Source organism: Eubalaena glacialis, chromosome 2 (assembly GCF_028564815.1).
Source record: "Eubalaena glacialis isolate mEubGla1 chromosome 2, mEubGla1.1.hap2.+ XY, whole genome shotgun sequence".
Lineage (NCBI taxonomy): Eukaryota > Metazoa > Chordata > Mammalia > Artiodactyla > Balaenidae > Eubalaena > Eubalaena glacialis.
The window spans coordinates 73,045,418-73,622,133 of record NC_083717.1 but is presented as its reverse complement, the minus strand read 5'-3'; the positions used below and the strand labels follow the sequence as shown (position 1 = coordinate 73,622,133).

The 576,716-nt window shown below is 43.7% G+C and overlaps 1 protein-coding gene across 1 annotated transcript; it reads left to right on the top strand.

The window, feature by feature from the left end:
• The first annotated feature begins 108,102 nt into the window (after positions 1-108,102).
• TLN2 (talin 2) lies at positions 108,103-549,313 on the top strand. The gene is made up of 59 exons (XM_061180246.1): positions 108,103-108,222; positions 191,667-191,756; positions 287,343-287,418; positions 349,022-349,193; positions 350,910-351,007; positions 352,337-352,466; positions 353,276-353,428; positions 355,214-355,356; positions 357,304-357,431; positions 374,065-374,128; positions 375,150-375,254; positions 390,586-390,741; positions 395,390-395,491; positions 396,233-396,309; positions 398,864-399,044; positions 399,940-400,053; positions 402,622-402,730; positions 403,497-403,705; positions 404,261-404,359; positions 408,558-408,725; positions 409,953-410,247; positions 412,906-413,072; positions 418,425-418,553; positions 419,713-419,826; positions 421,943-422,056; positions 426,620-426,754; positions 428,691-428,819; positions 430,987-431,089; positions 440,987-441,195; positions 442,073-442,192; positions 443,218-443,415; positions 444,460-444,599; positions 451,675-451,768; positions 453,694-453,783; positions 455,795-455,917; positions 457,229-457,372; positions 458,894-459,055; positions 464,921-465,061; positions 465,527-465,708; positions 466,829-466,961; positions 469,296-469,397; positions 473,563-473,733; positions 482,406-482,552; positions 486,572-486,673; positions 489,123-489,242; positions 496,539-496,685; positions 502,217-502,383; positions 503,335-503,518; positions 507,220-507,345; positions 507,547-507,663; positions 509,838-510,023; positions 514,521-514,628; positions 527,204-527,309; positions 528,188-528,312; positions 540,260-540,385; positions 543,514-543,576; positions 543,668-543,850; positions 546,686-546,811; positions 548,353-549,313. The coding sequence occupies exons 4-59, from the start codon at positions 349,058-349,060 to the stop codon at positions 548,479-548,481; spliced, it is 7,629 nt and encodes a 2,542-aa protein (XP_061036229.1). The 5' UTR covers positions 108,103-108,222; positions 191,667-191,756; positions 287,343-287,418; positions 349,022-349,057; the 3' UTR covers positions 548,482-549,313.
• The last annotated feature ends 27,403 nt before the right edge of the window (positions 549,314-576,716 follow it).

Sequence of the window (576,716 nt, the reverse complement as noted above, 5' to 3'; positions counted from 1 at the left end):
GAGGAGGATGCAGGTAATATTTGGGCTTGTTGAATCCCCAAATCAGCAGAAGTGAGCCAACGTTTCAGAAAATGATGTGGTGTGAGAATAGTTGCTAGGGAAGGATGCCAGAGGGAGGCTTTTTTCTGAATTCTGTTAAAAGGAAGTAAGTCTGGAAGTAAATCTTTGCCTTCAGAGAGCTAAGTCTATTGGGGAGACATATAAGAAAAAAGGCAGATGCAATACACTTGACTGTTGCTTTAACGTTAGAAGGACAGTGTGGAAGCCCATATTAGAGAGACAGCTGTGTAGTCAGGGAATGCTTGAAAAGTGAGTGGGAGTTAGCTGAATAGTGGGTTCAGGGTGGAAAGTCTCTCCAGCAGAGGGAATGGTACCTGCAAAGGGTAGAGCATATGCAGGGAAACAGTAAAGTTCCTTATGGCTGCAGCACCATGTTGGAGGGCAGGAGTGGCAAAGGCCTTTAAACCATGTTCAAAGAGAATAGGAGTATCTTTTTTTTTTTTTAACCTTAGTGAGCCCCTGCTTCCCTTCTGGGCTCCCCCAAAAGAAAAAAAATCAGCAATAAAAGCAGACACAGACACACCTTCAGCAAAATACATACAGAAAAAGTAAACTGAGGAAAAATATTCCAGAGGTAAACATGGATCAGAAGAAGGGGAACATGGCAGAGAAAAAGCAACAAAAAGGTAGAAATGGACAATGGATGGGGTGGGAGGAGCCACAGGCCAGGAGCATCAGAGTGGAGGAGACAGAGCCGTCAAAGAGCGGGAGGGGAGGGTGGAGGAGAGCAGGTCCCCAAGAACACGCAGCAGATTTAGACACTAGAACTCAGACCCTGCTGCCCAAACAGGGGCTCTCTGACCTTGTGGGGAGACTCTCTTACCAAACCAGACCTCTCCCTCAGTTCTTAGCTCCAAGGGAAGGGCAGAAAGATGTTTGCCAGTCATCAAGAGTAAAGACCAAGTTAGAAGGGGTGGACTGAATGGGCCAGGGATGGAAAAGTGAGGGAAAATTTTGTTCCAGGAGGACTGAGGGGTCCAAGGGTGGTTTTTAGCAGCTAAACTAATACAATGGAAGGAAATTGAAAGAAAGAAGAAATAGGTTGGAAATAAATCTTGTCAGAGAAATTCCCAGTCACCAAGGAAAGATGCAGGCAGGGACTTCCCTGGTGGTCCAGTGGCTAAGACTGCACTCCCAGTGCAAGGGGCCGGTTTGATCCCTGGTCAGGGAATTAGATCCCACATGCCACAACCAAGAGTCGGCGTGCTGCAGCTGAAAAAAAAAAAAAAGATCCTGCACGCAGAAACTAAGACCTGGCGCAGCCAAATAAATAAATATTTTTTAAAAAGAAAAAGAAAGAAAGAAAGTTGCAGGCATTAGAGCTCAGACTCTATAGCCAGACTGCCAGAGTTCAAGTCTTGCTATTATACCAACTGTGTGACATTGGGCAAGTTACTTAAAATCTCTGTTTCACAGTTTCCTCAACTGTAAAGTGAGGAAATAATAAATAGTATCAACTTCACCGTGATGTAGGGCAGGTAAAATGAGTTCAATATAAGTAGAATGCTTTGTATAGTTAGATGTTATACACCTATCGATATTGGTTGTTATTATTCTTCTATCCGGCGTTACTGCTGGTACCCTTTGTGATGTCATATACTTTCAAAGTCCCCATCAAGGCTTTTCTGGTCTTTTGGAGGGAAGAGTGAGGAGATAAACAAGGAGCAAAAAGTGGTATCATGGGTTTAGGAGGTACCTGTGCTGGATACTTAGAAGGGAGAGACGACCCATCACTCCCTTGGAAGCCTACCATGCTACTTGGGCTCTGGTCTTGCCTATCTCAGAGAGTGTGTGTTCCCTGGTTGTACACATCACCTCTAGTATTTGCTTGAATCTTATTTTCAGAGTTGGCCCAAGGGCCAGCTATTCAATAGCGAGTTCTATTTGCAGTTTTTTCATACCCCTACAAGCCCCCTCTTCCTCACAGGTGCCGAGTGCCACCTTTCTCTGCTTTCAAATGTCAAAACCTGCTCTCACTTATCTTTTCTGAAGGGGATCTGATTGCTCAAGGTAGGTGTGTAAAAAAGTCTGGTGGAAGCTAGAAGTCTTCTGGGGATTTTAATGGGGGTCAATCCCTTGAACAGAGCTGTGAAGCTGGCTGGAATCTCACCTGTTTGGAAGAAAGTTCTGGTTGAGGAAGACTCTTGAAGATGGGAAAGACTTAATCCCACTCCCAATGTGTTTCATTTGAGAATATATTCCTCTTTCGTTGTGGCTCGCGGAATCTATACCCAGGAACAAATTTGAAAATGTGGTGGAAAGTGTGGCTACTAGGCCAACAGAGAGTGGGGTACGGCTGGGGTTTGGGCTAAATGGCCTTTTCAGACTCTCACTCTTTGAAGAGCCTGACTATTGCCTCAGTGCACAGCCAAAGGAGTGCCAGAGAAGCCCAAGAATTGCAGTTGGTGGGGTACTAATAGATTTATTCACTCTCCTAGTGCCGCGCCATAGGAGGTGTTTGTGAAACTTTTTGAAAAAACTTGGAACAAAACTGCTACCAGAGACTCCATAAGTAGCTGCACCCCAACCATGGAGCTGAAAGATTATCCTTGAGCTGTTGAGCTTGGAAGGGAACCAAGGCTATACAGACCAGGGGCTCCATGGGAGATGAAGGCAGGAGCAGATGGTAGCAGCTCCCCCCAGCAGGAAAGCCTTAGGAGCAGCTCTGCCTGTGAGCTCTTGGAGATTGATACTAGGTGTCATAAGTTCGACTTAGTTCAGGGCCAAGGACGTGGTAGATATACTCTAAATGCCTGCTGAATGAATGAAAGGAGGTAGCTAAGAAAAGCATATACTAATGGAACTCTCTAGAAGCCTCCTTGACTAGTACTAATCAGCTACTCCCTGAGTCCTTGAAGACACTGCTATGAGCTGCTGCCTGCAACTTCTAAATAGCTCACAGAGTAAATCTATGGCCTCTGCCAGGGAGTCCTGTAATCCCTGAATGGAAGCTTTGGAAATTTTGACAACAAGTCTAAGAGCTCCTCCAAGGAATTCCTTGATATCTTTTTTTAAATTTATTTACTGTAGTTATTTATTTTTGGCTGCGTTGGGTCTTCGTTGCCGCGCTCGGGCTTTCTCTAGTTGCGGCGAGCGGGGGCTACTCTTCATTGCAGTGCACGGGCTTCTCATTGCGGTGGCTTCTCTTGTTGCAGAGCACGGGCTCTAGGCGCGTGGGCTTCAGTAGTTGTGGCACGCGGGCTCAGTAGTTGTGGCTCGAGGGCTCTAGAGCGCAGGCTCAGTAGTTGTGGCACACGGGCTTAGCTGCTCCGCGGCATGTGGGATCTTCCCGGACCAGGGCTCGAACCCGTGTCCCCTGAACTGGCAGGCGGATTCTTAACCACTGCGCCACCAGGGAAGCCCCTCCTTGATATCTTAACATAAAATCCTAAAGCCTCTAAAAGGAAGTCTCGAAGCCTCTATCCGAAATCCTTGGAAGCCCTACCAGGAAAACTTGGAGGCCTGTCAGGAAGTGCTGGAAATACTGCTAAGAGTGACGGACAGCCTGTTAATGTTGTGTTGTTATATTGTCTCTGCCTTTGTAGCAACAATTCCTGTTGGAGGAGGGCATGAGAAGGAAGGTTATTATTGTTTTGTTTTAATACTGGTGGCTGTGTCTTAGTCACTTGGACCCAGAGGGCCCGTCCAGAAAGAATAGGGCATGGAGTTTACAAGTCTTCAATCAAGATGGTGGGATTTTAGGAAGGCTGGTCCTCATCAGTGGTCAAGTGCAGGGTTTGAAACGATTTCTTGATGTTTTTGGTTGAAGGATGGAGATCTTGGCCTGTGTGTATTAGTGTGTTGGGTCAAGATGTAGATTCCCTGTAGGTATTCATTTCACTGTTGAAAATGGGAGAGCTTGCAGGCAGCCAGGTTGGAGCACAGATTGTGACAGGAGTAGGTACTATCTAAATAATCATTTCTGACCCACTGGGACCCAGCAGAGAAAAATAAGTCATTCTTTGTTCACAGAGAGATGATTCAAGTAGTTCTACTCATGTACTCCGATGGTTTCTTTCTCTAGGCTTCCCTGCAAAAAAAATTTTGAAATGTATTTAGTTGTCAGAGAGGAAGATACACAAACATTCAGGTATTGAGATTGTGAGATAAGAGACAGATTCATGGACATCCCCCAAAAGAATAAAATAGACAGATTCCAGCAGGATCAGCATTCTTGATCCATGAGGATTGGGCATGGAAAAGATGGACACTGTCACCTTACCTTGACTTAGATTAGTGGGCTCTACCCCTGTAATTGGTCAACTAGTGACCTCCTTTTTGAGTCCTTCTGCCCTCCCTCTGCCCTCACTTGCTAATTTGATTCAAATCTGTTTGTGACACTGAAATATAAGGCAATTATTTGAGACAAGAATAGCAAAACATAAAGCAGTGAAAGAGAGACAGAACAGTGACTGAAAGAGTGACAAATGTGAAGAAAGATGGAAACAGAAATAATATACACACATACAGCAGAAGACAAATAAGATAGGAGAAACAGATATGAGAGAACAGCAAAGAGTAATAAAAGGATATAGGGATTTATCCCAGCAATGCAAAAGTTTGTCAACATACAAAACTAAATCAATGTAAAATAACACATTAATAGAATGAAGGGGGAGAAAAACACAAATGATTATCTCAACTGATGCAAAAAAAAAAAAAGAAAAAAAAGCATTTGAGAAAATCTAATACTCTTTAGTGATAAAAACATTCAGAAAACTAGGAATAGTAGAAGGGAATTTCCTCAACATAATAATGTGAATAAACCCAGAGCTCACATCATACTCAATGATAAAAGACTGAAATCTTTTCCCTAAAGATCAAGAACAAGACAAGGATGCTCAATTTACCACTGCTATTCAATATTGTACTGGAAGTTCTAGCCAGAGCAACTATGCAAGAAAAAAATCATAGGCAACCAATTGAAAAAGAAGGAAAACTCTCTCTATTCACAGATGACCTGATCCTGTATATAGAATAGTCTTAAAAATCTACAAAAAAAATCTGTTAGAACTAATAAGTTAATTCAGCAACTTTGTATGAGATCAAAAATCAGTTGTATTTCTATACACTGGCAATAAACAGTCTAAACAGGAAATTAATTATAAAAATTCCTTTAAGAATAGAATACTTGGGAATAAATTTAACCAAGATGGTATAAGACTTGTACAAAGAAAACATTCCAAAAAGAAATTAAAGAAGTTATCAATAAATGAAAAGATAAGACATCCCATGTTCATGAATTGGAAGACTTAATATTGTTAAGATGGCAATAATACCCAAAGCAATCCACAGAATCAATGCAATCCTTATCAAAAAAAAACCAATGATCTTTTTTGTAAAAGTGGAAAAAATCATTCTAAAATTCATATGGAATTGCCAGGGGCCCCAAATAGCCAAAAAATCTTGAAATAGAAGAACAGAATTGGAGGACTAATACTTACTTCCTGGTTTCAAAAATTACTACAAAACTACAGTAATCAAAACGCCATGGTACTGGAATAAGATTGACATATAGGTCAATGAAATAGAATTGAGATTCCAGAAATATAACCATAAATCTAAAGTCAATTGATTTTTGACAAGGATGCTAAAACTATTCAATGAAAAAACAATAGTCTTGTGAACAAATGGTGCAGGAACAACTGGATAGCCAAATGCAAAAGAATGAGGTTGGACCCTTAACTCACACTATGTACAAAAATTAACTCAAAATGAACTAAATATAAGAGCTAAAACCATAAAACTCTTAAAAGAAAACATAGGGGGAAATCTTTGTGACAGTAGATTTGGCAATGGTTTCTTAGATATGACACCAAAAGCACAAGTAATAAAAGAAAAAAATAGATAAATTAGACCTCATCAAAATCAAAACTTTTGTGAAGATCAATGAAACTAAAAGCTGGTTCTTTGAAAAGATAAAATTGATAAACTTTTAGCTAGACTCATCAAGAAAAAAAGGGAGAGGGCCCAAATCAATAAAATCAGAAATGAAAAAGGAGAAGTTACAACACCACAGAAATACAAAGGACCATAAGAGACTATAACAAGCAACTATATGCCAATAAAATGGACAACCTAGAAGAAATGGACAAATTCTTAGAAAGGTACAATCTCTCAAGACTGAATTGGGAAGAAATGGAAAATAAGAGCAGACCAATTACAAGTACTGAAATTGAATCTGTGATTTAAAAACTCCCAACAAACAAAAGTCCAGGACTAGACGGCTTCACAAGTGAATTTTACCAAACATTTAGAGAAGAATTAACACCTATTCTCCTGAAACTATTCCAAAAAATTTCAAAGGAAGGGACACTTATGAGCCCATTCTATGAGGCCACCACCACCCTGGTACCAAAACCAAAGATACCACACACACAGAAAAGAAAATTACAACCCAATATCACTGATGAACATAGACACAAGAATCCTCAACAAAATACTAGCAAATCAAATCCAACAATACATTAAAAGGATCATACACCATGAGATTTATCCCAGGGATATAAGGATTTTTCAATATCTACAAAACAATCATTGTGATATATCACATTAACAAATTGAAGAATAAAGCAACAGATCCTACTGTATAACACAGGGAACCATATTCAATATCTTGTAACAAACCATAATGGCAAAGAATATACATATATATATATATATATATATAACTGAGTCACTTTGCTGAACAACAGAAATTAACACAACATTGTAAATTAACTATATGTCAATAAAATTTTTTAAAATTAAATAAAAATAAATGGAAGAATAAAAACCATATAATCATCTCAATAGATGCAGAAAAAGCTTTCAATAAAATTCAGCATCCATTTATGATAAAAACTCTCCAGAAAGTGGGCATAGAGGGAACCTACCTCAACATAATAAAGGCCATATATGACAAACCCACAGCTAACATCATACTCAATGGTGAAAAGCTGAAAGCATTTCCTCTAAGATCAGGAATAAGACAAGGATGCCCACACTGGCCACTTTTATTCGACATAGTTTTGGAAGTCCTGGCCACAGCAGTTAGAGAAGGAAAAGAAATAAAAGGAATCCAAATTGGAAAAGAAGAAGTAAAACTATCACTGTTTGCAGATGGCATGATACTATACATAGAAAATTCTAAAGATGTTACCAGAAAACCACTAGAGCTCATCAATGAATTCGGTAAAGTTGCAGGATACAAAATTAATACACAGAAATCTGTTGCATTTCTATATACTAACAACAAAAGCCCAGAAAGAGAAATTAAGGAAACAATCCCATTTACCATCACATCAAAAAGAATAAAATACCTACAAATAAAGCTACTTAAGGAGGCAAAAGACCTGTACTCCGAAAACTATTATAAGACAATGGTGAAAGAAATTGAAGATGACACAAACAGATGGAAAGATATACCCTTTTCTTGGATTGAAAGAATCATCCTTGTTACATTGACTATACTACCCAAGGTAATCTACAGATTCAATGCAATCCCTATGAAATTACAAATGGCATTTTTCATAGAACAAGAACAAAAATTTTTTTAATTTGTATGGAAACACAAAAGACCCCGAAGAGCAAAGCAATCTTAAGAAGAAAAACTGAGTTGGAGGAATCAGGCTCCCTGACTTCAGACTATACTATAAAGCTACAGTATGGTACTAGCACAAAAACAAACATATAGATCAATGGAACAGGATAGAAAGCCCAGAAATAAACCCACACACCTATGGTCAATTAGTCTACAACAAAGGATATACAAAGAATATACAAAGGAGAAATGTCTTTCTCTTCAATAAGTGGTGTTGGGGGAATTCCCTGGTGGTCCAGTGGTTAGGACTCCATGCTTTCACTGCTGTGGGCCTGGGTTTGACCCCTGGTCAGGGAACTAAGATTGCACAAGCCACGCCGCACAGCCAAAAAAAAAAAAAAAAAAAAATGGTGCTGGGAAAACTGGACAGCTGCATGTAAAAGAATAAAATTAGAACATTCTCTAACACCACACACAAAAATAAACTCAAAATGGATTAAAGACCTGAATGTAAGACCGGATACTGTAAAACTCTTAGAGGAAAACACAGGCAGAACACTCTTTGACATAAATTGCAGCAATATCTTTTTGGATCCGTCTCCTAGAGTAATGGAAATAAAAATGAAAATAAATAAATGGGACCTAATTAAACTTAAAAGCTTTTGCACAGCAAGGAAACCATAAACAAGATGAAAAGACAACCTACGAACTGGGAGAAAATATTTGCCAATGATGTGACCGAAAAGGGATTAATTAACAAAATATACAAACAGCTCATATAGCTCAATATCAAAAAAACAAGCAACTCAATCAAAAAATGGGCAGAAGCTCTAAATAGACATTTCTCCAAAGAAGACATACAAATGGCCAAGAGGCACATGAAACAATGCTCAACTTCACTAATTATTAGAGAAATGCAAATCAAAACTACAGTGAGGTATCACCTAACTCCAGTCAAAATGGCCATCGTCAAAAAGTTCACAAATAACAAGTGCTGGAGGGGGCGTGGAGAAAAAGGAACTCTCCTACACTGTTGGCAGGAATGTAAATTGGTGCAGCCACTACGGAGAACAGTATGGAGGTTCCTTAAAAAACTAAAAATAGAGTTACCATATGATCAAGCAATCCCACTCCTGGGCATATATCTGGAAAAGATTAAAACTCTATTTTGAAAAGATATATGCACCCCAATGTTCATAGCAGCACTATTCACAATAGCCAAGACATGGAAGCAACCTAAATGTCCATCAACAGATGAACGGATAAAGAAGATGTGATATATACATATACAATGGAATATTACTCGGGCATGAAAAAGAATGAAATAATGTCATTTGCAGCAACATGGATGGACCTAGAGATGATATCACTTATATATGGAATCTAAAAAATGATACAAATGAACTTATTTACAAAACAGAAAGAGACTCGTGGACATAGAAAAAAAACTTATGGTTACCAAAGGGGAAGGGAGGGAGGGATCGATTAGGAGGTTGGGATTAACATATAAACACTACTACATATAAAATAGATAACAAACAAGGGCCTACTGCAGCACAGGGAACTATACTCAATATTTTGTCATAACCTATAAGGGAAAAGAATCTGAAAAAGAGTAAGTGTGTGTGTGTGTGTGTGTGTGTGTGTGTGTAACTGAATCACTGTGCTGTATACCTGAAACTAATGTAACATTGTAAATCAACTATGTTTCAAAAAAAAAAAAGTTAAAACTTTTGTGCCTAAAAGTACACTATCAAGAAAGTAAAAAGACAACCTACAGGAGAAAATATTTTAAACTCACATATATGATAAGGGTCTATTATCCAAAATATAAAGAATTCATAACTCAACAACAAAAAGACGAAAAAACCAATTAAAAACTGGGCAGAGGACTTGAATAGTCATTTCTACAAAGGAATAAACAAATTGCCAAAAAGTATGTGAAAAGAGGCTCAACATCATTTGTCATTAGGGAAATGTAAATAAAAACCACAATGGGGGGACATCCCTGGTGGCCCAGTGGGTAGGACTCCATGCTCCCAATGCAGGGGGCCCGGGTTCGATCCCTGCTCAGGGAACTAGATCCTGCATGCATGCCGCAGCTAAGAAGTTCACATGCTGCAACTAAGAAGTCCACATGCCGCAACAAAAGATCCCTCATGCCACAACGAAGATCCCACCTGCCACAACTAAAACCCAGCGCAGCCAAAAATAAATAAGTAAATAATAAATAAATACATAAAATTTTTTAAAAACGATGAAAACTGGAACTATTAAAAAAAAAAAAACCACAATGGGGCAAAGCTGCATTCCCTTTAAGGTGGCTATAATTAAAAAACAGAAAACAAGTGTTGGTGAGAATGTGGAAAAATTGGAACCCTCATATACTGTTGGTGGGATTGTAAAATGGTGCAACCACTGTGGAAAACAGTTTGAAAATGTCTTAATAAGTTAAAGATAGAATTGCCATATAATTCAGTAATCTCACTCCTAGATTTATACCTAGAAGAATTGAAAACAGGTGTTCAAACAAAAACTTATACATGAATGTTCATAGCAGCACTATTTATAATAGCCAAAAAAGTAAAAACAACCCAAAGGTCCATCAATTGATGAATGGATAAACAAACTGTGGTGTATCCATACAATAGAATACTATTCTGCCATTAAAAGGAATGAAGCACTGACAAATGCTACAACATGGATGGACCTTGAAAGCTTTACACTAAATGAAAGAAGCCAGACACAAAAGGTCATATTGCATGATTCAATTTTTAAGAAATATCTAAAATAAGAAAATCCATGGAGACAGAAAGCAAATTCATGGCTGCTGGATGGTAGTAGGAGGGGAAGCAGGGGGGTATGAGGAGTGACTGTTTATAAAGAGGACAGAGTTTCCTTTTGGGGTAGTGAAAATGGTCTGGAACTAAATGGCAGTGATAGTTGCACAGCATTCTGAATATACTAAATGTCACTAATGGTAACTTTTATGTTAAGTATACTTTACCACAATTTAAAAAAAGATACAGGAACACAGGGCAGGAAGAAGTCAGGCAAGATAGGAACTTGACAAGTTTGAAGAAGCAAGAAACACTGTAGACATCATGAACTGAAGAAGGAAGAGCTTCTGGAAGCTGCCACTGGCAGGAGAGTGCCCTGAGGACTGCTACCAGTGATGACCATTAGCTCCTTCACTTTGTCCTCTTAAATGCCCACTGCTAAGCTCAGTGAGAGGCATGTTGCAGGTACTCCCCTACATAACAATCTTCATGAATGAAAGAGTGAACTATTAGTGGGGTTGAGCCTGTCCTAGATGAATGAACCAGCATGACTAGCACTCCTGCCAAGAAGCCCTGAGATGCTAACTGGAAAACTTGACAATATCTCTAGGATATTTGATGGCCTCTGCCAGGAAACTTGTCAGGAAGCCAAGCAAACTCTGACCTCTGACCTTCTGCCAGAACTTAGGGAGTGGTATCTTCTAGAAATATCTGTCTCTTACTTTAGTTACATTTGGTTCAAACAGGATGGTAAAGATAATTGACTTTTAAAGAACCCCTACAGTCAAGGAGATTTCCCCCTAGAAAATAGCAAACTGGAAAATCAAAAACCTTGGTAGCTGAGGACTTGAACTGTAGATGGGCCCACCCTTTCCTACGTAGGGTGTGGCCTGAAAGAGATCTGACCTTAGAGTGAGAGGGGAGTGAGCTGCTAGAGTCTATGAAGCCTATTAATAGGGCCAGTGTGTGGTGGCCTTGAATTAAACCCTCAAACTTTATTGTGGAAAAAAGAATTATGTGAAAGATATTCAATTTGGAGAAAATGTACAATTGAATTTAATAGATGTTGAATATAAACCACAAGGAGGGCAGATGGTTTGTTTAATTCAATATTGAGGTAATTTTTTCTCCCTAGTAAGTAGCTCTCTTGATTACAGTTGTTGAGGAAAACCTACTTCTTGTTCCTTTAGGGATCTGTATGTCACAGATTTCTCCATTCCCAGATGCAGCTGGGGTCATCAAAAACGTGTATCTGTGCCCACCGTACACTCTGCCACAACTTTGGTATCTTCTGTCTGGGATTTGCCTGTGTTCCTTCTCCAAGTTCCAGTCTAATCCTACTCATTCTATGCTTTGCAGCATGCAGCACCACCATATGCTTTTCCCCCGTATTTCTTACCAAACCCAGATGAAACACTATAGAGAGTAAACATTGATTTTTTTCTTATGTATTTAGAGAAATCATTTTAGTCAATTGTGGAGAGTTTACCATGTGCTGGGTTCACTGGGAGGCATTATGAATGAAACAATGGATGAGTTTGGGCCTCTAAGAAGTCCCTGTCCAGTGGAGCAATTAACTTTGCTTTTTAATAGGGTAAGGAATCTCGACTTTAGGGTTCACCGGTATGAAAACAGCATAAAACTTGGAGGATTGTCTGTTTTTTTAAAACGACTTAAGGGTTTTTAAGAGCGTTTTCTCACTTTCTTTAATAAATAGATTAATAATAGCTTTACAAAACATCAGCCAAGTATGGCATACTTTTAAAATTTTTTCTAACTTAAATTTTATTTTTTATTGAAGTATAATTGACCTACAACACTATGTTAGTTCCAGGTGCACAACATTGTGATTCGATATTTTTATACATGCAAAATGATCGCCATGAGGATTGTCAATTTTTAGGGCTAACATCTGACACGGCCTTCATGGAATATTTCATACCATGCGACCGTTTTGCCCCAGAGCAGGGTGTAGGAGCCCGCAGACATTCTAGTCTGCTGACCTGGGACTGGGGAGAAGGCTCCTGGAACAAGAACTGGGGGAGATGACGTCGATCTAAGAGGAAGGAGAAAGGTGTGTGTGAAGAAACCAGCCTTTAAGTAGGCAAGTCTTGTGGTAGCCTTCTACAATGGAATTGAACATTTTTCTTTGGAGGGCAGAGATTAAGGTTACAGTTTCTGAAGACAGTAGCACTTCCATGATGGTGGGATTTGGAGGGGATATAAAACAACCTGATGTGAACCCTAAAGGAAAAGAGGCTGGAGCATCAATTGTAGCATCAATTTGGGTCAGAGGGTCAGTCCACAAATTAGAAAGAAATTATTGCCCTCCTCTTGCTGTCCTTTGTTTTTATAGGTGTGGGTCCTGGCACAATTTGAGAGACCAAGAGAAAGACAGAGAAAGAGCTAGGAAAACAGAAAAGGGAGTGAGTGTAAACAATGAAGAGAAGAGTAAAAGAGGGCAAGAAAAGGGGTGACACCAGAAAAGATTGAGAGAGACAGATAAGGTGAGAGGTATAAATAAAGAGAGAAGGACTCCTTCAGAAGGACTGAACTAAGTCCTGAAGTAGCTGACCAGGCCCTCTGTCCCCACTGGTCCCTTCCCAGGAGACAGCTCTTCACAGTGACAGCTTGAAGAGAGAGGAGTGGAGGAGAGACAAGGACCGTGGAAAGTCAGGGATGCTCTCACCCTCTTCGCATTCCTTCATTGTGGACCTGTTGTTCTTCCGTCCCGTCTTTCCCTCTCTAGCCTCAGAACCTGCTCTCATCTGCCTTTTTGACCCTTTTATTTGCTTTGCACTAAAAGGGAATAGTTGAATCTTGGGAAGTCAGAATAATGATGAAATTTCAGCTACTCAGTCATAGGCCATTGAATTTAAGAGCCTTATTTTGAGGACGGACAGGAATTTTGTTGGTCTCCCTAATAGTCTACCATTAAGGCACATTCATTCCATATTTTGTACCAGAACTGGACAGGCCCTAAATAACTAGGATCTAAGAAAAGGTTAGGAGAAGTTTTAGACTCAGCTGACTCGAGAGGAGCTACTGATTAGAAAACAACCCCAGTGTGGCTAGACACAGCATCCTCCCCATATTGGGGTTCAGAACCAAAGGGCAAAATGACTGAAGAATATAGGTGTTTCTTAAAGACAGAAGCAAATATGAACAGGACAGAAATGTAGATGCCACTGAAATTTCAAGAACAACTGACAAGAGCTAAATCACAAGGGTCAGAGAGTTGAAACGGATGAAATAGTTATGCAACTCCTACCCACATCTACGAGGTACTGTGGGGCCCACCAAACCCCAGGCCCTGCCGAAAGGGAAATTAAAATCGGTGGACTTGATGTCTAACCATCTAAATGACAATGCAAGAATTAAACCCACAAGCATTACTTCAAGAAATTCCTTCAAGAAATTCAAGTTTCTTCTTAAAGTTGAAAGAATTTGGACTGTATCGGAGACTATTAATTCTCATAAAGGGGTTGGTGTCTGAACAGCAGGAATCATTGGTTAAGGGTAATAGTATCAGACAGGTGGTGACTCTAGATGGCATATTTTGTGTCTGCTTAGATCCTCTTCCCAGACACAGACCCAGGGTTCTGAAAAGGGGAGAGATCCCTTTGTGTGCTCTTTTCCACGTCATTAGAACTCAGATGCACCAGCCTTCACAGGTACTCACTGATTGCAATCTGAAAACTTGCCATCTGAGTTTCCACATAAAGCCATGTTTTTTCCACCATTCAAGACTAGTAGCCCCAATCTCTGCCTTCCCCTACCTCATTCTGTACAGGAAGCAACTGTTTCTACCATTAATTTTTATGTGTATTATAATACTTAAGAAACTGAACTTTAAATTGTAATGCCTTTAAGGGAAATTATTTTATTCTTCAAACAGAGAGAACCTACTGTGGGGAGGCACTCCCTGGTGATGCTGGGATTGAAAGCCCCTGACTTGTGAAGGTTCTTTGCAATTAGTGGAGCTGACCTTAGGGTGAGGCTGGACTTGGGAGATGAAGCCAGGATTCACCTCTTAATTAGGGTGAATTAGCCTCTGTGCATGTCTTAAAAAGTTGCTTAGAAACCTCATTACCAAGGCTAGACATGGGCATGTGGAATTCTGAGATGCCGGCTTCTGGGAAAGCAGACTGTGGAAAAAAACAGGGATTTGTTTTGGCTTTCATAGATATAGATCTTCACTGTAGCATATAGGCTCAGAAATAGGGCCTGGCACAAAAACAGAAATATAGATCAGTGGAACAGGATAGAAAGCCCAGAGATAAACCCATGCACATATGGTCACCTTATCTTTGATAAAGGAGGCAAGAATATACAATGGAGAAAAGACAGCCTCTTCAATAAGTGGTGATGGGAAAACTGGACAACTACATGTAAAACAATGAAATTAGAACACCCCCTAACACCATACGCAAAAATAAACTCTAAATGGATTAAAGACCTAAATGTAAGGCCAGACATATAAAACTCTTAGAGGAAAACATAGGCAGAACACTCCATGACATAAATCACAGCAAGATCCTTTTTGACCCACCTCCTAGAGAAATGGAAATAAAAACAAAAATAAACAAATGAGACCTAATGAAACTTAAAAGCTTTTGCACAGCAAAGGAAACCATAAACAAGATGAAAATACAACCCTCAGAATGGGAGAAAATATTTGCAAACAAAGCAACTGACAAAGGATTAATCTCCAAAATATACAAGCAGCACATGCAGCTCAATATCAAAAAAACAAACAACCCAATCCACAAATGGGCAGAAGACCTAAATAGACATTTCTCCAAAGAAGATATACAGATTGCCAACAAACACATGAAAGGATGCTCAACATCACTAATCATTCGAGAAATGCAAATCAAAACTACAATGAGGTATCACCTCACACCGGTCAGAATGGCCATCATCAAAAAATCTACAAACAGTAAATGCTGGAGAGGGTGTGGAGAAAAGGAAACCCTCTTGCACTGTTGGTAGGAATGTAAATTGATAGAGCCACTATGGAGAACAGTATGGAGGTTCCTCAAGAAACTAAAAGTAGAACTACCATACAACCCAGCAATCCCACTACTGGGCATATACCCTAAGAAAACCATAATTCAAAAAGAGTCATGTAACACAATATTCGTTGCAGCACTATTTACAGTAGCCAGGACATGGAAGCAACCTAAGTGTCCATCGACAGATGAAAGGATAAAGAAGATGTGGCATATGTATACAATGGAACATTACTCAGCCATAAAAAGAAACAAAATTGAGTTATTTGTAGTGAGGTGGGTGGACCTAGAGACTGTCATACACAGTGAAGTAAGTCAGAAAGAGAAAAACAAATACCGTATGCTAACGCATATATATGGAATCTAAAAAAAGAAGAAAAAGGTTCTGAAGAACCTAGGGGCAGGACAGGAATAAAGATGCAGACATAGAGAATGGACTTGAGGACACAGGGAGGGGGAAGGGTAAGCTGGGATGAAGTGAGAGAGTGGCACGGACTTATATATACTACCAAATGTAAAACAGATAGCTAGTGGGAAGCAGCTGCATAGCACAGGGAGATCAGCTTGGTGCTTTGTGACCACCTAGAGGGGTGGGATAGGGAGAGTGGGAGGGAGGAGATATGGGGATATATGTATATGGACAGCTGATTCACTTTGTTATACAGCAGAAACTAACACACCATTGTAAAGCAGTTATACTCCAATAAAGATGTTAGAATAAAAAAGAAATAGGGCCTGGGACTGCCTCTTTGAGATAGTGCCGTAGAGGACAGAAAGCTAGGTTGTGCCTTAAAGGGTTAGCTCCCTTGTTGATGGTAACTGGTAGATCCAAAGGGCAATCAAATAGAGCCCAGAGGGTGATGGGGGTGGGACTTACCTTGAATGGTCATTTCCGATTCCTTGGAACAGGCAAGGGGAAGAAGAATGAAGGGGCCCCTCCCCTATGGGGAATTCTTAGAGGACGCCGTTCCTCTTAGCTACTCTTTCACCCCTTTATTCTCCTAAAGCTCTGACATTCCTATTAAAAAAAAAAAAAAAAAAAAGAAAGGTAATCAGAGAATAGAATAAGAGGTCAAACAGAAAAAAAAAAGAAACAGATGAGATGCACAAAAAATGAATAAGAGAAAAACAGAAGTGTCGAGAAAGCAAATAGGGGTAAAATAAGGCAAAAACAGGAAGAGATTAAGTGATACTAAAAGTAAAGAGAATTGGTCGCTGAAAGAAGGATACGGGCAAGAAGAAGGAGAGAAAAAAGGCATGGTGTTAGAAAGAGTTCTTCAAGAGGGGACAGAAGGAGTGCATAGCTGTATCCTTCCTCCTGTTGTTTAGACATAAGCATGTTTTCTCTGTCTGCCCTCCACCTCCCTCCTCTCCCTTCTTCCCTTTATTCCTTAATAAATAAGTAATTGAGGGGCTTCCCTGGTGCCGCAGTGGTTGAGAATCTGCCTGCCAATGCAGGGGACATGGGTTCGAGCCCTGGTCTGGGAAGATCCCACATGCCGTGGAGCAACTAGGCCCGTGAGCCACAACTACTGAGCCTGCGCGTCTGGAGCCTGTGCTCTGCAACAAGAGAGGCCGCAACAGTGAGAGGCCCACGCACCGCGATGAAGAGTGGCCCCCGCTCGCCACAACTAGAGAAAGCCCTCGCACAGAAATAAAGACCCAACACAGCCAAAAATAAATAAATAAATAAATAAATTAAAAATAAATAAATAAGTATTGAGAGCTGACTGTGCTGTGCACTAGGCTAGAAACAAGGGAGATAAGATGAATGAGACCAACTCCTTGCTCTTAAATTCCCTGCTAGCGAATTATGTGATACCCTGCAAAGGGCAGGGATAATGCCAATGTTCTTGCAGTTGGACTGTGGTTGGGTGCAAGACTGGGTAGGGGTCAGGCACTCTGCATGTATATTGGGGAGAGATTGATTTCAATCACCCTAAATTTGGGTCCACAAATGCCTTGTTGGTTGAGACTACCCTGGGGACGGGGAGCTAGTGATGTAGGCAGTGGCTAAAGATTCAGACCTTTAAAGATTCTGGCGCCGCTAAAAGTGTTAATTGGGTATTTTAGGACTGGTGGGCCCGTGGCTGCTGCATCCTCATTCACATGAATTGTGGGAGAAATTGAGACTTCCTCTACTTTTCCTGAATTAGTATCTATTAAAGGGATTAAACAACACATACACACACGAATGTGTACCATCATTGTAATTTGATCAAAGAAAATTCAACACCAAATTATGGGTCTGCATCCCACCTTGTTTGGAACTCACTTGCTTTGTGGATAGCACCTTAGGCCTATGTTTGGAGCTTTTCCTGCGATGTCCCCTGGAGTCTATGAAGTTTGGGTGCTGTATTCCAGCTCCTCCTCTGCCCTTTCAATGCTCTCAGCATTCTCCATAGCAAGCTCCTCTGCAGTATCCAGTTCCTTGATCTTCACATAATCCCTACTACCCACATAAGCTTTCAGCCATCCTTGGCAAGAGGCCACATAACTCACGGTGAGTGAAATAAAACCTTCCCCACTGCTGCCTCTCCAAGCTGCTGCAAGGAGGATACAGGGACAAAGGCAGAGGTCTGAGTCTACAAGGATGTGCCTTCCCTGCCTTGGGAGAGAGGTAGCTGATGTCACTTCTGAATCTCTGGCTTGTGGAAGGGTTCTCATTCTGCCTGGTTTTAGACGTACCACTCTCTCTTGCTGTTGGCATCTTTGGGCCATATATACAGAGGGGTCCTTTTCTCTTGAGCTTCTGTGAAGTGTGGTTATTTCCTAGATCTCCCATGTCCCTTTTCAAAGCTGAAGGATTTTTTCAAGGCTTCTTTTTAGTCAACAAGCACCTTCATGTTTTGTCTCGTCCTCCTTTATCAAAACCAAAAGTCTGGTATCCTTCAGCAAGGGGCCAGGTATATCACACCAAGGTGAAAAAGACCCATAGTTCCTCATCTTGACACTAACCCTACTGCCCAAGAGAGAGTGCAATAGCCAACATGAATGTTGCCTGGGCTTACAGGGGTCCACACATTTCCCCTCTTCCAGGGAGAGAGGGAACCAGAGGCATTTTTGAGATACAGACAGACTATGCATTTTTATCATGCCTGCTTTGGAATATGCCATACTGTAGCCCTAGAGTGCAGTTAGAATCTTTCACCAGGGCTTGCCCTACTAAGAAAGCAAGGTTGTTTTCTTGCTCTCTTTCACCTCTCTTCTGGTCTCTCTCTTCCGTCTTCTTGGCAGCCTTCTTCCTCAGGCCCAGTGTTTTGGTGTCCTCAGCACCAACGTGTCAAAACCTACTTTAAGCTCTATGGATAAGAGGCCAGATAATTAGCACGATGGTCAGAGATATCCATGGGTTTCCATTTTAGCTTGCAACATGTTTCCCAGGGGAGGGTTCTCTGGGGATTAGGAATGTTGCCTGAGGTTTATGGGGCTCTATCTACATAATTTCCCCTTTTTTAGAGAGGAGTATCTAGTGTCACTTTTGAAACCACTGACTTGTGGGTGCATTATGGGTTCTCATCCCTTCTGCTTTGGCACCTACCCTCTGTGGCAGGTGGCATCTCTAGTGACCTGAACTTGGTGTCTTTCCAAGGGCCTGCTGTAGATTTTATGAAGTCTGGGTGTTTGTCTTCTGGCTTCACTACCTCCCCTGAAGTGGATCTCTTTGAGATCTCCTCTTAGGTACCCAAAGCCTTCATGTCCTGTCCTTTTCTCCCTTATTCAAACCAACCCTCAGTTATCCTTTGGGAAACAGTCATATAATTTTCACAATGGCTAAAAAATACAGCTTCTTCTTCTTCTTCTTTTTTTTTTAACCAAGATTGTAGCTGGGTTCCCCCCCACCCCCGATCTCTGAAGAAGGGTAACTTATCATTTCTGAAATCTCCAGTTGATAGAAAACTTACACCTTTTATGTAAGGTGTCACATACCTCGTAAGAACATTTTAACAAAAATTCATAAAACCAAGCAGCTTCGTATTACCCGGTCAGTTTACAAAAAATATTTTGACACCAAAAAATAGAAAGGACTAAGTGTTAGACTGCATGAAAAGCCTTCAAAGGGAATAATTTGGCTTTAAACTTCAGTACACAGTTTGATTTTTCCTCCTTTTGCTTGCATCAGTAAAAACATTTTCCTGGATTTTCCCCACTCTTTGGATTGGGATTTGGCATCCACACCACTAATCCAGCTCAAACTCCTCAGAAAGCACCTCAGTTTCACATAGGCCTCTATGTCTCTCCGAGCCATGTGCAAGAAGGAGAGGCTCAAATTCACAGCAGGCTTACACAGATCTGTTTCCCCTGTGTAGGGGAAAGGTAGGTGATGCCCCTTCAGAAACCTCTGACTTACAGAAAGAATGTTCTGTGTCCTCATCCTGCCCAGCTTTGAGATATGCCACCCTCTACTACAGGAGGTATTTCAGGGGTGCCTGAAATCTTTCTGTCCCACAGCTTACTCTAGACTTTGTTATGAAATATAACAACTTATTTCTTGCTCTCCTAGCTACGGCCTGTGCACTTTTTTCTACTTTCTTAGCTGCCTCCTCCTAGGTACCCATTCTCTCTCTTCCCCCTGTGCAAAACCAACTCCAAGTTGTCATTTTTCTAAGAGGCCAGAGAATTCATTAAGGTGAAGATCACGGCCCTCTCCCCAACCACACATGATTTGTTGAGCTATTTCCCAAGGGAGAAACAAGGGAGGATCAGGAATGTAGCCTGAGGCTCTTGGGGGTCTGCACTTTTCTCCCATTCTTGAGAGAGGTTAATGGTGTCATTTCTGAAATAATCTGATTTATAAATATAAGATCTTGTCCTGCAAGCTTAAAGCTCTGCCATGTACTCTGTAGAGGGCATCTCTAGGATCTGTATGGAGTTTTCCTGCAGCCTGCCCTAGACCCACAGAGGACTTTTGACTATTTGTTTTCCAGCTCCCCCACCTCCCATTTTGATGCTGCATCAGTCTTCCCAGCCCTCCTTCAGGTACCCAGAGCCTTCACGTTCTGCCTCCCACTCCCCTACCAAAACCAACTCTCGGGACTTCCCTGGTGGCGCAGTGGTTAAGAATCCGCCTCCCAATGAAGGGGACGCAGGTTCGAGCCCTGGTCAGGGAACTTACATCCCACATGCCACGAGGCAACTAAAGCCCGCGCGCTGCAACTACTGAGCCCGTGCACCGCAATGAGGATCCCACGTGCAGCAGCTAAGACCCGACGCGGCCAAAAATAAATTTAAAAAAATAAATAAATAAACATAATTTAAAAAAAATAAAACAACTCTCATCCATCCTTAGAGAAGGGACCAGATAACGAAAGTGAAAAATACGTTCTAAGTCCCACACCCCTTTTCTTTCCCCTCTCTCCATGCTGTCGCTGAAGGGAGAGTGCAATCACCAAGAATCTAACCTGAAATATACAGGAATTTGTGCTTTGCCCCTGTCTTAGGATAGAAGTAATTGGTGTCACTTCTGAAACTCCTGACTATGAGTAGACCCTCTGGGTCCTCATCCTCTCTGCTTTGGGAACTGCCACCCTCTGAAGGGAGGGGAATCTCTAGATTTTCATAGAATCTTTATTCAGGGACTGCCTTTGGTCTCTTTATGAGATAAAGAAGGTTGCTTTTTTTGATCTTCCACCTCCTTATAAAGCGCCGCCTTCTATGTTTTTCACTCTCCTAACAAGTGCTCTTCGGTATCTTGGGATGCTCACTTCTTCCTGATAAAACTCTCAGCTGTCCTTTGGCATAAGGCCAGAATAACTCACGTGAAGGTGAAAAAGCCATGTAGCTCCCCATTTTGTCTATTCGAGTTGCTTTATAAGTGATGGGTCCAGTGATTATAAGTAGTGAGACCAACATTTATAAGGGACTTGAACTTTTCCCACTTGCTTGGGGTGGGTGAGAAGTATTATAGGAGAGGTCACTGGTACCACTTTTGAAATCTCTGACTTCATATACATGGACTCTATGTTGTCCCACTATCCTGTTTTAGAATTCTGTTCGCTTATGGAATAACTAAAATTTGTTTTCTTGCTCTTTTACCTCTCCTTCTCTAAGATTTTGGCAGATGTTCTGTCTTCTCCCCACTTTTAAACCCATCTCTCATTTGTTCTTTGGGAAAATAGGATAGAATAGGATAGAAAAGGCCTATATTTTTTTCTTTTGAAGCAGTGACAGTTCTTAGAACCAAAACAATAAAGTTCTAATGATTGCATGTTAGGCACCATTGCCTGGGATAACTCTTGGGAAAGTGAAACTGTAAGGAGGGCTGTAAGTCACTTCTCTTTGTGGAATCTGCTCTGGTGGTTATAAGAACCATCCTGAGTCACAACCAGTCTGTTCTGGGAACTTCCCCAGAGTCTTAGAAAAAGAAAGTCCAGAGGATAGCTACAGGTTTATATTCCTTTGGTTTCATAAGCGGTTTCATAAGCCTCTAACTGATACTGCTCTCCAAGCATGTTTTTATTAGACCCTAAAAAGATCCACAACTAAAAAAAGGCTGGCATTTAGTTGTTCAGGAAGGATCCTGAGACAAAACTGCAAGTAGTGTTGCTAAGAAAGTGCTAGAGAGAAGATCTGTTTTAGTTCTGACTCTGCCATTTTTCAGCAAAGAGGAAAGGTCCCCTGAACTTTTTGAGCCTCTATTTCCTCATGGACAAAATTGGTTTACTGCTACTAACCACCCAGTGTTGGGAGGTTAAAAGGATCTTTCTAGGGTGTGAAACATATAATGTTCCTTGTCATTGTAGTACTTATGACTTGAGTGCTGCCAGCTCACGTTTGCACACCATTGTCTACTATGGTGCTTCCATCTTCTCTGACCAATACTGAAATTTCTATTTGTAAATCAGTGTTCTGAACCTACACTTTGTAGACATTGGTGGGCTTTAAATGGTCTGTAGACCTCTTGAAATTGCATGCAGAAGTGTATTCGTATCCGTGAGTAGGTTTTCTGGTGAGAAGATTCATAGGTTTCATCAGACTCCCGAAGAGATTCCAACATCTAAAGAGTTTCGGATTTGGAATTTGAGAGGTCAGCTTTTGATTTAATCAACAGAAGAAACCCTCATGTAGTGAGCCTAAGGTTCTAGCAAATGTAACAGTGTTGTCTGATTGTGAGGGATGGACTATTTGAAATGGAAACTATGAGGGAAAATTGGTGATGTGCTCACTGGCATGAGATTACCTGATTGTCTGTAAGCTGAAGGGAAAGGCAGAGACTCTGCCTGTATTATGTTATTGTCAGCTGTCTGACCCTGAGCAAGACCCTTCCCCTCCCTGGCCTTCAATGACCTCATCTGTAAAATGAGGGGATGAATTCATGGTTTCCCCAAGTCCCTCAACAACTCTAGAATAATATAATTCTCTTAAGAAGCAGGATGAAAGCAGATCTAGGTTCCTACTGCAAATGAAAAAGAATTGGGAAAAAAGGTGCTTTGTGCCTGAGGTTTCTAGATTCCAGGACTTCAACCCTGTTAATGATCTGAGAGTGAGTCTGCTGCTCAGATAGTTTCAGGGTGAAGTAAACAGGAGGACTGCTCCAAGAAGCTCTATAAACCAGACATTGGACTGCCCCCCATTCCAAGGTCCAGGATGGAATTGTCAGGGTTACTTCTCTGCAGGGCATGGCCTTTCCTGCCCTGACTCATCTCACACACCTCCGGGAAATCAGTGCCTGAGCCAGAAGACATTCCTGCGTGTGTCTTCAGACTTGCACGGTCGATCGCTGGCTGGGGAGCCTCAACACCTCCCTGAAAACACCTCAGTGCTCATGTAAATCTAAGGGGACCACTGGACACAGCAGCGGGGGAGCCTGCGTGGGCGAAAGCAGAGCTCCTGCCCTCGTACTTCAGCTTCCGCCTGGACCTGCTAGCACCCAACTCCCAGGTGGGGGTAAAGGGAAGCAGAAGCTTCTGAGAAATGCTCAGCTGAGTCAGGTGTATCTTCTGAGAGTAATATTATGTTACCTAGCTTGTTTCATGATTTACCTTTTCAGAAAATATTCACGGATTATTACTATTTCTAAAGAGATTCAGGGTAGCCTTTACTATATATTACTACCCATTTCCACTTAACAAGAAATATGGTAGGGGAAGAGGATAATAGCAGATCGATTCTATTCAGAGAAAAGGTAAGGGGTGCATCTTAACATTGCCCACCACCCTCACTAAGGTAGGACATCCAGGTGGATGAATTCTGGGGGCCAAAGACAGTTGAAAAGGAGTAGTGTGTTTACCACAACTTTTCTGAAAGGGAGTGTGGGGAAAGAAATTGAAAGGCCTCTCGACACGTGGAAAAAAGAAAACATCTGCTCCACAGTATTGCCATACATTCTATACCTGGACTAGAGGTATATTTATTTATTTATTAAAAAGATAATAAATAGAATTGCAAATGAATCTTTTACTCAACTCTAGGCATGTATATTTGAAAATGTGGGTGAAACAGATAATTTTCCAGGAAATTGACACAGAGCAATCACTACCCTCCAAAAATGACCTGGGCCCAGATGGTTTCACAGAGTAATTTTAACAAACTGTAGGGAACAGTTTAATACATCCAGAACTTTAAGAAAGGAAAAAAGCTACCAAAAATTTTTTTGAAGGAAGCATAACGTTAATGGCAGAGAATCTAGGATGGCCATTGTTTAAATGAACAATAAAATGGAGAACTTATTCTGATTTCAAGATTTAGTATAAAGCTACAGTGATCAAAACAGTGTGGTATGGGCATAAAGATAAACATACAGCTCAGTGGAATATAAGAGACCCAGAAATAGTTCCACATATATATACGGCCATGGGCTTCCAACAAAATTTCCAGGGTAATTCAACAGGAAAAGGAGAATCTTTTCAACAAGTGGTGCTGTCACCGGCAAAGCCCACTGGGGGCGGTGGGGCGGAGGGGAGGTGGAGGGAATAAGATGGAATCTAGGTGATGAGGTCTAACCTCTCCTCTTGTGCTTAGTGTAGCTTCATGTGCCTGTAGGTGCGGTGTGCAGAGGCCTTGCACCTAACACGTCAGATTAGCAGTCCCAGCACGCAACCGCTGTGCCCAGCACTTCAGACCAGACAGAGTTCTTCGAGAAATGGCCATGCCGACACCTCAGCTCAGGGACCAGGTGCAGGAGCGCTGCGCACAACACCTCAATTCAAGATGGTGCCGGCGGCAGGCTGTGTGCAGAGATGCTGCCGCCAGCCCTGAGATCTGGAGAGTGAGGAGCCACGCCTGTGCCCACACTTTGCGAACTCTGCCCCCTCCCCCCGGGGAGATCCCTATAAAGCAGCCCGGCCCACAGCCTTTCAGGGAGAGCTTGGACTAGAGAGCGGGAGCTCTCACCTCTCAGTTCTTCCATCAAAGAAGAAAGCTTTCCTTTGCTTCTGAACCCAACTCGATCTCCACAGGACACTGGGCAGGAGGACCCTTGCTGGGGTCCGACTGGAAACTGTCGGTCACAGTGCTGGCACAGCTGGCTGGGTATCTGGGTGGGGAAGAAGGAACCTCCACTCTTATCTCACATTATAGGCAAAAATTAACTCAAAATGTATCATAAACCTATATGTAAGATCTAAAACTATAAAACTTGTAGATTCTACAAGAAAATAGAGGAGATAATCTTTGTGACCGTGGCTAGACAAAGATTTCTTAGATATGCTGTCACCAAGAACACTAAGAAAATTTTGATAAACTAGACTTCATCAAAATTTTAAACTTTAATTTTCCAAAAGACACTATTAAGAATGTAAACATAAGCCACTGACTAGGAGAAATTATTTGCAAAACATAAAATCCAAGAGAGGATTTATATATAGATTATATAGAGGACTTTTAGAACTCAATAAGACAAACAACCCAATTTTAAAAGTGGGAACAAACACTTCATCAAAGAAGAGAACATGAGTAAATCAACTATACGTCAATAAAAATAAAAATTAAAAAGTTTAAAATTTTTAAAAACAAGGTAACATGAATGTAGTAAATAAACATGGGGAAACAGCTGAGCCCTGGTGCCCTGGCAACCCCACAGGCAATGGCTTGAACCACATCCTATCTGAGTCTTGGCATAATGTCTCAGGATCCTCCCAGAACAGGAGAGGATGGCTTGTGAGAAGTTCAAGGCAATCTCCCCTGGGAGGCCCTACCTCATCAGAAAAGAGTTGCAGAACATAAAACCTCTCAGCTGAGTCTAGAATTGGCTCCTCAGCGATGGGGCTTCCCATATTTCATGGCACAGTCATCTGGCCCCTTTTGTCTCCATATCATTCTTTGTGCTGTGTGGGGCAAGGACCACGGGGAGCTGGCACCTTTGGCTTACTTTTCTACTCACTACCTACATAAGTAATTGTCTAAAAAGTGGCTCATTGTATCCTTACAAGTTGAATCATGCAGGCCTTGGCTTTGTCTTGTGTGTGTGTATGTGTGTGTCAGCCTGACAATAAGTACATGACAAAAGCTCAACACCTTTAGTTATCAAGGATATGCAAATCAAAACCATAGTGAGATACCACTACATACTTATTACAAAGGCTAGAATCAAAAACACCGACCATACCTAGTGTTAGAGAGGATGTAGAGCAACTAAAAACTCAGGCACTTCAGGAGGGGATATAATAGTAAAACTATTTTGGAAAAATATTTTGGCAATTTCTTAAAAAGTTAAATGTATACCAAGCCCATGACCCAGCTATTCCACTCTCAGCTTTTTACCCAAGAGAAATGAAAGCATATGTCCACACAGAGACTTCCACATACCAGCTTTATTTTTAATAGCTAAAAAACTGGAAATAATTGAAATGTTCAACTATAAGCAAATGAAAAAACAAATTGTGGTACATCCAAATAAAGGAATACTACTTGGCAATAAAAAGGAACAAACTACTGGTAACAGAATGAAATCATTAAACCACACCAAAGATAGTACATGTTACATAATTCCGTTTACATAAAATTCTAGGAAATGCAAACTAGTCTATAGTGACAGAAAGCAGATTGGTGGTTACTTGGGTGTGGGAGGTGAGGGAGGGAGGTTTGGATTGCAAAGGGTCATGAGGAAACTCGTAGAGTGATAGGTTCATTATCTTTATTGTAGCGATGGCTTCTTGGATGCATACATATGTCAAAACTCATCAAATGGTACACTTAAAACATGCAGTTTTATTGTATGTCAACTATAAATAAAGCCATACAAAAATGCAACCTCACCTAATTTTTTAACTCTGGCTGCTATGAGAAGGGACTGGGTGAGGGCTGGGAGGCAGGTAAGTGTAGAAGCTAGAGGTGGTTAGGAGGCTGGTGCAGTCATCTGGGTGACAGATGCTGGTGGCTGTGGTGATAGTGGAAATGGAAGGGAGTGGACAAATTTAAGACATATTTTGAGACAGACAAAAAGACTTGCTAGGAGTTTGATGTCACTTCTTAAGGGAATTCTCCCTTGGGTTCCTGGTCCAGGTCATACAAATGTGTGACACAATTTTTCATGACCCCCTGCTCTCATCTTCCATAGCACTATCAAAGTTTATAATTGTGTACTTATCTGTAATATCATTTATTAGGGTTTATCTCCACCACTAGACCAAGCACCATAAGGGCAGGATTTGTATGACTCACCACTGTATTCCAAGCGCCTTGTCCAGTGCTTGGCATGGAAGGGGTATGTGGTGGTTTTAAAACACGCCTGCATATTCTTTAATTTTTCTAGCATCAAGGAGTATCCTGTATCTTCCAAGGCTAGGTCTTAAGAGGTAATAGAACTTCTGCCCAGCTTTCTCTCTCTTGGGACACTCATCCTGAAACCTAGTCACCCTGCTAGGAGGAAACCTGGGCCACATAAAGGGGTTCCAGCTGACAACTCCAGCAGAGGTTCTAGCTGACAATATCAACTGCTAGACATGACACTAAGTCTTCAAGACGACTCCAGCCTCAGCCACTGCGTGACTGCAACCACACGAAAAATCCTAAGTGAAAACCATCTAGCTGAGCCCAGTCACCAACAGAACCATGAGAGTGAGAGAAAAAAAAAAGTTGCTCTTGTTTTCAGTCATTAAGTTTTGGGGTAGTTTGTTATATGGCAATAGATAATTGGAACTAGGTTAGTAAACGTTTTTTGAATGAACGAATGAATGAAGATAGAGGGGGTCTGCTTCAGCTCCATGTGACTCTTAGTTGGTAAGTCTATTTCCCTTCCCCGTCAGGTCCTGGCATTCCTGAAAGCCCTGGTTCACAAAGGAAAGTCTGTTCTCTTCAGAACTATTAGAAGGAGACATGGAAACTCTCTCCCCAGGCCAGAGAACACAGCAAGGCCATGTTAGCTCTGTCTGGGATAGCAGAGAGCAGCTTGTTTGTGAGTTCTTAATCTTGAGTCCATGAACAGCTTCAGGGAAACAAACATGCATACATTTTGTGTGCGTGCACGTACATTTTCCTGGAAAGAGAGTCCCCAGACCCTAACTTTCATCAAATTTTTAAGAGTCTGTCCCAAAAATGTTAGGACCTACTCTTCCAGTCTGACTATCTCAATTTCTAGGTTAAAAAACTGAGAACACTTCCCTCTCTGGTAGTAAGGTGGAGTAGGTACCCTGAACAAGCAAGCATCCTTCTGAAAAATCAAATTCTGACTAAAATTTTTAAAATTTCTTAAACACATTGATGAGCTGGGGGGAAAAGTAAGAAATACTGAGGTCAAAACCCCAAGAATCCAGAGAGGTAAGCTAAGCATTGAAATCAGCTTTTATCTTAAGGACTTCATAAGGTCAGCCAAACAGTGATAGACCTCCCAGTCTTGAGAATGAACGTGAACTTCAGTTTTCATAGCCTCATATGGTAAGAGGTAAGAGGATAAGAGAGAAACCCAGGGCACTCAAGGTGGAGGACCTAATAAACCTCTAGCCCCACAAGATTAGGACCCCAAAAGGACTGAGCCCTCAGTGAATGGATGCTACATAGAAGCACTACCACTTCCCAACACACTGCAAAGAAAAGTGCCCATCTTAACTTGCCTCTTCTCAGGGGACACTAAAATGCCCCCTGAGAATTCATAACCACAGGCATCCCTCATAAGGGTTGGAAGCCCCCGCACCACGCTCCTGTACCTCCCTCCCTCTCCTTCCCTCCCTGGGACCTGGGAGGGAAGCCTGGGACCCCGGCTGTGAGTCAACCCCAGAACAGGGTGTCCAGCCTCTTCTTCCCATGGCCGAAGTCACCCACGGGGGCTCTAGCTCTCTAACCCCCCGCCTGGTCGCTGCCCCTTTGAGAACCTGGGGTCCGGGGAGGCTGAGGGCTCCAGTCTCCGCTGGGGAAACTGGACTCTGGCTGAAGCCCCCAGGCAGGGGCTGCGCTGCCCCGGAGAGAAGCTGTTCTCCTGCCTGTGTCCAAGGCCGGCTCTGGAGGTGAAGGCGTCCCCAGGAGAAGCGCGCTGTTCTCCACTCCGCCACCCCCGCCCCAGGCGCCCGGCTCTCCAGCTGTTTTCCTCCTCTGGGCTGTGGAACCTTCTGCAGATCCCCTCTCCTCAGGATGAGGAAAGCAGATGGCACTCTCCCCCCCGAGGCCCCCGAGTGTCCTCCCACCTCTCCCAGCAGGCATCTGGCTCTCTGCTCGCTTCTTTCTCCCGTGGCCGCGGCCCTTCTCCGCAGTGACAGGTGACGGGAGCAGGGCGCCCTCCACCCCTAGCCTCACTCTCCGGGCTCGGGGCCTGTGTCTGGGGAGGGGAGGCTGGGTCCCCCTGGGGAGGACCCGGCCGCCCAGCAGAGGGGACACCGGGCAGGTTTGCCGGGCCCCCGGCCTGTGGCCGGGCCGGTGGCTCAGAGGCGTCTGTCTGTGGGCAGGGCCGGCTCGGAAAGTCACGGCGCACCTGCAGGACCCCTCACCTGCCTTTTCAGAGTGCTCTCCCTGCACCCCGACGGTGGTTCTCAGGCGTCCCTGGGGTCATATTTTCAGGAAAATGGGCGTGTGGCGCCCTCGCTCATCAAAGCAACAGCCGGCGCCTGGCAAGAGTCCCCTTAGGAGGAGCTTTCCCCTCAGAGCAGCGGTTCTCAGCTGCGAGTGAGAATCACCTGAGAGCTTTTAAAAACCCCCGATGTCCCGGCCACACCCACACCGGTTGAATCAGCACCGCCGAGGAGGGGCGACGCAGTGTGGGCCTTAAAGCTCCCGGATGGTCCAAACGGGCATTTGAGCCTCACAAGGACGCTAAAAGACAGGTACTGTCATCATCCCCACCGTACAGGCGGGGACATTGGGCTCCGAGAAGTGAAGCCACTTGCCCGGGGTCAGAGGGCAAGTGGGAGGGGTGGGACTGGAGTCCCAAACGGGAGGGGCGGGTGGCCCCCCTGCTGGCCGTGGATCTGGGCTTCCAGGGGGACTTCGAGTGGGACCACGAGGTCTCAGGCTGGCCCAGGAGCCTGGGCCTTGGGCTGGCTCAAGAGCTGGCCCCGTCTCCCCACAAATGCGGAGACATTTCTGCCACCTCCTTCTCCAAAGCGCTGGGCTGGGCCTCCTCCAAGCCCCAGAACGCGGTGGGTCACTTCCACTCACCCAGCCAGGTCCTCTCACTGGAACAGCGTGCCCTTTGGTGATGGGGAGGATGCATTTTTGAGGTGAAATATTGTATAACAGCCAGGAACGGAAAATATTAAAAGCCCACGGGTGCCAGCAAGGTTCACACCAGGGCCAGAAAGTTCAGAAAAAAGGAGGAAGGCTCCCTGAAGTGGAGGCCATGGGGTGGGGCGGGATCAGCTCGACCACCCACACCCTGGATCCCAGGCTGCCTCCGTCTTCAGGGTTAGCGGGAGCCTTGCCTGGGCCACAGGAAGGTCCCAGGGTGGTGACCCCAAGATAGGGTTACCAGATGACTGTATATGCAGAACATGTCCTATATAATTTTGCCCTGCATCCTATGTTGACCTTGTCAGAATGCCCTAAATGTCTTATATTTGGCTTTTTTCAATAAATTGCAAGAGTTTGGCAATTAGAGCTTTCCTTCTGCCACAGTTACTGGTGTTTCCATTGCTTAAGCGGCAGCACTGGCTAAAATTCAGTGCTCCCTCCCCAGTAAAGATCTGGACAATTCCTTATGGTCCCTCCTGCAGATGTAGCTGAGGGAAGACCAAAAGAGGGAACTGAGAAGTAAAAGCACTTATTTTCCATATTCAAGAAAGGGAGAAACAATTCTTTAACCAAAATCCCAAATCAAGAAAATAACCACTGCTTATTAGAAGTGACTTTGGATCAATACACAAGGGAAGTCTGAGAAACTATCACAGTCAGGAAGGGTCTGAGCAGATGTGATGACTAATTATAATGTGGGCTCCTGGATGGGATTCTGGAACAGAAAAAGGACTTGGGTAAAAATTAAGGGAATCTGAATAGACTATAGGCTTTAGATAATAATGAAGTATCAATATTGGTTTGCTAATTGTGATAAACATACCATATGAATGTAAGATGTCAATAATAGAGGAAAATGGGTATATGGGGACTCTACTATCTTCACAGGTTTTCTGTAAACCTAAAACTATTCTAAAATATTTATTTAAAAAAAAAAAAAAGAAGCAACCTCGGGCACTGAGACACTAATGGGCTTCCCTGGGCAGAAACATTGCCTACATGTTGCCAGGGGATTTTTGTTTTTTGGGGTCGTGCTGTGGAGCACACGGGATCCAAGTTCTCCAACCAGGGATGGAACCCGTGCCCCCTGCAGGGGAAGCTCGGAGTCTTAACCGCTGTGCCTTCTGTGTGACCCCGTGAGAGGAAGAGAGCGCAGGGAAGCCAGCAGTGATTCTTCCAGACCCCACAGGTGTCTTTTCCCCTTCTGACCTGGCTATGTATCCTTGCCACGTCTCTATAACAAGTCTTAGTCATGAACACGACTAAATGCTGAGTCCCATGAGTTCTTTTAGCACATTTCTGAGTATGGAGGTGGTCTGGCAGACTCCTGACACAGTTGTCATTCAGTATTCTTCAATTCTGTTATTCAAACCTTGTTGCCTCTCTTTAACAAATGCAGGTGTGAGAATATCAGTCTATTTGAAGTACTGAAATAATAGTTAAATGCTGAAGAAAAGACCCCAATAATCCATGGAGTGAAGCCTACTTATTTCTTGTTCATAATTTTCAATATCTCTTTAGCAATAGGGTTATGTATGCTGAAAGAACAAACAGCTTTGTTATAGAACTCCTTTACTTAAAGGAATTTGTTGAATGCATTCAAGAAAGTATTGGCCAAAAAAAAAAAAAATTAGCCTTTTAAGTGTCAAGGATGTCCTTAAAAGGAACATTATTTATGAATAGGTGAAGAAACTCCTACTTGAAGTGGATAATTATTATGGCACTTACCATGACTCTCTTCTGAAATGGTTTCATTCCTATGGAATTCTTTTACATGCAGTTACTAAATATTCTCCCAGCATGGGAGCAAGAGAAATTTTCGTATGTGGTGTTGAATAAGGGAACTATCATCAGAATAAATTTTGATGATAGTGCTCTTTTTAGGTCAGTGAACATTTTAAAAAGTCATTGGTCGGGACTTCCCTGGTGGCGCAGTGGTTAAGAATCCGCCTTCCAATGCAGGGGACATGGGTTCGATCCCTAGTCCAGGAAGATCCCACATGCCGCGGAGCAACTAAGCCCCTGTGCCACAACTACTGAGCCTGTGCTCTAGAGCCCGTGAGCCACAAGTACTGAAGCCCGCGCGCCTAGAGCCTGTGCTCCGCAACAAGAGAAGCCACCGCAATGAGAAGGCCGCACACCGCAACGAAGAGTAGCCCCCGCTCGCCGCAACTAGAGAAAGCCCGCGATAGCAATGAAGACCAAATGCAGCCAAAAATAAATAAATAAAAAGTAAATTAATTTTTAAAAATCACTTAAAAAAAAAAAAGTCATTTGTCAAGAGGTGCAATGCAGTCCAAAAAATGGAAAAGAAACTTAGGCCATGAAAGATGGTATTGTGTGTTTCAACAAATAAAATTTGAAGAACAATTCTCAGAGTTGCTTATATGCCAGTACATGCTCAATAAACTAGCTCATAACATTAATGTTAAATGTGTTTGCTCATTAATGAATGTTTAATACACAAAATAATGCAATGAATTAGATGTGATCACCGTAGAAGCTATGTTACAATGCAATGGAATTTAGACTGCTACCGTAAGGAATTTAATAAGCAAATTCTACAAAACAAAGATCCACCAAGGAGAGCCAAATCGTCAGAGAAATCTAATTAAACAGGTATGTAATTTAGATACTTTTGATATTTCAGATAAATAATAAATACATTTTAACTTAAATATGTTCCACACAATATTTTTCAGTATACATTACATAGGCAATTAGCATTAATTATTAAACATGCACGGAGTACCTGTTATGAGCCACACACTTTTAATCATATTCCCTTTGGCAGAAAACCCCTGATGGTGTCAGAGTTGAAACATCATTTACCTTTACTCTCCATCCCTTATCCACTCACCCCAAATCACACTTCAGGGAACAGGTGAAGGGCAGTCCTGGGAAACAGCTCCTGGGGGCGGGGGGGTTCTTGTTCACCTCTTCCTTTTCCCAGAGCTTCAGTCCTCAGAGACTGTAGTCTGGCTCCAGTAGCTGTTGAAAGCTGTCTTCTGGAAGGCCTACCCCACTGTCCATCATCAGCTCTTAGGTTTGTTGAAATTCTGGGTACTCTCAGATTAGAGTTGGTCCCTCTTACAACCTCAGCCCCTATGAACCCTCACGCCCTGGGCAAGTGCCTCACCTCCCCTACCAGAAGCACATTTACCCACAAAATAAAAACTCTAATCTCATACTTCTGTTATTCAGGGCTTTACTGTGCTCGGAGAATATTTACAAACATGGTTCAACAACTCTATTAGGCAGGCAGAGTGGATTTTATCCCCATTTAACAGATGAGGAACATAACCTCAAAAAGATTATAGGCAGCCATTATGCACTAGTGCAGTCATATCAGTTCATTTAATACTGAAACGATTCTAAACCAAGTAGTAAATAGCTATTGCCCCCAAGACTCCTAAGTGCTCCTCTTGCTCCAGATGTCCCAGACCCTCCCCAGGACCTCCTTGACCTCACCACAATCCACCAAGGAAGGATTAATGCCTAGCACAGCTGGAAGTTTGGGGACCATCCTCTGATGAGCCAGACTCTGCCTTACATCAGCTGGAACATTTTTAATATCATCCCTGGTTATATGGCTGACCAAGATCACATGACTAAATAACAGAAATGGTGAGGAAAGTTAGACTGAGGTAAAAGATACAAACAAAGCTCTCAATTTAAGGGGGTAGAGATACAGCATAAAACCTGCCTTTATCAGTGTTTATCTTCCCTTAGTCTCCGTTTCACAGCATTCTGACATTGTGTGTGTATAAAGCATCCGATGATAATCCACATTCTTTTTTTAAATCTTATAACTGAAATATTTATACAACTTCCTTTGTGATTAAAAGCATAGCTTAGGAGTTAGAGCTGGGTTGTTCCTTTTACCCTATCTGAGTTAAAGGCTTTTTAATTCCAATATTTATCTTATCAATTGATGCAAGGCGCTTGGCAAGATACCTACATGTTTAAGCAATTATCCTGGAAGTCAAGATATCAAGAGCTACCAAGTATACTCACAGGCATTTCTAATGCTCATAGGCAGGTATGTGTGATAAATCATATATATCCACAGGAAGAAAATATCATCAAATGACACCTGAAAGAACACATATGTCTGAATTGGGGATTAAGGTCACATCCCCACTTCCCTCTCAATAATGTCTCCTTGCTTATCATTGTGTCTGGATTATTATGATGATGGAAGGGGAACTTAACTAGGATGAGATTGTGAGAAGTATTCAATATGGCACATGGGCTTTCAGCTACATTAAGCCTGTGACAAAGAGTACTCATTTGAGCAAGGCTAGCAATATAGCTAACCATGCAGCCAATAAAGTTTCCTAGGCTGCTGTGAGCTGAACTGACCTCAGTACTCATTATGTGACCCCAATGATTCCAGAGGCCACAACTACTAATGTGGATGTGGGATGGGCTCTGGAAATTCCCAGAGGTGACCAGCAGAACCATAGCCAGACTCAGAATGAAAAGGGCATTCATCCGAAGGTTGAGTGGGTATGACAGCAGAGGAAAGAGGTTAGTAATGTTTTAGATGTTAGAAAGTGAATGGACAAGTGATAAGTGATTGAGCAGACCTGAGAAAGTTGGAAAATAAGATGAAAAAGACCTATAAGAGACAGGACAATTTTGGTCATAGACTCATCAAATTGGGAGGCACTGGGTATCTTTGAACACAGGGTGCAGGTACAGGTTGAAGTGAGCTAGATAGACTAAAAAAATTCTTTTTACTTTATCAAAGTATAATTTTAAGTTATACCAGTTTAACTTAAACCACTTTAAGTTAAATTCAATAACTTTTACCAAGTTGTATAACCATCACCGAAATCCACTTTTAGAACATTTTTATCCCCTTAGTTAGATCCCTGTGTCCTTTTGGAGTTAATCTCTACGCCTATCTCAGCCTCAGGTAACAACTAATCTACTTTCTGTCTCTACAGATTTGCTTATTCTGGACATTTCATATAAATGAAATAATATAATATGCGATCTTTTGTATTCAGTTTCTTTTACTCAGCATGTTTTTGAAGTTCACGCATGTTGTAGCATGTATCAGTAGTTCATTAATTTTTTGGTTTATTGTTAGTCTTAGGAACATCTTTTACTAATATGTCTTTAGAGAGTGTATAACGTGCAGAATGGACCAGTCATCACAGTGTTTCACAGAAATAATGCTACCCTGATTCATCTACACAGCTAGCACTCTGAGGAAGATCTTTTATAAATGCATCTTTAGAGAATGTATACAATGCAGCACAGAACTCTGAACACAGTGTTTTACAAAAATTAACACTATCCTGATTCATTTATATAATTAGCACTCTCAAAAACATTCTTTTTAAAATTGTGGTAATAAACACATATCATAAAATTTACCATCTTAACCATTTTTAAGTGTCCAGTTCAGTAGTGTTAAGTATATTCACACTGTTGTACAATAGATCTCCAGAACTTTTTCATCTTGCAAAATTGAAACTCTATATCCATTAAACAACAATTCCCCCATTTCCCCTTTCCCCAGGCTCTGGTAACCACCATTCTACTTTCTGTTTCTATGAATTTGACTACTTTAGATACCTCATGTAAGTGGAATCATGCAGTATTTTTCTTTTTGTGACTGGCTTATTTCACTTAGCATAATGTCCTCAACGTTCATCCATGTGACAAAATTCCCTTCCTTTATAAAGCTGGAGAACATTCCGATATATATATATATATATATATATATATATATATATATATATATATATATATATATATATGTACACACACACACACACACACCATATTTTATCTGTTCATCCACTGATAGACTCCTGGGTTGCTCCACCTTTTGTTTATCATGAATAATGCTGCTATAAACATGGGTGTCCAAATATCTCTTTGAGACTCTGCTTTCATTTCTTTTGGACATGTACCCAGAATAGGATTGCTGGATCATATGGCAGTTTTAGTTGTTTTAATTTTTTGAGGAACTTCAGGAGTTCATTAATTTTTTTTGTTGCTGAATAATATTCCATTGTCTGAATATATCAAATTGTGTTTATCTATTCATCAGTTGATGGACATTTGGATTACTTCTACATTTTGGCCATTATGAGTAATGCAGCTATGAACATTCATGTGCAAGTCTTGGCGTAGACATATGTTTTATGTTTTTATTTCTCTTGGGTAGATACTTAGGACTGGAATTTCTGGGTTATATGGTAAATTTGTGTTTAACATTTTAAGAAACGGCCAAACGGTTTTCCAAAGCGGCTGCACAATTCTGCATTCCCACCAGGAATGTATAAGGGTTCCCATTTCTCTATATTCTTGCCAACATTTGTTGTTATCTATCTTTCATTACTGGCTGAAAGTCTTTAAAGTGAAGGTAAAACCCCAGATTCTCTCTGCTAACCAGGCAGAAGACTGAAGGACTAAGATGTACTCTCTAGAAAATTTAAGCCAGAGAGACTGTGTACAAGGCCATCTTTTGACCTAATGTTGCAGTTTCTAGGAAATACAGGAGGATAGTAGAGCAAATTTTAAGACATCAAGAGAAAATCATCCGATGAATCCAGAATGTGGGACATTCCATAATCTGTAAAACAACTGTTACGGTCTCTTCAAAAAGTCAATGTTATTTTTTTTTAACGAGGCAGACTCTCCTTGATCAAAAGAGACTAAAGAGATATAACAACCAAATATAATGCATGAGATTTCATCAGATCCTAGTTTGAGGGGAAGCATCTTTAAAATACATTTTGGGGGAATTCCCTGGCGGTCCAGTGATTAGGACTCTGCGCTTCCACTGCAGGGGGCATGGGTTCGATCCCTGGTGGAGGAACTAAGATCCTGCAAGCCGCACAGCACAGCTAAAAGAAAAAAAATTGGGGGAGCACATACAGAGAGATAAAGCAAATACAGCAGAATGTTAGCCACTGTTGAATCTTGGTATTATGGAAATGCATGTTCATTGTACTATTCTTATATGTTCAAATTTTTTACTAATTAAAAAATTGGAATAAAAAATGCCATTTGGAAAAAGATAAAATATTTCTATATCAAATAACATATCCTGCTAGGCAGAAATATCAAGAAAATATCTTTGGCCAACCAATATAGCAGCCTACACGTCTGTCACTTACATTTCCAATTCCTCTTCTAGGTATTAATACCTTCATATTGGTAACACCCTTCTTGGACCCTGGAGATAAACAGTGTCACAACCACTGATCCTCCTTTCCTTTCTAATTATTTAAGAACTCGTAGACAATTTAAAATGACAAATGGTGAGTGAGCAAAGTTAACCCAGATAACCTCCTTTTAAAATCCTTTTCCAGATAACCCTCTGGGAAAGGATCTTAAAGAAATCTCTTCCCCATCAGAATGCAGGTTGAGAATTCTAGTTTAGAATCTAGAGGCTGAAAGTTCCATACTTCCCCTGTCCTGTTGAACCTTTGGCTCATAACTTGCTACTTTTTATATATTTGTCTATCTCACCCGTCCCCAACCTCCATGTCAAGGGAAGTCATCTTCAAATCCCCTACAGCACTTAGCATATGTGCTTTACAAAGAGTAGGTGCTAAATCTTTTGAATGAATGAGTGAATGAGTGAATGAATGAAAACCTGAAGTGAGAGAGGACTTAAAAAAGAAGAACAGAGTGGGTAACTGAGAACAAGCTGATATAAAGAGATTTTTCCTAAAGATACCTGAAGGTAACATCTATGGACACAGACGTTCTTAGAATTGGTGACCACAAGGATACTGACAGCCTGTGGAAATCATTAACACTTCTTCTCCACCCACAGCACAGCTTACCTTATAAGCTCTTTCAACTCAGTGAGAAATATCCCTTTCTTGGCCTTAAGGACAATAATTATTTTTCCCGTTCATTAAAAAGGCACACACCTGCAAAAAGCAATTCTTCGGAAACGACGCAATCAGGATAGAAGCACCATTGAATTGCTCCTGCTGCTGCTAATTAAAATGAATTCCTCAGCACTGAGGGTTAAGCTGGATGGAGGTTAGGATGCAGAAGAGCTCAGTGCCAACATCTTCCTGTTTCAACATGGCTTTGTTCTCAAAGACCTAAAAGCAAATGAAAATATGCTTAGTTGAAAACAGTGGCTTGGCAGGAAAAGTCTCTTCCCAGATTTCAGGTGCTCTGCTCGTCACTGACCTGGAAGAAAAGCGTCCCGTTCATGAACTCTATGGAAATGTACCCTCAAAACAGAAACTTGGAAGGGACAACCAGAAAACTCCAGTTTGTACAACATTCTTCTGAAAACTTCCCCCATCTGGATCAGGAGACAATAGTTCTAACTTAACCCGTGTACACAGGTAGCACCCCAGGTTTCCCTACTCCTGACTACCCCGTGTAGCACAGACTTAAACCCTTCTTGTGTTAAGGCCCTGCCCAGCAGAAGTTTTTGTAAGACAAGCAGAGCCACCTTGTGGTCGATTTAGAAAATTGTGTTTGAGGCTGAGGTCTTGAAGAAAAAACCTTAAATGAGGATGACCCTGGAGGCAGGAGAGAGGAAAAAGACTGGAAAGCAGGACTCATTATCAAGGAACCTTGGGAGAAGAGATATTTATTGTGTTTCCAAAAAAAGGGTAGGGTTCCATTGGCAACTAAATGCTGAGTTAAAGTTAAAACAAATATCTTCTCTGACCCTCTAGTGTGTCCTGACTGATTATGAATCTCTCAGAGTAGTAAATCAGGCAGCATTTAAAAATTGATTTGAGGGGTGCAGAGATAAATTAGGAGTTTGGGATTAACATATACACACTACCATATATAAAATAGGTAAACAACAAGGACCTACTGTCTAGCACAGGGAACTGTACCCAATATCTTGTAAAACCTATAATGGAAAAGAATCTGAAAAAGAATATATACATATATATATTGGGTTGGCCAAAAACTTCATTCAGGTTTTCCTGTAAGATCTTATGGAAAAAACCTGAACGAACTTTTTGACCAACTATATATATATATATATATATATATACACACACACATACATATACACATACATGTATATACACATATATATACACACACATATATGTGTGTGTGTATATATATATATCTGAATCACTTTGCTGCACACTTGAAACTAACACAACATTGTAAATTAACTCTACTTCAATTAAAAATGATTTGATCAGGGAGCCATTTTTTTATACGAAGTGTCTCAAGGATTGGTATCTTATGACCTAAATTTGATAAATAGTTTAGAGCCACATGGCGAATGAGACAGAAATCACGCCTATCTATATGTGGGAGTATTCCTCCAATCTTAGAGAAATCTAATTATTAGAGAACAGCAACGGTCTTTAATGATAACACTAACTCAAAGTATCAGGGTGTGGAATCTTTCAGTCGGACAGTTCCTTCAAGCACATGTGGAATACCTCAAAGCAGCGCATTCCCTTCAAACATGCCTGAAAGATGGTCCCAGCCTGTGTTTGACATGCCTTGGACCTCACCATCTTTGGAGCTCACCAAGTTGAGGTAACTCGTTCCCTTTCTGTTCAACTCTGTAAGAAAATTTTTTTTTTTAATTTTTAATTGAAATTTTATTTTATATTGGAGTATAGTTGATTTACAATGTTATGTTAGTTTCAGATGTACAGCAAAGTGATTCAGTTATACATATATCCATTCTTTTTCAGATTCTTTTCCCGTATAGGTTATTACAGAATATTGAGTACAGTTCCCTGTGCTATACAGTAGGTCCTTGTTGATTATCTATTTTATAAATATTAGTGTGTATATGTTAATCCCAAACTCCTAATTTATCCCTTCCCCCTACCTTTCCCCTTTGGTAACCATAAGTTTGCTTTCTAAGTCTAGGAGTTGGTTTCTGTTTTGTAAATAAGTTAATTTGTATCACTTTTTTAGATTCCATATATAAGCAATATCATATGATATTTGTCTTTCTCTGTCTGACTTACTTCACTTAGGATGATAATCTGTAGGTCCAACCACATTGCTGCAAATGTCATTACTTCATTCTTTTTTATGGCTGAGTAATATTCCACTGTATATATGTACCAGTTCTTTATTCCTCTGTTGATTGACATTTAGGTTGCGTCCATGTCTTGGCTATTATAAGTAGTGTTGCGATGAACACTGGGGTGCATGTATCTTTTTGAATTATGGTTTTCTCTGGACATATACCCAGGAGTGGGATTGCTGGATCATATGGTAGTTCTATTTTTAGAAAATATTTTCTTATACTGGGCTGAAGTTAGCTTCTGTACCTTCCATGAATTGGTCTTAGTTCTGCTATTTGAAGTTCCTCAGAGTGCCTGATCTTTTTTCTCCATGACAGTCTCTCACGTATTTGCAGAGTTGTTATTTCATCTGGAAATCTCTTCCCAGGGAAGCTTCCCTAGTACCTTCAACCATCTGGTAGCTCGAGGTGGTTTTCAGACCCCTTAGGCTCATAGTCACCATCCTAAAAATCCTTCCTTTGTATCAATGTCCTGCTTCAAGAGTGTGCAGCTTGGGGCTTCTCTGGTGGCACAGTGGTTAAGAATACGCCTGCCAAGGCAGGGGACACGGGTTCGAGCCCTGGTCCGGGAAGATCCCACATGCCGCGGAGCAACTAAGCCCGTGTGCCACAACTACTGAGCCTGCACTCTACAGCCCACGAGCCACAACTACTGAGCCTGCGTGCCACAACTACTGAAGCCCGCACGCCTTGAGCCCGTGCTCCGCAACAAGAGAAGCCACCACAATGAGAAGCCTGTGCACCACAGTGAAGAGCAACCCCCACTCGCCACAACGAAAACCCAATGCAGCCCAATAAATAAATAAATAAATACAGTAAAAAAAACAAAACAAAACCAAGTTCCCCACAATCTATACCTTTGTATATGTGTTGTTTTTTCTCTTATAATATGAACATCACACTTTATTCAGTCCCAGTAAGTTTAATTTAGCTGGTGTTAGCCCATCATTTTAGCCTATTGAGATACTCTTCCCTTCCACCCACCTCTTTGTTCATCCCTCCATTTGTTCAATAAAGATGTATTGAACAACTTTTATGTGTTGATCATTTGTTAGGTTCCAGGAATTCAGAGACATTGTCCCTGTTCCATGGGAGCTCACTGTCTAATGGGAGGACGTCGATTATTGTTTTCATAGTATCACAGGGCCTTACGATTGTCATTAGAAATCTTCCTCCAAAATTGAATTGACCCATACCCCAACCTTGTTTGGTTGGGATGGTCCTATCAGATGACAACTTTCCCTAAAGTTATCAGGAGAAATTTATCAGGTGCCCTGTTGAAAACAAGATAAGGCCTACATTATTAAACCAAGAAAATGCCTTCCACATTCAAAAATTAAATTAAAAAGGATGAATCAAACCCTAAAATTAAATCCAGACAGAAATCATTTAACTGTATATCAAGGACTTCCCTGGTGGTCCAGTGGTAAAGAATCCGCCTTACAATGCAGGGGACGCAGGTTCATTCCCTGGTCAGGGAACTAAGACCCCACATGCCATGGGGCAACTAAGCCTGTGTGCCACAACTACTGAGCCCGCGCACCTCAACTAGAGCCTGCATGTTGCAAACTACAGAGCCCATGTGCTCTGGAACCCACGCGCCACAACTAGAGAAGAGAAAACCCGCACACCACAACTAGAGAGAAGCCCACGCACCACAACCAAGAGCCCGCGTATGGCAATGAAAGATCCCGCGTGCCGCAACTAAGACCTGATGCAGCCAAAAGTAAATTAAAAAATTAATAATAACTGTATATCAAATTGCTAACATAACACCAGAGAAAAATAATTAATTCAAGTAATTATTGAAAACAATGTAATCTGGGTTGAAAACATCCCGAGAACAAAAAGAACTGCAAAAAATCTTGAATTTACTCAGTAGGTTTGTTTTAGTAAAGCAACCAGTTTTACAACTTCTGAAACTATTTTGTGTATATTTGTATGGGAGAACAAATAAGTAAATGTATTGATATTTTTGGAACCATGACTCTTGCTGTGGGAGAATTTGAAATGTGAGAAGTTGAGAAAAAATATTGTGGTAATGAATTTGAATTGGAGGCATCTATAAAAACTCAATATTGTTTTAAAAAATATATGTTCCAGGTCTGCCCACTAAATGGGCTTAGAAACCATGACACTCCAGTAACTGGATGCCCAGAATTTGTTTTTTAAATATCATTCCTCACTAAAAGGAATCAGGGCTCTTTAGAAAAACAGCTGATTCCAGGGAAGTAGAGATGAGCCTAGGAAAGCTTACTGCTCCAGAAAGCAAGGACATGCTCAAAGATTGATGGAGACATGTCAGAAGGACACAGGAACCAGCTTGGAGAGCTCCCGTGGTCAAACCCAGGACCATTTGAGCATCAAAATGAATAGTGACAGTAATGGATTATAATGGACTGTATAAAAAAGAATCCATTTGTGTAGATACTGAACCAGAGAGACAGAGAGGGTGAGGAAAAGGGGGGAGAAACTCTTTTGTACAAGAGAATATCCATTAATAAATGTAGAAAAACTATAAAATTTTCTTAAATCACTATTTTGCCACTGTATCACTGATGTAATAATTAATAACCATTAACCAATTCAGGAAAATTTCATCAATAAATGCCAAAACTGTTGAGTGAAAGAAAACATGTGCATGATCTCTAAGTTTCACCTACAAATTACCTATCAATGACAAAGGAAAAAAGGAGTCATTACAACGGAGAGATGTGATGGACACTGCCTTACCACGTAATTTAAGTTAGCATCACCCTACCAGGAGATTCTACTACACATCTACTAAAATAGCTAACATTAAAAAGACTGACAATACCCAGTGCTGCCCAGGATGTGATGCAACTAAAATTCTCATATATTACTGGTGGGAGTGCAAAATGATACAGTCGCCTGGGAAACAGTTGGGCAGATTCTTATAAAGCTAAGCATACACTTACCAGACAACCCAGCAGTCCCATACCGTGGTATTCCTTGGGTATTTACTTAAAAGAAATATAAACAAGTCCACACAAATGTTCACAGCAGCTTTATTCCTAATAGCTAAAAGTTAGAAATAACCCAAGTATCCATCAACTGGTTAAAGAATAAACAAAGTTTGCTACATCCATACAATGAAATGCTAATCAACATTACAAAGAAACAAACTATTGATACATGCAACAAACTATTGATAAGGCCAAATGAAAGAAGCCAAACACAAAAGCCTATATACTGTATGATTCCATTTATTTTATATTCATGAAAAGGTAAAACTATAGAGACAGAAATCAGATCTATGGTTGCCGGGATTTGGGGATGGTGGAAGAGAGGGAGTACAAAGGGGCATGAGGGAACTTTGGGGGATGATGGAAACACTATATCCAGATTGAAGTGATGGTTATGTAACTGTATACATTTATTCAAAACTCATGTATACATTTATACTAAAAAGGGTGAATTGTACCGTACGTATATTATACTTTAATAAACCTAACCAAAGAATTAGCATCACCAATAACTGTGGGAAAAAGATATCATGTGCTTCCTGATGTGCAGTATAGGAAATATCACCTCTGTAGTATTCTTGCTAAAAATAACCTACATCTTGGACTTCCCTGGTGGCGCAGTGGTTAAGAATCCGCCTGCCAATGCAGGGTACAAGGGTTCGATCCCTGGTCTGGGAAGATCCCACATGCCGCGGAGCAACTAAGCCCGTGCGCCACAACTACTGAGCCTGCGCTCTAGAGCCCGCGAGCCACAACTACTGAAGCCTGCACGCCTATAGCCCTGTGCTCTACAACAAGAGAAGCCACCATAATGAGAAGTCCGCGCACCGCAACAAAGAGTAGCCCCTGCTCTCCGCAACTAGAGAAAGCTGGCGCGCAGCAACGAAGACCCGACGCAGCCAAAAATAAATAAACTTATAAAAAGTAAATAAGAATAAAAATAACCTACATCTAACCATTGGGAAACAATCTGACAAATCCAGCTAATGGGACATTCTACAAGACAAGGGGCCTGGATTCTGAAAATGTCAATGTCTTGAAAGACCAAAAAAAGGATGGGAGGGCAGAGCTGTTCAAAAGGAAAGGTGTCTAAAGAAACATGACAACCAAATGCAATGGGAACTTTAATACTAATTTTTAAAATAAAAACTGACTAACCAAGGACATTTGGGGGTTTCATTTGAAAAAATTTGAATGACTATATCCTAGGTGATTCTGTTGAATCAATATTAAATTTTTCAATGTCATAATGGTGTTGTGGTTCTTTAGGAAAATATCTTTGTTCTTAGGAGACACATGCTAAAACATATACAGGTGAAGTGTTATGATGTCTGCAATTTACTTTCCAATGGTTCAACTAAAAAAATATATGTAGGGAGAGGGGGAGGCAGATTTGGCAAAGCATTAACATTGGTGAATTTGGAAGAAGGGTGTAAATGTTTTATGTGCTTTCATTATACTAGTCTTTCAAATTTATATAGGTTTGAAATTTTTCAAAATAAAAGGATAGGGAGAGAAATCAGTTAATTATTTTTACATTTTAGACATTTAATTGGCCTGAACTTCAGCTGTGTAGAGAACCCAGATATTCATATAGAACAACTCATTACAGACAAACTGTTTTCCTTACCTGTTCACTCATTACTTGCTTTAAAAAGAACTAGCTCAGCTGAGGTTTACCCATTTCTTTCCATTTAGAACAGCCTAGGAGAATTTGAAATGTTGAAGCAATAATTTTCTTGCCCTCAGCTACATTTTTTAGGCCTGACTAACCTCCTTTGCTGCCTAAATAAAGCGAAAATATATAGAGCAAAAACTGACTGCCCAAGAGAAATTGACAAACTTGCCATCATAGTAAGAGATATTAATATCCTTCTCTCAGTAATTGACAGGTTAGACACACAGAAAAGTAATCAGCAAGTATATAAAAGATTTGGAGAGGAATAATACGACCACTGTAACAACGAAACCAAAGAAAAGGCTTTTTAAATAAAAACTGACCACGTAGTAAGCCATAAAACAAGTCTAAATTTCAAAGAATCAGCGCCTAACAGAACATACCCTCTAATCACAATGTAACTAAGATAGAAATTAATTTTAAAAAGATAACTTTTTACCAGGGGGGGATGTGGGATGGGGAGAGGGATAAATTGGGAGATTGGGATTGACATATACATACTACTGTATAGAAAATAGATAACTAATAAGGACCTACTGTATAGCACAGGGAACTCTTCGCAGTACTCTGTAATGACCTGTATGGGAAAAGAATCTAAAAAAGAGTGGATATATGTATATGTATAACTGATTCACTTTTCTGTACAGCAGAAACTAACACAACATTGTAAATCAGCTATACTACAATAAAAAATAAAATAAAATAACTTAAAAATCTATACATTTGAAAATACAAAGACACATAAATAATTCATAGTCAATGACAAATTAGCAAAAATTGGGGAAATCTTAGAACTCCCCCATCCCCCCCCACAAAAGATGTGCACATTGAAATGTGTTGAAATACAACTAATGGGGGAACTCAGAAGAAAATGTACAGCTGTAAAAGTTTATAATAGGAGAAACATATCTTAACCTGGGTTTCCCAGGAAATACAGCCAAATAAAACAAAGCATCGTACTATATTGGAGAGTGTGATCCCAGGGGGCAAGAGGGGAAGAGGGAGTGAGGCAGGAAAGGAGGGAGAAAGATGTAAGGATGTATTTTTGTGTTGCTACTAGAGGTGCTCTGGGTCCTCATTTGAGAAGCTGGAGGAAATGCATCTCTGATTGTTGGCAGTAAAGAGAGAGGGGGAAGCACTTATCCACAGGCTTCATCCACTATCAGTCAGAGGATTGCCCCAGAAGGTTGCTAAGTCCTTCCACATTTCCAAATCGAGCACCCAGAGCAGGACGTATGAGGTAGTGCCACACACCTGAAGCAAAGCACTGTCAGGTGTCACCTGATTAGAACCCACAAAGTTAAAGACGCACATACCTAGGGCCCAGTATTCCCACCCGTCCCCCACCGCCGTATCCCCTAGAGAAGCTCAAAAATATGCGCTAGGAAAGCATTCATAAAAGCCCAAATTGTCATTTCACAACATCAGAAACAACTTAAATCCCACCAAGAGTAGATGGATTAAAAATGATGATATAGGGCTTCCCTGGTGGCGCAGTGGTTAAGAATCCGCCTGCCAACGCAGGGGACACGGGTTCGAGCCCTGGTCTGGGAAGATCCCATATGCCGCGGAGCAACTAAGCCCGTGCGCCACAACTACTGAGCCTGCGCTCTAGAGCCCGTGAGCCACAGCTGCTGAGCCCACGTGCCACAACTACTGAAGCCCGCCCGCCTAGAGCCCGTGATCCACAACAAGAGAAGCCACCGCAATGAGAAGCCCGCGCACCGCAATGAAGAGTAGCCCCCGCTCGCCGAAACTAGAGAAAGCCTGCACGCAGCAATGAAGACCCAACACAGCCAAAAATAAATAAATAAATAAATAAATAAATAAATAAAAATTAAAAAAAAAAAAAAAGGTGTTGGGGGTGTAATAAAGATCACCACAGTTAAAAAAAAAAAATGATGATATAATCACAATGGAATAACATAGTACAATGAAAATGAATGAACTGCAGCTAACACATCTCAAAAGCAATGTTGAAAGAAAGAAAAAGCTGGCAACATTAAAAACATAATGTGATTCCATTTATATAAAGGTCTACAACATACAAAGCTTAACAATATATTATTAAAGTCTCCATACATATGTGTAAAGCTAAAAGAAAAGCAAAAGAATGATGGATACAGATTTTAGGATACGTGTTATGCCTTAAAGGAGAGGAAAGGATGCCATGGGAGAGAGAGGAGGATTCAGAGGGTCTTCAAAAGTGTTAGTATAATCTGTTTCTAATGCTGAGTGCAACGTACACAGGGGTACATGCCATTTTTATTCTTCAGACTATACATACACATAATATATTCTCTGGTGTAATATACTTCACAAAAACAATTTTTAAAAATAGTTTTCTGGGACTTTCCTCGTGGTGCAGTGGTTAAGAGTCCGCCTGCCAATGCCAAGGATGCGAGTTCGAGCCCTGGTCTGGGAAGATCCCACATGCTATGGAGCAACTAAGCCCGTGCACCACAACTACTGAAGCCCACGCGCCTAGAGCCCGTGCTCTGCAACAAGAGAAACCACCGCAATGAGAAGCCCGCACACCGCAGCAAAGAGTAGCCCCCGCTCGCCGCAACTAGAGAAAGCCCATGCGCAGCAATGAAGACCCAACACAGCCAAAAGTAAATAAATAAAATAAATAAATTTATTAAAAAAATATATATATAACATTAAAAAAAATCATTTTCTGAAAGATCTCATATCCTATTAACACCCTTACCTTTTTTCCAACCTCACATTGAGCAGCAAAGTGTAAGTTATATCCACTTAGGACTTTAAAATTAACTTAGTCTAGATTTCCTCACATTTTAAAAGCAAAAGTCTATATTTTCAGCCCTAGGACGGACTTACGTTAAATTCACATCCCATTCTTTATGCTTTGGTCCCAGGCTACTGAACATCAACGTGAATTGATTCCATTTACTCCGACTTTACAATTTCTACCATTCTTTCTCACTTGTGCCTCAAGGTATAAATTGTTTATATTTCCTGTCCTGCTCAAGTCAAATGGTTTCCCTTTATATTCAGTAAATGGTGCCTGTTTATACATAACTTTTACACCTATATAATAGAGCAATATCATATAGTTAAAAACCAAATACCTGGGTGCCTAGAGGAAAAGACCATTTGCAAGGATTTTTTTTTGCATGACTGCTATAGACTATGCTTTTAAGACAGCATAAAACATTGCTAAAATCATTAAAATAGTACAGATGGTACAGCCTTCAACTTCTCCCAGTTTGCATTCTCATTATACAGAGAATCAGAGTCATGGTAAAAAGTAGCCAGAAATGCGGGCAGCCCTTTTTCTTTGAAATCATAGCTTAGAACCCTGACTGGCCAGCCCAGTGGTCCCCAGATAATTGACTGAGCCCTTCCCCTGTACCAGGGACACTGCCTGTGTTCAGTGCCCCTGGGCAGAGGCAAGCCTAGGCAAAGGTGTCCTTTTAGCCTCCAATCCACAAAGCCATCAGAGCCTCTGGCTGTTCCTGAGAGAATGTCCCACCCCAGCAAGACTAGAGAAGGGTAAACGAATGGCTTGGCTGAAACTCACCCATATGAAGCTCAGTTTTATCAAGGGAAGCTTTTTAATGGGACTGCGCTTATTAAATAATCAGAGCCAGCCCGTTCATGTCTTAAAGGCGCTACTCTTCTCAGGGACACCCAGATTTTAAAAACTGCCCGTTGGACTTCCCTGGTGGCGCAGTGGTTAAGAATCCGCCTGCCAATGCAGGGGACACGGGTTCGAGCCCTGGTCCGGGAAGATCCCACATGCCGTGAAGCAACTAAGCGCTCGTACCACAACTACTGAGCCTGTGCTCTAGAGCCTGCAAGCCACAACTGCTGAGCCCGCGTGCCACAACTACTGAAGCCCGCGCGCCTAGAGCACGTGCTCCGCAACAAGAGAAGCCACCACAATGAGAAGCCCGTGCACCGCAACGAAGAGTAGCCCCTGCTCGCCGCAACCAGAGAAAGCCCGCGCGCAGCAACAAAGACCCAACGCAGCCCAAGAAATAAATTAATTAATTAAAAAAATAAATCAATAAAGCATTGATAATAAAAATTGAGCACAAAAAAAAAACCCAAAAAACAACACCTGCCCATTTTAAGTCGGTTTCTTCAGAAGCAGACGCCAAAAGGAGAATTCAGATGCAAATCCTTTATGAACAAAGGGCTTCCAGAAGAAACTGGTAAAGAGATGGGGAAGCAGGAGAGGGAAAGGTATGGGTGGGGTTCAGGACACGCTACTCCCAAATATGGCATCTTAGCACACTGACTACCTTAAGGTAAAGGAATCTGAGAACCCGGCAGAAACAGGAAGGTCGCTCTGAACTCACCCTTCTTCGCTGAAAGCAGGAGATAAATCTCTCATGTGAAAGCATGTGCCGGGAGGGAGGGAGGCATCCTAATCACCAGAGACAGGGAATTTAGGGACAAGAAGTCTATCTAAACAAACCTTGTCACCTCTTCACCACATTACTATCCCTAGCCCGAAGTCCTTGTCAATTCTTCACAAATTTATCGTTTCTTTGTCTAAAAGGTATAAAAGCTTCCTGGTCTGTTCACTTCTTTGAGTCTCATATCTTTGTGGGGCTCCCATAGGTATATATGTCCATATGTACTTTAAACTGTTTTTCTCCCGCTAATCTGTATTTTATTACAGGGGAGTCTCAGCCAAGAAACTAGAAGGATAGAGGGAAAATTATATCTCCTGCCCTACAGGTGCGAGCTCAAACAAAATCCTACAGAAGGTGGCTTCAGTCCGGACAGAGTCTGTCCAGATCTGAGGCAAGGGAACTGGGTTCCAGTGTCATTGGCTAAGGGCCGCACAGGCGGAAACTTCCAGGCCTTTCAGGCTCTGTGTGCAGGTGGCCAGGTGTCTCCGGTAGCCCAGGGCAGTCCTCCAAAGAAGAGTCACATGTGAGTCACAGGTACCTGAAGTCATAGCTCCCCGAGGCTGGGGGAGGGGCTCGAAAAAGCATCACAGGGGAACACCAGAGGTGTGCCACCCTGCCCTGCAGGGCCTTACTTGAAAAGAAGTGGTAGGAGAATTCTAGGTGATTGGGCTGGGGACCCTGAAGAGCCCGAGTCCGCTCAGACTGCCCCTCAGTTGTGATGCCACCCCTGGCTGTGTGACTTCTCCCCCAAGGCCTTCGGCATGGCTGTCTGAAGCCGGGGCTTCCTGGGATGTTCTGCCCACCTGAGGGGAACACCAAGTGGCTTCACCTCCCAGCCTGGAGCCTGCGTGTGGTCTGTTTACCTCTGGTGGAGTCAGTAAAGGTCATCAAGTTTCAAACCCTGCTTGGGGTTGCAGGATCAGAGGATTTAAGAATACTAACTAGGTGGCCATATTTTTCAAAGAGAATTATTGTTCACTTTCACTTCTGCGTGAGGCCTCCTGATTTCACTGGTGCTAAGTGATTCCAGCAAATCCCTCAGAGGAGCGAAGCCCCTCACGCTAAAGCTGCTGAACAGGCTTCGCCCCACGTTCATTCCTCTCCCCTGCCTCTGTATCTCCCACTCTGTCACCGTGGCTCCCCCATCCTCCCACTCTCGTTTTTGTCTTTCCATCCCTCTGCCCTTCTCCCAGCCGGGTGACCAGCTGTTGGAGCTGGCACCATGGAGACACAGGTGGGGCCACCTGTCCCTGCCAGGCCCTTCTGCGCCTCCAGCAGCTGTTAGCTTGTGGGCATTTCAAAGGCTCAAGCAAAGGGAGGGCAACAGGAGGGGATAGGAGCAGGCCCTGCCAGGCCGGGCCTGAGTGTGGGCCAGCAGCCATCATCAGCCTGTCCCGGAAAATCAGACTGAGAATTTTCAGCCAAATCCAGATCATGGGTCCTGTTAGGAATCATCCAGATTCAAATTCCAAGTTGTGTTTACATTTCTGGAACTTCAGAATGTGCTAAAGCTTGTTCCTACATGAACGAATTTTAAAAATCCTCTTTCCAACAGCTGATTTAACTTCAACGTTAAAAAAAAAAAAAAAAAAGAGAGGAAAAAAGAAAGTAGCCTTTCCCCTGATGGGGCTGTGGTTCTATACCTTATCCTAGAAATGTTACAGGAGTCCTGAGATCAGAGTGGAAAGTGGCTTAGGTTTGCTGGATACTCAGGAGGCTGTTTGGCACACAGGATATTGTACTGCTTCAGTTATTACCCTGCAGCTCAAAGTGAAACAGGAGGGAAGGGGGCAGAGCACAACCTTTGAAAGAATAACATAGCCTGAGGACATGACGTAAACTGATTAAAACCAAATGGGTCCAAGATGGCAGACAAGTCGACTTCCACTAGACCTTGAGCCTCAGTATACACTCACTGTTAACACATCAGCAAACTAAATGACACACCCACAGGCTCCATGACAGTTCCAAGACCAACCATAAGGATCAAAAAGTGGGCGGTGGCCCAATTCCTGGAAATTCCCACCCCTTCCTGAAATAACTGGAATACTCCTCCCACTCATTAGCCTATGAAATTACCCACCCCTATAAAAACTGACAACCCCATACCCTGGTGCCTTTCTCACCTTCTGAGACGGCCCACACTCTGTCTGTGGAGTGTGTCTCTCTAAATAAATCCACTTCTTACCTATCACTTTGTCTCTCACTGAATTCTTTCTGCCATGAGACATCAAGAACCTGAGCTTCATTAAGTCCTGAAACAAGGTGTGTGATCTCAGTTGGAAGACTGTGGGTTTTGTTCCACAGTTCAAGTCCCAGTCTGGGTTTTGGCCGGGTTCAAGTCCCGGCCACATGGGTTCAAGTCCCAACCTGAGGTGCACGGTTTCAAAAGCACAAAGACATTATGCTGTGCTTCTCTTTTATTTCCTTAAGGACTCTGGTTATTTTTATTTATCACATTAGGATGAGCATTTAAATACAAACATGGAAAGCACCAAAGAATTCTTTACTCCTACCTCTTTCTGTGATTTAATCCCAAGACAGTTTGTGAAGAAAAGCAGTTTCTGGGGTAGATGCTGTTAATTGTGTTGTGTTGCCAGCATTGGCTAAGGGAAACCATATACTTGCTACTTATGTAATTTATTCTGCACAAGGAAATGTTTATAATTAAAATATCAAGAAGTCAAATACATTATAGAGTAAAATGTATAAGGAGATAAGCATAATATGTGATGAAATATTTATCTTTTCACCTAACATTTCTTTTGATCCAAAGAACCAGCACTGGCTATGTAGGGATAGTGATGAAATTGAGTGTGAGTAACTATGTACAGTCAACTAATATATGACCCGGGAGCCAAGAATACTCAATGGGGAAAGGACAGTCTCTTCAATAAATGGTGTTGGGAAAACTGGATAATCATCTGCAAAAGAACAAAATCGGACCTCTATTTTACACCACTCACAAAAATTAAGTCGAAGTGAATTAAAGGCTTAAATGTAAGACCTGAAACCGTAAAACTCCTAGAAAAAAACATAAGGGAAATCTCCTTGACGTGGGTCTTGGCAATGTTTTTTTTTTAATATGACACCAAAAACACAAGCAACAGAAACAAAAATAAACAAGTGGGACTACATCAAATTAAAAAGCTTCTGCACAGCAAAAGAAGCAATCAACAAAGTGAAAAGGCAACCTATGGAGTGGGAGAAAATATGTGCAAATATATATCTATCTGATATTCAAGGAACTCATACAACTCAATAACAGAAAACCAAATAATCCAATTTAAAAATGGGCAGAAGACTTGAATAGATATTTTTCCAAAGAAGACATCCAAATGGCTAACAGGTAAGTGAATAGACACTCAACATAACTAGTCATCAGGGAAATGCAAGTAAAAACCACAATGAGATATCACTCACACCTGTTAGAATGGCTGTTACCAAATAGACAAGAGATGACAAATGCTGGGAAGGATGTGGACAAAAGGAAACCTTTGTGCACTGTTGGTGGGAATGTAAATTGGTGCAGCCACTATGGAAAACAGTACTGAGGTTCCTCAAAAAATTAAAGATAGAACTACCATGTGGTCCAGCAATTTCACTTCTGGATATATATCCAAAGGAAATGAAACTACTATCTCAAAGAAGTATCTGTACTCCCATGTTCGCTGCAGCATTATTCACAATAGCCAAGACATGGAAACAAGTGTCCATCAGTGGATGAATAAAGAAAATGTGATATATGTACATACAATGGAATATTATTCAGTCATGAGATAGAAGGAAATCCTGCCATTCGCGACAGCACACAGAGACCTTGAGGGCATTATGTTAAGCAAAATAAGTCAGACAAAGATAAATACTGTATGATCTCCCTTATATGTGTGATCTAAAATAACCGAACTCATAGAAACGGAGAGTAGAATGGTGGTTTCCATGGACTGGCATGTGGAGAAATGGCAAGATGTTGATCAAAGGGTATAAACTTCCAGTTATAAGATGAATAAGTTCTGGGGAATCTAACGTACAGCATGGTGACCATAGTTAACAATACTGTATTACATATTTGAAAGTTGCTAAGAGAGTAGATCTTAAATGTTCTCACCACAAAAAGAAGAAAAAGGTAATTATATGAGGTGATGGAGGTTAGCTTACTGCTTACTGTGGTAATCATTTTGCAATATACATGTATCAAATCATCATGCTATACACCTCAAACGTATACAATGTTATATGTCAATTATATATCAATTTAAAAAAAAGAAATTGTGTGTGTGTGTGTGTTTGAAGCAGTGGATTGAAGAAAATAATTCTTGCAAAATGCCTGGGCCACAATAAGTTCTAAAATATGGTAGTTAACTGTGGATAAAATTTTTTTAAATCCCATGGTCAATTAAATTTTGCAAAGTTTTATTTAAACAAAATTAAGCAGGTATGTTTACTGCAGCGTGTCTCAGAGCCATTTATATGCTAATTCCTATCCGCTGAAAGTCTGTATTGTCCCCACATTCACTGATGAAATCATAACGCCCAATGAGATAGTGTTAGGAAGTGGAGCCATTGAGAGATGATTGGGTCATGAGGGTGCAGCCTTCATGAATGAGATTATTGTTTTTATGAAAAAGGCCACACACAGCTCCCTAGCCCCTTCTACCAAGTGAGGACACAGCCAGAAGTTGGCAGTCTGCAATCTGGAAGGGGGCTTAGCCAGAACCTGACCATGCTAGCACCTTGATATTGGTGTAGAGGTTCAGAACAAGCCTCCCCCAAATGTGTCACTTTTGCATGAGGATTATTTTGAGCTAAAAGCAATCAACACCCTGCGGTTCCAGGGAAATTACTGTCCCTCCCCTAACAACCTAGAAGAACTTAAATTGGGGATTTTTCCCAGAAAATTATTATTTCTAGAGATACATTTTTATCTAAATGGCCCCATCTATATGGCAGGGCAAACAGCTAATTACTGAACATCTGCTCTTCTTCTTATCACCCTGTGAATGACCCTGCTGTCCCTGGAAGCCCCAGGCCCCTATCCCATTCCTTAGCTCAGGGTGGCGTGTACACCTCATTTTACCTCTCAGTCTCTGAACCTCTCCTGTATATGGGGTTCCCGTATACATGAAATTAAATTTGATTTTCTCCCGTTAATCTGTCTCATGTCAATTTAATTCTTAGATCAGCCAGAAGAACCTGGAAGGGTAGAGGAAAGTTTTCTTCCTCCCCAACATTGGACTTGCAGCCTCCAGAACTGTGAGAAATAAATTTCTGTTGATTACAAGCTATTCAGGCTATGGTATTTTGTTATAGCAGCCCCAATAGCTAAGACACTGTGAGTCTTGTGAATCTTGGAGAGGAGTGGTATAATGCCCTCTAAATGCCAGACTCATATGAACATAGAATCCCTTTTTTCCTACGTAAAGACTGACTGTTCTCTGGAACACATTTTGGGAAACTCTTATTCAACTCATTCAGAAGTGAAATTTCATTCAGAAGTGAAATACATTTTAAAACCCAATGTCTATTACTATATGTTTTATGAAATGAAGATTTTTCACTCCCATTCACCTACCACCTTTAGCTACCTTTATTTTGTCTATTTCAGTAGTTTGTGACCAATTGCATCTTTGTACAAATTTTGGCAGAGGGGGGTCTTGTCAGTGGATTTTAAAATATATTCAAGGGTGGTCTTTAATGGGTATTAAAATATAATATATTATATACTATATGTAATGTATGTGTACATATATAATACATTATATTGTATAATTATTATATATACACATACACACTATATAGATATATTGTATATTAGTATATACTTATATGTATGTATGTATATGTACTTTACTTAAGTAAAGCCATTTCTTTTTCCTTTCATCATCAACACAGAAACTGGTTTCCTTTAACCTTGCAAATTTGAATTAAAAATGAAGACATTAAATTAGCATTGAACTAAGGTAATTTTGGGGAACTAAGGACATCTTAAAAAGAGAAAATCCTTTCAACTCAGATTTGAAGGAATGATAAAATGAAATAAAATTTTCATAACGTATTGCGGTCTTAAATTTCTTTAAAATGTGAGCACATGATTTGACTAAGCATGAAATTTTAACTACACTAAGTACTTCATCTCATGTCTCTCCTTTTTTTTAATGTTTTTACCTTTTGCAAATTTCACCCCTTGCTCAGGCTGTCAGAACTGTCTCTAATCCTTAATGTGCCCTATAAGCTCTTCACACAGCAAATACTGCTGCCTGGTCATCTGCGCAGTACACATATTTAGTAATTAAAACTATAACCCAGCTGTATACAGCAGAAAAAAAATTGTCTAAATTATGAACTTGAAGCACTCAAAATCCTGAAGTGCTTTTGAAATTATTAAAGATTAAGTTATGTATGGTTAAATTTCTGCAGAGCATTTCCCAAAATACAGTTTGCAGAACTCTAGTTCCTCAGGCTACTAATAGGGTGGCCTATAATAAGGTTTCTTTGGTCAAATAGGTCTGGAAAAATTGGTTTAAACCAAAGCTTCTCAAACTCTCTGTGATGAAAAACCACTTTTCTTTTATTTCCAATTTTTCTCAGGCCATTTTTTGTCAAATATAATAAAACAAATCACCAAATAAATGAAATTTAAAAGGCACACAGAGACTCGATTTCTTTTATTGTTACGGTCAACAAACATTATTCTGTCAAATTTCTCTAAAGTTTCTAAATGCTTACTCTGTTCATTTCAGTACTTACCAGAGCCCAGGAAGAAAACAATTCAAACATTCAGCTGACCAACTCCACAGATCATATTTTAAGTTTAAACAAAATGTAAATGTTTTATTACCTAAGTACTTCTCAGAGATTTTAATATAATAATGGGCCTTGTAAATCTATAAGAGATAGATTCCACATGTAACATTTAGGACATTTCCCCAATTAAATAAGAGCGCAGAACCTCTTCCTTTGATTGGTTTTACCAGCACACCCTATGGAATCCGTGTTCTATGGGAGATACTTCGAGAAAAGCTTTTAAGAGTGTTTTGTTAAATTCTAGTTTCCTAAAAACTGTAGCTCCACGCATGTCATGCAGGTTAACCTTTGCTTCCCAGCACATCTATATTTATAGACAATTCCAAATTACCTAAAGAAAGATGGATGAACAGATGGACAGATGGAAAAGAAGGTGGAAGGAAGGAAGGAAGGAAGGAGGGAAGGGGGGAAGGAAGGAGGGAGGAAGGAAAGCTTAGTATTTATTTCACAAGCAGCAGACAATTATATAATTGCCAAAGAGAAAAAAATAGTCTGAGGGTTAAAAATTATTTGAAAGTTGCTTCAGTCACAAGGCAATTCTCTTTCGCAAGCACTTTCTTTTTTAAATTCTGAAAAGTAGTTGCCAGATATCCTGACATGTGGTGCTAAACATAGAACCCACCAGAATACCATTGCTCATGTTCTGGGAATGTGCTAATTCATAACGAGTGGAAGCTCATTAGACTGATTTCTCGTGTGCTAAAGTTCACAAGGCTAAAATGTGCGGGCATGTGGTCAGCCAGCCCCATGCAGGCTTTCTACTCATCCAGGCAGCAGCATGGGTTCCTTTACTGTCTTCTCTTTCCCAGACTTTCCCACCTCTGAGACCTCAGACATGGCAGCCGCTGACACCAGCCTCAGCAGCCAAGCTTGAGATTATCTGGTACTGTGTCCCGAGCTTCACCACTAAACAGGTGGCCTTCCTGACACCCCTTGTAGTCTGTAGGCTCTTGAAAAGTACATAAAGAAGATGTAGGTGGGTATGTCAAAGACACCTCATAGGAAATATTTAAGGATGCAGAAGTGGAGAGCTTGAGGGCCTTGCACTGCCTACACCAATTGGTTCGGGCCACCTGGCCCATATTCCCAGAGCCTTCGGCTGAGGTCTGGCTTCTGGCACAGGCTGGATGCTGTGTCTCCTCAGACAAGTCAGTCACCTTCTCTGGACCACAGTTCTTTAAAGTGATGCTAGATGACCTCTGCAGTTCTTTCCAGAATCTAATTCTGTAATCCTAAATAAAGAAATAAGGCCTTGTACTCTGCAGGCCACTATTTTCATGCATGTTAGCACATTTCTGCTCCTAATAGTTGAGTAGTTTTCTTACCCAGAGACCTGTGTTTTTTCCAAACCAGTTAATTCCAATTGTACTTACTATGTGACATATTTATTTAAATATTGAATAAACTGTTAAACTTTGAGTATAAAAAAAAAAAGAAAGAAAGAAGGCCTAGGGCAAATACAAGAATTATCTAAACTATAACCCACCACATAGATGGATAAGCCTAGCTTGCACATTCTTTTTTTTTTTTTAACATCTTTATTGGAGTATAATTGCTTTACAATGGTGTGTTGGTTTCTGTTTTATAACAAAGTGAATCAGCTATACATATACACATATCCCCATATCTCCTGCCTCTTGAGTCTCCCTCCCACCCCCCCATCTCACCCCTCTAGGTGGTCACAAAGCACGGAGCTGATCTCCCTGTGCTATGAGGCTGCTTCCCACTAGCTATCTATTTTACATTTGGTAGTATATATATGTCCATGCCACTCTCTCACTTCGTCCCAGCTTACCCTTCCCCCTCCCCAACTGCTCAAGTCCATTCTCTAAGTCTGCATCTTTATTCCTGTCCTGCCCCTAGGTTCTTCTAATTCACAATTAAATTATGTATTTGAGGCAAATGTGAACGTGGAGGTTCCACTAAGAGCCATCTTTATGTAGAATTCAAGTTGACAACTGACTTAATGTGGTTTCGAAAGCCGGGAAGGTCTCCTTACATAAAATAAAAAGACACCGCACAATTGTTTGCTGAGGCTCCAAGCTCCTCTCAGAGGGCACACAGCTTCTCATTTCACAGAGCTCGGGATGGAGCTCATGATAGACAATCTTCCCTGCAAGAAGGTTTAATTGTGGGGCACAGCTCAGAAAGTACCTAGTTAGGAAAATTATTATCGCCTAAAGTCTCACTGCTCAACGGGTCATCCAAGGACCAGCAGCTTCAGCATCTACTAGGTGTTTGTTAGAAATGCAGACTCTCAGGCCCTACCCCAGACCCACTGAATCAGACTCTGCATGCTTACCAGATTCATGGGTGATTTGTTTGCACCTTAAAGTTCAAGAAGCTCAAATCTGTGTGCTTTGCACGTACAATTGTGAATAAACATTTATGACTCAGCCTTAAGGGATTCTGTTAAATCAAATTGAGGCTGGTTGGGTGCAAGCCAGTAAATTTAGAGAGGGGAAAAATGCAGAAAGGAAACCTAGGGGTGAATAGAGATAATTCATCTGCTACATTTGCATAAAATTGGATTAGCTCTTTATGATTTTTCTTCAATTTGATTTTTAAATGGAACCATTACGACTCAGGTCTAAGGCGCTCAGAGTCATCAACCAAAGTGGTACTGAGAATTAAGAAGGCACCCCCCTTTCCTCTCCTTTAACATTTTTCTTGTTTTGGGAGAAGAGGGAGGTGGATATAGAAAATTTCAAATTTCAGGGGTCCTCAAATGGTGGTCTGTGATCTGGATGTGGGGTAGGGGAGATGTCAGGTCTCTGGCATCCAACTAGCCTGGGTTCCAATCTAAACTCTGCAGCTGTGTGGTTTGGGGCAATTTAATCTCTGAGACTCCTCATTTCCTCTTCCATAAAATGAGAATACTGATATTTATAATGTCCTCAGGAGCAATTCAGAGATATAAAGACTTTAAAGCACCTCTTTTGGGGTGGGCAATAATGTCATTGCAGCAAATGTGAATAACTTCCTCAGACCTAGTGTTTCAGGGAGCCTCAGCCCAGTTAACTCCCCTCTCCCCATCCCAGCCTCACCCCCACTGGCTTTGTGAACAGTGACTTGACAAACATATACTGAGTGCCTTGGGTGAGCCTGGCAAGTGAATACATAAGAGCCTTCCCTGGAATGGTTTCAACCAATAAGAGGTTCCTATGGAATTCAATGATTTCACAGGTCATTACAACTTCAAAAATAATTTGGAGCACTGATATAGTGTTGCCAACTTTTGGCTATTGTTAAGAAAATCGGTTTTACACTTTCACTGTCTCTAAAAGAAAAACCTATTTTAACACCAAAAAGTAGGATGTTATGAAAGACAATCCTTTTATATTGAATAAATTTAACTCTTTGAAAAATGTTGCTTTGTCCTTTTGTTTTCACGATCTGAATAGTTGAAAGCCTTTTCATGGACCTGTGTCATTTGGTAGCCACTCCCTTTTAAATCCCCAGAAGGCTAAGAAGGGATAGGTTTTGTCCAGTCGTTGCTTAAAACTGCCAGAAAGTCCTGAGGTGTGCTAACCCTACCTGGAAGCCCCACCTCCATCTCCCGGACAATCACAGGACTGGAGTTGGGGAGCATGTATCAGGACAGGACAATTGAAAGGTTGGACTATGCGAGGCATCCCCAATCTAAATATTTTATTTGTGTGAAACAAAGTCTTCTCTGGGCCCTGGCTACAGTTGGGTTTTGGGAGGATGCTAAAGTGACTAACAGATGGGAGGACAAATGTAATTAGTTAATGCAATTGTGTTGTTTAATGCACTTAGCAAATGTGTGTGTTTTTAAAAGAACTGAAAGAAACTGCATCCAAATGCAGGCAGATGTTATTGCTAGTTGGCTCAGATGACAGTTTATTTTTACGTGCTTTGGACTTTTCAGTGTTTTCAAGAAGATGTATTGTTTATATAGTAAGAAAACAGAGTTTATCTTGAAAAAATAAGTACATAAAAATTTTAAACTATGGGAATAGGGTTCCCAGGAGTTGTGCAGTGAACTACGTGCATAGCCATAGGCAACGTGCCTGCATGAAATACATTTAGCTCCATTGTATGTCCCTTCGTACCTTTTCAATTTTGTGCCTCGTGCATGCACTATCCATTCAAAAAATAATTAATTTTTTAAATGTTCAGAAAGCTAAGAGTTCCTCCCACTCTGTACGGTTTACATCATTTTCTACCTCCCCCTGCACCCCACCCTTCGCAACCCCACCTCACCCTTACCCCGTCTTTGGGCCTTGGGGGGGTGACAGGACTCTTCCTGGGGCCAACCAACTGGTTAGCAGGTGCTACCCAATTAGGTATGGTAGACGATGTGATCATTCTCATCTGGCAGCGTGGTGCTGCCTGGCTTGATCGTTACAATTAGAATTGCAAACCTTAACTCAAAACAAAGACCACTTCAAAAATCCAGCGCTTACCAAAACATAATGCTGTAATGAGAAATTTAGATGAAAAAGAAAAAACTCAAGAAGAGCTTTGTGCAACCAGACTTGGGGTGGACTAACTCTGTGGATTTCTGGGGTCTGTCTCCGGTCTTTGAGGTAAGATGAACATTCTTACTCATTAGTAAATATTTGAGATGAAAGCTTTTTTGCTCACCTCCTAATTATCATTTTTTCCAAAGCATCTGCTTCTGGGAGAAGATTAATTAGTTGGTTATTCCTAAAGGGTGGATTTGAGGAGATCAAAGGCCCTCAAAATGTAATGGAGAAAGAACTAAACTGTGGAAATTTTTTCTTTGGAAGAATGAAGATTAAAATTCGTTTGGGGAGTGTCACAGTGGATGAGGTTTGCTCTGTTTTTCTTTCTTTTCTTTCAGAAAAATAAAAGCCCCTGCCAGAATACAAATATTTAACTTATATTGCATTTTATAAGCCCTCTCTTTGAAAGACTACCACTTAAAATTTCTCTCTCTTCCTCATTAGATAAACACATGAAAGACGTGTTTTATCTAAGACTATATGCAGAGCCCTATAAGATGCTTTGCAGTGAAACATGAAGGTAAAGACTCAAGGATGGTTTCCTTATGTGCACCTCAGACATTTCCTCTTCTGATTTCTTCCTTATGATTTAAACAAGTCAACCAACAAATAGATATTGATAAATTATGCAATTTTATCTTATGTCTGTGCAAAGACTTGGGAACTGGGCTTGCCAACACCCTTCTCCCCACCCCACATGAGACTCTGCTTCCCCATAGCTTTTCCTTTCCTTTCTATGAAGTCATTGCTATAGGCTGAATGTTTGTGTCCCACAAAATTCATATGCTGAAACTTAGTCCCCAAATGTGATGGTAGTAGTAGGAGGTGGGGCCTTTGGGAGGTGATTAGGTCATGAAGGCAGAGCCCTCATGAACTGGATTACTGCCCTTATAAAACAGACCCTAGAGAACTCCCTTACCCCTTCCGCCTTGTTGAGGACATGGTGAGAAGACAGCCGTCTATGGACCAGGAATTGGGCTCTCACCAGTCACTGAATCTGTAGGCACCTTGGTCTTGGACTTCCCAGCCTCCAGAACTATGAGAAATAAATGTTTGTTGTTTATAAGCTACCTGGTCTTTGGTACTTTTTTTATAGCACACAAACAGGCTAAGACAATCATACTTCTTAAATTTAATTTGATAACTAAATATGTTTGGTATAAATTTTAGAAAATGTAGATTAACAAAGAGGAAATTTTAAATTACTTATAAGTCTCACACTCAAAGATAACTATTGGCATTTCATTGTTTTTTTTTTTTTAGTTTCAAACAAATTGTTATTGAAGACAAAATGAGTTTGGGTCTGAATGATCTTATTTGCTATCCTCATTGATTTAAATCACTAGATAAGACTCAAAATCTCATTTGATATTTCTTTTCAATGTGTATTGGGAAATGATTCTTTTTTTTTTTTTTACTGGGATAAATTATTTATTGTGCAGAGTGGGATTTTATGAATATACATAGAAAAAGTTGCTTTATTTTTCTGATCATGAAAGAAACAAATGTTCATTATAGAAAACTTGAGTTGACAAGGAAAACTAAATTACTGAAAATCTCTTCATATGAAGAAAACTATTGACACAGAGGCTTTTTTATATACAGTTGTCCATCAGTTTGCTCAATTCTGGACATTTGTTTTTCAGCTTAACATTATAACCTAAGAAAGACCCATGTTAATTCAAATTATTAATGAATTTGTGAGTTCTATTGAGTGGGTGTTCCATAACTTACTTAGCCATTAACATATTGTTGAATATTTTAATTTTTTTTAACATCTTTATTGGAGTATAATTGCTTTACAATGGTGTGTTAGTTTCTGCTGTATAACAAAGTGAATCAGCTATATGTATACATATATCCCCATATCTCCTCCCTCTTGCATCTCCCTCCCACCCTCCTTATCCCACCCCTCTAGGTGGTCACAAAGCACGGAGCTGATCTCCCTGTGCTATGTGGCTGCTTCCCACTAGTTATCTATCTTACATTTGGTAATGTATATATGTCCATGCCACTCTCTTACTTCCTCCCGGCTTACCCTTCCCCTGCCCCGTGACCTCAAGTCCATTCTCTATGTCTGCGTCTATTCCTGTCCTGCCCCTAGGTTCTTCAGAACCTTTTTTTTTTTTTTTTTTAGATTCCATATATATGTGTTAGCATATGGTATTTGTTTTTCTCTTTCTGACTTACTTCACTGTGTATGACAGTCTCTAGGTCCATCCACCTCACTACAAATAACTCAATTTTGTTTCTTTTTAGGACTGAGTAATATCCCATTGTATACATGTGCTACATCTTCTTTATCCATTCATCTGTTGATGGACACTTAGGTTGCTTCCATGTCCTGGCTATTGTAAATAGTGCTGTAATGAACATTGTTGTACATGACTCTTTTTGAATTATGGTTTTCTCAGGGTATATGCCCAGTAGTGGGATTGCTGGGTTGTATGGTAGTTCTATTTTTAGTTTTTTGAGGAACCTCCATACTATTCTCTATAGTAGCTGTATCAATTTACATTCCCACCACCAGTGCAAGAGGGTTTCCTTTTCTCCACACCCTCTCCAGCATTTATTGTTTGTAGATTTTTTGATGATGGCCATTCTGACCGGTGTGAGGTGATACCTCATTGTGGTTTTGATTTGCATTTCTCTAATGATTAGTGACGTTGAGCATCCTTTCATGTGTTTGTTGGCAATCTGTATATCTTCTTTGGAGAAATGTCTATTTAGGTCTTCTGCCCATTTGTGGATTGGGTTGTTTGTTTTTTTGATATTGAGCTGCATGAGCTGCTTGTATATTTTTGAGATTAACCCTTTGTCAGTTGCTTCATTTGCAAATATTTTCTCCCATTCTGAGGGTTGTCTTTTTGTCTTGTTTATGGTTTCCTTTGCTGTGCAAAAGCTTTTAAGTTTCATTAGGTCCCATTCGTTTATTTTTGTTTTTATTTCCATTTCTCTAGGAGGTGGGTCAAAAAAGATCTTGCTGTGATTTATGTCACGGAGTGTTCTGCCTATGTTTTCCTCTAAGAGTTTTATAGTGTCTGGCTTGACATTTAGGTCTTTAATCCATTTTGAGTTTATTTTTGTGTATGGTGTTAGGGAGTGTTCTAATTTCATTCTTTTACATGTAGCTGTCCAGTTTTTCCATCACCACTTATTGAAGAGGCTGTCTTTTCTCCATTGTATATTCTTGCCTCCTTTATCAAAGATAAGGTGACCATATGTGCATGGGTTTATCTCTGGGCTTTCTATCATGTTCCATTGATCTATATTTCTGTTTTTGGGACTTCCCTGGTGGTGCAGTGGTTAAGAATCCACCTGCCAATGCAGAGGACATGGGTTCGATCCCTGGTCCGGGAAGATTCCACATGCCGTGATGCAACTAAGCCTGTGTGCCACAACTGCTGAGCCCGCAAGCCACAACTACTGAGCCCATGAGCCACAACTACTGAAGCCCATGCACCTAGAGCCCATGCTCTGCGACAAGAGAAGCCATCACAATGAGAAGCCTGCGCACCGCAACAAAGAGTAGCTCTCGCTCGCCACAGCTAGAGAAAGCCCGTGCCCAGCAATGAAGCCAAAAATAATAAATAAAATTTTTTTTTAAAAAGTTATATTTCTGTTTTTTGCACCAGTACCATCCTGTCTTGATTACTATAGCTTTGTAGTATAGTCTGAAGTCAGGGAGCCTGATTCCTCCAACTCCGTTTTTCTTTCTTAAGATTGCTTTGGCTATTCGGGGCCTTTTGTGTTTCCATACAAATTGTGAAATTTTTTGTTCTAGTTCTGTGAAAAATGCCATTGGTAGTTTGATAGAGATTGCATTGAATCTGTAGATTGCTTTGAGTAGTATAGTCATTTTCACAATGTTGATTCTTCCAATCCAAGAACATGGTATATCTCTCCATCTGTTTGTATCAGTATCTGTTTGTATCACTTTAATTTCTTTCATCAGTGTCTTATAGTTTTCTGCATGCAGGTCTTTTGTCTCCTTGGGTAGGTTTATTCATAGGTATTTTATACTTTTTGTTGCAATGGTAAATGGGTGTTTCTCTACTTTCTCTTTCAGATTTTTCATCATTAGTGTATAGGAATGCAAGAGATTTCTGTGCATTAATTTTGTATCCTGCTACTTTACCAAATTCATTGATTAGCTCTAGTAGTTTTCTGGCAGCATCTTTGGTATTTCGTTATTTATTCTATCCCTCCAGCTTTTTTCTAGTCATAAACTTACTTTTCTATGTAAATTGAATCTTATAGTACACACTGTTTTCTAATTTGTTTTTTCCCCCTCTTTGCTTTTCCACAACACTGATCTATAAGATAGAGAAGAAAAAAACTCTATTTTGACTGAGGTGGGTGTTGAAATGGTTCTGATAACACATGCCAATCACAAATTGTTCTACACTTAGCTAAGTGTTTTTGTATACATTGGCCTTCAAAATGACCAGTTGAGCCCACTCCACCAGTCATCAGGACCCCTGGTGAGCAACCCCACTGCAGCATTGCTCTCTTCTACACCCAACATAGTCACAAGAAAGAGGTGATCTGGACACTGTAGATGGGCCCCACCTGGGCCCCAGGGGCCATCTAATGGATCTGCAGCAGTCCTTGGCCCTAGATTTGGCCCTGGTGTCATTTATTTGATCAATTTGAGAAACAGTGCCTTTCATCCCTTCCCCACTAATGAATGAAGGCACAGCTGAGATGTTGGCCTCTTCAACTGAGAATCTAAGGGCTGGGGGTATCTCCTCCTTCTCTTCCTCAGCCCTACCTCCCTGGCTCCCCCAAACAGGCTCATTTTCCAGGACTGCACTGTTTATTATTTAAGTCACCCTGTAGCTAACCTTCAGCACTTGCTGTAGGGGAGAAATTGGGTCCCTGAGAAGCTAGAATCTGCTCTAACTCCTTCAACCTCAGGCTGTGGGCAAAGGCCACCACAGAAGAGGGTCCTTTGGTAAAGTGTGCACAGCCTGCAATTGTGAAACGTTGCAGGATTTTGAAGTCAAAGGGACCTTGGGCAAGCCCAGGAATGATCTGCTGCAAAAATGCAGGGTGCATTGGGAAGGCATATTCTAATTAAGCCTGGATGCAACACCAGGGCGAGTTAAGCCAAGATTGATGTTAATATCAAGAGGAATTTTTGAAAAGTTAATAATTTGCACTTTACTTGCAGAGTTTCCCAAGCTGGCTGATCATCAGAATCACCTGGGGTGCTTTTTTTAAATAAATTTATTTATTTATTTATATTTATTTTTGGCTGTGTTTGGTCTTCGTTTCTGTGCGAGGGCTTTCTCCAGTTGCGGCGAGCGGGGGCCACTCTTCATTGCGGTGCGCGGGCCTCTCACCGTTGCGGCCTCTCCCGTTGCGGAGCACAGGCACCAGACGCGCAGGCTCAGTAGTTGTGGCTCACGGGCTTAGTCGCTCCGCGGCATGTGGGATCTTCCCAGACCAGGGCTCGAACCCGTGTCCCCTGCGTTGGCAGGCAGATTCTTAACCACTGTGCCACCAGGGAAGCCCTGGGGCGCTTTTTAAAACTCCAGATTCCCAACTAGATCTCCAAGAGTCTAATTTAACAGATCTGGGAAAGGGCTTTTAGTGTTTACTTATTTCTTACTTTGAGCTGTTTTAGTAAAGTGTTCAATGCTTTTCTTTATTTTTTCCTTTCTTTTTCTTAAGTTAAAAAAAACTGATCCATCGTCAATTATTTCTTCATTAAGCTGGCCTTTTTAAAAAAATTGAATTGATGTGTTAATTCAGACAATACCAGTCCAAACTGATTTCTTTGTTTACACCAGGGGTTCTCAAACCCGGATGTACCTCAGAATCACCAGGGAAGCTTTTAGAAATCCTAATGCCCAGCACCCCCTATTAATTACATCAGAACCTCTAGGGATGGAGCTGGGCATCAGTTACTCAAAGCTCCAGGCAAGGGCTTCCCTGGTGGCACAGTGGTTAAGGATCCACCTGCTAATGCAGGGGACACGGGTTCAAGCCCTGGTCCAGGAAGATCCCACATGCTGCGGAGCAACTAAGCCTGTGTGCCACAACTACTGAGCCCACGTGCCACAGCTACTGAAGCCCGCATGACTAGAGCCTGTGCTCCGCAGCAAGAGAAGCCACCACGGGGCTTCCCTGGTGGCGCAGTGGTTGAGAATCTGCCTGCTAATGCAGGGGACACGGGTTCGAGCCCTGGTCTGGGAAGATCCCACATGCCGCGGAGCAACTAGGCCCATGAGCCACAACTACTGAGCCTGCGCGTCTGGAGCCTGTGCTCCACAACAAGAGAGGCCACGATAGTGAGAGGCCCGCGCACCGCGATGAAGAGTGGTCCCCACTTGCCACAACTAGAGAAAGCCCTCGCACAGAAACGAAGACCCAACACAGCCAAAAATAAATAAATAAATAAATAAATAATTAATTAAAAAAAAAAAAAAAGAGAAGCCACCGCAAAGAGAAGCCCGCGCACTGCAATGAAGAGTAGCCCCCGCTTGCTGCAACTAAAGAAAAACCCATGCCCAGCAAAGAAGACCCAACGCAGCCAAAAATAAAAAATAAATAAAAATTAAAAAAAAAAAAAAGAATTTCCTTCCTTAAAAAAAAAAAAAGGTCCAGGCAATTCCAAGTTCAGCCCAGGCTGAGAATCACTGGGTGAGACCCAGACTGAAGTACCGACCCAGGTGAGACCTCCCAAGGAGGGAACTAGTGCAGCTCTCACCTAACAAAGGTGTTGGTGTTGACACACTAGTCTGCCAGGTGTGCTCACAGCCAAGCTTGCGGGATATTCTAGAGAATCCATAAATGGATACCCCTAGTCAGCCTTCTCAAAGAATGCCCAGCTTCACCTCAGCTAACTGCCAGGTAACCAGTGCAGTGTAACCAAAATGTGCAAACAAGAATCACCATTCCCAGACTTAGGCACTTTCTCCCCTTCTCCCCTTCCTCTCCTTTCCCCTCCTGTTTCCTCCTCTCCCCTACCAACTGACTCCCTCACATGTGAATAAACAATCTGCATGTAAAATAAATGTCTCTTAGTTATTCTTTGACCCTGATTTCATTGGCATATGTCTTAACCTGAATGTGATTTATTATCAGTAAGCCACCAAAAATGGAGCACTGCTAATTGCCAGACACTGGGTTGAGCACTTCAGATCACGATCTCATTTAATGCTCATAATGTAGCCTCTGTACATCGGTACTGAACTGAATCTCAGAGACAGAGTTTTGGGTGAAATAGAAAAGAATAGCTTTATTGCTTTGCCAGACAAAGGGGGCCACAGCAGGCTAATGCCCTCAAAACGGTGTGTCCCAATCTGGAGGCCGTAGTGAGGAGTTTTATAGTAATGGTTCAAAGTGGAGGGAGTGATCAGCTCGTGGACATTCTTCTGATTGGTTGGTGGTGAGGTAATTGGGAGTCAGCGTCTTCAACCTTCTGGTTCCAGCTGGTCTGGGGTCTATGTGCTTGTGGGCAGCAGACAGTTAACTTCTCCCACCTAGTGGGGGTTTCAGTATTTGCAAAACAGTTCAAAGATATTGTCATGTATGTCCCTTGAGGGGAGAACCAGGAACCTACCCCAAGGCTGCACTACGGTTTCTTGACTTCTCCTTCCTTGTCTCAGCATCCCCTCCCTTCCCTGATTAGCAACTGTTTGAACCTGACCTTTGGAACTCAGGGAAGATCATGAAGGCTGAATGAAGCCTATTTCCTGCAAACAAGAAAGGGCGGACACAAAAAAAGCTTTGTGCCCAGGAGCCCCACAGGGCCCTGCTTGGTTTCAATAACAAGATTTGAGGTAAGTACTCTTATCATTTCTAATTCATTGTTGAAGAAGTTGAAGCTTAGGATGTGGGCTACTCAGCTACCCTCTACACTGCATTGTGACTGGGGGCTGGGATTCTGCAAACCTCTTTTCTGCTTTGCCTTGTCAGGCTCTGCCAACTGGGGGTGCAAGGAGAGAGGAAAAGGGACTTGCTCCTTCTCTTGGCTTCCTGTTCCTCTCAACATCCTCCCAGCAATGGCCCTTCCCTTCAAAGATTTGGGCTCCCACTCCACACGGTCACTCCTGGCAGCTTTTAGATTCTGAGAACCCCAGCTTCTCCTTTGTCCCCCCAGCCATAGAGGGGCAAAACTGCTGCTTCCTGCAGTTTTACTCTGTGTTCATGATGGGTTGCCTTTTTGCTTTTGTAGTCCTTCAGCACCAATTTAATCAATTCCCTATATTCAATTCTCTCTGGTAAAATAGCCAGTGGGTTTCTATTTTCCTGACTGATAAAGAAGTTAAATAAGTTACTCAAGGACACATAGTAAGAAATGGCCGAATTGGGATTCAAACCTAGTTCCCTCTGACTCCAGAGTGCCTGCTCTCCCCGACCCCATTAAGAGCTTCTCTGAAGCTGGCTTAGAGCCTCCAAGAGAAAAGAGACTCATCTGGCCCTAGCTTTCTTCAAGAGAGCCTGTTCCATCTAAAAAAAAGAATGGATATATGTATATGTATAACTGATTCACTTTGCTGTACACCTGAAACTAACACAACATTGTAAATCAACTATACTCCAATAAAAATTTTTAAAAAAAGAATGCCTGTTCCAAAAAATTTTTAAAAAAATCTTTATACCCATTAAAAACAAATAACTTTAAAGAAAAATGATTACTGGTGTGTGAAATGGAAAAATTTATGTTACATTCTGAAAGTGCTTGAGGATGATTACTTTTAATGCTGATTAAAATTCTGGATCCTTGAAATGAGTATTTCACATAGGCTAGTACAGTCATTAGAATGAACTTAAGTTTTAATATTTTAAGGGACAATTTACAACTTCATACTAATGTATGCTTTTGTAGTATATTCTAGGTTGTAATTAGTTGCTCAAAGAGCTGTATGAACTATGTAATGGATATCATACAGTTCATCTCGTCTACACCCAGTTTATGTACTTTAGAGTACAGGGAACCTGGAGAAAACTCATGATTCTGTTTCATCTGGATGCAGACTGGGAGCCCAGTTCCCAGCAAGTCCAGAGCCTGTTTCCTCATCTATAAATACCTATTTCCTAGTCCTAGTATTAAAGTGAGGTCTATGAATAAACAATGGGCAACACAGAGAAGGCACTTGATATATTTTAGAGTTATTCTGTTCTTACATGCACCCGCGCGGCACAAGCCAGGGTAACCAAATGTTACTGGAAACTATAAAAGTAACACTGGGGAGCTCCCTGGTGGTCCAGTGGCTAAGACTCTGCACTCTCAATGCAGGGGGACCAGGTTTGATCCCTGGTCAGGGAACTAGATTTCACATGCTGCAACTAAGAGCTCACATGCCGCAACTAAAGATCCTGCGTGCCACAAGGAAAATCCTGCATGCCAGAACTAAGACCTGGCGCAGCCAAATAAATAAATAAATACAAAAAAAAAATAAAACAAATAAAAGTAACACTGTATACCATGTACAGGATAAGAAGATAAATTATTCTAGAGATAAGTCTTTATCAAATTAATGTAGAGATTTAATGCAATCCAAATCAAAATTTCAAGGGGTTTCTATAGTTTCAATAATATCATTTTTGTGATTATAAAAATAGTATAAGAACTTTTAAAATCATTAACCAAGATGGAAATATACAAAGTAGAAAGAAAAAGGTCCTCTCTAATCCCATCTGCCAGAGGTCTCCACTGTGAAGAGACTGGCATATACCCTTTTAGACTTTTCTCTCTATATAGAGAGATTTGTGGCTGAGATTCAGGCCTGATGAATGCTCACCTCTACTCCAGCCCTTCTAACAGGTGTAAGCCTAGCTCTCAGTTGTCAGGGACACTTCCTCCTGAAACGTCTCCTCCACTTTCCCCTTCCCTGCACCCCCACTGCTCCATCTTACTTTATTTATTTCCTATGCTTCTCCTCCTTTCAAAGCATCCTGCCTCTCCTTGGGGTCAGCCTTCAAGTGAGTCATTGGTCATCTGTCTCTGTCCATCCACTGCTGAATGGGGCCCATGCTCTGGATCTGCAGATAGAGGGGGAAGGGGCAAGAAGCCCTCATCTTCGTTAGACTCAGGGTAGAGTATCTGTATCAGCTATCTAAGCTGTGTAACAAATTACCCCACAACTCAGAGGTTTACAACAACATTTATTATTGCATGGTTTCTATGTGTCAGGAATCTGGGTGTGGCTTCGCTGGGTCCTCTATAATCAAGATGTCAGCTGGGGCTGCAGACTTTTCAGGATTCAGCTGGGAGGGTATCTCCACATGAGGCTGTTAGAAAGATTCAGTTCCCTGTGGGCTGTTGGTCGGTGGCCACCTTCAGTTTCCTGTCACGTGGGCCTCACCATAGGGCAGCTCACAACGGCATTAGAACCAGCAAATGAGACGAGCCAAAGAGAGACGGCACTAGCAAGACAGAAATCACAGCCTATTGTAACCTGTTCTTGGAGTTGACATCCCACCACCTTTACAGCATGTTATTTGTTAGAAGCAAGTCCAACCTAGGGACTGAGAAACACTGAGAAAGGAAAGAACTTCTATTGGGGTAACACCAAACATACAGCCCAAACAAGGTCTGGATTTCTTAAAGTCTCATCAAATCCACTTTAAGATATTATCAAGGTAGAGTGTATTATCAAATCCACCTTAACTCCAATGTGTGGTCTTCAGCCTGAAAGCCAATTTTCTCATCACTCTATGCTACGAGGCCAGCTCTAAGCCATGCAGTGAAATGGCAGTGTCTTTGGGAATCTGGCCACCCCTTGGCCTCTTAGCAGCCCCTCTCTTTCACCCACTGTCTCTGTGTCCTCTCCATTCCTCCCTCCTCCTTCTGAACCTCTCCTCGGAATAGTCCTTGATATTACACTCGGGCTGATCCGACACCTGGCTGACCATCCAGTGCTCGCTCACTGGCCTGTGAACAGCAGAGGAAACTTCTTTCAGGTGGCTGTCCTCCTGGTCCAGTTTGCCTTCCACCTTGCCTTTCCTCACTTTTCTGCCCAGTTTGGGTCTACACCTGTGCCCTTTGTCCTGTCCACAGCATCCAGGTTTTGGACTGTTTAATCTGACATCTGTATTAGCAAGGTCTAGGTGGGAAATCAGTACCTGCTCTGCATATTCCAGGCAGAGAGCTGGTTGCAAAGATATTGAAGGGGTAGGGGGAACACAGGGAGGAGGGATGACCCAGACATCAGGATGCTGGAGCCCACCAGCCCTCACTGCTGTTGGCCTGCTTGACTCCTTGCCGCTCGCTGCCGCTGACGGGGCTGCTCACCACCCTGCTCGCCGCTGCTAATGCTGCTAGAGGCCCCACCAAAGGCAAGAGATGATGCAGGCCGGTTTCTTCTCCTGCTTTTGGCTCCTGCCGGTGCTTCTCAGAGGCAGACTACCACCAAGAGCAGCTGGCAGGACAGTCTGAGAGATGCAGTCTGGACACTGCCCCCGTTGCTGCTGCCGCCGGCGCCCATGCAAAGCCACGGAGTGCCGCTCTACACACAGGACCTGCTCTCTGGTCTTTGGCCCTTTGCCTTGGCAGCTCCAGAGAGCACCCTCCAGTTAGCCTCTCACCTGCAGAGGGTTCAAATGTTAACAGAAGCCGAAGGAAAGCATGGAATGAGAGGCCACACCCGCACATGTGGGGCAGGCTCTGGGCTCATCCACTGCTCTGAACTTGGGAAAGGCTGGCCTTTCTCTACCACTGGTCACCTGGGGAGGGGGGCGTGGTCTGCAGCCAGGAAAACTCCTGCTTTGTTTTTGTATCCTTACCAGCCTTTCAGTTCAGCTTCCTTACCTTTTTCAGTTTCGATTCATTCTATATTTCCTAGGAGATATGGTAGAAATCTTTGACTCTGGCATTACACAAAACAGGAAATTGCATTTTACGGAGTTTTATTATCTCTGGTACCCCTTTGGTCCTGGTGCACTTCTAAGTTGAATGTCTGTCTTTGAACAAGTGACGCATTTAGCAGGGATCCCGACATACTTGTTACTGACCTGACCCTGGATAAAGAAGTAAGAAAGAAAAGGAAAGGAAAGAAAGAAATGGCCCAGTCCTCACCTTTAAGTAGCTCATGGTTTTGTTACGGAAGGAGGCTTACGTGCATGCACCTTCGGAAAGCAAATAGGTGGAGTAAATTCTACAGTGTTAGGTATCCATTCTGAGGATTACAGTTCAGAAGAGCAATGCTTCTCCTTAAAGAAGGAATTATATTTGGAAGACAAAGGAGCGGGAGAGGTGAGTTCCTAGCACGGGAAAGGATAGCCCAGGGGAGAAATGAACAGACATATGTGGGTAGGCAGTGATGTGGCTTAGCTGGATAGGAAAACATGGGGAATATTTGGGAGGGTCTTGAACATCTTTTGAGGAAATTGAACTTGAATCTAGAGCAGCCAACATGTGGCCGTGAAAACAATGACAGTTATCAACCATCTTGTCATCATTCTGGTTCTAGAGAATAAAATATGCAGCCTAAAAAATGCAATCTTTTAATAAACATGACTCCAGAAATAAATTTAGTTCTATAAGCCTAATAATTATATTTTTATTAAATACTGACTCATTGGGTATCGAGTGGAAAATATTTTATCTTACTTCCCAATGTGTTTTTTTCTCCTAAAATATCAAGTGTAAATATCCCTCACCATTCTAATCCATTTCATTCCTGAGTTTGGAAAGTGCGTTGAGATAGAGAGGGATACTGTGATATCTAAATCTATTTGATTCCTGAGTTCGGAAAGTAAAGGAATTGAGTCCTAATTCAAAAAATGTATCCTAGTCTATTCAGTGCCTGGATTTGTAGAGAGTGTTAGGACAGCAAGGCAGGTCTGGGCCAGATTTTCCAGTGTTCCCTCTCCCACTTCCTCCTGGCCCCCAGGGCTTGATCCAATCTGCCTGAGTTAATACTCAAGGCCCCAATCCAGGTCAGCATCTTCTACCACCTGGTCTTGGGTGAGGAAGCTGCTAATGAAGCCCTGAAGCCCACCCTCTACCCAAACACACACACACACACACACACACATTCACACACACACACACTCTCATTTTCAACTCTGAGAAGTGTCCCTCTAGTGGCCAATCTGTACAATACCCTGTGGAACAAGATGCTGCTGGAAGGGTGACATTTTATTAAAGTACCTCACAGCGGCTGCACTTCCGGTTTTCTGAGAGGTAGGGGATGAAATGAAGAGGTTGGCTTCAGCCAGATGGTGAAGGGGTTTATGGCTGGACTAAAGATGTTGCTCTTTGCTTTACAGGCAATGTGAGACGTTGGGCAAAACAAGTTTTAAAGTAGGGGTGGAAGTGACCCATCATATAAGGCAAGGCTTGCCTTCAGTACTTGGGTAAATATCAGAGGATAAATGATGAAAATGCAAATAGCTGGCTTAAGAAATAAAAAATAAAAATAAATTAAAACCTCTTGGCATGTGCCCGGCTCGATGCTAATCTGAGGGAAGGAACTGCCATCATTTTCCCAGGCTGAGGGAGGTAAGCACAGAAATCAGCTAAGGTGAAGGGCCCTTAGCAAGCCTGCACTGGTCCCTGCCCTCCTGCCCCACCTCCTCAATCACCAGGGATAGCTGTCTCCCCCTCCAGAGCTCCCCACACTAGGACACAGGGAAAGCCTATTAAAATGAAGGTCAAAAATCACTGGCAGAAAAGAGGAAGTTAGCACCAAAAGACACCTTAAGGACTGTATCAGTTAAGATTAAGTTTGACTCATGATAAGAATTCCAAAATAAGAGTGACTTCAGCAAACAGAAGTTTTTTTCTTCCCCTTGTAAAAGTCTGGAGGTAAGCAATTCAGGCCTGGAGTGGGGACCTTGTTCCTCAAAGTCCCCGGGATCCCTCCTGCTTCCAGATCACTGTTCCACCATCCCTAGGATGTGGTCCTTATCTTCATAGTCCAACAGGGATGCTAGAACTCCAGCCATCTCCCAGGCAACAGGGTAAAAGAGAGAGCCAAGAGGGAGTGAAGAACATGTGCTAGCTATTTTTAAGGAAGTGTTCTGGAAACTGGTACAGCTCTTGTGCTTACAGGTCCTTGTCCAGGGGTTAATCACATGGCCCCAATAGATGCAAGGCAGGCTGAGAAGTTCTGGAAGCCGGGTGATGAAGTGTGTCTCCTGGGAGAGTATGGTCGGTGAGTCTCTCTGAATCCCAGCTAACAACCTGACCTTCTTTTTACCTTTTCTGCCCACACTTTCTTTGAGAGCTGCCTCACTGTCCAAGACGACATTGCAGCGACACCCCATAACCGCTCCTTCGAACGTGGTCGGCAATTACATGGGAGCCTTACTGCTTCTTCTTTACCGCCAGCGGCTCAAGTTCAGAGGGTTCCTCCTTACTTACAGCCCAGGCTAGGGCTATGCAGAAGCGTTGGAATAAGCCCTTTATTCCCTAGAACAGGGATTGGCCAACATTTTGTGTAAAGGATCAGAGGGTAAATATTTCTGGCTTTGCCAGCCATAAGGTCTCTACAACTACCCAGCTCTGCTGTTGTAGAGTGAAAGTAACCACAGATAATATACAAACGAATGAGCATGGTGTATTTCAATAAGACTTTATTTTTGGACACTGAAATTTGTGTTGCATATAATTTTCATGTGTCAGGAAATATTATTATTCTTTAAATTTTTTTCAACCATTTAAAAATGTAAAAACTGTCTCATCTTCACAGGCCATACAAAAATATGTGGTGGGCCAGATTTCACACACAAGCTGTGGTTTACCAACTGCTGCCCTAAAAGATGAAGGTGTAGGCTAATCTTTATAAATGAATATAGAGGTGTCATATATCAGTGACTAGTGCTGGCACCGAGCTAAGCCCTGTGCACAGTCTTCACAATAACCCCATGATTGGGTTGCCTTCTGAGTCTGATTTTATAGATGAGGAAACTGAACCCCAGAGAGGCTAACTAACTTGGCCGAGATCACACAGCCAGGAAGAGTTCAGCCTCATTCAGAGTCTATGTCAAGTATTGTGTCACAGTGACAAGAGTGCAGAGTCCACATGGGGAAACTGGAAAGAAAGAATGGAGAGTACAAGCAGGGGACATCCTGCAGCGTGGCTCACTGGCCAGATGCTTCAAGAGGATACAGGTGCCTGCCCAGAGGACCGTGGAGGTTAAGGGTAGACTCTGGGGTCAGAGACACAGCATGTAGGACCCTGGGAGCTCCTGCTCCTCCAGTTGGGAGCTTGAGAATAATTTTACTAAGCCCTTGTGTGAAGGCGCTGTTCTATAAACAATTTGCACACATTTCCTTTTTCATCCCTTTTAATAATCCCTCAGGGAGGTACTATCAGCCCCATTTCATAGACAAGACAACTGAGGCACAGATCAGTTAAGTAACTCCCCCAAAGTCACTCAGCAGAGCAGGATTATAGCCCAGGCCTCCCACCCAGAGCCCACCTTTTCGCCCCCTGTAAGTCATTGGTTTGACCTCGGTTACACAACAGAACCCCCTGGGCAGCTAGTTTAAAAATATACGAACCTGGGTCCCACCATGCAGAGATTGTGATTCAGCAGGTGTGGGGAGCAGCCCAGGAATACGTGTGTTTAACAAACACCCTGGGGCAATCCTGGAGCACTCCAGAGTCTGAGAAGCACCCCTCTAGGATACACTGTGGTGGTGACTCTAGAATCTTGGTGCAAACAGGAGTCAGCTGCAGGGGCTTAAATCGTGATGCGCCTTCAGGAGAATCACAAAAGGGGACGCTGACTTTGTTTTCGACCTTTGTTTAAAACAAACGCTCGACAAAACTGAGAGGAAGAGCGTCTATCACCAAAAGGAAACTTGATCTTAACAGGCTCTTGAACCAGAGGCGGGAGCAAAGAGGCCAACAGGACGGCTGTTGGGGAAGGGAGGCATACTCTTCATTCTCAGCTGTGGGCTCTCAGATGCTCTGAAGATGCCAACAGTCCTCACCTGCAGGGCAGAGGTGAGGCGCGGTGAGGACGGGGAGGGCATGGACCTGGAGGGCTCTGGAGGTCGGGGCATGGCCTGAGCGCAGGCCTCACCGGACGACCTGGTGGGGCTTCTCTAAACCAAGCTCATCTGGCGACAGACACGCCCACTGCAGCAGGACTGAAACTGTGAGTATCACCAAAGATTCTGAGGCACAGATTGTGGTTCACCGGGTTCCGTGTGATTCCTCGCCTTCCTCAGAGACAGCCTCTTGCACCGACAGAGTCTGTCCAGGTCCAGGCTGCGAGAACCTCATTTTACTCCAACCATCTGCCCCATTTCTTACTATCACTCCTGACTCACCTATTCCTTACCTCAGACGTGCTTAAAGGTGTTTTAAGAAAAAAACATTTTTTAAAAAAAAATTTTATTTATTTATTTATTTATGGCTGTGTTGGGTCTTCGTTTCTGTGCAAGGGCTTTCTCTAGTTGCGGCAAGCGGGGGCCCCTCTTCATCGCAGTGCGCGGGCCTCTCACTATCGCGGCCTCTCTTGTTGCGGAGCACAGGCTCCAGACGCGCAGGCTCAGTAGTTGTGGCTCACGGGCCCCGTTGCTCTGCGGCATGTGGGATCTTCCCAGACCAGGGCTCGAACCCGTGTCCCCTGCATTGGCAGGCAGATTCTCAACCACTGCGCCACCAGAAAAAAACATTTTAAAATGTTGGCACCCTAGGGAAAATCAACGTCCCTCTGAGGAAGAGTAAAGGTCGAACCCAGGCCGCCTGCATTGGGAGCAGAGAGCCTTAACCGCTGGACCACCAGGGAAGTCCCAAGGATGGAGTTTAAGAGGTAAGCAGATACCTTATAATGTATTTCGTGCACCCAGCAATAGCTCTTGAACTTGTACTCTCCCAGAAGCCTATATTCGGGGATTCCAAAGTATTTAATGTGATGTGCACATTAAATAACTATTTGTTAATTTACATCTATATGCAAATGTAGTACATTCCATTACTTTCCCCTTTGACCTGTGATCTATTTAGAAAGACAGTGAGGGATTGGATGAGGTGATGGAGAAAAGGGCAATTTCAGAATATGTGCCTTTCACCGAGGGGAGGCCGGTCTCAGCTTGACGATGAGGCTGGGGTTTCCTGGCTGGCTACTGCAGTGCACTGGATCGCCTAAAGGGCAGGGACAGTCTCCGAGATAAACCTGGCCAGCTCTACAGGGCGGTCTAAGGCTGCAGGAATGTGGAGACCACAGGGCCTGGCGTTTGGAGATCTGCATTCCAGTCTGACCTTTGCAACTTAATAGCACCATGAACCCTGAGTTCCCAGCCCTAATCCTCTCTTCTCTCAGTCATGCCTGCCCCAACCTGTTTGAGTAGGTTATGCTTTGAAAAATAGTCCCACTGCCATAAACAAAATAAACAAGCACATTTTATTATCATTATTCTTGGGAATGTGCCTCGGGGACTGGCGTCAGGTGGGTCCCTACGGGAGCTCTTCCTGGACGATCAGGTGAGGGGCTAGCCCTGCGGCCTTGGCTACATGTCTCTCCAAGCCTCACACAGAAGCACTTAAAATAACTCATTCATCTTTATTGAGATCAAAACCTTAAAGAGAACAAGTTCAGCTGATAACAGGCTTTCTTCAGGGAGTCTCAAATGAACAATTCAGGGCCTGCTGATGCTGGGATAACATGGACCAAGCTCGGGGCTCCTGCTTCCGGCCTAGGGAAGAGAGCTGCCATTGCAGGAGGCTCGGGCCCAGGGAAACAGGCACGTGGGACCGTTTTTTAACTGCTTATTCTTAGGCCTGTCCACACAGCCCAGATCCACCCAAGAGCAGCCTCCCAAGCTCAGCAAACAGTTGTGGGATGTGGCCTGCACCAGAGTGAAGCAGATGTCCGCTAGATGTGGACAAGGTGTGTGGGTACCATAAAGGAAACACGAAGGGCTGGCTCTGCCTGTGAGGAAGGCAGGGATGAGTTGGACACACAGCAAGGACAGTAGCATTTCATAAGTAGAGAGGCAGTGCGGGCAGAAGGAGCCTTCACCGGTTCAAGCACTTTTTCTGCCCCCTCCAACTCTCTCAGCCTCAGTTTCCTTACCTGTAAAAATAGGGCTGAGATTACCAGTGCTCTCTGACCCTCAGTTGTGAAGAGTTCTTGGTGCTACGGAGCCCTGTACAAACAGCACATCGTTATTAATGATATGCTGTTAGTAAGAATGATACATTATTAATGATTCAAGTGCTGGAGGGAGCACCTTGAGGGGATGGAATTTATATAGCAATTTGATCATAAGAAGGCTATTGATAAGTACTTCTGAAGGATTTTTGGCTGCAAACAACTGCTTGATTTTACGTCAACATCACAGGAATCACAGAACTCAGAACTGGGAAAAGATGACTTAATCACCTAATTCAAGCATCTTGTTTTATAGGCAAGCTAACAGAAGCAGAGACTCCATCTGATTTCTCTTTGCTTTATGCAAGATTCCTGGCACAGTCTAGGTGATCAGTAAGTACTTGGGAGACAGAACTGGGTTCATTCCCCTGCCTAAAGTCTAGTCAGGCTGGGACCCTACTGCACTGCATCGTGAGACAGAAGGAGAAAAAGAAAGGATCTGGGATTCCAGTGTGCAGGTGCTTTTTCAACAGTCCTCAAGCTTCTGGAATATTTAAAGTGCCTTCTAGATAACACAATTCAACTGCATTAGTCTGTAAGTAAAATAATACCTATATCTGTGTGTGTGTGTTTTATTTATTTTTTTGTCAAGGCAGTAGTGGTGAGGAAAGAGTGAAGCAATCATAATTCTTGCTGGTTCCATATCCTGTGAGTTTTCAGATATTTTAATTTAGAGGTAGTTTCTTCTCTTGCTCTTCAAGAAAAAAAAAAAAATTCCCTCAGCTGAAAATTAAATAATTTCTTATGGAAAAATGGCATAGCTATGAATGTATGTGTATACGTATGTCTATATCTATTCTGCATAATTTGCATTTTTATGGTAAAAGACTATCCTTACTAGCTGCAAAATTAACATCGAGTTTTATTGCAGTGCTTCAACGCCCTCTTGCCTAGCTACTTCCTCAGATGACCTAGATACATTTTGATCCCTGGGTAGGGATAGCATGCTGCCCTGGGGAAGATTCGGTAGTAGAAATTATTCAGGAGGTCTGGGCTGCTTGTCGACAGTCTGCTGTTGTTCACTTGCGGACCTTGGTTTTCTTGTTGAGGTTGGGAAGGCAGGGGACATGGGAACTAAAGTTGATTTATGAACATGTATGTAAGTCTTGTTATTTGACAGAGACTTTTCTAAGTGCTTATAAATATTAACTTATTTCATCCTCACAATCACCCTAAGAATTACTATTATTATCCCTATTTTATAGATGAGGCTAAATAATTTGTCCAGATTCCCTAAGAATTTAGGAAATCTTAGAAGAGTCCCCTGCCAAGATTAACATCGTTCTTAAACAAGAATGAAACTTACCCGATGGCCTCTCTCTAGTGGTGGACGCTCTTCACTTTTAGTGGTCATACATCCCTTTGAGAATCTGATGAAAGCTATAAACCTCTTCTTTGGAAAATCACTTATGTTGATAAATTAATCCTCATTCCAAAGCCATCCATGGAGCCCAGCCAGATTACAAACCCTTAATATTATAGAGGAATGCATCAGTCCTATCTGGCAACTTCTCTCCCATAGGCACCCCAAAACACAGAGATTTTCTGGCATCTACTATCTGATCTTTGTGCCATGTCCCTTCTTTTTCAGTTACTCTAGATTAGAAATCATCTAGGTAGGCTAATAATCATAGTGGTTATTTATGGAGGGTGGAATTCTTGGGTACTTTCACATTCTGCGTGACATATTTCTGCAATGTTTAAATATTTCCCTATAAGCATGTATTACTTTTGTCATTGGAAGAGAAATGAAAGATTTTTTAAGGAATAAAACAAAAATCTGCATTACGAATATAGTAAAAATGTGCAAAATTATGTACATACAAGAATATTGATTGCTACATTGCTTGCCATCTTCCCAAATGGGTTCAGTAAAGAAGAGATTAAATAACCTATGGTACTTCCTTTGATGGATTGCTGTAAAAATGGCTACTAAAAAAACTGCAAAGTAGCTCTAAAGGAGGCTCTCTCAAGCCTCAAGATCTATTTGGAGAATAAAGCAAGATGCTGAATGGTGTATAGAGAGTTGCAACTTTGTGGAGGCAAAAAAAGGGAATATTGGTTGATGCGTCTAATACCTCCAGAAGGATCAGAAAAACCTGTGACAGTTACTGCCTCTGGCAAGTCAAGAGCAGAAAGAGAGACTTATTTTCACTCCGTACCCTTTCCTACTTAAAAAAAAAAAATTATTTATTTATTTATTTATGGCTGCGTTGGGTCTTCGTTGCCGTGCGCGGGCTTTCTCTAGTTGCGGCGCGCGGGGGCTACTCTTTGTTGCAGCGTGCGTGCTTCTCATTGCGGTGGCTTCTGTTGTTGCAGAGCACGGGCTCTAGGCGCGTGGGCTTCTAGTTGTGGCACACGGGCTCAGTAGTTGTGGCTCACGGGCTCTAGAGTGCAGGCTCAATAGTTGTGGCGCACTGGCTTAGTTGCTCCGTGGCATGTTCCTGGACCAGGGCTCGAACCCATGCCCGCTTCATTGGCAAGCGGATTCTTAACCACTGCACCAGTAGGGAAGAACCACCTTTCCTACTTTTGAATTTTGTTTCAAAATTTCAAAACATATTACCCATTCAATAAATAAATAATTTTTTAAAAAATAAATTTATTTATTTATTTATTTATTTATGACTGTGCTGGGTCTTCGTTTCTGTGCGAGTGCTTTCTCCAGTTGCGGCGAGCGGGGGCCACTCTTCATCGGGGTGCGCAGGCCTCTCACTGTCGCGGCCTCTCGTTGCGGAGCACAGGCTCCAGACGCGCAGGCTCAGTAGTTGTGGCTCACGGGCCCAGTTGCTCCGCGGCATGTGGGATCCTCCCAGACCAGGGCTCAAACCCGTGTGCCCTGCATTAGCAGGCAGATTCTCAACCACTGCGCCACCAGGGAAGCCCAATAAATAATTTTTTTAAAAAGAAAAGGACCTTAAAGGTCATCAAGAAACTCTATCATCTGAGTGGTTTCTTCCCACCATAGGACCTTGCACCATCTGTTCTCCTTCCTGAAATGACCTTCTCTACCCCCACTCACCCTTTGGATCTCAGCTCAGTTGAGAGTTTCTTGTCAAAGTCTTCCCTGACCTTCCCAACAAGGCCAAGCACTCTTTTACCTGCTCTTGTAATGCCATGTGCCTTTCCATCCAAATACTTTTCTCAGTTACAGTTCTACATGTATTTTTGTGATTATTCAATTCATATTTGTCTCTTCCCACTAGGCACAAGTTCCTTGAGAAAATGATCTTTGGTTTTGTTCACCAGTATATCCATAAAATTTGGTACATAGTAGGGTACCTGGTGTACTGGTTCATAGTAGGGTAAATAGTGAATGAGTACCTTCACTACCCCTACATTCCTGCCAACAGGTCATCAGGCCTATTCTAAAACACGTAAGAACTTGGACCTCACAATTTCTTCAGGCTATTATCCCTTTAGATACCTCTCACTGTTAAAAATGTCAACCTGATATTGTCATACTGAGCTAAAATGAACGTTCACCCATTGTTTTTTGGGTTTTTTTTTTTCCAGCTGTACCGTGCGGCATGCAGGATCCAAGTTCCCCAACCAGGGATCGAACCCGTGCCCCTAGCAGTGGAAGCATCCTAACCACTGGACTGCCAGGGAAGTCCCGTCCACACAGTGGATTTAATTCTACCCTTAGTAACACAGAGAACAGGACTAATCCCTCTTCTAGATGATGATTTTTCAAGATTTGAGCACCTAGGGTCTTCCTTTTACCTAACTACCAATCTTCAGTTTTTTCAGCCATTAGTAGCTGTGATCTCCTTCAGGGCAGGGAGGGTGTCATTCATCTCTGTATCTCTATTCCCCAGCTCCGGACTTGTCTTAGCATATGTTATTTAAATAGAATCTAATTTTTATATGGCATCTCTTGTATTAGTCACTTCTGAACGTGCTCCACTTTGCCTATGTACCTCTTACAGTAGCAGCTAAAATTATGGACAAATATCATAGGTTTGGTCTTCCCGGTGTACCTCCTTCCTTCCATTGTTTATACCTCTAACTAATGACAACTAAGATCCCATGAACTCTGAGGGCAGCCACTGATGACACATAATGAGTCTTGTTTATGTTGGTTTCCTGTTTTTCGCTTTGCAGAGCTCCTGTCTCTACCCTAGAGCATTACTGTATGTATGTATGTATGCCCTCAGCTGCTAATGTTCATGTTGATTTGTCTCTCAGACTTTCCAAAGCCAGACCAGCAACTTCATGAAATACCACGAGTTCCTCACCAAGAAGGATAATGCCGTTTAAAAATAGGTCTACTTGCTGACCTAGAGAGGTGGGATAGGGAGGGTGGGAGGGAGGCTCAAGAGGGAGGGGATATGGGGATATACGTATACATAGCTGATTCACTTTGTTGTACAGCAGAAACTAACACAACATTATAAAGCAATTATACTCCAATAAAGATGTAAAAAAAATAATAAAATAAAATAAGGCCACTTAAAAAAAGATATGTCCACTTGGACCCCTCCTACACTGTTGATGGGAATGTAAATTGGTGCAGCCACTATGGAGAACAGTACAGAGGTTCCTTAGAAGACTAAAAATAGAGTTACCATATGATCCAGCAATCCCACTCCTGGGCACATATCCAGAAAGGGCAAAAGCTCTAATTCGAAAAGATAATATGCACCCCAATGTTCATAGTGGCACTATTTACAATAGACAAGACATGGAAGCCACCTAAGTGTCCATCAACAGATGAATGGGTAAAGAAGGTGTGAGAGATATATATATATGGAAATTCCTCGTATAAAAAAGAATGAAATAATACCATTTGTAGCAACATGGATGGACCTAGAGATTATCATACTAAGTGAAGTAAGTCAGACAAAGACAAATATTATATGATATCACTTATATGTGGAATCTAAAAGTACAATAGTACAAGTGAACTTAGTTACAAAACATGAACAGATTCACAGACATAGAAAACAAACTTATGGTTACTGAAGAGGAAGCGGGGGGTTATAAATAGGGAGCATGGGATTAACAGATGCACACTACCATATATAAAATAGATAAACGACAAGGATTTACTGTATAGCACAGGGAACTATATTCAGTATCTTGTAATAACCTATAATGGAAAAGAATCGAAAAAAAGAATATGGATATATACATATATATGTATAACTGAATCACTTTGCTGTACACCTGAAACTAATACAATATTGTAAATCAGCTATACTTCAATTAAAAAAAAATAGGTCCACTTGGTGTGGTAAATATTACCCGAGGCAGCCCTACGTTGTTCCTCTCTACACCACCTTTACTCAATGAGTAGCTTCAGAGAGGAAAGAGAAGGTGTTTGAGCTTCAAGTGAGAATTTTTTAAGGCCAACCTCTTTAATCATCAACTCTGATGCTCAGGACTGTCACTAGATCCATTCTTAAGGGCTCTCAAAATGCTGAATCTCAGCTCTTAGCACTAGAACTCCGGGGTAAATGCGAGCATGCGCACATCATTGCTAACGTGCGCAGTGCTTAGCGGAGTGCCATAAGGCCAATACGTCAAGGGTAGCTTCTCGGTCTTTTAGCCAAGATCAAGAGGAGAACCAGTCAATCTCCAACATTGTAATAATTCCTCTATGGGGAACATGTCCTGGCCGGGTAAAGGGATGGATGCAATGATTTAGTATCTTTTTCCCATATTCAGCTTTCTTGAGTTATATGACAAATGGATAAAGGATCAGAGCATGCTGATAACTAACGAACCAGAGGGAGAAATTCATTTAATGGCTTAAGTGTGCTTTATCTAATGTGAAATGTAGGTCAATTTGCTGTAAATTTATTCATGGGGATTATTTGTCCTTAGCCTGATTACATGGCATGTAGTATAAGACTTCAGCCCTGTGTAACGTAGAACAAATCCCTCTTGTCCCTCGCCATCCTTCTCCATCCCTCCCCAGCCCTACCCTACTGCCCTCCCCACCACCCCGCCCCACACACACTGGCAGGAATCTAGCAACATCCATCAATGCTTGTCTCAATTGAAAAAACTGCATTTCAGACTATTCAAAAAATTGATTTGAAGCTCTTTATTACATTTTTGGAGACGCTTGGAATAATCTAAAAGCTGAAAACCTACACAGAAATTCAGATCTATTGCTGAGTTAGCAGCCAGAACAAAGATCAGGCAAGAAGAAGGGTATTTCATCACTCTCTGGGTCCAGCCGGGTATGTGTCACCAGAGAGACAAATTTTTCACATGCAGCATCCCGGGAACAAATTTTATGATGTTTGGGTAGCAACTCCTTCTCAATTCTAATTTAAGAAAGCCAAGACAGCAATCTTATGGGACTTATTGTCATCATTATTATTATTCTGTAAAATGGAAATTAGTAACCGACAGGCCAGCTTGGATGAATGTTTCATTAGCTTCATTACCTCTTAGAATCAAAAAGAAAGTTCAGTCTTTGGTCCTAAAAGAGAAGCCAGTAAAGCAATTTAAAGATTTGAACAAAAACTTAAGAAAAAATGTTTACTTGTTCAAAACAGGTGCCCATAAGATCCGTATTTTCAGAGGAAGAAATTTGTAGGGGTCTAGTTCACATTAGTATAATTTATGATTTAGTGCAGGAATGTGAAAATCCTGTGGTTGTCAAAAGTCACCTTTCTGACTTGGAAAAGAGAAAAATGGAATTTAAACTTCTTTTCCTTTTCTAATTTAAGTTAGGGTTAATTGGAGAAGGAAGATGTAAGAAAATACTAAGAAACATTCATTTGGCATTGAGCACTTAGCAAGGTAAAGGCAAAAATTTCATACTTATCCCCAAACCAATTTCACCTCCAAGACAAAGAGCAATGTGGCCTTTGAATGATTCTGTAAATTCCAATGAATTTTATAGAAAAGAAAAGAACATCACTCTTAGATTTTTTTTTTTTTGTATTTATTTTTGGCTGCATTGGGTCTTCGTTGCTGCGCGCGGGCTTTCTCTAGTTGCGGTGAGTGGGGGCTACACTTTGTTGTGGTGCGCGGGCTTCTCTTGTTGCGGAGCACGGGCTCTAGGCGCGCAGGCTTCAGTAGTTGGGGCACGCTGGCACAGTAGTTGTGGCTCATGGGCTCTAGAGCACAGGCTCAGTAGCTGTGGCGCATGGGCCCAGTTGCTCTGCGGCATGTGGGATCTTCCCAGACCAGGGATCGAACCCGTGTCCCCTGTATTGGCAGGCGGATTCTTAACCACTGTGCCACCAGGGAAGCCCCTTTGGTTTTCTTTGTCTCAAAACTGTTAACTTAGGTTAAATGCCCTCTCCTTGTCTCCCCTGTAGAACATTTCTTTAAAACAATGAAGGACCCTAGAACAATCTCCAAAGTAATTTCTTAAGTCCCATAGAAAGGTGGTGTTAAGTTGCATTTTTCCTGGAAGACCTGGCCTTGGAATATAAGTAATAATAATGCCCTATATTTGTTTTAAACTTTACAGTTTATAATGAGCTTTCACTCACACTATTTTATTTGATCCTCATGTTGTCCTGTGATTCTCAGCAGAGCTTTATCTTGCATGGCAGTGGGGGCAGGGAGGGTGGTGATCTGTAGTCATCAGGAAAGGACAAATCACATCTGCTTAATATCTCCCGACCACAAAGTATGGAACACATGGTTTGGTGTCTATATAAATAAGTTAGCTTGCCTTTAGAGGCCTGGATGTACCAAAACCCGCTACAACTTTAAGCCCAATGGGGGCGGATAAGGACCGGAGCCTGACTGAAGGGCTCATGTCTCCCACTCACCCTCACTCGAGGGCACTGGCTCGTTGAGACGAATGGCTAGTGGAGTTGCCCAACCTGTTTAGATTCTTATTCTCTCCCTCTCTCTTTTGCCAAGTGTTTAGTTGCAATAGTCAGAATTTCACCAGGAAAAGAGAAACCACTCTAGGTATTCAAATAGAGGGGCTTAAATATAGGGAATTAGTTACATAGGTGATAGAAATGCTCAGAAGATGAGAGTTGAGAAACCAAACAAAAGACAGTGAAGCCTCCAAGAGGTTCCCAATTTCTGGAAGCCTCTACCACCCCTTGGATGGAGGAAAACAGAAAGAGGAGGTGTAACCAGGGCCCAGGGGCTGGGATCACTGGAGTTAAACTGGAACAAGGTGGGCCAGCTTAGCAGGAAGTGGAACCATAAAGGAGATGCCACCCAAGAAGAGAAGGAGAGGGAGAAATGCCCTGGTCTCTCCTTCTTCCTGCCCTCTAGTCGCCTACTAGCTCCTCTCATTGGTGGAACACAGCTGCCAGCCAGCGTATGAGGGAGTCAGCTGCAGCCCGTGGGGGTCAGTCCCCTTGCCAAAGACATAGAGCCGATAAAAAGTGAGGAATGAAGCTGAGGACAAATACAACCAGGGCCCGCACAATAAGTAAACTTCTCTTAGTGCCAATTGTAGCCTTGAATTCCTATACGTTAAATGTGCATAGGACAACAACAACAACAAAAAGGGGCTTCCCTGGTGGCACAGTGGTTAAGAATCCAGCTGCCAATGCAGGGGACACGGGTTCGATCCCTGGTCCGGGAAGATCCCACATGCCGCGGAGCAACTAAGCCCGTGCACCACGACTATGGAGCCTGCGCTCTAGAGCCCGCGAGCCACAACTACTGAAGCCCGCATGCCTAGAGCCCATGCTCCTCAACAAGAGAAGACACCGCAATGAGAAGCCCGCGCACCAAAACAAAGAGTAGCCCCCGCTCGCTGCAACTAGAGAAAGGCTGCGCAGCAACGAAGACCCAATGCAGCCAAAAATAAAAATTAATTAATTAATTTTTAAAATACTGAAAAAGAACAACAACAACAAAAAATGTGCATAGGATGTGACATCTATTACCAGTTGCAATTTACAGATGAGGAAACTAAAGAGTCAGGGTAAATATTTTGCCCAAGTTTACACAGTTAAAAAGTGTTGGAGCCAGGTCTATTCTTCTGATTCTTATGTCTACTGCTTTGGCTACTAGCCCTGATTCCTTCCATATGAATATTTTGGAGAAGAGCTTGAATAACCTGAGGTTTTAAAAACACTTTCATGGACGCTTAGAACAAAACTAGCCCGGGGCATTTCAAGCTGTGTATCCTAGAGTTCTAAGGTCCATAGAACACCCCCATACAGAGCCAAAAGGATCCCAAACTCCACCCCCCCACTGCAAACTTTGTGGCAACTTAGTCTTTTATGCATTGAGATTCCAAGATCTCATTTTAAGAAAATGATTCTGCTAAAAGAGTAAAATAAAATTGTTGTAGTCTATCTCCCTGAAATGAAGTCACTAAGGCTCAGAGAGGGTCAGGCTAACAGCAGACTGAAACCCAGACTTATACCCAGGTGTTCTGGCTTGTCCCTTAAGGCTCTTGCCAGTGAACCATGCTCCTGTGTCATGATCAGCTAAGGGAGAGCGACAGTGAGGCAAGGGAAAGAGGGAGAAGTGACAGAGAAAGGCAGGCAAAAGATAGAGACCATGCAGAGAAAGATGACTTAAGGAAAAACCAAGAATGAAATCCACATTCTCTTGAGGATGCTGCTTGAAAGCTCTGATGCCACTGTGACTCTGCACTTGGAGCAAAAACAAGGATAATTCTGCTGGAAATCTCACCCACTCATGGAGGGGCTATGTGAAATCAAGGATAATAGCCAAAAAAATGGAAACAATTCAAAGGTTCATCAGCTGGTGAATGGATCACACATGGAACATCCAAATAATGGAATATTCTTCAGCAGTAAAGGTGCAGATAGCAGCTACAACATGGATGCACTGAGAAAACATTATGCCAAGTGAAAGAAGCCAGACACGAATGTCCACATACTGTTTGATTCCATTTATATGAAATGTCCCCAATAGGCAAATCGGTCAAGATGGAAAATAGATTAACAGTTGCCTGGGGCTGGGCATGTGAACAGGGAATGACTGCAAAAGGGCATGATGTTTCTTTCAGGGGTGATGAAAAATGTTCTCAAGCTAGATTGTAGTGATGGTTGCACATTCTGGAAACTTACTAAAAATCATTGAATGGCACACTTAAAATGAGTGGATTTTAGAACTTCCCTGGTGGTCTAGTGATTAATAATCCACCTTCCAAAGCAGGGGACGTAGATTTGATCCCTGGTCGGGGAACTAAGATCTCACATGCAGCGAGGCAACTAAGCTCACATGCCACAACTAGAGAGCTCGCATGCTGCAACAAAAGATCCCGCATGCTGCAACTAAGACTCGACGCAGCCATAAATAAATAAATAAATAAATAAAAATATTTAAAAAAATAATAAATGAGTGGATTTTATGTTGTGTTAATTTTACTTTAGTAAACTGATGTTTTTTAAACAAAAAAGATAAACTGAGGGCTGACTCTAGTCCTATAGTCTTGAGGGCACAAAAACTAACCCCACAAACACTCATGAGGGAAAAAATCTTGCAGCATCTGCTCAGGTGGGTGAGGTGCGGCCCGTCTCCCATTCGTGGGTCTGATCACAGAGGACCCTAACCATTACTTCAAGCCCAGTAACAGATCTGTCACCTAGTGCAATCCTGCCCTGAGATTGCCTAGCACTTCCATTTCCTGGGTTTACAGATTATGAAAGCTACACAGCTGCAGGTTTGAGATGAACATGATATGAGCAAAAAAAAATTTCTCATGTGATTTCTCAGCACTCCGCACCCCTCCTTATAACTACCTGTTTCTAATCTATATTCCTCTGTAGGCTGTAAACTCCATACGAGCAAGAGTGGGAACCATCTTTTTCACTGTTTTCTTCCACCACACAGCACAGACCCGCTCATGGTCCATTCTGAAGGACTACTTGTTGAAAGAATTAAAAAAGTATTAGGAACCCTCTAAAAAAATAGAGACACTGATTCAATGGCCGTGGATTAATCGAACAATCATGTACCAGGAATGTTCTAGGTACATCCTCATATGTCATTGTATTTAATACGCACACCATCCCTGTAAGGTAGATTTTTGTTTGTTTGTTTGTTTTTTTATATAAATTTATTTATTTATTTTTGGCTGTGTTGGGTCTTCGTTTCTGTGTGAGGGCTTTCTCTAGTTGCGGCGAGCGGGGGCCACTCTTCATCGCGGTGCGCAGGCCTCTCACTATCGCGGCCTCTCTTGTTACAGAGCACAGGTTCCAGACACGCAGGCTCAGTAGTTGTGGCTCACGGGCCCAGTTGCTCTGCGGCATGTGGGATCTTCCCAGACCAGAGCTCGAACCCGTGTCCCCTGCATTGGCAGGCAGATTCTCAACCACTGCGCCACCAGGGAAGCCCCAGGTAGATGTTTTAATTCCATTTTTCAGTTGAGGAGCTGAAGCTCAGAAAGGTTAAGTGATTGGTTCAAGGTGGTAGAGAGGGTTTTCAAAGAGAGGTTTCCTGATGCTAAGTCCGGGCACTTTCATTACACCTGAGTTCCACAAGGGCAGAGTCGGGCTCCTGTTTTCCCATTATATTTTGCTTTAGATCTCTCTCACGATTTGTATCAGACATACACAAAAAGACTATGTATTAAAACTTCAGTACTTTTAATCAAAATTTGCCCCTAACTGCTCAGTGATTTTTTTAAATGCATAGATAAATAGAATCAAAAGGTGAAGTGTACCACAAAGGTCTCAGATGGGTAGCTAACAAATGAAGGATTGTTTTTGTATGTCAGAAATCTGTTCTAGGAATAGATTGAACTAAGAATGACCTCATGTGAAAACCTGAGCTTTACTTTAATACCTCTAAACTTTTATTAAATTCTGCTATGGAAAGAAACTAAACAACAATGGATATTTTACCGACCAACTGACCAACTTTTCATAAAATTATGTGATACACCTTACAGTGACCACAGACATGGGTGAAGAAATGCAGGCTTCCAAAGGGAGTTGTAATTGCTTTGTACATTATTCCTTTTGATTGTCCCCACCATGCTGATAAGAGGAAAGCGGCCTTCTTTGGCTCTTTCCATAGTCTCACCTCCCAGAGTTAGCTGCTTACTCACAGCCGGTGGCTGGAACATCTTTATAATCCTCTCTTATTTCCTTCCCACCACTTCTTTGTCCTCATCTACTGATTCCCTCCAGAGCCTTAAATCTTTGGGTAAGCCCATTCTTTAATCTTTGGGTAAGCTATTCAGGAATAATGGCACCCTTTGATATTATTACTCTTACTCACTATAGAAGAAGAAAACCATTATCAACCATGCATTCCTACAGGAGGAGTGAGGCCCAGGGTGTCATACATAGTGTCAGGGGCCACCTCAGATTAAAACTCCACTCTATAGAGCTCTGCTCCAGGGTTTCGTTTCCTCCCATGTTATTTCTCAGCTAAAGTAAATAGTTTATTAAAAGCCTAGATGCCCAGAGTTGAGGAAAACTTACAAATATAATTCTGATCCATTTCAAAATATATTTTCAATATGATAATCTCTGCCTCCTAGGCTTCCAATTCCAAAAAGACTCCAGGAAAATTGGTTTCACAACTACTCAATCTTGAACAATAAAATATTCAGGCAAGCCTAGATTATTTATTCAAACCCAGGTACTTGTATACTGGACATACTATTGCATTTTTACATGTGAAATGTATTTCTCTGGAGAAATAAAAAACTTTAATTTTCCCTTTTGCCAGCAGCCTTTTGCCACAGGGGTGAAAAAAAGAGGTAACTTTTCTTGACTTGACTTTCCTCTTTTTTTATTTTATTTTATTTTTTAAATTTGAGCTTTTTATTTTTTTAATTAATTAATTAATTTATTTAATTTACTTTTGGCTGCATTGGGTCTTCGTTGCTGCGCAGGCTTTCTCTAGTTGCGGCGAGCGGGGGCTACTCTTCGTTGCGGTGCACAGGCGTTTCATCGCAGTGGCTTCTCTTGTTGCGGAGCACGGACTCTAAGTGCGCTGCGGGCTTCAGTAGTTGTGGCTCGCGGGCTCTAGAGCTCAGACTCAGTAGTTGCGGCGAACGGGCTTAGTCGCTCCATGGCATGTGGGACCTTCCTGGACCAGGGCTCAAACCCGTGTCCCCTGCATTGGCAGGTGGATTCTTAACCACTGTGCCACCAGGGAAGTCCCTCCTCTTTTTTTAAATACCCCAATAGCATTCTAGTGTGACTGTTGGTAAAAGGTTAGAAAAAAACCACTGAACCACCTTGGACCAAAAAATTGAGAACCAGAAACTGAAAAAAACTTCCAAAGCGCCTCTATGTCCCTGATGTTCCCTTCACGCCTCTCTAAATAGTCCCTTCTTACTTGTTTCCTGGCCCAGCACTAACCTCGTGCAACAAAGGAGCCTTTCCCTTCCCATTCTTTTATTTCTAGTCTTCATACTCTTCCTGCACGGAATAGGGGAGTGCGGAAATGATGAAGTATGACTTCAGAAGTAAGGTTCTTTTTTTTTTTTTTTTTTAATTTTTTGGCCGTGCCACATGGCAGGTGGGATCTTAGTTCCCCTACCAGGGATCGAGCCCGCGCCCCCTGCGGTAGAAGCATGGAGTCTTAACCACTGGACTGCCGGGGAAGTTAGGTTCTAAAAGGCATTGTGGCTTCTGTCTTGCTCCCTGGAGTCACTCCCTCTGGGAGAAGCCAGCTGCCATAGGACACTCACGCAGTCCTATGGAGAGGTCCACATGGGAAGGAACTGAAGCCTCCTGCCAACAACCAGGACTAACTTGCCAAGCATGTGAATGAACCACTTTGGAAGCAGATCCTCAGCCACAGTCAAGCCTGGTGTCAGCCTGTGGCTCTGGCTGACATCTTGGCTGCCACCTCATGAGAGGCCTTGAGCCAGACACACAGGTCAGCTGCTCCTGGATGCCTGACCTACAGGAACTGTGAGGTAATCAATATTTATAGTTTAACCCACCAAACCTGGGATGACTTGTTACATAACTACAGGTAACTATTACAGAAAGTCACCTGAATATGTGACTAATAATGACACAGATTTGGTCAGAAAATTAACCGCTAGGTTCTAACCACCGAACTTATTCCCAGAGTAGGGAGTTGGGAGATTGGGGTGAGAGAGGGAAGACCAGGATATTTTACATTAAGTATTTGTTTTTTAAAAGAACAATTTTAAAATCTGTTCTTTGGCTTGAGGTCTTGTTGCTGTCTTTTCTCTCTTCTACTTTCTTTCCATAAATAGGATTCAAGCAGTCTGGTGTTGGTTGGGGGCACACCCCACTTGGAGTTAGAGCTGCTGGGATATACTGGAGAAGCACTTGAATGGGAATGAAGAGCAGAGTCATTTTCTTTCTTTTTGACATAAAAAAACTACATTCTAATTCCAGAGTCTACAACAGAATAAAGTCAGCTTTGTCTTCATAAGGACCTTAGTGTCTTTAAAATCAATTCCAAATAATAACAGTGGACAGAAATGAGATCCTGTCCTGGGATCTTCCTGGATAAAACTAGTTACAGCCACAAACACATTCAGAGAGGAAGTTAATCGCCAATCTTCCAGGAGGAAAGGTTAATTGTGAAGACCGTTTCAAGGATAAGTCTTGGGATTTATGATATATTGGACCAAAGGAAAATGGGATTATAAGCGAGAAGACAAAATACTTGAGAGTGGCTAATTTTAATTATAAAATAATAAAGTTCAGGGGTTCTCAAATTTTAGTGCACATAAGAGTCACTTGGAGGGAGGAGGCTAGTGTCAAATTCAGATCCCAAGGCCTCAGCCCCAGAGATTCTGACTTAGTAGATCTAGGATTGAGTCCAGGAATCTATGTTTTTAATGAGGATAATGAGTTGTTTTGACTGTCAAAGTTCTGCAGACTACACTTTAAGAAAAAATGAGTTAATATACATAATATGTGTAACCAAATATTGTACTGGTTAAAATTATGAATGGAAAGATGTCCAGAAATACTAGGCAAAGGTTGGACAGCAAAGGAGAGTGTGAAATATCACCCTGACAAGTGCCCATCAGACATTTCCAGCAGATATGTCAATTGCTCCAAACCCTCCTACATACTGTCCATCTCCTAAAATGCAACTACGTTTGATTTTTAACAGTTCAAAGTCTAATCATTGCACAGTGGCCATTGGAGAGTGTGTTTTAAAATAATTGTATTATAAAGGAAGATGATAAATGTTTCTGTGGGTTTTGATGAAATACTATGCTCTTACTGTGAAATAGCATTCGACTTGCAAATTCTAAAATAAGAAGGAGAAAATTGTTAATCTAGTTTTAGAAGAAAATTAACTTTGTAAGTAAACATTTTTAATAAGAAGAGTATGTGGGATATAAAATAAAAATCTCGACTGTTCAGTGTGTGATTGGCAGAATCAGTTTTACTGTTTATTAGTGACACACGCAATTTGGAGAAGAAAACCCTAAGGACATACGGGTACAGCCCAGCTTTGCTGCTCCCAGCATGGGCAATCACGTATTTCCAGTCATTTCCACAGGTGACACACTGACAATTGGATTTCTGGAGCAGTGACCCAATTCAGTCACTCAGAGAGTTAAAAAAACACAAACATGTCACAATATGGGGAAAAAAAAAATAGGAAAATGACAGTATGTGGAATACGATCATGAGAAAAGGAAGAACTTTAGGACTGAAGGGGACTAGAGGGGACCCCCAAGTCCAGCACCTTCATTTTATAGGTAGGAAATGGAGTCACAAACAGACGGAAGATTGTCTTTGGCCTCACGATGTCCTAGTGGAACTCAGACCTTCCATCTCCCAGCTCAGTGGACCAAGGCTTATTTGGCTCATAATGATGGAGTCGGTGCTAACCTGCCCCAAGGACAACAGCCTCTGGGCGTCATCACTGCCTCCAAGGGTGCATCTGGCCGCTCTGCTGACAGGGTGCTGCCTTGAGTAATTATTTTTTTAAAAAATCACATCTGTTATTTTGTACGTAACTTATGGGAATACCTTTGCTCTTTTTTGAATAGTTTTCTGAGATTATAAATCTAAAAATGAAACTTTGCACATTGTAATAATAATATTTTTTCTTGTAACCTGCTCTTATCATTTATTCTATCTGAGTTTTCCCAGTGCTTCAGGTCTAATGGCTCAGTGTTTTCCAGGATGGAACCCTGTCTATTTTGATCATCCTTATATCCCCAGCCTTTAGCACCGTGCCTGGCACACAGCATTAACTCAATAAATACGTGTTGAATGAATTCATTAGTAGACTATATTAATCAGTAGAATAAGTTATCGTTTATTGTGGCACATTGAGATTGATTCCAGTTTTTTCACAATTATAAGTAATGCTGCAAGGAATATTCTTTGATGAATCTTTGTACCCACTCCTTATTATTGCCTTATGATAAATTCCTAGAGGTGCAATTAGTAGATCAAAGGCTTTGGATACATATTGCAGAATTGCCCTTCAGAGAAATGGTTCCATTCCCCCCATCCTCCTGCCAACGTTCTTTTCTTTTCTTTTTTTTTAACAATGAAGATATTTTTCTCTTGAGAACTGAAGTTAGTGCTGGGAAAACATTTTAAAAGCACTCTGCCCATTTTGATCGCATAAAAACAGCTTTTGAATACTTTCCGTCTGTATTGTATTAAATCATACCAGTAATTTATCTAGAGGTGAAAGGTTACTGAGGCCACTGCTAAATCGTTTATATTCCTTGGACTTGTTCTGACTTATAAGTTTTATACAAGGGAGGGGTGTGTGTTTCTTGCTTGAGAGAGAGCAAGTGAGCCGAGACTTGCCGTCATAGAACCACGGTGGGACAAAGTGACAGGGAGGCAGGGTGACATAGCAGGAAAATCTGTGGCCCTGGAGGGCTCTGCAGCACACTGAGTTCTCACACGTAATGCATACACATAACACACACATGGAACGACATGGGAGGATCTCAAAGCACAGTGTCTAGCGGGGAGGAGGAATAGACATTTTTCAAGATTCATAAAAATGAAAACGATGCACATGAAACACATCAGAGGGGTTGCCTGTATGGGAAGGAGGAAGCAGTGCATGGGGATCAGATGTGAGGGGGACCACGCCCAGACCAAGGATGCTTCGAACGTGCCCCAAATGAGGAGTATAAGTAAGCCGAGCCCATGAAAAAGAAGCAAGAAAGAAGGAAAGAAGGAGGGAAGGAGGTAGAGGGAGGGAGCGAGAGAGGAAGGGATGGAGGGAGGGCTCTGAGACCCTCTGAGCCCTGACTCTGTCACTAACTCCGGGTGAAATGCCCTCAAGTCCCTCCCCTCTTCTAGGCCTCGGTCGTACGTGCTGGGGAAGGACTAGATGATTCCCAAAGTTCCAGCTGTGTCACGCTGTGATTCAGACACAAGCAGGACACGGATGCAGTGGCCTAGACTCTCACGTGTAAATACAGGTGTTGCGTTTCCCCAGTACGCCCTGACAAATCCCACAAACAGAAAGCATCGATCGATTTCTAAAACAAACCATGTGCTTTATGGAAGAAGTACTGCTAGCATAGACTTCCATAATATTATAAGCAGATGTGAGCCGTTTATTAAATTTACAAACAGCAAAGTCCCATAATGACGGACCTCCCCAGGACGGCCAGCTATTCCTTGGCAGAATTCCAGCAGGAAATTTTCTGGTGTCGACTGTTCTTCTTTCCTCTTGGAGCCGCAACGTCTCAGACAATCTTTGAATTATTTAAATATGCCCCAAATCTGCAGTTCATTGTCTTATCATTTCAAAGGATTGTGCTTCTATAAATCATATCAAATGTCTGAGATTCAAACCAAAAAAGCAAGGGTAAAAAATCAGGCACAGACACTCCTGGCTATCCAAGGAAAACGTACAGCAGAAAGGAAATGATATTGCATATTAAAAGCAAGTATTCGTTTGAAAGGTTTATGTGAACACAAGATGATATAATGCAGTCGGTTGGTTCCACAAGTTAAGATGTGTGCGTGTGTCTGTGTGCGTAGATTCTGAATTAACCTAGTTAAAAATGACACAATGTGCTCATATGAGCAACAAAGTAAATGTATTAGAATATGTGGGGAGCCAAGGGGTTGCCTAAAGCAATTTTCTCTTTTATTTTGGGAGGGAACAGCCAGCTTTGCTAAACACCTTGACACCATCTATACTGATAGATGCCAGACCATCCCTGTGTGATCAGTTTCCTCCTGGTTTTCATTTGGAAGAGGAAGCAGTTTGAAAACCAAGGTTTTTTCTCTGGCTTTAGAAGCACAAGGAGCCCGGCCAACTTTTAAATATTCGGTTGGTCTTAGTCAAGTTATGTAGGACCCAGTTACTCCACTCTAGCTGTTGCCAGGAATTAGACATACACGAGAAAATAGATGAGCAGAAACAAATCACTCCCGGTGCCTTACCCGCGGAGAACATTTCGTCTGTTCTTGGCTTTGCTTGTGGAGATTTGGACCCTGGGAGAAACATTGTCAGTTTCAGTATTTGTGGGGACAAAGAACAGGGCTTCTCCCAGCATGGGCTTCTCTCCCGCCCTGCTGTGGCCCCTGTGGACTCCAGTTCATTTTAACCCACCTTGCACAGGGGGTGTGGTGGGTACATGGGAGGAGACGGGAAGGTAGCCAAGAACATAGTTACAACACCCAGAAAGCAGACTCTGAGACTCAGATTTGTATGCAGGAGGTCGACTGGGAAATGCTTTTAGGAACCACACCTGTGAGGGAGTGAAGACAGCAGGATAGATGGAGGAAGAGGCTGGACTGCACTGCAGTCACAAAAAGACCTCAGGTATCTGCAGGGATGCTCTGCTGCTGGGGCAGCTCTTCAGAGCTGTCCCCGCCTTGGCCATTATTACTGGTCTCCCTACATCAACCATCCAGTTGTTGGATACTGGCTATCTTCTCTTCCCTATACACACACACACACACACATACACATACACACACACATACACCCACACCCACACACACACATACACACACGCACGCACACACACACACACACTTCCCTCATACTGGGAGGGGTGGAGAGGGACTAAGATGAGAGCTATCAGCCACCAACACTTCCAGCAACTGGGGAAAGAAGTGTCCCAGTGGATGCACCATGGCAACCCCCACAAAATAAATGGTGCATCTCAGCCATTAAGGAGCTTACGCTCTCATTGAGGGAACAAGACATGTGCATTAACCACAGTACAAGGCAATAGATTATAAGTGTCAAGTGAATGGCACTGATTATATGTTTTATAGATGTGCGGAGAAATGACAGAAACTAGAAGTGGAATTATGGATTATTGGACTCAACCAGCTCAATTTACAAAGAATACTCTAATGTGAAAAGTGGAGGGACATGTCCAAGCTTACATATCTACCGTGGAGCCACCTAGGTTTCCTGATTCCCATTTCAATTCTCATTCTCCTCCTCAGTGAACCTCCCCCACTTTGGAAGTGGTTACTTTTGACAGGACTGATCTTGTGTAACTGTGACTAGATCCAGGTAAGGCAGAAAACAGAACCCCTGAAATAGGTCATCACCTGCAGAAGAATTAAAGTCAGACAAACATCTTTGGCCTTAATCTAAACAACTGTCAGTCAAGAAATGGGACTAGAAATGATGGCCCTCAGCTTACAAGTAATTTCACATTTCATCACTTGCGGGTCTGTTTGTGGCCATGTGGGAGGCCACCATCTCTTCAGAAGGAATGGCCAGCCCCAGCTATGCTCATTTTGCAAAAATGAGAAATGGTTTTTGAGTCTGTTCTCAAAAAAACAACAAAGAACATATGGGTAGGAAAACAGAGTCAAACCAGACCACACTGGTGATATCCAGCCTCTGTCAGGGTTATTTGGTAAACCATAACTGTAGTCTGTAGTAGTGCTTGCTGTCTTCCAAATGACAGCATGGCCTGCTAAGGGTCTCCTTTTCTTCCAGAACCTTCCAGCTCATTTTCTTCCCCCTCCATGTAAGTTACTTCTACAAACATGTAGGGTGCATTGTAGGGGGTAACAGAAAGGGCAGCTTAGATGACACTGAACTGAGTCAATATTAAAGATCCGAGTCCTTTGGTAAGTTACTAGCTGTTCATTCCTCCAGTCACTCCTTCAACAGATGTTTGCTCAGCCCTTACTTTGTCCTAAGTACCCTTATAAGAACTGAGGGCTTGAAGATGAGTAAAACATTATCCCTCAGGAACCAAGCCATCGGGAAGCTTGATCTGGTGGATAAGACAGAGATGTGAATATGAGTCAAGTATAGTGCTATGCTGAAAACCACAGTGGCGACATCGGTGGTGGGATGGCGCTAGAGTTGTCTGTGCTTCAGAGAGTCTATTTATTTTGTTTGACGTAAAACATCATTTGGATTGAGTCCCACCCATGATTTGCTTATTCATTCAAAAAAGTTACTGGGAGATTTCCATGTGCCTGCCATAGCACTAGATACTACAAGTACATCTAATTGAGTGACGCAGCACTGTTTGCTAGGAAGTTCTTAATAATGAAGTGTTTTGATGAATTAAAACATCTCTCTCTCTGTTTTTTTGTCCTTTGTCTCTTGAAGCATACATATTTCGAGGGAACCCAGGCATCCCATCCATTCCATATCACGTCCTATTCGGATCACTCGAGTAGGCCAGAGCTTAGCTTCTTTCTGATCCCAGGCCTCTGCATCTCTTGCTTCAACCTCTCCTTTGCCCCTTGACTCTTCTGACCTGGGACACTCTCCCAGTTCTTTGCGACTGAGTCATTGCAGTGGTTCTTCTAGCTTTAGCTCGTTTCCTTAGAACCCGAGCTCCTCAATACACTCTAGAAACAAACAAAAGTATTCCATCCTGCACAGTTTTTCTCTCCAGCCCTCCTCCATGGCTTTGTTCAGTTACCCTATCCCATTCTAGGGGAAACCGCTCTTCCAAGCCCCTTCAGTGTCTCTACAGAGAGCATGAAAGTAGCAGGCATGGGCACACTCACATCTTTGAGACTTTTTTTTTTTTTTTTACAAAATATTTATCTGTTTATTTTGGCTGCGCCAGGTCTTAGTTGTGGCACACGTGATCTTTAGTTGAGGCAGGCATGCGGGATCTAGTTCCCCGACCAGGGATCGAACCCGGGTCCCCTGCATTGGGAGTTCAGAGTGTTACCCACTGGACCACCAGGAAGTCCCCATCTTTGACACTTTGGAGGTTTTCCTTCTTAAATGGTTCATTATCCAGCCCAAAGCTCAGTACAGAAGTAAGCTGTTTTGTGGGGAAATGGTGGAGGGGGTTTGGGTGAGGTTGTCTCACTAACTCAATGGTGAATGTGGTTATCGCAGAGTCCCCATGGAGATGGAAGTCCCCAACCTCATGCACTCTGCTCACTTCTCTTCCAACCTCCTCTGAAGCCTCAAGCCTCCCTTCCTAGTTTCTTGTTGGCCCATCCATGCTGTTGCTACATGCCTCAATACCTTTTTCCTTCCAGAAAATCTCTCTTCACCAATCTGTAATTGCCCACTGCTCTTTACCCTCTATTTCCTCGGCCACTTCCCAGGAGGGCCTTGAGCCCCTCGACAGCTTAAGTTCTCACTCCCACATTGGCTCTGCCTTTGCTCCTCCATGATGGGTCTTGCACTACCACTGACACATTTTATCATACATTGGGGGTCAAAACTTCTCCAGCACAAAAAGAATGGCAGAAAGGGGGGCACGTGGAGTAAAAGCAGTCATTGCAGCACACACTCAACTCAGGCAAGCAGAGTCCTGTTTGGCCGGTATCAGCCACTGCTGCAGGATGCACTGATGCGCATTGCTAAGAGGGCTCTCTTTAACTTGCACAAAGGGTATAGAGAAATGCATGCATCTTCACAGCGTAGTGTAATGAACTATAATTCTTAAGGAAACACTTCAGAGCCAAATAGTGTTACAGTGCATCAGGTCTACTAGGCAATGTTCAGTGGGCACAGGTGTGAGACTCAGAGCCCTCAGTACTTATTGTGGGGTTTTCCCCGAAGGTGGTCTCTGGACCCACTGCCTCATTTTCACCTGGGATGCTTTTAAAGGAAGAAACTTAGTAAATCTGGATCTCTTGGAGCAGGGCCTTTGCATTTGAATGACAAGCCTATTGAGTCTAGGTTTGGATGAGAGACAACCCTCGTTTTAGAGAAATGCCCAGTGCTTGGAAATCCTCCCTCTCTCTGGCCTCACGAAGCCACACAGTAGTTCTCTGCTTGGCCTTGTCTGCAGTTCTGGAAATATTCATCTCCCTGGAGATTTCCTCCCCAGAGAGGATTGTTTCCATCTTTCTAACATTCTATAAAGGGAATAATTCTATAATTAATTTCAGATTGGGTGAGAATATTCTTTCTATATGATGAGCTCTCTAACGCATATGGGAGACATTCCCAGTAGATTATATTTATAATGTTATATAACTGTGGAACACTCCCCCGCCCTCGGCCCAAGTGACAAGACCAGTTCCTCCTAAATGGACCTAGACTTTTTAAACCTTAAAAACTAACAAAGATTTTGAAGCTACAGGTTTTTAAGTTTCATTTGAATGGAATTTAGAGGGATTTGGAAACTTCTTAGTGCTAATTCTTACGATCATGTATTTCCATGAACTTCGTTGTAAATTTTCCAATTCACAATGAATTCTAACATCTTGTGAATCTTTTCTGGTAAAGAAGGTACTTTTCACCACACAAAACTGCTAGAACTAGAATACTCCCAGTTTGAAGCCCTTAATGAATCATCAATTCAGGCAACAGTCATCAATGGTGAAATCCTTGATAAAAGACTTGTGGGAACATTACAACATCGGGATCAGGATGGCACGTCCTGAATCCACTGGTCAATCTCAGCTTCACTGAAATGTGGACAGCTTGACATTATGTGCCCCCTTGTGTGACGCAGTATGAGACATGCAGTACCAGCTATGAAGTCTGCTTGCCCCAAATTTAAACCAGAACCTAATTAAGCTGATGGAAACAACTTCCAGTTTACAAGAAATAGGGGGATAGAGGACCAAGATAAACAACACCACAAAGGAGTAACAGGTAGATCCAGAGTGTGGAACATTCTCCAGGACAGTAAGAAGTTGTCTTCAAATCAACTTATCAGAAAAATAAGGATGGACAGATGTCAAGATGAGAAGAGGCTTAAGAAATACAGAAAACAAACCTAATGTTTGTCTTTTTTTTTTTTTGGCTGTGAGGCATGTGGGATCTTAGCTCCCAGACCAGGTATCGAACCCACGCCCCCTGCAATGGAAGCACAGAGTCTTAACCACTGGACCGCCAGGGAAGACCCTGTTTGTCATTTTAAAGACAGTTAAGGAAACCTGAGTATAGACTGGGCACTAGATGATACCAAGGAATTAATTTTACTACGTGGGATAATGACATTGTACTTACATAAGAAAATGTCCATATGATTTAGAGAGTAGTATGTATTTAGGGAGTAGCAATGAAATGACACGATGTCTGAGATTCCCTTTAAAACACACACATAAGAATAAAAGATAGACAAAGCAAGTGGTAATATCTTGAGATGGTTGAAATTGGGTGTTGAAGTACATGGGGTTCATTATGCAATGCTCTCTACTTTTGCTACATGTTTTAAGATTTTCATAATACTGTATTAAAATAAGAAAAAAAACTCTACCTACAAAGAATAACAAAGAAAGCAAGTAGCAGAATAGCATACTACCATTTGTGGAAAAAAAGTGAACATATGTTTATGCTTGTATATCCTGAAAGGATACCCAAGAAACTGGTAAAAATGATTGCCTCTGAAGAGAGGAACTAGGTGACTGGGAGACAGGGATGGAAGGAAGACTACTCAAATAATTTCTTGAAGAGAGGATGCAGACATTACAAAAGGAGATAAATTAGTTTTTACAGACTTGGCCCTCATGAGTTTAGTTGTATTCCTCCCAATGCCCTAGTCATTTATTGGTTGTAAACTGGGCATCTGTGGGCCACATTCAGCTGAAAGAGTTAATTTATCTAAATAACAGTAGAGAAATTTATTTAATAAACATATATTCAGGGGCTGCTGCTATGGGCGCTGGGTCTTCGGAGACAAAAAGATGAGTCAGACACTTGTCATCATCAAAATGATAGGGTTTAACAAAATTTCATTAATACTTTATTTTTAATTTTAAGCATAAAAGAAGGAACCTCAGAATAACCATTATCTAATTTTGACTGTCTTTATGGTTAATTAAGATTTCTATTTAGCTGTGCCAAGTGATACGGATAATGAAGAAAGAGATGCATCAGTATGTTTGAAGCCCAGTGAATGCAGAAAGTTTCTATGTTGGGTACTCTGTACTTAACTACTATAGCAATAAGGATCATTAATAAAAGTTAGAACGGCATGGAGTGGAATTAGAGAGGTAAATGACGTTAAAATACCATTTCATCCCATTGATTATTGTAAAGAGCCCTATATTTCCATAGTGGCCTTGTGGTTCTGAGCCATATATTAATACATATAAAAAAAGATTAAAACCACTTAATTTCATAGGAGACCAAAATGATGTTTTTGCACATAATTTTTCTGATATTAGGGAAGATGAAATGTTATCCCCTTATTTCTATTTCACCTTTGGGTAGAAAAAATTAAGCTAATTGAGTTGATGCTGGAGGTTTTTGTTTTAATATTATTCTTATTGCATTGGGGAAATATTTAAAGAGTAATGTTAAGAGCTGATGCATTACAAATCGTCTGAATGGATATTTCCTTCTTTTTCCTTCTCTTTCCACCTCCCTTCCAACTCACTAACCCTGCACATGACTCTGTATTATGCCAACTTTACAGTCTTTGCAAAGGTGGTTCTAATGCTGAAAATTCTAAGTTTATCAAAATAAAGATAGAATAATACGATAATGCTAAAAGCCAGTTAAATCTCAGTGGAATCACCTTTTGAGGCAAAGTGAGAACAATTAAAGCTTCTTAACCTGACAGAGCTTTAGGAGATGGATCTGGCAGGAAGTAAAAGTATATTAAACATGGTGAGGCAAATGATGTATGGATCAGTTCATCAGAACTCCTGCATTTTAGTTGATCTTAAAGGTTCAGATGAACACTAAATGAGGCCAGGTTGACATCCTAAGACATCTGCTTTGAGCTGCTCTGGGCAACAGAACATAGGGCTACAAGGACCACAGCTAATCCTTTGTGCCTAGGACTGGTCTTGTCAGGAAAAAACGTCTTTTTTGGGTGCATTCTAAACCTTAGGATCCTGTAACTCTGAGGGAAGTGACTGATTAAAAGAGACCTTTAAAGACCTCTTATCAACAGGATCAATTTGAATATCTGGTGTGTACTCTCTAATCTTTCCAACCTTCCTGAAGGGCAAGGGTTGTATTTTGTTCTGTTGGATTCTGCACAGCTGGGAGGGAGAGTGTTTTGTTCATACTGAGTCCTGGCACTAACCCAATAAATATTTGCTAAATTGGTTTAAAGAAATAGGCAAGTAACAATTGTGCTGGATATATTTATTTTGTCTTTGATGTAGACACAAAGCCATCACTTACCTCTCTGAAGTTACATTAAAAATATCTAAGTAATTTTTACCTACATTAACTATATTTCAGTTTATCACTTTCAATTATGTAATAAAAACAATTAATGACCTAGGCATGATTTAATCATCTTATTTGTTTAGAACAAATCTATTCCATTTGAGGTTGATTTAGAATGATATTTCTTACATGACAATAAACATATTATTTTAAAATTAAAGTTGGTCTGATGTCTAAACAAAATGTTTTAAAAGAATTTTGTGGCACATATAAGTAAATACATCTCCAGAGTCAAAGAAGCCATTCTTATTCAACATATTTTAGTGATAGAGGGGAAATTAAGTATGATCACAGATTGAAAAAAAAATTTTTTTTTTTAGTTTAAGTCTTTCTACAATACCTTGATATTAGAGAACATTTCATGAAAATATGTTCATATATATAATATATATATATATATATATATGGCATTAAAAAAATCCCAAATGACCAGGGAGACTTAAAAGTTAGATATTTAATAGTAAAAGAGTTTTGATAATCCACAATAAAAATATTTTAAAATGTTTTTAACCAAAGTATAATAACCCCAAACAAGTCTTCTCAACTCAGTTATCAAACAACCAAAAGAGAAAGATCCTGCCTCACGTACTGCTGATGTTAACCATGTGATTTGGATTAAAGATAAATCCAATTTAAAATCATAATTATTGGAATTCTTCTAGACGGCATGTTCTTCAGAGACATTTAAAGAACCTTCAGTGGTGTGTTTTTATATACCATAGGAAAAGAAAAATTAATCTCAAGCATGTCCTGTGTTGGGTACAATAATAACAATTGTTTCCTGAATCCATGTGAGTAATTTCCTCTTCTAAAAGAAGACGTTTAAATCTGCATCTACCACTTCATACTGAATGTCAGGAATAAGGTGAGGCCCCATGCTTAGAGGTAGCTACAAAACTAAAACATATTAATTCTGACAAAATGTCAACTATCTGCCCTTCAAATAAAATAAAAATAACTTATCAATTACATGCTGTACTGAAACTCAGATAATATTATCTCTATAATTATTACGTAGTATTCTCTCCTAGAACTTATAATTAGAAAGCAGATGGAGAGATTTCTGTAAACCTAAAAATGTCAAGTGAGAATAGAAGCCCGAGTATTTGGTTTTCGGTTCTGAGTAACAGGCAATTTTCAGAAAACGTGGTTCCCATGTGTACCTCGTTCCTGGGAGCGGGTAAGACAATTTTGAAAGGGGGGAAAATATCATGAACTGTTGATATATTGTATAAAGGAAGCCCCAGAAGATATAGCACAAAATATGATCTTATAAACAAAAGTAGAACAAAATATTTGGTGGAATTTCTTTTTGCTCTTCAATATGGACACAGTTGGGTTTGCTTAGGTATATACATGTGCAAACAGGAAGTTAGGAGGTTAAGGCTGATAGGGCAATGGGTGAGTAGAGCAATTTCTTAGTATTTGGTTCTCTAGCACCAAGCAAGTCTGGTTTGGTCTTTATAGCTCCAGCTTGTGGAAAAAATAAGTTTTAGTTCCAGATATATTTGTAAGTGACTTGGAAGCTACCTCTTTGATTCACTTCCCCCAATACTGCACTTTTTAGTCACACAAATTTATATTTTTTCAGTTCCTAATGATCTGCTTGGCAGGAACTGGGACAATACGAAGACTTGGTAAACTGCTTAACGAAGACTTGGTAAACTGCTTAACGGAATGAGTTTTATCACAGGCCCTAGACACTCCAAGATAAACTGCCACCATGTTTTCCGCTGCTGGGTGGAGACAAAGTCCAAAAATGCGAACTTGTTAGGTCAGGTATTTTGCTGGTCTACAATGAATTATGATCACTGTAACTAGTAAAGAGAGAGACTACTAATAGCTGACTCTAAATTTAGAAATAACTATCTTTTAAGGTCTAGAGAAGGAGTCTCAATTTCAGAGCAGTTACTGTAGGTTATTAGTAAAATCAATTTTACTTCTGTTGGGGTAGCTATTGAAAAATATACTGCTAGGCATTAGAATGGTTAAGGTTGGTTTTTCTAAAGAAATAGTAAATGGCTTTGAGGTCATAGGAGAGGTTAGAGAAACTGAGACACTATAAAAATAGGTGAAGTGTTCAAAGTCAGTTGGTTAGAAGCCCAGACTAAAGCAAAGAATTCTAGGACTGATGTTCTCATTGCGGGAAAGGGTTTGATTGATCTCTGAGAACCACAAAATAGTGCTAATTGGATACATAATGGATAGATATTCAGACACCTGCACCTCACTGCCCTGAATGTCTCAGACTTAGCTGCTATTTTGAAAAGAGTAAAATTACTGGACTAAACCAATGCTATGTATAACTCTACAAGATGTTAGTTTCCCAGGATTACACTGACAGTCTAGCAGGAGAGATGATTTTTCCAATATCTCAGGAACTAGCCAGGTAGTGAACAAATGTGCTATTTTCATGAAACAAGTATTTATTGTGCACCTACTAAGTGCCAGGCCCTCTTTTAGGCACAGAGATACAGGTAAGATCCTTGCTCTCCTGGAGTTTACCTTCTAATATTAAACGGCTTCTCGTTGGCAGGCAGTGGAAGAGCATGGGATACTTTGAGAATGGTGAATTAAGTGATGGAAAATCTTGAAATCCAAGTTGGGGAAAAACCCGATTTTGAGATGCTTGATGCGAAGCCATTGGGCCCCATGAACTGAGGACTAAGTGGAAAGGAAAAATGACTTTAGTTGCAATCAATTTTTCTCTTTGTCTTGAAGAGCTTCTTACATAAACCTGTCATGTGAACTATAAAAATATGGTCAGTAAACCAAGGGACAATTTAGGTGGCATTAATTTAATGAGCTTATTACCAATCTCTTACAGAAATCAATAAACATTTACTTTTTACCATCCCCTGAGGTGACTTCTTGCCACTACCAGGTATTGTTAGACTGGGGAATGTTTAAAAAGTTGTGGTGAACAGAACCATTTTTCCTGGGCAATTAGAAACAGTGACCTGCAACTTTTAGAACTTTCTCAAGTTGCCTGTTAATTGGTTCTCTAACCGTGCTTTTTGATTTATAGAATTTATTCTCTGCAATAAGTTACAAAGCTATCCTCTGTTATAAAGATCTCTGGGGTCATGATAAAATCAAGTCCATCAACTGGGACAAGAACATGCTATTGTTTTTATAGAGTGTCCAGGCTTATCCAATGTCCCAATGGACTTCTTCAAGATAGTTTCAATTTACATCATCTTCATTTCATAAGGATAGCAGTTGCATGCTCTGAGAAACACTAAAAAGTTGCAGTAGTTTCATTTATGAGTAACTAAAGAGATTTGCTACCTATTTCTTGGGAAAAGGGGTTAATTCTGGTCATTTTATATTGGGATGGAAAAAAAATGCAAGATCTTTTATTTAAAAAAATTTTTTTTTGAATTACAAAAGTAATGTGTTCCTTACAGAAAAGTCAGAAACTAGAACTAAGCAGAAAAAGAAAAATCACCCACAATTTCACCAGTCACTGAGACCTAGTTAACATCTTAGTGTTTATGTGTCCAGCCTTTTCTGCCTCTCTCCACACATCGTAGTTTTTAAAAATGGGATCATATAATACATAGTGTTTTGTGATTTGTCTCCTCACTTCCTAAATTTCAAATGGTTTCAGGTCATCCTACATTTCCTAAGGGCTGTGTAACTGTAAGGTATACAATTGACTTTATTTAAGGGCACAGTAGGCAGGAGAAAAATTTCTTCTTATGAACTTAATAGAATATGCCCCTCATCCCTAAAGCCGTTCTCTAAATCCCTAAATGACCTCTGACCAGCTGAGTTTCGGTGTCGGCGTGTGCGACATTTATAGAGAGGGACAATCCCGCTTCGGGTTCCCGCCGACAGAGTCGCAGTAGGACCCCAGAGCCCACCAGGGTCTTCCCGTCGGAACCGCACCTCGCTTCCTCCAGCGGCGGGCCAGCGGTCAGGGGAAGCGCTCTGCGGACCTAGGGGCCCCATTCCCCAAGACGGTGCATCCCCTCCCCCCCCCCCCCTTGCATAGCAGAGCCCGAGTTCTGCGACAGCTCGGCCGGCGCGTCGCCTTGCCTCGCGGACCCTCCCACCACCGGACAGCAGGCTAGAGACCCAAGAGGGGCCCGCCGGCGCCCGTGCCGGCCCACCCCGGCTGCCGCGCTGCACCGCGGCCGGACCGGAGCCGCGCGGGGCCGCGTCGTCCCCGAGTGATGACGCGCTTCCTGCCCTCCCGGCGCGCCGGGCCGTGCGCTCGCGCTCGCCCTCGGCTGTTGTTCCGCGCCTGGAGCCAGCCGCGGCGGCAGCGGCTGAGGCGGCTGCGAGAGCGGAGCGGTCGCCGGGCGCGCGGGGGGTCGCCGGCTGCACTCCGGTGCAGGCGCTCTGCAGTGAGACAGTAAATGCATCCGCCGGTAAGGCTCACGACTCACTCGGGTTTTCCTCTTCCTCCAGCTGCATGCACGTTGCATGAATTTCTCGTGTCTTTTCCCTCCCCTCTACAGAAGGAAAATGTGGGTGGTTTTTTCCTTCCTTTTGCATCTCGTGAGTGATGCAAAAAACCCCGCAAAGCTCCCAGATTTGATGTTCTAGGAGGGCTTTTTGCAGAAAATAAAAATAAAATTAAATTAATGCACCTGTCTATCGCACATGAATGTTTCACTGCACTGGACCCGGGCGCCGCGGTTTGCAAACAGCCTCGCAGCCGGCGCCCGAGAGCGGATTCCTAGCCGTGGGCAGCCGGTCCCCTCCGGGGCTCCCGCTGGGTTTCCGGTAACTGGGCTTTGAAAAGCGGCCCCGCCTGCATGGAGTGTCCCCTCAGCCCCGGCCGGGTCCCCGCGCCAGGAGAGTTGGCGCGGGCGGAGCGGCTTCATTCCAGCACTGGTCTCCCCGACTCCAGCGCCACTTTGCAAACAAGTCTCCGGCCGGGCTCCAGGCAAAGACAGCCGATGCGGAGCTCCTTTCCCAGTCCCGGACTCTCAGACCTGCCGATTCCACGATTCCCCTTTACTTGGCAATCTCGCCACTAGCAAACTGCTGGCCGCTGAGGGACCTAGAGCTAGGGGAGGATTGGGATTCAGTGCCGCTGGCCTCGCGCTGGACCAGGGGCGCCCTCTCCTTCCTCGGCCCCAGGAGCTGAAATTTCGCGCCCACCGGGAGCCAGGGGTCCTGGAGACAGGCATTTCGGGATTCCCTGAGGGGACCGAGGAACGACGTTCGAGGGCGCCATATTTTCAGTGGGTCTTGGCTACGGAGGGGAGGGGGCGAACAGTTGGTGGGCCCGGGGGAGAGCGCGGCGCCCCCGCTGGAGAGGCTGGAGCGGTTTTCGCTCGGAAAGTTTGCGCGCCCAGGCCGGCACGGAGGCGGCCCGCAGGGCGCGCACCGCCCCTGTCCCCGCAAGGGCGCGCGGGCTGCAGCGCGTCGCCAGGCCGGCCCGCCGGGGTTGAGGGCCGAGAGCCGCCGTCTGGGACTGCGCGCTCGGCTCGCCTCCTTCCCCGGTCCCGCCGAGACGCGGCGGTCGGGCCCCGAGGCGCAAGGAACACGCCCCTCTTCTGCCGCCGCGGCGGCCCGGACGCTCCGCGGGAGCCGTGCGCTTGGCCGCGTCCCCCGGCCGGGCACCGGTGCGGAGCGTTTTGCCGGCGCGGGGATCCGCCCGGGCGCTCCGCAGAACGCGGGATCTCACTCCCCGCGGAGAGGAGGCGCCCGGTTTTCGCGTCGGGGCCGACGGCCTGGCTTGCGGGGGCTCCGGGGCGGAACACCAGCCCGAGCCTCCTCTCGCCTCCCTGGCTGCGGCCGCGACAGCAGCAGCGCCCGCGGCTGCGTGCTCGTCTCTCGCCGCGGTGTCAGCTCGTGGGGGCGAGGTTAAGGGGGGGCGTTTCCAGAAGTTGGGGCTTCAGGTGACGCGTGGGGAAACTTGGATTTTTGCTGCCCGTGAAGAGCCCAGGTTACCTGGGGAAAGGAGATTGATTCACAGTCCCTGTCTCGTGGTGAAAACTAACCTCTGGCTATTTCCAGACGGTGAGAGAGGAATGAGCTGAAGAGTTGGCGTTGTGCAAGACACAATTAAAGACGGGAGAATAGGGATGCTGTTCCGGAGAACTGGACCCCCAAAATGTAATAAATTACAAGCAGCCTGGTGCTCTTAGTACCACTTACTTTGGCTTCTGATAGTACCCGGGGTGCTGAGTTGTGGCATTCGTCAGGTTGCGCGCTATCGTCCCTCCTCCAGAGCTTGGAGTTGGCGACTCCTCAGGAGTGGGCGGTGGGGAATCTTTATGAAATAGATTGTGATCTCTGCTTTGCGAAGGGGCAGGGGAAGGGCGTGTTGGCTGACCTACAGTTCGCTGGCAGGAACGTGCCAGCCTTTCTCCTTGGCGAGAGAAATGATGCCATACTATTGAGGTCATGTCAGCACTTTGGGGCTTTGTCATTGGAGAGGCTTCAGGGGATCACAGAAGGGATGTAGGGGATGGGGGGAGGCTTTCATCTCGGAGATGTGCCCTTTGTTGTCAGGGATTAGGCTGCTCTTGCGTCTGTCCACTTCAATAAATGCCTCTAGTGGGAATGTCAGCCATTGGGTTTCCAAGATTTTATCTTCCTTGTTGGCTGATTTGGGATATCCATGCAAAAACCCTGGAGGTGCGGTGGTGTGACAAGACAAATGGCCTTGAGAGAGGAGGGATACCTGCACGAATGCTAATTTTGTTTTCACTGAGCCCTAGAATTGTGGAGAACACCCTGAGCCCAAGATACATTTATCTAGAATTAGCATAATTAATTTAGGAGAGAATCAAATCAGTTGCTGAAAGCCTCCATCCCTTTTGTAAAGTTCCCAGTCTTAGAAGTGGTACCTTGAATCCCAGAAACACAGGGCTCCTCAGATCGGGGAAGTCACTGGTTTCTCTCTGCCTTTGTACCCACTCAGGTCATCAAGGAGATACTAAAGAGTTATTAGAGTTTCTGTTTTTGGCATTGATGTTGTGCTTCTACCTCCAAAGGGAAGGTGCACTTTTAAAATGATCCTGTTCAATTAGTTATTGGGGAAATTCTTTCTAGGCAAAGGTTTATTTATATGGGTCTTGAATTCACTTACTGTTAAATCTACTTGTTCAGGGTTTTTCAAACACTGTTCCCTAGAGTATTTGTAAGCAAAGTCAGGTTTTAGAAATAGGTGTGTGTGTGTGTTATTTATTTGCTTTAGTCCAGTTTCTTTTATAGCTCAAAATTATACTGATTCCCCCATTCCTCCACTCCTGGCTCCCAGCAGATCATTTGTTCCTAAGAACAGTTAAGGATGGTTACAGGTGATGAAGAATTTAAATCTTTACCAACTATGCTCAGGAAAAAAGAAAATCTAAAGATGTATTTATTCATCTTAGGATTGTGCTTTATAAATATATATATGTGTGTGTGTGTGTGTGTGTGTCACATATTTTTGTGCATGTGCTAAACATTACATAATAAAAATCTTAAAGGAGTTTTCTCAATAATGCTAAAATAAAAGATTTAAAAAAGAGAAGTTTTATTACAAATCCTTCAGTCTTCATTCCCAAGTGTACTACCTCAATATTTATTTATTTATTTTATGCCTCTCTTAGCAAAGTGTTATAAATTGTGCTTTGTTGCCTCTTGCCTGATTCTTATTATAACCTCATGGCTTGATCAAAGTTCCTGCAATTTTTTTCCTATTAAGAAGATTTTGTAACTTCAAGAGGTGAGAAAATGCCTATTCATTTTGGAGAGCTGCCTGTCAAGTTACCAGGCTGTGTGTGTGTGTGTGTGTTGTAGTGTGTGTGGCATGCCTGACTCTTGGGACAGTGTCTAAAACTTGTGTTCTGTGACATTACTACTCCAGAACTTTTGAGTCATAATGTTTTCTTGGAGATTTGGGGTGGTGTTTAGCCAATACAGGAAGTACTAAAAAAGAGTTAAATAATTCAAAGTTATTTTTATGGATACAAAAAAAAATTAAAGCCAAGAAGGAAAACTTAATAAGCAGGACCAGAATTACAGCTTACCATACCCAACTGGTGCCTTTTTAATTACAGTACTTTCCCCAGAACTTTTTAATCCTATTACTTTTATATTTAATAAGGAGACTAGTTAAGACATAAGCCAAACAGAACTATTGCAAATAATGGGGATAAATTCTGGGTATAACCAGATGTTTTGCCTAAAGTTAAAAGAGTTAAGGAATCTGAACTCTGTCAAACCCCCCTGCAGGCCCTGCTCGCTCCCCTTCCCCAATAAGCAGGAGATTTTGAAAGGCTAAAAAATCTTGGATGGCGTTGGAGACAAAAAAACAGAAAAAGAACAAAGTGTTTAAGGTAGGCTTCTCCTGTCCATTGACCAAATTAACAGCCTGTGGCTTAGTGGCAGGTGTCACTTGGTTTTGAGAGCCTTTGTTTATGTACCACCCAGAGCTATGAATTAAGACTGGGCTCTTTTGCCGCCCGTTTCACAGTGCATTGTCAGAGTCAGTGCCAAGACCATGGTTTTGTTTCTCCCTTAACCAACAATTTAATTTCAGCCAAAGTGATGCTGTTCTGAATATGCAGAACAAGTAGTGAATATTTGTGTTTTCTTTTTACTCTTTTAGCTGCACTCTTAACAAACAATTCTCTAAGCCTGCTATTCACTTATTCAGAAATTGTTTTTGAGGGCTTACCATGTACTTCAAGCTAAGAAGTCATCCCCTGGCCTCACCCCACACACTGAGTTCCTAGAGGGTGATATTCTTTTATACTTGACACATCTCATAGATTCCGGGGGCGAGAGGGGATTAGTGTGAGATTAAACAGTACTTGAAGGACAGCATGATCAAAGATATACAAAGGATGTGAACAGGCAATTCCTAAGATAAGAGGTACAAATGGTCATAAACATGTGAAAAGATTCTCAACGTACATAATGGTCAGGGAAATGCATATTAAAAAACAAAGAGATATTAGTTTTCTGTTCAATTAATTCATGTTGTAAAGATTGGTAACATCCTCCATTAGGTGGGTTGGGGGCAACCCTCAGACTCTTGGGGGGAGTATGAACTGGTGCAGGCTTTAGGGAAAGCAGACAGTTTTGGTGAAAATTTGGAACGTGTATGCCATATGAACCAGCAGTTGCATATTTGGAATCCTTTCTTACAGAAGTAAAAACAGCAGCATGTAGGGATCTGTGTGTGAGGATGTTTATTGCAGGATTACTACAGTAAATAAACTAGAAGCAACATGAATGTCCATCAGTAGGATGAATAAAATAGGGTGCAGCTACTCTGGATTGTTTTGTGAAGGATGTCTATGATACATTACATGTAAATAAAATCGAGCTGCTGAGTATCATACGTATCAATAGTATGATCCTATTTCCGATTTAAAAAAGAAGCCCTAGGTGTATGACCTTGGAGAAAGATATGGAAGGACACATAAAACTTAATATTGTTTAAAATTAGCATTGGGGCAGAGGGGTGATTAACTTGCTCCCTATACACCTTGAATGGTTTACTTGCTCAAACTTGCAGCCTTTTCTGTGTGAAAACTCTTTAAAGTATTATTTGGTTAATGTATAATTTGGAAATTTGTCTGGAACCATTTTAGAAACAAATTTGGGCAATATCATGTTTTCTCTGATGCCTTCTGCAGCAATCTCTTGTCTCTTTGGAAACTTTCAGTTAATTATCTTCTAAAATTCTGAGATTTCCCAAGTTTAAGTAAATTCCTTCAGGGTAAGCCATGGCTTCTGGAAGAGCTATTTACCTCTATCTCCCAGGAGAGTGACAATAAGAGGTCATGAAAGCTCTTAGCAAGCAGTCTCCTTTTCCTTGACTTTCTCTGATTCCATTCTGAAGGTGGAGGGGAGGTCTTCTGGCCAACTGAAGAGTCTTCCTAGAGAGGAGAAGCATCTCCTCAAACTTGGTTTTCCTGAGCCCCAGAGAGTTGCTGTTAGATGACTCTGCTGTCATTTGAACCCTGGTCTCCTTCCACACTATCTTTAGCTTAGCTGATTGCTCTCCCTGTGTACCATTTTCAATCCTGCCCCTTGATGTGATTTTTGAAACTTGATAGTATTTCAGTTCTTGGCAGTCACTACAAAAAAATGAAACTTTCAAAAGCAGTGGAATCTCTGTTCACATTTTAAAAAGTACATACCACGTGATTCTGTGAATGCTAGTGGGAGGCTCAGAGTCTCAACCCCCTGGAAGCCAGGGCTGTGCTGCAAATTTGAAAACCATGGTTTAGATTCAGTGGTTTCCAGGAGAGAATGCCTCAGAATCACCTGGAGGACTTGTTAAAACCCACTTTGTTAGGCCACAGTTTTATATTCTGTTAGTCTTGGGTGGGGACTGATAATTTGCATTTTTACCAGGTTCCCAGGTGATGCTGATCTTGCTGGTCCTGGACCACACTTTGCAAACCACTGGTGTAGAGGAACAGCTTCCTCTGTTTTGCAGCTCTTGTGTTCTTGTCTAGCCAGTGCTCTGCCCTTTCATGGATGAAAGTTAGGGTGCCAATCAAGGCAAGTTAACTCAGTTTTATCACTTTCACCAAGCTGGGAAAAAGAAATATTTGAGTTATTTTACTTAACTGTTTTCTGTATCTTTTGTAGGTGTTTGGGGATGTAGTGATGTTTCATACATGGTTGTATGTGGTTAATCAACAGTGAACGTCAGAGTTCAGGGATATTTTAAATATTCTGTAATGGATTCTCATGGGAAAGCAGAGAAGACTGTTAGTCTCTGGTTCCTGTCTTTTTGTTTTTCATCATACGTATATACATATTCAAGATTTGATGTCACTGAATGCTTTTAATAAAAAGTTGGCTACATGTGAAGGGTATTGTGAAGAAAATGGTGATCAGATAATAAATGGTGCTTAAATTGTTGTAATCTAGTCATTGGTGCATTTGGGGTGGGGTGGGGATGAAGTACAATAGTCATTAATTTCAACAAGTGTTTATTACAGTGTCTCCAGAGGGGACATATTTCTAACAATGCTTATCAGTGACACATAAGTGCTGGGCTGTGCTCTGGGACCCTCATTTGTCTGGATGCCCTCCAGAGGAGTGGCTGACCTGAAGCTCAAGAAGTTTCCCTGAAAGACTCCCCGCTAGCGGATCTCCTAATTCTAAAATTCTTCATCAGATAAACACTTGTTCTGTTTTTAGCTGCTTAATTTTAGTGGCTTTCTTCTTTTCTGATGATTTCACGTGTAAGTTATAAGCAAAGCAAGATTCGTTGTGATGAGTGGGGTGTATGAAAAGAAGTGAAATAGGAGGGAAATTTTCATGAAGGAGGTCATACTTCAGCTGGGCCTTGGAGGGTGGGCATCTTCTGTAGGGGTCTCCACCCTGGCTTCACATTGGGGTCACCTGGGGATTCTGATTTGGTTGGTCTGGGTGGGGCCTGGGCATTGGTGGGTGAGTTTTCCAGGTAATTCTAATGCGTAGTCGGGGTAGAGAACATTCATCTACAGCCCTCTGGGTCACTTTGCCTCATTCTTTTTTTTTTTAAATTAATTTATTTATTTTTGGCTGCGTTGGGTTTTCGTTGCTGCACGCGGCCTTTCTCTAGTTGCAGCGAGCGGGGGCTGCTCTTCATTGCTGTGTGCGGGCTTCTCATTGCGGTGGCTTCTCTTGTTGCGGAGCACGGGCTCTAGGTGCGTGGGCTTCAGTAGTTGTTTTGCCTCATTCTTTGAAGATCTTGTTCATCTGGCCCACAGTCCTTCCTCCCGTCAACATTTTTGGTAACTTGGACATCTATATAGATTGTCACCCCAATTCAGTCCTTTGACCAACTCTCTTTTAGTTATCTTTTCCTCTCACTACTTCAGCCGTCCCTCCCATGGTTATTTCTAGGCTGCTGGTTCTCAGCAGTTTTGCCACCCAGAGGCTATTTGGCAATGTCTAGGGGTGCTACGGGCGTCCAGTGAGGGGAGGCCTGGGATGCTGCTAAACACCCTACAATGCACCAGAGAGCCCTCACCACAGAGAATCACGTGGGCTAAAATATAAGCAGTGCCATGGTAGAGAAACCTTGCCCTGGTGTCCTGGGGGTTTCTTTTAACCCCAATCCATAGGAGAAATACATCTTATGTGAGACCCAATGCAAATACACATACAACTGAAACAAGTTTCACAAAACAGTGTTTACCCTTACTAGGTATAATGTAGTTGCATACTTTTTATTCTGTGTCATTAAAAAAACTGCTGGTCATGACCCACTAAGTTGATTTTATTACCCACTAAACTTGCAGCCACAGTTGTGGACCTTATCATTACCAGTAACTGTACCTCCACCAAAATCTTGACAAGCATTCCAGTCCGACCCTCACCTTTTCTCTTTTGTCTTATTCCTGTTATTACCCTGTTCCACCTATCCTGCACCCTACATGGGGCTCTGACCTGGTGACCCTTCCACTTCATCGTCCATCATACTTATTACCTCCTACCACTCTCCCCTCCACCCCTACCCCCAGGTGCTTCCATACACCCTCAACCTCTTTGACCATTTCTCCCTTCATCTTACTTTCCTGGGAAAACCCCACCCTCTGCCCACTGTGCTCCTGCCTCAGGCTGATGAACCTGGCTGGAGAAAACCAGCCATCTGCATCGTCTTGCTTTTGATTTATGAGCATAAACCTCAAGGCGGACTCTTGACACTGCCCAGCCCACTATGTTTCTGTCCCCACCCCACTCTCAGCTGATGACTTGGCTTATTTCACGGAGAAAAAAGAAGCAGTTAGGAACTAGTTTCATCATCTCCTCGTGCTAAATCTGCTAGCCTCCCTGCACCGTAACCACACAGCACTGGAACCACATGTGAACTGGAGCCCGTTCCCTGTTGGCATGCAAGGCTCTCACTCATGCACGAATCTCCTTTCCCTTCTGCATCATTAGTTTTCTCCCTCTGATGGATCATCTCCATGAGAAACATGCTCTAGTATCTCTCGTCTTAAGGGAGAAAGCAGCAACCACAAAACACTCTCAACCCAATATCCTAGTCGGCTGTTCTCCCAATTCCTCATTCTCCCTTGGAGTAAGTGTTTTCTAAAAGAACTCTCATACGTTTTGCCCCATTTCCCCTCTCATTCTGTCTTGAACCCACCCCAGTTTGGCTTCTGCCGCCCCCCCCCCCCCTTCACCAAAACCATGCTTCTTCAGGTACCAGTGATACCTAATGGCCAACTCTTAGTTGTCATCGCCTGCAGCCTCTCGGCAGCAGTTAGCCAGCTCTCTCTTTGGCTGTCTTCGCTTGGCTTCTGCACTGCAATCCTCACCTGGTTCTCCTCGTGCACTCTGGCCGCTCCAGCTCCTGCTCTGCTGCTGGATCCTCCCCCTCCTGGCTTCTGAAGGAGGGGGCTCTTCTCTCACACTTCACTTGACTTAGGAGTCTGCTCCAGTATCACCTCCTTAGAGGTCTCCCTGGCATCCCCCAGCCCCTGCTCTCAGCCTCTTCTTTGTTTTCATATCATTTATTATTCCCTGATACAGGCATACTTGGGAGATATTGTAGCTTCCGTTCCAGACCACGGCAATAAAGTGAATATCAAAATAGAGTCCTACGTATTTTTTGTTTTCCAGTGTATATTTACACTGTACTGTAGTCTACTAAAAGTGTGCAATAGCATTACGTCTAAAAAAAACAATGTACATACCTTAATTAAAAAATACTGAATTGCAAAAAAGTGCTAACCATCCTCTGAGTCTTCAGAGAGTCATGATCTTTTTGCTGGTGGAGGGTTTTGCCTCTATGTTGATGGCTGCTGACCAGTTTGGGAGGTGGCGGCTGAAGGTTGGGGTGCTTGTGGCCACATCTTAAAATAAGACAGCGATGAAGGTTGCCCCATTGATTGACTCTTCCTTTCACGAACAATTTCTCTGTCGCATGCCGTGCTGTTTGATAGCATTTTACCCACAGTAGAACTTGTTTCAAAATTGGAGTAGTTCTCTCAAACCCTGCAGCTGCTTTATCAGCTAAGTTTATGTGATATTCTAAATCCTTTGTTGTCATTTCAGTAATCGTCACAGCGTCTTCGCCGGGAATACATGCCATCTCAAGAAACCACCTTCTTTGCTCACGCGTGAGAAGCAATTCCTCATTCATTCAGGTTTTCTCATGAGATTGCAGCAATTCAGTCACATCTTCAGGCTCCACTTCTAATTCTAGTCCTCTTGATCTTTCCACCACATCTGCAGTTACTTCCTCCACTGAAATCTTGAACCCCTCAAAGTCATCCATGAGGGTTGGAATCAATGTCTTCCAAATTCCTGTTAATGTTGTTATTTTGACGTCTTACCGTGAATCACAAGTGTTGTTAATGGTGTCTAGACCGGTGAATCCTTTCTGGAAGGTTTTCAATTTGCTTTGCCCAGATCTATCAGAGGAGTCACTGTCTATGGCAACTACAGACTTACGAAATGTATTTCTTAAAGAATAAGACCTGAAAGTTGAAATGACTCCTTGATCCATGGGCTGCAGAATGGATGTTGTGTTAGCAGGCATGGAAAATATTCATCTCATTGTACGTCTCCATCAGAGCTCTTGGGTGACCAGGTGCATCGTCAATGAGCAGTACTATTTGGAAAGAAATCTTTTTTTCTGAGTAGTAGGTCTCAACAGTGGGCTTAAAATATTCAGTAAGCCATGTTGTAAACTGAATGTGCTGTCATCCAGGCTTTGTTGCTCCATTTACAGAGCACAGGCAGAGTAGATTGAGCATAATTCTTAAGGACCCTAGGATTTTCAGAATGATAAATGAGCACTGGCTTCAATTTAAAGTCACCAGCTGCATTAGCCCCTAACAAGAGAGTCAGCCTGTCCTTTGAAGCCAGGCATTGACTTCTCCTCTCCAGCTATGAAAGTCTTAGATGGCATCTTCTTGCAGTATAAGGCTGTTTTATCTACATTGAAAATCTGTTGTTTAGTGTAGCCTCCTTCGTTAATAATCTTAGCTAGATCTTCTGGATAACTTGCTGCAGGTTCTGTGGGTTGGCCAAAAAGGTCGTTTGGATTTTTCCGCAAGATGTTACAGAAAAACCCGAATGAACTTTTTGGCCAACCCAATACATCAGCATTTGTTGCTTTGCCTTGCACTTTTCTGTTATGGAGACGGCTTCTTTCCTTATACCTCACTAACCAACCACCGCTAGCTTCACACTTTTCTTCTGCAGCTTCCTCACCTCTTTCAGCCTTCCTAGAATTGAGGAGACTTAGGGCCTTGCTTTGGATTAGGCTTTAGCTGAAGGGAATGTTGTGGCTGGTTTGATCTTCTATCCAGACCGACAAAACTTTCTCCGCATCAGCAATAAAGCTGTTTCCCTTTCGTATCGTTTGTGTGTTCACTGAAGTAGTACTTTCAATTTTCTTTAAGAACTTTCCTTTTGCATTCATTCACAGCTTGGCTGTTTGGCACAAGAGACCTAGCTTTTGGCCTGTCTGGGCTTTTTTTTTTTTTTAAAATTAATTAATTAATTAATTAATTTTTGGCTGTGTTGGGTCTTCGTTTCTGTGCAAGGGCTTTCTCCAGTTGCGGTGAGTGGGGGCCACTCTTCATCGCGGTGCGCGGGCCTCTCACTGTCGCAGCCTCTCCCGTTGCGGAGCACAGGCTCCAGACGCGCAGGCTCAGTAGTTGTGGCTCACGGGCTTAGTTGCTCCGCGGCATGTGGGATCTTCCCAGACCAGGGCTCAAACCCGTGTCCCCTGCATTGGCAGGCAGATTCTTAACCACTGCACCACCAGGGAAGCCCCTGTCTGGGCTTTTGACATGCCTTCCTCACTAACCTTAATCATTTCTAGCTTCTGATTTAAAGTGAGAGATGTGTGACCCTTCCTTTCACTTGGGCACTTAGAGGCCTTTGTAGGGTTATTAATTGGCCTAATTTCAGTATTGTGTCTCAGGGAACAGGGAAGCTGGAGGAGAGGGAAAGAGACGGGGAGATGCAGGTTAGTGTAGCAGTCAGAACACAAGCATTTATTGATTAAGTTCATCATCTTATATGGGTGCAGTTTGTGGCGCCCCCAAAACAATTACATTTGTCACATCAAAGATCATTGATCACACATCACCATAACAAATATAATAATATTGAAAAAGTTTGAAATATTGTGAGAATTACCAAAATGTGACACAGAGACAGGAAATGAGCAAATGCTGATAGAAAAGTTGTCCTGATAGACTTGCTTGGCGCAGGGTTGCCACAGATGTTCAATTTGTAAAAACAGTGGTATCTGCAAAGCGCGATAAAGTGAGGTGCAGTAACATGAGGTCTGCCTGTGTTACATACGTGATTCATTTATTGTCTGTCTCATAGCACTAGAATGTAAGCTCATGAGAGAAAACATCCCTGGGACTTGTGTCCCCAAGTGTCTAAAACAACGTCTGGCACATGATAGATAATCAACAAAATTTTTGTTTAATTGAAGTATAGTTGCTTTACAATGTGTTAATTTCTGCTGTACAGCAAAGTGATTCATTTATACATATACATACATTCTTTTTCATATTCTTTTCTATTATGGTTTATCACAGCATATTGAATATAGTTCCCTGTGCTATATAGTAGGACCTTGTTTATCCATCCTATATATACTAGTTTGCATCTGCTAATCCCAAACTCCCAATCCATCCCTCCCCTACCCCTCTCCCCCTTGGCTACCACGAGTCTGTTCTCTGTCTGTGAGTCTGATTCTGTTTCATAGATAGGTTCATTCACCAAAAAAATTTTAATGTGAGTAATTGATGAAGAAAACTTGCTGGTTATAGAGTTAGCCTTCCATGAGGTAAAGTCATTGTTTTCCAGATTGGAGCTAAGGAAGAGAGTAATGTTGAGGTGGAAAAGTGTTGTCCCTTGGGGGCAGTGTTTCTTAGGTCATGTGCTGAGAGTTAGGGGTTCAAGCACTGAATGAACGAAGCCTGTCCTTGTTAAATACTTGTTGAGTGGTGGAAGGCACCTGCTGAGGACAGCTAGACAGAGACAAATGGCTGCCTCTCGCTTTTATCTCTGAAGAGGGGCTCTTAAACGTCTGCTTGGTCACTCGCCACTGGGTTGAAGACGTTAAGTTCACTTGTCTTAAGTGTTTATCACTGACCTCAATGTTCTGGTGAATTGTTGGTGCATCACTTGTCCCCAGAGTCCACTTGACCGCACAGAGAGATGTCTCCTTTTCCTCATACGATGTTTGAGGCCCTGGCTGAGTGAATTCCTGCAGATGGGTGAAGTGTGCCTTGCTGCCCTCTGCACTACTCTCGCAAGGACCCAGGCTCCAAACTTTGTGTGTTTAAATCAAGACCCCTCTCTTCTCTTTCTGTTTGCATGCTTCACGACTGCCCGTTGAATTACTTGGCATCCGTGTCTGGGACCTAGTTTGATGTAAGTGGAGATATTTCCCGAGTGTGGCCTGAGATCATGTGTGGCACATCTTCCAAGGGGAGTGTAGGGGAGTGTAGATTATTCCTGGGTTTGAGAGGTTGCATTGAGGGCACTTTAAAAGGCCTAATTTTCTCCTTAAAGGGCTCTCCATTGGGCTCAGCACCTGTCACTCCTGGGCCCTTCCCTCGGGGTTAAAGGAGCTCTCCCTCTGGGTAAGATGTCAGCCACGGGCAGCTTGACATGCAGCCACAAAGCCGTTGGGTCTAGTACATCCAGGAAGAAAGAGTAGATGTCTTTGTGGGACATATTTATTTTTATCATCAGTGTTTTATTTCTTTAAAAAGGGAGCCTGAGTGGTTCTAGGTCAGCCTCTCCCTTTGACAGGGAAGGAACTGAGTCCCAGAAGGATGAGACTGACTGGAGCCACTTGGCAAAGCTGGCACTGGAGTCCCACTCTCCTGACCACCACTGGGCACTCTCTTCTTTTCCTGGGATGTCTGGGGGGACCCCGACTTTAATTCATGACTATGGTTCTAGGCTCTGGGTGTGCATCAGAACCACCAGGGATGCTCCTTAAACCTGCTGATTGTGTTGGTTTCCAAACCACCCCCTGATTTGGAATCTCTGAGATCGGGACCTGGACACTGTTTTTTTTTAAATTCCCTAGGGAGGCTCCTAGGAGAAGTTGCCCAGGAAGGGTGTGTAGGGGGTAAAATCAGCCAGAGCACTGGGGACAGTTGCCCAGCAGGGGAGATACTTGCTGGCCTTGCACTCTGGACAGACACGGCTCCTTCCTGTTGCTGGACAATCATTTCAACCAGGCCAGTCTGCTCCTCTCTCTCCCACACTCCCTCTGGTTACTGAGTAAGACCCTGCAGGGTTACAGTTTTAATGCATCTTGGAAGGGCTTTATATTTTCTTTGGGGGCATGTCCCTAGTGTGTTTTGAACTACTTAGGCAAGAATGAAAGCTGAACTCAGTTTGAGAGAATCATCTCCTGAGGGTTTTTATGGGTGCTCTTGATTAGGGTCTCTTGGTACCTGCATGTTGAGGGTGACCTACCAGTTCTCAGACCAGCTGGAAGCGAGAAGCTGGCATTGGTGCTGCCCTGACAGAGGAAAAGGGAGAGTGATTGGCTGTGCAGGGCAGGTTTGCACAATTTTATAAGAATGAAAAACCACTTGCTGGCTCTTGCTGGTGAGCTTGCAGATATGTTAGAGCTCTGAGTTTGTGACAGTTGCTACAGGCTCCAGACTGCACGGCAGAACCAGTAGTGATGCCCTGTCCCCCCAGAGCTGGCTCTCTGTTGGACCTGACAAATAGGGTATGTGCAGTTTTATGAACATACCTGATGAAGATATGAGAACAAGCCCTGTGGAATCTGAGAAGCATCAGGTGGCCAAATGTCCCTCACAGAAGGAGTCATAGAGGGGCACTTTGCTCCTGAATTGGAACCTGACATATTGAGTTTGTTAGGGCTGCCGCATCACAGTACCACAGGCTGGTGGCTTAAACAGCAGAATTTTACTGCCTCAGTTCTGGAAGCTGGAAGTTCGAGATCAAGGTGTTGGCAAGAGTTGGTTCCTACTGAGAGCTGTGAGGAAGCATCTGTTCCAGGCCTCTCTCCTTGGATTGTCGATGGCCATCTTCTCCCTAGGCAGGTCTGTTTCTGTGTCCAAATTTCCCCTTTTTATAAGGACACCAGTCACAATAGATAAGTGAAGGCCCACCGTAATGTCTTCATTTTAACTTGATTACCTCTGTAAAAACCCTATTTCCAAATAAGGTCACATTCTGAGAGACTGGGAAGTTAGGACTCCAACATTTCTTTCTTTTTTTGGGGGGGCCACGCCACGCGGCATGTGGGATCTTAGTTCCCCAACCAGGGATCGAACCCGCGCCCCCTGCAGTGGAAGTGCAGAGTCTTAACCACTGGACTGCCAGGGAAGTCCCCAACATTTCTTTTTTGACGGGACGCAATTCAAGGCATAACATAGATTGTCAAACTGACTTGTTTCTGAGAATCAGCATCTGACATGGAATGCTTGTTACTGAAGTTACCTCTTTAGGCTAAGGGACCCTCGTCCATTATAGTGGTGGAATTCTTCACCTGCCAGTTTCACTGACCTACACCTGGGACTTTACATTTTCCTAAGGTCTTGTCTCTATTTTTAGCCATCATAATGACCATGGCAGGCAGATATTATTTCTACTTTGATGAAATTGATATGTATCAAGGTTTACACACTAAATACTGGCTAAGTTTGATTCAAGCTCAGATTTTTCTCCTCTGTATCCTAGGTTTCTCCCATAACACTGGTGATTTCTCAAGTCTTGATATGCATAAGAATCTCCTGGGAGACTCGTTAAAAATACAGATTGAGGAGACTTTCTGGAATACTACTGAACCAGAAGCTAAGTTTACAACCAAGGAATCTGTATTTTTATCATTTCCTCTGGAGATTGTGATGCACTCCAACATGTGAGAATGAATGCAGTCTACCATGGACATAATATTTTTTGCAGGGGAACCCACCAATACTGCCAGGTTCCCATTTGATTTTCTGTTGGTGGCTTGCATGGGAGGCCCTAGGAGGCATCCTGGGAAGGTGCTCACTGGAATTGGGGTGCTTTGAGCCCGAGGAGATCACCTTCTTAGATGGTACCCCTGCCACCAAACTGATGGGGAGGGTCAGCTGCCAGGCTGTGCTCAGTGTCCCTCAGCTAATGAAAAATAAATCTGTCTTGAACTTTCTGTGCTGTACAGATGCACCTTGCACCACAGTGGGGAACAGGTGGGAGATAAGTTGAGGCCGTGTGATGACAAACACTGCATGCTTTATCAAAGCAGAAACAGAATTGGCAAGAGGACCAGACAAGAAAAAATTGTGACTATTAAGTATTTATTGTTATAAAATGTATTTGCGTGAACTGAAATGTGATGGCGCATGCCCAGTGCAAAAGAATCACCTAGAGAAGCTTTTGAAACCTGGATTCCTAGGCTCCACCCCCAGAGATTTTCTTTCTCAGGTGGGACTCAAAAATTCTGAGCTGCTGGTCTGGGGACCACATTTAGAACTGGCAACTGAATATTAATAAAAGATTGTCACTGTGTAGTTCATCTGTTGATAGTACAATGATAATCTCTCTGAATAATGACAACATTTCTAAGTCTTGGCCGTTAGCCTATAGATTATAACCCATACTCAGGATCAGTGTCCAAGTTACTTCACCAAGCCGACTTTATTTTTATTTTAAAAAATATTTATTTATTTAAATTATTTATTTGGCTGCGCTGGGTCTTCTTTGCGGCACGTGGGATATTTTTAGTTGCGGTATACGGAATCTAGTTCACTGACCAGGGATCGAACCCGGGCCCGCTGCATTGGGAGCAGGGAGTCTTAACCGCTGGACCACCAGGGAAGTTCCAACTCGATTTTATTTTAGTGACTATATAACAAAACACATGCTCTCTTAGTGCGGGTTGCATTTCCTAGAGTGTGGTCCTTAGGTCAGTACTCTCAGAATTACCCAGGAATAAGGTTAAATACTCTAGCTGCCCAGTCCCCAGATATTCTAATTTGGTATGTCTGTGTGGGGTCCAAGAATAGGGAGTTTTCATAATCAGAAGATTGTTAGGTATACCGAGGTTTGAGTGCCACTGAGCTAGGGCTTGGAAAACAGTTGTGCTTTTTACCAGAAGCTAGCTACATAGTAAGATTAAAAACAATCTATGTTTACAAACAATCAACATTGGCATTTGTTGCCATTTTCCGGCTTGTAATGCTGTTTGTAGTCTGGAGTTACTAGGACCTTGTTCTGCAGCAGGGATGTAATTTTAACAGATTGTTAGAGTTCTCTTTGAACAATCATCCCCCTCCGTTTTGTACATAAGCTCATGCAATTCATTTTAAGACACGTCTTAAAACAAAAAGTTATGTTCCTTGTTCAGGTAAATTCCTTTGGAGCATTGATAGTAATGTGAAATTTATTAGAGATTTTTGGAATTAATTCAAGGAGGCTTTGTGGTTTTAAACTGCGCAAGTGGTTAAGGATGACCTTTGGTAGAAATAGGTTTGTGTTCTTGGGCTCTGTTTGTATATTTAAAAAAATTGGTAAATGCTTTCATATGAGAGGGTGTGGGGTTGAGGGGAGGGACTCTCCAATTAGTAAAGGAAATTCAACTGCCTTGACCAATAGATCTTGGTACTCTCTGCTCCTTGCCTTGCAGATGTATCTGCAAATTGATCCCAACCTACCACCCCGCCCCCGACAAGATTTTTACTTCTAGGTTCTTCCTTCTGGCAGAATGAGGACCTTCACTTTTAGAAAGAAGAGCTAAGATTAATTTTGTGTCTTTGGGCCATACATGCCCTTATCACTTTATATAATGTATTCTTGAAAAGTTAGAGATAAATAATCTATTTTTTAGCACTGCAGCAGGAACTGCGTGTGTTTGTCAAAATGGATAGAACTATACACTTAAAAAGAGTGACATTTACTGTACATAATAATACTTAAATGAACCTGACTCAAAAAATGTGTCAGGGGAACTTGTCACTTTAGCCATTCATTTTGTGAATTAGTTTTCGAATTAAAGATTTCGTTTGTGATGCAAATGACTCCCCTAGGTCCGCCTCTGTTCCATACATGTTTGAAAAGCATTCTGTGTGCTTTATCTAGGTTGGTGCTTAGTGGGGTGGGGGGAGTGGAGGTGGCACAGGGCTCTGAGGGATGGGATTGACCTCCCACCCATTCTTCTTGATCATCTTCATCTTAGTGCCACATCTAGTACATGGTGGGAGTTCACAAAGGTTTGGGGGATGAATTAAACCATCATGCTGACGGAGAAACTAAGGTACTGAGAGGCCAAGTGGCTTGTCCAGATGTGAGGGTGGAATGGTTGAAGTGGGAGAAGAATCCTTCAGGCCTCTGTATCCTTTCTCCAACTTAGGTCTTATAAATTCGTATTTTATCAGTTGGGAGTCTTTTAAACCAAGATGCACCTGTAGCCTCGTAGGGTGGAGGCATCTTGTTATCATGGAGGAACCCTGGCTTTGAAGTCATTCATCAGTTTGGCAAATCTTTTTCAGAGTGTCTTTTTCAGATACGGCGCAGACCTGAGCCCTGATCTCATGGAAAGCACAGTTTGGGAGGGTATATGTGTGAGCAGGAGGCATTAAAACAAATCAGAAGAGGGTTGATTGTTCCAAAGGGTTACATGTAGGAACCTCTTATACAGTGACCGCCATTCATAGTGTGACCTTGGGGGAGTCCTCTAACCATTGTAAGCTTCCGTGTCCTCAGTAAAACAGACAAATCAATGATTTGTTGCAAGGATTCAATGAGATAATAAATACAAAGCAGACTGTGCATGCTCCTGGGCACATGGTAATTAGCTGTAATTTGTTAGGGTGAGCCAGTGGAGATATGTGTGTATTTCTCACCTCTGTGCTGCATTGGCTCTTGTAGACAACCTCAGAATGGGTGTTTGGTATGTTTGTTTTTTCTCCTCTGTGTTGGATCATCTGAAGAACAATGGGGGCATGTATTGGAGGGCTGTGTTGGTTGGTTTTGTTCGTTGACCAATGAAGTTGAGGTGGGAGCAGCGCTTTCTAGCCGGGGAGCATGGTTATGATCGTAAGTATGCTGAGATAGTGATGCCACCTGCCCTACCTCAGTCCTGCAGGGGCCGCCAGAGCTCAGGTTGGACAAAGATGATCATTTTCCAGGTGTGCCAAGACTTGGAAAAGTTTGGGAGGGCCTTCAGCTCTAAATGTGCTCTAACCCTAACCCCCGGAAGCAGGAGCTATGTTACTAGATTTTAAGTTAACTGATGAGAACAATGTAAAGGAAGCAAGGGCCGCCACAGGCTGAGTAGGAGCTTTAAATGAGAGATGCAGATGATCTAGACCAGGGTTCCCAAACTTCTCTGATAATAAGACTTACCTGAGTACTTGCTAAATTGACAGCTCACCCGGCCTGCACTCATCTGGGTCGGGGCCCTAGAATCTGGGTATGTAACAGTTACCCCAAGGTGATTCTTACTGGGGATATTTGAGAAACCCTGGATGAGGTCATAAATCTCTTTGTCCTTGCTATCTAAAGCTTGCTATCCTTCCAAGGATCAGCAACTTCAGCATCACCAGGGAACTCGCTGGAACTCTCGGGCTCCATCCAGACCTGCTGACTCATAATCAGCATTTTAATAAGATCCTGAGATAAACGTGTATGCACGATAAATTAGGGGCAGGGTTTGCCTAGAGGGCAGGGACACCTGTCAACATTTTATACCCGGGAGGTAGTGATAACAAGGTCTGATCATCTCTTCTGAGGAACTGGAAGAGATGCTAGGCCAGGGATTTGACCTCAGGTTTCTGACTCCAAATTGAGTGATCACACACCCTCTTGACTGTGGTCCTTACTGACTCTTAGGGTCTGTCTCTAACCTGATGTCAGGGCCCTCACCAGCCTGTTAAATGTTGCATCTGGGAAGAATGACACCTGGGGACAGGAGAGCACTGCTGGGACCACTCAAGTGTGCCATAGTCTTTGGCATCCATTAACTCTGTCAGGACCCCTTCTCACTGTTCCTGGGAGGAGACTTAGGTCCAGATGTCAAAGTCAGCGCCTTTGAGTTCTTGGAGACTGTAGAAGTTTGCATCATACCAGTGGTGGGTCCCTGAAAAAGTTGTTTAATCTCCATCCAAGGACAGGATCAGATGGAGTGCAGTTTTTCTAACGCTCCTCCAGGCTCCTTAATCCTCCTTCTCCAAGCACGATGTCAGAGACAATACCCTGCGAGGCATTTGCCAAATGGCTTCAAATAAGCGTCCACACACATTTCCAAAAAGACAATTAGAAGCTTATTTGATGAACTAAAGGCCTGCTGTGCTAGACATTAGTTGGAGAGAGTCAGTGCCAATTTGGGAAGCTCTCCCGGGGATTCTTTCTCATCACAGCCCCCTCTTGGAGAAGCTGAAGTGGGGAAGTGCAGAGACTGCCAGGGAGAGGGGAGGACAGGGAGGAGGGGCAAGGGGAGTGACTGACCCAGAGAGAAAGGAACAATGGCTCTGTCTCCTCCCAGGAGAATTGGAATCTTTGCAGATAAAATCAAGCGGAAAAGTGAAGGTCATTACAGATTCATCAACAATAGAATCCTATTACTAGTTACCTCTGGTGTGTTGTGGCCAGGAAGACTCTTTAGGAAACTGAGCCCTAGGGAGGTCATGGACTCTGTCCAAGGTCATGCATTGGGTTAGTGGCAAAGCCTGGGTCAGGGTCCAGGGATTCCATCTGTGCTCTGTCCCTGTGCTCTGCTGCCTTCCCTATGGGAGGGAAGATGCTGAGAATGTGAAATTTTATAATGATTGGATCCAGATGTGCTGGCCCTACCCCCCCTTTAAAGCTAACATAGTAGGTTTTTCTTTTCTTCTCTCTTTTTTTTTTTAATGAAATAGAATATTTTAATCTGCTGGTTTCACTTGCTTGTCCACCTTACGCATTCAAGGGATAAAGGTCAGGAAAGAAAAATCACAAGCTGGTAAATATCCCTTTGTTGGGGATGTGACACCAGGCTCTTTGTCTTGGCACCAGATTGAGTGACCTACGGCACACAGGACAGGGACAAGCTCTGCGCTGGACGTGGGCAGAATGTTTGTGTTCATAGTTGGAGCATGGATTTATATGCTCTTGCCAAGGACAGATGCATGTTACGTTTTAAAAATTAAACTGTGGGAAGACAAACGTTACGATGGTTCTTTTAGCTTGAGTAGGGGATCCTAAAGGACTCCAGTGCAGAGGCATGGGGAGGATGTAGCCATTTCTGTGATGCCTAATTGCTCGTGTGGAAAATCTGAAGCCTGTAATATTTATGCCACACAGCTTAGCAATAGGTTACACATTGCCTTGGTTAAAAATAGTATAATGTGTGTGCCCATTTTATTTTGTCCACTAGATTGAGTTTTGAGGGCAATAAAACCCTTCTTTTGTCCAGCGGTCTCGGGACATGTTAAGTGATTAGAACATCCTGCTGCCGTGGTCAAAGGAGATAGATGCTTTGGCGAAGTGGGACTTGAGCTGGAGGCCAAGTACACTGAATTTTGGTGTCCTTCCGCGTGGTGTTGGCTGTGTCAGCCAGCCCATTACAACTTCTTGTCAACCATATGTCATATTGGTTGAACTCAAGTGTTTTTCTTAATTGAAGTATAGTTGATTTACCATGTTGTGTTAGTTTCAGGTGTACAGCAAAGTGATTCAGTTATGTATATACACACACACATACATACACACACACATATACATATATACACACATATATACATACACACACACACGTATGCTTTTTCAGATTCTTTTTCCTTATAGGTTATTACAAAATATTGAGTATAGTTCCCTGTGCTATATAGTAGGTCCTTGTTGCTTATCTATTTTATATATATCAATGAAGTATTAACAAAAATACGTAATTTGTTGAGAAATTAAGTCCTTTTAGATTATAACAGAAGCAAGTAGTCATTAGTGCCAGAGGTTTATTAGTTTGCTTTGAAAACTGAGGGGGAAATCCCATGCTTTGATTCAGTGGTAGAATACCAGTGTTCCAGGGGGACTGGGTTTGAGAACCACCGGGCTTGGCCGTGCTGCTAGGCCAGTTCGGTAAGAAGCCAGCTCTGTCATTCAGCTGGTGACTGAGGTGCTGTGTTCAGCTGCTCCAAGTGTAGTCCTGGGACCAGCAGCCTCAGTTATCACCTGGGAACTGCTTGGGGAAGCAGCGTCCCCAGGCCCTTCCCCCACCTCCTGATTTATAACTCTAGGGCAGGGGCCCAGGAACCTGTGTTGGAACAAGTTCTGCAGGGTATTCTGATGCACACCAAGGTTTGAGAACCACTGCCGTATAGTTCTTAAGCAGCGAAAAACTGGATGTGCAGACTGGTGGGTCCTTTCCCAAAGCATTCACATTGGGCTGGGTTTTCGTTCTGGTAACCCAGGCCAAGTCAATGGAGTAAATAGAGCTAGATTTCCATTAGTGCTCAGAAATATTTAACGACAGCCCACAGTCTGGATGGATAGATCCAACCAGCTCACCTCAGACTAGGCTCTGCAAAAAGCACGCTGGTGCTTTTTGGTGGTGACTGGACAAATCAGTTTCAGAGCATTTCCTCTCAGGGATGCCTTTGACAATGTCCCTGTCAGGGACAGACAGAGATGGACAGGTCTCAGGGAGGAAAGGACGGGAGAGGTGACAAAACTGGCTGAGGGCCTTGCGGAGAGACAGGTTTCCGCTGAGGAAACATCACAGCAAGCGGCAGGGTTAAGACGCAGATGTTCTTCACCTGTGTTTCTGCTGGCTGTGTGATAGCAGAAATGTTTGATGAGCATCCTTCTCCTGAAAGGACGTTTTCATTGCAACAGTTGAAACAGAGCTCTCTGTTTGAGAAACATTTCCTGGTGGAACAAATGTTTCCAGCTGAAACAGAGTGTGGAGATTGTATTGACTTGAGGGAAAAGAGGAAGAGTTAAAGGTTTCCATTCATTCATGCCTTCTCTGTGTTGGGGAACGTCCTGGGCAGAGTAAGAAAGGATTCCTGTTCTGCTAGGGGTTACCCAGAGGGAGGGGCAGCTGCCAGAGTGTTTCCTGGCTGAGGGCACAGTCAGTGCTAATGGTGGGAGTCAGCCAGCTCAGGGGCTCTGGCACCTGCTGGGACTGTTTCCCTGGCTGGAATCTGTGGTCCTTGGGGTGCGTGGGGGCTGATGGAAGAGATCGTCCCCACACTGCATTCAGAGGACCAAGTTCCAGCTTTTCTTTTAGGATCTCTGAGCGGGTTGTGAGGCCCCTCCCCGTCCGAATGGCCAATCACATCATAAAGCCATAATTGTACCCCGTTTTAGTTTAAGAGAACTACAATGAAAAATAACTTAAAAATAACTTCTAGGAGGTCAGATCTGGTTGGAGGTTGGGGTGATTCTGTGAGGAGTGTTAGAAAAATACAATCAAAACCAAAATCTCCTCCCAACCCAGAACACCTCCCCACAAAGAAAGAAGAGAGAGAAAACAATTTTGTTATTGAATAAACATTAAACCTGAATGTGATGCACATCGCAGCCATCCTGCTGCAAGGACTGCAAAGCTAGAGAGTGCAAAGGTGGAAAGAATTCTTCGTCTTTCATGTAGCTGGGTGGATACACAATGGATTGTATTCCTGTCTTCAAGATAGAATTGCTACCTTTGTCATGTCTTTACCCCTGGAGGTAGGGCTTGCAATTTGGAGTCTGGTGACAACTAAAGTTAAAGTTTAGTTAAACTAAAGTTTCCTGGGTCTTCCTCCCGGGAAACTGGGAGATAGAGCTCTATCTTCCTTGATGATTACATTTCATAGAGGTGGCTCTCAGGCAGGTGTGAGAGAGGCTTATTTAGCATTTGACCTTATGGGAGCCGCCCTGCCCCTTTTCCCTGGTGAGGGGGGCTTGAGTATCCTGGAATCAGGGCTCTCCCTTAGTTCATAGGGGTTCCTAGCTTCTGATGTAGACATTGACCTTAGACAATTATCTGTCCTCTCTGACCTTAGGATCCTCATCTGAAAAAAATGGTTGGACTAAAGCTCTGCTATCCCATGACTTGGAGGCTCTGCTCCCGTTCCATTTCCCCAAGCTGCCATTTTTTCTCGCTCCAAGCCCAGAGCACCCAGGTCGGACAGTAGTTGCAGCCTGGCTCAGAAATCTTACCAATTCATATATAGGTGCAGATCGAGTTACAAGCCAGCCTTTCGAGCTCAAGTTGGGAGTGCCTCGGAGATGGCACCAGGTCTAGGGGCACCCCTTGGCAAAGGCTCCTCCTTTTCCCCCAAGACAAGAAGGTCTCGGGGGATAGTTCTGTATCTGACAAAATTTGCCTGACACCGCAGCAAAGTCAATCTGTTGATACTGGGTTGTGGTAAAGGAAAGTACAGTGTTTATTGTGGGGCGCCAAGCAAGCAGGGGCAGCTTGTGCCCAGAAGACCTGAACTCCCTGATGGCTTTCAGGTAAGGGTTTTTAAAGCCAACATTAGGGGTGAGCCTTGCAGGGTGCGTGATCAGCTCCTGGACCTGCTTCTGATTGGTTGGCAGCGAGGTAACAGGGTGATGTTTCAGGAATCTCAATCATCAACCTTCTGGTTCCAACTGGTCTGGAGTTTTACATGCTTGTGGTCAGCATGTAGTCACCTTCCTCCACCTGGATGGGGGTCTTAGTTTCTGCAGAACAACTTAAAGATATGCATCAGAGTGTTATCTATATCCCTCTGGGAGGAACTAGGAGGCCTGTGACTCTATTGTTCTAACCATTAACTGCCTGAGTCTGCTCTTGGAACTCAGGGAAGCCTAGGAGACTAAAGCTTTTTTTTCCTACAAACAGGAAATGGGGGACATGGAGGGACTTTTGTACCTGGGAAGGCCCCGAAGGGTCCTGCTCGGATTCAATCTTTGCTGTTGTGTCTGGCTCACCCTGCCTTTATAAATTAATTAAAATCACTTAATTTGTCTCCCTCTTTCCCCGACTTGTTTCCTTCAATACCTTTCTTTCTTTTTTCCCCTCCAATCAGGAAGAATCTTTGTTTCCTCACCAGCTTAGTTTCTGGGCTTTCTCTAAAGGAAGTGGTAAGTCTTTATGTGCCTTTTAGCCCAAGCACGTTACACTTCCTCTAATGCCTGAGGAATCTTAGAAAATTGCTTTGCCTTGAACTTATTAAGGTCTCGCCAAGAAACTTTGAGTTGAATGACAGTGTTCACGTACAGAAATTTCCTCTCAGATGTTGCTTCCGTTACTTGATCATTCTTCAATTACTGGCTCAGAAAATTCTTTTCCCTGCCTGATTTAACCCTACTGTGGGAACCTCAGATTTGGCATCTGGGTTCTGCAAGAGCTCAGTCCAGTCTAGATGGAGATTTGTGAAGTTAGAGCTAAGAAAAGCTTCTCAGGGCCCCAAGGCTGGCGGTGGGAATCGAGCACCTGACTCTTGGCCACAACAGTGCCAGTGGTCAGTGAGGGGGCACCACTGGAGGATTATGTATTTAGTGGGACAAACATGTAAAAAGTAACATTTTCAGACCTTTCCCTCCCTTTTATCCTCCTGGTCCCCCTTCCTTTCCCTCCACATTCATTTTCAGACCAACGTGTGGTTTGTCATCTCCGGGTAGCTGCATTCTGGCTTGTCTTGGATTCTCCTGGTATTAAAGGTAGAGAGGACACAGCATGCCTCCCCCGCCCTGCCCATCCTTGGATCTTGATGTGGCATGGGGAGAAAGGAAGGGTCTTTCTGGGAAGTGGTGGGGCCTTGGGCAATTCCCCCACTGTGGCCGATCTCAGATTCCTTATCTGTTAAATCCACTTACTGATATGTCACTCAGAAGATGGTGGGGACCAAATGGGACAGTGGCTATTCCATACTCAGTGCAGTGCTTGGCTTACTGTAGGTGCTCTGGGACTCTGCTTCCACTCCCTTCCTCTTGGAGCTGTCTCTCTCCTGGTTGAAGCTGTCAGACTCCCACTCATCCTTAAGAAAGGATGTTACCTGCATATACTGCTCTAGAATCAAAAAGCTCTTCAGATATTCATGACAACAACAACAAGAAATCCCTCATGCTTTTTCCCTATGAGCAGCCCTCATTCATTCTGATGATATGAAAAGAAAGCTTTCGGTATGGAGTAATTTGGAAAGAAGACCCCTTAAACCTGTCTGATTATGGTAGCCATTGGCCATATATGGCTGTTGAACACTTGAAATGTGGCTAGTGGGGTTGAGAAACAGAATTCTGATTTTATATAATTCATTTAAATGTAAATTTAAAACCAGTTTCTCAATTTGGTTATAGGAAAACTTTTAAGTGCATTTGGAATAACTTGGGTCTGTGAATCAGCCTTTTCAGCTGTGAATGTTATGAAGCTGAAATACAGATCATGCATTTCCAATGAAGATTTAGCATCCAAATTGAGAAGTGTGCAGTAAATATAAAATACACACCAGATTTCAAAGACTTGGCATAAAAGAAAGACTGTAAAATATTTTATTAATGATTTTTTTTATTGATTAAATGTTGAAATGATAATATTTTGGATATATCAGATTAAATAAAATATATTACTAAAAGCAAGTTCACCTATTTCTTTTTACTTTTTTAAATGTGGCTACCGGGAAATTTAAAATCACATGTATGACTCAAATTATATTTCTGTTGGGTGGTTGTCGTCTTAGACCTTGGCATATCAGAAGCAGGCTTGAAGGCTGCAAGGAAGCTGCTGGTGCCAGAAGTTCCTGGAGAGACTGATGCTTTCTGGGGTCTTCCTCAGTGACATGCATAAATAAGGAGCAGAGCTGGCCACTTACAAATTCCAAACCATTGGAGCACCGTCCTGATCTTAATACAGTGTCCTCCTGGGGGCAAGATGGGGAGAGCATCCTTTTCGTAAAGTTTACGGTGTTCCAGGAGGAACCCTAAATTCTCTGTTTCCTGACAGCTCCAGGGGTTCCTCATTTCCATCAGGTCTACTTCCCGAAAGATGGGCCTCCCCCAGGGCTCTTTGAGGTTCCTTGTTGATCCAACTTTGCTTCCTTCTGATTTTTTTATGTTAGGCCCCCAGTCAAGGAATAATAACACCGATCAACTTTATAAAGCTGGGAAATTCAAAACACTGACACACTTTATAGCAGACATGCCTGAAAGCCATGTGGTCCAGAATTTGATGCATTCATAGTCAAGTTGCGGGCCAAGAAGTACTCTGCCAACTAGTTGTATTGCATTTAAAAATTTTTTAATGCTATACTTTAAGAAGTAATGAAGTTTGAGCTGAATAAATATTTTCAATAGAGTTTCATACCACTTTGGGTGATAATGGTTAACCAATCCTGACTTAAAAATTGGTTGAGTGTATGTTATTCTGTCATTCAGAAAGCATCCTTTGAGCACCCCTATGTGTGGGATGTCCTGCTTGGTGTTTTCTGAACATAGAGACAGGTGTTTAATGCTGTCTTGCTGGTTGGGGAGGTTAACACACCTACACCTACATCTGCATAAAAAGGAAAACAGCATAAGGTTGTATATGAAACTTAGAATGTGTGTTACTCATTTTAGAGTTGTGGAAGAAGGAGTGATCACTGTGGTCAGGAACTCGTTCTTTGTATGAGACTTGCCTGTCTGGGGGTTTGGGGTTTCTCAAAGTAGAGTCCAAGCATCACCTGCATCAGAGGTGAATCACCTGAGGTGATTGTTTAAAGTGCAGACATCTAGGGTGGAGGTGAGGCCCCAGAATTTGAATTTTTAGAACCTTTCCACTCCCCGAATGTACACACTAATGAGTGCATGACTTCAGATTGTTTCTTGTCTAGAACATTGAAAGCAGTTAGTTGCTGTTAATTTAAAATCGCAGTTTTAATTTTATTACTGTAATTGTCTTTTCTCTAATTACCTGAGTAGTAGGTCATTTACACTGCAGCTTTTCAGAGCCCGATAACCAGAGTTAAGAGGAGCCCCGGAGATCTCCAAGTTGAAGGCCCCAGGAATTTCTTTTCTTAGGAGTTGTCCTCCCACCGTTGTCTACCAGTTGGTCCTAATCCTGTCCCCTGGCACCCCAGCAGCAATGTAGAAATGCCTTGCACAGGAAAGCCCCCATGTCCCATTCCCACCCTTCAAACCATCTTTTATCCAGGCTAAATGTAGTCCCTTTTATTCATCCCATCTTCAACAACTCCTCATATGTGTGGTTTCTGGATTGTTTACCTTCTTGTTTCCATCCTTTGGCCACTGGTTCTCAACCCTGGTTGAGAGACTAGTTCTCCACCCAGCTGGAGAACCTTGTAAGCTGGCAGTGCCTGGACCCTCTCCTAGAGATTGGTTTAGAGAGTCTAGTGGAGCGTGGGCACTGGTCTTTAAAACCAATATGGAATAACCACCCAATCAGTCAGACAAGCCCACAGACAGCTGCCTTAGAGGCCTCCCATGTGGTCCGCCTAGTGCAGAGCAGTGTGGGGCTGGCTTCTCCCCTGAGGAAGAGGTTGTCCTGATGCAGCCCAGAATCACATTAGCTTAGAAGGTCATCAGGAGGGTATGGCCTGTGTGTCTCCATGTCACCAGAGCCCCATTCCTGTATCTGACCTATAATAGGTACCCTGCAAATATGTATGAATGAATGGATGGTCCCTGAAACCACACATCTTTTCCACATGAACTGCCAGTAAAAATCAGATATCCCCTGTCTCTACTGATGAAATTCTTTTTTTTTATTTTTAAAAATTTTATTGAAGTATAGTTGATGTACAATGTTGTATTAATTTCTGCTGTACAGCAAAGTGACTCAGTTATACACATATATATAGACATATTCTTTTTCATATTCTCTTCCATTATGGTTTATCACAGGATACTGAATATAGTTCCCTGTGCTATATAGTAGGACCTTGTTGTTTATCCATTCTATATATCACAGTTTGCATCTGCTAGTCCCAAACTCTCAATCCATCCGTCCCCCAACCCCTTCTCCCCCTTGGCAACCACAAGTCTGTTCTCTATATCTGTGAGTCTGTTTCTGTTTCATAGATATGTTCATTTATATCATATTTTAGATTCCACATATAAGTGATATCATATGATATTTGTCTTTCTCTTTCTGACTTACTTCACTTAGTGTGATAATCTCTAGGTCCATCCATGTTGCTGCAAATGGCATTCTTTCATTCTTTTTACGGCTGAGTAATATTTCATTGTGTATATGTATATCACATCTTCTTTATCCATTCCTCTGTCAGTGGACATTTACGTTGTTTCCATGTCTTGGCTATTATAAATAGTGCTGCTACGAACATAGGGGTGCATGTATCTTTTTGAATTATAGTTTTGTCTGGATATATTTTAAGACATCAAATTCAGGGCTGTAATGGATTCTTTGCTTTCACCTGGTAACGTTCCCTCTCTGCCACAGCTGACCTAGATGGTAATTGTAACTAGATGTTATCTGAGCAGCAGAATGGTTAGAAGCAAAGGCTTAGAGCCCTACCACCTGGATTTGAGTCCTGGTTCTAGTGGCACAACTTGCTGCTTGTTTAAGTTCTTAACTGTCCACACCTCACTTTCCTCATCTGTAAAATGGGAATAATAACAGTTACCGGCCTCAGTGGGTTGTGGTGGGATTAAATGAGATGGTGCAGGTAAGGCACTTAGCACAAGGCCTGGCAGAGTAAGTGCTCACTGATTATTTCTCTTAAGCTTAAAGATGGTAGTGCCAGGATGGTGGTGGGGAGCGAACTTATATTGTGGTTTGCTGTGCCCTGCACTCCCTTACTAATTGCTGTGGTTTGGGCTTCCCTGGGAGGCGGCTGGAATTGTGAGTGGCTGTAGGACGGACGGGAAGCTAAATGGTGAAGCCTCAGACAAGCTTGGTCCTGTCTTTTTTGAGTGAGGTCTGCAGTGGGTAGAAGGGGTGGAGTCTGAGGCTGGCAGCAGATGGCAGGAGAGCCGGCCTCGCACCAGCAACCAGGCTGCTAGTTCTCCTCCAGCTGGATAGCTGGCTTCCACTGGCCGGTGCTGGCTTCCACTGGCCGGTGCGTCTCCATTTTGACTGCTTATTAGGCCCACCTGGGAGCTTTTAAACCACGCCAGTGCCCAGCACCCCGCCTACCCCCCTCCCTGACCATTTTCACCTGTAATACCATTGCTGCAGCCCAAGCAGGTGATTTTCATTTAATTATTTTTTATTTCTAATTTTTATTTTTTGGGGGCCGTGCCGCACGGCATGTGGGATCTTAGTTCCCTGACCAGGGATGGAACCCGCTCCCCCTGCAGTAGAAGCGTGGAGTCCTAACCACTGGACCGCCAGGGAGGATTCCCCCACCGCCACAGGTGATTTTAGTGTGCGGCGAGGGATAAATACCCGTGGGGCTGAGTGAATGTTGAGGATTTGTGGCGTGGTCTCTTCGTGTGCTCTGAGCTCTCTGCTTGGGATGTGCATCCACCGAGCAGCCTGGTGAGCCGCCCTTTCTCATGGGACCCCTTGACCTCACCTCACAGTGGAGGTAAAGTGGCATTGACTGCAGTGGTATCCAGTCTTGCAACAGACCCTTCTCTGCACCCCACAGGCTGGGTGGAGTTTCACAAGGGATGTTTCCCAAGAGGGTTGGAAGACGCTGGCATCCAGGTGTCTCAGTCCATCAGTCCCATGTTTTAGAGAGTAAGTCTCCCTGCTTTGGTGTCGTCTCCTCCTGTAGTTAGGGCAACGTATTTGTGCTTTGTTGTGTAAGCTGTGTGACAGCTTCTGCATGGGCTGTGTCCTTCTTGGGTAGAATGAAGCCTCAGGAAAGTGCAGATACACCAGGGTTGCCTGCCTGCCTTCTTTCTGCAGGACCCATTTGGTAGGTAGCTTTTGCGTCATTGCTTTGAGTGATAGTTGCTGCTGTTACCTTGCCATCCCTGTTTTTGGGGAGAACTCCTCATTGGCCCCCATATAATAAATGATTGTTCGTAGACAGCCTTCAGCCCAGACCTGTGTCAGAACGGCTGGGAGGCATTAAAACCACCAGCTTTTTTTTTTTTTTAATTTATTTTTATTTTTGGCTGCGTTGGGTCTTATTTGCTGCGCGCGGGCTTTCTCTAGTTGCCGCGAGCGGGGGCTACTCTTTTTTGCGGTACATGGGCTTCTTACTGCGGTGGCTTCTCTTGTTGCGGAGCACGGGCTCTAGGTGCGCGGGCTTCAGTAGTTGTGGCTCACGGGCTCTAGAGCACAGGCTCAGTAGTTGTGGCGCATGGGCTTAGTTGCTCTGCGGCATGTGGGATCTTCCCAGACCAGGGCTTGAACCCGTGTCCCCTGAATTGGCAAGTGGATTCTTAACCAGTGAGCCACCAGGGAAGCCCAAAACCATCAGCTTTTTGTTTCTGTCTTGAATTTCCCTCTCAGGCGTCCTGACCAGTTAAAACCATGTCTTTACTGGGCAAGGGTGGGCAGAGCTGGTTATGGGAATTGCCTTTCTCCAGCGCATGGGAAGCCTAGAACATGACCCAGCCAGATGCATTTGCATGGAAGTGTTGGTCCTAGGACCCTGCCTGGTGAAGGCCTGGAGAAGCTGGTGATGTGGTGTCTGAGAAGTGACTCCTGCTGACACTTGCATGCTCCTTCCAGGCCTTTCTGTGGGGCTGTCAAGTGCCTGTATCACAGGTTAAAGTAAGGGAAAGGTACAGCCTGCAACAGTTCACCTGTCTTCTCCCCTCTTGTGATGTTACCATTTTAGCAAACACTAGGCCCTGTACCTCAGGAGATGCAGAGGAGCAAAGCCGTTGCTGCCCTGTTGGGGCCTCTGGCCCAGCTTGGAGCTGTGCAGGTACTCCCGTGCCTGGGCTCTGACTGGGAGGGAGGTGGGCAGGATCTGGGAGAGTGGAGGACACCCACTGTGGGCAGGGATTGGGATGGGAGAAGAGGGCGTGTGGACAAGAGCCTTTCAGACCCAGATACACCTCAGTCTGGACTGGCTGGTGAGTTCTTTCCATGATGATGGGGACTGAGACTCAAAGGTGGACATTTATCTAAACTCACTCTTAGATTTTTGGTGTCACTGGACAGGGGCGCTGGGAGCAAGCTGGTCCTTCAGTTCTGTTGTCTGCTGTGGTTTCCTGTTGGTCTGCTGCGCGCTCGTGCGTGTGTGTGTGTGTGTGTGTGTGTGTGTGTGAATTCCTTCAGCAGACATTTTTCTGGGAGGCCCTGCCTTGTGGTGAGTGCTGGGGACCCAGAGTAGAGCTCAGTGCCAGCTCTCCAGGGCTGGGGTGGGGATGTGATTCCAAAGCCTGCTGGGCCACATGTGGTTTGGGAGCATCTGGGTCGGAAGCACCTTGTGTGCTTGGTAAATAGCAGAATCTTCTACCTCATCCCAAGTTACTAAATCCACATTTTAAGCAAGCCTCCCAGACACCACCTCTATATTCCTAGTTTACTGCAAAGTTTGAAAAGCTTAGCTCTGGAGGTGTTGCCACCACTTGGGTGAGAAATATTAGGGACCTGGATGTTATGGTGGCAAAAAGGCTAGAGAGGGGAGAGGAGGGGCTGGCTCAGGGGGTCTTCATGAGGCAGAGTAATGGACAAGTGAGTGATTGCAGGTGTGCAGCAGGGCCTGAGGCTGTTAGCTAGGTGCTTCCATGGGCATATCAGGGAGGGGAGGGGAGGGGAGGGCAGGATTCCGTGCGTGTTAATCTGGAAGGCTGTGCATGTTCGCCTGCTGTTGTCCACACGTGTGAGGAGTTATGGGTCTGAGGAGCAGGGCTGGGAAATCTTGGGTTTCCCAGGAACTCTGGGGGGACCCCTGCTCAGATTTATGTCTGGGCACATGGAAAAGATCTGTGTGGTTGTCTCTTGCTTTCATCCTCTTTGGCCAGGCTTCTGCCTTGGCCTTGTTTTAGCCCCCGTTCTGAGATACCGTCTACTTCCTGAGTACTTTGGGGGGAGTCCCCCACCCCCATAAGTGGAGCTTGAAGGTGGCAGGAAGAGGCAGCAGAGGAGAAAAGTAGGGGTGAGATGTTGGCAGAACCCGGCCATTGCCAGGTTGGAGGTGGGTGGGCACCCTGGCCTGCCGCCCCCTGCTCCCCTTTAGCAGGCCCAGCCTCCCAGGTGTCCCAGAGGTGTTGCCCCACTGCTCACCCTGAACCCTGCCGCCAGTCTTCCATCAATTTCATTTAACCCAGGGTTTCTCAACTTTGGCACAACTGACATTTTGAGCTGATTAATTCTATTGGGGACTGGGGGAGGGAGGCTGGTGCATTGGAGGATGTTTAGCAGTGTCCCTGGCCTCAGCTCACTAGATGCTGGTAGCACCCTCCGCCCTCACTATGACAACCAAACTATCTCGACATTATCAGATGTCCCATGGGGGGCAAAATCACCCCAGTTGAGAACCACCAACTTAACCAACATTGAGTCCTTTTTCCATTTTGGGCATCAGGGGTTGAGCAGTGAACAAACCCAGCCCTGCTCACTTGCTGGTGGAAGCTGGAAGTCTGCGGTGCAGAGACAGTGTCAACGAGGAGTATCTTAGACCTCCAGGAGAGGTGTAATGGCTTGGAGTCCTGGTGTAATGGGTGTGGGTCTGTCTGCAGGTGTTGCCTCTGACTGCTCCGTCCTGGAAAGGGATTCGGGGCACGGTGTTGCTGTGGAGCTTGGCTTTTCCCTGCAGCTACCTATGCTACTTTTTCCAAGAACAGCCTTCCTGCTACACTTAGAAAAAAGGGAGACAAGACTTATTTTGTATGTTCTTTCTTTCCCTTCTTTTTGGTAATGTGGCCAAGTTAAAAATCTGCACCAAACCTTTGTGGGGGGTCTGTCCCAGAAGAAACCTGCCCTTGGTGCCCACCCGCCTTGGGCTTAGCCTTCTTGTACATCAGAGATCCTGCTGCTTCCCTCGGCTGCCTGCTTCATCCCTCAGGCCACGGTTGGAGAGGAGTCTCTGTGACCCACAGATCAGGTCAGACTGTCCTTTGCCTCTGGACAGGGCCCTTGGGATCCAGATCCCTGGTGAGCCCGGCCCTGCCTCTGTGCCCAAAGCCTGGCAGTTTCCTTTCCCTGCCCTCTTGACCGGCCAACAGACAAGTAAATTGGATCTCAGCTTGGGGCCTCTTCCTGGAGCAGTCTCCCTGACTCCCTGTCTTGGTGCCCACCCTTCAATCACTGTTAGAATTTCCTCAGAGCGCCTTGAGGATTGTTCCCAGGACTGGTCCCAGTACTGGGTACTTGGAAGGCATCATTAAATCTTTGTGGGATGACTGACATGTGTTACCCCTCACTGCTGTTCGGGCTTGGCTCTCAGAAGGGAGGATCCATGGGGCCCACAAATGGTTGAGACGTCAGAACCCTCAGCCTCCTTTTCTTGGACATTCATCGCCTTCCCATCCCCCCCTCCCCCAGTCCCATTCTGATGATCTCTGGTTCCCTCAGACCCATTTTCATAAGTCTGTTCCCAAGAAAGGGTGGGAGATTCATTAACTTGTTAGAAGACAAATGATGTTTAATAATTTAGAATGTTACCTTTCCTTGGTAGATTGGCATGTTTACAGAGGATTTCAGGAATTAGGTGGAGGAGTAATGGGAGGGGGATGGAAGGAGAGGGAGTTGCATCTGGCCATGGTAGCTTTAACTCTAGTGACAACTAACCTGCAACTTGGGTTCATGGAACAGTAAAGGCTTACAACCAGAAACACTTTTTGTTTGTTTTCCTTCATGGATGCACAGACATTTCCTTCTTCGTTTGGTTTCTGTGGCCTGTGTTTAATGTAGACAGAATGTTTGTGTCTCTAGGGTTTATCTTAAGAACAACAGTAGGAGCAGCATTGTACACTTAGTTCAAGAAAGAAAGTACAGGAAGCTGACCTGCCTTGACCGCTGGCCATTCCAAGGACAATTTCACCCTCTGCCCGCTATATCCAGAGTGGGCAGCTTCAGCTTGGTTTTCCATATTCACAGCAGAATCTCTTTAGATTCTTTCCCACTACTGAATATGCTTCTCAGAAGAGAAAAAGCTTTTATTTTTTGGCCGTGCACGCAGCTTGTGGGAGCTAAGTTCCCCAACCCGGGATTGAACCCATGCCCCCTGCATTGGAAGTGCAGAGTCTTAACCGCCGAACCACCAGGGAAGTCCCAAGAGAAAGCTTTTTTTTTTTTAAATGTTTTGATGAAATACCTTATTTATTTATTTATTTATGGCTGTGTTGGGTCTTCGTTTCTGTGCGAGGGCTTTCTCTAGTTGTGGCAAGCGGGGGCCACTCTTCATCGCGGTGCGCGGGCCTCTCACTATCGCAGCCTCTCTTGTTGCGGAGCACAGGCTCCAGACGCGCAGGCTCAGTAGTTGTGGCTCACGGGCCTAGTTGCTCCGCGGCATGTGGGATCTTCCCAGACCAGGGCTCGAACCCGTGTCCCCTGCATTGGCAGGCAGATTCTCAACCACTGCGCCACCAGGGAAGCCCGAGAAAGCTTTTAAAAAGAGTTCCTTTCTCCAAAAGGATGGTGTGTGGTACCTCTGGGAGAGACATTTGTGTATTGATTACCATGCCAAGTGTTGTATGTCCTGTGTTAAATTGCAAGTGTGGGATTTCTGAGAGTGCCACTGTGTCCTGTAGGTCAGGTTATAATTCCTGATCCTGGCTGATGTTCTAGAATCACCTGGGGGAACTTTGAAAATGCAGACTTAAACCCCACCTGGACTCAGTGAATCAGGTCCTCTTGGGGTGGGACCTGGGACCCTAGTTTTCAAAGTCTCCCAGGGGAGACTTCTGTGTGAAGACGGGCACTGGAACAGGTCGCAAATCTTGACAGGTCACCGGGCTCCCTGCCCTTGTTGCTGTGTCCTGGGGATCGGGGTGAGTCCTGAACATCCCATCCCCTCTGGGGGTGCAGTGATTGTGATGGTACTACCTTAGGACGGTGGTGGAGAAGATGCCTGGTGGCAGCAAATTGCGAGGAGGGCTATGTGGGTGTGATGGTCTCATCCAGGGTTATCTGATGTGGCTGTACTGGGAAGCCAGGAGAGTGACCTGATTAATCCGTTCAAAAACGCCCAAACCCTTCCCTTCAGTTGCTTTAAAAATCTAGAGTCCTAAGTTGATAAGAAGCACATGTGTTGTAATTGTGTATAACTTACTCTTCGTTATGGTTTCTGGCAAACATGGTTTCATTAAGAACGGTTCCTTGCCCCTACTCACTCCAGACCTATCTTGATTGTCCAGGGTTTAGTTATCCTTTAATTTTTGGCTGCCAGATTCATAGTTCAGTGGGAATTTCACTCTGGTCAGTGCATATAAACACCAGTGACTTTCAGAGAAGCCAGGGAAAGGAAACAGCTTGGAAGTTTTCTTGTGCTCTAACAGTTTGGATTAGTTTTTGGGGTAGAAGCTGGAAGATGTTCCGGCTGTCTCCTGGTTAAAGTGCGCAGGATGATTTGGTCATTTTTATTTTAATTGCAAATTCCTAAAGCCTTGGGCACACCAAATATCAGAAACACTAGAAACAATCTAGAAACAAACATAACTAAATGCTGGAATATCTGTACCTCTGTTCAACTTCCTTGGCAAGGATGATGCAGCACAATAATTCTGATATTTTCCCAGGAAGGATCTTATCCTTTCATCTTAGAAGTGATCTAAGATCACTGGTTAGGATTTCTATGTAATAGATATAAATGCAGAAATTTCCTGAAACCTGGTCCCAACTGAAAAAGGTTTTGGTTTTATAATAGTTCTAATTTAATGGTACTCTAAAAAGCTAATTTACTCTGGTCTTTGAGGTTTTTTGGAATACTTAAAAGTGTACAGGTTTTTAAAAATTGAAGAATAGTTTATATAATATATAAATTGCAGGTGTACAATAGTTATTAACAATTTTTAAAGTTTATACTCCACTTACAGTTACTATAAAATATTCGCTATGTTCCCCGTGTTGTACAACATATCCTTGTAGCTTATTTTATACCTAATAATTTGTACCTCTTTTTAAAAAATTTATTTATTTTATTTTTAGCTGTGTTGGGTCATTGTTGCTACATGCTGGGTCTCTCTAGTTTTGGTGAGCAGGGGCTACTCTTCCATGCGATACGCGGGCTTCTCACTGCGGTGGCTTCTCTTGTTGTGGAGCATGGGCTGTAGGTGCGTGGGCTTCAGTAGTTGTGGCACGTGGGCTCAGTAGTTGTGGCACACAGGCTTAGTTGCTCCGTGGCATGTGGGATCTTCCCGGATCAGGGCTCGAACCCGTGTCCCCTGCATTGGCAGGCGGATTTTTAACCACTGTGCCACCAGGGAAGTCCCTAATTTGTACCTCTTAATCCCCTCCCACTATATTGCCCCTTCTCCCTTCCTTCTCCCCACTGGTAATTCCTGGTCTGTTCTCTATATCTGTGAGTCAGCTTCTTTGTTATATTCACTAGTTTGTTGTATTTTTTAGATTCCACATAAGTGATGTCTTAGAAGTATTTGTCTTTCTCTGACTTATTTCATTTAGCATAATGCCCTCCAAGTTTGTCCATGTTGCTGCAAATCGCAAAATTTCATTCTTTTTTCATGGCTGAGTAGTATTCCATTGTATGTATATACCACATTTTCTTTATCTGTTCATCTGTTGATGGACACTTAGGTGCTTCCATATCTTGGCATTTGTAAATAATGCTGCGATGAACATAGGGGTGTATGTATCTTTTTAAACTGGTCTTTTTGTTTTTTTGTTTTTTTTCAGATATATACCCAGGATTGGCATTGCTGGGTTCTATTTTTAGTTTTTTGGGAAACCTCCTTACTGTTCTCCACAGTGGCTGTACCAGTTCGCATTCCTATCAGCAGTGTATGAGGCGTCCCTTTTCTCTGCATCCTTGACAACATTTATTATTTGTGTTCTAAATGTATACAGGTTTAAAAAAAATTAGGTGTCTGTTAGTCACAAGTATTTACACATTCTGAACACTTTTATTAGATTTTCTAGCATAAGCAATAATTGATGCTATTGGTGTTTTAAAGAGAGACAATTTCGTTACAGTTTAATTGACTTTGGGGAACATACCGTTGTCTGGAAAGTTAAACAACTATTTTGTCTCTTCAAGTGGAGAGCAATTAGTGAGTTTGAAAATAGTATACGTGTCTTATTGGGTCATTCATGGTTCAATTTAAACTATAGAAAAACTAGCAACACCAACTCTACAGCTGCCATTTCCTGTCCAAGCTCTCCCTGCCTAGAGAATTTTGACCCCAATTAGGACTGTAGCTTTTATTTTCTTTCCTAGACTTTTGTCTTCTGAATAGCACTTAATCTGGGTTACTTGGGGGTAAGCAGTTTGTGTTGGGAAGCTTAGCACTTGTGTGAGTTAATGATTTGCACTCACATTTTTGGGCACAGTGGCTTTGCTTCTGCAGTAGTTCAGATGAGTGCTGGAGAGATCCCATCCCACTGTTGGAGACTCAGTCAATGCAGCTAATAAGTATTCATTGAGTGTATAGTGGTGCCCTGCCTTTTAAACCCATGTGGACTATGAACATAGTATAAACATGGCTCAATACTTAGAGTCAAGCAGTGAGCTTGTTAGGGGCAGCAATTTCAAGGTAATGAAGGAGGATGAATAATTCAGGGTAAATTGCTCTGGACAGTTACTGAGTAATCATCAGTTTTAGCCAGCGGAGAGAGCAGTTTGGTGTGGAAGTCTCGAAGGCTTCCTGGAAGAGATAGGGAAGGCTATAAAGCAGGAGAAAAATATGTTTTCTTTCAACTCTTCCCAAGATGGTGGTTGTAATTTGGATTATCAAGCACAAGAGAGGAGCTGAGAGACTGGCTACTTTGCTCTGGGTTCTTGCTGAGAAATGATGACCTTGAGTTGTCTGTGGCACCCAGGTCCACAAAGTGGCCTTGAACAGGTCAGCATCGCTCTGTGGGGCTCAAGCAGAGGACTGTGCCTACCCAGAGTCTCCCTGAACCTTGGTTACTCCTGAGGGGACACATGACAGTGTACGTGCCCTTGGACGAGGGAAGTATGTTTATTTACATGTATGTCAAAAGTGAACATTAAAAAAAAGACCTAGTTCAATAGCATTAGGGTTTTGAATCTGCGGTGAGTGCAGCACAGCCCTAGGGGTAAATGCCTAGTTAAGTCCCAACCCTCTCCCCGACATATTTGCGGATATAATTTGCCTGCACACTGACATATTAAACATGAAATCAGGCAATTACATAATTAGGCAATTGAACCATGTGCCATATCCTCAGGACACCAGAACAGCCCCCTCCGAGGTTGAGTAACTACAACTGTGACTGTACTACTTGTTTGGTTTCTCAGGGGTTGTGCCCAGGAGGACCACATGTCGTCTCAGACTCTGGAATTTTGAAACCAAACATTGCCAAGTGGCTTGTTTGCGTTTGGTGGTTCAAGCTTGGATGCTGAAGGGATCTTAAGAACTCAGCAAATAGGAATTTGTGTAGCTTTCTTGAGCTTTCCCCATTTGGAAGAATGTGCGAAGCGGGGAAGGAGGGAATATTGCATCAGTTGGTCCATAGGTACAGAAATAGAAAAAACGAGAAACTTTGAGAACGGGCGACCTGAAACTGATGCATATCCAGTTCTATGCCCCTTGTCAATGGATTTGGTATTAATGTTTTCCGGATTTCATTTCTACTGAACAAAATGTTCGGGATAGGAGTGCACAGGGGGTAGACCTATCCAGGCCTCAGGCCCTGGGCATGGCCCCAAGCATATCCCTTGCCATGGGTCAGTGGGACACTTAGGGAGCATCTCCAGGAAGGGGACACATTGCACTTTTAGCTCCAGAAATGCAGATACCAAATTCACCTGTGATTCAGAATCACATCAGGCCTCATCCTGGTGTTAATAGTGGCTGGGCTGTGTTCATTCAGTGTCTGTATACACTTGTGGTTAATTAAAAAATTTTTAATACTCTGCCTTTATTAGGTTTTTCATAAGAGAAAATCTCTGGAAAAGAAGTACAGTAAACATTAGAGGAAAATAATCCTCCACTTGAAGAGAAAATGACTTGGTGTGACAGTGGGGAAAACGAGGAGCAGTTGCAAGTTTCTAAGAGTCCCTAAAGTATTGTTTCTGAGCTGTGGAGGGCTAGGAGCCAATATGTGAATCTGTGAGTGAATTTTGTAATCTAACCGTCTATATGAAAATGGGCATGAGGTGTTTCTTTCCTTTCTTGTCTCATGTTTCTGGAAAACTTGTATTTTTCAAAGGTAAATATTACTCATCCACTATTTATTGAGCAACTACTATGTAGCATGCAACACGCTTCAGCCACACTTACCTTGGGCTAGAAGTATACAGGGTACCATATACATGTACCATATACATATGAGAACATGTGTGAGAGCACTTTGAAAAACTTGCCAAGGCATGCTAATGTGTGTTAGGTGTTTTCATTTTTATTTATTTTTTTACCTTTATATATTTTGAGGTTTAGGTTCTTAGAGGCCAAGAAACTGCAGAAGGTATTGTATTGAGCTCTGACTAGGTTGCTGGCAACTTCCTAGAAGTCATTTAGCTAATTTGAATACTTAAATTACTCATGGCCAAGTAGTAGTTTTAAATCTAAGTTCCTTTGGTTTATTCACTAAAATGTGTATTTACAAAATTCTTGTGCTTCCTGTGAAAATTGCGGACTCCAGAGATCGCTTACGATTGGCAGGAGACAGAGACACGTGTGCTCTCTAGCTTACTACGCACCAAGGAGGAGCCCTTTCCAGGCAGGATTTTCTCATCCAGATGCGTTTGACATGATTTCTGAAATAGACCACAGCTTAGGTCACTGGGTTTCTATTTTAGAGAGTTGTGTTGAAAGAGGCATTGGGGAACAGGCCCCAAATAGCAGGACAGAAGTGGTGAGATGTGTCCTCCTAGGGTGAGGAACTCAGTGTCTCCACCCAAACACCCAGGGAGTTGAAACTTCAAGGACAAACAGTGCTGTTTTCTGAGAAAAAGACTGCAGCCCTTCTTAGGCTCTGGCTGGGCAGTTCATTCAGCGGCTGTCACCTGTAGCTGTCGGCCACGGGCACCCAGGGGACAACCTGGCACAGAAGCCTGAGACTTTTTACTTTTTTACTTTGTAACCTCTCGTTCTATCTTTATTAAATCAACTCCAGTGCTGTGGTCACCCTCTGGACCGACCTTTTCCTGTGGTGCAGGAGGACCAATTCTCCCAAATTCTAAAACCTGCCAGGGCCTGCTGAGACCCAGAGGACAGATTCCCTGTACCAAGTACTGTCACCAATGTAACTCTCTGGGGCATGACCTCTATTTCTAGGCTTGGTGTTGGCAAGTCTCAGGTATTTGAGTTTTTTGTTTAAGTCCTCTTGCCTGTGGCCTCTGAGTGTGTGCCCTGCTGGCTTGGGGTCTACTTGTGGGGTGGGTTGTGTGCTCTGCTTTTGAATCAAGGTTGTCATCCAGGGTCTTTGCTCACCAGTGGCCTCTATACACAGGGGCTTCTGTTCTGGTATGAGGGACATTTTCTCATCATGCCCCTCTTGGTTCCAGCCTGGTTATTTGAATCTTAGTGACTCAGGTCTCCTGTCTAGTTTCTCTTCCCTTCTCAATAATTTGTACTTCAGGATCATTTGTCTTCCTTCCCTGTTTTTAATATGTTTATTTTTGCAAAGGTAAACTTGACATGTGGTGAAAATTTCAAACTGTAGAAAGGGGTATACGATGTAAAGTAAGTCTGCCTCCAGCCCCTGTCCCCTAGAAACCAAGGTCTCTTCCCAAAGATGACCGCTATTAGCAGTGTCTTGTATATTCTAGAAACAATCTGTGTATGCGTGAGTATTTATTATTCCTTCCCTTCTCTGCCTTTTTCTAACCTGTCCATGAATGGAGTATTCTTTGTACTCCTTTGTACCTTACTTTTTAAAAAAACTTACCATTATAAATCATTTTATATCAGACTGTAGATGAGCCTCATTCTGGAACAGCAGTACAGTGTTCCATTGGATCTTCTAACTGGCTTCCTATCAATTGATGTTCAGCTTGTTTCCCATCTTCTGTTCTTTTATATATGCTGTTGATGCAAACACATACACACTGGCATGCAAGTGTGAACACATTTGTGGGATACATTGCTAGAAGTAAAATGGTAGAGTCAGAGAGTGTGTTCATCTTTAATTTGATATTTGCCAAACTGTCCTGCAAAAAAGTATCAACTGTCTAATCAACAGTGTATGATTTGCCTGTTTCCCTACATCCTTACGAACACAGTGTGTTATCAAACTTGGTATTTACCACTCTGCTGGGTAAAAATGGTATCTCATGTATTGATGGTATCACAATGGTATCTCACTTATTGTGTGTGAGCTTGAACATTTTTTTCATGTGCTTAAGTCATTTGTATTTTTCTATTAACTGTCTGAGTTCTTTGCTCATTTGTCTGTTGTGTTGTTGGATCTCTTATTGATTTGTATTTGCTTTTTACATAGCACGGAAGTGAGTATTCTGTTACATAATGCAAATACTTCCCCCATTTGACTTTGTTAGGTTTTCCCTGCAGAAAATTTAATTTTTATATGTAGTCAGACTTAATTCATTTATGACTTGGGGGTTTTGTATCATGCTTCATGATATTGTTTTTTTCTGCCTTCTTTACTCCCTCAGGATCTTCGTGTGCCTAATTCTTTCAAAACTTATAGACACCTCTCTCCTGACTTCCATCATCCTCTGCATCACAGATCTTCTAAACTCCTGTCTGACCTTCAGTTCTAATTAATTCTGCCTTATTGTTTGCTCATACATTGATTTATCGATTCATTGGTTCAGTGTTCCCTATAGGTTCCAGGCACTGCTCTGTATGTTGGGGACACAGTGGTAAACACAGCAGGCATCCACCCTGTCCTCACAGAACTGTTGAAAAGCTTAGCCGGGATGTAGGATTCACTCCAAGAGTCACTGAAACTGGGATGAGGGCTGATGGAGGACTAGGAGTTCTAGCCTGGTCTGGGGTGGGCTGGTCATGAGGATGTTCAGGAGGGCTTCCTTGAGAGCGTGTGTCTGAGTGGAAACCTATAGCCTGAGTGGACATTGTCCAGACTCAAGGGAGTGGGTGGCAGGGTGTCAATGGAGTGGGACCACAGGGTCTTCCAAGTCGAGGAAGCTGCCAGGCAAGGCCCTGGGGTGGGAGGGGCTTATTGTGTTAGAGAAACCAGAGGAGGCCAAGGTGGCTGGCGGAAGCCCCTGAGAGGAGGCTCAAGGGGCCTGGAGGAGCCTGGTTGCTGGGGGAGGGTCTCATGAGCTGTTTAGGGCTTTGGTCATTTGCTCCACAATTCTTTGATTCTATGATTTCTCTTTCATGTGCACCCTCTAACATTTCAGTAGAATTTCTAACACATTTGTTCAATGGACTTCTATCACGTTGGCTTTTTGTTATTTGCATGCTCCTGTTTTATCTCTTATTGATGATAAGCTGCTTTAGGAAAAATACCATCAAAACCTCTTAAAAGAGCAGCTCCCATGCTGGTGTACAGCCTGTCAGTGGTCCAGGAGTATTTCCTCATCAGTACATGCATCAACAGCAGCATTAGGAGTTCAGTGGATACACAAATGGGTTTCATCTTCAGTTTCATATCCTGGTGATTGGAGCTGGCTGCTGAGAGGACTTAGGTGAGAGAGGTCATAAGGCCAAATCAGCTTCTGTGGCCAAGAGTGTGGTGATGGATTAGTAATGTCTGCCATGTTACTGGGAGTGGAAGTTACTGTCATGCTGCTGTTTCTTTTGCCATTTGTGACCTGGAACATTAATTATAAAGACAGGTACTCCTTTGCCCTGCCCCTAGGTGTCTGTTGGCACAAGTAAATTTGGGCAAGGGTCATGGTCATAGCTCTGTTGCTTTGGGGGTATGTGGATCCATCTCCTTACTGACATGCGCTTTTACCCAGCCTCTGCCTAAGGGTACCAATACCTCTTGTAGGTGAGGTTGCCTTTTTCCCCCCATGTGACTAGATGTTTTCAGAAAGCTCCGGGATTTGTGTGTGTTTGTGTCCACCAAATTGGCACAACAGCTTCTGCATCCCTAACTATATTTTCCCCTTGAAATGACTAGAGTTAATAGCAGTGTCTGCAAAAATGTATTGATTAACACAGCTATGAATCATTTATGCTACAACTGTCAGTGCAACGAATTGATTTACAGGCTTGAGGGTGTAGGAGGAGCACCAGACATCTGTAGTCCATCCCCTTTCCCACCACCGCCTCTGGTGGGAGCTGCCCCTGTCCTGACAGCTCATGGGGAAGGCAGGCATTAGAGAGGATGTAGTGGGATGAGCTCAGGGTCAGAAAGCATTCATCACAAGCCAGCCTTGGTCAGAAAGTCAAAGTTACTTCCAGAATGTCTGGCAGTGAGCCGTTGTTTGCTGCTCTAGAAATAGTCAACAACATGACCTAATCCGGTAGTGGTTATTCATGGAAAACGGGACACTGGGGAGCAGCCAGACCACCTCCTTGCTTTTTTTTTTTTTTCATTTGCCAGAATATTTAAACAGACTATTCCAGTTTACCCTGTGGAAATAAGTGTATCCTTTCAAGTGAAAGACAACCTTGCCTGTAAAGGAAGGGCTGGAAGGTCCGTATACAAATTCCATTTGGCTCCATTCCCCTCTTTAGGTGGAAGCACAGCTTTACGTGCTAAAGTGTTGCTCTGAACACGTGCCATCCTTTTAAACGTTATGGAGTTGGTGCTCTCCTTACCTCTGGACTCTTGCAGTGTTTATCATTCATTTATCATACAGTCACACAACTGACCAGGCCCGTGGTGTCCAGTGCAGCTGGGGCAAGAGGGAAGTTGGAAGTGAGGTGGAGCCAGCATTCACTATATTTCGGTCAAAGCTTGGGATTAAGGATGATGACAAGGTGGTTACTGAGACTGTGTAAAGTCCCCCAAACAGTGCCTTGAGCAGTACATGGTGGCTCTGCAAGGGTCAGCCCTCCTTGCCCTGCTGAGTTCACTGTGAAACGCCTGAGCCAAGGCAGGGGCTTGGGTGATCCTGAGGGCGAGAGGAAGTGCCTCCGTGGAGAATCCTCTCTTCATCATGGGACTTCCTGCTCTGGGGAGGGAAAGGGCCCATGGCTACCAGGCCTGCACAGTTGGATCCTCCCAGCAAGGGCTGTGTTAGCACATGTTGGGCTCAGATTGAAGTCATGCTTCCTACCCTTTCCTTTTTCTTTTGTCCTTAGGCGAATTTAATAATATGGTTGCAATTTAGATGTAGTTGTTTGTAATAAGGCTTTTCTTATTTATTTATTCTTTACAGCTAATCAGGGGAACTTATAAATGTGTTATATATTGTTACCTGTGTATATATTTTGCATATACATATATAAAATCATATAGTGTAAGTAAACTAGGATCAGGGACAGTAAATATATAGCCCACGGGCTATCACTTTGTGCCCGTAGCAGATATTGTTAGAAGATCATGATATTTTCCCAACGATCTTGGGAGAGGTAGCCACTGCCATTCGCTGGGAGTTGGCAGGTGTGACGAAACCTGTTTTTCATCCTGCACACAGATCAGTCCTGAGGCACGGGTTGTTTGACCTATCCTAATCGGTTTTTACAGGATGGGTCAGCCTGCCAGCAGCCTCTGGGAGCCTTCCAGTGGGAATAAACGTTCATTTCTGGTGAATGGCCAGAGTCAGTGACTCTGATTGTAAAAGCCTCTGGCCGGTGTTGGTCTCTTTCCCTTTGGGAGTGAGTTGTCATGTGGGAACATTGAGATTTTGGCCTTGATTCCAGTGAACTTGCCGTTTTAAAAGTTGCTCTGGAATGAAGTCAGGAGCCATTAGTGAGGCAGCAAGAAGGTATTTGGTGTCTCTCTTCCAGCTGTGTCCAGGTTAACCGAGGTCAAGGTCATTCTAGGGACAGGAACTCCTGTATTGGGACAGGAGCGCTGACAGCATGCAAGGCAGGGGTGCAGTGACTGGATTTGCAGTGACTGGATTTGAGACATGGGCAGGATAACCGGGATGGTCTCTTCATTCACTTGGTTCAGACATGTTCATATTTAATCAACACATGTTAGTAAAGAACCCACCGTGTGCCAGACATTGTGCTCTCTGTCCTGGCTTCCTTCTCGCCATCTCCTCAACTTTGTGTGCCTTGCTGTCCTTCAAGTCTCATTTTGGGCTTCTCATGAATTCGATTCTTTCCACTTCCCAGAGGTCACAGGTAACTTAGACTTTAGCATCTAATTATTGCCAAATTAAAACCTTAGATTTATGGTACACCTTTGCCTGTTCAAACTCCTTACATCTAAACTTGAGATAGAGACCAAATCATTCTTTTTTTTTTAAATTTATTTATTAAATTTATTTATTTTTGGCTGCATTGGGGCTTCGTTGCTGCACGCGGGCTTTTCTCTAGTTGCGGCGAGTGGGGGCTGCTCTTCGTTGCAGTGTGTGTGCTTCTCATTGCGGTGGCTTCTCTTGTTGCCGAGCATGGGTGCATGGGCTTCAGTAGTTGTGGCTCGAGGGCTGTAGAGTGCAGGCTCAGTAGTTGTGGTGCATGGGCTTAGTTGCTCCACGGCATGTGGGATCTTCCTGGACCAGGGATCGAACCCATGTCTCCTGCATTGGCAGGCGGATTCTTAACCACTGTGCCACCAGGGAAGTCCCGACCGAATCATTCTTGATTCTTGCGTATCTTCTCTCCTTGCTTATAGGTAGGGTATGCCTAAAGGTAGGTCCTATTCCTTAGGTGAGGTGCATCTTGAACTTGGCAAGAGTATGGTTCTCTGTGTGGATACATAAATACAACTGAATGGCAGAGCATTTTTTTTCTGGAAATAGACCCATAACCTAAAGGTTGGTAGACTGGTGCTTGTGCCCAAGGACAGGGGAGGGCAGTGCTGGCTGTCCTTCTCTGCTTTGGGGAGTGTTTCCATAGCAACCTGATTATTCTCTCCCCCTCTCCCCATCCTGTCCCTATCTTGCCCTTGGCTATGGATTCCTACATCACCATAGCAGGAATTATTGACCACCATCCTTCTGCTTAAGATTGACACCTCCCTTCTAAAATGGAGCTGTTATGCCAAGCAGCTTGTGATATGGGTGCACAACTGCTATTCTTTCAGCAGTTTAGCTCCTTGAGGCTATTTCAACCTTTTTTGTATCCTCCCATGTGGTGCTTAGCAAATGTTGAAAGCATGAATCAGTGACTATTACAGGGAATACCATCCTATAAAACAAAGCTATTTCTATCTTTTGGAAAATGGCCCATGAAAACAAAGCTAGGTTCTGGATATAGTCACATTGGTGTAGTATAGATAGCTTGTTCAGCAAGTACTTTGTCAGTTTCTTGCCTCTTTCATATTCATGCTCTAGGACAGCATTTCCTAATGTGTGTGCTCCATTGAACTAGTGCTGTGTCAGATGTTGGTAAGTGCAAGGAGGTTTCAACACATGTAGGGATGGATTTGCCATGAAACTATGAAGTTGAAGCTTCACAACCCCTCACATAGGGGGTCCCTACCAAGGCCCTGCACCTAATCTTATATTCTTTCTCCTAAAAAAAAAAAAAAAAAAAAAAAAAGGCGGGGGGCTTTCTAACTTGGGTAAGTTTCAAGTGGCCCCACCCCTGAATACAAGTACAAAACACTGAGCTAAACTATGATAACTGGGCTTTTTTTAAAAAACAAAAAAACCCTAAAACTGCAGAACTTGTCAGAGCCTTTAATGTATGAATGTCTGAGAAGAGGGATATAGTACTGTTTCCCAAACTTTTATTTATACAGTACTTTGTTGGCAAAAGAATCTCATAGTACCCCATCAGTTCTCATAATGAAGCACATATTAAGTACTCTGAATTAGAAAATTAGGGAATTAACTGCCCAGCTGTCTCATAACAGCTCACGTGAGCTGACTGCATCTCTTCTGAAGTTGGTGACATTATGTTGGTTGCTCAATTTGGCTCTGGTGAAAGTATTTATACCATGGAGATCTGCAAACCTGCGCACAGGCAGGATCTGACTTCTAGCTTAGTTTTATCTGCTCCTTGGGCCAGTTATCAGGAGGTGATGCTTGTTCACACTAAGGGCGTAAATGAATTTAGACAACTTTGAACAACATTCACATGAAAGGCTGGCAAGGTGGACTCATTAAAGTACTTCTGGAATACATCCTATTTCCTAGAGTAAAAGTTAGGGTTTTTTTCTCATTGAAAATGAGCTTAAATATTTCAGATATGTACTCCACCTTGGAAATCAAAACATTTTGCTACTATAACAAATTACCTTAAACTTACTAGTCTTTTTTTTTTTAATTAAAAAAAGGTTTTTTGGCCATGCCAGGCAGCTTGTGGGATCTCAGTTCCTCTACCAGGGATTGAACCCAGGTCATGGCAGTGAAAGCCCGGAATCCTAACCACTAGACCACCAGGGAACTTCCTTAAACTTACTAGTTTAAAGCAACACAAATTTATCTTCTTACAGTTCTGGAGGTCAGAAGTCCTAAAAAGAAGGTGTCAACAGGGCTCTTCTCCTTCTGGAGGCTCTGGGGGAGATTGTATTTCCTTGCCTTTTCTAGCTTCTAAAGGCCTCTGGCATTCCTTGGCTTGTGGCCCCGTCTCCATCTTCAGAGCCAGCAACATAGCATCTTCCAACCTTGCTCTCTGACCTCTACTTCCGACGTCAGTTCTCCTTCCTTCTGACCTTGACCCTTCTTTTAAGGACCTTGTGATTACATTGGGCCCAATTTGGTAATTCAGGATGATCTCCCCTCAAGGTTCTTAATGATGTCTGCATATACTCTTCTGCCACGTAAGATAACATATTCACAGGTTCTTGGGATTAGGAGGTGGATATCTTTTGGGGGAGGGGCAGTATTCAACCTATCACAGTTAATAATGTATTATTTGTTCTTTAAAAGATCAGATTCATAAATGCCTTCTAGAATTTCTTCTGGCTGCAGTGGTTTTTTTTTTTTTTTAAATTTTATTTATTTATTTATTTTTGGCTGTGTTGGGTCTTTGTTTCTGTGCGAGGGCTTTCTCTAGTTGCGGCGAGCGGGGGCCACTCTTCATCGTGGTGCGCAGGCCTCTCACTATCGCGGCCTCTCTTGTTGCGGAGCACAGGCTCCAGACACGCAGGCTCAGTAGTTGCGGCTCACGGGCCCAGTTGCTTCGCGGCATGCGGGATCTTCCCAGACCAGGGCTCGAACCCGTGTCCCCTGCATTGGCAGGCAGTTTCTCAACCACTGCACCACCAGGGAAGCCCCTGCAGTGGTTTTTTTTTGTCCACCCCCTTCCTGTGTAACAGTTTCTAATATAAAACTACAGTTTGTTTTATCACCATTAACAATTTCTTTTGGACAGTGACCTTTATTGGTAAAAGTTCTGCATTCTTTGTTAAAATGTTAAAAAAAACTTGGGCAAAAGGAAAATATGTTGGGTTATGAACGAGCTCTTTATTAAACCTGTAAAGGAGGATTTATTTTCTTGTTCAGCAATTTTTATTCCCAGCTACCTCAAAAAAGACCTAATCAAAATCCTCTCAAGTTCCTAAACCAGAAACAAAAAAATTCAGGAGCATCAGGAGGAGAAGAGAGTAGGGTATGAACCCACAACCCTCATTTTTCCTGTTTGCCTTGCTGGTTGGAGAGGCTGGGGATCATTCTGTAGGGTGCCTGTAACGTGGGAATCTGGTTTCCAGCAGTTCATTCATAAGTGTGAACAGAATTCACCATTCAGTCAAGAAAGCTTTGAGTGCCTACTGATGTGAGCCTGGGAGGGACCTTCACAGTTAATGGTGTGGCGGAGCAGGGTGAACCTGCAAAGGAGACTAGGAAGGTGTGGCCAGAGAAGGAGGAGGAAAACTTGGGTGGGGGGCGGTGTTGAGGGGGTGAGTGAGGTTAGGAATCCTAGGTGCTGCTGAGAGGACAGGATGAGGGGGTCTGAGAAATAGCCTTTGTCTTTAATGACATGAGGTCATTGGTTACCTTCGCTATGTCCATGGAGGTGACAAAGCCCACGTGGACTGAGCCTTCAGATGGCCTGGGCCCTGTGGATGGTGTGGTTCTTGACGATAATGTAAGGGGTAAGTTCCACGAGGGAAGCATAGTAATAGTAGTCTTTATTTTTATTATTCATTTTTTTTGGGCTGAGCTGCACGGCTTGCAGGATCTTAGTTCCCCAACCAGGGATTGAACCTGGACCCCAGCAGTGAAAGCGCTGAGTCCTAACCACTGGACCGCCAGGGAATTCCCTAAGAGTAGTCTTTAGATTTTTATAAGGCCATTGTCCTGGAGCTTTTGTGATTTACCAGATTTGTGAAGACTATTCCCATAGTCAGGAATGTATCCCATTAAATGCAGTAAAGTAGACTTTGAGGATTTTGAATCAATTGATATTTCTGTTTTCTAAAGAACCATCATTTCTTAGTCCTCTTTACTTTGTTTCCATTTCTAACACCAGCATAAGGCTATTAGCGACTAGTTAAGTCAACAGTTCTTAACCCTAGTGTCCTAACTTACTGCTGTGTCATAATCAATTGTGAGCCGTGTTCAAGTGATTTGCTACTAATTACTGGTTAAGGCACTATACTTCTGGATGACCTACTGGAAAGCAAGGTGTTTCCTGGAATAAGATTGTTTTCCCTTGTATGGTTTCTAATATGCATTATTGAGTGGGGTGGAAAGGGTAGAAACAGAGCCAGCTCGTGCAGCATTGCCTGTCATCTGCAGTGCATCGGCTGAGAACGGCTGGGCCCTAGTGAGGAACTAAAAAGTACAAAGAAGCACAATGAATGCTTTAACAAAATTACAGTTACATGTATCATGGCCTTACCAGGAGAATGCTCTCTGTCAGCTGTACAGGTCAAGCACTGAGAGATTCTGGGACAGGAGAGAGAATGGTGGGCTTGGAGAAGCCAGGGGTCAGGGAGGCTTTGCTGGAGGAATTGACCTTTAGGAGTAGAACTGGATGTGTTGAAATGCCCATGGGGCAGGCAGTCCCTGCAAATGAGACAGCTGACCCCAGGCCTCCAGAGCTGTAGTTCTTATCTGTATCTGTGGGTCAGCATCACCTGTGGCTTTCTAAAGTGCTGAGACTTCCACCTTTGGAGGTCTTGATTCTGCATTAGCAGATAATACCCCTCCCCTCAGCCTCTCAAGTGGTTCCGATATATATATACACACACACACATACATATACATATATATATGATATATGCTAGGGTTGAATCCATGTTACGTTGAGGCTAGTGGAGGATTGAGAGGTGTCACGATTTCATCACTGGACATCTTTAGGAACAAGTACACGTGCACAAGACACAAACACACTCTTACACCCTTAAGTAGCTTTTGTCTGAATATAATCAGGCCTTACATGTATAAAGGTAGCTCTGTAAGAAGTAAACGTTGAAATGCTTAATGTGATGTTCCAGTAGACGACAGTCAAGTGTCTTATTTAGCTCTACAAATTGCAAATGTCATAGTCTTTCTTCATACTCTTGATACTGAGCTCTGAAGGCTTAAACTTCGAATAAGCATTGTGGAATCTTCCAAGAGTGCTTAACTTCTATTTAGCACCTCTGGTATTTCTCAAATTTTTTTTTTTTTTTAAAACATCTTTATTGGAGTATAATTGCTTTACAATGGTGTGTTAGTTTCTGCTGTATAACAAAGTGAATCAGCTATACATATACGTATATCCCCATATCTCCTCCCTCTTGCGTCTCCCTCCCACCCTCCCTGTCCCACCCCTCTAGGTGGTCACAAAGCATGAGCTGATCTCCCTGTGCTATGCGACTGCTTCCCACTATCTATTTTACGTTTGGTAGGGTATATATGTCCATGCCACTCTCTCACTTCGTCTCAGCTTACCCTCCCCCCTCCCCATGTCCTCAAGTCCATTCTCTACTTCTGTGTCTTTATTCCTGTCCTGTCCCTAGGTTCTTCAGAACCATGTTTTTGTTTTTGCTTTTTTGATTCTATGTATATGTGTTAGCATATAGCATTTGTTTTTGTCTTTCTGACTTACTTCACTCTTTATGACAGACTCTAGGTCCATCCACCTCACTACAAATAACTCTATTTTGTTTCTTTTTATGGCTGAGTAACATTCCATTGCATACATGTGCCATGTCTTCTTTATCCATTCGTCTGTCCATGGACACTTAGGTTGCTTCCATGTCCTGGTTATTGTAAACAGTGCTGTAATGAACAGTGTGGTACATTACTCTTTTTGAATTATGGTTTTCTCAGGGTATATGCCCAGTAGTGGGATTGCTGGGTCATATGGTAGTTCTATTTTTTAGTTTTTTAAGGAACCTCCATACTGTTCTCCATAGTGGCTGTATCAATTTACATTCCCACCAACAGTGCAAGAGGGTTCCCTTTTCTCCACACCCTCTCCAGCATGTATTGTTTGTAGATTTTTTGATGATGGCCATTCTGACTGGTGTGAGAGAATACCTCATTGTAGTTTTTTTTTTTTTTATAAAGTTGTCTTTTGCTATTTTTTTTTATTTTTAATTTTTATTTATTTATTTATTTATTTGTTTATTTATTTATTTATGGCTGTGTTGGGTCTTCGTTTCTGTGCGAGGGCTTTCTCTAGTTGCGGCAAGTGGGGGCCACTCTTCATCGTGGTGCGCAGGCCTCTCACTATCGCGGCCTCTCTTGTTGCGGAGCACAGGCTCCAGACGCGCAGGCTCAGTAGTTGTGGCTCACGGGCCTAGTTGCTCCGCGGCACGTGGGATCTTCCCAGACCAGGGCTCGAACCCGTGTCCCCTTCATTGGCAGGCAGATTCTCAACCACTGTGCCACCAGGGAAGCCCCCTCATTGTAGTTTTGATTTGCATTTCTCTAATGATTAGTGATGTTGAGCATCCTTTCATGTGTTTGTTGGCAATCTGTATGTCTTCTTTGGAGAAATGTCTATTTAGTTCTCCCCATTTTAGGATTAGGTTGTTTGTTTTTTTGATATTGAACTGCATGTGCTGCTTGTATATTTTGGAGATTAATCCTTTGTCAGTTGCTTCATTTGCAAATATTTTCTCCCATTCTGAGGGTTGTCTTTTCATTTTGTTTATGGTTTCCTTTGCTGTGCAAAAGCTTTGAAGTTTCATTACGACCCATTTGTTTATTTTTGTTTTTATTTCCATTTCTCTAGGAGGTGGGTCAAAAAGGATCTTGCTGTGATTTATGTCATGGAGTGTTCTGCCTATGTTTTCCTCTAAGAGTTTGATAGTGTCTGGCCTTACATTTAGGTCTTTAATCCATTTTGAGTTTCTTTTTGTGTATGGTGTTAGGGAGTGTTCTAATTTCATTCCTTTACATGTAGCTGTCCAGTTTTCCCATTACCACTTATTGAAGAGGCTGTCTTTTCTCCATTGTAATATTCTGGCCTCCTTTATAAAAAATAAGGTGACCATATGTGCGTGGGTTTATCTCAGGGCTTTCTATCCTGTTCCACTGATCTGTATTTCTGTTTCTGTGCCAGTACCGTACTGTCTTGATCACTGTAGCTTTGTAGTACACTGAAGTCAGGGAGCCTGATTCCTCCAACTCTGTTTTTCTTTCTCAAGATTGCTTTGACTATTTGGGGTCTTTTGTGTTTCCATACAAATTGTGAAGTTTTTTGTTCTAGTTCTGTGAAAAATGCAATTGGTAGTTTGATAGGGATTGCATTGAATCTGTAGATTGCTTTGGGTAGTATAGTCATTTTCACAATGTTCATTCTTCCAATCCAAGAACATGGTATATCTCTCTATCTGTTTGTATCATCTTTAATTTTTCTTTCATCAGTGTCTTATAGTTTGCTGCATACAGGTCTTTTGTCTCCTTAGGTAGGTTTATTCCTAGGTATTTTATTCTTTTTGTTGCATTGGTAAATGGGAGTGTTTCCTTAATTTCTCTTTCAGGTTTTTCATCATTAATGTATAGAATGCAAGAGATTTCTGTGCATTAATTTTGTATCCTGCAACCTTACCAAATTCATTGATTAGTTCTAGTAGTTTTCTGGTGGCATCTTTAGGATTTTCTATGTATAGTATCATGTCATCTGCAAACAGTGACAGTTTTACTTCTTCTTTTCCAATTTGTATTCCTTTTATTTATTTTTCTTCTCTGCTTGCTGTGGCTAAAACTTCCAAAACTATGTGGAATAATAGTGGTGAGAGTGGGCGGCCTTGTCTTGTTCCTGATCTTAGTGGAAATGCTTTCAGTTTTTCACCATTGAGAACGATGTTGGCTGTGGGTTTGTCATATATGGCCTTTATTATGTTGAGGTAAATGTTTGGTCTATGCTTACTTTCTGGAGGGTTTTTATCATAAATGGTGTTGAATTTTGTCAAAAGCTTTTTCTGCACCTATTGAGATGATCGTATGGTTTTTCTCCTTCAATTTGTTATTTTGGTGTATCACATTTATTGATTTGCATATATTGAAGAATCCTTGCATTCCTGAGAAACCCCACTTGATCATGGTGTATGATCCTTTCAGTATGCTGCTGGATTCTGTTTGCTAGTATTTTGTTGAGGATTTTTGCATCTATGTTCATCAGTGATATTGGCCTGTAGTTTTCTTTTGTGACATCTTTGTCTGGTTTTGGTATCAGGGTGATGGTGGCCTCGTAGAATGAGTTTGGGAGTGTCCCTCCCTCTGCTATATTTTGGAAGAGTTTGAGAAGGATGGGTGTTAGCTCTTCTCTAAATGTTTGATAGAATTCGCTTGTGAATCCATCTGGTCCTGGGTTTTTGTTTGTTGGAAGATTTTTAATCACAGTTTCAATTTCAGCGCTTGTGATTGGTCTGTTTATATTTTCTATTTCTTCCTGGTTTGGTCTTGGAAGGTTGTGCTTTTCTAAGAATTTGTCCATTTCTTCCAGGTTGTCCATTTTATTGGCATAGAGTTGCTTGTAGTAATCTCTCATGATCCTTTGTATTTCTGCAGTGTCAGTTGTTACCTCTCCTTTTTCATTTCTAATTCTGTTGATTTGAGTCTTCTCCCTTTTTTTTCTTGATGAGTCTGGCTAATGGTTTATCAATTTTGTTTATCTTCTCAAAGAACCAGCTTTTAGTTTTATTGATCTTTGCTATCGTTTCCTTCATTTCTTTTCATTTATTTCTGATCTGATCTTTATGATTTCTTTCCTTCTGCTAAGTTTGGGGTTTTTTTGTTCTTTCTCTAATTGCTTTAGGTGTAAGGTTAGGTTGTTTATTTGAGATTTTTCTTATTTCTTGAGGTAGGATTGTATTGCTATAAACTTCCCTCTTAGAACTGCTTTTGCTGTATCCCATAGGTTTTGGGTCGTCGTGTTTTCATTGTCATTTGTTTCTAGGTATTTTTTGATTTCCTCTTTGGTTTCTTCAGTGATCTCTTGGTTATTTAGTAGCGTATTGTTTAGCCTCCATATGTTTGTATTTTTTACAGATTTTTTCCTGTAATTGAATGTAGTCTCATAACGTTGTGGTTGGAAAAGATACTTGATATGATTTCAATTTTCTTAAATTTACCAAGGCATGATTTGTGTCCCAAGATATGATCTATCCTGGAGAATGTTCCATGAGCACTTGAGAAGAAAGTATATTCTATTGTTGTTGGATGTAATGTCCTATAAATATCAATGAAGTCCATCTTCTTTAATGTGTCATTTAAAGTTTGTGTTTCCTTATTTACTTTCATTTTGGATGATCTGTCCATTGGAAAGTGGGGTGTTAAAGTCCCCTACTATTATTGTGTTACTGTCGATTTCCCCTTTTATGGCTTTTAGCATTTGCCTTATGTATTGAGGTGCTCCTATGTTGGGTGCATAAATATCTACAATTGTCATATCTTCTTCTTGGATTGATCCCTTGATCATTATGTAGTGTCCTTCTTTGTTTCCTGCAGTAGTCTTTATTTTAAAGTCTATTTTGTCTGATATGAGAATTGTTACTCCAGCTTTCTTTTGATTTCCATTTGCATGGAATATCTTTTTCCATCCCTTCACTTTCAGTCTGTATGTGTCCCTGGGTCTGAAGTGGGTCTCTTATAGACAGCATATATACGGGTCTTGTTTTTGTATCCATTCAGCCAGTCTGCGTCTTTTGGTTGGAGCATTTAATCCATTTACCTTTAAGGTAACTATTGATATGTATGTTCCTATTACCATTTTCTTAATTGTTTTGGGTTTGTTATTTTAGGTCTTTTCCTTCTGTTGTGTTTCCTGCCTAGAGAAGTTCCTTTAGCATTTGTTGTAAAGCTGGTTTGGTGGTGCTGAATTCTCTTAACTTTTGCTTGTCTGTAAAATTTTAATTTCTCCATCCAATCTGAATGAGATCCTTGCTGGGTAGAGTAATCTTGGTTGTAGGTTTTTGCCTTTCATCACTTTAAATATGTCCTGCCAGTCCCTTCTGGCTTGCAGAGTTCCTGCTGAAAGATCAGCTGTTAACCTTATGGGGGTTCTCTTGTATGTTATTTGTTGCTTTTCCCTTGCTGCTTTTAATATTTTTTTCTTTGTATTTAGTTTTTGACAGTTTGATTAATATGGCATGTTTCTCCTTGGATTTATACTGTATGGGACTCTCTGCACTTCCTGGACTTGATTGGCTATTTCCTTTCCCATATTAGGGAAGTTTTCAACTATAATCTCTTCAGATATTTTCTCAGTCCCTTTCTTTTTCTCTTCTTCTTCTGGGACCCCTATAATTCAAATGTTGGTGTGTTTACTGTTGTCCCAGAGGTCTCTGAGACTGTCCTCAATTCTTTTCATTCTTTCTTCTTTCTTCTGCTCTGCAGTAGTTATTTCCACTATTTTATCTTCCAGGTCACTTATCCTTTCTTCTGCCTCTGTTATCCTGCTATTGATTCCTTCTAGAGAATTTTTAATTTCATTTATTATGTTGTCCATCATTGTTTGTTTGCTCTTTAGTTCTTCTAGGTCCTTGTTAAACGTTTCTTGTATTTTCTCCATTCTATTTCCAAGATTTTGGATCATCTTTACTATCATTACTCTGAATTCTTTTTCAGGTAGACTGCCTATTTCCTCTTCATTTGTTTCATCTGGTGGGTTTTTACCTTGCTCCCTCATCTGCTGTGTGTTTCTCTGTCTTCTCATTTTGCTTAACTTACTGTGTTTGGGGTCTCCTTTTCACAGGCTGCAGGTTCATAGTTCCCATTGTTTTTGGTGTCTGCCCCCGGTGGGTAAGGTTGTTTTAGTGGGTTGTGTAAGCTTCCTGGTGGAGGGAACTGGTGCCTGTGTTCTGGTGGATGAGGCTGGATCTCGTCTTTCTGGTGGGCAGGACCGCATCTGGTGGTGTGTTTGGGGTGTCTGTGAACTTAGTATGATTTTAGGCAGCCTCTCTGCTAATGGGTGGGGTTGTGTTCCTCTCTTGCTAGTTGTTTGGCATGGGGTTTCCAGCACTGGAACTTGTCATTGAGTGAGCTGGGTCTTAGCATTGAGACGGAGATCTCTGGGTGAGCTCTCGCTGATTGATATTATGTGGGGCCAGGAGGTCTCTGGTGGACCAATGTCCTGAACTCGTCTCTCCCACCTCAGAGGCTCAGGCCTGACACCCGGCCGGAGTACTAAGACCCTGTCAGCCACGCAGCTTCAAGGAAGGACTTGTCTCAGCTTCTGGGAGTGCTATCCGCGATAGCCTCAAGCTGTCACCTCCTTCAGAGTCCTCCTCAGCTGTACAGAGCCTCTCGGATTTTGTTTGCTTTAGTTCTTTTATACTTGGTATGTTTGTGTCATGCATCCTGGGGTATTCACATCACTGGAATACCCTTTATTCATTTACCTGCTGGAAAACCAGCTGGATCCTGGAAGGTTAAGGCTTCTTGAAATTACAGAAGGTAGACTAGCTAAGGAGTTGGAAGACCTGGGTTCTTGTCATGGTTCTTTAACTTTTTATGACTTTGGACAATCCTTTTTAAATCTCTGGGCTTTAGTATACATATACATATATGTATACATATATATATATGTATACATATACATATATGTATACATATACATATATGTATACATATATATATATAAGTGGAACCTCGATTTGAGGTTTTAAAAGTTGTGTATTCTATGACACATGTGGTTTATAACATCAGATGTAACACTTTAAAGAATTTCTTGAGGGTATCTCTACTATACAGGGGGTGGACTGGGGGCTGCTGGAAATTCAAAACATGTAAGACATGATCCTAGCTCAAATAAATGTTCTATTTAAGATAATACCCAAACGCATACAGAGCTAAGTAACAAAAGATTAAATAACCATTCAAGTCAGTTAAATAGCAAACTATAAGATGTGATGTAATTAGTTATTGGAGGAATGGGATAGCTCAGCATTTCCCAACATCTTCTTAGATCTTCAGTTTTGCAAGATGGTAATAGGTTTTCCTCGACAAATAGGTTCCTAGGTCAGTTGCATTTAGAATAGGTCAAATAAAATTAAACAGTTTATTAAAGACCTCAGAATCATAATCTCCATAATGAATACACATCTGCATAATCTTTGGTTTCCCAGACTTTATTGTCCAAGAAGCCCTTCATTTTCTTTGAAGATTATGGACTATTCACTAATGGAATGGAATGCAATCTGGGAAGTTGTATTAACGATGTACATTAGGAGTTTAAAGTGGGCAGAGGTGGCTTCAAGCTGGATAGCCAGGGAAATACATGGAAAAAGCCTATGGTTGAGTTGTCAAGCCAAGTGACTGGAAGGACGAAGGACCCCTAACCCTTTCTTCAAAGTCTCTCAGGCTTAGTCGTCCTTCTTGGAAGTGCTCCTTTGACAGAATTAACTCCTCTCAAGTTCCAAATCCCCTGAGGGTATTGGGGGAAACTCACTTCCTACCACCCCTCACTCCAGTGCCTTTCTATTTTTGTTCCAGTTATATCCAATAGCAACAAGCTGATTTCCAGCTTCATACTTTGCCAATGTGCTATTGTGAGGGACTTCTGGCACCAAAATAGAGCTTGGCTACTGCTTATCCACAGTGAGCCAGGATTGAACTGAGGCTGGCCCAGGGACTGGCTGTACTGAGTCACCTGGGGCTGCCCCTCCCCAGGGCTACAGATGTAGAATCCTCCAGAGGGGCCCAGGAATCTGTACTTTTAGCCTGCCCCAAGGCCATGGATTTAGGAGTTGAACTTGGGCGCCTGTCTCTGGTTGGGCCCACTGAGCCTATATATTCACCTTACATTAGATTCTATTAGACCCTTTGGGTCCAGAGATGCCCCGGGGAGGGCTTGGGAGACCCCAATGCTATAGACTACAGGCTCACAGCAGTGAAGAACAACAGAGTTCCTAGTTGTTAAAGCCCTAATTCCATGTAGCTTCCCTCAAACAAGTACATCCCAAGTCTTGATAGAATTAGGTAGCAGTTATTGAATTGAGTCACTCATTTGCAAATGTAGTTACAGGAATGCATGATCATATTAGCGCGATCCAGGGAGGGAAGAATGAGACTTGCAGTGGGCAGGCTGGGAGGGGCCTCTCCTCTTCATTTGGTTTATTCTGTTGTGTGTCTGCTGTTCCTTCTAGTGCCTTCTGTGTCATGAGTTTCTTGCCTAAAACCTGTGAGGAAGTATTCGTTACAATGAGATGAGAGGTTGACCACTTCTGATTAAAGGCGAAAACACTTGAAATCCATTGGAGGAAAAGACATTTATGTTTCAATCATATGGTGCAGCTTATTTTTAATCACAGATTTTTTTTTTTTAATTTTTTTTTTTTTTTTTAAGGGCAGCAGACTCTGTAACTGAGATACGAAATATTAGAAATAAGCTTTGGTTGTTAGGAGTAATAATTCAACGAGGAGTCTCTAGACTCACCAATCTGTTATTCCAAATATGAAACAAGAAAGTACTTTAAAAGCCCAATACTAGAACCCAAGTTCTGACCTAATTTAAAATGTTAACATGCAACTTATCCTATTAGCAGACGACTATGATGGAGCATTCTCTTCCGGTTTCTTCTCCTTTATTTGTCTAGGGGGCTTCTTTCTCTCTCCAGGGAGAGAGGGTATTATTGGCATAATTTTACAGGGCAACTGGCTGCTTCTTTTTGCATCCCTTGGTGTGGTGTCTCAGCTTTGTAGTTTTAGGGGGGAACTGGCTTTTGATGTGTAGCAAAAATAACCAATTTTAATATAAAATGCTGAATGCTGGGTATTAAATTCTTTGACAGTAGGAAAAATCGTGTGTCACTGAGCATTGGTTTTCAAGGCCTGAAATAAAGTGGCTTAACTTGCCAAGAGAAGCTTTAGAGATAGATCAGCTCTTAAAGAAGGCAGGCCACATGGATGGTTATAAGTGGAGGTGCCTGGTACTGTAGTTTCTTATGAAGGGGTCTGTGGAAGTCTTGTGCGCAGCTGGAATCCTTTGCTTCTGAAGGATGGTCTGTGCCAGACTTTGGTCCTGATGCTGGCATCTTCCTTTTCACTCCTCCCTCCCCTTCCAGGAGCTGAGATAGATGCTTGAATAGCAGGTGAGCTGGCAGAAAGTAGGGGAGTTTAGAAATCACAGTTAACTGCTGTATCAGGACCAGTCCCAGTTCCCTTCAAAAAACAAAGAGAAAAAGAACCTCTGTCACGGTTATGCATAGTAAGGACAAGAGAAAGTTGGGAGGTGGCTGGGTTTCCAGGTTTAATATTCATAGTCAAAGGATGATTGTTGGTCTATATTTTCTGATTTAATCACTACTCCCCTCCCCCCCACCCCCCACCCCCCTCATTTCCTTCTTGCTGTTTCTTCCCTGTCCTGGTTGTAAAAGGATTTGGATTCCCTGTCAAGTTCTCCCACACAGTTAATTGTGTGTTGCGGCTCCAGTGCTGCTCAAGTGGCCCCAGTTGCATCTGTAGCTGGACCCCCAACTCACCTTTCTAATGTTATTTTCTACTGTCTCCTGCAGAATCTCTGCTCTGGCCAGGCAGCTTCCCAGCAGACCTCTCAGGGTGTCTTTGGAGCCCTCACCCTTCAGCTCTGAATCCGAAAAGATCCCTGGCCTGGAACCCTCTTCTCCCAACTAACCACTCTCTTCCCTTCGAATCCAGATCCTACTCTCGGATGGTGAGGAGACAGGAAACTGGCATTGCTCAGGGGCACTGGAATATTATGAGCACAGCTGAGTTAGCAGGCAGATTCAGAAGTTGATGGTATCTCAAAATCACCATCTTTAAAGAAGAAAGACTTATTATTCCTTAGTTAACTTGGGAACAAGTTCAATATGTGTATAAATATTCAACTTACACCCCCAGGATATGAAGTTGGGTGTTCAGCTTTTTTTTCCCCACCTAACATTATATTGTGAGCATTCTCATGTATCATTATATAGTCCTCCTAACATTTTTTTTTTAAAGCTCAAATCTTGCCTCTGTGGTTTGTGTGTGGTCTGAGGATTCCCTTCCTTTGGAATTGCCTGGGGTACTTGCCAAACCTGGTGATCCCTGGGCCCTGCAGTAGGTGGAGAGTGGAATCGGGATGGGGTGGGGTAGAGCGGGAATCCCTGGTGTGATTCCGAGGCTCAGGTAGGTAAGAGAACCCCTGCTTCAAACCCACCCGTGTGTGCCTCCGTCTGCCCCGGAGTCTGGTGTGTGGTGTGAGGGGTCAGTGTGGCTGCTTAGCCGTCTGGCCAGGTCAGGGTCAGATGGGGCGAGTAAGAGCTGAGGAGAATCCGGGTTCCTGGGGGGGAGAAGTCTACACAGCCCTGATGACCGGGCCAGGGACTGAGCAGGGTTGAGCGAGGGCCACTGCTGTCTCCAGCCAACCTTTGGACCCTTTCATAGGTTTGTGGGCTTCAAGAATACTTTCTCGCCCTTGACTCTGGGTTTTACTTTTTAACTGTACATGTCAGAGCCATTTCTGAAGTCCCCGAATCTCTTTGTCTAACGTCTCCAAGGCAGGTGACCTGCAACTTTACACCAGGTGGTTGTTTGAAGTGACCGCTGGTCTGGAGCCTCCAGAGTCGAGATGCATGCGTGTGTGACATCACTGTGTGAGCGGATGGGAAAGAACCCTTTCTCAAAGGAATCAAACTTGGTTTTTCTCCCTTCATTGACTTTCATGCATTGTTTGGCTTTTTCATTCGCCTGAAGGCGAGTTCAGGGCCCCGGGACTGGTTGCTCTCTCAGAAAAGAGAAGTGTTCCAACTGCAGAGATGGTGTGAGGCCTAAATCTCCTGCTTCCCCCAGCCCGGAGGCCTCCCTGATGCCCGTGGAGATGAGCTTTCTTGACTCTCTTGAGTTCTGTTCCTGGAAGGTTTCTAAAGCCTGTTGAAGGCCGAGTGTAGGACGATGACAAGCCCCGTAGAACACAGAGGGAGAAGGACAAGTCTGCGGGGACTTGGGAGGCCTGGGTGGACGGGACCAGATGGGTGTAAGGACCAGCATCCCCCCCGGTCTTGATTTTCATCTGTGTCTGGCTGATGTGATTTCCTCGTACACTGTGAGATTCTTAGCAGCGAATACCTATTGAATGAAGTTAGAGATGAATTAGACATAAAGGAGGGAAAAACCTAGCTAAACTGGAAACAAGGAGAAAATTGGCTAGTTAAAAAAAAAAAAAGTTGTAAAATATACATAACATTTAAATGTACAGTTCAGCAGCAGCAAGTACATTCACGTAGTCACACAACCATCGCCGCTATCCATCTCCAGAACTTTTTCATCAAACTGGAACTCCGTACCGATTACACAGTAACTCCTCATTCTCCCCCCCTCCCCTTAGCCCCTGGCAATCACCATTCTACTTCCTGTGTCTGCGGATCTATGTACCTCATAAGTAGAATGATAAAATGTTTGTCCTTTTGTGTCTGGCTTGTGTGTTTTAAGTTCCCATTTTTCTATGTTGATATTTTCAGTAAGTCCTGTCAGTAGAGGAGAATGGTCTTGACTTGTCTCTCCTGTAGAGACTGTCTCCCCGCCCGTACCCCCCGGCTTTTCCTTGTTGTCCAGAGTGGCAAGGCCAGTGTACCGCTTCAGCTAATCCTCTGTGTGGAATGAGCCAACAGCTGGGGGCTCCCAAAGTTTGCTTCCAGCTGTTCTCAGGCTTCAGCGTTTTCTCTAGAATGTTGAACTAGGGTTGCCAGGTACAATACAGGCTGCCAAGTTGAATTTACGTCTCAGATAAACAGTGAATAATTTTATTAGTAGTCTGTCGTGAATGTTGCACGGGACATACTTGTATTAAGGAATTATTTGGTTTCCCTGCAATTCACATTTAACCAAGTATCCTGTATTTTTGTTAGCCAAATCTGGGCAACCCAGCGGTGAACACAAAGTGGTTCTTGGGTAAAAGGCCAGATAGTTGGGTAGGAAGATCTCAGGAGATAGGCTGATTTGATGGGAGGGCAGAGGTGATTTGGCATTGGCAACTTACTTTTGATAGAATATTAGAAACTTGAATCCTCAAAGTAGGATTTTTATAGTAATAGCATAGGCTCCTGTCTATTCTGTCTGTAGGTAAAGAGGCAGAAAGTACCTGTTGCTGATCAAAATACAACCTCTGCATGGCAGGTGCCAAAAGTAGGAGCTCTAATCTATGGTTGTCTATTATTCCTGTGCAGGTGTTAGGATACCTGACAGTTTGCAGGGATCCAGGGAGAGTGTGTCTGAGGGATTCTCCAGGGCCCGCTGCATGCCTGTCCTGGGCTGTGGTTTCCGTTGCTGACGGATGGAGCCAGCTGTGGAGAAGTGGTTTTATATAGTGTGAAAAATGGAAACTTGACTCTAAGTCTCCCTCTTGTCCCTTCCTGTTTAACAGTCAACTGTCCTCAGGTTGCTTCTCTTTGGCGGTACTTGGAGTCCGCCTTCTGTGTAAGAATTCAACAAAAATGCCACTGATGCTGACTGCTCTGAGTAAGTCAGGCTGGCGCTGAATCCTTCTTTCTCCGTGTTTTCTGTGTGGCTGTTTGCACTTATCCCCTCCCTCTGGGATTTAGATTCCTGGGGCTGGTTTGCTTTCTAGCCAGTGTTTTGGAGGACAGAAAATAATAGTTTTCAGGGTTTACAAACAGTGAGCCCTTCCTGAGCTGCTGGTGGGTAGGTGGAGAAAATCAGTGTTTGGTGCTATTCTCCACGGGGCCAGGCCCTCCCACAGGTGTGATCACAGGCCTCATGGGCGAGCTGAGGGGGCTGCCTGCCGAAGAGGCCTCCTGAGACTTCCAAGACACGGGGTACGTGATAACTTTGTTCACGGCAAAGGCCATATGCGCTTTATTTTGGGGTTTTGAAACCCTAGCAATTTGTGGCTCATTTTCGCCTTTTTATTTCCCGAGGGGCTACGCCATAGTCGATGACTCTACTGTGATTGTAGTCTGGATGCTTCCTTTCCACTGATGTCAGTTTATAGAGCAGTCCTCAAGCAAATGTTGGTGCCCAAGGGAGGCCTCTGGGACCCCAAGAGTGGGCTTCAACTGCTGCCCTCACACATGGGGGAGACCAGGCCTTGACATTTTCTTTTTTTTTTTTTTAAATGCTTCCATTTTTAAATGTTTTATTTTATTTATTTATTTTTGGCTGTGTTGGGTCTTCGTTGCTGAGCGTGGGCTTTCTCTAGTTGCGGCGAGCGGGGGCTACTCTTCCTTGCGGTGCGTGGGCTTCTCATTGCAGTGGCTTCTCTTGTTGCGGAGCACGGGCTCTAGGCGCGCGGGCTTCAGTAGTTGTGGTGTGTGGGCTCAGTAGTTATGGCTCGCGGGCTCTAGAGCGCAGGCTCAGTAGTTGTGGCACGTGGGCTTAGTTGCTCCGCGTCATGTGGGATCTTCCCGGACCAGGGCTCGAACCTGTGTCCCCTGCACTGGCAGGCGGATTCTTAACCACTGCACCACCAGGGAAGCCCCGTGTTGACATTTTCATGTGCTGTACTTGCAGCTTCTAGGCTTATTGGAGGAGTGTGGTTAGCTGGGGTTATAGTGGCACCTGGGGGTGGTGCTTGTCTCCTGCAGGGCTGCTGGTTCTCTGGCCAGGAGCCTGGGTGAGAACTTGGGGACCCCAGGTGGGGATACCTTCATGGGGTGTGGGATCAATTTTAGGTCTGGTGGTTAGGGTTGGGGCCCCTGGCAGCTCAGGGAAAGTGCTTCAAATGTTGGGTGCTGTATCTGGCCCACTGGCTCCTCCTGGCTCACTTCCGTGGGACCTCATCTTGACCCTGGGAGGGCAGGGCTTGGGCAGGAAAGGGGTTTTGTTCTGAGCATTTAAGTCCAGGTCTTTAGTTTAGCTCAGACTCTGGAAGGCTGGCTTCCTTTATTTCAGCCCTTCAGAGAAAGAATGACCCGGGGTAGCCTAGTAAGGACTGAACTCCTTGGGATAAAGGTTTGAAGAGATGCTTCCAGAGCATTCTTCCCAAGGCCCTGGCTTCCTCTGACCATGTGGGATGGGGTGGGGGGCTTGGGAAAGAGAAGAGAGAAACTCTAGCATCTTGTCTTCTCTCCCTCCACACCCCATGTCCCCCTTAGATTCACTGCCCGCTTCTGTTCTTCCAGAGGGGCTGACAGAATCAAACATGCTGGGGAAATATTTGACATCAGAACGGTGTGTGAGCAGTTATGTCTGTTACTAAGCACAAAGAATCGATCGAAGGAGGGAGAAAAAGAACTGGTTTTAAAGAAAACAGTATTATTTACTGTTCTTTTTGGAGGGTCTCTCATGGGCAAAGGATTATGGCACCTGCTGAGAGAAATATGGAAGCAGTGAGACCTTGACTCTGCCTTCAGGAGTTTGTGATGAGAGGGGGACACACAGTCACTGCCATTTGTAGATCAGGAGAGTGGTACCCAACAGGGAGTGGAAGCGATGGGGGGCTGGGGAGCTTAGAAGGGTTCCTGGGGGTGCAGCCTCAGCTGAGCCTTGGAAGTTCTGTAAGATGTTGGAAAGCAGATGGGAGGGCATCCTGGATGGGAGGGATGGAAGGAACTAAGAGGAGTAGCACAAAGGTTGTTAAAAGGCTGGAGCTGTAAACTGATGGGGTGTGATTATTTTTCTTTTCACCACTAGCATAGTGTCAAGTTAGATGTCAGTTGGCAAACTTTAGAAAAGAATAACCTATGCCTCTTGCCCCTGCTCCTCAACTTCCACAGCTACCACTGAGCAGAACACCGTTCTGGAAGACCTCCGCCAACCCTTTGGGGGCCAATTCTCACCGCTCCATCCCGGGCTGCCCTTCACATTTTGCTGTTTATTCTCCTTCTGTCTTAACACCCTCTCTCCCTTTCCTCTCTGAATACCGCCTTTTCCTTCTGGGCCATCACTCCTGTTTCCTATGTGTATGTGTATCTACATCCCTGGGCTTCTATCCTCCCAGCTCAGTCCCTTCCCCGCACCTGCTCCCCGTGCCGAGGGCTTGATCTCTCACCCAATCCAGGGGCCTGGCTGGCTTTCTGCTCTTTGGCAAGCTCCCTTATCTGTGCCAGTGCAGCCATCCCAGCTCCTGGGGGGTAGGATTCTGCAGTTGTGAACCCCTGAAAGCCCCCAAACTGAAGGTCATTCCACAGACATGTACTAAGCATCCTCTGGATGCCAGGTGCAGGGAGACAGTAACCACCTAGGGTCATCCAGTCAATACCTGTTTCCCCTCTAGTCTTCTGTTTACAAGGGCCTCATTTCTTAAAGGCTCTGAGTGAGATTTAAATATGTAAGGAGACTGAAACCCTACTTGTCTTTATCTATAACTTCAAACTACTTACGTCCCCGAGTCTCATACTTCCGAGCCATTTGACAAGAGGTGAAGAGCATCTCATCGGATTTCTAGAGGGGTGGTGGCGGCAGTGGTGTCAGCCACACGGGAGTGGCTCTGCTGGGGGGATCCTCCCCGTGGTTTAGAAGGCAGGGTATTGTGTGTTCTCTGGGTCTGCGTCTTGCACAGGCGACTTTGAATCTGACACCCCTGTCACATAGCCAGTGCCTGGAAACCCTGAAACTATTCCTGGTATTCATAATTCACATCAGGTCGGCTTAGGTGGTATTTATAGCACTCCCCGAGACAAGTCATTGCCAGAGGGGGGGTAGCGACACTTATCAGGTGCAGTGGCTGGGGGGTGGTGGTGGTGCTGAGTGCATGCTTTTTCAGGCTAATTTTAGATTCCCAGTGGTTGGGGATGGGTACGAGGGTTTATCACATAGTATGTTTTCAGAGGCTCTGATCTCCCTAGGAGACTGGAAGTACAGACACGTATGGCCATTTCTGTTCCTGGGGCTTGGCATTGCCCCAGGGTACTGTCTGGAACAGGGTCTCACTGCCCAGGTTCTCCCTAGCTCTGTCCCCTCCTGCTGCCCTTTGGCAGGAAAGAAAAGGCATACAGCGCTCCTTGGCCTCCTAGCTATAGGCTATGGGATGGGGGTTCAGGCAGGAGAGGATTTGACGATAGGACATCATGCTTACGAACTCAGTCTTAAAACCTGTGAGTGTTTGACACGCTGCTTAGGTTGCCCATGCGCTGTCTGCCCTTAGTAAAGGGGGATCACGTTGGGGTTTCCGGGGGACTTTTTAGCTGTAAATTTTTTAAGGCAGGGGTGGATCACTGTGCAGGGGAGCTGGGCCCCATCTTACTCGGGGGTCCAGCCTTACTGGTAGACTAGCCTTTCCAAATGACCTGCTTCCTTGGGAGAGTTGGCCCTGCCCAGGGAGGGATTCCGCTGGGACTGAGGGGTAGGGGATCTGGAGGAGCAGGAAGCTGGCCGGTGTGTGTTGGCCCTTTTGCCATCTCTAGCTGGTAAGGCCATGACAAGCTTGAGGGACTTGACAAAGGGAAGGTGTGTGGGAACAGGCAAAGGTAAATGCTTGACTGCATCTTTTGTGCGGGCCAGTTACCAGGTGGAGGAGCCCTGGGTGGGTTGCAGGGAGGGTGGCCAAGTCCCACTGGGCCACCTTCTCTGCTCGCCTTTAGCCTGTCTCTCATTTATCACCTCCTGCTCTGCCCACCCAGGACAGAGTCCTTGTTGCTCTGTGCTTTCATGTGGCCTGTCATAACTTGAGCCACCTGTCCTGTTGTAAAGAGCCGTCGTGGGGAGGTAGGTTTGCCAGACGACTGGTAACATGTTTCCTCAGATGATGGTGACGAGACAGGTCAGACCCGCTGCTCCTCCCCGACAGTTGTCGGGCCTTAGCTTCTGTTTCTTGGGCTTTGGAAACCTCACAGGAGGCAACAATGGGGTCTTTATTCCCGGCAGCTCCCGGACCAGCTCTGTTGTGACTCAGCTGGCATCACCGCTGGGCGAGGGCTCCTGTGGGGACGGCGATGGGGGACAAAGCTTGCTCTTGTGCCCGGGCCTCCTTCCCCTTTCTCTCGACGCCTCCCCTCATTGCTTAAGTTGGGAATTAGAACTGGTAAGTTTGCAGTCACTGTCACCTTGGGGCCCTGGGTCCTTCTGTGATTCTGATTTCTCCTTCTGAGCTGGGCCTAATGAGAAATGGCACACGGATTCATTGTCAATAAAGAGCCGTATCTGGCTGGTCCTGGGTCGTCTGTACCATTCCTGGAGCGTCTCGCAGACCTCCAGGTGGGGGAGGGGTTCCACAGGATGGAGAAAGGTGAGTTTGATGCAGGGTCAAATGCCTGGACTCACTCAGCCAGGCAGTTTCTTACTGCCCCCCTCACCCACTCCAACTTCCGAGTGACAAGTGGACCTGAGCGGGGGCCGTGGTAGTGAAACTCCCATCCCAGGGGTCAGCTCATTCACATGGCACAGGCTACGTTTGGAAACCAGTGGGTCTGGTTTAAAAAAAAATAAAAAGTTAAAATGGAGATCAATTGATCTGTTCTTTCTACCTTTCCAGGGCAGACACACAGATAGGATGACAAAATAGGAATGTACTTCATTCAAAAAGGGGAAGTATTTTATAAATCAGTAACTGTATACCTGTACACTATTCCTCAAGCCTGGAATATCTGGTGAGATTAATTTTCAGCAGAGGGAAGTTTATTCGAGTTGAGGCGGGGGTGTGTGCGCACATGTGTGGATGTGTATGAGTGAATGTGCACACATATGCTGGACAAGTAGAGTGTGAACTGTTTTGCAGGTTGGCAGTAGGACCATGATCCGACTAATATTTGTGGTTTGGGCCCTTGAGTATGGAGACCTGTCACTGACTGCGGGTTGAGTCTCAGTAGATGTCCTGGGTGGGCTCAGTTCTCTCTTCTCCCTCTGATCCTGTCCTAGCCGTGTGTCCTCCTGATCATAGTAGGCCTGGGTCCATTTAGCTGTTTCCCTCCTAAGCTTTGGACTGAGCCAGGAGGCAACTGCTTTGTTACTCATTGGCGTTTTTTTTCCTGCCTGAGGGGAGTTTCCCTCGAATGGTCAATTTTCATGAAACACTTTAAAAAGAGGAAATTACTAGAAAGACAGCAGGTGACCCATGTTTGCTGTTCTTCTGGCGTGACCCAGGGCCTCAGGTCATTGGGTTTTGAGCAGAGTTGTGGCCTCATGTGCCTGCCCACATGCTGTAACTGTCGGGGAATGTGTCTTAGTCCATTTGGGCTGCTATAACAGTACCACAGACTGGGTGGCTCATAAACAACAGAAATTTGTGTCACTGTTCTGGAGGCTGGGAAGTCTAAGATCAAGGCGCCAACAGATTCAGTGTCTGGTGAGAGCCGCTTCTTGGTTCATAGACAGATGGCTGTCTTCTTGCTGAGTCCTCATATGGTAGAAGGAGCTAGGGAGCTCTCTGGGGCCCCTTTTATAAGGGCGCTAATCCCATTCACAAGGGCTCCATCTTCATGACCTAACCACCTCCCAAATGCCCTACCTCCTGATACAATCACACTGGGGGTTAGGATTAGAACATATGGATTTTGGGGGAGGGACACAAACATTCAGTCTGGGACTTCCCTGGTGGCGCAGTGGTTAAGAATCCGCTAGCCAGTGCAGGGGACACGGGTTCAATCCCTGGTCTGGGATGATCCCACATGCCATGGAGCAACTAAGCCTGTGGCACCACAACTACTTGAGCCTGCGCTCTGGAGCCCGCGAGCCACAACTACTGAAGCCCACGTGCTCTAGGGCCTGTGCTCTGCAACAAGAGAAGCCACTGCAATCAGAAGCCCGTGCACCGCAGCAAAGAGTAGTCCCCACTCACCGCAACTAGGGAGAAGCCTGAGCGCAGCAATGAGGACCCAACACAGCCAAAAAAAAAAAAAAATTCAGTCTGTGCAGGCGGTGATTCCTGTCACCTGTTTCCATCTAAAGTCACTAATATTAGGACCCAGTCTTGCATTTGTGGAACTACGAGGAGGGAGAATATTGTAGCAGATAGCAGTGTGTCCTAGTGGGTTTGAGCCTCAGGAAGGCTTAGATGCATTCATACGGCACCTGGACAATGTGCCAGGTGTGTGTAGAGGGGGGCTGGTGTTGCATGCCCATAGCACCCCGTCTGAGGAAGGCCGGGTATAGGATGCTGGGCCTTGTGACAGAACAGTCTTTAGTTGGCTCTTCTAAGAAAAAAAATCCCATGTTTATTTCAGATGTTATCTTGATGAAGTTTCGTTGAAATAGAACAGAGAAGTACACAAATCATAAATGTACAACTTGATGAATTTTCATAAACTGAGCACACCTGTGTAACCTGCATCCAGATCTGGAAAGAATGGAGCCAGAATCCCAGATGCCCCGATGGTGACTTTACCTCCTCCTTGTAGTCACTATGTCGACTTGACTTTTCCTGTCTTTGAACTTTCTATAAACGGAATCTGCAAATGTGTCCTTATTTCTGGTTGCTCTTGTTCAGCGCGATGGTTGTGAGATGGTTCCACGCTGTCATGTGAGTTGCAGGCCTATCATTCCCATTGTTGTCTAGTATTTATTCCTTTTATTCATAGCGTCTATCCTTCTGTTCACGGACATTTCGGTAGTTTCGAGATTCTGGCTCTTATAAACAAGCCGATGTGAATATTCTTGTACGTGCATTTTGACACGGATGGATTTATTCTGAGGAGTTGAGAGTTCAGATGTGGTTTTGATTTACTTTTCCCAGGGCATTCAATCATGGAGTAAGTTGTGCCTGGGAGTCCACGGTGGGCCAAGCTCTGCACCAGTCCTGGACCGACAGCTGGGAGCAAGAGGAGCAGGCCTAGTAAGGGGAGAGCCGAGGGGTGGGAGGTAGTTATTTTGGATGAGTCTCTAGAGAGGTGACATTTAAGCTAAGACTTGAGGGATGAAAGTTTGCCAGCCAGGTGAGCCACCTGGGCCAGAATCCTCCATGCAGGGGGAAGAACACAAGCAAAAGCTCCGAGGGAGATTACTGCTGGCTCAAGAATGGCCTGGTCAGCACAGAAAAGTCCAAATGTTAGCCAGACCGTATCCAAGCTGATGAGGTAATGGCCTGGGACACTCTTTGTAGGAGTTAGGAGGAGGAGGAGGGCGGGATTTTTGGTTTCACAGAAGCCCCCAGGAGAGGGACGGGTGGCATGCATCACCTGTCCACAGCTGGCCCTTGGCCTCAGTCTGCAAGGCCCGTGGGCAGTCCAGTTAAGGGAAGCCATGGAGTTGGCTGGTTACTCCATGAGTTGTTAGGGCCGTCTGTTTTGGAAACCAGCACTACCTGTTGGGTTCCTGGTGTTGAGCCAGTGACTCATCTTCCTGGACCCTCATGGTCCAGATTCCCAGCCTGGGAGTTTGCCAGGCATGGATGATAGAGGTATCACCTGTCGGGGATGCTGGGGAAGTCTGCTTAGCCACAGGGGACACTCTGTTTTTGGGAGAAGAGTGGGGTACTGCAGTAGGCTGAATAATGAGAGAGCCAGCCGCAGGAAATGGCCCTGAGCTGTGGGTGTGGCTCTCGCCAGCTGGTGCAGGCCTCCTGTCCAGGTCCAGGATGATCAAATATGAAGCCAGCTTGGTACGAGGCCCTGGTGGGAATGGGAACCACATGGAGGCTGCAAGCTGGACAGCCTCCCCTGCTGATGGCTCTTTCCCTGTTGTATCGCCTTGCGTCTCATCTTTAATTAAAATGCCCTTGTTAGGAAATCTAGCTCTGGTGAAAAGCTATCCTGACCGCACAGCAGCCCCCCACACGAGGAGGAGGATGTGGAAGGAGACGTGGAGACGTGGAGATGCGCAACAGCTTCAGACTCCCAAGAATTCCCTTTGTGTTGTTCAGTTCGGCTGATGGCTGCGACCACAAGAGCCCCGTGGCTCATTGGAGTATCTATTCCCCTTCAGAACAGGGGTGCTCTTGCCTTCCCCCCCAGCCCCACGGCTCTGGTAACCCTTTTTTGAGCTTGTATTAGTATTTTTCTAGTGTTTCTTTCCACCCTCCAATATTGTTAGTGAGTAAAGAAGATAAAAGCCCCTTCTGCATTTAATAAACTACTTAAAACTGTCCTTATGGAAGGAGGCTAAAGCCACCCACTGACATCCCCTTTTTCTGACCCCCTCCTCTGGCGGCAGAGGACTTGTGAGGTGCTCTCTGGTGTTCTCCCCGGATCCCTCCCTTCCACCCTTCCTTTCTTTAAAAAAAAGAAAAAAAAAAATCAAATTTCAGTTGTGTGTTTTGGATATGGATGCTGAGAACCAGGGTTATTAATTTACAGGTCCTGTGAGTAATAGCGGTTCCCTTCCTGGCCGGGGGGTGGGGGGCTCTCATGGGTTTCCCCTGCCACTGGGCCCCGCTGCCTCGATCCTCCTCCAGCACCCGATCCTTCTCACTGTGGGCGTTCAATACTTAGTTGCTCAAGAAAAAATGCCGTCCACTTTCCTAATGGTTTTTTCTTTAGTTTTCATACAAACCTTTGTTTCTTTGATACTACTTTCCTTGTAAATGTGAAAATATGTAGACAGTAAGGTTTGATTCATGGGGAGTTTAGTCACCAGGAAGGTACTTTTTATCCTTGTTACTTTTTGGTAATGTGATTTGACTGTATTTTAGGAGTTGTCTATATTTGACTATATTTTAAGAGTTGTCTGTATTTGACTATATTTTAAGTCACACCTGGCTTGGAAGATGTAATTAGCTTCAAGTGTTCTTTAGTCTGGAAGATGTAATTAGCTTCAAGTGTTCTTTAGTCTACCCGGGAACCCAGATACTTTATTTGCAATTAAATAATTAGAAATTTGGTGTTTTGGAGGACCACTTTTATTCTTCTTAGCAGCCAAATATCAAGCATTCTTGGAAGCTCTGATGAAATGCTCATTTTAAATGCAAATGCTTTGCACAGTTAGAAAGAAAATGAAATATTCTGGCTTCCAGCGCTTACTCTGCATTTTTGCCATTCCTTCTGATGGCCGAGGGGAGGGCTCATGACTAAATCCTTCAGCATCTTTATTATGATTTCGGATTTGTACTTGCTGAGGGGAAGCCTTGCCCCGAGACATTAACCCTCTGTTGCCATCTGTAGAGTTTTCACTAGTTTTTGTTTTTCCTCTTAAATGATTTTTGGATTTCTTCTGGTTTGCTTTATGGGTGATGGATATACTGGGAAACTTGTGGTGAGTGTTGGTTTGTTGGTTTTTTGAGGCAAATGAAATGTGTCAAAACCCTTCAGCTTTTTAGCCGGGGTGTGTGCCATTGCTTTTTAGTCTTAGAAGTTCCATATCCCCTCTTTTCTCTTCTGGGTGTCTTCTCCCACTTTTCCCATTAATCCAGCTACTGTGTCCCAGCTTGGGATCTGGAGAATCCTTGGCTTTGGGCATAATGGAGACAAAGGAATTCCTAAGGAGCATGATTGGACAAGTGGTGCACTCTTTTGCCCTCTTTGAGAGAGAGAGCAATGATGAACTCATGGAGGCAGTTTAAGATGTTAATCCTCTCCCCTCAGTCAGACAAGTTATATTCGTTTTCCCGAAAGTGAGAATTTTACTTGTAAAACAACACCTGTATTCTGTGGTTTTAGATACCATTGGATTATGAATGGAGGGGCTCAGCCTCTTGGCTAAGCTGGTCTCTTTCATGGGAGTGTGTATACAGCTGGAGCCACTAGAGACAGTCTTGGGAATGGGAAGGTGGTCGCATGTTTTCTCTCTTCACAAAACAATGACTTAATACTGAGTCTGCCCCTTAAGCTGGGGTGGTGGGCTGGTTGATGGTTGCCAAGTATTATGAAAATGCAAAAAAACCTTTTAAATCATTGAATGCAGTTGCAGCCATGCTTTCAATTTTATGATAAAACTTTTTTCTCCCCTTTTGTGCTTAGGCATTTTTGGAAAGCAGAATATAGAACTCAAAATGAAGCTTACACGTCTGTCCTTAGTTTACTGACTGCATAGAATGGTTTTATTTATTTAAAAAATTTTTTTTAATTTTTAAATTTATTTATTTTTGGCTGCGTTGGGTCTTTGTTGCTGCGCGTGGGCTTTCTCTAGTTGCGGGGAGCGGAGGCTACTCTTCGTTGTCGTGCACGGGCTTCTCATTGCGGTGGCTTCTCTTGTTGCAGAGCACGGGCTCTAGGCATGCGGGCTTCAGTAGTTGTGGTGCGTGGGCTCAGTAGTTGTGGCTCACGGGTTCTAGAGCGCAGGCTCAGTAGTTGTGGTGCACGGGCCTGAGAGAAGCCTGGTGGGAAATGCCCCTGATCAAGCATGTTAGGGTGAGAGACAGTAGCTGCGGGCTTGGCGAGCTGCCATGCTGGAAGGCTCCTGAGTCCAGTGTTGAGGTTGCAAAGTCTCTGAAACAGGCCAACCTCTGTGTTTAGTGACAATGAGCCAGAGACCCAGAAATTCAGGTGCTATGTCCAGACCAAGCAGCCCACTGGGGAAGAAGCAGGACTCATGACTTCGCCCTAGTATTCTTCTATATTTTAGGTACGTGTGCTCAACCTCGGCACCGTTCACATTTTGGTTGGGTGATTCTTTGTGTGGGGGCTGTCCTGTGCATTATAGGGTGTTTAGTCCCATCCCTGGCCTCTACCCACTAGAGAGTAGTAGCAGCACCCCCTCCCGCTTAAATTGTGACAGCCAAAAGTGTCTCCAGATACCCCCAAATGTCCCCCTGAGGGGGTAAAATTGCTCCCTGTGGAGAACCATTGCTTTAGATTTTTGGCAGCGTTGGGTGTTCATTGCTGTGTGCGGGTTTTCTCTGGTTGAGGCGAGCGGGGGCTACTTTTCGTTGCGGTGCTGGGCTTCTCATTGCGGTGGCTTCTCTTGTTGCGGAGCACGGGCTCTAGGCACACGGGCTTCAGTAGTTGTGGCACACGGGCTCAGTAGTCGTGGCACACGAGCTCTAGAGCGCAGGCTCAGTAGTTGTGGTGCACGGGCTTAGTTGCTCCGCGGCATGTGGGATCTTCCCGGGCCAGGGCTCGAACCCATGTCCCCTGCATTGGCAGGCGGATTCTTAACCACTGCACTACCAGTGATGCTCCTTGGAATTCATAGATACAACTTTATGTTGGCATGGCCCCTTTCCCCTTTTGCTTTGAAATGTGAAATACACAGCTAAAGTGTTTTCTCCAGCTCTGACAGTAGATAACACTGGTTCCAAGGCCATTTACAGGAAAGAGGTCAGCATGGTTCTGAAATGAACTGCATTGTGTTTGGGATGACACTTTTCCCTTGAGTTGATTTGATCTGGTTTTCGTTGTAGGTTTTTTTTTTAAATTTATTTTATTTAATTTATTTTATTTTTGGCTGCATTGGGTCTTCGTTGCTGTGGGCGGGCTTTTCTCTGGTTGCGGTGAACGGGGGCTACTCTTTGTTGTAGTGCGCAGGCTTCTCATTGCGGTGGCTTCTCTTGTTGTGGAGCACGGGCTCTAGGTGTGCGGGCTTCAGTAGTTGTGGCACGGGGGCTCAGTAGTTGTGGCTCACGGGCTCTAGAGCGCAGGCTCAGTAGCTCAGTAGTTGTGGCGCACGGGCTTCATTGCTCCGCAACATGTGGGATCTTCCCGGACCAGGGCTCAAACCCATGTCCCCTGCATCAGCAGGCGGATTCTTAACCACTGCGCCACCAGGGAAGCCCTCGTTTTAGATTTTGAACGCCAATGACTTGTCTTCACTAAGCAGCTTGTACTTTTAATTTTAGCCAGTGGGTGTCAATGGGAACAACATGTCCTGTGAGTTGGCGAGAAGTCAAAGTATGCCAAAGGCCAAGGAGGTTTTGGCAATCTGAAGCCCATGAAAAATCAGGCTTCCATTCTGTGAACCTTGGGGTAAGCTCAGAAGAGAACACTCACCAACTTAAACCTGCCTGAATACGGAGCAGGTGTATGGGCAGATTTTACAGTGGACCATGACCTTATGAGTTAAGGATTGGCTTTGGGTGGCTATGAATCGTTGGATGCAAAGGAGTGAAGAGCCCGAGTCCGAGAGGCTGGAGACCTGGGATCTGTACTTGGGGCTGCCCAGACTCTCTTCATCAGGTCATCAGATATTCGGGCAGCAGTTTCCTCCTCATCTGCAAGAGGAAGGGCAGAGCCACGATTCGTGCTTCCTGGGCCACTGGGAAGTGCAGAGTGGTGAACTTAGCCTGGGTGTATGAAACCCCAGGATAAACCTAAGACTCTTACTGGAGCCTTAATCTTACTCGGGAATTTGGAAGACTAGGTATTTTAGCATGCACGTACTGAATAAGTGGAAAATCTGTATGATAAGAATTGAAGCTAGGATATAGAACTTGAACGAAATGAACACAGTCTCATGCTTGCTGGGAATGGCTTCCCAGTGTTGGTGGCCCACCCTCTTCTGTCTGGTGGAATTCTGGCAGGAGAGTTTGATAAGCCAAGGGCCCAGGAATCTCCAGGGTTCCTTCTACATCTAAAATTTCTGGTTGGCATAAAAAAGATAGAACTTTGGTGTAGAATCTTGGGTAAGTTCATACTAATCACCAGAGAGGTCCTTGGGAAGAAAAGACAATAATAATAAAGGTTGTCTAGCCTTTAAGAATTCAGGTACTTCACATTTTCCTTCCTTCCTTTTTGGTTTAAATGGGAAAGCTTTGGCTTCCATTCTGGAGTGTGAGCCTGTAACCCAAACTGTAAAAAGGATGGGTCTGGTGCTGTTGTGGGACCCTCAGAGTTTAACACTTAAGAGTTTAATTAATCTAAGAAATATGCCAGAGAAGATAGCGTGCTGTTTGAATTTCTTTGAAATGCCTCTACCTGAATGGTGACAAGGGAGTTGGCCTGTGGACTCGAGGTAGAAATTAAAACTACTGACCTCCCCTCTCACAGCTGGGATTGACTTAGCTGGGTTAAGTTGGACTATGAGGTCACTCTGTTCATTCAACTTTTGTTGCTGAAATTATTTAATGTTACACAGAAGTTGTTTTTTTGTGTTGATGTTCATGACAGTCCTTTAAAAATGAACGTCAAAGGCTTCAGACGGGACCCACGCCCCCATGCTGTCTGTTTTCTGGAAAGGAAAAAGGCCACTGCAGGGCAGACAAACAGGAGAACACCTATGAACAAAGCAGTTCTTGAGAAAGCTTTGGCTCCTGTAACCATTTGTCAACATTACCTTATGCGAGGCCACTTTACTATATGACGTAATAAGGATGATTTATAATGTTTTCATGAAAGCAAGAGTGGGTGGTAGTGGGTTTTTCTTTGTCTTTTCTTGGCATGTAATTGAAACAGAGCTTGGACCAAATGAGAAACATTTGTGTTAGGTGGGGAAAAGATTCCAGAGGCTTCTCAACTGGGTCAAATACTGCTTCCTTTATTTGGAGCATGTAAGCAGACTTCTTATCTGAGACCAGCATTAAGAACATTGCCATTGGGACTTCCCTGGTGGCGCAGTGGTTAAGAATTCGCCTACCAATGCAGGGGACACGGGTTCGAGCCCCACATGCCGCGGAGCAACTAAGCCCGTGCGCCACAACTACTGAAGCCCGCACGCCTAGAAGCCCGTGCTCCGCAACAAGAGAAGCCACCGCAATGAGAAGCCACCGCAATGAGAAGCCAGAGCACCGCAACGTAGAGTAGCCCCTGCTCGCTGCAACTAGAGAAAGCCCACGTGCGGCAACGAAGACCCAATGCAGCCAAAAATAAATTAAAAAAAAAAAAAAAAAAAGAACATTGCCATTTCTAGCTGTTCACAAGCAAATGGATTTTCTGACCTAGGGAACTGTCTAAATTCTAGACCCGTATAACACATTCAGTGAATCAGAAGAAAAAGCGTGTGAGTTGATCTGTCTCAAAAGAAATCTATGCCCTAAGAGTGAGTTTATAAATTCAGTTCCTTTAATAACGCTACTTATCGAGAAGATGTGTCCTTTATAAGTAACAGTAGGCCTGTGCATCTCGAAGTGGCAGGCTTTTTTGGTAGGTCCCAGAGGAACGAACACTTGAGTTTGCTGAGGAAGTCTAGTTGTTTGGCCCTTGGGAAATAGAGCCTAAACTTATGGCCTAATGTGATTGAGTAGTTGAGTTACTGGAGTATGCCCAAACAACCCCCAAGACCCTCGTTCAGGCTGTTTGTGTGCTTGGTTTGATTCTAGAATTGGCATCCTGAAACCCACAAGAATCCTTAACACTAAGGCATATATGGCATTTCATAGATATCCGAGTCTTGACTGTTTGCCAAGAGTCTTCACTGTTTGTACCACCTTTATCTTTGTTCCCTACCTAGCATTCTTGCCTGCCAGGAACTCGGTCTAGGGGGTGTGAAAGGTACACAGAAGCTAACCCTCTGGTTATGAGGTGTCTCACAGCGGGACAACAGCCTCTGGCATGTACGGGGAAGGAAAGACTAATTTTGATTGGGAGGCTCAGGGGGGTTGTCTTGGAGGCTTGGGGACATGTGATTGGGTTTTGGGGGGAGGTAGATTGATATCATACAAGGGGATTGGGCTTTCCTGGAAGGAATGGCTTGGGGACATACCCCAAAGTGGGTGAGTAGAAGGCAGGATGTGTTGGGGTGAGGAGAATCTCAGACACCAGACGCACTCTCGGCACTGGTTTTGTGGCTCCAGGGCTGGGGGTGTCTCTGGGCGGCAGCTGAGTCAGGGGGTCTGAGTGTGCGGGACCTCTTTCCAGGGTAAGAGATTTGAAGTGCATCCTGGAATCAGTGGAGAACTTGAAGCGCAGGAGAGAAGGGAGAAAGGTGGAAAAGCAGCTCTGCAAGCAGGGCAAGAAGGCACGAGGAAGTGGACAATGAGAGCCTTCCAGTCTAGTTCTCTCTGCTGCTGTCAGACTGATTGATGGGGAAGCCAGGCTGCTCACGTGGGCTGGGCCTCTGGGAAGACTATTGAATGTTTTTTCTTGTGTCTTTATTATAGTCCTGAGTTTTCAAACTCGAATGTGAAATGACTGAGTTATGCTGGACTCAGAGGGAACGGTCCACTCATACTCGTCCTCCTCCCCAAACTCTATTATTGTTTATCTTAGTTACCTACAGGAGGCCTCTCTAACACATCATCTTTCTCCCTCTTCCCTCAGGTTCCTTACTATTAATCTACTGGGTGCCCTGTGCAAGGTGCTAGGGGTGCCAGCAGGAGAGGGCAGCCCATGCGCTCATGGAGCTCCAGGTCAAGACAGACCAGAGATGAGATGATCTGGAACCCAATGCAAAGTGCAGGGGTGGGGTCCCTGCAGAGGGAACTGCAGGAGGGCTGTGCACGGGGCGCTGGTTGGGGGCTGTGTGCTGGAGAAGACCACCCAGCTGTGGGTGGCGATGCTGGTTATGGCTGGTTCCAAAAAGAGTTCCTGCCTTCAAATGTGACCTAAAGTTTCTTCCAAACAGCATAGTCTCTAAGTATGGCAGACGTTTGGGGATTTTTTTTGGTTGTTTTTTTACTCCATCCCAACCCTTACCCCAGCACCGCTTTAAAGCAGAACACAGGCTATCTTATTGTGTTGTGGAAGTTATTCAAGGGATCCTTAATCCTTATGTGTCAAGTATTTGCCTATAGAATAAATTAATGATGCCTTGGAATTATTGTTTGGTGTTTTAAAATGCACGTAGGGGCTCTTGGGATGAATTAAAAATTGATTTAAGAGCACTTATGTCTTGATATTTCCTCTCTCCAAGGGAACCAGAAGTACAACTCTGGTGTATTTGGGGGTGGGGGGGCGTCTGCAGAACTTTTTGACCTTAAAAGGTACCACCTCCTTCTCTTCCTCTCCCAGCACTTAGCACAGTGCCTTGGTGTGTAGTAAATCCAGAGCACGCTCACGCTTTTCACCCGTCCCTTTAGTCTGCATGCCACTCCTGCCTGGGCAGCAGGTATGATAATGGTGGGGAGGCAGCAGGAGGCCTGCGAGTGTGGTCTTTTCCTGCCTGTGTTCTCCAAGGCGTGAGAGAATCGTGAGGACTTAAAGTGTAAGCCCACTCTAGGACCCCAGAGATGCCGGCCTGTTATTGGAGGGTCCACTGTCATTCCTGGCCCAGGCCCTTGATTTAAAGGAACTAGCTGTTGGATGTAGTGACTAATGCCCCGAGGATAAGGTCTCGAGCCTCACCGAGCGCTCCAGCCCCCTCCTTGGCTGAGGAGCCCCCGTCTGCAGGTTGTCTGGGTTAAACATCAAAAAGCTACCTCTGGAATCTGTTTCCTGGCTCGGCCATCCTCCCATGGGTTCCCCTAGGGTGGAAACAGTGACTCTGTGAGTGAGCACTTCAGGTTTGAGAAGGATCCCACTTAGGCACAGGCTCAGTGGGAAAGGGGCATGAGATCATTTTGTTCCCATTTTAGTTGCTGAAACCCTTTGTTTTTCTGGAATTGGCTGGCCTTTACTTTTCCTGAGCGCCGGGCGATAGTTTCCCTGTAAGCTATTGTTTTGAGTCTATCAAGAATGTTGAGCTTGCATGCATGTGTGTCCTCGTGTGCATATTTACACACACACTTTTTAAATTGCAGACTTGAGCTAGGGGAGGAGCAGAAGAGACACAGCAAGAGATGAGGGACTACAGTATTTCCTTTCTTAGGCACGTGCTACTGTGAGTCCGTCCTGCACGGTGTATGGGTGCAGGCTCTCCCAAACCGGGTTAAAATGTTGTTTGATGTCATGGTGTCAATGTTTGGCGGTTGTAACTAAAAAATGATAGCGTTGTCTGCTAGTAAGATTACCTCAGAAAAGGGTCTTTTTGGAATGGCATGCTCTTGCTCAAGTTATTAGGCAAGGAGCATACTTCCCTTATTTGGTCAAGATGGTATTGGTAAGTGTGTGGGAAGGGCTAGGAACCGAGATGCACTGCTCATGGCTCCATACACTGTCTGCCTCTTTTTGTGGCCAGTGGATGTCTTGACCGCTCACTGAATGAGCAGAGTTCTCACAAGGAGGGTAGAGTAATGAGGCACCTGAAGGAGAAGATGTGAGGCACCCGGGCCTCTGTATCCAGCTGAGGAAGGAGGTGGCCAAACGTTCCTCTGAGTTCTGCACATGTGTCTGGGCTTCGCTTCTTTCTCAGCAGTTCAGGAAGACTTACTGAGATTGTTCACAGTAACAGAATGTGCCCCAGGAAATAGGACTGCCAAGCATGGAAGAGGAAAGACCAATGAGTTCGCAGAAACCCAACACCAGCTTTTCCCAGAGTGACGGGCAGCATCGGAGGTCAGCGCGGCCTCACAGGGCTCTCCCAGGGCGTGGACTTTTTTTTTTTTTTTTGAAAACAAGATGTATTTATAGATGGTGCCCCAGGGGCCAGAGCTGGTAACTATTCCCTGGCAGGCCCCACTCTCAGACAAGCACTGGGCTCGCTGCACAGTTTCACTGCTGTCTTGAGCTGGGTCTGAGATGACAAGTCCTGGAGGTCCTTGTCACTGACCTGAATCTCTCTGTAAGGAAGATTGCTTTACTCTGTGACATACATAGAGAAGAATATGTGAAACGTATGGGAATAGTTTGAACATCTGGGAAGCGAACAACCAGGCTAAGAAATCAACATTACGAATATCTTAAATGTCTTAGACGCTCCCCCATCGCCTCAGAGTTGTGATAAGCATCTCAATTTTTCATTTTAACTGAGCCTTGGTACCTATGTATGCGTTCCTAAACAATGCAGATGTTTGATATTTTTTTCATTTTGAAAAGCTGAGTACCAAGCACAAACACAGCTTTGGGAAGGTCCCTGTTGAAACTGGCGAAGGCTCCCAGGCGCAGCCTAGGGCTCTAGAACAGTTATTAACATTGCTGCTTGCAGAGTCATACTCTCCACCATAAGAGCTGGTCCTTGCCGTTGTGTATCTCTTTGTAAATGGCATTGCCACTCACGACCCTCTTCACCAAGGGCTTGTAGAAAGTTCAGAGAGAAAGATAAAAAGGGACTCCTTATATTAATTAAGCCGGGGTCCTTAACCAGAGGTACAGAGAGGTTTCAGGGGACTCTGAACCCTCTGAAACTGAATCTATTATGTTCTTCTTCTGGGGGAGAGGGTCCATCATATTTCCAGAGGGGTTTATGGACCCTCCTTCCCTGTAAGGATAAGGAAAAATGTGGCCAATATGGTAGGTTGTGTTTGTTTATTTTTTAAAATGAATCCTGGGACTGTTAAATTCCTTGAAATGTGTGTGAGTCCGCTTGTGTGCGAGTCTGCGCTGGCTTTTTACCTGTGAACATGCCTAACTTTGGAAAGGGAAAGTTGTGCCCTGGACTGTCCAGGGCCATTGACCATTCTGTGGGTGGCCTAGCAGGCTTTGCATTTTCTCTGAAATCTGCGTCTTTTACTCTTGACCCAGAGTAACTGAAATGCTAAAACGGGGGAAAAAAACTGGAATGGTTGCTGTAGTTTCAAAACAAATGACCTCACTGCCTAAATTCCACTTCATGCAAAAGAAACCCTAACTTTCCCCCTTATAAATAATAATGGACCTTTGGGGAAACAGATCCAAATACCCATTTAGCACGGTTGGGGGCAGATTTGTCACTGCTGAAGGAAACTCCCTAGAAACAGAATATGACTATTGTTACACCAACTTTGTAGTTACTTCCTAAGAGATGGCAATTTAAATTTATCATGACTGACATTCACTTCTTCAAAGTAGGCGAGTAATTACGCTTTGTATAAGCTGACTTAACGGGAGGTACTTTCAGCTTGTTCCAGCAATGTAGGGGAATTTCAGAATTCTCTAGCTGAAGAGTTGAGTCTTATTCCATCTCTGCTCTTTCATGGATGAGTTGATGGAAGACGTGCAAGGTTAGGTGTGATCTGACCAAGATTGCATTGATTTGTCAGGGTCAGCTGGAACTAGAACCCCAGGGGAAGAGGTAACTATTTACATGATTATGGCTTACATATATAATTAGATGACGATTCATTAAAAAAAATAATAACCAGAAGGGTCATTTTCTAAAGACTCAGCATTTTGATCATCCATTTCATTTTAACAAAATGACCAATGACAAGTCTTAGCCCCCCTCATCTTTGAAATGTACCACTTCTTGTGGTCCCTAGGCATTTCCCTGGAGGGTTCTGGTCTCTTGGGTCTGTAAACCTGATGTATGGAAAAGGTGCTTTTTTTTTGGTTCTGTGCTGTTTATATCTCATAAATTCAGACTTTTTAGGTCTTGAGGTTTTTCTCCACAGTTTTTAGATTTTTCTTCTTGTACTCAAATGTGAACAGTCCTGAGGTTTTTTCTTTCTCTCTCTCTCTTTTTCTTTTGTCTTTGAAGAAAACCAGGAGTTTCAGTTTGGCTCTTCAAAGTCCTTGGGGATTAAGGAGAGAGAACTAGGGGAATGATTAAGATTTGTCTCTTCTCCTCTGTTAAGAGCCAGAATGAATAAGAATAACATTTATTTAGAACCTGAGTTTCTTGAAGGAAGGTAATTTACAGGTAAAACTTAAGCTCTTTATAGACTTGATTCTGGCATTCCTTTCCTGGACTCGCCATTACATGCTGCTGATTTTGGACAAGGCCTGTCTTTTCTGAGTCTTGGCTTTTCTCATCTGTAAAGGGAGGGGTTGGGCCTGATTATCTCCAAGGGCGCTTTGCAGCCGTAAGTCTGGACTCCACACTGGGGGATTTGCAGAGAGGCTGTTCTGGAGCTGCTGCTGGTGACATGGTGCTTCTCCCGACATTGTGGGCAGAGGAGTTGCCATCTGTGTCAATACACAGTGCTCTGAGACCACTGGCTCTGCGTGGCGTTTTCCTTTTCTGTTCTCTTTAGAATCTGAAGCCTGTCGGTGTCATTCAATGCTGGGACATGTTACTTCCCTGCTCACGTAGCCGCCTGCACTGACTCGTGTCATTTGTCTCTTTTTTGCCAGTGCGCTGCTGCAGGGTAACATCTGGACTGGGCTCCCGGACCCTTGGATGTTCGGCTGCCCGCAAGTTCCTGGATCGACTTGGTGAAAACAGTGAGTAATCTCCATGTTTCAACTTTGGAATCCGAGGGCTGGAGGGGTAGTGGCTAGGGAACAAAGTCTAGCTGATGGACCACCTCCCTCTGCAGACCTCCTCTGGCACGCCCACCTTCAAGAGCCTTAGAGATGGCAGCTGTGACTCCAGACACAGCCTTTCTGCCCCAACGGTCATATGGTCGGGGGCCTTCTGAATCTGCCTCCTGAGAGCTGCTTTGTTCCACCACCAGAGCCCAACTTACCAGTCTTGATTCTCTATCCCCGCTGGCCTACAGGCCGAGACTCTTTATGGTGGCAAGTGTAGGTGCTGATCCTCGCGGCTGACATCCTCTTCCCCAGGGTGTGCCTCCTCATCCATCACACCTGAGCCTCACACCGCCCCTGGTGCGAACCCCTTTTATTTTATTTTTTATTTATTTTTTTGGCTGCACCACACGGCTTGCAGGATCTTCCCCGACCAGGGATTGAACCTGGGCCACCATGGTGAAAGCCCGGAATCCTAACCACTAGGCCACCAGGGAAGTCTGCAAACCCCTTTTAGAGAGGCCTCCTCTGACCACCTCGTTATAGACTCCTTCTCCCCACCCCCAGGTGTTCTGTCTCTTTCTCTCTCAGGCCCTTGCTTGCACCTTTCTTTGTACTTAACACAGGATAGGGCTCTTCAATCACTCGGTAGACCACCCATTCATCTGTTCATTCATTCAACAAATATTGATTATCTACTATGTGCCGGTGGCTAAGGTTGGCACAGTCTGTGCTCTCATGGAACTTCCATGAAGAAAGAAAAAGACCAAGTGAAAACCTAAGCAAATGATCACAGTGCTGTCTGGGTAGACTGCTTTGTTCTAAATACTCTCAAGCACTGGCACCTGGGGATCTAGTTAAACTGCAGACCCTGATGGGGTAGGTCTGGGTGGGGCCTGCGAGTCTGTGCTTCTGTCAAGGTCCAGGTGATGCCAAAGCTGCTGGTTTGTAGCTCACACTTGGAGAAGTACGGTCTAAGGATCCTGATGCCCATGAGACTTGTCCTCGAGTGTGACTCTTGGCGAACTGCCTGAGGTGTGTGCCTGTAGAGCCCCCAGAGACCCGGTGAGAGTTTGTCTGGTGGGTCCGTCTTCCTCAGCCGTGTGAGGCTGAGTGGTTTGAAATACGAGCCCGACCAGAGAGTATGGGAGCCTGTTACCCTCCCCAGTGTCTGTGAGCTCGTACCTTGTTATTGTGTGTTGCGGTGTTGTCAATGAAATCCTCCCTTAAATACGATGCTTTTCAGATTCTTGAGGTGGAATCCTGTGAGGTCTCCGCAGTGTGCCTATTTTGAAGTCAGCATTTCTGAAAATACTGAGGCTGTTTCTTGTTTTTAAGAGCAGACTGCCTCAGCTGGGCTAAGGTGGCACTTTAAGTGGGTTGTTGAAAAGCGAGACTATATTGGAAGCAGAGAACTGACCACAGAAAGAGCAGGCAGAGCGAGGGTTCGAGGGGCCGGCAGAGGGACTTAGGGCACTGCTGCCCAAGGGGGCGTCTTGAGTCCAGCTGGTGAATTGGCCCCTGGGATGTTCTCTCGAGATGCCGGTGTGGTGTTGCCAGCTCAGCACTGCTGTACTACCGCAGTCAAGCCTTTCAGAAGTCATGTTTAGTTTTTACAAGGAGCCAGATTGATTCTGCACTAGTTAATAGTTCTAGTGACCATTTATGGAGCACTTATGACATACTAGGTTTTGGGCAAAGCACTTGGCACATGGCCTGGTGCCTTTAACCTTCCCGATGGCTCACGAGGCAGGTAGTCACCTTTTTACAGAGGACAAGATTGAGGTCAGGGGTGACGAACTTGCCTGGGGTCACACAGCAAGTAGGCTCAGGATCCGGCCTGGTCTGTCGGCCTTTGGGCAGGGCCTTTTCTCCTCTTGCTTTTACCACCCGGATCATGACTAGAAAGGATTTTACTACTGGTGGCAAGAATGGTTTGCTGATTATTTGTGTTACTTTTCTTCCATCTTGCCCTCATCATACCCCTGGGTATGGCGCTTCTCTGTGTGTCAGCTTTAAAATGTTGCTTCTGTAGCACTTTCTTCCCTTGAGTTAGAGGAGGAGCTTGGCCAATGTGGGGCAGAAATGAACAGGGAAGAGAAGGGTACATTTTGGAGGCGGACTTTTCGCCCCACCCTCGCTGGCTTCTCCCAGCCTCCCTGGAGACAGGTCTCTAGGGGGCCTGCAATGGCTGCCTGTGACCCCGAGAGTCAGGGCTACAACTTAGTCCTTGATGGTTCACAGCTGGAGGCAGAAGGTGAGTAGTCAGGTTGATGGTATTGTTTTTGAAGACCATTTTCTGGCCACTTTATGGGATTCCTGTATCTGACCATTTCCAAATAACCTTGTTCTGCTCAAGGTTATTTTGTCTACTCTGTGTAAGATACACAAGTCTAGAGCTTTATGGATTTTAAGTTTTGAATTAGGTTCCTTGATTTTGGTTTCATATATATGCTGAGTGCGTGTATATATGGAGCCACTCACCAGATGCAGAATTAATTTGAATCCATATAACTAGGCTTCCGAGGCAAGGTGTGCACTCTGATTCTCATGTTTTAGGCAACGCAGGAACCGTACTATTAGGCTTGTGTTGCAGACTCTGTGTTACTAAGTCCGTGCGCATCCCTCCCCACTGGAGTGGTAGGGTGGACCCACCCATGGAAACATGGAATTGGATCTTAAAAGCAGCGCCTTTTCACTTCTTTAGGCTTTTGCATCCAGAGTTAAGGATCTGGAGCTGGTGGGAACTGGATTCACCTCCCAGATCCGTAGTGAGTAAACTTGTGCCCGTATATGTTTACCTGGGCCTCAATTTCTCATACAGGCACCAATGTCTAGTGGGTTCTGTTTTCTGGGCCTGATTCCTCAACAGTGAAAGGAAGGAGGTGACTTTTACTTGGCAGGGAGAATGGTTTTAGATAAGATGTTCTTGGAGCACTGTGTACTCATCCTGGCCATTCGGTCTTCAAGGACTGGCTGAAGTGCCCCTTTCCCCCTGTGTCTGGCTGCATTCCCTCCAGTTGAGCTCTTTGCCCATGTCTGAAGCCAATTTCTTGGTCTGTAAAAATGAGCCCCTTGAGCACAGGGGTTATGCTTCATCCAGCCTGTATCCTGGGGCCCAGCGCTCAGCCTTGGGCTCAATAAACATTTGTTAAATGAACCCAACAGTGTAATTTCCTTCTTCCATTGGCTTATCTAAAGCCAGTGTATCAGAAGAGCAGTGACTTAATAAGTACTGTTGATGAATCCCTGAGCAAACAGGGTGGTGATAACAGTGGTCAAATGGGTCTCTGGTAATTATAGGCCTTCACAGGTAAACACAACCGTAGGTGTTTCCTTGCCTTTTGTGGACTTCAGAAGGCCTCCTCTCTGGGGTCTCCAATTGTTTTCAGTAATGGGAGAGAGCAAACAGGGTGGAAGAGGTTGAATGTGTGTCTAAAAAAAGTACTTTCCTGTAACAGCTTTTGTTTGTAAAGTAAAAGTATATTTTAAAGAGATACAACGTTACAAGACTAACTTGCAACCTGTTGATATTAAAGAAGAAAAGGAAAAGATTTTTAAGAAGGGAAGAGAGTAGCTTCCCCCACATAGTCTTTGCCAGTCAAAGTGTCCAGCCTTTTGGGCCTGTGTTTCCTGCTATTAGGGTTACCAGACTTGGGACTGTCTCCCCTCGTTGTGAATTTTTCTTTTTAAAGTACATCTGGTACAATGTGACAAATTTTAGGATGCCAGGGGATGGAGACGCAGGCCTCTCCCCGCTTCAAATGCAGGGATAAACAGTATTCGGATACTTTGTGATTTGCCATCCTTGCTTCCTGCCTCTGCTTCAATGCAGGAGTCTGTCAATCCCTGTCATTCAAAACATCCCAGCCTTAGAGCCACTATTGCTCACAGGGCACTTGCGGTTGGGGGGCACAGAAGGATTTTGCCTGCAGCCTATGGCTGAGTACCCCTACCCAGCAAACCGGGATGTTCTAATCCACTGTATTACCTTGTCTGAAATTGTGGGTCCATGGTGACATCCGATCCCAACCCTTTTCCTCATTTGGGACCCTCAGAGGCATGTTTCTCTTTATTAAAAAAAGAGAAGCCTAAAAAGCAAGGTTTCTAATTAAAGGAATGACTGACTGGGGATTTGGCAGTTTTTAACACCTTTTCCCTCCTCACGGAGCTCTTACCTGGTTTAAGAACAGTAAAGGATACTGTTGACATCGTTTAGTTTTTGTGAGAAGGGACAATATTTTCAAGGTGGTAGCAGGACTCTCTATAATGTACTCATGACCCTTTGTGTGTGAGAAAGCATATTTTTTAAAAACAAAATTAATATCGTGTAATAATGTTCTGTGTAATGTTTTTTAGAAACTAACATTGTGGACATTGATCCCCTGCTAAAAAGAAATCTATCCCATATGGAAAGACCGCATATTATTTCTTTCTGTTAATTGTTACATACTTTTTACATGAAAAGTTAAGTTGTATGACCTTTCATCCTCCTGTTGCTGGCTGGGCTTCTTACCCTCCCTCTCCCCACTTTTTTTCTTTTGGGTAATATTGCAATGAGCATTTTTGTAACATTTATTTATAGACCATATGGGCACTTCTGTAGAATTTTGAGGTCAAAAGATATGCACCTTTAAAAATTCACCTTTATTTATTTATTTATTTATTTGAACCCGGGAAGCTGGCAGTTTATTTTAAACAAGTTAAGATTTGGAGTCACAAGTCCCAGTTCTGCCTCAAACAATTTGTACTTGACTTTTCTGGGCACCATATGTCTTTCAAGTAAATGAGCTTCTGAGGTAACAGAGAAGCAATAGAGAAAACCCAGCATAAAAATTCACCTTTAAAAAGATGATATACTTAGGTTCCCAATGACCTAAGGGCTGTCACTAGTACAGAATGTTGTTAATCTTAAATTTTTGTCATTTTGAAAGCTAAATATATAGAAGACTCCAAAAAAATATGGCCATGGCAGGTCTGGGAGTTCAGAGGGCTTCAAACAAAGTCTAACTAGCAGGGGTTGCCAGGATGTCCTCTCTGGTTCTGTGTTTCAGCCTTCGAGGCCTCGTCTCTGGACTTACCCTGTCCTCTCCGCGGGCTCCTTTTCTCTGCATCCCTCCCATTCTTGATTATACCCAGTGGTGCCGAGTGTTGATAGATGCTCAGGAGCATGTGTTCAAGCACGTGGGAGAGGGAAGATGTGGGTCAGGCTGGAGGTGGCTTCTTGCTGCCCAGGCAGCTGTGGCCTCACTTCCTTCTCCAGTTCCCCACCTCTGTTCCTGCTCAGAGGGAAGCTCCTTGGCACTCTTACTGTCGACGGGCATGCCAGGCTGTCTGCAGCTGGGGTCTTCCAGGCATTGCTCTGTGACATTTCAGGGGCACATTTCTCCAACGCAGTCATGGTTCCTCTTTGTCATTCAGCAGGCATCTGTGGCAGATCTTGTATTTAACAGGAGTGGATGATGACAGGATGATAAAAGGCTGATAAAATTCCCTGTAGGTGAGCTTTGCTGGTCTTCCCACCCTAGAACAGGCTTCTTCCTTTTGTATAGCAGCCGGCACCCTGTCTGGCTGATTCCTGCACCCTGGTGCTTAGGACAGACTCCCTTTTGGGCCAGAACCATTTCCAGTACAAGTCCCTGGTACCTAAATGCTCTTTGCTTTAGAGGTGATGCTCTCTATCTCTGGATAGCTCTCCTGGGCAGCCCACCTGGTGGGCTTCAGTTTTGAGTAGATGGAACGAAGATCGTCAAAAGGAATGACAGCTCTTTTCTCCTGGGTCTGTTTTGGTTGGCTTTGACCTCTTGCCCCTGGAACTGCACTTGCACGGGGCACACACACTCTCCAGCTGTTGATAGAAGGAAGAAGTGGAAGCTCCAAATAGTCTCTGCTCAAAAACCTACCACCTTAACAGCCACGAGCCTCGGCACGGGCCTTACTAGTGAGACTGAATCATAGTTAGGACAGTAGCTGTTTTCCCCAGATGTTTTTTTCAATGGAAATATTTCAGTGGTAAACAAAATACCCTCACACGTCCTCCTGAGAGCAGAGGCAGTCAGTTAAGTAGCTCCCATGATGTAGCTGGAGCGCACCACTGCACCCATGGATTACACTTGGCGGTGTGTCCTTCGGCCAGCTGCATGGCTCCCAGGAGATGGAAGGGGCAGTTGCGTGGGGAAGATGTTAGGGAGGAGGGCAGGGGGTGATCCTTGTGCAGCAGCTGAACTTCCAGGGCTGGGTTTGGGCTTTGCTGCCCTGAGGTCACAATCCACCTGCTGCTGCTTGGACTTGCAGCGGTGAGCATGACTCAGAAATCTGGAAGGGGGCCGTGGTGACCTCACTACTGGATCCGAGGCAGCGCGAAAGCCCTCCGGGGTGGGCGTGGTTGCTGGAGGAGCCTTCACTGATGAAGTGGATGCGATGTGGATGCTGGTATTCTGGGTCACTGGGGTTTGCCAATTACTTAGTAACTTGGGAGACATTTTTATTACTAAAAGAAGAAAGAGCTGTGGTGGCAAAGTACTGTCCAAAACAAGGGCAGATGATACTAAATGAGTTCAGTCTGACATGGAGGTCGTTGGTTTTGTGAATTACTTACCTTTAGAGATCTCATGGTCCAGGACCAAGCTTTTTCCAGGGGTGCCCCAGGGGCTTCTAGGAGTTTAAGGGGTGGACCGTAGGCTCCACTAATCCCACTTCTCAGAAAGGATGAAAACCCACTCATTTCCAGATGAGGGAAATAAGGTCTGAATTAGTTTTCTATTGCCACTGACACAAATGACCACAAACACAGTGACTTAAAATACCATAAATCTGTTTTATCTTATGATTCTGTAGATGAGAAGCCTGATATGAGTCTCAGGGAACTAGAATCAAGGGCTCTGTTCCTTCTGGGGGCTCTGGAGGAGAATCCATCTCTTTGCCTTTTCCAGGTTCTAGAGGCCACCCGCTTTCCTTGGTTGGTTTCCTCCATCTTCAAATCCAGCTACATTGTAATCTCCCTCTGACCACAGCTGGGAAAGGGTCTCTCCTTTTAAGGACCTTTTTATTTCCATTGGACCCACCTGGATAATCCAGGCAAACTCTCCATCTCACTATCCTTAAATTAATCCCATATGCAAAGTCCATTTTGCCATGTAATGTAGCATATGCATAGGTTCTGGAGATGAGGACATAGACAACTTTGGGTACCATTATTCTCTCTACACGCAGGTCAGACGAGTGTGGTAACTTATCAGGTTTGCATGGAGGTTAGTGGCACAAGTCAGCCCAAGGATCCAGGTTTCCTGACTGGTCAGGGCCCAAGTCTTTTCCTTCCCGCCGTTTGCCACATTGCATTATGCCTGGCAGAGGTTGAGTGGTCTCTGTCACAGGCTGTACTCTTCACTGCAGGCAGTCTGTCCCTGGATAAGAGGCGGTGGGCATGAGGAGAACAGGAAGAGCCACCCTTTCCTATGGGGAAACGGGGCAGCAGCATGGGAGCAAGGGGTGGGTGGCTGCGCTCTCCATGTTACCTTTGTGGGTAGGAGTTCGTGGGGACTCTTAATCCCGTTGTATTGGTAGTCTGTTCTTGTCAAGGCTTCTGTGCTAAGGAACAGAGACACAGGTGAGTGGGGTGCGGTCTATGGAGCTGTTCAATACGGCTGCTGGCTGCCGCCAACCTTTATTGAGGACTTGGTGTGTACCTGAGAGGTACCCACCAATGCACTCGTTCATGCTCTGAGAAGCAGCTCTGGGGTGTTTCTGTCCAGTGCCACCACATTCCTCCTTATCATAGACCAGATGTGCTCCTCTGTCCACACTTCCTATGGAGACCTCATACCTGAAGCTTCCCTCTGTTCTGCTCAGCGCCTCACAGCTTCCTGGCTCAGTCTGTGTGTCTCAATTTCTGATTCCTGGGAGATGAATCTGAATGGCTGGGCTCGGCCAGGTGTTGACTTGGAGGTGGAAGAGGGGCACGGTCACCTGGGTCTGTGGGTGAGTAGATGGTGACAGGTGAGTTTACTATGCAGTGGGGGCCTTGCCTTATTCAGCCGAAGTTACTGTGGAAATGCTTTGCAAGTTGAATTTGAATTCGTTTTAAAAGACTTTATTTTAAAATAATCTCAAACATACAGAAAAGTTGCCAGAATACAAAGAACTCCTATATAGCCTAAGCTTAATTCATCAATTATGAATATTTTGCCACATTTGCTTTATCGTTCTCCATTGCATATTATCTTTTTTGAACCATTTGGAAGTTACACACATCATGCCACTTGACCCCTAAATAGCTTCAGCATGTCTTTCCTAAGAACAAGGACATTCCTCTTTGTAATTACAGTTCAATTAGTAAAAACAGGACATATGACATTGACTTACTATTATTGAATATACAATTCATACCCAAATTTTGCCACTTATGACAATAATGTCCTGTACAGCCATTCTTCCCCTGACCTAGGATTCAATCCAGGATCACGCACATTTTATTCAGTTGTCATGTCTCTGTCATCCCCTTTAACTGGGAATGGTCCCTCTGCCTTTTTTCTTTTTTTGTCTCTGATGACATTGGCTTATACTCTTAAAAAATGTCCGTTACTTCCTAGCAATTTGGATTTGTATGATAATTCCTCACTAGGAGATTCCTCATGATTGGATGAGTTTCTGTCAGAATGCTTATAAATGATGTTTTGCATCTCTCTGGGTGTATCACATCAGGAAGTGCATGATGTCATTTTGTCCCCACACTGGTGACTTTAGCTTTGACCCTTTGGTTAATGTGGTGTTGAGCTTGTATAACTTAATCTACGTGTCGCAGAGGAGGTGAGCATTTAAAGAGGACCACCTCCTCCTTTAAAGTTACATCTGGTTTGCAAGTGCTTTTTGTACATGGGACTTTCCTGAAGCGGGCACCTTTGTTCTCTTCAGGGTGTGCTCCTGAATGTAGGTGGAAGGGCTGATGTCCTCAGAGCCCACAGAGAGGAACAACTTGCCTGAGGTAGGAACAAAGCGTCATCTCTGCCCTTGTGGCAAGAGTAAGGTCTACCCTGGAGACAGAAGTGCAAGAGCCTGTGAACACTGAGGTCCCTTTGACTACATCTGGCTGTCCTGGCTGCCTCCTAATTATCTAGGAGCAGAAAAGACAGATGAGGATGTGGAGAAATCTCTTCTCTGCATGTGCTTGCCAGTTCTCTAAATGCAAAAGATGATTGTCCAGGCTGCTGTCACTGCATTTCTTTTGACAATCTCTTCTCTTCTGACATTGAGCTGCTTGGGTTTGGTCAGCTTGCATGATGTTTGCATATTGGGCGTGAAAGCTCCCGGACTGATTATGGGATTCCTAAGACCCAGATGGTTGCTCCTGGACCATTATGGGATTATGGGATTCCTTGTAGATGTGATTCTCAAGACTCAGGAGGCTGCCATATGGGAAAGATGTGCTGTTTAGAGCTCTGGACCTTTTCAGTTTGATTGTGGTCAGTATTACCTTGATTTAAGCTTCTCAAACTTCTACTTTATGAACTGTTTCATATTGGACATTTGACCTTGCTGACCCCTAGAGCTGTTGTTCCCACTTCTTATTAGGAAGCAAACAACATGACCACATGCCATCTATTTTAGGGACAGTAAAATGAAATAAAAAATAGGGGAAAGGTACTTTTAAAAATGAAATATAATAAATGATCACAAATACTCATGAGTAACAGTACATCTTGACTCTCCTACCTAGTATGCTGCTAAAATTTGGGGAGAACATATACAGGGGTATGACACAGCCCCTGACCTCAAGGATGTGGCCTTTCTTTTAAAGGGAGTGTTATAAAGATTAAACTGATTTGTGGATTCATTTTTTTTCTCAAATAGTGTTTTGATTTGTTCTGGGTAGTTGTAATGCCTGAACTTATTTGTGGGGTTATCTCTGCGTGACTTGGGACACATTTGTCCATGTCATCAGAGGAATTGTGACGGCAGGCTTTCACCACATCCCAGAGACAGCTGGTCGGAAAAATAAATATGTCTGGCCATATATTCCCAGAGGTTGTGCTTATGCCTGAATTTAAGTAAAAATTATAGGCAGCCTTAGGACAACTAGATTTGGAGACATTCCATCTTCCCCAAAAGAATGTTAATAATGTAATTCCTTATCCTGTGCCTTGGTATCAGCAAAAACTTCTTAGAGTTGTGTATGTTCTTAAGTTTTAAAGACACTGATAGATGTCATTTGCTTTTCTACCTGTGGAATTTTTGCTTGAGGAAGGGGCTTTGGCCAGGTATGCATCACCTTTTTCACACTGAGTCCTCTGCGGCTAATACTGAAATGCTAGATAAATGTGGTCAGGTGGTGGTCGTATTGGGGAGAGTATGGGAAGGGAAGCTGAGGTTGATGGACGAGGACTATGATGTCCAGGAAATGAATAAGGTTTTGAGAAGAGCTAGAACGAATTAAAAGTAATATGCTGAAAAAGCAGTGGTGCCTCATTTACTTTGGTATCTTCCAGGAAGGAGGAATTCAGTATGAGCGAGTTAGCTAAATAATTGACGTTTCCCCCAGTTACAGGCGAAACTATTCTGTTTTTCTTGCAAATGTCTGAAGTACATTATAAACTTTCCCTCTTAAGAAGTAGTAGATAAGTATCATAATTTTATCTTTTTCCCCTTGTGACTCGGAATTCTGTGCTGACTTTAAATACTAGCTACTCTACAGCCTGTTAGGGTACGTGGGTTGCTCCCCTCTCTCTGATATGTCGTCTCTCATTTGACCATCTGCCTCAGGAACCCCTGTCTCTGCGCTGTTCTGATAGTACCATGGCTTCGGGCAGGACTGAAAGGACCCAGGATGTACCCAGTAACCAAGGTGGTATCAGTAGATTCTGGCTCCTAGGAACTGCTCTCTTCCGTGACCTCAAGCACATGGGCTTAGCGATGGTTGTTTAGTTTCTGCTTGGAGGCTTTTTCTCATTGCCCAGGGTTGATGGATGGCTGTTCTGTTCCTGGGTCCTAACTTACAGAGGCATGATGATATGGAGAGGCCAAGGCCATTGAAAGATGATTTTTGTTACGTAAATTTCCTGAGAAGAGGGACCATGCCACATAGGAGGCATCAGGGTAGTCAGGAGGCAGAAGACAGGAGGGAGGAGAAAGCCTTGGCCAGAGCCTTTATCGGGGCTTCCACAGGAAAAGCAAGGCAGCGCAGAGTAAACAGTTTCAAACTGGCTAGTTTGAATAATCCTGGTGGGCTTTGGGCAATAGGGGTGGTCTCTAGGTTCCTGGTACCTGGCCCTTGGTGTGTGAGAGTTGGATAAAGGAAGTGACGGGGGGGATGTAGACTGTGGATTGGTTGGCTTGTATATGAGCCATGCTCCTGGCTGAGACTTCGCTGTCTTCTAAGAAGTGGCCAGCCCTGGGAGAGGTGGTCTCCCCCGAGGGCTGTAAAGCCCCAAATGCCAGAGCATCAAGAATATGGAAAAGAGGAAAATAGTTAATGTAGTTGACCCTGTGATGAACGGATGCCACGTCGACAAATCCAGAATCTAAGACAACACAGTGATAACAGTGGCCTTGTAACAGATGGGTCGCGGCTGCCAACTGCCCGACTTCCAGATGGCTGTCAGATTACTTTGGGGTCATTACCACCCTTGGCTTTAACTCTGTAGTGCTTGGAGCTTTATGACACTGGGGGCCTCACTTCTCCTTTCTGCTAGAAAGTGGGGTCTCCATCATCAGTTGAGAGTGTATCCTGTGTTCTTGCTCGGGAATGTACTTCAAGGCAGATGAAGCCTCATTTCACGAGGGGGAAATAAATAAATAACAGCCTCTGAGAATTGGGGTAGGGGAAAGCTGTGTTGGTGAGGAATTTGTTTTCCTCTTAATTTCTGGTATATATGTATATATTTCAATAAATGGCTAAATGTCTAACACATTGTCATTTTATGAGCAAGCTAAGTTATCCAAATGCATCTTTCAACTTTTATTTACTGTGTAAGTAATTTGTGCTATTACAGATACATTAGAAAAGTCAGATCAGTAAAAGAAAATAAAATTGCCCTCATAATCCTGCTATCTGGAGATATCCTCTGTTTTATTTTTTTACCTCACTTCATTTTTTTAATAAATTTATTTATTTATTTATTTTTGGCCACGATGGGTCTTTGTTGCTGCGCCTAGGCTTTCTCTAGTTGTGGCGAGCAGGGGCTACTCTTCGTTGTGGTGCACGGGCTTCTCATTGTCGTGGCTTCTCTTTGTTGCAGAGCACAGGCTGTAGGCATGCGGGCTTCAGTAGTTGTGGCTTGCGTGCTCAGTAGTTGTGGCTCGCGGGCTCTAGAGCTCAGGCTCAGTAGTTGTGGCCCACGGGCTCAGTTGCTCCTCCACATGTGAGATTTTCCCGGACCAGGACTCGAACCCCTGTCCCCTGCACTGGCAGGCGGATTCTTAACCACTGCACCACCAGGGAAGTCCCATCTCTGTTTTAAAAGTAATTAATTCTTCAGTATATAGCTTTCCTTTTGTAATTTTTTCCAAACATTTTCCTCCATTGCTTCCAGAAATTTTAAAATTCTAAATTGTGAAATTTCCAAAAATTGTGAAATTCATAAATGAAAATGTGCAAATAAGGTTTTATTTTGCATTGATCTATCCCAAATAATTGCCTTCTATTATGGTGGAATTCTTGTAATCACAGAGAACTTTGTCAATTCTGAAGTCTGTGATGACCCTTGGCAGGTGATCTGAGGTGGTGCTTTGGAAAGTGTAATAGCCCAGGACTATGTTCTGGCCACCTTCTAACTGTGTTACACTGGAGCACTCAGAGTGCTGGTGCAGCCTTCCTGTTGGGGTGGAAGAAGGATTGGAAATCTGGAAATAACTCCTTGCATTTGCCTGTGTTCCCTTCTGCCTTCTTTGGAACACTGGGTTAGGATGTTTGTAGCTGGAGAGCCAGTTAATGGGTATAAATCACGATCTGGGAAGTCTGGTTCCTGAGCAGCTGTTGGCCAGCTGCAGCACTGGTAACTCAGCAAACAGTAAACTTTCATCTGAGAATATTCAATTGTGACAGAAACGGCAGAGCCACGCTGCCCGACACTTGTCACCCAGATCTGGGTTCAAATGTTGCCTCACCATCTAAGGGCTGCGTGAGTGCAGGCCAGTTAGAAATCTCCTGAGTTTCATTTTCCTCACCTGTAAAATGCTGGTAGCCTACCCACCTGGTAGGGTTGCTGTGAGAAGGGCACTAAACAAGGTAATGCAGGTGAAGCATCTGTCCCCACGCCTGGCCCATAATAATCGTGCAGTAAGTTACTGTCTTCCCATCCTCCCTTGGTATGTTTTTTTTTGTTTTTGTTTTTTTTTAAACAAGTATAGGATGAATTTGAGCATGTTATTGTCAGGAGTGAATCTGTTCTAAGCTTACCTTACAAAAATTTCTCCCAAATCTACACAGCGTCGCCCCTCTTACTCTCCCACGTAATAAGCTGGTCCATCACAAGGTGGGCTAAGTCTAATGTAAGGAAACAGCACTGAACCTCCTTGTCTACAAGAAGAGAGGATGCTGGTGAGGAAGGCTGTTTTTAGATCTGTCTAAATTAGCCCTCCCCACCCCCGTCAGGGTGATGCTGCCATTCCTTTATTGCCAGGAAGACAAATGGTGGGAGGCCAGAGGAAAGCAGACCAGCCAGTAGGTGTCACGTGCACTTTTATCCTCAGTGCTTTTAGCATCTTCAGTTATCCCAGGGGTCCTGAGACCCCTGAGCTGGTGTGTTCCCTCAGAGGTGGGGTGGGCGTGGCCAGGGGGGTGCCCGGCCCTGGAGCCTTCATTCAGGGCTGACCCTCCCTAGGGCTGAGGTCCCGGGCTCTTGGCAAAATTGAATTACAGCCTCTGCTTATGGCTGGACCTCAGCTGGCAGGGTCTTGGGGGTTTTAAACAAAAGCATGAGCCTCTCCAGAAGTGGATTAGGGAGATATCCATTCAAGCAGGGGATTTGTACATGTTAATTCTCAGAGCAGATATCTGACTGTGAAAAGGACCTTGTGACCTTATTTAGAAAAAAGGCTGCACTTTGTTAACCTTTATTCCCGTAAGAAGGAAAAATCATTACATGGCAGAGGTTCAGGCCCCATAGGAGATTTTCTGGATGATTCTCCATTTTAAGAGTTATGCTTCTACAGATAGGATAAAATTCTCAGGAACTTCTGACTGTCCCCACTGCATATTCTTTTTGTTGGGGGAAAAAAATCCATATTTCTTTCCTATCCTAGGCTTTTGTCCCTTCCTTCCCAGTCGTAGCAGATAAGAATTAAAAAAATTTTTTAAAGGAAGAGGAAAAAAGACAAACATTTGAAAAGACATTGCCCTGTCTCCCACTGCTCCCCCTCCCCCCACCCCCATGCTCATTCAATACAGGTACGTGGTGAGTAGATTCTGAGCAGATTCGCAGAAAGGCAGGTGCACGAGTGATGTGGGCCCCTGACATTCAGGCAGCTCAGTTCCTCCTCCGAGCCTGCCTCAGATGCCACTCCCTCCTGACGCCTTCCCCAGTCACCCCACCCCTAGCTGGACCCTCCTCCCTCTCTGTTCCTGTGAGGCTGTTGACATCTATTTCCAAGAAGGCAATATGAGGTAAAGGAGAGCGCAGCAACATGGAATTGGAAGACCTGAGTCCAGACGCGGGCTTCACCACCTCCTAACTGCGGCTCTGAGCTTCTGAGCCTGAACTTCCTTCACTGCACTTGAATTATACTGTGCCGGCTCGTCTCCCAGCTAGAAAACGGAAGTCCTGGAGGACAGGATGTTGTTCATCCTGTTATTTCCAGTCATTTATTTAGTCATTCATTTCTTTATACAATTACCCTCTTAGGACCCAAGAATAGAGAGATGAACATAGTGCATGTGGCACATGGTAGGAATTACAAGCTGCTCCTTCCCCCGCCCCTTCTTTTTCCTTGAGTGACGTGATCCACATATAGTTGAGGGAGCTTTGGATATTTCTTCCCAGAGCATTAAGTAGAGAGGAGCAGAACATGGCCTACTTGTTGACCCTGACAACACCACTTCCCTTTTTTTTTTTTTTTAATTGCATGAGAGATTCTTTAAATTCTTTACAGTGCTTTACAGTTTTCCGAAGTTTCACGCACACGATTTCATATAATTGCGTAATAACCCTTCCCCCAACCTCTGCAGTGCACCTTGCCCCCACCACCACTGGTAACCACTAGTTTGTTCTCTGTATCTGTGAGTCTACTTTTTTGTTTTATTCACTAGTTTGTTATATTTTTTAGATTCCACATATAAGTGATATCATACAGTATTTGTCTTTTTCTGTCTAACTTATTTCATTAGCATAATGCCCTCCAAGTCTATCTATGTTGCCACAAATGGCAAAATTTCTTTCCTTTTTATGGCTGAGTAGTATTCCATTGTATATATATATACCATGTCTTAAAAATATATATATACACACATTATTTTCCATGTTCTTTTCCATTATGGTTTATCACGGGATATTGAATATAGTTCCCTGTGCTATACAGTACGACCTGTTGTTTATCCATTTTGTATGTAATAGTTTGCATCTGCTAACCCCAAACTCCCAATCCACTTCTCCCCCCGACCCTGGCAACCAGAAGTCTGTTCTCCGTGTCTGTGAGTCTGTTTCTCTTTTGTAGATAAGTTCATTTGTGTCATATTTTAGATTCCACATATAAGTGATATCATATAATATTTGTCTTTCTCTTTCTGACTTACTTCACTTGGTGTGATAATCTCTAGGTCCATCCATGTTGCTGCAAATGGCATTATTTCATTCTCTTTTATGGCTGAGTAGTATTCCATTGTATATATGTACCACATCTTCTTTATTCATTCATATATTGATGGACATTTAGGTTGCTTGCATGTCTTGGCTATTGTGAATAGTGCAGCTATGAATATAGGGGTGCATGCATCTTTTTGGATTATCGTTTTGTCTGGATATATGCCCAGGAGTGGGATTGCTGGATCATAGAGCAAGTCTATTTTTAGTTTTTTGAGGAACCTCCGTACTGTTTTCCATAGTGGCTGCACCAGTTTACATTCTCAGCAACAGTGTAGGACGGTTCCCTTTTCTCCACATGCTCTCTAGCATTTGTTATTTGTAGACTTAATGATGGCCATTCTGACTGGTGTGAGGTATATACCACATCTTCTTTATTCATTCATCTGTTGATGGACATTTAGGTTGTTTTCAATTTACAATTGTCAAGGTATGGAAGCAGTCTTGGAAATGCCATTCCCATAGGAGGCTTTCCTACATTTAGTGGTAAAGTGAGACTTCCCAGTTGAAAATTTTCCTGCCCTCTTCCAGGGTGAGCAAGGGTGAGAAGGGGATCAGGGCTTACAACTTTTAATGAGATGGGTACAAATCGGGAGCAAGAGGCTGAATGCATGGAGCAGAATTTGAAGTACCTCCTTAAATAGAAAGGGGACGTAGAGAAATATGAAATGCTGGGGTTTCAGACGGACACAGGTCTATCACCTATTCCACTGGAGAGGGTAAACTATTATTACTTTTCCTTTTTCCAGAAGCCATTTTGTGTGTGAAAGCCCTGAAGGACCACATTCCACTTAATCCCTTTTATTACCAAAATTGTACTTTGCAGTGAGGGGGTGTGTGGCTGGGGAGCCCTTTCAAGATTGGAGCCTGGAGGCATCGGGCTGGTTAATTGCATGTTTGTCTTTTGGCTTCTTTCCAGTCTTTCATCACGGATGACCCCTTATCTATAATTTTTAGGTTAAAAAAAAAAGTCCTTTTCCTCTTTTGTGTGTTTTATGAAGCTAAACAGACGGTGATAATGATCTAAGCACTAGCTTTGGAAAGCAATTACAGTGGATGAAAAGGGTCAAGATAGATCCTACCACAGATGTCAGCCCGTGGAGGCTGTGATTCCAGGCATCACCATGGTCAAGTTGACCAACCTGGCCAGCTTAGCTGGGCCTCCTCTTCCTGACTGACCATCCCTATGGATGTCTTCCACAGCTGCTGGTGTTATCTATGTACAGAGAGAACTGCCCCATTTCCTGGGGTGAGGTATATGGGAGGCTTACTTCTCAGAAGGTCTACATGACTGTGGTTCACAAGTCTGGTGGTACCTGAGAACCACATGTACAGCTTAGAGAGAAATAACAGGGAACCCCATCTCCTAAGATTCTGGCTCACTAGGTTTCAGATGAGGATTGGAATTTGTCTTGTTAAAGAGTCCCCTGTGTGTCTAGGATGCTCAATCAGGACTGAGCATCACTGACCCTCCTTACCCTCACTGCTCGGAGTGGGCCATGGGTCCAGCCGCATCTGCATCACCTGGGAGCTTATTAGAAATGCTACTCTCAGGCTCCACCCCACCTTCCAGCATCGGAACCTACTGTTTAACAAGGTCCCTAGGAGGTGCTTGTGCATATTAAGGTTTGAGAAGCTCCGCCCCCGTATGGTCATGTGATATGATCACAGCTTGATTGTTCCTGGCGATGGAATATTGATTCTATACATTTATGTCTTTAGTTTACCAATGCCTTCCCTCTTGAGGATTGGGCTATGATTTGCATAATCTAATTTTTAAAAATTATGTGAATCACCTCTATGCATTATAACTAAGTTTTAGTTGTTTTGCCTTTTATTGTCGAGTACACACACACACTAATGTTTCATTTAAATATACTTAACCTGTAAAATGAACTATGTTCTGTAGCCAAAGAAGAAAGATTCTTTGTGCTCTACTTTCGTTATTCCTGCCTCTCTTCCCTGTGCTGTGAAGCAGCCTCTGGCTGTTCACATGGAGGTGATTTGCTCCTCCTTTGGGCTATGATTTTCCCCTAGTGTCTGACTATTATTGCACTTGCCTCAGTGTGCTGGAATTTTTGTTTACAAAAATGAGACCCTACTTTTATTCATGGCTGCACCCCCTTTGTCTAGGGCATACCTGATGCATACTAGGGATTCAGTAAAAGTTCATTGGCGGTGTGGGGGGTGAGTGAATGAGTGCCATCGAGGATGGAGGGCTTCTGGTGTACTTGTGAGTGTGGATGGTATTAGTGCCCTTGTGTTTCCTCACTTGCTCCCTTCCCAAAATATCTGGGCATCAACAGTGAGGGTTACTTTGTTTTCTATTGGAGATTGTAGTACTTGATTCAAGAAGATTAAACCTATGGAGGTGAAAATTAGGCTCCATGGGTGGATCTTTAATTAGGTTGTTAGGATGGCCGTTTAGAACATCTCTGGGTGACTTGTATGCCTATTGGTGTTTTTCTCAGCTCCTTCTGGAAGTGCCCAGCTATGAATTGATGGTTCCTGCTTCCTTAGATGGGAAGAAATCTGTTTCCAGGTCCAGCTGTATCTTCGGGTTGATGACCTTTGTAAATGGTTCCACAGAGTTCTGTCCTTAAGTTGCAGCCACCCAGAACTCAACTAGCCTTGGGTCACTTAGGGATAGCAAGAGCCTCATTACAATATGATTCTTTTTCTCCTGAGGATGGTTTTATGCCAAGAGACCCCACAGTCAGCTTAATATAACCTTAAGCTACTAAATTGAGAAGATTCATTTATTGTTGAAAATTGTAAGAAAAGGAATGCATCCCGGTATCCTGGTGTCCGTACAAGTTCTTCTTTTGGTGATGGCTTGTGGGTTCTTCTCTGTATTCCACAGCACCTGGCCCCCCTCTGCTGATGCCCGAGAACTGTTGGCCTTTCACTTGCTATTTGAAACTAAGGATGTCCTAAACTTTGTGTCTTAATTGAGAAATTAAAAGTGTAGAATTTTATACCTGTTGTAAATGTAAGTAAGAATTAGATTTTTGTTTTTAAAGTAAATGCTCTGGTTCTTCTATCTAACCTGAATTTGCTTTTCTTAATGTCTCTTGTGTACATTTATGAGTTTGTTTGCATTTTTTCGGCACAGTGGAGCAGCCCCTAGCATCACCCACTGACCTGTGAGATTTATGTTAAGAAGACTATGTCTCTGAGGTCATTAAAACAGGCTATTTATTTTTTATACCCTCAGTAACTATTTGAAATTTCTTACAAGCTCGTGCACAAACCCTGCGTGGTTGAGGTGAATGAAAGGCGTCTTTGGCTTTCCAAGGAGCTGGGATAATGAGAAGCGGCAATACCGGGTAAAACTACTGTGAAGGGTTAACTATTGAACATGAAACCAGCAAGCCGTCTCAAACAAGCATCCCCCTTTTATCCAGCTTCATTGTGGAATGAGGTATTTCACACTGTGTGAACTTTTCAGAGAACAGTTTCTTACAATTGAAAGCTCTTGAACTTAATTCATTTAAAACACTCTGGAAATCTCTCTAAATGTTTCTTGTATTTCTTTGTTTCAAAGAGTGTGCTAGAACAACGTTTTTCCTGATAATTCAGAATCATCGTCATTTTATAACTACTGTGGTACACCAGTAAGCGATTTGAGTAGAACTGTTGAATCCTGCAAAGCAGGTCCCCAAACCTCTTGTGCAGTTTTAGTGCTGAATCTTTGTGTCTTTTAAGCTCCCTCGTGGTTAGCACTCACCTCTCTCACTGTCACCGTGCCTGTCCTTTCTTGCCTTCTTAGTGGCTACTTACTATCTGGCAGAAGGGCCACTTGGCAAGTTTTTTGGAATTAAGCATATGCAATGGTCAAAATTTTTGAGTTCAGGTAAGAGGGACTTGCTTTCATTAGAAAGTGTGTTGAGCTATTGGATAATGTCTTCATCTGCCTGAAGAAATTTTTTTAGATGTGCTTCTGGGTTGCTGGCTCTATACTGGAGAGCTGGGATGGCCACAACTCTGACCTGTGTCTGAATATATGTCACAGGGATCCAAGATAGGTCCTGGTGTCAAATGATCCCCAACACCTGGTGAGATGTTTTCTGCAGAACTTACTTTCTAAGAGGATTTTTTTTTCCCCCCTAAAGTTGAGGTTTTTTTATGGATAAATATTCGTTACTGATCCATTAGATTTCAGGAAGAGTAGGGGGAGTATGTGGAGGGCATGAAAAATTGTTAAAAGAAATTTGGCAAAACCATTCAAGGAATTAATAGACTCTGGAAAGAGCTGTGTAAAGGTTACTGTTAAACAGAGTAGAGATCTGTTGATGGAATATAGTGGACTCTTAAGTCATTGATGATTAAATGACCAGTGAAAGACAGAGAAGATTGGATCTTTGCTGCTAGTACCTATTAAGACAGAATTACAGGCGTGCCATGCCGACTTTATGGAAGAGTCTAGGAATAACTTGATGACAGTTTTTTTTCCTGGGCCTACGTTTATATTTGCAGTCTGATCTTTCTACTCTCAGAGACATTATTTTTACTTATTACAAAAAATTGAATAGAGAAATGGCCTGGATATGACTTGAAGCCAGGCTTCCATTTAGCAAACATATTTTGAAATTGAGAAAAAGGTGATCCCAAAGTGCAAGTCATTAAGTGTAGTTTGCTAAAATTTGCCATTCCTTTAACATTCTTTCCTCAAATTCTTTCAAATTTGCAGTTCAGGTGAGAGTAAGAGGAATGAATGTCCAAATGGATGGTAGCCATTGGTGGTTTTTTCATGTCTAAAATGAGTGCAGCAGGACATTCCTGGCTAAAATGGCTCCACAGACCACACTGGGGAACCAAATATTCATTGTCTCTCATGTGCTCAAAAAATAGGGAGGTGCATCGTGGTTGGCCTCCATACCATGAAACAAGAGGACACCTTTGCTGTGGATTTAAACAGAGATCCAGTTGGACAAGGGCAGTCTGACTTGCCTTTGGACTCGTGGTGCTGAAACATAACCAGGCTCACAGCAGGCAAACCTAAAACGAGGCAAAGGGAGAAAGATTATGTTACACAAAACATGCTTAGAAATGGTTTAGAAAGACCTGGAATTTCTGCTGTGGCTATCCAAAGTTCTCACTTGGAGCTGGGCACAATGTAACATTCCTTCTTGAGAGAGTACTGTTGGGAAAGGAATTTTTGCCTCAGTTGAGTAACTTTGCCCGGCTATTTAACATGCATAGTCTTCTTGAGCAGTTAAACATGCAGAAGAAAGATAGCATTGTTTCAAGACAGTTCTCACAGCCCATTCTTGGCCATCTTTTCTGAACCTGCAGGCCCTACCATGGTCCATATTTCAACACGATTTTGATCATCAGAATTCGGGAACCTGAGGGGGCTTGTAGTCTTGGCAAAGCACTTCTGTTGCTCACTGATAGTGCCACTGAAAAAGGCATTTTGTGTATGTTTGGAAGTTTAGATATATTCTACTTAATTAAAGGTACAATGTGCCATGGGCATGTTAGAGATCATCCCAGTGAGCAGACTGTGACCTTTTTCAAAAGGCAGAGAGAGACTCGGGTAGGTAAGCCTCCCTCCGTGCATTGTTTAAGAAAAGGAGATTTGTCTCTACTCCTTGCTTCCATTTGGCCGAAGGACGTGGGTTGGGCCATCTGTTGGCATACTCAGGGCTATACAAAGTTCCTTTTGTTCCCCTTCCTCCTGAGCCAGTCACATGTGTCTCTTGGCCTGGGTTTGTCAAACAAGCCTTTGGCTGAGGCCACGGGGAAGGCCGGGGTGGACATCCGTGACTGGCCATTGAGAACTTCTGTCAGTTCCGTCCCTGCTAGGCTTGCACTGAAGGGGCCACCCTTCCATGAGGTTGCTTGAATACGACCCTGAGTTTTTGATTGGATCCTTCCAAAATGAAGCTTGTACTTGCACTGCCCTGGGAAAACCTTAATTCTTGGTTAGAGCTTTTCATGATTCGGTCACCCTCTGAATTGTAAGGTCACCTGCTGCAGTGCAGGATATCTAAGTGGCAGAACTTGACTGCAAGTTATCCTTGGGAAAGAAAAGACACAGTGAGAGGGATCCATCCACACTGGCGCGAGTGGACCTCTGGAAGTAGTTGTCTTTTCTTTAATTGCATGTAGTTATACCAGCAGGATTTTAAAGTGGTAAATGATTTTATGCTGTACCTAATGAAGGCATACTGATCTTTCTGCAGATATAGTTTTTAAAGGTCTATTTTGAAGAATCTCGTGAATCTGATAACTGGTTTTGGAGAAGTTGATTTCCAAGGTCGATGACTAATAAATGGGCATCATGTCTGTGTAGGGTCAAGTAGTAAGACACTAGCTGAAAAGCACTGAAGTGTAGTTTGGACAGAGTAGGGTCAGTGGGATGCAGACAGCATGGCATGCGGTGAGGCTTTGTGGTCTGTTTTGCTCTGTTTATCCTAGGCCTCTCATGGGCCCAGTGGGAGTCCTGGTGACAGTTGGCTCCGCCTTCAAGAATGGGACAGTCTAGGGAATTCCCTGGTGGTCCAGTGGTTAGGACTGCACACTCTCACTGCCGAGGGCCTGGGTTCAGTCCCTGGTTGGGGAACTAAGATCCCACAAATCGTGCAGTACAGCCAAAAAAGAATGGGATGGTCTAATGCATGGATTGGAAGGCATCATCACAGCTTTCCTCAGCTGCATGAAGCTTTACAGAATTTAGGGGTCTACTCCTCCAGACAAGGCTGTTTACTTCCTTATTTTCTTTTAAAAACAAGCCCTGTTTTTCCTGGAAGACATTGTAGTTTGAATTTTCTAAATTGACAGCTTTTCTTAAGTGCTTTTAGAACATGGAGTTGCCAAAAATAAATGCTAGGATTCCTGGCTTCCTCTTCAGGGGACATAAATTGAGTTTTTAGGCTTTGAAGTTTCTGAGGAAGGTTGTCTTTTTGACATAATGGGAAAAGCAGTGGGTAGGGGGTCAGCCAAGATGGCAAGCCTGTGTCACCGACTGGTGTCTGACCTTGGACGAGTCACTCCAGGCTCTGGGCATCAGGTTCATTGCCAGGAACACTGGGCCTGTGATGGCTGGGCTCTCCTGAAATGATAAATTTCAGAAAGGAATCCACTGCACTCTGGACACTAAAGTTGGTTATCACAACTCTATTGATCCATAAAGACTCATGTTGTGTCATCTGTTGCTTGGCTTCCAGCTCAGCTGGAGGACAAGAGAGAGGGCTGTGATCAATGGCCCTGGATCCAGGTTTGGAGATGGAATTTGGAAACATGAACACATAGGCAGGCTGTGAGAACTGCCACTCGTAAAATTGCAAGTCAGCGTGAAATATAAAGGCTGGGTGATAAATGGTCTTGGACTCTGCTTTCATGTCACCTCTGTCTCCGTTCCTTATTCTTGGATTCCTGGTAACAACTCTGAGGCTAATCCTTTCATTTTAGGTATCATAAAGCCTAGAGATGGATTGGAGGAAAACAATTTTGTAAAGCCTGGAAGGTTTTTACTGTACATCTCTGTGTGCTGTGTTGTCAAATACTACTCTATTAGCTGCCCGCTCTTCCAAGGCCAAGTGCTTTATATATACCTCATGGCCTGGCCACGCTTATCCATATTGCCTGGATTTACGTGGCCAGTTTTTGAGGTACAAGAGAGTAAACACACTCTCTCGATAGCCATTTAACATGTCTCATTTATTTATTTTTTTAATTTCAGAAGTAATGTGTTTACTGTAGATAATCTGTGAGATGTGGAAAAATACAGAGAATAAAAATCACCCACTCGGAGTGAAACAAATGGGCTGACCCTCCTCAGAATTGACCCTGAATTGTGTGTCTGAGGTGCTAAGATCTGAACTAATGATCCCCAGGCACATGGGATCAACAAGGACTTAACCCGTATCTTGGTGTGGTTTGTATTTATCCTACTCTGAACTTGAATCCTCCACTTACTGCAACTTTTAGCACTGACTTGTCTACTTAACCCAAATGTGCTTTTATACATTGAGAGACTTCTTAAGTGATTAGTGGATTTACTCACTGCCACCAGCTTCTAAAGCTTCTTAGGCAAGCGATTTTTTTTTTTTTTTTTTTTTCCCTGTGGAGTCAAAAGGAAATCAGAGGGCCCGCCTTCCTCCTTAGCTTTTCCCTTCTTGGAAATTCCCAGGCATCCTGGTGGCCACGCGTGTGCCCTTGGCTGTGCTCTGTGGAGCTTCCATTGTATGCTCTGCCTGTTTCTTCTCCTGGCTGTTTTCCAGCTGGGGCCTTTCTAGAAGGGTTTTTTCTTGCTCTGAATTTCTTTTCACCTTTTATTGGTTCCTTCTCCTCCTCTATACTGTGAGCTTGTCTGAGGACAAGGAAGAGGAAGGAAGCCTCACTTAGCTTCTAGGAGCAGGTGGCCGTCCTGTAGCGGGGCTCACACTACTTCCCCAGTTGTTCTCTCTTGACAAGCCTCCCTTTGATTCTTAGTTTTCAGCAAGCTGTACAGTATCCAAGACTCTAGAATCTGAATTGGGGAAAAGAGTACCTGGGTTTCAGTTCCACATCTGCCTGTTTTTTGATAATTGCATTTTTGAGCCTTTATTCATCCATCAATGTAACTCATTGTGTGTAAAGCTCGTGAAGAAACTGTGTAGAGTTGTAAATTTGCAGAGATTTTCTGTTTTCCAACTGTTCTTTCTTTGCTGGCACACAAGGTAGTAGCCCTAGGTTTTATGTTTTTGCTTAACTCTGATGGACCCTCAAGTAAATAGAGATGGATACCATGTTTAGAGATTGGAAGACTTAACATTAAGATATCCCCTCCCCAAACTGACCTAAAGGTTCAATGCAATCTCAGTCAAAATCCCAGAAGGTTATTTATTTTTTAAACAATCTTAAGACATCAACAAACTGATTGTAAAATTTACATGGAAATACAAAGGCCTCGGAGTAGCCAAAGTAACTGGGGTGGGGGGAACATAGCTGGAGGGCTTACACTATGTAATTTAAAGGTTTACTATAAAATAGCATAAATAAAAGACTGTGTGGCATCCTGTAAGGCAAACATACTTGATCCCTGGAGCAGGCTAGGGAGTCTAGAAACAGACCATAAATCAGTGGTCAACCGAGGGACTTCCCTGGTGGCACAGTGGTTAAGAATCCGCCTGCCAATGCAGGGGACATGGATTGGAGCCCTGGTCTGCGAAGATCCCACATGCTGCAGAGCAACTAAGCCCGTGCACCACAACTACTGAGCCTGTGCTGTAGAGCTCACGGCCACAACTACTGAGCCCATGTGCCCCAACTACTGAAGCCCGTGTGCCTAGAGCCTGTGCTCCACAACAAGAGAAGCCGCCACAATGAGAACTCCATGCACTGCAATGAAGAGTAGCCCCTGCTCACCGCAGCTAGAGAAAAGCCTGTGCACAGCAACGAAGACCCAACGCAGCCAAAAATAAAATAATAAGTAAATAAATAAAAATTAAAAAAAAAAGTCAACAGATTTTCACCAGAGAGGCAAACTAATTTAATAGAGAATGAATTGGCTTTACAACTAGTGATGCTAGAACAACTGGGTATCCATATGGAAAAAAGGGAACCTGGATTCTTAGGCTCTACCATGTTGTGTTTTTTTTTTTTTTTTTTCAGGTATTTATGACTTTTAATGTGTGTGAAAATAACAGACATTTACTAACTTTAAATCAATTGAACAATTATGTCTATTGTAGTTGTTCTAAAGGAGAATTGTATTCTCGTTAGCTCCTGTACCATGTTTAAAAAAAAAGAACTCAAGATAGAGCATAGACTTAGATAGTTCTGATTGCTCTTTTAGATAGACTCTAATAGTTGATTTTTTTTTTGTAATCAGAGGATTACATTTTATTGTAATCATGTAATCATAAGGGAGGAGAAGTGTGCTAAATGCTGAGAAGGTAACAGAGGAAGAAGTTGTTTTTTTCTTGATTCTGGACCGTTCTTAACACTGCCCTCTTTTTGTTGGGTAGTAACATAAGCAAAAAGCAAAACCCCAAAGCCATGTTTCTTGGTGGTACCTTCAGAGAGTAGATTTTGGTTCTCCTATTGTCCTCCTCTTCCTCTTATTTTGCAAGTGAATCTCACTTTAGCTTATGCACAGTGCTCAGGAAAAGTTGTCTTAAATCTGGTTTACGTTCATTTAAACAAACCTATTTTAAAATGTACGAGGAAATCCTGACATTTAAATAATCCTGTGGCGTCATGTTAGTAAGCAAGGACTCCTCCTGTTTAGCCAGTGTTCTTCCGGCAGTTCTGTCCTGGGGTTCCGCCCACTGGAGTCTACCTGCCCTCTAATTGGGGTCTGGGCGTGGGGAGCACAGCTGGTGGGCGAGTCCTCACTCAGCTCTCTAATTTCTCTGGTGGCCCCAGGCTGGAGCGCTTCCTGGACTTCTCCCAACCACAGTGTCGGCTCTGTCTTCTTGTGGGCACAAATGTTAGGTGTTAGGTGAAACTTCAGTTCGGTCCCTTCCCCATGCTGGGTTAAGGACTGCTTTGTGACATTGGTAAGAAAGCAAAGTAAGGAATTCATGACTGATGTGAGGAAGGGTGAAAGAAGTTCTCCCTGCACCCCACTTGCCAATCTGTGATGTACAGTGTGGTGTCTTGTCTGCCTCTGTGGAGGGGAGAAATCTGCCCCCTTAGGCATCCTGAACTTGGTCCTTAGGTTAACCCAAGGTCATTGAATGCTTTGAAGCTAATGACATGATGGCTAAGTCAGTGACAGATATAGGACCATTCTTTCCTTTATTTTTTTCTTTTTATTGAACAAATATTTAGAGAGCTTTCACTTTTCGGCATTGTTCTAGGTGGGGGGAACTCTGTGTTGAACAAGACCCATAAAGATCCGGCCCTAATGGAGCTGACATTCTAGCTCCTGGGGTAAAGGTTTCCTGGTGCATTCTCCCTTGTCAATTTCTTGAAGCACTCAGCTCAAATCCAGCCAACCGTGATCTCCCTAAGAGGAAGGGACTTCTCTGTCCTCTGAAATCATTTGTGTGTGTTGCCGGGTCTAAGAGTGTGACATTTGTTACAGCACATCATGTCGTGGCAGTTTCTGGAAGAGCTGAGGCTACCCTCTGGAAAACTGGACCATGTCATACCTCTTTTGAGTGTGGTGGGAGGAGAAGAATGAGGAGACTCTCCAGGGGTGCCTTCTAAGTAGGGAATGTTCAGCAAATATTTATTGAGCAAGTTCATATCTGCATGGGATAATCACACGGGTCATACTACAGAAATGTGATTGCAATCCAACTCTTCAGATGACCTTTTTGAACTCTGAGGAACTCTGCTGAATCTAGGTGAGAGCCCTCCTGCCAGGAGAACTTTTAGTTTGTTTCTGGAGCTTTCTTATAGGAAAGCTCTCCCAAAGGTTGGGGGAGTCAAATTGGCAGTGCGTTTGAAACAAGCGACATTGTGTTGTGACCTTTCCCTGGGGTCTTACATACTTTGACGTGGCAGAAGCAGGCATTGCTCGGTAGTTATAAATAACTATGCAACTGGAGAGTTATGCTCTAGGGCCCCAAGTTAAAACAGCTGATTCCACTTGTATTGTAGAGCCAGAAAAACATCTTTTTGAAATCATGTGTGAGTAGAATAGCATTCAGACAGGATATTAATCTTCCTAGAAATTATACCAGGAAAGCAGAATGCTTCCTTTGAACCCCACACTACCATCCTCTCCACCTCCCCCTGGTTTGGTTTGGTTTTGTTTTTGGCTTGTGTATTTGTTTGTCCATGTAGCATATGTGAAATGAATGAACCACAGATTATTTTTTTGTATTTATTGGTGACAAACATCTTCACTACTCTTTAGCTTAAAAACACTTGCTGAGCTGTGCTTAAGTAACTTAAGGGTCAGCAGGGACCTTAAAACCATTTAATCTAGTGTGTCCTAAAGAACTGACCCATGAATCGTTCTAAAAGTCAACAGGAGAAAAAAATAGTAAAGATACTTTCTATTAAGATAAGTTTATTCAAAGAACTACCATTTATTGAAAGAATATCCTTCCTACTTTTTGGGTTTTAAAATGGCTGTTTTTAATGAAATGATGGTTTGAGGTTGTTTTCTCAAGGGAGGACCTTGAAGACAAAGCTATCAATCAGCCTAGTTTGGGAAGGGTTGGGGATTTTCTGCTGTGAGCTACCGAAGTTTGGTAACCACTCATCTAGTTGAAACCCCATTTGATGCTTGAGTTGTTCTCCTCCTATTGCCAAGTCCCCATCCAGTAGGGGTGTCTGCACTGGGAGCCCCCTGCCCCATGGCTGGTCCTCCTTTCGGCAGCTGTGGCTAGGGTGGGAGAAGAATTGTTGTTCTGTGGACCTTTTGTAATCATAACCCAGGAAAATGCCTGGGAGACAGAGCACAGGTGGGTGGGGAAATGCAGGGTGGGCTTTGGGTGGATGGTTTGATGATTGCCGTGGCCAAAGCAGAAATGCCCATGAGCTTGAGTTAGTGCCACGAGTTAATTGCGTGGTAATTAAATGCTAACATGGTTGATCAGAGGAACTGTGTAATTGAGGCATAATAAAATGTGGCATGCTTAGTAAGCAGTTGAGTTGTCTTCCCAAGGATGTAGCTAGCACCAGGCAGGAGAAGCACAGATGTCTTTAACAAGCTGTTTTTTGCACTGTTTTGCCCCTTTATCTTCTAAGGAAGATAGATAAGATGTTTCTCTAAAGAAAGAGCCCAATCCCCTATCATCCATAACTGAAAACCAGATTCATAATTTTATATGAAATAATCTTTATAGTACTTTGTTTTTGACATGCAGAATGTGTACTTGTTATCCTTAGTGAAATTTCAAGGTTTTCTTTTTTCTTTTTTTTTTGGCTGTAGATTTTTGGACTTTTTTTTTTTTTCACTTCTTATCAGGGAATCAGTAAGATGCCATGTAAATTGTTTATACTGGCTCTCTGAGTAAGCCTTAATTAGTATATTTGATCGAGATAAATAAGTATACTATTTAATCATGGTGGTAACATTAAATACAGTATATGATATTTCCTTCTAGATGAATGAATATTTAAGCCCTGTAGGTGGTCATTGAAGTAAATTTTTTTTTTTTTTTAAAGATGTGGGCAATTTGAAGTAAAAGTAACCAAACTGGTATTAAGTTGAAAAGAAATTTAGGAAATAAGTTATTTTTAATACATTTTAACTTTGTTTTTTTTTTTTTTTAAATATTTATTTATTTTATTTTTTGGCTGCATTGGGTCTTGGTTGTGGCACACGGGCTCTTCATTGTGGCATGTGGGATCTTTCATTGCAGCGCGCGGGCTTCTTTCTAGTTGTGGCACGGGGGCTCAGTAGTTGTGGCGCATGGGCTTAGTTGCCCCGCGGCATGTGGGATCTTAGTTCCCCGGCCAGGGATCGAATCCGAGTCCCCTGCATTGGAAGGTGGATTCTTAACCACTGGACACCAGAGAAGTCCCTAATACATTTTAACTTTGGACAAATGATAAAAAGTAAAATTTTTATAACTTAGTTTACTTTCTTAAATTTCCCTTGAAAATGTGGGTCCAAGCTTTGAGCATGAATTTTTTAGTTAGTGCAAAATTATTTTTAGGCTTATGTTTTCCTTTTTAGATTATTTTCTGTGATACTTTTAGCCCAGTGAAGGTCTGTATATAGCCATTGTTTTCCCCTTCCTTCTGTGAATAGAATATTCTATTACTTCTAATCACTATTCTCTACTTTAGTACTCCTGAATGCACATGTGATGGTAAGAGTGAACACTTTTTTTCTTTCTTGAAGTATAGTTGATTTACAGTGTTGTGTTGTTGTATTTCAGGTGTACAGCAAAGTGGTTGTTATTATACACACGCACATATAATTTTTCAGATTCTTTTCCATTATGGGTTACTACAGGATATCGAAAATAGTTCCCTGTGCTATTCAGTAGGTCCTTGTTGTCTATCTGTTTTATATATAGTAGTGTGTACATGTTAATCCCAAACTCCTAATTTATCCTTACCCCCTTTCCCCTTTGGTAACCATAAGTTTGTTTTCTATGTCTATGAGTCTGTTTGTTTTGTAAATTCATTTGTATCATTTTTTTTGGATTCCACATATAAGTGATACCATATGATATTTGTCTTTCTCTGTCTGACTTACCTCACTTAGTATGATAGTCTCTAGGTTCATCCATGTTGCTGCAAATAGCATTATTTCATTGTTTTTTATGCCTGAGTAGTATTCCATTGTATATATGTACCACATCTTCTTTATCCATTCATCTGTCAATGGACACTTAGGTTGCTTCAGTGTCTCAGCTATTGTGAATAGTGTTGCTATGAACATTGGGGTGCATGTATGTTTTTGAATTAGAGTTTTCGTCTTCTGGATATATGCCCAGGAGTAGGATTGCTGAATCATATGGTAGTTCTATTTTTAGTTTTTTAAGGAACCTCCATACTGTTCTCCATAGTGGCTGTATCAATTTACATTCCCACCAACAGTGCAAGAGGGTTCCCTTTTCTCCAGACCCTCTCCAGCATTTGTTATTTGTAGATTTTTTGATGATGCCCGAATGCCAACATTGAGCAGTGTGAGATGATACCTCATTGTAGTTTTTTTCTTTTTAATTTTATTTTTGGCTGTGTTGGGTCTTCGTTGCTGCGCGTGGGCTTTCTCTAGTTACGGGGAGTGGGGGCTGCTCTTCCTTGCGGTGCGCGGGCTTCTCATTGCGGTGGCTTCTTTTCTTGCAGAGCACAGGCTCTAGGTGCATAGGCTTCAGTAGTTGTGGCTCACGGGCTCTAGAGCGCAGGCTCAGTAGTTGTGGCGCACGGGCTTAGTTGCTCCGCGGCATGTGGAATCTTCCCGGACCAGGGCTTGAACCCATGTCCGCTGCATTGGCAGGCGGATTCTTAACCACTGCACCACCAGGGAAGCCCCTCATTGTAGTTTTGATTTGCATTTCTCTGATAATTAATGAAGAGTGAACACTTTTGTGGATGGATTTACCATAAACCAGGCTCTAATATCAGCATTTTATTATATACTTTTATTTAGCCTTTCTAACAACCCTAGCGTGAACATCCTGTTCTAATCTTCATTTTATAGATAAAGAAACTAAGCTATAGATCAGTTAAGTAACTTGCTTAGGATCCCATAACTACTTAGTGGTGGAGCCAGGATTTGAACCAAGGAGGTCTGGCTGTAGCATCTCTGGTCTTAACCATTACCCTGTGCTTCCTGTCTGCATATACTGGTCATGCTGATAGTGATGGATTTGGCTTTAAGTGGGTCAGGATCTTGGAGTAGCTGCTTTATATAAATAGGCTTTTTTTTCCTGTAAGAATTTACTTTTTTTGGAAAAATGACTCGTGTATGTTAAAATCTCAGTTCAATAGTAGAGCCTATTTGTTTTAGCCAATCATGAATAACAGCATTTGTTACATGTTCTTTCATTGGTAACCTTCTATTTCTGTTATCTTATAAATTTCTAGCTTATAATAATCATAATAAAATACAGACATACCAGTTGACATCTCAAACCTGAGTGAGCAAAATTCCGAGGGGTCTTCTGATAGGATCTGGTTTCCAAAGAATGATTTAGCATTGGGATTCCACTTCTGACTCCGCCATTGGGTGTGGAGTGTCCATCCCCGGTTGGATCCTTGACACGTTTTGCCTGGAACACACATGTTCTAAGACTGGCTCCATTTGGTCCTCTGAGCCCCACCCTGCTAGCATCTCACTGATCCCACAGAGCCAGGGAGGAAAGGGGTTTGGGGGAGCTTGTCAGTTCATGGCCTTTCACATGCCTCCCTTCCCAGCAGGACCGCTGACCGACCAGCTTGCCTTGGCCACTGCCCACCTCCCACCTCCCTGCCTGGAGCTCCCTCCCTCCACTCGGCCTCTTACCACTTGGGCTCCCTCGAAAGAGACAGAGAGAGAGAGAGAGAGAGAGAGAGGGAGGGAGAGAGAGAATACAATGACTTTGATTCAGTGTCCACATCCTGTTTTGTTTCCCAGTAAGAAAAGGAAACATTAAGGCTGGGGTTTGGATAGGGATGTCAGTTTCAAATTTATTCTGTATTTAAAACTCTTAGTTTTGTAAGCCCTGTGAAACAGAGTGTTCTTCGTACATAGGAGAAGTTTTAAGGTTGGAATCCTACCAATAGACCGTATTGTCCTATTCTTTTTGGTGTTGTCACTGGCATTTTTTAAAGCACTGTCCAAAGTGAGCTGGTAAGATATGGTTCCAGGGCCCCAAATGGCCCACTTTCAGTGTCCCTGCTCATGACAGGTCCTGCCAGCCCCTCGGTCAGCACTGGGGATCCACCAGAACACGCTGTCTCCCCAAGGACCCGGGGCAGTGGGTTCAGAAGCACTGGCCCTGTGGTATAGTGACCCAGAGGGTGGGGACACAGGAATACCCTTCATTGACAACCGGGTTCTTGTCCTGGGTCAGAACTAGAGGCTGGTGAATCTGAGATTAATACAGTCTGGATGAACTTTTCACAGTTTGCCATGTTGCATATACTCTTCTAGCCTCTTGATGTCTCTGCATGGTTTGGGTCTGTCATAGCAATGGAAAATTTTCATCTTTTAATGGTGAAATGCCTACATTTCATGGAAAGAACATCATTTCTAGGGCCCTCTGGCTGAGTTTGCTGTGTCTCTTCTCCTTGAGGGGCTCATTTCTGGGCCTCTTGGTTCAGAAATGTCTCCTGGTCAAAAAAACCTTTTTTGTTTCCTACACCTAAGCTTTTCTTTATTCTTGATAACATTCTGATCCTAAGTACCATGGTAACTCTTTTGAAAAAGACCCCGTAAGTGTCACAGAAACATAGTTTGCTGTATAGGCTTTTCATGACTAAACCAACCACTCTGTCTTCCCTATCAAGATGTTTATTGATATACTTCAGAAATAAGATAGTAATTGCTCACAGACATGATTTTCCCTCTCAGATTTTATATTTTCTTTCTTCTAATAGGTGACTTTTGAAATTCTGTAATTGTATTAGCTTGGTAGACATTGAACCAACTATTGATAATTCTTGGCTATTGATAATTCCTCTTACATTAAGGTGACTAAAAAAATTAGGGGATATTTTTTTATGTATGATTTATCTACAGTATCTTTGTTTCTTGGAAGGAGAAACCATCGTACAAAAATCTTCTATACTGCACTGCTGGTTTGGGTGAGCATGTTTGCAGGAGGGTACTCTGTGAACATCTGCAGACGTACATTGCTGTTCTCTCCTGTTTGTATTCATAACAATATCTGTTTCCCACTCACCTAGCCTACAAGATTGAACGCTCAATCTTTCTCAAATCATCCTCTTCCAGCCTTCATTTCAAGACCCTCTGTTATGGACTGAATGTTTGTGTTCTCCCAAAATTGATATGTTGAATCCTAACCCCCAATAGTGATGGTGTTAGGAGGTGGGCCTTAGGGAGGTGATTAGATTGTAAGGGTGGAGCCCTCATGAATGGGATTGGTGCCCTTATAAAAGAGACCCACCCCCCCCACCCGGGCTCCCTAGCTCCTCTCACTATGTGAGGACACAAGGAAGAAGGTGGCCTTCTATGAACCAGTATGTGGAGCCCTACCAGACAACCGAATCTGCTGGTGCCTTGAACCTCCAGTCTCCAGAACTATGAAAAACAAATATTTATGCGACTCAGTCTATAGCATTTTTGTTATAGCAGCTTGAATAGACTAAGATACCCTCTGACTCCTCACTCCCGAATGGATGACATGTAAAGGCAGTTGGCCATCTGAGCCCTTCTCACGAGGGTGGCCTATGTCTTCCTATCTGTGCCTCATCTCCCCATACCACCTCCTGTGTAAAGTACCTCCTCCAGCCAAAGTACCCTTCTCTTCTGCTCTGTAGGCCCGCGTGCCTTCGCCATGTTTTTCCTTTGCTTGCTCTGCTTGTCCTCCTGTCACTAGGCATAGGTATTCACCTCGTTCCCCAAAGCCCAGCTGCAGTGATTCCTCCTTTGCAGAGCCTTCTCTGGTCCACTTACTACCTGCCTGTGAGGCGGTATCTTCCTCATGTCCTTTTGTTGTGTCCTTTTGCTCCTCTGTTGTAAATGTTGGATTTCCTTCATCTTTGGAGAGGCGGTGTCCTGTACCCTGGGGTCAGTGTGGGCAGTTGAGGGAGTGCATCTGATAGCCATGTAGACCTGGGTTCACTTCTTGCTTTTGCCCCTGAACTGTGTGCCCTTGGGCAAGTCATTTAACCTCCAGCTACCCCTCTATGAAATGGCCCATCATTCTTCCCCTGGAGGAGGATTGTGAGAATGAAAGCTGAGATGGGACAGTCAGGTAAGAGGCCTAGCAGAGTGTCCTGCACACGGGAAGCATGCGGTCAATGGCATTTCCTTCCCCAGTCCTCAGTCCAAACAGGGTCTAGAAGCGGCTGTGCGTGAAATTGGTGCTCAGTAAATATTGACCGAATTGCAGGCCCTCCCAGAGCCTGTAGGGTATTTTGCAGCTGCAGAGCAAATTGGCATAAAAGCCTGTAGCCCAGTGTGTGGGAGCTGTGACCCCAGGCTCTATTTCACCGATTTCTGTCTTTATTAGAGATGGAGAATGTTCCAGATCTCTTGTTAACCTTTTCTCCCTCCAGCCCCCCTCATTGAAGCAAAAGAGAAAGATAGTTCCTTGTTAGGGAGCGGGCAGAAACCCCAGTGTTATCTTTGCTATAATTTGGAGGACCTATCTTTCCACTTCCTTGCGTAAACTATGTGCACAGCACATACCGTGACTTGCCCCTTTCCCTCTTGTCACAAATCTCTTGAAGGCTACTAGCCTAATATGCACACATCTCCAATTCTTTCTCAGTTCTCTTCAGTAATTAATTTCCCAGAGGTGCTCTGTTTCTTCCTTGAGAGCAAAACTTTTAAATAGACGATGAGTGAGGTTTTGCTTGCTTTCATTATGTCAGTAGTATGTTGAAAAAAATAACCATAAAACTTCCTCCAACGTGTCAGTGAAATATAATTCTGTTAAAAAGGTCAAATGTGATGCCTTTGAGAGAACTCCCCAGTGATCTCCCTTTAAAAGTGGGTATGATATGTTTGGAACAAAGTTTTAATGCAGCTTTTTTCTCTCAAAGGTCTTTCATAGCTTGTATTAGGCAGATGAGGTTGTTTTAATGAAGAGTGGTAATTAATTCAGAGTAGACATTAGCATATAAACATAATCTGACCTTCAAGTATGTTGAAGAAATGTTCGCAGTTCTGGGCACAGACATTTGACAGAGGGAAGAAGACAGAAATTGTATGTCAGTTTGGTTCAAAACACGGGAATTACTTTTGTGGCAGGCTGTGATGATAATTGAAGAGTTACAGACTTGGAGAGTTGTAAGCTGCCCTTAATCTCTCAGCTGCCCGTAAGTGAGTATTCAACAGGTATTGTCACTAAATAATGGGCATGGCTCATGAGAAGGGTTAAATCAGTTTCTGTCTTTATCCCGTTGGCATGCGGGGTTAACAAACTGGGGAAGCGGAATCTTTCACTGAAGGGAGTGAATAAGCAAGATGCATTTTGTTATGTACCTCATTTACATTGCGGAGAGCAGAAATGTAAGTTGGAAACATTTTAGGGGGTGGAGCAGGTCTGGTGCAAAGGCATAGACCTGGAATGTAAGAGCATGTGTGCCTTTGAACTCTCCACGTCTGTTTTCTCAAATGATGATGCTGGGTTAGCGAAGACCTCAGGCCCATTTGAATGCTGTGTTTACTTCTCTGATTTTTGTGATCTCCTATTTATTTCTATGTGGTAGGTGGCTGGCCACAGTGACCCTCTCCCAATAAAATTCTGACCCCTGAAAAAAGGAAATATATTGTGTCAGTTAGCTAATGCTACTTTTAGCGCAGCATTGTGTGGGAGATTGATCCGTGTCATTGTTTGTATCGCAAGTTTGTTCATTTTTATTGCCATGTAGTAACCCGTTGTGTGTATATATACTATAATGTATCCATTTTACTGTCAGTGGAATCGTTTCCAGACTTTGCCTGTGCAAGAGCCAGCGACTGTAGTCTTGTTTTCTGGTGCGCCTGCCCACAAGAATTTAAGCTTTCTCTTTTCCCTTTTCTTTGAGATATAACTATTGCAGGGTCCTACTATTTGTCGAATTTAGTAAACTTTCTGATGAGTATTCTCACTTGAGGAAGGGATGCTTAGAAGCTTTGCAGGATTGTTACATAGAAGTGATCCTTAACTTTATCTGTGTAGACCTGCTACCAGCGACTAAGTGATTGGTGTTATAGAGAGAACTCTACGTGGTTTCTGGTTTATATTATCTTCACTTTAACTGCCCTGTATACATGTTTGTTTGTGTTTTCATATCAGACCCCCATGAATTCTTTTGGCAGTGGTGAGATCCTAAAGTATAAATAAATCCAGCAAACATACTTGGTGTTCCTCTTGTAGGCACTCTTTGCCTATCTTTTGTGTTCGTTGGTCTTGCCCATACCAGCCAGGCTTGTGACATGTCGCTTTCCTACAGTGCCTTACTGAATCCCGTGCTGGTAAAGTCCTCATTCAACAAGCTCCTAAGTGGAGATGGCAGCTCCAATATGACATGGCTGTGACAAAACTGAACTCACAACAAATCCCCAAACCGAAGACATTGGAGGACGCGCCTCCACCTTAAGGATGATCCAATCCAACCAGCTCCTTCTATAGATGGAGATGTGGGTTTAGAGAGAGAGAAAGAGACGTGTCCATATAGAACCCGTGTCTTTTTTTTTTTTTTTTTTAATTTTATTTATTTATTTATGGCTGTGTTGGGTCTTCGTTTCTGTGCGAGGGCTTTCTCCAGTTGTGGCAAGTGGGGGCCACTCTAAATCGCGGCGCGCGGGCCCCCCACCGTCGTGGCCTCTCTTGTTGTGGAGCACAGGCTCCAGACGCGCAGGCTCAGCAATTGTGGTGCACGGGCCTAGTCGCTCCGCGGCATGTGGGATCCTCCCAGACCAGGGCTCGAACCCGCACCCCCTGCATTGGCAGGCAGATTCTCAACCACTGCACCACCAGGGAAGCCCAGAACCCGTGTCTTTTTCTGCTGCTCATGTTGCAGCTTGTCTTCAACTATTGCTGTTTATTGGCTGAAGGTAAGGCAGTATTGAAAGAGGGCTTGATGTGCTCACAATTTATTATTGGTTTTGGCCAATGAAAGCTTTTTAAAAAATGAGGTCCAGAATAATATGTGATTTTCTGTTCTCTCCTCTTGGCAAGTGACACACAGCATCCTGCCCTCCTTGGTTTATATGCTTAGTGTTTTTATGTGGGTCATAGGTTTATTTTGGTCCTAATCACATTACACTGACATCTAGTTAGTTGTGCTCTTCCACCTGAAGAATTCTAAATTTCACTTGAGATTTGTTTTGACTACAAATAAGACAAAATGTATCTGTCAGGTGAGGGAACAGGCTCACTGTATAGAGTTGTCAGTAACCTATAATTATCTCAAGTCCTTTGATTTCAACCTTGGATGCATGCTTGCTTTTAGACAGCTGCTTCAGCCTGGAGATTTCCCCCTCTCCCCCCTTGTTTCATTTCATTCCATGGCTGAAGGCCCAATGTCCATCTGCCTTTGGTACCATCACCCAACCTCTGCCTGCCTGGCTTAATTCGTCGGAAGCTCTGGTAGGCAGGTGATCAATCTTATCATTACTTATTTGCCTTATGCCATGCAATCATTCTTAGTAGCTGTGCCTCGCATCATTAGGTTGGTGGAAAGGTATTTTTGAGCTCTTTGTGGAAGATTTCAGGTAGGAGGTGAAGTGAGCAATTGTATGATAAAGAGGCAGGATACTATTTTGATAAACTTGGGTCTGAGTCTTCTTGCAATCGCGTAGATTGAATAGAGAGTTTCGTTTGGACCATCAAGTGATGGTATTGCTCTGTGATGCTGGAGATGGGAAGACAGTGGGGAGCCACTCCCTCCCTTTCCCCACTTGGGAAGCTCCTCACTGGCCCTGTTTCATCGAAGATCAGTGAATAAGGGTGAATGAGCTGATGAGATTTCAGTGGAGGAGGCCGTCTCTGCAGCCAAGGACGGTGAGAGGTTATGTTCCCAGCTTGGAGTATTCTTAACCCTCCCCCTCCTCCTGTTCTGTACCTCCAGTGTCCCTCCTTTCTGTGCCTGTGCCTTTCCTCTTGTCTGTCTGTCCCTCTTTACTGCTCCATAGGCCCACTCCTCTCCGTTTGTCCTGTCCTTTTTCTTCACACCCCAAGTTGCTGTGAACGGAAAATCACAGTAAAGTTTGAAATATTTGTTCTACTTGGACTAAAATGTGAGGTTTCATGTTTTTGTTTGGAAAATGGCTGAGTTAAATTGTTACAGAAACAAAGATACCCCAAGCAAAGTTGTGCCTGGTTGTCTTTTTCAATTTGTTAGGGGTTGCAGTTATTTACCCCAGTCTCTCCTAAGGGCCCTGGAGAAAAAAGGATGGTACTTGCTGTTTTGTAATGAATCTGAATAGTTATTCCTTGCTCCAGCATTTTAATTGTGTGCCTGTTTTTTGCTTGTTTGTTTGTTTTTTGTTTTTTTTTTTAAGCAAAAGTAATTTTGTCATAGAGGTTGTTTGAGGACTCTACTTACATTCTAATTTTTTAAAAAAATAGTCGCATATACTGTTAATATTGTTATAAGAGAATTAGGAGCTTTGTGTCTTACCGCATTACCCGGCCTGAAAACAAACATGTTAACTCTTATATGAAACATACTGATTTGATGTACAGTGGTTTACTGGACTTGTTGAGGAAACATTTCCTTCCTCTCTTTCTTTTTGTTAATGAAACAGTTATGAGAGACTCTATAGCCCTGTTCTAGCTTTCCTACTTACTTATTTCATATCCCTGCACATGTTACTTCAACTACTTAAACCTCAGTTTTCTCAACTGAAAAATGGGAGTGATGGTTTTTCCCATCCATAAGGTTGCTATGTAGAGTGAGAGTGTATATAAAGCACTTACTTTGGGCCCAGCACATGGTGAGGACTCAATAGATGTTGGCTCGCAGCACTCCTTTGTGGTTACTTGGCTCCTTCCTGCCTCAAGCACCAGGGCTTGGGGAGGTAGGGAGAGTGTAGCATCTGAAGACAAACTCAAGTTCAGAGTTTAGGTCACTGGTGTATGATGTTAGGTAAGATTTTAAACATGTCTGAACCTCAGGTACTTCAACTGAAAATTAAATTCCTATCTGCCTCATCAGTGTTTTGAGGACAATGTAAATTGATGATGATGGCTTATTAAATAAGCTTAACCTTGGAGTGGGTTAATGCATGGAAAAGTATGGTACACAGCAGAGAGCTACTGTTAGTGTGGACTTTTGAGCGTAGGATGGAAGCATAATGCTGAAAGAATAGATAATAATATTAAAGATTTATTGAGCACTTACATGTCCCACACAGAGTTTGAAGTGTGGTTAGAAGTATCAACTTATTTCATAAGCTTCCTAACAATTCTGAGGTAGTTACTACTGTTTCCACATTACAGTAAATGGTTAAGTGTCTTGGCCAAGGTCACAGAGCTATAAGTGGCAGAGCTGGGTGAACTCGGTCTGCAGGCTCCAGAGCCCACAGTATGGACCACAGAGCTGGGGTTTTTAAGCCAGGTGAACCCTTCCCTGACTGTATTTTTTTTTTAATTAAGTTTTATTGGAGTGTGGTTGCTTTACAATGTTGTGTTAGCCTCCACTGCACAACAAAATGAACCAGCCATACACATATCCCCTCCCTTTTGGGCTTCCCTCCCATTTAGGTTACCACAGTGCATTAGGTAGAGTTCCCTGTGCTATACAGTATGTTCCCATCAGTTGTCTATTTTATACATAGTATCAATAATGTATATGTGTCAATCCCAGTCTCCCAATTCCTCCCACCCAACCCCTCTCCCCCTTGGTATCCATACATTTATTCTCTACGTCTGTGTCTCTATTTCTTCTTTGCATATAAGATCATCTGTACCATTTTTCTAGATTCCACATATATGCATTATTATATGATATTTGCTTTTCTCTTTCTGACTTACTTCACTCTGTATGACAGTCTCTAGGTCCATCCACGTCTCCACAAATGACCCAGTTTCATTCCTTTTTATGGCTGAGTAATATTGCAGTGTGTATATATATGTACCACCTTTAACCATTCCTCTGTTGATGGACATTTAGGTTGCTTCCATGTCATGGCTATTGTAAATAGTGCTGCTATGAACATTGGGGTGCATGTGTTTCTTTGAATTATGGTTTTCTCAGGGTATACGCCCAGTAGTAGGATTGCTGGGTCGTATGGTAGTTCTATTTTTAGTTTTTTAAGGAACCTCTGTACTGTTTTCCATAGTGGCTGTATCAATTTACATTCCCACCAACAGTGTATGAGAGTTCCCTTTTCTCCACACCCTCTCCAGCATTTATTGTTTGTAGCTGACTGTACTTTTTATATAAAAGGTAGACATTACCTAAACTGTCGGGGATGCTGGCCCAGCATCCTTGAGTGAGGGTAAAGTATTTCTCACTTAGTTGGTAAATATCTCCTAAATATTCATAGGGATCAAGTCAATAAAATCTTGGTCTGGGCCAGGTTGATTTTTTTTTTCCCCCTATTACTGCTTACACCCTTACTTAAAGCTGCATCCCGAGTGGCTCATAAATGAGACACTGAGGGACTTTGCTTCCTGTGCATTTTCAATATGAATCATTAGCAGGAGATGATGATAGCATATTAAATATACTTAACCTTGGAAGTTCTGCCTCTTTGCAAAATGGAGAATTGGGAATTGATGATTCCAATATTCTCCTACCTCCGGAAGCTGATGCAGGGTGTGCTAGCTGCTAGAATCAGGCCAGGAGGCAAAAGGGATGGAAAAAAAGGGAAGTGTGTCTTATCAGTGGTATAGAAGGAGTATAATTTGTGGCAGCTAATTTCTGTTTGGATGAAGACTATAAAATTGGCTTCACAATTCTCAACAAAGCATAGTCTCTGGAAAGGGAGTGTGTTAGTTGCATGTGAAATTGAAATTGTATTTCTAAGAAAATATTCCTGAAGTTCTTTTTGTTTGTTTTTGTTTTTAAGTCATTAGTGTCTATAAAAAGGAAAATGAGTCAGGAACTGAGGAATATAATGCCATCTTTCTTTGGGAATCTAAAATCTTTATCACTGTAGAGTTGTATGCTCCCAAATTTGTGTTTATTAATTGTTCCTTCTGAGGAGAAATGATACATGCCTATCTACCTGCTGTTTGGAAGAACCTGAAATTTGACCCTGATGTGGAAGATACAAGAACCAAGTAATGTTTACATGTGCAGAAGTGTATGTACATACACAGGCACACAAGCTTCCTGAAGTGGCTGAACAGATAACCCTCATAGTTTCCATCTTGAATGCACAGGAAATACAGAATTGTGAGTAGCTTTTATTTCTTACCACCACCCTCCGCCCAGCCCTGATGGCAGTAGAACAATAAATCTAAGTCTTCTTTCTTTAAAACAGAAATTGTAGCCACAGTGCAGGGACCGAGGAGGTGGATGGAAAGATGACCATATATGTTGTTAAGTGGGAAAAGGAGCAACAAACTGCAGATTTAAGAGTTTCAGTATGCAGTTAATAGTAAGATTGCATGGATCTAGCAATTTTAGAAGTTGTGCTTCTTAGCAGGATTGAGGGATGTGGTCTGGGCAAATAACCTGCCATTCTGAGCCTGTCTCCTTGTCCATAAAGTGGGTTAGAAATACTCGCCTCATAGGGAAGTTACAAAGGTAAAAGCCAAATGGTACGAGGTGGAGAGTTAGAATTGTACCTGGAATACAGCAAGTGTTCAGTTAACGGTAGTTTTCATTGGCATGGAAAATGCTTGGAGTAATGTTTGTCAAACTGTACCCTGGGGTTATTTTGTTGGAGGGTGGGGAACGGGGATGGAATGAAGTTTGAATTTGTTTTACCAGCATGTTAATGCCTTTGTTAGCTGGAAAATAAAAGCAGAAAGTTTAAAAAAAAAATCTGAGGGAGATTGATTTATAAAGTCATCTCTGTGATGGCTGTCTTTTCACTTGCCCTAGTTTGTTTTGCTAGAGAACTTTTAATTTTGTATGTAGTTGTCTGGTTTTTGAGAAGAGTGTGTATGTTTAATTCCTTCCATACTTAGTCCTTGCCAGACTGAAGGGTTAAATTAGAGGCTCTTTCCCTGTGACTTGCATGGAAAGAGGGAGAGAATATCCCACTTAAAGCCCTTACCTCCATCTTTTTCCTTAAACTATCGTTCCTCATGTAGATTGATAGTGAAGTGTGTCTGGTCCTTTGAATTCCGGGCCAGAGATGCTAAATTAGCATGCCCAAAGCTTGAAGGGAGAGGTGATCATATGTAGTTTTTGGTTGCACGGAAGATCACATCCCACTCGTCTCTCTTCCGTCTCGCTGAGTTTATCATGTCTCTGCAGTGGTTTTGAGGAAAGCAAAGGACGGCTGATGTGGAATGTGGGGGGCCCTGGAGTCGGATTAGCAGGGCCACACTTGTGGACGTGTGAATTGAGTGGTTGACACTGGTGACACTGGTTTGACAAATGGTGGTACGACTCTCAAGGAGAAAAGAAAGCAGGACGTGTAAGTGGCTGACATTATCTCCCTCTGTTTTAGAGGAAACATATCAAGAAAGAAGAGAATCTGTTAGTAAATCCTGTTAAATTTTTTCTGTTCCTGTGTTTGACACACTGTGCAGTCGGTTGGTTTCTGCGTTTCGAGGGATTGGTTTCTTAGTAAGCTTCTTTTAGGCTGCGCTGGTCTGTTTATCAAGTTCTTGTGAGTGTGACTCAATGAGGTTGTCAAGGTGCCGCCCAGCTAGCATGTGGGCAGCTCTGTGCTGGCTTCCCCAGCAGCGGGACTGAACGCCCTCCTGCACACCCCATGGGCTTTCTGCAGTTACCTGTTGCTAATGAACCTGGAGGTAAAAACCTTTCCTCAGGAGTTGTTTTCCAGCGGCAGGGGTTATTTTGTTATGTTTTAATTATTTTTTTTATTTTAAAGCAAATCTCTGCCTTGCTAACCCCTGACTGAGGTTTTCTAAGAATGTTCTTCTGTTTGGCCATTTTGCTTGCTGGTTTGTTCTGCCTTTTCTTGGTATTTTCCTGCAGCTGACATTTTCAGGACAGAATGAGTCCCAAGTGTCAATTTCAGAGTTCAAAAGCCAGAGAAGAGAACTGCATCTTCTCCCCCTGATGCGCAGTTAACTTTGACTCTGGCAGAGGTTTGCTCACCCCGCTGGGATGGTAGAATGTTGTAGAAGTTTGGAAGCTGCTAATCGAATGAATGGTCTGCCCTGAAATTGTTTTCACACGTACTCCCCTACTCTCCACCTCCACCCAAAGTATACACATACATGCAATTCTGTGGATCCCGGGGCTGGAATAAACCGTCACCCGCAATCGGCAGTTCAGATACTAATTCTTGCGTGCTTTGAATTTACCAAGTGTTTCTTAGAACTAGAAGTTTATGAAGTACATAATTGTGCAGCTGTTTCAACAGAGCCCTCAAGCCAGCGGCAAGGGGAAATAAACCCCAGAGAGAACAAGCTAAACCGGGCAATTGCAGTTAGGTTGGGGCCGGTGGCATGCCCAGCTGCCGTGTGACTTGACATACTCAGTGAGGTATGGACCGGGTGGTTTTCTCCTGTACTTCCCCAACCGTGAAAGCCCTGGAATAAACACTTGATACATCTGCCTCCTCCCGAACCCCATCCTGCAACCTGATGGATACCAGGTCAGAGCGTTCTATTTCCTTACTACTTCCTAGCTGCATGATCTTAGGCAAGTCATAGACCGTTTTATTAGTAGCTAGCATTTCAGAGCGGGCACCACGCTAAGTGTATTATATGCTCTTTCTTACTTAATCCTCTGAAGAACTTCTTGAGGTTCGAAGTATGTTTTCTTTTTATGGATGAGAAAACTGGGGCTTTGAGCAGGTTACGGAGTTAGGAGACCCAAGTCTGTACAGACTCTGAAGCTGCCTGCAAGCTATAAATCTGCAACAGTGTAAATCTGGAATATATAATAATTCTAAACTTGTTTGCCCTTAATATATAGCTTTTCATATATGTGTGTACATTTGTAGAGAGAGTAATAATTGGCCAAATCTCAAAGGGAAAAGTTGACAAGTCCATTGGCATAGTGGGAGAATTTAACACCGATTTCCCAGTAATTCATGTATCAAACGGGTGGACAATAAAAGCAGTGAAGAATATAGAAGCTTAATGTAGTGGACATGTATAAAACATAGCTCCCATACCTGGAGCATACTTATTTTCAAGCACATATGGAACATTTATGAAAAGTGACAAGGTGTACTCTTCAATAAATTTTAGAGTCAGTGTCATTCAGGCTACTTAACATCAGAACCACTTAAGTGAGAAAGTAAAGATAAAAAGGCAGGTAAATGGTACAGTGCTCTGTGATTGTGAGATGCTCTTCAATCCCTTTCCCATGTTGAGCATCCAGACCCAGCTAGGAAGAGCTCAGCCTTGGGGGGCTAACCTGGCAGCAGGGCGGTAGAAAAGCGAGCCTGTTGTGGACCACCCCAGGGTTACTGGGCATTAGATGCTGGTCCTCTTTCCTTTTGAGGGGCCCAGGATGGAGAGTTGTTTGACATGGGACCTGCTCTCTGCTTCCCAATTAGGCATTTTGTGAACATAAATTCCTACCCTTCCACTCTCTTAGGAGGGAGAGCCCTTAAAACCACCTGGGATTCCTTGTTTATGGGAATTCCAGGCTGTTCCAGCATTCCTGTGCCCTGATAACGTAGCCTTTTCAATGCTGGGAAATTAAAGCCTCTTGTTGCTACATACATTAAAATCACTGCCTTTCAAAAAGCTGTGAATCAGAGCTTTGTAAATGGAGGATTTTATACTGCAAATTTTTCTGTTAATGTAGTAATTCTCATTCTCAGAGGGACGTGTGTGTGTGTGTTTGTGTGTGTTTGTAGGAAGCTGTCTTGGTTCCTGTTGGAGTGAGTGGTGCTTGTAGCAGTGTGGCATAGAGAGAAGGTCTTGAGCTTGAGAGCCAGGGAGAGTGGTGTCACTGGGGATAATGGCCAATTGAGGGAAAAGAATCTGAAAAAGAATATAATATATATATATGTATGTGTATACATACACACACAAAACTGAATCACTGTGCTGTACACCTGAAACTAACATGACATTGTAAATCAACTATACTTCAATTAAAAGAAAAAAGCCTATTGCTTCTCCTCTCTGAGCCTCAAACAGGGCTTCAGAAACCTACCTGGAATTAGACTCACAAAGGATAGATGAAATCATGTATTTTAGACAGCTGTGTGCCTAGCATATAGTAAGTGGCAGTAAATGATTCTTGTTGGGATTATTGTCACCTACAACTTCATTGATTCAGACTCATAGCTTTAGAATTTGCAGTCACTTGGGTTGTATTCATATATGCATTACATGTTGGCTCTTCTTCACTCATTCCTACAGGTATTTGAGAAACTGTGGTAGGATCTAGAAGTTCAAGTTGGTTTCTGCTATCTATGATGAGTCTCCTAAGCAGATGAATAGAGAGGAGCTTAGAATCAAAGGATTTTAAGTTGCAAAGAATCTTCCTCCCTTCATTTCTTTACTTGAGAGGGTGGAAAAAAGGACCACAGTGTTCAAATGATTGACCTCAAGTCATGAAGTTAGCTAGATAGGACAAGAATAATGTTGTAGTCATTGCCTCGGTTACCAGCATAGTACCTGTGTGTGTTAATTCATGTCGTAACATCTTTATGAGGATGCTGCTGCTATTCCAATCTTACAAGTAAGGAATCTGAGGCTTAGGGAATGTACATCACTTGGTTAAGGTCACGCAGCTCCTGCCCTGTTCTGTCTGGCTGCAGACCTCGCCCTCCTATCCAGAGCCCTGCGCTGCTTCTTTGGTGTGTTTAATCTACTTAATTAAGTTGCTAAAGCCAGCCATGTGTCCTTCAGCGAGGGATCTTCTTGTACAAAGTGAGGGTCATGTGCAAAATGTTCTCAGATCTCCCTGAAATGTATACCAGTCTCTTAGAGATGATTTAAAACCAGCCTGGGATTAACTTGTACATACAGATTTATGTGACTTGGTTCTACTAGAATTTATTGAATACATCCCCATGTTCGCTTCTGAAATGGGGTCATTCACTAGGTCCCTGGGCACCTCCCACCCGCTCTCCCCCAGTCACATCTTCTCAGGTCATTGGCAGGATTGTACTTGAGGTTAGTCCAATTTCTCTTCTGTGATTAATGTTAGAATTATTTGATCTTTTCCTCAGGTACCAGAAATGGGTGAAAATTTACTGCCATCACCCATTTCTTGCCAATTTTGACTGCTTCTACTTTGTTGCCTTATATTACATCTTCAGGAATAGATTGCCATATCCTTGCAGAAAATGAGACACTTGCTTAGACTTGGGGCTGTTTTGTCTGGAAGGACCCGTAGGGTAGGTGAAGGGATGAGGAGACCAAGTCCCAGAGAGGGGATGTCCCCACAGACACTGCTGGTCATCAGTGGCGCTGGGGCCAGTGATGCTGTGCTCATCATCACCCAGGTCCTCACCACACTCCTGCCTTTAGTTCAGGCCTTCAGCCAGCTCCCCCCACCCCTTCCATGCCAGCCTGCTGAGGAATTCTGATCGTCTATTGGTCAGAGCTCTTTGCGGTGTGGTGTTGGATCCACAACTGGAGGCTTTAGTCTTGCATTAATGGTGGTCGTGGGGCATGAAGGGATGACTGGGAGTCAGCAGTGGTATGGTTGGTCATGTAGATTGTTTGCACATTTATTATTTTTTCTTATACAAGTGATGCACTCAAATAACAAACCTAATAGGCAAAACAGTTAAGGAAAACTATTTTCTGATGACTATGGAAACATGGGTGCCTCTCCCTTAGCCGTGCACACAGGCACATGTATAGCCGTCATTCTCGCACACTTTGACCCTTGGTTTGCACACATGCATCCCTGGGACTTTGCTTTTGCAACTCTTCCGAGTCCCCTCTGAGACCCAGTGAAGGCGACTCCAGGCCCCAGTTCAGGCCTCGGCTCTGGGGTGGTTGGCTGGTCACAGGTCCCAGGGGCCCTTCTCTCAGTGGGTTAAGAGGCATTTTCCTCTGCTGGGCAGAATCCCCTGGAGATCTTAAAAGTGTCTGCCTCCAAATAGAAGCAAAACTTGTAAAATCTCATGTAGCCTCTGTCAGCTTAGGACACTGGCCCAAATGGATGTCTCCCAGACCCTGTCCCAAGTGATCGCTATTTCTGTTGGTGAGTTTGGAAATATTCTCTTTGTGTGAGAGGTAATGGAGGGGTTACAGAAACTGGGTCCTGTTCTCAGTGAGCTCCTTACAAACAAGCCTGTGTGTGTACAGATAAGTGGTGAATCATTAAAAAGTTAGGCTATAGAGTGTAACAAGACTTAAGTGTATGTGTGGGCATTGACGTATGTGTGCACCTATATACAATCTATCTGTGGAGTCTGTTAGAGTCTATATGTGTATCTACAAAATACACACTTGCATATGTGTACAGGTACATACACACACATGCGTGGTACCAAAGACACTCTGAGCCATGAGTTTCCCTTTGATGCTTGGGAAAGCCTCCAAGGGAAATTTTGGGAGCATGGGCCCTGGCGGGTGGACTGGATTTTGGATTGTAGGTGAGAATACATATGGTAGCTACTGGAATTGGGAAAGATGTCAGGCATTCGTTGCTAGAATCTGGAGTTTTCTCTGGATTCCCCACAGACCATTTGAAGTGATGATGATTTGAGCAAGGCTTGGCCTTCTGTGGGATGTCCACTGGTGTTAGTGTGACTTCCCTCGTAGAGTCCTGCCTGGGTGAGCTGGGACCTTGTCCTTGTACTGCTGGTCTGGGGATAAAAATCCCAGGGCTTCTCCCTCAGGAAACCATTGACCTATATTGTGGGTGTTAAAGAAAAGCCCACCTGGCTTGTTACCTGTTCTGGGGTGGAGGTGTTTGAGCAGGGCAGGAGGGTCACTGGACTCTCAGATTAGTAACAGCAACGTCTGTCATGGGCAAAGATGGTCTCACTCCCTTGGGGAAATAATGGTAAGTCAATCCCAAAGATGAACGTGTGCCTTGGGAACTTGGCAGGAAATTCCTTCCATGTTACTCCCACAATGGGGCAGGCAGATTCTCTCTACAGATGGTATTTTGACCTGGAGCACATGGAGACCTCTTCCTGAATGTAGTAAGGCTTTTTTTTTCTTTTTTTTAAACATCTTTATTGGAGTATAATTGCTTTACAATGGTGTGTTAGTTTCTGCTTTATAACAGAGTGAATCAGCTATACATATACATATATCCCCATATCTCCTCCCTCTTGCGTCTCCCTCCCTCCCACCCTCCCTATACCACCCCTCTAGGTGGTCACAAAGCACCGAGCTGATCTCCCTGTGCTGTGTGGCTGCTGCCCACTAGCTATCTATGTTACTGTAGTAAGGCTTTAACTCGCAATTCCTGGGCTGGCTTTTGTCTGGCAGTTCTGGTCAGCCTCTTTTTCTCAAAGGGAAAAATGTGTTTTTGATGATAAAAGTACAAAATGATCATTACTGAAAGTATTGTAAAAACAGAAGAATAAACTATTATTCTAAAACCCACAGCAACTCTTAGTATTTTGATAGAGTTCCTCTTAGTCTTTTTCTCTGTGCATCTTTAAGTTTTTAATTTTGCCAGATTATGAAAATAACACATGTGGAAAATATAAAATTAAATCACATGCATATATTATTTACCCTGGAGATACCTGCTGTTAACATTTTAGTACATTTCTTTAATGTTTTCCTTTTTTTTTTATAGATGGATATGTATATATAGTTTTCCTGCAATAAATTAGGATATATTTCAAATACTTCATATCGTGTTCAATTTTATATTTTCATTTTTCAATTAATATTGACAATGCTTAGGTTATGATGCTATTTTGAACTGTGTAAATGTAGTTTAAATTGATACGTAATTTACGTGGATATATCAAAATTGACCTAATCAGTTCCTGTACATCTTTGTACAGAAAGATTTTTCAGTGTTTCAGGATGGATTATCAGTAGTGGAATTACATGGGTTGAAGGAACGTTTTTTAGAGCTTTTAACATACACTGTCCATTACTACTGAAGAGAAATGTGGAGAGAGCTCTGACTACAACTTCATACTCAGTTGGTCTCTTCTCCCTCATTCCATCCCCAGTCCCGGCCTCCCCTACCTCTTTCGGTTATTTTCTTATTTTACTTAAAAATTTTTTGACTTAGCCAGTACATGCATGGAAGGCAGATATGTGGGGAGAGTAATTATCCTTCCTACTTCTGTCTCTTGGACACCAGTTTCCTTGCCCAGAAGGAACCGTCTCTCATATTCCATAATCTATTTGCCTATTCACTCCTGGATCCACTAGCTGGACAAATGTTAGCAGTCTTCCAAGTAGACAGTGCTTCATGAGACAGGGAAGAAGTAAAGAGCCCCAGTAATTGGATTTTCTCCTAAATGTATCAGAACAATACATTTTGGACAAATTGGGAGGCTTCCCAGTTGAACAGATTTTTAACAGTATCAAAAGAAAGATTTTGAGTATTAGGTAATGCTGTGGTCAAGATGTTTTTCTTTTTAACACGAGTCTACGGTTCATCCTGTTCTGACACCTCTGAGAAGAACTTGCCTATGTAAACATGGTGTGTTGGCCAATATATGTCTGGCAGTGCTGGTTTGGTCAGGGAGTAGAGGTTTATGAGAATTAAATCTCTGATGCCTAGGTTTCCTAACTTGATATGTAGAAACTGACTTCTAGTTTCTTGTTTGGCAACCTCTTTTTTGGGAATTATATTTGTGATTTTTGTAGGGACATTCGCCTGTATTCTTAGGAGGCACAAGTTCTAAACCTGTCTCTGCCGCTAACTTAGGCTCTGCGGCCCACAGCCCTGGGCCTTAGTTCCATCCTTCGCTCCATATAAGCTCCTAGAGGACAGAGGCTTGTCTGCCCTACTCACTGCTAGGTTTAGTGCACAGGCTAGGTTCTCAGTAACTATCTGTTGAATGAACGTGGGACTTGGTCAGCACCCATGCTTCTTAAACTTTTATGTGCGTTTGGATCACCCAGGTTCCTGTTAAGATACTTTCTGACCCAGCAGGTTTGGGGTGGGGCCTGAGGTTCTGCATTTCTAGCCAGTTCTAGGTGATGCCTATGGTGGTTTGTGCATCACTTTGAACAGCAAGTTTCTAGACATCTGTTCTGTGATCTGTAGAAATCCTTGTAATTTATTTCTCAAGGTCAGTTTCTAAACACCAGCTGGTTCTTTGACCAGCAGTCTCGGGCCCTACCTGCCTTGACCTAAGGACTGTCTGGATCGTGGTTTTCGTGTCTCTGACCATTTATTTAGTTCACATTTCTTTAGAACATTGGTCCTCCAAGCAGTAGCAGCAGCATCCCCTGAAAATTGGTTCCAAATGCAGATTCTGGGGCCCCACCCCAGACCTCCTGAATCAGACGCTCCAGGGTAGAATCAGCAGTCTATTATAATCAGCCATCCAGGGGATTCTGAACACAACTGCACTGCTTTAAAACTTGTCAGCAGGTTTTGAGGCAATTTAGTACGCTACTAGTGGATATCCAGCCCCTCTTTTATTTGGCTTATGGATCATGCCAGTGTCTTGAAACCTAATGAAAGTTGATAGAAAAAAAAATTTGGAAACTTGGGTAGATGATAGTGGACTTCCCTGGGTGAGTGGAAGGTAGGTGCAGATGTGATTCACTGGTTCAGAGCCACATTTCTATGGATATGTGTTAATAAGATCACTTTTGCCCGTGTCCTTCCTCTGGGGAATTAGGAGACATGGCTGCCCATTGGAATCAATGCCCGTGGGGTTTTTTAAACTATTGATACTTGGAGACTGATGTGATTGATCTGGGGCGTAGCCTGGGCAGCAGGATTTTGAACAGCTCTTTGGCTGGTTTTTAATATGCTAAGATTAAGAATTACTAGGTTAAATAGATACATCATTTGATTTTTTTTTCCTCTGTATGTTTTAAATTTATTTTTAATTTCCATACAATAACTCTTTGTGTATATGTATGAGTTTTGACAAATGTAGAGTCATGAAATCACCACTGCACTCAAGATTCCTAGCATTTGGTTTTCATAAACGCACTTCTGGAGTTTTCCTCTTTAACATGACAAACCGGAAACACATGGCATTCTCTTGATGTGTATTATTACCCTTGCTGTTCTTGCTGTTACTGTCTGAAATCCCACATCTTTAAATAAGTGAAAATTTCAAAACTGTTTCCTAACTCTTAATTGCTGTGCAATTTGGAGACCTTCTTAATCAGTGGTTTGCAGTGTTGGAGAGCTGCACCCCAGGTCACACCCCAGACCAGCTAGACAGAATCTCTAGAGGAGGCCCAGGCATTGGCCTTTGTAAAGCTGCCCAGGTGTTACTAATGGGCAGTCAGGCCCAAGGACCACTCCTCTGATTCTCCCGTAAAGTACCTCTGGGTGAAAGGTCATGGTTCTTATCAAAGACGTAGATGCTTCTGACATTTCATTTTTCCTTCTGTGGCACCAATTTGGGTGCAGTTTTGAAAAGAATTCAAGGAAAATGACTTCTTAGAGCTTACTGATTGTTCATCAACTTGATATTTTCACTTACTTGCGGTGAAATACCGTCGACTGGTACAACACGTTGGTTTTGTCTTCCCTCTGTGGGGCCTGTGAGCAGCATTGTAATTGTGCAGATCGTAATCATGCAGCCTGTGCAGCAGTGCTGGGGAGGCTGTCTCAGTGATGTCCCAGGCTCACATGTGCTTTCATTGTGGGAGTGAGGGAAGTGATGGATGGCTAGGGCTCTGTAAAGTCAGTGGAATGCTTTCCCGACTTACCTGTTTCCAAGAATAGATGCTGTAATTGCAGTTCTTAAAAAGCGTTTTCTAAATAAGTAGTATTCAGGGAACACCTTCTTCTCCAGGACTAACAGCTCCTTGGTATTCAGGGGTTAGGGGCTAATCTTCCAGCAGTGCTTCTTTAGTCCAGAAGCTGAACAAGCTCACCCAGAGGTGCTAGCTCCTGGAAGGTGGAGTAATGCCACATTTTACATGACGTTTCTAAAATTCTTTAAAGAAGATGATCTCATGGGATGCTTAGAACGAACTCATTTTACAGATAAGGAAACTGAATCTCAAGGGAAGAAGGGATTTACTTCCTCAGTCCCTCAGCTGGTTCTTACTCTTAGACCACAGCCCTGGATGGTTTACCCATTGGTTAGGTTTATCCAAGAGGCTAGATGATGGATGAGAGGATTTAAAGGGGTAGTTCTATCAAATTCAAGCCTGATTGATTGCCCAGCTCTTCTACTGCAGGGATTTTTTGGTCTTGAGAGCCCAGTTTGTACATTTTATCGGGACACATTTTCCTTTTTATGGAATTCAGGAGGATCCTAAATGTTTTAACTGCTACCTCTTGTCCCAACAATTGTCCTCCAAGACCTTGAACTCCAGCCTTTCTTTGTTTTTACTGTTCTAATATCACCTCTGTTATTTTATCAAGAGTTTAAGGATCACATTATCATGGCCGTTGCTATATGAGCATTTCTGCCCCAGTAGCCCTAATTCTTACAAGATCCCTGCAAAGTATTATCATCATCATTACTCTGCGATACTCTGCATTAGATGTAATGTAACTTGTCCAAGGCCTCAGACCTCAAAGTGTTTGCAACTCAGCTGTGTCAGATGAATAAATTATTTCCAAATTGTGGAATGGAAAGGTCATTTCAGGGACATGTACTTATGGAAGCAAATTCTGTGCCCAGCGTGTGGAGGGCTCTTTAGGATGTCCTGCCTCCTTGGTTTTGTTTTATTTTATTATTTTTTTTATTTTTGGCCGTGTTGCGTCTTTGTTGCTGCGTGCGGGGTTTCTCGAGTTGCGGCGAGCGGGGGCTACTCCTCGCTGCAGTGCGTGGGCTTCTCATTGTCATGGCTTCTCTTATTGCAGAGCATGGGCTCCAGGCGCACGGGCTTCAGCAGTTGTGGCACGCAGGCTCAGTAGTTGTGGCTCACGGGCTCTACAGCGCAGGCTCAGTAGTTGTGGCGCACGGGCTTAGTTGCTCTGCGGCATGTGGGATCTTCCCGGGCCGGGAATCAAACCCGTGTCCCCTGCATTGGCAGGCGGATTCCCAACCACTGCACCACCAGGGAAGCCTGCCTCCTTGGTTTTAGACTTGGGGGTCTTAGATTTCTACATCCACAGGGTTCAATGTGCACTTTCTAAGAGGCCAAAAGAGGTGAGTTCTACCTGTAAATCAGAAGGTTAAATCCTCTCCTCTAACCCCTTTATTCGTGAAGAGCCATATACCTACTTGACACTCTTAGGCCATTTGTGAATCAATAAGCCTGGGACTGTCACTCTGAAAAATCGTTACAAGTTCTATACAAATGGAATGCTTAAAAAAAAAATCTGGGGGAAAGATATATCTGACTGGATTTACTCTGGAGAGAAGGTGAGTGCTTACAACCTGCTGATTATCACAATAAAGCATCTTTATTCTTCAGAGGAACATAAAATGACAGTAGACCTTAAAGTACTGTATCCAGTACCTTACTTCTGGTGGGGGCTGATTTAGGGTGATTCAATTATGATTTGCAAAGAGACACTGCCAGTGGAATCTAAAGTTTAAGGCTAACGTTGAAGCAGAAACCATAGCTCACCTGCATGGAAAGTTTTGAATGATTTTCTCTCCCTGGTGGTACCACTGCCCCCACCTTAGTGCATCTCCTATCAGAACTGCCTTGGAATTTGCCTGCTTAATCTGACCATCTCAGGAGCATTAAAAAAAAAAATTTATTGAAATATAGTTGATTTACAATGTTGTGTTAATTTCTGCTGTACAGCAAAGTGATTGTTATACACATATATTCTTTTCCATTATGGTTTAATTACAGGATATTGAATATAGTTCCCTGTGCTATACAGTAGGACCTTGTTGTTTATGCATCCTATATATAATAGTTTGCATCTGTTAGTCCCAAACTCCCACTCCATCCCTCCCTTACCCCCTCCCCCTTGGCAACCACAAGTCTGTTCTCCATATCTGAGTCTGTTTCTGTTTCGTAGATATGTTCATTTGTGTCATTTTAGATTCCAGCATTTTTGTTTTTATCTGTGTAGCATGTTGGGCGTGGAGAGGGTTGTCCTGTTATGATACACATGCCAAGCTTGGGTGGTGGGTGGGATTGGTAGGTAATACGACCCACTGTGCTTTGAGTAGTTTTGGTGGCGGTAATGGTGGCATTCCTAACAAATCCATCGCTGAGTGGGCCCACGTCCAGAAAAGGGCAGCTCAAGTGATCCAGGTGATAGAGCACCTTCAGTGGGAGGGGGATACTCCAGAGATGAGGAGTCTGCAGTCAGTTTTAGACAAGGGCCTGATGGAGTTGTGATGAAGGTCAGCATCACAGTGAAAGCCGTGAGCAGGGTGAGCACAAGCTTGTCTGTCAAATAACTGAGCACGAGGATTAGTGGGCATCTGTGGAGCTGGAGGGAGGGAGGCACAGTGTCTGGTGGGCATTATCCAAAAGGCTCATTACCTCTGTGCACTAGTTAGATATCTAAGCATCTGCTGGCCATGAAGTGCTGTGGAGAGATTTTTAAAAGTTTAAAGTGTGCTCCCTGCTATCCATCTGGCCATCATCTTATCTTTTCCTTGGCTTGTCTTATTCAATAAACATTATTTGAAGACCTACTATGTGCCTCTGTTAGGCACTGGAAACTACAAAAAGGAACAGAAGTATGTTTTGACATAACTCCTAGACCTCCAACTCAGTTCAAAGGAATTCATCATTATGTCCTAGATTTCCATTAAACATAAAATATAAAAACCACCAAAACCAAAAAATGAGCAAATGTCCCAGCCCTCAAAGAGCACTTGATAAAATTGGGAGTGGAAGACCTAGGAACCAATCATTATCAAATGATGTGGGTTGGTGTGCAGAGAGAGAGATGGGCGAGGCATTATGGGAATACAGAGGTGTGGTACCCAACATGGTTTTGAGGTGGGATTGGTTATCCCAGAAGGCTTTCTGGAGGTGAGGAAAGGAATGTTAGCCATAGCTGGTGGTGTTGAGGAGGGAAGATTTTTCAGCCAAAAGGTGAGAAAATCCTTGCAGAAGGCTGGGGGCTGTACTTGGGAACTCCAAGATGTTCAGTCTTTCTGGGGTATTCGGAGTGGTGACAGATATGAGAGATGAGAAAGTGCCAGTGATGGTGGGCCTTTCCACCTGGGGGCATCAGTTTGGATTTTTTTTTTTTTAATCAGTTTGGATTTGATCCTAAAGGGGGTTCAGCAGTAGATTCACAGGTCACGGTGCATGATCTAGTTGGAAAGACAAAATTAATATACTTGTGGGGAAGAAATCACCCAGGAGTTGAGGCAGTAACAGTGCCCATGTCTCTAATGGAATTTTTGGGGGAAGGTAGGGATTTGGAGATCTTTCCCTAATCTTTGACATGTGGCAACTCTACTCTGCTGTGCTGTCGATGTTTGCTGTGGTCATAGTTCGCTACAGAACAGAGATGGACTCTGTACCTGTCCAGGTGAAGGGAGATTCACATGCTTGAGGAACCAGGCCATAGTTTGTGAAGTCAAAGTTAGGAGGTTGACTCAAATTTTCACCCGGGCTTGCCGACATGACTTGCTGGTACTTTCCTGGCCCTCCTGGCGAGGCCAGTGGTGAGCAGTGGGTCTCCCTGAGTAGATTTTTGTAGCTGTGATACAGTAATGAGGTTCATTGAATTGGTCTAGTTTTGTGTATGTTTAAAATTTGTTATAATAACGTTAAAGATGGGGAAAATAATAGCTTCACAGGTTTTCATGATAATGAAATGAGATCTAACACTAGTGAAGATCTCACCCAGTGCTGTGCTTGGTGACAATTGACTTCTGCTATTGTTGACCACTGTCTTGGCCGAATTTCACCTTTCCTTCTGCAGTCTGTTAGTTTTTGCTCTTTCTTGGCCCTGTCTTCTGTTTCCGGCCTGGAATTTGCCCGGTGTATTTTGGACAGTCCAGCTTTTCTGGTTTTGACCCTGGACGGTACTTGGAAGGACAAGCCTGTATGGCTTCTTTTCTTGACCTCATCTCACCCAGGGAACCACCTCTGCTGACCACCCCAGTCCTAGGGCTACCCTGGGATCAGCCTGCTTGATTGGAACTGTATTGGCCCAGGTACCCCTTGTGTATTGTGTGTGTGTTTGGGGGTAGGGAGGGTGAGGAGGTTCTGGGGGGGGGTTGAAATGGGAAGAGAATGTGCCGAAGACAGCACAATTGATAATATCCCCCTTTATACAGTGGATAGCTTCTTGAAACGCTTTGTAAAAATTAATCTTCCTTAAATCATATTTGTTCACACATGTACAATAGTGAAGTCGGTGTGAAGTCTATCACTTGGTGTGCCTGTAGACATTATTTATTTATTTTTTAAATACTATCGAATCCAATATTATCTTTTTTTTTCTTTTCATTTTTGGCTACGTTGGGTCTTCGTTGCTGCGCGCAGGCTTTCTCTAGTTGTGGTGAGCGGGGGCTACTCTTCGTTGCGGTGCGCATGCTTGTCATTGCGGTGGCTTCTCTTGTTGTGGAACATGGGCTCTAGGCACGCGGGCTTCAGTAGTTGTGGCACATGGGCTTAGTTTCTCCGCGGCATGTGGGATCTTCCCAGACCAGGGCTTGAACCCGTGTCCCCTGCATTGGCAGGCAGATTCTTAACCACTGCGCCACCAGGGAAGTCCCTGTAGACATTATTGTATAGATGTTTATTATAACTTCAAGGATATTTGTTTCCATTTTGTATTGAGCCTCAATTGTTAGTGACTTTCAACCTTTTTGTGTCTTCTGGCCACTCCAGATACTTTGCTAAGTTGCAGATTACTTGTAAACAATCTGTTTAATATACTGGGTGAAAGACTATTTAGAGGAACTCTGGTGAATCCTTTCATAAGAAGCAAAGAATATTTAGGCCTTGTTAAGTGCCAGATATTGTCCTGGCACTAAGTCCTTTCTTGCCCCTCATTGATTTGTAAGATACCCTTTTTGAAGTAATCATTACCTCCATTTTTGCTTTTCCAGTGTCACACACCTAGTACATACTCGGATTCTTTTGGTTGTAAGCAAAAGAAAATCTACTGCAGATCGATTGAAATGGTGAAGGGAATTCAGTGGTCTTTGTGACTGAGAAATAAAGCGATGGGATATGCTAGAGATTCATGTTGCTATTAGGGATCTAGTTCCACATCTACAGGACTCTCTTGGCTCTGCCCTTCTCTATATGGGGGCCTTACCCTCAAACTGTCTTCAACTCATGGAAGCAGCAATAGCCTCAGACGTTCTAGGTGTTACAAATGAGCACTCCATCAACCATGGAAGAGCCAGCAACTTTGAACCAGCACTGCAAGCACAAGTCTTGAGATTCATGAAGATTGGACTGGTTGAGGTCATGTGTTTGCCCTAAACCGATCACTGTGGCCAAAGAAAGGGATTCCACTGCTTGGGTTGACTCTAGGACATGTGTCCTGAAGCTGAGGAGTGAAGTCAGCTTCTTGAGAAGCACAAATGCAAACAGAGGCTGTTTGTTAGAAGGAAGTGAGTGCTGGGGAGGCCGTTCACAGATGTCCACTACAGGGACAGGGCTGGGTTTTGAATGCAGTATTTGGTCTAATCCCAGAACCTTGTCATCCAAATGATACCTCCTTTAGAGTTGCTTCCCCCAAAGACAGTTATTAACTGATGGCTAATAACCCTCACTGTCAGTGTTGTTTCTCAGAAAGCCTTGGGCCTTAGTCCTTTGCATGTCACTGTCTAGGAGTCTGACTTGTCCCATATCATCTAATTGTTCAGAAACTCAGTATGCTCAACTCTTAAATAAGGGGGTTGGACTAGATTAATTCATCCTCTATTTATTGAGAGCCTGTGATGCCAGGTTCTATGTCAGGGGCTAGAAATAAAGCAATAGGCAATGTACACATGGCCTCTGCCCTTATGGACTTGGTGGAAAAGATAGGCATTAACTAAATGGTAAGACAGGTGTACAATGGAGCTCTGACACATGCCTGGCCCTTAGCAAATAGTTAATGAAGTAATGAAATAATAACACAAATACAGACTTTTAAGCTGTGTTCAGTGCTACTGTGGGGAGCCATAAAGGCAGTTGTGGGAGGACTATAGTGAATAAGAACCCAGGATGGGGCCTTGGGAGAGTGTTCCCATTTAGAGCCTAGGGCTGCTGTGAAGGGCAGTACGAACTTTGAGATCTGTCTGCCCCTCAGGGACTCTGATGGCCTTCGAGTTCCAAAAATCTAAGAGTTAATGAAGGGTCACCTCAAGTTTCTTTATGTTCCTTCTCTCTCCAAGCTCCGCAAGAGAAGTTACCTATAGTAATTATGTGTGTCCTTAGAGTTAATCTCTCCATGAACCTGTTCTGTATGTTAAATAATCCAGATTTCAGATTCCTTAAAAACATTCCTTAATGAATGGATAAAGAAGGTGTGGTGTACATATATACAATAGAATATTATTCACCCATGAGAAGGAGGGAAATCCTGCCATTTGCGACAACATGGATGGGTGGACCTTGAGGGTAATATGCTAAGTGACATATGCCAGAGAAAGACAAATACTGTATGATGTCACTTGTATGGAATCTAAAAAAACAGAACTCACAGAAACAACAGAATGGTGGTTGCCAGGGGCTGGCAGGTGGGAGAAATGGGAAGATGTTGGTCAAAGGGTACACAATTCCAGTTAAAAGGTAAGTAAATTTGAGGGGAGTCTAATGTACAGTATGGTGATTATAGTCAATACTGTATTACCTACCTGGAAGTTGAAAAAATAATGTTCCTTGTTTCTCCAGACCTTCAAAAATATTGTGGAAGTTTCTTGCCTGTAACAGGTGTGCACTTGGTGGTCCAAGCCTAGCTCTGTATCTCTTCCGTAGTCCCTTCAACCTACTGGAGCTCAGGGCGCCCCTTCCTCTAGACTCTCAGGACTTGTAGTGTATGCTTCCTGTGGGACATTTGTATCCTTAGCCATCTTTTCATGTGTCGTTCCACAAGATGATACATAATGATAACCGGAAAGAAAGGTGTGAGGTTTATCATGTATTCCTAGAACAGCTTGTCACCAGACACCTGGGAAAAAAACCTGCGCAGTATGGCCAGGAAGGGTCATATTTTCCTGAAAAGGACAGGCATGAATTCCGTAGCCTTGCAAAGATTCTAGGCTCTGATCTGCTTTGGAATGCTTTTTGTTTCCTTGAGCACCCATTCCTAACTTACCTGCCACCGAGCCATCCTACACTTTGTCTTCTCTCCTTCCACCCACTGATCATCTACCCTTCTGGGGAGAAAAACCTTTTAAAAGCAAGTGTGAGTAGAGTTACCAAAAAAAGTGACAGTGTGATAATTCCACACTAAGTTGTAATGGAAGCAAAGAAAACTTATCACGATAAGTTAGATTTATTCTGGCTTTCCTTGTTCCTTATTGGTTGGGGCAACATAGTCATTGCATTAATAGCTTAAGTCAGTGAAGATTTGGGGGTGACCTCAGGGAACAGTTCACTAGGTGTATTACGGTTTTTCTTTTGTTGACTGATGTATATAGGAAAATGGGGGATAAAAAGCAGTACATTTCTTTGCTCTTCCCTTCATAAATTGCTGGTTGCAATAATGATTAAGGTATTGGGGGGAAAAGTCCACATTCTTCTGTAGAAGAGGAAAGGAATGGTGGGGAAAAGGTAGGTTAATAGGGTAGGAAACATTTCTAGTGAGGCAACCTTTTTAACCTTGCATCTGCATGGTATGTCTTATCCTACTGTGTGTGTGTATGTGTGTATGTGTATAGATGTGTTATTTTCCGAGTTTTCTCGAAGTGTTCCAGGCATAGCAGAGGCTGCAGATCTTCTGCAAATTTGCATATCCTTTTATGGTCAACTAAATCAATAAGGAACAATTGTTCCCTGTTCCTGGACGGTGGTCTGAAATTCATACCGCTTCGGGTGTGCTGGTGAGCCCTTGTGCAAGCTTAGCCTGCCTGGGGTGTATTGACAGTACCTTGTTCCAGCTGGGCACTCAATAAATAAGGAATGGATACCCAGAATAGCAGCTCGAAGCTGAGAATGTTTGTGTCCCAGACTGATCCTGTCATTTCTTGGAACAAGCACCAGGGGAGGACGTGGCTATCTTTGTGCATCCCCAGTCTAAGGGATGTTGTTTCCTTTCCATATTCTGCTGGTTCTCTGAAGCAGTAGAGCCAGCCATGCAGGACATTAGGTGGGGCTGGAACATTCTGAAAGACTGGAAAGTTGATGATGATGAGAGGGGAACAGCCGTTTCTGCTTCTTATGGCAAGAGCAGGTCCTTTGATAGGAGGTGTGGCTGGTCTGCCTGGCAGACAGCATAGGGAGGGAAATAGGCAGCGACTTTAGTCTCCCGCGTCTCTGAAGGGGGCACTTTCCTGACCTGTTGGTGACAAAGAAAAGCAGTTGCTGCAAACCACATGGCTTTATTGAAATAGATTCTTGATAGGGACTTCCCCTTTAACACAGAGCTAGACAGTTGAGTTGGGACATGGCTGATCTGCCTCTGTCGGATTCAGGGAATGGATGTAAAAGTGTGGACAGAGATTTTTGTGGTGGTGGTTGGCTGGTTTCTTCCTTTGGTGGACCATCAGCTATTTGGATTCACCCCCTCTACTTTTGCCGTGTTAATTCTGGTTCTTTCATTTCTTGGCCCATAGTTGTGAGCTGGTGAGATGTTTTTGAAAGGAGAAGCAGAAAAGGTGGTGTTCCAGACTGGCTTTTCAGGAGATAGGTTTTCTAACCTCACTTTGTCCTAAGGTTTGTTCTTTCTGTCCAGTCCCAGGAACAGGAGAGAGGGTCCCTCGCTCGTAGCATACAGATCCAGGGAGAGTCTGGGCCAGTGATAGCTTGTGAAGGCATCTTGGCACCATGGACAATGTGGGTAGAAAAGCAAAACTAGGTTGGTCACTGGCCACAGAGCGAAGGCAGAGCCCTTTAGAACAGGAAGTGCTTTGAGAACCATCTCTAGTAGCCACGTGGCTAACATAAAGGGCAATTTTGAGAGCATCTACAGACTTGAGCAACTAGTAGAACTAAATTCCTCATGGTAATTCTTGTGATATGCAGAGACTGTGAGAAGACATGGAATGTTTCAGTTGACAAGCCTTTGATCTGTAACATTGTCTGCAGGGGCTGGTAAATGAAATGCAATCTGTGAACCTCTTCAGAACCCATTTAGAACCCAGGAAGAGAAGGCAGTGTTAATCAGGGAAGAGGGTGAAGAAGCAGTATTGAATGGGTGATTCTGGCTATTGAGCAAAGAAACCAAAGAAACTACTGGTCTCTAGGAGGGGAGGATTAATGGTTACTAAGCTCTCAATCATTATAGGTATATACATATTAGAAAGGTATTGCTTTACTCTATAGATCACTTATAGTGGTGGTGTGAATTTTGTCAGGCAGCCCTTCCATTTCTATAAACTGTTGAAAAACATGGTCAGGTGCTATTGATATAGACCTTAACTGGGGCATCAAAATCCTTGTGCAGGAGACCTGTCATGCCACACACAAACGGGTTGACTTTGAGTGGCCAGGACTATATCGATCCTTTGGCTATATGAGCATCTTTGCTGCTTGTGTGTGAACATGCAGTGCACACACACTTACTTTCCCCTTTCTCATTTTCTTGTTGTCATCTTCAGTGGAAATAATACTGGGTCCTGATATCATTCTTCAACTTACTCATTGTCTCCTGCCCATCACTGTGAAGGGGGATAAATCTCAGTCTCTGTTTATTTCGTGTCCCTCATTTAAACCTTACAGATGTACCCCTGGGTGCCCTAAAGGGACCTAGGACTGCAAGCACGAAAGAGGATATAAAAGGCTTGGAGGTGATCGGAGCCTGTTGTCCTGTGAATGCCTTGGACTGTGCTTTTCTGTTTTCTATTCTGGTACTGCCCCTAGGATGATTTTATGCCCCTAGGATGATTTTATGCCCCTAGGATGATTTTATGCAGGTGTGGGAAAGGTCTGGGACTTGACTTTTTAGAACTTGCAGAGTTAGTCGACATCTTCCCTGGAAGGGCTTCAGTGATCTGCAGATGGGAAGGCAGCCTGATGAATTTCTGATCTTCATCCAGCTGTTACTGCCAGTCTGGTTGTGAAATGTGACAGGACTGTAGCCAACTGTGTAATGTTGAAATGTGTTGCATCTGAAATTCCTTTCTATCTTCTACATTGCTATGTGAAATAAGAGGGTATGACTGGCAGTCACCAGGAGGTTTAAATCACATTTTGAATTTGCCTAAAGAGATTTATTGGGTTTCTGCGAATCACGAGACATTGTGCAAGGGACTGTTTAGAAGGAGTTGAAAAATACAGGGAACTTGAAATCCAGTTTGAGGTTCTGCTTGCAAAAGGATCATTAAAAGTGTAAGGTTAGGATATGGATGACAACGAATATCGATGGTGTTCTCAAGGTGGGAGCTTAGAGGAGACAAGAAAACTATGGTTCTGGATATCTGCCCTCACAGGGGTAAGGACTTCCAGCCTGAGTCTAGAAGACCAGACAGGATTTGAATAAAAGAGAACAAGGGAAGAACATTTTAGGCATAAATGACACACACAGGTGGGAGGTGGGAATGGATGAGGTATGTTGGTGGACAGTATACAGACTCTTGGAATAGTAAATCTATGTATGTGCTAAGAGAAAAGGGAAAGATCAGCTTGAAAGGTAGGAGTGGGCATGCATCATGATGCTTTGGATAATAGAAAACCTGAATTAGCTTAAACAATGAAGATAACTCATTGATTCAATCACCTGTCAAGTTGCAAGCATGGTTCTTGAGATTTTCTTAGATTTCCTCATGTTCCCAAGATGGCTGCCAGCAGCAAGGCTACATCCTTCTTTGTTCACATCTATAACCATCAAATAAAAGACCTGAGCTTTGTTCTGACTGGACCAGCTGTAAATTATGGGCAGCTTTGCATCCTAGGGTAAATGATCTTGAGTGAGTCTAGACTTTATCCTGTGGGCTGACCCACTTGGGCTAATTACAGATTTGTCTTCATCTTTGATAATCAGTATGTTTAACCTTGGCCTTAATTATCATCTTCTCATGCCCAGAAAAGTTCTTTGGTGATCAGTTTTCCTTCTCATCTTCACTGGCTGCTTTTGCTCCTTACTAGGACTGCACATGCTCAGTCAACTAGCTGACTTATGTTGAAAACCCTACAGAGTGCCAAATTTGAATGGCTCTGGAGAACTACCTCTCCTTTCTCCTGTGGGGCTCTCCGAGAGTCATGCCCCACTCACTCAAAATTCCTCTGTGGGAGGTTACTCAATTGAGTCTTCTGTTTTTTCACATTAACATTAGTCACACATTAGGTAGAATTGATGAAGTTCAATAGTGGCATTGAGAGGCCATCCATCCATCCATCCGTGCATCCATTTATTCAACAAATGAGTACCTGCTATGTGCCAGGGACTGTGCTTGCCACTGAGGATGAGCCCAGGTATGGCACATAGTCCTTACCCTTGAGCTCTCAGTCTGGTTGCAGAAGCACGATTCTGATTTTATGTGGTGGATATCATATGTAGCATATTGAAGTTTAGAAAAGAGGCGTTTGTCTCAAATGAATGTGTTAACAACAGACGACATTTCCTAGCTCCGCTAGGATGCTGAAAATGGGCTTAGGGGATAGAGTCAGGCAATGGGAAATGTGATAAATAAATCAAAGATATAATGATGGCATTTTCAGTAATCCACAGGTGTTGTTCTGTGGCTGGGCTATAGTTGTTAAAGAAGTGGGAGGTGGAATGGACCCTACAGATTCCCAACACTTCCATCCAAGATTCCAATCAGTAGGCCAGGGATGTGATCTGGGAATCACATTTTAATCTCTGACTTCTTGGGTGGTCCTGAGCCTGGTGGTCTGAAGCGTCCTGGCCTGGAGTGCTGAGTGTGGGTGTGGAGCAGCAAATGTAGGCTGGAGTAGAGGAAGAATAGGAGCCTGAGAGAGTGGCAAGAGAGGCTGCAGAAGGATGGAAGACTGTCGTTTCTAGGGTTGAGTGGTCAGCAGGACCCTGTAGGAAGTTGAAGGCATTTGACAGCAGGACCTGTACTCTCCAGCAGAGCATACGTAGAACAGGAAACAATGTCTTGGCCATTTTTCACAGTTGAGCTAAAACATCTTTCGAGAATAAAAGATTCTTGAATTAATCACTTGGCTCTAAACTCATGCAGCCAAGAATTCAGGTTCCAAACTCCAAGTGCAGTTCTTAGTCTACTAGTCTGCCTCCCAGTTGAGAATTATTTATCCTTGCTAGGTTAGTACAGTGATTTTGAAATGCTCTTGAGTGACCCTTGGAGGCCACTCTACAAATTGCTTGATTCACTATTTAAAAATAGGATTGATTCAAGACTGAATAAATGTATAGTATTAAATCCACATGGGGGGGCACTGTGCAGTAAGGATACTTGTGTGTGTGTGGGGCACTTAGTTGGGCCTTTTTCCATAGAATCATTAAGACCTAGTAAGACTTTTAAATTTTCTTCCTCAGACAGGGTAACTGTAAGAACCGTCTCAAAGGTTCGTGACTTAATCTGAAAGTTGCTAGGAGTGTGTTGGGTTCTCTATCTCATGAGCAGTATACTATACATTATACTTTTAAAATTTCCTATGCAGTGATGATTTTTACTTTCCTAGTGTTAAAAACAGAAACTAGATTTCAGGCTGGTGCCATGTTTTACATTATTGTTGGAGTTACCCCATTCACCATTACAAGTGGAAATGATGGGAAAAGTAGCACTTCTCAATATAGCTTATAACTGCTTTGTGTTTTCAGTTGCATTTAATAAAAATTTATTAGTTAAGTTTGAAAATAAAGGGGCACCAAGAAATAAAGTAGGAGAGCTGCTTCGTCCTTGACATTTAATTATTTATTGTTTTAGGCATTAAAGTGTACATTGATAGAAGGTGTAAACATTCAGGTCACTTAGCACAGGATTTCTCAGTCTTGGCACTATTGACAATTTGGGCCAGATAATCCTGTTATTGGAGTCTGTCTTGTGCATTCTTAGATGTTTTGCAGCATCCCTGGCCCCTACCCACTAGACCCAATCATGATAATCACCAGTTGTCTCCAAACATTGCCAAATGTCCCCTGGGAGCTAAATCACACCTGGTTGAGAACCACTGAGTTAGCAGAGACAAAAAAGCTTTTTATGGATCTCTCTTGACTCTGCTGTTAATCCATCTTTTGAGAATATTGCTCTGTCTAATAAAGAAAAAGGTGTACAGTTGATTATCATTATTTAAGATCCCGTATTTGCACATTTGTCTACTGGCTAAAATTCATTTGTAACCCTAAAATCAATACTCGTGGCCCCTTTGCAGTCAGTATTGGACACACACACACGTGCAGAGAGGCAAAAAAAATCTGAGTCACCTGATGCATCTGTTCCCAGCTGAGGTCAAACAAGGTGATGCTGTGCCTTCTTGTTTCAGCTCTCAGTCTGTAAACAAGTATCCTTTTCATAGTCTATTTAGTGCCACGTTTTTCAGATTTTTGTGCTTCTTGGTGATTTTGCTCTTTAAATGGCCCCTAAGTGTAGTGCTGAAGTGCTGCGTAATGTTTAAGTACAAGAAGGCTATAATGTGCCTTATGGAGAAAGTGGGGATATTTTAGATAAGCTTCATTGAGGCATGAGTGATGGTGCTGTTGGCCATGAGTTCAATGTCAGTCATATCTGTCGATCTATCTGTCTGTCTTTAAACAGAAACACACATATCACAGGGTTATATATTGATGAGTTGATGAAACTGCTGTGACTGGAGGCTCATAAGAACCTAACCCTGGATTTCCCCTTGGAGCAATAGTCAAGTATTGACTAGTTCAGTGTCTGTGGTGACTTTGCAGAACATAACTACTGCAAATAGCAAGAATCAACTCTACTATTATTTTTCTACCTTATGTTTCAAAAGCCTAGATTTTAAAGATCTAAGGTGATATATGTATTAAGCTACATTGCTTTTCTTTATAAAAATTAAGATAGCCACGTTATAGAAAACTGGTAAAGCATATAATTGCAGAGTCAATGGATATAGATATGTTTAAAGCCATTACATACCTGGCGAAAAGATTGTACCTATTTACAGTGCCCCAGCAATTTACTACAGTGCCATTTTCAGTGCATCTGTGCCAGCATTATTTTGCATGTTTCATATTTTTAAAAGGACAGAATTGATACATGTTAGAGAATTCAAGTAATACAGATATTTAGAAAATCAACTGTAAAATTCTCTCTCCTTCTCACCTTTTCCCACCTCTTCCTAAAGAGTGTTAAGAATTTGGTGTGTGTCATTTCAAGGCTTTTAATAAATGCACATAAAAATAAATGCATTTTATAACCATAATTTAATACAGAAGGGACTGAATATTTGCCTACTTTGTGTTATGCTTTGTTACTTCATATAACTTAGGTGGAAAAAAATGCTTCCTTGTTATTTATAAAATACTTAAGTTGTCAGGAAAAATTACATAAATAATGGTTCTGTTTAATAGTTATTGTTTAATTTTTGGCTAAGAGATTAGCTTGTGATAAATGTCTTTTAATTTGTAGTTATTTTTTTCCTGGTAGCCTAAGCTACAGAACACAACAGTTTCAGTCTTGGAATTTTATGATTTTTTTCTCACTAGGCTTGATGGAGGATTTCAAAGAACTGAATTTCCTGATAGAAGAGTACTTAATCAGTGGATGCCAATGGGTAAACATTGTCCAGGATCAGGCAAGATGCGTAATATAAATTAGTACACAGATATTTGTGGAATGATTACGATGTGAGGAACACTTTTGCGTCAAAGTGATCCTGAAAGAGGACATTTGAGGGATGGCTGATGCTCACTTGTGAGTTTCACACCCATAGGGACTACTTGGAGTGACTGGGAATCCTATAGATGAGATCTCCCTGATCTAGGGTGAGGAAGTGAGACCTCTTTGTACCAGCTGTTGATACTAAATAGACAGGATATTTTGATTGAGTTTTGAGCCTTACTTCCATCAGAAAGCTATAGTTTTCACATAGGGTGACTTAAAGAGATACCATAAAAATGCTCCTGGGAAAGAAAGACTAAAACATTAGTAGCATTGTTTGATGGAAAAACCCAGAACTGCAGACCTTTGAAACAAATGACATATGCTATTTCTAGGATGATGGGACAGGGAAATCGTACCGATTTAGGGTTACCTGTTGACTATTTAGAAAAAGGTAAAATAAAAAGCATGACTTTACCAAGAAGGACTGTTTTCTGGAAAGAATGGAAAAGATGGGATCATGCTACTGGCTGAGTGTGAATTTCTTCACCTCACAGTGAGACAGACCTAAAAGATTCTATTTTGCAGGGCATAGGATTCTATTTTGCAATAAGGGAGTGTCACTTAACATGGTAACTTTGCACCTTGATCCCAGATTCAGCACTCCAGCAAGACTCCAGTAGGCCTCCTGGTAGATGTGAAGAAAACTTAAGGTTTTGGCAGAGACCTGGATTTTTAAAAACACTTTTACAGTGCATTTGTTAGGGGAAAAAAATCACAGAGTTTTCGAGTTTTGTAAAATCTATCCCATTTAAAAGGAAAAAAGAACACCCTTCCCATAGGTTAGGAATTATGAGGTCTCTTCCCTATGAGATTCTTAGTTTACTTATGGGATGATTGTTTGTTTACTCGTGTATTCAGATAATCATCAAGTGCATAGTTTCTCTTCCAGAACATCTATGGGAGAGGCTCTAAGGAAAATGTTTAAAGGAAAATATTTCAGGTAATTGTCCACGGTCCTCTTATTTTTATTCCTGACAAATAGCAAGCAAATTTTTTTCTACTCTACTAATTTTTAATTTGTGAATATTTATGAAAGGACTTACTTGAAGTGTTCCTTTATATTAACTTTTTTGTTGAAAAAAAGTTTAATAATATATACAAATATATATTATTAACAATATTTGAATTCTCACTTGTTATGAAATACTTACACATTATAGGAAGTTTGAGAGTAAAAAGTAATAGATCAAGTTGTGTTCCCCCCCCAAAAGTCTTTTAAAATAATGTCTCTTTACTGAATGTCTTTAGCTTTGTTTATAAAATACAGAAGGTTTAACCATAGTGTTGCCATATCTGTGAGCTTTTCTTTATCTTACAGAAAAAGAAGATAAGAGTCTTCTTTGTACATGAGAGTCTTCATTTTTTTTTTTTCTGGCTTTATAGTTTTTTACATTTATACTTCTTACCTACTTGGAATTTGTTTTTGTGTCTGTTAGTGGTAGACTTGTAACTTAGTTTTTGTTTATGTGTTTACTTTCCCAATATAATGGGTCAAAAATAGTTTGCTCTTTTTACTTACTTTAAATGATAGGTTTATCATCTCCTTGATATCTATGTATTTGTTTTTCGTATTCTCTATCCTGTTTATTTATTTGTGTGATGATATCACACCGTTTTAGTTACAGTGTGTTTAGTTTTGTCAGGCTAGGTTTCTCTTCATTATTTTTCGAAAACATATTTTAGTTATCTGAAGTGTTTTCTCTTCCAGTTAAACTTTAGAATCGGCTTTATAAGTTCTGCAGAATATCCTGTTGCGATGTTGGTTGGATCATATTGATTTTTTAAACTGGTAGAGGGATAATTGCTATCTAACAATATTGAGTCTTCCCATCTGGGAAATGGTAGTTCTCTCCATTATTTGTATCTTCTTTTACTGACCTTCAGTAAAATTTAAGATAAGATTGATTTGGTGTATTTATAGGTAGGTTTATTTTCTAGGTATTTTTTTCCCTTTCCCTCCCTCCCTTCCATCCCTTCTTGATAACGAGTGGAATTTTTTAAAATGACATTTTCTAAATGGTTACTGTATCTGACCATCTATAATTGACTAGATTCTAGGCAGACAGGCATTTCATTAGCAAAAAATGAAGAAGGCCTGCCTCCTTTCTAGTATTTTTACCTTACTTCATTTCTCTGCATTAGTTAGAGCGTGAAGTAAAATGTTGAGTAGAAATAGCACGCGTCCTTGTCGTCTTTCTCATTTTAATGGGACGTTACTTGTAATTCACCATTTGTTGGCTCATTTCCACACATTTATGATTTAGTTGTCTTTACTGGACAGTATTCATAAGAAAATGTCAAACTGATTATAATCGGGGGAAATGTTTAAGTCACTGATTTTTTCCCCAAAGGACATGGCAGTGATGTGGGACATGCCATGCACACAAAACATTCCTGATGCATTGAGGTGCTCCTTCTTGGTTCTCCTCTAAGAAATTCACACCGTATAGGAGCCTGCTGAAGCCTCTGAGGACTTCCTGGACCACAGGACCTCTGCAGCAACCCTAGGCAACACTTTGGCCCAGGCTAACTTACATGAACCTGGTGATCTGATTTTTCTGGAGGGTGTGGGTTCAATAGAGGGGGTCTAGCCAGTGGCACAGACACAGGTTGGGGTGGAGTCTTGGGGTATAAAAGTCATGTTCTCTTTCAGCAGGTGGAGCCATGTTGTAAATGTGCCCTGAGAATAAATTGGTAGGGTTGAAATTCAGAAAATCCTTACTAATGGTCAGATTCAGAGGCACCTTGGGGACTGCACGGGAGCAGTGAATTTAGACATGTCAAGAACCAGATGTATCAGAGGAAGAGAATGACACACACAGGTGTGCGATGCGATAGCCCAGGACTCTGGCACTTCCGTGTAGTTGAGAGGTCAGTTTCTGGGTTGCTAGAGGTAGGCTGGCAGAGTTAAAATTAAAACCACAGGCTCAGAATGTAACCTCAGTCCTTACCTTGTAAACAATCATCCTTTTCTGCAAGTACATTCCACTACCTGGGAACACTTCTCCTAGGTAAATTGAAAATGACCATGTGTGCCTGAAAGACACCAGCCCTAATACATTTACAGGAAGGGTTTTCCAGCTGTCATTCCTTCCTGGAGCCCTGTGTACTCTGTGGAGGCCTGTGAGCGGCCTGCAGAACTGGGGGCTCCAAGTCTTGTGCCCCCATTTCAACCAGAGCAGCTCTGCCTTTATGAATCTGCATTGCTTATTGGCTTCTGAGTAAAGTTACATTAAAAAAAAAAAAGCAACACTTGGCTGCTTAAAAACAAAAACAAAAAACCTTAAAAACCATCATTGTCATTCATTTTACTAATTTAAATCATGTTTGTACAGTAATGCCGATATTGCCTACATAACTACGGGCATTTTATATTCCAACTCAACTGCATTTCTCAATGCAAGTTTCCTCAAATACAGGATTTAGAAATGATTTCCTCATCCATTTTATGTACACCTTACAGCAGTTAGAGTTTGCATGCGTGTGATTGGGTCAATTGTGTACATGTCATATTTCCTGATAAGTGATAAGTTTCTTACTGACCGACCTGCTTGTGTTGTCTTTATTTGTTTTCTGTCTCCACTCCCACCCTCATCACTGAACACCTCTCACAAGTCCAGGATGTAGTTCCTGATTCCACTTGGACTGCTGTGAATGAACGTCCCCTTGCCCTTTTCTGCTCATGATGTGAACAAGAAAGCAGGCTGGGAGGAGTTCAGAGGCAGGATTCCCCAGCAGCCTGACATGCCTCTTGCTTTTCAGCATGCAGGCCAGTTGTTAATAAGAGAGCGCTAAGTAGCCTACCCCGAGGATTGCTGTATTTTACTAGGATCACCAAAAATCGAGGCAGGACAGCTGGCCAGCAGAACCTCTCCCAGTTCTGCGTGGGCTACAGTCTAAGTAAATGAGGCCAGCGGATGTGGCCGCAGCCCAGAGGAATTAGAACGAAGTCTTGTTTCACAGAGAGATTATCAACTTTCTCCTCAGTGTTCAGCTACACCCTTCCTGCTCTTCCTGGGCAAATTGGAGTCCCTTCTCTCCTAAGGAACACTGTCTGGTTAATCTGGCCCAAAGTGAGCTGTGCTCTCCATTCTTGAGCCAGACTGTGTGTATTCTCTCGCTAGCACTTTCTTGCAGCCGTGCTGCCACGTTCTGCAGTTATCCAGTGAGAGGTTTTGTCTGCCACACCAGCTCTGAGATAGCACTGGGCACACACTGGGTGATTATTTCAGGCAGGGGTCTTTGGTTGTGGTAGACACCTATTCACGTCGGTTTGGTAAACAGGGAAGGTTTCTGTGTGTCGTCTTTGATACCAGAGGATGGGAGGTACAGCACCCATGGGGCTCAGGGGAATTGGACTGAGACACTCAAGGTGCTCTTCTGGGCTCCCGCATCTCTGATCCTATCTTGGGGTGTCCTTGATCCTCTTGTTATGCACTTGAACTTGCAAGGTCCAGGCCCGGCCTTTCTGACTTCCTAACTTTCCAAGCTCCCTGCCAGTGTTTCATCAAACAGAAAGGCTCAGTGACTGGGGACAATCTTGGCCAAAATTGGCTTGTTGGAGCCAGATCACCTAAATATTAGGTCTCTGGCCTGACAATGGATTAACTGCCTTAGGTTCAGAGCTCCACCCCTGCCCAGAGGACTTTGGTGGAGGGGAAAGGGAGGAGGTGAGGCAGGCCCCACGGTCCTTGAGGCTGTACGGACCACAGAATGTGTCTCTTACATTGCTCAAGTATTTACTAAATAATGAAATGATTTATTCTTTTTTGCCAATTCCCATATTTGCTGCTTTGAAGTGAAATTCACCTCTAACCTCTGTCTTTCCTTGTAAGAAATGTCGATCATGCTGGAATCTGTCTTCCAACTGGCCCATGACCCCCACCCTGCTCCTCAGCCCTCCTTTGGGGTTGGATCCCAGCTGAATTACGTAACGAAGGCAGCCAGATAGCATCGCAGGGCAGCCCTGCCAGTCCTTCCAGGAGGCAGTGAGGAACAGCTCCACCGAGAGCAGCCTTGGCAAAGATGCTGTGCACAGATAGAGCTTTGCGGCCCCCTTCATCCCCTCTCACTAGCTGAGCATGCAGAGCTGGCCGGGCAGCGAGAGGCTGTGTGTGCAGCCCGGGAGTGTTCCCCTGGGCTCACATGGCAGAGAGTGCAAACGATTTGACTCTCCAGCTGTGCAGAATGTCCCTGCTCCCCCCTTCCTCTACCGAGTAGGGAATGAAAAAGAAATCATCATTCTAAAACGACAGAGAAGAAAAGAGTGAGCTTGCCTGATTCACAGAAGTTGGTGTCTGACTGTGCTGTGCATTGCGGCTTCATCAGACCCATGTGGTATTTTGGAGTGGAGGGAATAATAGGGCTTACACCTAATCAAGGAAAAGGAATTCCAAACAAAAGCCCTGGTGGGGCTTCCTGGGCTGGAGCGTGATATTGTAGTAAATGGGAAGCAGAGTTCCGCCGTCCAGTCTCTGGTCTGATTACACAAATTAGAGCAGGGGCCCTGTTTTCAAAGGAATGTGACACGCCCCACTGGGGCCCCTCCTCAGCGGGTGTGTCTGCATTTCCTTAAGCCCTCTCCTTAACAGTTAATGCTTTCACCAGAGGAGCCAGAGCCTTGTGTGGAATAATTCCGAGGCCTTCCTTAGGGTCTCCGCCAGGGGACCATTTTACAGGTGAGTTTACCTTATGTCACAGTCCTCTAGGGAGTCCTGTGGCTGAATGCTCCACCCTTCTCCTGCATTGTTCAACAGAAAGTGCATGCAGGGTTCTGACATTCCAGGAACAATTGCCTACATTTCCAAGCATCAATGAGCCAAACACTTTGTATGGGGTAGAGGAAAATGTTTAGATAAAAAGTCTCTTTTCTTGCAAAAGGGCGTCATTCTCTGCGCTCTTACCCGGTGGCCTGTTGCTGTTCTCAGCCTTCACCACTCCTTTTCCAGAATATTCCCGACCCCCTGGCTTGGCCTTTCTGAACTACTTGAGGGTTTCCTGATGGGGCAGGTTCCTCTCAGGAACTCTGCCGCTTGCAGTTTCCCACCCACCCCTTCCCCCTTTCCTCTCCTTCTCTTTTCTTGTCAACCTGCAGATTTAAACATCCTCTTCCTTGAGAAGGCTCCCTCCCTCCTGTCCTGACCCCCCCACCCCGCCTTTTCAACTAATGATATGTTCTAATTATATTTTTCTCTAGAGCCAACTTATGCCCCATATTACATAAATATGTCTCTGTGATAGCCTCGACGACTTCTGATCTTAAAAAAATGTTTTTCTTGAAACCATTTTGGTTTGTTTTTACCCACGTGTCTCGCTGCCTTAGCTCTTGTGTAACTTCCACGTGCTGGGAGTGCAGTAACTATGGGACAACCGAGGGGTCCCTGAGACAGTGGCCTGAGTCCTGGTGTCTGGACTGTGGTCCTCACGTTTAACTTGCGCTTTCTGAAGGTAACAGCCGAATGGTGAGGGTGAGATGCAGTCACGCAGGTGGTGGTACCCAGCTCTCTGACTGCTCCTCCCTCTGCCCCCGCCTCAGCTAGCCTTCCTGAAACGTTCCTATTCTTCTGAAATGCCCCAGCCTTCCTGCCACTTCCTGTATGTGATGCCCAGTTGCTGTGGCCCCTCTCCAGTGCGAGCTGTGCTCCCTGTCGTTTTCCAGAGTCAGCTCCCCCTGGCTCCTGTGGGACGCCCCTTTCTGCGGTTCCTTCACGTCCCCGCACCAGTATTCCCCAGGATGACTTTGGATGACCCCACCCACCACAGTGCGCATCCCATTATATCGTAGTCATTTGTGGGTCTCTCCTCCCCCGGATTGGGAGGACGATTCTGCGGCAGAGCCCTGGCTTTACCTCCCTCCTGTGTGCCTAACCCCTAGCCCAGTGCCATGCGAGCAATTCCTACTCTTTGAGCCAATAAATTAGTTCATAGGGGACATTTAATTTTTTTAAAAAAAAATAACAGCGTGCATATCCTCCGTGGTGGTGTTTTAGCTTTTAAAATGATTGCACATGTCCTAACACTGCCAGAGGTCAGGGCTGTAAACAGGTTGTGTCCTATTCCACAGGTAAGGAAGGGAGACTGAGGGGCTCAGAACCGTAGCCACACGGCTTGTGTGACGCACAGTGGTGACCGAGACCTGGGCCTTCAGAGTCTTGTCTGGTGGACTTTTCCCCATATGTCAGACTCCTGTAGACTTGATGGAAGTCACATGCTGGTAGGAATCGGGTAGCCCAGCTTTCTGGCTTTATCATGGGGTGCAGAGGCTGGTCTCACAGGTAAAAGTAAAGATGATCTGATTGGCCTTTTCCCATGATGGTGGCAACCCCCCCCCCCTTTTAATCTACGAAGATTTCAGACCTGGATGAGAGAGATCTGTGATCACTTCAGGTTTTGCCTAGGTTAGCCCCCTCCTGGATTATATTACCTTACAGATGTCACACTTTGGTGTCGTTTTTCCTGAGCATGTTAATTTTCTCATGCTATGTAAGATGCTGCATTTTCCCCATTGACATATATGTTTTCAGAAACGCTTAAAAATATCCACTTGTCGCCTGTGCCCCACGGAGCAGAGCTCCATGTCGGACCTGCTAATTTGTGCGTGTCTGCTTGCTAAAGCTTCACCAACAGCAACCCCAGACAAGCTGCTAATAAGTGTTAAAACACTGTGGGTGTGCATGCTGGGTGATGTCCCAGCTAACACTCAGGGCACAAACTTCCTCTTGACGTGCCAGCGGTGAATAAAGTTCATAAATATTTTGAGAAACGTTCACAATATTCTTTCAGTACAGTAAAAAATTTCATTAGTTTGGAATAGCGGGAAGTCACCTAACTTAGAATTATAAGGAAAATTTGAAAGCATTAAAATATCTCCACAATAAATTACACTAGGCTGACAGATGATGTACCTGAAAGAGCTTTTTGAAATATGATCTGTGCCCCAAATTTAAGACATTATTGCCCAGTAGAGGGTTTTAGAGGATCTATGCTCATGGGGATTTAAGAGCAACAATTAACATGCCACTTCTGAATTAAGTGCTTCTGGATTGCTGGAGGGGGGTACTCTCTGGCAACAGTTGCACCCTGAAATTCCTTACATAGCTCTGTATTAATCTGAATGAACCTGAACCTGTTTTGATTACCCTTGCTTTGCTAGGCAGACCCTTTAAACTTCCACCTGTGTAGGTCTGGGGTCATCTCACATGATGAGTTGGTATAGTTCAGGGTAAGGCCATCCTCTTGTGGTTCAAATCAAATATTGGAACGTCTGCTGTCTGCAGCAATGTTGGCCAGCTTTCAACAAGTGGCAAAATGTACTTCCTGCCCACAAGAAGTTTCCAGTCCACTGTAGAGGACAAAGAAACTGGCCCTGGGGTAGCATTGTCAAGGCCTGGGCTCTGGAGTCAGACAAGCCCTGCTGTTTCCTAAGTGTGGGAGTGAATGTGTCACTTAACATGTTCAAGCCTCAGTTCCTTCATCCGTGATGACGATAATAACTACCTCTAGTGTTTCTGTGGGGGAAAGGGAGATGATACAGGTAAACTCTCAGGCTTAAGTGTGCATGGTTTATCTGATTGGCTGTTGCTAATGTGGGAAAGAAATAACTAAAATACAGCATGGCAAATGTCCTGTTAGACCAGGTATGTGTGGTGTTCTGTGAAACCAGGTGTGAACAGGTAACTCCTGATAGGGCGTAGGGGGCCAAGAGAGGCTGGTGTCCGGGGAAAACGTTAGGGACGAAGCTGCATGTGAGCAAGTCTTCAATGCTTCTGACTCATTCCCTTGGCAAACGTCTATTGACTTAGGATGTACCAGAGACTTCACTAGGCTCTGGGGTTACAGGAGTGACTCCAAGATAATAACCCATGCCTTCCTGGAACCTGCATCCCAGTGGGAGAGAGAAGAAGGGACGCACACACCAGTGCATGTCCGAACACTGAGGGGGGGAGGGTGGAAGGCTGATGCTGGGAATATGAAGTAATTAGATGTGCCTAGAAAGTAGGGTGCACGGGGTGGGGGGGAAGGAGCCATGGAAGCTGAGGAGGGAAGTAGCACTCACTTGTGAAGGGTTCTCTGTGTCCTTCTGAACAACTCCAGCAGCAGTGGGGAGCCATGGGAACCTTCATCTTTTTTCCTTAAATAGGAAGTTCATTTTTCTTCTGCTCTTAATTGTAATACCTGGTCATTATAGAAAATGTGTAACAAAATTAAAAAGTAAAAGAGAAACACCCATAGCCCCACCACTCAGGAAAAATTTGTATTTTGACTAACTTCCTATCAGATTTTTCCTCCATGGAGTGGGTTGGTTGTGATCGTGCTGTAAGTACAATTTATTCTGGTTTTTCTACTTATTACAGAGTAAGCATTTTCTCAATGTCATAAGCAGCACTTTTTCAGCTATATATCTAGTCAAGAGAATGAAACCCTGTCAACTTAGCCCCTTCTTTTGGATCTTCAGGTTGTTTCCAAGTTCTTATTAGCATGAAGAATGAAGGTTTAGAGTCCTAATATATCAAAGCATTTCTGCATGTAAGATAATTCTGTGATGATAGATCGCCATCATTGTGATTACTGGCTCAAGGGGCTGGGCATTTCACAGGCATCTGAAATGCATTGTCAGAGTACTTGGCTAAAAGAAAGCGCTGACTGAAAAGGTTGTACACCTTTACGTGTCCCAGAGATGCCTGGAACCTTGGTGGAGGGTGAATTTGAGCAGAAGCAGGTTGGAATCCGAGCAGTTAGCCGATGTGGCCTCCCCTAGGGGCGGTGGCTCTGCTGACAGAGTGACAGGACCTTGCTTGAGTGTGAGGTGCGTGCCTTTATGGGGGTCATTAACTTTAGCAAGAGCCGATGCCGGTTTGTAGATGAAGGTGACACGTGTGGTTTAGGACCTCAGGAACTCCCTCTTCTCTGGTCCCCTATGGTTCTTACGATGTAACCATTCACTTAGATGTCACCGTTCCTGTTTGGATGGAGGGCTTGTGCCCCTGATACTGGGCGTGAGCATTTTTATGTACCTAATTATTGTTGAACCCCATTAGGTAGTGGGGTCAAGGGAAAGGGGCCTGGGCAGTGGCTGAGGCTTGGGCCAGGGACGGGGGCCCATGCTGCAGTGGGGCTTAGGCAGGGGCGCCTGGCACAGAGCACTGCAGCGGGGCTGGGGGTGTTAACAAGCCTCCTGGGCTCGAGTGAGACAGAGCAGAGTGTGACCCGGGGCTGAAGGCACGGGCTCTGGAGTCTGCTCCAAGTCACGGTTCCGGCTCCTGCACCAACTCGCCCAGCAACCTGGGGGCAAACTGCTCCAGCTCCCTCTGCTTCACTTTCCTCAGGAACAGGGCCAGTATCTTTTTACGTGCAGCACTAAACGATATTTTTCAGGCCTATATATGTAAGAGGTATCAATTTAAAGAAAAGGCAGAAAATGATGAAATCAAAACCCAGAATAAGTAGTTACCTCTTAACGTTGTTAAAAGTTACACAGTGGTGTGGCCGGTGGGAAGTCCTCAGGAAGTGTCAGCAGAGGTGGTTGATGGTGACAGCCCTTTATCCGAGGGCCCTCAAGGTGTTGGAGTTTTTTCTCCCAGACCCTCTGGGAAGGGTTGTTGCTTGGGGTGGTGCTCTGCCCGTGACAGGTGGAATCACTTTTCTGACCGTTCCCCAGAGCTCGTCCTTTGGAAAACATCTTTAGCCCGGGCTTTCAGGGCCAAAGACATATCCTCAGCCCCACCTTCCTGAGCTCTTTAGGGGCTGCAGGCAGAAGCGTCGGGGGGATGCCCAGGTATACCCTGACCCGGCCATGCTGAGATGCTGAGGCTGGTCAGGCCCAGTGTTGGACCATGGAGTAGCTTCCCAGGGCTGTCTTAACCAATTACCACAAGTTGGGTGGCTTATGTAGGGGAGGGAAAATAGTTTTTTCTCTACCTTTCTGAGTTCTTAGCTGAGATCTCCTGTAATAAAAGATTGACAAGAGAAAAATAAAAGTTTATTGACATGTATCACCTCATGTATAATGGGAGATATACATGGGGTAACAATAAGTAACTCTAAGAAGTAGAGATAGAATTCAGGCTTAAATACCACCTCAGTAGGGAAAAGGGAGGGAGATGTAGGCCTCTTTTGAGAGAATAAGGGATTTTTAGGGAAGATGAATGGACTCTTTGAAGAATAGATGGGAGGAATGATAACAAAATTTGTCTGGGTGTGCTGTCGACTTCCAGTCTCCTCTTCTTCCCTGGTTGATGAAACTCCAGGGGAGGGATTTATCTTGAGGCAGATAAGGGGAGTTCAGAGAAAGCCTCTGCTTGCATTTGCTGTTTCTCCCTTGCCTACAGCTCAAAATAATCATTATCCCAAAGCGGCATATTTTGCTACCTTTCATTCGCTACATCAGAAATTTATTCTTTAACAGTTCCGGAGGTCCGAAGTCAAAACTGGGGTGTTGGCAGAGCCATGCTCCCTCCAAAGGCTCCAGGGGAGAATCATCCCTGACCTCTTCTCACTCCTGGTGGCTCCAGGAATGCTTTGCCTTGTGGCTACTGCACTTCACACATACCCCTGTCTTCTGTGGCTTCTCTTCTCTCTCTTATAAGGACACCTCTCATTGGATTTAAGGCCTACCTATGTAATCTAGGATGATCTCAACTCAGTATCCTCAATATCCAGATGTAAATCTGCAGACTTTTTCCAAATCAGGCCATATATACAGGTTCCCATGACTAAGTTGTGGACATAGCTTTTGGGGGGCCACTATTCAACCCCTTTAGGCCAGAAGTTGGGTGTGAGTTCTCATGGGAGGACTGAAGGGTCTGCTCTGACCTTGCCCTCCGTACCCTAAAGCATGGACACTTGGGGCAGGGCATGTCTGGTCTGGCCTTCTGGGTCTAGCGCCTCAGCACCTTTCTGGGAGACACCGGGAGATTGAGAAAGTTCCCATCAGAGGCCGCATTAGTCCAAGCATCGGTGCTCAGGATTGCCAGGATGTCGGGCTCGCCGTCTCAGGCACACCTTGGCTCCCAGACTTTCTTGAATGGATAGCAGTTGGAGTTCACGTGTGGTGTTGGTACAGTCTTTAGTCCAAAATCTCTTGGCTTCTCATGTAAGCAGGTGAACTTGGTAGTAATTGTAGCCGCAGTTGAATTTTTATGATAAAGTGGAGTGAATGGCTGTGAAAAAAGAAGCTCTGTGGCCCATGAGAGAAATTGTGTGATTGTGCAGATCAGGTGTAGCTGAATTTCAGTTACCAAAAGTATCTATTATATAAACAGGCCACCTATATGAATGTAAATAGGAGAAATCAAACAAGAAGAGAATCTATGATTGGTCACCGTGGAGGTCAATGGTGGGTTATATTTCAGGGTTAACAGTCAAGCTAAAGATAGTCTTTCCCGGCTGTAAAACTACAGTTGACGGAGCAGTAATTAGGTGTGAGTTTGTTCTCCTTTCTGCCTTCTTTGGGTCAAAGTGCTGTTAAATTATTTGGTGATACTTTTTCTCCCTCTTCCTTCCCTTACTGTGTAGCTTTCCTTATGCCCCTGCCCTTTTTCTTCCTCTTCTCAGAGCTCTCCTGTGCTGTTGAAAATCTTATTGCCCTGTTGATAGGAACTTGTTTTCAAAGTGGTTGCAAAGGGATTCCATCCAAAAGTTGAGGTGGTCTTTGCATCCAAACTTTTCCATCCAAAAGTTTTGCAGATTGGTCTTCTTGAACCATGTTCCCTCTTCGCCACCATGGGAAAGGATGCCAGACTATTCCTTGGCTCTATTCCAAGTGTGTCAACAGCCAGTTAATTTCCAGTTCACCAAGGGCAGAATAATCTTGGGTAAACATGGCCGTTGGAAAAAAGCAAATATTGGTCTTGGCAGTTGTAGTCTCTCAGGTGTCTGGCCCCTCTTGTGTTAGTGAACAAAAAAAGAGCTACACCAGAGAGCATGGCATCAAATACTACATCTGGTTAAAGAATATTGGTAGAAATATATAAATGCAGGACTTGTAAAAGATAATATGATTCTCCATTCCTCACTCCCTCCCTCTCTGAACAAGTCTGAATCTTCCTTTAGCCCTTAATTTTACTTGTTTAAGCCTGGTCTTCTCAACTTGAGCCCATTGACATTTAGGCCAGATAATTCTTTGTTGTGTGGGGTGGTCCTATACATGGGAGCATGTTGAGCAGTGTCCTTGGCCTCTACCCATCAGATGCCGGTAGCGCCCCTCCCTAATTAGTTGTGGCAACTAAAAGTGTCTCCAAACAATGCCGAATGTACCCTGGGGGGCAAAATCACCACTGGCTTAAGCCAATCCTTTGCAAAGTGGTAGCACATAAGGTGTCCTTTCGATCTCTCAACCTTAACGCTTATTTCTTCTTTTTAAATTTATTTATTTTATTTATTTATTTTTGGCTGCATTGGGTCTTTGTTACTGCGCGTGGGCTTACTCTAGTTGCGGCGAGCAGGGGGCTACTCTTTTGCGGTGCAGGGGCTTCTCATTGCGGTGGCTTCTCTTGTTGCGGAGCACGGGCTCTAGGTGCACGGGCTTCAGTAGTTGTGGCCTGCGGGCTCAGTAGTTGTGGCTTGCAGGCTCTAGAGCGCAGGTTCAGTAGTTGTGGTGCATGGGCTTAGTTGCTCTACTGCATGTGGGATCTTCCCGGACCAGGGCTCGAACCCATGTCGCCTGCATTGGCAGGCGGATTCTTAACCACTGCGCCACCAGGGAAGTCCCAACACTTATTTCAACCCAGCTGTGCTGAATATGGTCATGATGTGGGTCTCATAGAAGTGAGGGCAGTAGGTGATTATCAAATCAACGTTATCAGCTGTTAACTTTTAGAGCAGGCTTATTCCCTGGCTTATTGTCATTCCTCTGGTGGCTTTAAGATGGGGATGCCAGTCACATCGAGGATGCCTACACTTGGCACCTTTCCGTTGCTTGATTCCTCACCTGGGCAGTAAAGCATGACAGGAGTCTGTTGGCCATCACACCTGTGAATCAGTCAAACTTACTTCATGTCATTGGAGGGGAAAGTGCCAAACTTGGATGTCAAGGTGACACACTGTTTGGGCAGATGTAGTTCCTGGATCTTCTCAAGTGTGACTGCATGTATGTACAGCCAGCTAGTCGTGCTTCCTTAGAAAACTTAAAGAAAAAAGACTCCACCCCTATGGAACTGTTGATCTACCTTTAAAGCCTTAGGCATTTTCATCACTTAAACACACTTTCAGAGTTTCAAGTGTATTGCAGTACTGTCTTCAAACTGACACAGCTAGGTTCCAAACAATGTACTGTACCTTCACGTATTGCCTCTCATTTATTTGTTTTTGGTTTTTAATTGGAAATTGGAAACATCTGCAGAAGGAGAAGGATCAGTAGGGGCTCCTGTGTACCCATCACCCAGCTTCAGTGATTATTAATGTACAACCCATTTTGTTTCATCAAGAACCCCTCTTTCTCACGTGATTAGTTTGAAATAAATCCTCAGCATTGCATTTCATCCGTATATATTTCAGTTTGTAACTCTAAAAGATTGGGGCTTTTTTTCCCCCGAAACATAATTATCATCTCTAAAAATAAATGAACCCGTATTAAACCTAAAAGCGCCTTCATACTAAATATCTTGTTGCATTTGGTTGATAACGTCTCTTAGGTCTCTTTTAGACTTTTCTATGCTCCTCTTCATCTAATCACGATTTTCAACGGCAGAACAGCTACTGGAAACCGTCTTTCATTCTCTTTGTGTCTGGTGTGTTGGTATGTGGAGGTGCTATGCCTGGTGCCTGACCTGGAAGGAACTTAATAGGTACCTGCTTGTCTTCAAATTCTGTGAGTTCTTCCGTTCAGGTTCTCTGGCTTGACGTGGTGCACAGTCATTTTCTCAAGGGATACTCAGCTGACAGGTATCTTGAATTGCCCGGCAGCTCCTCCACACACATCTGCGCTTAGGTGGGCTGCTGTCAGCCTCCCCTCCCCTCCCCTCCCCTCCCCCACCCTTAAATGAGGCTTTTTAAACCTACTCTCTGCCCAACTTTTCTGCGCCAGCATGTGTGGTAGCAGCCAGAGGTCTGGAAGTCCATGAAAACCGAGTACCTAGTGACCGAGCGTTCTATGAGTGACGAGACTGAGCTCGGAATGCTGCTTCCCAACAATTTGATTCCAGGCTCCTTCATGGCCCTTGCCTTTCCTTAGTCACTGCTGCCCTGGCAGGACACTCCCAGGGCCCTGGGGACTGGAGGAGGGGTCTGACTCCCTGCTGCCAGCTCCCAGTTGCCCTTCCTCCAGTTTCCATAACCACACCCTGAGGCAGGTGTCGGTTTTCCCAGAAGTAGCGCCCCTCCCGTGTGTCCTGACGGCACCCCACTCTCTGCTCTCTGACCTCCCCGAAACCTCCCTATCGACACTCCTCCTTTCCTCCCACCCTGTTAGGCTCCCCCGCTTGCACTTCCTCCTTGACTGGGGACTGGAGCTTCCTGAGCCTTGGAGGATGAAGGCTGCATGGCTTCCCCTGGGGACACTGCTAGAGGCTGGTGACTGCACACACTGGGAGCCACGGCCTCTCCCCACGTGGCGTCCTTTTAGGGGTCCCTGCTCCACACACACAGGTTGTCCGGGAAGCACGCAGACTTCTCAGCTCGCTTGAGTCCCCTTACCCCGCCTCCTCCTTGGCACCCACTTTTCATAGAGAACACCCCTCCCACCCCCCATGGAAAGCAGAGGTCCCGAAAGTACCCCTGCCCCACTTCCTTCCTCTCTCCCTGCCAGTGTCCAGTGTGAGGGAAGAGCTCTGGGGCGGAAGAAGCTCCCTCTCTCCATCTCCCCAAGGTCTCCTTTCTCTGGGAGTCCCCCTTCCCCTCCGGGCTGTGGCTTCTTTTCTTCAGTCTACAACTTGCCCAAATCCCCAAAGATTTTAGCATCAAAACCCACCATCCCCGTAACCCTGAGGGATATGTGTTATTAACCCGTTTTACACAGGGAGACACGGATGCTTAGCTGCCCAGGCACACAAACAGCTGGTGAGTGCTGGCTGTGGGGCAGGAGCGCGGATGCCTGACTCCTTGCTCAGCCCTTGACCTTGGGTCACAGTCACCGAGAAGGATACAGCCTTCTTGGGAGCCTCTCTGTGGGCTGGTATGGGACCTAAGGAAGGAGTTTTGAGAGTGACTGTGATTGAAGTGACTGCCAGTGCGAGTCATTTGGTGCTTAAGCTGCTTAACTCTCTGCCCCTTGATATTTTGGGTACCGTCTGTCTTGCCATCTTGATTGTGAATTCTTCAGGGGCTGCTTCTTCATTTTTCTGTCCCTCAGAACATTTTGTACATGGTTGGTGGTTACTAATGGGCTTTTTACTCACCTAGAAATCTTTAGCTTTTAACTTCAACCTAGAAGGCTTTTAAAAAACACCATTACTTGATTCCACGTGTCTTTAATGAACACTTGACATTTTTGTTTAGTTGAGGTGTAATCATTCCACATGTGAATTTTAGTTTGTTTATAATTTAATATTCAATCAGGACCCATCACTTGCATATTATATCACAATGTGATTTATAATCCATGGCATTTTATAATTGAAGAAATGCGGCTTTGTAATTGGCAGTGGTAAAAATATTATAGTGTTATAGACCCTAATCCTAGCTATGTCATGGACATAGTTGTGCTTTACTCACCCTCTCCTAAGTGGTGGTTTTTCCTCCCTAAGAATGTAGTTTCAGCTCCCTTTCCCCTTTATTACCTTCTGCCTCCCAACTCCTACAGATGTAGAATGAGATGACCAGGAAATGGAGGATTCCGGTGAGTTGGTTTAGGGTATTGTTTCTGAAAGTAACCATTAGTAATTTAATTTACAATTTGTTTTGGGCTGACCTACTTTTGTTTATCAAAAAAAAAATACAAAAAAGATGAAATATTTGACAAAGACATATAAACTACAAGCGCTTTTATTTTTATTACATTCAAGCAACATAAATACTTTGTCAGATTGCTATAAAAATTTCCAAATGTTTACTCTCAATTTCTATACTTGTGTTATTGCAGACCAGTCACAAACTAGTTGTGGGCAGACCACCCTGTGGATAGCACTGGGCTAGACAATGGAGGTTGTACTTAATTCATCAATTCCCATGGAGTCACTTTTATTTTTATTATTATTATTTTTAACCAAATCACTCCAACTTATTCTGATCTCTGCTGATCACAAAGAAACACAGCTGGGAAGAACTTTAAAGTCTACTGACATTCAGAGGTCAGGTGGAATGTTTGTTTGACTTTCCTTTAAAAAAAAAAAAATCAGTGTTCAACCCCCAGTTTAATCAGATGTTCATCATTTCATCCATTGGAAACCAATAGAAGTCAGGTAAGTGGCTTTCCTCCTTCTCCTTTATGGAGAATGCCCAGCCCTCCTTTGTCTTATAGTAGAAATATGGGTTTGAATATTTTCTCAGCTGCATAGAGTGAAATTCTAATACCCAAGGTCATAACAGCCAGAAGAAATGTTATATTCTGATTGCGAGATAAAAAATAGGGATTGGGAATTGCTTTTTAAATAGCACAGCATTAAAATGTTTTGACTGTCAGTCTGATGGGGTCTATCTGGTGATTACGTGATAGTCTATGCTCAAGGTAGCTGTGATTGTCTTACTGGAACACTTAAATATTTAAATCTTAATGGGAATTGGCAGGAACTATAAGGGGAAATACACAAACTAATTCAAAAGAGAAGTCCAAGTGAATTAATTTTAGCTTTAGGGTTGTATTCAAATAACACCAGTTATGGTAGGTTGACATGAAACCTATTTATGCTGTTGTGAAAAGGAATTAGAATCTAGAGAAGCACTGCAACTAGAAATATAATGTAAGACACATAATTGTAAATTCTCCAGTAGCGACATTAAAAAAGGTGAAATTAATTTTAACGTTTTATTGAACCCAGTACATACGAAATGTTAACATTTCAAAATATAATATAGAGTTTGTTAATGGGATATTTTATATTCTTTTTGCCTTCAAAATCGGTGGACCTTATACTCATTGCAGATCTCGGTTTGGATTAGCCACATATCAAGTGCTCACTGGTCACAAATGGCTAGTAGCTATGATAGGTAGAGAGAAACAAAGTCCACAGTGAGGTAGATAATTTGCACGATTATGTGAGTAGTTTTATATTTCAATTACGATTTGGTCCAAAATAATTTCAAGTGATTTCACAGTTACCTTAGAGGGGACAGCAGTGGACCCTCTGGGGAGTCATCCCTTCTCCAAAGGCCTCTGGCTACCCGCATCAGAGGTTTTTAGCAGGTCATTTCTGTAGACAGGCTGGTTAATCTCACCCAAGGGCAGGGAGGGAGCATGAGAATTGCTTTTACTTGTTCCCTAAGGGCAGAGACCAGGATAGAAGTCAAGCAGGATACTGCTTTATATTTTTTGTTTTTTATTTGAGAGATTGAATTAAAAACAGTTAATGGAGTGATTTTTTTTTTTTTTAATCTCTTCTCTTGTTCCTGGAGAAGACTTTGCTATCTGAATACTGTATACTTACTAATTCTGTTTTTGGCAAAGGGCAAGTTAGAGGCTAGGTTACTCTGGGAAGTGAGGCTGGTGCTGGGGATAACAGAAGAATGGAAAAGGGAAGGAAAAAGTCCTAGCTGTGCCCAAGCAGGTGAGCTGTGAGCATCAGATCCCTCACGTTCTGATTTCCTCCTTGGGAGCAGAGGTCTAGTGGGAGGGACCCTGGGGCTGTCCCGCCCACAGTCACCCAGACAGCTCCTGTGCTGCCAAGAGTCATAACTCAGGCCTGCTGAGTCTGTCTCGGGTCATCTATATCTTACTCTGTGCAGTGGGGACAGAGAGAACGAGATGGCCGTAATGTTATTGGATAAGCCTAGACTTTTTATTTTTTCTAAGTGAAAACAGCTTTATTAAGCATTCTTATTTAAAAATTCTAGTTTTATAAAATACTTATATTGAAATGGGATGATAGCTGGTATTGCTTCAAAATCTCCAGTGAGGGAGATTTGCACAAGGAAGTAAGAGGGGGTTTGGACGAAATGAGAGTGACTATGAATTGATAATTGTTGGAGCTGAGTGGTGAGTACTTAGGGGTTCATTATTCTCTTTATTAGCTATTTGAAAGTTTTAAGAGACAGCTTTAGATTTTTAGATGGTGTATGAGGTTGTAAAGAAGACTCTGAAATTCTATTATCCAAAAATAATGGCCATTAACTCAAAAACAACACTTGAAAACCATCTACTGGACATTCCCTGTGTGAAAATGCCTTGAAGAAATACAGGAAAGGTGCGAGTCCTGATCTTGCCCTTAGAGAGATTTTATTCTAGTTCCAGAGCCCAGAGATCACACACGCGGAGAAGAAAGTCAGTGTTGGCTGCAGGCGTGTTTTACCCCAGGCCTTATGCTTATGTGGTCCTTAGGTTGGCTTGTGAAGGAGGTTTCTCTTCTGCCTTTCACAGAGGAGTCAGGTGAGGCTTGGAGGACCCACACTGCCCATACACACTCGGCATGAGTGAAAGGGAACCAGGATGCCACTGGCCTTGGGCGACTCGGCACCAGTCTCCATGCTGGCCACTTGAGGGTATCTTATCTATTGGAGTTGTAGAACCTTGTGGAACCAGAATTAGAAGGAATACAATATAATGAATTGCCAAATTATGCAGAGAAGTCTTCCAAGACCCATGAAAACTGAGAGGACAGCAAGAGTAGGGGAAACCACATGGGAAGGAAGGCTGCTTGGGAAAGGGGGAACTTGGAATGACAGATCAGGGACAGAAAGGAGGACACATATGGCTCAGGAGGATTAATTTTTAAAATGTTCTACGAGGAGGAAGAAATTTCAGTGGCAAAAGAACTGTTTGTTGTGGGGTATTTGGTTTTGAATGAAATGTACCAAAATGAATACGTAAAGGAGAATCTTTGGCCAGTGGAGCAAAGAGTGGATGGATTTAGCCTTTTGGAAAAATGTATCAGGTGGCCATTCATGAAGACCAGATCTCACATAGTAAGAGATATGAGTAATATGAAATATTACTTTGGAAAGATGAATTTTGAGGGATTACAGTAGCTACTAAACAGAGCCAAGGGATGACAAGTTCTTATTTATAAAACAGTGTGTCCCTGATTTCCACATTATGTATACCTGAGTAGCTAACTTGTTCTTGATTAGCCAACCATCCTCCCGAAGGGCCCCATCTTATTGTCTGTAATACCTATTTTAAGTTGCCCACAAGCTGATGAAATTCCACTTTGCACCTTTATTCTTCCTGTCACTTTCATGGTGTCATATGTTGGCTCAGCGCACCTGGGCAACCAGGCTTTGAGGGCTGGAGGAATGAGCTGTTATGGGAGTTCATAGGAGTTTAACATGTCTCCTATATAGGAAGGCCATCCCTTCTCCTGGCGGCAGCCCTGGGATATTCCATGGTAGTGGATGGGTTTTACATTGGCACGGGAAATTAGATGGTTTACTTACTTGAAGAAGTAGTATTCTCTCTTTGTGTTCTTCAGTTGAATGACTTCAGTACAGAAGAAGTTCTTGAGGAGCTAGTGTTGGAAGAGTAGCCCTCAAATTGAAGGTTGTGGTGGCAGTGAGAATAAGAGTGGGAGAGGATGCTTTCTCAGGGTCACTTCTAGCAGGTTGGAGCACTGTGTAGGACAGCCCTGGTTCACGTAGCAGCCTCTGCTATGTGCAGGTGATGTCCAGCTGGCCAGTGGAGCCCAGATCCTCCATCACTGCTTCTATGGGTCAAGCTCACCTTGTCTCACTCTAAACCTCTCCCCAGGCTCTGCCATAGGAGTGTCCCTGGCTTCAGTGCCTGGGGGGAATTTGTGATACCATACCTCACCCTTTTCTTCTTGCTCATTTTACTTTTACTTTCATAGACTTTATATTTTTAGAGTACTTTTAGGTTCACAGCAAAATCGGGCAGACAGTAAGCAGTTCCCACATACCCACTGTCCACATGCATACACAGCCTCCCCCATTATCAACACCCCTCACCAGAGGGTACATTTGTTACAATTGATGAACCTACATTGACACATCATAATCACCCAAGGTTCATACTTTGCATTAGGGTTCACTCTTGGTGTTGTATGTTCTATCAGCTTTGACAAATGTATAATGACATGTGTCCACCATTGAGTATAACACAGAGTAGTTTCACTGCCCTAAAAATCCTCTGTGCTCCACCTATTCATCCCTCTCTCCTCCCAACCCCTAGCAACCACTGATCTTTTTACTGTCTCCATAGTTTTGCCTTTTCTAGAATGTCATTTGGTTGGAATCATGCAGGACATAGCCTTTTCAGATTGACTTTTCACTCATAATACGCATTGAATGTCCCTTGATGTCTTTTCATGGCTTGAGAGCTCATTTCTTTTTAGTGCTGAACAATATTCCGCTGTATGGGTGAATCTTTTTGCTCTCTTTGCTGCAGCCTCTCACCTCATCTTCCTAAAAGAAATGCTCTGCTGGTTGATGAATAACACTTGCCTCTCCATGTGCATCAGGTTGCACCGTTGGTGCCTGTGTGACTCTGTGCTCTCTCACAGGGTCCAAGCTGGAGTGAGCATAAGAGATGGTCTTTAGGGGTTAAGATGGGGAATAGCTTATAGGAGGGGGAATCTTCTTATACTGTTCTCTAATCGTTAAACCTCAAAGCCTTTGTTTGCTTCGGGATGGGAAAAAAGGCATAATTATGAAATAGTGTAGTTCCTTCATTGACACCAAGCCAAACGGGAGAGACGTTGACTCAAAGACACTATGTTTGTGGCAGGAGAGTGAGTCATCGGCCAATCCCTGGGACTAAAAGAGGAAAGCAGGGGCGGGGGTGGGGGTGGTGGTGGGGTTTAACTGGAACCGTGACCTTTAAGAACCAGGACGGAGGCTTATGGAATGAGGCAGCCCCTTCTCTTCAGTGCGGGTGTGCATGTACACACATACACACACATACCCCTGACTCCATCCTGACCCTGCTGTTGTACCCCAGCCTCTTAAAGTCCCCTGCTCTCATCCCTCGTGTCTCAAAGTTATTAATCATACAACATATGTTCATTAATTTTTCAGATACCTACTGAGCATGTAATGGGTATTACGAACTGAGCTCTGATCTGAGGCGAGAGCTCTGGGGGAGCCATAGCTCCTGCCCTCTGGGAGCTCACAGTCTAGTGTGGACTACAGACACTTAAATAGATTGTTTTTACATTTACCATATTAAGTTGAAATAAAGATGTGGTCTGTGAAGCCTCCCCGGAGTAGGTAGAACTTGATGGGGTGCCAGGTGACTTAGGGGTGTGGGGAGGCCATTGTAAGCATGGAAGACAGGAGGTCAAAGACCACTGAAGGGGAAGCAGTGCAGAGGGTGCAGGGTTCCAAGAGTAGCGTGGGCTCGGTGGTGCTGGGGCACTGATTCCCAGGACAGGTGAGGCAGGGGGTGAGGAAGCCAGAGATTCCTGCAGTTGGGGAGCTGAGGACAGACTCAAATGACTGTCCTGGATGGTTTATTCTCGGGTGGAGGAGGGCTGGCCCGCAGGTGGCCCTGGGCAGGGCTGCTGTAAGAGATGGGACTATAGCCCAGCTGAAAGTTGGGAATTACCGGATAGGAGCACCCTGGCATTAACAGCTTTGTAGGAGGAATGGGGTTGTGGAGGGTCTAGTCAATTTACCAATAATTTTGTGAATGACCAAGGAGGAACTGAAACACTCCTTTCCTGCTCTTTCCTCTTCGTTCCCTAAAAAAAAAAAAATACAGTTGTTAAAGTGTTTTTAAAATGCCTTGTCTTATTTTGTCATAGTGAATCGGGTTTAGCGAAAACGTTTAAATTTTTATGTGTTCATTTGAAGATGTTGCAACATCTCAGGGTTATTTTAAACATTAAGTTCATAGTATTGAAGTTCCTTCTAACCCAAAAGTCAAAGGAAAAATATCCCTTTTTGGGGGGGTCTGTGGGGGGGTTGCAAAGGATGGGAGATAATCGTGGGAATAAAATGGGCAAAACACACTTTTTTTGAGAAAAAAGAAATAAGAAATTGTTTGAGAGTGAGCATTTCAAAGTCAGTTTAACATAAAGCTGTAGAGTGTATCTTTTGGCCAGTTGTAAAATGAGTTAATGATACACTTATGTAAGCTTATTTATTCATTACTTTATTCAGATAGTCAAATGTTTGTGGGACATCCTTGTACCTGCACTGTTCAAGGGCTGGGGGAATAGCTATGGACCAAGGAGAGTCCCTGTTCTTGTGAAGCTTACATTCTAGCTACTCGCGTTACTAGTTTAGTTTTATTGATACTTTTACATAAAGACACATACATGTAAGTGAGAGAAGAGGAACAGTGAATTGTAGAACCACAGGGAATTCAGGGCATCTCTCAAGTTGTCCAGTTGTGAAAAGCATCTAAAGACTGAAGGAGGTAAAGCAGTGTAATTAGAGCACTTCCCTAGCCCTCCTAGTAAACACGAGTTTCACACTACTTTGCATTGATATCGTTTGCACTGTGAACTGATCTTTAGGGGAGTGGTGCCTGGTCATGTCATTGCTGAGTGTGGTGGGGCAGAGTGAGCCTTCAGTAGTCATTTGCATAAAAAGAACTAATTTTAACATTTTCCAAACTGTTGCCTGGGCACTTGTACCAAGACGTAGACCACAAAGGTAAAGAGATCTGTGTACAAATTAGGTTGGGGCCACTTATTTATAATCCACATTAGCACATTAAAGTGTCCAAATTGTTCTGCCTTAGCAGAACTCCTTAATTTGGTTTAAACCAGCATTTCACACATTTATATTAAGAATTTTTTTTTTTTTTTTTGCATGTAACACCTCTTAGTTTCTAGTGTGCTGGAATGCTGCTTTTAGAGGCATACAGAGGGATTTCTGGAGCCTTTCTGCCTGCAGAGGACAAGGCCATGTATCATTCCTCATCTCTGAAGGCCTTGGGCATTGGTGCTTGGAGCTTGGCTTTATTGAGTTTCCTTTGACCCCAGGACCCAGCCTCTAGCGGAAAGTCAGCCAGGGGAAGCCATGAAAAGAGAATTGGACATTTCCCCCTGGAGGCAGATACCTTCTGACACAGTAGAGCTGGACTCTAATCATTGAGCTGTGCTTTCAGTGAAAATGTTCTCGGGGTTTCAGAGAAGAAAAGAATAATCCTTGCCAAGTGGTAGAAGTTGGAGGAGGTTGGAAGAATTTTGTTTTCACAATTCGTCCTCTTTTCTCTCTTTGGCTCTTCCTGTCTCTATTTTATGGCTACTGAAAAATTACTTGGTTTCTTTCTTCTTGGATTTTGTTTTTGAACAATTAATAATAAATGTGTCAAATGTTAGTGATAACGTCAAGCTAAGAGTAGTATATTCTGCTCATGTTTGGCTAGAATCTAGTGGATTTCCTGCTGCTTTGCTTGGTCTTACCTTATTAAAGCACTTGGGATGGTTGCCCATACAGGCCCATCTTCTGATGTTTATGCTCATATAGATGGTACCGGACAAAGTTTGAGTGTCATGTTACACTGTTATCCATCTTTTAATGAAATCTTAGGACAGATGTGTTCTTGGCTGCTTGGGGTCTGACCACATAGTGCGATTTCAGCCATATGCATTGTGCAGGCCCTTCGTGGCTTGAGACCCCCTTGCCTCCTCACATCCCCTCCAACGTGGCCCCGCCTTCCTGTGGGGATTTCGTCAAGGGAGATGTGGAAAACAAAGAGTCCATAAAACTCTCATGGTGAAAAATTGCCGTGTAGAGTCTCTCTCAGATTACTTAATGTGTTTTGCTTCTTTAATGCTCTTCAGATGATAATCAATTACAGATGTACCATTTACTGGACACTTACTGGGCTCCAGGCACTGTGTTAGGAACTTCACCCATCCATTTTAATTTCATTTCTCCATCTGAAATATCTAAGTATTACTATCTCTGCTCTGGTGACGAGTGACCTGGGACTTGGAGAGGTGTGTGTAAGCTTCCTCAAGGAAGTAGGAAGTGGTCCAGGATGCAAAAACAGTTAAGTCCTGCTACTGGTGGCAAGCATTTGAGCCAGCAGCTTTTGCTGCTTTTTGGTCACATCTACATATGCCTCTCAAAATACTCCAGAAGAGGTAGAACGTGGGAGCTGCCAAGTGATTTATCATAGGATCCAGAGAAGACTGCTTGAAGGCAACGTTCCTTGAAATAACAGGCTCCTGGTACCTTTAACATAAGTTTCTATTTAATTGGAAGGGTCTTATTCATGTCTTATTCAAAATAAGCATTTTGAATAGGTAAGTGTCCTACATAGAGACATATTCTGTTCCAGGGTTCTCTAGGGACCTTGCTCCCTGATCAGGCAACTATGAGTTTCTACCTGTGGGCAGTTACCATCACAGCTTCTGCTGAGGTGGAGCTCAAGCAAGACCATGTTTGACTCTTGAGCATTACTCATTGCTTTAGATGTATCACCACCTTTAATCCTCACAACGGCCCTTTTTCTGGGCATTATTACAGAGGAAGAAACTGAGGCACACCGAGGCCAAACAACTAATAAATGACAGAACCAGGATCAATCACTTTACTTTAAACCACTGTGCTGTTGCTTCCCTTAAATGCAGTGTTCGGTGTCATAAATCCTAATGCATCTCAGCCTCAAATGTGGATTTACCTGGCTCCCCTTTCTATCTATTTAGAAAGGTGCCCCTGCCCTGAGGAGGGCTCAGAACAGAGGCCAGCAGCTGGCACTGGGTGGCCTGTGGGTTTGAGTTATGCCCTGGAGGCACAGATACTTAGTTAAGTCTTAGATTGCTCATCTTTAAAACTGGATAGTGGGGGCTTCCCTGGTGGCGCAGTGGTTGAGAGTCTGCCTGCCAATGCAGGGGACGCGTGTTCGAGCCCTGTGGGACCCTGGGAGGGTCCCACATGACGCGGAGCAGCTGGGCCCGTGAGCCACAATTGCTGAGCCTGCGCGTCTGGAGCCTGTGCTCAGCAACGGGAGGGGCCGCGATGAGGAGTGGCCCCCACTTGCCGCGACTGGAGAGAGCCCTCGCACAGAAGCGAAGACCCAATACAGCCATAAATAAAATAAATACATTAAAAACAAAAAACAAAAAAAACTGGATAGTCGCTCTTGTCCTCTTTCTACCTTCTAGGGAAAGTTTTGGGGGGGAGAAGGAGCCTTCAAGAGATGAAGGGAGATTAATTAGATTTGTATTTGACATCCAGCACACCTCTAAAAGGGATTTGTATATCTGTGGCTTTTTAGCCAGGTTTGTAATTATGGTATTATGAGGATTCGTGTATTATATGGAACTTCTGAACCTTTGAAAATAGGGCAAGGAGAAAAGTAAATTTGTTTGCTGGAGATAAATTGAACATAATGGGCCCATTATTGGGAATACATTTCTATATTTTCAAGTCTAAGGAGAAAAAAAAAAAGCTCTTCATATATAAATATAACCCAATAAAAATAAATCTGCAAAGTGGTTAAAACATGATAATGGAGACTATTTTTACCATAGAAGTGGCCCATCTGGACAAATATATCCCCTTTGTTTTTATTCTTATTCAAATAGTCTTTTCATCAGTTCTCATATAAGTCAGGAACAAACCCCCCTGTCTCTTGAAGTCCTATTTTTGCCTTCGTTATACTAGTTTTGAGCTGCTTGCTTCAGTTCCTTCGGCTGTAGGTCATAAATAATACATGACATTGTATACGATAAATCTTCATTCATGTGATTACAAGATTTACTGTTGTGTTTTCAGATGGAATGGGATGATTGAGAAGGTGGGAAATAAAAAGCAACACCGTATTACATGGTGTGCCTTTGGTCACAAATAACAAGCTCACTTGAGCTAGCTTAAGTAAAAAAAAAAAGAGATTTATAATAAGGATACAGGTGTGTCTTAGGAACTAAAGGCAAGGACAAAGTGGCCCTCAGGAATGAACAGGAACCAGAGAGGAGGAAGGGACGTCTCTAATTACAGCAAGCACACGTGTGACACAAATGTCACTAAAGGAGGAGAGAGAAGGTGACAGAAGGAAAGTAGAAATCTATGCAGTGTATTACTTTACACTCCAGCATGAGATTAAAAAGCGGCTCCACTGTGTTCTTTGGAAAAATAATTCATGCTCATTATATGAAATTCAAACAGTATAAGAAAAGCAAAAATTTTTTTAAATTTGGTTAGTCAGGGGCAACCATAACTATTTTAACAAACATCCTTCTAGACATGTATAAGGACATTCAGCAACAGACGTGCACACGCAGAAATGGTATCATACTTTGCATGGTCATTTACCTGTTTTATTCACAGGTAAAACAGGTCATTTACCTGTTTTATTCACTGATATGATATTCTTATATCAGTAAATATTATTAAAAACTTGTTTACTTGACCTCATCTATTTGTGGACCTTTAGGATATTTACTCCCCACTCCCTGCCCCCAGTGATTGTAAACATGTTATGTATATCCACTTTTCCACTTTCACAATAATCTACTTTGAGTAAATTCTTAGAGAAGGATTGCTGTATCACAGTGTGTGCCATTTTACATGCTGACATAGTTGCCAAAGCGGCTACATCATGAGCTAGGCCCATAACAACAGCTACTGTCAGTCTTGGGCATTGTTACCAACCTGACAGGTAAAAAATAAGAGCTAGGTTTTCTAAAGTTGTATTTTTCCATTGTTAGTATAGTTGAGTATCTTTTCATATGTTTATTACTATTCTATTCTCGTGGGAAGTTCATTAATTTGCTTTGTCCGTTTTGAGGTGGCGTATTAATTTCCTTACTGACTTTTAAGACATTTTCGCATAAGGATAGCAACCTTTCATATGTCTCTTTTATGAATATTCTTAGTTTCTTATTTTATCTTTTGACCGAAGTATCTAGATTTGTTTGTCCTTTGTTTTTATTTTTGATTTGTTTTTGCCTTTCGTGTATTTGAGATTTTAAAAATGTCAGCCAAACGTCTCAGACCTTGAGTTTCACATTTTGATGTCATGTTTAAAGAGGCCTTTCCTATTTCTGTATTATAAAACTATTCATCTGTATATTTTTCTAGTACTCATTTGATTCTATTTTGAGTTTATTCTCTTTAGGTAGAGAGAGAGTGCTAGATTTTTCCCTCCTCCTAAATAGCTAACCATCATCATTTATTAACCAGTCTCACATACCTACCCAGATTAGATTACATGTACTTGGTCTGTTTCATATGAATACTTGGTTCTATAGCTGCGTGTTTATTGTTTCATTGGTTCATATATATGTTGTTAGTCAGACCATTGTTTAGTTGTGGCTGGCCCATTTTGTTTGCTTCTGCAAATATGGTGCTTCTCTGCTTCAAATTGGGTTTGCATGAATAAGCTGCTAAATGCTTAGTTATCAGTGCCTCAGAAAACTGTGAACGAGATGGGAACAGTTGAAACAAGAAGGGACCACTTCACAGATGGGTTACAGCAACTAAGGAGGAAAAAAGTGAATAAGACAAGAGCTCATGGATGCTGATTTTTAAAAAGAATCAGAGTGCAGTGCCAGTGATTTTTGTTTTAAATATAGGTGGGGGCAGGAAGGAGGATGTATATATTTCATCTTTGTTTAAATTCAAAGCCTTTAAGCATTCCTATCACAGGGAAGAGAATAATGTGGTTTTGCTTCAACTGTAACATAATTTTGGTTTTCAAAATAAGTGTCTTGGGACCTCAATTCCCTGTTGGTGAAGAAAATTCCCAGCCCATGTGTTGCAGCGGAAATTCATTGTTTCCTGAGTTATTTCCTTTCACGCTTAGTGTGAGGGAAATGACCAAATGTATAGATTGAGATTTTTTTTTTTTTGAAAACTGATGTCTGTAACATTACTTGATTCTGATGATTTTTATTATTGTTTTAGGTATTGCTGCTGAAGTCTTCTCAGATGCTTCAGGACATCTTCAGGGAAATCGACTCTACATAAACTGAGAATTTAAGTGAGTCCTTTAAAAAAATATTTTATTATCCATTGGCCACCCTCTTGCATTGGTAAAGTTTTACAGAGCGTTAAAACATTGTCACTTCATACTGTCTTGTTTGATTTTTTTACCACAGTTCTGTGAGACAGGAGTGTAGCTTCCTGGTGTTATTACTTCCACTGCTGTGTGATTTTTTTCCACGTGGTAGTTTGGTCGGGGGGGAGGGGAAGGCCTAGAAGAGGGGATGAGTAGCTGTTTTTTTAACTTATTGCGTGAATTCTCATTCATTCCATATGTTTGCCTCATAATTTTTGGGGTGGGGAGGGAAGTGCTAGATGAGGAATTAATGTAGAAGCTTCCAGTAATCTTTGTCCTAAAACTATTTGGTAGTTCCTGGAGCTCTCCAGGGATTATGCACAATTGCTAAAGCATGAGATGAAGTAAACTTTGGTTACAGATTATTGGTTTTCCCCATCTGGTTGTCCTGGTTGTGGCTGCCTGCACCCAAGTAGTGTGTATGAAGTGCCCTGCGAAGAGACAAAAGGCGCTCTTCTGCAGGTCTTGGCTGTGCCTCAATTAAAGTCTGACAGGTTAAAAGGAATTGGTTCATGCTCCTACCCTCCAAAACCGTATCATGGCACACCAGACGTATCAGTTCTGTTCTTGACCAGCTGTGCAAGTGGGGAGAGGTTAATCTCTGCTAGTCTCCAAGTCCTTATCTGTAAAATGTAAGAGGTTGGCCCAGCCATGTCATTCCCACACTTCTAGGTTTTGTGGAATAGAAATAAAAAATTTAGGACCAGTTTTTACTAGATTTTTTGGGCTGTACGTAAACAAAGTTGGTAATTGTTGAAGCTGGATAGTGCATGAGAGTTCTCTATTTATTTATATGGTAATCTCTCTATTTTGTGTTTAGGATTTTTCATTAAGATTTTTTAAAAAAAGGTTGGCCATAAAGTTTGTTCCGGTTTTTCCATAACATCTTACAGAAAAACCGGAATGAACTTTTTGGCCAACCTAATAACTACCATGTACTAACATCATTTCATGAAAGAAGAAATATTTTAATACTAAAAATGTAAGAATGTCGTGAATTTGTCTTTCGATTGTATGTGTTTAGCATTGTGAAAAACTCTTCATTTCCTTCCTCTTTCTTGTTGCTCTGGTGACCACTGACTGTTAGCCATGAACTAGCGCTGGCCTGGGGAATGGTGTTTGGGAAATATTGGGGTGCATGACTGATAAGGGCTCCTCTACCTCTAAAACTGTGTCATTCCTCTGAAGCAGGAAAGAAATATACTCTAGTTATACATCGGTTATTTCCAGAAAATACTGTGACAGCTGGCATGGTTGAACACAGAGAAGTCAGAGGTCAAACAAAAGACAAGGGATTGTTGTGCTGGAAAACCCAAATAAAAATGGCTCATCCATGTGAACGTTAAATTTAGCTGTGAGCCACCTTGCAGTCAGTGTAAAAATGAAACTTGACAGTGTGTTGAGCTCTGATAAAAACATACAGAATCCTCCCTTCATACCACTGTGGGCAGCCTCTGGCCAGGTGGTGTTTGACAGATTAGTGTCTGTCTGCCATGTGGGGATGCTGAGGGCTAGGGGTGAGAAGGGCTGAATGTCTAACTCTGGACACAATTGCAAATGCCAAGTGTGAGGAGTGCAAAGATGGGTAGGGGTCAAGTACATGGTCAAGAGTTATGAGCTGAGGGCAGTGGGATCAGATATATACAGGATAAGAAAGAGTAAAGGAACTGTCCTGCCCTGGAATCTTCTGGGTGTCTTGGCATGGACGTTGTTGGTTTTTTGTTTTTTTTTTTTATTTTTGGCTGTGTGCGTCTTCGTTGCTGCGTGTGGGCTTTCTCTAGTTGCGGTGAGCGGGGGCTACTCTTCGCTGTGGTGCGCGGGCTTCTCACTGGTGGCTTCTCTTGTTGCGGAGCACGGGCTCTAGGCACGTGGGCTTCAGCAGTTGTGGCTCGCGGGCTCTAGAGCGCAGGGTCAGCAGTTGTGACACACGGGCTTAGTTGCTCCACGGCATGTGGGATCTTCCCGGACCAGGGCTCGGACCTGTGTCCCCTGCATTGGCAGGTGGATTCTTAACCACTGCGCCACCAGGGAAGTCCATGGACGTTGTCTTTTGAGGATCTGCAGACAGCACTAGGCGGGCCAGTCTAGCTAAAGGGCCTAGGCATAGTGGACAGGAAACACGTCAGATGTATACCTTTCCCATAGATTTCAGATTTCATATCCAAAAACAGCATACCAAGTGTATTCTTATGCCATGGGTCTATAGAGAATGGATGAGTGTGCTTCCTGTTTACTTCTCCTTGGAGTGTGGGGATGTGTTGGAGGGGTAGGATGGGTAGAGGACAGAGGCAATAATGGACTGAATTATTAGGACAGTGAAATAACGTGAGGAAGGAGGAGCAACGGTTCCACATAGTTTAAGATGCCTGCCTAACCCTGACTGCTTCAAAAGTTCTGTGAAGTTAACCATGGTCTTTGTTGACTGCAACAGGGTGGTTCAGTCCTTTTGAACTCCTCCCTCAGTGATGTCTGGCTTTCCTATGTTTTAACATTCCTATTTTCTGGGAAACTTAAATGAAATTTGACAGACTTACCTGTTGTTTTCCCTTCTGTCAACCCAACACTTTTTTTTTTTTAACACAATTTCATATTGTATTCCCAAAGTATAATTTTCTCTTTACTCATATTTCCATGTATTTTTAAAAAAATATCTTTATTGGAGTATAATTGCTTTACAATGGTGTGTTAGTTTCTGCTGTATAACAAAGTGAATCGGCTATATGTATACATATATCCCCATATCCCCTCCCTCTTGCATCTCCCTCCCACCCTCCCTGTCCCATCCCTCTAGGTGGTCACAAAGCACGGAGCTGATCTCCCTGTGCTATGCAACTGCTTCCCACTAGCTATCTATTTTACATCTGGTAGTGTATATATGTCCATGCCACTCTCTCACTTCGTCCCAGCTTACCCTTCTCCCTCCCTGTGTCCTCAAGTCCATTCTCTACGTCTGCGTCTTTATTCCTGTCCTGCCCCAGGTTCTTCAGAACCATTTTTTTTTTTAGAGTCCATATATATGTATGTTAGCATATGGTATTTGTGTTTCTCTTTCTGATTTCACTCTGTATGACAGATTCGAGGTCCACCCACCTCACTACAAATAACTCAATTTCGTTTCTTTTTATGGCTGAGTAATATTCCATTGTATATATGTGCCACATCTCCTTTATCCATTCATCTGTCTATGGACACTTAGGTTGCTTCCATGTCCTGGCTATTGTAAATAGTGCTGCAATGAACATTGTGGTACATGACTCTTTTTGAATTATGGTTTTCTCAGGGTACGTGTCCAGTAGTGGGATTGCTGGGTCATATGGTAGTTCTATTTTTAGTTTTTTAAGGAACCTCCATACTGTTCTCCATAGTGGCTGTATCAATTTACATTCCCACCAACAGAGCAAGAGGGTTCCCTTTTCTCCACACCCTCTCCAGCATTTATTGTTTGTAGATTTTTTGATGATGGCCATTCTGACCGGTGTGAGGTGATACCTCATTGTAGTTTTGATTTGCATTTCTCTAATGATTAATGACGTTGAGCATCCTTTCACGTGTTTGTTGGCAATCTGTATATCTTCTTTGGAGAAATGTCTATTTAGGTCTTCTGCCCACTTTTGGATTGCATTGTTTGTTTTTTTGATATTGAGCTGCATGAGCTGCTTGCATATTTTAGAGATTAACCCTTTGTCATTTGCTTCATTTGCAAATATCTCCTCCCATTCAAAGGGTTGTCTTTTCGTCTTGTTTATGGTTTCCTTTGCGGCCAACACTTGGTTTACTGCCTGATTTGTATGCTTCAATTGGGTTGCTTCTACCCTAGGGATATTTATTTCACTGCCTTTTTGTTTGTTTTTGGAAAAGCTATATCAAACAACAATGATGACAACAGAAACATTTATCCTAAATGTATAGGAATGTGAGAGATGATCTGAAATGTTGACATTTCTGGAAGTGCCTAAAGTCATGAATAAATGCTCGAGGAACTTTTATTTTGACATAAACTAGAGGAAGTAGAATTGCTTTAAGGGGTCTGGGCCAGTCCAAGTCTGAATAAAATTTAAAGAAATGAACAGTGTAATCAATCAGTCACGTTCTGAGCCTCTCAGAAGGCCAGGCCATACTGGGTGAGATGTTGTAGGGATGAGCAATTAAGAATGTGAGACAGCCATGCTTCTCAGGAATAAACATGATGCTTTAAAGCATTGCAAGCATGTGAGGGAGATGAGAGAGATTGATGGAGAGTAGATGGAGGGGAGCATATGATAAACGATTTGTTTAGTGTTTAACTTAATGACACATAGTATATTCCAGATTTGAGCATAGATGCAGTAATCTGAACGTATCTCCATTTTCCCTGCAGGCTGGTAAGAAAAATATTTTAAAACCGATTTTAAATGAAAAACATTATTTTTGGCCCTCTGGGAATTTTTAGTTCCCAGTGTTGTTTAGGGAGGGTATTGAATCTGTAAAATTCAAGGCAGGATCTACATAGCTATTTGTTACTCTGTATCTGTAACTTAAATGCTATATGATGTCAGAAAAGATAAGTTGTTCCTGTGCTTGCTTTTCTTCATTAAAAATGTAATCTGTTATGCACTTTTGTCTTCCTGCTGTCCTCCATTAGCTGGATTCCCTAGGTTCCTCTGCTTGTCGACTGTAGGCATTGCCACTTGCCACCCCCTGTGGGCTCCCTGAGTGGCTGGGAGTCCTAATTAGCATCATCTCACTGGTCAGGATTTCCAGACACGTGCTGGGGTCCTTCCTCTGGGGTCTGTACTTGGTAAATGTTTCAGAACAACAACAATAACCATTTCCAGATTGTTTTTCGTAATTAAATTTAATCCATGGGTGTTGTAGAATGTGCTGTTTCTTAAGCTTTTTGGCTAATTATGCTCATCAGTTAATTTCTTTCAAAGTTAAAAAGCCCTCCTGGAGAACTCAAGATTTGAGCCTTTGCTGTCTAAGAATTGATTGGATTTCATGGACTCAGAGGCTCTGGAATACTTGTGCCTATAGAACATGTGTCTTGAAAAATGACTCTTTTTTGTAGCTGTGAAGCCCCATATTCTGAAGATCTAAAATGACCATCAAAGCCTTTCTATTCCATTTACAACAAGCTGTCCAGAATTGGACAGTTTTCCAGAACTGTAAAATGACTTGTGCACTTGTAGAGTTTAAACATGACTTGACTAAGATTAAAATAAAGTAAACACACTGTGAGGCCAGCTGCAATCTTCTCCACATACCACTATCAGGCCCAGTAGAAGCTGAGAAAAATCCTACTGCTGTGATCTAAACAATGGCCTTATAGAGGATCTTTCATTAACCAAAAAAAAAAAAAAAAAAATTAAGTAATGCATGCAAATGGCTAAAAATAGAAAATGCTACAGAAAAGCTTCTAATGGAAAGGAACAAGTATCTTACACTCTCTCTTCCTTCCCTTACTAGCCTTACTTCTTAGAAGCAACCACTTTTTCCCCCCTGTGGATCATTTCTGCTGCTTTTTTGGTGATTTCCACATGTATAAATATTATGCTTACAGCACCATTTCTCCCTTTATCAGTTTTAAAAGCAGTTTTTTGGTGTCTTGTGATCGCCATTAGCTCGCTCTGACCATCCCCATCTCCCTTCCTCCCTACGTCTGATTCATGCTTTTCATCCTCCCTCTGTAACCTCGTATGACACATGCAGCCTCTTCTATTCTTATTCTGTCTCCTAGAGGCACTATTTCTTGTCTACCATCCTCCCCCACCCAACCTTTCCATTTGGGGCAGCTGTACCTTTGAATTTTATATGCTCGGAGTTGGTAATAATTATTTTCTGTTCTTTAATCCCAGTAAGGGCTTCCATGATTTACCTATAACTCAATTCCGAATGTTAAAACCAAGAAGCAGCCTTTACTCCGTTATAATTAGGTGGCTGCTGTTCCCATGGCAGCCCGATTATGTGGTGGGGTTATATTCCTTCCTCTCTAAGCCTGACATCCTCATACCTAGACCCCTCCACAGAGCACGTGTGAGTGGGTTCTCCCTTTCACACGGCACCAGCTGTCTTGAATGCAGCCTCAAGTTTCTTTCCTAGACCCTGCCTTCCCATCCCTCCTGGGAACCCACTTTATTTTTGGAGATCTCACTCACACAGACCCCCACTCTCCAGCCAGAACAGATCTCTCTGTGTGCCGCCTGCCTCTGAGCTGGTGCTGATGTGGCCAGGAGAAGTTTGTTACTGCTGTTGGAAAAGTAGTTTCAGGCTCTGGGGTCTCTGAAGGGGCAGTAGCCTGGGCTTTGTCATTAGCCACCATCTAATGAGGACCTGAAGGGTTAGGCACCTCGGTACTAGAGGCCTGGTGTCTGTGGAAATCCTCACACCAGCCCCATAGAACAGATGTTCCCCTTGACATTTCGTATACCATGAAGTTGAGACTGTGAATGAAAGACCTCCAAGGTCTCCACTGGGAAGTGCTTCTTAGGTCCTGGCACAGGCTGGGGGGCATGGTGCCAGCTGTAGTTTTATAGGTTAGAAAAGACTTGTCTCTGTGATGTCTTGCATGCTTTCTTCAACAAACCCCTGTCTTCCCTCCAGAAAATCCTGCTGCTCTAGGAAAATCAGCTCTGCTTTACTTTCCAGCCTCACCCTTGTGGGTGCATTGTGTGGCCAGTGGCTCCTTATACAGAATGACCGGAAATGGGAATGCGCTTCCCTACTTAATGTTCTCTTTGTGAATTTGGAGTGAGAAAGAGGGCTTCATACTCAATCCTGCTGGTAAACTGGAAGTGTGCTTTGTCAACAGTGGTTGTTGATCTAAGGGTTTTCTTAGAGCCTCAAGTATATGTCTGTGAGTCAGGTGTGCTTGATTGTCTTAATATAAGGTATGTTTTGGTAGTTATTTTAGAAAGATTGGAGAGACAATCAAGTTGTACTTTGAACACACTTTATTTTCTCTCAGAATGCCGTGGTCTTCATAAATCTTCTGGTATAACTGTATTTAGTGAATGACTATTATGATAATGACCAGATGGACGGCAGCTGGGTCCCTCACACAGTGTTGGCATTCTCCCTTCCCTGGGCTGCTTGCTTTCCTCACTAAGCAGACCCCAGGTGAAGCCTTATCAGTGGAACCAGCAGTCTCTCTACTGTCAACCATGGAGCTGGTCGTCTGCTTTCTATGTCATAGCCCATTGAGGTGTCGGTGGCTGTGGATGGAGTTCCTCCCTGTTCCCTCTGTTAGGTCAAGGTGATGGCATTGACTTGGGCTACTCAGTGCAGGCTTATTCTCCAAACATCTTGACCTATTATATTTATGCCCCGAAATAAGTATTGAACGAAAGGGATGTCTTTAGAGCTGTCCCTCGTTTATTTATAGAGGAGATATCTGAGCTTAGTGAAATCGAGACTGAATGGATAGGGGTCAAAATTTACCTTGTTGCAGTGGTGACCAAAGGTGAATTTCCACATTTAAATTAGATAGTGATACGCAGTCCAAGATTACACTACCACCGTCTTGCAGTGATTAACTCTGACTTGGCAATTTGTTATTTTTCTATCGATTGATTGTCAGTGTTGGAAAGAGTGCTAAGCAGAGTTGTAATCTGTATGAGACAATTTTGGTTCCATTAGACAAAGATCACTGATCTTCACAGTTGTATAGTCAAATGATACTTGGGCAAAAGTGGTTTTGGGGGAAAAAAATCTGCTGGGACAATTTAAATCTTGGTCAAAGTTGTATTCCATGCCTAGAAACATAGTTTCTAGAAGACTGGGATAGAACCCACCCCTTCATCAAGAGAAGGAAATAAGTGACATTTAAGAAGTCTTTTTTACTACCTGATCCTAAACATTCCCCAAGTATGTTATATCATTCTTCCGTTTGTTTACCTCTGAGGAATAAAGAATGACTCAATCTCCACTGCAGGAGAACTTTCGGCTCCAGGCATCTGGGTCACACAGGATTCTCGGTTCCTTTTGCTGTCCCTTTGGAGAGTTTAACGCAGGCCTGGGGGACAAGCTGTGTGGAGCGAGGCTCTCGTCCTCTCTGGTGGCCACTGTTCACAGAAACTTCGATTCAGAGGAAACGCTTTCAATACTCTGAACTAGGAAGGACAGAAATAAAAACTGGCCCTGGAGCATATAATGACATTGTCATGTTTGGGCTGCAAGTTTCTGGGAAGAATGAAATGAAGAGGCATCTGTGACAAATGTGCAGGAAAAGAGAGTCAGTTCAGAGAAAGGAGTAGCTGTCTCTCGTAGGGTAGAGTAGGCTTCCAAGAGAAAGGAGAATTTATTTCTGAGTTAATTGGTGTACGTTTTGCTGTGCATAGTGGAAAAGACTATAAACTGCGGTGGGTTAAACAAGATAGAAATTTATTTTCTCTCACCTAGAATGAAAGTCTGAGGTGGGCCGGGCAGCTCACAGAACTTGGGCTCCTTCCAGGATGAGTAATATTTGACGCCTCACGTGGGGGCCAGCTTTGCACTCAGCATTCAAGGCAAAAATCCTTCATAGGCTAACTTGCTCTAGAACATCCATTGGGAAGATGCCACCTTAGACGCCGGAATCCTAGTGCCCGGTCAGTCCAACACAGCTCACAGGCTTTCCTCCCAGTATTGGAAGAGCTTGCAGCTAAGTAGTTGGCTCTTGTGTTTAAGGGCGTGTTGTAAACAATAGAATTACTCTCAGCATCTAGATAGGACCCCAAGAGGCATTTAGAAACTGAACAAGCCCAGGGAATTGTAAATTCCTATATCCCTCTCCCGGTCATTCTGGGGCTTATGTGCTCACTGAGAGGAATGGGAATGGAATTGCCTGCCAGATTGATTTACTCATACCTTTTTATTATGGAAACTTCCAAACCTATCCAAAAGTGAAGAGAACTGTATAGTGAACTATGTGCCCATCACTCTCGTTCAATGATGATTAATTCTTATCTGGTCTTATATGGCGTATACCTTTCTGTCTCTCACCAATTACTTGGAAGCACGTCTTTGCTACTTTATTTTTTTCCTGTCAGTATTTCAGTATATGTCCCTAAAAGATAGGACTTAAAAACAAATCTACGAAACTGTATCACACCAAAAACATGAAAATTACCAATATTTCCTTAATATCATTAAATATCAAATTAATGTTTAAATTGCCTCAACTGTCTATTTTTTAAAATTTCTTTGAATCAGGATCCAAATAAGTTTATACATGACGATTGATTGACATGTTTCTAATCCCCTTTTAATCTATAGGTTACCCTTCCATCTCCCCCCGCCCCTGCCCCACCCTTTGTGATTTATTTAAGAAACTGAGTTTCTTGTCCCTGACAGCAGAGATTCTCTAGTGGGCATGATCCTTTTCTGCCTTCATTTGGCACCATCTAGAGACAATTCTTGATGTCACAGCTGAGGGGCGCTACTAACATCTAGTGGGTAGAGGGCAAGGATGCCGCTAAATAACCTACAGTACACAGGACAGCCCCTCACAACAAAGGATTATCTGGCTCAAAATGTCATTAGTGCTGAGGTTGAGAAACCATGCTGTAAAATTTCCACAGTCTGGAGTTTGATGATTGCTTCCCCATGTTGCCATTTAACATGTTCCTCTGTTCCCCGTGTTTTCTATAATTTGTTAAATCTCGAGTTTTGGTCAGCTTCATATATGGGCTTTTTTTTGTTTGGCAAGACTATATCATAGGTAGGCTGTGTATTTTCATTGAGATACATAGTAAATGGTGGTCTCTTTTTGGGATACTGTTGATCATTGATTAATGATCAAAAAGACTATTGATCATTGATTAATGATCAAAAAGACTATTGCCTATGTCTTTTAATTCATTAGTGATTGCAAAATAGTGATATGCCAATTCTGTCATTCCTCCTTTGTTTATATACAAGGATACTTTATAAAAAGAAATTTAGGGAATTCCCTGGCGGTCTAGTGGTTAAGACTTGGCACTTTCACTGCCGGGACCCGGGTTCAGTCCCTGGTCAGGGAACTAAGATCTCGTAAGCAGTGTGGCTTGGCCAAAAAAATAGGTAGGTAGGTAGACAGATAGATAGAAAATTTTTTTTTAATTTATTTATTATTTATTTATTATTTTTATTTTTGGCTGTGTTGGGTCTTCGTTTCTGTGCGAGGGCTTTCTCTAGTTGTGGCAAGCGGGGGCCACTCTTCATCGCGGTGCACGGGCCTCTCACTGTCGCGGCCTCTCTTGTTGCGGAGCACAGGCTCCAGACGCGCAGGCTCAGTAGTTGTGGCTCATGGGCCTAGTTGCTCCGTGGCATGTGGGATCCTCCCAGACCAGGGCTCGAACCCGTGTCCCCTGCATTGGCAGGCAGATTCTCAACCACTGCGCCACCAGGGAAGCCCCCATAGATAGAAATTTAATCACAACTATTTGTTTACTCTGACATTCAGGTAGGAATGTCAGGATAAATGCTCTATACTTTGCCTTTATTTTCAAAACAATGAGTTCTCTAGCAGCAGCATCTAAAAGTGAACAGAGGGTTTTTTTTCTTGGCTTGTTTTTTTTCTTTTTTTAGTATAAATGTAACTGATGTGTTTCAATTTAATATTCTTATTGATACTCAACTTGTCCCATATTTGACCAGTGGAAACTCATTACCAAGTCCTTTTGACATAACTTGTACTTTTGTATTTTTGTGTTCTTTCTGGTATGACAAAAATGTTACTGGTTTGTCTTATCCATTTTGTACTCCAGACTTGGATGCACTACTTCTCTAAGGAGCCCTGGTTCCTTGAGTATTTAGAAGGTACAATGTAGAAACTAGGAATATTTATTACTACTGGATTCATTGTTATTCCTGGATCCATTCAGTGCTGAACTAGGGAACAGGTATGGATGAATGTGTGTATATGTGTGTGTGTGTTTGTGTACAGAGATAAAACTCATTAATTCTTACTAATACATCCAAGTGAAATTCAGGTATACAGGGTTTTTACTTAGCTTTATCAACTTTATATCTATATTCTTTCATCCACCCAGATTTCCAGTTCACTAATAGTGCTATGTTTTTTCATCTGCTTTACCTCATGCTACATACACAACAGAGTGTTTTAAAGACATTTAGAATAGCTCTTCTCTGTCATTGTGCCACCAACTGGATACATAGTTAGGTTCATTGGTTTCATTTTAGTTTTTGCTTTTAGGAAGTTCCTTTTTCAATTTCAATTTAGATGATTTTGCACAACACGGTCAAGGTTTCCAAGTGTCATCCATAACATAAGGTTATATATTCAGAGGTGTTTGCTTTTGCCTCAGTTCCCTTTCCATCCTATTTCCGTCCCTCACCATATGTAGCAGTTGAAAAAGATAGCGTGTCTCCTTGCACCCTTGAAAAAAAGATATATCATCAAATGGTTGCATGTTTTCATATTTATATCTCACCCCCTTCTGAGGTAAATGATAGTATGCGACGCACATTTCCTCCACCTTGTTTTTTTCATTTGATCTATCCTGGCTCTTGTTCTGTGGTGGTCATAGTGATGAAATTCACCCCTTGGCACAGCTGCCCATCCTTCATTGTGTGGATGGGGTTGAACTTATTCACCCTGCCTTACTGGTGGACATTGGGGTATTTCTCATCTTTTACTATTACAAACAGTGCTGTGGAGAATACCTTTGGGTACTTTTTTTTTTTTTTTTTAACAGCAGCCCATATTTTTCTTTTTAATTAATTAATTTATTTATTTATTTTTGGCTGTGTTGGGTCTTCGTTTCTGTACGAGGGCTTTCTCTAGTTGTGGCAAGCGGGGGCCACTCTTCATCGTGGTGCGCGGGCCTCTCACTATCGCGGCCTCTCTTGTTGCGGAGCACAGGCTCCAGACGCGCAGGCTCAGTAGTTGTGGCTCACGGGCCCCGTTGCTCCGCGGCATGTGGGATCTTGCCAGACCAGGGCTCGAACCCGTGTCCTCTGCATTGGCAGGCGGATTCTCAACCACTGCACCACCAGGGAAGCCCTGGGTACTTTTTAAATGACTTTTCTTTTTTAACCTCATGGAAGTTAAATGTGTATGATCTGACTCTTTTTATGAAGAGAGAGAAAGGTGACTAAAAGCTATTGGGAGGACTTCCCTGGCGGTCCAGTGGTTAAGACTTCGCCTTCCAATGCAGGGGGTGCGGGTTTGATCCCTGGTTGGGGAGCTAAGATCCCACATGCCTCGTGGCCAAAAAACCAAAAACATAAAACAAAAGCAATATTGTAACAAATTCAATAAAGACTTTAAAAATGGTCCACATCAAACAAAATAAATAAATAAATAAAATAAAAGCTATTGGGGGGGAATTCCCTGATGGTTCAGTGGTCAGGACTCGGCACTTTAACCGCCCTGGCCTGGGTTCAATCCCCAGTGGGGGAACTAAGATCCCACAAGCCATGCAGCATGGCCAAAAATTAAAAACAAAAACAAAAAAGCTATTGGGATTGAATGGAGCTTTGGAGCAGGCAAGGAAGGAAAGGGAGTTATGTTGGGGAGGAATGGAGAAGACCGTTTCAGTGGAGTAGATGTTATGTCTTCAAATAAAAGAAAAGAAGGCTTAGGAAGGTCGGTTAAATCCAGGTTTCCATGACCTGCATTGTCAGGCCAAGAGCTATGGCTTGTACACCCCAGGTTAGGAGTTGGCAATCATTTATAGTAAAGGACTAGGCTGTAAATATTTTAGGCTACCATCTCTGTTGGAACTGCTCAATTCTGCTGGTAGAGTGCAAAAAGCAGCCATAGACAATTCATAAATAAATGAGTGTTCCAATAAAACTAGATTTATGGACACTGAAATTTGAGTTTCACAATTTTCATGTGTCGTGAAGTATAATTCATTTTTTGCTTTTTAATTTTTTTCAACCATTTAAAAATGTAAAAGCCATTCTTAGTTTGTGGGCCATAGATTGCAAACCTTTGCTCTGGGCATTTGGGAGCCATAGGAATTTCTCAAACACAGTAGGACCTGCTCGAAAGGATTATCGACAGTGGACTTTTAAAGAGGGCTTCGTCAGAGGGAAGGAACTCAGGTCTGGGAGGCTGTTGATGGTCAAGTGTAGATGTAGTTGGAAGGTAGCTATGAGAGTAGAAGTGGATTTCTTCTCCTTTTTTCTTTGTAACCTGAGATTGGAGAATTACTGGGATGCGTGGATGCATTATATTATTTGGGAAGCATTATATTATTTGATATGAAATTATAGTTACTTTTAAAAGCTGTGCTCTATAATTTGTCACAGGTTATATACAAAGAGAGAGCCAAACCCATCATCCCGTATTATGTGGACTTGGGCAAAATTGCCTCATTCTTTGCCTCTTCTTCCTCCACCCACCCTCATCCCCCAGCAAGGAACCCAACATTGAGCCCAAATCAGCAGTGAACCTTTTGTAACAGCTGTCTTGTACATCTTGTTTCCTACGACATTTGTAGGCTGACCATTGAGAAAACAGTATTTTGTTTGCGGGAGGAAAATCAAAGATAATATAAATGGAAAATGCATTTTCATATAATGGAAATTATCAGAGCAACTTTTAAAATGTCACTGCAGATTAAAGCAGACGAGAAGGAGCTGAATATATTAGAAAGTAGGTCAAGTTATCTCATGTTTATGAATGAGGTGAATTACAGTGTAGGTTTAGGTTTATAGAATGGTGTGATACTATAGTGTATAAGAATTACCCTGGCCCAAGTGATATTATATCAAAATATAATGAAAATAAATTGAGTTTGTTTCGGTATCCCTTGTGGCTAAGTATTTTATACTTAATATTTTACGAATTTAAGGAAGTAGTAGAAGTGATGAGTTTCTTGTCATTGCTCACATTTCCTGTATTAGACACAGAATTGACTCTAGGGAGTTAAAGCTGAAGTAGGTTTAATCCAGGAGGTGAGTGTTTCCAGAATCCTTGGGATGTTTGGAGGAATCAGCTGTAGGCTCAGCCTCCAGGATACACCCCACCCCACCTTCAGAATCATTATCTCCTGCCAGAATCTGGAAAGCTGCCCTGGCTGCTGCTGTGGGAAGGTCTTTAATGAGGAACACAGTGAGTACTGGATGAGCAGTAAGTACTCAAATGAGCAGCTAGCTCCTGCCCTACACCTCCTGTGAAAAGAAATGGTCTCTGGGGATGCCCACGCACACCGCCTCTTTTCCCCACGACTCAGTTCCAAAGGAAAGTCCCCCGTGAGCCCGTCTGATTGACAGAGTCTATGGGACGTTGGGCACCATAGTGGCAAAAGAGCCTGGATATTATGTAATGTTCAGCTTTGCAGCCTTTCCATACTGCAAAGTGAGCCAATCGCTGTATTTGCCACAGTTTCCAACCGCAGGAAATGCCTCTTCAGATGCATGTGCTACCACAATTAGGTGTTCAAAGAACAGAATATCAGAATTTCCCTTCCTTGCATACGTGCAGTATATTTACATAGACTTGCATAGTGGTAATAGTAACCGGTGTCACTAGTGTTACACCAGTGTTTCTAGTTATTAGTATTAGTAGTAGTATAAGTAGTGTTGCTGATGACTGAGAGAGGCAATATTTGCCATTTCATAAAGATTTTTTTTTTTAGGTTGGAATTAGTTTGAGTAATACTAGGAAAGGAACACCTGTGGTTCCACGGTGAAAAGCTCAGTGATGCTGGAGTCCAGGCCTAGAGGACAGTATTTCATTTTCCTTATGAAGGACGGTGGGTTAAGGTATTGTCCTGGTCATCCATTAGGTAAGCATTTGTTGCTCTAACCTGAATACAATAAGGTCAGTGATACAGGGTTTGTTCACCATGGTTCTGCCGGCTAGCTTCCTCACTACCAAATTCTTCTGTGAGTGTTTTTAAGGGGACACTCTCTTTTTCCTTCTGGACAGGAACAGTCATTCATAAGTGAGTAACTAGAAATGGTACTTCAAAAAGAAGGTTACTGATTGTGAAGTTGGGCAGATACGGGTCCAAGTCCTATTTCCACCACTTACTAGATTTACAAAAGGGGGGGTGAGGGGGATTGACCTTTCTGCACCTATTTCTTCTGCTGTGTAGAATGGAGTGAATAGTACCCTCCTTGTAGTGTTTGAACAGATAGATACTGTTCAGCACAGGTCTGGCCCACAGCCAGCGTTCCGTGGTGGGCTGTGGTGGCATCACTGTCACCAGCAGTGACCGGAGGGTCCTCAGCTCTCTCTCCTGATGAACTGTCCCTCTGGTTAAGCTACTTGTATCTCTTCACAGCAGTAATTGTCTCACCTGTGATCCTGGGTACCATGGATGTTGCTTCCTATTTGTGCCTGTGGGCCTTCTCCTGCCTTTCAAGTGCCCTTGGATTCCTCTTAGACTGTCTTTCCTCTCTGGGAAAGATCTCTGTGAATGCTTAATAGGCACCAGAGCCGTCCTGGGGTCACTGGAAGTCACAATGGCTTTTTATATGTCATCCAGACATCAAGAGCTCCTTCCGAGACTGGAAAGGCTGGTGGTGGCCTGCCCGCAGCCCCCCTCCTTCTTAACCCTCCTTCTTAATTAGATTACTGGTTCCATTTCAGTGATGGTTTTCAGCTAAACTGGCCTTAATTCGGTTGCCTTTGTTTTCTTTCTCTTGACTCCACTTCTCCTTTGACTCCCAGCAGTACCTAAATTCAAGTGGGGCATCCTAGTTGGGACCATATTAGCCTCTATTTTAGCAAAGCCTCCAGAATGGCCATATCTTAGTAGAGTTTTAGAGGAAATATAAGGAATAATAAATGAAAGATAGATCATTCCACACCACTGTGTGTCACGTGAGTTTCTATAGATGTTCCTCATTTGGTTTTTGGTTGTCATTTGGTCTTTATTTCTTAGGGTTTATTTGACCCCTATGTGAAGCAGACTTGACTCCCCCGGCCCTTGCTTTTGTGTGTGGTGTGTGTGTGTGTGTGATGTGTATCTGTGTCTGTCTGTCCCTGGGCAGGCCCACTGCCCCACTATTTTTGAGTTTACTATCAGCATAACACGGGCAGTGTGCCCCAGACATTAGATACAGCGGCATCGAGTTATAGTGTGGCATGTGATAGAGGGAACCACTTTGTACTTGACTATGAGCAAGTGTGTTTCCTTTCTTCCACTTTAATATCTAACCTTAAGGACCTTGACCTTGAGCTGCTCATTACTTTGTGCAGACCCTCTCTGACATTTTTAAGCTTTTGCCGAGGGTTTTGGTCCCATGCTTAATACTTTTGTATATCTGAAGATGTGAGTTTGTGTTAGATAGTAAGTTGGTCTACCCTCCCCCTATCTAAGTGACTCATTCATTCATTCATTCAGTAAACATTCATTGACCATCTACAAAGTGCTAGGCATTCTGCTGGATGTTGGGAGCAGTACTGTCAGGGTGAAAATGGAAAATGTCATATAACTGGTGCAGAGGATTTAAGATAGAGATGACAGGTAGATCCTTGATGTCTTGTGAGAGGCTTAAACTTTTCCTAAAAACAGGGGGAATCCATTAAAGGGTTTAAGCTGAGTGGGATCTTTAGGATGTGGAGTATGTGTTCAGGAGCAGTAAGAATAGAAGTGGGGAGCCCAGTTAGGGCGCTTTTGCAGTAATTTGGGCAGGAGATGATGGTATCCTAGAGTAGGAGAAGAGGACAGACTTGAGAGATACTTAGGAGCTGAACTGGTCAGTTGTCAGGTGACTGGATATGAGAGCACAGGAGAGGGTCCTGTCAAGGGTGTTTCTTTCATTTCTGACTTTGACAGTTGGATGGTTGTTGGTGCCACTGAGATCAGGAACGCAGGAAGGGGAGCAGGTTTGGGGGGTGTGTGGCAGGGGAGGGGTGATTTTTTGGGTAATAACATGAATTTGATATGCATCTGAAAGATCGTGGGGAAATGTGGTGTAGTCATGGATGAGGAGGGAGGCCTGGCCTCTCTCAGCAGATCTGGTGAATGCAAGTCCTGAGGGCAGTTGAGATCTACCAGGCAAGGGTGTGGAGGAGGAGGAGGAGGAGGGGAACAGGGACTAGGAGAGAACTCAAGGACCAAGAGGTTTAAGCAAGGAAGAGAGCCTCCAGAGGAGACGGAGAAGGAGGAGGTCAGAGATGGGGGAGTCCGCTAGGGTATCCACTGGTGTCCAGTGCTGTGCAGATCGGCAGACTGGAAAGGGAAGACCTATGTTATCAGCAGGGAAGAGACATGAAGAACCTTGACCAGAACAGGTTCCAGTGAAGTGCTGGGCAGAAGCCAGATGAGGAAGAAGAAGATGAGGAATTAGAGGTCTGTCAGTGTAGAGAACCCTTGCAGGAACTGTGGCTGGCAGGGGAGGACAGAGGCAGTGCAGGAAGGAGCCTGGAGGGTTTGTGGGCTTGCAGTGGCGGGTTTGCTTTGCTTTAGAGGTGGAGGGAGAGTTAGTAGAGAGGAATGCTCCTTCTGTGCTTCCTTCCTTTTCAGCTTACTGCTTTGGTATGCACCCTTTAAAAAAAAAATACTTTGTAATTTTTTAGAAACAGTCACAAACTTACAGAAACGTTTGAAAGTAAAGCGCAAAGAATGGTTCCCTGAACCATTTGATTGTAAGTTGCTGACCTAATGCAGGGTCACCCCCAATTACTTTTATTTGAGCAGGTATTTCCTAGAAAAGGACATTCTAACCACAGTACAATCATCAAAATTACTGCCATCTAATCCTCAGATGCCATTCAAGTTACACCAAATGTCCCACTCATGTTCTTTATAGCAAGAGGACCAAATTCAGAATCATTTATTGTGATTACCACGTCTTTTGTCTTCTTTAGTTTCGATGGTCCGTGAGTCTCTCCTGGACTTTCGTGACTGTGACCCTTTTGAAGATTACTTTGTAGCTTATCTCTCAGTTTGATTTGTGTCTTACGTCATGATTAAATCGAAGTTTTGCCTCTTTGGCAAGAATATCACAGGAATCATGCTGTTCTTTTTGCATCCTATCATGTGGTGCACAATCTAGCTTTGTCCCGTTACTGATGTTGTTCGCGTCATCATGTGATTGAGGTTGTGTCTGCCAGGTTTTTTTTTTTAGTTGTTGTTGTTGTTTTGTTTTTCTTTCTGTTCTAATGAATAACGACTTTGTAGGGAGATACTTGAAAACTATGTAGCTATCTCATTCCTCATCAAACTTTCATTTTATTTATTTGTATTGGTATGGACTCATGTTTTCATATTTTATTCAGCAAGCCATAATCTGTAACTGTTATTTTCATGTTCACATTGTTCTTCATGTGGCCAGTGGGAGCCCGTTCAAACTCGTTCCTGTGTCCTTTTGACACATCATCATTCTTTGAGCAGTTCTTTACTTTCTGACACAAAAAGATGTGCCAGGTTTATCTCATACTTCCCCTTCCCCAGCCCTAGAACCAGCCATTTCTCCAAGGAGCTCTGGTAGCTTTTATTAGAGAAAGGTGATTTGAAGCCAAGATCTGGGCACTGAGTGTGCTGTTTGCTGTTGCGGTTTCATTCATCCCAAGCCTTCTCAGTGGGCAGAGCTGGGGAAAACATTTGATTCTTTTTATTCACAGTAATTGTGGTGTATTAAGCTGGCGTGAACACAGAAGTGACAAATTCTGAACCATTGCTCCTTGGGGAAATACAGAGTTAGGTTCTTGCCAGCCTCTAGTCACAACATTTTTGTTAACTAATCAATATGTAACCTTGTATTCTGTGTGTTTCTATTTAAAGACAACACATTTAATATATATTGTTGATTCATTATCATTGAACTCTTGGCCAACAGCAATTAACTCGTGCCTGAATGAAGCTTACCTAATGTATGCATTTTCCGCATAAGGCACATTGCAGCATCCCTGTACTTAGGAACACTAATCAGCACTTACTACACTTGGGGCCATTTTAAACGGTGACATCACCAAGCAGCCACAAAAGATGCGAAAAACATGGCACTAAATAGACCACAATAAGGACACATTGACAGTATGAGAGCTGAAACAAGAAGGCAGAGCATTCCCTTCTTGGACCTCAGCTAGGAAAATGTATGTCACTCTGCAGATGTCTGGGAATAATCAGGAAAACACTACAAGTATCAAGTTCTGGGTTACAAACAAATTTTAGTGAGTAGGTGAATTCAGAGATACGGAATCAGTAGATATGTGAGGATTGACTGTATGTCTACATATATATATATATATATATACACACACATATATATACACATATATATATATATGTATGTATACACACATTGCCACTACTACATCTTTGTGTGTGTGTAACTGTCTGTGTCTGTCTGCCTATCTATCTTGAAAACCATGAATTGACACTTGGGCTTTAAATTCCAACTTGACACCATGGGGTTCCTTCTAGTTTTTTTTTGTTCTGGGCCACCATGGCACCTCCTCCCATACCCATTACTGGCATCTACTTTTTTCTTTCCCACCTAAAGACTTTAAGGTTGAAATTTTCAGGAAGGAAAGGGTGAGGGGTATGATTACATCTTATGATCACATGTATATTCTGCCACTTTAAGATAGGCTGTTATTGAATGAAATAATTTGCAGCAACATGGATGAATCTAGAGATTATCATACTAAGTGAAATAAGTCAGACAAAGAAAGATAAATATCATATGATATCACTCATGTGGAATCTAATATAAAAGAAAGTAAGAAAAGAAACAAATGAACTTATTTACAAAACAGAAACAGACCTACAGATAGGGAAAACAAACTTATGGTTACCAAAAGGGAAATGTGGTTGGCAGGGGGGATAAATCAGAAGCTTGGGATGAATACGCATACACTACTATATTTAAGATAGATAACCAACAAGGACCTACTATATATCACTGGGAACTCTACGCAGTATTCTGTGATAACAGAATAAAAGAATCTGAAAAAGAGTGAATATATATGTATGTATAACTGAATCACTTTGCTGTACACCTGAAACTAATACAACATTGTAAATCAACTATACGCCAATAAAAAACAGATAGGCTGATATTAAAATATTTATAAAACCCTTGTTTTCTCATAATTTGAAATAATGCAAGTATCATCCAATTTGAGAACAAATTAAAATTTCAAAGCTGGTAAGTCCCAGGAATTGAAAACTGACTTTATGCTATTGATTTATGGCAGCACCATGCCATCTGGTAAACAGAGCACCCATTGTTTTTTCTTAGATCAGGTGTGAATGGTGGGGGTCACCAATTGTGCCAGACCTTCAGGAGTATGTCCCTGCCTGGTAGACTCGCCCTCTGGGAGCTGTGTGCCTTCCTCAATAAATGTTGAGTCCCCGGAGGGCACGGGCCAGGTCTGAATTACTCATCACTGTGTCACCAGAGCCTGGCATATGAAGTGAGTGGTGAACGTTTGTGAGTATTTGATCACATCCCACCAAGCGGCTGCCCAGTGTAATGCTCTTGCCTCCTTTTCTTCAGTCTCTCTGCTGTATCTCTCTCCTTCCTACAAGAAGCCTTCCACGCCTTCACTAACCAGAGGGATCATTCTTTTTTTTTTTTTTTTAATAAATTTACTTATTTATTTTTATTTTTGGCTGCGTTGGGTCTTTGTTGCTGTGTGCAGGCTTTCTCTAGTTGCGGCGAGCGGGGGCTTCTCATTGCGGTGGCTTCTCTTGTTGCAGAGCATGGGCTCCAGGCGTGCGGGCTTCAGTAGTTGTGGCACACAGGCTCAGTAGTTGTGGCTCACGGGCTATAGAGCACAGGCTCAGTAGTTGTGGCGCATGGGCTTAGTTGCTCCACAGCATGTGGGATCTTCCCGGACCAGGCCTCGAACCCGTGTCCCCTGCATTGGCAGGTGGATTCTTAACCACTGCACCACCAGGGAAGCCCCAGAGGGATCATTCTTGAAAGAGTTTCTGAAGGCTCTGGAGAGTTTCTGTAACCTAGTAGCTAAGCATCAACTTTGGAGTCAAGCAGGACTGCATCGGATTCCTAGCTCCCACTTACTAACTATATGGGTAGATGCGAGTAGCGAAATTTTCCCCAATCTGTTTAATAATCTGTAAAATGGAGATGTGCAATGCCTGCCTCACATGATTCTGGAGAGAATAAAAATGAGGCAGCGTTCTGGGAGGACTTGACACAGTGGCTGCACTTAGTGTTAGCAAAGATGGTGGTGGTGAGTAGTTCATGACACACTCAGTGCCTGTCAATATCTTTTCTGGAGCATAGGTCCTTTCCCCAACTTGATGATAAACTCCAAATTGGGGTAGAGACCTTCCTTCTGCTTCCTACTTCTTGTTTGTATCTAACTACCACCTAACTCCCTACCACCACCCACTCCCAACCCCAGCAATGTGCTGTGCACTCAGTAGGTATTAAAAATCTGATTCGTCATTGAACAATCCTCCTTCACTCAAAGACGCCTCTACCTGGACTTAATCTCACTAATAGAGCTATCTCCTTTCCTTGTGTCAGTACAGGGGAGATGCTGACTGTTTTTTCCAACCTTTCTTCTTTTTTTTGATCATGAATCAGTATTCTGTATCACATGGTCGATGTCACGGTCTGCTGCTGCTAGGAAGTACTGTTTTCCTTGCTTTCTCCCTTAATGCAGCCACTCTCCTTGGTCCCTGTTGGACTCTTAGGCTCTCCTTAGACAAAGAAGGGGCTGCACAATTACCCTGTGTGTTTACCCGTTAGAATGATGGCTACAAATGCCAGGAAGTTCTTAAAATACAACACATTGCTGACCTGGTTATCTTCTAGCCCTGGGTCTTGATGGTCAGGCCTTTTAATAATGGGATAGGACTTTGTGACACAGCAGCAGTCAGAGATACAGTGGGTAATGAGTCTGCCTGCTCATGAGATTTTTTTTCTTCTTTGCACCAGAAAAGTAAGCCATGTTCCTTGAAATAATACCTTCTCACTGCTTAGGACTGACCTTTGCACTTAATAGGTGACATCTGCTGGGCTGAATTAATCAATATCCACTCTGCCATTGCTGTGCTGATTTTATATTATGTAGAAATGTTGGTATTGTAAGAATTTAGCATTTGTTCTGGCTCTTTAGCTCAAAATGATATTCCAGGGCTTCTTACCCAATCTCTTCTTAAAGATTTGAAATCAGTTGTTTCTGAGGTAGAACTGAAAAGAAATATTAGGGATCATTCATAGCTTTGTAAGATAAATAACCGGCATTCAAGAATGTGTAGATGATAGCAGGGGATGCAGGGATACAGGTAGTAGTTAAGAGCTAAAGCTCAGGGCTCAGATTTCTGAGTTCAGATTCTGACTCTGCCATTCATTAACTCTGTGACCATGTATAATTTATTTATCCTCACAGCTGTGTATAGTGTGTATTGCATAGACAATGGATCCTGTGTCCTACAAAACATATGTACAGCTGACATGGAGCAAGTGGAACTCACACACATTACGGGTAGGAATGTGAAATGGTACAACCTTTTGGGAAAACAAGTTTGGCAGTTTCCTCAACTTTCCGTGTCTTACGCCTTCATTTTTAAAATCTAACTCTCTCAATTCCTATAAATTTTATTGTGGTGTATAGTATCAATTATGATCTAACTGTTTTTTAATCAGATAAACAATTTGCCCGACATCACATAGCACCTATCATATGTCCCAGCCAAAAATGTCACAGGCAGGACAGCAGACACTTGCGCCTGGTACTAAGAACTTTATTTATGATAGCCCCAAGTTGGAAACTAGCCAAATGTCCATCCACGTGTGAAGAGATCAATAAACGGTGCTATATCCATTTCAGGGAATATGATGCAGCAATAAAAACAAATGAACTATTGGTATATGTAGCAACATGGATGATTCTCAAAATAATTGTGCTGAGTGAACAAAGCCGGACAAAAGAAGAGTACGTACTAAATGATTCCTTTTATGGAAAATTCTAGAAAATGCAAACTAATGTATAGTGACCGGATATAGAACAGTGGTTTTCCGAGGACAGGGAGTTGGGAGGGAGGGATTACTAAATGGTAGAGGAAAACTTTTGGGAGTAATGAATATGTTAATTATCTTGATGGATATGTTTCACAGGAATATACATATATAAACATTTATTTGTATACTTAGAATATGTATATTTTATTGTCTGTCAATGACGCCTTAATAAAAATGTCTTTAAAATATCAGGCCTACTGTATCAAAAAACAATACATTCACTGCTGCTATAGAATGACATTTATCAGCTAACTTAAATGAACATTTGCTAAATTGTTTATTAGCTATTTTATTTTCTTTTGGAATTAGTAGTGCTATATTAGACTATTTTTTGAAACAATATGTCCAAGAAAATTTGAATTAGTGACTTTTCTGTCTTTTGATCAAATCCTCTGTGGCAGGTAGAGGTATTTGCATTGTTGCCTTAACTGTGTAATAGGCCATTATAGCATCGAAATATTCTAAAATTTTCTGCCCAGACTGAATTTTGCCGCTTGGACATAAAAATAGCCTCTTTTTCTAGTGTTTTCACTCTTTCTTTCCTTTCCCCGCTTTCCTTCTCCTTACCCCAACACCCTACCACCTTTCTGCTCAAAAAAACATTAGCTCCTACATGGTAAAAGGAATGCAGAGGAAGCCTTCTTATTTGACATGCACAGACTTAAAATTGGTTTGTCAAAATTAGTTTCATTAGACTTATAGTCAGTCATAAAAAGTCAGTTAAAATTGAGGATCATAAATTTTAACCTAAAACATACACATTTAAACTTTGACCTAAAATATATACGTCCATAATAAACTTCTCTGAATATGGGTCTAACTGGAGTTCTACATCATTCCATCCTTAATCATTCCCATGTTGTGGGTCTGTAATTTCTAGTTTTGCATTCTTTCGAGTGCGAACTTAAAACATATTTGAGAAGTAATATCAATATAGATTCCTTTTATATTAAAAAAAAAATTCTCCCCATTCATTGACAGTTGTCTGGCCCTCATCTAACATGGCAGCAATTTTCTTCTTTAGTGATTCATCAAAATATTCTTCTCAATTTTTGTTCCAACAGCAACCCTTTCTTTTTGTGCTCATATTTTCTTGGTCCGTATGATATTTAAATATACAAATACATAATAAATACAACTGGCTTGAACAGGTTTAGGAACAAAGTAGTAGACATACTACTCCATGGTGGGTGTAGCATACCCACCAAAGAGTCGCTCTGAGTCGAGAGTTGTTAAGAAGTTGATTATGAGATTGTCTACTGTATATGCACATTGTAGGAAATCAAAACACGGCAAACTGTAAGTCATTTTAATAAAGCCAGAATTTGAAGATAATAAAATTTATTGTTAAATAATTTATTTAAAATTTAGGAGGATTTTCTTTTAGTCTTCTCTGTGCACTTGTGGGTGTGTAATTTATATTATTTTGTACCCTGCTTATGAAAAGCAGTGAAGAATGTTTTCAGACCTAAAAACCGGGCTTATCTCTAATTATCTCCTTTAAATAAACTTGTAGAAATGAAATTATCAGTCTAAAGAGTTTGACCACCATATTTACAACCTTTGAATAATATTGCCATATTGGCTGTCCTCCCTGCCAAAAAAAATTGTACCTCCTATAGAGGGAAGTGTGTATTCACTGTATTTCTTGCCAACTTGATGACTTCATATACCTCCTAACATGATAGTTAGAGAATGTCTTATTTGGATTTGTACTTTAAACACGTTATTGAGGATGAACTTTTTTCCCCCTTTTTATTTCCTATCCGTTTGTATTTTTTTGAAAAATTTGTTACTATTATCTAACCATTTTGTATTAGGATATTCGTTTTATTAATGATTTTTGTCAGCCCTAGCTAGCATCTCTCAGGTAGATAGTAACTTTTTGACATATTCTTCAGGCATATTTTCAAAATTGATCACTTATCTTCTGGGTTTATTTTACAATGTTTTTACTACTTAGATTGTGAAATCCCTTTGTGATTTCTTCTCTTGCGTTGTTTTTACTTAGAAAGACTTTTACCAGTCTGATTGAGATAAATTGCATAAATCTTTGTTTTATGCTTTCTTTTTAAAGACCTAACTTTTAGTTCTTATAAATTTTGTGGCTTATAGTATGAAGTATGATCTAACTTAGTTTTTTGTCAGCTAAATAATTTCCACAGCACCACTTTTTAAGTATTCTTTCATTTCCCCATGGAATTCTGGTGAAACTTTTATCACATATGAACATTTTATATCGTGTCTGTGTAATTTATCTGTGTGTCTCCTACCACGGTGAGGATATAGTTATTTCAACTTTATTGTGGGTTTACTCTCTGATGAGTAAGTTTTCATGTTTTTTTGCAATATTTTTTACTGCTTTCATTATATTTTCTCCCCAGATAACTGTTTCTAGATAGGATGCAGCCCAAGCTTTTAGAGCTGTTGCAAGTTTCTCCCCAGTTTTCATCTTCTGTAGGTAATTTCACAGGGAATCTTGTGTGAGTCTGAGGCCTTTGCTATCTCACCAGAACATTTGTCTCTTGGATTCTTAACATCATTATACCCAGCCTTTAGTAAACAAGGTGCTTTTGCTATTGCCTTTTCATCTAGTTTCTGAGTTGTCTCATTAATCTTATTTTCTTAGAAAGCACTTCATGAATAATGACTTTTTCAGAAGAGCAGTGCAGAGATGACGTATTCCTATCCACGGCCTGTGTGATCCTTTCCATCCGAACTGGCTCTGGAGGAGGAGAAGGTGTCAGCCAAGTGTGCATCTTTGGGAAGGTTTTTAAACCGCTCAGTAAAGGGGATAAGGCCGTGGAGTGCCACATGCCCGTAAAATGTCCCGGGTGGAGTTTGGATTTAAATGCAAGGCTTCATGGGGCTCAGATTGTTTGGACTGTCAGTTTATAAATCTCAATGCGCAGGCATTCTCAGGAGTGAGGTCAGCTACTTTACTTCCAACCTGTCAGCTTTATGCATTTGAAGAAAAGAGCACAGCAGCAGAAATGTGTCCGAGCAGAAGGCAGGAGTTAGCCAGGCCAAGTCCACTTGCCGCATCTGAGGTACGGGTGAGTCCAGGGGGTCTGCCTGACAATGAAGGCAGTGACGTGAAGCCCGTGCTTGGCATGCTCTCCCTCGAGAGCCATCCTTTGAATGCCTCTTGGTGATCACTTCCTGGTTTTGGCTTCTCAGTCTGCTCTCTCCCCCAGCTAAGTGACGCCGACATTTCACCTCCCTGATCTAATATGCCGAGGTACCCACTTAACATCGATTGCACATTTATAAAGAGCTATTAGCAGACTTGAAGAAAGGAGAAACACGACTAAAACAGAAGCAGGGGATGCACTTGCCGCTCTGCCTTTGTCATGCCTCTGTGAGCAGCCCTGTGTGGGCTGTCACACCTGGATCCCAGAGGCTGCCTGACACGCCCCGGCTGCCACCTTGCGCCTCTGACTGCTGAACTGTTTGAAGTGTCTGTCACAATGAGGGGTGCTCCTTTGGGGTTTCTATTCATTTTGGTTTTAGGAACATCTAAATCAAATGCATAGAGCGGGGGAGAAAGATTTTAGTGTTGAAGATGTAAAGGAAGCAATGTACACCTTCTATTAAGGGGAAACAGATGCTATAGCATTTAAAGTATGGACTAGGAACAGAGTTTGTAGTCTTCCAGATGAAAAGTCCTTTTTTGAAAAGAAAGGAGAATTGTGAAGGAGGTCAAGTTACCCACGCTGATTCACCTCTCAGGTGATTGTTTAGCTACGCATTTCCCCCTCAATAATAGTGGAGGGGTCATAGTAGCCCAAGACCGTGAGAGACATTTTCACAGAGTTTTATTGAATTTGAAATTGAATTTTAAAATTTCCTCCTACTTCTTCACCCACCTTTTGTTTAGATACTCTGATAGGGCCTATGTCCGATGTCACCGACCATTTCCTGGTACAAGATTTGAAAAGTTTTTTGTTCCGTTCTTCTCTTCCCTCTTTCCAGTCTTTTTTTTTTTTTTTTTTTTGGTAAATCTTACTGAGTATTTTTTTTTATTAACATCTTTATTGGAGTATAATTGCTTTACAATGTTGTGTTAGTTTCTGCTGTAAAACAAAGTGAATCAGCTATACGTATACATATATTCCCATATCCCCTCCCTCTTGCGTCTCCCTCCCACCCTCCCTATCCCACCCCTCTAGGTGGTCACAAAGCACTGAGCTGATCTCCCTGTGCTATGTGGCTGCTTCCCACTAGCTATTTTACATTTGGTAGTGTATATGTGTCCATGCCACTCTCTCCCTTCATCCCAGCTTACCCTTCCCTCTCCCTGTGTCCTCAAGTCCATTCTCTACGTCTGTGTCTTTATTCCTGTCCTGCCCCTAGGTTCTTCAGAACCATTTTTGTTTCTTTCTTTTTTTTTTTAGATTCCATATATGTGTGTTAGCATATGGTATTTGTTTTTCTCTTCCTCTTTCCAGTCTTCCCCACTGCCCCCATGACACAAAGGCAGGCCAGTAGACACAGGAGCCTGTGAGGTGATAACTGAGACCATGGACCCCTAGTGTTGGCAGAAGACCTCGTAGGGGCTTTTGGCCAGATGGCTTGGGTGTGACAGTTGTGAACTGGTTGTGTGTTAAAATGCTCCCGTGTGCTCTGGGAGGCACTCATGGGGGCATGGACTCTTCCACTGCAGCCAGGGTACTGTGTGCTGCTCGCCAGGACTCCATGTTGAATGCAGCCTGAGTCTCTGTCTACCCACAGGAGGGACCACGGAGAGCAGCGAGCTGGGGGAGTTAATCATTCAACAGTTTCCCTCTTGGAAACACTTTCTCTTACAATGAAGGTGGTTGTTCCTGAAACCTGGAGAACTTGCAGCTGTATAAGCGTTTTCTGAATCTTTCTAGATTGTTTCTCCTGATGTGTTAGTTTTCAGAGTGAAATATTACGCTGAAGATGTTGAAAACCTTTCCCAGTTTTATGTGTACAGAAGAAAGGTTCAGTTAGAAAACATGCGTGATTAAAATGGCTTTCCTTCGGGAGTTAATATTAACTCTACAAGTTAAACTCACAACATAGAAGCTAGTTTAGAGGATTGAACAGTTGGGCTTTTTAATTTTTGCAGAGTAACTTGGAAAAGCAAAGGAGCTGGCCTATACTATTACCTGCTTTCTTTTCCCCGTTTGGATTAAGTTATGTTGCCTGGATGCTGAAATGTTTGATTTTTAACTGAGTGTAGCAATGAGTCCAGGTAAAAATGTGCTGTGTGCTGTCCATAATCTTCCTTGGGTTGGAGGTGGGGGAAGGAAGTAGACCTGCAGTTTTTTGCCCCTGAAAAATGTCATATAATTTCCACATTTGGCTCTGACAACACCGTTCTCTGTTCCCTTAACAAAGGGTGAGAGAGAAATGGGGAAGCTGTTGATATGGGCTTACTCATAATTGTGGCTTTTCTTAGCTTAACTTCAGTTTATCTCCTTAGATGAGTCTCTCACATGTCCCATTATCCAGCTCTGATGGCTTTGAATATATTCTGTATTTTCCTATTTCTGCAGAAAGTATTATTTTTATATCAAGGTAATCCTTGCCATAAGAGTCCAACTTGACTTTTCATTAATAACTGTAATGGGTTGAATAGTGTCCCCTCCAAATTCACACCTACCTGAAACCCCAGAATGTGACACAATTTGGAAATAGTGTAGATGCAATTACTTGAAGATAAGGTTGAGGTCATACTAGGTTAATCTGATGACTGGTGTCCATATAAAAAGAGGAGAGGAGAAAGAGAGGCACACAGAGAAGAGTGCCATATGTAAAGATGGAGCCTCCAGAAAACTGAGAGGAACAAGGAATGATTCTCCCTAGAGTCATCACGGGGAATATGACCCACCAGCAACTCTTTTTTTTTTTCTTTTTTCAGACAATCATGGATTTTTATTTATTTATTTATTTATTTTGGCTGTGTTGGGTCTTCATTTCGTGCGAGGGCTTTCTCTAGTTGCGGCAAGCGGGGGCCACTCTTCATCGCGGTGCGCGGGCCTCTCACCATCGCGGCCTCTCTTGTTGCGGGGCCCAGGCTCCAGACGCGCAGGCTCAGCAGTTGTGGCTCACGGGCCTAGTTGCTCCGCGGCATGTGGGATCCTCCCAGACCAGGGCTCGAACCCGTGTCCCCTGCATTAGGAGGCAGACTCCCAACCACTGCGCCACCAGGGAAACCCTCACCAGCAACTCTTGATTCCAGACTTCTGGCTTCTGTAGCTGTAGGAAAATAAATTCCTATTGTTTGAAGACACCCATTATATGGTAATTTTTATGACAGCTCTAGGGAACTGATAAAATAACCAATACGAAATGGCAGAGATTGAAGTTCAACCTCTGACCTTCAGCTTGAGATGCTGTGAGGTTAGCAGGTTTTAAACCGCAATGTTTATACTCCATGCAGTAAAATTTTCCATATGCAAGAAGCTCCCGTGTCTGGTATGCCTTCCGTTTTAATTTGGTCAGTATATTGTAAAAGGCAATTTACCAGAATCCTGTACCACTTGAAGGAGCTCCCATGGTCTTTTTTTGTGCGTGTGTTTGGCTGCATTGGGTCTTCTTTGCTGCGCGTGGGCTTTCTCTAGTTATGGCGAGCTGGGGCTGCTCTTCGTTGCAGTGTGTGCTTCTCATTGCTGTGGCTTCTCTTGTTGCAGAGCACGGGCTCTAGGGTGCACGGGCTTCAGTAGTTGTGGCACACGGGCTCAGTAGATGTGGCGCGCGGGCTCAGTAGTTGTAGCGTGCAGGCTCAGTAGTTGTGGCTCCCGGGCTTAGTTGCTCCGTGGCATGTGGGATCTTCCCAGACCAGGGCTCGAACCCGTGTCCCCTGCATTGGCAGGTGGATTCTTAACCACTGCACCACCAGGTAAGTCCCTCCCATGGTCTTTTTAATCTCAACTTGTAGGAAGTGGTCTGTGGGGCTAGATACCTTTTGCCTTTGTTGTTCCACCAAAGTGATTTTTCAAGTTCTGTAAACCTGCTTGCCTAGCACCTTGGGACTTAAGCAGTCGATTGCGTCTCTTAAGTATGTATTTGTTCACACTTTCAGTGCTCAAGGACTCAGGTTGGAGTGCCAACCAACAAGATGAAAACCCTGTGAAGGATGCCAGATGACACTCTATGACAGTGTCCTTTTGCATGTTCACTGGGAATCACAGAATTTGGGGCACAATCTATTGCCCCACACTGTTAGCATGAGGACAAAGGGAAGTTGATATGCAGTTACTGAAAACAGTGTCTTTGAAGGGGGAAATGACTCTTTTGGTCACTAGAAATAAAAATGCAGTATCTTGAGGACGTTGATTCATCCTCCCTGTGTGTACCCCCAGCCCCACATTCTCGGATGTATTCTGGAAGCTTAAGTCAAGGTGAGTCAAGTCCTCATCCTGTGGAACTTGATTGTGTAGCAGTAATATGTGCACCTGGAGTGGTCGTGGAGGTGGTAAAGTAGCTGAGAAATGTTCCTGAGATGCTGCTGTCTTGCTCTTCCTCCTGATGCTCTTTGGCTAGATTTCTTGGAACAGGAGCCCTCTCATTTGCTTGGAAGAGCTCCCTGACCACAGAGGAATTGGCCCAATGTAAAAGACCCTCATATTTTCATTATTAGGTGCTCAAAAGGAATGGCAAAATCCAGAGATTTCTCTACACAGAATTTCTAGCTAATTCTACTAATGGAGTCTCCCAGCCCAGACAGGCTCAGGACATAAAGCCAATTTGGAACAGAGAATTGCTCTGCTAGCTGTAGATGTTGTGTGTGCACATGCGGGAACACCTGGCTGGTGTCCAGAAGAAAGCATGTTCTTTCATCCTTCCCAGAAGGTGCTCCACATGAGCTGAGCTTTTCTGGGTCTGATGGGGCTAAGTGCTGGATGGGGGGATGGGGAGCAAAGGGAAGGACAATAATATCTTTCAAATGTGAACTCTACCAGGCATAACTTATTTGATTTAATCTTCAGGGTGTTCCTGTGGTTTGTAGGCCTTGGTATTCTTAATGTGAAAATGATTATTAGTCTTAATTTAGAAATTGAGGACCAGAAAGTTAAAATGATTCCAGGTTATACAATTAAGTAATTCGTAGAGACCTCTTTGGGGGGCACAGAAGGAAAGAAATGGGGAAGGGTGTACATATAAATACAGGGGAATTTTTTTCTGATCATTTCTGATTTCAACCATTTAATTGCAACTTTGGAAGGACTCTTCCTAGTCTAGAAGAATGTGGCAGGCTCCATTCAGTCTAGCCTATATGGTGAGAGCTGCAGTGTGATATATCGTTCCCTTACGTACTAAGCACATACCCCTTGATATGCACGAAAGGATGCAGAGAGAGCCTTAGCTCTTTGTTCTTCCCTTAAACAGTGCAATTAACGATACAAATTAAATAACATAGAATTAAATAATCTATATTTGTGCTTACTGAGGAATTCTATAATTCTGTTCTTAATTTAAAACACAGACGAGTAGCATTTTGTAATGTTTGTCTTACACACACACTCCTGAGTTTTTACTTATTTAATATATGAATTGATTTTTTGGGTGTGTCAGTGATAAAAGAGACAAAAGCTTCCTTAGTCCTGCACTGTGTCATGGACAGTCCAACTTTATCTTAATAAAAGGAAATGGAATTTGGGTTTCTCTTGGGCCAGTTCTATACCCTTAATAACCCCATAGGCTGTTCCCATGACATCCATCACTGCCCAGACCAATTGCTTGGAGGCCGTCGATGTTGTCCATTGTCTCGGTCTGTGTACCCTGCGCAGCTGGCCTTTAGCGCCAGCCAGTCTTCCTTACTCTAGCTGACAGGGCTAATCAGGATGATCAATATGGCCTCCCCTCCTCATGGTGCAATCACTAAGTGGATTTGCTTTACTTAATATCCATATGGAGTGACTGTTTAAATGGACAGTGGAGATTTTAACAAGCCCCTCTTTAAGATAAACCTGTGCTGGAGTGGAAAGGAATTAAACACGACCATACCAATGACAGCAAAGCTCTTTGGGAAAGGGAGTCCCAAACCAGGTGAGTATAGGTAAATAGTGTAGCCCTTTAGAATTATTTTCCACATGATTTTCCATGACTAAACATGAAGGGGGGCTATTGATTTTCATCTATGTGGAAAATCATTTGTTCAGTTTTCCTTGAAAATCTCAGAGCTTTAAGTCAAAGAAAAAGTGAGCATCTCTTGTATAGTTTACCCAGGGATCTGGTGATGGTTCTGTTTACCAAAACCAAGTATAAATTTGTGAATGAGCTTTTGCTGGCTGTGTTGCTAAGATAACAGTTGTAAGCTCACTCTGTGGTTCATGCATGAAATATTAGACCTTTATGGAAAGTAAATCTATCTTACCTTAAATTTAAATCATAGCTAATCCATGCCAACACCATCTGAGATCACTGTGTGGTATACAGTCAGCTCTGGGCTTACTGCTAATCCTAATGTAGACAAAAATTCAAAATATACATTGCCTTCTAATCCTTTGCTTCTTAGCAAGTTGACTGTTATCATTAGGCAGTTTTTCATTAGACATAGAACTTTTGGTTTTTCCTTTGAGTTCATATATTTCATTTGGGGTGGGAATAAGGCTGGAAAGAGAGTAAAATATGTGGGGAGGCTTATGCACTCATAAGAACTGTTCATTGGCCATTCCACTGAAGAGTGACCCATCAAGTTCGCTACTCTTGTTAGATCTACCCTTAGTTGGTTTTTTGCTTGGGATATTATTGTAATTTTTCCTTTCCAGTCAACTGTATGATGGCTGAGATCCAGGATTTCCACTGTTCCCCTAACTACAGAGGAGAGTGAGGGATCTGATATATCAGCAGGGGCCTGAGGATGTACCTTAAGGGCCCTGCTCCAAATGGTTTCACAATAAAGCTACAAGGGAGTTTTGCATTCCACTCAGAAATAATATATTGGTGCTTTTTTTTTTTTAATTAAAAAAAATCTTTATTGGGGTATAATTGCTTTACAATGTTGTGTTAGTTTCTGCTGTACAACAAAGTGAGTCAGCTATAAGTATACATGTATCCCCATATCCCCTCCCTCTTAATCCTCCCTCCCACCCTCCCTATCCCACTCCTCTAGGTCGTCACAAAGCATCGAGGTGATCTCCCTGTGCTATGCAGCAGCTTCCCAGTAGCCATCCATTTTACATTTGGTGGTGTATATATGTCCATGCTACTCTCTCACTTCGCCCCAGCTTCCCCTACCCCCACTGTGTCCTCAAGTCTGTTCTCTACGTCTGCGTCTTTATTCCTGTCCTGCCACTAGGTGCATCAATACCGATTTTTTAGATTCCGTATATATGTGTTAGCATATGGTATTTGCTTTTCTCTTTCTGACTTATTTCACTCTGTATGACAGACTCTAGGTCCATCCACCTCATTGCAAAAAACTCAATTTCGTTCCTTTTTATGGCTGAGTAGTATCCCATGGTATATATGTGCCACATCTTCTTTATCCATTCATCTGTCGATGGACATTAAGGTTGTTTCCATGTCCTGGCTATTGTAAATAGTGCTGCAGTGAACATTGTGGTACATGTATCTTTTGGAATTATGGTTTTCTCAGGGTATATGCCCAGTAGTGGGATTGCTGGGTCATATGGTAGTTCTATCTTTAGTTTTTTAAGGAAACTCCATACTGTTCTCCATAGTGGCTGTCTCAATTTACATTCCCACCAACAGTGCGGGAGGGGTTCCCTTTTCACACCCTCTCCAGCATTTATTGTTTGTATATTTTTTGATGACGGCCATTCTGACCAGTGTGAGGTGATACCTCATTGTGGTTTTGATTTGGCGCTGATTTTAAATGGCCGGTTTAACCTTCCTTAGATCCAGGACGATTTACACTGTTGGACTTCCAATGCTTGCTCTTTGCAAATGGTCATATTTCCATATTTGTTCCGATGCTTGAAAAACTTGGTATTAGATGGTTTCTGATGGATTTAAAAGTTACTGTGACACTCAGGAAATTTCTTGCTTCTCACCTGATGGAGTAAAGCCACCTCTGCCCTTCTGAACAAATCTTATTGTTTGTGAGCCCAAAAGAAGGTGTGCAGTGTTTTGACCCTGGAGGGCCTTGGAGGGGGAAGGTCTCAAATGACATAGGACACGGGAGGGTGCTATTTTGTAGCTTTGGCTCAGATATTGGGCTGTTGAAAGGTATAAGATTTTCTCTTTGGTTGGGGGGCAGAGAGAAGAAAAAACTATCACAGTTAAGAGGGAAAAACCAAAGAAATGGATAAGCTTTGACAGTTTTCCTCTGCTGCTTTGTCAGATTGTCTTCAAGTGCTTAGAGTGCTGACTTAATTCCTTAGCAGTCCTGCTTGTTATGTCAGAAGTGTGTGTGCATGTTTGTGTATGTACAGTTACGTACATAAGCATAAGCACATGATAGAGTAAAGGCAAGAAGACATCTGACTTTTTTGTTGTTGTTGAAGAAAGATAAGTATAAAAGCTAAAAACCCACATTAATGTGACATCTATTGACCAAATAGGAAAAAAAACATTGCAACTAAGAAAAATCAAGCCCATCTTAATCAGAGGCTATTGCCTTGGACAGCTGGAGCATGGTGACCTGAAAACTGCTGTACTGATAACATCTGAGATGACTTGTTTTTCCGGCTGCCTTTGGGGATAACTGGAAAATGCAGGCGTGTGTATTGTCATTGTGCTGGTCATTAAGGCTGATGTGGGAGAATCGGTCGGGGCAGTAGCAGGAGGACCCATCTGCAAATGGCATTGTTTGTATCTTGCAAACCATCCAGAACTCTGGAGCTTTGCTTTGCTAGCAAACGTGCATATAAGCCTTCAGACTATGACTCGGGTCCCTGACCCACTTTTCTGGTTACTCATGCCTCAGTAAACCCATTAGGAGATCGCTTCCAAGTTGGAGTCATCCTGTTCAGAACTAGGACCTTTCGACGTGCTAGCCTGTAGTGGCGCCCCCCCTACACTGGCTATGGTCAGGCTTTGGTGGCTGCAGTGTAAGCTGAGGATTTTTCACTGTCAGAGACTAGTTGTTCGGTAAGTGGATGTAGGCTATGGTTAAGGGTAAGAATCTGAGGAAATGCCTTTTGCCATGAGCTGGTCTTCAGCATCCATTCCGTTAGAACTTAGTGGTGAGCCAAGAGGAAGCCAGCAGCTGCTGGGAACAGCTAGGCTCCCGTGCAATGGCAAGGGCAGGGAGAGGACAGGAACTCCCACAGCATATGTTTGGGGGATTAAAGGGGGAGCATGGGCTGAGGCTGATGGGCAGGGAGGAATCTTAAATGGAGCCAGCTGTCTTTTTAAACCGTAAGAGTCTTCTTTCAGATCCAGGCAATCTGGGCTTCCCTATCACCAGCCTGGCTTGCGGACTGTACCCTGGTGATGTCATTTTGCTGGAGAGCAGAGATCTAAGTGGGCAGATGGGAATGGATGCTGGACGATTATGGGCTACTCCTGTGTGACTCTGCAGTAGAGGGAGTGAGGGGATGTGGAGGCTACAGGGAAGATAGGCCTGAGTTCCCTCCAAAATCCATTCACATTCCGTTCTGAACAGTGGGCAGTTTCCACATTCTCCCTCGTGCCGTAGGGCGAGTTGGAGAGCATGTGTCTTCCTACAGCCCTTGACTTCACCATTCATCCTAATGATTTTTGAGCATTTGGATAAGAGCAGATAAGAGTACGTGTGAGGCATTAACACATGTAAATACAGATTTTAACAGAATCTGGTCATGCCTTTGAAGCTTTCAAGATTATTGACACGCAATTTTTCAGAATAACAGTTCTACCTAGTATCTGCTAGAATTGTGTTCTGTGGCTCAGGAAAATATGAACAATTATTTTTGTTGATTTTCATCCATTTGAACAAGCAAAATTTTTAAAAATTTGTTGTTTATTATTCCACTTTGCTGGAATAATAACATAAATAGCTTACTGACATCAGCCGAAACAGGTCTCTTGCCCCAGGAAGTTTGCAGTCAAAGGCCCAGGCCAAAGCACTATTGACTGGAGTGTGGGAAATAAACAAACATCCTCATTACTGCCTTTTATTATTTTCTTTCCTAATTTCAAATCCTGAGTCTCTTGAGATAAATGAACTTAAGAATCCAAGACTGAAGTTAGCTTTCTCCCTGATACGGGCAAGCCAGCAGGAAAGATGTGCACCCAGACATAAGGCATTGGATGGTGGCAGGCCACTCTGAGATCACCTGGTCCTCACCACTTATTACCCAGGAGGAAAGTGAGACTCAGATTGATAAATGCCTTGTCCAAGGACACACAGCTCTTAGAGGCCCATGTATCACTACATGGGAAGTTATAAATAAGAGCTTTTAGTTGGATCAGGTATCTGTGGCCACTGGTGTGAAGCTGACATATAGATGAAACTAAAGATGTCATGAATCATGTTTGATACTGAATGGTGGACATAGAGGGGAAAAAAGCTTGAGGAGTGTGGGATGAGTTTTAGCACAAGGACAGATACCAATGTTTTTCCTCTTGGAAGACATTCAGTTATATTAACATAAGTATTTTAAACTCTGCCCTACTAAAATAGGATTGTGGGCTTATTATTTTGAGGGTTGAAAGGAAGGACTAAGGTAAATGCTGGTGGTAAAAGAAGCAAAGAACAACTTGCTTTATGCTTGCTTATGCTAACCATGCCTTTATTACACATGCCTTTTAAAATTTCATTATCAACGAAGGCTAATGCAGTTCTAGTAGGTAGACCATTTTGTTTCTTGGCAAATGAGAAATCTTAAGGGGCTTATTCATCCTCTTGGATGTGCAGGAAGATTTGATAATTTGATATTAAATTTTCTGTATCATTGGCAGCGTAGGGTTGTATTCCAAGTACCTCGGTCACCTTCATCATGAGGAGCCTTTATAGATATTTCCATTTCTGTCTTGCTCTGTCTTTGTTCCTCCTGATGGAGGGAGTTGGTGAATTTTGGGAGCCAGCCAAGGAGGGAATTAGGTAAGCTAAGTCTTCATTTCTGCTATTACCTTGTATTCATAGAATAATATTTAATAGTTGCAGCTATCCTTGAGATAAGTGAAGAGGTTCATCATGCACAGAATCATATTGTGAGACATTGATTTGTGCTTTTTAGAGGCCAACATAGAAATTGAACTGCTGTGTGTCAGAGGCATTATTTTAAAAATAGAGCCATACTGGATACATGCTAAGGGTTTTGTCTCTTAGCTATACCAGAATTACCTCTACTTACTTGAGTTTAAAAATTTGGTCGTAGGGACTTCCCTGGTGGTGCAGTTGTTAAGAATCCGCCTGCCAGTGCAGGGTCATGGGTTTGAGCCCTGGTCCGGGAAGATCCCACATGCCGCGGAGCAACTAAGCCCGTGTGCCACAACTACTGAGCCTGCGCTCTAGAGCCCACAAGCCACAACTACTGAGGCCGCATGCCACAACTACTGAAGCCCACACGCCTAGAGCCTGTGCTCTGCAACAAGAGAAGCCACCGGAATGAGAAGCCTGTGCAACGCAATGAAGAGTAGCCCCTGCTCGCCGCAACTAGAGAAAGCCTGCGCAGCAATGAAGACCCAATGCAGCCAAAAATAAATAAATAAATAAATTAATTAATTTAAAAATATTGGTTATAATGTTGTTACAGTATCATTATGAAGTACATGAATTTTCTTTGCCTTCTCTGATTTCCCTGAGGTTGGGTTCTTTAAGAAAGCATCTTGTAGAAACTTTTAGAATGAATGATTTTTATTAGGCACTTTTCAGCTTGCTTGTTTTCTCCTCTCAGTTCTTTCCAGGTAGGGGTCACATTGTTTGTTGTCCTTGTCATGTGGAATTTTGAAGTATTTAGCACTGGAATTTCATTCATTAAGATTCTGGTTGAGCTATGACTTTAGCTTTCAATAGAGGAAATTATGAAAAGGGAGAAATCACACATGGACTATCAACATGGAAAGTGAACATTTTCCTTTTCTAAAGCTCTGATATGGAAATGAGAATTTTATAATTGTGCTAGCATCCTAAGGCTCTTTACACTGAGAAACTTAAGATTAACAGTGATGCTAATTGTTAAGCATTGCTCTATTTAAATTGTATAATTCTGGGATAAGATTAAATGATTGTAGTTTTGAAAGTATTCATATGCCCACCGAGGCTTCCTCAGCCTTTTAAAGCAACAGCTTCAGGCTCTACTGCATAGTTTTCCTGGCGTGCCTTGTATAGGCGAAATCCCAATTAGGCAATGCCGTTGAAACAGGAGCAAAAGTTGAAATAATATTAATACTTAGAACATTTTACACAGTAGAACCTTCAAGAAGTAATCAGTATTTGTTGAATTAAATGAAATTATTATAAGTATGTATGAATTATAGTAGAGACTATATGCTTTCTCTAAGCCTGTTCTAAAAGAGAGACATTTTTCAAAGGAAGGTCTGGATATTAAGTAAAGTCTTGATAATTGATCCTCATAACTAAGATCTAGGATTAGAAGAAGGGTTGGATGATTCTGTATACCAAGTATGGGGAAAGAAAATCGGATGGCCGATGTAAATGGGAAATTGAGTCTCCCTTCCATAAAGCCTTGTTCCTTGGAACTAAGTAGATGTGAAGTGACAGAAGAGGTCTCCTATTTCAGGGAGACCTCTTGAGAGGACGTTTTATTTGGAAGCCTCTAGGAGGACCAATCTACTCATTAGAGCAAACACTAGAGCAGAAAGTTGCTTATTTCTTGTAAAATCAGAGCGGGGAGGGGGGTCTTGGTTGACCTTACAGTAATCGGTCATAAGATAAGCATATTCTACTGCATCTTGTCCTACTTGAGGAATTCCCTGCCCTGCTAACCTGCAAGGTAGCCCCAGACAATCCTGGTGACTTACCTATATGGTGGTGATACTCTCAATTTTCCATCAGTCATTTTGGTGGTGGACTAAAATTTAGGTAGATATCTAAATTAAATATCTAGGCTCTGGCACTTCCTTGGTGTCACCAACTTTATGTGGTCCCTAGATGGGGTAACTGGGATAAACATTATATGCCTGACACATAATGGATGATCATAAATGGTGAGCCCATGTCTCTGTGAGATGGTACTTCCATGTCACTCTTAAGTGACACTTTCCAAGATTGTACTGCTTCTAAGGTGATTCTCCTCTTCTAAGGTGATTCAGAGAGGAACTCTGAGCTGAGCTTTAGAAGGTATCTGAGTGTTACCAGCTGTGATTTTTGTTTCTAAAGCTTCGTATTTTTTGGCCCACCTTTCTGTATGGATATCTGTTTTGTGGATTTTTTTCTCCCAGCTGAGGCACTTTCTGAAGTTTCCTTGACATTCTGAGGTACTAAGCCATGAGCTCTCTGAAGGAGGAGGTTTTACTTGGGTTGTAGGAGCCTGGCTCAGAGCAGCTCTTGTGCAACGTTTGTTTCCTTTGAGAGTAATGGGTATATTGATTTTGCATATTTTCTGCTCTTCTTCCCACATATTCCTAAATATGTTTTTGAGTATATTTTCCTTTTCTCCACTTTTGTCATGTTTGGAGGGCCCAATAAAAGACAAATATCAAGCTATTTAAAAAAGTTAAAGACCCAGAGTCAGTTAAAACTGAGAGTCCATTCAAGAGTTGGAAAAATCTCTTATGAATACATGAACATTCTAAAGGTAATTGAGGATGTAGAGACCATTTTAACAGCTTCTTCCCATCATTCTTTATTCAGAGAATCTCTTCTATCTATGTCTTCAAAGTCAGGAAATTTTCTTTTTTGTTTATTTGATGAGGTGGTTGTCCATTGTATAATACACATAAAAAGAGTTGCTGGAATGGTTATTAACAAGACTGTAAAATCAAATCTAGTGTCCCAAGAAGCTTGTGCCCTGTTTGAATATTTCACTAGCCCTGTTGGCTTGAGCAAATAGGATATATCTCCTAAAAGAAATTTGACCTCTGTTTTTCATCCAAAGGCTTATATAACTGAACTATTTCACTCTTTGAACTGTTTCCTGGAAGACCAGCCTTATTTCACAAGCTTAGCCATTAGGGTGAGTGACTGTGTCTTATGTATGTTTATATGTGTACTATACCTTAGGGGCTAGCAGAGTGCAGGCTATATTACTGGTATCCAGTAACTTTATTTATTTTGTTGGCTTTAAGTGGTATCCCTTAAAATGTGAAGTCTTCCTTTACTTGGCTGGCCATTTGAAAATCACAGAGCACTGAGCTCCACCTCAATGCTCAAAATACTGGATTTCTACAATTACTGAAGGTCATTTCAGACCCATCAGGTAAAGTTCAATTGCTATCTTCTCTTCCTACTCATAAATTAATCTTGGGTTTGGAATTCTCTAGCCTTTCTCTCCACCTCCGCCATTCAGTGGAAGTTAGCAGAAAGCTATTTCTTAGTTTTAAAAGCTGATAGAGAAGAAATGAAATTGGACTCCTACCTCAGACCATATATGTAAAAAATTAACTCAAAATGGATCAAAGATCTAAATGTAAGAGATAAAACTATAAAACTCTTAGAAGGAAACATAGGTGTAAATCTTCATGACCTTGGATCAGGCAACAGTTTCTTAAATATTACACCATTAGCACAAGCAACAAAAGAAAAATAAGTAATATACTGGACTTCATCAAAATTAAAAACTTTTGGGCATCAAAGGACACTACGGTATCAAGAATATATAAAGAGGGCAGAAGACCTTAATAGACATTTGTCCAAAGAAGACATACAGATGGACAGTAGGCACATGAAAAGATGCTCAACATCACTAATTATCAAAGAAATGAAAATCAAAACTACAGTGAGGTACCACCTCACACTAGTCAGAATGGCTATCATTAAAAAGTCTACAAATAACAAATGCTGGAGAGGGTGTGGAGAAAAAGGAACCCTCCTGCATTGTTGGTGGGAATGTAAGTTGGTGCAGCCACTATGGAAAACAGTGTGGAGGTTCCTCAGAAAACTAAAAATAGAATTGCCATATGATCCAGCAATCCCATTCCTGGGCATATACCTGGACAAAACTGTAATTCAAAAAGATACATGCACCCCTATGTTCATAGCAGCACTATTCACAATGGCCAAAACATGGAAACAACCTAAATGTCCATCAACAGAGGAATGGATAAAGAAGATGTGGTACATATATACAATGGAATACTACTTAGCCATAAAAAGAACAAAATAATGCCATTTGCAGCAACATGGATGCAACTAGAGATTGTCATCCTGAGTGAAGTAAGTCAGAAAGAGAAAGACAAATACCATATGATACCACGTATATGTGGAATCTAAAATATGGTACAAATGAACCTATCTACAAAACAGAAACAGACTCTCAGACATAGAGAACAGACTTGTGGTTGCCAAGGGGGAGGTGGGGGGGGGAGGGAAGGACTGGGAGTGTGGGATTAACAGATGTAAACTATTATATACAGGATGGATAAACAACAAGCTCCTTCTGTATAGTACAGGGAACTATATTCAATATCCTGTGATAAACCATAATGGAAAAGAACATAAAAAAAAGAATGTCTCTATGTGTATAACTGAGTCACTTTGCTGTAGAGCAGAGATTGCCACAACATTGTAAATCAACTCTACTTCAATAAAAAAATAAAATATTGATAAGAAAAGAATATATAAAGAAGTCAGATAATCCAACAATAGAAAGGCAAATAATCCAATTTTTAAAATAGAGTAAAGGATTAGAGTAACTGTTTCTCCAAAGAAGATAGACAGATGGTCAATAAGCACATGAAAACGTGCTCAACATCATTAGTCATCAGGGAGATGCAAATCAAAACCACAATAAGATACCACTTCACCTATTAGAATGGCTATAATTGAAAAGACAGATAATAAGTGTTGGGGAGAATGTATAGAAATTGGAATCCTCATACATGTCTGGTGGGGAATGTAAATGGTACAGCTGCTTTGGAAAAGCAGGCAGTTCCTCAAAAGATTAAACATAGAATTATGTTTAGGTATATACACTCCTAGGTATACACCCAAGCAAAGAGAATTTTAAGAATTTTATCTCACAGGAAAAAAAATTTTTTTGAAGACAATTATTTTAAGAGAAATTTTAGATTTACAATTTAGAATTAACAGTATAAAATTGAGAGGAAGGTACAGAGATTCCCCATATACCCCCTGCTTCCACACATGCAAGACCTCCCCAATTATCAGCATCACTCAACAGAGTAAAAAAAAAATTTTTTTTCTTTTTAACCAAGGATGAATCTACATTGGCCCAAATCTATAATCACTCAAAGTCCATTGTTTACCTAAGGATTCACTCTTGGTGTGGTACATTCAGTGGGTTTGAACTAATGTATAATGACACATATTCATCCTTATAATATTATACAAAGTTGGTTTCACGGCCCTAAAAATCCTCTGTGCTCTGCTTAACTCCACCCCCAACCCCCAAATCACTGATTTCTATTGTCTCCATAGTTGTGCCTTTTCCAGAAAGTCATATAGTTGGAATTACACAGTACACAGCCTTTTCAGTTGGGCTTCTTTCACCTTATAATATGCAGTTAAGGTTCCTCTGTGTCTTTTCATAGCAAATATCATACTCACTAATCATAATTCTTACTCTAATCTGGCTATCACTAGGGAAGAAGACTGATCATGCAGATAGAACCCAATTTTAGGTATCATAAGAAGGGTCCACAAAACAGACCTGAAACTTTAGAAGTCCTCTGGTCTAAAGGAGGTCAGGAAAGTGGAGGGCCAGCCAAATATTTTCAGAGCTGAGTGAGGACTTTACACCCCCTACATTTCTACTCTTTCCCATTGGCCCTTCAGCCAGCTGGGGAAATTAGCTCTAAGAGCATATATCTCAGAGCAGGAATTCCACAGACTTGGATGCTCTCATCACAGAAGAAAGTGCTTGAGAAGCCAATCTCCAATGGCCCGAGGCTAGGTTTGTTTTGACATTGATTTCTTGTTTCTGTTACCACTCTCTGGGTATATATCACAAAGAGATTTAATGAGTATTATTTTTGGTCTCCATTTATTTGACGCATGACCTAATGACTTGAGTTCTACTGTTACCCTTTTTTTTTTTGCTTTCTGATTATTATGTACCACATAACTAAATCAATAAAGAAGAGAAATGGAGAAATAGCTCTGTTTAACATTTCAGGAGTGATGGAGTAATGCTGTCTATAAATATTTATATTTTCCTGAGAAGATGCCTTTTTCTTTTGACATTTAGACTGGCTCATGGAGAGAGTCACCACTGGGGTGGGGGAAGAGAATGAAGAGACTTTTTTCTCAGTAAATTTTATACATGTCTTTCAAAGGTAAACAGAATAGGGGAAAACGCAAAAGGATTTTTCATTAAAAATTTTTTTTGTGTGGGGCATTGCAATATTTAGCCAGCCCTCTCTCACCCAGGATAGTAACAGTCAGGAGAAGCATGGATGAGAATTGAATGCTCCCAAAAAGCCAAATACGTAGATGAGTTTGGCTGACAGCTTCCCATGTGTCCCCCAGCTTCCTTCCCATCCAGCTTCCCATCCCTCTCTGGACCTGGTATCTCTTGCTTCCCTAATGCATCCTTTCTCCCAGTCCTGGCTTCAGCCCTTCCTGGGTGGCCCTTCCCATGCGCCTGGTCTGAGAACCACAATAAAGGATGGAAACCCTCAGAGCAACCCAGAGCCCAACCCCAGTAGGTGCTCATCCGCCTTTCTTGGGGAGGGTAGAGGCCTGGGAAGGAGCTTGGAAGCAAAGCCATGCCTCCTTGCTTGGAAGGTCCTTGAGCATGCTTTCTGAATTTCAGAAATCCTGAAGGCAGGCAGGTGAGCAAAGGGAAAGCCATGCTCTTTTACTTGGCTTGAGTTTCTGCAGCCCAGTGTGGAGAAGGTGGTTATACTTTCTGATCAGGGATAGGTCTTCTGTGACCGGAAACTGGAAAGTCGATTTTTACAAATGTATGTAGTTTGGGGAATACATAAAATCTTTTTGAAACATGGGGCCATGGAATTTTAAAATCAGAACCAACCCTGAGAAAGTTGAGATCACTGAAATAAAAGAGCAGATTGAACAATGTCTGGGGGCCCTTAAGACCATCTTTGGTGGGGGACTCAGAGTTAAAGGCTGCAGTCCCCTGAGGACTCGAGGAAAAACAATGAGACTCAACATGTGAATTTTTAAGAGGGCTTGCTCAGTGAATTCACAGTTATGTCAGGATGCCTTCTGTAGCACAAATAATCATCTATCGTTTTTTTCAAGCGTGAGAGTTTGATAGTATTTTTTAATAGCCATATATATATACGATATGTTGGTAATGATGATAAAACCTATCAATTCCAGTTTCATTGGGAGCCTTGGTGATGTGAGAGCCCACAGGGATAACAGTGGGTGCTGCCATGAGGCCACCAGTAAGACACAGCGGCGACAAAGTCCCCATGAGTACTGTTGAGAAGTTACTTGTTCTCTCCCCTCCTCACAGATTTTGAGACAACTCCAGCAGCTGTTTTTTGGCCTTCAATTGTTATAGACAGATCATTCACAGAGGGCACAGTGTCATGCTGAGGACTTGTGCCACTGTGTGGGGAGGTGTTTAGGGTGGCCAGTTCTTGCTTGCCTGTGCTGTAGGCCATTCCCATTCTGACTGAATCACACCCAGTTAAGTCTTGCCTGCGAAGGACCCAAACTAATCTTAAAGCCCTTCAGGGGCTTCCCTGGTGGCGCAGTGGTTGAGAATCTGCCTGCCAATGCAGGGGACACGGGTTCGAGCCCTGGTCTGGGAAGATCCCACATGCCGCGGAGCAACTAGGCCCATGAGCCACAACTACTGAGCCTGCGCGTCTGGAGCCTGTGCTCCGCAACAAGAGAGGCCGCGACAGTGAGAGGCCCGTGCACCGCAATGAAGAGTGGCCCCCGCTTGCCACAACTAGAGAAAGCCCTCGCACAGAAACGAAGACCCAACACAGCCATAAATAAATTAATTAATTAAAAAAAAAAAACCCTTCAGGAACCTCGAGGACTCCCAGCCACCTGAACTCTTAGAGCCCTGACTTCATCCTACAATCACTTAGACACTGGAAGGACTTTGCTGTTCAGAGCGACATCAGCTCTTTTTCCAAACTCATCACCCTGTACTGCTTGTAGGAGTCCTCTCTGTCCGAGGAGCAGCATCTGGTCGAATAATGGCACTCAATGAGTATATGTGGCTGAATAAGTGAATAAATGCATGAATGCATTCTTTAAGAAGCGAGCATTTTGTATACCATTCCAGTTGAAGTAGTTGGCTTCCTGCCATAGTGAGAATCAGAGTCGGGACTGAAACTCAGTTGTCTCTCTTTTTTAATTAGTTCTATGTAAGATTTAAGAACTAGTGTAGCCACAGCACTGCCCTGCCTGGTCTAAAAATGTCTACATTTAAAAACTACCTGAGTCATGGGGCTTCCCTGGTGGCACAGTGGTTAAGAATCTGCCTGCCAATGCAGGGGATATGGGTTCGAGCCCTGATTCAGGAAGATCCCACATGCCGCGGAGCAACTAAGCCTGTGCACCACAACTACTGAGCCCACGTGCCGCTACTACTGAAGACCGCGCACCTAGAGCCCGTGCTCCGCAACAAGAAAAGCCACCGCAATGAGAAAACTGCACGCCACAACGAAGAGTAGCCCCCTCTCGCCACAACTAGAGAAAGCCCGCGTGCAGCAACAAAGACCCAACACAGCCAAATAAATAAAAATAATTTTTAAAAAATAGTCATTTTAAAAAAAAAAACAAACCTACCTGAGTCATAAAATTATCCCACTGGTCACCTTTTAGGTAAGGGGGTGAGGTGGGGAGAGAACCCCTCAGGCAAGGCATGTTAAGTTGGTTCTCATTGAAGAGCCATTACCCTTCCTACCCTGTCCACTGGCCAAACGACCATCAATTATCTGTCTTTGTATCTCTTTTGCGGAGAGGAATACCTTTTTAGAATGCTGTATTTTAAATTTTTATCCAAACAGCGTATTAGGTGTTAATAATAATAGTAGCAGCTAATATTGTGGTTAGACTTTTCCAGCGACAAGATCTTTGCTATGTGTTATTTTAAGTGAGTTTTGCATGAACTGAGACTTGGTGTGCATTGTAACTCTGGAATCGTAAGGTCATACAGACCCTAAGTGGTGGTACTGCCGTTGAGACCCATGTGTTCTAACTCCAGGTCCAAATTTGTTTTCTCCATAACATGATGTGTCTCAATATTAGTCAAGACAGTGGAAGAGATATGCTTGAAATTGGCTGAAAGATGGTCTTTTTAAATCTGAAGGAAATGGCCTAATTTTTTTAACAGAGTTATAATTTCTTTCTAATGCTTGTCCCTCTGTGATAAAAAGGAAGGAAGTCAAATGGAGGAATTGCATCCAACTGTATATCAAACAGTTCTGAAAGTCTGCCCAGTGGTGAGGATAATGAGGAATGGTGGGCCATCCAGGAGCCCATCATTATGTGTGAAAAGTAGGCTCAGAAATAGTTACTCAGTGTTCAGTCTTTATGGAATACCTACTCATCTCCCAGGCTCTGTGCTAGGCCCTGGAGTCGTGGTGGTCACTAGTCCTGGGTGGTGAGTACTGTCTGAGAGAGGAGTAAGGGGTGTGACAAACTGAATCTTGAACAAAGAGCAGAACTTGCCCTGGGGTTGAAAGGTAGCTTCTCCTAACACCATCTGGAAGGCTACAATTCTCCCTTATCTACTCAAATCCTCTCCCTTATCTACTCAAATCCTGTCCTTTGTTTAATGCTGAGCTTATATCTCACCCTCAGCCTAATGTTATTCCCAACTGACTCTACCCAAAGTTCTGTCTTCATCCTGTAGATACTTCTGGTCCTCTTGTCATTCCATCTACTCTTTTCTAGAACTTCTTTGTTAGCTCATAGGGGAGTCCTCTCTCTGGGTGTGGGTCATATGTGTGTTGTGAGCATTTCAGCCCATGTATGCAGTTCCAGCCCTGTTCCATCTCATTTTTTTCTCGCGAAGCTCTCAGCACAGTATCTTGTACCTTATAAGTGACTGACCAATTATCAGCCTGCTCCGTTGCTTTCACCATAGCCCTGGATCTGATTCATCCTGTGTCTATGAGTTACTTGTGCCTCGATAGTTATTTCTACAACTTAAGGTAGTTGTGTTGAAAGTAGGGGGAGATTCCAGAGAAGGTTGTGAAAATAACTCAATTGAGGGATGGACTATTTAATGGAATTGCCTGGGGAGCTTCCTATCTCATACAACGGAGGGGATCTTCTTATAAGGAAGAGAGCCATTCAGTTTCATCAAGATTAGAGTAATTGAAAGTGGTCTTGTGTTGTAGTTGAATTTATTTAAATTCCTGAAAAAATAGTGTATACTATAACTAAAGGCAAAAAAAAAAAATCAAACTCAAAAAATATAATTTTACCACTCCAATAAAACACTTACACAGTCTCTTCCATATTTTCCTGTAAGAATCCAAAATTCTACATATCTTCAATCGCAGTATCCTACAATGAGAAGCATTTTCCACATTGCAATCTAGTTCGTTGGATGGTATTCTAGCAAGACCAGGGACCCTGAAGGTAGATATAGCCAGGTTAGAGTCCCCCCATCATTTACTATTTTTGCGACCTTAGGCAGAATAAACCCATATATTATACATATGCCTTTGCATACACCAGTAGCTACATCTGTGCCTACGTTTACATGTTCATAAACAAAACATGTATTACTACATATATTGACTATGCTGTTAGTCAATTTGTGTCAAAGTTGTACTAATTTCTTGTATTTAGGAAAATGGGACTAATTGAAATATGAATTGAAACGTAATTAGCCTGGCTAAGTGTATTAGTTTGCTAAGGCTGCCATAACAAAGAACCCCCAATTAGGTGGCTTAATCAGCAGAAATTGACCGTCTCACACTTCTGAAGGCTAGAAGTCCAAGATCAAGGTGTCCTTCCAAGGGCTAGAAGGGGAGGATCTGTTCCAGGCCCCTCTCCCCCCTTGGCTTGTAGATACCTGTCTTCTTATGTCTCTTCACATCAGCTTTCCTCTATCCATGTCTCTGTGTCCAAATTTCCCCTTTTTATAAGGATACCAATCATTTTGGATTAGGGTCTGCCCTAATGACCTCCTTTTACCTTGATTATCTCTATAAATGCCCCATCTCCAAATAAGGGCACATTCTGAGATTCTTGGGGTTAGGACGTCAACATATGAATTTCAGGAGCTGGGGGCAGGGGAGACACAATTCAACCTATAACATTCTATTAGGTGTTTTTGTTGGAGGACAAGATGAGTATCAATTTTATAAGCCAATACTGATAGATGACAAAATTTTGTAGCATAATTCCTGTAGATGAGGCACTCACACTTTCAAAGTCAGGAAATTCTTCAGTCCTGCCATTTCTTTGGAGATCCTTATCCTTTGTTTCCCTCTGTCTCGACCTGTCTCTGTATTTTCTTCTGTTATTTTTCAAGCTTTAGCTTAAGTTTTGTATTTGTTCTCGAAATCGTTTTTCAGGTAGTTTAGGTTATCGAGACTGATAATAAGTATGACACTATCTTAAAATAATAATTTAAAATACTATGCTATACTCACCCACACTGTCAAGAGTTCATCATTTCATGTCATAGCCCCGGGGACATGTTTATTTCTTCCCAGTGCTCTTGATGAAGTAATATTTTTGTACACAGACTTAAATTTGATTTGGTTTTGTCATTTAGAAATGTACATCTTATCCATCACTCACTGATGAAATTGGCAGGACTTTTGATTTGACTTTATTTTATTAAGTATAGAAAAATGGTACTCCATCTGAGCACTTCAGTTTAGTTGATATCTCTCTTGTAATTCTGGTTCGATCTACTGGGCAGTTCTTGAAACTTGGGCTTACAGAAAGCAGAGCATTGATATTTATCGGGCACATCCATGCTATTTTCTTTAGTAAAGTCTAGTCTAATCCTTTTTTCTGTGTGTCATTTCCACTGTTTGCAATATATTTTAAAATTTATGTTAAGCATCTATCTTTCCTCTGCCTCTTTTCTGTAAATCTGGTTTATTGCCCATGCCAGATGTTTTTCCCCCATTCATGCCTTTTGTCAACTTATTTGATAGGGTCCTTTGCAGCCTGAGTCCTTGCTAGCAGACTCATTCTGTGGGGTAGATTGAACTATAAAATCTAATAGATTGATTACTGGTTTTTCCAGTTGTTAATGCATATTCATTTAGCTAACCTATAAATCAAACTGCTGATATCGTACATTCAGATTTTTTCTTCTTGCCTTAACATCTTCTGGGTTGCTCTTTAAAAATACTGATGGTTCCTTAAAAAAAAAACATCTAGCTTAAGAAAATCTGAAATAAAGAACAAGAGTTTTTAAATAGAAAGATCCTTTCATGGCCTTATTTATAATAGTAAAAACAAGTAGCTGATGTACACAAAAAGGAGGATAGAGCAAAGTAAATTATGATGCCTTGCATTGCTGTGTTATGCATCTATTTAAAACCATGTTTCTAAAAAGTTTGCAATATTGTGGGAAATGATTATTGTGTTATTAGAATGGAGGAAAGCATCAGGATGCAGAATTCTATACAATGTGTCATCTCAACCTACTTAAAATTATACATAAACAACACAAAGGAGATGTGCCAGAATGTTAGCAGTGCTTATCCTTGGGTGAGGTGAGGCCAGACAAAAAGTCTGGATTCTGGTAGATCTGGGTTTAAACCTCCCCTTACACCTGTGTGTGCCTGTTGCTTAGGAGACACAGCCTCTTAAGCCTGATTATCCAGAGCAAACAGGACTCTCTCATTGACTCATTAAGTCAAGTGCTTAGTTCAGTGTATGACGTGTAATAATGCAACCGGTGAAAGTTTGTTAGTAAAAAACAGTACACATCTCACCCATTTTACCACTCTCCTAACCCAAGAACTACGTTTATTTTTCCATGTTTCTTTCTGTTTTAAAAGCACACAGTCGGAGGCAGAGCCCCCAGTGCAGTGGCCTCTGTCAAGCCATGTAACCACTGTGTCCTGGTTGCCTTCACTGGGTGAAGCCTAAACTCCTTAGCATGGGGTTATGGTGAAGATTCAGTGACTACAAAAAGGGCTTAGAACCAGTGCCAGACACATAATCGCTTATATGTTCCCTGCTATTCTTTTTGATTTAAGAAATTTAAGAAGTAAATGTAGGTAAGGAATTCGGGAGAATGGGAAAATTATAGCAAAGATTTATGTATCTTGTAGAAAGCTGGACTTGATGATGTCTTAAGTCTGAGATTTGGGATATCACAGGCTATGTTAAGTGTAACTGAAATATTGCAAGTTTTAGATATAAAATGAGGGTGATCTTGGAATGAGTAGCCATGGAAAATGAAGATCCTTTGGAAAATCTAATCTCATGAGTAATTGCTGGGATTGGCACTCTGATAATACGCTAATGGACTTTGAATCTCCAGAAATGTAAGATTTAGTCACATCCCTTGGTTTGTTTCCATTCTCCACATAAGTGCCAGATTTTTAGGTCTGGGCTCTAACAGAAATGCACTTCTGATTTATGGTTAATGGATTAACATAGAGAAACAGCAAGAATATGTTTTTAATACTCTCTGTTTTCTTCAGAATCCGTCCTTGCCAAAACCATGCACTATTACCTTTTTGAGTGATGGATGGTGCTGGGGGTTTGTAGCCTGGAATTCACCCGTCTGAGGTCAGCAGCGAAAACCCTTTCAGTGAAAGAAAATGGAGCCAGGGAGTGGGAGATTTCTTCAGTTTCTTAAGTGAAACCAGGCATGATGGTTTGCCTTGTCACCTCACAACTGAAGTTCACATTGGCAGCTAGCCTTCAGTCACGTGTGTGCTGTTTTAGCATTAAATTAGGCACAAGCATGAGGAAGGTGACCTGAGGGGGAACGTGTGTGTAGTTCTTTTCACACATTCTCCCAGGTTCAGTCTGGAACACACTGAATATATTTTTCGCATATCATTGTAGAACAAAGCTCTCTTTTTTTCCCAAGTAAAAGCTAGTCTATCTGTACCCATCCCAGGGGTGTGTGCCTTTAGTGACAAAGCTTGTGTTTATCAGCATCAGCAGTAGCCTAAAGAATCTGCTTTCTTAGGATTTTACAGGCTTGTCACCAAGGGTCAGAAGAAATTATGGGATGCGTTTATTCCCAGTTAGCCAAATGAATGGTGAATAATTCACAGTTCTCCTGGTCTTGACCTTCACTTTTGTTTTTCTTCTTAGACCTGACCTTTTATTTCTCTATTTTTTTTTTTTTTTTTTGTAAACAGCCTCAAATCATTTGAATGAGTTAGGGTATAAGAGAATTCAAAATCAGAGTTAAGAGCCTTCTTCCTTACTTGTCAGAGGAAGGAAGTAGCAGGACTGAAAGGTAACATGCAAGAGGACTAAGATGTGTGGATGATTTATTCAGCTGTCTCGGCAAGCATAGGCAAACAGTGGGATTGCTGGAAAGCCAGCACTGCCTTCTTAGTAGTCTGATGGAAAACAGCAGTATATGCCACACACAGGCCAGGGATTCACCTATGCTCCCAGATCCTCTGTCTTTGTCTGTGAAATGGGGGTGCAAAACAAAACCTATTTTCCTTTGTAACCTGTTGAGCACATCAAGGAAAAAGACACCTGTGACAGTGCCATGAAACTGTTCCGTGCCAAATGGACACGAGGCATAGCATCTCATGGTTGTTTCAGTGGGGACTTCCCCCTGGGAAGGCTACAGATGAGTGTTCTGAGAGCCTAGGAGAGGAGAGGGTTTCTGCCAGCTGGGGTGGTTGGAAAGACTAGTTTCTAAAAGCAAAGCTTGATGCTGGTGAGTAACCAGGAAGAATGGAGAAGCATGGTGGTGCATTTCAGACAGATGTATGCCACACAGGGGAAAATAATTGAGTTATGCAGGGATTGAAAATATATTTGTTCTGTTAAAATGGAGAGTTCTTACACTGTGAGATGGAAAATGGGTGAATGGGGGGCCCAGACCCTTGAGCTAAGCAGTTTGAGCCTGATTACCCATATATTTCAAAGTGCTGTATGTATTAAAAATTGGCTCTAAGCAAATTAGAACGCTACAAACACATAGGTGTCTGCTCGCCTTCCTTTTAGCAGGTCTTTCTATGCTTCTCTGCTCATTGCCCTTTTTCAGCAGTGCCAGGTTCTGGATTGGTCTGCACTAAACTATCCCTACCGCCTCAGAATTTCTTGGTAATTAGGAATCATCTTTAGTAAAGGACAGCTCTCAGCTCATTTACTTGAAAGGTTCTAAAACTTAACTTTCTAAGACAGTGATGAATGCAAATGGCTGCTTTTACAGCAAAATTTAACTGGACACAAATCTTTACGACCAACTATGTACTTAGCAATGGAGTTTCAGGTGCCAGTGCCAGGAGCCGGCTGGGGACGGGAGGGTAAGTTGGAGGTATCCTCAGAGGGCTGTAATCACACCACACCCATAACCAACTCTGTTCATTGTGGCAACGTGGGAAGGTCTGGTTGTGGTTTGCTACCAGTGTGACCTTGAGAAGATCAGTTGATCTCAAGATTATAGTTTCTTCATCTGAACATGGAAAACAATCTCAAAGGTTTTTTCCCATCATTCTGTATTCCCTGTTGTATGCACACTTTGGTTCTCTTGGTGACTTGCACCTCCATACATGCATTAAACAAATACTTAATGAGCCCTTCTCTCTGGCAGGTACTTGATGGTGAGCGATACACATGGTCCCTGCTCTCAGGGAGCTTCCAGTTATTCCCAACTGATGTGGATTTGGTTCTTTTTTGTTTCTCATTTGCCAAAATAGGAAACTTCATCTTGTGAGCCATGAGGTTTAATCTCTGTGGTCAGTGTAAACGGCTGCGGATGAGTAGAAATAGTGGGGTCTGCTGGATGTTTGCCCTCTGTTCATCCTTGAGTCATGATGTGAGTGTGAATAATTCCTAATGACTAATTTAGAAAAAAAAATTGGTGTACGTCTTTCCATGATGTGCATATTAATTCCACAAACATTTATTAAGCATCTACTTGTGGTGGGTGCTGTGCTATGGCCTTGAGATTCAAGCGTGGCCGAAATGATATAGTCCTTGCTCTCAGAGGACAGTGGGGGAAATGGACCTCGCGTGGCAAATGTATTCCTGACACTGTGTTGTGTATATATCTTAATGCTGGTGTAATGGGGACAGGCAAGCATACAAAGTGATAGCCCTGTGGGTTGGGGGCGGGGCACTTATGAGGTTTGCAAAGCAGCCCTGGGTGCCAACCACTGGGCTAGAATTTTTGTTGACTTGCCTGGCCTGCTAAGTTCACACCTGTGGGTGGTTAATCATTTTTCCTATGCTCCTTGACCACCTGACTTTTTAACGACAATTATTTCTAGTTGAAGTGTTCAGAGTCAAACAGCGATCCTGGCTTCCTGTGCCTGAAGGAGGACTAAAGAGTTGTTCTTAAGTGACTGTTCTCTCTTGTTTCCTGGTCTTTTTCTAAGTGGGCTGTTGGGCACATGGAAAAAAAAATCACATCAGCTGTGTTTTCTTACTGTTTTCTCCAAGCCTCGTAGCCGGAGCTCTCGCAAGTTGTTGATGTGGGAGACCAGGGGAGCCTCTCCAATCAGACTCTCACCTCTAGACTCTCACTAGCAGGAAGAGATGGGAGGGCCCAGTGGTGGGGAGATAAGGTGATTAAGGCTGGAGATGAGCCCCAAATGGGACCCTCGGCCTCCTCTCCTCCCGGCCCCTCCTTGAATTAAAGACACCTGGTTCTCAATTAATGGTTGACCTGACTTACCTTCCTAGAAGATGACGGACACCTGTGGAGGCCTGTACTGAGGCCGGGCTCAGTACATGGAGTCTGAATGTTCAAGGCGAGCCCTAAGGTACTGGAGCACAGACAGCCCAGGAGAGCGAGATGGAGTGTGAGACCCTCCGGGGCTTAGCTTTCAAGGCACCTCTGGGTAGCCGTGGCCCAGTCACAATGGGTTCTTACTTGTCAGATGGGCTTCTCCCCCTCCTCCCTTTCAGAGGAGCAGGTAAGGGGTGGAGAGAAGGGGAAGCTCTTTCCGGGGCATTTCTTTGAGAGCAGAATCGTTCACAGGAGATAGAAACACAGATGAATAATAGCTTCTATATAGGCCCACATTTTATGCTGACATTCAGTTATGTGATGCATGCTGTTCCCAAACAGAGCTGTATTTTGCCTGCTGAGAGAGGAACAGACCTACAGAAGGGGTCAGGCACAGCCATCGTAATTGGGTTCAGCAGTCTTCCAGTGGGTCAGAATGGAGTCAGCGGCTGGAGGGAGAGGTTGGGATTGGTGGGTAGCTCTTACTCTCCTGCAGATCCAGGGCTCCACTGAGGCTTGGTGGCCTGTCCCTGTGGTCCTGCCAGCTGAGTGCCACTCTTCTGCTGTACAGCAGAGTATGCAGAACCAATGGCACCTCGTATGGGTTCCTCCTGGGCAGAGGACATTGACAAGCCCTAGGGCAGGGGCATATTGTGATGCCAGCCCTGCCCCAGAGGCGGAGGTGTTTTTTCCTTTGGCCTCCTGGATTGAGGGAATTCAACTAACATGCAAGAGCAACAGCTAGGAGTACTAGGAGTTACCTGATCCACAAAAACGTTCCACTTCAGGGCTCATCCTTAGATAGTTCTGCATCTAGAAAAATCACGTTGTATGATTTGAATAAGGATGAACACAGGAACTGTGTAGTGAAAAGGGTTACTAGAAGGTGAGCTCCAACTAGACAGGAATCTTGGTCTGTCTTTGCTTCCCTAATGCCCGTAATAGTATCTAGTATATGATAGATGCAGAATAAACAATAAAATGAATTTTGCAGCTCAGGTGGTGGCTGAACACAGTATGCTGCTTTCAGTGTTTCTCCAACCGCCATGACTAATAAATAATAACAACAAACCCTGACCCGGTACTTTCTATGTGCCTTTGACATGTATGAACTTCTTTAGTTCTCTAGCAATCTTAGAGGTAGATTTATTATTGTCTCCTGTTTTAGAGAGGAGTAGACTGAGGCAGATGGCACTTAAGTGACCAGCCTAGGGTGGCAGCTGGTAAGGCAGGGGTGGGGTTGGAACACTTCATGGCCCTCACCAAGGCAGAGAGCCAAGGGCTGGTTGCTCATCTTGACCACCATTGCTTTTGGAGAGGAGGAGGTCTTGGCTGAGTTGGGCTTGTTTGTCCCAGGGTGCACTGGGGCGAGCCTGCAGCCTGCATCGCTGCCGTCATACTGGGCTGTTTACAGCTCCCTGGGACTAAAAAGTGTTTACTTTGAAAGGAGAGAATGTCTGGGTTTCATCACTGGTGAAACTATTGGCTCATCTTCCACAATGGATGGCACAGAAGGGTTTCTTCTGTCTGTCTGTCTCGGTCCAGGTGACCTTAACACATATAATCAGGGCCAAAATGGTCAGAGGGAGAAGAGATTATGCAAAGGAAAGTAATGGATGGTTTATGCCTTTATACCCTGTCTTTTTTTTTTTTTTTTTTTTTTTTTGGCCATGCCACGCAGCTTGCAGGATCTTAGTTCCCTGACCAGGGATCGAACCCAGGCCAACAGGATTGAAAGTGCGGAGTCCTAACCACTGGACTGCCAGGGAATCCCTCTACCCTGTCTTTTAGCAAAAAAAAGAACAGGGACTTAAAGCTCAACTAGATAGACATTTAACTTGGGGCAGAAGAAGAACAAGGATAGGATCATAAGATAGAGGCGAATTAGACACTAACAGTACTGCGAGAAACAGCATACACGTTCGGCTCTCAGCCTTCGTGCAGCCAAACCAGAAGAGGAAGCCTCGTCAGCTCTCCTAGGCTCCCAGCCTGGAGGGACAGGAATTAGCAGGAGGGGTGAGGTTACAGGAAAGTGGACATGAGGGTCAGTTGTAGTCAGGGTCAGTGCTGCGCTGACCTGAAAACATCACAGCAGAGAGAGGGGAAAAGTCAAGTTTTATCACGGCGTGTTGTCAGAGCTGCATGATTTTCTTAGGGCTTGAATGGATCTATAGTGAGACTTCTCACGGGCATTGAATACATACTCAGCTTTCGCTGGCATCTCTAGGTTGCTTTATGCTTTAATCCTACCTCCTTTTTGCCGCAAGTCAGGACACTTTATTCCAACAAATGTCTGTTCTGCACGTCTCTCATTGTGTCGAGAGTAGGGCTAGAAACAGCTCATTGCCGTGCTCCTCGTGGGATGGTGATTAAATCGCCATCCACTTTGGTTTCAGACCTCACTGAGGTTTTTCTGTGGGGGGGATCCTCTTGCGTGATAGTACGAAAAGTACCTTGGCTTTATACATAATTTTGTCATTTATAAAGCATTTTTATGTACATAATTTGCATTTTTTAAAACATTCCCATGCAGGAAATTGTCGGTCTTGTTTCATGCTTTCATACTTGGGAACACTGAGTCATAATAAAACAGAGAGCCAAGAGTAAGTAGAAGAAATTGGAGCCTTTTAGTTTTTGACGACCGTGCAGAGCTCGTTCAGAGTGACTGATATGGATTTTTTTGTCTTTTTGTGTAATGTGTTCCCGTGTAGTGAAACTGATGCTTTTCGCAGTGGTTGTTTTGAGATGGTAGACCGCGAAATGAATCTCTGGTGTCCCTTATTCCCTTGAACGTCTGCCCTGAGCTAAGGATAGTGGCCTCCATTGTGAGATGTCAGGATAAGGAGAACAGGGGAGGAGCTGCCCAAGCAGCACGTGCCTGCTGGGAGGGTCCTTTCACGGGAGTTGGTGGCTTCCTGCTCTCTGAAAAGCAGAGAGAGAAGGTCCAAGGCATCGACAAGCTGGGACTGAACCTGGACCACACACTCCTGGTCCAGCGCCCTTTGCTTGAACCAAGACGCTCCTCCCCTCTCCTCTCACACACAAGGGCAGCAGCGTTGTGTGGCGAGGCACCTGCCTCTAGCAAGGACACTTAGCTGTCCTGGGACTGCCCCCGGGGCCGTAATAAGGGGAAACCAGGTCTGTATAGATGCTAGCTAGAAAGGGAGGTTGCAGCATCCATGTGGTGAATTGTTTCTGGATTTAAAAAAGCCTTCAAAGCATAAATCAGAGCTACCGCCTGTTCCTCCACCCCTTCCAGCAGGCCTCTGTACTTGTTGGGCCAGCCCCCCTCCTCACTTGTCTCGTAGACCTGCTGCTCTGGCCTTACCCCTGCTCTTCTCTCGGCTGCCAGAGACCTCCAAGCAGCCAGATTCAGCTGTCCTGTCTCAGCGCCCCTCTTCCTGAAGTGTGATTAGCATTTGACACACGTGATCTCTCCCTCCTGCTTGAGGCACTTTCCCTCTGGTCCCACCCTCTCTCCATGTTCCTCCCTCCCCTACCACTAGGCCTCCTTGCGGATTCCTTCTTGTTTTTGATTCTAGATTCTAGAATCCAGATTCTAGAATCTAGATCTAGAATCTAGAATCTAGACTGTGATAACCCCACAGTTGTCACCTTCTTGATTCTAGAACATTGTTCCAGGACCCAGACCTCAGGTCTCTTCCCTCTCGTGCTCACTCCCTAGATGATCTTTCTAGCCCCAAAGATTTGAACATGACGACACTCCCGCACCCCGCATCGTATCTCCAGTTTTGTGTTGGACTCTGCTCCACCTCTCACTGAATACATCCCAGAGAAATTCATTAGCAGCTTTTCACCCCAGACCTGTGCCTCCAGCAGCTTCCTCCCCCTCAGTCAATGGCTTCTTCATTTTTCCAGTGGTTTTGGATAGAAGTGTTCCTTCCCTGTCGTACCTTTTCTGCTTCTCTTCTTGCCTTCTGCTTCCCCATGTTCTGGGCTTCTTTCCCGTGTTGCTCATTGATTCTGCACCCTCTGTCCTGCAGCCCCCCGTTCCTCAATTTGCCCGTTTCTCCTCGCTCCCCTCTGTGTCTTCTACTTCCGTCTGAGCTCCCGTGTGGTCTGTCCTGCTGCTCAGTTCTGCTCTCGGCCCCGTGTCGTGGCTCTGCCTTTCCCGACGATTGAGTCTTTCTCTGCTTGGCTACAGGGACCATTCATTTGCTCTTCAGAAAGTCCAATTATTAGCCTGGGAAGGGACGCTTTCATGCAGGGATACTTATACTGGACTACTTCCTATTCTCAGGGAATGGAAGATATTAACCATCTCACCCTCTCTGGTTGTGTAAACAGCACCCATGATGTCATCAAGTTTCCCACTGACTGTTATCACCAGCTATGCTCATGGATCTCACAGTTTCAGGAAACCCCACAGTTGTCACCAGCTGCAGGGGAAAAACTAACCCATGGAGTGATTTACACCCCAGCCAATTTGTCAGTTATCCCTACGGTTTATATTTTTATTTTTATTGAAGTATAGTTGATTTATGATATTTTAGTTTCAGCTGTACAGCATAGTGATTTAGTATTTTTGCAGATGATACTCCATTGTAGGTTATAGGTTATAAGATAATGGCTGTAATTCCCCGTGCTATACAGTATATCCTTGTTGGTTGTTTATTTTGTACATAATAGTTTGTATCTGTTAGTCTCATACCCCTAATTTGTCCCTCCCCCTTTGGTAATCACAAGTTTGTTTTCTTTATATGTGAGTCTGATTCTGTTTTGCATATACATTCATTTGTATTATTTTTTAGATTCCACGTATAAGTGATACCATACAGTTTGATTTCTTCAAATTGGAGAGTTGGTTGGTTAATATGCCTATTAAAAAGAGTTGGGTACAGCATTTTACAGGCATACCTTGTTTCATTGCACTTTGCTTTACTGTGCTTTGCAGTGACTGTGTTTTTTTGTTTTTTGTTTTTTAACAAATTGAAGGTTTGTGGCAACCCTGACTCAGACAAGTCTATCAGTATCACCATCTTTCCAACAGCATTTGCTCACTTCATGTCTCTGTGACCCGTTTTGGTAGTCCTCGCAATATTTGAAACTTTTTCATTATTATATTTGTGATGTTACTATTGTAATTGTTTTGGGGGAGCCCTGAACCGCACCCGTACACGAGACAGGGAACTTAACTGACAAATGTGTGTTCTGACTTCTCCACTGACCAGCCGTTCCCACATCTCTCTCCCTCTCCTCGGGCCTCTCTATTCCCTGAGAAACAACAATATTGAAATTAGGCCAATTAATAACCCAACGGTGGCCTCTTAAGTGGTCAAGTAAGTGGAAGAGTCACACATCTCTCACTTTAAGTCAAAACTAGAAATGATTTAGTTAGTGAGGAAGGCATGTTGAAAGCCAAGACAGGCTGAAAGCTAGGCCTCTTGCCCCCAACAGTCAAGTTGTGAATGCAGAGGAAAAGTTCTTGAAGGAAATCAAAAGTGCTATAGAGAAATCCTTTGTGAAAGGAAGAGTCAATCAATATGGCCCAAGACGTTGCTGTCTTAAGTAATGGCCACAGCCACCCCCATTTTTAACCACTACTACCCTGGTCGGTCAGCATGGCCCTCCACCAGCAAAACCGTTACGACTTGCTGATCGCTCAGAGCATTTTTTAGCAATAAAGTATATTCTGATAGTGTGTATGTATTTGGTTTTTTTAGACATCATGGTATTGCACACTTAATAGACCATAGTATGGTGTAAACATGACTTTTATATGCACCGGGAAACCAAAAAATTCGTGCGACTCACTCCATTTCGATATGCACTTTATCGTGGTGGTCTGGAACCAAACCCACGACATCTCCGAGGGATGCCTACGTATGTGGCTTTACAAGACCTCAGTATTGTAGATGGAAAATCATCAGATATTTTGAACAACTCAATCTAGTCACTGCTCAGGCTGTAGTAAATCAATTCTGTTTAGGGCAGATTGTCAGTGAATACTGCTATTGTTTGTTGAGAAGTGTATCTTGACATTTCTCAAATAAGAAATATTTTCATGTTTTCATGGGCCAAATTTATGTGGAACGTAAGCAGAGGTCAGAATGGCTTTACAGTTGGACAGCATAAATGGTTGCTGCATGAGAGTGTGTGCACACCTTGCCCATGGATACCAGAGCATCTGTTGAAAACTGTCCTCTGTATCCAAGTGACTATAGTCGCTGGATGTTAGGACGCCAGTGGTTAGTGAAGCTTGCTGAGAAGCAACACCTTAGAGGCTCCCACCCCTGGTCAGCCTGCTGCCCTCTCTGCCTGTGGCCACCTGATTGCTTCTTAGCACTTGCATTCCCAGAGGGAGCTGTGGTCCAGGTTTACAACGTGTAGATTCTCTAATAAAAGACGAGAAAGGAGTGTGAGATTGAAACTCCTGGGGATTTGTTATCCATGCAGCTCTAGGATTCTAATAGCTACTCACTGTGAAGTACCTTATTTTGGCTCCCAGGATGACAGTGAGCTGGGTAAGTCTGTGTTGGCTCCTCAGGTGCAGGGAAGATGCCTCCCTCTTGTGTCCAAGGCGTGCATTGATAGAGGCTGGCCTGGGTTGGGGGGTAAGTTTCTGGCCAAGGAATGGAGCAGGTAGTTGAAATCACCCAGAAGCCACCAACTCAGAAAATGCATTAAATGACTGGACTTAAAATTTAAAAAGAAGGCTTTTACGAAATAATTCAAACCTAGCCTAAGCACCTATCTATTTTTAAAGCCATTGAACTGGATAAGAAGCAAAATATCCCAGGCGTTTGTCTGAATGAAAGAACAACTACATTGGCATTTTCTTCACTTTGAGACCCCTGAAGAGTCTGAAGCTGCCTGGCATACCGGGTGTTTAAGATAAGCCACTCTGGCCTCATTAGTGATGGCTGTGCCTTGGCCTGGCATTGAGGTCCCCTCAGGATTCAGTTCTTCTGTGAATTATGAAGGGCAGATAGCAGCGTATGGCTCTTTGATTGCAGGGAAATGGAAGCAGAGTGGCCAGTTGGCTGTCTCCCGGCGATGGGGCTGGGCCTCCAAGCCAGGTCTTCTGGTACAAGATGTGGTGGAGTTTGGCCGTGAGAAGCACCCCAGAGGGCAGAGATGCCTCTTCCCTGTGCCCAGGAGCTGCTGGGGAGGGAGCCCCGCAACTGAGGGTGCTGATAGGCATCGTCAGGAGACAGCAGTGGGCGCCCAGGACGCTCTGCCTCTCACCTGGAGGGCACTCACCTGGGAAATTCTACTCTCCCTTGGGGAAACCCCAAGTAGGGAGCGGCCTTGAGGAAGGAGCCTTGGTGAACTCCCGTGGTTCCCTCCTTCCAAGTGGCTCTCCTTGCCACCCTGTGGCAATGGTAACTCCACGACTGCTGCTGTCCTATTCTCAAATTTTCAAAAGTTATTTATTTATTTTTTTTAATTAATTAATTTATGTATTTATTTTTGTCTGTGTTGGGTCTTCGTTTCTGTACGAGAGCTTTCTCTAGTTGCGGCAAGTGGGGGCCACTCTTCATCGCGGTGCGCGGGCCTCTCACTATCGCGGCCTCTCTTGTTGCGGAGCACAGGCTCCAGACGTGCACGCTCAGTAGCTGTGGCTCACGGGCCCAGTTGCTCCGCGGCATGTGGCATCTTCCCAGACCAGGGCTCGAACCCGTGTCCCCTGCATTGGCAGGCAGACTCTCAACCACTGCGCCACCAGGGAAGCCCCAAAAGTTATTTTTAGATTTGTGTTTTTATCCAGAGCCTTCTCTTTAATTGCCATTTTATTTTCTTTCGATTTTTGAAGCTGATTCAGAGTCTGTTTTTTTCTAGTGGACAGTTATCACGAACATCATGGTTTGTTCGTTTGTGTTCCCCAGACATTCTAAGTGAGAGTCCTCAAGTCATCTGGAAAAATGGTGGCCCTGTCCTTAAAGATTTGTGTCCGCCACTGCAACGTGGTCAAGACCATGCAGTTTGAACCATCGACGGCAGTGTACGATGCATGTCGAGTCATTCGGGAACGGGTACCCGAGGCACAAACTGGCCAAGGTAGGCCATTGGTTATCTACTGGCTGCTTGCAATGTGTTTGTATGTTTTTCCCTTAGTAGCTAAGGAAACGGAGGCTCTGAGTGGTACACAGGTGTGTATGTTTCAAATGAAATGTCTTCTTATCCTGGACATTATTACTTGCCTCCTGTGTGAGACTTGTAATGACAATGATCACAGCTGCCAGCGAGCCATCATCGTCATGACCCTTCCATACATCAGCATTGCGCTCTGTTTACAAGTCACTTTTTGTTATAAAGCCCTATAGAGTACAGATGAAGCTGCTCTAACAGTTACCGCTTTTGTACATCCTGAGCGCTGTTTCACATGCCTGAAAACTTTCCACTGCTAGCAGCCTGCAGAAGACTGGAACAGCCATCAGGCCCCAGGGCAAGCCTTATATTTCAAGTATTTTACAGGGGCTTTATCATCTTTGTCTTAAACCTTTAAACAAAACACGTATCACAAGTATTTTTTTTATGTTTGGTTGAACCATTGACCCCCTGTTAATCTGAGTTTAAAGAGTCATTCATACAATTTTATTTTCCATTTCCCTTTGTCTTCTCTCTACATTTCCTTCTTTTATTTAGCATTTAATGCTTGAGAAATTGGGGTTACCCCTAAATTAATAAGCCTTTAGTGTGAAAATGGAATAAAACTTTCCTTAAAAATTGGAATCATAAAAATCAAACGTTCAAAGATAGCTATTGTTAGGCCTGGGTCTTCTTAAAAAGATCTGTTACTCACAAAAGCACGAATCTTTTGGTCCAAAAGCAATATCTATATTATTCAAAACACTGTTATTTCTAGATTACCCAAAAATCAAAATAAAGTTTGCCCACATTCCCAACCTTACTCAAGATCTGGTTGTCCAGTCATATCTGGTGTTTTTACTTTTCTGTTACTGTTTATTCCCAGAATTTTAAAACTTTGTTTGGGTTGGATTGCTGTAAAACTCTGGTGAAGATACAAACCTTTATAGATCTTGAAATTGTTTTTCTAAGAAACAACAGGAGCTCTGGCCCTCATCTGGGTCTCTGAGGTTTCCTTGAATCACATTTAGGAAGAAAGAGGTCTTGAGACAGGAAATGATACTGCTTTCCTCCTTCCTCCACCCGCTTGTACTTCCTGGGTCAGATTAAAGGATTTCTGTGAAGAACACAGGGTTTAACTCTCCAACCTTACTCATGATTTGGTGGCATGGGGAGCAGTGACTTCATCTCACGCGGAACTCTTCCTTTTGTTTTGTAATGCTATATGGGGGTGATGGGATTATTCCAAGTGTCAAGGCTCCATTGGCCCCTCTTTGCTTAAGTGGCCTTGGCTTGAGTGATTACATGCATAGTTTCTCTACAGCTGTCTTACCATTCTTCCTGGGTTCTTGGCCTGGCTTTTATAGCATGTGATAGGAAACAAAGCCCAATTCAGTTAGAAGGAAATTTGGACCACTTTGTTCTCGGCATTTCCCTAAATTTTAGACACGACTGCTGCCCACTTGTTTTAAGAAATATGACCCTTGTATGTGGGTGTTGGTTTTGCAGCTCAGCTCTCATTCCTCCCCATCTGCTTTAGTCCCAGCGGCTGCCCATGTTGTCAGAATGAAGTATTTCTCTAGTGAAGGAGAACCCCTTGCCAAGTCAGCAGACTCAAGAGCCTGGAAGTCAGTGATGGTGTCATCACCACTTTGTTTTTTATTTTTCTTTCTATTTTTCCTCCAGCTTCTGACTATGGGCTGTTTCTCTCGGATGAAGACCCCAGAAAAGGAATTTGGCTGGAAGCAGGCAGAACACTGGATTACTACATGTTGCGAAATGGGGTATGCTGTTGATCTTTTTTTGATTTTTTTCATCACTTTGTCCCTAGGCCTTCCATAGAAGCTAACATGATTATGCTTCAAAGAAAAAGAGAGACTCAACAACTTATTTTGATTCAAGGGCACTTTATTAATAGTTTTGATGTAATATACTTCGTAAAGGCTGTCCAGGTTAGTGATGATAGAAAATATCAGCAGTCCAAATTCTTGAAACTCCACAAAGTAATTAAAGCAGCATGAGGTTATGATTTTAAGCTGTTTCTACATGCCATTGTTGGACTTGGTAGTTATGAAACATAGCATCTTCCTGTAAGTATGTAGGAAGTACCCTGGTGACTGGTGATAGAAAGTAAGCATAGAGAGAGAACAAAAATATAATCCTAAAGGTAGACAGAAATTAAATATTAATCAGTGTTCTGCTTTTATAAAAAAGTTCACATTAGATATGAGTTTAATAACTATCAGTAACAATAAAAAATTGTGTTATGGAAGTAGTAAATAAATAATGAGTAAAAAAGTGTTAACAGGGAACTATATTCAGTATCTTGTAACAACCTATAATGGAAAATAATCTTAAAAAAATATATATATATATATATGACACTGAATCACTTTGCTGTACACCTGAAACTAACACAATATTAGCTTAACCCCTGAAATATATTGGGTTTTGGTTTACGGAATAGACACATCGGATTGGTCAGTACTCCGTAAGCAAGAGCAAAGTATGAGTTGCCATTAATTTTCCCTTCCATAGTTCTCTTTTTAAGAAGTGTAGTAAAAGGAGAGTCTCTTATTTAGACATAACTCTCAAACTTATTACACCTGTTTGGTCTTGCCATTATTGGCAGAAAACCACTTTTACTGTGATACACCACTACTGTGAAGAATTATGGGGGTATTACTTGTGTCCTTCATGACATATATATATTAAAAATCGCTTATAACTATGTAAGAGGTCATTGAAGAAGCACACTACAAACTTTTTAAAAAACAAGTAGGAATTTTCCTCTGCTAATTCTCATTACAGCAGACTGTTCTCAGCCTTTCAGGAGGACATATGCTACTTTCACTTTACAGAGGTTAGTTTTCAGTAACTATGAACTATAAGTAGGACTTTTTGAGGTACAGTTTTACTATCAGATTTTAAAGAAATCTTTATGAAAGCAGTTTATAACACTGGAGGTTCTGTATTAGTGGCAAAAATCTCATGAAAACTTAGAAGGAGGAAATCAGAGGGTGCTCGGGAAAAGTCATTTTTTAAAGAAAAGTGTCCAAGTTTATTACCTCATTACCCACGCAGTGTGAAATGTTTGTATGATTTTGCTGTAGGATATTTTGGAATATAAAAAAAAACAGAGACCTCAGAAAATTCGGATGCTGGATGGATCTGTGAAAACAGTGATGGTGGATGACTCCAAGACTGTTGGGGAACTCCTGGTTACTATTTGCAGCAGGATAGGTAAGTGTACACATGCAGAGCTTCTGGATTTTGTTTTGTTTTTAATAATATACCTCTTCTTTTTTTCCACCCCCTTTGGGTATCTAGGCAATTTTGAATATATTGTAACACATTGACTTTGGCCCAATCCCAAGAGAGTGTGTTCGTTTTCCTGATTTGCAAACCCACTAACTGGTATTGTCAACACTTGAACTTCTCACTGAGTCACAAGTGAGAGCTTTTATTTCAAAAACAATAGGAGTTTTCAACTGAAAGTAATGTTTTAAAATCATATAATTCAGTCTCCTGCCCATGGCTGAGATTCTGTGTAAGCATCACTGATACCCAGGATCTCTCCTGAAGACTCATGGGGACAGCCTGTACAATTCTTAGGCATCTTTTTTTCTCCTAGCTTCTGTTAGTCTCCTCAGAACAAGTCTGTCTCCTTTCTATATGAAGCCTCTTGAATATCTTCAGAAAGTGGCCTTGCCTGTCTTAGTTTCCTCATCATGCAAAGGAAGCCCAGCTCCTTCAGACACTGCTTGCTTGACATTGTCTTGCCTTCCTCTGTATGATCTCTACTTTGTTCTTATTACTCAAAAATTAGGAGACTTGAACATGACATTTGAGAGTGACTTAGCTAGCTGAAGATCCTCCTTTGTGGCCAGTTACTTGATGTGTGCTCCCTGGATGACCCTGACCTTCATCTTGGCAAGGCTTCTTTCCTGTCTTTTGCCTCCAGGGACTCCTTGGAGTATTATAGGCCCCAGGATGAAAGGAGTTGATAGCAATGTAATCACTGACCATTATAACCTAATTGATAATTTTAGGAATTACAAACTATGAAGAATACTCTTTAATCCAAGAAACAATTGAAGAAAAGAAAGAAGAAGGAACGGGTACATTAAAAAAAGACAGGACGCTGTTACGAGACGAGAGGAAGATGGAGAAGTTGAAGGCCAAGCTTCACACGGATGATGACCGTGAGTGTCTGAAGAGGAGGTGTGATGCAGGCACATGGTCAGCCAAGCCTCACTCCTCTCCCATCATCTGTATGACCCAGGGCCAGGGGTGTGTGGTTGTGCCTTTGTTTTATTTTATCTACAAACATGTTGGCCTGTGTCACTAAAAGATAGAGACCCTTAAGGGAAAAAAAAAGGGACGATAATACCATTTCACATCTCAAAAGTAATCTCTTAAGGTGAAATATACACATTGTGTTCACATCTTCTCCATTGCAGTCTAAAGAATTTCTTGTAACAGTTTGTTTGAACGAGGGTCCAAATAAGATTGGATGATAGGTTGTTTAACTTTTTTAGTCTCAAGAGTTTCCCTCCATCTCTTTTATTTTTGCCTTACAATTTTTGAGGGGAAGAAACCAGATTGTTACTTGTATAGAATTTTCTACATCCTGGATTTTGTTAGATGACCTGTGGTGTCATTTAACATGTTCATCTGTCCCTTTTAATTCCTGAGATCTGGAGGCTTGATCAGATTTGTGTGTGTGTGTGTGTGTGTGTGTGTGTATGTGTGTTTAAAAATAAAGACTCCTATGTGGGTTGTGTACTTACATTAGGAAGTTGAATTTGGTTGTTTCCTTTTTTGTGGTGTTAACAGCCATTGATGATCATTACTTAGATCCATTATTTCCTTAGGGGTTACAAAACAGTAATATAATTCTATCGTAGGAAGGTCCTTTTCTACGACTACAGAGCTAATAATATACAGAGACGCCAGTATATATACCCCATGTGTCCCGAGACCTGTGCTTTGTGCACCTGGCTGCCTGACTCCACCCCACCCCCAAGGATCTTACTTCATGCACATTTCACTCAGACCTTCCCAGCCTCTTTCTTTCATTGTTCTTTCTCTCAGTGCTGCATTGGGAAGCTGTCATCCTTGTCATTATGTTTACTGATCTTCCGTGGGGCTTTCATTTCCTCTGACCCTGTCTCCATTCTCTCTTTCTCTCTCGCCTCATTTGATTTACAGTTGCATACTTCTTTCCAAATGAGACCTTAGTAGGCAAATCCTGAGGATTTTTATACTGTGCATGATGCTCTTCCAGGTACTGTGGGAGATGAGGTCCATCCAACACATTCCCTGTGCCAAAGTTGAGGCTTGTAATAAATACTTGCTCACAATGTGTGTGTTAAGCCCGGGGAGGAGTGTAGGAATGAGAGCTATGTGAAGTGTAGAGGAATGATCCATCCCTTTGCACCTAGGTATCAGGGAAGTGTTTTCTAAATGAGTGAGATTCCAGGTGTGCCATGGGCAAGGTTCTACCCTCCCCAACCCCTTAGTGGCCTGTCCTCTCCTTGCCCCAATTACTTTCATTTTCCTCCTCTTTTCTACTTAAGGTCAGAGGTAGTAACTCATGATGCTCAGAGTTTATGAATTATTTCACCTGATCAGACTAAAGACCAGCCTTGACTTAAAAGGAAATGCAAACTTGACTGTCTTGGCATAAAGCACTGTTTTCCTTATCCCCCCACCCACCACCCCAAGGAAGGCACATGGATTCATTCTGGGGCTTTACTAAGTGAGGAATCGCTGCGGATTTCTCCCTCATTTACTTTTTCATGTGTCATATGGTACGTGTGCACTTACTTTGCAAAGTTAAAAAGCTCAGATCTAATCTAAGAAGTAACTATAACTGAATATCAGCATCCTAGAAATCCACGTCTGCATCACACTGCTGTTTTGGCTAATCCCCTTGAAAGAGGAAGAATCGACACAGTTCTTTCATATGTCGTCTTGTGTTGCAGTAAATTGGCTGGATCACAGCCGAACATTCAGAGAACAAGGAGTAGATGAAAATGAAACGTTGCTGCTTAGACGGAAGTTCTTTTACTCTGATCAGAATGTGGACTCGAGAGACCCCGTGCAGCTGAACTTGCTCTATGTTCAGGTACAGTATTGAATGCTCAGACGCTGAGGTTGGTGAGCTATCTGGAAGCTCTGGCTGTGGCTCGTGGGGAGCAGGAGCTGGGCTCCGGCTCTCACCATGTCTGTGACATGCACTTTCTAGTCGGGTTGGGTTGTGGTACAGGTTGGTGTCCACTGTGAGCTGGCCATCCAGAGGTGGGCCTTTGTTGGCCTCCCAGGTGGGGTCCCCATGGCCACTACTGTCTCTCTCTGCTTGACTTCACAGCACTTACCTGGCTCATCACTTCACACGCACTACAGCTTTCTTAGCTCGCATCTAGAATACAAGGATGGTTATTGGTCAGAAAATCAGTACTTCTTATTAACTGAAAGATACTACTCTCTCAGTAACCTTTTATGTTTTTACCATTAACTAATTGTTTAAACTCAGACGAGTCATTCAAATTATCTGAGTTGCAGTTACCCAGTATGTAAGATGTGGGCTTTGCACTAGACAGTCCCAAAAGTTTCTTTTGGCTCAAGGAAAACATCTTCCTCTCTCTCTCTCTCTCTCTCTCTCTCTCTCTCTCTCTCACTCTCACTTCTTTCATTCTTCCTTATCCTCTTTTCCTTTCCTCTCCTTTTATTTATCTGCCTATCAGCTTATAGAAATAATGCAGGGGCACAGCGTCGCCTGTGTTTATAAATAAAGTTTTATTGAAACCACGTGCCATTCATTTATGCATTGCACGTTGGTAAATCCCCTTCTGTATCACATAATTGTCTACGTGTTGTCCGTGGCAGCTCTCATGTTCCAACAAAAGAGTTCAGTAGTTGTGACAGACACTACGTGGCCCAGAGGTGTAAATTATTCACTCTCTGGCCTTTTACAGGAAAAGTTTGCTGACCCCTGAGTTAGTGGATGGAAGGAGGGCTGGGAGGAGATAGGCTGGGAGGCGAGAAGGGAGGGAGATACCAGGGCAATAAGAAAATGGTTGTTGGTTTAAGGCTCAGGGCCATAGGTTAGAGTGTCCATCTGAGAGTGCTCTAGGGGTCATTTAACTGGAGAAAGGAAAGACAAAGAAGAGGAATAAATAGCAACAGCAGTGAGGGGTCAGGAAATGGGAACAGGACTTCAGGTGCAGTGGGTTCCTGATTCCAGGACTGAGCATTTGCTGATCATTTCCCCCAAATGTCTGCAGTATTGAGTTCTTGTCTGTTCTCTCTATATATTTTGGGATGGGGATTGGGTTGATTTTACTTCCAGATAATTTTTCTGTTAGCTTTATCATTTAGGGTCATAAAAAATATATTGCATTTCTGTTTCCCTCTCTATGAATCTGGTCATTATACAAGGATTTCCCTTTGCCCCTGTATTTTTCATGATCACTTCGACCTCCCTAGATTACACTCAAGCTTCAGTTTTAATATACTGGGCATTGCTGATGCCTTCCATCTATAGGCAATTTGGGGCAAGGACTTGTTTTCCCTTTGCCTTAATTCATTTTTTGTTTGTTTGTTTAAATAAATAACTTTATTTATTTTTGGCTGCATTGGGTCTTCATTGCTGTGCACAGGCTTTCTGTAGTTGTGGCGAGCGGGGGCTACTATTCGTTGCGGTGCGCGGACCACTCATTGCGGTGATTTCTCTTGTTGCGGAGCACCGGCTCTAGGCACGTGGGCTCCAGTAGTTGTGGCTCGCAGGCTCGGTTACTCTGCAGTATGTGAGATCTTCTTGGACCAGGGATTGAACCTGTGTCCCCTGCACTGGCAGACAGATTCTTAACCATTGTGCCATCAGGGAAGTCCCTGCCTTAATTCTGCTGTGCTACGATCACCCACAGTGTCTTGAATGCCTCACTCTGGCTTGGCTGGCATGTTTCCCCTTGTTCCACAGAGAGGGTACGCTGGGATGCGGGAACATGGCAATGGAGAGAATGTGTTGTTCCTTCCAAGCTCCTGATGCTTTTTGCTTCCTCTTGTGTTGCAGGCTCGGGATGATATCCTGAATGGCTCCCACCCTGTCTCCTTCGAGAAAGCTTGTGAGTTTGGTGGATTTCAAGCCCAGATTCAGTTTGGACCTCATGTGGAACATAAACACAAGCCTGGATTCTTAGAGTAAATGACCTTTTGTTTTTCTTTTTTGCCTTCTTTTCTCTTCACTGTTTATTTTTGAGCTAGCTATGCAATGTGTGTACACCCTGGTTTCAGTAAATTGTGAGATTGTTAGCTTTTACTCGGTTCAATATATGATGAAATTTGTGAGCCTCGGGGAAAGCAAGGGGCCTGGAAATCCAGGGTTGGGATGACTGAAGATGACTTGCTCCACGTTCGGGCAGGATGCGGTTTCCTCTGGACCAGAGGGTCTGTGGCATCCCTCCAAAGTGTTGTCCAGGGTATTTCTGGACTTGAGAAACTCACTTCCCCCATCTTCTGAAACCCCTGCTCCTTAGAACATTCCTTCTTCATATTGGACCAAATTTTGTCATGTTTAATTTCTTTTTAAGCCTCCAGTATTACAACAACAGTATAAAAGAGAGAGCTTCACATTATTTACTATAATCTTATGAAATCTTCATTGCTCTGCAAGTGTGATGTATACGTTAAATACTGGCTCTACTCTTCCATCTGGTCCTTGGTTCTCTTTTATAAAATGATGGGGGTAATTTTTGTGGCTCAGTACTTACAGGTTCAAGAGAAAGCTAACCCTCCAGATTCATCATGGCTCCTCCGAATGTGGGCCTTAGGGTTGGTTTTCCTAGAAATGCCCAGCAGACAAGCCCAGCCATACGGAGGCTGCTGTTTGTCAGAGTTCATTTTCCCCTCTGTTTGGTCTGGACTTTCCAAGGATTTTGTCTATATAACATTTCTTTCCTTTATCTGTTTTTCCCCACCTTTTCTTTCTCTCTTCTGCTTCTTCTTAGATCAGATGAAACATTTGGCTGAGCCAAAAAAAAAATCACTGCAGAAAGTCTTAACCTGGTCAATATCATGCTCTCACCTAGAGTGCAGCTTGTAGTGGGGACCTGACAGGAATGCCAACTGGGGTGGGTGGGCATCAGCTTTTCTGTAAGATATGCCAATGTGAGATGCATAGAGTAGGTCATCTGTTGTATTGTGTCTGAGTGTGTTGAGAGGAGAGAATAACATAAATGCTTATTTGGCCCTTGACCTCACTTTCACTTTGGTGGAAAGTAGTTGGGATCAGCATGTGCCCTAAGGTAAAAAGGAAATTTGACTTCTCTCCTAGTGGCAGAGAATGCCTGGGCTTCACACTGTTGGGTCTATACTGAGTTGTTACTAAAAAAAACTCTACCCTTGGCGTTAATGAATCCTGGGGAGCCTTTCTAAAGTGATGCTTTGTCCTACAGTATTCCATACAGTGACCTTGAGACTGAGACTGGCTCTGAGCAGGTCCTGTCATTGACTTTGCTCTGTGTTCTCCAAACGAGTCATATGGCCAAAGTGTTCCTCAGGGCCAATTCTACCCAGTTGGTCTGGCTTCCTTCCTGCAGGAGTCACGGAAGCTTGCCTTTGTCTGTCCTGACACCCCAGACACCTTTCAGAAAACCACATGCACACAAGCTTTTACTAGTTTCACCTTGCCACATTCTAACCTCACAGTTGGTCCCTCAGATACATTTTGTGTCATAAACCTGTGGATTATGGCCATGGAAATTGGTAACACCAAGAATTATTAAGCCCTGGAGGGAGGAAACATATTTTGTTTGTTTCTTTGAGTGACTGATGACGAATAGGAGAAAATGAAGAGAAGATTTATGAACCAAAATTTTTAAAATAAAATGTTTAGTTTTAGGCTTTTGTAACTGTGAGCCTACCCGGCCCTGATGAGAAGGTGATCCACATGTAGCCGTTCACTGGGTGCCAAAAATGAGGCTACCATGGTCATTTCATTCATGCCTTTCCTTTAGAGCTTTTGGACAGATAATTCCCAGGGCCCCCTTGTGAATTGAGAAAGCAGTATATTTTAAGCTACAGATGTGGAAGAAGAAGCAGAGAGAGGAGATGTGGCTTGTTCACAGTGACATAGAATTTTTCTGCAGGTAGCTTCTGACTCCTTACACTGGGATTTAGAAACAGATTCCTACTTGGAGGGCAAAGTTGCCTCTTTCACTGGTCTCCCAATATGCAGCAAGATTAAGAAAGTACTTAAAAATGTGATCGCAAGGTTCTTTGGTCTCTTTGCTATGTCACTGGTTGTGACAACTACATCACAGCGAATACTGTTACACCACCGACTGCTTGTGTAGGGATTACAGACAGTGTGAGAGCACTGGTATTGCTCTTACACTGTCTCCTGCGATTTATGTGCTATCGAATGCTGCACACCTACACTCCATTAAGGATGTTCCTTCTCTTAATGTGAGGCCATCAAGGTTAAGCAATTTTGTTCAGTTTTCTTGTTTCTGAGATTATGGTATGGAGCTCATGCCCCTAGTATATGTGTATCCTTACTCAGATTCCAGATTAAAACAAGCTTATTGTGCCTGGTAGCAATTATTTTTCCTTATGAATTTGATTTTCTCTTTAATTAGACCAAATCTAGTCTAGGTAATGAGGGATTTTCATTTAATGTAGATGTTTAATTGTGTATATTATTGCACGTACACTACAGGTAGAACTTCCTGAGGATGTTCGTCTCCTCTTAATTAAAACAGCAAGGTCACATTTCCCTGATTGTATGTTGGATAGTCTGAGACTGTTCAGCGATAATATCCCTGGGCTGTCCCTGGTGACTGTGGCTGGGCTGTGTCTGCCAGCCTTTGTTTTTCCCCATCTAGCTTTCATATATACTATTGGCTTTGAACAATTCAGTTGAAAAAAAAAAAAAAAAGAAGAAGGTTGGACTTTGCCACAGAGCCTGGTTGAAGATAAAGCCAGGCAGAGATTTTAGTCACATAGCTTAAGGGTGAGGTACATGGAAGTATGTTTAATGACTCTATTTCTTTTAATCTTTTGAAAATTTGTTCAGCACTTGTGCTCAAAGTCAGCATACAACGGACCTTTTTTAAAAAAACTTTATTGAGGAATAATTGGGAATAATTGACAACTACAATTACATATTTTTTAAGTATACAGATTGATGATTTGATACATATAGAATGATTACCAAGATCAAAATAATACATCCATCACCTTACATAGTTAATTTGTGTGTGTGTGTGTGTGTGTGTGTGTGTGTGTGTGGTGAGAATGCTTAACTACTTGGCAACATTTAAGTACACGATACCATATTATTAACTCTAGTTACTGTGCTGTATGTTAGATTCTTATTCTTCTTATAATTGAAACATTTGTATTCTTTGACCTGGAAACCACCATTCTATTTTCTGTTTCTGTGAAAATGGCTTACAAAAAAAAAATTCCGCGTGTAAGTGAGACCATATAGATTGGTCATTCTCTGTCTGGCTTATGTCACTTAGCATATAGCCCTCCAGGTTCAACTATGTTGTCACAAATGGCAGGCTTTCCTTTTTTCTTATGGCAGAATGATATTCCATTGTATGTCTCTGCCACGCATTTTCTTTATCTGTTCATTCATCAAAGGACATTTAAGTTGTTTCCATATCTTGGCTATTGTGAATAACGGTGCAGTGAACGTGGGTGTGCAGTTATTTCTTCAAGACACTGATTTCAATTTCTTTGGATATACACCGAGGACTGGGATTGCTAGATCATATGGTAGTTGCTATGGACCTTTTTATGAGAATTTTTTTCACCTTTCTTTAGACCCTTTAATGATTTCTGTACTCAGTACCACCTTAGTAAAGGTGTTTATTTAGAAAAATTTAAAGCAGAGACTAAAAGATTTTCAGAGTTTTCAGGGATTTAAGGATTATTTAGTGTCCCCCATCTGCTCTGTAGATGGGGAAAATAGGTGCAAGAGAGATAGGGACAGAAATAAGGAACAGAACCAGGGAAGCTGGAAGCCAGGAAACAGCCAGTTCTCCCAAATCCTATCTGATGTGCTTTACGTACATGACACTTTTCTTCAGGTCATCTCCAAAGAGTCCCAGGGAGGGAGATTTTATCATTTGATGGGAGCATAAAGTATAAACAACACAATCCAGTAACCATATATATTCTTTATGCTGTCCTGTGTTCAGAAAATGCTTGCAGAAAGCATGCCATGTGGTACCTCACTGAGGACTTCATATGTGTGTTCTGTTGTGCCAGGTATAGGGAAGATACAAGGGATATTGTAGATTAATTCTTTGCTGTTTTTGAGGCTACAGTCTACTTGGCAATAAGCATATGAAATTGTTATTTTGGAGAGCCAAAACGTGCCTGTAATTTCAACAAGGTCTAACCTTTAACTATACTTTGAAGGCAGGATGGTTGGAATCTATTTAGGATTCCAAAAGTTGCAGGCTCTGGGGACTACTGTGAATTGTTTCTAGAAATGTGGCAATAGTATAGTGCAAGAAGCAATGTTGATGGAAGAATTTGGCAAAATAGAAGGTAAATCTAAAGAATGAGCTCTTAAAACAGCAACAACAATGAAACCTATTAAAATAATGACTAACTTTAGGCCCTTTAAAAACATGGTAGAAAACTTTACAAAGTGATCAGAGCCAAGATAGGGGTAGGGGATTAAGAGGTACAAACTGTTGATACTATGTGTGTAATAAATAAGCTACAAGGATATATGGTACAGCACAGGGAATATAGCCAGTCTTTAATAATAACTGTAAATGGAGTACAATCTTTAAAAATTGTAAATTTAAAAATTTTAAGGTGTACTCTGTTGTATACCTGAAATTTACATAATTTTATAAATCAACTATACTTCAATTTTAAAAGAAGTGATCAGAGTCAAAGCCTTCTATGGCTTATTGTATCAAAGAATATTAGATACACTGATAAACTTTAGACCTTAAATCAAGTATATGTGATAAAATTTTAGATAGCTCTAGGTGATGGGTATAGAATGTTCACTCTATAATTCTTTTAAACTTTTGTGAGTTTGAGATTTTTTTCATAATAAAATGTTGGGGAAATATTGCTAGCCTAAAAGAATAGAAATAGATTGTAGAACTTCCAAACCAGATTGTGTGTGTGTATGTGTGTCATGGGGAGCGGGGTGGTAATGGAGAAGTGATACCAACAACTTGGCCAATACAGTAGGAGTTGTACAAGGTGGTTTACAGAAACAAAGCCAGAAAAAGTACAGTAAATAGAATGTACAAAATAAGATCTGAGAAATACTTCTAAATATCTTAGGCATCATAGCAAATATAAGTAAATCAAACTTACCAGTTAATAGATAGAGGTTCTCATTGGATGAAATTTTTTAAAAGTTCAGCTCTATAGTATTTCTATAAGACATACTTAAAGTTTAAGGGCACAGGAAAGTTTAAAGACATAAAATGGTGTACCAAGAAACTGGTTAAATCAAAGCTAGAGAAGCTATACGCAGTGTCACAAAACATAGACTGTAAGGCAAACAAAGCATAAGTAGAGACAAAGAAGGTTGTTATAAAGATAGAAGGCTAATTCACCAGGGTGTGAGCCTGTATGCATCTAACATTACCTTAAAATATAAAAAGGAAAAGCAGGCAGTATTACAAGGAGAATTTCAGATACATGCTTTTAGTGGAATAATTTAACATACTTCCCTCAGGGAGTGATAAGTAGAACAAGATCAAAATAGAAGAAAGAAAATGTTTTAGTCAAGAGAAAGTAATGAAATAGAAATCATAGAATCAGCAACACCCAAAGCTGCTGCTTTGAAAAAATTAATAAAATATGTAAATTTCTGGTAAGTTTGATCAAGTAAAACAAAAGAAGAAAAAGGCAAAAATAAACATTATTAGTAATGGGGACAGAACTTCAGATAGGGGTTTTAAAAATCATAAGAGAATGAAATGAAAACTTGAAGCCAAAATATTTAAAATCTAGACAAAAATGGATATTTAGAAAATCTGGATGGATCTATGATCTTGAAATAAATAGTCTTAGCGGTTTAAAATATACCAATCAAAAAACAACAAAAAGTAGGCTCAGGTTATTTCAGAGAACAGAAAGAGGAAAAAAAGAAAGAAAACCCCAAAACTCGTCACCTTAACTTGGAGCTAGCAGAATTAAGATAGCAAAATTGTATACAGACCATGTAACACTTTTAAACTCAATATAGATGCCTTCCCTAAAATTTGTAAATTAATAAAGTCCAGCATGACATGTGTTTATACATAACTGCAATTTGTAACTGGTTTCTCCAGGACTGCAAAATTCATTGTTCAATAAATAATTTATTACATGTCTTTCTACCTGTAGGCACTAGACATTAGGGAGACAGCAGTGTAAAACACAGTCAAACATTCCTACCCTCATGGAACTTATATTCTAGTTCAGAGAGGCAGATACTAAATAATAAGTAAATTACACAATAAGGAAAGAAAAAAGAAATGATTTCAGGATTAGAAAAATGAAACTGTCATTAGTTGTAGGTGATAAGTTTATCTACATAGATAATTCACTCAATCTATGAAGAAACTAATTAGAACTATTAATAGAAAGGAGAGTCTCTGGAAGAAAGATCAATACATAAAGGCAGCTTATTACCACCTAGATCCAGACAACCATGGTATTCACCTGCAGGACTGTGAAAAATAAAAATGTGTGTGTGTGTGTGTATTTGTGTGAAAATATATAGAGGACTCACACAATTATCCCAATTTCTTAGAGAGCTATAGTAATTAAAACACTCCATTATTGATGTAGGGTGATGTTAAGAGTTCTAAAGGTTGATGAACTTGCCTTAATGAAAGTTAAAATACTAGGCAAAAGACATTACCAAATGAAGAGTGAGGCCCCAGACTGAAAGAAGAAATTTGTATATTTGCAGTGCATACTACCAAGAACAAATTAATGTCCAGAAAATATGAAAAAGGAAATAAGACCTTCTAAGAAAAAAAGATCAAGATAACAAATAGGCACTTGAGAGAAGAGGAAATTCAACTGACTTCTAAAGACAGGGAAAAATATTCAGCCTCATAAGCAATCCAGAATGCAAAATCAATAAGGAGATAGCATTTCATGTCTCTCAGATGGGCACAAATTTTTTAATTAATTAATTTTTTATTATTATTATATATATTTTGGCTGCGTTTAGTCTTTTCTGCTGCATGTGGGCTTTCTCTAGTTGCGGCGAGCGGGGGCTACTCTTCGTTGCGGTGCGTAGGCTTCTCATTGCAGTGGCTTCTCTTGTTGCAGAGCACGGGCTCTAGGCCGGCGGGCTCAGTAGTTGTGGCTCATGGGCTGTAGAGCGCAGGCTCAGTAGTTGTAGCGCATGGGCTTAGTTGCTCCGTGGCATGTGGGAATCTTCCCGGACCAGGGCTCGAACCCGTGTCCCCTGCATTGGCAGGCGGATTCTTAACCACTGAGCCACCAGGGAAGTCCCAGGTGGGCACAAATTTTAATGTATGAAAACAGCAAAGTACTTTACAGAGGAAACAAGATATTTTAGAAGATGAATCTGTTGAATTTAAAAATACAATGAGAAACAGAATATATTGTGTTATAGATATAAGGAGATGTAGGAACATGATAAAATATGTGTGGAAATTACCTTCAGGAAAATGACAACCCTTAGGGAGAGAAAGAAGGGTGGTGTGGCACTTCAGCTAAATCTGTCATTTGTTCTTTACAAACAGAAGAATAGGTAGCAATCATAAAGCAAATATGACAACATGGTAACATGTATTTATCCTTGATGATAGGTATGTAAATTGAGGTATATACTGTTCTTTATATTTCAAATGTTTTCACAGTTAACATGTCTTTTAAAAAGTCAGTTGCAGTAGTCTATGTGTGAGGTGATAAAAGCTTGTGATCACTGAGGTTGGATATATACCATGTGGTAAAGGCAAAATTAATGGGCCTTGGAGGTCAGACAGAAAGGTTCCGTGACTCTGTATGTCACAGGGAGAAATGGTCCAGTGGTTGGGTGCAGGCAGGCAGGGAGCTAGCAGGTGGAGGAAACCTCCCTCCTGCTAGATTACCGTAGCCCCCTCGTCCTGTTGGCGTGTTCCCCAAAAGTATTTCACTGAGAAAACACAGCAACCCAGGGTATGAATCTCTGAGGAAGAATTTAGAGTGGACTTGGAAATTTTTCCCCACAAACTCAAGATAATTCTACTGTCAACAAGCAAAGCTCTTGACACAGTGGGAAGTCTTAAGTCAGTTTTTCTCTTGGCATCTGTTCAGACACATATTCCTCCTTTGGAGTTGTTCTGTGCGTTTTTGTCAGAATAATTTGGCTGTAGATTCTGTTTTCAAACTAACAGTGAAGCAAGCGTTTCAGCTTTGTTTCTCACCAACTCTGTCTTACCTCCTATTCCTCACCACTGCCCATGCACTAGCTTCTCTATCGTTGGCTTCTGTCCCGTGCCCCTGACAGCCTGGAGCGCTCTCAGCATTTTGGGGTGGTGATGACCACTCAGTGGTGCCTTCACTGTTTCCTCCTAGCAGCAGCCTCCTAAGGTTGATGTCTCTCTCCCTAACGACTTTCAGACTCCAGAACTTTCAAACCAGGAACCTCTGAATGTATCTAGCCCGGAGCTCTCTCTGAGCCTCTGGACGATTTCCCGTCATTACACTAAGGGGCATTGGGATTGGTTCAGGAGCACAGAACTACTGTGTGACTGAGGCCCTCAAACCGTTTCCTGTGCTTTCCCCACGCTGTCTTCACTCTCCACTTCCTGCCACTGTAACTATTTTCCAACTCATCCAGTGCTTTCTTCCACCTACATCATCACCTCAGTTATCCAGGACTTGACCAATACTCTTAAGTCACAGACATTTTCATCTTTGAGTCTGGATTTAAATTCAGTGTATCCAACTTCATCATTTGAGCTTTTGGCCCACTGGGCCAGTGGTTCTCCACCTTTAGCATATGTCAGGCTGATCCAGAGGGCTTGTTAAAACATACTACTGGGCCTCACCTCCAGAGCTTCTTATTCAGTGGGTTTGGGGCAAAGCCTGACGATTGACACGTCTAACATATTCCCAGGTAGTACTGATGCTGCTGGTCTTGGGACCACACTTTGAGAACTTTATGGGATACCAAATTTGAGATGATATTGTTACTCATTTGGTGGTTGAGCATAAAGATGGGGCTCAGGAAACCTGGGTGTTCCCATGTCCTTTGGGTGACACTGTCCTTGCTGTACCTCGGTACCTTCCCTCCCCTTTATTCCTCTACCATGTGCTCTTCACTGCTTTGTTTGTGTGTTCACTGCTTTGTTTGTGTGTTCACTGCTTTGTTTGTGTGTTCATCTTGATGCCCTCATTCCCCAGGAATGAGGGGGCAAGCCATTGTTTTCAGTTCATATGAGCAAAAACACTCCTAGGTAGGAATCCTATCTGCTTTTCAGGTGATAAGATCAGCTTAGAGAGGTGGTGAGTTGCCCGTGGTGGTGCGACTACTAGGTGACAGTTCTGGGACAGATGAGAAGCAGTTAACCTTTCCTCAAATCATGGCTGCCTCCCATGTACTTGTGTACTTATTTTCAGACCGGAGAACATCTTTAGAATGCCTCTTTTGGAATAACTTCCAGAAGCAGCTTACATTTATATAAGAAAATGAAGTTTTAAGTGAATGGCTATATTTGAATACAGATCCCTCTCCCTCTAGATGTGTTTATTAAATTCCCCTTCCCTTTTTCACTGCCTCTAGGCATTTCTAAAAAATTGACTGCCACCACTATGGTCATTGTTACCATTATCTGATTGGGTGTTTCTGTTATTTTATTCCTCTCTTTGTCTGAAACTTCTCAAATACTGATCACATGGTATGTCTTTTGATCAAAGGGTAGCTTGGAGAGACCAGGGTGCTAAGTAGCTAAGAGCATGGTCTCTGGAGCCCACAGAGGAGGCTTAAGTTGTTGGCTATGATTGTGGGCAACTTACTTAGCATCACTGAACCTCCTGTTCCATATATAAAAAACTGGAATATTGGAATATTTTCTTCCAAGGGCTTTTGTCAGAGTTTAACTAATCTATTTATGCATGTAAAACACCCGAAACATTATTTGCCTTTCAATAAAACGGCAGCCATTAGTAGTGGAAAACCCTCTATCAACATGGTTTACTGTTGCTTGGGTAATCCCCAAAAGTTAATTAAAGTAAAGAATCTATGCTACTACCTCTCTGAAACCCTATATTTTAACTCTCAATTTAAGCATTCATTTGCCAATCTTTTGATACCGGACCAATGTTTTTTCCTGGTGTGCGTCACCTAGTTAAGGTTCCACATTATCTTTGTTGGATGAGCCACATCATCTACAAGAGAATATCAAGATGGTCATGAAGCACTCTGAGGACAGACTTTTTTTTTTTTTTTTTTTTTTAATGCTATTCTTGTCTGCTTACATTCTTTTTATGTATGTATGTATGTATGGCTGTGTTGGGTCTTCGTTTCTGTGCGAGGGCCTTCCCCAGTTGTGGCAAGCGGGGGCCACTCTTCATCGCGGTGCGTGGGCCTCTCACCATCGTGGCCTCCCGCTGCCGAGCACAGGCTCCAGACGCGCAGGCCCAGCAACCGTGGCTCACGGGCTGAGTCGCTCCGCGGCATGTGGGATCCTCCCAGACCAGGGCCCGAACCCGCGTCCCCTGCATTGGCAGGCAGACTCCCAACCACTGCGCCACCAGGGAAGCCCCAGACAGTTTTTAAATTTTCACAATTTTTTCCTTTCAGTATTTTACATTTGTCTCGCTTATATCTAATTCAATAACTTTTTGTAAATATTTACCAATAGGAAGCATTAAGTAACTCTCTTTTGGACTATTTTAACAGTTTATGGGCTGTATTGGTTTATTACATAATTATGTGATATACAGCCAGCAGCGAGACTGGGGAGCAAATGCAGATAAATATAGATGGGGGAAGAAATACAACTGACTCGGCCAGAGTGAAAATAGAGCTCATGAGAGAAGAGTCTCTTGGCTGATTTCAACCTTCCATGGATCTCAGAGTGTGAGAATTTTGACTAGTCTGCCGTCTTAGTAAAGCAGGAGATCTGTTATTATTGCACTCCGAAAAAATGATATGCACAAGGCTGGCAGAGGGTTTGGAGGCTGCCCTTTTAAGGTGGGAATGTTTAAGGCCGCAGTGCAAGGGACTTTGCTTGGTCAGAGCTTGCTTAATTAGGAGAAAAATTTCCAATCAGGTTTGACCATCTGACCCATTTTCTCAGCGAAAGCCGACAGATTTCACTTTTATGTCTGCCGCAGATGGTTAGGAGCCTTCCGTACTCGGGTTTGGTAATCAAAAACACAACCGAGCTGGAACTGCTGAACCGCCGGCTGGGAGGCAGTGATGGGAGGCTACCTGCTCCTTTCAGCTCCCTTGCTGACACTGTGCGCGTTGTCGATTTACTGGGGAAGAATACACCCCACACGTGCACACGGACCCACACCCACACATTCACTTCTTATTTGAAAATACCTTACACTAAACTCCCCCCAGATCGCCTCTTGCAACACCAGGGGTCACACCTCTGGTGCAAGCTTCTGGAAGTTGTTTCTGTACCTACTGAAGAGTGGGAGGTTCAATGCCTACCAAAGAATGGGAGGGTTAGTTTGCAGAGTTTGAGTTGAGGGCAGCTTGTGGCCACACAGAACTTTATTGCCATAAATACCCAACATATTCCGGCCTGGCCACTGGATGCTGCCATCTGGTGTTCTAGTAGCAGTCATCGTTGTGAGTGGGCTTGGCATGGGGCCCTCTTTGGGTGCTTTTGATAACCTTTGCAAGGTCTCCTTTGTTGATGGCATAGGAGCTGCTGTCCAGAGGCTCACAGCAGTGCCCCCCTCAGGATGCTTCCTGGTTATCATTTTAAGTGTGTTCCTGGGGGAGCCTGAAACAGCCCTGTGTTCACGTGCATCTGCTCTTGGACTGGAGGTCAGAGGCTCCCTGCTCCCATCCAGTCCTGTGACCTCAGCTAAGTCACTTGACCTCTCTGTGACTCAGCTTCCTCTTTTGTGACATTGATGCCTTCCATTCTTCTCTCAACCAGACCTTTTTTTCCCTGAAGTTGCTTAACAGTAGTCATAACATCTAAGGGGCTGCTGCCTAGATGTTTCTTAGGTTCCTTCCTGCGGACTGACGTCGGGGGGGTCTCTTGATTAGGCCAGAGTGTTCTGGTGGTGCTCAAACCTAGATCCCTGACATTCCAGAAAATATACTCAGAATTTTTGTCTACAGATGTAGTTTCCAGGTTGAAGAGCTATCATGATTCAAGGCATAATGTAGCCAGAACCTGGACCTGACCCACCCCCTTTTTTGGCTGGAGTATTGAAAGCAAATCCAAGACGGCATACCATTTCGCCTATCAGTACTTCAGTATGTTTTTCTGACAATGAAAATTTTTTTTAAATAATTAAAACCCCGCCTAACTGCAAATCCACCCTAATACCAAACAAAATTAGCAGCAATTCTTTAATCACATCTAATGCCCAGTCTGTGTTAAATTCTCCCCCGCATTGTATTAAAAATGTCATTTTATACTTCGTTAATATCAGGATCGAAACAAGGCCTGTAGTGGTTGGTGTTTTTCTTTTTTAAAAAACAGCTTTATTGAGATGGAGTTTGCATACCATACAATTGGCCCATTTAAAATTTATATTTCAGCGTTTTTTAGTGTATTCACAAGATTGTGCAACCATTACCACAATCTAATTTTAGAACATTTGTGTCCCTCCTACAATAAGCCCTGTGTCCATTAACACTCATTCCCCAGGTTCCCCTCTCCCTTCCTCAGCCTTTGCAACCTCTAGTCCTATCTGCCTCTATAGATTTGCCTATTCTGGATGCTTCATATACATAGAATCATACAATTTGTGGTCCTTTGTGATGGGCTTCTTTCACTTAGCACAGTGTTTCCATACTGTTGCATGTATCATACTTAATGCCTTTTTATTGCCAAATAAAGTTACATTGTATGGCTAAACTACATTTTATTCATCCACTCATCAGTTGATGGACATTTGAGTTGTTTCCACCTTTTGGCTATTACAAATAATACTACTATGAACATTCACGTACAAATGTTTATGTGGACATATGTTTTTACTTTTCCTAGATATATGCCTAGGAGTAGAATTGCTGTTTAATCTTTTGAGGAACTACCAAATTGTTTTCCACAACAGCTGCGCCATTTTACATTCCCACTAGCAGTGTGTGAAGGTTCCAAATTCTCCATAACCTCGCCAACACTCCTTACTGTCTGTCTTTTTTTACTGTAGTGTCCTACTGGGTTTGCACTGGTATGATATTGTGGTTTTTCTTTGTGTTTTCCTGATGGCTGCTGGTGTTGAGAATATTTTCACGTGTTTTTGACCATTTTTATCTCTTCTTTGGGCAAGTGTCTATTCAAGATACTATGACCATTTTTAATTGTTTTTTTTTAAATCATTAGTTGTAAGAGGTTTTATATATTCTGGATACAAGTCCTTATCAGATATATAATTTGCACATATTTTCTCCCATTTTGTGGGTTGCATCTTCACTTTTTTAATGATTTCTTTTGCAGTTCAATGTTTAAAATTTTGATGTAGTCCAGTTTATTTTTTTTTCATTTGCTGCATATGCTTTTAGTATTGTATTTTAAAAGTCTTTGCCTAACCCAAGGTCATAAAAATTTACTCCTTTATTTTCTTCTAAGAGTTAGAGATTTAATTTAGCTCTTACATTTAGGTCAGTGATCCATTTGGAGTTAATTTTTTTTTTTTTAATTTTTAAAATTTATTTATTTATTTATTATTTATGGCTGTGTTGGGTCTTCGTTTCTGTGCGAGGGCTTTCTCTAGTTGTGGCAAGTGGGGGCCACTCTTCATCGTGGTGCGCGGGCCTCTCATTATCGCGGCCTCTCTTGTTGCGGAGCACAGGCTCCAGACGCGCAGGCTCAGTAATTGTGGCTCACGGGCCTAGTTGCTCCGCGGCATGTGGGATCTTCCCAGACCAGGGCTCGAACCCGTGTCCCCTGCATTGGCAGGCAGATTCTCAACCACTGCGCCACCAGGGAAGCCCTGGAGTTAATTTTTATGTGTCATGTGAGATAGGAGGTCCAACTTCATTGTTTTGCATGTGGTTATCCAACTGTCTCAGCACCGTTTGTTAAAAAGACTATTCTTTTCCCACTGAAGTGTCTTGGCACGCTTGTTGAAAATCAGTTGTCTGTAAAGGTAAGGGTTAATTTCTGGATTCTCAATTCTGTTCTGTTGACCTATATGTCTATTTTTATGTCAGTACCATAGTATCTTTGTTACTGTAGCTTTGTAATAAATACGTTTCTTAAAACTCTGTTAATCTGTGTGTCATCTTTTTCACCTCTACCAGCAAGCCATTTATTTGTGAAAAACCTGGGTTATTTTTTTTTTAATTAATTAATTAATTAATTTTATTTATTTATTTTTTGGCTGTGTTGGGTCATCGCTGCTGTGCGCGGGCTTTCTCTAGTTGCGGTGAGCAGGGGCTACTCTTCGTTGCAGTGTGCGGGCTTCTCATTGCAGTGGATTCTCTTGTTGTGGAGCATGGGCTGTAGGCGCACAGGCTTCAGTAGTTGTGGCACGTGGGCTCAGTAGTTGTGGCTTGCGGGCTCTTGAGCACAGGCTCAGTAGTTGTGGCGCACGGGCTTAGTTGCTCCGCAGCATGTGGGATCTTCCCGGGCCAGGGCTCGAACCCGTGTCCCTTGCATTGGCGGGCAGATTCTTAACCACTGCGCCACCAGGGAAGCCCCCCTGGGTTATTTTTATAATATTTACAATGATGGGATTTGGCTCATTGTATCCTGGTAGTGTCACTTACCATGTTCCTCTCTCTCTCTCTTTTTTAAACTATTAGTTTTTTAAACTATTAGGGTTTTTTTTTTCTTTTTTTGTAAACTTAGATTTATATTTAGATTCTTAATGAAATTCATATTCAGTTATATATTTACTTATTTTTCCTCTATTGCCAAGAATACTTCCTAGGTGGTACTGTATACTTCCTGTTATATCAGTCAGAAGGCATATGCTGTGTGGTTATCCCACTCTCATTTAAAATTGATCATTGGGTTTGGATCAGACTGATCCTTCTGTTATAAAGTCCCCCATTAACTTGTTACTTACTGGTTTTAGCAGCCACTCATGCTTGTTTTGATCTATTGACTATTTCATTAAGAGTTGTAAAATGATGATTTTGGAATTCTATTATTCCTTCTGCATTTATTAGCTTTGTTTCTTTTCCTTTATCAATTTTCGGTATGAGCTGGTGCCCTAGCAACCTCTTAAGGTGATCAATGATTATTTCAAAGAATCTTTATTGAATTTTACGTACCTGTGTTTTGACCAGTTGCAGTCTTCATTCTTTCTGATGCTCAAATTGCCCCTCACATGAAATTAATTATATGATGTCTGGGGTTTACTTCAAATAATCCATGAGAGGGCATGTGGGTAAGGGAGTAGATGAGTCATGAATGGCCATGAGTTGTTATTGTTGAAGTTGGTCAGTGGGCACATTGTTTTGTCCTCTCTTCTTTTGTATGAGGTTTTAAAAATCACCCCATGTTTGGCCATTGGTTATCCCTTGATGTCAGTCCAATGTCATTTTGATAACTTCCTTGATCCTCAGGCACAAGAAGCCCCAGGAACATTTTATACATCTCCTGTCCCAAAGGTAGAATCAGTCATTTCTCCAAGGATCCTGGATTCCTTTTAGTGGGAAATGGTGTTGGAAGACCACCTGGCTGATGCACTAGGGGGGCTCATTGCCACCCGGTTGTCCTTGCCCTTAGCCTCTGCAGTGGACAGAAGTAGAAAATTTTTTCAGAAAAAGAAAAAGGAATCAGACATTCAGATCAATATTTGCATTCAGATGAAATATTGCAGGGTTTTCATTTAACTTCTTTTGCTTTATTTATTTCATGCTAAAAATCTTGATTTCTAACAACTAACATAATTACTCATTTACTTTATCCTAATTATATATAATATCTACCTACTTAGATAATGTAATATACTAATTTTATAGTGTGTGTATTTGTGTATGTATTTAGGGGGAAGAGTAGATATTAGTTTTGAAATAATGATATCAATATTTAACAAGTCCACTATGGTCCATTTTATCTTTAAGATATATCTCACTGGGGATGGGTATTGTCAAAAGACTGTTTTTCAAAGTTAGGCTGTTGGTTCCATACACTGTTAGGTTCATTTGTTTCAATTTGCTTTAGATTTTTACGTGTTGCGTTTTACCCATTTGTGATTTCATTTGGTTCTAAAGTGAAGACAATAGTACAAGGAAAATTAAGAGGTTTAATTTCCATTCTTGTTCCCTTGTCCCTGTTTTTTCCTTCTTTCCATTAAGAATCATTTTTATTAGTACTAGATTTATCCTTCTAATGTTTTTAAAAATACATATTAACAGTACAAAATGGAGGATATTTTCCTCCCTTTATCACGAAGGTTAGCATACTGTACACTCTTGGGCGCTTTACTTTGTCATTTTACAGTATATCCTGAACAATCTTTCTTCTCGAATATGTTAGTTTGACCCTTTTTATCAGACTGGTTTTATATTTGCATCTTATTTAAGAGCATTGTGGGATATGGCTGTCTGTTATTAATTATACCATAAAATACTGAGAGTTAGGGACTTAACTGTGAGTTTTATGAAAAGTTTCTTTTCTTTTCTCCTCATCATAGAGTATGATAAATGCCTTACCTTTTTTTATTCTCTCTCTCTCAGTCTAAAGGAATTCCTGCCCAAAGAATACATCAAGCAGAGAGGAGCTGAAAAGAGAATATTTCAGGTACTGGAAATGTTCAGAACTTTATTATTCTCCTCACTTTATTATTCTCCTCATGCATCCACAAAGCCTATCCTCATTTATTAGTCCAAGAGGGGCCTCTGCACATGATAGTTTCATACTCTGTGCATGTACTCTGCTTATATAATAAATGATTTGTGACTCAGGAGTAAAGAAGCTGACAGTTCTACTTTGGGCAGATTTATTATCTTAATCCATACCTTCTTGCTAAAGGTTACTCAGCCCTTCTGAGAAAAATGTGCATACATTTAACTTCAGAGACGTTATCTTGGAAGCATTGAAACAAGGCAGTTTGCCATTAAAATGCACTGAGGAAGACGCTTCAAGAAGCTTTTTTTAATCCCGAGATTTGTTTTTTGAACCTCAGAATTTGGGAACTGGTGTCTTTTTAAAATCCAGGTTTAGTCTAAAATTCAGAAAGTTATCTATTCTAGGCAACCAGTAAAAAAAGCCCTGTCATCAACTTTGCCAGGAAACAATCACTCTAGTGAATCCAAAATACCAAAGTGTTTTGGCACTGAAATGTAAATATAAATTGGAAGAGATAAATTTCATGTGTATAAAAACGTATTTTTTTAAATCCAGTATTGTTTGCACACACTGAGATGTCCAGGCATTTATATATCCTGCTCTTTGGAAAACTTTATCTTTTGCCTGATGTTAGAATCCAGGACAAGAACATTTTTCTAGTTCTCCTTTGACGTGTTGGTCCTGAACCTTTTGGAACGTGGAGCCCTTTGAAAATTAGGTTACAATTATGGACCCTGTTCTTGCCATGCTGCATGTGCATGAATTGTTGCATATAACTGTGAAATCTATAGGGAATTTGGGCTCACATTCTAGTTAAGAAACTGTGCATTAGCACTTTCTGTGTGCTCTGACCCTCGGTCAGCAAGGACATGCATCCACAAAGGCATAGACACCATGTGGAATAACACCTCTCACAAAGTCCACCTGCTGTCAGAGCTGCAGTAACTGGTCCCTGCCTCTGTCACATTTGTAGGAGCACAAGAACTGTGGAGAGATGAACGAAATAGAAGCCAAGGTCAAGTATGTCAAACTCGCCCGTTCTCTCCGGACGTACGGTGTGTCCTTCTTCCTGGTGAAGGTGAGTTGGGCATGATGGAGGGGGCGTTTGCCTCTGCCACCTCTTTTGTTAAAGGGTTTGCTGTTAACCTTGATTGTCATCTCTAGACCCCTAGCATTTGCACATGGAGCATCTGGGCAGTGGTGAACTGAGTTGAGCTGTGGGACAGACATGAGGTGTAAGAGCTGTGAGGCTGGTGAGTGAGCTTGGCTGCCTGCAGGCCTCAGGACAGCTGTGTCTTGGCTCTGCTCTCAGTCACTGCTATAAAGTCCCTGAAGGAGTGCCTTTACTTTCACTTGCTAGCACTTTCCCCTGAGAATGTTTCACTTAAGATCTTCCAGAGTGCACTGGACTAAGTGAAGGTTGTTGACCACTGCAGGCCAAATCAAATTCATGTGGTAGTTACGGTACTTAATTTGTATCCTTTTAGATGGGTCTTGGGATTTTCTGTGGCCTTCAGATCTGTTTTCATAGGAATTGCTGGCCTTCCTACTAGAGGGACAGAGGTGGGTCTTTGAAATTCAACCTGTGAGCAAGCAGAGGGTGTGTTCTTGAGTTGACTAGGAAACCCTCCCAGTAGCTTCCTTCCCCGTTTTCGTATCCTGACCTCATGTACTCTCTTGTAGTCATCCCTCTGATAGGTTTCATTATTTCCACTTGCTTTGCTGTGACTCTGGGTCTCCTGTCTCTTGCTCTTCACCCTGGAGAAAGCTCTACCGTGTGATGAACCTTCTTGCGCTGCTTAAGGCCCAGGGGAGTGTTACCAGCTGTGTTGCAGCTGCTTCTAGGGACTGAAGTTGGAAGGTCAGTGACAGGGTGGTTTAAGGAGGTGTCTATTCCCACAGCTAAAAAGAACTGGAAAAGAAAGAAGTTTTGCTGTCTACTAGAATGTTTGGGGATATGGATGCTTTTCTTGACTCCAGTCCTCATTGGAGGAAGCTGCTTCATTTGGGGCAAAGAGAAATAAAGATATTATATGGAAAAAAGGTGTATGTTTAATGCTGATTAGTTATTTCAGCCAAACAGCTCTCAGCTTTATACCAGAAAATGCTGGGGCCCTTGCAAATAAAGAAAGCATAGGTGAATCACTTTGTTTTTAAGAAAAATAATTTAGAAATTGAATTTTTCATTTTAGTGTGTTTTAAACTATCAATCAGTTTTTGAATGGTGCTGATGATGGTATTCTAGGTAATGACTAGGTAATTTCCCAATATTAATAATGACAATAATAACAGTAAACAATTATATGTCAGGCGTGTCTTATTCAAATCTGTCAGCATCCTAATGGCAGAATTACTGCTATTATCTTCTTTTTATAAATGAGAATCAAGGCCAGAAAGATCAATAACTCGGCTGGGACCATAAGCCTAGTAACTGTAGGAGGTAGGACTTGAATTCAGGTCTCTCTGACTTAAAAGCCTGTGCTCCCAGGCAGTGGGCTATGCTGACTTACCTAGGGTGGCCCCATTTGATATGTGCTCACCTGCTTTCATTATCCTACCCACCCCCGACACCCCCACCAAGAGTACATGGTGAGATCTGCTTGTTTTAGAAGAAATGTCTGCTTTTCATTTATTTATTTATTTTTTAAAATTTATTTATTTATTTATTTTTGGCTGCGTTGGGTCTTCGTTGCTGCGCACAGGCTTTCTCTAGTTGCAGCGAGCGGGGGCTACTCTTTGTTGCGGTGCGCGGGCTTCTCATTGCAGTGGCTTCTCTTGTTGCAGAGCACGGGCTCTAGCCGCGCAGGCTTCAGTAGTTGTGGCATGTGGGCTCGGTAGTTGTGGCTCGCGGGCTCTAGAGTGCAGGCTTAGTAGTTGTGGTGCATGGGCTTAGTTGCTCCGTGGCATGTGGGATCTTCCCTGACCAGGGCTTGAACCCGTGTCCCCTGCATTGGCAGGCGGATTCTTAACCATTGCGCCACCAGGAAGTCCCGGCTTTTCATTTATTATTCTGATGAGTTCTAATACCTCACAAAGATTAAGTCTTTTTCAGCATCTCCAGTGATACTGGCATCATTTTCCATGGTTGTGTGGGTTTGAGTTTTTCTCTAGTCCTTCATATATGAGATTTATCTCTCAAATTCATATTGTTTTCTATTAATACCATCGAACTTCACACAGAGTCAGTTTCAGTGTTGTGCATAAAGGTCAGTAAATTTAGGAAAATACATAGCACACAGCAGTCTGCATGTAATTAAAAAGAGACATTGAATAGCAAGTTCCAGAAAAGAGAAATTTGTTCTCCAAATATAATTTAGGGCCTGGGAAGAATCTGTCCATGGCTAGTAGGATAATTAGAGGTGAAACACAGATCTTATGGTTATTGCAAGGTCTTGCAGGTTTGGTCAAATGAAAACTCTTCTTTTACAGAAGCATTTAAGGCAAAGTAAGAAAGTAATGCAAATTTCCTTCCTTCTTCCTTTCCTCCCTCCCTTTCTTCCTTTTCATTTTTTAAAAATTACATCTCTTTTAAGGAAGGCTAGGGTCAGGAGGTAGGCAGCACTGACAGCTTTCATATACATGTTAGATATTCACATTTTGTTTTTCATTACTTTTATTTTTTGTCACTATAAAAGTGAGTACACTGCTCATTTCAATTTTTTGCTCAATGGCCTTATTTAGTGTACATTTTATTTTTAAGTTGATTTTGATAGAGTTTACTTGATCATAGTTTGCCCTATTTTAAAAGTAAATTCAGGAATAATGCAATATTATGAATTAATATATCTAATAAATCAGATCAGCAGGTCAAATAAGGTTGACATCATATGCACTGAACTATCTAGAAAAGAAATATAGAAAACAGTCTCATTCACAATAGCATCAAAAACAGTAAAATACTTAGGAATAAGTTAAGCCAAGGAAGTGAAAGATGTATATGATGAAAACGTTAAAACACTGATGAAAGAAATCGAAGAAGTAAATGAACAGATATCCTGTGTTCTTGGATTGGAAGAATTAAAATTATTAAAATGTCCATACTATTCAAAGCCATCTATAGATTCAATGAAACTGGTCCTCTATCTTACATCATTCACAACAATTCACTCAAAATGGATTAAGGACTTAAGTGTAAGCCGTAAAACTGTAAAAATCCTAGAAGAAAACATAGGTGGTAAACTCCTTGACAGGGTTCTAGGCAATGATTTTTTGGATATGATGTCAAAAGCACAAGCAACAAAAGCAAACACAAACAAGTTGGACTACATCAAACTAAAAAACTTGTGCACATCAAAAGAAACAACAAAAGAAAAAGGCACCCTACAGAAAGGAGAAAATATTTGCAAACCATGTATCTGGTAAGGGGTTTATACACAAAATATATAAGCAATTCTTTATAACTCCATAGCAAAAAAAAAAAAAAAAAAAAAAAAACCCAAATAATCCAATTAAAATGGGCAAAGGACATGAGTAGACATTTTTCCAAAGAGGATATTCAGATAGCCATGAGGTACATGGAAAGGTACTCAGCATCACTAACATCAGGGAAATACAGATCAAAGCCACAAGGAGATATCACCTCACCCCTGTTATAAAAAAAAGACAAGGGATAACAAGGGTTAGCAAGGATGTGGAGAGAAGAGAGTCCTTGTGCACTGTTGGTAGAAATGTAAATTGGTTCAGCTGCTATGGTGAACAGTGTGGAGGATCCTCAAAAATTTAAAAATAAAACTGCCATATGATCCAGCAATCCCACTTCTGGATATATATCTGAAGGAATTGAAATCACAAGCTCAAAGAGATATCTGTACTCTTCTGTTCTTTGCACCATTATTTACAATAACCAAGATATGGAAACAATCTAACTGTCCACCAGCGGATGAATAGATAAAGAAAATGTGGTAGGTAACTATACGGTGGAATATTATTCAACCATAAAAGAGAAATTCCTGCCATTTGCAACAACATGGATGAAACTTGAGGTCGGGAAGAGATATGGGGACATATGTATAGGTATAACTGATTCACTTTGTTATAAAGCAGAAACTAACACACCATTGTAAAGCAATTATACTCCAATAAAGATGTTAAAAAATAAATAAATAAAAAGAAACTTGAGGGCATTATGCTAAGTGAAATAAATCAGAGAAAGACAAATACTGTATGATCTGATTTATACATGGAATTTTCAAAAGCCAAAGTCACAGAAACAGTAGATTGGTGGTTGCTAGGGTGGGGAAATGAGTAAATGTTGGTCAAAGCACACCAACTTGGAGTTTTAAGAGGAATACCTTTTGAGGAACTAATGTACAGCATGGTGACTATAGTTAACAATACTGTATTATATACTTGTGAGTTGCTAAGAGAGTAAATTTTTTTTATTTTTTATTAAAAAAATTTTTTAATAGCTATTTTTTTGGAGTGTCGTGTTTTCATTTTCATTTGTCTCTTGGTATTTTTTAATTTTCTCTTTGATTTCTTCAGTGATCCATTGGTTGTTTAGTAGCATATTATTTAACCTCCACATGTTTGTATTTTTTGCAGTTTTTTCCTTACAGTTAATTTCTAGCCTCATAGTGTTGTGGTCAGAAAAGATGCTTGATATAATTTCCATTTTCTTAAATTTACTGAGGTTCACTTTGTGGCCCAGCATGTGATCTATCCTGGGGAATGTTCCATGTGCACTTGAAAAGAATGTATATTCTACTGCTTTTGGATGGAGTGCTCTGTAAATATCAATTAAGTCCATTGGTCTAATGCGTAATTTAAGGCCTGTGTTTCCTTATTGATTTTCTGTCTGGATGATCTGTCCATTGATATAAGTGGGGTGTTAAAGTCCCCCAGTATTACTGTGTTTTTGTCAGTTTCTCCTTTTATATGTGTTAACATTTGCCTTTTATATTGAGGTGCTCTTATGTTGGGTGCATATATATTTACAATTGTTGTATTTTCTTCTTGAATTGATCCTTTGATTATTACGTAGTGTCCTTCTTTGTCTCTTGTAAGAGTCTTTATTTTAAAGTCTATTTTGTCTAAGTGTTGCTACTCCGGCTTTCTTTTGATTTCCATTTGCTTAGAATACCTTTTTCCATCCCCTCACTCTCAGTCTGTATGTGTCTCTAGATCTGAAGTGTGTCTCTTGTAGGCAGGATATATACAGGTCCTGTTTTGGTATCCATTCAGCCAGTCAGTGTCTTTTGGCTGGAGCATTTAGTCTGTTTGCATTTAAGGTAATTACCATTATGTATATTCCTATTGCCATTTTGTTAATTGTTTTGCGTTTGTTTTTGTAGGTCTTTTTTCCCCCTTTCTTCTTTGGTTCTCTTCTCTTGTGATTTGATGACTATCTTTAGTGTTAGGTTTGGCTTCCTTTTTCTTTTTTGTGTGTATATCTATTATAGATTTTTGTCTTGCAGTTACCATGAGGTTTTTGTATAGCAGTGTATGTATACACCTGCTTGTTTTAAGTTGCTCATCTCTTAATTTCAAATGCATTTTAGATACCCTGCATTTGTACTCTCCTCCCCTCATGATTACTGTTTTTGATATTATATTTTACATCTAATTCTTTTGTGTATCCCTTAACTGCTTATTGTGGATACAGATGATTTTTCTGTTTTTGTCCTCCCTACTAGCTTTGTGTGTAGATGATTTCCTACCTTTATTGTATGTTTGCCTTTACCAGTGAGATTTTCCATTTCACAACTTTCTTATTTCTAATTGTGGCCTTTTCTTTTCTACCTAGAGAAGTTCCTTTAGCATTTGTTTTAAAGCTGGTTTGGTGGTGCTGAATTCTTTTAGCTTTTGCTTGTCCATAAAGCTTTTGATTTCTCCATCAAATGTGAACGAGAGCCTTGCTGGGTAGAGTATTCTTCGTTGTAGATTTTTCTCTTTCATCACTTTAAGTATGTCCTGCCACTCCCTTCTGGCCTGCAGAGTTTCTGCTGAAAAAAATCAATGGATAGCCTTATGGGAGTTCCCTTGTATATTATTTGTTGCTATTCTCTTGTTGCTTTTAATATTCTTGCTAAGAGTGTAAATCTTAAATGTCCTCATCAAAGCAACTACAAAAAGGTAATTTTGTGAGGTGAAGGATGTGTTAACCTTACTGTGGTAATCATTTCTCAATATATACATATATCAAATCATCATATTGCACACCTTAAACTTACATAGTGTTCTGTGTCAGTTATATATAAATAAAGCTGGAAAAGATGGCATCATGTGATCATTTGATAAATGATAAAGCCACTAAGGTGTTTGATAAAATTCAGGTACTCATTATAAAAATTTCCATAAAATGCTGGAATAAAAGTGTACTTCCTCAACAGGATAGAATGCTTTAAACCTATCATCAGTATTCTACTCAACAGAGAAGTGCTAGAGAGAAATCTATAAAAATTGGGATCAGAACAAGTTACCCTTTAACATTGTTTTGGAAGTTATAGGAAGTGTGGTAAGACGTAAAAATTTTTTTTAAATGCATAACTTTAGGAAATGAAAAACAAAATTATTATTACTCTTTGCTATGATTGTTTGTCTTTTAACAAAGATAAACAATCATATTTTTAACTATGTACTTTGAAATAATCATAGATTCACAGGAAGTTGGAAAAATAATTCAGAGAATCAAAAAGTCAGAGTAACAAGTATGGGTGAGGATGTAGGGAAACTGGAGCCCTCATATACTGCTGCTAGGAATGTAAAATGGTGCAGCCACCTTAGAGAATAGTCTGGCACTTCCTCAATTATTAAACATAGAGATACCATATGACCTAGTAGTTCTACTCCTCGGTATATATGCCCAAGAGAATTCAAAGCACATGTCCACAGAAAAACTTGTACATGAAAGTGTATAGCTGCATTTAGCAAAAATGTGGAAACAACCCACATGTTCATCAGCTGATGAATGGATGAACAAAATGTGGTATATCCATAAGGTGCAATATTATTTGGTCATAAAAAGAAATGAACTGTACTGCTCCATGCTACAGCATGGATGAATTTTGGAAATGTTATGTGAAGTGAAAGAAGCCTGTCACAAGATTCCATTGATATAGAATGTCCAGAAAGGCAAATCCATAGAGACAGAAAGTAGATTAGTGGTTGCTTAAGAGTGGGGTGGGATCAGGGGACCTATGTGAGTAATAGCTAATGGTACAGGATTTTTCTTTTTTGAGGTGACGAAAATGTTTTAAAATTGACTGTGGTGATAGTTGCACATATCTGTAAGTATACTAAAATCCACTGAATTACATACCTGAAATAGGTCTATTGTATGGTATGTGAATTATATCTCAATAACGTTGTAAAAATAAATAATAATACAGAGAGTTCCCTTTTCATCGTTTCCCTCAATGGTAACTGTAGTACAATGTCACAACCAGGAAATCGACTTGGTACAGTTCATAGACGTTAATCAGATTTCACGTTCTGTATGTACTCACTTGTGTGTGTGTGTGTGTGTGTGTGTGTTTAGTTCTGTGCAGTTTTTTTCATGTGTAGATTTGTGTTACCACCACCGTAGTCAAGATTTTGAACTCTAATCCATAGAGAATACCTTGTGCTACCCTTTTATGGCCATACACACGTCCTACCCCTTCCTGCTTCTCCTCACACCCTACTCCCTTCTCCTGGTCTCTGTACCCCCTAGCAACCACTAATTTATTGTCTGTCTCAATAATTTTGTTATTTCAAAAGTACTACATAAACGGAATCATATGATACATAAATTTTTGAGGTTTTTTTTTCATTTAGTAGAATTCCCTTGAGATCTCTCCAAGTCATAATGTGTGTCAGTAGTCCATTGCTTTTTATTGCCAAATAGGTATTCCATAGTATGGAAGTACCAGTTTGTTTAGCCATTTATCATTGAAGGACATTTGGGTTGTTTCTAGTTTGTGCCTATTATGAATAAAGCTGCTATAAATATTTGTGTATAGGTTTTTGTGAGAATGAAGTGTTCATTTCATTGGGCTAAATGCCCAAGAGTACAATTGCTGAACCATATGGTAAGAACACATTTAGCACTATAACAAACAGCCAGACTATTTTCCAGAGTGACTGTACCATTTTACATTCTTACCAGCAAAGTATGAGTGATCCAGTTTCTTATCATCCTCTTCAGCATTTGGTGTTATCATTGTTTTTTTATTTTAGCCTTTCTGATAGATGTTTTATGATATCTTATTGTGGTTTTAATTTACATTTCCCTAATGGCTAATGATTTTGAACATCTTTTCCTGTGCTTATTTGCCATCTGTATATCCTCTTCAGTGAAATGTCTGTTCATGTTTTTTTGACCAACTTTCTAGTTAGATTTTTTTTCTTACTCTTGAGTTTTAAGAGTTCTTTATATATCCTAGGTCCAAGTCCTTTGTTAAATGTGATTTGTGAATATTTTCTCATAGTCTGTAACTTGTCTTTTTATCCTCTTGACAAGGTCTTTCACAGAATACAGGTTCTTAATTTTGAAGATGGGCGTTCTATCATTTTTTACTTTTATGGATCTTGTTTTAAGTGTTACGTCTGAGAGCTCTAACTCTAGGCTCCGAAGATCTTCTCCTGTGTTTAGTTCTAAATGTTCTACAGTTTTACATTTTACATTTAGGTCCATGGTCCACTTGAGTTTGTTTTGTTTTATTTTAATTTTATTTTATTTGGCTGCGTCGCATCTTAATTACGGCATGCGGGATCTTTCTTGCGGAATGCGGGCTTCTCTCTAGTTGTGGCACTTGGGCTCCAGAGGGGGCTGACTCAGTAGTTGCGGTGTGCGGGCTTAGTTGCCCCGCGGCATGTGGGATCTTAGTTCCCTGATCAGGGGTTGCACCCACGTCCCCTGCATTGGAAGGTGGATTGTTAACTGCTGGACCACCAGGGAAGTCCCCACTTGAGTTTGTTTTGTATAAGGTGTGAGGTTTTTAGGTCAAGGTTCATTTTTGGCCTATGGATGTCCAGTTGCCCCAGCACTGTTTTTTGAAAGGGCTATCCTTCCTCCACTGGATTTTTTCTGTATCCTTGTCAAAATTCATTTGAATACATTGCTGTGAATCTATTTCTATTTCTATTTCTGTTCTATTGATTTGTGTTGGTCCTTCCACTGATAATCACACTGTCCTGATCACTTCAGCTGTATAGTAAGCGTTAACATCAAGCTGAATGATTCTCTTTACTTTTTTCTTCTTTTTCAAAATTGTTTTAGCTAATTTAGGTCCTTTTCCTTTCCATGAACACTTTAGAACAAGGTTGTCTGTATCTACAAAAAACTTAGCTGGGATTTTGATAGGCACTGCATTGAATTTATAGATCAATTGGGGGAGAATTGATAACTTTACTATGTTGAGTTTTTCAATCCATGAACATGATATTAGATCCTCTTTGATTTCTTTCATCAACATTTTGTAATTTTCAGTGTGCAGATCCTTATACATGTTATAACAATATACAGTCATTTTAATTTTTAGGTTTATTTTTAAATTCAGTGAATAGAGCAGGTAAATTTACAACACATATGTCAGCAGCATGAAATAACCTGTGTGTGTATAAATAAGTACAACCATTTAGAATATATGGTAAAAAGACATCACACACAGAATAGCACATGCACACACAAAATTGTTTGGGTAAGGGACAGTATGTGTTTTAAAGGCATAAGTAACAGATTTCTCTAGACCCCCAATCTGAACATACCATTAAATTGTGAAGGAAGTTCATTGGCATAATTTAAGGTGTACGTTAAAAGTGATTCATTCACTACTTATGAAGTAAGTCAGAAAGAGAAAAACAAATACAGTATGCTAACACATATATATGGAATCTAAGGGAAAATAAAGGTCATGAAGAACCTAGTGGCAAGACGGGAATAAAGACACAGACCTACTAGAGAATGGACTTAAGGATATGGGGAGGGGGAGGGGTAAGATGTGACAGGGTGAGAGAGTGGCATAGACATATATACACTACCAAATGTAAAATAGATAGCTAGTGGGAAGCAGCCGCATAGCACAGGGAGATCAGCTCGGTGCTTTGTGACCACCTAGAGGGGTGGGATGGGGAGGGTGGGAGGGAGGGAGATGCAAGAGGGAAGAGATATGGGAACATATGTATATGTATAACTGATTCACTTTGTTATAAAGCAGAAACTAACACACCATTGTAAAGCAATTATACTCCAATAAAGATGTTTAAAAAAAAAAAGTGATTCATTCACTACTTGGATAGACTATTTGAAATCCTAAATTAAATAAGTCAATGAAATCATAATTTATAAAATGTAAACATTGATATTAAACACATTTAATCATACCACATGGCCTTCAGATCAGTATGTATTGTGAGAGAACTAGTTTGATATGTTTATAGGTCCTTCCATCATATTTTCCTCTGTATCTGTGTACATCTTGTCCTAATATTCAGAGCATTATGCAGTTGACCCTTGAACAACATGGGGGTTAGCGGGCATCGACCCTTTGTATGGTCCAAAATCCGCGTATAACTTAAAGTCGGCCTTCTGTACCTGCAGTTTGTCTGTATTCATGGTTCCAAATTGGGGATTCAATCCGTATGGATCATGTAGTTCTGTAGTATTAGCTATTGAAAAGAAGTGGACTCACCTGGTTCAAACCCATGTGGTTCAAGGGTACTTCATACTGTATTTTATATTGTTATAATAGAAAGTGCTTGGGTGTTGGAGTCGGGAAGACTGGCCTAGAATTCTTGATGCAATATTGCCTATGTGAGAAATGACAGAAACTCGTGACTTGGAGAGACATCCTTAACCTTCTGAAACCTCAGTTTCTTCATGTGAAAAATGGGAATGGTAATTCTTTACAGAGCTCTAATGAAGATTAAGTGAGGTAATGTATGTAAAGAAATGTAGTACCTGGAATGTAGGGATATTTGATACATTTTAGGTTATCCCAACTCCTTAACCCTCTTCACAATTCCCTAATTCCTGGCCCTTGAGTCCTCCAACTTTTCATTAGCTTTTAGAGTTCATGATACAGAGCAGGGATTGGCAAACTTTTTTAGTAAAGGGCCCAGGTAGTCAATATCTTAGCCTTTGCTAGTCGAACCACTCATCTCTGTGCTTGTATCCTGAAATCAGTAGGAAATATGTAAATAAATGAGCATGGTATGTTTCTGTAAAGCTTTACTTATGGATTGTGAAATTTCAATTTCATATAATTTTCATGTTTCATGAAGTATTATTACTCTTAATTTTTTTTTTCAACCATTTAAAAATAGAAAATTCACTCTTAGCTCTCAGGCCAAAAAAGAGGCGCCGGGGAGGGCAGAAAACTGGATTTAGTATGGTCACTGCCATAGTTTGCTGACCCCAATAGAGAGGATGTCCGTAATGACCTGTTATGTGGCAGTGTTCTCAGTGGCTAAGAACATATCCTTCGAAAAGAAAGACCTGGGTTTGGAATTCTGGCTTTGCCGCTTAGTTTGACCTTCAATAAGTTACTTTACTTTCCATCTCTAAACCTCAGCTTGCTCACCTAGAATGCTGACTTTTTATGAGGTTAAAGGAAGTAATGTAGAAAAGGGGACTGTTGCACAAATGATCTCAATAAATGGGAGCTGTAAACATCTACAGTCTTCCTCTTTCATTGAAATCTTTTGCAGTTTATTTTGATAAGTTTTTCAGAACCCCATAAGGAACGGTAAGGCATTTCCCATGACTTGCAAAGGATCTTGTTTCTTTCCCGGAAACCCTTGTGGAAACCTTCTGAGTTATAAACTTGCCTTTAACCTTCCCTGCAACCACAACCAGAGCCTTGAGGATGAGATACCTTGGGAGCTGACCCTCTTCTCCCCTCAACTGTAAAAGCGTCACAGAGGGCATTCAGAGCATCTCAGAATCATGAATTAAATCAAAATGGATTGCCAGTTGTTTTAGGGAGAGAAATGGCTAATGAACAGGGTCTTTAGCATCATTTTGCTTTGGAGCAGCCATCCCTTTCTGCCGTGCTCCTAAAAGAAAAAAGCATACTGATGACACAGCAAAGCACACAAGGCAGCACTTTGGCAGGAAGCCAGTATAGAACTCTGGTGAGCACAGCTGGATCACAGGCTTAGGCCACATTGAAGTTGGGCTTAGAACCAAAGCATGCCCAACGCTTAGCCCACTGGCATCCCTCCACCCAAGTCCAAATCTGATGTAAGGCACAGGTGATGTCAGAATCAGCCAATATCCACATCTGTGAGAAGAGCCCGAGGCTGAGCAGGATTGATAACAGCCAGCTGCCAGGACCGAACCCACAGTAATGGTTGAGATGTGCTTGAAAGAGGAGCAGCAGGGCTTATTAGTAGATCCTGACTCTCCTTGGTAGAATACATACCTTCTCCTGCCTGTAAGTTATGTGAGCTCGACACATCCTCAAAACAAAACCAACCTGATGAGGACTGCCTCGAGAGAGAAGTTGCTAGGTAGCTGGCAAACTCGCACCCACAGTCTCCGTGTGTCTGCATGAGAGAGACGGGTCTTCACTGCATCCTGCCTAGCCTGCTTGCTTCTCCTGGAGATAAAGGATGCTGGTGTCTGTAGTTAGAAGACTGGAAAGGAGACGTGTGGAGTGGCTGAGATTCGAGATTTGGAGAGGAAGGGGGAACCTTATTGCCTCTGGACCTTCTCCTGTCATGCAGGCCTGCCACTGAGGGTCTAAGGCAGGTCCTCTGTCAGGGGAACCCCTTATATCACTAGCACAGAGCCGAGCCCCTCGCTGTTTTAACTTTCTCCAGCTGCTCTGCATTTTGCGGGTAGGCCCTGAAATAATTGTGTCCCTTGATGGTGGTCTCTGTTGCTGAGTGACAGTATTTTCTGAGTTCCTTATATACCCTTCCCCCCTAGTCGTGACCTTCTAATGGAATGCCCGCTGTAAGTTGTTTGCTTGTTCACTCTGGTTTCCTCTCCCAGGCCAGAACCATCTCGACAGGAGTCAGGGCAATCCATCACGATCCTGTATTCCCTCACCCCAAAGCCCCTCACTGGGGAAGTACAGATTTGAAAGGAGGAAGGCAACAGCTGCAAACCATATATTATTTCTGATCCCCTTCCTGGTGCCAGCAGCTGGGCTGGTACCAACCCTGTGTGACTAAACTAGCCGCCTGGAACCTCTCCACGTAAATCTGTGTGGCTCCTGAAGCCAAGTGATGTGAACTGGCATGGTCCACCTTGCGCTGATATCACCCCTGGTGGAACTGGCCTCTCCACAAAGGATCTGACTCTTCTCTGAGTTTTTCCTAAGGACTCGGAGTTTCTTACAGTGCCATATTCCCCTCCTCAGACACCCACACAGATTCCTAATGCCTTTATCTCCTCCTCTTGGGAGGAAACTGGAGGTGTGCCGTGACCTTCACTGTCTGATGGTTTATGAACTGCCCACAGGGGCTGGGAGGAGTGTTTTTGCCTTTTCTCTAATTGCTTCCATCAGAAGTAGTATACTGTGGTAGACAGTCTTTTTTGAAGTCAGAGATGTTTTTGAGCTTCTGAAATCTGTGTTCTAATCCTGGCTTTATCACTTACTACTGTTTGCCGTGGGCAAGTTGCTGGTTCCTTCATTTCAAGACTGGCATGATGATGATGATGATGGTGATGATGCCACCGCCGCCAACATTTGGGGGATGCTCTGAAAATTAATGGATAATGATTGTTAAGTATCTGTCACACTCCTGGCTTGTTTTAAGTGCCTGTCCCCTTGTACACACACCCGTGTATACTTGCGTACTTTGCGCTAATTTATATGTGTATTCCTCTGGTAATAGTGGTTTGGGCATTGCTAGGTTTCTGCAAATAGTTTTTGAAGTTTGTTTTTTTCCTGACAACAATAGGAATGTGTATTAAGTTTTTCAAAAAAGGGAAAGCACACGAAAAAATACAAATCGTACGAGATGATCATTGCCACCATTTTGTCATGTAATGAATTTTCTGAAAATTCTATTTAAAATTATATTTCATGTAGGATCATGCTGTACAGACTTCTTAATTTTTTAATGTGAATAAATTTTTATTATGAATCCACTTGTTTTCCTATAATATGATTTTTAATAGTTGTAGTCTATTATTTGGATGTACCATAATTTATTTATCATATCTCTTGTTGTTGAACTTTGTTGTTTATTTCTAGTTTTTCACTGTGATAAACTCTAGTTGATCCTTCTTGCAGCATAATCTTTATACACATTTATAAGTTCTTTTTGAATAAGTTTTGAAAAGCAAGTTGGGTTAAAAGTAGAAACATTTTTAAAGCTTTGAATCGTTAACAAATTTTCTTCCATAAAGGCTTTGCTATTTTAAATGCCCACCAATAGTGGTCCCCCTTCATACCTTCTTTAATTGAGTATTAATTTTTTAAAAAAACTATTACATATACATGAAAATTTATCTTATTGCTTATTATCTAGTTACTTATTTAAACATTTTCTGTTCATGTTCTTTGCCACTTATGTTTGATGATTTATGATAACCTTTAATATATAAAGTGTATGAAATCTTTTATCATACTATTGTAGATATTTATTCCCCAGTCATTTGCCTTTTAATTTCTTTATGGTGAGGTCTCTTTCTTTTTCTTCCACTCTCTCTTTCTTTTTTAAAAAAATGTATCAAAGTCCGTATATTTTATAGTTAAAGCTATTAATCTTTTCCTTTATTTATTTTGTTATTTTAGTTTTTGTGCTAAGAAGTCATTTCCCCCTGAGAAATCACAAAAATATCCAACTATGTGTTCTTCCTAAATTATTTACCTTTTTTGAATTTCTTATGGCATGAGTGTGAGGTAGGGATTCATTATTTTAATAGGCATGATGACTATTTAAAAACTTATTAAAACTAATCATAAAATATTTTTAAGGGTCAGTAGATACACATAAAAAAATATCAAAATGAAGAACCCAAATGGAAATATATTTCAGTGATTATAAAAAAAAAAAAAAGGGCTGTGTTTAGTAATGACAAGATGCTACTCTGGCAGTTGTGGTTAATTCTAAACAGCTAAAGTGCCATATTTAAATTCCACATTAACCCTTTTTTGTTACTCACTGAGGTGGCTACTGGGAGTGATAATATTTGGAGTTCACTTTAACTTCTTTTTCTCTGGATATCTTTTTTTCTGTCACAATCTCTGTTTTTGGAGCAACCTGCCCTCCTGGACAGTATCTCTCTCCAGGAAGTGTGCCTTTGTAGATCCTTCCAGTCTTCTGATGGCTCTGTTTTAGCGTCCATTCCTTTAATTTATGAGTCATTTATCTAGTCTTAAAATTCTGGTTTTCCGATAGCCCTGCCTGTTTTTGAAACACAGTGTTGTAGGTTGACCATAGGTAAAACATCACAAAATCACTGATTACTTGGAAAAATCAGATGTATTCAGAGGAAGAGCACTGACTCTTGGTACCTCCTGTTTCAGGAAAAGATGAAAGGCAAGAACAAGCTGGTGCCTCGCCTGCTGGGGATCACCAAGGACTCGGTGATGCGCGTGGATGAAAAGACCAAGGAAGTGCTGCAGGAGTGGCCACTCACCACGGTCAAGCGCTGGGCAGCCTCACCCAAGAGCTTCACACTGGTAGGGACTGGCTGAAGGCAGTGAGTGGGCCAGCATGGCTTTGGGTGATATCGTGGGGCAGGGGAAACAATACAAGCCCATTGGGTTTCCCTGCCCTTGGAGAGGGACAGATGGTGGGGGTCCATGAGGGCAGGGGTGGGCACTGGTCCAGAAGTGAGTGAGATGTTTGAGAGCTGGGTCTCATTGGCCACCTCTTCCTCTCTAGTGTTCTAAGTCTGTCTGAGTTCTTTAATTAGAAAGAGCCAGTCAAGGATGATTCTCAGTCTCTGTGGTCCTGATGCCATGCCTAGTATACCCTAAAAGGCAACTTTATAACCCTCTGAGGCCCATACAAAGGCTCCCTCCTCATCTCTAGTTGTTTTAGAAGTTCCTAAGACTTGTGACAACTTGCCAAGCTGTGTTTTCCCAGCCTGCCTACGAAGAGAACATTGCTGTATGGTGGAAATAGCATAGACTGTGGGGTAGCATTTGAAATCAGCTTTCATTCCCAGCTCTGTGCCCTTGCTCATTACTTCTCCTCTCTGAGCCTTAATGTCCTCAGCTGTGAAATGGGGGTAGTAATACCTGTTTCACAGAGTTGTCAGAATCAAATGAGATGATGATAATAAAATGCTCAAAGTGAAATACATGGAAGGTAGGGAGAATGTTTGTTCCAGACCTTTAAACCTCTGAATTCTTCCTCCCAATCTCAGTATCTGCTCTTAGCAGAGAATACCATGTGGCCTTAACTGTAGCCAGCCACATTGGTATGTGAGAATCGGTAGGGCAATTATTTTGTAGTGCATATCGAGCCATAAGAGAAATCAGGAAGTGTTGAAATTTGTGAATTTCTTCAGCACTCCTGAACTGTACTATTTTCCAGCTCTCGTGAACACTTGAAATAACTGCATCTAGGCAAGATCTTATAAAAGGGCATCAGAAAAAAGGTATAAGGAAGGGGCCTTGGTGGGAGTATTAGTTATCCAATTTGATCATTGACTGATAGACTCTTGCCAGTTGGGAGGAATATTCAGAAAACATACCTTCTTTCCTCCTGTAGTGAGTAACAGCTGTACCTACATGGCCCTTAAAAAGTAGGTGTTCACGCTTAGCGAACTAAGTTCTCATCTTCCATTGTAGGTAATTGTGGATCATTTCTAAAATAGAAAAATCAAGAAATCAATATAAACATGTTATTTAGAAATACTAGAAGAAATTGCTAAAAGGATTCAAAGTAGTTGGGCGGGGGATGGAAAGTGAAGATGGGAATGTGTAGGGCAGGGATAGCTATGTTTTGTTATATACATTTTGATACTCTTGGTCTTTTTAAGCTAGACCCAAGTACTGCTTTTTTAAAAACAAAAGTTATTAAAAACTGTTGCGAATTGCAGTAACTACCTGAAGTGAAAGAGAGAACAAATATCAATGTTTTTACTAAAGTTGGATTAAAGCTTATAACCTGTAAAGTTTCTTTCCCTTCCTACCCGGCTTTAATTTAATATACAAGTGTTTAGAGATTTTCCTGTTGTCTTTCTGTTATTGAGTTTTAGTTTGTTTCTATTATGGTCAGTGAGATGTACTGTGATTCTGTTAATGTTCATGGAACATACTTTGTATGATTTCAATTTGTAGAATTTTAAGGCTTGTTTTATATCACAGGGATATGATCATTCTTGGAGAATGTTCCATGAGTGCTTGAAAAGAATGTGCATTCTGCTGTTGGGTGTAGTGTCCTATAAATGCCAGTTAGATCCTGTTAGCTGTTGGTGGTATTTCAGTCTTACATACCTTTGTTAATTTTCTGTCTAGTAATTCTGACAATTCCTGAGAGTGAAGTTCCCAACAGCAATTGGGGATTTTGTCTATTTCTCCTTTCATCTCTATCAGTTTTTGTTTCATGTATTTTGAAGCTCTGCTGTTCTGTATCTATACATTTAAGATTATGCTATGTTCTTAATGGAGAAATTGTTCTATCATTATGTTCTTTTGTTCATAGTAAAGATTTTGCTCTGCAGTTTGCTTTATCTTACATTGGTATAGCCACTCATGCTTTTTTAAATTAGGTGTTTGAATGTTATATTTTTCTACCCTTTTACTTTAAACCTAGTTATATTGTTAGGTTTTAAATGAATTTCATGTAGAGAGCATGGAGTTGGCTTGTGCTTTTTATTAAAATTCACTCTTGTAATTAATGTATTTAGGCCAATTATCTTTTAAGCTAATTGTTAATATGTTAGGTATTATGTCTACCATTTTATAATTGTTTTGTTTATTTTATTCTCCTCTATTTTTCTTGCCTTCCTGTGGGTTACTTGAACATTTTTTTAGAGTTCCATTTTTATTTATAATATTTTTTAGCATATTTCTTTGCATAGTGCGCTTAGTAATTATTCTAGATACTATCATATATGTATGAAATTAATTACCACCTACTGGCATCAATGTTTCACCACTTCAAATAAGATATAAAAACTTTACTTCCATTTAGGTCTGTTTACACTCCACACTTTTTGAGTATAATTGCTTAAATATTTCTTCTGTATACATTGACCACTACATGAGATGGTGTTATAGCTTTTGCTTCAACCATAAAATAAAATTGAAGAAAACTCATGAGGTGAAGGATAGTCGATTACATTGACTTCTGCTTTTATCCATCTCATTGTTCTTTCTCTTTCAAGTTCCCAGTCTTCTTTTGTTTTCATTTTCTTTATGTTTGGAGAGCTTTCTTTAGCCATTCTTTAAAGGTAGGTCTGCTATCAACAAATTCTTAGTTTTCCTTCATCTGAGCATGTTATATCCCCTTCATTCATGAAGGTTAATTTTTCCAGATACAGGATTTGAGATCCACAGTTCTTTTTTTTAGCACTTGAGAAGTGTCATTCTACTTCTTTCTCACCTCTGTGGTTTCAGGATAGAAATTTTCCGTCATCGGATTGGTATTCCTTTGTAGGTAATATGTTGCTTTTCTATGGATGTTTTTAAGATTTTCTTTTCTCTAGTTACCAGAAGTTCTTGGGGTGGGTTTCTTAGGTTGATTCTATTTTGGGGTTTGCTTAGCTTCTTGAATTTGTAGGTTTATGTCTTTCACTAATTCAGAGACGTTTCAGCCATTATTTCTTTTAATACTTTTTTTTTTTTTTTGGTCCCACACTCTACTCAGTGTTTCTGATGATAGAGACGTTAGGTCTTTTCATATATATATATATATATTTTTTTTTTTTTTTTTTTTCCAGCCATGCCACACGGCTTGTGGGATCTCAGTTCCCCAACCAGGAATTGAACCCTGGCTGTGGCAGTGAAAGCCCAGAATCCTAACCATGAGGCCACCAGGGAACTCCCATTAGGTCTTTTTTTAAATTGTTCCACAGATCCCTGAAGCTCTGTTTTATTTTGTCTGTTTTCTGTTGTTTTGCTTGACTGAATTCTGTTGATCTGTTTTCAAGTTTATTGATTCTTTTCTTTATCATTTCCATACTACTGTTTATATCCTGTGGGTTTTACTTTGGTTACGGCATTTTTTAATTCTAAAATTTCAGTTTGGTTCCTTTTTATGACTTGGGTTTCTTCGTTGAATCTTTCTATTGTTTTCATTTGTTTTGGGAGAATTTGTAATTGGGCATTGAAACATTTTTTATTATTCAAAATCAAAAAATCCTTATCAGATAATTCCAACATCTGCTTCATTTCAGTATTGGCATCAGTTGATTATCTTTTTTCACCTTGTAGTTATCCTGGTTCTTGACATGAATAGTGATTTTCAATTATATCCTAGATGTTTTGGTTATGATATTAGGAAACTCTTGATCTTATTTATATCTTCTGTTGTAGCAGACAGTCACCTTGTTTAGGTTTAGTGTGTAGTGTTCTGGCTTTAGGTTTAGTGTGTAGTGTGCTAGTGTTCAAGTCTTTGTGGACTTGAGTTGCAATGGCAGTTTATTTTCTGAGCCCTTGCAATGCTATTCTGGATTGCTTTGTACTTCTGACTCTGCTGGGGTTCCTGCTCAAAGCCTGTTGGTGCTGGGGGTGTGGGGGAAGAAGGTACTTCCTTGGGCCACCTGCTATTTCTGGATGACCTTTGTTAGGGGAGGGAGAAGCTACTGAGCCTGAATCTACTTATGCCACTGGGTGGAGGGGAGGGAGACACAGGGCTTCACTGTGGCCACTGCTGCAAAGTGAGCAGATCACCTGCCTGCCTGGGTTGTGGAGCAGGGCCTGGGATGGCCAGACTTTCACTGCTTTGCAGGTGGTGGTGAGCAACAACCTAGGTTGTGGAGCTGCGTGAGGCTCCCAACTAGGTCTCTGTTGGGCTTCCCCTCTCCTGGTCCCTTGGCCAAAGAGAACAGGCTTTTGGGAACTTCCTGTTGGACGTTCCAGGTTTCAGCTCTCTCCAGCACCCAGTCTTGGGGGTATGGGATCTAAAACAAAACTCAAGAACTCATCAGATTGTGGTTCTTCAGGTCCTGAGGTCACCAGCCAATCCACCTTTCCAGCTTTCAGAGCCCTTTACCATTGCTTGTTGAATAAATTTTAGGGTGTTCAGTTGTATTTAGAGGGGACAAGCAAGAAAAAGTGAATCCATGCCAGAACTTGTTCCAAAACTGGACCCCCTCACCCTTAAAACTGCTGATGTGCTGTACTTCTTCTAATGTGGGTTTTGTCCCCCCAGGATTTTGGGGAGTATCAGGAAAGCTACTATTCAGTACAAACCACTGAGGGAGAGCAAATATCCCAGCTGATTGCAGGCTACATTGACATCATCCTCAAAAAGGTATTTAATACTGATGCAAATTGGACAACACTTCTTTATTAAAAGACTCAGTTTAGATGATGAAGCTAACTGAAAAACAAACAAACAAACACCTCATGTAAAGTAGTTGATTCACTAATTGAATCTTTAACATTAAGATTGCTTAAGTGTGAAGCCTTTGACCTCACATCCTAGGAGAATTTCTGATTTTGCTGCAGCTCATATTTGTGTCTTTGACTGCCAGGTCATGAGCAATAGTGCATCATTTAGCTAATGAATGAGCCTGGCTAACCCCTCTGCATCTTCCTCTCTAGGTAATTGTTATGCTTTCCGGCCTCTATAGAAACTGTCTTGAGGGTCTGAAGATGTTCTTTTTCTTTCTTCTCTCTCTCTCTCTCTCTTTTTTAACCTATTTTAATGGGGGGTTATATGCCATAGTGGTATACCTTTCCTAGGGCTTCAAGATACAGCCCACAAAAATAGCCAAGTTCTACCAGAATATTAATATCTATGTCTTGATTTTAACTGTATAAAATTGTGCAGTAATATACACAGAAGATATTATATATCTCTCTATATTAAATAATATATTTCTTTTTCATTACTATTGCTTTGTTTCACCCATCACTTATTAATTATCCAATACAAGGAATTTGGGGTAAACCTTAACAGATCTGCTTGTGTGGCTCATTTTAAAAGGCCTCTTAAAAGGGTCTTGTGTCAAGACCTGCTGACTTTTGTTTTTGTCTTGTTTTACCTCAGAAACAAAGTAAAGATAGATTTGGACTAGAGGGCGATGAGGAGTCAACTATGTTAGAAGAGTCCGTTTCCCCCAAAAAGTAAGTATCGTTAAGAGCACTGGAGAACTGCCTTCTCCTTGGATACAGGGCAGGTTTCCTCGTGCCAGCTCTGGGGCTGTTGCCCTGAAGTCCCTCACGTGGAGGAGGTGATAGTGGATGAGATAGATGAGTCTTGCTTCTCGAAGTGTGGTCCCCAGACCATTGTCATCAGTGTTGAGGGTGTCTTGTTGGGGCGGCGGTGGCTGGGGACTTCAGGGAGACACTGAACAAGATGTAGTACTTGATTCCATCTTTAGACACAGTGAGCCTTCATGAGTCCTGTTCTGAATTTCTGACTTAAATCTCATAAACTGCATCATTATCATCAGAGCCTGGAGACTGAGTTTAATTCTGTACCTTTGGGCTAGGGGCCTAGCCGGTAGAGGAGTTTTTGTTTATGGGATGCTTTTACCTGCCACGCTTGATACACATGTCATGAGGCAGCAGAGGGAAAAAAAAAGAACATGGACCCTGGAGCCAGAGTTACTGGGTTCAAATCTGGGGTCTGTTTTCTAATGTGTGGCCTTGGGGACATTATGAATTTTCTCTGTCTCTTTCATCTCATCTATAAAATGAGAATAATGATCGTACTACCTCATAAGTTTGAATTTAATGATTGAGTTACTAATAAAGCACATAAAACAATCCCTGGTACATAATAAATGTTTACTATTATCATCATTTTAAATTCAGAATAATCTCAATTTAGCTCCATTTTATAAATGAGGAAACTGAGATTTATTAAAATTAAGTAACATTTAATAAGTGAGACTTGTTGACCAAAACCTATTCAGCTACTCCCTTGATGTTAAACAGAGCATTGCAGTAATAACTTTTCTTGTCTGTACTTTATTGTGTGTGTCCATCTTGCTGCCTCACTTGATCTCAGCAACATCCCCTTGTGGAAGAGGTAGGCTAGATTTTATCATCCCCAGTTCGTAGATGAGGAAACCGAAGCTCCTAGAGGTTAGTTGAGATGCATGCATGTGGCAGAGCCAGGACTCAGATTCAGGTGTCCTGATGTCTCCTATAGTGCACTGCCGGAGAGTTGAGCATATTCCAGCACATTGAAGTTGTCTAGTAATAGGAACTGTTTCTCTAATGTTGCTACTCTGTACACTTTCTCACAGTTTGCATCATAATCCCCTTGAAGATGCTTTTCCATTTGTCCCTTATTCATACGCAAGTTGGAACCAAATTTGATGTGGTGCATTTCAAGTACTACTTGCTACCCTCTGGCAAAAGACCTTAATTTCTTGAAATTATTAATGACCATTAGATGGACATTAGTAACCTAGTACTTCCTAATAGGGTGGAGCTGTTCACTTCCTAGGACTCTGCTGTGCTTGAACTTCTCCTAGGAGCAGCTCAGTAAATGTCTGAGCCCCGAGTGCTGGGACCCTCCCCACTGATGCAGAGGGCATCATGGTGTGGTCTGGTCATGGCAAGCGGGAAGAGTGGTCCAGGGGAGTTCCTCATCACTAGACCTTCCACTTCTCCCTGTATTAGACATTGGCTGAGATCTTGCAATGCAGCTGAGCTCCGAGAGGAGCCATAGATCCACCCTCCCTAGTGCCAGCCCCTCCACAGATGTTAATGTTGCTGCGTGGATGCCTGGTTGCTTGGAACCCTAGCTTGGCTCACAAGCTTTGCCCTGGACAACAGGGAGTGACCTGCAGTGGTTCCAGAACGCTGGGACAGAGGCTCCTGTGCCTTAATGCAGCTGCTCAGCAATCCTGCACCACCACTCTGCTCCCGCCGCACACACCCCCCCCCCGCCACCGCAGACTCCCCCGGACTCTCCCTGTGGGTTTGTCCACTGGGCTATGAGGCACCTGTGCCACCCTCAGATTCTTACCTTCATATGCTCAAAGTCCTTTGCACTCACTGCTCAGTCCAAGAAAATATCAAGAAGTAAAAAAACTGACAATGTTTTTATTAGATGCCCTAGGAGTCTTCCCAGACTTAAGTTGAAATCATCTGGAAGAGAGCCAAAGTCTGCCAATCATCAAGGCTCCTAAGGTGTGGAAACATCCTCTGTGGTCAATGGCTTTTGACCTGGGGAAGGGGAGCTAAGCTGTGGGAGATTTTAAGTTCTTTTGCACACTTCTTCCTTCAAGCTAAGGATAAATGATCTCTGTCCCCAGAGCTTAGACTAGAACGTGGTGCACAGTAGATATGTGTTGAATGAATGCTATTTCAGGTAGAATTTACGAAATAATAGATCAGTGTATCCAAAACATTCACTTATGCCTAGAACATCATTTTTTTGTGTGTCTTTTTTAAGAACAACTAATAGCATAATGCCATGAACCTATCAACTAGATACACTGGGAGTAGTTATTTATATTACTGATTATAAAAGGATTCATTTGTCTCCGGGTTCTGCTGAAACATTTTAGCGCTGCTACTTCGTTCACAATTCTGTCTGTATTTGCTTCTTGGAAACTGGTTGCCATAGCATGAAGCAGTGAACACTGGTGACATCTGTGGTATCTTATTACACTCCCTGTGAATGGCCACCTCGCAGTGACCGAAGTGTCTGTCCCCCTAGGTCCACCATCTTGCAGCAGCAGTTCAATCGCACCGGGAAGGCAGAGCATGGTTCAGTGGCACTGCCAGCTGTGATGCGCTCCGGCTCCAGCGGGCCCGAGACCTTCAACGTTGGAAGCATGCCCTCCCCACAGCAGCAGGTCATGGTTGGACAGATGCACCGAGGCCACATGCCCCCGCTGGTGAGGCTACCGGGGGACTTGCCCTGCTCGTCACTATGCTGCCTTTGGTGTCCAGGGAGCCACACCAGCCTGGTGATAGGTTGTGTGTGTCATCCTCACTCTCACTACTTCCTGTCTGAATCCTGGCTCTTCAGCTGTGCAGTCCCAATGCCTAATTCCCAGTGTGTTTTCTTTTAAATGGGTGGCTCTGGCAACGCCCTGTCTAGGACCACAGGTGTCCTCTAGGGCTGGACAAGGACCAGTGGCCTCTCCACGTGGTTTGTGAGAGAGGGATAGAACCCTGCTCCCCTGCGTGCTCATTTGCCCAGATACCCCTCAGAGAGGCTCAGAAGTAGACCAAGTCTATTCCGATCCACACATTTCCCCCCAGCGGATCATTGGTTCCTTCTGCTGTGCTGGTCTACCTGACTCGGGGCCTCTCTCAGGCCTGCTCTGGAATCCCATGCTTTGGGGCAAGAACTTTTTGAAAGCAGAAGAGCCTTAAAGTCCAGAAGTGATTTGAGTGGAGAAGCGTTTTGACTGTAGGTTTGGGTTGAATCAAGAAGAGTTCTGATGTAACACCCACGTGATTCCTGTGCAGGAGACCTTCTGTCCTGAGCACTCAAGGATTGGGTCCCCTGAGCTCCCCTGCAGGGACTCTTTCTGAGCCTTCTTGTTCTCCACACGCTGCTGATTAGAATCACGCTATTGCAAACACTCACATTTAGTGTCCTATTAATGTATTATAATACCTATTTCTGGCCCCCGGTTGAAATAGGAGCTGGTTCAGGCAGTTTGTTGAGATGTACCCTGGGCTGCTTTCTCATGATCTCAGGTCCAGTTTCCTTGCTCATGTAGAGCCTGTGTTGCCAGTGCAGGAGTGTGGTGTGACCCCTTGTGTTACCTGCCTTTGCAGACCTCGGCCCAGCAGGCCCTCATGGGGACCATCAACACGAGCATGCACGCTGTCCAGCAGGCCCAGGACGACCTCAGTGAACTTGACTCCCTGCCGCCTCTCGGCCAGGATATGGTAAGTGTTGTTCAGTGTTTTTATTCGATGTCTCTGCCCTGGCAGAAAACAGGGTTCTGTGCTCTGGCTGGATTCAGTGAGGTGAATCTCTGTCTCCAGCTAGGTGAGTTGGAAGTCCATATTTTTTCAAGAGATGGAGTCTCCATCTCTAGGCTGCACCACAGGAGGAGAGAATCAGAGGGTGCTACGGGCTGTTGGCAGTACCCCATAAGGGCTAAGAACTTGGACTCGAGTCATATCCTTTGGGCCCAAATTCCAGCTCTACTGCTCAATGGCTGTGTCAATCTGGGCAGCTTACTCTCTCTAAGCCTCCGTTTTGTCATCCCTGAGCAGGGCTGTGGTGAAGACCCAACAATCCAATCATGTAAAGAGTTCTCAGTCCCGCACCTAACACACAGTGAGAGCCCAGTGAGTGTTAGCTAGGTTTGTTGTTAGTATTTACCAATGGTTCACACACTTGAGCAAGCATCGGAGTCATTCAGAGGGCTTGCTAAAACAGATTGCTGGGCCCCTCCCCCATTGTTTCTGACTCAGTAGGTCTGGGGTGGGGCCTGAGAACGTGCATTTCCAGCAAGTTCTCAGGTGCTGCTGCTCCTCGTCCAGAGACCATGCTTCCCAAACCACTGGGTCACTACTACTGAGCTTTTCAGTGAGGCAGGGCGATTAGCTGCCTTCCGGTAGCTGCTGCAGTATGAACTCGTCTAGCCCCTTGCTACTTAAAATGTGATCCACAGGCCAGCAGCATTGGCAGCACTTAGGATCTTGCGAGAGGTGCAGAATCTTAGACCTTACCCCAAACTTCCGAATCAGAATCTGCATTTTAGTAAAGTTCCTAACTGTTTTGTGTACACATTTGCACACCACTGGCTATCACTGTCCTTCCCTGCCCTGCTTCGCACATTAAAATCACCTGAGGAGTTTTAGGGACGAAGCCTAGGGCCCAGGTCAGACCAAACAAATCAGTGTTGCTGGGGGTGGGGTCTGGGTATCAGTGGGTTTTCATCTCCCTATTGTGATTCTAATATGCAGCCAGGGTTGAAGAGCACTGCTTTAAGACTGCTGGACCATCGTAGGACCAGAACCAAGACACAATTTGTAGCCTCATCTTGTCCAGCCAGGATAACTGCCTCCAAGTTCTCCCTGCTCGATGTTTTTCATTTGTGTACTTGTGTACCTGCAGGGTGCAGCATCCTTAGTGCTGTTTCTCCCAGGTCCCTGAAGTCATTAAATATTTTGCTTTGGGGAACTTGAGAGTGAAAATACATATGGCAGACTCCCATATCCAGCACAGTTGTGAGAGCAAGTTTTAAAATATCTGGATTTAATATTCTTGCTTCACCAATTTTCAAAGAGTTAGTATATAAAATATTTTAGTGCTAGACATATGCTGAACCAAGATGAATATTTTGGGAATGTTTTGGGAAGCAGATCAGCACCTTATATTACCATAGGATCATCATTACCAGTGTAAATGAGCATTTATTGGCTAAGACCAGAAACGGCCAAAAGCAGAATTTGCTATTTATAGGGTCAAATCAACATGAAGTATAAGAACTAGAAAGGTTTTTTTTTTTTAGAGAGAGCTGAAAATTATCCCTTTATTTCATTTTTTTTTTAATGTTTTGAAATTCTATAGTAGTACTATTTTAAATTTATTTATTTTTATTTATTTTATGGCTATGTTGGGTCTTCGTTTCTGTGCGAGGGCTTTCTCTAGTTGCGGCAAGCGGGGGCCACTCTTCATCGCGATGCACGGGCCTCTCACTGTCGCGGCCTCTCTTGTTGAGGAGCACAGGCTCCAGACGCGCAGGCTCAGTAATCGTGGCTCACGGGCCCAGTTGCTCCGCGGCATGTGGGATCCTCCCAGACCAGGGCTCGAACCCGTGTCCCCTGCATTGGCAGGCAGACTCTTAACCACTGCGCCACCAGGGAAGCCCCGAACTAGAAAGGTTTTAAAAGACCATTGAGTGAGATTCCACGGTAGAAGAAATGAAAGGCACAGGAGTTGGGTGAAATGTGCTCAAAGTCATATCATTGGTTAGTGGTAGAGCTGGATCCAGAGCAGGGGTCTTGACAACCACCTCCCAAAACCCTGCCAGGAAAGGTGCCACGTCAACACGACATTCATCTTGTGAACAAAAGACAATTGCTATGCTGATAGAACACTCATGAGCTAGAACACCCTAATTCTAACCCCATTCTCTAAAAAACAAGATGAAAGTTAGCAACACTTGTTGTTGCCACTGTGCGGTATTATTATGAGATACTAATTATTTTCATTTTTTAAATTGAATTTACCTACATAAAGCCACAGAATTTTTCTCTCCAAGATCTTAAAGAAAACATAACGTGAGTAAAAAGCACTGAGAATTTACATGCCATTCAGCACGAGTGAATGAGCAAGAAGCCTGTTAAGGACATCGTTCAAGGTGACTTAAGGGCCTCGTTGGTGCTGGCCCAGTGAGAAGAGTGTGGCCAAAACGCTGGTCTTATTTTATGGCACGCCTTCTCTGGTTTCCTGGGTAATCCTGTGCAGCAATTTTGTCATGAAGTTGTCTGGTTTTGCAGGCGTCTAGGGTATGGGTTCAGAATAAAGTCGACGAATCCAAACATGAAATCCACTCTCAAGTCGATGCCATCACAGCTGGAACAGCTTCAGTTGTTAACCTCACAGCCGGTAAGTCCCTGAGGAATTTGTGGTGTATTGTGGTTTTGTTAAAAAAAAGAAGTTCTTATTCTTTGATTGAAACAACAGATTTTTCCTATTCTGAGGGGAGAGTCTGTTATTAGGCCCTCACAATGCTTCAGACATTTTCTCCCACTGACCCAGGAGAAATGTGGTGAACATCTCATGCCTTTTTGTCTGTATCATGCATCATCAGTAAAAAGCACTTATTCAGCTCTTCTCATTGTTCGTCAAGCTGCTGGACATACTTCAAAGTATATTGAGGCCAGTTTCTCCCTTCTGAGAGCTTACAGTCTCAAAGTGGTTTTGGATGACTAGCAGTCATGGGTGCCTTCTTCTGTCTTGTCCAGCCGTGGTCTCCTCTGTATAGCACGACTCCCAGCCTTGTGCTGTCACCTGAGAGCCAGGGAAGATCTTGGCTTCACCAAGCAGCGTTGCAGTGTTTCAGGGGTAGAGTTGACCTCTCCAAGTGGCTGACCTTGGAGCAGCCTTCTGAAAAGGGCCGTGAGATGCTGATTCTTCCTTGGGAATTTTAAAGGTGCACATGCTCAGTATCTTAATATACAAGGCCTCGGGGTAAAAGGACCCCATGAAGAGCAGCACCTTGGTGATGGGGAGACGTCTGACTCCTGCAGGATGGGGGCGTCGGTGGTGGGGGCAGGGTTCTGCTGCCAGTGTTACCCTGTCTCCTGTCCACCTGGGCTCCCCTCAACCTTCACCACCCTCCTTTGATGGTGATGGTCCTTCTCTGTCCCAGGTGACCCTGCAGACACCGACTACACCGCTGTGGGATGTGCCATCACCACCATTTCTTCCAACCTGACGGAGATGTCCAAGGGCGTGAAGCTGTTGGCGGCCCTCATGGACGACGAGGTAGGCAGCGGGGAGGACTTGCTCAGAGCCGCAAGGACCCTCGCCGGAGCCGTGTCGGATTTGCTGAAAGCTGTGCAGCCGACTTCTGGAGAGGTGAGCTTTGGGGCCATCAGTCACTCGGGTTCTGATGAGGGAGGTGCAGCCTTTGGGTCCCATGCGGTTCTTGCTTCCTGAGCTGTCCCCTCCATCCTGACGACTCATGTTCCCACACTCTGGGGTTTGGAGTTGGTGAACTGGGTGCAGAAACCATGGTTCAACCTTTGAGACTGGTTGAGCTCTGAGTAGGAAGCCTCCTTTCCCCAGCCCAAGGGTACTTGATTAGATGTAACCTCAGAAACTAACACACATGACCAATACACATTTAAAGGGGATACAAGTCGGTACGCTAATTTCCTTCCAGCTGAATGAGGCTCATTTTTTGAACATTTCACATCTATGCAGCCGTTGCTGGTTTGTGAGCCTCAGGCATTTCCTTGCACAGATTCCACCAGGACGTGTATGTCTCCCATCTGGCAGATAGTTCAAGAGTCTCACTGAGGTGCAGGAGGAGGCCATCCTGTAGGATTCCTCTTCCTGCACTGCCGTGTCTCATGGCGCTAGGGAGGCAATGCATTCTCTTTCCCACTAAGATGTGCTCTGTGTTCGTAGCCTCGACAGACAGTTTTGACCGCCGCTGGAAGCATTGGACAAGCCAGTGGCGATCTTCTGCGGCAGATTGGAGAGAATGAGACTGATGAGCGATTCCAGGTAAGATATTTGCAGCCCATAATCTTGGAGCCTAAGCGATGGCCTTAGACCCAAGCAGGGAGAAGGTAATGAAAAACTGAGTCTTCTTTGAGCTGACAAAAAAAAGATGAAGGTGGATTATCTCGGAGTGTGGTCTTTATGTGTTAAAGAAAAAGAATTTTTAATTGAAAGACTCATTTCACTTACATCATGCATCACCACTTTGAAACACTTACTTAGCTGTTCTCACTAGTCAGCATGCTACACTTTCTTCAAACACAAATATGGATGGAATAATGTCACAACCACCCTTATATCGACCACCCAACCTCTAGAGTTATCAACTCACGGCCAAGCTTGTTTTATCTATTTGGGGCGGTTTTTAATTGCATCATTCTTTTTTTTTTTCTTTTTTCTTTCTTTTTTTTATGAAGACATTACTTTTTAAAAATTTTTTTATTTTTTACCTTATAAATTTATTTCTTTATTTTTGGCTGTGTTGGGTCTTCGTTGTTGTGTGCGGGCTTTCTTTAGTTGCGGCAAGCGGGGGCTACTGTTCATTGTGGTGCGCGGGCTCTCATTGCAGTGGCTTCTCTTGTTGCGGAGCACGGGCTTTAGGCGCGTGGGCTCAGTAGTTGTGGCTCACGGGCTTAGTTGCTCTGCGGCATGTGGGATCTTCCTGGACCAGGGATCGAACCTGTGTCCCTTGCTTTGGCAGGTGGATTCTTTTTTTTTTTTTTTTTTAATATCTTCATTGGAGTATAATTGCTTTACAATGTTGTGTTAGTTTCTGCTGTACAACAAAGTGAATCAGCTGTAAGTATACATATATCCCCATATCCCCTCCCTCTTGAGCCCCCCTCCCATCCTCCCTACCCACCCCTCTAGGTGGTCACAAAACACCGAGCTGATCTCCCTGTGCTATGTGGCTGCTTCCCACTAGCTATCTATTTTACATTTGGTATGTCAGTGCTACTCTCTCACTTCGTCCCAGCTTCCCCTTCCCCAGCGGGAGGATTCTTAACCACTGCACCACCAGAGAAGTCCCTAATTGCATCATTCTTGAGTTCACATGTAAGAGTGAAAATACGGGCACTCCCTTACACTCTGCTCACACATAGGACAGGCTTTCCTTTGTGTTTAGAGCTGGGTCTCTTGTCTGTGTCATATGCAAAACCACAAGTGTGGCAGTCTTTTTTGTCACCCCTTTTTTTTCAATACCAGGGACATGTCCTCTGGGGATCAGCTGTAGCCACTGTTTGCAGCTGGCTGGATGCACTGCCAGCTCAGACAAGATCTCAACCTGTCTGCCTCTATTCCCAGACCCTGCAGATGGGGTGCGGAGGCCTTCTGCCAGGGATCTTCAGGCTCAGATGAACTCTTCACATACTTGTGGGCAGATGCCTTTCATTCCTCATCCTCCTAAGTCTTCATTTTACAAATAACATACAAATACATTCTAATTAAACTGTTATAGTTTGAGCCCTTGTTCTCTGGAAGATGCCCTTTTCCAAATCCTATGTCAGGTTCAATGTTTGGGATTTCTGTAGAATTCAGAATAAAAGGATCATTCAACTTTCCATTAGCATTCAAGTTGCTTCAAAGGGGGCAATTTTGCTTGCTATTTTGTCTAGAACTGCCGAACTTCATCACCTCAAGACGTGTCAGTTACGCTAAGACATGGTCATGTATGTTGTGGATACATGAAACATGTACCTTCTCTACTCTCCACATTCCTGGGGTGCTGGGAACATAGCACTCATTCAGATCCTGCAATACAATGAGACATTCAGTGCATGAACATTCATGTGATCATGGAGGCTGAGACCCATAATGGGTGGTAGGAGTATTTCTGGAAGCCATTTCTGTGCTGGAATGGCCAGTGATAACTATAAACAGAATTAACTGTAGACCACATAAATACATCTCACTAAAGCCAAGCTAATTATGTCCCCATCCTGACTTCCCCTTAGTCAGATCCCTAAACTCCCCTTGTGTTGTCCTGTGCATTCTGTATTAGAGCAAGTAATTCTTTGTAGGTAGGTACCTAGTTAGGTACGAGATCCATCTGTTGGTTTACTAGGCTTAATTATCTTGAAGCAGTCAACTTATTTTCCAAAGTGTTTGGGAAGATTGAGAGGGAAGTCACAGTTCTTCCTTAAGGCATCTCATATATCCTTGAGTATGTATGTATGTATTTATTTTTGGCTGTGTTGAGTCTTCACTGCTTCACATGGGCTTTCTCTAGTTGCGCCGAGCGGGGGCTACTCTTCTTTGCGGTGTGTGGGCTCTAGACGCGCGGGCTCAGTAGTTGTGGCACACGGGCTTAGTTGCTCCGCAGCATGTGGGATCTTCCCGGACCAGGGATCGAACCCGTGACCCCTGCATTGGCAGGCAGATTCTTAACCACTGTGCCACCAGAGAAGTCCCTGCCTTGAGGTGTTTTTTGTTTTTCTTTTAAGATTTTCCTCTTTTTTTTCTTTGACAGACTGTTTCCATCACAGTGTAAATGCAAACTCCGCCTCCTAATGTGTGCTTCTATGCAGACGTGCTAGGGAAGCAGGTTCAAGTTTAGGGTAGGTCCCGTGGAGGCTTTCTTAACAGGGGAAGGCCTGGCTTGAATGTTTCCTATTCTCTAGGTAAACACCAGGGCAGTAAGGTGATCCTACAACCTCCTCCAGTTATGGGTAGCCCCTGGCTTACTGACATTGGATTTCTTACTCTCTATTTTTCTGATTCTTGAGATCCTATCTTGGAGCTTTTTATTGAGTTTTCAATGCACTGCATGTTCCCAGAGTTAACAAAGATTTATTTTACATGAGCTGCATAATAGTGGTCTTGTTGAAAAGTTTGACAAGGGCCTTGTCAGCAACTGTAGCCATAGTATCACGTTCTTTTTCTAACTGTATTTTTTTTTTTCTGGGACAAAATTAGTAGGAGGAGCAGGATTTCTATAAATCAGTCTAACAAAGCCCTTTAGAACAATCAAGAGTTTGCATGACCAAATCTTGGTCCCTGGGTGATAAGATGGATCCCTATCAAGGGAAGGAATACTTTGACCCATTTTGGGAAGACTGCTTTTAAAAATCTTGATAATAATTTGTGACATTCAAAATTTGTTTTCACTGAGCATTGAGATAGATGTCCAAGAACTGTAACTTTGCAGGCCGTGTTGGGAGCAGTTTCTAGAAGTTGTATGACAGATGAGTGCCAGTCAGATCCCAAAGGCATCTTCAGCTTTCAGCACCACAGGCTGTAGTTTTTCCTTGGACATCCAGTAAACACCAGAGACCTAAAAAAGGCTGGACCAAACTGTTCCTTTCAGGCTGCTTTGCTGTTGTCCATTTTAAAAGCTGCTTATTTGGTGGATTCATGGGTTTCTGATTTGCCTGGATAAGATATAGTCTTTGCTCTGTGTAAAATTGTACAGGCTAAACACTCTTCCCAGTATATCTTCTCATAAAATATCTTGTTGTAAAGACTCTGTGGTACCCTTTGCATTCAGAATCAAAAGTGCTTTTCATTATCTGATGAATTAATAAAGACTTCTGACCACATTTCCTCTGGGAGAAAGCCTTGACATGTTCAAAATAATAATGGCTTATACCATCCAGAAGGCTACAGAACACTGAGAATAACTTATGTTCAGAGCGTTCACGGGCTCTTGAGCTGGAGGTGCTCTCCGTGCATGTTCAACGTTGCCCTCTGGAGGCCAAGATGTGGCTGAATTTCTGATGACAACTTGGATCTTGTGCAAAGTAGAAATCAGAAAAATAAATTTTCAAGTTATAGTGGGGCATGATGACATGGAGGCCATGAATTTTATCCTTCCTCCTGCTCATAGTGTATATTTTCAGCTGATCCACCACATACTCAGGAGATGTTGTCAAGATTCGAAGTGTTGTTTAAGTGCACAAATGTGAGTCAGTGGTTAAAATACAAGCCTTGCCCTCACACTAACCTATTTTGGATTGAAACCTATGCTACTTAATGTATAGGAGACTGTGTTATTAGGATGTAAGTCTCCTTCCTTAGTTAGCTCTCAGGCTAACTTGACATTTCAGAAAAATAAATGGAAAAATATTATTCTAAAGTACTGAAGGAAAAAGGTCAAATGGAATTTTAATAAAATGTTTAAGTGGACACCACACTTTACTTTCAGGCTGTGAAGAGTGATTAGGAAAATATAAATGTCGATTTTTTTTTTCCCTTTTCTTAGGACGTCTTAATGAGTTTGGCCAAAGCTGTTGCCAATGCTGCTGCCATGTTGGTACTAAAGGCAAAGAATGTTGCCCAAGTGGCTGAGGACACAGTCCTACAGAACAGGGTGATTGCTGCCGCCACCCAGTGTGCCCTCTCCACCTCCCAGCTTGTGGCGTGTGCCAAGGTAAGCCAGCTGGCACCCCAGCCCTTTCTGCGGAGTGTCACATGCTCTTATCTGCCTCCAATCATTGGGAGGAACCAGGGGCAGAACTTGTTAAAATTGTGTAAGACTTAGAGCTTGCTTCAGGTGTCTTTTAGGGGACATGACAGGATTTTAGCATAAGGTGTCCAATTCTTTAATCAATTTTTCCTTGTTCAAGTCCTCAGGCAGTGGTACTTTTTGTATCTAATTGCCATTTCTACATGCCAATTGCTGTGTCTCCCCTTTGGACTTCTCAGTATGTCTTCTTTACCCCTGTGCACAAAGAGCTCTTGGATTGTGCAGTTACAGCATGATACGTGGGTTCAGTAATAATCCACAGAGTCCACGGGAGCCCTTTCTGCACTGCATAGAATCAGAAGGAGGTAATGATGAAGTTCATGGTTGCCAGTCAGGATGTACACTCTCTGTGTAATACATTACTTCATTAAGCACCATCATCCCCGGTTTACTGAAGAGGAAACTGAGGCCCTTAGATGTGACTGATTACAGCCACAGAAATCGTAAGTGGCAGGACTAGGGTTGCAACTCGGGCCAGTCTGACTTCAGATACCCTTTCCACTCAACCGTGTGTATCTTTGCTGAGATGACGTGTCACAAGATGGGAGCCACCTGTTTCTCAACCTGATGACATACCATATTGTACAGATGTGTAATCTGGTTCAGCCTGGCATTTCTGGTCCTATCGGAGGATTTGCAACATCCGTCAGAGGGGTCACTGATGGTCTCCTTCCTGCTTTCCTTGTTCACCATCCTAGTATCACAGATTACTGACACAACTCCCCTAATCTTTCAAGTACCATGAGGCAGAGTTCCAGGAAATATAATATATTCCTCTGGAAAAAAATATAATTCTTTTACATAGTCTTTATCTCAGCTCAGAAGACTCAATTCAGAGGTTCCTAAGAGCAGGAGGTATAAATGGTAAATATCAGAAATTTCTCTCTACAGAAGTAGTCAGTAGTATCAGTGGTTATAGAGCCCTAATGGAGATGAAAGTTAACGGGCATCTAAAATCACAAAGTGAAATGGTGAAGTATGAGAAACCTCAGTGATGGTTTGGTTGAATCCCTGGTCCTATAAATAAGGAACTGAGGCCCAGACCACGGAAGGATGTGGTGGAAATGCTAGTGGGCGCTGGAGACCAGAGTTGTCCCACGGTAACCAAGACCCACTCCTGTCTCGCTTCAGGTCGTGAGCCCCACCATCAGCTCCCCTGTGTGCCAGGAGCAGCTGATTGAAGCAGGGAAGCTCGTGGACCGCTCAGTGGAGAACTGCGTCCACGCCTGCCAGGCAGCCACCGACGACACTGAGCTGCTGAAGCAGGTCAGCGCGGCGGCCAGTGTGGTCAGCCAGGCCCTCCACGATCTCCTGCAGCATGTGCGACAGTTCGCCAGCCGAGGCGAGCCCATTGGTCGCTATGACCAGGCCACCGACACCATCATGTGTGTCACCGAGAGCATCTTCAGCTCCATGGGCGATGCTGGTGAGGGGCTGGTCTGTGGGTGGGCCGGTCGGTTTAGGGTTTCCTGATGGTGATGATTGTGAGTGAGTCGGATGATGGTTGCCTGGACATCTGGCAAAAGGGCAAGTTCTCATCCGCCTCAGTCAGAGATTTCTTCCCTGAGGCTGGGAAGAAGATTTGAGACTCCTAATGTGCCTGTCCCAGCAACACTGAAAGACTTAAAGTTAACTAGGGTATCTTTATTTAATAATTTAGATACACAGTAAATCCCTTTTGTTCTAAGAATGTCCATGTTGGATACAGTAAAGTTGGTGCAGCCACAGGGGGAGGCAAGAATGAGGCTTGGAATGAAGTTTATTATACTGACAGGTCCCAGACAGGGGGTCACTGCGTGTCACACAGGGTCACAGGGGAAGCATCAAGTTCTGATCAGATGGCAGAAGACAGGATTGAGGAGAGAGCTTAGGCCACCACCTATATTGGGATTTCTGTGGGAAAGGCAAGATGAAGCAAGATGAACAGCTTAAGTTTGGCTAGTCTGAATAATTTCAGCTGGCTCTACCCTTATAGGGGTGATCCCTAATTGCCTGGTCCATGGCTCTGGGATGATGAAGGCAGAGGAATATTGCCTCCTGGGCTGTAGGGACCAGACAGAGGATGACTCTGGATTGGGTAGTTTACCACCATGCTCTTGGCTAAACCCTTTACTATCTCTAAGTATTGGCTAGCTCTGGGAGGGGCAGTCTCTTTCCAACCAGAAAGGTTTTTCTAAGATGTCAAACATCACGATATACATATATATAATATATATATAATATATATATATATATATATATTATATATATATATATATATTATATATATGTAAAATGCACCTTTTCAGTCTATTAGTTAAAAATTACATCTCCCCAGACCCAGCCCATCACTATCCCATCTAAATCTCTAGAATTGACCACTTATCAATTTCTGTTTCATCTTTGCAGAAATGTTCAATCTTCCTACTGACATTTATATGTATGTACAACACCCTCTTTCTTTTCATATTAATGGAATTCTGTTACACATACTCTTCTGCAACCTTTTTCACTGAATATATTAGAAAATTTCTTCATGTTGACCTGTACACTAATCTTTTTAATGACAGCATAGTATTCTATTCAATGAACGCATCATAATCTACTTAACCAGTTGTCTTTTAACGGACATTTAGGTGGTTTCCAAGTTTCTGTTTGTTTTACAAAATTAATATTGCAGTAACCATTCTTGTAAAAATATCTCTGTTTACTTTGGGGAGTATATGTAGGATAAATTCCTATCAGTTGAATTTCTGGGCCAATAAGTATGTACATTTTTTGTTTTAAACGTGTCTGAAATTTCTCTCCAGAAAGGTTCCACAATTTGCAACCCTACCAGGAGTTTGTAAGAAGTCTATTTTCCTACTTCTTCCTCAGCACAGAGCAATACTTCTTAACGAGTATATTTTTAAAGAAAATTACCTTGTGATTTTTCTCTATCCTTAAGTGATTTAAGAGATGGCACTGCTCCACACATCTGGATTTTTTTGGTTCTTTTGTTTTTATTTTTTTTAATAAACTTTTTATTGTGGAATATTTTTTCTATATACAGTAAAGTTGCTGGGGTAATAGACTTCTCCTGTACCCTTCCCAGTTTCCCTCCTTTTTAGCATCTCCCTTAGGCCGTGAGACATTGGTCAGAACTGGGAGATGAGCACTGGTATGTTACTATTAACTAAACTACAGACATTATTCAGATTTCACCAACTTTTCACTAATGTCCATTCACTGTCCCAGGATACAATCCAGGGTACCTTGAATTGAGCATTTTTTGATTTTCGTGAAAGCTTTTTTCCCCCTTAATGTTAACAGTGCTTCGTCCTTCTTCACAAATGACCTTTAGGGAGGAAATTGCTCATATTTGAGTAGTTTTATTTTTAATGTTGACGATGGTACCCCTCCCACTTCCAAAAGGAAGTTGAAATAGATATCAGTAAAATCCCAGTTACTAATAACAATTACTAATAACGAGATCAAAATCAATGCTGGGAAGGAAAGGGTGAGCAAAGAGAAAATTGATAGGAAGACTGGGCCAAGGCAAATCTCAGCATTTGAGCATGAAACTGGGGTCTGTGCTTCCTATGAGTGAGAGCCAAGTGACACAAATAGAGTGGGTTATGTGATACCACTCATCTGGCGTTACGTAGCATGCAGATTGACTCAAAATTTAAAAATATTTTTCTTGTGCACATTACTCAAAGAGCTTATTATAGGGGCTTTTGTGTAAGTGGCTTTTGACGTGAGGTAAATAATATTTTCTATATAAGTATTTACTAAGCGTAAACGCACATAATAAATCCACATAATCTTGTTCCCTGCCTTCTCTTTATAAAGGGTTCCTCTTAGGTTACTTATGTCATTTTTATCCCGCACAGTTAAAGACTGAACTTGGATGTGATTGGGGGTAGACAGGCCTGGCAGCCACAGGGAATATTTTTGGTTCAGGATCTGACTTGGCTTCATTGCTTAGGAATGGAGCATGGAGGCTCATTCCTCTTTGTCCCTTTTGCCAGAGGAATAGAGACAAGACTGTGCTGGCTCCTGACGTTTCCCCTGAGCTTTAGGAAGCAGACAAACAGACTGCATCCTCTGTCCCACCCTCTAGGTGAAATGGTACGCCAGGCCCGGGTCCTGGCTCAGGCCACCTCAGACCTCGTCAACGCCATGAGGTCAGATGCGGAAGCAGAAATCGACATGGAGAATTCCAAGAAGCTCCTGGCAGCAGCCAAACTCTTGGCTGACTCTACCGCTCGCATGGTGGAGGCTGCAAAGGTAGTACATTGGATTTACTCAATTGAAAAGTGAACATCATTGAAAGTTAGGATTTGGAAGGTACCTTCAAGATAGAGAATGGTCAGACGACTGTGCATTTTTGTTTGTTTAAAATCTATATGGCTTTGTAATGTTTAACCTTCTTTAAGTGGGAAAGGGGAAGGTCATGGAACACATGAATGAAAAAACTCTTTAGGGAAGTGGTGCTGACTCAGCCATAGACAACAGAGTCCCTACTTAGCCAGTACTCTTTTTACATTGGGTCATTGCCATTGGCGTTAGTGAAAATGATGACTAATTTCAACTTGAGATTTCAACAGTAAATTCACTTTGACCTGTTTTCTTCCTGCAGCCTTAATGTCACTTTGCCCTCCATTCAACTTCTCAACTAAACTTCTTTCAAGATTTTGCATAGGTGACAAACTTATTGTTACCAAAGGGGAAAGGTGGGGAGAGGGATAAATTAGGAATTTGGGAGTAACATATACACACTACTATATATAAAAGAGATAAACAACAAGGACCCTACTGTATAGCACAGGGAACTATGCTCCATATTTTGTAATAACCTATATGGGAAAAGAATCTGAAAAAGAATATATGTATATATAAATATATATATAAGAATAAAGGCAGCAAATTCTCAAAACTCACCACTTAAAAAAAAAAAAAAAAAAAAGATTTTGCATAGGTGTTTCTTGCTTTGCTGTTATCCAAAACCCAGTAGCTATTTATGGGAGAGTTTGAATAAAGAGTTAAGAGACAGCTTTGTGCTTTTTGACGGCTATGCTATGTCATGATGCTTTTAAAAGCCAGTGATTCTTTTTTTTTTTAATTTTTGAGTTTTATTTATTTTTTTATACAGCAGGTTCTTATTAGTCATCAATTTTATACACATCAGTGTATACATGTCAATCCCAATCGCCCAATTCATCACACCACCACCCCAACCCCCTGCCGCTTTCCCCCCTTGTTGTCCATACGCTTGTTGTCCACATCTGTGTCTCAACTTCTGCCCTGCAAACCGGTTCATCTGTACCATTTTTCTAGGTTCCACATACATGCGTTAATATATGATATTTGTTTTTCTCTTTCTGACTTACTTCACTCTGTATGACAAGTCTCTAGATCCATCCATGTCTCAACAAATGACCCAATTTCGTTCCTTTTTATGGCTGAGTAATATTCCATTGTATATATGTGCCACATCTTCTTTATCCATTCATCTGTCGATGGACACTTAGGTTGCTTCCATGACCTGGCTGTTGTAAATAGTGCTGCAATGAACATTGGGGTGCATGTGTCTTTTTGAATTATGGTTTTCTCTGGGTATATCCCCAGTAGTGGGATTGCTGGATCATATGGTAATTCTATTTTTAGTTTTTTAAGGAACCTCCATACTGTTCTCCATAGTAGTTGTATCAATTTACATTCCCACCAACAGTGTAAGAGGGTTCCCTTTTCTACACACCCTCTCCAGCATTTGTTGTTTGTAGATTTTCTGATGATGCCCATTCTAACTTAAAAGCCAGTGATTCTTGTTTATGGTTTCCTTTGCTGTGCAAAAACTTTTAAGTTTCATTAGGTCCCATTTGTTTATTTTTGATTTTACTTCCATTTCTCTAGGAGATGGGTCAAAAAGGATCTTGCTGTGATTGATGTCATAGAGTGTTCTGCCTGTGTTTTCCTCTAAGAGTTTGATAGTGTCTGGCCTTACATTTAGGTCTTTAATCCATTTTGAGTTTATTTTTGTGTATGGTGTTAGAGAGTGTTCTAATTTCATTCTTTTACATGTAGCTGTCCAGTTTTCCCAACATCACTTATTGAAGAGGCTCTCTTTTCTCCATTGTATATCCTTGCCTCCTTCATCAAAGATAAGGTGACCATCTGTGCATGGGTTTATCTCTGGGCTTTCTATCCTGTTCCATTGATCTATATTTCTGTTTTTGTGCCAGTACCGTACTGTCTTGATTACTGTAGCTTTGTAGTATAGTCTGAAGTCAGGGAGCCTGATTCATCCAGCTCTGTTTTTTCTTTCTTAAGATTGCTTTGGCTATTTGGGGTCTTTTGTGTTTCCATACAAATTGTGAAATTTTTTGTTTTAGTTCTGTGAAAAATGCCATTGGTAGTTTGATAGGGATTGCACTGAATCTGTAGATTGCTTTGGGTGGTATAGTCATTTTCACAATGTTGATTCTTCCAATCCAGGAGCATGGTATATCTCTCCATCTGTTTGTATCATCTTTAATTTTTCTTTCATCAGTGTCTTATAGTTTGCTGCATACAGGTCTTTTGTCTCCTTAGGTAGGTTTATTCCTAGGTATTTTATTCTTTTTGTTGCAGTGGTAAATGGGAGTGTTTCCTTAATTTCTCTTTCAGATTTTTCATCATTAGTGTATAGGAATGCAAGAGATTTCTGTGCATTAATTTTTTATCCTGCTACTTTACCAAATTCATTGATTCGCTCTAGTAGTTTTCTGGTAGCATCTTTAGGCTTCTCTATGTATAGTATCGTGTCATCTGCAAACAGTGACAGTTTTACTTCTTCTTTTCCAATCTGTATTCCTTTTATTTCTTTTTCTTCTCTAATTGCTGTTAAAAGCCAGTGATTCTTATCCAGGGCTCTTTTTCAGAACCCTGTGAAACTTACTGAAGTACACGTGCCTTAATTCCACCCCCAAAGATCCTAACTTCCGAGTTTGCTGCTGGGACCCGGTGTATGTGTGTGTGTTTCACAGAAGATTCCGATGCCTACCTCCAGGCGAGAACTATTTTAAATGGATAAGGCTGTATTTATCTATGCTGTTTTTATTATGCAATTAGCACATGCTTTTGGTGAAATGAATAGAAAATGCAGTAAGTATAAATAAGAAAATAGAAATGACTTTCAACTTCATATCACCAAGGTAACATGTTGAATGTATTCCTATGCATTTCAGATTCATTAAACATCCCCACAGCTTAGCCTGCCTCCTTGGCCTCTAACAGAACAGTAATGTGTCTCAACCAAGTGTGTGAATTGCTTCACTTTCAATGTACTGTGACATGCAGTGACATCCAGTAGACCTTCCTCCTTGTCTGACTCACCATAGTATTACCTGAGGGGCTGATAGTCCTTAGAGATATGTCTTGGGTAGGGCTGAAGAGAGTCCCAAGGAGGGGCAGGGTCCGAACTTCCTTCCTCTGTCCCTGATCCCTCTCTCAGCCAAGAAACTCTGCTGCTTAGCATCGCTTTTAGCAAAAATATGCATTACGGTTTTGGATTATAGTTACTTTTTTTAAGGTTGTTACTAGTTTTGTTTCCTTTTTTTTCTCCTAAGTTTAAAGAAAGCCATTTCAGGCAAACCCTCATGTTCACAAAAATTACTTGCTAGGCTGGAAAAATCTAATCTATCCCTTACTTTACAAATGAGAAAATTAAAACTCAGAAAGATTAAACCTACCATCACATAACCAGGACTGAGCCAGGACCAATGTGCACATTTGTTTTTAGATGTGTAGTGCTCCCCAGACTATTTCACGGCATTATACCAAGTTACCAAAGTGTTTGTTATTTTTGATTATTTATATTAGATGGGACAAGGTTGAGTGTTTTTGTAAGTTCTTTTAACTTTTTAGTTAAAAGTTGATACTTTGTTGTCATGGCAATATTTTAATTTGCTGAATTTTGTTGAACGATAAAGAATGTACGATGGTTAGACTTCCAAAGAATATATTTAGCGTGAAGAAAAAAAATATTTCATAATCAGTAACTAAGATTTCAGGCCAAGATTAGATACCCCATATCTAATACACATTCATCATAAAAAAGATATTGCTAAGGAAGGATCCAGACACCCACATTGGCATTAAGGGATGTACACGTTCCCTTAATGCCAATCCAGACACCCACATCCTGGCATTAAGGGATGTACACGTTCAGAAATGGTGCTTTCCTGCTGCTTGAAACACACAGTTAAGGCTGGCATGCCACTGGAGGCATTGATAAAGGAGTGGCTTTAGAAAACACCCGATGACCAGAAAAAATAAAACGACTCTCATAAACTTGCAGAAGAACGCAGAAGGAGCCCAAACAATCCTTTTACATGTGAAATGCAAAAATATAATTTTTTAGTTGCTAAAAACACAAAAATCAAGACTACTAAAAGTGGTTTACATTTAAAAGAAGATTCCATCCAAGAGGATGCCAAAACAACTCTGTCACAGATGTTAAAACTGTTCCATTCAGTGGGAATTCCTATGACTTTTTATACATATCGTAGTTCAAAGAAAGAGGTTTTCGCAAATTGGTAAATTTGGCAAGGTGTTCACGTGGAAAATTGAGATGTTTAGAAAATTGATTTCGATAATTGGCGTGTTTCTTTCTGCCTCACAAGCAAATATTATTGCCCGAAAATGTTCATGGGAAGAAACTCATTCATCTACATACATCCAGTGCTGGTCACAAAGCATCCAGGCCCTGTGAGAAGAATCTTGATTGATGCTTTTATCACAGGTGGAGGTGGAAGACTGGATGTGCTTTAAGTTTTTGTCGAGTTATTGGGCAGTAAAATTATCCTCTCCCTACATTACCTTTAGCCTTTCCCTGCTTCAGAATCCTACCCATCTAACTAAAGTCCACTTGGACTCCTAACACACTTTAACCTACAGCAACACAGTAAAAGAGCCGTGGGCTTACACAAGGGAAACATGGCCATCGGCTGTGCACGGCACCCTCCTCTTTCCCTGCCTGGATAGGGGCGTCGATTTCTCTCATTAGTACAGTTAGGGACCAATTCTACTTGGCTATATTTGCCAACCCAGACTCTCCAGGAATGCAATTCCTAGACATGGTCTTTCTTGAACAACATTGGCTTATAGAATTTTGGATGGCATTCCCATCCCCCCCCCCCACTCCATCCCAGCCCCTGTGTTATGCTGTAATCTTAGCCCATTCTCATTCACCAGTGCCGCAGGGCAAGAGAATCTTTCAGCAGCAATATGTGTCTGTCACACCAATTAAAATAAAATTCTCCCTGAGAGATGTGAGCAGGAGGGAGATTTATCTTAACATCTTTTAAACCATTGGGTTTCTCACCACAAGGTAATTTATATGGATGATGAAGGCTATGATCTCAAGTGTTTAATTATTACCATTGGATTTTTCTTGTTTAGCTGTGCAGTTTGGAAACATCCCCTGGTAGATATTTTTTTGTTGTGAGAGGAAACATCTTTATCATAAAGATACTGCTTTGGCTTCTCTCTTCCCATTACTTGGTATTCATAGGAAAAAGTAACATTGAAGGCATGAATTCAGCGTCTGTGGCATGCTGCCCCTTGGACCTCTTGGAATCTTTCTTTTCACCTTCATAGGGAGCTGCAGCCAACCCTGAGAACGAGGACCAGCAGCAAAGGCTGAGAGAAGCTGCAGAAGGTCTCCGGGTGGCAACCAACGCCGCAGCCCAGAATGCTATTAAGAAAAAAATCGTCAACCGACTGGAGGTCAGTAAAGAGGCTGGTTTTCCAGGTTTTAGGTTTGCATAGAGTCCATTGAAAGAATAAGCGAATTCATAAGGCAATGCCCCTAGAAAGGAAGCTAAATCAAGATAGACGATGCAGTTTAATGCTTTAGGTGCCGTGAGGAACTTGAACGGCTGGTTTAGGGACATTGTACATTTAGGTTCAGTGGTTTAGGTCCATTGACACAGTTTGAAAAACTGCTTCAGTTCATGGTTGCACAATGCCAGAATCGTTTCAGAGTTTAACATTCTTGAACAGAATTCAAATTTTCCTTCAGGAGGAACCAGGTTTTTTTTTTTTTTTCCTGGCATTAAGGGATGTACACGTTCAGAAAGGACCTTTAGCTAAAAATGTGTATATATTGTTGGAGGTAATACTCTTTCACGACTCCCAATAGATGATAGGAACTTTGGAAGACTGGAGATGGGGATAAAGAGGTTTGGAAGGGAGTAATAAATACTTCTGTCATTTTTCAGAATGCTTATTTATTCTCGGAAAAAAAAAGTAATAGGCACAAATTCTGTAAGAAAATAAATCTCTCTCACAAATATACACAGGAGATTCTTAGACTAAAATTTGGGGGCATTAGAGGCCAGAACTTGGCTCTAGTGAGGAATCCCTCCGTGTGTAATCTGCTGGGTTCTGGAGGAAAGCTGACCTCCTTGTCTGTGGAGGGAGACTAGAGACTAAACACGGTTAAGTACACCAGTGGGGACATCTGGGCTTTTCTGAGCCCAGGCAAGTCAGGAGCCCCAGTGTTTGTGCTTGGTGCTTGACCCAGAGAGCAGCCATGCTTCTTGTGAGAGAAATGTTTTTCTCCTAAAACATTTAGACTTAGTGCTGCTTATCAGTGACATCGCGGTCCTGGGACTCGTCCCTTGTCTTTTTGAGAAATGACAGATGAACATCGGAACTTGAGCCTGTCTTTTTCAATTGTCCCAGGGTACTTAAACCAAAGGAAGGCAACAGGGCGTGGCTAGGTTAGAATGTCATTGGTGCTGAAAGGGCGGAGTCTGTGCCTGGCGTGCCCTTTCTTGGAGCCGTGCGGTGCTCCCCTTTGGTGGAGGGGATTTATATCAATGTGCGTGTGTGTGTTTGTACGTGTGAACCCTGCCTCACCTCCTCTCACTGTCCTCCCCAGGTGGCAGCCAAGCAGGCTGCAGCTGCAGCCACGCAGACCATCGCCGCCTCCCAGAACGCTGCCGTGTCCAACAAGAACCCCGCGGCCCAGCAGCAGCTGGTCCAGAGCTGCAAGGTGAGGCGTCAGCTGCCAGAGAGCCAGGTCTGCTGGAGGAGACCCTGATAACATTAGAGCGCCCAGTGCCCTGGTAATTCAGTTAAGACTGATCATCCAGGCCCCTAATCCAGTTTGTTCCAGCTCCCATGTTCCAGGTGTACGCACACATGTCTGGTTTTTGTCTGTTAAGTGGATGGCCTATGTTTGGAAGGAGCACATGTTTTTCCCAGCATTGTCTTTCCTTTGTCTAGATTCTTTTCCTTCTTTTTGAGAGCACAAGTCAAGGAGGATCAATGACAAGGCCGTTTAGGGCTCTGAAACGGTAATGAAGCATTGAATTTCCAGAGTGCCTTCCTCCCTTTGAATGGTGGCCTTTGTGTTCAGTCTTCACTCGTTGTCGTTGTCGTCATCGTGGTCGTGGCAGGGGTGATTTCCTGCTTTGCACTGATGGCACCTGAGGATTTATTCATCCTGTCTGGCCTCATTGCTGTTGCGCTCTGGTGCTTTCTGTGGTTGCCTCACTGATCTTCCGAGACCTGTCCCTGACGCCGCGCTTGAAGCCAAGGTGCCGCAGGGGGTGCCGTCCACCTCTGCCGCCTTTTCTGAGCGCCCAGGGTTAACTCTCCCGGGAGAGCCCTGAGTGGTGCCAAAGGCACAGCTCACTGCCTGGCCATCGCCCACATGTTGGCACCATGTCTGACTGAAGTTCCCTGCGGCGCTTGCGGTTCACCGGGGGAGCTGGGTGCAGAGGCATGTTGGATTTGCGTGGGCTCTGAGCCTTCTCTCTCCTTTCTCAAATCTCCTCTGTGAAACCATTCACATGTGAGGGCTGTTGCCGCTTCTACTTCAAAAATGGCTCTACTCCTGTGGGGAGACCACCCAGGGCCCTCCACGTCCTGAATCCCAGTTCTCTGAGGCTAGCCCCTCACTGGGGAGCAAGTTTGCTCTGGTGGAAAAGCCTCAGCAATGCAGGAGGACCCTGTCCTCGGGATCGTGCACGTAAAGAAGGGCTTTTTCCTGAGAGCCAGGCCCCTGCTGCGGAGGGAGTTGGTTTCCTGTCGGGGCCTGGCTTCAGCCCCCAGCAGGGGTAGCAAAATGGCATTTCCCCTTCTCAGGGAGCACATGCAACTTGTGTCCAGGAAAATAGTATGAACCCTCCCCCTACTTCTTATGAACAAACGGAGCATACTCAGCCCGTGGGTACCTCTGTCAGGGAATGAGAGCATTGCTGTTTATCAGGTTGCGGTGCAGAAGGTAAAGCGGGCCAAGTTCCTGGAGCCAGCGGTCCTGAAGAGGATTCGAGTGAAATTCTCCTGGAAATATTTTTTTTAATTCTTGCCGGAATGGGCTCCTAAAAAGAACGTGTCACCAGGGTGGGCTGCTCTTGGGCCCTTCCTTAGCAGTGACGGTCACCGTGCTGTGGCCTCTGAGGGCCTGGTTGGTCAGATGTGGCGTGGCGCAGAGGGACAAGCAGGAGGGCGCAGAGAGGGAAAAGGCCAGCATCTCCTAGGCACCAGGGGAGATGGTCACTTTCAAGTGGTCTCACCTCGGGATGCTGTCCTCCCTCCCCTACCCCGGGCATTGGGTTTTCCCATTTGAGGAGTGAGAACACAGGAAGAGGAGCCACAGTGACATGAAAGCTGACAGATGGAACGTATACCCGCAAAGTCAGATATTGAAATGCTGAAGTATGCTGTTAGTTGAGTGCTTCTCTCACTTTCTTCTGATCACTGGACCGTATGAATTGAGTTTATCCACCTGTGAATTGGATAGATTCTTTGATGCTAGGGTTTTCAACCCTAACGAGCCAGGGTGGTGTGAGCTGCAACTGGGGAAATTGTTTTAAGGCTTCGTTATGGAGAACCGCCTTGTGCTGCGTGTATTGGGACCTGGGGGACCACAGGGTAGAGCGTGTGTGGGAGGAGCCTACCCACAGGTACTGTGTTGGCATCAGTGTTGGCAAAGGGGCCAACGGGCTAAAGCTGCTGAGTGAATCCAAGGTCCGGGCCAGGCACCCCCAGGAGGGAAGGCACATCCACAGAACATTATCACTGGGGGCGTTTCCCCACACACCCCGTTTTGGTACGTCACCATCCTGGGTGTGCTCAGTTTTCATTTTCCTTGCTTCCTGTAGGCGGTGGCTGATCACATCCCTCAGCTGGTCCAGGGGGTCAGAGGGAGCCAAGCCCAAGCAGAAGATCTCAGTGCCCAGCTGGCGCTCATCATCTCCAGCCAGAACTTCCTCCAGGTACCACGGAAACATTCACCTCCGTCTTCCCCAGAACCTCAACCCACCCCCACCCCACTGCCCACTGGGTAGGGGGTGCCCTTTATCCTTAAGGAGAGGACTTCACAGATGCCAGAGCCAGAGCAAAGTCTTTGCAGTAAGCAGACCTGGAAGCAGTTTCAGGAGAGGGAGATGCAGCTTGGCAAAGCAAGATGCTGATATGCAGGGAAATTGCCCCAGGAGATGGCACATTATCCATTTTGCTATCTGTATTTCTCTTCCGTGAGGGAAAACATGTAATAAGCTGCACTTTTTGACAAACAGCCTAGTACTAAGTATTGCTTTAGCTTTGCTAGTTTCCAGAATACCTCATGCCATTATTCATAGCCAGGGAAATAAGAATCGGTGAGTGCATCTTCTCCAAAGGTGTGGTGGTTTCTTGTGGCAAATATAGAATTAGTAAGTATTGTCGGTCTTTGTGAAGTGTGGCTAGGTTTTTTTTTTTTAATTAAATATAAAATGTGAATATTAAGTTGTGAACACTCCCTTTGTACATACTTCTTTCACATCTCTCGGCACTTTGTCTACTTGGATCTCCTAAACAGTCCGTGTGGTTTGGCAAGTTTCTTTCTCATCCCTGTCTATTCAGATCTGTACTTACAGGACCCAGTGATACATCTATTTGGTTAATTCTTCAAGAGCCGTAGCTCCAACATGCAGAGATGCAACATGAAAAGTTTGTGCTTCCTCACATTTTATCTTCATACATATACAAATGTATTTATGTATGTATGTACTCTCTTGGGATTCACTGTGTATTGACTGTTTTTCATGTTAACATTTATATTATGCACATTTGTGAATTTGAATCATATTGTCTCATATACTATACTCATTGTTTAGCTGTTCTGTCATTCGACATACAGGTTGTTTTCAATTATGTGCCGTCATAAACAACCTGTGATATGATAAAAAAAAAAAAAGTCCTGGTGTGTGCTCAAATCTTTGTGCCCCTCTTGAATTGTTTCCTTAGGGTAAATTACTAGAACTAGGATTGCAAGCAGCTTATTTTTATCTTTGGGACATTGAGAATTGTGGCTTGGACAAGTTGTTTGTCTTCTGCTGTAGGTGGTTACAGGGCCTAGAATCAGTTGTGTTGTCCCACTGCTGGCAGGATCGTAGGGTCTTATGATAGTACAGTGTGGACGTGGTCCAGGGGTCACTCTGTCCCTGCCCTTGTTTTTCCTGTTTCTTTTGTTCTTTTAATTTTGCTACTGTAGACAGATCAGATCTTTACAAGAATAAGGCCAGAGTCAGAAATAAATAGAAATGGAATCAGCAGATCAGAAAGTTTTAAACTCTTTTTAAAGTTTACATTTTAAACTCTTTTCATACATGTGGTAAAATTGCCCTTCCAGAAGGATGAATGAATCTAAATTTACAACTAGCAGCATGTGGAGCACACTTTTTATTGATTTTTTTCTCTTTGTTTTATTTTATTTTAATTTTTATTGGAGTATAGTTGATTTACAATGTTGTGTTAGTTTCAGGTGTACAGCAAAGTGATCAGTTACGCATATACACATAGCCACTCTTTTTTAGATTCAAATGTGGGGTTATTTTTTTTTATTGGAGTATAATTGCTTTACCACGTTGTGTTAGTGTCTGCTGTACAATGAAGTGAATCAGTTATATGTATACCTATATCCCCTCCCTCTTAGACCTCCCCCCCATCCCACCCATCTAGGCCATCACAGAGCGCTGAGATGAGCTTCCTGTGCTTTATAGCATGTTCCCGCGAGCTACCTGTTTTACGCATGGTAGCGTATATATGTCAGTCCTAATCTCCCAATTCGTCCCACCCTCCCCTACCCACTCTGTGACCACATGTCCGTTCTCTACGTCTACACCTCTATTCCTGCCCTGCAAATAGGATCATCTGTAACATTTTTGTAGATTCCACATATATGCATTAATATACGATATTTGTTTTCTCTTTCTGGCTAACGTCACTCTGTATGACAGACTCTAGGTCCATCCACATCTCTACAAATGACCCAATTTCGTTCCTTTTTATGGCTGAGTAATATTCCATTGTATATATGTACCACATCTTCTTAATCCATTCATCTGTCGTTGGACATTCAGGTTGTTTCCATGTCCTGGCTATTGTAAATAGTGCTGCAATGCAGTGAACATTGGGGTACATGTGACCTTTTGAATTATGGTTTTCTCAGGGTATGTGCCCAGTAGTGGGGTTGCTGGATCATATGGTAGTTCTATTTTTAGTTTTTTAAGGAACCTCCATATAGTTCTCCATAGTGGCTGTATCAATATACATTCCCACCAAGAGTGCAAAAGGGTTCCCTTTTCTCCACACCCTCTCCAGCATTTATTGTTTCTAGATTTTTTGATGATGGCCATTCTGACTGGTGTGAAGGGATACCGCATTGTGGTTTTGATTTACGTTTCTCTAATCATTAGTGATGTTGACCATCTTTTCATGTGTTTGTTGGCAATCTGTATGTCTTCTTTGGAGAAGTGTCTATTTAGGTCTTCTGCCCGTTTTTTGATTGGGTTGTTTGTTTGTTTGTTTTTTGTTTGTTTGTTTGATATTGAGCTGCTTGTACCTTTTGGAAATTAATCCTTTGTCACTTGCTTTGTTTGCAAATATTTTCTCCCATTCTGAGGGTTGTCTTTTTGTCTTGTTTATGGTTTCCTTTGCTGTGCAAAAGCTTTTAAATTTCATTAGGTCCAATTTGTTTATTTTTGGTTTTATTTCCCTTTCTCTAGGAGGTGGGTCAAAAAGGATCTTGCTGTGATTTATGTCATAGAGTGTTCTGCCTATGCTTTCCTCTAAGAGTTTGATGGTTCTGGCCTTACATTTAGGTCTTTAATCCATTTTGAGTTTCTTTTTGTGTATGGTGTTAGGAAGTGTTCTAATTTCATTCTTTTACATGTAGCTGTCCAGTTTCCCCAGCACCACTTATTTATGGTGTCTTTTCTCCATTTTATATTCTTGCCTCCTTTGTCAAAGACAAGGTGACCATCTGTGCGTTGGTTTATCTCTGGGCTTTCTATCCTGTTCCATTGATCTATATTTCTGTTTTTGTGCCAGTACCATACAGTCCTGATTACTGTAGCTTTGTAGTATAGTCTGAAGGCAGGGGAGCCTGATTCCTCCAGCTCCGTTTTTCTTTCTCAAGATTGTTTTGGCTATTTGCGGTCTTTTGTGTTTCCATACAAATTGTAAAATTTTCTTGTTCTAGTTCTGTGAAAAATGCCATTGGTAATTTGATCAGGATTGCATTGAATCTGTAGATTGCTTTGGGTAGTGTAGTCATTTTCACAATGTTGATTCTTCCAGTTCAAGGGCATGGTATATCTCTCCATCTGTTTGTATTGTCTTTGATTTCTTTCATCAGTGTCTTATAGTTTTCTGCATACAGGTCTTTTGCCTCCTTAAGTAGGTTTATTCCTAGGTATTTTATTCTTTTTGTTGCAATGGTAAATGGGAGAGTTTCCTTAATTTCTCTTTCTGATTTTTTTCGTTGTTAGTGTATAGGAATGCAAGAGATTTCTGTGCATTAATTTTGTATCCTGCTACCTTACCAAATTCATTGATTAGCTCTAGTAGTTTTCTGGTGGCATCTTTAGGATTTTCTATGTATACTATCATGTCACCTGCAAACAATGACTGTTTTACTTCTTCTTTTCCAATTTGTATTCATTTTATTTCTTTTTCTTCTCTGATTGCCGTGGCTAGAACTTCCAAAACTATCTTGAATAATAGTGGTGAGAGTGGGCACCCTTGTCTTGTTCCTGATCTTAGAGGAAATACTTTCAGTTTTTCATCATTGAGAATGATGTTGGCTGTGGGTTTGTCATCTATGGCTTTTATTATGTTGAGGTAGTTTCTCTCTAGGCCCACTTTCTGGATTTCTGGAGAGTTTTTATCATGAATGGGTGTTGAATTTTGTCAAAAGCTTTTTCTGCATCTGTTGAGATTATCATTTTTTTTTAAGTTCATAGTATATTTATTGTTAATGAATTTTTCCTAGTTAGTATCTGAACAATATATACACTTATAAAATAAACATGATGCCAGATGCTACAGTACAGGTTTTCTTCTTTTTAAATTTTCTACATCTATACTCTCATATTCCATGTGATCCAATTCTCCTACCTCTTCCCTCTATTCTTATGACTTTGAAACCTTCAACCAGGCAGCACTCCATGATGCCATTTGCATGGAATATCTTTTTCCATCCCCTCACTTTCAGTCTGTTTGCGTCCCTACGTCTGAAGTGGGTCTCTTGTAGACAGCATGTACATGGGTCTTGTTTTTGTATCCATTCAGCCAGTCTGAAGACGCATACTTTTTGTTTCAAACATTCCTAGAATGTACTGCCCTAGAGTATCTGATTTCGGTTGGCAATTTTGGGGGGAAACTAGATGGTTTTAATATTCCTTGTTTTAGGGCAAAGTAAGTTCTGGCTGATAAGGCATCATTGCTGTTTGGGTCTCTACTCTCTGACTCTTGCTGCCCAGGAGCTGTCTTACTTTCAGCTTTTCTCTCCACAGCCTGGAAGCAAGATGGTGTCCTCTGCTAAAGCCGCAGTGCCCACTGTCAGCGACCAGGCTGCGGCCATGCAGCTGAGCCAGTGTGCCAAGAACCTTGCCACCAGCTTGGCAGAGCTGCGTACAGCCTCACAGAAGGCAAGTGGACCCTTGTCGTGGCAGTTAGCTTGTCAGGAGTGGAGCTTTTAATTCCTTACTGTTGGTGTGACCTGAGTGCCCCCCAGGGCCTGAACACTGCCTGGCATATTTCTTGGTGCAGTTGTCCATTTCATCTGCTTGACCACTAAATATGCTCGTGTGGATTGGCTTTTGCCACTTTTAGCCGCTATCTCCTCAACTTAGTTATCACCTTCTGGTTACAGATGACTTTGGTTAAACTATGCTAAGTTGCACACTTCCCCTCCTCCCCTGCCCTGGGACAAGCAATGATCTATTTCTCACAGTCTTAGGGTACACCGGTCATCAGTTTCTTGGTGCCAGGTAAACTGTGGGCATAGTAAGTGATCATATCTCCCAGGTGTTATCTTGTGAACTTAATAACATTATTTAGGCAGGACATCTGTTTTGGAGGATCATCTATGTTATCTTTGCCCTGAAAGGTTTCCACCTCTTAAATGGGAGCATTCACCTTAACAAGTTCCTCAATAGAACAGAATTGGGGATTAATGCATTTCTGTCTCTGGGATGTGTTAATTACCAAAGGGCCTCATTACTGTACTGTTTGATGTGGTATTAGCATGGAGTTCTAGCATGAATTCATTTTTCCTCATTGTAACAATCCCTTTATAGAAACAGGCAGCCTCATATATGAGCAAGGGAAGAAGGTTAGAAGCTGATTTGAATTTGTAATATAAACAGTGCACTACATCACCAAAGAAAAATATCTAGAGTTTTAGGTTATATCTAATAAAAAAGTTATTTTGAGCTCTCTTTCTCAAAGAGAGGTCCAGGGACCATCTGCATTGGAATCATATGGGGGCATTTAGAATGCAGGTTCCTGGGCCTCACCTCTGAGCACCCCAGTCAGAATCTCTGGTCATAGAGCACAAACATCTGAATTTTAACAAGTTTCCTCAGTGACTGAACGACACACCCACGCCCAACAACTGCTTTGGAACAGTGAGCCCCGAAGTGGGGCTCAAGCAACACTGTGCACTGGGTTCAGGAAGACTCTGTGAGAGCTTTTTATGATTTTAATATATAGTGTAAGGGTTAAGAATACAGGCTGTAAAATCAGACCACCTGCATTCAAATGCTCGCCTTGCCATTGACTAATTTTGTGACCTGGGCAAGTTAATTAACCTCTCTTTGCCTCAGTATTGTCACCTAGTAATACTCGCGCATAGAAATCAATCAAATAGTATGTACTGCTGCTGTTGTTACTATTATCTAAAAAGGAAAGAAGTTAAGATACACCAGTATTTAATATACTTGTATGTGTATAATTTACTAACATTTACGTGTATAATTTATTAACATGCGTGTTGGGGGTGTGTGATCAAAGCATTTGGAGACCGCTGTTCTAGATGATCACAAGAATGAAGCAGTTTTCTTAAAAGTTTTTATTAAGGAAAAAAATCTTTCATAGCCTTCAGTATGGAACGATAATGGTTTACAATCTAGAAATTTGTAAAGAGATTCAGTAAGGTTGATATAGACTTGTCTGTAGAGTCCTGGGTTCATTTGTTTGTTTGTTCCTTCATCCACCCCATGCTTCCCAAGTTTTTGTGTGCACACATACTGTGCTAGGTGCCCCATGTCTAGAACCCAGACACAGTGAATAAGGATCCTCTTAGTTTGAGAGGTAATGCATTTCAGATATGAACAGCTTCAAGGAAAATTCAAGTATATCCAGTTATGAGACACACATAATTGATTATTTAGGGAACTTAGGACTGAGGTCCTGATTGAGCATGATTTTGTGCTCTCAGGAAATGCTTGTTACCCTTGCTTCCTATTGCTAGATTTGGAGAGTCATTGGTTATATCCAGAAAGGCATTTCATATGTTGCAAGGTACTGGGGATGCTTTTCCCGAGCAGACTGTTGTGCACATATTCCCAACTCTGTTGACAGGCCCATGAAGCCTGTGGTCCCATGGAAATCGATTCAGCGCTGAGCACCGTGCAGACCCTGAAGAGTGAACTGCAGGATGCCAAGATGGCTGCCGTGGAGAGTCAGCTGAAGCCACTCCCAGGGGAGACGGTAGGAGATGCTGGTGGCAGCTGGGGTCTGGGGCTCTACCTCTGTTAGGATGTCAAGACATTTTTAGAGTTGGGGGGAGGGGTGGTCAGTGTGTCTCAGTTTCAGGTGTTTTTAATGCAAAGCCCTAGAATAGCCACATTTCTCTAGAACAGTGTGATGATAGAGATGGCCCTGTGTGTACCTGCCTGGGGTGTGGCTGGGCATGACCAGGCATCAGTTCCTATTCATCCCTCTTTTCCATAAACAAGACCTGCTGGCGTTTGAGGCCAGTGCTCTAATCCTGCAGCCTTTTTCTGAAAAGAATGCCCAGTGCAGCTGGAGGAGCTATGTTTAGATCTAGGAGTTCTGGCTTCTTGGTCCAGGTTGTGTCATCCACTAGCTGTAGGCAAGTCCCAATCTCCTCTATGTCTAAAGTATTTTATCTATGAAATGGTTGGCAATTAAATTATAAAGATAAACACAGAATATATTTTCAACAGTCATGTTTAAAAAAAAAAAATTTCCATAGTGCAAGGCACTGGGGTGGGCAATGGCAAAGCACTTTACTCTAGTAAAGCCACAACAGCAAGTGGAATGTTGGCTCCAGAAATCTAATTTGATCACGTTATGATACCTCCTGATGCCTGTGCCAGGGTTTTCTTGGCTAAAATTTTACCAGTCGTCCTCATTTGTATGTACCTCCTTTTCCTCACTCCTGAACGTTACTAATAAAATAGCTTCATTTATTAAGCACCTGTTACGCAGTGTGTACACACACAGTCAGCCTAGTTTATCCTGATAGTAACCTAATGAACAAGTGTTGTTCACCCCATTTTACAGCTGAAAAAAAAGAGGTGCCCTGTTCTCGTCAATGTTACCTGGCAGTTAGCATCAGAACCACGGGTTGAACCCAGATCTATAGGACTCCAAAACCCATACCTTGATCTTTCACACTGAGAAGTTTTAACTACTGCTGCTCTTTGGATAAAAACTAAAAACTTTTAGGGTATAAAAGGACTACCAGAGCATCTAATTTACCATTGAACAATGCCTGGTACATAGGAAGCACTCGGAAAATATTTATGAAATCAAGCTACCCCTAATTGTAAAAACCAGGAAACTCAGGAAGTCACTTGACTAAGGTACCCCGGCTAAAGAGAAAGTCAGTATTGGCTCCTGGGCCAGCAGCTTTGCAAAGTGGTCCAGGTATCCCTTTGCAGACTTGTGTGCTCCAGGAGCCCATGACACATATTCTGCCTTCACATAAAACCACCGGTCAGTTAGAATGCAAGAAACATCATGTAATTTTTAAAGAAATCGTTTGCCCTAAACAAATGTGGTGTACTGTGTTATACTGTTGGCTACAGTGGACCAGGCTCTGTTTTTTACTTGAAGGAAATGCCTCTCTTAGAAAACATGTTGTGGGGTTAAAACTGCATGCATTTCCTGAGGCTTTTCTGAACTCTCGCAGTGCACCCGAAAGTTCTCTTCCAAAATGTTGTCCTCATCTAGTAATTGAATAATTACCCTTACCCTAGGCCTTTATTGACTTTATTCTCTGAATTATTTATTCCGTTGACAAAGCAAGATGACGTGCTCGTCATGGGAAGCAAGCTCTTTGCCCGTTTTCATAATCTCATTTACCATCCCAAACCTCTATTCCTATTGCATTTCCTTCTGGTTAGAACTCCGCAAAGTATAATGATCAAATTGAACAATGTTAATGGTCCCACGTGCCAGGAAGGTGGAACAGCTGGATGTCTGCCCACTTCCTGCCAAGGCATAATTAATTCTCACTAAGGATTTGTTGCAGACTTTCTGAATTAGCTTCTGAAAGCATAATACTAATAGCTACCATTTGTTGAGTACCTACATTAACCCTCTGAAAACCTTCTGAGCTAGATACTGTGATCCCAGGACACAAGAGACTTGGAGAGTTCAGTGACTTAACCCAATCTCTCACAGCTAGCAAGTGGGGGAAGGAAGCAGAGGGCAGGGTGTGAACTCATTTGTTTATCCTGAAGCCTGGGTTCTTTCCCCTCTATTACCCTACTTCTTCTTAGTGCCATTGGTGTATTAGGTGGGAAAGAGTTGAGGCCCAAAGTTTGATCTGCATTATTTGGGGGCTAAGACTTTAGTGGATGATTTGCCTCTTCTAAGCTGTCTTCCTCCTTGAATATTCTTACAGCTGGAAAAATGTGCTCAGGACCTGGGAAGTACATCTAAAGCAGTGGGCTCCTCCATGGCGCAGCTCCTGACCTGTGCTGCTCAAGGCAATGAGCACTACACAGGTGAGACTCACACCCTTCGTGATGCCCTGAGGCCAGGTACAGACCACTGGGCTGGTGCGGGGAGTTTGTTGATTTGACAATGAACCTGACTTTTTTATTTCAGCAGTTCAACACACATTTTTCAAGCACTTTCAACATGCTTGTTACTGGGCTTGATGCTAAGCATACAAAGACTAATCAAATATGATTCCCCCAAACTATTTGAGTCACCCCTATTAGACTATAAGCAGATGGTAATTATAGACCTCTGCAACTGTGTATGTCTCTTGAAATCCCACTAAAGGAGAGAAAGAAAGAAAAAGTCAAAGAAAATGAGAGAGAAGAAAACAAATAAGATCTCAATGAAGTTGTCGAAGATGGAAGGAGACAGATGAGTGGTAACTGAGAGACCCCAATAAATAAAAACCTAAAGGTGTCCAGGGATAGGGAAGCCACCAAGAAACAAGCTGATTGGTGCTGCAAAACTCTGGGAGGGTTTGAGCCCTGGAGACACCAGGTACCCCTGAACCAGGAGTACTGTATAAGGAACAGAATGTATAAGGAAAAATACCTGGTGATACCAAAAACAAACAAAAAAAAAAGAATGTTATCATAGTAGGAAGTATGTTTCTATCTAAAATAGAGACATCAAGAAGTTTCAGTATTAGCCCATTACTTGAAAATGAGAACTACATCAGGACTTCCCTGGTGGCGCAGTGGTTAAGAATCCACCTGCCAGTGCAGGGGACACAGGTTCGAGCCCTGGTCTGGGAAGATCCCACGTGCCACGGAACAACTAAGCCCATGCGCCACAACTACTGAGCCTGCGCTCTAGAGCCTGTGAACCACAACTGCTGAGCCCACGAGCTGCAACTACTGAAGCCCGCGTGCCTAGAGCCTGTGCTCTGTGACAAAGAGAAGCCACCGCAATGAGAAGCCCGCGCACCACAACAAAGAGTAGCCCCTGCTCACCACAACTGGAGAAAAGCCCGCCTGCAGCAATGAAGACCCAACACAGCCATAAATAAATAATTAAATAAATGCATTCCATCCATCCATCCATCCATCCATCAGAAGAAATCTTAAAGAACTGAGTGGCTCTATAAGTAGGGATCAGGTGAAGAGGAGATGGATTGTTGCTTTTGTTATATAGTAGTACGGCTTGAATATTTTTTTTTTTTTTTGAAATATACATTACTATTAAAGAATAATATACATCCAGAGGAGAGCATAAGTCCTAAATGTATATCTTCATGAGTTATCCCAAATTGAATGCACCTGAAAAACCTGCACCAAGATCAAGTAATGAGCATTTTTGGCATCCCAGGGGAATTGCTGGGTCATAGGCTGTGCGGCCACTCAGCTACAGTCCTTCCTGCAGTATCTGAAAGTTCCACTTGTTCTACATCCTGGTCACCACATCTGCTTTGTCAATATTAGCCATTCTGTTGAGTGTGTAGTAGAATCACATTATGGTTTTAGTTTGCGTGTCCCTGAGGAACAGTACAGTTGAGGACATTTTCAGTTTATCAGCCATTTGGATACCTTCTTTTGTGAAGCATCTCTTCATGTCTTTTGCCCATTTTTTTAAAATATGAGTTTTCTGCCTTTTCCTTATTTATTTGCAGGAGTTAGTTGTCACATATATATGTATTTCTTGTATCTTGTGGCTTACTCACTGTTTTAAAGGTGTTTCTTGATAAACAAAACTTAAATTTTATATAGTCCAATTTACACTTCTCCTTTATGGTTAGTGTTTTTGTGTCCGATTTAAAATTTTTGCTTCTCCAAGTCATGAAGATATTCCTCTGTTATAGTCTAAAGGCTTTGTTGTTTTACTTCCATATTTAGAACTACGATCCACCTGGAATTGAGTTTTATATGTGGGCAAACAGGGTCCTAGTGTAGTTGTTTTTGCACCAGGGCATCCGTCCATTTGACCCAGCACCACTTTCTGAAGTGACCCTCCTTTCCCCAATGGTCTTGAGGGCCATTTCATTATAAATTAAGGGCATAAATGTGAGTCAGTTTCTGAACTTTTGCTTCTTTTTCATTGCTTTAATTGCCTGGTCTTACCTTAGTACCATACTTTCCTAATCATTGCAGTTTTATACTAAGTGTTAATATCTGATAATGTGAGTCCTCTGACTTTGTTATTCTTCCTCAAGTTAGTGCTGACTTTCCTTGACCCTTTGTATTTCCACATCTATTTTAGAATCAGCCTGCCAATTTGTACCCTCCCCCAAAAAAAACCCTTTCACTTGTTTTTTTGTTTGTTTTTTGATCGGGGTTACCTGAATCTGGGGATAATTGAAATCTTTACATTACTGAGTCTTCTCATCTGTGAATGTGGTATATCTCTACATTTATTTAGATTTCCTTTCTCTCAATACTGTTTTATAGTTTTTTGCATAGAGGTTTTTGTTTTGATTATAGTGTGCATCATAAATCTTGTCCCATCTTTTTACTTTCAGTTTTTCTCTATGCTTATATTTAATGCATGTGTATGCATGCATACCTATGTGTATCATGTAGTGGTTCTTTCAGAGGGGGAGGAGTTGTTTGTTGGTGTGACAGTATTTTCCTTTCAATTGGAGTATTTGGTCTGTTTATATATAATGTAATTACTGATATATTGAGGTTTGAATTTGTCATCTTACTATTTCTTTTCTCTATGTCCTACCTATCCTAGGTTCCTTTTTCTCTCCTTTCTTGCCTTCTTTCAGATTTATATGTGCTTTTAAAAATCTATTTCTCTTCCCTTGATTAGTTTATTAGTTGCACATTCACTGCCTATTCTTGAACAATTTTTTAAAAGTATAATATAAGTTAGTATGTTTACCTCTTCCTGGACAGTGCAAGAATCTTGGGACACTTAAACTTCATTTACCTTTCTTCCAACTCATTCATTGTTGTTGAGTGCTTTAATTCTACATATATTTAACCTCCTCAGTACCACCTCAAAGTTGTTTCATAGTCAGTATTGATTAAATGCTCCTCCGTATTGACCTTTCCATTGCTGTTCATTCCTTTCTGCATCGCAATGTGTTTCCACCTGGGATTATTTCCTGTCTGCCTAAGGAACTCCCTGCATTAATTCCTTTAGTGTGAGTCTGCAGTGACCAATTCTTTCAGTTGTTTGTTTAAAAATGCCTTTGTTTAGCCTTTATTTTTGGTAGATAATTTTACGTATTGTAAAATTTTAGGTTGGCAGTTATTTTCTTCCAGCATTTGAAGATGTTATTCCGTTGTCAGCATTTGAAGATGTTATTCCGTTGTCTTCTGGCTTCCTTTATTTCTGTTGTGAAGTCAGCTGTCACTTTACTCTTCCGCAGGTAATGTGGTTTTAGTTTTCCCCTCTACTACTTGTTTTTTGAATTTTCTCAGTCTTTGGTTTTCAAACACTGTGCCTAGAGGAGTTTTGTTTTGTGTCGTTTTGCCTATTTATCCCACTTTGGGTTTTAGTACTCCTTAAAGATGGAATTTGCTGTCTTAGATCAGTTTTGGAAAACTCTCAACCACTATATCTTCAAATGTTGCTTCTGTCCCATTTTTTTCTCTCCTCTTTGTACACTCCAGTTACCCCCTATGTTAGATATTTTCACTGTTTTGTGTGTCTCCTATGCTCTTTTCTGTATTGGCCATAATTTTTCTTCTCCATGCTTTATTCTGTGTGGGTTTTTTTTGGATTTATCTGCAGCTCACTATTCCTCCTACCTTCAAACTCTTCTATTGAGTTTTTAAATGTCATATTTTTCAGTTTTATAATAACCTTTTGATGGCTTTCTTGTACTTTCCATTTCTCTGCTGAAATTCACTATCTCATCATCTAATTTCTTCAACATAGTTTTTACATTTACTTAAAGCCCAGGTTCAATAACTCCAGTGTCAGGATCACTTACGGGCGTCTTGTTATCTGTTTTGTTTTCTGTTTTTTTTTTCTCTTCTTGGTTTTCAACTATTGACCTTATCTCCTGATGTTTCTGATTTTTTTTAAATTTAATGCTAATCATTGGTATTTACATCGTAGAAATAATTTGAGGCTCTAGATTGTGTTTTCTTCCATACGGAGGATTAATCTTTTATTTTAGCAGGTGGTTAAAAAAGGAGAAGATCACCATAAAAGGAGCGGAACCGAACTGATTGGATATTGCAAAGTCCATTTCCAGTTTACCTTGTAGGGTGTAGCTCTTTGTGCCTCCTGTCTAAACATCTGTGATGTTTATGAGAGCCATTCTGATTGTTGAGCTCAGAACTATGCTTCTTTTATCTTCCCATCCCCATGCGATTTCAGAAAGTTTTGCTCAGCCTCTCAGTTTCTGGGCAACAGTTTACAAATTAGAAAATGCCTTGAGGGGGAAAGCAGTGTTGTACTCACTTCTCTGTACTTTCTTTCTCTTCCAAGGTCTTGGCTTTCTTTACCTTGGTTCCTTGGTATCTCTCCAGTGCCTTCAAACAGATGTTTTGTCTATATTTTTCCAGAGTTTCTAGTTGTTTCTCTGAGGGGGGGAGGGTTCATCTGCAATAAGTTATTCTTTCCATCACTATAAGGAAAATCTTTGGTTCTTCAAAAACTGTGTATATTTATTACTTTGAAAATAAGAGCACAATAGGAGCACAAAAAGAGTTATCACGGCATAGTGTAATATAGTACCTACAACAGTAAGAATGTACAATTCTGTCCTCATGAGAGGGTGAGGGAACGTTCCAAAGCAGAATTGACACCTGATCTGGGTTTTAAGGATTATTACGACTCACTTAGCATTCAAGGAGAAAGAAAAGTATATGTAAATTCTTAAAAGCTTAGGGCATATGAGAGATGTAGTTTCAAGAATTTCTACACATTCCTGAAATCTTGCCAGATTTTGTGTAGATGATGAAATGGATTTTTAATGAAGGAAAGACTGCTTTACAAGTTACGTCATCCAATACTGATAACATCCAGGATGACAGACTGTCTAGTTGATGTCTGAAAAACAGCCTAGAAGTAGCCCCATTTCATTTTGGCAGGCGCCAACTAGGTGGTGGTGGACTTGGGAACAGCATATGTGAAGTCCCAAAGGCAGGAGAAGAAGGCTGATGAAATGAAGTGAGAAGGATCCAAGTAAAAGGCAAGGAGGTAGGGAGTAAGAAGATAAGGCTGGGAAGGTCGGCTGGGGTCAGATCGTAAAAGGCCTCATAAGCCAATTTAAATAAATTGAAATTGAAGCTCAGAGCATGTGAAAATACTGAAGAATTTGCATCTGTGGACACAGTCTCGATCGCCCTTAATGCACTTTGCCCTTCTTTTCATGCGCTGATAAATTGGAGGGAAACAAAGTTCGAGGCAGGGAGACCAGTGAGAAGGCTGTTGCATTCATCCAGGTAAGAGTTGTTAGTGTCCTATAGTGGAGATGAAGGATGGATTAAAGAAAAAGAGACCTCACGGTTGTTGGTGATGGATTAGAAGTTGGTAGGAATGGGAGTAAGGAAAGCAACACAGACAGCTCTAAGTTTAGCCTGATAGCTGAACGAAGAGCTGTATGAATCACTGTGATGGAGACACAGGGTCATTGGCAGGCATGTTGAGGGCTGGAGTTTAGGGATGCCAGGTTCAACTTTATTATTTTTTTTTTTTTTTTTTTTTTTTGGCTGCCCTGGGTCTTCGTTGCGGCACACGTGCTTTTCGTTGCGGCACGTGGGCTTCTCTGAGTTGTGGCACGTGGGCTTAGTAGTTGCAACTCATGGGCTTAGTTGCCCCACAGCATGCCGGGTCTTAGTTCCCTGACCAGGGATCGAACCCACATCCCCTGCATTGGAAGGCGGATTGTTAACCCACTGGACCACCAGGGAAGTCCCAGGTTCAACTTTAAATGGATTCAATTTGAAATCCCTGCAGGATATCCACGGAGAGGTGCCCATTAGGCAGCTGGATATTTACCTCTGGAACTCAGTAGAGAAGTCTGAGCTGGAGATAAATATTTCTAAATGTTTAATAAAATGATAATGATTGAAACCACGGGGGGTAGCTAAGTTTGCCTAAGGGAGAGTGGTAGAGTGAGAACAATTTTATCAGATATAACCCTGTGGAACCCAAGTATTTCAGGAGAAGGCTGAGCATTAGAAATCCTTGAAAGAAACGAGAACATGCAGCCTTGGAGAGACCATGGAAACCAGGAGAGAGGGATGTCTCTCGACTCACAGAGATAATTGCTGCCTGGAAAGACACTGCAGAGAGGGACTTAAGAAGCATCCACTGGCTTAAGGAAAAACAAGGTCACTGCTCTCCCTGTTGAAGGCAATTACAGGAAAGTTGAAGAATGGATGGGAAGCAGGGAGAGAGCACGAGTGTGGACAGCTTCTCCCTGGGTGTCAGTTCCCTCGTCCACACCTAAGATGTGTGGGATACTCAGAAGTTAACACATGAGCTGCCACTGGACTAGCTTCTAATGCAGATGTGGTTTTATTTGGCCAGTACAGTGTTCAAAATGCATTTCTTCTCGGCTGAGTACAGTTACATAGACAGAACCCTTTCCAGATCCTTTGGGACAGATTAAAAACTCTTACATACTTGGTTTTTACCTTGTGAGCTTGATACATGGTCTAATGCTGTCTACACACAATCTACGTGAATTCTGATCAGGAGTAATTACTATTACAAAGAATTCCCCTGTATTTCATGTGACGAATGTGTCTCCTTAAGACTGTTGCTGAATGTAATTTGAGATCTAGACGGCAGGAATACTGTGAACGTCCTCTGTGTCTTCCAAGGATTGTGGTTATTGAAGCAGGGAGTCTGCTTCAGTGTTTCCCACTGGCAGTTCTGGGGTGTGTTGCACCCTTGACTACAGGAACAATTTTGGGGGGGAGGGTGGTGATTGCTCGGAGATATGACTCTGATGATTCTCATCATTACCATTGAGAATATTGCTGTGAATTCAGCCACGTACTGCCTTGGATGTTCATTGGGCTCCCTGGCATCTGGTGGCCTTGTTTCATCCTTTTGTTGGTGTGGCTTCCACTTTGCGGGAAACTTAATCCCTCCAAAGAGGATTCTTGATGTGCCTTGAGATTTCATAGTGAGTCCTCAGCAGAAAACACATGGGGTGGATATACTTGGGCTTTTGGAATTCCGCTCTTCTGGTTTCTGCCTTTTGGAAAAATTGTCTGAGTCTATAAAAGACTTTTCAGTAAATAATGTTTTCATGAACATGACTTTTCTAATTGCGTATGATAAATGTTTTATTCTTCCAAAATAATACAACTCAAATAGAAATAGATTCAAGAGTCCACGTGGTAACGAGGAAGGCAAGAGGAGAGGCCTAGAAATCACAGCCTAGGATTTTCAGTGGTCACAGCTGTGATCTCAGCCTCTCCTATAAGCTGTGGGAAACCGAGACCCAGAGGGAAAAGGGGGCAGCAGTTTAGTCCACACAGCTTGTCAGCAGCAGAGCTGGATGAGGTCTTAACCACACCTGGTGGGTGCCCTTCTGAGCAAGGATGTCCTTCCACCGTGTGCCAGAAGCTTCAGCATAATATGAATCGGGAGATTACGTTTGACATAAACACACTACCATGTATAAAATAGATAGCTAGTGGGAACCTGATGTATAGCACAGGGAGCTCAGCTCAGTGCTGTGTGATGACCTAGATGGGTGCGATACAGGGGGTGGGGGGAGGTCCAAGAGGGAGAGGATATAGATCATTCACTTGGTGGTACAGCAGAAGCTAAAACAACATTGTAGAGCAATTATACTCCAATAAAGAACAAACAATAAAACCCTCCTTTGATGCCTCAAAAAAAAAAAAAAATGCAGTGACTCTTCTCTTTGGCTTTTTTCTCTCCTTCACCTTGGCTTTACTTATCTTTATGCTTTCTCCTCTGCCATATAAAACACTTTGTTTAAAATGTGTTCATTCCACATGCTGCGCTCAGAAGTGCCATGTGATAAATGGTAGATTGGCAGCTTTGTAATTTGCCTAGATTAGATTGTAGAGTTATGTCCCAGTTATGTGACTTCCTAAATATTTACAGATGAGCCAGTCTGCAATGCTGGGAAGTTGTTTTATGGATCCCCAGGGCCTTTTGTGTTCTTTCTTGTATTTTGGTGCCTCATCCCTAGTAAAGAGAGGACTGCCTGCTGCGTCTGTGCCCACTCGGCTGAAGCAGCGGCGGTAAAGACCACGCTCAGGGGTGCCTAGAGACCATCCAGCCTAAGGCTTTAGATATAGTCACCTCAAAGTGTAGTGAGAGAGCCAGTCATCTGTGAATTTTTCTTGCAGATGTTGTATGTTCTAACAAGAATCCCTTGTAGTGCTCTATCCCAAAGAACATTGTGCAGAGTCTGACCCCGAAGTTAAGAAACTAAGAAACCTCAGATCTAAAGGCGTGTCCATGGACAAGATGCTTCTCAGCGCTGGGCCTCATCTGAAATGGTTCGATGAGATGAGCTTTGAGGCTGGCTATTCTGCGGTTCCCCAGGTTCTAGGAGCCTTTTGTTACGTGCCTTGGCATTTCCAGTCTCCTTCCTTTTCTTGGGTGCACCAAGCACTAGGTACCATGTAGGAAGGTGCCTCTTCTTTCTATGGGAGGTGGCGCTGTAGTTTTTAAGGACTAGTTTATATTCATAGTTTATCACCGAATCCCATCATCTTTAGAAGTGAATTTAAAGATGAGCAGGCACTTCGCAAAAGAGGATGTCCAAACAGCCACTGAGTGTATGAAAAAGTGCTCAACATCGGTGCTCACTAGGGATATAAGAACTAAACCTCAGTGAGGGACTTCCCTGGCGGTCCAGCGGTTAAGACTCCACGCTTCCACTACAGGGGGCATGGTTTTAATCCCTGGTCGGGGAACTAAGATTCCCGCATGCAGTACACCCACCAGAACTGGATAAAATAAAAAATCTAACACTAGTAAGTTTGGGCCAGGACGTAGAGCAACCGTAACTCTCGTATAGTGCTGGCGGAGTGTATAGTGGCAAAACCATTCTGAAGAAGTGTGGTAGTGTCCTCCAAAGCTAAATATACGCTTACTCTATGACCCAGCAATTCAGCTCCTAGATTTAAATCCAAGAGAATCAATTCCATATGTCTACCTAAACACAGGGATGAGAACTTTTCGGGTAGCTTTATTCATAAGAGTCCACACAGGAAACAATCCCCAAATGTCCAGCAACAGAAGAATGGATAAGCAGATGTTGCTGTGTTTCTATAATGGAATACGACACAGCAAGAAAAAAGCAATGTACTGCTATGTGTAACAGCATGGGTGAATCTCACAGCATTATGGTCAGAGAAAGAAACCAGACACAAAAGTATACATACAGTGTGGTTCCATCAACACATAGTTTAAGAACAGGTAAAACTAGTCTAAGGTGATAAAAGCTAGAATAGGGATTACTTCCAGTGTGAGAGGATATTGACTGGGAAAGGGCACAGGTGATGGAAATGTTCCATCTCCATATGGATGGCAGATACGTGGGTGTACACATTGGTACAGATTCAGTGAGCTGCCCAGGGAGACTTGTTCACTTTGTTGCATGTAAGTTTTGCCCCAATAAAAATGACTGGAAAGAAAAGTGAATTTGAATGATTCATCTGTGAGTTTGATACTATGCACTTGGTATTTTAGGTCTAGGGACGGGGTAGTGGGAGTGACAGGGACCAGAGGGAAATGGTTTTTAGCGTGGCATTTGTTGTAACGTCCCTCTTGGAGCAGCCCAGAGCCAATGGCTTGAGCTACTTCTTTGAGAAGGACATCAATTCAAATTTTATAAAAAGCAATTTGGAGCCCACCTGTGCCAGGCACTGTCCAAGGATTCTCTCCTTTCTAGAAGGCTCCAGTCTAGAGGCTTACTCCCAAGTAAAAGTATAACTTTTGGATGGAATCTAATAGAAAGTCTGGCGGGCTCTTTTTTTTTTTTTTTTTATCCCCAGGGGTGGCTGCTCGAGAGACGGCCCAAGCTCTGAAAACACTGGCCCAGGCTGCCCGGGGGGTGGCTGCATCTACGAGTGACCCCGCGGCTGTGCATGCCATGTTAGATTCCGCCCGGGACGTGATGGAGGGCTCGGCCATGCTCATCCAAGAAGCCAAGCAGGCCCTGATCGCACCTGGAGATGCGGAGAGTCAGCAGAGACTAGCCCAGGTAAGGCCCAGAACTGGCAATCAAGGTCATCACTGAGGTGGACGCATTGACAGGCTGTGGCCCGGTGCGAGCAGTTTTGGAAGCCTTGCCTGGTAGCCCCCATAATGTGAGATGTGCTTAATTCAGTCAACAGAAAGTATGGGGGGCTTTGTTGAGACCTGCCGTTAGAACGTGAAGGACCTGGACACAGCATGTCTGTTTTGGGCCTGTGTGTGCTTACGTATATCCCTCTTCCTAGCCTGGGAGGTGAGGTAGATTTGCTTGGTTTAAACTCTGTCTAGTGCCTCTTCAGATGATTCTTACCAGAGAGCGTAGACAGGGAGCCTCACACATCCTTAAAAGGCAGCATGTGGGCAACTCCAAGTTGGTCTGGAAGTGCTCAGAACATTCCGCCTGCCCTTGGGCAGGGCAAGGTGTGGAATGATGGCACCAGAGGGTCGCTGAGCATAAGTCCATCCCAGGGCGGGCTAACTGTGACCCAAAGGGCTCAGGGCCTCCTTCCACCTCCGGACCTCTGCAGGGCTCTCTGGAAGGCAGCTATTTCTCTTCCTCTTGGTGTCGGATATCTTTGTTTCAGAACCTGACAGAATGTTCAAGAGTTGTATTTGAGCCACAGTCAGGACTTGGCCTGGCCTTGGGAGCAGGTAGGGTGTACTGTATCGCTGTGTCAGACCCTGTGCTAAGACAGGATGTTAACCCCAGTGAGAGGCCTAGATGAGGAGATTTATCGGTAAACAGTGTCAGGTAGATGCTGGCAGATCAGTTCCCCATCTCTTCTAGCTCTGCATACTGTCACTGCTCACTCCCAACACATGTGCAAGAATGTTTGCCTTGAAACCTGCTTTCTGATGGGGCTTTTCTCCCGCTGTGTATTCAGGTGGCCAAAGCCGTCTCTCACTCCTTGAATAACTGCGTGAATTGCCTCCCTGGGCAAAAGGATGTGGACGTGGCCTTGAAGAGCATCGGGGAGTCGAGCAAGAAGCTGCTGGTGGACTCGGTGAGAGGTGTTGGCTCGGGAAGGGGCGCCTAGGAGACCGGGCCCACCTTAGGTGTGGGTGGAGTCTTCTCCCCTCTAGGGGACCTCTGAGCAGCTAGCCTTTCCCTTAGGAGTCCTGTTTTTCCTGCCGATTTGCCTTTTCCTTGTTTTGCTTTCTGATCAGCCGAGTTCCCAGGTAGAGCTTCTAAAGCTGACTTTTTCTTTGAGCCCATGTTGCTGTTTGCTCTCGGGTCATCCCAGTAAGACAGGAATGGGGGGAGGGGGTATATGATCATCTAACTTCTTATCAGGACATCTCAGGCAGTGACAGTCAGGCGATAAAGGGATACAAGTGTGAGCAGTCTGTGGAATTTCACTTTGGGGCCTGTTCCCTTCCCTGTTTTGTGAGTCCCCTTTGCGGGTACTTGGCCTTGTTCATCTTTGGTTCTTCTCTGCCTGGTGCCTGGCATATACCAGGTATGCAAGCAATGGGTGTGGTGTGACTAATATCTAGCTTAACTCTCTGGAACTTTTCACAAACACTTACAGTTCTGCTAGTGGCACTTCTGTGGAAAAGCTATTCAATATATTGTTAGCAAAGACCAACTGATGAATAAAATTGATGGCTATTAGTTTAGAAGACTAGGATTTAAAGTTTCATAGCATCTGCCTTTTAGTTCCAGAAAGCTAAACCTTTGAGAGTTTCCATCTGAGAAACCCAAGATAGAATGCTGGTTCAGAGAGTGGATCCCGAGTCAGACTGCCCAGGTGTGAATCCTGGCTCTGCCACTTAGGAGACCAGAAGCCTGAGGAAAGCTGTCCTTACTATTTTTAGATCCACTATGTCTAGCGCTGAATAAGTGTTCAAGAGAATGTGTATATTTTGAAGGTCAGCCTTAACAAGGGCTCAGACCACACAGAGCCTTTTAGTCTAGATGACTCACAACTGCATCCCAGGAGAGTCTGTCTTCCCTCTGCAACATACTACCTTTGTTTCTCCTATGCAAAGTAGAACTTCTCCTGCAACGTGCCTTCTCTTCCCATAGTTACCTCCGAGCACGAAGCCTTTCCAGGAAGCCCAGAGTGAACTGAACCAAGCAGCGGCCGATCTGAACCAGTCTGCAGGGGAGGTGGTCCATGCCACTCGGGGCCAGAGCGGGGAGCTGGCCGCAGCCTCCGGGAAGTTCAGTGATGATTTCGATGAATTCCTCGATGCCGGCATTGAGATGGCGGGCCAGGCTCAGGTGAGGCTGGTGTGGCTGAGTGGAGTTGACCCTTGCCCCTCTCGACTCTGGTGGACCGTCGGCCCCTGAGGCCAAGTGGCAAATAGGAGCGGGGAAGCTGTGAGCAGCCCACACCTTAACACTGTCTTTGCTGCTCAGAGAGCTCCATGAGCTCACAGGAATGGCATTCCCAAAGATGCTATTAGCTTATGTGTGAAGTTCTTCCTGGAGATGACGGATTACTTTTCCCATGATCCTCCAACAGAACTCATCATTTTATTTATGCTTTTTGGAGGGAGGGCAGCTCTGCATCCCATACTTCAAATGTGGTATAATACTGTAAAAACTCATGTATTTGAAGTTCGGGGAGTCCATTTGAAAAGGCTGTGTCTGATCCTGAGTGTCAAGTGATTCAAACTTAACCTCCTTCAGATGAACAGATAAACCCCTTGTTTAGAACAAGGGAGGGTGACTGGTCTGGTGTCCGCTTATGGAGCTGGGTTTTTTTTTTTGCGAGCTCCTGTGAACTCCCTAAAAGTGGTACCCAGGGTGTTTTTTACTCTGTTATCTACAAAGGGTTGTTTCTCGGATGGCAGGCCAGGTGAGAAATGTATCCTTTCCAGAGTCGGGAGCTTCTGGGATGCAGTCAGCTCTAAATGTCCAGACAGTGACGGTCGTTTGTGCCAGGCTGAGATGGACAAGCCCCTTGATAACTCCAGCATTGTTGAGCAAGATGCTGGAGTTGTGGCCCTGTCTGTGTGCTCTCTCGCTCGCTCTCTCCCTCCCGCCCCCATTCATGCCCACAGTTGTGAGACACCACAGCTCTTGGCTGACCCACTTGGGCTGGATTTCTGTCCTGTTGTGTGCATCTTGGTCCGGATATCTGTTTGGGGAACGGTAGACACTGGGCAGAGTCTCGACAGGTTAGGCATCTGCAGACTAATTGGACTTAATGCAGTCTAGACAGATAACCTGCTTCTGTTTCAAGGTGCTGCTCCTAGCTCCGAATGCTGCCTAGGAGAAATGGACAGCCCCTAATTACTCTGGCTCCTTTTGACCTTCCAGACGAAAGAAGACCAGATCCAAGTGATAGGGAACCTCAAGAACATCTCGATGGCATCCAGCAAGCTGCTGTTAGCTGCCAAGTCTCTCTCTGTAGACCCAGGAGCACCCAATGCGAAAAATCTCCTGGCCGCAGCTGCAAGGTAAGAGTGAAACAAAATGGGCGTTCATGTGCGGTTAAATAACGTCAGTGTTTGCAAGATCCACCTGACATCCTGCTGCTTTGCTGAATGAAGAAGTAGTGCTGACCTTCTGTTGTCAGAGTTGGAGGCGAGAGTGACAGAGATGCTGGTGTCTTATTAAACGGGCTCATTTGCATGCGCTTTCTCCACTAAAGATGCCTTCTGTCTCCTCTTAAAGCCTTTTCAGGAGGACTTGCTTAGTCTTAAGGCCCCCACTGATGTATAAACATAGTGGCTTAGATTTTTTTGAAAGTAGTATTACTATCTTTCAGATTATGGAAGTAATATAAGTTCATTAAAAAGAAATCAGAAGATGCTGAAAAGTATAAAAAAACCGACACTCAACTAGCCATTCAACATTTTCTTGAGTCTTATTATGTGCCTGGCACCAATGTTAATTAGATGGATTTAAACATGTTCACTTCGTCATGTGCAGAAGGGCTCTAGCTCAGAATGAATGGGGTGGTGGGGAGGAGTAAATTGTTTTTGGAAATATGTTAAAACATGAATCTGAACTTGGGGTAAGGTCAACATTCTTCTTTCCTGTTGTTTTCACCTGAGGAAGTGGGTCATACAAGACAATTTCTGCTCCAGGGCCACTCTGGCCATTTAGTTCAATAACTAGTGATGGAGTGCTGGTAGCTGGAGAAACTGCAGCGACAGCCCAGGAGAATTTTATATTGACAATCCCACATTCGTATTCCTGAACCGAGAGGGTAGGGTATTTTATTTTCCTGTGGCAGTGTTGGCCTGTTTTCATAGCATTTCTTGATATCACTTTATATTTAGGAAAACTAACAGCAGTGAGAGATTAAATGCAGGACAATTAGGACACATAGCATAATTGGAAACATTTTCAAAATGTGCAGATGAGTAATTTTTAAAACGCATGGCTTGAATTCTACTTAAATTTTTTAAACTTGGTTTTGTTTGCTTATTTGTTTTTTAATGTCTTTATCTCTCCTGGCTTTTTTTAAGTTGTTAGAATCAGGAGACCTGAATTCTAGTACAAGCTTTGCTGCTTGACTAACTAGGTTACCTTGGTCAGGTCACTCAACCTGTCTAAACTTTCCCATTTGCCAAATAAGGATGTGTACAGAGTACATTGTCCTTGAGCTCTGTTCAGTTCTCAATATATAAGGTAGCATGGTACCACTGGTTAAAACCTGTCTCTGGTCTCCTCTTTGCTTGTAGTGTTATTTTATTTTATTTTTTTATGGGGGGGTTAGGTAATTTCAGAGCAGTTGCCTTCAAAACCTTTGAGTTTCTTAATTTATTCCCAGATACATACTTTACCTTCAAACGATAGCTGGAGCCACTAGGTGATGGGAAAAATATCCTCACAACTCCCCACCTCCATCTTACGCTTTGTTTGTGATTGTTCCATTAGGTGAGTGCCCTCCTGGGGTCATGGTGGCGATGAAGAGGGACAGTGATGTCTTCTCTGTTGTGCAGCTGTTTCTGATCTAAAACCCTCTTAATCACTCTTTTTTCCTACAAACAACCTTCGGATAAGGCAACTAATGTTGCCGGGTATCTGAACTCAGATGTTTTTCATTATCTTAAATTTTTCACATCATTTCAAAATTACAGTTTCCAACTTAGAGCGTGTTGTCGACTCTCTTAAATTGTGGGAATGAGGGGAGAGTATAAATTGGCCTTTTGAAAGCCCGGTACAGAAGGGAATCCAGGACCTGAAAGCATGCTGCTGGTGTCCTGGCTCTGTGAGTGTCTGAACGCCCCCTGGTGGTGACATTGAGGAAGGGACCTGGAGGCGAGGTAAAAAAGCTCGCTTTGCCTCTGTCTGTCCTGGCTTTCAGCAGTTGACAGAATTCCCAGCCTGATGGTTTCATAGCCAAGTCAGCACTCAAGAATCATCACGTGAACTGATAGTCTTGGGCTGGAACAGCTGCAGGAAGTTGCTGGCCTATTCTCCTTGGCTTCTTGGCCCATGCTGGCAAGCTCTGCTCCCTGGGGTGATTTCCCAGCGGAAGCTCCAGCCAGGTCAAGTGAGTCAGGCAGCTCCCCTTGGAGGGTCAAGCTCTGCCCACCTGGGGTGCCTTCATTCATTCTCTTGTTCCTTCATTTGTTCATTAAACAGATTTTTACCACATGCCTGATAAGGGCCCGGCCCAGCACTGGGTGCTGGGCACACACTGTAAGACTGGGACGGCCCTGGTAGACTTAGGACAGGGGGCACAATCAGGGCATGCCACCCTCATTCTGTCGGGGCCTCACAACAGTCTGGTGCGTAAGTACCTTTGGAGTTGGGCAGCAGGGATCCGATCGCTCTCGTCCTCATCTTCAGTCCCACTGCCCTCCCTCTTCTTGGGACAGCCATGCCTGCCTGTCCTTCATGTGGATGTCCCCAAAGGCCCCAGAGATGCTACTGTGGGGACCCAGGCCTGGACCAACTCAGCCCCACCCTGCTCGTACATCAGCAGACTTGAACCCTTTCTTTGTTCTTTCTAGTCTCCGTGATGCTTCCTGCTTTAGGAAAAAATGGTTTACTTCTGGGAGAGCAGTAGAGTATGTGTGCTTTTCCCTCTGCTCATCATGCTGCATCTGAGCCCAGGTACATCTGAGAAAGCTGGTCCCTTGGTTTCTGATGTTCATGGGGAGGAAGTCATTTTCTGTTGAGTTCCTGGCTTGTTTGTCTTCTTTCTGTGTAACTGCTTGGCTCTGGCTCTTTTCTGGCAAGTTGGGTGGAGCCGGAGACCCTTTGTCAACCGTTCATCAGGCTTTTCCCTGCCTGGGGGCTGGACTGATGCTCCCTGAACTTAGTTAAGGAAGTGGAAAACCAGTTGGCAGTGGCAAAAGGAGAACGTGCCCCAACTCTGAGCACCTCCCCAAGCTGCTGAGCACACCACAGTCACCGTGGCCAGAAGGACTCCCGGGCTGAAGACTTGACGCCCACAGCCGCCAGCATCAGGGCCATCCTAGGCCAGGTGTTCAGTTGCTTTCCAGTCCCCTGAGGGCTCCCTAGGACCTTGCAGGAGGCGCCTCTTCCCGGACCACCCTTTGCTTTGAAATTCCTGCCAGGCAGGAGTCTTCCTATCTCCAGAGATGGTGAAAAAGGATGTCCCAGCAAGCAGCACTTCCATGCTGTAAAGTAGAAAAATGTACACTGGGCCTTCTTCTGTCTCTTGGTCTCCTCTAGAATGTTCCGTTCCCGTAATCCAAATCAGGATCTCGCGGAGCCCTGACTTTCCAATTGCTCTGGTCCATGTTGGGCCCTCCTTCATAGGGAGAACCCACGCCCGTGGTCGAGGCTTTCATTTTCTTTCTTTCACTCCCAGCGAGCCCTGCCTGTGTCTGGCTGATCCTGTCTGGTGTCACGCCCCCATCACTGCTTCCTCTGGCTCACCTTTGTGTCTTGTCTGTTCATTGTCTTGCCTCTCCAACTGGATTGCAAGCACCTTGCTTTCCTAGAGAGACTTAAACTGTATTATTATTTTACTCCCCATGCCTTGTGCATGGTAGGACCCAGGGAATACAGACAGGTGAATTTCAGTTTGCTCTTAGTTGCCTTTCTAAGCACGTCTTCCTTTGAGAAAGGGAATCATCTGAAGTTGCTCTATTCCCCTCCAAGCTCGCTATTGGACAACTTGAGCTTAATAAATAATCAAAAGCACAAACTGGTTGATTTTCTTCTCTCACCTCTGCCCCAATTCTATATCTATATAAAATTTCCTTCCAGAGCTCACAAACTCCTGTCTGAATCAATTTAGTATCTCTGAATGCTAAATGATTTGTAGGTTAGAAAGCCTTTAACATCTGAGGTTGTAGATCCCAATTTATTAAAAACCGAGAGTGGCTAAATATGCTTATTAGATAAAGAATGAATTATAGGAAAACGCTATCTCTAGATGGTGAAATTACGGTTATTTAATTTTTTGTATTTTTTAAAATAAACTTGTATGGCTTTGATCATTACCAAAAAGTGTGGGGAAAATAAAAGCAACTACAGTTCAAGCCTACTTGGATTTACATAGAACAAAGGGAGGATGCAGCTAATTTTGGCTGTATTTTTATAACAGTGTAAGTAGGTTAATTCATAATGCTTTAGTAGATTTACTGGTATCTGCTTTAAAATAATATTATAAAATCACTGTTAACATTGTGATACGTCATTGTCATTTTTCTATGCATATGTATATTCTTACAGGTATGGGCTTATGTGGTTTTTACGTTTTATATACAGTTTTCTATATAAGGAATATGATATCATGACTTTTAATGGGTGCCAAGAATTCTGTTGTAGACTATACATTTAGTCAGTCCTTTATCATTGCATATTTGGGTTGTCTTTAATCCTTTGCTCTTATAAATAAGTACTGTAGTTTGAAACATGAAAATACTGTTTCCCATTGTCAAATCTAGATAACCATTTGCCTCTGTGCCACTAAGTTTATTTAGCTATGCAATCCAGACTCTAAAATGAGTTATGGGGATAAATGATACCTAAATAATGCTTTTTAGTCATGGATCAGTGTTACCCAAGTGACTCATTCAAACATGCAGTGCTGTGCTGGCACTGTTAAGGATTATCCAACCACAAACTCTTAGTCTGTTTGTTTGTTGTTGTTTTTTTACCCCAAGTTTTTATTTGAACATTTTTCACTTCTAAAAATAGTTGAAAGGACAGTGAATAGCTATATATTCTCTGGATTTACCAATTGTAAACTTAGTTTTTGGGGTTTTTTTTGGTTTTTTTTTTTTTTTTTTTTTTTTGGAGGGGGCCACACCGCATGGCTTGCGGGATCTTAGGTCCCCAACCAGGGATTGAACCCCGGGCCCATGGTAGTGGAAATGCAGAGTCCTAACCACTGGACTGCCAGGGAATTCCCGTAAACACTTAGTTTCTAATGGAAAAATCTTTATATAAAGACTAGCTTTTTTAAAAATGTAGATAAACAGGAAACATTGAAAGAAATAAGCCAAATGGATAGCTTGTGTGATACGTGGAAATATTCCCCAAATGATCGTGTCACCACAGTTGAAGGCTGTACCCTTTGTTATGTTGACACATCCAGCCTGTCTGCTCCGAAGTACGTCTTGAAGGGCTGCCATTGCAGAACACGGTGTTGGACTCTCTGGGGGACGCTTCCAGTGAATACATCATGAACTGCACCTTCCAAAGGTGGTCCCAACTAGAGACTGTCCTGCTATCCCAGTTGTTCTTGTTTTGCTTTGCACCTGGAAGGCACAGTGCTTCCCCACGGCACCTTACTTAGTTAAGCACTTTTCCCCAAATAAATGAGTCACTAGAGTTAATCTTACACAAACTATTTGAGGATTCTTTCTCGAGCTGAGGAATGTTTTTCTTCTTCCCATCACTCTAGCTAAATTTAAAATTCAAAGCAGTAGCTCCTCATCAAATAATTAAGCTGATTGCCTTTGTACATGGGCAACATCTTTTTCCATCTAATTTGATCTTCTGCGGGAAGCTGCAAAGCCAATTTAACTAATAAAATGAGGCATCTTTATATTAGACAGTGTTGATGATTAGCAGCAATGTGTGGCCTATTTTGATTTTGTTTGTTTTATTTTACGTTGCCTGTTAGCTGCAGTGGTTACTGACTGTGAATAGAATTCAGGGTCCTTCCAAAACTAAGGACCAGTTATGACCCTGCAGAAAAATGGTTTTGAATCTGGCCTTGGTGTCTGATAGACGTGGGTTTAAGTCTTGTTTCTGCTGCTTATTTGTAGCATCTCCTTAAGGAATTATCTCGTGTGTGTGTGTGGGTGTGTGTGTGTGTGTGTGTCTGTTTTTTTCATTTATAAAAACAAGAGTATTCAATTTTAAGACTTAGTGTAAAGGTACAGTAATCAAAACAGTGTGGTATTGGTGAAGGGTTAGACACACACGTCAATGGAATAGAACAGAGTCCAGAAGTAGACCCACACAGATATGGCCAGCTGATTGTCAACAAAGTTAAAAAAGCAATTCAGTGCAGAAAGGATGGCATTTTAAATGGTACTGGAATAATTAGACTTCCATATATCCCCCCCATGAAAAAAAATCTGGATCCATATTTCACACCTTATTCAAGAAATTAACTCAAAATGGACCGTGCCTTTATAAATTATCCATGGCAACCTAAACAGAGGCTGTCCAGGAGTGGTGGAACCCTAGCCAATGTAGAAAAAAATCTGGGCTGTGTTTTAAGTTCTAAGAAGAATGGACACACATGTAAAATCATCTAAGAATCTCTGATTCCTATTAATGTTAACAAAGAAAATAGCTCTTTTAAAGAATGATTTTGGTATAGCTTCTAGGAACTGGTCAATCATGTAGAAATGAATGGTAAGAAGAGGTTTTAAAATCATAAGGCACAGTTTACTGTGTGACTTAAAATATACGAAATAGTCCAAACTATACAAAGGTTGTCCAAAATAGCCTAGCTCAGGTCATCCCATTCCTATGGGCTGCTAGTGAAGGATTCCGAAAACAGTGTTACTGTGAGCTGTTTGCCATTTGCAACTTCATTGTGAATTCCTTCTTGTGAATATATTAAAGACAGCCACAGTTTCTTAAGAGAACTATTAGTATTGATACTTTTAAGGGTAAATCAATGAATAATGAGAAGCAAGGTAGGGATTCTAATTCTCTCTTCCCTGGCTGTGGTTGATTTTTGGTTGTTTAGAGCAGGGGGCCCAACCCCCAGGCCGAGGACTGGTAAGGAACCGGGCCGCACAGCAGGAGGTGAGCGGCGGGGCGAGCAAGGGAAGCTTCATCTGCCGTTCCCCATGCTCGCATTACTGCCTGACCCATCCCCCGCATCGCTCTCATTACCACCTGAACCATCCCCCCTGCCCCCCCCCGTGGAAAAATTGTCTTCCACGAAACCGGTCCCTGGTGCCAAAAAGGTCGGGGACTGCTTGTTTAGAGCCTTGTGGAAGAGCTGTCACAGGGACCACAGCCTTTATAGTGAATTAATTGTATTCCTAGCGAACCTACAAAACATTGTTGGGGAAATTACTGTTGATCTTTACAAAACAAAACAAAAAACACTTTCCGTATTTGTCGCAGAGCTGTGACGGAGAGCATCAATCAGCTGATCACTCTGTGCACCCAGCAAGCTCCTGGCCAGAAGGAATGTGACAACGCCCTGCGGGAGCTCGAGGTGAGTCCCTGGAAAGGCTGCTGAGGATTTCAGAGTGTCTGTGTGTCTGTCGTTTCCCTCCGGGGTCAGGTTCTTCTCCTCTATTCTTACCTTTTATCTTTCCTGGGAAACTATTGGAGCCAAAGTTCCAATCCAAGTGGGAAGGAATTAAAGAAAAATTAGATTTGGTGGGGTTATCACCCCTGCTTCCCTGTTTCCACTAAGAGTTGCTTTGTTAGAGGATTCTTTATTTCAAACAGGAAGAGGCCTATGGTATTGAGTGTAGGCTGAAGATAAGCAATTTCTACCTAAAAAGTTTGGGAGTGATTATTCTGGGGCGTTTGGGAGAAGCTGGAATAGATGTGCTTTATAAGTAAAAATGATTTTCCCATACATTGTATTTTGTAACATGCAGGGGGCGCATTAGAGAAAACCCAGGAGTAACACTTATTACTATACAGTCAAGGTGGCCGTGGGGCTCCTGGTGGCCCAGACACAGTGTAGGGCTTATCAATTTATATTCATACTTAGGGTTTATTTTTAATGGAAAATTCATTTATGCCCACAGAGTATACGTGGGCAAAAATAAAATCAACGTGCCTACTTGTCTGTAAAGCAGTCCTAACCAATTCAGGTTATGTTGAAACAGGCAAATGGTTATCTCAGTAGATATGGGTTGGTTGTACCCAGTGTACCTTTAGTTTTCTGAACAAGGATACCCACCATGCCAGAGAGGGTAGGGGTGGGGGGTTGACTGCAGCTTCTGAAGGGTCTGATCGAGGCCCAGTCTGCCGATGGCAAGAGGCCATTGGCACAACTAAAAGTGAGAATAGGCAGGAGACTGAAGCATTCTGAAAACAGTGGAGAATGTTTCCTACCTTGGGTGAGTTACTGCCCTATCCTGGTGTGTTCACATTTGCAAATATAAATGATACGTGGACTGTTGATCTAAATGAGGTCTGTTGGCCCAGATGCACATACTCTGTGCCTTAATGGTATCCTTGGTTGCCAAAATTATGGCTATTTCAGTGTTGCTGTTACTAAGGCAATTTTGATTATCCAAGGAGTGGGAGGAGTTTCTTCAATGAAATGAACACCTTCTTTATGCAGCCCTCTTTCCCTCAGATCTTTGCTGATTAACTCAGCAGTTTCACCATTACTTAGCCCCAACCCTTAGTAACTCACATGGCCTTGTCTTTTTGTTGGCTGTGCCCCAAAGTCTACTAGGTCCCACTGTATCTTCTCATTCAACGGGGAGGAAGATGGATGGCTATGTCCCCTGACTTTCCTCCCCTGGAAAAGTCCCTCATAAACGATGGTCAAATGTTATTGCGACATGAAAGCTAGCAACGGTTTTCAGCAGACTGGAGACAAAGGCAGAAGAAGCAAGCCCCATGCCCTGTTCCTTGATGGAGACCTAAACAAGATTCAACATTTTCTGTACTTTTAAAATTAAAAACAAATGAACCATTCCGGGGGGGGGTTACCTTCTTTCATGCCTACCCATTGAAAGGTCCCAGAATTGAAAACTGAGGTCCCTACTAATCAAGAAGAAATGAATGAACCTGTCCTTGATATTTAAACTCCTTGGAGTTATCCAGCAGAGAAATTATACTCATTGACCATGAATATATATTGCCTCCCACTAACTTTCAGATTCTTTAAGAAAAAAATATCCCCGTTCTGTGGACACCATGCTTCTCCTTCACATCTGAAAACAAGAGATTCTCCTCTCTGTCAAAACTAACCAAGACACACCCACCCCAATCAGTGTGGTGTTGCCCGCAGGAAATCTGAAGTCATAGACACTGTGACTTAAATTCCTGTCAAGAATCTGGATAATGACCAGAATCCTGTGTATGGAGGGGAAGTTGGTAGTTGGTATTTTATGTTGAGTTTCCCTTGTTCTATAAAGCTTGCTCTTAAGTTGTGTTCTCCTTCTGTAGACTGTCAAGGGGATGTTGGACAATCCCAATGAACCTGTTAGTGACCTCTCTTACTTTGACTGCATCGAGAGTGTAATGGAAAACTCCAAGGTAAGCCTGGCTGTGCTGTTAGCATCCCTCCTCATTGTGGGGAAGAATCAAGACGTGCTTTGTGTGCACCGGCCCGTGGCCCCTCTGCATGGCTGCCTGTGTCCTAAAGCCTTGTTATGGCGCCCTTTGCCCAGGTGCTTCTCAAACCTGGCTGTGCATCGGAATCACCTGGAGGTCTTGTTGAACACACCTTGCTAGGTCACACCCCTGAGTTTCTGATTCAGTAGATCCCAAGGTGGGGGAGATTGTGCATTTCTGACAAGTTCCCAGGTCCTGCCATGTGGTCCAGGGGCCACTCTATGAGAACCACTGCTTATACCCTGTGAGGGATGGGTCTTACTGTGAATCAGACCATGTATTTCCTTCACCTGGGACTGCACTGGTGGGGAAAGCCCGTCAATGACCTTGGCTTATATGAGACCCTCCTGTGTGTTCTTTTCACCATCTATCCATGCCTTGCATTCTCAAGGGGAGTGAAAAATTGTGGGGGGTTTTGGGGGGGTGCGGGTGGTGAAAGTATCTAAGATTATACAAAGGTTTGTGTCCTCCCTTCTCCAAATCTTAACCCTGCTCAACAAGATCTTATTTCTTAGTATTTAATTTAATGTGGGTGGCAGTTGGAGGGGGGTGGTCTAAAAAGACTTCTTATCAGAGCAATAATAGTAATATTTTAAAAGGTCAAGAAACACTGATCTATGGTAATTGCACCAGTGTTTTTGAGAATGCCTCAAAATCAGGATAAAATGAAATGCAAGCAAGATGAATGGAATTTCTTTCTTTCCCTATCCAAGATGGCTTCTTGACAAACAAAGAGCTCTGTGTTGGGTTCTAGACTTGGATGTGATAGTCTCCCTAAAGAGTTCTGTTGAACATCCTTCAGTTCTAAGATCTGTGACCCTGGAAAGTAGGACCTGCCTTCCTGGGGCATGAGGAGGCCCATGAAGACAAAACACCAGATATGGGGCAGGCGCCTTGCCTCTGCCTGTGTGACCTTCTGTCTGACCTTGTGCATGGTGCTTGACCTTTCTGGGTTAGATTCTGAGTACTGAAATCCCTTTTAGCTGTTATTTTAAAGGCCTCTGATAGGGACTTCCCTGGTGGTGCAGTGGTTAAGAATCCGCCTGCCAGTGCAGGGGACACGGGTTCGAGCCCTGGTCCGGGAAGATCCCACATGCTGCGGGAGCAACTAAGCCTGTGCACCACAACTACTGAGCCTGTGCTCTAGAGCCCGCGAGCCACAACTACTGAGCCCACGTGCCACGGTTACTGAAGCCTGCGCGCCTAGAGCCCGTGCTCCGCAACCAGAGAAGCCACTGCAATGAGAAGCATGCACGCTGCAACAAAGAGTAGCCCCCGCTCACTGCAACTAGAGAAAGCCCGTGCACAGCAATGAAGACCCAATGCAGCCCCCCAAAATTAATTAATTAATTAATTAATTCAATGCTTAAAAAAAAAAAAAGACCTCTGATAAAAGGTCTTATCAGACCTTGAAAATATAGCAATGATTTTCAAAGTAAGGGTAAATACTTAAAAATTTAGCCTTAGTGTTCAGATTATCTATCTTTCTATATATACACTTTTTAAAGACTATCAATTAATAAGTGAATAATATCGGGAAGAGTGTGTCTTCTGCTTTCTGGGTATGGTCTTCGCCTACAGCTCGGTAGATATGTCTGATTTTATATTCTGGGAACTAACAGTTCTCAGTTTAGACCATTCACCCATGGGGTGCCCTGTATAGATTTTAGTTTATTGACCTGTGTATAGTAACTGTACCTCCTTGAGATATAGATAACTTTTGGGTAAAAGCTTCAGACTTTCATTATTTATTTCTCTTTGTGGAACAGAAATGATATCATTATCTTGAATCTCTTCTTATTGCAAATAAAGTAAAATAATGGCAAACATTGTAAATTAAGTAGCCTTGAATATTCAAGTTGGAAGGGTAGCCCCTTTACCCCATGGTCTGAAGGAATGCTCATCAGAATATCGCTGGTGATTTGTTTTGCAGGTTCTGGGCGAGTCGATGGCAGGGATTTCGCAGAATGCCAAGACCGGAGACCTCCCTGCCTTTGGGGAGTGTGTGGGGATTGCGTCCAAGGCTCTCTGTGGGCTGACGGAGGCTGCAGCCCAGGTAAGGCATGGGTCCCTGTGCCCCACGATGTAGGCCTTCCAGCCCTGTCCTGTGCCGGGTCCCTGTGGGAGGCACGGGGGCTTCAGCTTCAACTCCTGTCTCCACCCATCACCACAGAAACCATGGAGAAGGTGGTAGCTCTTGCTAGCTGAGCATTTAGGCAAAACATCAGCCCGTTACCCCTGGAGCAGAGCAGCCTGGAGAGAACACTGAACCCTGCAGACCCAGCCTAAGGGTTCAGAGGCCGGTCTTTTTTTTTTTTTTTTTTAAGGTCATTGTTACAGATAAGTTTTTTGGCGGGGGGAAATAGGTATTACACAATTTAAATTCCCTCTGAGGCTTTAGAGTTGCAAAAGTCTTAGTCATGCTCTTTTTAGAATCAGAAGGAGAAAAAATTGGATGCCATCACACAGAGTCGTGATCAGGCATGTTCCTGGCTCGTCTTCAACTGTGCTGTGCATTTCCAATAATTGCTGAGCTCATGTAACTGAACTTCCAAGAATGTCAGCATTTACCTTGAAGGATTTATCATTTGACAATTGCCTTGAGCCTAGAAGATTTTATTGAACCAAAGAAAAACATCCCGAGTTCAGGGGGTGAAATCACCTTCCCTTATTTGGCCCCTCATATCTCAGGGGAAATGAGTTAAGGTTAGAATTTTCCCTCACAGATTCATTTTCTCCCTGTTATTTGGCTAACGCATCTAAAGGGTTTGAAGAGAAGACCTTCTCTTGTAGCCTCTTGTCCTCTTGGAGACCAAATATTGCCTTTTTTTCCCCTGAACCATTTTATCCATTCTTACTTACTGCTTCAAATACTGGCCTAAACAGTAAGGATACATTAGGCTGCGAGATGAGAAGTCCTCATGTAGGGCAGGCTTCAGGTTGGCCTACCCAGTAGCTCCACTCCATCAGTCTACACCCACTTTTTTTCCCCTCTGCCATCTGCCAGCCAAAGAGTGAGCTCCATGCTGAGGCTGGTCCCCCTCATGGTCATAAGGTAGCTGCCAGAGCACTCAGAGCTGCATCCATCCTTGGTCATGCCCCATGGAAGAGCTTCTTGAGGCTTTCTTAAGAACAAGGAGGCTGTTCCCAAAAGCCTGTAGCAAACTCCTGCTGGCGTGCCCCTGGCCCAAGCGAGTGTCAGCTTGTCCATGCCTAAACTCTTATTGATGAGATGACTCTGACCACCTTGCACTGGGAGCACCTGAGAATGACTGTTGCTTGTCTGTATACTGTGGGACCACACTCCCCCACAGGCGTATCTAGGAGTGCAGCGAGCCTGAGCTGTGGTTTATCTCCTTCCTTCCAGGCTGCATACCTTGTTGGCATCTCTGATCCGAACAGCCAGGCAGGCCATCAGGGCCTTGTGGACCCCATCCAGTTTGCCAGGGCAAACCAGGCTATCCAGATGGCATGCCAGAACCTGGTGGACCCCGGCAGCAGCCCGTCACAGGTAACTTTGGGGCAAGGATGTGAGATCTGCGCGTCCTTGAGTTCTTGGAGGCAGGTGGTGGGAGACTGCGAGAATAAAGATTACCATTCTTTCAGAACTTGCAAAGCCAGCCAGATCATGACTTAGGGGGATGCTGCAAAATGTGGTGAAGGTGGAACAGGTAGATGCTTTGGAATGGAGTGCTGGAAGGCAGTCACGGTGGCGTAATCACAGCGAGATTCTTCAGGAGGCTCACAGTTCCATTTGTTCAGTTCAGGGGACATAACGTTGAGGGCTTGTTCTGTGCTCGGCACTAAGCGTCGCCGTGAGTGAGACCCGATCCCCTACCCCCTTAACTCTTACTGTGGGTTAAAGTTTGGAAGATGGAGCGATCGGGGTATGATGACAAGGCAAGGGAGGACAATGCACAGAGGAAGGTGTGATGAATTCTCTGAGGGGCTCTCAGGGCTCACTTCCCAGAGATGGTGGTGCTGACCCAGACCCCAAAGCTGGGTCAGAATCCATAGCACAAAAGGAGCCACAGAGACATTTGAGAACTAGACAGTATGTGTGACGTTCCTTGATACTTCTAATACCCAAGTGACGTGGATCGTGTTCAATAATTCCAGCAGTATGTGCTAAAAAGGATAAGAATGGCCTATATGGGCACATCCACAGCTGACCCTGGGACCAGCGTTCTTGAGGCAGGAGAAGGACCCAAGTAAAGGATACCTGGGGGAGCACCCGGACCTAAGGCAGGTGTCAGTGCACCTGAGATTCCTTACCTGTCCCGTTAAGGCCAAAGGGGTGTTACCAGCCTCAGCAAAGTGGATCAGGCAGATTCAGAAACGCAGCTGGGGCTGGGAGATCCCTGAGCCAGTCCCCTTAATAAGGTGCCTATAGCCCACCTGGGGGTGACATACAGCTGCATGTGACTGTTAAACACTTGACATATAACTGGTCCAAACTGTGATGGGCTGTAAGCGTAAAATACTGACCAATTTCAAAGACTTAGTAGGATAAAGGATTGTAAGAGCTTAATATTCTTAAATTGACTACGTGGTGAAATGAAAGGTTTTGGATATATCAAGCTCAATAAAATATATTATTTAAAATAATTTCCCTTGTTTCTGTACTTATTTTAATGTGGCTACTAGAAATTTTAAAATTAGATATGTGGCTCGCACTGTATTTCTGTTGGGCAGCGCTGGCCTAGACCCTGGGCCGTGTCCCTCCTGGCTGGGGGTCGCAAAGGATAGCTGACAGCATCTCCTCTGAGACTGCCTGGAGCCCAGCCCACTCCCACATCAGCCCTGCCTTTCCTTTTCTTTGTTTAGTCTCTCTGCCTTAATAATTCTCGCCCTCCCCTTTCTTGGAGTGACTTCAGGGGCGGCAGAGCTAGAGACGTGGGTTTTATTTCCATGAGCCCTAGACATGTGAGTTGAAGGGGAATCCAGGGTTCGGGACCAGGGTGGACTCCAGTGAACTGGACCCCTCTGCACTGAAGCGTGGGGTGCCCCCAACCCAGTCCGTGCTTTATAGGTTCTGTCAGCCGCCACGATTGTCGCCAAGCACACCTCAGCCTTGTGCAACGCCTGCCGCATCGCCTCTTCCAAGACGGGCAACCCTGTGGCCAAGAGGCACTTTGTCCAGTCAGCCAAGGAAGTCGCCAACAGCACTGCCAACCTGGTGAAGACCATCAAGGTAGGTCACTGAGCTGAGGCCTTAGGAATCCCCGTGACACCTGTTGCAGAGGGGAAAGAGGTGGGGGATTGAAGCTCTGCTCCTTAATACTTGCTTCTAGTGGAGTTCAACTTCTAATTCAGTCTCATGATTTAAGTCACTGAAGAGCGGTTCATTAGTGATGGAGATATTTATCAGGAAAAACCAGCAGCCTTGGTCTCTACTAACCTTCTGCATAGTGTGTGGGGAGGGGTAAACTATGTGCTTAGTGGGGGAGGGTGGTTTTGAGGGGCTGGTAGAGGGCCCTGCCATGGTTGTTAAATATCTCTGGACCAAGAGAGAAGGTGGAGGGAAAATGGAATGGGAAATTGTTGGGAAAATCTTTTTTAAAAAAGTCAGTTTATTCTGTCCTATGATATCTATTCTATTTATAGTTGTTTAAATGTTTTCAGTGGAGCATGAGCTTCTTAAAACAGAGCATTCCATGTTGATAACAAGTTTGTCTTTGTGTTCGTGGCCATGGACAGGTTGAGGGGAAGCAGGGCAAGGGTACCCTGTGAGGAGGGAATCGCAATAGCTGGGCTGTAGTATTTGTAGCTGGGTGATCAGACCGCAAACCTGGTCTGCCGTGCGTGGGACACCCAGCAGACACCAAGCAGCTGACCTGGTGGGAAGACAGCCACAGCCTGGACAGCAGACCCCTGACAAAGAACCTCCAAAGGAGATTGTCATGGAAGGCAAGCTACCAGCTCTGTGCAAACGAGGAAATGCAGGAGGGAAGGCCATTGGAGGGTTCACACTTTACTGAAGGATTTTCACACTCGTGGAGGTGGGATGATCTGCTTTGTTGCCTGGCAAGTCCTGGAGGGATGGGGCTTTGCCCCCTGTTCTCTCCAGAGGATATGTTACTACACACCTCATTTCCCTTGCACTACACAAAGCCAATTTAATCTTGTGGAGAAATTAGTCAACAGGCTGAGCCAAGCAGAAGCCAAGGAGAGATTGTGCAGCCCAGCAGCAGTTGGAAGCGGGCAGGCGAGAGCCACGGGGCAGTTATCCCCGTCAGCAATTACTTAGCTGCTTAAACAGAGTCTTTAAAACAAAAAAAAGAAAGAAAAAAAAACTTAAAACCCACTTATTTGAAGACAATAATAAGATAGATTGAAGATGAATAAATAAAGCCAGTGCCCAGGTGCCCCCAGGATCCTGCTGGCAGCTCCCTTTAATTACTGTCATGGTTCATGGTATTAGAAATGAATAAAGCTTATGCTTTCCGATATTTAGTTTACCCAAAGCCTGTTCCGTGTTTTGTGTACATCACTCATTCAGTCCACACAACCAACCACCTGTGCTTGCCATCCCCGTTTTTACGGTCAGGACAGTGACGCACAAGGACATTAAGTAACTTTCTTGGGGTGATCCAGCCACTAAGTGGTGGACCGGAATTCAGACCCAGATCCCCTGCCCTTTCCACTCAAGCCTGCTCTCACCCGTGGCATGCAGTGTACATCGTTAGCATGGAGAGACTAAGCCACCTCACCAGCCTGGGAAGAAACACCTGGTTGTGTTTGCAGTGCTTGTGTGCCAGTCTGGGGGGAGGCAGGGCTGGAAAGACAGCAATAGAATTGAGACGTAGTGACATTTTTGTCGGTTGCTGTGTAACTAAATTATTTCAGTTAAACTTGGCCATTTTCCGATCATCAAAAAACAGGCTAGATTTAGATGGACCAAGGGGGAGACAAAGGCAAGGAACTATTCTATACAAATTCTGGGATACCTTTCTTTTCTGCCTTCTCCTCGGTTTTAAATCCTGACCTGTCTCCGTTAAGATCTCATTTTCTTTTCAGATTCTCCTCAACAGTGGCAACCCCTCTTTGTAACTGCCTGCAGCAAATGAGCTCTTGTGATGGCCTTAAAGATAGGCCTGTGCAGAAACACCAGAGGGGGGATGCAGGCTGTTGTGACATGGAGAAGATGAAGCCTCCTTCCCCGCGAGCACCCTGGGAATCGATAGCAGTGCACAAGGAACAGAAATGACCCTCTTGCCCCGCAGCTTGCTGAAATGCGCTTGGTGTTTCGATTCCCATCAGGTGGCAGGCTTTGCCGGGGACAATGAACTTTGTTTTGAATTTACTAATGGGAAAATGGTGACGGTCATTTCACTGTAGCACACTGTACTACATATCGAATAGACTTCCTGAGTTAAGGAATGGTTAAGAATCCTGTCAAATAGCAAAACAAATGAATGTTTAATTCCCTAAATGCTTGAAACAGCCGCCATCGAGGCTGAATTTTGCTCTAAGTTTTATGCTTCTTAGTCCTTTTTTTTTTTTTCCTTCAAACCGCAAGGATGTGCCCAAGCCTAAATCCCAGCTGCCCCACCTTTCTAGTCACAATGAAAGGAGGGGAACCCCTCCCTGGAGGAGCATTGGCGAGCAGGGAGCAGATTACCCCACAGTGGGTCATCAGCACCCATTAGAATGCCTGCCTCCAGGGATCATAAGTCTCTGCTGATGGCATTCTTTGCAATCCCAAAGCATGGCTCAGCAAGAATAAATACGTGCACCCTCCTCCCTGCCAGGTGCTGCTCTCAATGCTGGCCAACTTAAAGACACACGGAGCCCTAACCACGGGTGCCGTCTTTCTGCTGGTCCCCCCGTGTACCAATGCCTGCTTCTCTCTCTCCAGTCAGCTCTTTGCCTAGCCTCAAATCAGATGTGTGGAATCGAATGTTACTTTAAATGTGCAGTCACTCAGGTTTAGGTGCCAAGTAGAAATTGTGCAACAACACAGCTTTTGTTTCTCTGAGAAGTTGGAGCGCGGTCTTGCCTCTCGCAGTGGAGTTGAAGCTCAGGGTTTTGCCATTAAGCATTGACAGGGCTTCCAAAAGACACCAGGTCCAGCTCTCATTAACCGGTTTTAACTCGGCTGTAAGTACGTTTTCTTGATCGTCCTTTTGTTTGGATTGGTAAATAGGTTTCTTGAGAAGAAAAAGGAGGGAAAAAAACCTCTTGGGCTTCTTAGGCCTTATTCTTGTTGCCTTTTCTAGGGTCAGTAGGAGGGAAGGGAGCCAGGGGTCTTGGGTTCTGGTCTGAGGCATGAGCTTGGCTTAGCATGTCACTTTCTAGGTGTTGGTTTTATCGCCTGAAACATTGGAGCTTTGGGATTAAATGATCTTTAAGATCCCTTCTAACCCCCAAAGTCCGTGAATCTTTGATTCTGGTGCACACGCAGAAATTGTTTCTCCTAGATCCCTGTGAGATTTTTGCTAAGTGTGAGAACATTCAGAGGAGCTGGCCCAGGGTCCTGATGGGGCCTGGGCATTTGGCTAAGTGGATTTACCCTTTCATTGTTATGACGGGTGTACTAAACATTCTGTGACATGGAATGTCTACGTGAAAACTGTCGTGCCTGCCTGAAGTTTCACCTCTGGCCAGATTTGAGTATTCAGTTTACTGGGGTTGCTCAGCCATCTCCAGAGTGGAAGCAGCATTCAGAAGTGAAATACTGTCCATGTAAACAAACCATCCTTTCTGATGCTCAATTCTTCCTTTGGAGGAAATGGCTTTTCCCTCTTGAAAATGGAAAACAGTGCTGGATGGGAGCTTGGCGTTGTAGTCCACAGTCCACGCTATTCAGGGTCCTGCCCTTGACCCACAATGGGCTACATGATATGTGATCTTAGGGCCCAGTCTCAAAAAAAAAATCCTTTCTTCATCCTGTTGGTGCAGTCGATGAAACTGCACAATTAGAAAACCATTCCTTGGGATTTACCTGAGGTAATCATCTTGTCGTTTTTAATAAGTTCACCTAAGAGTTGGTGGCATGATCAGACATCTGCCTTCCTAATAGGCTGAGAGTGTTGTAGGCAGTAGAATAGAGGATGGGAGGAGTGTGAAGAGGTAAGGAGCAGGAGAAATGGGCAGTACCACTGAGAGGCTCGGCATCTTCCACTGAGCTTAGAAGCCCTCTCACTCCCACTGGAGGGGGTGCGATCGGTGCAGCTGCGATGCGAGTTCCTTTGATGCCAAAGTCCACTCCTGCCGTCTGCCTGCTTCAGTGGTCCGCCTGTGCTGGGGCCACTATTGTCAGGCTCCTGCTATGCGGCACCCAGCCGGCCTCCCAGTGTGTGCCCAAATTGCTCCGAAGCCTGGTAGGGCCTGACCTCAAGGAGTCAATGATGGTAATAGTGCAACAAGATGAGAGCGCCCAGACAGTCCACTGCCATGTCGCCAGTGCGGTGCTTCAGTGGAGGTAACAGATGCTAACTCAACTTTTACTGAGTACGTGAGTGGAGTCAGAACTGAAGCCATGAATATGAGTAAGTAGCAGGCACACAGGGTTTCCGCTGGGCTTGGAAGAACCCCAGAATGGGCGAAGTTAGGGTCAAGGTGAGTGCCTATCTGGTGGAGAAGGGCATGAGCAGAGGCAAACTATGCACAGTACTAGTGAAGACGGTAAATTAGCCAGGCTTATGGGAGTTCCTCAGAAAATATTAGCATGGCGGGTGTGTAATTACTGCCCCAAGCTGTCAAGACTTGATTGGAATATAGTTGTTATTCAAGTAGCCTTTAAACTAGCCGTGCCCGCCTACTCTTGCCTTATTGAAAAATAGAAACGTTCCCATCTCAGATCCGATTTGTTTTGTAATTGCTGGTGCCTCTGGTTTTTTGTTCACTAATTGTCTAAATTGACTTTTATATGCTGCTCATAATGGTTAAATTAAAATTTTAATTCGTCATTTAACAGAGAAATTTACGTTCTTCGACAAACATAACTGCCTTCTCAAATGTTGCCCTTTGCTGGGAGGCAGGGGTGCTGTCACTGGTCACAGGCCATCGGTTCTAGCAGCCTTGTGCTTGAGGAGGTGCAGTCCATGGTTGGGGAACGTGGGATCCAAGTGTTGACCCTTTGTGGGGTGGCCTGGCATGCATCACAGGCCGCTTTCCTGGCTTGTCTTCTGTGCAGGCTATTGATCGGCGATGTGACTAATCATTCAGTGCCATTGTATTACTGCTGCTAATTTTAAAAAGAAATAAACTTTGGAAGCAAAAGATACATAGATAAAAAAACCCCTGTGTGTAGAGCTCAGTGAATTTTCCCACGCCAAACACACCTAAGTAACTGTGGCCAGATGAAGAGACAGAACATGGCCAGCGCCCGGAAGCCTACTTCTGCTCCTTCAGTCTCACTGGCTCCAAAGGGTGACCTGACAGCTAACACCCAGAATTAGTTTCACCTGTTTTTGTACTTTTGCACAAATGGAATCGTATAGTGGGTATACCCTACTGTGTCTGGCCTCCCTACCGAAATACTGCATGTGTGAGATTTGTCCATATTGCTGGGAATAGTTCTAGTCTGTTTTTTCCCATTGCATTCCATTTTGCTCATTTGAAAACGACAGATACATAAGCCCTCCCTCCGTCAGTCATTCAGGGACATCCAGGTAAAAATAGCTTAAAAGAAGTTGAAAGTGGTACACAGTGTAAGATATTTTTATAGTTTGGCAAGGAATAGACTTAACTGGAGTGAGATGGAGGGGAAGAGCCAAAGGGTTATAGTCTCAAAAGTAGGGAAGAAAGTGGCTCAGCCACGGGGATGGGCAGCATAGCTCAAGGGGAGAGAAGAGGAGGCGCTCTTTGAATCACGTTAAGTGGGGAGTGGATGGGCTGTGAGGTCAGTTGGCCTGTGAGCCACACACTCAGCTTTATTTCTTACCATTGCTCACTTAGCCCCTCTGCTTGATGGCAGAGATCCCTCCAGTCAGTTCTTATTCATTGTTTATGGATTCACCAGACATTTTCAGTATTCCCATTAAACCACCTTCTTTTCGCTGGGTGGTGATTGCTGCGGCCCAGCAGTGATCTCTGTGTTTTCTCCCATCAGGCTCTGGATGGGGATTTCTCTGAGGACAACCGCAACAAGTGTCGAATTGCCACCGCCCCCTTGATCGAAGCCGTGGAGAACTTGACAGCGTTTGCCTCCAACCCTGAGTTTGTCAGCATTCCTGCCCAAATCAGCTCCGAGGTAGGGAATCCTTGCAGCTAGGGTAATACTGAGGTCTTTGGCTTGTTTTGTGTGCCACTGAATGGGCATGAACAGTTAAGGATTCCAAAAACTCTTTCTGTCAATATGTAGGGCACTGTTACTGTTGTCATTGATGATATAAGCAGAGTTCATGAAACTCAATGTCTGTACATCACTTAAGAGGTAATGTCTTGGCTTTATATGTTGAGAGCAATCTCTATGCATAGGTTTGGGGCTGATTCTTTCTTGGTATGTGTCACACTCAAAAATAATATTTAAGGAGTGACATGGCCCCAGGTCCTCATCATCCAGGCCCCATGTGAGCCAGCCTCCTTGCTTCCCTACCCTCTGTCTCCTTTCGAAGGACAGAGGTAGTGAGTTGATAAAGAACATGACCTTCCAGGGTCCAAGTCATTCACTTAGTCTGTGTGCCCTGTCCTTGACCCTTCTGCTGTTTGGTCCCAGGGCTCCCAGGCACAAGAACCAATCCTGGTGTCAGCCAAGACCATGCTGGAGAGCTCATCATACCTCATCCGCACTGCACGCTCACTGGCCATCAACCCCAAAGACCCGCCCACCTGGTCTGTGCTAGCGGGACATTCCCACACCGTTTCTGACTCTATAAAGAGTCTCATCACGTCTATCAGGTTAGTATCTCCTCCAGAAATTGCTAGCAGCCTGCATCCGACAGGGCAGGAGGGGGATAAGCCCCTCAGGACTTTTATTTAATAGCAACATGGTTGATCACTGTCATCATCTTTTTCTTTTCCTCTTTGGGACCAGCTGTAGCACTTGTCACAACAATAATAGCTAACTAAAGTATTTATCATATATTAGATACTATTCTAAGCATTTTACCTGTGTTACATTATATGTTCATCACAACAACCTTGTAAAGTAGATGCTGCTATCGTCTCTCTTTTACTGATGAGAGAATTCAGGCAGAAAGGCATTTAGATAACATTCCCAAGGGCATCCCCAGGCATGACTGCTTTAGTCCCAGTCCTTGTAAACATTGTACCATATTGTCGATACCTAGGAGATTAGGCAGAGAGCACCACTGCTTATGTAGCAGGATTTGGGGTTACCTTACCTTGATAATAAGACAAAAAGAATATTCCAGGTCCCAGAGTAACTCTGGGCATCTCTAACCTCCATGGTGATAGTAGGAACCTGAAAAATCATCCCCTGAGTAGACAAAACATTTTTGAAGTTGACCAAAGTTAATTACCCCACAGCATGGAGTGCCTGCCTTTCCTCTGGTATATTTTGTTTTTGAAATTGCTTTTGAAACTTAAGGCAAAGAAATGCCTTCTTAATGCCTTGCAAAGAAAAATCTACTAAATATTTTAACTCCTACCACAGCCCAGGACTTTTTCAACTAGTACGCAATGTAGAGAGCATGGTATATTTGCACTGGAAATAGCACTGACTTTTTTTTTTTTTTTTTTAATGAGGGTCCTATGCCTAAGCCAATGAATGGAGAATCCAAGTCCAAATTGTTTCATTTGCAGTTGCCTGGCATCAGCCTGAGATGGTGGACAGCACCCTACCCTTCCCACCAGAAATAGACTTAGCACAAGTGTTAAGTGAAGAAATGCCTGGGCTATGCAGAGAAGCATTGCCAAGCAAGGGTCAGGAATTCACTCCCTAAAGCAATCGAGTGGGGTAGAAAGTAGACAGGGGCTCCTGGCCCACCAGTGCTGGAGCAGGTTTTGGGACTTGCGCTCCATGGAGCCCGTGTTCTACTTGCTGTGTCCCTTCCAGGGACAAGGCCCCTGGACAGAGGGAATGTGACTACTCCATTGACAGCATCAACCGGAGCATCCGGGACATCGAGCAGGCCTCGCTGGCGGCTGTCAGCCAGAGCTTGGCCACGAGGGACGACATCTCCGTGGAGGTATGCAGGGCTCTGTGGCCAGCTCGGAAGCCTCTGGAAGTACTGAAGAATCCCAACAGCAGGCTTTGGGGATGGGGGAATGGCACCAACACGTTTTTGATAAAGAGCTTCATCATTGGGCCACCTTCCCCTGGAACCAGCCTGGGAAGTTTTTGGAGGGGGTAGGGCAAATGCTGAGCAGAGAATGATGGTTTGATGAAGGAACACATGTACTGCGGGGGTGGTTCAGATTTGGCTGAAATTTGGAGGGAAATGATCATTGTCAGGTAAGAGTGTGTCAGTCGGTGGGGTTACCATATTCAGTAGAGCAGACCTAAGCGTGTAAATTTTGAGTGCTTCCCTGTCATATTTCAGCACTTTTTTGACTAATGGGCGAATTCAGCATTCAACGCTATGTGTTTGGTCCATGCAGAGATCAAGGATTCTGCCCTTGTTACTCAATATCTAGTATTGAGAGAGCTTTTGCATTCTGTTAATTCAGAGCCACATTGCCCTCTCTTGCCCATTTTTCCAAAGTTGAGAATAGAATTTTCCTACTTGGCTCCTTTGAGTTTTTTCTGTTACCTGTCCAAAGGCCTCTGATTCATACTTCTTTCTTTCTGTTGAAAGTGCCTGACACTCAGAAGGTACTTAATAAATATGAATGGTCTGTTGGCTGGTGTTTCTCTCCTGACGCTGAACTCATCAACAATGAACTTTGGCCCCTGTCTGTAAGCAGGGCCTGGAATTGGAATTGCTCATTTTTATTAATAGAACTGTCTGTTTCACTGTTGCTTCACCCGCCTCCCCCATTTCCAAGGAAAGAAGGAAGGAATATGTATTCTCATCCTGTGCGGAATGTTAGAATTATCGTTAACCTGTTATTAAAGTAGAATATGCATACAGAAGAGTGTGCCTGTCATACGTGTGCAGCTTCCTGAACTCCCACCAACCAGGCACACACTGTAACTAGCACCCTGAGCAAGAAACAGAGATGACGAGCGCCCCCCTCACACCCCCATCCTTTCAACACCATCACCAAAGCATATCCTCTGTCTTGACTTCCTCCCTGGGAAGAAAATCCCTCCCCTTTATCTGCATGTGCTTCCTACCTATACCATATTTAATCTAACAAGCCATCTGCAGTAAGACGACCTTGCTGGGATAGTCTTGCATTCTTGACTGTAGTTACATTGTGAGTGGGAAGATAAGAAGTAATTTGCTAAATAAGACCCTTGGAAGTGTGGAGGTCTCTCTCTACCTGCCTCCATCTCTCTAACTTTTTCCTTTTTTTTTTTTTACTTTTTCCCTTTTTTTGTTTTCAAGTTTGCGGGTTAGGCTGTTCCTCTCATTGACTAAAGTCTGCACAAAGCCCCCCAGCCCATATGCAGTGTTGTTCGGTGGGAGAGTAGCCTGAGTCTCATTTCTATGAGCAGGACATTGTCACTTTGTCAGGAGTCACCCCATTCCATGCTGGTGAGTGCAGACCTAAAATGTCCAGCCTTCTGATCTATTAATCTGGACTCTGTGAAGTGCAGAAGCTCCTGTGCAGATTTCTACAGAGGGATCTGATCTTTCCCACGACTAGTTAACCCTCTCCATCTTTGAATTCCCCGCCCCCTTCACACTACAGCATCATCCAGATACCTTGCCCCGTCTCTTTATAGCATGAGTTCAGTTCTTTGGGATGGAGAGATCAAACTGTCTCTCAGACCTGAGAAGAAATGCCCTGATGGTGCCATTTTCAATAATGGTATCCGCATCACCAAGTACAGTGAACAGAGCACCTGACCATAGCCTAGTGGCATTTCACCTGGCATTTTCACAGTGCGCTCTCTGGGAAGTAGTCCTGCTTTAAGAGAGCTGATGTCATTTTTACGTCACCCTCCTCCCCACTCCCCGCTTAAGGGGTTCTTAGTTCTGAGGACACTGCAACCTGGATGCTCCCTCAGACCCCACCATTAGCTACCTCCATGTGGACACAGTTGTCTTCCCTTCTTGGAAAGCCACCGCTGTTCCAGCTTTCCAGTAATTATGCTGAATAACCCAAAGTAAAGATACCAATAGCATCAGTTGTTACTATGGTTGCCAGGAGTGAGAAGCCAGTAGGAAATGTGTTCCTGGGGCCTGCTCATGTCCCTCATGGATGGAACTGTGGAGAGGAGGGGTTTAGCCCAGGGGAACTGAGGGTCACTGGGACGGGGAGGGGCAGAGCAGTGGCTGGATGGCACACCCAGGCATTTTGATATCCATTTCTTTCGGCCTCCCTTATCTTCCACATGGACCTTTTTAAATCAGTACAACTACATGGGGAGCTGTTGTAAGTTGAACTTGACAGCTCTCTCTCCTTATCAGGCCCTGCAGGAGCAGCTGACTTCAGTGGTCCAGGAAATCGGGCACCTAATCGATCCCATTGCCACAGCAGCTCGAGGAGAAGCAGCTCAGCTGGGACATAAGGTAATGGGCACTAGGGGATCCTGCTGAGGGTGTGTGAGAAAGAGATGGGGGGAGAGTTGTTATTGATTTTGTTGTTCTTGTTCTCCAAAGCCTCAGGACAGGTGTTAGGGCCGGGTCAATGCTGGCTGACACTAGAGAAAATACCACTCAGCCTCCGTCAACATCTTCTCCAAAAATGACCACTTCAAGGATCTCTTTTTACTTAGTTAGCATTGAGACAAAAGCTACAGGGAAATTTTTCTGGTAGTGCTCAGACTTTGCAGCCGCCAAGGCAGTTTTCAGTCACCTGTCGCTCTTGATCTTCGCGGGGACAAGCCAGAGACTGAACTTGGCATTCCTGGCCTGGTGTCTGCCATCTTTTGTCCTGGCTGGCCAGCCTCATTCTGGTGTGTTTAGGGCACGTTGTTCCTCCACAGCCTCTAATATAGTGTCCATTTTCACACGCGAGGAAGCAAAGCAAACTTGCAAACTTTACCCTCGACAGCTGAAGCTTCCGTGTGGCCACTCTGCCAGCCGTTCACCTGAGCGTTCATACCCACACGGTTGCAGGTGCTGCATCATGTTCTGCCTGTTTGGGGTTCATTTTGCAAGTCCTTCAAGGAGAGTTGGCTTGTCAAGCAGCCTGTGCCTCGGCAGAGAGAGGGCAGACATTGGGTTTTTAACAACCTGCAGGATTTCCTAGCATTTATCAGTGCCGCCATCAGTATTGATGTGCAGATCAAGAAATCCAGTAGTCAAAATCATCTCTGCAGGTATTGATTTTAGAAAATCAATATTCCTGCTTTTTCCAATACAGAATAGCTTAAGGGGCTACTAAGCTTCCTGCTGGGTCTAAGGAGAGGTGTTTGAGGTTTAAAATGGCCAGTATCTCTCTGCCATTGCAAGTGTGGTAAATTTCATTTCTCACCTGAGTGCCTTTATAATAAGAAAGGGCTTGTCCACCTGTGTGAAGCAGTTTGCAAGGGGGGGCGGTGCAGAGCGGGCCTGGAGGCTGGAGCACTGCGTGTGTGACTGCTGTGGGGACAGTGAGTTTGGCAGAGAAACCGAACTTCTGTTCAACAGTTACTTTTGATTCCAGTAGGAATTTCTTAAGAAAATATTTCTAGACTCCTAGGGCAACATCCTTGTCTCTGCCCTTACGTTGTTTAGTGTGGAAGATTAATTCCTATGTCAATGGGTGGCATGAAAAGAAACTTTATTTGTGTCACCTGAGTTATCAATTTACTCTGGTCCTTTGGCTAAACGAGTCTCACCTTCTGAAAGGGAGTTCTGGACAAAGGCAGCCTAGGGGGCCTCTATCCAGAGGGGTCGTGGGCTGGTGGTTGATGCCCACCTGGTTCCAGTGCTTCATGACGGCGCTCAGGTGGGGTGCCAATTCAGCAGCTTCAGTCCCACTTGGGAGTGATTGATAAAGGCAGATTCTCAGACCCCGCCTGGCTTGGTTTCCCACGGCTGCTGTAACCAAGTACCACAAACTGGGGGGCTTAAAACGACAGAAATGTAATCTCTCACAGCTCTGGAGTCCAGAAATCCAAAATCAAGGCGTTGGCAGGGCCACACGTTTTTTGGAGGCTCCATTCTTGGCTGCTTCCAGCTTGTGGTAGCGCTTGGCATTCCTTGACTGAATCTCGCCAGTCTCTCTCCGTGGTCACATTGTCTCCCGCTTTTCTGCCTTCCCTTCTTCTGTTTCTTCTAAGGACACTTGTTATCAGAATTAGGGCCCACCCAAGCAATCCAGGCTGATCTCATCTTCAGATCCTTAATCACACCTACAAAGACCCCTTTGTAAGATCACCTTCACAGACTTCAGAAATTTGGACATGGACATACGTCTTTGGGGGTCACCATTCAACCCAGTCTGCCATCCTAGGCTTAGGGACTCAACATCATATACCAAATACTCAAAATTCGGTGTTATTTTAACTTCTGTACTAACTCAGGTGAGGAGGTTTCCCGTTCTGTCTTGTGTCTCAATAACAGGAGGCATTAGAGTCCTTGCTAAACTTCCTAAATACAGGAAAAATCCCATCCCTTCCAAACCTTTGCCCTACGATATGTGAAGAATAATGACCCCTAGTGGGTGTGGAGTGCTTACTACATAGAGGCCTGTACTGAGGCCTTTACGCACACTGACTTAATCCCCCTACAATTTTAAGGAACTTAGTGCTATCACATTTTACCAAGGAGGAAACTGAAATTTAGTAATAGGAAGCAATTTGCCTAAGATTGCTTAAAAAGGAATTGGCAGGGAGGATTCAAATCTAGCGGCTTTGAAAGTAGAGCTTCCTCTCCCTCCCTGAGGAAATCGGGCATCTGTTGAGTTGTGTTTACTTATGCTCAGCACACAGCAACCCTTGACATTTTACAGTTGCATTGATAAAATGTACTTTTAAAATAATAAAACGAATCGAGAAAACATGTTGGATTCTAATGCATTAAACATTTTGACTCCTTTAGTAGTCAAAAGGGACCCCTCCTGAGCCCTGACCCCTGATGACCCATCACTGCAATTGGTGGCGACACCACCCTTCCTGGGGAAGACGAGATGAAATCCAATACAGATATGCAGGGCTGTCCCCGGGGATTATGCAGACTGGGCCTTACACAGAGGTCTTTGGCCAAAGCGGGGAGCCGGGCAGGACGGGGGGCTGCCAGAATCCCGCTAAGTCATGTGCCTTGACATCGATCATGTCTGCCCAGAGGATGGGGAGCCCCTTTAAAATTCATACAAAGCACCATAAGGGCCAGCAGCAGCCTTGTTCAAGTGTTTTGAAACCCATCTGTAAGATAACTGTAATTGGGGATAAAACAGTCAAAATATGTTTATTGTTAGCTGATAGTCTTGTCTCACTATTAGCTTTAATGAACTTTAATATTTTGGACCCTCACCACCACCCCCAACTCCCACTCCCTGCTTTGTTGCTGACCCAGTGATTGCCGCTGCCCATGTAAAGCAGCCTTCCTGCCTGCATCCCCATCACCCTCATTCTTCCTCTACATCATGGGAAGAAGCATTAAGGGAAGCATTAAGAAGCATTAAGTTGCATTAAGGGAGTTGAGGGCTATTTCCATCAGGTGAACTTAAATATACCTGATGGGAATAATTTAGCAATTAGTAATTGCCACACAAGATGAGGAGTTGAACAGAAAAGTGTGATCAGTGTCATCGTGTTTTATCCGAGGGGGAATAGATGACGGTGTCTGGAGCAAGGACAGCAAAATGTTAAAATCTGATATTATGGATGCTAGGTAGATGGTGAGCTTTGGTGAGCATATACAGTCAGCCCTCCATATCTGCAGATGTCGAACCCACAGATGCAGAGGGCCGACTGTACTACAGCATTTTATATAAGAGACTTGAGCATCCGTGGGTTTTTAGTATTCGTGGGGGGTCGTGGAACTAATCCCCTGCAGATACCAAGGGACAACTGTATGCACCATCGATGCTGTTACCTACTGGAGACAGGCCTCTGCTGCAACAGTGCTTAGCTGTCTTTAGGCTTTTTTGTTCTCCCAGGTTGGGCTCATCATAAACAGCACATCTTGACCGATGGGAAATCATTTTTGCTTTTTTTTTCCAAATCCACGGTTTGGTCAAAATACTTGAGGCGGAGGGCAGTTGGGTTGGCTTCCTAAAATGCTTTTGAGGGTGCCTTTACTCTCAGGCTGCTTTTCTCAACTGCCATGCTCCCCTGCCCCTCTTCTATACCCCTTCCTTTTGAGTTTGTAAGATGCTCGCCTTTGGTTCTTTCAAAAGCTGTTCTATTTGTGAAATTAAAATTAAGATTTGTAAAATTCTCACACCTAACTGTGGATCTCAGAACAGATTTCTTAGCACTTCTGCCATGATCAGAGACAGACGAAGAGCTCCCCAGAAGAAGAAAAATCCGAACAAGAGTTCATTAATTACAAGTACTCTCAAAAGTAAAGTTGAACAAGGAATAAGGTCTGAGGACCTAATATGTATATAACATGGTGACTGTAATTCGTAATACTGGATGTAAAGTAGAAAAAAACAAAAGTGAAGTCCAGCAGATCTGCCTCTCCCTGTGACTCATCCCATCCCTGTTCCAGCCCCCTTCCCAGCAGCCGGGCCCCTAAACGAGACACAGTATTTACATGTTGCATCTGGGGCTTTTTTTTTTTTTTTTTTTTGTCTTGAAAGGTGACACAACTGGCGAGCTACTTTGAGCCCTTGATCTTAGCTGCCGTGGGTGTCGCCTCCAAGATTCTGGACCATCAGCAGCAGATGACAGTGCTGGACCAGACCAAGACGCTCGCAGAGTCTGCCCTACAGATGTTGTACGCAGCCAAGGAAGGCGGAGGAAACCCCAAGGTACAGCTCAGGATGCTAGGGGCTCACTTAGGACACTGAGAAGCCAGCACACGTTCCTCTGTATCACGTCCCTCCAGAGAGGGCACCTCCGGTTTTTGGATGGTGGCATTTGATTTTCCATTTAAAGGTGGGAAATAATCTTCTCTTGGCCTTCCTGGGGATCTTTAAGAGGAAAACCAAGAAATGCACACAATTAAGGCTGATTTAGAAGTTTTTTTTTTTTCTGTGACAGTGTGTGTAGGTAAGCATCCTTGGGAAAGAAACATGTATTGTGTGGTTATTACAGGAATAAAAACCATAATACCTGCCCGGCACCTGTTCAGTGTTGACACAAAGCAAACCTCTATTGTTTTCCACTAAGTGTCGTTTCTGTTCCTGGTACTTAAGTTCAAAGAGAAACATGGTCAAGGTCACCCATGGCATGTGTTGCTGTTGCCTTGGGGACAGTAGTTTAATATGAAAATCTCCCTTACCAGTTTACAGGTGGAACATTTCTTCAGCCTGATGTGTCACTCAGGTACTTTAAGTGGCCAAAGATGGTGACAACGTGTCCTTTTCTCTCGAGGTCAGAGAAATTGTCAGGGATTGTTTTGCTTGTGAAACCAGCATGCACCTTAAGTTTCCTCAGGGTTCTGGAACCTGGAGAGGGGGCTGGAGGCTTCTCCCACCACTTGTATCTTTTAGGAGCTGCCTCCACACGATCATCTGATCTTAATAGGTCTTCACCTAAGCAGACTAACTTGAGAGAGCACTCCTGGAAAGATTTGTGTAGCATACTGACCTACGAGCTGCAAGGATCCATTATATATATATGTTTGTTTGTTTTTTTTAGTGTGTTTTGTTGTATGTCTAAGATCTTCAAATCAGTCACGTGGTATAGCAGAGAAGACTCTAGATTGAGTCAGATGGCAAAATAGTGATCTCAGAGCTAACAGCTATTGCGTGCCGACTCTGTGTCATTTATTACATCTTATACCCTCATCTTATGTAATCTTCATAGAAACTCTGTGACGTGGGAAGGTTCCCACTGCACATGTGCAGAAGCTGAGGCTGCGCTGCCGAGTTGTCCGAGATCACAGGCGAGGTGCACGTGGGGTCATGTGGAAACGCAGGCCAACTCAGCCCGGAGCAAGGCCTGGGCGGGGTCAAGGAAGGAGGCAGGGAAGAGGGAGCAGCACGTGCAAAGCACAGATAGGGTTATAGAAGGATTGTGATCTCTTTAGAAAATAGCACTCAGTCGGGTGTGTACGAAACGTGCCGAGTGTAGGGACGATGAGACGGGAGGGGAGACTGGGCTGTATCGTGACAGCCCTCCTCCTGCACGCGAAGGAGCTGGGGCTTTCTAGTGAGCAGTGGAAAATGACGCAGCCCATCCGTAGTCGAGAAACGCCATTCTGGAAACAGCGTGAATAATGTCTTGGACTTGTATTCTCTGTGTTCAGTTTTTCATTCATGTATCTGGCAACTCGTAAGAGATTAATTCTGGGGATGCTAAAAATTTTGAGAGCCAGCCTTGGCCCTCAAGTTGTTCTGAGTTTTCTGGCAAAAAATTAAGTCTGGTTGCTGAAGTGGTGGGCAGAGCAAGAACAAGAACACCCTTTGGCTGTGAGAGGTTAGTGATGGGTGCCCCAGAGTCGGGCCCCCGCCCCCTTTGCTCCCTCCCTAAACTGGAGCAGCTGGGACTCGCCTTCCAGACCCAGTTCTAGGTTATCTTTTCTCCAGGGCTGTTTACTGCCACATCTCTACGCCTAACCTGAGGGGGTTTCATTCTCAGCAGAAGAACTCAAATTAGTAGGTTTCTAGATGTTTAAGAGATTAGCACATCTGCTTGGACTGCAAGTTCAGAGCTCGTCGTGGAATTCTGTTGTATGCCAAGGAACCTCATGGTTGGGAGCATTTGTAGTCAGCACTGTAAGCTTTAGAATGACATCCTTTTCTTGGAAGTGTGGGCTGGAGAGCAGTGTGGACTAGTTCTCAGTGCAAGACCTGAAGCAGCAGGTGATGAACTGAGACACGTGATGAGTGACAGCAATGCAGGAGTTTACTTGGATCCTGTCACTGGTAGCAGGTACCTGTGCTGTCTGCAGACTCTGACAGGCTTGTCACAGGGTGCCTGGGACACTACAAGTTGGCTTGAAGGCCCTTTCCTAAGAGGCCTAGTGCAGAGACTTAATCCCCTTGGGTGCTGTTCTTTGGGCAGATGTTTACTAGGTGTTACTTGCTACATGTTAGGTGATGTATAATACGTATGTGTTAGATGTCGTAGTCCTTGTTTGCATGTGGTCTAAATGTGGTTAAATGGTTTTCAGTGTCTTTTATTTGGTGAGAAATAGGATAAGCTTTGGGGGCCAACATATCTGGATTTCAAATCCCAGCTCTGCCTTTTGCTGGCAAATAACTTCATTTGTTTCCTCGTCTAAACAACAAGGTTGGTAATGAATACCTCCGGAGTAGTTGTAGAGATTATATGAGATAATGTGCCTGACATAGTGGGTGTTCCAAAAAAAAAAAGTAACAGTCCCAGAGCCTGGTGTTAATGAATCACATGAGTACAAGACATTTGCTCTGTGACCTCACTCTCATCCCACTGAGCCCCCTTCTACACTCATTCTGTACCTCCAGAGCTTCCCCCCCACTCCACTCACCCCTCCCCCCACTTACCCCTCCCCCACTCAGTTCCCTCCTCCATCCTCCTTGAAGGGGCCCCTCCAGCGTCTGCCTGTAACACTCCAGCAAATATGCCACCTGTCCATTGTTGGGCAGTTCTAATTATTAGCTGGTTTTTCCCCTCTACTGAAGTTGAGATCTGCCCCCTGTAGCCTTCTCCCATTTTCCAAACTCCTGTGATGTCTATGCCTGCTTTACTGGGCTTTGTAGTTGAAGCACTATAATAAAGAAATAAGGCTCCCTTGGAAGTAGACTTCAGACACGTTTCCAAAAAAGAACAGAGTCTGATTCCTCTCCTTTGCTGCTCTGTGAGGAGCAGTAACAAGGATCCCCTCCAGATTCTAAAATAATGACCTCATTGTTGAGACTTGCCAGACTGCTCTTGGTTGGTTAAGGCTGCCTTAATTGAGAGCCTACTGTGTCTTTTGGGGTCTGAAGCTAGTGTGCTCAAGCAGCCCATGTGTGGGATTTGGCCTCAGTGGTGTGATCCAGATGAGGTTTGCCATTGGAGTTAGAGGACACGGCTCTGGGTAAGGCTTGGAGTAATTGGAGGAGGCCTCACAGCCTCTGAGCTGACCCTTTAAGGATCTGTAAAAACTTAAACATGTGGAGTGAAGGAGAGCAGGCCTTCTAAAGAATTCCTAACCACGAGCAGATGGGAAGGTGATTAACTTCTGGGACAGCCAAGAGCCAGGATGTGTTTTTGTAGGTTTTGATGCTCTGGTGTGGAGAAAGTGTCCTTTACGTTTTCCAAGGAGTTTCAGAGAACTGTTTTGTGATTTACTTCTGCCACCCCCAGAATTGGCTTCTGATACCTTCCTAAGGCTGCATGGGAGAGCAGATACTTGGCAAGCCGCTCTCACTTCTCCCCGCAAATGTGTACTTTGTTTAATAGGAATGTACAGAGTTGCTAACATTTTTGTGCCACCAATAGTCACCTCATTCTAAGTGAGATTTACAGAAATGCACACCTTACATTTTACCTTTTTTATAAATGAGAACATATTTGTGTGAGATGCTCTCTCTGGAGGGTTATGTACAGGAGATGTCACTTTTCAGGCTTCCATCAAACTAAAGCAATCTGCACATTTAGTGTTTTACCTTCTGTGTGCCATGAAATCAGCCATTAACCTAAATTACCAGTTCACTCCATCACATCTCTCAGAGAGAGAGCTTTGCATCCTGACACGGTTGCCTCAGGATAGCCATCCGTGAGCACATATTTCACATCTCATCAGATGTTGTATTTGGAGGACTCTTCTTGATTCCTGTGGCTTTTTAATTCTGCAGGCTGAGCCAGTTCCCATGGCTCATGTAGCTTCTTCCTGGAATTCTTCTCTTTTATTTAATCACTTAAAAGAGTTATCATTTACCATCTCTCACTGGCTTCCTTACCTTCTCATCTACCAAAGTAAAGATGAATTTCTTGGGCCTTTTGGAAGGGTCCTCTACCCCTGAGGTGGGTCAGGGCAGCCACAGCCATTGCATGGGTAGACCCGGCACCTGGGCCATGGGGTTCTGACACTACCTGGCATTAGGTCAGATTCCCCAGGTAAGACCACAGGCCCCTGCTAGACTGCCCTCTATTCAGACACCAGCCATAAACTCCAGGCTTCGTAGACCACGCTCAGTCTGACCACCTGGCTACATTCAGGGGTTCTCACTGCCCCTTAGGTTCTGTAATTTGCTAGAACAACTCAGCTCAGGAAATTGCTCTACTTACAATTACAGTTTTATTATAAAAGGTACAACCAGCCAAAAGAAGAGACCCAGAGGGTGAGGCCTGGGAGGGTTCCAAACTTGCAATTTCCATGTCCTCAGGATGTGTCACCCTCCCAGCTTACTGCTGTGCATCACCCACCAGGGGTGCTCACTCCAGCTTCCTGTCCAGAGCTTTTATTGGGGTTTCATTATGTAGGCTTGATTGACTGAGTTCAGTCATGTGACCAACGATCCCATCTCCAGCCCCCTCATCTCCCCAGAGGTCGGTGGTCAGGATGATGTTATGTTGCTCAAAGCCCCAACCCTCTAATCACACGGTTGGTCTTTCCAGCACGGCCAGCCCCCAACCTGAATCTACCTACCGGTCCCCATGAGACCTTGTTAGCATAAACTACTGTGTGGTCCGAGGGGCCCACCACGAGTAACAGACACTCGTGTGATCACTTGGGAAGTGCCAAGGGGTTAAAGGCTCCCAGGAACCTGGGACAAAGATCGGCCAAATGCCTTACTTTTCAACAATGGGTGAGGTTCCAGGGCCAGGGCTCATCTGGTAGCAAGCTACCAGGAGTTGGAAGACACGTACAAGCTAGGCCCTGGAGGGGCTCCAAGGAGCAAACTTGGGAACTGTGAACTGGCGACAAGTTCATGGGCAAGTGTGGAGCCTCCAATGGCTGACATTGGAGGTGTCAGGATGCCTGAGCCTCTGAGAGAGCCGGGGCCAGGCTGATGCTGAGATGCTAAGTGAGGGGGCGCCCAGCCAACATTAGGAGTAGTAGCTGGTCCTGAGGCCCCTTGCTTTTGCCACATGGTACCTGGTTGCTTTACCTCATTTAAAAGTACCCTGTTTGGGGTGGACAGGCTGAAACCTCCCCCTTGTAGATGGCACATTCCCTACATTAAGGTTTATTTGTTCAGTAGTCCTGGTAAATCTGACCTGATCTGGCTATAGCCTCATTTTCCTTTTGACCAGTGGCGTAGGCTCAGCAGACGGACAGCTGGTCAGCGGCAATTGTCCTCCACCAGGCCTGTTAGCTCTAAGTGCTTAAGTTCCCATTTTCAGATTGCAGCTGTCAGAGGGGTCCCTGCAGGGGATATCACCCAATTCCCACCTTCCAGGGGGCTGTGAGGATTTTAAGAGATGTACACAAGAGCGGTCAGCGCAGTGCCTGGCACAGAAGGGTCCCTCAGAAATGTTAGCAGCTGTCCTTGTATGGCAGCTGTTCTGTGGTTTGATGTTTATTGTTATTCCTGGTTCCCTATCTGTCACCTAGGATGAAGCATTGTCTGTAAAGTGCTCAAATGCCCAGCCCAAGATATAAAAACCTAGACGTTGACACTGGTATGAAAGTCCCACTGGGCCCTCAGGTTGGTTTTCATGCTAGCCCTTGGCATCTTGCCAGCACTCACAGGCATGCTGTCCGGTTTTCCTGGTCCAGTCAGAGGAGCTAGAGCATGTCATCCCAGCCCCAGTGAGCCCAGCCGATGGCTCGGGGTCAGGCGGAGGGCCATCTGACTCCCCCACGCCACTTCTCTGCCCTCAGCTCTGCCACCCATGCTCTCTCGAAGCCTAAAAACAGATGGCTCCATTTATTTCTAAGTAAGTCTCTCCAGAGGAGAGCTTTGCACCAATGGCCCGTGAAGGTTATCCTTGTAAAAATATCTCCGAAAATAAAAAATGAGTCTCGCTCGGTACCTTAAACCCACCTTCCTGAGGGAAGCAGAGTTAAATTGCTTGCAGGGAGCACGCAGCCTGGTTGGAGAGACGGGGCTGGGGTTGGCTGAGAGAGAATGGAAGGGGGCACGAGCTGTGGGCCAGGCACTGTACCAGTCCCCTTGACATACGGCGTTTCACTCATCTTTGCAATGCACATTCCTTCTCGCCTCTGGACCTCGGTACGGGCTGTGCCCTCTGCCTGGAAATCTCTTCCTTTTCCCCCCTCCTCACCCTGCTAGAGTCTGGCTTCTTCCTCCAGGGCCTAGAAACCTCTGAGAAGTCTTCTCTGATGCCAAGGCTGGGTTAGGAGCCCTTTTTAGGTGCTGTCCCACTTAGCTGTTGGTACAAACAAGCCATCCTAAAACTTAGTGACTTCAAACACCACCATTTTTGTATTCTCTTGGCAGATGTGCAGATCCACTGAACCCAGTGAGGCAGTCCTCACTCAGGGTCCCTCCTGCCATTGTAGCCAGATGGCAGCTGGGGGTTGAACAACCTGAGGCTCAGGCACTCCCAGGTCTGGTGCCTGAGTGGAAATCACCCAGACTTTTGGGGTCCAGAACACCCCTTTCTACTTCTGTGTGGTCTCTCCATGCAGGCTGCCTGGCACACAGCATCAAGATAGCCAGCCTTCTCACACAGAGGCTTAGGACTTCAAAGGCATATGTCCTAAGAGAGAGCCAGGCAGAAGCTGTATCATTGTGCATTACCTAGCCTCAGAAATCAGGCAGCATCACTTGCCCCCCATTCTTTTCTTTGAGGCCATTGCCTTCTGATGACTCTCTGATTCCAGAGTTGCTTCTCAGGGCTGTAAGAGTCCAGAGGAAAATTGATGAGGATGCAGTCATCCATGGAGGGCTTCTGCTAGGAGGTGGTATTGAGGCTGGCCCTTGAAAAGAGGGGAGGATGGAGGAGGCAAACAAAACCAGTCTCTGCAGGCAGAGCGTGAGAGGGAAGAGCTATGAGGAGGCCAGCCAGGGGGCAGCCAGAACTCTGTACTGGGGCGGGGGGCGGGGAGGGGGGGATTGTCTAGAGAGGAAGGCGCCTCCCCACCCCCTGGAGGGCCTAAGAAATAGAGAAGGTGGACACCGGCCTGATGATGAAGAGTGAAAGGAATCTTTGTTCCTCAAGGCTGTCACTGTTACCTTCTAAAGTAACTTCAGTAGCAATGGTCAGTAGTTAACATTCGCATCCTGGCACAGTTGCCTCGAGAATAACCATCCATAATTACTATATTTCACATCTCGTCAGTTGTTGGTTTGGAAGGACTCTTCTTGATTCCCGTGGCTTTTTAATTCTGCAGGTTGAGCCAGTTCCTATGGCTCACGTAGCCTCTTCTTGGAATTCTTCTCTTTTCTTTAATCATTCAAAAGAGTTATCACTTACCATCTCTCACTGGCTTCCTTACCTTCTCATCTACCAAAGTAAAGATGCAATTCCTTGGGCCTTTTAGAGGGGTCTTCTTCCTTGGAGGAGCATCAGGGCAGCCATGGCCACTGCACGGGGGCATCCGGTACCGGATGCAATGCACTTCTGACACAAAATACCCCGCATTATTTCAGATTTCCCAGGTAAGGACACGGTCCCCTACTAGACTGCTCTTATTATAAATGATAAGATGCCTACAACCATATCATCTCGTCAGAATTCCACTGCATAGCATTGTTATAATTATTCCCATTTTGCTTAGGAACCCACGCCCAGGACCACTTAGCTACTTAGCAGTGGAGACAGAACTCGACCCCAGCTTTTTCTGACCCCAGGACCTTCACTCTTTCCTCCTTCATCTTTCTACCACTCCAGGTGTTTTTTAGGGAGCCTGGCACCACCATTCTTTCATCCTTTCATTCACTCACTTGCCAGGGCCTGCTCTGGGCTCCATACATGTTGTTAAAGCATCTCCGAGGACCGTCTAGGGGAACTCATGAGCACTCAGGCTTTGCCTGCAGAGTGTCTGTCCCTGGAGAACTTTCATCATTCGTCCCCCCAACCTCATGTAAATGTAATTTGTGACATAGTTCCAAAGCCCATGTAGCCTTCTGCAGATTTCTGCCTCCTGTATGTATCTCTATTTCCATAATCCAGTTGTATTTATAGAAAGGGAATTATAGTATATTGGGTAACTTTGAAGAGAAGCGCATTTGTTGTGAACACGTGTTTTTCTTTATATAGTTTTTTTTTTCCTATTAAATCCGTCAACTTGTATATTAGGGAATCTGTGGCATTCTCTTTCTACCACCCTGAACGTAGTAATGTAAAATCAGTCACGTCATAAAACGCTGGTTGAAATTGCAGGGGTTTTTTTTCCTTTTGTTTGCAAAAAGAGATCTTTTTCTTTTTGTCTTTCTGATCTTTATTTATTTTGCAAACAAATGTACAAACATAATAAAGGAAAGGAAAAAATAGAGAATACATTTGTTGTGCTCCATAATGGGGATATAGTTTTATATTCTGCTTTTTAAGGTTATCTGTAAAAGAAGTGAAGTGATTCTTAAGAGATTGAGCACCGTTGTCTTCTGCTTATGGAAACATCTTACAGTTATCTTCTCCCCCGCGTCCCCCACCTCAGGCACAGCACACCCACGATGCCATCACGGAGGCCGCCCAGCTCATGAAGGAGGCCGTGGACGACATCATGGTGACGCTGAATGAAGCTGCCAGTGAAGTGGGGTTGGTGGGAGGCATGGTCGATGCCATCGCAGAAGCCATGAGCAAGGTGGGCCTGGGCCCCCAGATGCTCTCCTGCACTCCTTGGCCCCATTTCCTCCAAGGTTCCCCTCTAACTTGGTCCCAGGGGCTTTTCTCTAAGGAGCTGTCAGAGGAGCCCTCTAATCCAGGCTGACACCAGCAAGCCTCCTCTTTTCTTGAGGTGTCTGATTAATGTACAGATGTTTATCACATGTCCAGCATATTCTTCATTTTTTATTATTCATTCATTACTTTTGTAAGCCGGTCACACCCTTCCTTCCACATTTACACGGGGGAAAAAAGAGATGGAGAAGGCATCCTTGGTCCCCTCACTTATAAAATGGAAGTAATTATTTACCTCCCCTGTATACCTCGTAGGGTTGTCGTGGGGAACAAACTCCAAAATGAAATAACGAAGTGATTCCCAAGTGCTGGTCTTCAGAATGGCTCCTTTGGAATCCTTGGGAGCATTTTAGAATGCACATTCCTAGGCCCTACCCCCGCCCTGATCACTTGGAATCTCTATGGAGTGAAGCCTAGTAATTTAAAAATCTCCCCATGGTTCTGGTATCTAGCCCAATGCAGGGACCACTGAAATGGTTAAGTGTAAAAGCCCTCAGAGACCAGTTGTAGACAACAGACATAGATGACAGGGGTATCATTTCTCCTCCAGTGACCCATCAATTGAGTTGGGTCAGTAGGGAAGGATGACTGGACAGTATCTCCTGCTCTTTTGAAGGATCCCCAAGGAATCCTTCACTAATCATGTCAGTTTGATGCTCATTAGAATTAACAACTACTCGTCAACGTCTAATTGCCATCCTCCGATAGCATAGCTAAGAACTGTAGACTTCGTCTGTGTTTGGAAATGTCCATTGTCGGATTGTGAATACACTAATGTGGTTTTTCAGGATAATAAGTGGTCTTTAATTGCTAATTTAGAGAAGATTGGTTGGTTCGTATCTCCAGGAAGAGATGATAGCCTGAAGCTATAATTAGGATAATTCCCATTAAACATTATGCAAACATTATCAGACTGATAATGTCCCAAGCTAGGCTGGGATGCTGGGGATCCCTTAGAGACCCCGGGCTTGCCTTGTCAAAGCACTCCAGTAATTTCTGCTGTGGGCTTCTCATGCTTCAAATCTGGACAGTTTGGCAGAACACAAGTAAATTGCCCTCTTCCTCAAGGCCCTTGGATAAGTCTCAGTGGGTTTGTTTGGTTTTCAGGACATCGGAACAGCAGAGTTTGAAATTAAGCCATGTATCTATCAAGGATATTAAATAATGGAGCTCAAGGTTTCTCAGTACAAATGAGAAATTCAAATGATAATCTTTTTCTTCTTAGGAGGTATTTTTCACAATCACTCTAATGATAGGGAAGAGTTCCATAAATCCCTGGAAGATGGAAGTCTTTTTTTGATAGCCTTTTAGCCTTGCATATTGCGATGAATCTTTAATAAGGAAAGTGGCTCTTGTACTGTCTGATTTCAGGGGTGAACATCTGCTCTCTCAGCCCAGGACATGCCTGATTCTTTTGGAAGGGCTGGGAAATAGGTCTGGTGTTACCTGATAGCAATAATTAGGAACCGCTAACAACATGAGCCCCAGAGGCCGGGAGCAAAGGGGTTTTTTCCCTCAGTTCTGCAAAGTAGATAATTGGGGTTTCATTGATACCCCTAAACTCCTATCTACCCTGACCTGACACCCTGGGTACTGCGCGATGCCTTTTCCCCATTGTCTCCTTGCTAAGCCTACCCTGGCCTGCCCATCACTGGAGACTGTATTAAGTGATATCTCAGGTCCTTTGAGCCCTTAAGCAGCAATGCATTGTAAATATGTCATTTTCTATCTGAGTTTTGGGTATTTGGTTAAAATACTGATATACTCTTAGAATCATTGTCTAAAGTTCCAAAAGGCAGTGACTGGCAGAAAAACTGCAAGTGTACCCAAAGCTGATTCTAAGTTCGGTGCAATTCTTGCCACTTTTGGAGCTTCTGCTCTGGAGTGTCTCCTTGAAATTCTCTCTCTGTATCTAAGCACCAGAAGGTTTGGGAATTCGTAGGTTACCATGAACTAATCAGCTTTCTGGATAACCTTGGGCAAATCACTCAAGTTTTCTAAATCTTGTTTTCCCCATTCATTGAGGTTAGCCTCAATCTTCGGGATTTTATGACTAAGTCCCTTTTCTTTGTTTGCTTTTGTGTGTGTGTGCTGCGGTGGGGGGGAGGGGGGGGTGTTGTTTTTTCTTTTTGGCCAAGGAAGGTAATTAAAGAAAGAAAACAAAAACCCTGATATCTACATCAGTAGTATTTCATGAAATAAAGGACATGTTAACACCAAAAAATAAAGTAGGAAGGCTGTAATCTCAGAATAAAGGAAAGTTCTTTCAACTAAGTAAATTTGAGATCCTAAAAAAAAAAGTCACTACTTTGTTCTTACTTCTCTCATTGTCTTCACACTGGAAGGTTCATCATGGTGACCAGTGGCCACTGTGTTCTAAGCTGCCCTCTAGTCCAACATCCTGGCATGTTTGCAGTTACACCACATCTCATATGAAGGCTCCCAGCACATGGCCCGACCCTTACAAGATGCCCAGTTAATTTGTACTGAGTGTATGAGTCCACAGCTTAATCCTCATTTGACCAGCAGGCCCCCAAAGTGTGATGGAGATACTTGGCAGTGTCTAACTCCCTGATAAAGAAACATAAAAAAATCTACCCTGGAGGCTGTATTGTTGGTTTGGTAGAGATTACATCCTGGCCTGTGCAACCACGTTACATTCTAGGCTACAGTGATACATTCATTCAACTCGCATTGTAGCTTGGATCTACTCACCACAGATAGCTCTCATTGACCACTCCACCTAATCTTTTCCTAATTGCCCTCTGGTCCCTAATGTCTTCCCAGACTACAGACTATCTGGCAGAGAGCTGCCAGGGAGATCTTCTCAGATAGAGCATTGCCTACTGCAGATCCCACCATTTTCTTCATGATTGCAAGGTTCCTCATCAAACAGATCAGCCTGATTCCCACCCCTTCAACAGCCCCCTCGTGTTCACTGCACTCACTCTTCCTGTAGTCATTTCTGTTCACCTTGTCTCCTCACGTAGAATATCGTTCAGCAACCAGTGGTGACAGTCACAACGATGGTGGTGGTGAGGATGGGTGGCCTTTTTCTTCATCATAATCGTCATTGACATTATCATCTTTATCACCATCATGATCTTCATTATCATGGTTATCCTCTCCTCTCCCTTCATGTAGATGAGGTATCATCTCAGTTGATCTTTACTACAACCTTCTGATGCTTGGACGTTTCCAGTGAAGGTCCTGAGAACCAGTTTGAGCCTCAAGCTGGGTATTTACTCACAAGTCCTGGAACCAGGTCTCAAATTCAAGTCTTCTGAGCCAATAAATCCCCAGCCCTTCAAGGGACTGTCCCACTTCTCCACCTTTTCCACTCCACACTGATCTCACCCTTCTCTCAATTCCTGTGGTACTAGAGTCAGATGAACAAGTCATTCCTGATGTTTCCAATTCCTTCTCTTCCCCAGCTTAGGTCAGAAGTGAGTGTTCCAGGGTAGAGACATCCATGGGCTATACCATTCTTAGGGAAGCCCTTCATGATGGAGGTTCTGCGTCCTCCCCCAGCTCTTTGTCTGCCATTCTGACTTCCCTGCATGTTCTGGCTCGCACCCACCTCCATGTGCTTGAGTGCTATTCCCTCTCCTTGGGACTCCTTCCCCACCTTTTGTGTGTGGCACACTCCTTACGTGATAAGACTTGGCTGAAACACCATTCCTCTGGAGAGCCCTGCCACTCCCCTCAGACACACTGGGGGTCCTCTCCTTGCCTGTGTGCCCCCAGTACCTTATGTGCGCCTCTAATGAGGTCCTTATCACAGAAGTTGGAGGGTTCTGTTGACTCTGGACCCAAGAAACTCTGAAGGCCCCTCCATTTTCCCAAGTTCCTGATTCTAAAACATAAAGCCCACACTTGAACAGGCCTCTGATGACCTTTGGGTTCTTTTCCTCTCCCCTGTAGCTGGATGAAGGCACTCCTCCAGAACCAAAGGGGACGTTTGTCGACTATCAGACGACAGTGGTTAAATACTCCAAAGCCATTGCGGTAACAGCTCAGGAAATGGTAAGAAGAAAATGGGCTCACCCTGCACCTCACTGTTGGTTGCCCTTTTACCCACCACACCACTCAGTCTTCAAATCTGGGGTCTGTGCTGGAGAGAGATTAGTCCTCTGTGTTTCTAGTTCCTCCTGGGCCTCAGCTTTGTCCTGATCTGTGGTCTTTCTGGCTGCCTGTGGTCTAGAAGCCCCAGGCCGCTGGACTTCTCATCTCACGAAAAAGCTCCAAAAGGGAATTAAAAATGACTGAGAGTTGGGCATGAGGACAGGGGAGCAAAGGAAAGAGAGAAAATTAGAATCAAGGAGGAAATGAGAAGGAAATTGCGAGTTATAGAGAAAGAAAAAAAATCCTATTTATCTCACAGAGGACTTGAAATGTTTTTATGGATTAAAGTTACAGTACAAGAGAAGACATTTGGGGACAGAACCAAGACTGTCTAATGGAATCAAGTTATAATACTTGGGCAGTGCTGAACAGTATGATATTGCCAGTCTTTCAGGCAAAATGAAACAGTGGTTATATAAAAAAATTTTTCTCCTGACAACAAAAGGCATGTAACTTTTGGAGGTGACTTTTTTTTTTTTTGCTAAAATGTAATGCAATCAGAATTGTATTATATGGATGTTTAGCTATAAATGGCATTGAGAGACAGTGAATGCTATCTTGATAGGTTAAAAAGTTGTACAAAAAAAGAAAAACGTTGTCCTCAAAGAATTAATATAAGTACCTAGTAAGAAAGTTCTTAACTTCTGAAAGCTCAGATGTCACAGGATAAAATTGAAAGATGCCTCTTTGATGCTACCACGTAAGCCTGAGTTGGAGGGACCAGACTGTGCCACTGTGTGGTTCCTGCCGCATCAGGCCAGGCACCTCTCTGGATGGTTTTGTCATGTAGTCATGTGTCCACTAGAGGCTGAGCTTGGACCACAAAGGCTTCCCTGGCGGCTGCGGCTGCTCATTCTTAGAAACTCTGCGGTTGTGCCAGACTCGCTGTTGTTGAGAAGGACTTGGGCTGAGGAGGGAGGAAGGAACAGTGCCCATCTCAGCAACTGGGAGAAGGCTGGAGCCGGCCTCGGGCTGGCCCTGCTCAGGAGAGCTCAGGGGCGTCCCAGCTAGCCCGGCAGCCCGACGGTACTGATTTCTCCAAGCAGGGAGCTCAGTGCAGCAGGGTTGAAAATGTCTCCAGTGGCCTCAAGGGTTTCTGGAATAGCTCCTGGGCCAGGTTCTCAGCCGGCCTGTCTTGACCCTGGGTGTCCATGCACTTGAGGAGCCCAGCCTGGGGCTGTGTTGCCGCCCCTGGGCTGGCTGGCCAGGGCCCTGAGGGGATGAGTGTTCCCCCCACCGCACTGGACGGCCCCCAGGGTTGTTGTGCTCCTCGTGGCAGGGCCGCGTGGAACAGCTCTTAGCATAGCCTCGCGCTCTCGGGGTGCGGCATGCATTCCTTGGGAACCCACACCTCGGCCCGAAAGCCTGTGGCATTTCCTGGTAAACATGCCTTAAACGGGCCCACATTCCCGCCCTCAATGGATGTGGAGTCATTTAACAGGTTTTTGTGTTTTTTTTTTTTAAGTCCTTTGAAATCAAGGACTTTAGATGCCACAAAGAGAGAGGGAAGTATCGTCATCCAGAGCGAGAGAACAGGTGGGGCAGAGGGAAGCCTTGGACCCAAGAGGGACATGGATACCTTTCTGGGTGGTGGGTTACAACCGCCCTTGTGAGTTCTAAGAGGCATTTTTGTCAGAGGAGGAAAAACTAGACATGAGGATATTAGCTAGGTAGGGTAAGTGGAGGTAAGGTTTTCTATCACACAGGAGGAAAATACAGAATATCTTGAGAGTAAAAAGGCAGAACTTGACCATTTAGGCTACAGTATTCACTGAATCTGTGGCTGAAACATTGTCATGCTTTGGCACAATGTTTTTACACAGCTGAATTCTGTGAGTTTCTTCCACCAAAACGTTAGGCTTACCCATCACTTAGTCACGATTTCCTCATGATCCTGTCCTTGTGCCCTCTCTCGGCGGTGTGGGACCTGCTCCTGAGTCCCCAGAGACCCGATCAGCCCGGGAGCAATGTGTGACCAGGGATGCACCCTGCACGGGGCTGGGCCCCCTTGTGGTTTCTCTGGGGGGCTCCCCTGGTAACCCCACGGGGCAGGGCTGGTGGAGGCTGCTGCTCTCACCTCCCAGAGAGTGGACCCTGAGGCCCGGCCTCCACACTGCACGGCCTGAACCTGAGCATGTTGCCTTGACCTGGCCGGGAGCCGCTGGCCTGTCATGCGGGCTGCAGCATGGGCTTCGCTTGAACTGCCCTCTCCAACGTCCAGCCCCACATGCAAGCCACAAGCTTAAAAGTGAATGAGACCCTTTGGCTCCCAGTGGTATTAACACATGGTTCTCATGCTTTTCTCTGTGTGTCCCTGTGTGTCTGTGTCTTGCTTGTTTTCTTTTTCCAGATGACTAAGTCGGTTACTAACCCGGAGGAGTTGGGAGGACTGGCTTCACAAATGACCAGTGACTATGGGCACCTGGCTCTCCAGGGCCAGATGGCAGCAGCCACGGCGGAACCAGAGGAGGTCTGCCACCTTAAGTCCCTGTTTTAAGAAGCAAACCCACACTGCTGCCTGCTCCCGGAGGGACTCTTCTCTGTAGCTTAGCTCCACTCCGGAAGACCCCAGCCCAATAGCCAGAGGCAGGCGTAGTTCCCTCTCCTCTTGCTGCCAACCCCCCAGGTTCACACCCAGCAGCCCCATCCCGTGCTCCAGGCTCTCTGTCCTTCCTGAGGCCGCCTGGCACTGATCTGGGGCCATCTGGGGAGGTGGGCTTTCAGGACTCTGTTGACAGTGTTCTGCCGGGTCTCCGGTCCCCCAGCCCCATCGCCTGATGCCAAGGGTGGAACATACACTGCCATCCTCCTCTTACTTCCTACTCCTGCTTCTCAATCCCCCTCGATTATTTGTATGTTTTCCAAAGGCTGACAGAAGTATTAGAAGAGCCAAGTATGGGATTCAGCTGCCCCTCCCTTGAGAAAGGGCTGTGTAGCCAGCCTGCTTTCATGAAACAAAGTCTTGCCCAAATATTGTTGGCAGCCTCTTAAGAACGGGCCCAGATTCCTGTCCCCATACCCCCATCCCCATACCCCCTGTGGACTCCTTGTCCTTACCTACCTGCCTTCCCTAAACTCACTTTCCTTAATGGCCAACACAGACTCACCTCAGAATGCCTGCCCCCGTAGGAGTCTTAAAACGGCAAAACTTTGACTCCAGAGGCCACTTACTAAGAGGTCCCATATCTAATACCTCCGAGAAATCGAGTGGTCCATTGGCAAGCATGCAGGGTGGGTAGAGCTCTGGGGTGCCTGACTACACCTGTATCAGTGTTAACACACGGAAGGGGCCCGGGCCCGAGCTACTGCATGGCTCCCTAGAGAAAGAAAGCCCAGCCTGCAGTAAAGAATAATGGAGTGAATTGCAGGGACCCTGGGAAAACAAGGTAACTACATCCGTGAAGTTCGGCAAGCTGTTTATGGAGGGCGAACCCTGTTCATGACATGTCAAAACGAACCAGGCTGTCAAGACAGAAGGTTGGAGCTGGTCTTCCCTTCTCCTTGTGGTGATAGACGGTGTCCCCAAGTTACTCAGTGCTGTTTCTCCTGGGGGTCAGGTCTAAGCATGTCTTCACCAAGACTCCCAGCAGCACTACAGAAATGAAGACCCAGACCAAAATCACCTTCTAACGTATGTCATAACAATGCATGTAAATGGGAGTACCATATGTATGTACTGGCATACATATATATCCAGCATGGGATGACTTCAGTTTCTAACAGTGCCTGCATTTTGAGATTTTAGGATGATTGAGTATTTAGACTGCAGCATGAATAATTTTATTTGCCATGAGTCTGTCAAGTCATTACCAGGAAAGAAAAATGATCAGAGACCCGCATAAGATTCTGTGGATTTCTTTACACAGGCCAATCATTTTTTTTTTTTAAAGACTCCCTCTTTTAGTAAGATCATCTGGACTCATAATTCGTTTGGTTAACATGTAATTTTGAATTTCAGAAACAAGCGTAAGGGAACTTCTGTTACAGTAAGGGAAAGTTTGGTTGGACAAAAGGAAGAAGTGTTTGGCTTTTCCAGAGGACTGAAAACTAAAAGAGACTGTGATTGTGGGAGAGGTTTGGATCTCTGTCTCCAGAAATCTTTAAAGATGGAATTTACATGTGTCTTCCTTGGTTAGTTTCACCGCTGGCCTGCCTGCCTGCCTGCCTGCCTGCCTTACTGAGTGAAGACCTAGTGATTTGTGGAGCCATTTCCACATCTGAGTTCTTATGAGCTACCCCACCCCCTGGGTGAAACAAGCAGTTTTCTAATTGCAACCCAGACCACTGAAGCAAAATACAAAAGAAAGCCAAAGCAGCCAGGAAAGAAAATGCATTGCTAAAAGCACAATAGCAAGTTACTTTAGGTACTGGCCCTGCCCTTGTAGCAGCTGTGTTTCCGTTAAGGTTTCCCCTTTTCACGGTTACATCTTGAGATGTGTTTTACATTCCAGACACACAAGCAGTGTGACCTGGAGTGAAAAGGAGCAGAAAGAACATAAAATTACCAGTGGCTTGCAAAGGAAAATTCTTTGTGTGCATTTGCCAGACAGATATTTGGGGGAAAACTGAGAAGGTTAGGAGATCCCTGAAGCAATGTAGTTTTTTTATTCCAAGCCTGTGGAATTATTTGTATACCCAAGAGGGCCCTACATCACAGCATGTGAAAATATTTATATCCAGGGCAAGTAAAAAGCCGCCCCCTTCACTGCGGTCCTGCAGTCCGCTGTGCCAAGTCAGCATTTTGGTCTTTTCCAGAATGTGACAATGACAGGAAAAGTCCTAGCTCTGCCCTCTGCACATCGAGCTGGAGCTTTATCTGCTCGTTTTTCCATGGAAAATTCAAACTTTTGCTAACGTCCCTGTGATAACTTCTTTCCCCAGAAAAGTTAAAACCCTCCAACGGCTTTGCGATTTATGACGAGTTAACTCTTTAAAAAAAAAAAAAAAAGGAAAAAATGTAGATACCGTGAGCCACAGGCTTCTAAATGTAAATGCCGGGGAAAAGGTTTAGTGACAACGGTGCCGTCTCTGAGGACACGTTGCCATAACCACTTACAATACTGCGTCTTAAAAGCTGGCAGGAACATTTGTCAGGAGCCTGCGGTGAGAAGCACAGGCCTCTCCCCCCAGATGAGATGGCTGTCTGCTCTAGACTTATCTAAAACTTTCCACTCCAAGGCACACTTTCTGTAGGTGGAAGAGTGATGCCCTGCTTCTGCTCTACACACTGGTTTTTCCTGCCATATTTTCTAAGGAGAAACTGTGGTTTGTCAGATAACATCCATTCTTGCCTTTCCAACTTCCACAAGCTCTCCCAGGCAAATTATACTTGACCTGGTTTCAGATGTAATTGATCTTAAAGCCTGAGAATAATCTGTACGTTTTGTTTAGTTTTAGGCAGTACAGATGATGGATCAGTTTTTCTTAGACCCCCTCCAATGGAAATGAGAGCCAGAACTTCATGAAGGCCAGGCTTCTAATTTCCCTCAAGGCACAAAACCAGGAGACAATCTTCTCCATTTTACTTTTATTTGGGCAGGAAGGGGGAATTGAGGGTTTTTCTTGAGGTTCAAGTATTGCTTTACTCAAGTTGCCAATTTCAAACTCCCAAGTTTTATGTCTTGGAGCAACATTCCTTTATAATAAATACTGGTGGGAAGTTGGATCATTCAGGGGGTGGGGGGTTGGGGGCTGGTCATGTTTGCTGAAAAGTTTAGTGTTGCTTTGAGAAGCTTAGCATTTTTAAAGCCCTTATCTGAAACAGCCTTAAAAATGCATTCCCTTCTAGGATGTTCCTCTAGCAGTACAAAATGTTCTATGAAATTGCAGTAATGTAGAGTATGTTGATTCTGGGGTCCTTTACTTAAGTGCTCTAGCTAACCTGTGTGCCCGTGGAGAAGGGTAGGAATACACGAGCTGTTCATCCAGTCAATACGGCGCAGATACTATGCTGGGCGCTGGCCCATATGCTCCACAACTGCAAGTGTGTGAGGCGAGAATCATTCATCCTTCCCCATTTCACAGATAAGCAAACCAAGGAGACTCAGGGAGCTCTGTGAAATTGCCCAGGACCACACAGCTGCAACAGTTAGTGTTGAAGCCCCCTTTTAAATAACTTTTTGGAATAAGTGAACGTTTCAAGTAAATAAAAAGGTAACAGGTCGATATGTAGAAAAGTCAGGATTCGAACCCAGGTTTGTCAGGCATCACAATCCTTGCTCTTTGCCCTGCACCAAGCTGCTGCTTTTCACAATAGTGAGCATTCATGTGTCACTTTCTACTTGCTGAGACTCTGCACGTGTACCTTCCATTTGGTCGTCCGCAGCCCTGGGAAGTGGGCAGGGCAGGTTCTGTGTCGCAGGTGAGGAAACCAAGTCCCCATGAGGCTAGCGTGCTCACCCAGAGTCTGGTGGCCAGGAGAGGGCAGAGCTAGAAGCAAGGCCTGTGGTCCTTTCTGCTGCCCAGGTGGGTGATGGGTTGAGAGCAGGGGTGGGGCTGGCATCCTGCGATCCCTTCCTGTTACATTCAGCCCTCTGAGCCTGTGAAAATAAGCTAGTGAAGCCTATTTCAAAACTAGTCCTTCATAATACTGTATCTCTCCTGCATGCATCCATATAGGATCATGCACCCACATCGGTCAGAGGTTTGTGTAGCCAAGCCTCAGGGGATTCTCCCGGCATGTAAAAGGTAATTGTGTGACCTGGCACAGACTGAGACTCCAGGACCAAGCCCTGGGTTGACTAAGAACTCCAAAGCTTTTGCAACTGTTGCATTTGTTTGCTTTCATTCCTTTGCTTTCTGGTGCTGGTCTTCCTCAGGCTTCCTAACTGGAATTTCATCCCTGGTGACCACCGTGCCAGCTCCTCGGTTGTATTTACAGGATCCTTTGCTACGTGCATGATGTCATCTCCAAGAAGGAGGCTGAGGGTCAGGATGTTGGGCTGTGTTTTTATAGCGTAGCCTTTCGAGGGGGCTGAGGGAGCATGAGAGTGCGGTGGGGTTGTCTTCCCACTGTTTATCACATCTGTCCATAGGTTTCAGGTTTGCGACAGCTCGGGAGCGGGTGCCTTCTCCCTCCCACCCCCCGGGTGATTGGGGAGCGATTTAGGTGGCCTGTGGTTGTCCTAGTGCCCTGTTCTGCAAAGAGAAAGCTCAGGCTCGGCTCCGTGCAGGGAGCAGGAGGGGTGCACGGAGAAGGCTCTTCCAGAACCTGGCACAGGTTCGTTCTTTTCTGGCACAGTGGTTTCATACCCCCGGCCCAGCGAGGTGCTCTGGAAGTTCTGCATCTGTTCGACTCAAGTTTCCCTTTTTAAACATAATGTAATTATTTATATAGAAACTGTTAGGAAAAGCAGCATGGGCCCTTGAACGTATTCTAGGCCAAAGTGGTAACCCACTGGGGGCCACCCGTACCTTACCCTGGGCCGGTAGGTGGCTCTGTGCAGGCCTCAGGCTGGTGGAGCATCTGCCCTGCCTCCTGTGGTCGCGGAACTGTGAGAACACTCTTCCCTTTTGCTTTATGCAAGGAACACGATTCTCCACCCTGTGCAGCCAAAGCAAAATGCAGAAACGAGCTGGTCGCCGAGGCTGTAACTGGCCTTCATAACCCTGTCTTTGGATCACCGAGCCTCATTGTTGACTTTTGGGGTCAAGGATATAAATTTTAACTCATAAAGGAAGAGTATAGTAATAACAAATTACTTCCATTTTATATGTTGAGGTTCCATGAGCGATTTTATTGGGGAGTGGGAAAGGGTTCTGCTGCTAAGTGGAAAAAAATCAAATCAGAAAAACACTGATCTGATTGGGATTGACATATATACACTAGTATGTATAAAATAGATAACTAATAAGAACCTGCTGTATAAAAAAATTAAATAAAATTCCAAAAAAAAGAAAAAAGAAAAGAAAAACACTGATCTAATGGATAGAGCACCATGCTTGGGATGAAAGATTTGAATTCTCCTCTGGCTTTGCCAGGGACTGGCTGTGTGATCTTGGGCTAATCACATCACTTCTCTCGGCCTCAGTCTCTTCATCTGTGAAATGGGGAGGCTGAACTCATAAGGTCTCTTTTATTTGAAAGTCTGTGAATGTTTCTTCCTCCATTTCCCCCTTACTTGACTTCCCCATTGGCATCTTATCCTTTAGAGACCTGTGCTCATCCTTGACAGCAGAGCTCTTGCCTTTGGATTAGCTCTGACCCTTGAGTACTTAGGGTTACACTGTATGGGTCTGAAAAGCCTTGAGAGCCTGGTTGAGTTTAAAACTTCACTGGGGCATCCCCCTGCTTCAGCTTGACCTTGTGTTTAAACCAGTAAACATGCCCAGCAAAGAGATATACTTAAATGGCCTTGCCACTGCGTGGGCTGAATTCAAGCCTCTCTAGTTCTCAGTGGCAGTCTTGATGCTGCGCTAGTCCAGATCTGTTTTCAGCGCTGTCGGGTTGCATGATCCTGGCATGACGCCCGTGTCGTATTCCATGTGGAGATGGTCAGCAAGAAGCCCTGCCTGATTGCAAAGCTTTTTTAGTACCTGCTCATGTACGAATAGAAGACGCCCCAAAGAGCAGAAGCTCAGCTTCCTGGGTCAGGAGAATGTTTTACCAAATGGACTTAAACATCCTTTGGGCCTTAAAGGGTTAAGGGAATAACCTTTTTCCCTGAAAGCAGTGTGTGTTTCAATAATAGAGAGAGCATTTGCAGCCCTCTCACTCCTGGAATCGCCTTCCCTTAAACTCTGACTCTTGGGATGAGGTTGGAAGATAGCGTGCAGGTGGCCCAAATTCCCAGGTGTGTGGAATTCCCAGGTTTTATTCACAAAACCTGGGCTCTTTTAGTAACTTCTTGAGAGACGCTGGAAGGATCAGCACACAGCTTCTAGCTACTGTGGATTCTTGAAAATAACGCTTAGCTTAGAGGTGTTTTGTTCCGTGTTTAGTTGCTTACCTGGGCTGTATTGATCAGACCAAAATGAAAACTGACGTGAAGCAAAGCCAGAAGAATGCAAGCTTTGGGCGGTGGAGGTGGAATTGACTACACCACAGAGACAGCTGGCACCTTATCCATAGTGGAACTTATTTGGCTTCTTTTAGGCAAAGTACCTTTTATAATCACACAGCCCAGGGATCATTAAAAGAATGCATGCCTGCTAAGCCAGCAGCTCTAAACATGAAACTTTTTAAGGAAACATCAACCTGGCTTGCTAGAAAGGGAACCTGGGCCCAGCATGGTTACTCTCGCTCTATGGTACAGCTGAGGAAGGGGGCGTTCTGGTTGGTAAACCTGGCAATTTTGCAAGAATCTGAACACTTTAAAATACGCTTTATACTAAAGCTGTATATTCTGAACTTTTAATTACCCTCTAGGGCTTTTGTGAGAAATCAATGAAATTAAATGCATTACCTGCCTCGAAGAGGCCCTTGCACATGGTAGGGGCTCAATAAACACTGGTTGAATGAATAATCCCACAGAGTTCATCTAATTAACATTCTTACCTAGTGGCTCAGGATATAGGTAAAGAAATGCACCAGAAAAGGTAACATATTATTAAGCTTGCTTACTGGGGGCTGCGGGTATTTTACAGTCTCTAAAACAGGAAGCAAAATGAACCAAATTCCATAGTTCACCAAACACAGACTCCTAATAGCAGTGGAATTTTCCCAGCCAGGCTCCCCTAGGATGTAAGAGAAATTTTCCACGTAGGGAAGACCTCGATGGCAGGGCCATCATGCTTCCCCCTCCCCACCCCGGACTTGCCTCCACAGATCGGCTTCCAGATTCGCACTCGGGTGCAGGACCTGGGCCACGGCTGCATCTTCCTGGTGCAGAAGGCGGGGGCCCTCCAGGTGTGCCCCACAGACAGCTACACCAAAAGGGAGCTGATCGAGTGTGCCCGCGCGGTCACGGAGAAGGTAAGGAGCAGCCCTTAGGGCAGGCGGGACCCGCCGAGACCAGGGACAGACCAGGAAACTAAGCCAAAAACCAGCCAGCTGGGTCAGGTCTGATCGTCTTCCCTCCCACCCAGGGTCTCCCCAGGGCCAGGGCACATCAGGCAGCTGGGGGTGATCTGTGGTCCTGAGAAACTGAGAGCGTGAGAGGGACAGTCCCACAGAGGTCAGGGCCCTGGTGGTCAACTTGGAAGGCTCTCCCGTGGACAGACTGGCCAGGTGGTGTCCCAAGTCACAGTCAGTGCCAGGAGCCGCTCCCTGCAGCCCCTTTGCACACTTTTGCCGCCAGGCTCCCTTCTCAGAGAAGCTCCCAGGTGCTGGGGGTGAGTAAGAAGGACCCACAGCTCCTCTTTTGTGACCTCTTTATTTCCAGATGAGACAGTGCAGTGAGGAGGGTTGGCACCCGCGAAGTCACATGGCACCGTGGCAGGAGAGCAGGAGCTGGCAGGAAGTTTTCTGACTGTCGGCAGCTGTTTGTAGAGAGAATCACATAGCGTAGTGCATGGGACTCTAGGGTCTCAGCTAAGCTACTTCACCCTGCCAAGCCTCAACTTCCCCATCAGTAAAGGGAGGATGAAGAAAGAGAATACCTGGCCTACGGGGTGTGTAGATTACATGCAGCGATACGGGTCAAAGAGCCTGGCACAGTGTCAGGCGCACTGTTCAACGTTTAGTAAATTCTAGGCGCTGTTCCCTGTCTCTGTCCTCCAACACTCCCTTCTCCGAGACTGGAAGTTTTCCATGGTTCACAGCGCCCTGTTCTGAACATCCCTTCGTTCCCAGTAGTTCCTTGACTCTCCCGCAGTTTGCTGATGGTTTTGCTTGGCTTGTTTCTCAGAGTCATTTTTCAGGGCAGCTGCTGTGCAGGCCACTTGAGGTGCCGGCGGCAGCATCCGTGCTTTGCTGGTGTTTCCCTCTCCTTCACTTGGGTCGCAGGACAGAGAGCTCTGCACCGTTGAGAAGCTTGGCAGCAGGACTTGAGGGGTGGGAGGGGGACCCTCCCCTGGAAACTGCCTGGACAGAGGCTGCTCTATACGAGGCCCCTCGTCACAGCCGGACATCAGTCTCCCGCAGCCCACAGGACTGTCCAGGCCTCCCTTCTCCCCAGGATGAGGAAATAAATCTCTCAGCTCGAGGAAGGCCCTCTCCCTCCATCGAAAGCCCTTCCTTGTTGTTGAAGTTACTCGTGCCAAGTTCCCCTGTAGGAAACCTTGGAACAGGAGCACGAGGGAGGGAAGGAGGGGGTCCAAGCTGCGTGGTGCTAGTGAGCGTGGCCAAGCAGCCTGGTCTTCCTGAGCTGGCCTCCGTCTTACCGCTCCTCCAGCAGAGGATCCCTGACCCAGGACACCAGGAGAAGGGTCAGAGGCAGGGGGTCGGCTCGGGCAGAGCATCTAGCCTTTTGGGCGGTTTCCTGCTACATCCCTCTGCCCTGCCCATCTCCTGCCCTCCCACCTCCACCTGCCGTCTTTCTTACCTGTCTAGGTGTGTCTGTGTGATTGTGTCCAGCCAGGAGGGCAGACCCAAAAGGGCAAGAGAGGGGGTGGGTGAGGAAGGAAGGAGGGGGGCTTGTGTGGCAGGAACGTGGGGGGAGGCCTGGGAGATGGGATCCAGTTGTGAAGGGAGCTCAGCTCCTCTCCACAGCAGGGGGAGAGCTGTCCCCAGGGGTGTGGTGGGTCCAGCTTGCCTTATAGGAAGGTGTCTTTAGGGACATGAGGGTGCACTGGAGGGGTGACAGGTGCCAGCAGAGGGTTTCTGGCGTGGAAGGCACTGGAGTGAACACGTTAGCCAACCTGCTGGTGGCAGGTGATGGTGCGAGGGAATGGTGGGTGGAGAGTTTACACGAGGGGGTCCTCTCTGGGGTGCACTATGAAGAACTTCTAGACAAGAGGCAGCCGAGGGAAGGAGTGACAAGTGTTAGCAGAGGGCTGTTCTACAGAAAACCTGATCAGAGGGGACAGAAACAGCCACACCTTTTACGGGAGCCCGATCCTTATCCCTCTTTGTGATTTCAGAAGCATCAAGTAGAGTAGCATCTACCCTCTAGTAAACCCTTATTACCTGCCTAGTAATTTACGTGCATTTTTCCACCACTTACTCCTCCCATCAACCCTGATTGGCAAGAAGTAATAGCCCCCTTTTCCAGATGAGGAAACTGAGAGTTGGAGAGGTGAAACAGCCTGCCCAAGTCGTGTAGCCAGCAAATGGCAGTGCTCTGATTCAGGCAGGCTGTTGACTCCAAACTGTGCTGGTAACCCCTGAGCCGCATTGACTCCCGGAGAGAAAATTCACTGTTCTGTTTTGTTTTACCTTTTTTTTTCCAGTTTTATTGAAGTATGATTGACATATAGCACTGTTTAAGTTTAGGTTGCACAGAATCATGCTTTCTTATGTATGTCATGAAATGATTACAATAAGTTAACATCCCTCATCTCATATCAATACAAAAAGTATACATGTCTATATATTTTTTCATTGTGATAAGAACTCTTAGGATTTTAACTTTCATAAAGATCACAAAGCAGTGTTAACTATAGTCATCATGTTGTGCATTGCATCCCTAGGACTTTCTTAAAACTGGAAGTTTGTGCCTTTTGACCACCTTCCTTCAGTCTCACCACCACCCCACCCTACCCAACCCCCTGTCATAACCACAAATCTGACCTCTTTTTCTATGAGTTTGATTGTTTTTTTGTTTTGTTTTCATTTTTATTCAATTTATTTAGACTAAAACGAAAACAGTTCACCCATTTCTCCTACCCCTCATCCCCCGCCTCTGGCAAGCACCAGTCTGTTCTCTCTATCTATGAGCTTGGTGTTTGTTTTTGTTTTAAGATTCCACATAAAAGAGAGGTCATGCAGTATTTGTCTTTCTCTGACTTATTTCAGTTAGCATAATGCCTTTGATGTCCATTCATGTTGTCGAAAGTGGCAAGATTTCATTCTTATTTATGGCTGAATAATATTCCATTGTGTATATGTACCACATTTTCTTTATCCATTCATCCATCGATGGACACTTGGGTTTTTTCCTTGTCTTGGCTCTTATAAATAGTGCTACAGTGAACATGGGGGCACATATATCTTTTTGAGTTAGTGTTTTCATTTTCTTTGAATAAATACCCAAAAGTAAAATTGTGGGATCACATGGTAGTTCTATGTTTAATGTTTTGAGGAACCTCCATACTGTTTTTCATATAGGGCTGCACCAATTTTTATTCCCACCAAAGGTGCGTAAGGGTTCACTTTCCTCTACATCTTTGCCAACACTTGTTACTTCATTTTGATAATTAACATTCTGACAGATGTAAGGTGATATCTCATTGTGGTTTTGATTTGCATTTCCCTGACAATTATGTGGAGCATATTTGCATGTGCCTGTTGGCCATCTCTGTATCTTTTTTGGAAAAATATCCATTGAGGTATTCTTCCCATTTTTAAAATCAGATTTTTTTTTTTTTTGCTATTGAGTTGTATGAGTTCTTTATATGTTTACCAGATATATGATTTGCAAATATCAATATTTTCTCCCATTCAGTAGATTGCCTTTTCATTTTGTTGGTGGTTTCCTTTCCTGTGCAGAAACTTTTTAGTTTGATATAGTCTCACTTGTTTATTTTTGCTTTTGTTTCTTGTGCTTTTGGTGTCAGATTCATTGCCAAGACCCAAGACCTATGTCAGGGAAGTGACCAGCTATATTTTCTTCTAGGGGTTTCAGGTCTTACATTCAGGTCTTATATATAATCCATTTTGAGTTAATTTTTGTGTATAGTGTACGATAATGGTCCAGTTTGATTCTTTTGCATGTGGCTGTCCAGTTTTCTCAACACCATTTATTGAACAGACTGGTCTTTCCCCATTGTATATTCTTGGCTCCTTTGTCATAAACTAATTGATCATATATGAATGGGTTTATTTCTGGACTATCTATTCCATTAATCTATGTGTCTTTTTTTATGCCATTACCATACTGTTTTAATTACTGTTGCTTTGTGATATAGTTTGAAATCAGAAAACATTATGCCTCCAGTTTTGTTCTTCTTTCTCAAAATTGCTTTGGCTATTTGGGATCTTTTATGGTTCCATACAAATTTTAGGATTGTTTGTTCATTTTCTATGAAAAATGCCATTTTAATTTTTTTTTTTTTTGGCTGCATTGGGTCTTCGTTGCTGCGCACAGGCTTTCTTTAGTCGCAGTGAGCAGGGGCTACTCTTCATTGCGGTGTGCAGGCTTCTCATTGTGGTGGCTTCTCTTGTTGTGGAGCACGGGCTCTAGACGTGCAGGCTTCAATAGTCGTGGCACGTGGACTCAGTAGTTGTGGCTCGTGGGCTCTAGAGCGCAGGCTCAGTAGTTGTGGTGCACAGGCTTAACTGCTCCATGGCATGTGAGATCTTCCCGGACCAGGGCTTGAACCCGTGTCCCCTGCATTGGCAGGCGGATTCTTAACCACTGCGCCACCAGGGAAGCCCCCATTTTAATTTTGATAAGAATTGCATTGAATTGCATACTGGTTTTGGTAGTGTTTTATACTACTAAACTACTATTTTAACAATATTCTTCTAATCCATGAGCACAGAATATCTTTTCATTTATTTGTGCCTTCTTCAGTTTCTTTCTTTGGTGTCTTGTAGTTTTCAATATACAGGTCTTTCACCTCCTTGGTTAAATTTATTCCTAGGTATTCCGTTCTTTTTGATGCAATTGTAAATGGGATTGTTTTCTTAATTTCTCTTTCTGATGTTTGTTGTTAGTGTATAGACACACAATAGATTTTTGTTTATTGATTTTGTATCCTGCAAGTTTGCTGAATTCATTTATTCTAATTTTTTTTTTTTATGGAGTCATCAGGGTTTTCTACATATAATATCATGTCATCTGCAAATTGTGACAGTTTTACTTCTTTCCAGTTTGGATGACTTTTATTTCTTGTCTAAAGCTTTTAGCTTTTCACCTTTGAATATGATGTTAGCTATTGACTTGTTGTATGTGGACTTTATTATATTGAGGTATGTTCTCTCTATACCCACTCTATTGAGAGTTTTTATCATAAACGGTTGTTGAATTTTGTCAAATGCTTTTTCTGCATTTATTAAGATGACTATATGATTTTTACCCTTCATTTTGTAAATGTGGTGTATCACATTGACTGATATGTGGATGTTGAACCATCCTTGCATCCCTGGAATAAATGCCACTTGATCATGGTATGTGATACTCTTACTGTATTGTTGAGTTCGGTTTGCTGATATTTTGTTGAGGATTTTTGCATCTGTGTTCATCAGGGATATTGTCCTGTAATTTTATTTTCTTGTGGCATCCTTGCCTGGTTTTGGTATCAGAGTAATTTTGGCCTCATAAAATGAGTTTGGAAGTGTTTCCTCCTCTTCTATTTTTTTGAGCATTCTTTGCAGTGTTTCCTTTTTTTTGTAGTCTGAAAACCTATGGGTTATATTTTCTCCGTCTTCCACACCCCCTGACATTTCCTCTCTGCCTATAGGTGTCCTTGGTGCTATCAGCTCTCCAAGCTGGGAACAAGGGGACCCAGGCATGTATCACAGCTGCCACTGCTGTGTCTGGGATCATCGCCGACCTGGACACCACCATCATGTTTGCGACTGCAGGGACCCTGAACGCAGAGAACAACGAGACCTTCGCAGACCACAGGTATGGGAGTGAAGGCTGTCCTGTGGGCTCCTGGATGGGGAGAGGTTCAGTATGGCCTGATGGACTTTGGAGATGCTGCCCTAGAGCCAGAAATGTGGTTATCCATTTTGATTTCAACAGGACGCTCAAGTGGGGGAAGTGACCCACGTAATCAAAATAAGTGCCTTTTCTCAACTGCGAACAGAGTTGTGTTCCAGCTTTGCCTCTCACAGCCTAAATCCAGTCTGCTCCAGCAGAGGATAGCTTTTTGATCTTTTTGCTTTCTAAGCTAAAAAGCTGTGCCCCTGATGTTTTCACCATCCCTCGTAGGACTGGTAGTGGCCCAGGCAGGCATGTAGCTCTTACCTAAGTGAACAGTGAAGCTCCGAGCCTGCTGTCTCTCCCGGGCTCTTTAGACTCTTGAGACTCTGCTTCAGAGGCTGGTACCAGGGTCTCCATTTGCTGCTGGAGACCCCAAATATCCTCGCCACATGTCCAGCACCTTTCTTCCTCTCTCTTCAGCCCCAGGACTGGGCAGGGGAGGAGATTCCCAGTGCCCTGTCACCCCTTCCAGAACCCAGCCCCTGGGGCTGTGATGTCCAGGGCAAGGTCCCCTGACCCATGTGTCCTCACACGTTCCTGTAACTATGACGTATTTTCAGGGATAGTAGGAACCCCAAGGAAGAAGCTACAGGGCGGGGGGAAGGGGGCCAAACTGATGAGCCTGAATCTTTAATTGAAGCTTTACCATTAATCAACTATGTGAATTCTGGGCTGACTTTCCTCTCCTCTCTCCTAATTCTCTTACATGGAAGATGAGAGCCTCCTGTTAAGGGAGGAGAAACGCATCACCTCTCTTCTTCAACGCCCTTTAACAAAAGCCCCTAGAAGGGTTTCTTTTCCTCCTAACTACCAGTGACCAAGCTCTGCCCTTTGTCTCTCCTCCTCCCCATGCTCTCCCGCCTTTCTCAGGGAGAACATTCTGAAGACAGCCAAGGCCTTGGTGGAAGACACGAAATTGCTGGTTTCGGGGGCTGCATCCACTCCAGACAAGCTGGCCCAGGCAGCCCAGTCCTCGGCAGCCACCATCACCCAGCTCGCCGAGGTGGTCAAGCTGGGGGCCGCCAGCCTGGGCTCTGACGACCCCGAGACCCAGGTAGGTACAGGCGGGCCTCGTGGTCCCACAGACACTGTGCGCCAGGCCTCAGAAGAAAGCAAAGGCAAAATAGGAACTTTGGGAGTGGACAACATGTGCACGGGTGCGTCTGTGCTTTGGGGACTGGTAGGAAGCAGTTATCTAGGCAGGATAGTGGCATGGACTGTGGTGTGGCCGTGGCTATGGAGATAAGCCAGAAGATTTGAGAGGAGTCTGTAAAGAAGACTCAGCCAGGGGGCTTCCCTGGTGGCGCAGTGGTTGAGAATCTGCCTGCCAATGCAGGGGACACGGGTTCGAGCCCTGGTCTGGGAAGATCCCACATGCCGCGGAGCAACTAGGCCCGTGAGCCACGACTACTGAGCCTGCGCGTCTGGAGCCCGTGCTCCGCAACAAGAGAGGCCGCGATAGTGAGAGGCCCGCGCACCGCGATGAAGAGTGGCCCCCGCTCGCCGCAACTAGAGAAAGCCCTCACACAGAACGAAGACCCAACACAGCCAAAAATAAATAAATAAATTAAATTTTAAAAAAAAAAGACTCAGCAGGGCTTGGTAAACGATTGGACGCAGTGAGCGTTGGAGATGAGGGAGATGGGGGAGGCCGGGATGACTGCGCGTTTCAGGCTAGGTCAGTGAATGGGCAGTGGCTCCATGTACCCAGCTGGGGCTCCCTGGAGGGAGGGCTGCCCCAGGCGGAGATGCAGGTGAGTTCGGTTTGCAGCATGTTGCATTGGATGTTCCAGAGAGACACTCAGGTAGAACAAGTGTGTAGGCTTGAGCCTGCTCAGTTTGGGAGATGTGGATGTAGGGGTTATTGGCCGACAGACAGTGACTGCAACCACCGTCTGTGGAAGGAAGAGGAGAAGGGATCAAGGCGGAGCTGAGGAATCCACTATTGAGGACCATCTTCAGGAGAAAGAGATGCCTAAGGAGACTGAGAAGCAGCTGGTAGAAGGAAAGCCAGGGGCCTGATGTTAAGAGGAAGGAGTGCAGCAACCCACCAGAGATGCAGCCAAGGCAGCAAGAAAGACAAAGGTCTGAGAGCCAGGCCCAGGGCCGTGGAGGGCAGTGGCCACCCAGCCAGGGCTGTAAGTGAGCAGTGGCCAGATGCGGGTGAAGGAAGGAAGCCAGTGTGTATAGATGCCCCACTTGAAACGTTTGGCTCTGAAGGGGAGGGGAGAGAGGAGCTGAGGGGCAGGGAAGGGCTCCACGCTCTGTGACTCTCTGCTTTGGATTTAGCCACTTCACTGCCATTGCCTACCTGGTCCTTGGTTCCCCAGCCTAGACCATCAGCTCCTCAAGGACAGGAATCATAGTTTATTGATCTTTGAAACCTACACACCAAGCACTGCTCCCACACATCGTAGATACCCAGCAAAGCAGTTCAGCTCTTGCTGAACTAACAGCCAACCGTGGCCGTTATTGATGGATTCTCCCCATTCCCGAGTGCAAAACTTAAAAATCCCTCTGCCATTTCAACCCCAGTGTGGTAAACACTTCAGTTTTCACTGCTTAAACCATACTCAGTAAACGAGCCTGTTCAGCCCATTTGGACAACACTGGAGAGAGAACCTCCTACCATCCAGCGCCAGGGTTGACGACAACTACTGTTCTGGTGAGCACAGGGCCACGAGCTTTGCTCCCACACGGCTGTGACCCTTCCCTTCCTGATGTCCTCTGCTGGAGCGGAGCTCCGTAAAGGAAACATTCCGTCTGTTGGCTTTTTACTCCTTCTGCTGACTTTCTCTTTGATAACATCAGAGCTCAGATTGGCTGCCTCCGGAATGCGAAGCACTCACAGAAGTCTCTGCCTGGGTATTGTTCTTATCCCCACGGAGGAAGGAAGGAAAAGCTAGAAAACGCATCAGTGGGGATGGAACCCACACTTTCCCCTAGTCCAGCTCAACTTGGAATGAATCAGCTGGGAGAATTTAAATCTTTGAATACAGAGAAACGTATTGAATTGCTTAGAGGCTTAAACTCCCAAATGGTCTAGATGTCCTAGGGCCCAACTTCTTTTGAGACCGCCAGTGGGAGATGTCCTCTCAGAAAAGTGTGCCCACTCACTGGTCGCTGTGCAGTGACACGGGATGGGACAGTGTACGCCAGGTGTCGGCAGCACACCTGCCCGCTGCGCCTCCCCGTGGTGGTCCCCACCGTTAGCCCCCCCTTCACGAGCCCCGTCACAGCCCGAGCTGCCCTGTGGTTTCAGAGGTTGACAGAGATCCCGTGCACCCTGTGGGTGAGAAGCCACGGGATGGAGACGGGGAGGGTTGGGAGGCTGGGCAGTCATGGTGTGGCTGTGCTTGCAGGTTCTGGGACGCTAGAGTTTCTAAGACGTTTTCACGTCCATTATTCAGTTCATCCTGCCAGCAGTGCGGTAAATGGGCAGGGCTGGCACTGCTCACCCCATTTGTAGATGAGGAGCCAGGGCCATAGAGCGTAATACAGTGTAGAGGTGAAGACCGTGGCCCTTGTGATCACACTGACCAGAGTCTGAATCCCAACCTTGCCATTCCCAGCCTCTGCCAGTGTGGACACGAGCAACGTAGTTCCCACTCAAAGTGGCAGTGATGAGGGTTAAATAAGATAATGCGCATTGTGCTTGGCTCAGCATCTGGAACATTGCCCTCAACGAAGGGAAGTTGTTGTTTTAGAAGTAGGAGTTGTTATTGTAGCTGCTGGACCCAGAAAACTTAAATGTAATACCCAATATCATGTAATTCCTAAATATGCCTGGTATTTGAGATTCCAAGTCTAACACACAGAAGAAGTGGCCCGTGGTGTCTGTTCAGTTAGAAGAGTGAAGATACTGTGTTCCATCCAGTGTTACATGGGTACACATCTGTATATTCACTCATTCCGTGAGTATTTGCTGAGGGCCCACTACACGCCAGGTCCTGTCCTGAGTGCAAAATACAACAGACAGAAGACCAGGCCAGCCCTCCTACAGCTTCCATCCAAGTCGAGGAAGAAGACAGATGGTGTATAAGTGAATAAATAATAAAGTAATTCCACATACTGCTAAGTGCTATAAATAAAACAGGGCAAGCTGAGGGAGTTTCAGTGGGGGTGGGCTTATAGCTAGAGTGGTCAGGAAGGGTCTCTGAGGACATGACATTTGAGCTGAGACCTGAAGGATGAGAAAAGCCGGGTTCCAAGCAGAGAGGGGAACAAGAGCAGAGGCCCTGAGGTTGGAACGAGGGAGGATTTCCTATAGGGAAGAAACACAGACCCACATGCCTATAACATGCTGAGTGAGTCAGGATCCCAGGAACCAAGTCTGGGGACGCAGGTGGGCTGCCACGGAGGCCTTGCAAGCCAGGGCAGAAGGCTTGCATTTTGTTCTCAGTGGTCTTGGTGACCAGTTCCGGGCACAGGTGCGTGGCATGGCGTCTCGGGGTGTCTGCTTAGCTGCCCTCATCCTTTCATAGGCAGCTTGTCAGCAGAGCCGCCAGCTAGGCGGTGTTTCTGAATATGCTAAATCTACCGGGGCCCCGCTTTCTGGCTCAGCATCTGACTCCCTTAGGGAGCTTCTTCAAGTCTGCAATCTGGTTTTCCACCCAGCCTCGCATCAGAGTCTCCAAGGGTGGTTCCTGGGGATTCTCCTGTGCTGCAGGCTTGGGAGCTGCTGATGGAGAGCCCTGCTCTTGGGCTGTGTGCTCTGGGTGCAGCCTGCTCACCTGGGCCCATGCTCTCTTTCAGGTGGTGTTGATCAATGCCATCAAAGACGTGGCTAAGGCCCTCTCAGATCTCATTGGTGCTACCAAGGGAGCTGCCAGCAAGCCTGCCGATGACCCCTCCATGTACCAGCTCAAGGGGGCCGCCAAGGTAGAGTGGAGCCCCAATTAGGGGCAAGCGTACCAGGGGTGCTGCAGTGAGAGATGCACACTCAAGAGTATTGGAGGATGTGCATCTGAGCTCCTTTCTCACTTAGAGGTGCTGGTACTCGTGGCATTAGATCCGGAACTAAAAGGAGGAATGGGACCTCAGTGCACTCCCTGTTTTCTCTTGACATCTCTTCCCGTGCAGGTGATGGTGACCAATGTCACCTCCCTCCTCAAGACCGTGAAGGCGGTGGAGGACGAGGCCACCCGGGGCACACGGGCACTTGAGGCCACCATCGAGTACATGAAGCAGGAGCTCACGGTAAGGAACCACCAGTCACCTCCCTCAGGGTCCACATCCAGCAGCTGACCCCAGTGCAACTTCTCTGAGACTTCTAGCATAAAGAGGTTTTACCTGGAACACCTGAGTTAGGGAGGCCCACTTGCCTGCCTGCTGGTACGTTTGTATCATGGAGACCCCATGTGAAACTGACCTCGGAGTTTGGCTAGGATCAATTTGTCATTGTAATTAAATGAATTAATGTATGGCTTGGGACCATTCAGGTTTAATTCCACTAAAATTGCAGCGTGAAACGAAAGTGCTACAGAAGAGTCCTGGTAAAGGGAAAATTCAGTGTAGCCGCTTGCCCTCGCCTTGAGTTTAAATGGTGTGTACACTGTGCAGCCACGTAGCCCCTCCTGATTCCCGTTGCCACCGGCAACACTCACACTGCTGCACACGTACGGATTTGGGAGTCTGAGGTTGGCTGTTAGGAAAACCTGGATGCCTTTACCTGGGACACTTCCCTCTAACGTCAGGCTTCCTTCTGTGTGAGGTGTCTGATCTCAGAGACGCTGACCCCATGTTCGCTCTTACCTTGTTCCACCGTTGCAGAGCGAGGGTGTCCTGGTGAAACTGTGATGGTCTCCTGTTCTTTTGATCCCGAGACAATTGTGGATTGAATCATCCTTATCCCTAGAAATAGAAATATGCTAAAAATGAGTAGTTTCAAACTGAGATTTCTTTTTAATAGGAGGTCTGATCACAGATTCAGCTTCTCTTTTGGAAGGAGGCGTCTTTAGAGGGTCACCTGTGAGGGCCACAAGCCGCTGAAGGGCAGCAGTAGAGACAAGCAATTCTGTTGGGTTTTGCTGGTGGAGGCTTGGGTTCTCTTGTCCTGTTTTTAATGAATCCAACCTTGGTTGGTGTTGTGCTTAGTTCTCAACACGGAGAAGAAACTAAAAAATACAGGCCTTAAGGCTGCTGCCTGGCGCTAACCTGCTTGCACGGGCTGGGGGTTTCTTACCAAAAGTCTGGACACACATTCTGACAGGTGTGGGTGGGCCTAATGGTGGCAATGGAAGCGATTTGAAATTTGGAGCTTTCTTGGGAAATTACAGACACATGGTCGACCTAAGTATACCGATGTGGTTTAGAATTGACCCAGACTGTGCATTTTCATGGACACAGGAGGTTTCCAAAGGAGCATGTGTCCCAAGGCCCACGTTAGTGTGGAGAGCTCTGTCCGTGTTCATTCCACTGTAGCATTCAGGGGTGGTCCTGGGCGGCCTGACGGTAGCTGTTCATTTTTAGGGGAGTAGTGATGTTTAACAGTGGTTGGCACATGGCAGGGATGCTGGCTGGGTCCTCCTTTCTGCTTCCAGGAAGACTTCCCTGCTGGAACGTGGCTGCCTAGGGCAGAAGACAGAGCAGCCCCACCTGGTTTGGGAGTCCTCATGTACAGGGACAGCCAGGGCACCCATCACTCATGGTAGAACCATGGCAGATGGGCTGGAAGCAGAAACGGCTGGCTTGACTGGCAGGTGGAACTTTAAAGTGAGATATTCACTTACCATGGCTAATTTATTTCAGCTTCTCTAAAGGTGTGTGTGTGTGTTGTTAAATAATTCACAGTGTCACCGCGGCACAGTCGACCTGAACACCTCCACACAATTAGGCAGTTATATTTGTAAGAAAGGCTAAGAATAGAAGAAACTGAATGCTTCATTTCCCCCAGCCCCACACCCTCTTAAAGAGAGAGAGCTGAGTCCAGAGCAATGCATCCAGGTCAGTCCTGCCCTGGAACCAGCATCTGGGCTGCGGAGTTTCCGGGAACTACCGAAGCATGAGCAGGAATGGGCCAGGAGAACTGGGAAGCCGCACAATGCCCCCCACCCCGCCCCGGTGGAGGGGGGTAACGAATACACGTTGAGTGTCAGTTTCCGAAGGCAAACAAGTTAATGCTGTGGATCGTTCTCCCTCCCCACGTTGTCCCCATGAATACCGAGTACAGGTGTGTGAGGCTTATCCACGCCGGAATCTTGAAAGCAAGAATGATATTACTGTACTCAGATTTCTAATTTCCTGCCATTTGACGGTTTCTTCCCGTGGCTGGCTCGGTTTTCAGACACTGAGCCGCAGCCGGTAAGGGAGGCGTAAGTTATTTCTGTCCTTCCCTTTTTGATTTTTTCAGCACTTCGATTTCTAACTTCCAGGTATTCCAGTCCAAAGAGGTACCTGAAAAGACATCATCACCTGAAGAATCCATCAGGATGACCAAAGGCATCACCATGGCAACAGCCAAAGCCGTGGCAGCCGGGAACTCGTGTCGACAGGAGGACGTGATTGCCACCGCCAACCTGAGCCGGAAGGCCGTGTCAGATATGTTGACAGCTTGCAAGGTAAAGGCCTTGGCGTTGTTTGGGGTGGGTAGGGTAGTGTTCGGTCACGGTTGAGCTGTTGGGTTCAGTTTGGAGAGGGGGAGGGGCTGGCCACGTGTAGAAGGAAGCCGCTCGGTACCTTAACCTGTGTGTGTAATAGGCTACGCGGGAAGGCAGGTGTGCCCGTCAGCCCCTGGGAGGTGACTCTCCGGGGGCAGTTTTGTGTCTGAGAGGGCATGGAGTAGGCCTGCTGACTGACCCTCCCACTTTACCTCTCAGTTCTTCCTAAATAGGCGGGACACCTTCTTTCAGGGGCTGTAGTGGAGGCCTCTCTGGCAGTAGTAAAGCGGGCCTGTGGCATTTTGTTCCAGGCCCTTCAAAGGAAAACCACACCCCTCGTCAGCCTGCACCCTTTCCTGCTTCCATAGGTCAGCAGCCATTCTGCGCCCGGAGGGGTGTTGCCATAATTGGGTGAGGCAGTGAGTGAGAGGAACCAAACAGAATGTCAGGGATCTGCCTTTTTGCTCTCTGTGCCAGACGTCTTGGAGCAGCTTTTCTGATCCTTGGGGAGACGGCGGGGGCCACTGCCCTAAGCCGGTGCTCATGGAAGGAGCTGGGGAGACCTGAGCTTTATGACCTTCCCTTTATTTTTGATCTGTTAAGCCAGAGAGCCATAAGAGCCTCCCATTGAGCACCTCCACCCCAGCCCTCCACCCTTCTAGGGACAGCTGTGGCCCAGGGACCCTGACTTCTGCTCCGTGATGGATCGATGGCCCCCCTGCCGTGGTGGGCAGATGGGGCTGAGCCACAGAAAGGGAAGAACAGCTGTTGCAGCTCGATGTCCTCAGCAACAGGGCCCTTCTTTGTGGTGCAGTGAGTTGTGGGGAGAGCTGGTGCGGGGTCGGACGATGGCCTCTCGGGTTCCTTGGCAAGGGTAGGGTGGGCTGGGGTCCCTGGGCAGAGGCAGGGTGAGGCAGCCAGGCTGAAGGGCTGGGTGTGGGAGAAAGCGCCGCATTTCCTGGTCTCCTGGGTGTGGGGGAGGGTAGAGCATGGGGAACAGGGGTAGGCGGGGGGGGGGTTAGGGGGGGGAGCAGAGGGTGGCAAGAGGGTCGGGCCACTGTCCTGAGGACCGAGTGCGCTGGGCCGGGGAGTTTAGACTCTCCTGAGGCCACAAGTACAGTTTTGATGCGCTCAGTGGGATCTGCCCTGGCAGAAGCGATAATTCCCCGAAGGGGTTAAGGCCTCCATCAGAACAGTATTTTCCAGGGACGTCCCTGGCGGTCCAGTGGCGAAGACATGGCCCTCCAGTGCTGGGGGTGCGGGTTCAATCTCTGGTCAGGGAGCTAAGATCCCACATGCCACGGGGCCAAAAAGCAAAACATGAAAAACAGAAGCAATATTGTAACAAATTCAATAAAGACTTTAAAAATGGTCTGCATCAAAAACAACCAAAAAGCTCTTTAAAAAAAAAAAAAGAACAGTATTTACCAGCCAGATATGGCCTAAAGGCCACCATGGTGTATATGCAGGGCACCTCATAGTTTTGGAAGGGCTGGCGTGTATGTTCTGTCGTCCGATCCTAGATGGGAAGGGTAAAGGAATTCTCCTAATGTGATGGATGATGAAACAGGCTTGGAGAGGTGAAGTGGCATGACCAAGGTCACACAGCTGTTGTACTTACAATCAGAACCAGAACTGAAATCGTGTCTTCTGAGTTCCGGGCTAGTCTGTTTCTGCTGCCCGTGGCCTCCCAGCCATAGAGCTCGAGGTCGCTGTGGTTGATGAGTGATGGGTACTTTTGTCTCCACGTTATAGACGTGAAATGAAAGGGGGAAATGGAAGGCAGCTGTGATTTTCAAGTCTCTCCCCTCACACACGTTCCCGTTTTCAGGGGAGGAGGTTAAAGATTAAAGGACCGGTGCCGTTTGCCCAGCCTCAGGTCCTCGCTGTTATCCCACCCTAGATCAGGCCATCCTGATTTTGCAGGACAAAATAACAGCCAGAGCTTCACACGCCAACACCAGACTTGATGACAAGAGTCACTGCTGAGCCCTGAGACTCCTGTTAGGATAGGACTTACTGACACTTATGTTGCCTTTGGTCTCCTGTATTCCCATCCCTTCACAGAAAGGAAACGAGGCAGCTTGCCAGAAAGGGCACGAGGCAGCTTGCCAGAAAGGGCATGCAATGAGAACATATAGAAAGCCAGGGATGCCTACTGGTGGGTCAAGAAGGAACCCTCTGTGCCAAGCAGAGCGCCACGTGGCCATATTTGAACACCACCTTTGGGGCTGAGCAGGGCAGAAACGGAGGCGCAGTAGGTCCCATACTGACTCATCAGAGACAGGATTACGCTAATTGCTCCGGTGGGGATGCAGACTTCCCTACACCCTAAGGTTATTCTCGTGTCTGTTTCTTTCTGGTCTTCCTTTCATGTCCATATGTCTATGTCAGATACAATTTCTTTTTTTTTTAATGCTTTTTTTTTTTAATTTATTTATTTATTTGGCTATGTTGGGTCTTCATTTCTGTGCGAGGGCTTTCTCTAGTTGCAGCAAGCAGGGGCCACTCTTCATCGCGGTGCGCGGGCCTCTCACTATCGTGGCCTCTCTTGTTGCGGAGCACAGGCTCCAGATGCGCAGGCTCAGTAGTTGTGGCTCATGGGCCTAGTCGCTCCGCGGCGTGTGGGATCTTCCCAGACCAGGGCTCGAACCCGTGTCCCCTGCATTAGCAGGCAGATTCTCAACCACTGCGCCACCAGGGAAGCCCCTCAGATACAATTTTATATCTCTGATTACAATTAATGTTACATGACTGTTTCTGTGTTACTAGCAGTCATTATAACTGACTCTTTATTGACCACAAAATACTCTGGTAATGAATATACTCTTTCCCCCACTATCAGATGCTTAGATTGTCTGCAGTTTTCTTAAATCATCAACTTTACTGCAGTGAACATCTTTGGGTGTATCCGTTTTTCCTATGCTTTGGATGATATCCTTAGGCAGGCTCCCAGAAGTAGAATTAGAATGTCACACCATTTGACCTCCTGATTATTGCTCGATTGCCCTCCCCAAGGGATCTACCAGGTTAGAGCCACCAGCCGTGACCAGCAGCTCCCGCACAGCTCTCAAGGAGGGCCTTGCATGTTACCTACTGGAGGAGCATCATAGCCCTTGTCTTCCCCCAGTGGTGTCTCGTCGAACCAGACATGGGCTCTGTCCTCACACTTGGAGACATGGGGCGAGGCTGATTAAAACGCAGGAGGGGTTAAAGGCCTGGCCCGTTAGTCCTCAGATGAATACAGCCAGGCTCATAAATGACAGATATTGGCCACTCGAATTATCCCCACCCCTCTTGGGGTGGTTTGTGGGGTCAGGTAAGCGGAAATTTCCCGGGTGTTGCCCTAACAGCCCCCAGTCCTGGGGAGAGGGATTTGACTGGAGGGAGCATGGAGGTGGGTCACGCTTCCCCTTCTGCCTTGACCTTTTATCCTAATGTGTAATTTGTATTTGTCCTGACTTGTGATTTATTTGCAGTTTTCTATTTTTTGTATTCTTGTAAGCCCCCTCGAGTTCTTTCCAGAGTGAGGTTGTAGAAGGAGGAAAGGCTAAATGGGTAGGGTTGCCAGACTGAGCAAATAAAAAACAGGCTGCCCCATACTTATGCTACAAGTTTTCATTGTTTATTCGAAACTCAAATGTAACTGGACGTTCTGTAGTTCATCTGGCAGCCCTGTGAATGGGCGTACCATCTGAAATGATAGCTCACAAATGACTCAAGTCGGCAGGTCCCAAGTACAAGAACAAAGGGCCAGATGCTATGTTAACTGTATGTCCTGGTCTGCTTATCTCAACGTGTATAATGCGAGATGAGTTATTTATGGCACCTCTGAGGGTGCTGGGGGGCTCGCTCTCTGAAGGTTCCCAGGAGCCAGTGAGCCTTGGTCGGGAGACTCACTGTGACTGCAGTGTGATCAGGTCACAGAGTGCGGACCTGGGCGTGATAAGCATGTGAGCAGAGAGGGCTCTTCAGGATGCTTCATGCTGCAGGAGAGAGGGAGGCTGATCCTGGGATGGTACTGCCTCTGCTGTAAGCCCCAGTTATGAGTCTTTCCTGGGCTTTTTAGCACACGTGGAATTTCTTACCTTTCAATAAAAGATGGGGGGGGCATGAGGAGAAAGGAAGGAAAGAGGGGCCAGATTCACTTGCTTTTTTCTGGCCTCTGGGCACTAGAAAAAGCAAGACACAAAGTGTTGTCAGAGAACCTGCAGTGCAGACAGGTGGGAGGTATCAGGAGAATGTGGAGGAGAGCCCCTCCTCTCTCCAGGGAGGCAGGGAAGGTTTCTCAGAGAGGTCACTGAAGGTAAAACAGGAGGAGTTCCAGAATCGACGTCTCCTGCCTCTGGGTCTTGGGCTACACAGCACTGCTGGGCAAGTGACCCCACCTGGCTGCCTGGTCCACTTGCCAGCTGGCTCTTCCTGTTTTAAGATGTCGACGTTCCTTTCTCTCTCCAGCAAGCATCCTATCACCCCGAGGTCAGTGAGGAGGTGCGCACCAGAGCCTTGCGGTACGGGACGGAGTGCACCCTCGGCTACCTGGACCTTCTGGAGCACGTCTTGGTGGTGAGGAGGGGCATGGGCCAGGCCAGGGCTGGGGAAGAGCTGATCCGGGTGCAGAGCATCCTTTCCTCGGGAAAACCCCTCTTAGAGCATCGCGCAGGCTCCCTTGCGAGGCTGGGACTGGATTGAGCTGAAAAGCCTCTCTCATCACACTGCCCCAGCACACAAGATACAGGTGTAGTCTGGAGGGAGGTGCAGTTCGAATCCAGAAGAGCCTGGCTGTCTCGTTGCACCAAAGAGGCAAGGCTAGTGTGGAAGAGCGGTGGGTAAGCAGAGTGAGAGGCGAAGCAGGTGGGACACACAGAGCCACCACTGAAAAAAGATCAGGAGGTCCGGCCAGGAAAAACCCCAGTCCATCCTGCAAGGGCCAGGAAGGCTCCTAGAAGAGCCAGACCAGCATCCGTGACAAGTTAGAAACATCACCAGTGCTACAGGAGACCTACTAGCCTCTTGTGATTTCCCCCAGTCCTCGAACCAGTGGCTTAGACCACATTGAGAATGTGTCCAGTTCCGTTTGTCTGATGACCTTCGAACCTGCCGTGCCCACATGGAGCTGGGTTAATGTGGTGTACATCTGTCCCTGTCTAATCCTGGGAGCCACGTTTAAAACTGGGGAGTTCTGGGAGAGAGCTTGTTCAGGAGTCAGAGACATCCCAGAAGAGACTTGATGATGTCTCACCCCCTTCACTGCCCTTGCTCCTTCCTAAACCTAAAAGAAGAAGATCCAACAGGGCACTTTCAGGTACACAACACGTGTACCTCAAAGATTATTAAGCCTTTCATTTACTCTGCATTGACATTTATCTCTTTTTGTGTGACCATGTGAGGCTAGCAGGGCAAGGGAATGATGCAAGACCCAAAGAAGTGTGGCCCCTTGGTTGAGGTCACCCAGCTACTAATGACAGACCTGGGACCAGGTCCCAGCTCTACTCATTCTAGCATTTCACTGCCTTCTCCTTAAACTTAAATTACTTTCTGATGTTAAGCATTTCAGGTCTTTTAAGGGAACATTACTTTTATTCTTCGCCCAGGTAACCGTGGTCATTGCAAAAGAATATCTTTTGTGAGAGTGGCCAGTCTGGGGTTACTGACATTGGGCTCCCAAAGCCTGAACGCTTGTGAGTAGAAACCAGTGTATGGCTCGTGGGCCAAGGAGAGAACACCTTGGCCAGTCAGCGTTTGCAGACACGAGCCTCCCCAGCCAAGCCAGCTTGTCTGTGTTGGGATATGAGGTGTTCAGCCCGTGAGCATGCATAGCAGGAAATTTAGCGTAAGGAGAATGAAGCCAGCAAGGCTTCCACAAGGTATCTTTTTCTTGATGGGACCATCTATTCTAGGCACATGGAATCTTGTTACATCCGAACATTCGAAAGCATAGTGGAAAGCATGATGGCTTAGGTTTAGAATGCTTGAATTCAAATCCTGGCTCTGCCAAGTAAATAGTTGCATTACCACTGTCTTATCTGGGCTTCAGTTTGCTCAGATGTTAGGCCGCTGATTAAGGATTAAGTGAGGCTGCGGGGAGTCCGGGGCTGCGGCTGAGCTCACTCTGCTGCACGCTTCGTTAAATCCTCCCGGAAGGTGCCGGTCCTGGCTGAGCAGAGGTGCAGGGCTGCGGCAGCAGTGCCCTCCTAGCTTCCCAAGTGGGGGCTGTCCCCCAGCACCCATTTTTCCTTGTTTCTGTCTCTCATGCTTTGGTCTTCATCTTGTTCACTTGATACTGGCATCCTCCTATGACTCCCATGAAGGATCCTCACCTCGCCCCTTTCGTCCGGTTCCATTTCTTGGTTAAACCGTATTTTTTCCCCGCTTCTGTGTTTGTACCTGTGGCGCCAGTGTCGGTAGGTGCAGGCCCCTGCACACATTGGCTCTTGGTGAGCCGTTTAACGAGAATGTCACTGCATCGGGGTCCACTTGCAGCGGCGCCAGATCCCCAAGCTGGGATGGAAAGGAGGCAGCAGCCTTCAAGGCGTACGGTGGAGTGAAGATCTCGGGTTTCCCTCCTCTGCACAAAGACAGCTTAGACCAGAGAGAGGAGTTCTGTCTTCATGAGGAAGGGCAGGTGCCAGCACTTGTCTTGAGAACCTTCTCCCAGGGGAGAAGGAAGAGGGAACCCTCAGAGGGTCTCCTTCTTGACCTCAAGCCACCTTTAGCCCCTGTCCCAGTATCTGGGAGCGAGGTGCTGCATCCACTAAAGCACTTCCTCTCTCCTCCTCCACTCCTCTCCATGCCCACCCCATGCTGGTGAGCAGAAGAAGACAAGGCCTCCCGAGGGGGTCGTGGGTGGGTGGTTGGCCTCTTTGCCCCAGAGGAAGCTGAGGTGTCCAGGGCCTCCGTGGGAAGGCCTTGGAGCCATTCCCAGGATACACACTCAGAGACCCCAGCTTTACAGCCACTTAATTACTGTGCCAGGCATCAGCCCTAGTGATAATCAGCAGGTTCTTCTGGAACAGGAAGAAGGGCACATACCACAGGGAGACCCCACATCACGTGTGATTTGGGAGGTTTCCTGTGGGACCAGAGGTTGGCAGTAGGGGAGCTACCACTCCCTTCTTTTCCTGGACCCAACAAGAGCCATTGCACTTTACAGCCAGGTGTGCTTCCCTGATGCATTTTCCGTTATGAGTTCTTCCTGGTATTTACTAAAGAAACAAGGCTCTGAAGTCTTATGTGTTTGCAAACCGAATTTGGTTGATTGTGTGGTGGTTGACGTGTCTGTTAAAAGCCTGCCACCTGAATTTCCTTTCATCTTCCTCTACAGTTATTGTCACTGTAACTCGTAATTATGGCAATAATATAAATATCCTGTTTCTCCATAGCTGTTTTGAGATTTACGGTGTGAAAACTGCTGGTGCTAAAACGAAATCGTTAATAGGAAGAAAAGCTAAATGACATGAAAACTTTTATACAGCATCCAGAATTTGTCTCATCTTTTACAAGAAAGAGGTTTTTCCCTCTTTATGGTGACAAGTGCTGATGGTTCATCCAAGTAGATAAGAATGAAATCGCATCAAGTATTTGTTCATATTTTTATTCTTGTCTCTTTAGAGACCTACACATACTCTTTGAAGGGTATTTTCCAATAAAAATATAGGAAGGAAACATCCAGGGGGGGATTATTATAAACATGAAAAAATACCAGTTCCTAACTGAAAATGGTAGAACCTCTGTGACAGCGTTCTGTCCCCTAAGCTGCAGACATTAGCAGTTTCCTTGGGCCTGCAGCTGAAAATAAGCTCACTCCTTCTCCAAAGCAGACTTCAAAGAAATCTGGACTAACATGAGGCTAAATACGAGGAAGATTGTTCCACATGAGAGGACCATGAGCCATAAGACCGCTTAGGACAGAGCTGGTAGAGACCCGAGAAGAAATTAGGGAAATGGAGACGCACGAATACTGAAAACTAGTGTTCACTTCTGAGGGAACTTTGACAGAATCAGAAAACGAAAACCAAATTGACAATTTAGAGAAGACATCAGATTTATGTGGAAATTACCTTTAGGGTAGAGGGAAAGAATACTAAGGTTAGCTATTTGAGGGTGGTGAATAAAAAAGCAGTTAAAGCTAGAGATTTTCATGCACACACACACACACACACAGTATGCCCCATTCTGCCCTCCTCCTCATTCACTGGTCTCTACGCATGTCATCAGATGACCACAGTACCTCCATCCTGAAAAGAAAGTCAACCGACATTGGAACTGTAACAGGAGATCTTAGGATGGTCCTCCTGGGTCATTGTAAAGCTGACTTCTCTTTGTAGTTGACCAAAGAGAATTAGTAAGATTTCTGAAAGCTGAAGAAAGGTCAGATAATTGTCCAATTTTTACAAAAGGGGAAAGAGAAAAGTAGAAATTAAGGTTTGGAGGAAGTGTCCAGCAATTTAGAGGAATAAATTGAGGTCACTTTCAGGTGGTCCAAGGAGGTTTAGCCATCTTCTTTAGGGGCTGCTTTTCTTAAATTTGGACACATGAAAACGTGGGGGAAAGTATGCTACTTTAGCCTTGTTCAGGTCAAATATCCTAGAGCCAAGGATTCTTCACCTTTTTGGGCTGGTTTGTATATTTTAGTTTTACTTTAGAAAAAATCTTAAAACAGAAAACCATATCAACATTTGCGTGTCTACCATCTATAATTAACTAATTTTGTTAAATAATATTTTGTCTTATTTGGTTCAGATCCTTATTTTGTAAGAAATCTCTCAATAATAATTTTGTGTCCTTTACCAATACCATCCTCCTTTTTTCTCTGTCTAGGCAGAAATAACTATCATGATTTCAGCTTTCTTAACCTTTCGTGGATCTTGGGCCTCCTTGAGCTAGCTAAAAGCCCATTTCCTGCCTCACCCTACCCTCATCAGAGACACATCAGCACATAAACACAAATGTCCCCTAAACTGTTAAGAGGGTTCCCAGACCCCTAGCTGGATACTTTGGGAATTTAGAAACTCCAAATCGAGAACCCCTCCTTGGGGATTTTTTTTTTTTTTAGAATCCAGTTATCAGTCTACAAACAATGGGATCTAATTTAGGCAGGACCCCGTCCTTGCTGCCCTGGGAGCTGCTTTATGAAGCTTTAGAAGTGCCTATTTGAGCAATGTTGGCCTTCTTCATTTGCTGTTGGCTGGTTTGTCATGGAGGATTTCTGCTGCAGGAGGAGAGGCAGCCACTTGGCCTCTGCAGTAACCACAGATCAATATTGCTGCTCACCCACAATACGAGGTCTTTGACAGGGTTAAAATTACCGTCGCTTCCACTAGCAGCACTTTAATTTCATTCTATCTGTTGCCTGCTATTACAAATCATGTTGACTTAATTGCAGAATAAAAATAGAACTCCTTTGCTCCTGCCTTATTTAAATAGGGTGCTTTGCCATAGGGCCGTTCCCTTTCTTAGAGCCAGAGTGTATACAGAAGTGGTTTTCTCCCTCCATCAAGGCTCATGCAGCTCAATATCAAAAAAACAACCCAATCCAAAAATGGGCAGAAGACCTAAATAGACATTTCTCCAAAGAAGATATACAGATTGCCAACAAACACATGAAAGAATGCTCAACATCATTAATCATTAGAGGAATGTAAATCAAAACTACAATGAGGTATCACCTCACACCAGTCAGAATGGCCATCATCAAAAAATCTACAAACAATAAATGCTGGAGAGGGTGTGGAGAAAAGGGAACCCTCTTGCACTGTTGGTGGGAATGTAAATTGATACAGCCACTGTGGAGAACAGTATGGAGGTTCCTTAAAAAACTAAACATAGAACTACCATATGACCCAGCAATCCCACTACTGGGCATATACCCAGAGAAAACCATAATTCAAAAAGAGTCATGTACCACAATGTTCACTGCAGCTCTATTTACAATAGCCAGGACATGGAAGCAACCTAAGTGTCCATCCACAGATGAATGGATAAAGAAGACGTGGCACATATATACAATGGAATATTACTCAGCCATAAAAAGAAACGAAATTGAGTTATTTGTAGTGAGGTGGATGGACCTAGAGTCTGTCATACAGAGTGAAGTAAGTCAGAAAGAGAAAAACAAATACCATATGCTAACACATATATATGGAATCTAAAAAAAAAAAATGGTTCTGAAGAACCTAGGGGCAGGACAGGAATAAAGACGCAGATGTAGAGAATGGACTTGAGGACAAGGAGAGGGGGAAGGGTAAGGTGGGACAAAGTGAGAGACTGGTATGGACTTACATATACTGCCAAATGTAAAATAGATAGCTAGTGGGAAGCAGCCACATAGCACAGGGAGATCAGCTCGGTGCTTTGTGACCACCTAGAGGGGTGGGATAGGGAGGGTGGGAGGGAGATGCAAGAGGGAGGGGATATGGGGATATATGTATACATACAGCTGATTCACTTTGTTATAGAGCAGAAACTAACACACCGTTGTAATGCAATTATACTCCAATAAAGATGTTAAAATAAATAATTTAATTAAATTTAAAAAAAATAAAGACAGAAGTCTTTTCACCACTCCCCTTTGATGATTTCAGTGAATCTCCCTACCACACCCTTAACTTTTGTTTCAGCTTTGTTGAGGCATAACTAACATGCAATGAACACATATTTGAAGTGTACGATTTGAGTAGTGATATCTGAATAAGTTTGTGAAAGCATCACCACAATCAAAACGATGAATATATCCGTTATTCTTCAAAATTTCCAAGCAACCACTAGTCTGCTTTTTGTTATTACAGATTTGTTTGCATTTTCCAGACTTTTATATAAAAGCAATCATCGGGCGTGTACTCTCCTTTGTCTGGCTTTTTTCACTCAGCATCAGTATTTTCAATTCCATCCACATTGTTATGTATACCAATAATTTGTCCCCTTTTATTGTTAAGTAGTATTCCACCATATGGATATGTCATAATTGTTAATCAGAACACCTGTTGATGGATATTTGGGTTGTTTCCAGGTTTGATTATTATAAATAAATCTGCTAAGAACATCCTATATAGAAGTTTTTCTGCCTATATGATTTCATTTCTCTTGGATAAATACCTACAAGTAGAATATTTATATCATAGGGTGGGTATATTTTTAACTTCTTAGGAAACTACTAAATTCTTTTTTAAAGTGGTTATTTCCACCAGCAGTATATGAGAGTTCCAATTTCTCCATGTCTTTGTTAGCACTTAGAATGGTCAGTGTTTTTAATTTTAGCCATTCTAGTGGGTATGTGGTGGTATCTTCATTTCCACCAAGGGTTAGAAGGCATTTTGTGACCAATTTGTCCACGACACTAGGAATACTCATTCCCAGGTCAGGCGAGGATTTCATTGATAGGCCACTCAAAGTGCTAATACTGGACCAGACCCTGTTAATAATAACCAAAAGCGTCTGGACCATCTGTCTTACTAGTCTGTTATGGTCCAGGAAATGGTTGCTTCTTCCCATTTCTAGAGTTATGCATTGATCTTACGGAACTATATGGTCAATCATTTCAAGTCACCTAATCATCATCAATTTTATCTGAGGCTCAGTCACACATTTGGTAATGCAAGAAACAATAATCTTGTAAAATAGGCAGAATACAAGTAATATAGCTGGTAACATTAATAAGGTCATAAGTACGTATTTAAGCTGAGAACTTCCACTAGGTGCGGCCCAGTATAGTATCTGCCCAGATCATGTAAATAGTCTATTCTGCACCAATCGCTGTCTTTAAGGAAATCATATATTGATATCGTACATAAAGTTCACCAAAGATTTCTACGTGTAAAGGTGAGTGGTGGGTCATCGTGACCCCTTGCAGGATTGAGAAAGGAATTTTATCTTCCAAGGAGTTACGTGGCTGGTGTCAGAAGAAGAAAAATTGATCTTTAAGATTGAGCAGGTATTTCTGCTATTGGGGAGGTCTGTTAACACGTAATGCAGATGCACAAGGCACACTAGAGGGGAGGGAGGAGGCCAAAGGGCAGAGGAAAAGTTTTATGTTTAAATTGTCTTACCTTAAAATGTGAATTTTTATTTCATCAGTCAGATATATTTTCTGCAGATAGTTTCTCTTAGGGTGTCACCTGTATTTTCATTTTCATAACCGTGTCTGGCGGGGGGAGACAAATGTATATTAAAAAAGAAAGAAAATGACAGCAAGGCAGAGAGTTGAGAAAACAAAAAAGTGCAGATAGAACTTGGATAAAAATGAAAGTAAACCAAAAATATGTCTTACATACAAAATATTAAACATTTAGGATGAACTGAATGTTTGTTTGCAAAGGTTATTGAATTATTTTCGGGATTATACCCCAGTGTGGGGTAGAAAATAATCTTCTCTCTACTCTGCTGAGTTCTTGCCGGAGACCTCACGTAATAAGACAGATTAACAAGAGAACAACAAAAGTTTATTCACATGGTGTACCTCATGGATAAATGGAAGATACCCAGGGGAAAAATGAGCAATTCCCAAGGTAGCCTAAGCCACCCACTTAAATACCACTTTCAGGCAAAGAAAAGAAAGGTGTATGTGGTGGGAGGAGGCTGGTTACAGGAGGTGGCCAGGAAAAGCAGGGTTAACTAGGGTAAGGTGGTTAGCAGGTTTTAGTCAGAGCCTTCATCATCGATAAGATTCTCCTGTGATTTTCACTCAGCCTTGTCTTACTGGTACAGAGAGGGAGACACCCTTACAAATGGAGATTTCTTTTATAAATGTAAATTACCCTTTCAAAAGAGTAACTTCCCTGTTTTCAGAGCATCCCCCATGTCTGATTTTTCTCAAAATAATCAACTCAAAGCAATCTGTATGCCAAAGAGGCATATTTTGGGGTGACATACTTTGCTACCCTTCACCAGCTTTCTTTGTCTTTCATTTGCCTGCCTGATTGATTCTCTTCTTGTTAACTACCTTATTGCGATATAATTGGCATATGGCAAAATTTACCCAGTTAAGGCATACAGTTTCTTGGTTTTCACTATATTTAGAGTTATACACCTATCACCATAATAATAATTTTAGAACATTTTTGTCACCCCAAAAAGAAACCTCATGCCCTTTAGCAGTCACTCCTCATTCCCTTCATCCCCACTCCTAGCCCAAGGCGAACACTAATCTTTTTCTTGTCTCTGTAGATTGCCGATTCTGGACATTTCATGTAAACAGAATCATATAGCATGTGGTCTTTTGAAATTGGCTTCTTTCACTTAGCATAATGTTTTTAAAGTTCTAAGACATAAACTTTCAAATTCCTGCTTTTTTTTTTAATTAACTTTTATTGGAGTACAGTTCCTTTACAATGTTGTGTTAGTTTCTACTGTACAGCAAAGTGTATCAGCTATACGTATACATATATCCCCTCTTTTATTGATTTCCTTCCCATTTAGGTCACCACAGAGCACTGAGTTCCCTGTGCTATACAGTAGGTTCTCATTAGTTATCTATTTTATACATAGTATCAATAGTGTATATATGTCAATCCCAGTCTCCCAGTTCATCCCACCCCCCTTCCCCCCTTGGTATCCATACGTTTGTTCTCTACGTCTGTGTCTCTATTTCTGCTTTGCAAATAAGATCATCTATACCATTTTTCTAGATTCCACATATATGCGTTAATATACGATATTTGTTTTTCTCTTTCTGACTTCACTCTATGAAAGTCTCTAGGTCCATCCACATCTCTATAAATGATGCAATTTCGTTCCTTTCTATGGCTGAGTAATATTCCATTGTATATGTGTACCCCATCTTTATTCATTCCTCTGTTGATGGGCATTTAGGTTGCTTCCATGTCCTGGCTATTGTAAATAGTGCTGCAATGAATATTGGGGTGCATGTGTCTTTTTGAATTATGGTTTTCTCTGGATATATGCCCAGTAGTGGGATTGCTGGCTTTTTAAAGTTTTAAAGCATAATTTATGTGTTTTGTCCCCTATTTAAGAAGCTAAGATCGCAAAGGTTATTCTCCTGTATTTTCTTCTACACAGTTTTAATTCTTACATTCAGGTTTATACTCCATTTCTAGTTCATCTATGCATATGGTGAGAAAAGGGTCAGGTTGTTCCAGCATCATTTGTTGAAAAAATTGTCCTCATTGAATTAAAGGTGCTTTCGCACCTTTAATGAAAATCAGTTGACTATATGTGTGAATCTAGTTCTGGACTCTTTTCTGCCCCACTGATCTGTATGTCTATGTACCAATATCATGTTGTCTTGATCACTGCTATAACTTAATAATGAGTCTTGAAATCAGGTATTCTAAAACTTACAGCTTTGTTCTTTTTCAAAATGGTTTAGCTATTCTAGGTCCTTTGTATTTTATATACATGTTGGAATCATCTTGTCAATATTTTTTTAAAAAAAACTTATTGGGATTTTGACTGGGATCGTGGGGAGATTTGGCAATAATTGATCTTAATAGTCTTCTAATCCAAGAATATGGTATATCTCTCCATTTATTTAGGTCTTCTTTAATATTTTCAACATTTGTAGTTTTTAGCATCCACATCTTGCACATCTGTTGTCAAATTTAACAGTATTTAACTTAACAGGTATTTCATGATTTTTTATGCTACTATAAATGGTATTGCTTTTTTCAAAATTTTCCATTTTTTACTGCTTATAGAAATGTAATTGATGTTTGTATATTGACCTTATATCCTATGACCTTGCTTAACTCATTTATTCTAGCTTTTTTCCCTTTTTTTTTAAACAAATGCCTTAGAAATTTCTACATAGGCATTCATGCTATTTATGAACAAAGACAATTTTACTTCTCCCTTTCCATCTGCATGCCATTTATTTCTTTTTCTTTCCTTGCTGCCCTGGCCAGGAATTCTAGTACAGTACTGATGGAAGTGTGAGGACGAATATCCTTACCTTATTCTTGGTCTTAGGGGAAAACACGCAGTCTTGCACCATTTACTATGAGTCTCCCCATCATACCTTTAACTCCTTGCTTATTCACGTTGCGTTGACCACTGCAGAAAAAGCAAATAGCAAAGGCTGTGGACTACTTTGCTCTTTAGTCCCTGAGCCGTAGCCATTATTCACCTAGTAGCCTTACAGCATGTATTGTTTCAGACAAATACAGTACAGGCCTTTTACAGTTAAGTAGTGGCAAATGCCCATTTGATCTAGAGCAATGGTTTACAACGTTGGCTGCAAATGAGAACCACCTGGAGAACTTTTAGAAATTCTGGTGCCCAGGCCGTACATCGGACCAATTCCATCAGTAGTCCTGATGGAAATGTATACTATATTAAATTATATATTAATTTATACAATCTTACCACAGCTCTATAATGAAAGGACTGTTTGTTGTGCTCATTTAATAGATAAGTAAACTGAAGCTTAGAAAGAAGATAAGTAACTGGACCACAGTTACTGAGGTACATTGACTCTAGAACCTACCCTTAATTCAGTTGCCTGCCAACTGGCTGTGTTAAAAAAGTAAAAGGCATCTAACCCCTCCCCTCCACCTCTCCATGGTTCTGGAGATCTTCTGGAACTAGTCTAGGATGCCATCATATTAGGACTTGTCTCCAGTAGTGTGTTGGTCTGTTATTCATTCATTCATTTGCTCACTCATTCACTGGTTTGTACTGAGTCAACATCTGCATGGTGCTATGTGTAGATAGGTCCTAAGGTGAGGGAATGAGAATAACAGAGCAACTGAACTCAGAACAGTAGCAAAGATAAAATTTAGAAGATTGCAAGAGGAAGGAGGGTAGGGAATAGATGCCTGGGAAGTGATTGCTCAAGAATCTTTGACTAATCAGTTCAAGTGTGTTACAGAATGTCTTCTATGCACTGGTGTGTCTGGGGCTGGTCAATGTGTAACCCCATTAACTCCCCCAACCCCAGATTTTTTTTTACCAAGCTTCTTTTAAAGTTCTCTTATAGTTTTGGGGTCCGAAAGACATCTTTTCCAGACTCGTGAGAAAGAATACGATACCTGGCCAGGTGAAAAGGGTATGGGACACCAAGAAGGGAATTAACACTTAATGAATGCCTACTGTGTTCCAGGCATTGTGCAAGATACTTCTCATGGGTTATTCCATTTGATGTTTATGCCACTCCTGAGGAGTTAGGCATTATCCCAGTTTTACAGATGAGAAAACAGGTCCTGAGAGGTTCGGTAATCTGCCCATTGTTCACAAACCAGGAGCAGGTGAAGCTAGGTTTGAAACCCAGGTTTGTCCAATACCAAAGCCCAGGCTTTGTCTGCTGCTCAGAATTGTCCATAGAGAGACAGCAGTGGTGCTTTCCTCCTGAATGTCTTAGCATTTCTAAATCTCAAGATGACCCCTCTGAAGCATGGGTAAGAGATGCAGAAAAGAATATTGAAAGAAGAATTTCAAGATTAGGGAGGAACAAGGTGGCGTAAGTCAGATGTAAATCCATGGTGGAAGATGGTAGGGAGCTCTCATCCATTTCATAATTCCATTCTTGAATGAATTTGAGAAGAAATCAGCTGAGGATGTCCTTTAAATTGGATTAGGGGTAGATTTTTAGTATCTTTTTTAACACCAGAAAAAAAGCAAAAAACAAACTTAAAACTCCTTTAAACTAGGTTTAAAAGAAGGAAAGTCCGTAGGACTTCTCCCAGGAGAGCTTGCAGTCAAAACCCTGGAAATGGATTGTCCTTTCAGGAACAGCCCTTCTCTGAGAGATTTTTGTCTCGAAGACCCCACCTGAGTCACACTTTTCTTCTGACCCCATATTTGCTTTGTCACAAACACCAGCTGACCTGCAGCCTTGGGCATTCATGTTCACTCAGAGCATTCTTACATTTTGGGTAATTTCCGTGTGCATATGTTTGTTTTAGGTACAAACAAAAGGACAAATAAGAATTTCATCTCCCTTGTGATCTTAGGGAAGTATGTCAGAAAGACCTTAGGAAAACTCCTGGTTCCCAACTTTTCATTTCTCGCGTGAGGAAACTGAAGGCCAGTGAGTCTTATGTGTTTTCCCCTAAATTTCTGAAGTCACTTGGTGACAGAGTTGCAACTTCAAACCAGGATGTCTAGCTCTGCGTCCACCAGCAAGAGTGGGCTTCCTGTCACAATGGCTACCATCTTCCTTATGCTTTTGACTTGTTCTTCACCCATAGATTCTTCAGAAACCAACCCCAGAACTCAAGCACCAGCTGGCTGCTTTCTCCAAGCGCGTGGCCGGTGCCGTGACCGAGCTCATCCAGGCAGCGGAGGCCATGAAAGGTAGGCTGGATTCTCTCGTGTCGTCCTGTGGGGCAGTCTAGACAGCAAACTGAGCAGAGAGGATGGGCAGCCTACACAGGCCCTCTCTTGGCAAATGCAGTCAAAAGGAATACAGCAAGGAACTTTTTTTAAGAAGCAAACGGGAGTAGGGTTAGACTTAAAAAGTAATATTCTCCTGAAACAAGTCTTTTCTCCAGTCTTTGTATTAAGTGCTTCAACTTAAATGTCGTGATCCATCTAGAACCGCTCACTTCTCTTTTAAGGGTGTTGCCATCCATTTTTATCTGCATTTTCCTTCATCAGAATATTTATTCTCATTTAAATAATACACTTGATGTTTAGAAACGGTGCTATCTGGGTAGTATATTGTTTGCACACCCCTTCGTGGTTATGAAGAAGCAATCAACTCACCCGGGAGGGGTTTTCTTACCAATTTCCCTTTGTTTGCATTTGAGGGGAATGGCTATTCCTCCTGAGCTCCCAGGAGAAAAGAATGACAAATCTCTGTTCTCAGCATAGTCTCAAGTCTCCTGAGGATGCTTACTTGCATTCATGAACTTTAAGTTACAAGTCAGAGTAAAACTCAAGCAGGCCTTGGTCAATGAGATCTCGATTTTTGAAACTATCATTGATGACTGATCCTGTGGTAGGGCTGTCTATACAACTGATGGAGAAAATCAGGATCAGACAGGCACTCCCCACCTCGACCCCTGCACCCAGCTGATGTTAGTGACGGCTGGAGAAAAGATCCCTTAGGACAGTGCAACTAGTCAGCTTATGGAGCATCCCTGCATGCAAATCCTGATATCGTTTGTAATTAAGTCACTGCCCTGAGGTCTCCAGCTACCAAGAATGACCCTCTTTGGACTGCTTTTTAGGAACAGAGTGGGTGGATCCAGAAGACCCAACCGTCATTGCAGAGACAGAATTACTGGGGGCTGCAGCATCCATTGAGGCTGCTGCTAAGAAGTTAGAGCAACTGAAGCCAAGAGCAAAACCAAAAGTGAGTGTCCGCGTGTGGCTGCTTGTCTGATGTCAGTAGGTCTCCCGATGGATGGCTGTGAAATGGAGCCAGATGGGCTGCAGGGAGCTCGTCTCCTTCCCTGTGGTTGGACAAGCAAGCTACAGACCTGTTCCACCTGCCCAGCACCTTTTTACAGGGTATGGAAAAAACCCCAAGGGTGGGTCTTTCAGGTTAACCATCCCAAGAAATACCTTTGGGTATCCAGAGGAAGAATCCCGGCATTTACAATCTTGACTTCGTTCCACTGTTACATAAAGCAGGTGTTGGATGTTTTCTATAGAAAGTCCCTGTTGCTGAATGTGAGGTTGTCACCCTCTAATTTTCTGGTTTCCATAATGCTTTTCACCAGAAATAGCAATGCTGGGTCTCTCCTTTTCTTAAAATCAATAGAGAGTAGTGTGAACCTCAAAAGTGGACCCAGTAACAGATTTTTTCAGTATATGCTGGAGACTGTGGTTGGCTGGTGTGTTTTCTCCATCTATGTTTGTCAGCCAGATAAATGTTGAGAACTTAGTTACTAAGATCGTAAGTATGTGTTAAGAGAAAGTCATTTAAAAGAAAGAGATACTTTAAGTAAGGACAGTAGAGAGGACAATTATTACCAAAAAGAATGGTGCCCTGGTGCTGTCCAGGGGGTAGAGCCCAGCCCTGTAAAGAAGCCACAGTCCCCCTGCCCCCATGGCTGTCTTCAGTGGGAAGATGGTAGAACAAGAGGAGGCCTCTTTATCTTTCTATTCAAGCAAGTCCCTACTGGTTCCTGTAACCTCACCTCCCTTCCGAGGATCCAGATACCTTAGGAACTAAAATCTGGCTCTTCTCTTCAAAAAAAAAAAAGTTGGATCTCCCAGTTTAGATGCCTAAAATTCTACCTTTTTTAAAAAAAAAAAAAACCCAAGGATGGAGTTTGAGTACTGGAATATACCAAAACACTCAGAAGCAGTGCCTGGGCTGATGCTGTATGTAAAATAGACATGGACGTGTAGTGAATCTGTTAGACTTGCGGACATTCTCAAAACCATGGAATTCTTAGAGCCAATCTCCTAATAGTCACTCTAGATTTGATAAAGGGATTTTTAGAATTTCTCATCAAGATGTAATTTAAGATTTTTGGCTTCTGATTTTTGAGTTTGCCAGGGTCCTCTTTACTGGCCTTAACCTGAGGGTCTTAGGTGGTCTAAGTTTGTCCGAGTTTTTCTCAACAAACTTCAGAGCTAAGTGTAGGTGTAAGGGCAACTCCATTTTCTAGACTTGGCTTTATTTCTGCTTTATAAAAATAAGTTAATCATGAGTAGAAAATACTTTCAGCTAAGAGGCGGCAGCCATTGACTGAGATTTAGAGGCCTTAAACTTAATTCGTTTTTCCTTTTCCTTATCTGATTCACCACATACTTTCCTCTCTCGGGAAAGCTCTGTCTGCTAGTGCTGGGGCCATGTCAGTTGATGCACTTTCTCCTGGAGAAGTAGCTTGGCGCTAATTCACGTTGACCCTTCACCATACTCTAAGAGCTGCAGTCCCAATCCCTTTCCCATTGTCTTTTGCAGGACCCTTCTGAGCTCTTGTGTATCCCTGAATTCTGGCTTCCCCCTGTCCAGCTATTGATTTATCTCATGATTCTTGATCTGAAAAACAGCCATTAGAGTTCCTATTCCATAAGATTGTTGATATAACAATTAAATGAGATAATTTAGGAACACAGTACCTGACATACCATAGACGTAGTAAGCGGTCAGCATATCACCATCACTGAAAATATGATTCTAGGACTTTTATCTACTACCTCCTAGGAGAATGCCTGAAATAAAAATTATTCCATAGATCCATGAGCTGATGGCCTTAGGAAAAATGGGAAAAAAAGAAAAAAAAAGGCTAAAAGCACATGTTGATTGAATGCCAAGCATGTGCTAGGCAATCTTCTAGGTGCTTTACATAGATTAACTCATCTGGTCCTTACAGCAAGTCCACGAGGCAGCATTGTTGGCGTCCCTGCTCTAGGGATGCAGAATCAGAGGCAAATTACTTGCCAGAGTCAGATGGCCTTGACCGAGCTGGAAGCAGCATTGTGTGGGCTCTGGAGATGGCAGTTTCAGGCCATACCAGTCCTCTGGGCCTACCCAGTGTCAGAAACTCCGGTGCAGTCCCACGGGGGAGGTTTCTGGTTTACCTGTGCCACTTGAGCCATTAATCCCACCTCTGGGAATCTGTCCTGAGGAGGAAATCCAGAGAGGAAGAAAGTTCTGTGTGCGTGAGAGGGTTGTTCCTTTCATCCTTGTTCACAGTAGCAAGAATTTGGATGTGATCTGAGTGTCTGCTTGAAGGAAAAGTATGTAGCTACTCAAAATAATGGTTGATAGGACTGTGTAGCATGAAGAAGATGCTCCTGGCATAATATTAAGTGAAAACTAAAACAGGATGTGGAATCATGTACTCAGTATGATCACAACTCTGTTAAAAGAAACACTTGTGAATGAAGGAGACAGATGGGGGATGTGCAAGAATGATGGTGAGATTGGAGTGATGGGAGGGTCTATGTTTTAAAATTTTGTAAGACAATGTTTTAAAAATAACAGCACTTAAAAAGTTTGTGATGACTGCCACACTGGGCCAGTGGGCATTCCCTACGCTGCCCTAGGATCATCTAGCCTTTCTGTATATAGTGTGGGTTTTTACAGAAAGCCAAGGTCACAGTTGACATAACTATTGAGTTGAGTCCCTTCCTTGGAGGTACCTACTCTAGGTCACTCCCATCTTCCTATTAGGAAGGGTACTTGGTCCTTCTAGAGTCTTTAGAATGATCTCTGAAGTCTTACTCTACCCAGTGACCAGAGGCTCCCACCACATGGATTATGTTATCCATAAAACTGTTTTGAAGAAATCATCAACCTAAACCACGGTTTTTGTGCCTGTCTGGGAGTGCCATCTGCTCTGCAGTAATATCGACATGAAATAAAATATTGTTCTTGACTTCAAGAAGGAATTTTTCCCCAGTTTAAAAAAAGAAAAAATCCCAATCTAACATCAAAAATCAACCAGTCTTTTGGGATTAACCAGTTCTTCCCATCCCCTTCCAAAACTAAACTCAATCAATTAATCACAAATCCTCAGGCTTCTGTAAGGAAGCAATTGCTGTTTCACCTCTGCCCCTGTAACTCACATACAAACCTGCAGGCACCCACTATTGGGTGAATATGCTTTGCTTCCATATCTGGGAAGCATTTGCACTGCTTTGAGGGAGTTTGGGAGATGGGCAATGTTTTTGTTTAAATTGTTTTGCTCACCACATTCTCAGGTTGCCTATTTTAATAATAGAATGGTCTGGGTTTATTGAAGATGGTTCCTGGTATATTCCCACCTCAGGCCCTTAACACGTAAGCACCTCTTTTTGCCTGGAATCTCCCAGACACAAATAACAAATTGGCATCGCTGAATCCACCGTTTGCTTGGGAAGATGGTGTAAAGGCAAAATGAGAATGTCGGTGAGCCCTGGTGCATGTGCCTATGATACTAATGATGGCGCCGTTTCCACACCTGCAGACACACTGTGCTCCACAGACAGGTAACAGAGGTGCCCCAATGGCGTCCCCCCAACTCCTCCCCCGCCCCCCGCGGCTGCAGCCTGCCATGCTGTGCCCATTCTCAGCTCAGTCAGACCTGGATGCCTTTCTGCAGGCCTCTGTGTGATATGTTTGATATATTAGGTTGTTATTTAATCCAACTATATATCAAACATATTCCTACAGTGTCTTGCCCTGTCTCCGGGGGTTCCTAATATAGCTTAGAAGGCAACAGGAAAGAATATGTTAGAATCACAAGTAGATTTAGAAGACGGAGTACTCATTACATTTCATTATGTTATATCCCATTTCTTCTTGTAGCATTTAAAACCTGTATCCGTACTGCTAGATTATTTTGTTTATTATAGAAACAAATCATAATTATTGATGTTTCATAAGAGCTTGAGATATTATGTATAGTTTAGTTTTGTGCAGTGATGAGTCCTTAAAGGATGTGCTCGGTGGGGAAAAAAAAAACCCATGTTTGTGATACGGGGTCAGGATTGTAACCTCCAAACACATCTGGATTTATATTTCATTTTAGTTCAGTTTTATCCTGATCTTCAATTTAGAAATTAGTAATTTTCATGATCAAGCTTTCAGCAAAAATTCAAGCACAAATCAACTATGTAATGTTGCTTTACACCCATAGTAACAAAATGTATAAACCAGATCAGCCAAACCAAATGTATGGATGGTGAGTCACTGGGCTTTATATAAACTTTGGAGGACTAAGTATATCTAATAAAGATAACATAGTGTGGATTATACTCTGTCTGTTGAGTTTCCTGTTATAGGTTAACTTGTCAGTAGAGGTTGATAATATTTAGAATATGCCGACAATCAGAAAGTAATTCCACAGCCTAATTGGGTGCAACAGGAAGTTCAGGATTATGAAACATTTTTTTCTGGCACGTAACAGACTTCTTTAGTTGGCTTTGACCTTCTCCTCCTGGAAGAGCCTGTGAAGTATGTGTGAGTTCATTCTGATCTCTCTCAACAAAATACTTAGAGCACTGCTTTCTGAAAAGAGAACTATTGTGCTAATGGCTCCGATTTTGGGAGCAAAGAGGAAGTGCTCTAGTAAAGGACACTCCTGAATATGCAAACAATACCCCACGCAGGTAGTGAGCCAGTAGTGTGAACAGGCAGGTCAGGAAAGCTTCCCCTGTTTGGGGTCTAGGAGCCATCTCCACGCTGCTTGCAGGGACTGCCTAGTGACCGGTCAGAGCAGCAGGGGAGGGGAAAATACAGTGTTGGAGTCCCAGCTTCCAGAGTTAGGAAGTGGAACCTGTCCCTGGGATCCTTCTCCACTGAGGAGAGAGCAGTGGCTGTGCACCAGCAGGAGCTCTTTCAGATGGTTTTCAAGATGCTGCCACAATCAATGCTACCTTCATGCAGCTAGAGAACATTGTTTTAAGTCCAGTTAAAGTTGTTTGACCAAAATGACAAACTGTCATGGAAAAGCAACAGCAAGGTATTCTGAATAACGAAAAGCACAGTTTAAAAGGACCTGAACTTTCAAGCCCGTACATTAAAATTGATGTAGCTTTTTTTCGTACATCTTGCTGTTGACCAGCATGCTCTACAGATTATTGGGTGAAGGGGGAAAGACAACCAGATGTTCAGGGAGAAGGAGGATACAGCATTTTTTCTGTGGCCAAAGCGTGACATTGAGCTCATGTGCCACTGGCTGTTTCCAGGCCAGGAGACGTGAGGTGAGGGGAAGAGTGAGGGTGAGTGGGGCGTTCAGCCAGTGCGTGTTCCCACGTGACTCCCTGCCAGGTAAAGTAGTGGGTCTCCCAGAGCCTCCTCAGACACACACACAATTCATGTCACGTGAGTTTACAGTGTAGCAAATTCACCTGGTTAAATCTTTGAAAGAATTCTGTCATCTGTTCTTCATCCATGCTTCCTAGACAGACATTCAAGTGCCTTCATATTTATTTTTTTTGAGAGTATGACGCATCTTTAAGAATTTTTCTATCAAGCAGAAATAGCAATTAATAGATTCTGATAAAGGAGGAATGGATAGATATTCATATATATCTGTAGAATAAACCTGGAATGACGTAAAGAAAAAAAAAAGAAATAGCAGTTAAAAGATTATCCCAGTGGTATTACTGTTCATTAAAAAATAAAGTGGTGGCGAGTGTGGGAAAACTTCCCCCAAGATACTAACCGTGCATGCTCACACCTTGTCCCTCAGACGATGCAAGAACATGCATTACTCCACGTCTGGATGCAGAGGCTGGTCCCTCCCCAGGTTGCTGGCATTACCATTTGGCAGTGCTTTCTCTCTGTCACCTGCTTTGTCCGTTGACAGTTTCCTTGGAGTTTCCCCTGGGACCAGGCCAACCTAGGGGGAGCCAAGGCCAGCTGAACAGCTCTGGTCTCTTGGCAGTTCCAGTGGTTCTGAGAAGTTTCCCTTTTATTAGGACTAGTAAACGTGGTGGTCCTAAAGACAGCCCACCCACGGGTCCTCTGGAAGAGAAGCTGACCAGGTTCGCAGACCGTTCAGGTCTTTGGGTACAGGCTAAGGTCTCCCCTCAGGCACCTCTCAACTCAGTATCAGCAGCAAACTGGTAGCAGCCAAACTGGCTACAAACAGAGGAGAAACAGGGCTGCCTGTTCTACTCAGGCTTCCACCTGGCAGGAAAATGCTTCACTTGTGTTGTGGGAGTTCTCAGTGTTGGCCTCCTTTTTTTTTCCCCGAAGGACATTTAAATTATATGCAAATGTTCACACTTAAAAAAAATTACACCCAAAGAATTTTTTTTTTTTAATTTCTGATGTGATAAGACCTTGTTTTTAATAGTAAGCATCCTACAAAGCTTTCAGTAACACAGGAAAAAACATGATTCCTAACTGGAAAGACGGTGCCGTGAGTTGTAATCTGGTTTTTGTAGCCAGTTGTGAGAGAAACGACCATTGTGCTTATCAGTTCTCAGCAAGGCGGTCCCTCAAAGGAGGTTTTCAAGGAGGGAGGTGGAAATCAGGGCAGTGACCCTTTGGCCATCTCCTATGGGTGCCTTTGGCTCCTTCACTGTCAAGTCCATCAGGGGAAGGGGCCACAGGGATGTAATTCACAAAACAAAAGGCCAGAAAGAGGACCACAGATGGAAGTATTCTTCCTCTGCTAGACGCATGCCCAGGGACCTGTCTGGGAGGATGGGCCTGGTGGAGGCTGGGAAAGATACTGCAGGAAGGAGGCCAAAAGAGTGGGAGAAAAAGAAAAAGGAGTCCGTGCTAATTTTAGTCTGTGCATTCTTTAAAAAGGTTTCACCTGAAACCGTAACGTGTCAGCGCTAAAGGACCAGGAGGGTTGAGTTTGCTGTTGAAATTACAAACAGAAAATGTTTGTTTGATACCTGGAGAAGGGCAGCAAATTCCCCAAAGTCACATGGCGGAAAGGGCAGAGCAGGGACTGAAATCCAGTTGTCCATCTCCTGGTTGGGTGTCAAGGGAGTAGCTGGAAGCAGTACCGGCACTTGACACTTTATCTTTGATTTGTGTTTTTTATTTATATTGTAGGTTGTAGTCAGAAATGGCAGCTAGAATCTTTGTTAGAATTATGAGTGGAAAACAGGGTTCAGGCAGAGAAACAGACTGAAAGTCTGAACAACAGTTTTTAAAACCACAAAAAATATATGTAGTAATAGAAAGAAAAATGAAATTAATTGCTAATAGTTATTGAGCATTTACTATGAGTCAGGTATGCTCTGTGTATATTAATAATTTATTTATAACAGCCCTATCGGATATGTAGGAGGGAAGGTAGTTTCAGAAAAGGAATGCATTGACACAAACATTAGGTTCTCAGAATGTTACCAAGTCCAGGCTCGTACTGCTCTGCCACACGACAGGCCAGTAAATTGAGAGATGAGGTGTTGGGGCGGGGAATAGCGACTTTATTCGGAAAGCCAGCAGACTGAGAAGAGGGTGGACTTGTGTCCCAAAGAACCATCTTCCCTGAGTTAGGATTCAGCCTCCTTTAATACTAAAAGAGGAGGGGGTGTGGTTGGCTGCTACAAACTTCTTGGTTCCGGGATCCTTTGTTCTTGCAGCTGTCCACAGTAAGTCTGGTCACAATGTTCCTATAAACCTCCAACCAGACACATGTTATTCTCTGTTCTACAACGTTTTAATCTCTATATGAATGGAAAAGTGTTGTACCTTTAAAGGTCAGAGCCTTGACAATGGGCTAGCCTGTATATTTCAGGCTATAGGCAACATTCTTGTAACAAAAGCAATAGAATACAGAGGTTAAAGTAAAAGAAACAGATCCAATATGGAGTCAGATTTGTCCCTATTACAAGAATCCCTGAAAGGCCAAAAGACAAAATAAAAATGAGGAAAGGCCTCCCCTTTTCTGTCCCCCTTTCCACCCTCCTTCCCCCTCTCTATCAGCACAACAGGAGTCTCAAATGCTCTCCCGAGCGTGGGAAGCAGGCAGCCAGGGAGTCAGCCCAAAGTGTGGCCTTTCCCAAGAGGGATCTCGCCAGACCTCTAACTTTTTAAAAGAGGAGCTCTGGAGAAGATCACCAAACAAGAAAAATATCAGCAAAAGGGTGCTTAGACTTTTCTCAAAACTACCGAAAAGACAAGGCTGGAGTCTGCTAGACAGTCCTGGAAGGACAATTGCTGAGAGCTACAAGTGACCTGGCCAATAGTCTTTTCTAGTGGAGGGGACCAGGGAAAGAACATTGTACAGGGGATGAGAGGATGGATTCAGCTCTCAGAGGCTGCGGCTGACACCTCCATTAAGCAGGGCGGACTGTTAGTTTGCACATCTGTGACATTATTTTGTTAAGAGAGCCTCTTAGTAAAATGCTGCTGTGTTTTGCATCTGTATATGCATGAGTCAGTGTCAGAGACTTTGAGTGCCAGTTGAGGGATACAGATAGAGCGTACAATTAACAACCCACAGCATTCCACAGGGCAGGAGCCAGTGCTTTGATGTGTGTGTCCAATCGTCCCCAGGAATCAGGAATGGAAAGTTACTGATGGGGACACTTACTCCATGCATCTCCCCTTCTCTTACTATGTGAATTGTCATCTGGCTGAACTCTGGTACTCAGAGGCTCATCTTAAATGGATACGTTCTCTCAACAAACCTTTATCACATGGGCTTCTCTACCTAACGTTGTGCTCCAGAGACATAAGTTGGATGAAACACAGTCCGTGCCCTGGAGGAGATTGCAGGCTGGTAGGATTCAGCTGACTGGTGTGTCTGTTCTCCTGAGTCCAGACCAGCACTCCCCCCATGGTAGCCCATACCACCTGCATCTTCCACCAGATCCTCGGTGATCTGAGCAAGGAAGGGCTGTCCATTCAGCAGCCCATTGAGTGAAAGCATTTCCTTACATTCAGATGCCATGGTCTCCAGATTCTTCCCCAGGGTCCCCTTGCAGCAGCTGCAACTTACTGTTCTTCTCCTCAATCTCCCAGGGACAGTGGGGTTTGTTCTATTAACAATTCCTGCATTTTAATTGCGATCCTTTTATTCAGGGAAGTCCTTCAAAGACCAAGCCAATTCCATTTCTCTGCTTTTTTGCACCGTGGTTAAGCACATGTCCTCCCTTCTCTCACTGCCCTCACACCCCTCTCCCAGATTCCATCCTGTACGCTGGTGGGAGCTGAAGCCAATGGGAATTTGGACTGGGGTGCCATGGCTTTTCACCAAGTCTCCTTGGCTTGGGGAGATCCCATTTTCTCAGGCTAGAAGTTGTATGGTATGAGGAAACATCAGCATTATGTCTAATTTCAGCAGGAGAGAGAGAGCGGGCATTTAGTCTTAATGGTAAACCTGGCCCACAGAAAGGTACCAGTCCTGCAGGTAGAAGGCAGATCTCATCATGGAACTCTGCCCAACTGCAGCATCTAAATGTTTGCCCTCCATCACAGTCAACTTTATTAAGCCTTTTTCTTGGGAAACTCTCTCATACTTTTTAATCAGAGGAAATGTCTCTCAGAGATAAGGCTTCCTGCCATGCCCATTTTAAAGTCTAGAGATCTTATGGAAAGAAAAAGAAAAATTCATCAAAGGGCATTACAGCACTTGTCATTGCAGGAAAAATCTGTGGGTGTCAGAAATATTTCCAAGTTGAGTATGTATTTCAAACATGTGTTTTAAAAAAAAAAAAAACCCAGCCAAGGTAGCAAAAGATATGGGAGAGCCCTTTTCAATCGGTTCTAATGAGATATTCTTTCAGAGCTATCCATGCTTAGAGTTAGCACTTAGTTTTTGGGAAATTCCATTTTTGTGCATTTTAAAATTTGGGAAATCAGAAACCTGCTGTGAAGTGGACTCAACCTTGGAACCCATAGCATAGCTGAGGCCCCCTGCACCTGCTGGAAGGGTCTGGGAGACATTGGGAGCCACCACGGGCCTCCATTTCCTCATCTGCAAAATGAGGAGCTCCCTTTGGACTCAGAAACTCTGTGATTTCCCCAGTGCCTTAATCTGTTATATGCTTGACTTTCTTTTGCAGAACGAATTTCCAGAAAAGCTCTTAATTCAAGGTCATTGAATATACCTATCACAGCCCAATGCCATTTATTGTGGCTTATGTATAACAGTTCCTTTTATGCCAGAGTGTCTTAAAATTAGTCGTTTTATGTTTCAGTGAACAAATTTTGTATTCCACCGCTATCAACAAGCTTCCCCACCCCATAATAAGGAATCCAAAATTAATCTATTGGAACGGAATCCATATCTGTCCTAAATGCTCCTAGAGCAAGACTTTGTCAGAAATAGGAAAGAAATACTGCTTCTGTCTCAGAACATCTCAAATGCTGCTGTCATTCTTCAGATCCACTAGATGTGCACGGAAATGTTTTTCTGATAACATGGGTTATAAAAACAAAAGTAGGAATGGTCACATCTTGAACCAGGAGAGATGCCATAAAGAATAGGGAACTGGAAAAGCATTGTATCTGTGTATCCATCCCGTCTGATGGTTCATATGGGCCCATTAGTGAGCCGACTTTGAGCCTCCAGCATGAAGTCGTTCCTCACTGATGCCCAAAGTGGTGGCCTCATCTAGGAAAAACATATCATGATGGAGGCAGAGAAGTTTAGGTTTAGATCTGGTCCAGATTCTTCATGCTGCCACATGATCTTGGCCCAATACTCCACCTCCCTAAGGTTCCCATTATAAATATAAGGATAAAGATAACTACTGTATATGATTTTTACTCTCTTTTTTGGTGAGGATTAAACAAGTTAATGCACGTGGAAGTGCCTGACAAAATACCTGCATATAGTAGGCGCTCTTAAAAACGTATTGCTGTTGTACAACATTGGGAATGTACTTAATGCCACTGAATCGTATACTTAAAATTGGTTCAAAGGGTAAATTTTGTGTTATATATATTTTACCAACACACACAAAGAAAAGTATTGCTATACCTGACCATCATCTCTTAATGCCTGAAAGGTACCAGCCACATCTTCAGCATTCTGTGACCGAAGGGGCACTTAACCATACTGGCTTAGATTCACAGAGCAATATTGCTGGAGGGGACCTTGGCGTTCGTCTAGTCTGACTACCCCGTATTGTGATGTTCCGTCCCACCCAGCCTGGGACCAGGGTCTTTACACTTGCCCAACTTCCCGAAAGTTGATTCTTTTGTTGATGTTGATTCTTTTCAACATCCCGGGCGTTTGGCAGCAGGGGGCCTGGTGATGGTGTATTTAGAGCAGAGCCCTAACGGCCTGATAGCATCTGTGCAGTGGGGGGGAGCCAGTGTTCTTCCCCAGGTGGAGCCGTGCCTCGGGTTTCCAAGGGGTAAGCTCCACCTTGATGTCGCGTTGCCCCAATTTCTTTTCCACCACTGGTGATCTCTGGTTGGCATGTGACTCTCTGCTCAGCCACAGAAATGCAAATGCTGTTTTACTTTTGTTTTCACCCAAGAGCCATAAGGTTTTTCACAGCTAATAGCCATTAGCCATTTTTCTGAGCCTTGAGTTGTGGGAGAGTGTGCCACCACCCGCTCTTTGGATTTCAGTTATTGATTATTTTGATTTGGGTTATTGATGCTAATGGAACCCTTCGAATGCATTTTATTCCCAGTGAATTTATGTCTTTTTAAAGATTCCGGTCTGGAAAAATAGTCTGTCTTTGAATTTCCTGATTTGAACTTTGTAAGGAATCTCAATGCTGGCAGTTTTTATCTTTTAGAGAAGGGTGGGGGGAGGCAGCAGATGGAGAGGCATCCAGCCAGCTTCAGCCTTTCTACCCTGGGTGTGGTTTGTGGATAAAAAGCCACGCACGGAGGAAGAGCCAGGTGACCAAGAAGTAAGTCATTTGGCAGAAAGCGCCCTTTGGGGATACGAATTGCATGTGATGCTGTTTTCTTTTGGTTATAGCAAGCGGATGAGACCCTGGATTTTGAAGAACAGATCTTGGAAGCTGCTAAATCCATTGCTGCTGCCACAAGTGCCCTGGTCAAATCGGCCTCGGCAGCCCAGAGGGAGCTGGTGGCCCAAGGAAAGGTGTGTAAACCCCACTGGCCAAGTGGTGGAAAGTTCACACAGTAAGAGCCTCTGAGGACTAAGAAAAAGGCAATACCGCTTGCGTCCTGACCAAGGAAGCCGTGCCGCCCCTTCCCTCCCTGACTTGCCCGGCTTTGCCCATCTCACTAGATACTCTGTTTGCTTCAGCCTGACAGACAGAATGAAGGGTTTAGCTTCCAGGCCTCTCATCTGCTTCTTGTTAAGGAGAGCTCCCACTCCAGGCAGCCATCAGGGCCTGAACAAGACATTTATTTTCCCCGCTGTACATTAGGCTATTTAAAGCCGTAAACTCATATTTTCCTGGTGGATATAAGCACCATAGTCAGGGGCTTTATAATACCATGTCCAACTCCAGTGACTCCCTTCCTTTTCTTAGGACTGTTGAGCTGAATGCCGTCCCAACTCTGCAGTTAGCATTTTCCTTAGCCCTTTGGTCAAAAGGCCGGTCTGGTTTTAAAGCTGAGATTTCTTCAACCTGCTTCATCTCCAGTCACCCATTCCATCTGCATTAGCGTGAAAGCCTAGTTCTTTTTCAGTGATCCAAAGGATTAATAGTACATTAGACTAATCCTGGATGTGAAAAGCCCTTCCAATTTAAAATATTCCGTGTGTCCTATTATTCCCATACAACATGGAACCACCCCATCCAAATTACATCTTGCAGAGAAGCCTCTCAATCATAGAGGCACCACGGAAATCCTGCCAGGTTTGGGAAATTTGGTCACTGTAACTGTCAGTCACTTATATTTGATGTTAAAAGGCCTTTGCTCTCAGTGTACAGATGACGGATGTGATTGTGTCTTTTTGGTTGTTTTCATTTTTATCATTTTTTTTTAATATTCATTTTATTTATTTATTTATTTCGTTGCGCTGGGTGTTAGTTGCATAGGCAGGCTCCTTAGTTGCAGCACATGGGCTCCTTAGTGGTGGCATGTGAACTTCTAGTTGCAGCATGCGTGTGGGATCTAGTTCCCTGACCAGGGATCAAACTGGGCCTCCAGCATTGTGATTGCGGAGCCTTAACCACTGCACCACCAAGGAAGTCCCATTGACCTAAGAACTTGTAATACAGACAGTTATGCGCAGCTGGTGGCCTTCCGTCTTCCTCCATGAAGTCTCTTGTGAGCTTAGCTGTGCCTTAATCCAACCTACGTCCACTGGTTCCTCTTTCTAAACCATTGTGTATCCAATGTTGATGTATGTACATCTCCCCAACCAGCATGAATCTGTCCCTTTATGCTTCTCACTTATCCCCTGTAGATCTAGCAGAGTGCCGACCTCAATCACCTAGGACTTGTTGACTAGTCGATATGTAAAGACCAAAAATGGATCATTGAGAAGAACATCCTACCTAAAACTTTCGGTTTATTTGCACATTGATTAAAGAGCCATCTACGTGCTGGACACATTGCTAGACACTAGAGAATCGAACTTGAATATGGCCAAGCCCCTGTCCTCCAAGGAACTTATGCGTTCAAGCATTTAAAAAGTTGGTAACGGAGGTTCAGCTGGACCTGGGGAACTATAGATGATATGCAGGACGTTGGGGCCTTACCTGACCTTCAGCACGCCCTGATGTGCTGACAGAGCTCCAGTTTCATATGCAAATTTAGATACTCATCTCTTTTTTTTTTTTTCCCACACACACACACACACACACACACTGTATTTTATTTTTACAAGAGATAAATAAACTGACACCAAACATTGTAAATGGATGACCACAACAGAAGCAACAATGATTGCAATTACCAAACACGAAACACACTCATACTATGTCATAATATTGACATTCAGTCCAGTAATCCTCCACTGTAACAGCTCCTTTACTTTGCAGTGAAAATTGGTTTGTATATTTTTTGCCTCTGAGTCCTTGTGGGATTTTTTTTTATTATTATTCAAACAGAAAGTCACAAAAATTATAATCATCCTCATCAGTTCACTCAGTCCCATGTAATTAATTTTTTTTTTCATCTTGATCTTTTGTTAGCCCTTTTATGAATTCATCAGTTTTCCATTAGAGTTCTGAAAAGGCTTATTCATTCAGTTCAGCAGTACAGTCAGTTACCAGAAACCTGTACTTGTCAGAGTCTTTTCCATGAATTCCTTGAAGATGAAACCCTTTTATAGGAACATATTTGCAAAAGCATCAGAGTATACCCAGAACTGTCTGTAAATGACAAAAGACTTAAAAATGACCACAGTTAAAGATTTGATGAAAGTTCATAATAATGCAATTGACAAGGAAATTTAGTTACTTCTGAGATATACATTTTAAAGTAATAACTAGAATTATGACTTATAACATTATACCAGAACATATAAGATTTTTAGAAATTTCATGTAATGTCTGAAACATTTATATTAACATATTTCCATACAAATAACCCAATGAATAGATACTCATCTCTTACCTCTCCAGGCACCTCCCACATGTGTAAAGGTGTTTCCTCCTGTAGCTCCCTCTACATCTGGTCAGAAAATGTTTCACTGTTGCAACAATTCCTAAATAGAAACGGGGATCATCTTACTTCCAGCTTCTTACTTCTCTCCCCACCCCTGAAAAAAATGGTCTGTATTTCCTTAAGGCGAGGATCTGTGCTCAATTGTACGGAAAGAGACACACCCCCTTTTTTAACATCATCTGCCAGAAAGTCACAGCATGGCTTCCAGGGTCAGGAATCAGGAGAGATTTAAGCTTCCCTCACCTCTTGAATGAAGAGGCCTCTGGGGCTCCCGTGTTGGAGATGGACAAAGGTCAGCAAAGGAAATAGGCGTGTCAAGATAGCCCCATCCATCATTCCTGAGCTGTTTTCCCAGAAACGCGGTACCTGGCAGCGAAATGGAGGTCGTTGAGAGCGTTTCCGGTCACCTCCTTGTGGCCCAGGTGGAAACCGGTCAGGACGTGCAGTCTTGGAGCTGCTGGGGTTCTGCATGGGAAAGGGTGCTCCATTCTCCTGCCGGTGCTGTTGGCAAGAGTCCCAGGGAGGTGCTGCATGTCTGATGAGATGCTTTTCTCTCCAAATCCAGGGCAAGGTAGGGTTTGGGGGCTACAGGTCACCCTGTACCTTCCCTCCCTCATTGCTGCTTTTCATACTCCACTCTAGGTGGGCTCCATCCCCGCCAACGCCGCAGATGACGGACAATGGTCACAGGGCCTGATTTCTGCCGTGAGTTGCCCCCTCCTCCTTCCCCGTTGGCTTTTTGGATCCCCTGAGGGAGGTTTGGGCCTCAAGTCACTTCTCTGTTGACTGTCCCCAGGCCCGGATGGTGGCAGCTGCGACCAGCAGTCTCTGCGAGGCGGCTAATGCCTCTGTGCAGGGGCACGCCAGTGAGGAGAAGCTCATCTCATCCGCCAAGCAGGTCGCCGCGTCCACGGCTCAGCTGCTCGTGGCCTGCAAGGTGAAGGCCGATCAGGATTCGGAGGCCATGAGGCGGCTACAGGTAATGGTCACTGATGCTGGTGGGAAAATACTCCTGTTGGAGCGGGTAAGTGTCACCAAAGGCGGCAGTCTCGCTTCCTTGGCATGACCCACCAGGCCTTCCATCAGCCAGCTCTGTCCCACATTTCTCATCTCCTGCCATGTGCAGCCATGCATCCTACCCCTGCAACGCCACCAAACTGACGTTCTCCACGCGTGCCTCCTGGTCTCATGCCTTGGGGTCCTCCTCCCCACCAGCCCAACCTTGGTGAACTCCTACTCGTCCTTCATGACTCATCTCCAAAGCCACCTCTTCTGGGAAGCCCTCCTTGAATCCCAGACCTTGGGCAGTCAGTCCCTCTTCTGCCCTGCCATAGCCTTTGGGCAGACCAGTCTTGCAGTTCCTGTCACCCAGTACCACCACATTTATCTTTAGTCCACCTTTGACAAGGCTGTGAGCTTCTTAGGTGCAGGTACCAGATCTTTATCTTTGTGTCTCTCACTCCTAAGATGGTACCTGTTTCAGTGGAGGCTCTCATTCAGTGTTTGCTTAAGAAGGGAGCAAAAGGACTGAGGAATTTATATGAGATGCTGCTAAGGTTTCCCAGAGCCCAGAGAACACACTTAGGAAGGTGTCACTTGAGTTCTGCCCAGTGGATCTAAGTTTTCCTGATTGTGTATTTTAAGCACAGTGAAAGAAATGTTGGAATGAAAAAGATCACATAGCTTCACCATCCTCACATGTCCAGTGCTATTTTTTTCTCTTCCTGTTTTTATCTTACACAAAATACTTTTGTCTAGTTGTCATCCTAACAGAGACATTCTGCATTTTTTTCACTTCACATTTTATCATACTTTTTTTTTTCCTTGAAGAAAAGGCTTCATAATGGCCCTGTGCAAAGCTAACTGGTTCATTCTTCATGAGTCTCATTTTTAATGATTGCATGATATTATATCAACTGATGATGCCAGAATTTCTCTATACATTGGACATATTTGTTTCCAATTTTCTAGATGTTTGTTACTATAATAAATGTTGTAAAGTAGATTGTTTATGTTGCTAAAGATGTTTATGTAAGATCATAAATGGCAGAAATATTTGAACAATTCCACTGAGACTCAGGACTCTCGTCGTACTTCCTAAGTTGTAAAGTGCATGGCCATTGTTTGGTCCTCCTGTGTCTGTCTCTCTCTGACCCACCTCCCTCACCTTCATTTTTCTCCTGGCATAAACCCAGGGGAAAACGGGGAGCTGCATGTTTGTGAATGTGCGATTCATGGGTTTGGGGGACACTCCTTTGGAAAACATCCTGAGTTAAGAGAGACCTGGGTTCAAGACCTGCCTCTACTATGTACAAAGTGCATAATCTTATACAAATCATTCAAAACCTTTCAGGCCTTAGTTGCCATGTCTGTAAAATGAGGATAGAGATGCCTGCACTGGCTCTTATGAGGGTCAGAAATGTGAAAGTGCTTTTGTAAGCCCTAAGGATTTACACAGATACAACCCAGCATCACTCTTATTATCATCATTACTGCTTTATCTGGATGCTGCAATGTTGTGTGAATCCCTTACAATGACCCCAGAGGTTCTCTGGGGCTACACAGACCTATGTTCAAATCACAGCTCTATAACTTACCAGCTGCAGGATCTTAGATTAGTTATTCAGCCTCACTTTCTACATAGAAAAGTGGGCTAATGATTTCTGACCTCATAAAACTGTTTTGAGAATAAGCATATGATGACTGCTTGTCAAGAGCTAATGGGCCTCCCCTTCCCTTCTTGCGTGAGCCCTCATGGTCCCCCTTGGCCACTTTAGATCACCAACCAGATGAGCCAGTTAACTTTGAATGAGAAAACTCTCAACTTCCTGATGGCTCACCCCCAAGAACAAGTCCTTGACTCTGATGGGGCTGGGCAAGGACTGTGGGAGATTTAACGAAGCCTTGACCACCGTGAAAAGGAAATTCCAGACCTCAGGTGACAGAGGTCAAGTCCCCTGGGCCATGCCTTTTGAGCATTGAGAGTAAACCAGTGGGGGCTGTAGCCCTTGCTGAAGATCTAGGCTGCACGTGGACCAGCTCTTCTGCAGTGTGTCCGGCACTTGCTCCATCCCTGACCGTGCGGCATAAAGCCAGCTGTGACTCTAAAAGCACATCCGTAAAGGCCCTAGTTACTGTGGGGCTCCCATTCCTTCTGTGCAGGGGTAGGTTGTGCTTTCATAGCCCTTCATTCCCTCCGAAAGCATTCAGCGAGCCCCAGCCCTGCGTAGCCACTGTGCCCGGCGCTGGGGATGCAGAGACTGAAGTCACAGCCCCTGCCTTCAAGTTGCTCACTGTCTAGGAGGAAGACAGGCAACCACAAGTGTGGTAAGGCCTGCAAAGAAGCCAGCAGGGAGCTTTCCAGGAGCACCTGGGAGGGTGTGGGTAAGGCCGAGACGGACAGAAAGAGCGATCTCTGAGCCAAGTCCTCCAGTATGCCTCAGTAGGATGGGGCAGGGGGAGGTGGCTTTCTAACCAAGGAGGCAGCCCCTGAGCAAGTTTCTGTTAACACACATATCACAGTGCTATAATCATGTGTTCACATAATTGTAATTTCCCTGAGACGTGCGTGCTCCCTGGGAGCCAGGAAATGTGTCTCATTAACCTGTGAGTGAGCTAAGGTTAGGTAGGTGCCAGTGTTGGTAGAATCAACGGATGGATGGACAAATGGATACTACCTAGAGAGAAGTTCTGTGTTATATACAATTGGATGATAAATCAATTCATAGGCTCATGAACTGTGCCTCCATGTCTGTCTCGCTGAATCCAAATGGCTGTTTCTAATGATATAATGTGTGTTTTGTCCCCTCTCCAGGCAGCAGGAAACGCTGTGAAAAGAGCCTCAGACAATCTTGTGCGTGCAGCCCAGAAGGCAGCATTTGGCAAAGCTGATGACGATGATGTTGTAGTGAAAACAAAGTTTGTAGGGGGCATTGCTCAGGTTTGTGATTAAACCCAGACAGTGTTTACTCCCAAGATGAGCACGGTCTTATAACAGAGGCACGAAATAACAGTGGCTTAAACAAGATGGAAGTTTATTTCTCCCTGGTGAGAGACAGTCTTGGGTGTAAGCAGTCTAGGGATGGTGTGGCGGCTGCTTTGTGACTGAGACCCAGACGCCATCTGCCTACTGCTCCACCGTCCCTGAGATGTTGCCTTGGCAACGTCTTGGTCTAAGATGGCTTGATAACCACCTCAGTTTTCCAGCCAGCATGAAGACGGAAAGTTAGGGCGGGCATGACTCTGAAGTTGTCTGCATCACTTGCTCTCACATGCCATTGGTCAGCGCTTCATCACATGGCCAGCCTAGCTGCAAAGGAGGCAGGGAAATGGAGTATTCTTTTCTGAGTAGCAGTGTGCCTACCTAAAAACCAGGGATTCTGTTATAGAAAAGGGAGAGAAGAGAATTGGAGGACAGCGATATTATCATTTAAATAAAATGATGCATTTGGAGCTGCTACTCACTCCAGATTTTTGGCCCTAGAGAAAGAATGGATGATGACCCTCTCCCAGAAGTTTTACAAGTGTGGATGAGAATCTGACTTATGCAGGCCTGCATTCTTGTGCATGAGAGTGGGGTGGAAAGGTCAGGAAACCACGCTTGCAGTTTGGGATGTGTTCATGCAAATCCTTTATATGAGACTGGTTTTCCACCAGGAGCACTGAGGCCCTGTGGCTGAACTTACTCATTCCCATGCCTTTCTTAGCTCTTCCTGAACCACTCCCTGTGTTTGGAAGTACACAGGATGCATTTTTACCAGAATCTGCTTCTTGATACACTAGTTCCATGAGAAGTTCCATGAAGAAGGGTCTCTGATCAAACAGTTCTGGGAATCACTGACTTATGTACTCCCTCCTCAGATATCACAATGCTCGTTAGTCTAGCAAGACTCTGAAAAGACCTTTGCTTTTCAGAAATCTATTTGACTTTCTTGAGCACAGACTTACCCTTTCCCCTTATACCTATTAACTAACATTCCTCAGATCACACCTTAGAAGCATGAAGTAAATATATGAAAGCCATCTAGTAGTTAAGGACTCCAGCTTTAGCTTCGAGAATACCTGGGCCGGGTCCTGCTCCACCAGATGGGCCCCTTCAGGAAAGTGGACCCACATCTCTGAGATTCAGCTTTCTCATTGGAAAAATGGGACATTCAATAGGCCATACTTCACACTGTTGCCATGAGGATGATGGGACACTCCGTGTGAAGTGCTTACACCAGAGCCTGGTGCATCATAGGGACGCAGTATATATTTGCTGTTAAATCAGTGGCCAGAAGTCAGCTTATTGTCTTGGATCGTTGGTCTCAAAACCCGAACCGTGGCACAGAGGCTGGTCTCCAGAGCTAAGAATACTTAGTCCTGGGACACGGCTGTGTCCCACTGTAGCAGAGGCTGTGGGAGCTCATGAGGCAAGCAGTGGAGGGGAGGGCAGTTTCCTAAAAAGTTTCAGATCCATCCAGCTTGTTGCTTTGCTTCTAGATCATCGCCGCCCAGGAGGAAATGCTGAAGAAAGAGCGAGAACTGGAAGAAGCAAGGAAAAAACTAGCCCAGATCCGCCAACAGCAGTATAAATTCCTACCCACCGAGCTGAGGGAGGACGAAGGCTAAGGCCAGAGCCAAGAGGGCGCACCCCAGGGGCCGGCCGCGCGAGAACTGGATGGACAGCGGTCCTGAGGGGCCGGGTACCGCCCTGGCACTGCCCACCTCCCCCTGGGGTGAGCCGGGAGCCCTGAGCTCTCCTGCTCGCTCCTCTGTCTTGTCGGGCACCAGCTGCATGATGGTGATGTCACGCGGTACAGTGTGTTCCACCCACAGCTCCTCTGCCACCTCCCCCAACCCCGCCTCACTGTATCTCAGGAGAGAGGGGGCGCGGGTTCACGGACTGGTACCAAAAAGGAGGAGTCAGTATTACGTCGTCCTCAGACACTCGCGCTTCTGTTGGTCCTTCTTTGGGCCTGCTGTGAAATCTTAATAGGAAAAAAAAAAAAAAAAAACCAAACAGCTCGGGGGAAATCCTTGATGCCATAGCTACTCAAAGATACTCTTCTCCCTCTCAGGAGAAGATGGACGTTGGAGTTGGACACGGTGAATAAAGGCCAGAAACATAAACCAGTGTGGACTCCAGGAGGGCAACTCGGGTCCTCCTGCTGTGTCTCAAGCACTGGCTCACCCAGAGGGTGAAGAATTCCTGCTCCTGTTTGCACGCTTTCTTGCCTCAGTGTGTAAGCTCCTTGTACAATCTAGACCCAACTTGTATTCTGTGGCCCAGAAAATCGAATGATTTTTTTTTTTTCCTCCATAATCCAAAGGGGCAGAGGTATGGGGGACTGGCAGGGCTCAGTGAGCAGGGGCTGTAATAAAATGTGTGGGCTCCTTACTCTGTAGAGGCTGTTTGAGTTCATACAAATTCATCCACACAAACCCAGGTCCCCCAGGTGACAGTCAGTACAACAGCCTGCCTTAGGCATTCGAAGTGGGGATTCAGCTCCAATAAAGCAATTCCTTGGTGACCTCATCTTTAGGTTCCACATCAGCTTCTCTGCTCTCAAAATGATCAGAATTCAAGATCCTATTAAGAAATCTGTCATCCATCCTCCAACCTGTGATGGATGTTTTCTCTATGTCCTAATTGTCCCAAAATCTAGATGCATTTTAACATCATTACAAACCTTTAACAAGATAGTTTTGCTAATTAGCCCATCTTAAAGGTGAAGACATATCGTATTTTCAGAGTCTGTCTTCTGTACGCTACGGTTCGAGAATTACAGTTCGAGAGTTTTCCCCCTCCTCTCCTTTCTCTTTTCGGAGCCCTCTCCTTAGAAGGGCATTTTAAGATGTTGAACTTAACTTTAATCTGAGCCTTTCCCCAAGACAGTACATGAAGGATGAATGGCTTGTCGGATAGATCCTAATGCCAGGTAGCACTTGTCTTTGAAAAACAATTCGTCGGGGGAAGACAATGGTGACAGAGGTACGTGGTTTTTGAAAGCTGCTAACTGTTGAAGAACTCCACTTCTCCACAGTAATGTGGTATCACATCTCGTATTTCATTCACAGTATAGTTTGAATATTCCACCCAGGGGAAAAGTTGATGCTTTGGTCCACAAAAAGTATCACCTGTAGACCTTGCCCCATGGTCCTGCTTTAACAGACTGTGGCCCATGCCATGGTTTTAAAATATAATTAAACTTTGGACAGCTTCTCATATTTATAAGAGACTTGTAAGTGTTCCACACAGTAGAATTTTTTCCCAGACAAATTGGAAGTTACAGGAAATACAGTGTAAATGAGAAGCAAGAGGAGAGAGTATGTAGAGAGTTGGGGATGAAGGCATTGACTCAAGAGGAGAGAGCTGGCGGGGCCCTAGCACCTAATGGGAGAAACTAACAAACTCTTGGCTCGCCCTCTTCCAGTGTAGCTAGTACAACTTTTCACTGCTGTCCTGGGCTGCACCCCCTTGGATCTTAGCCCGTGGACTGGGGGCTCTCTCCAAGGGACACTTTGCGGACGGGCACAAGGTGCTTTCTAAGATTAAGAATCCCACCCAGGGGCTCAGAGTCTAGCTGTGTTAATGGCCTCATGCAGCAGGCCTCTGAGGAGCTCCTCCGTGGCCCACCCTTGCCCCCTTTTCTTCCAGGCTGTGTGATTGCTCCTCCCCTTCCAGCTGTCCCCTGTCGTAGCCTGGCGTCCCAGGAGCCAGGCAGGGCCAAGCAGTGAGTTCTCTGTCCCTGCCTCAGAGTCGTTTAAAACTTCCACTGCGTTTGATACCAGAAAAAACCTCCAGAGACAAGCCAAATGGAAAGGCCTTTAAAGAACAGGTATGGAACAAAGTTGGTATTTGTAGGACCTGTATAAATATTCTCCCATCTGGCGTGTTCAGCTGCTGTGAGCTTTGGTGAAGCTGGTTCCCATTTACCACCTGGTGTGGTGTGCTTTTTCATCTGTCCCTTCCCCATCCACCCTCCGTCACATACGTGAGTGGCCGCATGGCTGGCTTGGTCTCTCCTCATTTCATGAAACGGGGGAAAGGCTGTGCTTTAGGCGTAATTTAATAAGCACTCCTGTAGGTGTCCCCAGATGGCAGTGAGGGGGGTGCTTCTGGTTTTTCTTCAAAGGGAAATAACAGGTATGAATCGGTTTGGGGTGTGAATGTTCATTTCAGAGCATCTAACAAGAGAGTGGGTTCAGGGTAAAAATGGTCCCAGGCCTGGAGCATAGAAATGCCTCTCTGTGTGAAGGGGGAGCAGGTGTGTGGGTGTGTGTCTCATGAGAGGAGATGACAGAAAGCCTTGAGCTGATCTTTGTGCCCAGAAATTGTTGTCTCTGAAGATCAAAAAAGGAACCTGAACTGGGCTTCAGAACTGCCTAGTGATCTGGGAGTTTGGGCTTTGCTTGGTTCTGCCTTTCAAAAAAAAGTCTTTGGGTAAGGATGCTAAAGCCATATTCAGCTGAACAAGCAGCTCTTGTTTAAATTGCTGACATCCAGTCAAGTGTGGGCCTGGTGATCAGTGCCAGCGGCTACCTCAGGTCCTGGGCGGCCCTCCAGGCAGGCGTTATGGGCCCCCCAGGCCACCTAGAGGGTGGCCGCGTGGTTAGCGGGTAAGCCCTGTGTGCTTTATCATGGAAAACTCCTTAGGGCTTCTCATAGGCTCTCCCTGCTTGCGTTCTGGGTGTGTTGTCAGTGAGTTTAATTTATCAAAATATTATAACCAAAATTCACCCAAGAGAGTAAACCCTACCACCCACATGATCCCGAGACCACCGCCTCATGCAGAAGCCAGGCCGCAGGGTGATGTGGTGAGCAAGCCTGCTCCCTCCGTGGCCGTGAACCCCCAGATCTTCCCCAGCACTGAGGTTCTGGGCTCTGCCCTGGGGATTCTGGCCTTCAGCCCCCAGCACAGGCTGTCGGTGTGTTTGGCTCTCAGACCCTGGGGGAAGCTTCCCCCTGCTGACTGAGGTGATGGCCACCTCTGAGAGCCTTGTGGGAGCCCGAGGAACTGGGGGATGTTCACTTCAGGCTCAGAGGCAGTAGAGTTTGGAAACCCAGAGATCGTGAGAGCTATGCCGGCAGCTCAGGTGCCACCTCGGCACGGCCTCCTCAGGGGGTGGCCTCTGGGGGGGAGGCATCTTCCCCCCGCTGGGTCCCCAAGTGCCAAGTTGAAACATCCCTGAGACAACTGCTCCGTCCTTCCGAGTGTCTGCTCGGCATGTTATGCTTACGGGCGTTAGGAACAGGCATGTGGCAGAGCTTCTGTTGACTAACTGAAAAAACAAACACTACAAAGAGACATTTCTCTTCTGTAAAAGAGGTTTGGCTTTGCCTTCCTCGGAGGCCGCCTCCCAGCCCTCCGCAGACGTCCCTGTGTCAGTCACCCCGTAGGCATCTCCTGGTTCCACAAAGCATGCAGCTGGGTTTCCCTCGGCCACCTTCTCACCACGCTGCAAAATCCAGAAGGAAACGGGATGGTGAAGTTCTGCCCCAGGTCGTAATGTCTTTATGGTCACATAAATTATTATTATTTTTTATTCACCAGAAATAAACTTGTAAAGGAATGAACCTGTGTGAAAGTCTCATGGGAACGAGAGGAACATGGAAGAGAGGAAGAGGAGGCTGTGCCTTTATCATGTGAGAGAAAGTCCCCCTTGACTACCAGCTCCTTAGTCACCAAAGTGTGTTCAAGAAGGAGTGTGTGTGTGTGTGTGTGTGTGTGTGTGTGTGTGTGTGTGAGTGTGACCAAGGCAAAGCCGCAGGGAACCACTGAATTCCATACAGCTTTGTTGACTCTGGAGAAAATTCAAATAAGAAATAGACCGGGACTTCCCTGGTGGCGCAGTGGTTAAGAATCCGCCTGCCAATGCAGGAGACACGGGTTCGAGCCCTGGTCCGGGAAGATCCCACATGTCGCGGAGCAACTAAGCCCGTGCGCCACAACTACTGAGCCTGTGCGCTCTACAGCCCGCAAGCCACAACTACTGAGCCTGTGTGCCACAACTACTGAGTAGCCCCCTCTCTCCACAACTAGAGAAAGCCCATGAGCAGCAACTGAGACCCAACGCAGCCAAAAATAAAAAAAAATTTTTTTTAAAAGAAATAGACTGTAAGTAGGAAGATGCAATTGTCTTCCCCTTAAAGAAGGAAGGGTCCCAGGCAAGGAGCTTGGGCTCTCAGATCATGCATGTCACCTGATGGGAAGGTTGCACAGCTGGTTGCAGAGTGCAGATATTCCTCTGCAAACCTGACTCAGGGCCTGACTCTGGAAGGATAACTTCACCTCCAGCAGCCGAGGCAGAAATGTACCTCCAGAGATTGTACCCCTCCTTCCTGTAGGAATGGGGGTGCAGATTGTTTGGCCAGAGTCCTCGTCTGGGGGAACCAGACTCGGAAAAATGTGAGGCGTAGGCATATCTCATCCGTAAGAGGGCCATGTCACACAATCACCATAGCAACGGAGAGAGTGTCACCAGTACGGCTGACAACTAAGAGGATTATTTTTCCTCCTGAAATGGTGATTTGGAATCTCTGAGCCCATTAGTCATGTTTTTCTGTCTTTGACTTAAAAATGGGGATGGGGCTGACTACCCTGTTTTTAAGGGAGATAGGAAGGTGGGAATCCTGAGGCGTGCAGTCGCGAGGGGGTAAGGGGAGCTGATGTCTGGGGTCTCCTGAGTCAGCTGGGCTGGACCTGCAACCTCCTCAGCCCTGGGCAACCGTGGGGAAGGTGCTCTGGCCGTTTTGCAGAGGGGCAAACGGGACTCAGCCAGGCATGGCAGTGGCAGGCGTGGGATTGGAAGCTGTCTGCAGGGATTTAGATCCTCTGCAGCTAAATCAGGCTGACCCACAGTCAGAGACCTTACTGAGTGCCCCGTCACCTACTGTGTGCGGGACACTGGAGCCCCTGCCTTATTCCTGGAGAAGGTCACATTCCAGGGAGGACAAACGTGAGCCCAGGCCGGGGGCAAAGAGGACAGAGCCCTGGAGTTGGGAAAAGCCTTCAATAAGAGGGCATCTGGCCTAACTCCTAATGAATAGGAGTTTCCCAGGCAGAGGAGGGGGGAAGGGGGTGTGGGCAGCGTTCCAGGCAGTGGGAACAGCACATGCATGAGCAGGTGGATTGCTTAGGGGGACAAGTAAGAATTCAGTGTGGTCAGGGCTAGGGGTAAGTGGCATGAAGGGGAGGGTGACCAGGAGCACAGTGAGGGGGCTTGTGTAAGGCCAGGGCACCTGGGATTGTTAGCACATGGATCGCTCTGCAGGCGCATCAGAAGAGAGATTCTATTCTTGGAGAACTCAGGATCCAAGTGTGGGGATAACAAAGGTCAGCAACTCGGGAGTAAATTAGGTCCCAAGCTATTGTGCCAGAAACGTTCAGAGCAAGGAAAGGGGATGGGAGGCGAGCCACAGAACCTCTCAGGAGGAGATGCCACAGCAGGAGGGACCACTGCCAGGAGTCAGGGCAGGCGTTGTTTACAGGGGAGTGAGGGGTTTCAACTCTAGATGGCTAGCACTTACTGTACAGGTGGGTACGTACATGTGCCAGGCGCTGACCTTCATGACCCCCTTCAGTCCCCACCACAACCACGTAAAGCATGACACATAGGCACTCGTTTATCCTCATTTTATAGATAAGGCTCAGGCACAGAGAGGTTGGGTAACTTGCCCAAGGCCACACAGCTTGGCAGAACTGGGATCTCCCAATCACTGTGTTAAGATCACACAGCTAGTGGGCGACCAAGCAGAAACGAACTCCAGTTTGTTTCCAAAGCTCATGTTTTTAACCAACAGTCGTTGGAGGAGCTGTCTGAGCCTGGCAGATTGGATAGAAATTAGGCAGAGGTAGAGAGAAGGACCTCGGGGCAGAGGGAGCCACATGAGCACGTGGTAGAGCCTGGGACCTGCGAGAGGGACTGTGGGGCAGTTGGGGATAGCGGGGTCCTCAGGAGAGGGTGGCGAGTCCTCGTGTGTAGGAGGGGAATGGGGCGGCCGGAGGAGCACTGAATGAGTGCCCAGCTAAGGACTTTTTTTTTTTTTTTTTTTTTTTTTTAGCGCAGGTTACTGTGAGCCTGGCTTGGCTTTACTCTTACCTGGTGTCTCCAAAATCCTGTTGTGGGTCTTTTTCTCTCAGACCACAATTCACTCCTGAGGCTAAACCACCAGTGCTCCTGAGTAACCCTGTGGTTCAGAGAAATTTAACCATGTGTTTTTGTTTGAACACTCTCTACCCTGATCAGGACAGGATCGCAGCGGTTTTGCTCCCTGAATGTCCCAAAGCAAGAAGCCCTCTGTGCCCAGGGGCAGAAGTGCCCGGTGGGGCTGGCACCTGGGGGGACGGGAGCAGGCCTCAGCACTTGCGGCTGTATTAGGAGCTTCCTCTCTGCTTCGGCCTCTCTCTCTGGAGACTCCAGGACTTACTTTTAGAAAGAGAAGTTTGATTCAATTAAGCCCAGAACTGAATGTTGAAGAAGTGCTTTCTGGGCTCCCTGGAAGGTGAGCCTTGTTGTAATTGTGGCCTGGGCGTTGGGGCAGCCCAGAGTGAGAAGGGGCCTGAGTCAGGCCCCTGGGTCCTGTAGCCCAGCCCCCTGATGTTATAAGGGCATCCGGGGGAAGCAGGAAGGGAGGGGCAGACTGGACTCCGTGGGCATGAGGGAAGATGGGAAGAGACTAAAAGGCACAGTTGTTCCCTTCAAAGACTTTCCTGAAGAATGCAGTCTCCTGCAAGGGAAGCGACAATAATGCAAGTTGCCCACTGTCGGGCTGAAGGCTGGGAGGGTGTAGGACGTCAGGGAGGGAGTGACGTGGGCTGGGTTCTTGGGGAGGAGGCTGGCTGGAGGAGACCCTCAATTGATGGCAAGCAGTTGGGCGGGGCCTAGCTGCCAGGCGCAGGGGAACATCTGGGGCCTAGGCATGCAGGCAGGAAGGAACAGGTGGAGGGAGAGGACCACAAAGGCGCCTGAAGCTGGAGGGATGAGTTGGGGCAGAGGTGTGCTCTGTGGAACCAGGGCTTCATTTAAAAGGAAAGAGGGGACAGAGAAGTGAGGAGAGACACAGCAAACCCTTCAGGCTGGCTGCAGTCTGCCTTGGGTCCACAATCTTCACACCTGCCCTTCATGCCTGCCCGCTCACCATTGGCTCATCTGATGAATGGGGCGCTTTTTTGGGGGCACCATGGAGCCACCTGACGGCCCCGTTATCAGGTTTGCATCCTGGAGGGCCCCAGGTTTGCTGAGTAGGTGGCTCCTGAGAAAGCACTTCTGCCCCTGGGGCTGTTCCTGGATTCCAGGGAGGAAAGCCCTCGGCACCCAAGTTTGCTGTCCTCTTTGTTAGGCGTCCTGGCTGGTTCTGCCACGGGGGCAGTGTGGTTCCATGGGACACTAATAGGGCATTCCTGTTTTCCTTGAGGGAAAAAGGGGGTGTTTCGTGGACAAATTTAAGAATCATAGTATTAAAGTTAAACAAGTGACTACCTTAATTCACTATGAGGTGTCTTGGGGCCTGTAAGAAACTCATATACGTTGGATATCTCCAAAAGGAGCGTATAACATACAGTGTTGCCCCAATTTTTTTGGCTTTAGAGCACTTTTTTTTTTTTTTTTTATTCCAGTATATTTTGAGGGGCAAATGTTCCAAGGATCATGCCTTGGGAAACCCCGTTCTAAAATCCCACTGGAATTATTGTCTCTCTCCCCTGTCCCCTTAGCACATGTGGCTCTCTGTCTAGTATTACTAGGTAATATTTCGTCTGTGCAGCAGCCTCATCTAGGTCACAGGCAGGGGTCATATCTTGTCACATGCAGCTTCTCTAGCACCTAAAACCAAGCTGTGGATATATGAGAAATTTGATGAAGATTGGTTGCCTGGGTGATCAACGTCAGACCGTGCAGTTTGCAGCCAGTGTTTATGACCTGGGGATCAGCTGTCTTTGACTCTGACTGATTTGAACTTTAACAGGCCAAAAAATAAATAAATAAAAGTTTGTTTCCAAACAGTTATCATACAGCACAGCTGCCCCTTCCTTCCCCAGTAGGGCCCCACCATGCCACAGGGCAACATTATTGCCAACACAGTTTCCCTGAAAATTGCTTTCCTAGGATCCCCTTCCGAAGACAGCTGCAAGGAAACACAACTTGATCCTATATATCCTGAAACCTCCTGGTAACACCACTGTTCAGCAAAATCCAGAAGATGGGCTCTAGCCCATAGGGGGTTATTAATGAAATATTGAAAAGACTTCAGATGCTGTTCGCTGAGTGCTATAAAATGGTGCTCATGGCCCAAATCCCAGTGGAATGTGGAGGCCATCTGAAAAAAAAAGGGAAAGGCTGAGCAGGGAGCTTTCTTTAATAAACCCAGAGTTCCCTCCTGCAGCTGAAGGGCACCTGAAATTCGACTCTCCAGCCCTTCCTCCTTCCCTTTTCTTGCTTCGTAAGGCCTTGGGGTGAAAAGAACACACATGGGGGCTTTGGACTTCAGAGGGACATGGCTTTGAGCAGGTCACTTCCTTCCAAACCTATGGGGATGTGAACCGAACACTGCACTTCACCTCCCAACATCCACTTCCCCTTTGGAGCCACACCAATAACTTGGGAGAGTTGACCTCAAGTCTAGGGTGGGCCCGATTGGTCCAAGGACAACACCATTCCTCCTGGTGGTGACTGGGTTCTGGGATGGGCTACGACCTGATCTGGCCAAGGAGCTGGGAGGAAATGTCTGCTGGAGGCATCAGCCTCTCTCTACCCGCCCCCCCGACATCGGTGTTGGATCAAGAAGCCTCTTCTGACCACAAGCAGAGCCAGCCACAGGACGGAACCTACCCCAAGGATGGCAGAGCGAAGATAATCAAAGAATCTGTATATTTGGTGACGTTGTTGATCAACTCGCCTAACTCTAATTCTTCCAGACTTCCCAGTCCCTAACCACAGACATCCCTGCCATGTTTAAGCCAACCTGAGCTGTCAACACAGTGTAACTGACCCCAGACAGCAGTCACATGGGGAAAGGCCAGCGAGCAACTGGTCACAGAGTAGGCGCTCAGCAAAGTTTTCTTCCTTCTTCCCTCACACCTACGTAAAAGTAACCTTGAGAATGTGTCCCAAGAAAACCCCATCTCTTCCACTTTCAAGAGTTAACTCACGTGCTCTCCTGTGAGCCTAATATGGTGCTAGACTCGCAGTAGGTCTTCAGTAAATATTTGAATGACTCTTAACCTGGAACCCACCTCTAGACTGTGATGTTGGCCATGCCTGGACTCCAGCTTATGGCTGGCTCGGTGGGGGTGAGAAGTGGTAACGGATGTGCACGTAGACAGCAGAGGTCTCAGTCCTGTGTCGACTCTGGGACAAGCACCTGGAGCACAGGTACTCCTCGACTTCCTCCACCCCCAGTCTCTCCCTGCTGCTCAGACATCTGTCACTGGTAAGGTGGAGACCTTCTGTGGCCAATCACCTACAAAGCAAACCATCCGAGGAATGTCTGGTATGCAGGGTATGTGGTGTGATGTGGGTTTGTTTTTTCTGTTCATCACTTGGCAAGGAAATCCTCAACTATTTTGTCTGGAGGCATAAGCATGGAGCTGAGGACCCCAGGGGAGTGGAAGTTAGCAGGAGGGAGCAGGACAGCTGTGCCTCTTTTCCTGCATCTGGGACTGCATGGTACCATCCTCTACCTGGTATATTTTGCTCAGGCTCTGGCTTTTTCCTCTGGTCCCCAGTGGAAGTCAGGTTGAAATATAGAGGCGGGAGTAGCAGCAAGAGGAAGACACTTCCTTGGGGAGGGGAATCACTGAAAGTTACAGGGAGAATAAGACAAGGAGGAGGCTGAGCCATTGTATGACATAGATGCGTGTACTTCACCTTCAGTGTCTAGCTCCTGGGCTTTGTACAGGGGACAGAATTTGGCCTGGGAATCATGGGATTTGGGTTCTGGTTCTAGCTGAATGATCTTGGGAACATTCCTTCACTTCTTGGAACCTCTTTGTTTTCTTGAGTAAACAGATCTTCTGCCATGATTCCAATTGGCTCTGGGTGGTGGACATCTTTATATTTGTCAGTTACCAATATTTTGAGTATTAATTACGTACTAGGAGTTCTGCTAGGTCGTTTACAAGTATCGTCATTTTCTTCATCACAGTGAACATTAAGTGCTTAAAACAGGCCAGTCACAGTTCTAAGAACTTTATGTTAACTCATTTAATCCTGGCAACAACCCTACAAGGTAGATACTAACCCCATTTTACAGATGAGGAAATTGAGGCACAGTAAAGTCAAATGCTTTCCCCCAGTCCACACAGCTAGAAAAGAACAAATCCAAGAAGTTAACCCAGGCAGCGTGGCTCAGAATTGTATCCTCAACCTCTGTGCTCTATTTTATGTTATTTTTTTTAAAACAAATAGTGGTATTACCTCTATTTTATGGATGATGAGACTGAGAGAAATCATACAATTTGGCCAAGGTTACACAGCTCTTCAATGGTGGAGCCAAGTGCCTAAACCTAGATGTGTCATCCAAAGGTTTTCTGCCATCTTGGACCGCTCTCAGTGGATTAATAAACCCAAAGAGAGAAGACTCTTCAAACACCCAGGATGACCACCATGGCTTGGTGGACTTCATATTGGATAACCATGATGAGGGTGTCAAAATATAATTTTCAAAAACTAAAAACATGACTCTCATACAAATATATAGTGAACATGTGTCAAAGATTTATTGAACTCATTGATGAAGGAACCAGCAGAATGACAAGATTCATTCCAAAAGATAGAAAAATATTAATCATTGCTGGAAGAGCGTGTGCTGGCATAAGATTGTTAAATCAATTATCTTATAAGGCAACAAAACTATAACCTTTGGGTTGTAATCTATTCTTCCAGACAAAATCATGGCGCCTCTGTAAGACAAGAATCATTTGCATCCACTCCCAGTCTCCTACAATTAATTTCACATCTCCTTGGAGTAATCCAGTGTTCCGGTCACTGGTAAATAGAAGGTCAAAACAAAAGGAATACATCCTTAGAAAACTCGATAAGCCTCTAATGGGTCTCCATGCAGTTGTTCTTTTTCCTAACTCCAAGTTTTGGATACTTTTTCTAAACCAGGGCACTGAGCCGATGACCCCCCCAAGGCTGCTGTAACCTAGAAGAGCATGATATTTAAGATTAGAAGACCACCAGGTTCAAACAGTGGCCCCACCGCTTTGTGTGCTTATGCAAATCTCTATACTCTCTGAGCCATAGTTGCATCATCTATAAAGATGTTTTTTTTAATTAGGATAACAATACCCTCTCTTCCACCTCACAGAATCTTTGTGAGGATCAAATAAGAGTGAATATAAGAGGATGGGGTCAGTCATTGTTCTGCCTTTTGATTGAGAGGGGTCCAGCCATTGAGCTCAGCCCCTGGATGTGAAGGGAGGCCTTTGATGAAAAGCAGGCTACATTGCAAAGCCCTTAGCTCTCTGGGATGCTCCAGCAAACACTGGTGCATCCAAATGAGCAGGCATCATCTTCAGGCCGAGCCCACAGAACGAGGGTTGCAAGAGACTGTGAAGACCTCAGTCACATTAAAGAGGCAGAACTGCTGTGAAGGCTGTTTGTGACAGTGAAGCTTTGGAGGGACACCTTGATCCCGAGTCATTTCACCGGCCATCCCAGCCTGAGCTCCGCAGCAGGCATCTGTCACAGTCTTGACCAGGGGTTGGCAAACTTCTCCTGTAAAGAGCCAGATGGTGGATATTTTAGGCTTGGCAGGCCACATATAGCATCTGTCGTTGCATATCCTTTGTTTTTATTTTTGTCTTTTACAACCTTTTAAAAATGTAAAGGCCATTCTTGGGCTCCCTGACTGTAGAGAAATAAGCAGCAGGCTGAGTTTGGTCCACAGGCCACAGATTGCCAACCCAAGTGTTACTAGCTTCGGAGGTAAGAGAGCTGCCCCTGAATCCTATTTTCTTCATGTTGCAGCCGTGTGAGCTTGGGCAAGCTTCCTTTATCTCTCCGAGCCTGGTAAAATTCTTTCTCAAAATACTTGCTGCTTATCTGCTATCTTGCCAAACACAAGAGTGTTTATGAGGCTGAAATAAAATGAAAAAGTCCTGGCATGTCAAAAGAATGTGACAGAAGGCACAGCAGCTTTGCTTGAACCCTATAGTGGTTTGGGCTGCCCTGAGCAGGGGGTCACAACAGTGGAGTTTGGTTTTGTGATGATGGCCTGGAATCAGGCAGGGCCACGTGACAGCATCCTGAGGACTCCGACTCAGTTTGACCAGGGTGGGTTCCAAGCGCCCGTATTTTTTTTGTTAAAGGCTTCCTCGGTGAGTCTGACCTGCAGCCGAAGATGAGAAACCTCCCCTGAAGAGTCTCCCACTTGCCAGTGCACAGGCATCTGCTCCAGGTGGTCTGAAAACTCGTCCATGCAGACAGCCTGGTGCTTCTGCTGGCCTCATTCCCACCTGCATCCAGCTAAGCCTGGTGTCCTTCAAAGCAAAGCCTTCTCCCCACTCCACTGTGGGTCAAACTCCTGCTCAAGCCATCAGCTTGGAAGACTGTTTCATGTCAAAATCAATAACAAGTGTTTTTCTGAGAGCACAGAAATGGCAACAGTAGTGGTGGCCAGATCTCCTGCGTGACCGCCTCAGGGAAGGAAGCTGGCCTTTCAGAGGGAGGCCTAATGCGGGCCTGTTGTCTGATGTGCATTAGCCCCCCAGCCCTGATCAGACTCAGAGACTGAGGCTCAGAGAGGTCACCTAGCTGGCTCAAGGCCACAGAGTTAATCAACAATTTTGATTAAGAGAGAAGTGCAATTAACCTCCAGTGAGGATGGTTCCTCCTGTGAATTACACTCCTGTAGTCCTATTAACACTTCCCTTTATGGCATTTTCTTTATGGCCGTGAGATTAGAACAGTAGAACACTTATGCTGAGAATTTCCAAGGGGCATTTTTTTTTAACTTTTTTTTTTCATTTTTTTAAAAATTGGAGTATAATTGCTTTACAATGTTGTGTTAGTTTCTGCCGCACAGCGAAGTGAATCAGCCATACACATACACACATCCCCTCTCTCTAGGACCTCCCTGCCACCCCCAACCCCATCCCACCCATCTAGGTCGTCCCAGAGCACCAAGCTGAGCTCCCTGTGCTATACAGCAGGTTCCCAGTAGCTATCTGTTTTACACATGGTAGTGTATTTATGTCAAACCTAATCTCCCAACTCATCCCACCCTCCCCTTCCCCCTCTGTGTCCACACATCTGTTCTCTATGTCTGCCTTTCTATTCCTTCCCTGCAAATAGGTTCATCTGTGCCATTTTTCTAGATTCCACTTATATGCGTTAATATACGATATTTGTTTTTCTCCTTCTGACTTCACTCTGTATGACAGATTCTAGGTCCATCCACATCTCTACAGATGAGCCAATTTCATTTCTTTTTATGGCTGAGTAATATTCCATTGTATATATGTACCACATCTTTTTCCATTCGTCTGTCGATGGACATTTAGGTTGCTTCTATGACCTGGCTATTGTAAATAGTGCTGCAGTGAACATTGAGGTGCATGTGTCTTTTCGAATTATGCTTTTTCTCAGGGTATATGCCCAGGAGTGGGATTGCTGGGTCATATGGTAGTTCTATTTTTAGTTTTTTAAGGAACCTCCATACTGTTCTCCACAGTGGCTGTATCAATTTGCATTCCCACCAACAGTGCAAGAGGATTCCCTTTTCTCCACACCCTCTCCAGCATTTATTGTTTGTAGATTTTCTGATGATGGCCATTCTAACTGGTGTGAGATGATACCTCATTGCAATTTTGATTTGCATTTCTCTAATAATTAGTGATGTTGAGCAGCTTTTCATGTGCCTCTTGGCCATCTGTATGTCTTCTTTGCTGAAATGTCTATTTAGGTCTTCCGCCCATTTTTTAATTGGGTTGTTTATTTCTTTGATATTGAGCTGCATGAGCTGTTTGTATATTTTAGAGATTAATCCTTTGTCTATTGCTTCGTTTGTAAATATTTTCTCATTCTGTGGGTTGTCTTTGGGGCATTTTTTTTTTTTTTTTTTAATCTCAAAGGCTCATGGTTAACTCTTATTTAAGAAGCAAATTCCTCATCCCTTCGTGGGAATTCAGACCCCAGACAGCTTGGAGCTGGAGATGCCCAGGTTGTCACTAAGTTGCTTTTATCCAATAAATATGTTCCTGAAAAGACTGGATAAGTAAAATCATTACATGATTTCAAATTTCTGTGCATGTTTTAGGGTTTTGTTTGTTTTGGTTTTTTTAGAAATAGGAGAATCCTTCTACAAAGAGAATCATTTACCTTTATTTGGTTTGCAAATTCGGATTTTGGCATATTGGGTTTTCTTAATTATGTCTGTAATTTTGGCTGTTTCTTTAGTGACAGTTCCTCAATTCTCACAGATGGAGCTTGTACTTTGTGAAAACCAACTCTTTACTTCCTAAGATGGAAGCAGCAAATATTTCTTCAGTACCGCTGTGCTAGTTGATGCTGGACCAGATCACATACGCTATCTCATTTATTACTCACAACAATTCTGCAGCATGGGTTTTATTGGCCCCATTTGATAGATAAAGAAACTGAGGTACAAGCTCTTGATCTGCTAAAGGATAGAAATGGCTTCCAATCCGGCTTTGTCTGAATCCAGGGCAAGTGCTCTCTCCAAGTCAGGAAGCACAGGGTTTTTCTCATCATTGAAAAACCAAGACAAAGAAACTCCATCCTCCACCCCTGTATCCCCCCAGTGCAAATGCCTTCAGTAAATCCAAAGTCTAGGTTGATATGCAAACATTTTACATTAACCCAGCTCTCCTTTTATTTAGTGAGAGAAGGAGCTGGGTCAGACATGCAGAGACCACCAGTGTGGCTGTATTCCCCCCGAGCAACTGGGAGCCTGACCAGTCTGGGCCAGTCAGGTCAGCACCCAAGCCCAAGGAGACTGCAGAAAAGAGTGTGTGATCTAACGCCTCACCTGGCACTGCTGTCTGCTGGCTCAGTTTCCTGGTCTATAGAATGGGCCTGCTCCTGCTGCCTGCAGAACACCATGACCTGGAGGAAAACAGCTGTCCCCCCTTGTAAGGGACCCCTCATATTCATGATTCCCTAATCAGTGGATGCCTTCCCAAGGCACAAATCCTCCTCCCCACTACACATACCCTATGAATTTGGAAGGACATTTTTAAAATACAATTTCAAACCCAGGCTCTTACCTGAACACTTACATTAATCTCAGCTGAGTTGCTATTGCTTGCCACCAAATGTATCCTGATGAATGTAGCTTGTATAGTTCTTAGCACAGAGCCTTGCCTTGCATATGGTAGGCCTGCAAACATTGTCAGCGTTTGTGGTTGTTAATATTGTCTTCGTCTTTGTCTCCCGGGGTCAGTGCGTTGTCTTGCACGGTGTAGGTGGTTGTAGAGGTTGACCAAACTGACCAGCGAACGTGGCCTGAAAGGTCACCTGCAGCTCTGATGCCCCACAGCATAACAATGGCTCAGCCCTGCTCCAGTCTTGGTATTAAATGTAGCTCTCAACCTGGACAGCTAGTGTTGGTGGAGTACGTGCTCTGTGCTTGGGACCAATGCAGGAATCAACGAGGCTCTCAGGGTGGAGGAAGTTTGTTTGGGACAGGGAAAACCATGGAAGTCTTTCTGGAAAGTTCACATATTCATTTAACAAATATTTACTGAACACTTGCCGTGTAGCTAGGAGGTTAGGGTGCCGGGAAGGGCAAGGAATGGAGTCAGGGGACCTGTCTTCATGATCCTGGCTCTGGGGTCCACGAGTAGCTCACCTCCCCTCTCTGAGTCTCAGCCTTTCCAGGGGTAAGAGGTGGGGTGGGCAGGGTAAGGAGGGTGTGTGGTTGGACTAGACTGGCAGCTTCCACACTGAATTTTCTTAGCATCCAGGGTTTTCAGGAGGTTCCCAGGGGCCTCCTCTGCAGGAGCGTGTGAAGGGCAAGGTGAAAGTCAGGACCCAGTGCCTGCTTGGACAGAGCTGCTTTTATGTAGCTATAATATAATTATAGCTTCCATGTATGGGCTTCCATGTATAATTCCACTTGGAAAACGGTTCTGCTGCTTTAAGAAAGCTTACAAACCAGGCAATCTCCAGGTCCCTTCCAGCCCCGACCATGTGGGAATATTTATGCTAGGCACTGTGTCCTAGGCTGGGGAAGCACAGAGCCGGACCCTGCCATCTGAGAGCAGGACAGGCAGGGAGGCGGGGCAGGGGAGAGGCTCCCCGGCCACACAAGAGCTCTTCTGTCCCAGGGAGAACTCCTTGGTGCCCACACTCTCCCGGGGGGAGGGCACGTCCCTGCGGAGGCTGCAGGGCCCAGGAAAAGAGCAGCTGTGGGCCAGGAGTCTGGAGACCTGACTTTCAGTGCCAGCTCTGTCCCCTCCTCTGTGTGTCATCTTGAGCAGGTTGTGAAAACCCCTCTGAAGCTCGGTTCTCTTGAGTCACAGGCTCCTTTTGAGAACAAAATACGAGGGTGAACATGGCACTTGACACACAAATGTTAATATCATTGTAAAAGGAAAATCAAGGTAGAAGTATCCATTTGAAACCAGCGGACTACAAGCTACAGATCTGCACCCCTGGGCCCAGTGAGAGACACCACCTGGTAAAGCCGTGGCGGCAGATATGCCCTGATCCCAGTAATGAAATGCTGTCTATAAGTGTTAAGTGTCTTTTCTTCCTAAATAGCTTATGTGCCATGACTGGCAATGTCCGGGCAGACTTCAGTCATCTTAGGCCTCCTATAGCCTGTTATTGCATGCATTTGGGGGGTGGCAACGAAATGGTTAAAAACCAGGCTGTGTATTCAAATCCTGCTCTGCCACTTAATAACCTTTGTGCCTTGGTTTCCCCACTGAGAAGAGAGGAATAGAAATAGGACCTCTGTCAGAGAGTTATGGTGAAAGTTAAATGCACGAGTACACATAAATGTCCTAGAATGGTGCCTGGCCCATAGAAAGGGCTCAGTATGTGTTAACCATTATGATACTATTTGTACACTTGTCTGTCTTTTAGTGTAGTACATGTGAGAGCTCAAAAATATCAGTGTAGTAAATGAATAACAGCTAATGTTTTTGTCATCCCTTTTGAAAGCACTTTACACATACTAACTTATACAATCTTCATACAACCCTATGAGGTACTACTTACTAGTCCCATTTTCCAGATGAGGACATAGAGGCACAGAGAAGTTAGTATCTGACCCAAAGGTGCAGAGCTGCAAAGTGGCAGAGTCAGGATTTGAGCCAGGCAGTCTGAACTCTGCAAACTTTACTCTTCTCCCCTTCGCCTACTAATGTTTATTTGTCAGAATATTTTCTGGATTATACAGCGAATACATGTTCAAGGTAAAAAATTTTAAACTCGAAGAAGCATAATGATAAAAAAAATCAACTTAAATTCCATCACCCGGAGATGAACACCTGGTCGACTGTCTTTGTCTGCATGTGCTGTGACTGGGTTTATGTCTATGCATAGTAGTTACATAATGAGATCATGACATCCCTGCACTTTTTCTTTATCGTGAGCACTGTCATGGGTGGAATTGTGTCCCCCCAAAAATCATATGTTGAAGTCCCAACCCCCAGTACTTCAGGATATGACCTTATTTGGAAATAGGGTCTTTACAGAGGTAGTCAAGTTAAAGTGAGGTCCTTAGGGTGGGCCCTAATCCAACATGACTGGTGTTATAAAAAGGGGAAACGTGGACACAGAGACACCTATAGAAGAAAGACAATGTGAAGAGACAGAGAGAAGACAGCCATCCTATAAGCCAAGGAGAGAGGCCTGGGACGGATCCTTCCCTCCCAGCCCTCAGAAGGAACCAACTCTACTACACCTTGATCTTGAACTTCTAGCCTCCAGAACTGTGGGACAGTACATTTCTGCTGTGAAGCCACCCAGTCTGTGGTGCTTTGTTCCAGCAGCCCTAGCAAACTAATAGCAGCACTTTAAAGCAGTCTTGCGATCTCTGCTTACATCTTGCACCTTGTTTCCAACCCCTATTCCTTTCCCCACCTCCAGATTCCATCCTCGGATCAACGTTTGTCTTTCATCCCTTCCCTGATGGAGTCCTCACTCTGAACCACCTGGAAGATGAACAGCTGGAGCCACTCCTATTGCACAGCCTTTCCCTTTGGACGCAACTCGGTGCAGGGCCCCTGGAATTTTTTAAATGGATCCAAATCATCTTTAATTAGTATCCTGTTCTGCTCTGTGTGATGGGACCAGAAAGCCTTTTGAAACCCTGAGGGAGTATCTTAATGTAGACAGTGTCTGGTGCCCACTGAGGCCTCGACTTTCCCGAAAGAAGGTCAAGATTATGGAGAAGCAGGTAGGGAAGTTGTCCCCAGCTGGGTATCATGGAGGAGAAGGGCTGTCCACAAGCTATTGTCAGCGTTTCAAAAACAGCCTAACAGACACCAAAAGCTTTCATTCTTAACAGAGCCAAATTAAGTACCGGGCCAGCTGTCCAGGTTGCCAGTCTATGAAGGCACCAAAACACCACCAAACTAAGTCAGAAAGATGGGGCCACTCACCACCTGTCTCCAAGTACAGCCCCCTATTTACCTGGTTAAAGGTAAGTGAAGGTGACAGCATTCTCTAGAGGAAATGAGGATGGACGATCCCTCTGTGGCACCTCTAGTTTTCTCCCATGAGGGACCTGTCCCGAGCATTAATGGGGGGTGGGGAGGCGGAGGCACCAGCAGCCCTAAGCCCGGCCAGTAGGCAGGCCCTGCAAGGCCAGTGTCAGGCAGCTGGACACATGTAAACGAGTGATGCCTGCTCTGTGCCAAACACTGGAAAGTTGTTATCCAAGTTTGAAGTCCTTTTAGATGCCTCCCAGAAGGTTATCAGCTCAGAACATCACAAAGACAAAAAGAGAGAAAATGAAAACTATGAAAGTCTGTTGATTAAAAAAAAAAAGAAAACTTTTTAAACCACACAAATAGACTTTGTAACTACCATGGTGTTAATCCCTCTGTCCTTGGTGAGTGTGAGAGAGTCAGGCCATCCAGTCACGGATGACTGAAAAATGGGCAAGGAACAATATTTTCAAATAAGTTAAAATGTATTATATCCAGTGCATATATGAACATAACGAAGGAGGTATAATGTTTTATTAAAAGAAAAACAATATCTCTCCACTCTCACCATCATTTTGGAGAAGGCTAGCAAGAGTACACCAAATACACATTTTAGCTGAAACTGCAAGGCTAAGTTTTTTTTTTTTTTAATAAATTGATTTATTTTATTTTTGGCTGCATTGGGTCTTCATTGCTGCGTGCGGGCTCTCTCTAGTTGTGGCGAGCAGGGGCTACTCTTCGTTGCGGTGCGTGGGTTTCTCATTGCGGTGGCTTCTCTTGTTGCGGAGCACGGGCTGTAGGCATGCGGGCTTCACTAGTTGTGGCACATGGGCTCAGTAGTTGTGGCTCGCGGGTTCTAGAGCACAGGCTCAGTAGTTGTGGTGTGTGGGTTTAGTTGCTCCGCGGCATGTGGGATCTTCCCGGACCAGGGCTTGAACCCGTGTCCGCTGCATTGGCAGGCGGATTCTTAATCACTGCACCACCAGGGAAGACCCAAGGCCAAGTATTAAAATAGTGAACAAAAGCCAAATATCATGATCATAGATAAACTTCTGGGATACAAGAATAAACCTGAAATTTTACTTTTAGATTTTAATTATTTTTATAATTTTACTAAGGAAGATCTTATTTTAGTTATTAAAATTTTTTAATTTTAAACTTGGATCTGATGCTACAAGGAAAAAAATACTGAGCACCATCGGTTTCCAGATTGCTCCTGAGGTTACTATATTGCACAGTTCCATCATTAAGTAGGTGCCACGTTCAGCTGGCACACTATGATTTCACTAACCTTTTGACACAAGGCAGTATAATTTAAGAAAACGTTTTTCAGTAACCTGTTTTTATGATTTTTTAGCTGTGGTGGGCAGAATAATGACCCCCAAAGATGTTTACATTCTAATACCCAAAACATGTGAATGTATCACATTACATGGCAAAAGGGACTTTCGTGGTGTGATTAGGTTAAAATCTCAAGATGGGGAGATTATCCTGGATTATCGGGGTGAGCCCAGTATAATCACAAGGTCCTCATAAAGGGAGGCGTGGGGGTCACAGTTAGAGAAGGAGAAGGGAAGACAACCAAAGCAGAAGTTGAAGTGATGTGATTACTGGCTTTGACGATGGGGAAGGGGCCATGAGCCAAGGAATGTGGGCAGCCTTGGGAAGGCGGAAAAGGCAAGGAACAGATTCTCCCCTAGAGGCTCCTGTGGGAATGTAGCCCTGCTGACACCTTGAAGTTAGGTCAGTAAAACCCACTTTTCACTCTGACCTCCAGAATGGTAAGATAATAAATTTGTGTTATTCTAAGCCACTAAATTTGTGGTTAATTTGTTACAGCAGCAATAGGAAACTAATAAAGTAACTTTGGGAAATCTATCTTTTTTTAAAAAAAATCCTTCCTCTTCAACTTGTGAAAATGGTTAGTGGTCTATAGCAACCATTCTGACAATTTAAAAATTTAGCCTCCATAATTCAAAACTATAACAAATTATCTTTTAAAGTGTTTTTCTAAATAAAAATCTACTGTTGTGAAGTGTGATTAGTGAGATCAAAATATATTTGGGAACACCTCATTTTTCTCTAACACTTCATTGTTTCACACTCTTTATATACTTTATCATTTCTGCATTAAGAATGATTTATCATGCATGTTTGTATGATTTCACATTTTATTTGCACCTCCTGAAATTTTGAGGTGGGTGGCAAAGCTGACATTCTGCTTTTAATTAATCTCAGAAGATGTGAAGAATTTCCAAACAGTATTTTTTGAAAGATTTTTTTACCTAAAAAAATCAAGTATACATCTGGAATGCTTATCAGAATTTGAGAGGAAATACTCAAATATTAACAGTACATATGGGACTTCCCTCGTGGCACAGTGGTTAAAAATCCACCTGCCAATGCAGGGCACACGGGTTCGAGCCCTGGTCCGGGAGGATCCCACATGCCACGGAGCAACTAAGCCCGTGCACCACAACTACTGAGCCTGCGCTCTAGAGCCCGCGAGCCACAACTACTGAAGCCCGTGCGCCTAGAGCCCATGCTCTGCAACAAGAGAAGCCACCGCAGTGGAAAGCCCACGCACCGCAACGAAGACCCAATGCAGCCAAAAATTAATTAATTAAAAAAACCACATCTATTTGAATGACACACCTTGTCCTTACTGCCAACACTGTTTCACCAATTAGCTAATATACCATCATGAGGGATTGTGTTTGCTGATTCCCTGACCTTCCAAGCAGTCGCCCAAACCACAGGGACAAGAAGCCTGGAAACAAGAATTCCCAGACTCCCTGGCTAGCAGATTCTGTCCAGGTTTGGCATCTGGGGGGATGCAGAAGAAAAGGAGAAGCTGATGTCTCAGAGGCAATGCAGACAGGTGTATAAGCAGCCGCAGCAGCTCCGTCTGCAGGGTTTTGCACATGGTTTGGGGGCATCTCCTTGAGAATAACCCACTTGGGTGCTCCAGGACGCTGAGATCACAAGGTGGTCTGGCCATTTCCATAAGATCTCTGAACTTCCAGATTTCTGACCTCTCCTCTCCCTGCTGTCCCAAGGTTGTCAGTGTCTCTAATTCCCTGCATTAACTTCTTCCTACTCAAAATACCTAGAGTGGCTTCTGTTATTTTGACCAAAACCGCAACTGATACAATAACATACACAGTCACAAGGTCATTGATCACACTCAAGTTCAGTGATGACAAAGAATCTTGAAGTAGGCATTTGACTATTTGATCTTCCAAAGGCTGAAGACAAAGCAAAGCAGATCTTGGCTGACTATCAAGGACATGGCCACACTCCCAGGTATCCCTATAACTGTCCAGCCAGGGGAAGCCCACAGGTCTTAGTCTGACTTTCACCTTCAGTGACACTGCTCAGTTTTCATGAATGGTCCAAACTGTTTGTTTTTGACCAGGATGAAATCAACACAGTGAGGTCATGCTGCCAGCCAGATGGGTATTTGCATAAACAGCTTTAAGCAACATGAGAAAAGGAACAATGACCAACACATCAGGCTGAATAGTTAGAATCTTCCAATATGTGAAGATACAAATTGGGGCTGGAACAATAACAATAAAATGCATCCTTGATGGTGCAAAGGATGGAACCCAATGAACCAAGGAATGGGGGACGTGGGTGAGGAGGACAGCCCAGAGACAAGAAGTAGAAAATCTCTGCACCCATTGTTGTGCTGGATCTGCAGTTCTTGGCCTCTGGACTCCTTTACACTTTTAAAAATTTTTGATGACCTCAGAGAGCTTTTGTTTATGTGGGTTATATCTATTGACATGTACCATTTTATAAATTAAAACTGAGAAAAATGTAAAACAAGAATACCCAGCACATATTCCATTAGCTGACACAAAGAGCTGGTAGTCTTTGGAAAACCCTACAGTACCCTCAGGAGGAAATGAGAGTGAAAAGGGCAAGTAACATCTTAATATTTTCAGGAAAATAGTTTTGACTTCGCAGCCCCGAGAGGGTCTTGGGGACTCTCTGAGACCCCTGCCCACACTTTGAGAACTCCTGAGCTGGACTGTTATATTTAGCCTAGCTCATTTAATTCTCCTAACACCTTGAAATGTCTATATTTCCTGTTCCCATTTTGCAGATGAGGAAAGTGAGGATAAGAATGGTCTAGTAACCTGCCCTGAGTGACACAGTTACTAAACAGCAGCCAAGATTCAACCCTGCTCTCTCTGCCTCCAGGGCCTGCATGTGAAGAGAAGACTTGACCACTGGCAGGGCCAGGCCCGGGAGGGGCGTAGCTGGAGAGGCTTCAGGCCATAATGAGGGACCCCACGGTGGGACGAAGGGACCTTCCCATCAGGGAGCTGACTGGCTGTGAGGAGGAGCTGGAGCATCCAAGTTTAACCGTATTGCATGAACGTGCAGAATGTACACACACCTCTGACAGTGGGGTTCGGGGGAGGAGGTGCTGGAGCTGGGGTGGGGGTGTGGGGAGGCTTGGCTGTCCGTCCAGGCTCCGCCGCCGTGAGTCTTGTGCAAGGCACACCCCGGAGGGGCCGGCCTAGAGGAGCCTTCAGGCGACCCACCCTGGGACTCCCTCCCCAGCCCTGAGCTCTTAGCCCTGGATCCAGATGGGAATCTCAGGGTGGCTCGGGTCAGCTGGGGGTGGAAGATGGGTCTGTGCAGCCTGAGAGGAAAAGAGCTTGATTCTCACGAACCCGCATGGGGGAAGGATCAGCCCAGGCAATCTGGGGCCTTTTCCAGGACAATAATAGGTGATTTCGTTCCCAAGCCTGACAGTGGGAGTATTGGTTGAAATCCACCCAGAGTGAGAGTTGTCTATTAGAACAGCATTCCAGAGCTACCGCTGGCCTTCCGCTGGGGAGCTCTGTTTCCAATCTCAAAGATGTCAAACGATTTTAAAGGCACAGGAGCTCAGTTTTACCCAGCAAGACAGCAATGGTGCAGAGCACATGCCCGCTGGCATTACCACAGCAGATACTCAAGGCAGCTCCACGGCAGCTCCCCACACTGTCTCCCCCCGACACTGTCTGCTTCCCAGCTCCAAAGTGGGCTAGAGGAAGATCTGATCTTGAAAGGGTGTGTGCCCATACCTACCTACACTTCTGTGTGGGCGTGTGTGTCCACAGCCTCAGGCACACCCACGTTCCCTATTCACACACCTGGCTCCTGGGCACCCTGTCCCGAATCACAGGCTACAGCAGGTCCCCCGTGGCCCAGGCTCCTAGGAGCCAGCCAGGCATTCTCTGCATGCCACCTCCCAGGCACGCAGAGATGGCCGCAGGGATGGCCGCGCTCAGCAATCAAAAATAACACTAACAATAGCTCACATTGTGCAGCTCTTCGCTTCACTGCACCTGCCCTGTCTCTCGGGAGCTTCACAGAACCCTTAGGAGGTTTCAGATTTCCGGTTGCCCTCCTTGAGAGGTGAGGAAGCTGTGGGTTGGCGAGGTAAATGGGAGGGTCTGAGGAGTCCAGGCTGAGCAGCACTGAGTCCTGGGTCTCTCCATCTCAGCCCAGGACTCTCTCTGCCGTGTGGGGGTTTGGAGTGAGGTGGGGAGCAGGAGAGGCACAGGGCAGTGGAGCCCACGGGGGGAGTGGGGGTAGCTGACCTCTGCTGGCCCATCAGCCATGAGTCCTCGCAGGGTCATTCTTTGACGTTAGAAACATACAAGTTTCAATCGGCCAAGGAACTTGTTTGACCTTAATTCTCTCTCCTAGGGAGGCCCCCCATTTAGCCGATTCTCCTATGCCCAGTTACCCTCTGCCTCCTGATTTCTGGGAGCAAGGAGCCTGCCCTCGGGAATTTCAGGAGCGTTCCCAGGCAAGTCTAACCTTTGAAAACCCCTTCTGTTGTGATCATGGCCACTTAGCAGGTTATTTAATAATGTGCCCCATGGGAAGGGACCCCATCTGATCTTTCAGCCATGACGTGACAGCCCCTGTCTACCATCCCCGAGGTCAGGTCACAACGAGGAAGAGAGCTAACCTCACTCAGGGGACCCACGGGGAATGCTTTCCCAGGTAAAGCCACCTCTGGGAAACAGCTTTTTGCCCGGACCAGAGATGGGAGAACTTCGGGGTGGCCCTGCCAGGTGCAGGCCAGGATGACCTCTGGGGGTCCCTCTAATTCTGCAGCCATGGGAGGACAGCCCAGGCCCATCCTGAACCTTTGCACTGAACTTCCCTTCAGCTGTGGCTGGGCAAACGAGGCCCAGAGCAAGCTGCAGCAACAGGCCAGGCAGCCCCCCGGGGGCCACAGAAGCCTCAGGAGCAGGGGCCCAGGTGTGATACAGCCACTGCCACCTCTGACCCTTCATTCAGAGGGGTCATGTGCAGGTAAACGATGCTCGCCTGCAGCCTGGCTGAGGACACTGGACTCAATGTTGAGTTTGAGTTGTCAGAAAAGACCTTATAAGTGAGTGCCACAGCTCAGCAGACCCTCCAACCAAAAACACTGTCACTCCTGGAGGGCTCTCCCCGGCAGGTACGGGATTCTGAGGCTGACTGTGGCACGGAGGTGCACCCACCCGGCCACTCAGGGCTTCTCGCTTCTAGTAACGTCTATTTCACTCCACCCAGCTGCTTCCTGGGTCCCGGGAGTTTCCACTGAGGGGCTCCTGGAGCAACTCTCTCCAGCTGGACGTGGAGCTGGTGAGGATTCCAGCCCTCCAGGTGGAGGCCAGCAGCTCACAGCTCCCCTGCTAGGAAATGTCTCTGAGAATCTAAGGCCCTCTCCCAAGCAAAGCACTAAAATCTGTTCTCTGAAAGCCAACCTCCTCCTACTAAATTGCCGTCTCTTCTTAGATCTGCATTCCTCAGCCCTGGCTTCCTCATGGGAGAGTGAGAAGAGCACATTTGGCCCTTCAGTCTGGGTCATTTTGGTGCTGGGTCATCAGCTACAGTGCAAACTGCTTCCTGGGTCACCACGTATGACACTGACAGCCCACAGCCCTGCGGGCCACAGAAGCAGGTGGGACGGCAGGTGGATAAACAAACAACTGCAAGAGAATGTGATCTGTCCTGCGTTGGAGGTGAAGACAAGGTGCTGGGAGAGTGGAGGTGGTCATGACTAATGCCTGTGGGAGCAAAAGAGGCTCTGAGGACACAATGGCACCTTGGTCTGCTGTGGGGAGCTGCCCGATTAGGAGGCTGATGGCATGCCCAGGTGAGGCCTGGAGGGAGGGCCGAACGTGAGCAGTGAACGAGCTGACCCCAACGTGCGATGTCCCCTATGAAGGCTCCCTGGGGCAGCCTGGCCTTTACCTGCTCCTGAGAGAGGATTCTTAGAATTGGCTGCCTATGAAGGTGTGGGGTGAGTCAGGGTCACTGGGGGCAGGTGAGAGAAACTCAGGGGCCAACTTAAGCAAAGAAGAAGTCTGTAGGGAGACCACTGGGATATTCACAGAATCAGCAGGAAATCTGGAGAAACCGGGCTTAAGTAGATGGGAACCAACCGGGGCAGGGCGGCAGCCCGCAGGTCAAGGGCATGTCTCAGAAATACCTACTGTTGCCAAGAGTAATTTCTCACTGTCCCTGCGTCTTGACATCTTTCCTCCAAGGGTCTAAGTCCCAAATAGTAGAGACTTGGATCCCATCTCTGCATTCTGGCTGCCAGCAGGACAAGAGCAGGACCTTCTGGTTCCTGGTGTCTGGGCGAGGGAGGCCTGGGGGCCTCAGGGACAGACATCAGCCGTCCTCTGAGTGTCCTTTTCTTGGCTGGAGAGCTGCTTCCTGTGGGAGATGGGCAGCAGTTCTTCCAAGTCTTTTATCCCTACCCCTACACTATGGAAAAGTTCAGGAATACCCTGGAGGACCAGGGTGAGGGGAGGGAAGAGGTTAATTTCCTAGTTTCTGCCTTTTCCAATGTGACTAATTTGTTTATCTTTATGGCTTTTTGAGAAAACGTCTTTTAGGCGTGGAGATCCCACTATGTACTATGTGGGATAGGGTAGGGGAGTCCTAAACAGAACATAATGAGGACATCTCTGTAAGGGAATTTTAACGATCATAATTTATTAAATGTCCACTGTATGTCAGATATTGGGTTAAGTACATATTTTATGTAGCAGGGAGAAAAATTTATTTAAAAAGCTTGCTATACACTACTTGTAATAGCCTCACACTGGAAACTACGCAAATGTCCACCAACATTAGAATATTATACATTAATTAAGTTGGAGGATATTCACATATTGGAATGCCATGCAGCAGCGTCTCACAGTGTGGCCCGCCCCTGTGAGTCCCTGAGATCCTTTCAGGAAATCTGCAAGGTCAAACTATTTTCATAATAATTCTAAGACATTATTTGCCTTTCCTCGCTGTTAACATTTGCACTGATGGTGCACAAGCAATGGTGGGTTAAAGTACGGGTGACTGAACACAAAACAAGGCAGCAACACCCCCCTGTACTAGTTGCTCCTTGTATTCCTCATTGCCATACATTTTCTTAGCAAAAAAAATTGGCAGTTTCACTTAAGGTGATATCTTGATGAAACAGTAAAAATTATTAATTTTATTAAACCTCAACCCTTAAGTGCATGTCTCTAATATCCTGTGTGACAGAATAGGAAGTACACGTAAAGCACCTCTGCTGCATAGCGAGGTAGAGTAGATGTCGTGAGAAAAAGCATCTGTGTGATTGAGGCTCGAGCTGAACTAGCCACCTCCTCGTATGTGATTCTTGGTCCACATGAACAAGAGGACCAAGGGCTAGAAATGGGATTTCTGGGCCATAGGGTATATGTGTTCAACTTCATGAGAAGGTACCAACTGTTTTCCAAAGTAGTTATACTAAATTGCAAGAATGTATACAAGATCTTGCGAATCCACTTTCTCTCCAGCACTTGGTATTGCCAGATTTTTACATACTTTGCCCCCAAAAATTGTTATAAAATGGCGTCTCGTTGTAACTTCTATTTGTGTTTTCCTAATTATTGAGGTTGATGTGCATCAACAATTTAATGTAGATTCTCAAAAAAAAAAGAGAAATATCACATCAAATTATAATTTAAAATTTGTTTAAAAATTTTTTTAATGAATAATGGTGTGCATTTATTTATTATACAATTACATGCCATTTTCTACTTTAATGTAGCCATTTCCAATCTAAGTTTTCTCTGCATTTGGGGTCTAAAGATTCTTCCTATTTGAGGCAAATACTGCCAAAGAAATAGAGTTACGGAGCCTGCACCCATGAACTTGACCTCCTGAGTGTTCTTAGTAAAGACAGTTAATATG

Coding starts and splice junctions, on each gene's coding strand:
- TLN2 (XM_061180246.1), top strand. CDS start 349,058: ATGGTGGCCCTGTCCTTAAAGATTTGTGTCCGCCACTGCAACGTGGTC. Junction 422,057..426,619: donor CCAGCCAGAACTTCCTCCAG/GTACCACGGAAA, acceptor TTCTCTCCACAG/CCTGGAAGCAAGATGGTGTC. Junction 465,062..465,526: donor CTGCCCAAATCAGCTCCGAG/GTAGGGAATCCT, acceptor GTTTGGTCCCAG/GGCTCCCAGGCACAAGAACC.